Raw genomic sequence first — 576,716 nt, forward strand, 5'->3', positions numbered from 1 at the left:
GGGGGGCGGTCCCCACTCAGCAGGGAGTCTGCTTCTTCCTCTGCCTCTGCCCCTCCCCCCGCTCATGCCCTCATGCGTGCCCCCTCACTTTCTCTCCCTCTCTCAAATAAGTAAATAAATCTTTAAAAAAAAAAAACAAAAGAAAAAGAAGGAAGTTCTATCAGAGAAACTAATGACTACCAGAATTTCAAAATAGTAGTATATGTGAATAACATTTCAAGATACCTTCAACAACCACAATGCCATATGAAAATCGCTGTGATTTCTATTAGGGACATAGTCATGGGTTTTGCTAATATGACTGTGATTTGCCTATAATCATAATTACTAAAAATGACAAGTTTCAATTATAGATTAGTGAACACAAACGTGTAATTTTTCCCACCCAAATTCAGTAATAGCCACGGACCCTGGCTAAGAACCCCGGGAAATGTTTCAAATTGGAGATAATCTATAAAAGTGATTTCCAAAATAATGAGGAATGGGGTCTTTTTTTTCAAATGAGCTAAGAAGCACAATTTCAATGGTGAAAGAACTCAACGCAGAAGGACTCTGACTGAAGCAGAGTATCGAGAACTTGGAGACCAACCCCCTGGGGTTCTTCAACATATCCGCCAAGGCCTAGGCGCCCCCCCTGGGGCAGGCCCCTGAATGATCGCCGCAGAATTCCAGGGCTCCCCGGAAAATACTTGGCTGTGGTTTCCCAACACGTGTTGGCAGGGCCCAGCTTTCTCAAGACAGAGGTCTAGAAAGTTCCCTGGTGATAATAACCCTTTCCAGAATCCACACAGCCAACCCACACTCTCAGGAAACTTTGTTTTTTAAAGGAAAGTTTCTGAGCAACTGTGGATCCCCAGCAATATTCCAGATTTAGCATTGTTCATGCCTAGGCCGCTCCCGGCGAACAGTAACGGTTTCAGGCTAATAAGGAAATAATCCATTTTCAGCAGATGAAAGAAGGGGGGATCAGAAAGGTAACTTGAGCCCAGGGTAATAGCAGTGCCAAAAACTTATAATGGAAACTATCTAAAGAATCCAAGACCCTTTGTTAGATATGAATGATTTCTTTTTTCTGGTGAAAAGTGTATGAAGAACTTGAGAAGAAAGGCCTGAGTGGGTTTTATGAAACAACCTCTGTGTGGGGAAGAAGGGGTTGAGGTTAGGTTGCAGCCTCACTGTATCCTTAGGTTATGTAACAGGGAGGGAGTTGAAAGATGTTCAAACCACCAAAACATGATGTGCTCTGTCTTTGAACTCTTTCCTCCGGGTTTTAACTGTAAGTCCATACCTGTTTCTTTGCAATACCTCCCCGACTAGGTGTGTAAAATACAGCAGAGACAGAAACAAACTTAATTAAGGAAGAATTCTGTAAGGGATGCTACATGCACCTGGCGCTCTCCACTCCGAGTGCCAAAATCTTTACCGTAATTATCAGGAAGAATCTGCCTGCTCGAGATACCTATGGACGACAATGCTTTAAGGTTTTTAAAAGCAAGATTTAAATATGTGTGTGTGTGTGTGTGTGTGTGTGTGTGTGTGTGTGTGTGTGGATTTTATTGCAAATGTTCAATCCTCTTCTGAAATAAGAACTAGAATCTGTTAGCTCTTCTACCCAAATGAAAAAGGCCTATAAATGATATATTGTGGGTTGTGGCATCAGTTTATAGTTTCATTTATTCATTCATTCATTCATTCATGGTTGATGGACCAAACTAGATGCCAGGACAAGACATGGGCCTGCATCCCTATGGGACATGTATTCTAGAGAGGAGACAGATATGAAACCAATACTTACTCACTTCCTCCCGGAAGACCTGATTCTCAGTCCTCAGTGAGACTGAGAATCACTGAGGAAGCTTGTTAAAAATACATATTCCTGATTCAGCAAACCTGAAGGGCGGCTGAGGAATTAGCATTTTTAACGAGCTCCGCAGCGAGCCCAAGGCAGGTGGTTGGCAGGCTTTGAAGAGCTGTTGCTGCTAACGAGGCTACAGAACAGCCCTGCTCCCTGGGTCCCCATGCCCTCGTCCCACACTCTGCGTGCAGAAATGCCCATTTCTTGCTTCAGACCCCTTATGGATAAGCCTTAGTCTTTGCCACACACTTCCTTCAAGCTTAGCCTTTAAATACTTGATCCTAAGGGTTAAATAATTTCTTGCTAGGGAAAACTCTGATTCGTTCCAACACACTCTGAAAATATCTGCAGTGTTTTGCTGCAGCTCCCTGTCTCTCTAACCTGAGCCATCAGCCCCCCCACACTCCACCCATTTTTACACAGCTGCATCTTCCACATTCTGTGAGCTTCCACAGCAGGGGGCAGGTTTCACACCCCTTTGAGCACTAATAGTGACATTCTGCTTGCAAAGTACTTGAGTGCTTCCAATGCCATGTAGTACCCCACCCTGCCCGGGATTATCCAAGGGAATGACCGTTTGACCTGCTCATGCCTCATATCACACACACACATACACACACACAACACACACACCCATGTGCATATAAATAGGTTTGTATATAAAATCTAAATAGGGGCGCCTGGGTGGCTCAGTGGGTAAGCGCCTGCCTTGGGCTCAGGTCATGATCCCAGGGTCCTGGGATTGAGTCCCGCATTGGACTCCCGGCTCTGCGGGAAGCCTGCTTCTCCCTCTCCCTCTGCTGCTCTCTCTCTCTCTAATAAATAAATAAAATCTTTAAAAATAAATGAATAAATAAAATCTATCTAAATAAAAGCTGCCATTTCCTTAATGTTATCAAAGTCTTAATTTCCAAACTCTCAACTATAAACTATATACAGCTAGTAATCCATACAAGAATTTGACTCCGATCAATTCTATTTCTATAATGGCACCTCAAAGTGAAGAATTCCAGTCTCCATATGCATATGGCCTTTTCTCTTCCCGTAAGTGACAGTGTACAGATCATCCCGGATGTGACACCGTGCCTGGCCCGTGCTGTGACTCAGGCCATAACTCCCACAAATTAGAGCAAAACCAGCTTTTATCTTTCTCTGAAGCACAAATTGTTGTCGCAGAATCATCTCTGAACCAGTTAACTGTATTCCCATGGATTCTAAGCATAACACTTTTTAAAGTTAGTCCCTATATTTTTTACTTCTTAATATGGTAATACCTTACTAATAAAAAATTAATTGCTTAGGACTGAGCTAAATTAGTGAAAAGTATGGATTATAAATTATGTCTTCCCTGAGCAGTTTTGTTACTATAAAATACAACTAGATTAAATAAGTGTTGCCAAGTAGAAGGCATGCTGCCCTGCCCTGTTTTAATGAGTAGATGAGACTAATTTGTAATTAGCATGTGAAGGCTGGTAAATTGCTTTTTAAAATGTTCTTAGCATAGGAAGCACATGCTTCCACAGAGCACATCATGGGCGTTATCCAAAGCTGGCTCTATGAATAATCAGTGAGGATGTTACAGCAGATTGAAGCACTGGATAACTTTTTGAGGTCCCTTTCAGCCCAAAACATCCACAATCCTCTGATAAACTGAATTTAACATATTTTTTGGTGAAATTCTTTTTTTTAAGATTTTTTATTTATTCATTTGAGAGAGAGAGAGACAGGGAGAGAGAGCAAGAGCATGAGCAGGGTGGAATGGCAGGCAGAGGGAGAAGCAGGCTCCCCAGTGATCAGGGAGCCCGATGCGGGGCTCAATCCCAGGACCCTGGGATCATGACCTGAACCGAAGGCAGATGCTTAACCGACTGAGCTACCCAGGTGTTCCTTTTTTGGTGAAATTCTTTTATAAATTATCATAAATTCCAAATTAGTGAAGCTCAAGTTGATAGATTTTGCTGAATCCAATTATTCTATTATTTCCTGATTTTCATAGGAAAGTTAATATTTGGTGCCCCATCAAAAGTGTCATGTTCCATGACATCTAACTGGAAAAAAAGGAGGAAATTTCACTCCAGAGACGGAGAGTGGCACAAGAACAAAATTAACAATTGACGTTTTTACCATAGTAACTACTTACTTCCAACTGTACTGTATCTTTTTGCCTTTACAGTTATTCTGTGCAGTAAAGATAGTTATTATTAATAACACTGCATTAAAGAAAGAGAGCTCAAGGGTCTGTGAGGTCTTTCAGGATTAGAATTCAGGTCTTCCGACTCCAGAGTCTACCTGGAATGTCACAGAAGTTCAGTCTGTATTGGTTTAATGAATGAGAGAATTGTTCATCAGTCAATAAATAAAAATAATTAGAGATAACTTATCTAATTATAAGAAAGCCCTTGAAGGCAAAGCAAGACCGTCATTCAAACACCAAATATCTTTCAGATACTGAGGAATGCAAGAATCCTATCAGGATACCTAGCCAGGGCTGGCTCTACAATTTGCAGGGCCTGGTACAAAATGAAAATGCAGGGCCCCTTGCTCACAACTCATTAGGGATTTCAAGGCAATGACAGCAGAGTCTTAAACCAAGCACAAAGCCCTCTAAGAACGGGGGGGCCCTGTGTAACTACACAGACCCCACGCCTGACAAGCCAACCTTTCACATCATGTTTCAAAGCTGAGGGTACTGGAGCTCAGTGGGAATGATACCATCCGCTAGACAGCATTTTGGACATTGGTGAGTGTGGAGGTTCTTGGTTGGCACAATGAGTGGAGGCCCAGCCGGTACGTAGCAGGCACGGGCCCAAGACTCCAGAGGTGCTCAATGTCAGGGGCAGGCCTGCACTACAAAGAATCTTCCTGTTTCCCAGAGAACTTTTGGACATCACACCTGATGGTCACCTGGTGAAAAGCCTGTTTACAATTATCTGAGTTTATTGTTTGTTTTACACATCCTGGATTTTCCAGTACGGGACTGCTTTGACAATTCTGGAAACACTGCGTGCTACTTTTTGAAACTTTATCATTAAAAACAGTTTCATCGGGGACACCTGGGTGGCTCAGTCAGTTAAGCGGCTGCCTTTGGCCCGGGTCATGATCCCAGGATCCTGGGATCGAGTCCCACATCGGGCTTCTTGCTCAGCAGGGAGCCTGCTTCTCCCTCTCTCTCCCTCTGCTTGTGTGCTCTCTCTGTCAAATAAATAAAATCTTTATAAATAAATAAATAAATAAATAAATAAATAAAAACAGTTTCATCAATAATGGCAACACATCGTTCAGCGGGTCTCATGGAAGTATGTACAAGCATCTGATCCCTCAGTTTTGTCTTCTAGTGGGGTCCTAAGCCATGCTGGTACCTAAAAGAACACATGATGTTATCATAAATTACTTTCTTTGTGTATTACAGTCAAAGCATTAGTTTTTTTTCTAATTGGTTGGGGGTAGGTCATACTAGGGGAGCTTTTTATGTAAAGTGGCTTTGGGTATGAAAGAGTTGAGAACCTAGGCTTAGAGGCGTAAGATTACAAAATGTTTCAGCTGGAAGGAATTTGAGGGATTATCTACTTCATTGACAGATAAGGAAATTGAGGCTGAAATAGATTATATATCTTGCCTAAGGTCACCCTACAAATATTGGCAGTGCCAGGACGTGAACCTATGCTCATTTCCAGGACTATATAAAGTAATTAATTCCTTCCTTCTTCCCTTCCTCCCTCCCTCCCTTCCTTCCTTCCAACAAACACAGCTGTGTTCTTATTGTGTGCCAGGCATTCGGGTAGGTCCCGACACAGAGATGTCTAAGACACAGTTTCTGACCTTAAGAAGACCACAGATGGGCTGGAATGAACAGAGCAGAACCCAGATATGGTGCAACATGCCTTGGAGCCGACCTGTGTTCAAAACATGACAGGGGGCAACTGACTGAGTCTTTCCGGGGGATGGAAGCCTTCCCAGCAAAGGTGGAATTTGAATCTTGAGATGGGAGAAAGGTGTTGCTCTGCAGGGACAGGGTAACCCGCATTCAAAGCGGTTGCACAGAGTGGACAGAGACACGGTGGCGAAGCGGGGCGATCTGCAATCAGATATTGACTGTCCACAGCTCTTAACGTCAAGGAGTATTTTCCAGAAGCGTAGAGCCAGTCATTATCCTGCCAGATACAGCCAAGCAGAGAGCAGAGCTGGCGCAGAGGCCTGGGGACTCCCTGAGGTCATCAGGGAGAGAGGAAATGAAGGGGGAAGCCTCCATGCTGCTCCGTGGGTGACAAAGGCTCTGTAGGCAGCAGCCAGAGTGCAAGCTAAGAAAATATCTCGTTGATTGCTGAAGTGATTAAGTGGATCACCTTATTGATTCTCACCTAGCTCGAAACAGACCTCAATAACCAACATCAAGTGCTTTAATAAGAGGAAAGGAAAGATTTACTGGATGCGAGTGCTTTTCATTAGAGAGGACTAAGGGGAAATAAAACCTGCTGACCCACCAGTGAGGGGCCTCGGGCATGGCTTCCAGCCTGGTGACTGCCAGCCAGACAGGAAAGTGAGTAAGAGGAAGTCAAATGAGACAGCCTTTGGGCTCATGCTTATCAGAACTGCTAGAAAAGACCTCCACAGATTGCCGGATTGTCTGCTTCTCTTCTCTTCCTCTCCACACAAACCCAGCCACCCGGGAAGCTGGGAGACAGGCAAAATGGCAGCCGCTTCTGCAGCCCCAAACCAGCCACCAGCTTGGCATTCTGTGGGCACTATCTCCCATCCTCACCTCAACCCTACAAGAGATGACTTATTTTCTCCACATTACAAGGGAGGAAACTAAAACCCATGAAGTGACTCTTAAGGGCTGGGGCAAGGATTAGAACCCAGGTCTCTAGGTACTTGAAATATTTCTCTTAGAAACAGGACTTGGAGGGCATCTATTTTTCCTTTCAAGGTTTTGAGTAGAATCCACTCTACCCTACATAACCTGACCAAATTTTAATTTCAGTGGAGCAATTACTGTATGTCAGATACCAATAAAATACTGTGCCATTTGGTCTTTGTAACCAGCTTAGGAGGTCGCCCTACAATTATTATCCCCGTTTTAGGGATGCGTTAATGGAGGCTTGGAGAAAGTTACTCAGGTAACATGTGGCAAAGTGAGACCTTGAACACAACATTATCAGATTCCAGACCCCAGGCTCTAATCAACTACATCCTAGATGCTTCTTGAAGGAAAGGATGAATGAGGGCGACTGGGTGGCTCAGTTGGTTAAGCGACTGCCTTCGGCTCAGGTCATGATCCTGGAGTCCCGGGATCGAGTCCCACATTGGGCTCCCTGCTCGGCGGGGAGTCTGCTTCTCCCTCTGACCCTCTTCCCTCTCGTGCTCTCTATCTCTCATTCTCTCTCAAATAAATAAATAAAATCTTTAAAAAAAAAAAGAAAAGGATGAATGAAAAGTATAGCTGGGCAAGCTAAGTGACATAGAAAAGACTCAGGGAGTGCATCCATTCCTTTGAATATTCGACAAATATTTATTGAGCTCCTACTTCATCTCAAGCATCTTTCTAAACCCAAGGGATACAGTGACGATCATATGAATAACTTTCTTTTGGGGGCAGCTTATTATAAACGAGGGACAAATAAGATAAACCAGAAAAGTCCTGATGGGCATGAGTACGACCAAGAAAATAAAACGGGGCATGGTGGATGGATTGACCTTCCAGGGCGTGGTCAGGAGGTGTCACCTGAGAAACTTGCTTGTAAGGCTGAGGCTTGAAGGACAAGAAAGTTGTAACCATGCCAGAGTCTAGCTGAAAAGATTCTCTGCAGGCAAAATGGCAAGTGCAGAGACATAAGGCAGGAAGGACCCCAGGGCGCCCACAGAAGAGGGGTCCACTGTGATCAGAATATACTGAATATGCACAATATACAGGGAGGACTAGCTCAAGATGGGGTAGGAAAGGAGGGGTAGCTGGTCTCCTGGGCCTGGCAGGATACTGTGAGGAATTGGACTTTAAGTAAGAAAGAAAAGGAAAGATACAAAAGCGTTTTAAGCGCTTAAAATGATTTGCATTTTAGAAACATAATTTGGGCTGCTGTCTGGATGGGTCACGAGACGAGTGGGAGCCCACTGCAGGAGTCCAGCTGGAGCAGTAGGTGTTGGCCTGGAGTTGGTGCGAGCAGGAGATGTAAAGAAGTGGACACATCCTAAAACTGTTTTGAGGGAGAGCCGACCTCGCATGGCGCCTTACACTTTTATGAAAAGACAACAGATGGGGCGCCTAGGGAGCTCAGTCGGTTAAGCGTCTGCCTTCGGCTCAGGTCATGGTCCCAGGGTCCTGGGATCGAGCCCCGCATCGGGCTCCCTGCTCCGCGGGAAGCCTGCTTCTCCCTCTCCCTCTGCCCCTTCCCCCTCACTTGAGCTCTCGCTCTCTCTCAAATAAATAAATAAAATCTTTAAAAAACCCACTGGCAGAGAATTCCTTGCTTTTCTAAACCAGGCCCAGTAATGGTTTGTCCTGTCCACTGTAGTCAATGTGGCAGTTAGTTCAGAAGAAAGAGAAAACGATGTGAACTAGGTGAGAGCCAAGGTCACTGTGATGGGCCACCTCACGTATTTGAAAGCAACTTCAGAGTGGTGGTATTCCTCACAGTGTGAAAACGAAAATATGAGGAAGGTCTGTCTACCCCCAACAGGTTGAAGTGTTCATTCTAGAAATCAGGGAAAATTCATCCAAAGGATAGTGAAGAATTTGACAGGGAAGTGTTCTTCTGTGTCATGTTCTCAGGAGGGAAGCCAGCCGGTGACATGTGCTTGTCTCCAGGTCTGACTCCGGGAGACAGAAGGTTGGGCACAAGGTGAATCGTCAGGAGAAAAAAGAAATCGAGGGAACCCGAGAGAAGATGGGCCTTGTACATAATTGATCTGACAGAGCACTGCCCACTCCATCGCAGCAGCTGAAATACGGCCACCCCCACCCCCACCCCCCCCACCCCCCCCACCCCCGCCATGTGGGAGCGCATTTGCGTTTAAGGGCACCAGACTCCATCTATTAAGGAAAGTGTTTAAGCAGGAAGGAGAGCATGTCTGTCAGTCTGAGCGAGTGGCTCCGGAAACCCAAACACTGTCTCAGAGCCTCAGGATTAAAAAAAATATATATCTAGCCTAAATCAAAAGGAATTTTGTTTGTCAAACACGGGAAGGGAGTAAAGGGCTATGACAATGGCCCCTCCTGACTTTGGGTTGGTTAATTGTATTCAGGGAAAAAGTCCTTGTGGGCTCTGGGGAACTTCATAAAAAATGACAGTGGAGTTACTCTCGGCACTGGTTTTGCTTTCTTCCCAAGGGTAGGAGAAAAGATGTTCATCGCTTAATCAATCAACAAACATTAATTTAGTCCCTATCACTTGTCCATCATTCTGCTAAGAATAATATAAAAACAAGATAGGCACACCATCCCTGCCCTCAGAGACTTTATAATCCAGTTTGGTTTCTCGTCTTTTTAGATATTTTGACAGTTTGGGGACAAAGGGGTAAATTCAGTTTAATTCAACAAACCTCTATTGATCTCTTGTTCTGAGTAAAGCAATATAAAGACAACTTATTCATTCGACAAACATTAATAAAAGAACATGTGTGATAAACTATGTATACATTTTGGGAGATACATAAATCGATTTAGATCTGGATAGCTGCCTCAAGGGGCCCCCAGGGCGGGAGGGATGATAAGATGTGTATGTAGATATAACTAAAGCCAATGCTAGAAAATGGTAAACAGCACTGAAAAAGAGAAGTTCAGATAAAGAACTTTAACAGGAAGGATGAGGGGATGACTAACTCTGGGAGATGGACAAAATCTTTTCTCTGCCTCAATTTCCCAATGCATTCATTCATTTACTCAACAAATAGGACTTGAATTCTTGCCACATTCCAGATATTGTTCGGGGCTAGAATGAAAATCAAACTAGAAAGGAGAGATCTGCCAATTTACCGGAATAAATACCTTAATCCAGGTAGGGAGAAGATGCAGTGGGAAAACCGAGGAGGGAACTTCCAAGTTGGCTTGTGGTGAGAGACAGTTAGCAAAGGAAGGTTTTAGCTAATAGGCGAGCTGTCACTGGGTGTGAAAGAAAAGTGAACATCTCAGGAGAAAGAAGAGGGAGGACCAGTGCTCCAGGCAGAGTCACTACAAAGACTCTCAAGCAGGAGATGCAGAGGGAGTTCAGGGTGCACGTGGGAGGCAGGGAGGAGGCTGAGGGAGGAGGCCGAGGGAGGAGGCCAAGGGAGCCGCTGCTAGTGTTCCCCATGAAATGGGCAGGGAGGTTAACAGCTGAGGGGTGGAGGTAGAGTGGTCTAGGGAGACTGAAATGGCAGGTTACATACTGGAAAGCTGCTTCGAGAATGTAAGAAGATATTATTAAACAACAAGCCAAAGGCAGCTCTGAAGTAGAAACCATAAACGTGGCATAAATTCCACATAGTAATGCAAAAATACTCAAACAGCACTTAGTTGTCTGGGCATAAGAGCAGTGGGAACACCTCACTGGACAGACACCCCGTGTGCATATGCAAGGGAACAGGGCTGTTGGGAAGACCTCAAATGATCAACCACAGGGTTCAGCCAGATGGGCTGAAAGAATATGGTCAAGTCACTGGAGTAGGAATGGTAGATGGCTTCCATCTCAGTTGTCAGCTCCAAATGATAGAATCCTGTGCACAGAAGGATTCCAAAGTTACCTCTGTGCTCAATAGGAAAGAGTGCATGATCGGTCAGGAACGTTCCCCATGGGCCCAGAAAGGACGGCTGCCCCCATGCCAGGTGTTCACCATATCTGGACTAGAGGCCAGATGAGGCCAGGAGAGAAAAGAAGTCAGAGAGCTGGGAGGAGGGGAGGTCAGAGAGGGAGATGTGGGGACCTGAGGTTGCCAAGGTGGAATTATCCCTGGAGGTTTCGGGGCCTAGACCTTGGCCATGGGAAGGTTTGGCTGAATAGAGGATAAGGCACAGTCTAGTGTTCAAAGATCTGAACACTGCTGCTTTTGTCTCACCGGAAAAGAGAAGTGTCTTCAGGAAAAAAAATAAAAATAAAAGACACTGTGCCTTAAGAGAAGGATGAATAACTGAAAGAGAAATTGGCCTTTACAGTGGAAATGGAGGAAAGCATGGGGAAGCCTGATTCCTGCATTATCACCAGCCTCCACTTTGAATAAGCCAAAGAAAGTAGGGGCATGCTGCATGTGTGGGCCTCCTCCACACTCAGGGCTCACCCTGACCCATCCGCACTCCGCTGGGAAAATCAGTGGTTGACCACCTCCTGCAGCAGGGCAGGCAGGCAGTGAGCCAACCACCTCTCCTCCAATGACCTGATGCCATGGCTTTTTTTTTTTTTTAATCATGGTGAGAACACTTAATATGAGATCTAGACTCTTAACAAATGTTTAAGTGTAAAATACAGTATTATTGATTATGGGTATGATGTCATACAGCAGATTTCTAGAACTTTCCCACTTCATTAACTGAAACTTAATGCCCTGTGATTAGTAAGGCTCTTTTCATCCTGCTTCCCCCAGGCCCCGGCAAAGGCACTCTTTGACTCCATGAATTTGGCTCTTTTAGATACCTCATGTAAGTGGGAGCATGCGGTATTTGTCTTTCTGTGACTGGCTTTTTTCACTTAACTTAATGTCTGTCCTCAAGTTTCCTCCATGTTATCACATACTGCAGAACTTCCTTCTTTTTTAAGGTTGAATACTATCCCCCATGGCATGTATATACCCCGTTTGCTTTATCCACTCATCCGTCGACAGACACTTTGGTTGTTTTCACATCTTGGCTCTTGTGAATAATGCTATGGTGAGCACGGGAGTGTAAATATCTCTTCGAGATCCTGATTGAGATTTTTCTGGATAAATACCCAGAAATAGAATTGCTGAATCATATGATAGTTCTATTTTTAACTTTCTGAGGCACCTCCATACCGTTTTCCATAGCAACTGCACCACTTTGCATTCCCATCACCAGTGCACGAGGGTTCCGATTTCCCCACCTCCTTGCCTGAATCTCTTTCCGGGCTCTGGAGGGACAGTGTCTCAGGAGGGTCTCAGGGAAAGACCATCCCCTCCTCACAGACTCAGTGCCACCGTGGAGGGTTGAGCCCACAGTTCTCTATGCTTCCCTGTCTGCCAGCTTGCCTCATGGGTAAATGTAGAGAAGGAATCAGGATGAATTCGTGGCCCTTAAGAGCATGTCTAAAAGGGTTTGTCAAAAAAAGAGTTAATGGCTGCTTCTCTGCGGGAAACCCTAAAGAAATGAGTGTTCTGGAGTGTAGAACATTCACTTTTACGGTAGGTGGTGTTATTGTTACATGTTCATACAGACAGTGCTAATTAACAATCCTAAAGGCCACATCATTAAATTACTTCTCAGCTTAAAACCCTCAATGTTTAACGCACCCCAGCAATTCAATTATATCTAAAACACTAGCCTGAATGCCAGGCATTATTCTGCGGCTGACAAAGTGCAAGTTGCTCTTAAGGGCAGGTGAGGCTTGAGAAAGAAAGAAAAGCATCTGACAGGCTGCTTTCCTGGCCCTCACCCTGACACAAACTCTACATAGGGAAGCAACAATAATCTTCAAAGAAAATTGAAAGTGGACCTGATCTTTGCCGGAGAGACAAAATGTAGACTACCCGTTTTTCCGTATGCGCAGATATGAAGAATCCGATATTTTCCTAAAGAGCTCACCTGAAAAATCAAATCATTGCCCTCACATCTGTGTAAGGTCCATTGGGGATGGAATGGGATTTTCCTCTGGGTCCTGCCACCCATCCTTTGTCATTCCTAACCACTGCAAATTGCATTTGGGGTTTGAACTTGGGACAATGTCATGGCTTTGGGCTGGGTTTTGCCTGGATGTATATCACAGTCAGCACAGAGCACTTTGAAGAGCACACAAAGCCTCTTTGTCTCCCACCCAGTGAAATATCTTCAGTACAGAGTGCAGCGGGAAAGGGCTTCGATCTAGCTTAAACACACACACACACACACACACACACACACACACACACACACACACATGCATACACGTGCACACACAGGCTCTTCCCCTTCCCTACCAGCCCCAGCCCGATCTTTGTAGTGAGACAGTTCTCTGCATAGGCGCAGAGCCTGGTTCAGCTGGCCAAGTGGCCTCAGTCGGCCAAGTGGGCTCAGTCCTCTGGACAAGATTTGGCAGGCAATACCATGACAGAACCTCCCGCTTGGAAAATGCTGGTGCCGAGAACGCATCTGGGAGCGGCACATATGTGATTCCACTGGTTTTCACACAAAGAGGCAGACTGTGCCAGTGACCAGCTGGGCACTCAGCTGCAGCCATGGAAGCAGGAGTGAGGGAGCAAACCACGGATTCTCTTTGCATGGTCTCCCCAAATACCCTGTCTCTGCATGAACCATTTCCTCATTACTCACCTTCCTAACACTATGCCAACAGGAGCCTTCGAGAAGGCTTCACTAAACTCTACAAAACCAGGAGACATGTATCTCCTTAGTCATACCACCAACCACAGTGCCTTACACAGAGCATACTTTCAATAAAGGTTTGTTGAATGGAGGGATGGGTGGAGGGATGGGTGGATGGATGGGTGGATGGATGGATAGATGGAATGGATGGACGGATGATGGATGCATGGATGCATGGGTGGAAGCACAAAGCAAGCCAAGACGCTATTACCCCTCTCTAAAAGAACTGAGTCCTCTCACTGACAGCCTCAATCTGGACTCTCGATCTCCAGAGAGGTAGTACAGGCTGGGGTTAGCCGGGCCAGAAATGCCCTTGTAGGGCTGCCAATCCTCATTCTCTCCCCCATGGCAGACATTGCTAACAGGCCACTGTATTCTTGCCAGCAGATTCAAGACCTTTCCTCTCAATTCTCTTCACTAGTGGTCCAGACAGGTACTACTTAGCATCAGACAGGATGCAACCAAATTTCTGTCCCAGGGTTAGAATATTGGCTTTGGGGTCTGAGACCATTGTTAGATCCTGATTCAATCATTTTCTTACTGTGAGACCTGGAGAATGCTACTGAAAGGAAGATATCACAAAACTAAGCATTTAGGGCTTGTTTGTTTGTTTATCTGTGTAAAGGAAGATAAAGAACTGAATTCATAAGTTTCCTGTGGAGATTAACAGGGAAATTTAGTCAGGACCTGACATAGCAGGTGCTCAATAATCATTAGTTGCTTTTATCCAGAGACTGTTTATGGATTATCAAGTCCCTCATTCCCATGGAAGGTTTTTTTCCATCATTGTTAAGTTTATTGCTCAGTTGCATCTCTCCCCAGTGGACGACAGAGAAAAGGCAGTACATGAACTCAGACCACCTTGGTGCCACAGAAGCAGGACTAGCATGGACTGGGGAACAACAGTCTCTAATTCAGCTAGCCTAGAATGATTGCTATGGGCATTGTGTGGAGACACAACAGTAGAGTGAACAGATCTCGTAGGAGGTCTGGGTTCTAGTCAAAGCCCTGTCCCCAGCTAACTAGAATCCCATGGAGAGGTCACCTCGTTTTTTCCGAGATACAGCCGTTGGATTGCCTAAATGCTAAACCTCCAATTCTGTGATTCTATCCAGTTGACATCTTCTCACATTTCCAAGGAATCTGGGCTTGACCATTCCCACTGAAAAGAAACTCTGAGAACTGGTTAACACTTACCTGTGCTATGCGTCTGGAAATTAGTCCATGTTATGGCCCCCTCGTAATGCTGATGGTAATATGACACTCAAATCATACTAGCCGCGGGTCCAGGATGTGTTCCAAGCCACACACACACACACACACACACACACACACACACACCTACACACACACCATTTAACTTCCACAACTCTCTAGCTATGAGGTAGGTAAGATCACGATCTTCATTTCACAGATAAAATACGGAAGCACAAAAAATAAAGAAGTAGCTTGTCCAAGGTCAGACAGTTTTGAGTGCTGGGGTAAGTATTTGAATCCAAACAGTAAGGGTCAGCTGTGCTGAGGCAGTGATAGTTGTCCTTGTCAGTTGGCATGTCTCTTCTCTCCCGGGAACCTCCCTGGTGAAGAGGCAGGCTGGTGTAGTGACCCAGGAGGAGGTCTCTAGCCCGGCCTGCCTGGGCTCAAGGCCCAGCTCTATTTAACGACTTTTGTGCCTCCATCTCCCCGAGCATAAAATGAAGCTAATAAGCATAGTCCCTCACAGAGTTAGTATAAGAATTAAATAAGATACTCTAAGTAGAGGCTGTCGCGCGAAGTCAGGTACCCAGCCAGTGCCACGGAGGTGTGCGCCCTCACTGTGCATAGGAGCCCAGCCCACACACCCCTGCACTCCTTGTGCCTCACACACACTACGCGCTCGTGTGTCCACCCGGGTGATTTACCTGAGCAGCTCAAGAACACACGCTGGGGGCCAGATAGGCCGGGTTCAGTCCCAGCGGGACCACAGCTCACCTCTGTGACCTGGAGCACTTCAGGTAACTTCTTTTGGAGACTGCGTTTTCTCCGTTTATAAAATGGGACTCGGATGCACTGCCCTGTGAATCCCACAGAATGCTTGAGCTACTCCAAGTCAACAAGATGTGTGTGTTCACAGTGCATAAACCGTTAGATAAAAGGAACGAGCATAATTAGTTTGGGTTTGATGAAACCACCTCCTGAGGGCCTCTGAAGGCCTCTGCTTGAGGCTCATTCTCACCTTAGGGCAAAAGCAGAAGAGATGGTTGCCTCCAAAGGAGCCCTGTTTGGAGAAATCTTGCTAAGCCAGATAATGTTATCATAAAAGCATGCTGCAGAGGGGCCTTTGATCTTATCAAACTGGAGGAACCACTCCTTTGTGTCCAATATGGCGCAAGTCATGGGTTTGCTGCTATGGATGGCTGTGCTCCAAAATATTCAAGGCATTCTGCGAGCAATGACACGCAGGTGTCCGTTCAGTTTGATGGAAGTTAGGCAGAACATGGTGTTACAGACAAGACAAAATGATGTTACAGACAAGACAATAAATGAAGGAGCATTTATTTTGGTTGCTCTTTCCCTTTAGAGTAGACACATCTGAGTTTCAGCACCAGGCTATGTGACCTCTCTAATTGCTGCCTCCTCGCGTAGGCCAGTTGTAAGGGTGAGAGACCTCACACAGACTCTGGCATGTAAGAGATGCTCCGTGAACTGAGGAGTCGTTGTTGTTCCCATTTCCCCCTTTCAAGACTCCCAGGTTAGTTGTTTCAGGCTGAACCTAGGGACCAAGAGCCCTCAGGTTCTGCCTTCCTGTTCCTTCAGCCTGCTCTAGGCAACACTCCACAGTCTAAACCTTTCCTGGCTTCTGCCAACAAACCCTCCTTTGTCCCCCTCCCATCAGATAGGCCAGTTCCTGCTCAGATATGTGCCTCCTAAATGTGTCTCTCATCCAGGTAACTCTTGCTAAAATCTCAGTACAGCCCTAAAGGCTCTAATTTCCAATCATTTTCAATCATATCCCTTCAGCTCGTCTTCCTTAGAGAGCGTTCCCTGCTACTACTAAGGTCCTGAAAACTCTTCTCAGGAATACTCAGCAGTTGGAGCCACAGCCCAAGGTAAAACCCTCACACATTAGAGAGAGGCAACAGCACAATGCAGAAGGAAAAAAGCACAGATTTTCTCACTAGAAAGACCTCTGTCCCAGAGGCAGCTGTGTGACCAGAGCCCGCGCTTTCCTATCCGTAAGGTGGAGACGATAACATGTATCTCATGGGCTTATTGTGATAAGTAAGGGAGATTATGTATCAGTTAGCTATTGCTGCCTAACAGACCATCCCCAAATTTAGTGATTTATGATAACAACCATTTATTCAGCTCACAAGTGTGCGGGTGTGCTATCTGGGCTGGGCTTAGCTGAGCAGTCCCGCTAGGCTCAGTTGGGCTCTTGAGGCTTAGAACTCAAACAGCATCCACACCACATTCAACCACTCAAAACAAATCACAAGGCCGGTCCAGATTCAAGGAGTGGGGAAACAGTCTCTGCGTCTTGATGGCAGTTGCTTAAAGTTACTGTGTAACTTTTTAATTCTACCATAGGTAATAAATATAAAATACCTAGTCCTCAAACCAAGTGGATCTATCGTATGTTTGGTTCAGAAATTCTTGCAGTGGCCTTTTTTTTTTTTTAAGATTGTATTTATTTATTTATTTATTTATTTATTTGAGAGAGAGAGAGAAAGCACAAGCAGGGAGAGGGGCAGAGGGAGAAGCAGGCTCTTGCTGAGCAGGGAGCCCAATGCAGGACCCAATCCCAGGATCCTGGGATCATGACCTGAGCTGAAGGCAGACGCTTAACGACTGAGCCACCCAAGTGCCCCTGAAGTAGCCTTTTATATAAACCTAAAGAAATATTTGTTGAGACTTTGCTCTTCAGCACTCTGCCAAATACTGGAAAGGAAGGTAGGATTTAAAATATGTTTATGGCGGGGCGCCTGGGTGGCTCAGTTGTTAAGCATCTGCCTTCAGCTCAGGTCATGATCCCAGGGTCCTGGGATCAAGCCCTGCATTGGGCTCCCTGCTCGGCAGAAAGCCTGCTTCTCTCTCTCCCATTCCCCCTGCTTGTGTTCCCTCTCTCACTGTCTCTCTATCTGTCAAATAAATAAATAAAATCTTTTAAAAAAATAAATAAAATAAAATAAAATAAAATGTTTATGGCAATGTCTCTGCCCTCCAGGTGCTCATAATATAATTGGGAGAAAAAACATACACAAAGATGAATAATAAGGCCAGAGTAGAGGAGCTGTGACAAGGCCAGACATGATTAGTTGCTAAATATAATGTACAGACATTAAGTTCTGAGACAGAAAGGGGGTTGTGTCCGGAGTCATCAGGGAAGTCTTATCAGAGGAGAGAGGATTTAAGGTGGGTCTTGAAAGATGGTTAGTTGGCACAAAGCACCAAACTGACATGACTCCCCGACATCCTCTTTCTATCCAGTCTCCCTTTCGAGAGGTCTTTCTTTCAGAAGGGGCTCCCTCTAGTCATAGCTTGCATGATTAGGCTCTGTTTCCAATGCTGTAGGGGAAAAGAAGTAAAATCCTAATCCTCAGAAGCTCTTTCCTGGTGATAGACAGAAGGGTATAGTGGAAAGATACTGGATATTTTTAGTCCCCAAAGCTGGCGATGTATATTTGCTTTTCCTCTCAAAGACTTCATTCCTTTATCTTTTATCTCTCATAGGGTTTGTTTTTATAGCAGTACATGGAACATCACAGAGGATTTGAATGTAACACTGCTGGCACAGAGTAGACAATAAATAAAAGTTATTCTTTCTCATTGCCTCTGCCATCCACATCTAACTTATTTATTAAATGTTCCATGTAATACTTAGTAAACATCACAGCACTAGGCCTTTGCTGTAGTACTTGTACAGCACAGCTCATTCCAAGAGATCCCAGTATAGCTGGGACACAAGAAAAGTGCCCAGTAAATATTTGTTCTTCCTGCTTGCATTTCCTGAAACTCATCATGCTCACTCATATCTCTGAGCAACTCACCCACGTTGCTCCATCTGCCATCCCCATACCCCATCCACCAACCGAACTAACTAGCTAATTACCATTCATCTTTGGCAACTACTCCTCCAGGAAGACTTCCCTGCACCTACTTCCCACCCATCCCCACTCTGGTTTAGGTATCTCTCCTACTGCTCCTATAGTAGTACATGGAACAGCATAGGATTTCAGAAAATGGCTATGGAAAGAGGGAAAGATGGATGGATAGATGGAAGGAAGGAAGGAAGGAAGGAAGGAAGGAAGGAAGGAAGGAAGGAAGGAAGGAAGGAAGGAAGAGTGGATGGATATATGGATGAATGGATATATGGATGGTTAGTTGAGGTTTCCCGATCAGAAATCAATCTGCTGGGGCGCCTGGGCAGCTCAGCCAGTTAAGCATCCGATTCTTGATCTCAGCTCAGGTTTTGATCTCAAGTTTGTGGGTTTGAGCCCCATGTTGAGCTCCACACTGGGCATGGAGCCTACTTAAAAAACATTATCAATCTGCCAAATCTCCTTTTACACCTTTGGGCCAGTATAAATTGTCTCTTCTGAGGCATACATTTCTCAAATCAGAGAGGGAGGCTAAACTTTCTATGAATAGGTGGGAGTAAATGATTAAGTCTCAGTCTCATAGAATAAGAGAACTGCCGTGGAAAATTCCTGCACAGCACGTTGCACACTTAATACTCACAGGAAACAGCAGGTAAGCAACATAATTAGAAGGAGATGCATAAACACGAGAAACAAATGCCATCCCCCTCTGGAAGTTTCCAGGCGCAAACTTAAGACGAGGTCCATGGAGACAAGATTCTTTACCAACTGTCAGACTCAGTAAGCACAAGACCCCAAACTTGAAATGTTTGGAAAGGAAACATTTCTGTCCATGGAGACTGAAGTTAGTGGCTCTGAGATCCCTAGCATAAATCATTTGCCTCCTGCCAAAGGCTTCAGTAAGCAAGGGGACCAGGAGAGCCCCTGGTCTCAGCTTCCTAATGCCTACGTTCTCTCTCACTCTACACAAAACCCCCACCACCCCCTGCCCCACCTCATTACACAATGTGTCCCATTTTGAGATCACAGAAAAATAAACATTGCTTATTTCATTTGAAACACCATGACATTTTTCTTTAAAAAAAAAAAAACTCATACAACAGAAATAAAACACAATAATTGATTCAAATGTTAAAGCCATGAAGAGCATACTATCTGAATTTAATAAAAGAAAATGTATACCATGAGTGCATGAGATGTTAAAGGAAAGTGTCACACAAAAGAGAACTTAATTGATCTCCTCTCTCGTATTTCCTCCCTTGGTTCTTTCCTGCTTGATATCCACACAACAAACATTGATTGACTGTCATGTTCCAGGCAGTGTGCTAGGCCCCTTGATGTAAATTGAATGTGGCACAATTGTTTCCCACAATCTAAGGGGGACAGTGAATACACAGTTACTGTACAGTATAAGATGAGAGAGATATGTCCAGAGCACAGCAGGGGCACAGAGAAGAAACACCCGAAGCAGTCTGATGGGTCACAGAAGGCTCCCCCAGGGAAACATCTGGAGGGTGAAGGTGATCTTAAGGATAAGAAGGGGTAGGTTTGCCAGGCAAAAAGGATGCAGGTTGCATGCAGCAAGAATAGCAGACACGAAATCAGAGCAATGAATCAGCATTCAAAGAACTATGGGTCCCTCATCATGACTACAGGAATGGGGTAGGCAAAGCAAAAGAGAGACACGGGAGTCAAATTATGAAATGTCTTTTTTTTTTAGATGTACTTATTTGAGAAAGAGAGAGTAGGGGTGGGGATGGTGCAGAGGGAGAAGGAGAGAGAGAATCTCAAGCAGACTCCCCGCTGAGCATGGAGCCCGATGCGGGGCTCGACCCAGACGCCCCCAAATTATGAAATATCTAACAGGCAAAACTGAACTGTACTTTATCGTAAGAGCTATGAGAGCTACTGGAGGGCTGTAAGCAAGAAATACTGTGATGTGATTTGCGCTGGGAAAAACGATCCATCATCAGGTGGAGGATGGACAGTAAGGGGTTGAATCTGGAGGCAGAAAGACCACCTAGAAAAGTACTGGCGTAAGCTTGGTGAGAAAGGATGAAGGCCTAGTAGACCAAAGCAATGGCCATAGGAAAAAATGGTTGGGAGTCTATGAATTTTGGATGGAGTCATGTATTTTTGTTTTTTTGGTTTTTGGGGTTTTTTTAATATTTTATTTATTTATTTGACAGAGAGAGACACAGCAAGAGAGGGAACACAAGCAGGGGGAGTGGGAGAGGGAGAAGCAGGCTTCCCGCTGAGCAGGGAGCCTGATGTGGGGCTCGATCCCAGGACCCTGGGACCATGACCTGAGCTGAAGGCAGACGCTTAACAACTGAGCCACCCAGGCGCCCCGGAATCATGTGTTTTTGGATGAAATCTCCCAGCAAATCATGTATTATATAATCAGCCTTACCTATAGTTTCCTTTGCATTCCTTTTATATTTGCTTTCCATCAGTATCTGGCTTGGGGAACAATGTGTCTTTGCCATCGCTGTGATCAGAAGCCAGCCCTGTGTTCTTGGCCTATCCCAATCACTTACTAGCTTATTCCTTCGGGTGAGTCACTTGTTGTCTCTGCGACTCAGTTTCCCTATTGATAAAACAAGATTGTAAAGCTTGTCTTCTAACCTTGCATAAAAATTAAATAATTTAATAAAGTATTAAAAAATACATTGCAAAAATGCCATAAATCATCACACACTGTACTGCATTAGGAATATTTTGGATGCAAATGACAGAAAAGCCAACCTAAACGGGCTCAAGCTAGGAAAAAAATGTGAGCAGATCAGGCCTCAGACACAGCTTGACTCGGGATGACGATGTCATGAGGGTCCAAATCTTAGGCTCTGTCCCTCCTGCAAGGGCTCCATCCTCAGGTTCCCACTGTAGTCTCCTTCGCGACCACTAGCAACTTCAGACACACAGCATACCACCCAACCCTGTCTCTTCTGGTATGTTCTTCAGAAGCCTGGAACTCTCTCATTGGACCAAACTGCATCATACCTCCATCCCTATGACTAGAAAATGGAACTGATATATTGACTTATCCCTACATCAAGTGCTGCACGCGTGGGTCACCCAAATGTACAGGATGAGAATGTGAGGGACAGTTCTCCTAAAGCAAAAGTGGGGTCTATAAGCAAAGTAAAGGGAAGATATGCGGTGTGCAAACTCCAAGTGTCCCTTACACATACTTCAGAGTCGGGCACCACTCAAAGCCTCTGGTTGCTAAGTAGCTGTGTAGAGATTAACTGACCCTGCTGTGGTTGCCATCATTCTGAGACGGAGCACTTGAGAGATGTGGCCCTTCCTTCCACTTATGTCATGATCGTAAAATGGTTATTTATGGCCAAGCTTTCAAGTAGTCTTCCGAATGCTCTCATAACACCTACAAGCTATTTATTCAGGGATCACCAGGATTCCACAGGACTCATTTGAGAGGACTTTCCAGAGGTAATGTGAGGCAGAGGGCAAGAGAGAGCTTCTAGCTACAAGAGAGGGCCTAATGGGCAGGAATCAGATAAAAGACTCTGACCATAATCAATAGTAATTGTATTTATAAGAGGCATCCTCCTCCTCATTGGAAAGTACCTTCTAGCCCCTGGGGACTTACCCATTTCTACAAGCTTTAAACCATTTTATCAATCTTTTGCATGCAGCCACCTTGTGAGCGGACCCCAAGAGTGAGTTGCCGCTATGCATCCCATCAGAACGTGTCCAAGGCAGGGAAACACACAAAACTAATAACTGCCTGGCCATCAAGAAAGGTGACCATCAACAACTTAGAAGGTGGCCGCCCTCATTTCTTTGTCCACAGGAGAGCAAAGAGGGGACGAAGATTTTCCTGCCCTGGAGGTGGCAACATAGAAAAACAGAATGCCTCCTTGAAGGCTAAGTCTCAGGATCAGTTTCCTTTACCTTTATTCCTGGATATGTGTGTCATTCACTCCTCTATTAGAAAGCAAGCTCCTTGAAGACAGAGGCCATATCTTTTTCATCTCTAACACTTAACCACTATGCCTGACCCACAGAAAGTGTTTCACAAATGTGTACTGAATAAACGAATTCACTTCGCTAGGCAATGGGCAAATATAAAGATCTAAAAGACAGCTCTGTGCTTAAAGGGCTCATAACCTGGTGGAGTAGAAAATGAGAACGTAGCGGATTTGAAATAAGGTAAGGTGTTCTGTGTGTACCCTGCACACGGATGGCCCTTTTCTGTTCAAAGCACTAAACCACATCTATTTCCTTATCTGATTCTCCAGACACTCCAACGATGTTGACATAGCAGATTCATTAACCTCATTTTACATCGTGATCAGTTACTTGGGATGCAAGGGACAGGAAGTCCCTTGCTCAGCCGAAGTCAGAGAACTTAGTGACAGAGTTTGGACTGGCTCTGAATCCCAGGTCTGGGCTTTTCTTATGACGTCTTTGCAGACTGAATGCAGGGATGTTCGAGTCTCCATATCAAAGATGGTGGGACCGACTTAATTGTTAAAGAGCCACCTTATATTATTAAAAGTGCTTTCTTAGTTATACTACCTTTTAATTGTCACACTGAATTCGTGCAGTGATTTTACAGATAAAAGAACAGAGACAGCATTTACATGTCCTGAATCTAGACTAAATTGTAAAACTAGTCAGCAACTAAGTTAAAACGAGAATCTAAGACTCCTGGGTTACCTACCACTCCCCATTTTGCCCTCTTTCTGGTCTTGAAAAATCCAGAAATCATAGAATCCTTGGATGATAGGAATAGAAGAAACCTTATGTAGTGTACCCTCCCACACCAGGCAGACATCCCTTCACCCAGCTTCAGTGAGAACGCACCACTCACCATTCGGGAGTGTAGACCATCCACTCTTAGAAATCCCTGGCACTGATCTTTCTGTCATTAGCAAAAAGAATTCTGACTCCCTGCCATGTCCACTCATTGGTTCTGCTTTGGTCCAATTTCTGTTTATGTTTACTGGGTACCTGCCATGTGCCAAGCATCCTATAGATAGGTACTGTTACTATGCCCATTCTGCAAACAAAAGAACTGGGCCTTTGAGAGGTTAGAAAACTTATCCAAGGGGTTAGACCAGGTCTGCTGCTTAAAAAAGAAAAACAGTGCTGCCTGTGGCTTGTACTTCAGGACACACCAATGAAATGCACGTTTGCCTCTAGAAAGGGCAGATAAGACCAGTTTTGTAGACAGGGTTCCCTCTATGCCACTCTCCTGTTTTACAAGTCAGTAAATGTTCAAGAGCTCCCAATCCAATGTATGAGGTTAATTAATAATATGTAAAAGTTTATAGTTTATACAGTATAATCTCATAAACATTTATTAGTATGCTAATAGAGAGTAATGGCTATGTGAGCATAAAATGAGACAGGGGCTGGATGACAGCGTGAAAGAGCTGTCGAAAAAGCGTGGTATCATTTTTTACCAGAAAGAGCATTTCAGGCATGATCTCCCTACAGATTCATTTTCCTCGTTGCCCGTCTACATGACCCTGACACACTTGAAAGGATGCTGACCTTAGAATCAGGAGATCTGGGGTCTGGTCCTGACTCTGCCCTTAAAGAAAGAAACAGAATTGACCAGTATTGAAACCTACTCTGTGTCCATGCTCTGCTAGGGTCTTCCCCAGTGACTTCTACATTTGCTCTACCTGGCTGAGCTCACGCAATTGCTTGGCACATAACGCATATTCAATTCTATTTATTCAGGGGCGCCTGGCTGGCTCAGTCTATAGAGCATACAACTCCTGATCTCAGGGTCGTGAGCTTGAGCCACACGCTGGGTGTCGAGGTTACTTTAAAAAAAATCACTTCCCAAAAATAAAAAGATGCAATTCTATTTATTCAGTGATGCTGAGTTGAAATGAAATCGCTCTCCCTCTCTGGGCTGTTTTCTCACCCTATCTCTAGGGGTCTTTGTGTTTTGCTCTCCTGGTTCCAAGGAAGCCTTCAACCAACTCTGCCAAACACATCAGGCAATTAACATAAATTTTAAATTATCCCACTTTCTTGAAGTCTAATGGAAAGAAGTTCAGTGCAAGAGCGATGACATAAGAGACGGGGCACCTGGAATCTCGTCAGTCACTGCCCTCAATGGCCAATGGTAAGGTACTTGACATAATGTACTGCAGTCAGTTTCCTCATTAGAAACACAGAGACAATAAATAGCTCATGACATGAGAAGGTCATGAAATATGTGTAAGTATCCAGAAACTATACATGTGCACTTGTCTCTCTGCACCACTTTTGACTGAGCACCAACGATAAATAAGCTGTCAGGCTGGGACATCGGGAATACAAAGATGGCTAGAATTTGATTTCTGCATTTAAGAAGTTCACAGTGTACATGTAATGGAGAGTGGAGGACAACAAGTAATCCTTAAACCAAAAAAAGAAAGAAAGTTTTATGGGGGAAAAAAAAGAACAATTAATTTCATTTAGATGGGATTTGTCAGAGAATGCTTCATTAAAGAGAAGGATTGCATTTTTAACCCAGCCATGAAAAACGAGCAATTTTGCAACTTGTCTTTTTTTAACCTAACATTTTGTTTATAATGCATCTAGATTTTATTTATTTTAACTACGATCTAGTATTTCAGGTTTTTTTTTTTTTTAACCACAGCATATTTTTATTTGCCTACTAAAGGACAATTAAGCCGTTACTACTTGTGCACTTTTCGATTGACTATCCCTGTACATGCTTTGGGCACATGTGAGATCTTTCCCTATCAGGGACAATTGTGAATAAAACTACTAGGTATTGCTAAATAGCTCCCCGATGGACATGGGCAGATTAATACAATGATGCAAAATATAAAATCACATAAACAATGTTATGTATTATTTGTGGATTAAAAGCACATTGGGAACGATTACATCTGACTTCACCATGGAGCTTACCTCTGGAGGGGGAAGGGCAAGGACTTTAGCTAATGTCAACATCTCTCTTCAAGCTGGGTGACGGGCATGAGTTTCTGGTAAACAATTTCTGTTCTTCTCCGAATGAAATGTGAACTAGCTCATAATAAATCCTGTTTTAAACTAGAAGACCCATATCAGGCTGAGAAATGGGCAGAGGTCGGCCTTCTCAGCTGAGGGCAGCATGGCCAGGGCACAGAACAATGAAAGCACAGCCTAGTCTGGATGGGGCACATAGCAAGGCTTTGACAAGAGTGAAGGATGTCAGGACGGGAAAGGTAAATGAGAACCAGCCGCCAAGGTATCTGGTCTACCTTCTGAAACCAATGAGAAACCACTGGTGGTCTTTGAGGCCTCCAGGCCTGTATGTTTCTTGCTGGCCTCTCCCACTCTCAGGACACCACCAAGTACACCAGTCACCTACCCCTCTTGCCACTCTCCTCCTCACACATCTCCTGACCTCTAGCAGATGCTGCAGTCCTGAGCCAGAGAGCCAGGCATTTGCGAAGCCAGGGCCCCTCCATGGCAGCCCTTTGAGATGAGTCAGCTCAGAGCTGCTAACGTGGAAAATGTGTATTGTCTCATGCACAGGTGTGAGAATAGGGGAACTCTGAGCCAGCATCGCCCTAAGCTCAATGAGAATTCAAACAATCTCCAGAGCCAGCAAGAAGAAAATTGTCTCATAAAACTTCCCATTGATTTTAGTTGGATCCTTATAAATTCCCGAGGGGCCAGATTGCTTTTAGCATGATTAATATCCCTGCCTTCCCTGAGGCACGTTCGTTTCTCTCTCTCTCTCTCTCTCTCCTCCCCAACCCCCCAAACATGTACACAGCCACACCACACACTCACACCCTCTCACACACACACTTCCTGTCACACACACTCAGTCATGCTCTCCAGTGGGGACATGTGCACACACAGAGGCGCATGGTTTCTGTGTGAGTGTCTCTCACACTCCTTAAACATAGGGTTAAATGTTTCCCTTGTCAGGAAACTTCAAGTCTGTTTCCTTTTGCAATGTGTTTTTCACACTTATCTCAAATCTGGCGAGGCTTTGCCTTATGACCAAAATTTTCCCTTGAAAACAGCCCGAGTTCACATAACCCAGAGCACAGGCCCTGCATCAATCATGGGGCCCGATGACTGGTGGGTCGGCCCCATGAACCAAAACAAGCCACTCAGCAGCTTGTTCTCAGCTCAGCTGGGGCTTCCCAGGGTTTATGAGGGGAGAAGACATCTCAGTGAGTCCTTCACCCAGGGGAGCACAGACCAGGGGCCAGGAACACGAGGGGCTTTGCAAACATATAAAAGAGCAAACATAGCTCTAGTCTTTGTTCAGGGAATCACGAGGAATCAGGAGAGGCAGAGTTACCCGGTTCTCCCCACAACACAGGGAAAACTCCAAATGAACCTACACACAGAAAATGATCCCAGATGATACAGTTTCCAGCAGATGTCAGCCTTCAGGACTTGTTATTTTGGTGGAGAAATTAGTGTGTGTAACAAGAAGGGAAAACTTCCGTAGTAGTTCTTTTTCAAAGGCACACGGCTAAGCAGAGACATTAGCTCACATTTACTACCATCCGGAAAACCCACTTCTCATTCAAGAAGTATTCCCTGCCAGGTACCACACGCTGTCCACTCCTCAAGCTGTCTCCTCCTTGGAGGTTCCTATCCACTCTTCCAATTCTTAGTCTTAACCAAAACCTACCAATAGAAGGCAGATTCCAGCTGGTAAGAAAGAACTTGCAAGAAGCCAAATTGCCCAGAAATGATAGAGGGCCCTTTGAGCAGTAGAAACCAATGGCCAAAAGAAGAGTGGGCAACAGCTTGATTGAGTTTTGGAGAGGGGGCTTCATACATCTCATGGCGCTTCGGGAGATTTGTGATTCCAAGTGTTAAAAAACAAAATTCAACTGAGTAAACTTTAAAGATCTTCTTGGCTTTATTCAACGATTCATGAATCAGGCAGCATGAAAGACTTTTATAGGCAGAAGGCAGCAGGAACAAGGAAATATTGGCCAAAAAAAAGACAGATTGGTTATGACAAGGCTACTTTCCTTAGGGGCTGGCAGGGGTTTATCAGGCAGATTACCTAACTAGTGCTGATCAGGTGCTTCCTGATTGACTGATTTAAGATTCCCTTCTAGGAGAGCCGAAACTGTAATTAAGTCTTGGTTTGATGATATGGGGCTTAGCATAAGTGACTTCATTTCAGGTCTATTGTCTTATTTTTAACACAAGCTCCATCTCAGACGTTACCTACCACCTAGAGGGCGGTGGCCCTTCCACCTCAGAGCTCCTACAGCTTATCACAAATATCTGTGTCTTTAGTTGATCTTCCCATGTGCAGAACTTGTTCTCAGAGGAAGCCTATGGAATCTGAAAGCACAGACTTGACCCCATTCTTCCATCTTCCCCATACCTCCTCACACAGTGCTGGCACATGGTGAACAAATTATTTTATGGATTGGAGTGCTTTGGAAAGGAGGTGTATACAAAAAGATGGTCCTGAGAATGTTCTCTCTGGATGGTTTCTAGAAGGCAGACAATCCAGAGTGGGATTATGTCAGGATCGCCTCCCATCATGGTAGCTCAGATCCAAACATGGTGACACATGATGGACCTTGTCTGTACATCAGTTGTGCCCCATATGGGATGCCACTGGAATATCTGCAGGTCTTTAATGCACTCTCTCTTTTGTAGAGCAAAGTGGTTAAGAGCAGGGACCATAGGTATTAGGCTGCTTGTGGTTCAGATTCCAGCTTTACCTCTTACTAGCCGAGTGACTTTGGGGTTCACCGATCTCATTGCTAGAATAGGGACATGAAGAGATTTTACCTCCCAGGGCTGTTGGGAAATTAGGTGCTTCGTTGCATGTAAATCTATTTAGACTAGTGTCTGGCATATTTATCTAACAACAAATATTTACCATGTGTCAGGCACTGCTCTAATTGCTAAAAAACAGCAGCAGATAAAAACAACAGGCAAAAAAATCCATGTCCTTGTGGAGCTAATAGTCTAGTGGGGACATTGCCCTAAATATATACCATTGGTCTTCATAATTAGTTTATAGCATCACCTATCATCTCCCCTACTGACCTGTATATCCAGGCCTGGTAAAGTTCCAGACACATAATGGCTCTCCAGTCAACAGCTCTTGAATGGACAATGACTAGAGGAATCCATAACTGTAACATCGCCATATTTATGTCAATCTCAAAATTGTGTCAGCCAACATGTACTGAGCCCTAGTCTAGGGGCTTAAATGTTCAGACTCAATTAATCCTCACAGCAAACCCTCAGGGCCAGTACTATTATCCCCCTTATATAGATGAGGAAACAGGCAGACAAAAGTTAGAGACCTTGCTCAGGACCAGCGAGCCAGAGTTCATGCTCATAGTGCCCATGCCATTCTACCTCTCAAGAAAATAGAATAGGCCAGATTTTTTGCATCCACAATGGACGCTCTTCCAACAATGAGGAGGAAATCAGTCATCACTTGGACAATTGCAGCCACCTAACTCACCTGGCTGGCCTTGGTCCACCCCACATGCACAAAGCAACGAGGGCTGATCACCCTAAGTGACAGATCTGATCCAGTCATCTGGTCCGTTCCCTGCTGAAACACCTGGGAGTCCCTGTTGTCTCTAAAATGTTCTTCAAACTTTTCTTCTTCTACTGATCTACTGTAAAAAATACATTTTACATGGTAGCCCAGTACTTACAAACACATATACATAGAACTGAAACAAAAGTTTTCAGAAGCAGCACCTTCCCTTCCTGTAGGCATGGATCTTGTGCCGGATACATTCTCTTCCCAGGTCCACTCTCTACCCTCTCCATCCCACCCTGCCCTGGGTTCTAGGTAGCTGTGTGACATGGGCAAGTTACTTATGCCTCTAAGGCTCAATTTTCTTCCCAGTAAATAATAGAAATGGTAATAATAACACCCAGCTCATATAGGACTGCATGAGGTTATACATATTCAGGTCCTAGAGTATGCCTGGCTTCTAGCAATACTCCAAGAAATGTTAGCTAGCATTATGATTATTTTGAGTAGAAATAACAATAAATGTACATTAATTTTCACTAAGGTCCTCTAATGCCTGGCTCTGATTCAGTGGAGAGACCTCAGACCTAGGAAGTGTGTCCACAGTCTTAGAGCTACAAGATCCAGATGATTATTTTAGAAAGAAAACCAGCAACCCGTTGTATGAGGCGATTTTTAAAGCAAATGCAGATCATTTTCCCTACAGACCCCAGTTGTCCCAAACCGCATGTTAGAAGACATCTTTTCAACTGAAGGGCAATTTCATCTCTGGCTGTGTCTTACTGTGTCCAGAGTCAGAACTCTGAGCAGGTGACATTCCTAACAGACTTACCTAACACCATGTTTCAGGTTACTGGGGAGGGAGGGCCCCTGGGTCTCCCTTGTGAGATTATCCTTTTGCATAAGCACAGGCAATGGCTTTTTATTCTCCAGAACTCAGGATTATTCCCAAAAGGCAAGCACCCAGGTTAACAGCCAATGCTAAAAGGTGCCAAGGTAGTCTATTAAGGCAAAAGAAAAACCCCAGGTTATAAGTCACTTGGAAGGCTGTTTAATTATAAAATGCGTGAGGCTGAGTTTTAAATGTAAAGGTTCATATGGGATGTTTCCTAGGACTCTTTGAAAAGTGTTAACTAGTTATCATTATATGAAATTTATGAATGTACCAAGCCCAGGGCTATATATTATTTCCTAGGCTCCTCAATAATTCCCAGTTACAAGGAGCTGGTATTCACTATTTAGACGTTCCAATGCAGGCATCAAATTCAAGGCAAAAGCCTTGAATGTAAATGTTTGTATCAATAGTTTGATCACCGAAAACCTTTCTAACTTTGGAACATGTTGAGCATCTATAAATAATGTTTAAACAGCCACCTTCTTACCTTCTCCCTCCTATTCCCCAACAACGTGAATCTTCTTTCTAGCCATACCACACACACACACACACACACACACACACACACACACACACACACTCACTCTAACCCATTCTGAAAACATAATTACTACTGATAGAAATGGCCTGGCACAAAACATGTTGGTCCAGAAGATTAGCCACGATGTATCCTCAAGAACTCCACCCCAACTGAAACCCAACTCTTCTAGTTATAAGAATGAAAGGGGTTACAGCCCTTGATGCCATTCACCCTTTCTCCATTTGTCACACTGTGAGATCAGATCAAGGGGGAGGGCTGGGAAAGGTTGGCAGATGTCACCAGAAACCACCTTTTCATAAGCCCACATTCAAGTTTTCATTCTGCAAATACGCTAGGGTTAGGGCGGCATAGGGAAAGGGAGACTATGTTCCAAAAATGAATAGATGCTGGTCCCTACCCTCAACCTGGTCATAGAGCGGTAAAGGATACAATGATACCCCAGCAGTGGGGAACAGTGTGGTAACTGCTATGGCAGAAGTCTAAGCAGCCTCCGTGTGCCAGCTGGGAGAGCTGGACCCCGTGGGGTGCAGGTCAGTGCTTAATAACCAGCCCTCCGAGGGAAAAGAAGTCCTAATATGCAGTTCATGCCAATTGCCACAGTGTAAGTAATCCCACTATGACCAATTTGAAGCTAGCAACATGACATCACAGAACAGAGAGCTGGAAAAAGGTGTGCAATAACACACCATTACATAGTACTTCTGTATAGTTCCAACAGACAGAAGAATCCCAAGTACAGATCAGAGTGAAAGTTAATAAAATAATTTGGAGGCAATAAATTTTGAGTACCTATTAACTCTGTTTTAAATATCATTTATTTGATTGTGGACTGATGTAATTTAAGTTTTAGTAGTGGCTGTCTTTAACAACCAACTTACAAAATTCCTACAGCTTTTAACAATTGACTTTGACCAGTGGTTTCAACCCACTTTAGCGCACTTCTAGATGGACGTCACTTGGACAGAGAGGTGACCAGGGCACCAGCGGCAGGGTGGGGATTCAAGAGGCCAGGTGTGAGCTGAGAGCTTACTTGAAGCCATCTGGATTGGCAAGAGCCAAAGGTGCGGGCCCAGCCAATATTTAAGGGGAACTGAAAGCCAAACACAGATGAGACAAAGTACTAACAGCAGACCACAAAGAAGGTGTAGAGCAGAGTTGATATGAAGCCAAGTCATGGTCAGAAAAAGAACAAACGGGTCACGAAGGAGTGAGGAGTTTTCTGGAAGGTGTCACAGATATCTGAGAGATTGCATTGCTTAGGTTAATAAATAATCTTGATAATCATTCACGAGCACTTAATAATCATTATAGAGCATTTAACACAGACTGGGTACTGTTTTAGTTGCTTTGCCTGCTTTCCCCCACTACGGATATCCCCATTTTACAGATGGAACAGACAGCCCAACTCCAGAATCTATGGTGGTATCTGCCATGCAACACAGGTGCATGTTTGTGTTAGGCTGGTTTCAAATGCTGTATGACAGGGCGCCTGGGTGGCTCAGTTGGTTAAGCATCTGCCTTTGGCTCAGGTCATGATCTCAGGGTCCTGGACCAGATTCCCTGCTCAGCGGGGAGTCTACTTCTCCCTCTACCCCTCCCCCTGCTCATGCTCTCGTGTGCTCACTCTCTCTCTCTCTCTCTCTCCATGCTCTCTCCCTCAAATAAATAAATAAAATCTTTTTTTAAAAAATGCTGCACAGAAAACACACAATAAAGTGAAGAAACCCTTCAAAATGGGATAAATGCATGTTCTCGAGACTGTGTTCAAAAAGTTGGCCCAAAATAATATACGTGTTCAGAGATAGCCTCACACGTTGCCTATGGGGGGAGGGAGAGGATCATGAAATTAAGCAATGGCTGATCTTACCTTTTGGTGAACCAGGTGCGCTGTGAGTACGATGATGGAGAATACAAAGATGGTCCCTGACCTCACGAAGTTCCAGTCTTCATCTTTTACCCCTGTGCCCCAACCCCTTGGATTTGACACCATAAGCAGTCCATACTTCCTGAGTCCCCTCTCTCCAAGTACAGTGGCTTTGGTCCCCCTTGATCCGAAGCCAATCCCTGCAAATCCCCGCAACCTGTTCCCAGCCCCAGCCTGAGCAGAGTCCTGCGTCCTTGCTTGCCTCAAGGGGAGATTCTAGCCCTCAAGTTCCTTGAGGTTTTGCAGAAATTGTTTCACAGGGTCCAGCACAGTGCCTGGTATAATAAATACTTGAACTGACCATCAAGTTTGCCAGAGCAGAAGGAAGGCATTATCACAGTTTCATATTTATTAGGCCTTCTCATTTTATGATTCCCTGCATGGGACAGAAGCCAACTGCCCCTCTTCCCTTAGGAAGTGGCCTTCTAACTCCAAATGACCCAGTATTGCACATTCCCGACAGAGAACCCCAAACGCCTCCCAACTGCTTCGGGCTGGCTGGAAGCTTTAAACTGAGTCTCAAGACGTGTCTTCTTTGCACTTGTGTCTTTGGATGGTTGGGGCACGTGAGGAAGAGCTATCAGGAAGGGCCATTATTGCGCACGTGGTGCTTCGGGGAAGTGAGTGATCAGGTCTCACCCACCAACCTGGGAAAGTTTCCATGAATTCATTTTCCTCCCACCCTTTGTGATGCTCCGTTTGCTAACTCAGGCAGGGGGAGAGGTCTGTTTTCAATTAGGGCTTCTCAAAAAAGTGTTTTTCAATAGCCTGTAAAAATAATCCAATAAAGGCCTTAGAGGTGTGAGCTGTTGTCATCATCCTGTTTGGAAAACGTCACTCAGAATGCACCCAGAAGTGAGAGAGGGAGGTTGTGACGCCTTCAAAAAATTAATTTGTGAAATGAACCTGCGGGATTAGCTGTCCCCCTTTGTGCCAGCTTTAATGTGTCCTCCACCACGGAAATCTGAGGCTTTGGATCATTAGCTGGGCTGGATCACGTTACCCTGTTTGGCTCTGCAGACATCACACTTTTCATTTTGCCTTTAATCCTAAAGGTCACCGGGAAGGTTAGCCCCAAACACAAATGATACTTTGTGGTCTTACTTTCAGACAATTATCAACTCATAAATCTTGGTCAGACTGTAATGAGAGTGCGAGAAATAATTGAATTCAGTCCAGACGAGCAGTGTCAGAGGGAGAGACACCTGAGGGGGATGTGAAAGGCAAAGAGGGGGTAGAGGCTCGGGGCCTGGGAGCCAGAAAGCCTTTGTTGACTCCCATTTGTCCTTGTTGAATCGCTGCGTTTGGAGGTTTGGATGGGTATGAGTGAGGCCATTAAAGATGGTGCCGGTCCAGTGGGAGCTTGGAAAACAGAGGGTAAGACCTAAATAAGAACTCAGAGGCAAAAGCAGCCAGTAGAAAGGAGACAAGAGAGGAGCCTGGGACTGAGATGCTGAGAGTCCCAATTCGGCCAATGACCATGCTGACTGGCCCCAGAAGAACCATTCACCACCAGGGCTGGGACCGAGGCAGCCAACCCCTCCTACATCACAAGATTGTCACAAGGATCACATGAGATAATACACTGAAACTTTGTTTTTTTTAATCCTCAAAAGAGACAGTATTCTTAAGCATGTTAACTCTTTAACTAACCCACAATAATTTGCAGAAGACCCTGTTGGCTGTATATTCCTAATACATCTAAAACTTGTCTACTTCTGAGTCCAAACCAGCATCATCTTTCTACCCAGGTTATTGGGATAGTCCACTAATCATTCCCTCTATGAATGCCCCTCCTCCCTAACCCATTCTCTATCCAGCATGTAGTTATGATCCTTTCAGTATGTCATGTTACTCTTCCAGTAAAAACCCTCCAAGGGTTCTCCATGTCACACAAGTAAAAGCCGAAGTCTCAGGATTCTCCACAAGCCCTTGCATGATCAGGTGCCCATTTCCTCCCTGACCTCATCCCCCACCGCTCCCCACCTTGCTCATGCTCCTCCAGCCACAGCAGTTTCTTTGCTGCTCCCCACACCCCCAGGGCATGCTCCCACTCCAGTCTTGCTCTGACCCCTCCCTTGGTATAGAATGCCCTTTGCTTGGATATACACACACGGTTACTTGCTCATCTTCTACTCTTTACTCAAGTTGCACTGTCCCTGACTAGTTAAAACTGCACCTAACTTTTGGATTATATTTGTTATCTGTCTCCCCCACTACAATGTACGCCTCTTGAGGACAGAGATCTCTGACTGTTTTCTTTATTGTACCCCAGTTCCTAGAAGAGAGCCTGACACGGAATAAGTACCCTATATTTGCCCAACTAACATGAAAACTTGATTTCTAATGGACTGGATAGATGGCTATCTGACTAGAGCTCTCATTTATGACACTGCTTAGATACCGAAGTGACTAATAATGCTACCTGAGTTTCCAAACCATTTTTCTGGAACTACTTGGACAAAGCCTGGATGAAATGCCTTATTTTGCCGGTCCGTGTGCCCACCTATGTGCCCTCCAGAGCAGCATGCACCATATTTCCTTTCAGTTTGGTTAGTCTAGTGGCCCTTCCCAGTTTGGTCAGAGTTCGGAGCAGGTTCTTCCCATCTGGTTCTGACAAGGGACATACCTAGGCCAGCTTTTCAAGAAGTCAGGGCAGACCGGGGGGTGAGCCCGTCTTGGTGGGGGAAGGAGAGGAACTTTGCACCACTGTGCCTTCCTAAGCAGCCTGGCTTGCACTCGCAAGCAGCTGCTGCAAATGCATAGTAGGCTGGCAGCAGCAATAACAGAAAGCGAAGGAATCAAATTCTGCTTGAAGTAACAAGCATTTTTGGGTCCAACAACAAGCATTGCAAGTGAACACACATCTTACCTAGTCGCAGCACTTTGTAGTGTTTTTCCATATACAGTTTCATTCCATCTTAGCCCCAGTAAGGTAGGCAGGTTTGTTGTCTTTATAGATAAGGAAGAAGATGACGGAGTGAGTCCTTACACTTTCTTGCAGTTGTAAGTGAATTTAGCTTAGCTGGCATGAACATCAACAACCAGTGTTTCCTGTCTGGTGTCCACACTTCACAATTCTGCAGCAGTGATGTCTGTCTGTCTTGCTTTCTCTGCCCCTCAATTAAAGGGAAGGCCATTTGGGTGCAGTGACCACATCAGATCGCCGAGGACTGGTTCTTGGCACAAGGGAGTTGGGCAGTCGTAGGACAGGCTATGGTATGAAGTCAAAAAATAACGGAGCAAATACAGGCCCTGTGAAGAAAGAAACCAAAGGATGCTGAGAAAGAGAACATCTTCAGTAAAAGTGATCTATTTTGGATATGGTAGCCAGGGAGGGCACCACTAAAGAGTTCACATTTAAGCTGAGACCTGATGGATGCCGATTTGCTCCCTGGCAAAGGACCTTGGCAGGATAGAGTTAAGGAACAGCTACCTGAAAGCTTAGCATGTGTAGGAGCAAAAACTGTGTCCATCCTGAGAACAGGACTTCTGGGGGGAGGGGGAATGGGAGGTATTGCCAGGAGCAAGACCACAGGGAGACTTATGCCTCATCAGGAGTTTGGATTTTTATTTTGTGCGATGAAAAGCCATTGCCTGCTTTTGAGGAAGGGAGTAGCATGACTTTTAAAAGTATCATCCTGCCTTCTGTGTGGTGAATGGCTTGCAGGGGACAAGGGGGAGCTAGGAGAGGAGGGATGGTGGCATGGGAGACAGACTCCAGGACAGAGGGGGTTTAGAGAGGTGGACAGATCTGGAGTCATTTTTGGAGAAAGAGGTCACAAACTTGTCTCTGATTCAGAGTGGGTGATGAGGAAGAGAGAAGAATCAAGGACACTCTTAGGTCTGGGGCTTGAACAGCTGGGGGCAAGGTGATTCCCTTTCCTCAGACGGGAAACTAGCAGAGGCCCAGGGTCCAGAGGGCACATTTGGTGGAGAGAAGGGTGCTGAGACCTGCCTGCTCCCTTCCTTTCCTCGATCTCCCCACTCAGGTAAGTCATTCTTTAGGAAGAAGGACAAGAAATGTGGATCCCATACCTTCTCCTCTTAGAGAGATATGGGGACATTTCATCGTGGACACGTAAAAAAAAGGTTATAAAAGTTCACCCTAAAATGTACATTTCATTTTCAGTTTAATTCACCCGGAGAAAGGAGTAGAGAGAAGGAGTAGGGAAGAGTCACACAGCCATGTAAATAATGCCTGCCAAACGACCATAAGTGCTAGAAGGAGACTTGTCTTACTTATCTCTGCGTCCTATTGCTATGTCTGACACATAAATATTTGCTGGACTGAATTGTCACACAAAGTATGACTAAGTAGCGAGAGATGATTCTGAATGACGGGATCAAGCAGTTCTTGGAAGAGGACGTAAAGCCTTACCTTGGCATTTTCTTTATATTTATTGTTTCAATTCATAGAATTACTCAAATGTACAGTAATATTATGGTCCTGGTACGATGAAGAACCTACTTTAACAAATCGAGGCTCTACCTAAAGATCTTGGAATAAGAGAGTGAAGCAGTCCAGAATAAGTCAAGACCACAATGTCTGTAAAAATTAGGACCAGAGTAGACAGGGGTTAAGTACATGGACTTTACAGTCTGAGTCTCTTCTCTACCACTTACTTGCTGTGTGTCCTTGGGCAAGTTACTTAATCCTTCTGTACTTCAATTTCCTCATCCACATAAAGGGGATTTCAATAGTAACTATCTCAAAAACTTGTTGTAAAGATTGCATTAATACACCTAAATGATGTAGGATAATGCCAGGCACATCATAGAGATATATTGTTACTACAGTAGGCGGTCTAGCAGACCTAAGGGTCATGTAGTTCAATCTATTCCAAGATGCACATTCTTGAAGATGATGTCTTAAAACAGGAAGGTACAAAGGAGAAATGTTAAAATAAATGGTAAATAGGAATATATAATACAAGCCAATAATTAAGTATTCTTTTCCACTTAAGCTGTTTTTAAAATCCAAGGAAGCATGGGGTGCCTGGGTGGCTCAGTTAGTTAAGCATCTGTCTTCGGCTCAGATTGTGATCCCAGGGTCCTCAGCAGAGAGCCTGCTTCTCCCTCTCCCTCTGCCTGCCACTCTGCCTGCTTGTGCTTGCTCTCTTTCTCTCGCTTGCTGTCAAATAAATAGGTAAAATCTTTTTTTAAAAAAATACCATTAAAAAAAAATCCAAGGAAGCAAACATACTTTTTCTTCTTGTACCCACGAACTTTGAAGATTCTCTCTTATCTACTTAACTGAGCAGTGTAATTTTTTTTGTGGGGGGGGGCAGTGGGGAGGGGCAGAGAGAGAATCTTAAGTAGGCTCCATGCCCAGCGCAGAGCCGGACGCAGGGCTCCATCCCACGACCCTGAGATCATGACCTGAGCCGAAATCAAGAGTCGGATGCTTAACCGACTGAGCCACCCAGGTGCCCCAAGCAATGTGATCTTTTTAATGGTATCCAAGATGGAAAGTTTTCAGAATAAAAATTGGCCTTATAAAATGAATACCTTATAGACAATACCAAGCATCGGTGAAGATGTGTGGAGAAACTGGAGCCCTCAAACACTGCTGACAGGAATGGAAAATGGCATAGCTGCTTCGGAAAACTGTGTGGCAGTTCCTCAAAAATTTAAAATACAGTTAACCACATAACCCAGAAATTCCACTTCTAGGTATATAATCCAAGAGAATTTAAAACATATATTCAGGGTCACCTGGGTGGCTCAGTCAGTTAAGCATCCAACTGTTGATTTGGGCTCAGGTCATGGTCTCAGGGTGGTGAGGTTGAGCCCTGCGTTGGGCTCCGTGCTCAGCAGAGTCTGCCTGCCCCCCCGCCTCCCCCTCCCTCCCTCCCCCAACTCATGTTCAGGTGCTCTCTGTCCCTCTCTAAAATAAAGAAATAAAATCTTTAAAAATAAATAAATAAAACATATATTCAAAAACAAAAACAGAAAAAATGAAGGAAGCATCTATTCATATAAAAATGTATGCATGAATGTTATTGCCGTATTATTCATAATAGCCCCACAGTGGTAACAACACAAATGGTGAATGGATAAACAACAGGTGGTTGACCCACAAAATGGAATGCTATTTAGCCATAAAAAGGAAATGAAGTACTAATACATCCTTGGTGAACCTTGAAAACACTATGCTAAACGAAGGAAACTAGTCACAAGAGGCCACATCTTATAAGACTCCATTTTATACGAAAAATCCAGAATAGACAAACCCACAGAGACAGAAAGTAGATGAGTCATTACCAGGGGGTAGAAATAGGGAACGAGTGACTCCTAATGTTTACAGGGTTTCTTTTGGGGCTGATGAAAATGTTCTGGAATTAGATAACGATCATAGCTGCACAACCTTGTGAATATACCAAACGCCACAGAATTACACACTTTAAAAGGCTGGATTTTATAGTATGTGAATCAATTCTCAAAAAAAAAAAAAAAAAATAGATTAAGAGAGCGCCTGGGTGGCACAGTCGGTTAAGCGTCCAGCTCTTGATTTCGGCTCCGGTCGTGATCTCAGGGTTGTGAGATCAAGCCCTGCAACGGGCTCCGTGCTCAGCAAGGAATCTGCTTGATGATTCTCTCTCTCTCCCTCCCTCTCCCTCTGCCCCTCCCCCTGCTCTCTCTCTCTCTCTCTCTTTCTCTGGAATAAATAAATAAGTAAATCTTTAAAAATATAGATGAGGGTTGTTAACCATATCCCTGTTTGCAGTCTTTTTATACATCATTGTCAAGGATATAAAGAACGTGGGGTTATTTGACAAAATAATATATGTAAGTCACCTACACAATAACTGCATGGGGATTCTATCATTCCAGGTGAGATTGGAGTCACAGGTTCAAGAGTTACACGGGCCACCGGATTGCAGAGTGCTCCAGGGACTTGGCCCGTGTGCTCTACCCGCAGGTGCTGACAGTCAGGATCATACAGTGGGGAGAACGGGGAATAAGGCTTTGCTGCTGACTTAGTCTGTGCCCTTGCGCAATTTACCTCCCTGCTCTGTTTTCGTTTCTCGTGTGTTAAATGATAGCTTAAAAAAAAAAAACTTTTCTCCTACCTCCCAAGTATTATGAGAATCAAGTGAAACCAAGTACCTAAGTTGACTTTGCAAAGTTGATATGGGAGCTTACTCACCGCAAGCTAAAGAGCCCCTTGATGGAAAGGGATCCCTGGCGAACAAGGGCAAATATTCTGCAGAGGGCCTGCTCTGTGCCCAGCACTGTTCTGAGCATTTTTCCAGGAATTAACTGGATTAATCCCTACAAAAATCTTTTGAAGCCCGTGTTATTTTTATCTCTGCTTTTCAAGTGAAGAACTGAGTGTAAGGAGATTAAGTTCTTTCTTAATGTCACACAACTAGTAAGAGACTCAACCCTATAGCAAGAGACTCAGACCCAAGTGCCCCGACACCAAAGTCGGCGCCTGTAACCTCTAGTGATGTTCAGCGTATCCCCATTTTACAGATGAGGAAACTCATGAGACCGCACATGTAAGGCAGTAGAAGGCAACGAACATGGACCAGGGACCTACCATGTGCCAGGCTGTTTCTCATATGCTGTCTTACTGCCATGGCAATCCCATGAGGCAGCTACCATAACCCATGTTGCTGCTGGGAAAACCCGAGGCACATAATAACCTACCTCAAGTCACCAGCTGAATAAGTCATAAAGCTAGGCTTTGAGCCCCGTTCTTTCTGACACTAAAACCCCTGCTCTTTCCACATACCAGGCCTGGGTAGAATTTACCCTGATGCCAAGAATAATTCACACACACACACACACACACACACACACACAACGGTAATGATGTGGTACGCTTTTGCCGATGGGTTCAAAGTCTCATCTGGATATAAGGAAGGCAGCCCATATTTTACGTCTTTCGGGCCAGAGATGCTGATACACTGGCAAATATATCTTTTAGCCACTGAGCAGGAACAGGCCTGGGACATGATGAGTTACACATCACAGAAAGACAAAACCCATAATGACGATGCTGGCAGAGTCAGCCCTGGTGGAACTAGGAGCAGGTGGTGCTGAAATTAAAAAGTAACTGGAAAGCGGGGGAAATGGTGGCATACTTCATTTAGACTGATAGGCAATTTTTGGTCCCCTCCCATGGAAATCACTTGGGGATAACCTGGAAGTTATTAAATGCACTGGGCTTGTGGAAAGACCCATTCATTACTGAGTCCCTGCACCCGAGTTCCTGCTTAGCAAAATGTCCACATCCCCAGGCCTGATTTAAGCCTAACACAAGAGGCCACAGTAAATCCTGTCACTTAGCAAAAGGCGAGAGAAGACAGCACCTTCTCAGAGATATAATGGGGCTGCGGATGCAGCATGCAGGTGCCCAGAAATATCTAAATATAGAGAATAAACGGACGTGACTGCATTACTTGTATTTTCCTGAAATGAAGGTTTCTTGTAATGAAATTCCAAACCTCAGACACTGCAGTGGGCACCACAGGCCATGACACCACCCCCTCTGCACCCCCCGTCACTCCTGGGCCTCTCCTTAGGTCTCCTTGTCCCCCCCACCCTTCTGCCAGGACCATGGAAAGACAGGCTGGAAACCTAGCTGTCCCGCCCATCACTGGCCATCGCAAACCCACAGTTCCACTTGCACAGGCCGTAAATGTGGGCATCATCTTGGCTCCTCTCTTTCTTCACCACCCACTCCCAGGACAGCAGGAAATTCTCTACCTCTGCCTCCTAAAGATGCCCAGGATCCAGCCATTTCCATCACGGTCACCCTCATCCAAGCTGCCAGCATCTCTCATCTAAATTATGCAACAACTTCCTAACTTGTCTCCCTGGTTTCATTCCTGCCACTCTATAGTCTTTTCTCAATTCTGCAGCTGGCATGATCCTATTAAGAAGTGAATCAGATTATGTCATGTCTTTGCTTAAGGACTCCTTCCGATGGCTGACCCTCAATAAAAGCTCCAGGTCCAATCCCTCCAGTGGCCTTCAATGCTGTCACGGTGGGTCCCTGTTACTTACCTTACCATGAACCTCAGCTCTTTTCCCCACCTCTCCACTCTCTCTGGACCTGCCCCCTTGGTTTCTTGTTGTTCCTCAGATGGCCCAGAAGTAGGCGACCTCAGCAGAGCCCACCAGGGCTGTGAATAGGCAGGGTATCCACCTTCAGGAAGTCCAGTCTAGTGGGTGGGACGCGGTGTGTCTATAGTGAATGGAGAACAGTAATATGGTGCCTCTGGAGAGAGTAGGGACGTTGAGCAAGCAAGCCATGGACAGCTGAGTGGGCAGCACTGAGAGGTGACAGTGAGCATGCTGATCTCCTACTGGCTCTCTTTCGAGAGAGATGAGCTCATCTTCATGAGCTCAATGCCCAAGGCCCATTCTGCTCTTTCACCTACCTTCCAGTTCAGGCCACCCTGTGCTCCTAGGTCCCCTCCTGGGTCCCCCTAATGCCACCCATCCCAGGCTGCTAAGAGCTCCCCAAACCAGTCATGCTGTTCCATACTTGAGAACCTTCACATTTGCTATATCACAAAACACTGATCCCTCTCCTTCTTCATCCCTCCCCCAATATTTAAAAATCAGCTTGTGGCAAAGCCAGACCTCCATCCATCTCCCCATACCTCCTTCACGCCCTGTCTACACACATGCAGCGCACACATACACACACCCAATGTGATTTAAGATACTCTTCCTCTCTCCTCCTATAATGCCGCGTGCTCACAACTATCACACTGCTTCATCCCCTGTACTGTAATGACTGACTTACTTATCCCCACCAGACTGTGAGCTCTTTATTGGCAGGGACTGATCTTGCATACATCTGTGTCCCTTGCATCTGAAACAGTGCCTGGCACACGGTAGGTGCTCTCTCAGCTCCATACACACACACTGGATGAATGAAGGAATGAAAGCAGGTGTTCTATCAACCCGGGGCAGGTTTGACAGCAGGTATGGGGCAAACCCCATTCACAGGCCTGGAGGTCTGAGCCAAACCTCCGTCATTCACAAGGCTGGAGAAAGCAGAGCAGGGCTGGTCTTTCAAGAAGTAGACCATGCCCAGGTCATCGAAGTGGATGTTGAGGTACAAGGAAGAAGTCAGAAACTCAGGTACCACCACTGGAGGAGGAGAGGTGGGATTGGTCTCAAAAACAGGACAGAAGACCCCAAGATAGAGAGGATTTCTGATAGCTGATGGAGCTAGAAGAGGAGGTGGGAGATGGAAAGAAAGCCAAATTGCCCCTGTTGCCAAGAACAAAGGTGCGCAAGGAGCCTGGCCCCTCGTGATGCTGTGCAGTGTCCGGGGTGTTGTGTGCCAGCCTTCATCCACCCAACTTTGAATGGGCTCTCTAGTGGCAGGATCAATGGGGCCGTCCCTTGGCAGAAACTAAAATAAGTACAGTTCTATTCCCATAGTTGCCCTCATGGCTTTCTCCCTCTTTTTATCACTTCCTTTCCAAAATGTGCAAGGCAAGAACTTCAGTCACCGCATTCACATTTCGCAAACAAGCTCCTGAGTCAAATTGCTTGCATTTAAATCCCAGCGGTGCCACTTGCTACTAGTGTGATCTTTGGCAAGTTGTGTGCTCCGCTTTCTCCTCTACAAAGAAGGGATGATCATAATGGTACCTACCTCAAAGGGCTCTGTGAGGATGGACTGAGATGCGTAAAAAGCGTTTAGTCCAATGACTGGTAGACAGTACTTGGCTACTGTGATTGGCGTCACACTAGTGTTTAGGGCATAATAGTTATGGACACAGACAATGGAGCCAGACTGCCAGGTTCAAATTCCGTCTCCACCTATCACTAGCTCCGGGACCCAGGACAACTCACTCACCTCAGGTACTCACCTCAGTTTCCTTATCTGTGTAATGGAGATTATAACAGACTTACCTCAGAAGGTTGTTCGGAAAATTAGGCAATCATTATAAAGCACTGAGAACAGTGCCTGGGTTATAATCACTGCTACCTAAATGTTTGTGGAATAAATACGTCATTCTTTTTAAGGAACGAGAGGCTGATTGAGTCCCTGCTTCCTGAGATCCTCGCGTTTTTTCAAAAGGCCCAAGGGGACAGCAGTCCTTACCCCCGTGGCCTAAACCAATGGACGTGGGCGATATTGTAGGTAATAGTAGGGCCTGCTGGTATACCCCAAATAGCACCCCATAAGCACCAGCCCTTCCTCTGTGCTATACCTCTGGCTTCACAAGACCCATGCCAGCCCCGAGCCTGCGGGAAACACAGGATGAGTCCTGATGGCCTATAACAGAGTGGCGGGAGGGAGTGGGGCCCCCGCTAAAAACAGCTGACCCAGTAGACTGGCTCCTGCCACTGGATCTATCTCCCAGTGTCTTGGAAGTTGCTGACTTCAGCCTTTCCAGAGGCCAGCACCATCCATGGTCAGAGACAGCGCTGAAGCGAGCATGCAGCACAGCTGTAAATCTGTGAGCCATATTATTTAAGAGACCTGGCTTTCTTGTGTTGCGATATTAAAGCAAATCTGCCTCTTGCTCATAAATCAGCAGGGCTATTTCTGTCCTCAGCCACTGCACTCAGCCGTCTCAAGATGCACATAGCATACATTTTACTCACTTGGGAGGTGCAGGTTGACAAAGTACAGGAAGATATGTATTAACCCCCTCCCAAAACTCAGTTCTCACAACCCTGCCTTCACGCTTCTTCCTTGTCCTAGGATCCTCGGTCCCCAGCCTCCTCTGCGGAGCCTCAAACAATATAACGTGAGCCCCTGATATCGAGTTACCCGTGGCGGCTCTCTGAGTAGATAGGGTGGGTGCTGTGAATCCCAGCTTACAGATCATGAAACTGAGTCTCAAAGATACCAAGTGAATTTCCCGAGATCAGACAGGAGACAGGGCAACCTGGGCTAGCTCACCTCTCCTCCCTCCTGCTCCAATACTCTTTCGCAGCCTTCAATCTCTCTTATCATGAATTTCTTCATATGCATAAAGCAAAGAAGTGCAGGAACTCTCCTGGAAAAAAAAAAAAGTAATCTCAGCTCAGAATTTTGAAATGAACATTGATTGAGACTCTGTCATGTGCCAGGTATTTTCCAACACATCAGCAAATTGTGTGGTGACACCAAACCTTTCTGTGGTTTCCCGTCACCCAGAATGAAACCCAGGTTCTTAGCGTAACATATGATGACCTTGACCCTGCCTATCACTTTGGCTTCATCTCCTCCAACACAGATGACAAGCCTCACTTCATCTTTCTGTCCTCTGGGAGGTCAGCTCTGACGCACCCCCACCGCCTGCTGGGTGAGGCTCCAGCTCAGCATTCCGTAGCACCTCCGACTTACTATGCAAGTAGTACATTCCTGTCAGTCCAGAGGACATTCCAGCCGGTCTTTACCTGTCTGTCTCCTCTTCAGACCTTGAACTCCTTAAAGGCAGGAGTATCACATAGCTTCGGGTAAAACAAGTAGGTGCTCAGTAAATGTTCCTGGACTGAATCCTCACTACCATCTTATAAAGCGAGCATTGTTATCCTCGTTTTACAAATGAGGAAATGGAGGGGCGCCTGGGGGGCTTAGTCAGCTGAGCATCTGACTCTGGATTTTGGCTCAAGTCATGATCTCATGGTTGTGAGATCAAGCCTCAGGTCAGGCTCTGCACTTGACATGGAGTCAGCTTGAGATTCTCTTCCTCTCCCCTCTCCACCTGCCCCTCCCCCCTCCACACTTGTACTCTCCCTTTCTCTCTCTCTCTCTCTCTCTCTCTCTCTCTCAAATAAATAAGTAAAATAAATCTTTAAAAAAAAATGAGGAATTGGAGGCTCATATGCACTGAGTAACCGTCATCATTGGTCCTTCAGGGGGGTCCCCAGCTCGGACCAGAACTCAGCTCCCAACCTCCAAGCTGGAACCCACGCCAGTGTCCCTTCTCATTGCCTTACTCAGCCTTGGATGTGTCATCTGACTCCTGCTTTTCCAACCTGAGCTAGACACTGAATTCACCCCGCCACTCAGTGCCACCCAAGGCAGAAGGGAGAAAGAGTGTGTCCCTGGCTTCTCACCCTCTCCACTCAGCACGCCTCCACCATCTCTCAGGAAAAGATGATGCTTGTGGGTCACCCTGGGAGGAATGTTGCTCTGTGCACATCCTCAGAGGGCTGACCAGGACAATGCATGAGGGTAGAGTATTTTCATTAACTGACAAACATTGAGTGTTTACTCTGCGAAGCATTTCCCAATAACTACAACTATCAGAAAAGAGAATAGACTGGGCCATGCCTAGAGGGAAGTCTCCAGAAGCAGGGTAAGCACCTGGGAGGAATGTTATAAGGAAAGACAGAAGTACTTGATGGGGGTGGTCTTAGGTATCTGCTAAGGTCTCTAACTTTGGAGCTTACCCCCCGCCCCGTAGCCCTGGGGACCCTCTTTTTCCTACCCTCCCTACCTTGACCCTTCCCCCACTCTTCTGAGCACTGGAAAAAGCAAGGGCTTTGGAAATGTAACTAAACTAATTGTGTGGAAGATTCTAAAATGTTCCTTAAGTGCGGCTGTAAGTGATTTTGTTTCCAATACTTGCTGGCAGAAAAATATTACCTCTGCATCTCAATGCAGGGGAAATAAGCAGGCTACACTTGGCCAAATTCATTTATTTAAGTTATTTCCTAAGTGTAATTTGGAAATCACTAGTATTATTTTCTCCAGTGCAGGTTAATGCCTTCTACATGGCCTGTGGAAGGGACACTTCTCGCAAAGAGAGTTATTAGTTTTTTATTTAGAATGTACTGTATGGGTGATTTGTGGGTGTAACAAACCTGAATAATTTAAAGGAGTCTTTATTTGCTGAGAACTGCAGTTTAAAAAAAAAGTAGATTTTAAATCTTTAAACTTTCAGGGATTAAGAGAGATTGGCCGGGGATTTATTTGTAGCAGGAACTTCTTTTCTTATGCTTGCGTCTTTCCCGGTATCCATTCTTCTTTCCTGCCTCCGTCTAGAATCATGTAGTGTCAGCACTGGAAGAGCCTGTAGACATCCATCCTTTAGAGCAGTAGTTTTTCTACTTCTTTTACGCAAAGAAAATCTTCACACCACTAGCCCTAAAACAGGGGAAACCAGAACTGCTCTTGTTGGAGCTTCTTCCTGCCCTCAGCTCTCTACCCTCGTGGAAAGCCTCACAGAACCCCCAAGGAACACACTTTGAAAACCAGTAGACCCCTCATGTCACGGTAAGAGAATTGAGAGCAGAGGCTGAGGAAGGCCTTCGCCAAGGTGACTCGTCACGTCTGAGGCAGACCCAGGATTAGAACAGTGTCTCCTGACCCCACCTGCATAGATCCCACTAGCTGTAGTTGCTTCCTGCCCTTGGTTTTGCCATTGTAACATAGACTATCAAGTCCCCATCTCTTGAGGGGAGTGTGAAGTCAGCCCCGCTCGGGAACATAGTACAGACTCGTACTTGTTCGTGTCAGTGAGGATAATCGTGGCTGACCGGAGCCACAGGCTCTGGGCAGGGACGTCCTCAGGACACTCGTGCCCCTCAGCAGCCATCCTCAGTCTCCAGCATGGCTTGGTGAGTTTTTCATTTCTAAGCAGGGCACGTTCTTCTGCGGTCCCCTTCCAAGGAGCAAATGGTGACAGCAACCCAGAATGCTGAATCAGCAAAAGAGAAGCCACTTTGCCTGCAAAGGCCCTGCAGGGACCCCACACCCTCTGTCTCTCCTCACTATGCCTGAAAGTCCAGGCCTTTTTCCTGGGAGTTGGTGTACCCCGTGCCGGCCAGCACCCACCAAAGGCCTTTCCTCATGTCCCCTACCCCACACTGATTCTGCAGGGAACCAAGGGCAATTTTTGTTTATTTTTATGCTTTTTATTTCTTTTTTAAGATTTTATTTATTTATTTGACAGAGAGAGAGCACAAGCGGGGTAACGGCAGGCAGAGGGAGAGGGAGAAGCAGGCTCCCCACAGAGCAAGGAACTGGATGAGGGACTCGATCCACGACCCCGGGATCATGACCTGAGCCTAAGGCAGACGCTTAACCAACTGAGCCACCCAGGCATCCTAGGCTTTTTATTTCTAAGGAGAGGAACATCTTGTTACATCAAAGGTCTTTCATTCTGCTAAGGACCTTGATGAATTTCGATCTGAATCTTGGGGTAAAGGCTTAGGAGACCTCAATCTCATTGCATGAGGAAATGGAATAAGTTCATTTTTTTGTTTCTTTGTTAGAGGTGAAGGAGCGGGCAGGAGAGGGACAAGGGAGGGAGGGTTAGGAACATGGAGGCTCTGTACCTGGCAGAAGGCTGGCATCCAATTTGTCAAACTGACTAAAGGAATTTCAAAAAGCAAAAGTCCCTCACAGGAAATTTTTAAGTTATCTGTGTTACTGCAACCAAAATCCCTCCCATTTCCCCACTTCCAGGAAAGCTTTCTATCCACCCAAAAGCCTTGTGGTGGGTGGCTTTCCTGGCAGAAATCAGGAGAAATTGCTGAGTTCACATCCCAGTGGGTATGGCGGGGAACCAGACACATGAGCAGGGTAGTGAGAAAATCCATAAAAGGAGGTAATTAAATTAAAGCTGGAGCTCCAAGCCAGAGTTGAACACAAGAACAGAAGACTCCAGCAAGTCTCCATCATCCTGGGTAGGGTTTAGCCCTCACAAACTCCATGAAACGGGTGTTTGAGTCTATCTGGTTCCCATTTTAGTGGGTGGGGAGGCACCATCTGATGTCTAGTTTATACACCCGCTAGCCATAGTCTATAACACTATACAAACACAGATCTTGCCGGCACTGCCAGTGGACTTGGAGAGTTAGGACAAAGTAATAGTTGTTCATTCAAGCTGGCCACACTTGCTGACTCTCACTGCAAACTAGACACATTCACAGGAATGGTCTTCCTTTCTGTGAAGTATATTTATGCTTGCCTGGATTTGAATACTACCAGAAATCCTTCTTCAGCCCACCCCCCCCCCAAGTGCTGACAGGGCCACATGTGACTAGTGAAGTCATAAGATCGCAGGAGATGGATTGTTTCATGCCAAAGCAAAAAAGTATAAAACAGGCTCCCAGAATATTTTGCCTTTTTCCTATTACTCTTGATCAAGAACAACAGCAATTACACACAGATGCAGGCCACTGCTGAGTGTGAGTTCTAAGTCAGATCCGATCCAGAGGCTAAGGGAGAATTTGCACACCTAACAATTTGGGGAAACAGAGGAAGGACCTTAGTGTTCCTCTCTACTGTTCTCAAAGTTGAGACAGAAAAGCCTTCCCTGAGGAGAAAACATTAGGGTAGAGGTGGAGAGGGATTAACAGGTGGCTGGGATGAGGGTAGGGGAGCTGCATATTATCTGGGAAGATGAAAGGAATGAGCATGTCTGACCAAGGCAGGTAGGGCCCCAGAGTGGGGCTAGTTGTCCCTCCACTGCCCGAGGTTTCTTCCAATAGACAACCCAGTTTCATTCCCCATGACAACATCTCTCCAATCTACCACATCTCTAGGCAGGCAGCCCTGGGTAGAGGCCACAGGGGTAGCCTTGAATCCAGAGGTTTGGATTCCAGTCTCGACTCTGGCCCTTTCTGGTTGTAGGACCATAAATAGGTCATTCAGCCACCCATGCCTCAGCTGGTATATTATTTAGTAATGAGGTGTCCAGTGCTTTCTTTTTTAAGGAGCAGAATCCTTTCTTCAAGTCAAATCTGATTCAGAAGCTCCAATATACAGAAGAGATCAGAGCGGAGTTGGTTGGAAGAAAGTGAAGGTGACCATGGCAGTCCCTGAGTCACCCACTGACGCACAGCGCTGCAGGGCACCATTCCATAGAATGCACGTGGGAGGTGCCCCCCCGCCACCCCCATGGAGCTGTGCAGTGGAGCTGTACTAGCTCTGAAGCTCCACACAGCACAGCTCAAAACATCACTGGACAACAGAATCGCCCTCCAGTTCCGGCAGACTATGGAGATATGCTTACTCCAAAACAGACCAGCCACAGGGGTAATTCCAGCTCTCCTTTGCCCCAACTTGGCCTGGTTGCACCCCAGGAGACTGGAGTCTGGGCAACTGTGGATGAAAGAAGAGAAAAAGGGGCACCTGGGTGGCTCAGGTCATGATCCCGGGGTCCTGGGATTGAGCCCCAATTTGGGCCTTCTGCTCAGTGGGGAGCCTGCTTCTCCCTCTCCCTCTGTCTGCCACTCCCCCTGCTTGTGCTTGCACTCTCTCTGTCAAATAAATAAAATCTTAAAACAAAAACAAACAGTGCCCATCTAAGTGCCTGGTTGTGGGTACCTCGATTCAAAGGTAAAACACACTGGGGTGCCTGGGGGACTTAGTTAAGCATCTGATTTTTTTTTTTTGAGAGAGAGAGAGAGAGAGAAAGAGGGAGAGCACATGTGAGAGGGAGAGAGACAGAGAATCCCAAGCAGACTCCACATTAAGCATGGAGCCTGCAGCGGGGATCGATCCCACAACCCATGAGATCACGACCTGAGCCGAAACCAAGAGTCAGACATTTAACCAACTGAGCCACCCAGGCACCCGGAGCATCTGACTCTAGATTTCAGCTCAGGTCATGATCTCAGGGTCCAGGGATTGGCCCCACATGGCCTCTCATTTCTGGGCATGGAGACTGCTTAGGATTCTCTCTCTCCCTTTCCCTTTGCCCCTTCCCCCACCCTCGTGCATGCACATGCTCTCTCGCTCTCTAAATAAACAAACAAATGTAAAACACACTGAAGGAGGAGATTGCCATTGTGTATGGAATGTGGTCTGGTTTCCCAGGCTCCTTCCGCCACTCACCAGTGGTGTAGCCTCTGACAACTCACCTGTGAAATGCGAGAGGAATAAATATCTGCTGCACTTGTCTGTTTTGAGGAACAGAAGGGAAGTTTATGTTAAAATATATGTCAACCATGACAGGTCTATCGCTTAAGATACTATTATTATTGCATTATTTTTTTTTAATTTGACATCTTCCTTGAGGTGCTATGGATTTTAGTACAATCTTTTATGCCACTGAATCTCAAACTGTGATTCAATTAATGTTCCAGGAGTTCTGTAAACAATGAAATCACATTTTAATTTTAAGAAATTCAAGTATTTTTAAACTATGATTAAGGGCTATGAAAGACAACTACAGGGGGCGCCTGGGTGGCTCAGTTAGTTAAGCATCTGCCTTTGGCTCAGGTTATGATACCAGGGTCCTGAGGTCGGGCTCCCTGCTCCTCATGGAATCTGCTTCTGCCTCTCCCTCTCATCCTCCTCCCAGCTAGTGCGCACACACTCTCTGTGTCTCAAATAAATAAATAAAATCTTGAGAAAAAGAAAGACTACAGGATGCCTGCAGAACATTTTGGTGGGGAGAGGGGCTGCTTTGGATTCACGGAACAGGGAAGACTTGCTTGAGGAAGTTATCACTGAGAGCTAAAGATACAGGGGTGCCGGGAAGGCCAAGGGAACAGCATGAGTAGACGCTCTACAACAGGAAAGGGCATGGAGTATTTAAAGAAGTGGAGGCAAGAAGGCCAGCGTGGCTGGAGGGAAAGAATAGCAGTAAGAACCAGGAGATGAGGTTAGCGAGGGAGGCAGGCGGGAGCCAGACCAAGCTCTCAGGACCAAGTTAAACCTTACGTAGGATTCAGAAAGTTTACTTCTCATTTTTTTCTCAATAGCTAATGTATTTTCCTTCATTTGGCCACTAGTCAGAATGAGAAATAAAAATACCAAAATATTAAAGCCCCCTGGCCAACCTGACCAAGAAAAGCCCCAGAGCAGCAGGGCATGAGGGCTTAGTACAGAGGGATGCTGCAGAAACGTTTGCTGCATGAATAAGTGACTGAAAGAATAAATGAAAGCCCTCCAGTTTAACCACTAGTTTATCAATGATTCTGCCCAAAGAACTGGAAACGAACTCAGAAGGCCCTCAGCTTCGGACTAGAGCTTCAGCCACTGAGAGCCACCACGCCACCCCACCTTCCATAGCAGAGAGTTGGATTGCTGGGCTTCGGTCCGTGTCTTTCATTTTAACTTACCTTCCTATGTCATGAAATCAAACACCCATACAAAGTCTCTAAATTAGAAGAGGCTTTTAAAGCATGTCATGTAAAGCCTTCCACTTCCTCTCTCAAGCCCCAAACCTCAATTTCTTTCACCCTCCGTACCCACTGATCTCCACTCTCTACCCCCAGCGCCTCCTGCGACCAGCGTCTTTCCGCCTCTCTGACAACCATGACTGTTAACATGATTCTTCCTTAAGCCAAAACCTGCCTCTCCATAGCATCCTTTCATGAGCCTTAGTTCTATTCCTCTGAGGATATACAGATTAAGTCTACTTCCTCTTTCAAATAAGAACCTGTCAGAAATTTTCTCCCTCCCTTTGCTCCATGGAAATCATGTTTCAGCTTTAGATTGGAAACTTGGAGTTCTATCCCCAGTGAAGATTCCAGCGTCCCAGGTTCATGGGCACAAACCACAGCGCTCACAGGTGGTGTCTATATGTCCTTGTTATGTGCTTTAGGTCTTCATATGAGGAGTTCAGTAAAATAAACATTAGGACCTTTGGCAGCTAGAGCTAAGGTTTGAGTTCAATTTGAAGTCTCCTGTGAAATATGTTGGGTGGTTTGAACTCCGACACTTGTGAATATTAGCTCACACAGTAAAACTATCATGACTAATTCAACCCAACTGGAGGAAGTTATTGGCAGGGTGCAGGGTAGCAGGGGTTACTTAAAGCATTGCTTTTAGAGAAAGTAAAGTTGCATGAAGACTGAATGATTTGTTAACCCCCAGAGAAGGTGTTACATATAGGTCAAACCTGAGTTCATTGGCAGGGCAGCGGTGGTGAAGGGCTCCGGCTATAAATTCACCTTATTTCAAGCATTTATAACAATGGGGCTCAGAAGAACTTTGAAGAGTGTCCACAATAATTTAATAAAGCTTATTTTTGTTATATAGGTCTGCTTGAAATAGGGCTATGATCTTTATCTTTTTTTTCTTTATGACCAACCACTAGGGAGAGTGATTTCTTGACCTTATTGTCAGAAGTAGGATTCTCCTCGTTCTCTCAAGCAGACATCTGTAGCAAGAGAAGGAAAGTTCCATGACCCCTTGAAGCCTTTGGTCAACAGTGTAGCATACCATGGCAGTAATCTCTGGGCCTCCATTTGGCTGAATGACTCTAACTCTAACCCAGATGTACTCTTTTATAGCTTAATGATTTGTTCTTCCAGGCACTCTGATGAAGTAGAAACAGTTCTCTAGAACCCAGTGCAACTAGTTTTTATTCCTCATTTCTGTTTCTAATTAATTGTTGAGCAATTAGATTGAAACTTGATCTGCAGTAATCACTATAATATTGCACCGTGACAAAGGTTCTTAATAATGATCTTGCATCACCCCCAAAAGTAAGATGTGCTAGAGAAAGAGGGAAACACTTGCAGGGCAAATCTTTCTTAATTCATTCAATTACAAATGCAATATTTTGCACTGAAACAATGCCTATTATCTGAATCAATTAGGTCTTTCAGCAAGCACCCTGGCAAATGGGATGGATACAGGAAGATGCAAAGGTTAAGTGAGTAACTGGAGGCTGAAATGATGGGAGGCCGTGGCAGAATTCAGCAGGGGATCCTTCTTGCTAACTACAATAGCCCAGAGCCAACAGTCACAATCTAAATTAAACACCCCTAACCCAAGAGAGTCACAGAGATGTCACAATCACACCAGAAAAATTACAACCAGGGCTCGCCTCAAAACTCTGAACACACATCAGAGGAAGAGGGTACACTGTTCTTACCCTCGATTTCTTCCGTTGGAAAAATGACGGTGGTGCCATTTCTAATTCAGTGTTACGCTGGGAAGGTTGCAAATTAATTACAATTATGCCTTCTTTGTGCCAAGTGATAATTTACTGCAATTAATTATCAAAAGATCTACTGCTGTCAATTATGATACTTGCTCTTGAGGGGGGGGAGCTATTTGTGAACATCTGAAATCTGTACCAAAGTTATGTTTTGCCCTTTTTTTCCCACTTCCAATTAAGCTAGTATAATTTGTTTTCATTATACCAAACACAATGGAAAAACTAACAACATTACTCTAACCTTTTTCTTAATCTAAACATTATCTAGACTTCCACTGAGTCAACACGCCTATTGTTACACCTGCAAGTCGTACATAGAGGGAGGCATACTTCAGAATTAATGAGCGCAGCTGTGGTCTCTCTTACATTCAGCACTTGTAAAACAGACCTCTTTAAAGTGCCATTATCACAATATTGATAGAGTTATTTATAGCATTGCAAACGCTCCCAGTCATAACAGAGGGCTTGTTATCCACAGCGAGTTCATGCTGCTGTCATCCTCTGGCCTCCATCCAGCGCCGAGGAGCAGGCACCAGGTGGACCATCTTTCACAAATGAGCTCTAAAAGACATCTGAAAAACTTTTCTCAAAGTGAACATGATCGCCAGGAGCCAGTCAGGTGGCTGAGCCAATGGGGCCGAGCCCAGGTCTATGAGACATGCCACCATGAACTGACCCAGCAGAGTTCTGCTGGGAAATAGGAAACTCAAGGGCAAGATCAGTGCTCTTTCTTTCTAAGTAAGTCAAAGAGATGTCCTTGCTGTGGGGCAGTGTCAGGAGAAGTTGTCTGTCTCCATGCCTTTGCTCAGGCTCTCCCATTCCACAGAGGGTGATCTTTTCCTCTTCTCTTCGTGCATAGAAATTCCTCATTTGCATCTTTTCCCCCATTAAATTTTACGCTGTTGGTGGGTGAAGCATACACCCTATTTTTCCTATTATCACATGTAATCACATCACACTCTATCATTAGCACTCTCAATTTATTTAAGAATTCTTTACCATGCACCAGCCATGTGGTAAACACTGCCCAGGTCCCACAAAACAACTGTATATATGAGTCATCCTTTCTTCCCTTAAGAATGTCATAGTCTAGAACAAGGTCCTGTGTTCATCTGCTAAGGGGAACACTCTGGGACCTCTCTGTAGAGAAAGCGAGGGGTTGCTGGAGTAGAATCTAGGTCTCCAGACTCCACGGCCCAGGCCCTTACAAGAGAGGCTGCCTCAGAAACCATCTGTCAGCACAAGGGTGAGAGAGCCAGACTCAGACATCCAGACCTTTTACAGGAGTTGGGGGAATCCCCTCCAGATGTCCCTGAATCCAGGTGGTAGGGCTAAGGGAAAGATCCACAGTGGCTTACAAGGTCTCTGCAAAGTAGGTGACAGTCTGCCTGGGACCCTCAGAGAAAAGTGACAGCAGATGGGCTGATTCCCTGTCACCTTTCAGGTGTGCCCATGGAGGTGGGAAATCTCTAGATTTTTGCACCCAATTTTAGGGACTCACAACCTTATAAAGCCCAGCCAGGGATGCCCCTCACCCATGGGTGGTGGCTGTGAATGGGCCAATTGAGAGAACTGTGTATCAGTTGAATTTAAAATTCCCAAGGGCGATGGCATGCTTTGGCAATGGGGAAAATGCTGTTAATCAGCCTTCCTCCCAGAAGCACATTCTTCCTAAACTGGTTGGCCTGGCTTACATGAATAGTTAAAAGCTAGCCAGTCATTCTATATTTTGAAAATGGGTGTTTGGATTCGTAGATTTGATTTCTTTTTCCTATCTGGCTTCTGATCAAATTTACCCCACCTCCCCCACCCCTCCACCATCCCCAGGCGTGCTCCTTGAGAGTGGTAAAGAAGCACACATGCAGATCAAACCTGCCAAGTGAATAGGTCAGGGCCTTTGCCAGCCCCCTCCACGCCTGGGAATAACAGAAACCCAGCTGAGAGGGAGAGATAAGCCCTAATGCATAATCTTCCCCACCCATCCACATCTGAGTTTGCAAACAGGCATTCTAAAGTGACCCTGGCTCAGAGGGTTTTCATAGTGATGTGTTGCAGCCAAACCCTACCCTGAGTTTTTCATGCCATGGATACTCTATCTCTCACCTGCACGGGCACCCTAAAGGGAGACAGGGTATGCACCCACCACGTGCAGAGTAGCCTGTCACTTATCTCAGGGTGCAAAGCCAAACAGTTGTGTAGATTGCAGAGACCTTGACAGTGAGTCTCCACAGGCCTTCCCCCTAAAACCCACTGCCTGCGTAGTAGTACTAACGAGGACTTTTCCCTTGCAAAGAAAGGGCAGCTCGGTATGGCAGCTTCCTACAGCCTGGGCACACTATTTCCAAAGTGCTTCTCTGAGAGGCAGTCCCTGTCATGGGAAGAGCCTGGTGATGTGGGGGACCCAGGATTCTAGTCCTACCGCTGTATTCCAGTCACTTTTTCCTCCGAGGCTTAGCTTCCTGGTCTGCAAAATGAAGGGGTCAGCCTAGCTGAGAGGTCACAACCTCAGCCGCCCTCTGGGACCAGGCAGGGAACACATTAGTACAGGAGTACCCATCAGGGAGTGTTTGCCACTATGGAGAGCAGAGAAAGCCGGCCCCACCTACAAAGGCATTTTTATTCCAAAATTTTAAAATGTGTTTGGACAGCAAATGTGTCTGCAATCTAAATCCACCCTGTGACTGCTAGTTGCAAACTCTGGCTTTTGATTACAGCCCCAAAGCAAAATGATACTTAGAATTTCAGCGCTTTTTTTTTTTAATTTAAGGAGACTTTATTTCAAAAGGATTGAGAATTTTTTTTTTTAAGATTTTATTTATCCATTTGACAGAGACACAGCGAGAGAGGGAACACAAGCAGGGGGAGTGGAAGAGGGAGAAGCAGGCTTCCCGCTGAGCAGGAAGCCCGATGCGGGGCTCGATCCCAGGACCCTGGGGTCATGAACTGAGCTGAAGGCAGACGCTTAACGACTGAGCCACCCAGGCACCCCGAGAATGTTTTCAATAAAATCGGTGAAATTAAATATATTTAAATGTGAAGTTTTAGCTGAGCGTCCCTTGGCTGGTACTGGTTCGGCTGCTGCCTTGGACATCAGTCCCTTCTGCCCGGGGCATCTGAGACCGACCATGCGTGACGGAGTCCGTGCAGGTGGGCTCTAAATGCTCTCTTGTAGGGTTTAGCCCCCCAGTGCAGCTTTCAGGACCACGGGCTCTGGGCAGGAGCTCCTCACTGCAACAGTTTTTACTTCTCTCCCATCTGCCGGGGAAGGCTGACCCTGCCTGCAGGCCTCATCCTTCCTCTGCCTGTGCCGGACAGAAGGTAGGCAGAGGTGCAGATTCCATTCAAAGCTGGCTCTCCTTAGGAAGACTTGTTGATGATGTTATTGGATTCCCACCAGTCCCCTGCCTGGCCTTTTTGCCTGTGGGAGGGGAGGAAGGAAGGGAGCACCACGGCTCCCCATTATTCTGGCAGCAACTATATGCTTACCTCGATTGCTATAGTTTTCATACTACATTATTAGTTTTATTGTTCCTGTGTTTGTTTCTCCCACTAAAACTGGAAGCTCTGGGGCGCCTGGGTGCCTCAGTCGGTTAAGGGTCTGCCTTTGGCTCAGGTCATGATCCTGGGGTCCTGGGATTGAGTCCCGTGTCGTACTCCCGGCTCTGCTGGGAGTCTGCTTCTCCCTTTGCCCTTCCTCCCACTCATTCTCTCAATCTCTCTCTCTCAAATAAATAAATAAAAATCTTAAAAAAAAAAAAGCTTCTAGTTTTGTTTTTTTTTTTAAGATTTTATTTATTTGACAGAGAGAGACACAGCGAGAGAGGGGACACAAGCAGGGGGAGTGGGAGAGGGAGAAGCAGGCTTCCCACCGAGCAGGGAGCCCAATGCAGGGCTCGATCCCAGGACCCTGGGATCATGACCTGAACCGAAGGCAAGACGCTTAACAACTGAGCCACCCAGGCGCCCCAAAGCTAGAAACTCTTTGAAGGTACTTTTGTGTCCCCAGTACCTAGCACACTGACATATAGTAGACAACACATTTTTTATATTTTTCCTTACTTCTTGCTTATTGCAAGGATGTTGAATTTATATAAACAAAATAAAAAGATAGGGCATTCTGAGCCTGGGTGTGGGGGGAACACAAACATAATAAACATAATGTATAATTATATATATGTATTTGCATTTGAGGTCTGTCTTTTCCACTCCAGTGAACTGCCAGCACCTAGCACAGTCCCTGGCATGTGGTGTGTGCTGAATTAATATTTTCTGAATGAATGAATGAGAAGAAAAGCATTTTGCAGAATTTCTTGTTTCTGTGGGCCTACCTAAATTGTGTTGGCTTCCCTGCTTTCTCGAACTCACCTACCACCCTCTCCCGTCTTAAGCAGGGTGTTGCTATTTCTCTGTATCTTTGTGTTGGTTGAGAGTCTGGAAATCTTGAAAGAACACTCTATGAACAGCTTGTGTACATACAGGATCAACCAGACTGACAGTTAAATCAGAAAGGTCTTTTTCATAATTCAATTAAACTCCCTTAAATGTAGGCATTAGTCAGGGACAACATTATTGATGGAGTCTAATTGCATATATTTTCTTACACTTTCACTAAAGCCTATGTTTTAAGTTGCTTGAAAGACTGCTCTCCTTTCTGGAAGGGAACATGCCAAAGCAAGGTTTTAATTCATTACCTTTTGGACATACTGTCATTCCCCAGCTAGCACCAATCCGTTATAGAATGTGATAATCTAATCCCTTATAGGACTCCCAATCCACCTTTTTATAAGAGTTAGCTTCTGGAAAATTCTGAAAGCCTTTCTGCCTTCCATTCATTTAGTCAATCAGTCATTTGACAAACATTTGTTGAGTCCCTATTATGTGCTAGAAATAAAGAGATGAATAATACAACTGTTCTCTAGGAGCATCCAGTCTGATGGGGGAGGTAGATGAATAGTTAATTCCATGTAATGTGCACAATGAATAAGAGATTTGTACAAGACACCATGATAACCCAGAGGAGGACAGAGCTGATTCATGGAGGAGAAGTCAGGGAAGGTCTCGCAGAATGATGTGGGAGCTGAGTTTTAAAGGTGATAGGAATGTGTCGGACAAATAAGGTAGGCTAAGGGCATTCCAGGAAATATAACCATCAGAGCAGATCCATCCACCAGAGCAAGTGAAGAGTAGCTAAACAGCGTGTCCGAGGTGGAGGAGGAGCAAGTCACCAGGAAGGAAAGGCCTTCTGAGGGTAATAGGCACAGCCAGCCTTACACATCAGAACGGGGACCCTAGTGGCCGTAAGCGAAATGGCTACAGGACGGTAGGTGGACTTCATACTTCTAGCTGAAGCCAGACCACTCTAGTACCTCCTCCCCCAGCCTCCCATGGGCTAGCAGTGAGAAGCCCCGGGACTCAGAATGACTTACAGACTGGAAAGAAGTGTGGAGCAACACAATGCTTACCAAAAAAATTGGACAAAGACAGAGGGGAGAGTATCTGAGCCCTATCCTTAAGCCTGACAGTTGCCATTTACCTAACACTCCATGGCAAGGGCTGTCGCATGCATCCCCTTTAGTCTCCACATCCACCATGCAAGAAAGGAATTTGCTTTCTCATTTCAGAGACAAAAAGACTAAGGCACAAAGGGACACCCTGTGTCAACACAGTGGGAAGGAGTAGAGTCAAAACTCATGGCCCTGTCTGATGGTTCCTTCTACTCCTCTGTGCTACACACTGACCATCCAAGGCTGGGCCTTCATTCACAAGTGAAGCTGAACCATTCTGGAATCGAATGGATTATCAAATGACTCTGAGCTGACTTTGGAACTTTGGTAGAGAATAGGAAAACTCCATGGTTTATTCATCTGATCTGACCAGTCCAGTCCTACTGTCACTCTACAAGGAAATGCTCTCTGCTTCTCTGTAAGTTAATTCCTACACTTGCTTCAAAACCCAGCAAAGGCCAAAGCACTGTTTTCTCCAGAAGCCTCAAACTTGACTGAAGCCTCTTTTTTTAGGCTGTCTAGTGTCTCTGCTTCTTCACTTTATCGTATCACTTCTCACAAGACATTGTAGTTTCTATTTATCTGTTCTCCCCACCCCTGGCCTTCCCCCAGTCTCACTAAACCGTGAGTTCCTGATGGGCGCAGACTGTGTTTTACTCATTTCCAGTTCTCAGGACTGAGCTCAGTACCCGGCAAATATATCCTATTGGTTGAATGAATGAGTGAACAGGATGGTGATGGGTAGGTTAATTCCAATCGTCACAGGTTTTTTCATAGACGTATTTAGTGTGATATGCAAGGATCCAATCTGTTTGCTAGATCTGGAAATTCTGACACAGATGATTAGTAATTAATCTCAGAGCACTGATCCCTAGAAAAATGCTGATGCTTTTAAATTGTTTCCTTTGTAAGCTGTTAGAAGTAGAGATCAGGAGTTGCCGATTTGAGCTCTTGCCCCAATAATGCTACCTGTGTGAACTCGGACAAGTCATTCTACCTCTCTGAAATGAGGAGCTTGGTGTAGACAGGTTCTATCAGTTCTGTCTGGGAGAGTACAATTCACCAGGGTCAGCTTCATATCTTCCCCCAAGAGCAGGTTTGAGAGTGAGGAGGGTTGGGGGGAATGGTAGATTTCAACCTTGGGCATGACATGCAGCAGCTGAAGTACACAGAAAAGGAATACTGCTTGGAGTGGATTTGTTCCCTACTGCTGCTATAACAGATAACCCAAACTAGGGTGGGTTAAATAACATAAATGTAACATAAACCTTACAGTTCTGTAGGTGAGAAGTCCAACCTGCATCTTCCCAGGCTAAAAATCAAGGTGTTTGCAGAGCTGTGTTCCCTAGACGAGAGGCTCTGGATGAGAATCCATGTCCTTGTGTTTCCTGTGTCTAGAGGCTACCTACAGCCCGCGGTTCCTGGTGCCGCTCTCCATCTTCCAAGTCAGCAACACTGCTTGACTGTGATAGCTCTCCCATCCTCAGATCTCCTTCTCTGAGTCTTCTCTTCAGCTTCCTCCCCCCTCCACCACCACCTTCTACTTTTAAGGGCCTTCACAATTACATTGGATCCACCTGGTTAATCCAGAATCATCTCCCTATATTCAAGGCAGCTGACTTGCAACCTGAATTCCCCTCTGCCATGGAAGGCAACATATTTACAGGTTGCAGGGATTGTGACGTTGACATCATTGGGGACCATTATCCTACCACCACCTGGGAGAAGGGTGCAGAATGAGCCAGTGTTAGGTATTTTGAGGAGGAAAGCATTATAGCGTGGTGGAAAGAGCTCTTTCCCCCTGTGGCTTTGAAATTAGAGACCTGGGAGCAAACAACTCCTCCACATGATTGCCCATGAATTTGAACAAATCATGTGATGTTTCTGAGCCTCAGTATCTTCATCTGTAGTAGGGATAACAATAACTACCTCCCAGAAAAATCGAGAAGATAAAATATCCCTTTAAGTCAATAAAGCAGTGCTTGGCCAAGACTAGGTGAGACTCAGTGAATGAAGAAGGAGAGCAAAAAGTTGATTTCAGCTGTACCATTGAGCTAGCAGAGGAGCAAAAGGAAAGAGGGCCTGAAAGGTAAGCATGATCCATACTGTGAAGAGCCTTGAATGCCAAATTTAATTTATAGACCACGAAGTGCTCTCAAAGGCACAGACAGGAACAGTAGTGAATGGCTTGAGCATTCACCAAGCAAGCGAGAATGTCTGATGAATTAGGATGAGCAGCTTTGGCATGACAATTCCCTAAGGACAGGTACGCTAGGCCTCCTCACATCTAGATTTCACATTTTAAGCCAATAAGTAGAAATAAATCCCCCAACTCTGCTGCTGCTAGTGGCGAACAGCATGTTGCCTCCTAAGCGTTCAGTGCATGTTCACACATAATTTTAATTCTGCTTTAGCTTCAGATTCATAGATTTCCAATTTATCCAACATCTGGAACACCAAGGGCATTGGAAAAGCCATTCTGGGAGGCTGCCACTTACACAGTGGCGCCTCAATAAACATTTGTTGATCAGAAATCCCAAACCTGGGGGAAAAGAAGACTTGGAAGCTAAATGAGATCTTTTGAAGTGGAACGTAATTTGAATTTAACTGTGACCCTATTGAAAATCGTATTTTGCAACTGAACAATAGGTGAAAATCATCAGTTAAGGTTAGCAAAAACACCCAGGAGAGAAAAAAAGAAAATCTAAAATCTTTGAGCATGTGAAGGGAGCATTTTGGACTTATTTTCATTTTTGTCACAACCACACACACACACGCACACAACCTGGAGTAATATATGATTGCAATCATCAAGCAATAACTGTGAACATTCAGAAAAAGTCTCCCTCGTTCCTATGACTATTACATCACAAATATTCCTAACTAATATTTGCTAATCAATAATAAGTTGTTTTGTAAAATTTTCCTCAATCCACAAAGTACCTTTTATACGGCATTTCTAGTTAGCTGGCTAGTTCTACATAAATTGATACATTTTTGACACTTAAAAAATAATGCTTTTTAAATAACTATTTCCTCCTCATTGTAGGATAACACATGAACATTGTGCTTATTGCATTGATGATCTCTGCCAGTGATGTGAATCATTTTACACTCATGGGTAGTGAGTTCCACATGTGTTGACTTTGGCTTCCTGATTTAGAATGCTTGTCAGAGCCTTCATCACAGACCACAGTGTCATTGTGTCTCCAGAAGTTTCTTTTTAATTTGTGGGGTGCCTGGCTGCCTCAGCCAGTAGAGCACATGACTCTTGATCTCAAGTTGTAAGTTCAAGCCCCACGTTGGGTGTAGAGCTTACTTAAAAAACAAAGAAACAAAGAACCTCAAATGTACGTTTGTTCCTGAGCAGAGAGCAGAGGAGACAGACTGATATTTGTATGATTGCTTTCTGAGCTGGCCTTTCATGGACATTATCTCACTTGGTCCTCACATCAACCCCACAAGGGAGCAATTATAAGTCCCATTTTATAGATGAGGGTGTGAACCTTAAAGTGTTCAGTATCTTGCCAATGGTCTTTCCACCAGTAAGTGACAGAACCAGATTTGGACCCGGTGTTCTCCACCATCGATGACTCTAGTTTCACTTCCATCTGCCAAGACAACTGGAAAAGGACCATGAAGATAAAACAAGTCATTGGTGAACCAGAACAGATGCTATAAACTACAGGATTGGGTTTGAGAGTCATCCTTACTCTTTGACTTATATTAAAGAAAACATCACTGAACTAGGAATTACTAGTTTATCTCTAAGAAGAAACCAGGAAAGAGTTCAGTCAATAGATAAATCCCTGAATTGTGGTTGAAAGCAGATAAGAATCACAACCATAATCATGATAATGTTTATTGAGTATTTACCATATGCCAGGCCTTCTTCTAAGCACCTTAGAGATAGTAATTCTTTTATCCTGCAACATCCCTGTAAGGTTGGTACCATTGTCATCCCATTTTATTGATGAGAAAGTAGAGGCACAATGAGGTCACAAGGTAAGCAGGAGAGCTAAGAATCAACGCAGGCAGTCTGGCTTCAGCTCCCATGCTCCTATCCACTCACCCACACTGCCTCTGTAAAGGGGATTCCAGGTCATACAATATCAATGAACACAGAACCACGCTGATACAAGAGGGTCCTTCCTCCACAGAAATAATGATGCCTGCATGTTTCTAGAACTTTTCAATTTATAAAAAAGGACTTGTTCATTATTGTTCATATCATTCATTCACGATTCATCATCTCAATTGATTCTCATAACATAGTCTGAACGTGCATTTTTATCCATACTGCACAGAGTCTTGCATTCATTTTAACAAATTTGTATTGAGCACTTGTCTTGAGCTACCTTTCAAGGTAGAGAAGTAATCAGAAAGGATCTCATCCTTGCCTGCATGGAACTTACAATATAGCGGACAGGACATTCTTTAGTAAATAATCACATGAGTATGTAATTACAAATTGTACTAAGAGCTATCAGGAATTATGAGAGCACATTACAGAGGATGACCTAGTTACACATTCGAAATCTCACTGATTGATCTGGTCTGGAAGGCGTCCCTAAAGAAGTTAGTTTAAGCTAAATTCTAAGAATAATTGAGGATTAATTTAAATTTCACCATATCAGTAAGGAGTTCTCTTCCACCCTATTTAAAATTGCAAGCACTTTCCATACACCTTTCTCCTTCCTATTCTTCCATATCAATTATCATCTTCTAACATACAATTTACTCATTATTATGTCTATTTTGGTCTGAGTAACCCCCTCTAAACTAGAATGTAAGGTCTATGAGGGTTCTTTAATTAGTTTCATTAACTCAATTGTTTGGCACTTATAGACACTCAGTTAATACTTGTTGAATGAATGAATGAATGAACAAATGAAGGAACTAGGGGAAGGGGCCCAGGGGTATAGGGACCAGTGATAAGGGGGAGGGGCAAATTTCTCAGTAGAGAGATTCCTCTTTCGAAGGTCCTGGAATAGGAGAATAGATCACGTTTTGAAGAAACGCAAGAAGGCTGTCTGGAACATAGAGAAAAGCACAAGGTGGGGGAGTGGCAGAAGAGGAAGTGGAAAGGGAAGATTGGGCCATGCCATAGGAAATGGGAAGTCAGAGTATACAATCTCCAAAAAGAAACCATATGTGCAGTTCACGTTAGAGCTAGCCGACCGTGCTGTCTCTTACACTTCTCTAAGAATACAGAGCTACTCTCTCCTCGTAGGAAAAAGAGCCAAGCTTCGGCAGAGGGCAGGGAGCCGCAGAATACTCAGATGAGGGGAATATTTCATATATTATTAAAATACGGTCACTTCACATGCTCGAGGCAGAAAATCTTGATGACTATGGTTGATTTATGAGCAGCTGGATATTAATGCATGGGGATGTCGAAGTGTGTGAATTGTGAAGAGTTTCCTAATTCTGGTTTGTTAAGATGTAATATTAAAAAAGTGGCATCCTAGATCATTACTGTCTCAGCTAGAGATAATTGATCTTGTGGCAGATAGCCAGCATTGTTGGAGGAAAGAGAATGTTACAGGGGGCCAGCAACACCAGACATTGCAGGACCCACTGGCAGATTCCTACCTGCCTGCCCCAAAGCATCCTGGTCCTCTTAGGGGAAAGAGCCAAGTGTTCCGTCGGACAGGATGGTGGATGGTACGCTCTTTTATGTCCACCTGGCTCCGAAGAGAGAGGTTTGTGTCTTTTAATTAAAACAGACCTTTGTCATACTAGTGTTTTGACTTGAAGCTGATTTAATACAGACTCCCAGACTATGCCTACCATGTGGTAAGACTCATGAAACCCTGTGGCACAGAATTACAGGAGGTGCTTTGGGCTTGCTTCTGTCAAACAAATTAAATGCCTGCACTTCATACACTTTGCAAGGCCAAATTAAACGCTCGTCAAAGGGGAGATGGCTTTTCATGTGCTGTGCTTACAGCCTCCTTGACACCAGCTAGCTTTCTCAACAAAGCCCAAACTGTCTTCACTGAATACATGAGGATGGCATTTTTATCTCCTAGGCAGTCATTTCTAAGATTTAAGCCTTCCCTAAAAGGATGCTTCTTATTCCAACTACTCTGAAATTCTAGTTAGTACATAGAGGATCTTAGCCACCACAGATATTCTTACAAATAAATGTTGCCACAGCCGTCAGCTATCCATTTTGCCCAGAAGGTAATTTATAGCAAATTAAATGGGACCACCATTCCAGAAACTCTTACCAAAATGCATTGCTAAAAGCCTTTGGAGAATGGCTATTTGTAAATTGAGCTATGAGAACTTAACTATGCGATTCCATTTTCTGACATGATCACTGTGAATGCTCCAGTTGCTATAAACTAGAGACATCTAGCTCCCTGTTTAGATTAAAATCTAGACAAAACCTAACCTAAGAATGCCTGGTTGCGGTCTCACCAGCCAGGTATTGACCTGGGAAATGCTTTAAGGAAGTAGGACCTGGTTCTAAGTTATTGCCTTATCTTCCCCAGTCCTTATACTCATTCTGGAAACTCACATGCCAAAGGCTCAAAGAGACCTGGAAAGAACATCTGGCCAAGTAATTCTCAAATACAAGTCAGCTGAATAGCTGCATTAGAATTACCTGAGGTGCTTATTAAAAATACAATTTTCCTGGGTGCCTGGGTGGCTCAGTTGGTTAAGCATCTGCCTTCCGCTCAGGTCATGATCCCGGGGTCCTAGGATCATGTCCCACATCCAGGCTCCCTGCTTAGCATTGAATCTGCTTCTCCCTCTCCCACTGCCACTCCCCCCTATTTGTGCTCACTCTCTCTCTCAAATAAATAAATAAAATCTTAAAAGAAATACAATTTTCCAGACCCTACCCCAGACCTACTAAAATAAGAGCCCTGGTTGTAGAACCTAGAGATCCGTGTTAGTAATAAGTTCCTCAAGTGATTTTGATCTTTAATCATCACACTTGAGAACCACTGAATTCTGTTCCATCCCTCACCCCCCAATCACAAGTCCTCTTGGCAGAAGAGCCCCTATATAGAGATACAATAAACAGTGCCCCCCCTTTTTAATTATTATTATTTAGGAACAGAGAAAGGCCTCGAGTTATCAACTTTCATTTCACATCTTCATCCTATGATCTGAGTTAGGTTGGGCATTACATCACAAGGAAGAATAATTCAATATTCAAGTCAGTACACAAAGGGTTCAGATCTAGTGAGTGGGTTACAGTGGCTGGAGGTTCTAGGCAAGGTAATAGTCAGTATCAAGTACCCGATACATCCAGTTGGAGTAGGACTCCAGCAAGTAGCGGCTCTAATAGGAAACACAAGTCTGAGACCATCAGGGGAAGGGGCCAACCAAACTTGGGTGAGAGCCCAAGATGAGTAATTATAATAACAGCTAGCATTTACAGGGTTTAATATGTGCCAAACACTGTTCCAAGAACTTTCCATGTATTAAATCATTTAATCCTGACAGTGGCCCCTTCACATAGGCACTGTTATTAACATCATTTTACAAATGAGGAAACTGAAGCACAGAGGAGTTAAGTAACTTGCCCAAGGTCACACAGAAGGTGAGCGGCTGAGTGGGATTCCGAACCAGGCAGAGTGACTCTAGATTCCACATCTTCAATCATTAAATCACATTGCTTCCTCAGAAGGCTGATGAGAAGGATAATGCACCAGTCAACAGGGGAATGGAGCACTCCATGAGAAAAGCCAGCCTTAAGGTGAAGGCACAGGTCAGCCTACCAGTCATTTTAAAAAAAGACTACATCTTGGTGAACAAGCAGGACACTTGAGGCACAATGAATCTAGACCCTACAGCAGCAAGACTAATTCCAAACCGACCTCACCCCCAGGGATGGAGTATAGGGTCCCCCTTTGTCCCTGCTCTAGAAGGGACTGGCTCAGGAAAGAAAGGGGTTGGGCATTGTCTTAGCTCAGGCTGTCCAACAAAATGCCATAGACCAGGTGGCATAAACAACAGAAACTGATTTTCTCACAGTTCCAGAGGTAAGAAGTCTGAGATCAGGATGCCAGTATGGCTGGGCTCTGGTAAGAGCTCCCTTTCTGCCTTGCAGATGGCCACTTTCTGCGTGCCCCCATGGCTTTTCCTCCATGCCTGTGTGTGAAGAGAGAGATTGCTCTCTCCTCCTCTTCTAAGACTACCAGTCCTATCAAGCGAGGACCCCCCCCCCCCCACTTATGACCTCATTTAACAACCTCCTAAAAGCCCTATCTCCAAATGCAGTCGTCACCTTGGGGGCTAAAGGGGCCAAAGCTTCAACATATGGACACAATTCAGTCCACAGCAGGCATTTAGATGTAATGGGAACAACAATGATCCAACATCAGCAATGACAATAGAAATTCCTACCGTTGAGTGAATGCCTCTTGTGTGCCAGACACTGAGCTAAGCACTTCATGTATCACATCTCATTTACCCAATGCTCTACAAGCTCAGTAGTAATTATGAGAGACAGCAGGGAGAGGAGCTGAGGGAAGGGGAGAGAAGCCGACCCCCCGTTGAGCAGGGAGCCCGAAGCGGGGCCCGATCCCACAACCCCAAGATCAGGACCTCAGCCAAAATCAAAAGTCAGTTGCTTAGCCGACTGAGCCACCCAGACGCCCCAATAAACCCATTTTTTTAGATGAGGATGTCTTTGAAAGTCTGAATAAAGCTATAAATCCTCTCCCTGGAAAAATATATACAAACACAACATTTTATATATAATTTTAGGGGGCCTCCCAGCCATTTAGAGCATAAAGTGGAAGCATAGAATAAACATGGATTTTTCTCCCTATTATCAGGATCTCAAGTAGCCATATTATAGAGTGAAGGCAACTTTTGCATGAATTTCTAAGCGAAAGCACATACCCCAAACAACCTCAATGTTATAAAACAGGTTGTACTGGGCTAAACCCCTGGGGGAATAAGCTCACGGTCCCAGCTGGGGATAATGAGGGTGCACCAGTGCCCCCTCTTCTCTGCAAATAGATTTGATAAGGGAAGAGGAAAATGGCTTTTAAAGAGGTTCCAAAAGAGCAGGCTGAGGACACAGGAGAGCGGGAGTCTAGAACTCAGATGCAGCCTGGGTCAGCAGAGAAGGAAAGGGCCGATAGGGATCTGGCTTCACAGGAAGGGAGGGGGCAGCTGTCATCCAACAGGACCACCCCTCAGCAGCTCACCATCTCCGTGAGGTGGGGACACATCTTCATTTTTTAAAAGCAAAAATATCCAGATCTTTATGTAAAATCTCCCCTTTTCGAATGTCCGCCTTGGAAGACACGCAGCCTAAGAAGAATCTCATCCTCTACATGCCTCATTTTCTCCATCAGCCACATAATAATTATAGGACGATGAGTCACACAGCGTTTCTCAGGAGATCAAAAGAAAGAGGTATATAAAGATGCTTTTTAAACTATAAAATGCCGTCGAGGTGTTAACAGAGAAACCCACAAAGAACAAGTTTTCTCCCAGGGTCATGATGCTGTATTGAAGAGCCGTGTGTCACACACCTATAGAATCTGTGCAAGAGCAAGAGGGACCTTTTTAAAATGTAAATCAGATTATTTCCTCCCTGGCTTAAACTCTCAAGTGGCTTCCCATCCTCCTTCAAATAAAATGAAAGCTATGCGAGATCTGGGAAACGTCCACCTGGCAGAGCTGACTTTCCCCTCGCTAGGACGCTCCAGCCACCACACGCTTGTTTCTTTCTTTCTTTCTTTCTTTTTTAATGTTATGTTAGTTAGTTGTAGTGTTCCATGATTCATTGTTTGCGTATAACACTCAGTGTTCTCACCCTTCTTAATACCCATCACCGGCCTAACCCATCCCCCGACCCCACCTCCCCTCTGAAACCCTCAGTTTGTTTCCCAGAGTCCATAGTCTCTCATGGTTCGTCTCCCCCTCTGATCCCCCCCCCATTTTTCCCTTTCTTCTCCTAATGTCCTCCATGATCTTCCTTATGTTCCACATATGAGTAAAACCATATGATAATCGGCTTTCTCTGCTTGACTTATTTCACTTAGCATAATCTCCTCCAGTCCCATCCATGTTGATGTAAAAGCTGGGTATTCATCCTTTCTGATGGCTGAGTAATATTCCATTGTATATATGGACCACATCTTTATCCATTCATCTGTTGAAGGGCATCTTGGCTCCTTCCACAGTATGGCTATTGTGGACATTGCTGCTATGAATATTGGGGTTGCATGTACCCCTCCCTTCTTTTCACTACATCTTTATCTTTGGGGTAAATACCCAGTAGTGCAATTGCTGGGTCATAGGGTAGCTCTATTTTTAACTTTTTGAGGAGCCTCCACACTGTTTTCCAAAGGCTGTACCAACTTGCATTCCCACCAACAGTATAAGAGGGTTCCCCTTTCTCCACAACCTCTCCAACATTTGTTGTTTCTTACCTTGTCAATTTTTGCCTTTCTAGCTGGTGTAAGGTGGTATCTCAATGTGGTTTTGATTTGAGTTTCCCTGATGGCTAATGATGATGAACATTTTTTCATGTGTCTGTTGGCCATTTGTATGTCTTCTTTGGAGAAGTGTCTGTTCATATGTTCTGCCCATTTTTTGACTTGATTATTTGGGGTTTTTTTGTGGGTGTTGAGTTTGAGAAGTTCTCTATAGATCTTGGATACCAGCCCTTTACCTGTAGTGTCACTTGCAAATATCTTCTCCCATTCCGTGGGTTGTCTCTTTGTTTTGTCATGCGCTTGTTTCTATTCCTCAACCACAACAGGCGCTTTCTCCTCTTGGGGCCCAGGACCTAGGCTGCCCCTTGGCTGGAATGCGCTGCCACTGACCTTCTCCAGGTGGTCTCGTCATGCAGCTCTCAGCTTAACATCACCTTCTGGAAGAGGTATCCCAATCCAGAGGAGCCACTGATCACTCTCGGCAATGGCACCTTATTTAGTTCTTGAGGTAGCCCTTCTGACTGTCTGACATGGTTCTTGAGTTTTACTGGCTTGCTTGTCTAACAAATGTGTCCTCCTACTAGCAATAAGCTCAATTAGAAGGGACCTAGATGGTCTTATTCACTAGTGTATCCATCAGCCTCTGAAACAGGTCTGGTACATAGTTGGAATGATAGACATCCATCAAAGGAATAAAGTCTTAAAATCGGGATTAGAGTAGAGAGTTTAGTAGAAGAAAGCACACTGGACTGGGCCAATGGGGTTTCCTGGGCCCCATGGCACATTTACTGAATCAGAATCTCTACAAATGTGGGTCAGGTATCTGAAGTTGTAATAAACACCTCAGGTGGGTACTTCTGATACAGGTGACTTTAGAATACACTTTTTAAAAATACTTATTAAATAAAAAATCACTGAACATATGTGCTAAGGTTATAGAAAGTGAGGAAGATAAACAAACGAAATCACCCTGGTGCAGTAACTGCTATTTGAGAAGTGATATGGAAGAAAAAGAGGAAGACACGCAGCTTCATTGGATAAAAGGTCAGGAAAGCTTTCCTAAAGGAGGTGCACCTGGCTTAAATTTGAAAGGCAAGTGTGAATTGGCCACACAAAGAGTTGAAGGTGGAGAAGTTGTCATGAGCTAAGGTCACAAAGCCTGTAGGCCATGTTAGAAGATGTGATTTTATATTAATCATGTTAAACGTATTCATTATAGGCTCTATCTCTGAAATCTTCCTCGCCCACCTCAACTTTCACCAATCCCTCTTGCCTTGAATATCCTATAGCACTGTTCTCCATCCCAGGGGCAGGTTGCCCCTGACTACATACTCAGATTTTTGTCTCACTGACATGCATGTATATCTTTTTGGCCCTCAGTTCACAAAAGGGCATTCAAGCCTAAAGCTATGGCTCTCTTCCCCACAATATGTCCTCATACCCTCTTGCACAGTTCTAAGCACCGAGATGGCAGTGCACAAATTCTTGATGAATTGAACACGGGCAATGGCCATGAATGACAAACAATAGCAGTGGGAGATCAGTGGGGAGGCTGATAACTAGGAAAAATGGCACACATGGTGAGGAGGCTGGAAGGCTGGGAGGGAAGCTCCATGAGGGTAGGGATCATATTTGTGAGGCTTCCTCTTGTTGCCAAGTGACCAGCTGAGTGCCCCATCTCATCTGTTGATAAAAATCAATGAATAAAATATGCTCCAATTTTCTCAAAAGAACTGTAAGTCATACTTATTTGTATGTGTAGTCCTACTTCCAAGGACAGACTATGCCTTTGGAGCCCTCTGTTTAGGCTCCTGAGTTGTGAGCTGGCATTGGTTTTATGCACAATGTATTATACATGTCAATATATACTTTGGAGGATATGCCAAGCTGCGTTCATACACAAACTGGCTTGATTATTCTTCTTTATCTAATAAGTCAGGATACATAGACAACAGATGGAGAATAGATTGGAACTTCCATGATAAGTAAGTCAGGTTGGTTGAGAATGGCTGTCTGGGCTCTGTGGGAAAATGAGACACAATCTATTGGTGATGTCTATTGGTCACAGGTGAAGGATGTGGTAATTGGAAGACACAAGAGCCATACATCCCCCATCCCTGATAGACATTGTCTTTAATGTGGGTTTCTGAAAGATTATTGGCACAATCTAAATGCTCAACATCACCCTTATAAACTGTGTACTGTGACTCCATCCTTTAACTTTCTTACCATAAAATAAAACACATATATCTAAAACATATTACTAAACAAAAATATGTAAGATATGCATATACAGTTCAACAATTTGTCCAAAGTGAACATGTGTGATACTACCACCCAGGTCAAGAAATGGAACATGATCAGTTTCTTACAAACTCCTCTCTTTGGCTCCCTCCTGCCCATCACTATCCTGATTTTTAAGTATAACACTTCCTTATCCTCTTTCACAGTTTCCCCACCTAAGTATGTATCCCTAAGCACCAGAGTTTGGTTTTGCTTTGTTTCTTTCTCTTTTTGGTATTTATACAAATTGAATCACATACTATACATTCTTTTGTGTTGGCTTCTTTTGACCAATATTATGTTCGCGAGCTTGGTTGATTTTGCTGCAGGTAGTTGTATGTAGCTCATTCATTTTTCACTGCTGTATTAAAAAGTATGAATATATGACAATTCTATTTATCCAGTCCACAAGTGATGGGCAGTCAGACTGTTATCAATTTTTAAGTAGTTTAAATAATGCTGCTATGAACTTTCTTATACACATTTCTTGGAGCACACTTTTCTGTTGGATCTATGCCTAGAGAGTAATTGTTCGTAAGGTCATAAGGTATTCTTATGTTCCACCTTAGTAGATAATGCCAAACTGTTTTCCATAGTAGTTGCATCCATTTCCCTTCCACCAGCAATGAATGAGAAGGTCAGTTGCTTATATTCTCACCCACAGTTGGTTCTGTAGTCTGTTAATTCTAGCCCCTCTAAAATGTGTGTGATATTTTATTGTGCTTTTCATTTTTATTTCCTAATGACTAATGAGCATCTTTTATATAATTTTTGAATATCCTCTTCTGTGAAGTGCCAGTTCAGGTCTATGTGCCAGATTTGTCGTTTTCTTTTTTAAATTATAAGAATTGGGTTTTTATTGGGTTTTTTTAGATTTTATTTATTTATTTTAGAGAGAGAGAGAGAAAGTTTGAGCAGGGGGAGGGGCAAAGGGAGAGAGAGAGATAGAATCCCAAGCAGACTCCCCCCTGAGCATGGAGCCCCACAAAGGGCTCCATCTCAGGACCCTGAGATCATGACCTGAACCAAAATCAAGAGTCTGATGCTTAACCGACTGGGTCGCCCAGGCATCCCTATAAGAGTTATTTTTATCTGTTCTAGACACAAGCCTCTATGAGTTATTAACATCTTCTGTTACAAACATCTTCTCCTAGTGGGGTCTTCCTTTCCACTCTCCTAGTGGTGTACTCAGAGGAAAAGAAATTCTTAATTTTATGTCATCTTTTATATCAATATTTCTCTCTAAAGTTTGTGCTTTATTTTGTCCACTCTAAGAAACATTTCCCCATCCTAAGGTTGTAAAGATACATTATATTACTTTCTAGAGGTTTTGTTGTTTTATCTCTCACTTTTAGAGCCACGGCTACCTGGGATTTATTCATTTGTTTGTTTCTTTGTTTGAGGTTTGCTGTGAAGCAGTAAGTCATCTCATTCTTTCCTAAAGGATAGCCAACTGACCCAGTATTGCAAAAGACTCCCCTGAAGCAGTATCTTTCTCTTCAATCAGATGGCCGTATATGTACAGGTTCCTGGGATCCCTATTTTATCTTTTTATTCAGGTGGCGATGCCACAGTGATTTCTGCAGTCTTCCCATCCAGTGGAGCAAATCCTCCCGCTATTCCTCTTCATCAAGGGTCTTAGCTGTTCTTGGCCATTTTCATTAACATGTGCATTTAGAATAATCTTTTCAAGTTCCATTTTAAAAATTCTGTCATCTATACAATCTACAGATCATTTTGGAGAGAAATAATATATTTATAAAACAATATTAAAAAAATATTGTCCAATTACATACATAGTATCTCCCTCCTTTTATTGAAGCATTTTTTACACAATATTATTGCTTTATTGAGGTTTATTTCTAAGTACTTGGGACTTTGAACATTATTAAAAAGAACACATTTTTAAATTTCATTTTATAATTGAAGCTGGTATATAGAATGCCATGTTTTTGTATATTGATCTTGTATCCAGTGATCTGCTAAGCTCACTTGTTAATGCTAATAATGCATACATATTTTGGATTTTACATACCTAACGTCATCACATACAAGTAATAGTTGATTTCTTCCTTTCCAATCCTCATACATTTTATTTCTTTTGTTGCCCTGCTACACTAGCTATAGGATCAGTACAATATTGAATGGAATAGAATAGTAGTGATAGTAGTCATCCTATGCTGTGCCCAATCTCAAAGCTTTTAATATTTTATCATTAAGTATAGTGTTTGCTGTTGGGTTTTGGTAGCTACTCTTTTCCTGATTAAGGAAGTTTCTTTGTATTCCTAGTTTGCTAGGTTTTTTCTTAAATCATAAATGGATGTTGAATTTTATCAGACACTTTTTCTCCATGTATTTAGATGATCACATAAAATCTCTTTCATTCAGCAAATGCGGTATATTTGTTGAGTTTCAAATAGCAAACCAACCTTGAATTCCTGGAATAAACCCAAATTGGTAATGATTTATTATCCTTTTCTGTATTGCTGAAATTTCCTTGCTAATAGTTTGGTTAGAATTTTTATATCTCTGTTCATAAGAGAGATTGGTATATAATTTTATTCTCTTAAACTGTCCTCATCAAGTTTTGGTATTAAGGTAATGCTGACTTTATAAATCAAATAGAGTAATACTCCCCTTTTGCTATTTTCTGGAAGTTTTTGGAAGATCAGCAATATTTCTTCTTCAAAGGATAGGTAGAATTTGCTAGGAAAGCCATCTCATTCTAGATTTGCTTTTTAAAAAAAGTTGTTTTTTTTTTAAGTTTTAAGTATGGATTCAATTTCTCTAATAATTATTATCAAACTATTCACACTTTCTCTTTCTACTTTTATCCATTTTGGTAAGTCGTGTTTTTTAGGGAATTTGTCTATTTCATCCAAACTCTCAAATGTATTTGCATAAAGTTATTCATATCCCTTTCATTCAGATTTTCAATGTGTGTAGTGTCTGTAACCAGGTCTCTTTTTCATTTGTGACACTGATTATTTGTCCATTATTTTCCATTTCCTTTTTTCCTCAATCAGCTTCATGAAGGATTTATCAACTTTATTAGACTTTCCAAATTAACTTTTGGATTTGTTGATCCTTTCTGCTCTATGTGTGTTTCCTATTTCATTTGTTTCTGCTCTAGTCTTTATTTCCTACCTTCTATTTTGTTTGAGTTTAATTTTCTGCTTTATCTCTAAATTATTGCAATAGATAATCAGCTCATTGATTTTCAGTCTTTCTTCTTTCCTAATATATGATTTTGAAGCTAGAGATTTCCCACTCAGCATGGCGTTAGCTGTATCCCACAAGTCTTGATACATATTTTTCATTAATATTTAGTTTAAATTATTTTCTAATTTCCATAGTCATTTCTTCTTTGAACTAGGGGACTATAAAACTATATTTATTAATTTCCATATATTTGTAGTTATCTTTTTGTTATTGATTTGTAGCTTAATTGCATGGGGAAAATTTTTTTTAAGTTTTTGGTATTTTCTTTATGGTCTAGAATTTTGCATGTGCTTAGAAAAGATTTATATTTTGCCATTATTTGTTGTTTTATTATATATGTACACATATACATTATATATGTATATATGTATACATTGTTGTTTTATTATATATGTATACATATATATTATATATATACATATGTATATATGTATACGTATATATGTGTGTGTGTGTGTGTATATATATATATACATATCCATTAAATAAAATGTGAGCATAATGTTTCTCAAATCCTCTATATATTCGTACTGATTTTTGATCTGCAGGTTCTATAAGATTTTGAAAGTGATTATTAAAATTTCCCATTATGGGGCCGCCTGGGTGGCTCAGTCGTTAAGTGTCTGCCTTCGGCTCAGGTCATGGTCCCAGGGTCCTGGGATCGAGCCCCACATAGGGCTCCCTGCTCCGCGGGAAACCTGCTTCTCCCTCTCCCACTCCCCCTGCTTGTGTTCCCTCTCTCGCTGTCTCTCTCTCTGTCATATAAATAAATAAAATCTTTAAAAAAATATTTCCCATTATGATTATGAGTTAGTCTATTTCATATTTTAGTTTTGTAAATTCTTGCTTTATATATTTTTGTGCCTATTATTAGGAATGTAGGCATTTCCTGTAATTAAATCTTTTATCAAGGCAAAGTGTCTCCATGTCTAGTAATTTTTGTAAGCATTATAAAATATATAGCTATAACATTTTATGTCTGGCTAGGACTTATGTTATGTATATTTTTTTTCTCCTTTCCTTCAACTTTTCTGTATTTTTATGCTAAGGTATATCTCTTACAGATATGTTAAACATAGTAATTTTAAAGTTTGTGTCTTGTAATTCCTATATCTAGAATCTCTGTGGGTCTGTTTCTGTTGCCTATTGGTTTTGTTAGTTTCCATTCCTGTCATCTTATCTCCTCACATGCCTATTTATTTTCTTTTATTACATAATAGTCATTGTAATTGAGCATTTGTTTATAGAATTAATCTGTGGCCTAGGATGACATTATCTTCTCCACAGAGGATTTACATTTATCTCTGCCTTCAAGCCATAATCACTTCAATCCAATTTAAAGACGATTCAAAACTAGTCTTAGTCCCTGCTGGGGCCTCTCTATTTCTGGTTCACTTATACTCCTGATCACCACCCCTTAGCTACCCTCTCTAGAATGGGGAAGTCCCCTAGTGGGAAAGTAGGCCCAAATGCTAAGCTTACTTTGGGGGCATTCTTCACTACCTTGTCAGTTCTCTAATGCCTTAAAGCAATATTTTTATATTTTCATCAGTTTTTCTCATTGTCTTCAACAAGATGATCAGTTCAAATTACCTTGTCTACCATTACTAGATAGACATACAAGTCTGTTCCACTTGTTTTGATAAAGCTGGGAGGATATAAGTAATCATAATTTATATTACATAAATATATACATAGCTACATAATAAATTACATATTTTATTGTTATGCTTTCTTATTATGATTACCTTCTTATTACAAAAGTTATACATTCTCACTGGCAAAATTTTAGAAAATAGAAACATAAAAAGGAAGAAAATAAAAATCACTTATAAGTTCACTATTCTGAAATATAGTTCCTTCTTATTTTCTTCCTATGCATATATATATTTTTAACAAAAATAAGATCACGCTGTGCTTATTTTATAATAGAATTTATTCATTTACCATATCATAACATCTTGATAGTTTTATGATATTCTCTAGTGTGTAGGTGTACCATAAGTCATTTGAACAATTCTCTAAAAGTGTATATCAAAATTTTTCTAATTATTCATCATTATAAAACCACTGTCACAAACAAACCTTATTTTGTCAGATTTTTTAACAGTTCATGATTATTTCCATAGGATAAATTCCTACAAGTGGAGTTACTGTTCCAAAGATAGAAAGCATTATATATATTGCCAAGCTGTCCTCCAGAAAAGCATTATCAATGTACACTTATACCAACAGTGTTTGAGAGCAATATTGTTCAACTCCTAAAATCAGATTAGAACTTCTGAGAAGTTATTTCCTTGCCAACATAGGTGAGATTTGCCATTTTAAAGCAATTTTAAAAGGATTCTAAATGTTCTCTGTCCTGCCTTTTGCCATCATTGTGACTTCGATTTCTTCTTTGGTATGTAAAATAAGCCACCAGCTTGGGGATTGGAGGGATTTAGGGGCTTAGCATTGGAGACCAATCATTTTCAGGGGGGTGGGAGGGCTGTTGGTTTACTGAGGATCACCAGGGATGACGACTGACTTCCAGCCCGCTCATGGCCAAAGTAGGTCTCCTCCTTCTGGTGGGTACTCACATACTCTCTATTAAAAAGCAGACAAACTAAATCAGTAAAATCTTATTTTTGGTAACTCAGAAATTAATATAATACCAAAGCAACATCTAAAACAGACAAACTTTGGTTTGAACTCCCCTGTACTAGCAGAGCAAAGTCCAAACTGCTTAACAAAGCCTTTTGAGATCTGACCTGTGCCCACCTCTCCTGCTTAGACTTTCTCCTCCACCTCGCACGTTAACAGACAGCAGTAATGACCTCCTTTCAGTTCCCAGGGGACCCATGCTTTCTCTCTTCTTCCCCCCTTTACCATGGATATAGTATCCTTTGCATGGAATGCCCTTCTACTATTCACTATCAACTCAACTTATCCTTCAAAATTCAGCTCAGGAGTCAGTCACCTCCAGCAGGAAATTTCCCATGACTTCTGCAGCCTGGCATGGGAGTCACTCCTGTCTTCTAGTACTCTCTATAGTTCATCTCTACCACTCTACATGGCACTCCTCAGCTTATTTGTCAGTGTCACCCGCTACATTAAGAACTCATGATGTCAGGGACTAGGTCTTCTTCCACCTAATAATACCCTGAGCACTCCACCTGGGAAAATGCTCATTAAATTATTTTCTTCCCCCATACACATTCTTCCATTCATTCCCCCAAGTCCAGGACTTTCATTTTCTTTATTAAAGAAAATCAGGGGCACCTGGGTGGCTCAGTCGGTTAAGCATCTGACTTTGGCTCAGGTCATGATCTCAGGGTCCTGTGATCAAGCCCCATGTCCAGCTTCCCACTCAACAGGGAGTCTGCTTGTCCCTCTCCCTCTGCCCCTCCCCCTGCTCATGCTCTCTCTCTCAAATAAATAAATATACTCTAAAAGAAAGAAAGAAAGAAAATCAACCGAAAAATCTTGTTCCAATTAAGGTAATAATGGGATGTAGTTGCATAACATTCTAAAATTATAAAATTGGGAGGGATGTATGTAATCACAATCAAAGTCCTTTATTTATATAGCAAACGAACTGAATTTCAGGGAGCTGAAGTAACTTGTTCAAGGTCATACTGCAACTTCATGGCCAAACTAGAATGAGAATACCAGTCTTCTGATTTCTAGACCAATATGTTTCCCACTAAATTAAGGATCTTAGGAGCAGTAGCCCAGAGGAGATAGTGCTTAACTCACAGAAAGGAATCTCTACTGGTGGGATGCTCAAATGCTGTGGCCCCCACACTAGGGAAATGGCTGGCATCTATTATCCTATGCTACATATGTCTACCCAAACTGAGGAAAGGGAAACACTGCAATATTAATATGGAGAAAGAAGACTATGTTTCATTGTATATTTTTTAAAGAGGATTTTGTTCATTATTGTACATTCTTATTAAGGTGTGGAAACCTAATCTTAGTCTTTTTGAAGATGGAAAAGTAGAAACACTAAGCTACACAGGCTTTTTTATTTATTTATTTATTTATTTATTTATTTTACACAGGCTTTTTAAAGATTTTATTTATTTATTTGACAGAGAGAGACAGCGAGAGAGGGAACACAAGCAGGTGGAGTGGGAAAGGGAGAAGAAGGCTCCCTGCCGAGCAGGGAGCCCAATGTGGGGTCCCATCCCAAGTCGCTGAGTTCACGACCTGAGCCAAAGGCAGATGCTTAATGACTGAGCCACCCAGGCACCCCTACACATACTTTTTAAACTAGGTGTTGATGTGATCAAAACTGTGTTTCAAAGAACTGAGTTACTTTTCTTGGCTTATGTACTGTTGAAGAACTGCCCTATGGAAAAGAGCAGATAATCTGTTTCTGAAATGTATCATGACATAAGCTGAGAAGTTCAAATCAACAAAGATATCTACCTGCCAACTGTCTTCTATAACTCCAATTATGTTATTTTAGTATTTTTCTAAATATTATTAGAAAATAAACTAGCAAGAAATATTGTATTACTGGAGCACCTGGGTGGCTCAGTCGGTTAAGCATCTGCCTTGGGCTCAGGTGGGATGGAGCCTGCCCTGCATGGGGCTCCCTGCCCATCAGGAAGCCTGCTTCTCCCTCTCCGTCTGCTGTTCCCCCTGCTTGTGCGCTCTCTCACTTTCTCTCTCTCTCACTCTCTCTCTCTCTGTCAAATAAATTAATAAAATCTTTAAAAGAAAAAGAAAAAGAAATATTGTATTACTAAGGTCCTGGCTTGGCCCAGGGGACAGTATAGTAGTTAATAGCATGGGCTCTGGAGCCAGACTACCTTGAGTTTGGATCAGTGGCTTCCAGCTAACTTTGAGCAAATTGCTTAGCATCTCTGTGCCTGGGTTTTTTCATCTGGACAATGGAGACATCAATACATGTTTCAGTTGGCTGTGGTAAGGATTAAATGAGATAATACTTTGTAAAATGCTTAGAACAATGCAAGGCACATGGCATGCTTGGAGTTAGTTATTATAGTAGGGGCTCTAAAAATAAATGTAAGTTAAAAGTAATCAACGGGCCCATCTGGGAGTGAAAGTTAACTACTCATGCATCAAAATGCAAAGCTCCTGCCATTGAAATAATTTTTGAAAACTATAATATATCCCCTATTGACTCCCTATGATATTATGCCACATGAGGCCCACGAAAGAAAACTTGATGAAATACAGACATTAAATGTTATCACGTAACTATCCATAAATTCAGGACTTCCACAAAGCAGTTCTTTCGCATCATAATTAAGGGTTTGAAAGTCAAATGATTTAAGTGCTAGTTTTAATTACCGCTTGGTGAACTTTAGTATGTTAGAATTGTCACAACTTTCCTTAAGGATTACTCTGAAGCCAGGCAATACAGTGGGAAATTATTAACTCCTACTTTGGTACAGCAATTATCTGCATTACAAGGTTTATGCAATTAGCTGTTTAAGATGTCATTAGATTTTGCCATCTGGTACACAGGAGTTTATGCATATGAACAGGCACGTGTTGAAGTGATTTTCACTATATGACTTGTTCTCAACCCAAGTCATCTCTCTAATGAGGGGAAGTTACCGTGCACCGTACATTAGTGGCAGGTGCACACTATCAAGCTTCATTTTCATTGAAGACCTTCATTTTTCCATTTTAAAGTATTCTGCACAAGTGCTGGAAAATTAATTAGTCGTTTGCAATTGAACAACGCCTGCAGACATGTTCCTTCGCAGTTAGAGGGGGGCACGGCTTCAGTTGGGGGCCACTCCTCCTCCTCCTCCTCCTCCTCACACGGATGGTTGCAAGGAACCCTCATTCGGTGAAAAGAGCCAGGGCGTGAACCGCTGCAGTGGCCCGCCTCCGGGGAAGAGGGAAAGGGGGCCTCGCTGCAGGGCCTTCTGAGCCATGCGGGTCAGCACCCTCCCCCCCCACACACACACATACACACACACGCTTTCCACCACAGGGGGAGCGCGACGGGAAAGGGGGCGCCGCGGCGTGTCCCCGAGATCGCAGCTCTACCCCCGGGTAAACGGCGTCCCGGCACAGCCTGCTGCCGCCGCTCTCCCGGAGCGCGGATCCCCGACCGAAGCGCATTAAAACGGCGCCCTCTGGTGTCCGCTAGCAGCCTCTGGGTAAAAAGAGCCGCGTTTAGGGGCCGGTTAAACTTTTCACCCCATTCACACACTGAAAGCCCAACTCGAAAGAGTGTCTTGCAATTCCGCGGACGTTCTGCGCGCGGACCCCGCAGCTGTACGACGCTGCGGGGGAGGGGGCGGTTGGCAGATCGGAATCAGTCCCCTCCCCGGGTACCGGGGCAGCGTCCCGGGGCCCGCGGGGAACCCGAGGCGAGCGCGCCGCCCAGGCCGGGGTGCCGGGCTCCCCCCCTCCGCGGCGCCTGCCGCGGGACCAGCGTGGAGGGCGAGAGGGACCCGGGTCTCCCGAGGCAGGAAAGAGAGAAAGCCCACAGCGAGATGGCATTGGATGCGGGCGGCCGGACTCTGGCCGGCACCTGCCCCTCGGCCGGCGGCGGCGGAGCTCCGGCAAGTAGGGGGCCAGCAGGAGGGGGAGAGGCGTGGAGGCGGTTCTCAGCCCCTCGCTGCCCCGTGCCTGCCGTCGAGGTTTGCTGGCTGGTTCCGTCTGAATCGAACAGGGGCCGAGCCCTCCCAGGAAGGCTCGCGGACCCCGCGCGGGCACCTAAGCCGAGACGGCCCACGCGGCCATAGAAATGCGGGCACTGACGACCGCGCTAGGCCGGCTGCTTCCTTCGGGGAAGTCGGGAGTCGACAGTGGCGAGTCATGGGGTTCTCGGGTTCCCTGAGAAACGTTCTTCCCCACCCTGCCCCCCACCATTGCTACTATCTCCTGCCGGGTCCCCAACACACACCCACAGCGCGCACATGTTTCCTCTCTCCCAGTCGGTGTACCAGTAAGCGAGCCTAGGTTCAGCTCCAGCGGTTGTGGAGGGAAAGAACCTTCTGACCACGGGGAAGTGTGGGTTTGTTAGAGCTGAGGCAAGAAGGTAGCCTCCTTAAGCCTTTTGTCTGGGGACTCTGCAGAGGTATCTTTTTCCTTTCATTTTTGGGGCCTGAGGGTGACAGGCAGGAGACAACGGACAGACGGAGGAGGGAGAATCTGGCTGAACCTGATCTTTTTGTCATATTTCTGCACCAGCCTTTGTTGTGGGGGACGGGAGGGAGAAAGAAGTGAGGGCAGGTTGGATGCCTTAAAAGAAACCAACAGATATTTCCAGATAGACAACAATGTGTAAAGTGCTGAACCAGGCACCAGCAGTTACTGAGAATGAAAATTGGAATTTGAAAGGTGATTAGAGAGAGAATTCAAAAAACGGGTAAATTGGTTTGATTAAATATTCAAATGGTGCAGCCAGGCTGGGTGTAAAAAGGGGGAGTAAAACTACACTTGCTTATTGGAGTCTCAGAATTTCTTTATCTGGGTGTCCCTGCAAGTGAATTGTAGATTAGAGGTTTTTTTGTGTAGACTCAGGACGGGAAACAGATACTTAATAAAGTTTGAAATGATGGAGCCAAGAAACAGAGCCAATCATTCCTGTTGGAAGAGAAAGTTGGACAAGTAAAGTGAGGCCAGATTGAGAAGGCTGAGGGGCTGGAAATTGAGTGAATAAAGTAGGAAAACATGTGCTTTCAAGCCAGACTGGACTAGGTCTAAATCTCATCTGTCCTTCTTACCATTTGTAATTATCAGTCTCTGTTCCCTTCTGTGAAATGGGATAATCGTGCTGCAATGGTCTGTGAGGACTGGGTCAAATAAGACAATGTCCTTGGCCTAAATACACTCAGTACTAATATAAGCCTTCTTCTCTTTCAAATATTTCAGAATTGCTCCCATGATCTCTAGGCTTCTTCAGGGCCTCTTCAGAGGTTCTTCAAATAAACATGTGGCTGTGCCCCTCTTGTTTAAATTCAAACCTATTGCCTCCAAACACTCAGGAGTCCATGATATACTACTGTCTTTTGTGGCATCTAAATTCTTCAATAATACTGCTTTTTACTCCAGGCTTCTAGTAGTTGACTTTCTGAGCAACTATCCCATCAGATTGGGCCATCTAATGCCAATAATATGTAACATCAGCTTATTAGACTCTCACCAATGGCTTTGGCAGAAAACTCAATCCCCCATGACCAAGAGCAGCAGTTGAGCTTCTCAAACAAACCCTTCAAACAAGCCATTCAATTTTATTAAGCATATGCTTCCCCAGAGCTGAACCTACACAGAACAACCTCTGACCCGCAAATGACTTGGGGAGATAGCCATATTCAGAAATCCTAAGACTGGGACTGGGGAAGGTCAACACTAATGAGTTTCAAAGTGGCTGATAGATTGAATCTGCCCTTTCATTACTAAAAAGAGCCCTGGGCGCCTGGGTGGCTCAGTTGGTTAAGCGACTGCCTTCGGCTCAGGTCATGATCCTGGAGTCCCGGGATCGAGTCCCGCATCGGGCTCCCCGCTCAGCGGGGAGTCTGCTTCTCCCTCTGACCCTCCCCCCTCTCATGCTCTATCTCATTCTCTCTCTCAAATAAATAAATAAAATCTTTAAAAAAAAAATAAATAAAAATAAAAAAATAAAAAGAGCCCTGGATTGCTCACTGTCGGGAGAAGGACACCAAAAAGAAGTAGCTAAGATCTCCAAATATACACCCATCTACACACTTGGGCCGACCAATATGTGTTTCTGTGACATAGCAGCGCAGCTCCACCTCAGAGAATAAAATGGGTGTCTCAAGTACAATGCGGTCTCTTATAAATGTATGTAGGTGTGATTGTGCAAAATGAGGCCGGAAGCCATAGTTCTCACCTTTTCTAAAGTCTTTTCTCAATTCATTCATTTATATAACTATACCTACAGATGATGAAATGAATAACATTAAAACTCCAGGATGGGGGCGCCTGGGTGGCTCATTTGGTTAAGTGTGGACTCGATTTCGGCTCAGGTCATGATCTCAGGATCATGAGATTGAGCCCCACATCGGGCTCCGTGCCCAGCAGGGAGTCTTCTTCTGATTCTCTTCCTCTTCCTCTGACCCTGCCCACCCCGCCGCCCGCGCCCTCTCTCTCTCTCTCTCAAATAAGTAACAAGTCTTTAAAAAATTCTAAGATGAAGATAGTAATTTCAGAAGGAAATATTTTAGCTCGACATTTGAGCTAGTGTATATGTTCTTCGAACTTTAAGCCCATCACTTCATTATAACAGCACAAAGGAATGGCTCTAGGGAGTGGAAGAGAGAAGTTTCTACCCTAAAGCTTAAAATATAAACTCTGTTATATCTGTTAGCACATAGAACACTATGGAGCACGTAAAATACATTCCACAAATATGTATTGGTTTCAACAGGTTTTTCTTCTTATCTAATTACCAACAGGTCCCCAAAAGCTGACAATCCAAAGCCATCTGACCTTAAATTTCGTAACTTTATGCTGTTAGTTACACAGTGGGGTTTTCTTGCTTAAGAATCTCCTGTGGCATCTGTTTCAAAATGAAAATCTATTATATTATTAGAAACAATGTATAGAAGCTGAAGGTGAAATGGCAGTTCAAGTCTGAGGCCATGATAATGCATTGGCAAGCAGAGGCATCGTGGCTGGGCCCAGTACGAAAAAGAAGAAAGTGGGATGCACACATTTACATCCAATGCCCCATCCCAAACCATTTTATCATTTAACTCTCAGGGCTTTTGTATGTATAGTTATTTTCAGGTGTGAAAGGGAGTTGTTCTGGGGAGGAATGATGGTTTGATTTGGTACTTAGGTAAGAAGGAAGGGGACAAATGAGTAATTGCTACACAATGGAAAAACAAAAGCAATGAAAGTATAATTGTCCTCCCCCTAAACAGTCCAGCCCTTTCATCATAAAACATTGCTATTACATGGACACAAACCAGCAAAAAATATATAATGTACAAAAATATTTACTGTAAATAATTTTTATAGCCAAATCAACAAAGCACTATCTCCTAAGGTCAAATGCCAGGATTTGGCAATAGCCACATTATACCAAACTTCTCAGTGTAATGGTATGTGTTATAATGAGATTTGGTTGATTCAGTCATATTTATTTATTTAATGTTATTCCTATTTATAAAACTATAAATCATATCATTCTTTGGCTTCCCCCATCACATCCCTGCCCCCTTCTCCCACCATCAGTGTTTCCTTAGGAAACATTGTCATACTCTACCATTACTAAAGTTATAAACACCATCATTTACTATACCTCCAATGCAACAAAAACACCAAGGTATCCACTTCTCCTGCCTGACCTTTCTGAATAACTTTTTTAAGTGTCCCAAAGCTAGCTAGGACCATCCTAAGTCATGGTATAACAGAAAGCATCCAGAAGTGTAGTCAGAAGATCTGGGCTCTCCATGACCTGGCTTCACGACTTCTCTATGAAGTCCCTGAGCCAATGTTTCCTCTTCTGTGATGAGAGAACTTGAAATCTTACTTCACAGAGGTGTTGTGAGAATTACATGAGACCCCATACGTAAAATTATTTAATATAGTAACCAAGCATATAGGAGCTGCCAAATAAATTGACGTTAAAGGTAGATTCTGAAAATGTCTGAAATAGGATTTTTTTTTTAAGTAATCTCTATGCCCAAATTGGGGGTTTGAACTCATGACCTGGAGATCAAGAGTCACATGTTTACTGACTGAGCCATCCAGGTGCCCCAGCAATTGGAAATTTTTTTAAGTAGAAAAAAAAAATGAACCAACTATCCTCATGTCTTTATTTTCTCATCTTTAAAATGGGGATAATGGATCACCTGGGTGGCTCAGTAGGTTAAATGGTTAAGCATCTGCGTTTGGCTCAGGTCATGATCCCAGGGTCCTGAGATCGAGTTCCGCATCAGGCTCCCTGCTCAGCAGAGAGTCTGCTTCTCCCTCTGCCCCTTCTCTCCACCCTCCACCCTCGTGCTTGCGTGATCTCTCTCACAAAAACAAATAAATAAAATCTTTAAAAATAAAACAAAAGGGGGATAATGTATAATATATAAGGTGGTAAAAAAATTTTAATTAAATGAGGTACTAGTAAATGATAATAGTAAGTCATCCACAAATAGGTTATTATTTGTCTGTGAGAAGGGGATTAGCTAGAGAGCAGTTATTAAAACCTCCACTAACCCATCCTTCTATCCTAATCAGACACTCAAACCTCTTTGGCTCTCTTTATCTTCTTCTAAGGCCCTAATCTTTGAGGAACAGAAAGCAGCTAGCCAAAGTCTTGTATGTTAGATTTCTTAGGATAAAAAACCGTTTTCATATTAGAAATAGAGGAAAGCTCCCTACAAGACACCTATAGTTTCTCACCTACATTATCTCATTTAATTCTCACAAGGACCCCATCAGAAACATACATCACCCTCACACCCCTTCTGAAAGTAGTGTTTCCATGAAAGCTTTTGTAAGCCAAAATAGTGTCAAGCAAAGAGGCAATTATCATCATATTCTATGGAAAAATGTTAGTGCTCCCAAGCCCAAAAATAAGCTCTCCTAGGCTTTTCTGATACCTTACCACACATCTTGCTATGGGATACACCAAAAAAATCAAAATAAAGCACAGATGCTCGCAGACAGTTCAAAGCTTTGAGGGCTTGATGCTGAGATGCTGAATGTAATTCTAGGGGCAGGAGCTTGGCCAGCTCACTCTGGCTGCTTGGGGCGGCGGGGCGGGGGGGGGGGGGGGGGGGGAGCTCTGCCTCTATAATGGCCAGCGGCAACACAAACATTGATTGCTATTTTTGCTTTTTCCTAAAAGCAAGAGTCCTCTTCCATTTCTTTCTATTTTCGAAAACAGGTACCAAGCTAGGTCTTTCATAAGAGTGAAGTGGCTGACTCAAACTTCCGAAAAGCGAGGGATGCCTGTATCACTATTCCCCTTTTAAAGGATGAGGACACTGAGACTCAGAAAGATTAAGTAGCTTGTCCAAGGCCACACAGCTACTCTTCTCAAAGAAACATGCGGCACTCCATGAGACTAGCCTGGAGGAGATACTTCTTTGGTACTGGAATAACCCAAGTCCTGTATTTACTCCCCCAATTCCCCACTCCCCAAAAGTTCATTCTCAGTGCCCTCCGGACGCTTGCTGTTGCCAACCGACCCCTAACTCTGGAGCGCAGAACTCTGACTCCGGAGCTGAAAGATGGCTCTGGATTAAACAGACCCTGCTTGGAGGGGCCCCAGGACTTGGCAGGCGGCTCCCTTCTCCCTCCTGCTACCACGAGCTCGCCTGTAGGTGGCGCCCTGATTCGCTCAGGGGAGCTTGGAAAACGAGGACACGGGTCACCAGCTGCCTCCCCTAAAGGCCAATTAAAATAGTCCCTTGGCTAGAGCTCTGCAAAGGAACCTTGGCAATGTGGCCGTGCCCCCCTGCCCGATCCCTCCTCTTCTCCCCACCTCTCCGCCCTCCCCCACTCGGGGCTGGCGCGCCCGGCGAGCAGTTAGCCTGCCCTTCCTCCGAGGTGGGGCTCGGGCGCCGGATCTCCAAGCGCTCTAGGCCGAGCCAGCCGCCCCTGGTTGGTGCTTGGATCCCCCGGCCTTGGGCCTGCCCCCTCCGCTCCCTTCCCGCACCCCCTTAGGCCGGCAGCTGGAGCGGGGGTGGAGGGATGGGGGAGAGTGTGACCCCGTGAGTGCTGGGCGGGGCGGGGCAGCTTTAAAAACTTCTGAAAGGCCTCGTTCAAAGCCTCAAAGAACAGAACTTGGGCCGGAAGGCGGTTTCCACGGAGGGGCCTAAAAGGGGGCGGGGGTGCACCTGCAGGGCCAAGAGCGCCCCTGCCTGGGAAGGGGGGGGTCCGGTTACCCGCGAGCCCTGAAGCCCCCGCCCCGCGCTCGCCGCCTGGGCTCGGCCTCCTCCTCCCCAAAGCTCTCGCTCCCTCGGGGCGGGGGGAGCCCGGGGGGCCCCTCCCGGGACCCATCGCTTTCATCCTCCCTACCGGAAGGCAGGACGGCGGGATGGGGGGGCTTCTTTGGCCCGCATACTCCGCAGGGTCTTCCTTCCCTCCAGCCCCTCCCTAGGAAACCGAGATTTCGCAGCAAACTTGAATTCCCGGATTTTAATTCCAACCCAGCCGGGTGGGAGAAGGCTGAGCAAGTGGGCAACGCGAGGGAGGGAAAGTTCCTATCTTACATTCCCCCCCCCCGACACGCACACACATATAAAAATCAATGGGGAGGGTGAGAAGGAAGGAAGAGCAGGAGGAGTGGCCCGGGCGGGGGGGGGGTGTCGGGGAGAGGGTGGCAAGGGTCGCTTGACAGCGGCGGGTCGGACAGTGGCCCCGGCGGAGTCGGGAGTCGCCGCTGTCGCTTTGCGCCCTGGTTGTGCCATCTGGGGGCAGATGAGGAGGGGCGGCCGGACCGCTGCTGGCCAGGGCCTCTCTACGGCAGACAGGGAGCGGACGCCGTCCCTCGCGGGGCCGAGGGAGACGGACTAAGGGGATTTTCATTAGTACCGCATTATGGGAATCATCACCCTCCAAAGTCCTTCCTATAGAGGCTCTTGAATGAATTAGGTAAATGATTTGCTCCATTTGTAGTTTCTGAAGAAGACATTTTCTCAGAACTTTTGAAACTGAGCGCTTTAGGTCCTAGGTCCCTCGAGGAGGGTTTCCACTACCTGCAGCCTCATTTGGAGAGAACTGCCGAGTGGGTTAGTGAGGACACGAGGGGAGAGGTAGAGGTGGAATCGCATGAAGCTGCACGATTTAGTTAAGTTGGAAGAATAGCTACTGAAAATAGAGTAGCTAAAAAATAATCTACATCAAGTTTATTATTTTGCGTGGAGTCCACTTCCTTGATCTGAGAAAATAAAATACAGGAGAATTGGGTGGTGGTGGTGTTTTTCCAATTAGCGTCTATTACACTTTCTCAAGGAACTTGAAAGAATTAGTTTGGTGAATTTTAAGAACAATAGTGGCTGTCATTACAGGCAGCAAAGATGTAGCGAACAGAGCGGTAGATTCCCGAAGAGTTTGGTTGCAACATTAACTCTCATATTTAGTGTTTACTTTATTTAAAAAAAATAGGATGAGGTTTTTATTAACTCACTTCAGGAGGTAGGGAACACTGAGAAGGAAAGAGACCAAAGGAAAAATAGAGCAATGGAAACAAAAAGAGAGAGGCGAGATTAACTGTAACAGTCTGGTGTTCAATGAGTCCCCAGTCGGAGTCCTAATGCACCGCACATTTCTAGTAGCATTAACTTTATCCGGAATATTGGTGGGCCTGGTCCCTAAGCGCTTCTTAAGAAGACAGACGTAAACAAAATGTTTTCCCTTTTGTAAGGTCTAGCACTTTGCTTCATTAGGTAGCCATAACAGGAAAGGGGGTCCTCCTGCTCTCAGTGGGCTACTTTAAAATCTGCAGGTGTGCGCAACATCCCCAACACCCAGCATCCCGGGCGCTGAAGGCGGGATCTGCTGGTCGAGGGAAACAGAAGACCCGTCTGCAGTGTGTCCTGAGTACCCTGCCCTGGCATTTTAGCAGGCAAGGACTGGCATGTCGAAACTATCCTCCTGATGTTAGCAAAGCTAAGAGATCCGGTTTCCTACAAACTTGGCCACGTTGCCCGCAGCACTCTCCGTGGTCAGGATGAAAGCAACATTTTTATCCCTTAAGGCTAAAATGTAGCCTTTAAAACACTCCCAATACAGGGTTGAAAGCATGTCAAGGGCTCAATGGCAAGCTTCTGTTGCACGGAGTGCAAGTGCAACTTTATCATGGTAAACAGCAAGAAACTTTGTAAAAGTTAGAATGGCCATTCAAAGAGATAGTTTGAGAAGCTGCTACAAAATAGCCTGGTGACCTCCAGAGGACCAGAAGTACTTGGGGTTGCATGTGTGTTCCCAAAGGCTCGTGGTTGAGTCTTGGTGCACTGTTTTTAGCTGTTTTAAAGTTTATGGAAAGCAGTCCTTATCCTTACCCTCATGAATCTAGAAGGCTCTACTTTCCCAGCAAAAGACTCAGTGATTTTCCTCCCCCCAGAGTGATGGGGTCCAAGACCTTTATAAGCTCTGAGAAATCACAAAACTAACAAACTGCAGTTTTTCTCTTGAGTTCATTATACAAAACACACACACACACACACACACACACGCACACAAACCTTCAGCTCAAAATAATTAAGGTGGGGATTTCTCTTAGAAACTCCAACAAAAGTTTCTAGAGATGAGAGCTGTGTCAGGCCCATTCCTTAGCAGTGCGGTGAGTGAGGGTTCAGACAACAAAGCAGCACAAACACACCACTTCACCTGTATGGGCGCCCACATTCCCACCCAGCATCCACAGGCTGCCAGCTAAAGAATGAGAACTGAGGCACTTCAAGTGTGTAAGGAGTGAGGCTTTTCCCACGCGCACAAAACAGGGTCCAGACACACACCCACAAAACACAAAAGGGGAGACCTAACTTTGGCTGTTGAGGGGAAAGTCTACCAGCAAAGAAAGTCTGGGGACTTCCAGAAAACAGTGCTAAGAGCTTTGGAGGTCTACAACCTGTCTCCTCCAGAGGCAGTCAACTACATTCCACCAGCCCCACAGTCCCGCAGTGATGGGGGCTGGGTTCAAGAGTTGGAAACTGCGGTTTCTAATTGGGGCTGGGTCCTGCCTTTCCCCCCTTCCTCTTCAGGGGCTCCTCTCTGTAAGCGGATTTGCTTTTCCATGCATCGCTGGCAAGTCGCTTTTAGGAAACTTTGCCTCTGCAAAACCTTTTAAACGTGGTAATATATTGCAGTCTTATTAAGTCTCCTTCAGAAGTGTGTGAAAGGGGCTCTGTTTTCCTGGAAGATTCAGGAACTCAGCTATCTGACTAAGGGCTCAGACTGGCCCAAGGAAGGTTTGGATTGACTCCACTCTACCCTCACGTGAAAGCAGGGGTTTTTGTTTTTGGTTTTGTTGTTTGGTCTGGCTTAGTTTTTTAACGCCTAGATTTTAAAATCACACAATACTCCCCCTGAAAGGAAAAACAAAACAAAACAAAACATTGAACTTGTTCCCTTCATTACAAGACACCCTAGACGTCCGCCTCGGAGAAGGGGCTGTTGAGTTAGTGGAACCACGAATTAATGTGGAGAACTAGGCCGTCAGGGCCAAGTTCCCAGAGCAAGAAGACAGTAGACACTGAGGGGAGGGGACAAAAGTTTCTCACAGGTCGCCACTAGGGAAGGGGACCAGTGCAGAGAGCCCCTTCTACAAGTTCAGTTGTGCTGGGCATCTGATCTTTCCTCCAGGACAACTCGCCCGGGAGCCCCGCGGGTTTCAGCTTCCACCACGAAAGTAAGGGTCGCTTCTGCCGCGTCGCCCCCTCCTTTCCGGAAACTAGGGATGCGCCAGACGGGCTGCCGAGAAGGGGGCGCACCACGGGGTCAGCTCCCGGGCCAGAGGGCGGCGCCCGGCCGCTGCGCACCGCGGCGGCCTCCCCCGGCGGCCTCCCCCGGCGGCCTCACGGTCATGACCTTGCCGGGCAGTTCTTCGCCTCCCGCTTGGTCCCTCCACCTGCCCTCGCCCCAATCCTTCTCCAGGCCTGGAGTGGGGGAATCCCCGTCGTCCTGGTTGGCGGTGATGGAGGGTACAATTTGATTTATTTACTCTCAGTTTCCCCAGTACCTCTAAAACTGGCAAAGTCCACGGTCCACTAAGGGACTGACTGTGATCAGTGAAGTCCCCCCGACGCCGGACGTCTCAGAAAGCTCTGCGAGGCCAGGCGCCCACGACTTCTGGATGCTAAGTTGCTGCGGGCGTGGAGGAAAGAAACTCGCCAGATTTCTCACCTTTGGCTCCCGAAATTTTTTAAAGTATAGGTACCTTGGGTTTCCTTTCCGGCACCTCACAGAGACTCTGTAGAAGGGATGTGCGCTTGTGATAACGATGGAGGGGGTGGGAGTCTTCACCTGCCAGAGTTTCATTCTGCCCCCACAAAGAGAAGGAAGAAGGCAAGCAGGTGGAGTAGAAGGCAGCGCACCCTCTTTTAGTGATGTATTTATTTAGGATATTGTGTTAATCAAATTGACCAAGTGTATCCCGAGCACTCATGCTAGCGCTTGGAACGAATCAACTTTTCTCTCGCCGCTCTCAGTAAAACGCTTTCTGTCGCAAGTTGAACTTAACCCCGGCGCCTGCAGCCTTCTAAACTTGGTATCGGCCGCCACTCCCCGCGTCCTAGGCCGGCCAGCCTTGTCTCTCCGCCTGGCCCCTGGTAGAACGGTTAGTGTACCTGGCCTTCAGGTGCCACTGGAGGAAAGAAGTGGGACATTACTTTCCAACAAGCAGGGAACTAAGCCTGCCAGCACCTATCTTGTTCTGGAAAGACACCTAATCTCCACTTCCTCTATAAAGCTTAACTGCAGCTCGCCTCCAATCCCAAATTGCAAACACTGAGTGGAATTGCTCCCTTAAGCATTCCCTGCCTATGACCCTTCCTAAAGCCTCGTTCCAGTCTGCACTCTGGGGATCATTAAGAGAGGAGAGAAATTCAGGATGTCGCTTTTCCCCTTTACACTAATAATGACACAAAGGGAGCACGCCAGAGATTTGGGGTTGTTTTGACTTCATAATTCAATGACAGAGGCTGGGCCTAAGGTAACAAGTTGTGTATGAAAGAAAATAACAACAGAAACAGTCAGGAACTGAAGCATTGGAAACTTCTCACCAAAGGGGGAAAGAAAAGGAAAAAACAAAAACAAAAACAAAACTTGGCTTCCTCCCACCTTCATAGTCAAAACACACATCAATAAGTATGCACTCAACATATAGAGCCAATATTACATATTTTCATTGTTCTGGTCAAGTGGAAAATTCTCCAGTTTCACAACTACTGTATGTATGGGAATGGAGTTTTGGTAGGGAATGTTCTGGCCTATTCTTAATAATAATAAAGACTGCTGAGCTCCTTGCTTTAAGCTGACATAAAAGCCAGATAAAATAAAGTGCTTAGAGGCCTTAGTTGAAATCCAGGAGCAGCTCAAAGATTCCTCTATTACATCTGACCTTGCTTTCCCTATGTTTACATTGGAGTAATAATAACCTCTAACATTTATTGAGCTGTTTGTTACATGTGCCATGCTCTGTTCCAAGCACTTTAAAATAACTCATTTAATCCTGACAACAGTTCTATGAATTAGTTGCCAGTATAATCCCCATTTTTATAAATGTGGGAAACTGAGGCACAATGAAAGCAAATAATTTGTCTATGATTACTCAGCTAGCGCATGTCAAAACAAGCTAGTGGCTTGGCTCTAGCACCCACACTCTTGACCACTCACTACAGAGATAAAGGGGGGTGTCAAACAGTGGCTCCTGCCTGTCCATACTTGGAATTGTTTTCTGAAAAAGTAGATAGGGAGTAATTAATCCTATTAATCCAGTCAATCTAGACAGCCAGTCTGACACAGAACAACTCTTACCCCCTAAAAAGTTATGTTCTCTGAATTATCCACGTGATTTAATACATTTCCTATACAGACTACAAATAAACAAGAATATTGAAAATTGTTCCAATCTCAAAATTCTTTTGGCTGACCCTTTCCTCTCCCCTCCCCCCCCAAATATATAATTACAAGATTACATTGTCATTTTCAAAGAGCATTCATTATATGCTATATATACTTGAGAGCTGGGACAAAAGCAGCTCTTAATATAGACACAATCTTTATTGTTAAGGACTCAGGCATACTAGACTCATCACTTTCATCACCACCAATTTTAACAGATGCCACCTGAAGAATGTGACCTCTTTTTCTCTCTATATTAATAGGTCCCCCACCCCATCATCATTCCTTCCTAGATAGAATCATGGAGTGTCCGTGGGCGGGGGGGGGGGGGGGGGCCACAAAACACAAAACTTAGCATATGATTTACCGCCTGCGATTTTACAGGAGAGAAAAGAAGGCCATAGGAAAAGAGACTTGCCCAACCTCACACACCATTGTGTCTGGGATCCAGGACTCCTAGCTCCTAGCTCCCAGCTTGGTCCTCTTCTCCCAAACCAAACTGACCTCTAGAGCTCATAAAGGTATTTAGATCAAGAGCACGCTTTAAAAAAAAAAAAAAGTTTTAACAACCCTTTTTTGACCCAAGATATATAAAGAAGGGGCTGTCTTACGCCTTTCTTCCTTTCAGATGTGTTCCTGGAATGTCTTCACCAGATGTTTACCCAAGAAATTACAGTCGCTGAGTCTTCAACATGTGCGTGCATTTTAAAAGCAGCATTTTAGATCTGAACCCAGTTAATGATTTTCTTTTCTTTCTTTTATAAAAAAAGGGAATTTTAGTTTTGCCTGCAAGTGCTCCGGGTCTTTACAGAGTCTGCGGTAACGTCACTCACTTTCACTCTGGGACGTGCTAGTCTCACAGTCTAGTTTTGTTCAGACTTTATTTTGCTCCAAGCTGCATCACAAGCCACTCGTCCACGCTGCAAAAGGTGGGGGTAGGGGGCTGGGGTGACGGGCCCTTTTGCTCTTTTCCCCCTCTCACATACGTGAAGCAATCTGGAATCATTCCACTTGGTTCTGCGCGCGCGCGCGCACACACACACACGCGCGCGCGCGCACACACGTGTACCATGCATGTGTGGGGCCTATGGATCTGTGTATACACGCGTTTGTGATTTAAAGTGACAGGACCAAGAGCTGGACTGGAGCAGTGAATTATTTTGCGTGATAAATCAACTTGATTGTCTCCACACTGTACTTCCATTATTCACCCGAGTGCTCGGTGGTTACGGCGGACGTGCACTGCGGCAAAAATGTCCTCGGAGCCGCTAATTTTGTGGCCACTGCGGCGGCTGCGGCGGCGGCGCGGGGGCGCGAGCACGGATTGATTTTTCAAGATCACGTCTCCTTCAGTGCAACTCGCCAAATCGAATCGAGTTGACTGCAGAAGCCTCACTGGATGCATGTGGATTGGGTTTTGTACCTGAGATTTTTTAAATACTTTTTTCTTTGGAGGGAGGAGCCGAGCTGTTGGTGAAGGAAGGGAGATATACCTATTCTGTTTTATTTTCCTTTTACGCTCTTAAAAAAAAAAATGAAAATGAAAATGGCTACCACGGCTTCCTCAGCACTGGGGAGGCCAGATCTTTGCAGTTAGGGAGATGATGCTTTAAATTGTCTTCCCCCCCCATCCCTCCCTCCCTCGCCCCCATCCTCCTCCTGTGTCAGCTCTGCGACAGCAAGGGAGAAAAATGGTCATAGGCTCTTGTGCGGGTCATTTGTCCTCATTCTCGCTTTTTTCTTGGACAACTAGTTACCAATTTTTTTTTTCTTTTTACAACCTGATCCTTTTTATCTGGATTCAAATTTAAAAAAAAAAATGCATCCAGAATATATTTGATTTTTCTTCTGCTTAAACACCAAGGGATGCGGCGGCTGAAGAGCAGTGTGGGGTGCGAGTGGGGACAATCTCGTTACCAGATCTGTTAAGATCACCTGGGGCAGACACAACCCAGTGGTTACAGACACCTTTTTTTTTTTTGAAGGCTACAGCTAATTACTAAATTGATTACCAGATGTGTACTGATGCCTGCGAGTTTTACAAAAGCAGACCCAGAATTTCACTTTCTCCTATTTACTATTGTATTTCTCTTCTCTATAGCCTCTATAGCTGAGCATACGGATCATACCAGACTGATAATTTATATTTAAAATAGGGGATTCCAAAGAATTAGGAGACACTAAAGACTCTCACTTTGTTTGCAGGATAAAACCTGAGTGTTTGTCCAGGGGGTGGGAAACCTTTTCCATGTGTAAAGGTGTCACTGACATATTTATCCTCGATTTTTACTTCTGAAGCTGCCTACAAAGCTGTAGTGGTATTTGCCCAATTGGGAAGATAATTGCAATGTCCATGCGCAAGTAATGACACAGTGTTGCATAATAATAATTTAAGCAACTGTGTCTTTGTTTATGGTGATGTAACTTTCCCAAAGTTTGTTTGTAACTTTAAAGGGTTTAAGTGCAGAGCTGTTTGCAAGTGAGTAGCTGCCCTGAAGAAAGTGAGCCGTAACACAGCAACCTCCAACCCGGGGAGGGGCTTCTGCACTTCCTATCTTTATCTGCAATCCCAACCTATAGGTACCGGGGTGTAGTGGAAAAGGACCCCATTTTCCTTGGAGACATTGAGAAGGAAGAGGCCAAGCCAATGACTTGACTACCTGATAGTGCCTGCCTGAATTGTCCATGATAGGAAAGAATACTCCTGTTCAAGGCAAATTAAAAAGCCAGATGCAGCAGTGCAGTGAAAATCCAGTTCGGTTCAATGTGAACGTATAAAAAAGTTGAAATTCAGCTTTTTAATGAGCGTGTCTCAAGAAGTAAAAATGAGTGCAAATGAATTCAAAACCAACCACCCCATTTGCTCCAACGTTTAAAACCTAAGTTGGTCATGTGTTTGGGCTGCTGTTTCACAGCCGGCGTTGTGTAGACAGTGTACAATTTCCACATTATAATGACTTGGAAGATAGAGGGATATTTTAATTCAGTCATTAGAGTAGAGACCAATGAAAGTATGTTAACATCCAGCTCCACAGAAAAGCGGCCTACCAACTCAGAGGAAACCCACACTTCACTGGCAGCAACACCTCCACTGTCTTTTTCTTCAAGACCCAGATTCCAGGGCCTCACAGCTGGGCATAAATCTGACTTATAACTATAAAAGTGATATACCAAAATGTATTAATTCACATGTGAACATATTAAAACTAACAAAGACTGTTGGCTATTAGGCAGGGCTCTAAACTTGGAAATGCTCCCTTAAGATTATCTGAATTAATAATTTTTGTAATATTTTCTATATAACTATGATTTGCCACTTAGAAAGACCCCATTCAGGCAAGAGAGTTCACTTTTTAAAACTTTTGTGGTATAAAAGTTTTTTTTAAAGGGGAAAAATTACCAAGTTTTCTTATTATAGGAAATGTTTAGTAAAACTGTTCATGTGTTGTTCCTTTAGAACTAGAGTGAACAGGCTTTTCATTTGATGATCCTAATAAATATCTGAATACTATAAACATTAGTTATGGTGTTTTCTTAACTGATCATGCTTTTATTTTTAAAGTAACATAACATATGATAGTAGAACACTTCAGATTTTTCTCATATTGGGGTTGTTCTATCAGTGAAGTGTTTTTTAATTTTCAATTGAAGATTGTGATGTTAAACTCTCATATCATAACCTGTGAAAATGGAGAGGTATTTTTTTACTTTTTGGCACTTTAAACTTAATCCAATTCTTTTATCTACAGTCCATGGAAGCCTATTATTATTGTACCTAGCAAGCTCTTTAAGACAAATAGTAATTTTTTTTTTAATTAAAGCAACGGACTTGAGCCAATTGAAACAACTGGACTGATCAAGTAACAATGTCAAAACAATATAGACACTTGTAAAACTAGGGATTTGAGTCATTATTTACATTCAAATTTACAAAAGAAAAAAAAGAAAAGGGATGAGTTTTTTATAAGCTCTTCAGGAGCTTTCCAATTAGGAACATCCCACTTGGGAAATATGGGTGCCTGTATCATTGTTATCTACTGAGAAAAATTTTCGCCCGGTCATACTACCAAAAAAAATTTTTTTTTATTTTTTATTTTTATTTTTTAATTTTTTTAAAGATTTATTTATTTGACAGAGTGAAACACAGCGAGAGAGGGAACACAGCAGGGGGAGTGGGAGAGGGAGAAGGAGGCTCCCCGCCCAGCAGGGAGCCTGACCAAGGAATGGATCCCAGGACCCTGGGGTCATGACCTAAGCTGAAGGCAGATGCTTAACGACTGAGGCACCCAGGTGCCCCCCCAAAATTTTTTTTTTAAAAAAGCATTTTATATGGCATCTGATACTGATATTGTGATGAGTCTTTCTTTCAATTTTCTGTAACATAAAATTCAATTGTCTTCTTAAATTTTGACTTTGAGAAATGAAATCCAACACTAATGGCCATATTTTTTAAACACACTTTGAAGCAAGTATCATACATATTATATTTTCAAAATTAACTCAGATATTACACGTCATATAAGGATATAGGATTTCCTGCATCTGATGTTCAAATAGAGACTGTCAAAAGGCACTGGATTTGGAAGGAGAGCAGTGAAGTAGGATGTGCCTCGATATTTGGTGTAACATAATATGTTATATGTTTTTACTGACCTGGAGACAGCTATTCTGCTCTGGCCTCTGGCATATAAGGTCACAAAGCCTTGCCTAGAGTCACTTGCCTCTCTGAAGACCAGATCACCACTTACATTTCCAGCAATCCCAGAAGCTGATATAGTGCCTGGCTATGGTGGCATTCAGTAAATGTTTTCCAGACTTGAATTTATTTGATAATTCAATTTTTTCTTAATTTTTAATAGTATGTGTAAATTTTGGAAGTGAATAGGACTACCAGAAATACTTTGGCAGAGGACCCATTGGAAAAAATTTTGTTTCTATCTGTTATCTCATGACAAATTAAAATGTTTGATTTATTGTCTACTTTATAGCTCTTGGGAGGACTAGCAAACTCATAGGAATAATGTTAAAAACAGAAACACTTACCATTCTTCAGCTTCTTTCTTGAAAAAGCACTTATTTTTTCAATATACCAAAAATATACCAAGCACCTCACAAACTAATTTTTCAGCTCTCAGCCTGGCCCTGCTTGTAACAAACTGGCCATTTCAAGCATCCTTGACAAACTAAACCACTCTTTATAATTGGTTCTCCTTGCTCTCATTTTGGTTTTTTCTCCTTGGTAGATACAAAGTAAAAACTACGCCAAACTGCCAAAAATTATTCAAGATAAATGCCATTCTTTCTGACATTATTTTACTGAACAGGGCATTAGTAGTTGAATGAATCTTAATATCTTCAGTTAATCAAGGCATTATTCTTGCATATTAAAACTTGGGAGCATTTTCCAAACAACTCAGTTCTGTACTCATATGATCTTAGATAGAAAACCACCCATTAAAAATAATGTCCTTCAGGGATCATTCATTGTTTTCATAGGTATACAATCTGCTGACACAGCACGGCTCATAACTTTCACAGTAATGAAAATAAGAGGTATATATAAAAAGGAAAACAGCCTCACTGTGTAATTTTGATTTTATAATACTACGTTATTTATGTAAAGAATATTATATAAAGCCGGAACTAGACTATTTGCATCCCAATTAAGGAAAAACTTTACCTAATCAAATATGAATTTTAAGTTTTCTCATATGAGATAGTATATTAATATGTGATATTTAATTTTTTAACATTGTAGATAAAGGGATAATAATTTCCTATCAAAACCTTTTTAAACTGCCATAATTTCATGGTCTTAAAATATTAATTGGCAAACTAATGACCTGGAGGTATTTATATACCACCAACCATGGTGAGTAGTTTTCCCAGTTTAGGGAAAATGGTGACTGAATATTTTTTATTGTAAAGAGAAGTATAGTACAGTATTATTCTCCAAGATGAAATAACATAGATCTAAATATCTTTTCTTCCAGGTTAGGTTCTGGGACATCTTGACTAATTTTCCCACTTTCAAAGCAAAAGGAGAAAATGAGACAATGGAGTAGAGAAAAGATAGAGAGCTTGTCTTGAACCTATACAATCCATTCTTCACACTGTTGTCAGAGTGATTTTTTTAATCAAACTGATCTTGTTACTGCCTTCTTTAAGCCTTTCAATGGCTCCCCATTAATGTCAGGATAAAGTCTAAAATCTGAAAGTTGGTCACTAGGCCCAGAATGTTCCCAACCCATATTTACGCCTTCAGCTTCATCTTAGTACTGCTCTCCTACTGGCTTGCAGTACATTTTATTTCTTCTTTCAACCATCACCCCAGCCATCTTCCTCCCATTCCCACTCGCCACTACCCCCATTATTCTTGTTTATCTTTGAAGGGGGGGCGGGAAACCTGCTCTGGCATTCAAAAAGCATTTACAAAATGAATGAATGAAGACATAAATGGATGAATCCACACACCAAAGGAAATATGTAGAATTATAGACCTTTAGAATTTCAAGGACTATGGATATCAACTATTTCAAAGATCATTTTCCAGATGAGGAAACTGAGAGTGGTCCTGATAATTCAAGTGACTTTCAAAGAGCACACAGTTAATAGGAGAACTGGGATTAGAATCCAAGATTCCTGATGCTCACAAAATCAAGTCCACAAATGAAACAAGTCATTAAAGAATTTGTTCAATTTTTTTCTCCAAAGATAAACTAAGATAACTATTTTCTCCTAAAAAATTAAAAATAGAATTACCATATGATTAAGCAATTCCACTGCTGATGTACATACCCAAAAACATTGAAAGCAGGGATCTAAACAGATATTATATACCATGTTCATAGACGCATTCACAATAGCCAAAAGGTGAACCAACCCAAGTATCTATCAATGGATGAACGGATAAACAAATGTAGTATATACATACCATGGAATATTTCTCAACCTAAAACAGAAGGAAATTCTGACACATGCTACAACATGCATGAATGTTGAAGATATTATGCTAAATGAAATAAGCCACTCACAAAAGGACAAACACTGAATGACTCCACTTATATAGTCAAATTCATAGAGACAGAAAGTAAAATGATGGTTTCTAAGGGCTGAGGGAGAGAAGGGAATGGGACATTATTATTTAAAAGACATAGAGTTTCAGTCTGGGATGATGAAAATGTTCTGGAGATGGACAGTGATGATAGTTGCACAACAATGTGAATATAGTTAATGGCACTGAACTGTACATTAAAAATGCTTAAAATGTAAATGTTATGTATTTTTAATCACAATTCCAAAAAAAATAAAAGATTACCATTTCCCAAAGGGATCTACCAGTATAGTTCCCTATCTCCTTACCCCAACTCATACAGGCTTTTTCTTTTCTTTTCTTTTTTCTTCTGTAGTGTTTTTGGTTGACTTGTAATCTTTTTTTTTTTTTTTTTAACTTGTAATCCTGATTCTTAGCCTACCAACTGGGTTTTGAGGCAAGCTACCTACTTGTTTTTGCTTGTGTGTCCAACACACACAACAACAGCCCCAATTCTATAACTTCCCTTGCTGGAGTTCCCTTTCCTGATCCCATTTTGAGTCACCTTATCAAAGAGAGAGGTCAAGAGAGGCTGAAGAGCTAAAGGACATGGGCTGGAAAAGAGAGTCTGGGTTTTCCAGTTTCCATTTCCTTCCTCTCCATGCTATTTGGCGGGGGGGGGGGGGGGGGGGGGGGGGGGGGGCGGGGAAGGAATGTGATCTTAGGAATATTACAGTGAGTGTGAAAAACCCCAGGGTCAGAGGAGTCAACCTCAACTGGTTCTTTCCTGTCTTTGTTGCTGATTTTCTGGGTCTATAGACACTGATGTCAAACTAGGCACATTCTAATTTGCCAGGTACTGAACACTAGTACCACTAGCCCAGGGAGCTAAAGCTATAGTTGAGGAGTTCCTAAAATAGTAATTTTAGGGCGCCTGGGTGGCTCAGTTGGTTAAGCGACTGCCTTCGGCTCAGGTCATGATCCTGGAGTCCCGGGATCGAGTCCCACATCGGACTCCCTGCTCAGCAGGGAGTCTGCTTCTCCCTCTGACCCTCTTCCCTCTCGTGCTCTCTCTCACTCTCTCTCAAATAAATAAATAAAATCTTTTAAAAAAATAGTAATTTTAGAAGCTGCCATCCTTCCCACTCCCTCTGTCCTTATGCTGGCTGGAATTTCATCCAGGGATTGAGTACCTGGTTCAATGCGTCATAGTAAAGATTAGTCCTCTTCATGACAACCCTGGTCTGTCTGTATGTATGCAGTGGTGGTGATGGTGGTGGCAGGAGGTTATGGTTTCGGTTTTCTCAGACCTCAGAATGTCTGTGTTGCTTCTGAACAACCCTTCTTGAATTTGAATTTTATAATCATATGAATATCATATATTTCATAAGTTTTTACCTTTTTTAACTATTAACCATTAACTAGGAAACTCAAAGTCAAATCACAAGTCAACCCTGAAAAAGTACATAGAATTTCATTGCATGTATTTTGGATACTAATCTTGGCCTTGATTTCACCTATTTCTATCTTGATGTTTCTCTCTCTCTCTCTCTTTCATATATAGTTAGTGAGTTAGTTCGTTCTTTCGTTAGATAGTTATATTCATCCTACCTCTATTCAAAGAGATTTTGGAGTGAAGATTTTGTGTGTGTGCTTATATGTATGCATTATAGATATGGATATAGAGATAGATAGATAGATAGATAGATAGATAGATAGATAGATAGATAGATAGATAGATAGATGATAGATAAACACACACACACACAATCTCTACTCTAAAACCTTTTGGGGCACTTGGTTGGCACAGTCGGTTAAGCATCTGCCATCAAGTTCAGGTCATGATCCTCGGGTCTAGGGATCCAGCCTGAGTCAGGCTCTCTCTGCTCAGCGGGGAGCCTGCTTCTCCCTCTCCCTCTACTCCTCCCCCCTCCTCATGCTCTCTCTTGCTCTCTCTCTCAAATAAATAAATACAATCTTTTAAAAATAAATAAATAAAACCTTTTGCATAAATACAACTATCTATATTCTTTATTCTGTGCTGTATTAGAAACAATTGTTGGTGGTATAGGCCTTCATGGAAGAGAAACCTACATTTATAACAATTTCACATTCATGATTTCATTGAATCCTATCAAAACCCCAAGAAATGGGGCTGATGATATTTACATTTTACTGAGAAGGAAACCAGAGGGAGAGATTGAACTGCCCAAGGCCACAAAGAGCAGAGAATAGAGAACCAGTTCAGCTCACAGCTCTTAACACCAAGTTTTAGTTCTAGACCGTTGCTCTCATCCCCACCCTCCCTTATTTTTCTTGAAAATTATCTTTGAACTGTCTGAACATGTTTGGGTAAATCTTTCAGGTACCAGCCTGGATTTTATAGCCATCCCTTTGGTTTAGATGATTAACCATTTTCTCTCTCCTATCAGATTCACAATTTCTTCACTTGCCCAGGCCTCTTTTCAACTTTGATCCCAGAGATAGTCACTCCCTCCTTTCCCATTCCTGCAAAATATCCTCTGCATGATGGAATGAAACTGGCACTGGACTAGGGATTAATTCTTTACCAGCTGTGTGGCCATGAGCTCACTACTTCACTCTGCTAGTTTCAGTTTTGTAATCTGTAAAATGTGGTGGTTGGAGACTTCTGAGCTCCCTTTTAGCTTTCCTTCTATGAACTGTAAACTCATACTTTGTACCTGTGGCTTCAGCCAAGATACAGGCATCCTCTCTCTGACTATCCAACAGCTCAGTTGCATGACATCATCTGTGGTCTTCAGGCACCTCTGCAGTTGACTGTGGTGTGTGTCCAAGATAATAAGGATGGATCTGTGGGGTGGAGGGAACAGGGAGCTGTCATTCAATGGGTGTAAAGTTTCACCTAGGCCAGATGAATAAGTTCTAGAGATCTGCTGTATGAGCAAAATGCCTATAGTTAACAGTACAGTGTTGAGATGGTAGACTTAAATGTTCTTACCCCCAGAATGATGGCAGGGTGTGGAGGCGGGGCAGGGCAAGGAAACTCTGGGAGGTATTGGATATATCTATTGTCTTGATTGTGGTTATGGTACCATGGTTGCTTGTGTATGTCCAAACTTATCAAATTGTATATATTAAATATATGTAGTTCTTTGTATATCAATTGTACCTCAATAAAGCTGTTAAAAAGAAACGAGCCCATTTGTTTACCTTTGATTATGATAAGAGCCAGCTAAACATTAAAATGGTACTTAAAAAAGTTTGAAGCCTGAACTCTTTCCCAAGCCAGACATAGCCAGAGCTTTGGGGAGGAATGTGAAATGAGTTGAATTCTAGTCAACCACTCACTAAGTGAATGATGAGTGACTCTCTGTAGTTTCCTGAGTCTTAGTTTCCTCATTTGTATGGTAAGAAAGAGAGTGCCTGACTCACCTATCCAGAAGGAGGGTTAACAGTGATAACATGTGTGGAAGTTCTGTAAAAAGCAAACTCAGTGTCCTACTATTTATACTTAAAAATTCCCCTTAGTGATAATGCCATGCCTTGCATCAGCCACACTCCTGAGCCTGTAGTACATCAGAGTGCAAGGCAGGAAAAGGTAAGCATTTGTTCATCTCTCCATTCACCCATTAATTTACCAAACATCTATTGAGAATTACAGCAATTGGCTTGTAAGGACACAAGGATGAATAAAGGCATTGCACTTTCACGGAGCTCATAGTCTAGCAGACAAACACACAAAGAAATAACTAACATCCAATGTGAAGATAACTGTCCTAGAGATGAGTATAAAATGTTAAAGAACACCCAGGAGGGATTGGCGAATTCTGCCTGGGGGAGTTGGGAAGCAGCATTAAACTGGTTCTTGAAAAAATAAATAAAGAATGGAACAGGGAGAAAACATTAGGGACTTCTGGGCAGAAAAAAAAAAAAAAAATCACACAAACCCAGAAAGAGAGGGATGGACATGCATGCTGTGTTCATAAAGTGGTGAAAATAGAAAAGTGACTCCTTTAGTGTCTCTGGGGTGAGGGGTAGTAGAGAAAGATCACGGAGGAGGAAAGTCTGGAAAAGGAGGCTGATAATAAAATCAATAGGAGAAATGGGTGGACTTTTTGTGTTTTTTAGTTTAAATAAATTGAATTTCTAAAAATTAAAAAAGAAAAACCCAAAACCCAAATGTATTTTGTATTAAGCTAGGGAAAAGACATAAGCTTTCAGAGAGGAAACGATCCAAAGGTACCATGAAATTGTTTTATAATCTTGATGATGATGATGGTGGTGATTATAGTCAAGGCTGAGCTGCTGAATCAGAGATCTCAAAACATAGTGGCTTAAGGACGCCTGGGTGGCTTGGTCCGTTAAGTGTCTGCCTTTGGCTCAGGTCATAATCCCAGGGTCTTGGGACTTAGTCCCACATCAGGCTCCTTGCTCAGCAGGGAGCCTGATTCTCCCTCTGCCTTGCCGCTCCCCCTGCTTGTGCTCTCTCTCTCTGACAAATAAATAAATAAAATCTTAAAAAACAAAACAAAACATAGTGGCTTAAATATAATCTAGGCTAGAGAAGCAGCTCTGCTCCATAAGGTCACTTAGGGACCCAGGTTCCCTCCATCTTGCTGCTCCCTTGTCTCCCAAGTCATTGTCCCTGGTCTGTATAATTGAAGTTGAGTCTCTAACATGACCTCATTGCAGCCTTTGGAAAGGCCACAAGTTTAGGACAAACTTATTTTAAGCAAATGACGTGGAAGGTTGACTCAATAATTCTTCTCCATTCTATTGTGATCTTAATCATGTGTCATGCCTGTCTGCAAGGATGGTTAGGAGACATAGGCTCTAAACTGTTTATTTATGCATCCAAGAATAGAGAGAGACAGATTTGGGGGGACAATAGTCTGCCAAAACTTGCTGATTAGGGAGGCTCATCAATTCCTAGATTTACCTTTGCTTCTAGTATTTATCATTTATATTGTCATGTTGGCCCTCTAAATGCCAGTGCTGATTACTTAGCCTAAAAAGTGCTTTGGATGATCTAGGATTTACCCGGTCAAATCAAGAAAATGTGAAACGTATCCCTGTGGTCAACATTCAACTTAGTTCACAAATTAAAAAATACATTATTAGAAAAATACTGCAATTTTGAATCATGTTGCTAAATCTGTAAGACTCTGATGTTATAGTCTCCATATCAACGCCCTGCAAGAGGATTAAGTTTTTATTTGGGTCAACAAAGCAGAATTCCTGGAAGAGCCTACTATTTTCAAGGCATAAAGCCAGCCTACGTGGAAACATGAGGCTCTCAATGGGGTTGGCAACCCAAAGTCACGCTATTGGATGTGCAGCTGATTTTCCGTGGCACGGTGGGGCTAATGTTCCTGGAATGCAAATTCACAGAGTGAGAAAAGTCAATATAAACACTCAATCCATGTGTGCTATGGTTACTGTTATGGGTATTATTTTAAAATTATTTAATATTGGTAGGTTTAAGGATATAAAGTGGGGTAAGGAAACCCCCTTCACTAATAGGTCTTGTTATATATCTTGTGGGTATTTGGACTTGGGAGAGTTTGGAAAAATTGCACCCCTAAATTGTCCCTGTTAACCAAAGTCTCTAAAAACTAATATTAATGGTGGGTCTCTCTTGCTTTCTCTCCTTTCTCCCACCCTTTGCTCTTCCCTCCCTTTCTCTCTCTCTTGCTCATTCATTCCTACTGTGCATAGTTCAGGATTTCATCTTCTCTCACCTCTAATTGGTCTCTTTGCCTCCTTTGCTGGAATGATCTTTCTAATCTGCAAAGTTTACTTTGCATATCTTTTGGTTAAATACCTTTGATGTCTCCCCAGTCCCTCAAGTGAAAGTTTAAACAGCTCACAAGGTTCTCCACTATCTTGCCTCAGCCTGACTTTCTAATTTCATCTCTAGTTCCTGTGATGCAAGGTAATACTAGCTAGAGCAACTAGCCACAGTTGAATATATCCCCATTCTCTGGCCCAGTGCATACACTGACATCATTGTGCTTTTCTGGACAAGAATGCCCTGCCTCTCCTTTGTCCACCTGACAAATGCATACTTCTGGCCCAAAGCAATGTCATTTCCCCCTTTTTAGCCTTCTATGACTCTCCTTATATATATATACTCAGGCAAAATCAGTCATTCCATCATCTGTATTTCTATTGCCCTTTATGTATATCTAAGTTGGACACAGCACTTATCACATTACATTATTATTTATTTTGGGGTCTTATCTCTTCCATGGGACTGAAAGCTTCTTCTTTGCTGTGTCTCCAGCTCTTAACACATTCAATGTGCCTGGAATATGGTACATATTAAACAGTAATAGTGGTATTACTATAGCTACAATATATTGAGCACAGCTAATGGATTAGGTAAATTACATATGTTATCTGAGTATCTCCCATTTTCCATACAAGAAATCTAAATCTTACAGAGGTTAAATAATTTGTCTGGAGTCACATAGGACTAACATTAACACCTAAGTTGGACCCCAAAGCCTATACTCTGCTGTTGTTGACTAGATGGAGATATAAAAGGTCACTTTGGAAATGGTGCTAACCTACCACATTAAACTGAGTTAATGAACTACAGACATGGACACACAACTCACTGTTACACCTACTAACAAGGCCTGACTTGCTTAGCATTGTAGATTATTCAGACCATGGCATCTACAGAGCAATGCAGTACAAGTTGATACCTCTTGCGCATTTGAAAGGCTCTTAGCTCTTGACAAAACAATCCTCCATTCTCACTATAGGTTGATGTCCTATTTTATAGGTGTTATGTAACCATCTCAAGGTCACATGGCCTAGCACCAGTGGAACAAGACCTAGAAGTTTTTTGGGTTACTTAAAAAAAATTTTTTTTTTTTTTACTTAAGCCACTACATCCCATTAAGTGTATTTCCAGAGTGAAAGTAGTATGCCAAGTTGAAATGGATGCTCAGTATAGGGGGCCAGGATTAAATGCCACAGACTTTCTAGAGCAAGACAGTATCTGAATCTGTAAGAGGCAGACCAGAAGAGAAAAGCTTTTCTACCACCACTGGTGGCCACAGTACTATACCTTTCAGTAATGCTGCATCAGTTAGCCTGTTGTAAAGTGCAAGCCTAAAGCCAAAAAGGTGGTTCAAAACAAAATAGGAGGTTTCTCTAACCTCTAATTTAACTGTGTGAGGTCCTGTTATTAATTGGTATCTTCACCAAGGACAGTTAAGAAAATCAGACAACTGCCAGCTTGCTTCCTATTCCTCTTGACTTCTTATTGGATACTTTTTATCAAGTGAGCTAAGCACACATTTTCCTGTAACTCAGTTATTCAGCAAAACGTCCAAAGCTACTTAACTGACGCAAAACAAACAAACGCAATAGCCCTGGTTGTGATGCTTTCCATTTAAAGGGACACTCCCTTCCTTTGGAGTCGTCTCCCCCTTCCCCCCCTCCCCCCTCCCCCCCGCACCAAGGGCTAGTCTGTTGTTTAAAACAAACACATAAAGGGTCCACATTGAAATGGTCTTAAAGAGCCTGGGTTAATGAAATAAGATGAATCAGTTAGATGAAGGACTTAATGTTCCAATAGCTACATTAACAGCCTCCCCCCTCCCCATTTCAAGCTTCCAAACACAGCCCTTCTCCTGGGGCGACAGAAGGTGGAGGACGGCGTCAAACTTTGTGGAATCCCGGTTTTGTAAGGATACTGACATAGTGGATGCTTGGCAATTAAGCTAGAATTTCACTGCATCTCCTCCTTTAAAGGAACAAGTTTATTCTTGAGGGAGCCCACCTAACAATTTTATGTTCAATCATCTGCAGAGAGCAGAACCAGTCTTTTCCTTTCAGAATCTAGAGTAGAAGCTTTATTTCACTGCAAGTTCTCTGTGACATTTTGCACTCTCGTGATTTAATGCACCAAAGAGGATCTTTAACTCTTGGTCTACACCAGTGCAAATAAAGGTTAAATCTCTCACTAACCATCATGAACTAGCCTAATAACTCACGAGAGGCTATGGAAAAAGAAACCGAGAAAGCAGGTGTGCAGACTTGATTAAAACGTGCAAAACCCGCACAACCGCAGGCAAATGTACTTTATCCTCACATATCCCTAGTACCGGCTGCGAGGTCCGCAAGCAGGGGAACTTCTACCGCGCCAAAAAACACGATCCTGCGAGCAGGGCCTAGTAACACAGGGGCTTTTCTTCCGAACGGTGTCCCGACCGGAGCTTGCGCTGAATGCCGGGGCTCCTATTGGCCACGCACCGTGGGGGAGGAGGAGACTGGCGGGGAGAGAGACGGGAGGAGGGGAGAAGGGGGCAAGGCCTTTTCCTTGCCCCCTCCCGGCCCCCTCCGCAGGGAGCCGCCGGCGCCTCGTGCGTGGTTACTATGCAAATTGCAGCGATTGCGGAAATAAACAAGGGGGTAGGGAGAGGAGAGAGGGACTGCGAATCGATTGCAACTTCTGCAAAGTCTCGTACAATCCAAAGCACACAAGGCAAAACCAGAGAGAATCTGAGAACCAGCCAGCCCGGGTTGGATTGCTATCAAAAGAGGAGAGAGAGACAGTGAGAGAGGCAGAGAGCGCGCATTGCAATTGCAAAAGCCTTCTGATTTGGAGTTAAAAAAAAAAAAAATCTCCAAGAAGCCTGCAATTGGCCAACAGCTTTAAAAAAAATCTCTTCCGGGTTTTCAACGGTTCCAAGTTTATTTAGATTTTTTTAATGCCAAAAAAGGGGGACAACAAATGAAGCAATTCGTCTGAACATTTTAAAGTTTCTCACGTACTCTTTTTACATTGCAATGGTACGTGGTACATCTTAAACTTTCTATTTTGCGTTTATACGATGTGTGTTTTATAAACAACAATAATGGTAGAATGATTTTGTTTAAATGGCTAGGACTTTAAAATTTCTCTGGCTTGCATATGCATTTAAGTGATTGCTGGGTGAATGTCTATTGTGATGGTTTTGTTTTAAAGACGTAGCTTTGTGGATGGTTTTTTGTTTTTTGTTTTTGCTATGTGCATCAGAGACCGGGTTTCCTTTTTTCTTTCCCCGAGATTTGAAAAAATTGCTGAGCTTGACAGATTTTTTTCCTCCTAGCGCTTGCTCGGTTCCAGAAAGGGGGGAAAAAATCCTGTACGTGCTCTCTTCTGTAAAAAGACGTCTGGCCTCAGCAGTCAACCTAACTCGAAAAGAAATGTCTGGACCCGGAGAATAATTGACGATTCGATCCTCTAATCAATGGGACAACATGGGAGATTGACAAAAGCTTTATCCAATCATGAGGAGGCTTGGGTGTACAATGGTTCTCAGTAGCCAGAGGGGGCGGGGCAGAAAAAGATCTGAAGTTCTCTGCGGCTCTGAAGGGGATGGTGTGGTTCAAGCTGTCAAAGCTACAAGCTCTTCCGGATTTAGCAAGCACAATAGGAAAAAGAGTTTTTGAGTTTAAGAAAAAAAAAAAAAACCTGGGGAATTTTTGCATGAATTGTAATGCCTTCTTAATTGCCTTTCAGAAAAAGTTAGAAAAATTCTTCTAGAGAAATATTAACTTTGCATTAATTATTATATTTTAAATTCAGGGACACTGTTAACTTGTGGAATGGGAGGTTCAACTTTTAAAAATGCATGGCTTAAAAACTTGCCTGAACTACAGGACGGTATTGAGCTTTGGGAAGTAACATACTGAATATGCAGCATTGCAGAACTTCCCTGGTTATCTTCGAAGCTTTGACTTTTCAAGTACTTTGAAGGAATAGGCATGCCTCTCTTCTTGAGCTCTAAACAAGAATTTTAAGGGAGAGAGAATGTCTCACAGGTGGACTGACAGCTATTTTATATATTTGATAGGAAGAGGGGGAGAAAGAGAGTGTTTTGTCTCCACTTTTCTTGAATTCTGCTCTTTAAATATATGGTCAGTAGCAAATAGGATATTAAAACTGGCCAAGTTCACATTTGTTCTTGTTACCACAACAACCCCTGTAGAGGGTGTGTGTGGAAGATTGCTGACTTGCTAACTCTTAGTTGGAGTCTGGCCTCTTGGACAAGTCTTTGATACCAATCCAGTGGAAACCAACTGCAGTAGCTTGTCTTGGAGACAGTAACTGGCAGCCTCTGACTAAAGCACATCCATCTCTTCCTTCCCTCTGAGCATTGTAGACACCTAATTCTGTTGGGAAGTGAATGGAATATAGTATGGGCTCTTTCCCATCTTTGGATTAAATTCCCATCGAGCTATTTCCCAGGGCTTTAGGCCTTCTAATCAAATCTGGTTTGGAAATGTGACATTAAAATCCACTTGGACGCTCAGTTCAGTGACATTATTCAATTTAGTATTATATGCATCTAAGAAAAATCTGCACACAAGTGACCAGTAGGTCAAAAAACTAGAGAAAAAGATTGGAAAATGCTAGTGATAAAGTTAGGCTTGGTAAGAACTACAGAGTTAATGGCATTGTCACTTATGAACCCCAATTTTATCTTCACTGCTTTGGGCATTAAAATCTAAATCATATTAATAAGATCTTCCTATCAAGTAACCTCCAAAATGAGAGGTATTTGAGCTGTACATATAAGTGAAACCTTATTGACGTAATTTATATATCTAAGAGGATTTCACTAAAGCTGGCAAGGTAACATTTCTGCAAATAAAACACAGTAAATGCAAGGCTGGGCTCTGTGCCAGGAAGAATATGGATAGCAGAGAGCATGACAGGAGCCTCCTTTGCGCAAAGACAATCCCATTTCAAGGCAGCCTCCTAGCACTTGCAAAATAAATGATTGGAGCGGTTATTTCCAATAAGGGGTTTATCCTTCCTAACAATGGGTCATTTATATGATTGCAGTAAACTAGTTTTTTGTACTTCACCTGTTTCCTACAACTGTTCTACTATCCTTTCTTCCTTCTCTCCTCCTTCCACGCCTGCTCTCTCTCAAGTGTCTTAGTGTCTTTGTGAACTCTGGACAAGGATTTACTTTTGCAACTTGGGAAGAGGGGAAAGAGTTGGAAATGTTTTTTACCCCCAGACTGCCCTTTGAGGAACATCTGTTTCTTTGTGTGTGTGTTTAAATTTATGCCTGTTGGAGAGAAAGTTACCAGAAGCCTTTCTGTAACTGTAACTCTTCTACTGTATTTTTCTCAGTCTTGTTTCCAAAGGCTGTAGTTGGAACTGTGCTTTGTGGTGTTTCCCCCGCCTCCCCCCCACCCCATCCCGCGGGGGAGGGAGCGGGAGCTGGCGGAGATAGGAGAGAAAGCAGGAGCGGATGTGAAGGGCTTTGGTGCTGAACTTGGATCCAGCCCTTGCCTAGAGGGCGCAAACAATCGTCCCATATCCAAAAGTCTTACGAAGGGCGCCAAAAGTTACTTAAGATAATATTGCTAACCGCAGAAAGCTGGAAATCGCGGGCACATTCACTGCTGCAACAAAAGAAGTTTTTAAACTAGAAATATCAGCATTAAATTACTTTTCCCTATTTTTAAAAAACCAGGGCGATGTGCCAGTCCTTTATAAAAAAAAAAATCCTTTTCTTTTTCTTGAGATTCAGTTAAAAGTAAGAATCTTTCTTGTTTTGGAAAGAGGCAAATGTGAAGTCTATCTTTTAATACAGCAAAAGAAAGATTTTAATCTGCTCTGGAAGAGAGCTTCCCAAGAGTACACACGGAACAATAACTTCTCACTGTGCCTCAGTTACATGTTGGGACCGTCAGCCAGAAACTTCTATCGAGGAAACTTGGAGCGAGTTGAAGTTATAGATCCCAGCAAAGGTTTTCATGGCCAGGGAAGTTGTCTCTGTAACTCGGCTTAACTTTTAGGACATTTCTCTTCTACTGAAATTGAAGAGGAACCAAGGAAAAGCAGTTGTTTAGTTGGGGAAAATGGGACTCTCTCATTGAAGATTTAAGTCATTACCTCCCCTCGCCCCTTAATAAATAATTTGAGAGATTTCCAAGGATATTTAGGAGCAGGGTGTGTGAAGATGGTCTCGAGCATTCAGAAATTATTTTAGCCATAAAGTAACTGGAGAACAAGCATAAAATGATTTTAGACAGATGCAGAATATTTCAGAGGATTGTATTTTGCTTTCTCCAGTAACATTTTTCTTGCCCCTTACTTAAAGGGGGGGGGGGTTTGCGGTGGAGGACCGTAGTCTGAATGAGAGTGGCCTTAGCAGGTCACCTCACACTCACAGTACAGAGTGGGCATTCCTACGGGAGTTTCCTCTATTCTGAGGCTCTCTGGCTATGTAACCTCTCCCAAGGTGCAGATTCCCCTGTCTGTGTGCCAGTGCCTCTCACCCTGGGCTTTCCTTTTGGAATTTTGAGAAGGATTCGCAAGTGCAGCAGGCTGCAAACTAGAGTTAGAAAGAGGAGGAGGAAGAGATGGGCTGGGGGTCAGGAGGAAGAAGAGTTTTTTGTTTGTTTGTTTGTTTTTTCCATCAGGGAGGAAAGCCTGGAGAAAAAAATATGAGGTTAAAAAAAACTGGAAAAGCAGGCTTATTGGCAACTTGCCAAACCCTAAAAACCACCCCCCTTCTCTGCCAAAACAATACTTTAGCGAACCTAAAATAATTGCAGGAAGCTCTTTTCCATTTTAAGAACGGTTACCTGGGGGAGGAAAAAAGAGGGGATTCTTAAAAGGCACCCTTCCAGAGGTGTCCCAGGAACAGGGACGGTAATGAGAGCCTGTGTCCAGTTTTGGGCACGCGTTTGTGGACCAGAATATCTCTCTTCCCTTAGGGGACATCCCTTTCACATTTTTTTTTTCCTCCTAAAAAGAAAAAGATGTCACAGCTAAACCACTGTTGTTTCTAAACGTGATAGAACTTTTTCTATGGCGTCTGTGTTCAGACCCACTAGTTTCACAGTCCTGGGAGGGAGAACGCTCATTAATCTCCGCCTCCTTTTCTCCAGACACCCCCCCACCCCCCAAATCCGGTGACTCTTCTGTGTGAAATTATTCCCCACCACCCCCGCTTCTGAATGCCATAGGACTGAAGCTGCACAAAGTTTGGAGGATTTTGTGCATAATTACCTCTACCGACGATCTATTCCCACAGAAAGCTCCGTTGGAGAGATTACAATGCTTTGAGCCGTACCGCATTTCAGAGGGGGAAAAAAAAAAGTTACCTAGGAGGTCTGATTTTTAAAAATTTGCATACATGCAAATTTGCCCTCCGGCCTTCTCCTCGGTTTTCTACGTGCCCACCCAGTGAACCGGGAGCGCAGGGCAACCTGGCAAAGTTGCCCAAGTCCTCCACCGAGGTCCGCGAAGGTCTGCGGCGGGGCTTGGGGGATGGGGATGAGGAAAAGTAGTTTTGTTTGCTTAAGCACATCCTGTGGCAGCCTATAGCTGCCCGGGAGTACAGACTGTAACTGCTCCTCACTGCGTTACCCAGTAATGCGCTGAGCGGGGAAGCGGGGGCGGGGGGGGGCAGAGAGAGCGAGAGAGCCTGCGAGCGAGGGAGCGAGAGAGGGAGCGAGCGAGCGAGCGCGAGCGGCCGCGGAGGCTCGGGACCCGGCTGGCCGCGCGGCGCCGCAGCCGCCCCCTCCCCCACGCACCCCCCCCCCCCCGCGGCGGCGCGAGCGGGCGGCGGCTGTGCGGTGCGGTGCAGAGCGGAGGCGGAGGCGGGCGCGCGGGCAGCTCGCGGGCACCCGGCCGGGCGGGCGCGGGAGCGGGAAAGGGTGCGCTATGCCTTTAACGCCCGCGTACAGTAGACATGTATAGTGGAGTGTAGGGAAACTCTAGGCGGGGTTAAAGTTCAGCTCATGGAGCGGCAATCGCGCTGGCTGGCTGGCTGCAGTTGAGCCGAGTTGGAAATGTGAACGCAAGAAGCAGGCTTGATTTTTTTTCTCCCCCCTTCTCTCTCTCTCTTCCTCTCTCCCTCTTTCTCCTTTCTCACCCGCACTCACGCACACCTCCAAACCGCACACCCAGACGCACACGCACACCCCACCGCCCGGCAGTTATGTATTCTCCGCTCTGTCTCACCCAGGTAAGCAGCTGTTTGGATGCGGCGGGGTGGGGTGGGGGGGCCGGGGTTGCGGGGGCAGACCTGGGGCTGGGCGCGGGGTACCGGGGACCGTCGCGCCGGCCGGGCCCGGGGCATGTGTCTTGGTGTATGCCCGTGTCTGCGCGTGTTTGTGTGTGTGTGTTTGTGTGTGTGAGCGTGTGCTCGTGGGGGGGGGGAGAGAAATACAGCTTTAAGAAAGTAACTTTGTTTCCATGCGGGTGCATTCCTCTTGCACGGCCATTTGTGTGGGCACATGGCTAATGGCGCCCTCTTATTAATGCGTTAATTAATATCGGGGCGATTGACTGCGGAACGGCGGTGTTTTCGGACGCCCCGCACGTGTTTCGGCGGGGTTGCAGCCCATGACACGCTGAAATCTGGACTCAGCGTTTCTGCAGCCGGCAGGCCGGTTTCTGTAGTTCCGCCGCTCCCGGGGAGGGGGCCGCCGACGGAGCCCACCGCACACCCCGCATGCCCGGGGCAACTGAAACCTCCGGGTGCGGGAGAACTCGCGACCCTGCTCCCACGGCCCGCGCGCGGAGCCCGCGCCGAGGCAGCCTCCCCAAACTCTTACTTTTGTTTATTGTTTGTCAGCCTTTGGGGTCCGGCCGCGGGAGGGACGCGGGCCGGCGTCCGGGGCCGGGCCGGGACAGCGCCCCTCGGACGCGGGCGGGCGGCGGCGAGCCGACCCCCGGGCTCGGCGGAGCGGGGCTGCGTGGACGCGCGTCCCCCAGCGCCGGCCGGGTGGAGCCTGCGTCCTCGACGCTCGTCGCCCGCTCGCTTTCCCGAGTGAAAGTTTCGCTGTCGGGACGAGCCCACGCTGCGCAGGGCGGCGAGCGGCGGAGGCCGCGGGCCGCGGGCCGGGGAGCGTCGGGCGGAGTTGGGCTCCGGGCCGCGAGCCCGAGCAGCAACCCGGGCCGGACGCGGCTCCCCCCGCCCGCCGCCGCCGCCGCCCGCCGCCGCCGCCGCCGCGCGACTCGGGCAGCTCCGCGCGCAGGACGGGGGCAACTTTTCTCCGACTCTACTCGGAGCGTGGGTCTCTCTCGCCCTCCGCCCCTCCTTCCCGTGCCCTCCCTTTCCATCCCTCTCTTGTCTGCACCACCCCTAGGCAAAATATTGCTATTTCACGGCTCCAAATCTGGTCCCTTTTGAATATATTATTTATTTTCTTTGACTAAAAGGCATGAAGTCAAAGTGCTTTTGCGCTAAAAAATTTTTCAAAAAAAGTGTGAGCTTTCATACTGCTTTGGTACATTGCAATCTGACCATTAATCACCTACATGAAGTTGTATGCTTCATATAAAATGTTTATTTACCACTCCCTTAAAAAACCTGCCACCACTTACTGCTTTCATTTAGCAGGAGGTAACGGTTTAGCCGGAATACTTTATGGGTGGTTAAAAAGTATCAATAATTTTTTTTCTTTCCTCTCTAGATTCTGGTTTTATTTCTCACATGACAGCCTTTCTTATTGCAATATCTAACAGGAATAATACTGGCTATTTGATCTCAGAAGACTCTTAAATGCATCTTTTATGTTGAAATGGTCTGTTTGGGATTTAGGCCTAGCATTAGTAATGGATAGCAGTTGCTTTTAGTTATTGTAAAAGTTTTTTATTTTTCCCTAACAAACTTCCAAAGTTCCTATTTTAGTAACTTGTGGAAGTATGGAATGAAACTTTTCCAACCACTTCTGGCAAGGTTCACAATTGCATATGGATAAGATGCAAAGTGTAAGAGAATTTGAATGAGTTATGACTACAGTTGAAATGCTGAGATTCAAAGGCTGAAGTTCTTTCTGGCAAAAGTTTGCAGCACAGAGAACTTGTAGACAATACCAGGGTGCTGCAATAGTGGGGCATGACCTTAGCAGACACAAGAGTGTCTTCAAGTGAGCTCTCGAAAGATGAATTTATATTTTGGGTTGGTGCATGTATGAGGATACCTGTGTATCCATACAGGCCCAGGGCATAGTCAGGTACTTGACAAAGCTGGATTCTCTTGGCTCAGGAGCTATTATCACATTAAGAAAGTTCTGTTGTTGTTGTTTTTTTTTTAAACATATTTGGCAGTGTGATTGATACACCTCTAGGCCTTCTTCTGGAAACACCAGTAAAAAGAAACAGTCTAACAGTTTGTGAAGAAATTGTACACTAAATAATGAGAGCCATATATTTTGAGTTCTTCCTTTAAAAACTGATTTACAATTTTATTTAACTTGCTGGAATACTTATAAAGCTTTAGAGCTAGTTTTAGAAAGAAAAACTTAGGTAGCTTATTGGTCATTAAAGAAAGTCCAGTAAGCACAGTAATAGAAATACTCTAAATGAAAGAATAAACTCCATCTACATGTGTGCAATTTTTAAAACTTTATCAGGAAAATGCCAGACATCTTCTTTTCGTCCATACAAGCGTATCATAACCAAATCATTTACCTGGCCATAGAATGATAACCCAGTAGAAATTTATAGGTGAACCTTTGAAAGTAGTTCCAGCAATATCAGCGTTCAGTGGTTCTTAAACTTGGCTTACTTACAAACAGATCAACATTTAAGAAGCTGATTCAAAGTCATACCGCTTTTGAAACAGGTTTTCAGGTTTGTTTTCATTGGTGGCCTATAACTGACACACTGAGTACACATGTAAAATATTCTTTATTATCTCCTGAATATTTTGAAATATTACATAGCTTATGGCAGTATGTGCAGCAACATGATTTATAGAGGCTTACTATTTTTTTAGAATTAATTTATGCTGGGCCTTGACATTTCCTACAAGTTAATGATATTCTTTACTTTTGATGATCTGGAGTATTATTTCTAATTGTGAGTTGAGAAAGATGACTAGCTCTTTAATAGTACATGTGAGTAAAGTTATACAAAATATTGTGCACTTTTATTGGCACATTCTTGAAACCTTTGGGGAGTAATAAGTTGTAAATACTTTTGATGCAAAATTGGGGACTTAGATTATTCTTAATGATTAGTTGACATAGTTGGCCTCATTTGAGGGTTTTTATGATGAGATATATAGGCATTTGGTTGGCAGGTAAACAAAATCCTCTTGAACACGAATGAACGCAGTTCGCAGTTCTGTGAGAGGCATACTAGGAGTCTCTTCAAACACTAAATGCCCTGTTAGAATGTTTTTTAAAAAATGTTTATTCATATCAATGAAGCTTTTGAATAAGGTAACATTTTAACATAAATGTGAATTGTTTAGAACTTAGTTGTTCTTCACTTTATAAAATGGGCCTGAGATTTTAAAATGAAATCTTTTTGGTGAAGACTCACTTTGTAGTTAAGGTAGACTACAGGAGTTCTTAATACTACAGAGCCTTGGTCCCTAGCATGTCCTGTGTATATAAGAAAATCAGTCAATTGAAGGACTGTTTCAAACCCCAATTTTATGTATTTTAGAGCATTTCAAGGATGAGCTCAGAATTTAGTAACGTTTAAATGCTTTGCGGTTTGGCGTATACCTTATTAGATAAACTGTGACTTGAAAAAGCCCCCCCTCCCACCACCACCATTTCTCTTTTTAAAGTATGGCAATAAGAAAGATTCTTAAACATCAGAAATTTAAAATGTTTATGGTAAAGAATAATATAATTCTTGTATTTTTTTCTGTTCCCTCTCCACTTGAAGAATGCACACGTTATAAAAACTGACTTCTCTTTTGGATTTTTATTGAAAAAGAGCAGTTTTCAAAGCTAAATTTGAAATGCAGAGCCTAAAATTTGTTCAGAGAGAAAAAAGATAAATGTCAATTGTTGAAGTGATTTATGTATTACATTAATATGTACTTTAAAAAATAGTCATATGTAGTGTTTAGATGATTGATAATTTATAATATTTTAACAGACCTGATAAAATATTTTTCCAATTTTAACCACTCAGTTAACATTTGAACATTTGAAAATTTAATAATTTCTTTACAGTAATAATATTTTGGATATTGCAGTTACTTGTGCCTCCAAAGTATACATTTAGGTGGATATTACAAACCGAAAAAGAATGCATTTTATAATATTTGTCTGTCCTCCACGCTTTTTAAAAAAAAAAAGTCATCAAGCATCCTTTTGGTTTTCTTATCCTCATTTATTTGAAAGTAAATAATTTATCTTTTGGGGTTTTGTGCGGCAGAGAGAAGTTATGTAAGATTAGTGTGGGTTGGTTAATCAAAAGTTAGATGTACTCAGAAAGCTTTGTGGAGGTTACTGTTTAATTTTTCTTTGATTTTATATTTATATTTCCTAAGAAAGTATCAAGTAAAAGAATCAAGCATTTTCATAAGACACTAAGAAAAATGTAAATGTTTTAAATTGAATTTTATTTTCAAATTACTTGAATCTTAAGAGGTAACCGTGAGGGTTTTCCTGGAGTCTCGTAAACATTAAATGTACCAGGTTCTCTCTTTCCTTGTGAGAAAAAGCCTGAAATATTAATTTCAAAAGTTAAATATTCTCTTTTTTAAGGATGATTATTACCGAAGGCATTTCACAAAATTAACTGTTATTTAGTTGCAACCCTCTTGTCCCAATGACGCATTCTATTTACTATCTGGCATGTATGCTTTTCTTTGTTTTTTTTCCCCCTTTTTTCTTTTTGTTTCATTCCCACAGTATCAGCAAGTATGTCTTGGAAGTAGATCTTTTATTTCAGCCTGAAGAATATCAAATTCATCTTTTGCATATGCCAGATTTTTCTAAGTTTTTGACTAAAAAAATTATATGCAACTGTAATCCTGAAGAAGGAATTAAGATGTTACCAAAATGCCTAAGACACAGATTAGCGTCTCCATGCAGTATTTTTAGAGGGAAAGTCTTTGTTTTCATTGATCGTGGAGATGATTTTTTGCTCCTAGACTTCCATAAACATTGACTGGCATCTCGATGTTTAGGATTTGCCAATCTGGCGGCCGAGCCCTGGGTGCACTACAAGTAGTGAGGTCAAGGCTGCAGCAGAATTAGATGTGCCTTTCTTGAAGTAGGGTTAAGATCATATATTGTTGGAAGCATTTCAATACATTTCACTTACTGTCTAAAGGACTTGGGACCTAAGCTTGGCAGTAGATCCCGGTGCACTTTGGTGAACATACCAACACATTTTAAAATTTTTAGCCATTTCTTCTTTGAGACTGAGACATGATACTGACAGTTTTCTCCCGCCCGCCCCCCCCCCCCCCCCCCAGACTTCCCATAGGCATCCTCTGTGTAATTTGGGTACTGTAATGCTTGAGTCAACTTGCAAGGGAAATAAGTATTTTTTTTTTTTTAAGTGACCATCTGAAGAAAAGTTGTTTCCTTTTGTTTTCTTGATAGTTATAGTTTTGTTGTTCATTTCTCCAGGATGAATTTCATCCTTTCATTGAAGCACTTCTGCCCCACGTCCGAGCCTTTGCCTACACATGGTTCAACCTGCAGGCCCGAAAACGAAAATACTTCAAAAAACATGAAAAGCGTATGTCAAAAGAAGAAGAGAGAGCCGTGAAGGATGAGTTGCTAAGCGAAAAACCAGAGGTCAAGCAGAAGTGGGCATCTCGACTTCTGGCCAAGTTAAGGAAAGATATCCGACCTGAGTACCGAGAGGATTTTGTTCTTACAGTTACGGGGAAAAAGCCTCCATGTTGTGTTCTTTCCAACCCAGACCAGAAAGGCAAGATGCGAAGAATTGACTGCCTTCGCCAGGCAGATAAAGTCTGGAGGTTGGACCTTGTTATGGTGATTTTATTTAAAGGTATTCCGCTCGAAAGTACTGATGGTGAGCGCCTTGTAAAGTCCCCACAGTGCTCGAATCCAGGGCTCTGTGTGCAGCCCCATCACATAGGGGTTTCTGTTAAGGAACTCGATTTATATTTGGCATACTTTGTGCATGCAGCAGGTAAGTGCGATGGTGAGAAGTGGTTCCACTTTCTCGTGTGTTTCTTTTCTGATGACCTCTGTATGTGCGGGGCCATTCCTGAATCCTCTTAAGTTGCAGGCCACAGTGCAGAGAGACAGTGTGCTTTCAAAGGTAAACCCGAGTCAGAACAGCCAGAAGCTGCCCGTGTCCGAGGGCACACCTTCATTTGGGTGGAAAAGCGTAGCTTTGAGAGGACTCTCACCAAGTTCAGTTCTTTTGGCAAGTAGTGTTATCAGAGGTGTTGGTAGTTCTGTGATATGTTTAGATCACAGTTTTTGATGATGGGTGAGAGCTGTAATAAAGGGGATATTGTAAATGGCAAGTGATCTCGTTTAAAAAGCATGGAGTTTGGTGGTGAGGCAGTATTTTTAGTTGCTTATCTTCTGGGCGTGTTTTTAACCTACTGGGGCCTCTTGAACCCCCTGCTAATTAAGAAGAGGTGGTAAGAGTACTACCAAATTGCTGATCATTTATGAAGGAAAAAGAATCACATGAATACGCAAACTTAGTAGCTTTGTATTTAGGAATTTGTCGTGTTGTCTAGGATAGCTGAGCGAGAAACAAACCAACTCTTTAAGTAATTGATGGTAAGGTTAATCTTAAAAGTAACCAACCTGTGTGGTGCATGAATGCACTAAGAAATCGATATTGATCATGGATTTAGTGAGTTGCTTTGATTGGTGATAAGATTCATTATTGTTTCAAGGCTGTTTTTGAGGCATGTTTTACCTGTGTATATTATAGCATTGAGTTAGCATTCAGGCTAAAACTATTGAGCACTGACTAAAAGAATGCATTTTTACTTTGTTTCTTTTGCCTTGTTTTAGACAAAAGGTTCATTGTGTTATGGGAAAGCTCAGGTCTTGTGTAACTTGTTGATTTTTTATATGTACATATCGGCCTTGCTAGATTTTACCTTCATGGCAGTTACTTGAGCCAGATGGAAGAAAAGAAGGTTGTGGAATCCTACCAGTAGGCTGTTTTGGGGTTCATATGTTTATGTATTTTTTTCGCAAAGGAGAAAGGTGTTACCTGTAAAATCAACACTGTACTGTTTTGCAAAATGTTTTTAATTCTAAGAATGTGAGCTTTTTTTTAAAAAAAGAAGTCAGCTGATAGCCTGTTCTCTATTATTTTTCTCAATATATGTTTTAGAAAGAGAACTTTTGTTATCCATCTGTCCTTACATAAGAAACTGGAGAAATTAACTTTGCAAGCATGTCACATTATCATTTGCATTCTGTTGGCAGGGGATAGATGAGTATTTTAGAGGATGTGATCTGTAAGTGTTTCAAATATTTGGGTTTTGGAGAATGTATACTTAATTGTAAGGAGTTCCTGTTGCTTTAGCCTGTTCTGTGTAGTGAAATGAAAAGGCAGCACCTCTCAAATGACCTCTAGACAGGAACAAGTATCCCTTTCTTAATCCCCTTTTCACCCTATTGTTACTTTGTTTTCTCTATTGAAAAAGCAGTGTTAAATTTTTGAAAAATTTATTTGCGTATGTAAGTGGAGGTTCTGATAGGGAAAGGCAAGGTGCAAAAAAAAATAATAAAATGATGGGTGTTATCAGTGCTTTCAGGGAGGACTCTTTAAGATCTTGTGTTTAATCTTTTCAGTATTTGGAAAAGTAAATAATTTATCAGTTCTAACAAATGCTCTAATTGGACCAAGAGAGAAAAATGTGGGTGCCAACAGGTGGTACACATCCTGGTGTGTGCTTCCTTACAAGGTACCTCAACGGGGAATACCGGTTCCGTTTTTGTCGGTTGTGAGCAGCACGCGTTCTGAGTTTTTGGTAAAAATATTGCCCTTCGAGTTAAAGAGCTGCAGCCTTCCGAGCTAAGGCCATCACGTGCCTTCTCTTTCGTCGCTGACCGTTCTGTCCCTTGCTGTTGCTTCCGATCGTGGAGCTAACACGGGGTTGCTGGTGGTTTCAGTACCCGCAGGATTGTGTTGGTTGAACGACAGGTAGAAGGTTGCTCCGGAGAGCTGGCATCCTTCTTGCTTGTGAAAGAGTTACTGACGGCAACATGGATCAGACTGCCTTTCGGTTTGGTTTTCCTGACGTATCCCAGAATGCCTCGGAAGGCCGCTGGCTTTCACAGACTGCCGCAATGGCCGCTGTGTGCTGTGCTCGCGACGGGACGGTTGCAAAAGCAAATAGTAAGGGCCTTTTGTCCGAGAATACTTCAAATTTGATTTCAGAGATCTAGAGACCTGTTACTTGTGGAAGGGAAGCTAGCTGCCAATACAAATATGAGGTAGATTGGTCAACTTAAATACAACTGATTTGACAAGCATCTGTTATAATACTGAAGATTTGTAAACACTAAACAATGTTTTTACCTCCTTAAAAGTTTTGAGAACTTGCCAGTATTGGCAGGAGGCAGAGACTCTGAAACGTGCTTCAAGAAACATGCCAAAACCATTGTGGCCTTTTCACCTATCGTGGATTTCCCCCCGCCCCTTTTACAGTGTTGTATTTTTTTTTCCCCTCCAAAATGCCGTTTTTCCTTCTAGATAGCCCCCCAAATGAGATTTTTTATTTCCCCTTCTAAAAATGTGTACAATAATTATTGCTTCATGCCTCGGCCTTTTCCTTGCTAGGAGGTTGAAATCTTAGGACACACATGTAAATACTGGAAGCTAGTGCAGAATCAGTCGTTTTTTAAAAGTGCAGGTGATTTATTCTGACTTACCGAGATGCTAAAATACAATACCTAAACTACATTCAAATTCCCCCCCCTCTAAATCCAGTGGCATTAGAACGGTGTGTATTTTGTGGCTGATAAACAGTAACAAGTGTAATGAAATTGGAGTGATTCCATAAGCCTGAGAATTTTGTCTCGTTAAAAGTATAAAAGAGTAAAACCATTTTATGCCCTTAATTTTGTCTTTATTTGAGTCATCCTTCCATAGGTATCATATGACAACTTGAAGATATTACGGAATTGTGGCAAATGGTTTTCTTTGTGGGCGTGTAACAGTAAAGCTAATTTATGACCAGTCTTTACCAGATGATCTGTATCAGAATCTACAATATACCCGGCACGTGGCAAGGTCACAATTTAAGTTGTTAAGGTCATAACCTTAGCCACCAGGCATTTGACCTTTTAGATAAAGTTAACCTTTGTTCATTAGTAGGCACTCAACCGAGAACTTTCTGGAGAGTTTTTGTTTTTTTTTTTTTAACTGCGTCTGTATAACTTCTGGTAATGTAATCAGATTCTAGAAAGATTCTCAGTTTAGTTAAATTTTGTAAGAGGTTAGACTTAAAAAGAGGTTAGACTTTTTAAGGACTCATCTCTTGGATAGAGGTAAGTTGCTGTATCTACACCACAGAATGACAGAGTCACAATTTATTTTTGATAGTTATTACCTGCTGTGAGGTGGAATGAAACTCTGAGGCAGCTGTGTGGAGACATTGAGAAAGTAAAATGAAATAAATAGAATTAAATTTAAATCAACTAAGTAAAGCCCTTGTTAATTTTCTAGCGGTGTCAGGTCCAAAAGTTAAATTGCCATGAGCATCTTCACTTTTTGCAGATGAGGAATTTTCTAAGATTGGAAGTTTTTTTTAGTGGCCTTAAAATTTGCTTTGGAAGACTAATAAATGACCAAAATTTGTCAGGTAATGACTGTCATTGTTAATTAGCCTAGTGGCAGAGTGAACTCAGAGTTAATTGAATTTGTCCTAATGGTAGCATGAGGAGTGTTAGTTGTAAGGTAGAGAGGGATCATTTTTGCACAGTAATGTTTTAGTACAGTAGCTGCTGGTTGCTTCCATGCTACCCCTGTTACCACCTTTCCTTAGTTTTGTGGGACAAGGAATGGTAATGGTCCTGCCACTCACCGGAAGAACTGTTGGCGGTGCTTTGGAAGTCTCGTACCTCTTCTGGAAACCTGTACAGCCAGTATTACTGATTACCACATTACTTGAACCATATTGTTCATTTAATTATGCTGTTGTGAATGCTCATTTTCAATTACTTACATCCCGCTAGTTTTGCTCTGATATGCCACGTATTATTCCATTTCAACAAAGAGAGAGATACTCCCATTCAGGTGAATTTTAGTTTTATTTTGGCTTCGTGATTGCCATTCCTTCATATAGTAATAGAGAAAGCCGTGATATGCAGATAGACCAGATGGTCGTGTTGACAGATTGAGAATTCACTTCCTACTGCTTCAGAGCAGGTGTAAGATTAGGAGTGTCTGTGTATGAGCGTGTGTGTGCTTCGTGTGCATGTGTGTGCACATTCAGGCTGCACACAGAGGGCTGTTGAGAGCAGTGCAAATGATTTGTTTTTTAAAAAAGCTGGTACTTTAAAATACAGTATAACTATATGCATAAGGTTATCAGTGCATACAGAATAGTTATTGTAAAAAAATATTAAATGAAAATGTTAAATTGTGATGGCTTACAATTTTATGCTGAATGAGTTATGGTAATTTCTTAATTTTGGGGTAACTTACCATGTTAGTTTGCGGCAGTATTGCATATCTAAAATATGTTCAAGATATTTTGTTAGCAGGCGTACATGTGTATGTGTATTTATGCTCGTTTAAGGCTATACATTATGTAATTAAACTTTTTCAGTACGTTAATAAACTCTTTAATAGAAAGTTATGCAATTAGTTCCTGTGATTTATAATAATAAGCTGTATTTAGAAAAAGAATGTGTAAGACTAACGTACAGTGATGTTTAAAATTAAAAGAGTGCCACCCTATCTCAAATTCTTACTCCAACCTTAAACTGAACTCAGGGTGGATTTTGTGGCTGACTGATCCATTCTAAATCATTGGTGTATGCACAGTTCTAAAAAATTTCATTTATCTTTTTATTTATCTTTTAATTCTTCAAAGGAAATAGCATTAACAGTCAACAAACTTGAGATAAATATGGCTTTTGTATCCTTGACGGTTTTTGGCTAACTTGAGGGTAGTAACAATATCCTTTATCTAGAATGTAGTAACAGTATCCTTTATCTAGAGTGTAGTGTAGTGAAAAAAAGATGGAAATTCAAAGGCAGAGAGGGTATTGGAATAGGGAGGAAGGGTTGTTCTGGAGTAAACTCATGAACGGAGGTCAGCTCATTTATGGCTAAGAGGTTTGAGTGTTGGTAAGAAATTTCCCAATGCTGCTGGCTTAGATTTGCCTTGTCTTCTTTTCCACCCAGTGATGAATAGCATTAATTTAAACCTATTTAGGGCTAGTGTGGGAGAAACCACAGCCTTTGTTGTGGTCACTGCTGTACACAGTAGGACTGGGTGTTTCACTTGGTTAAGGCCTCAAGCTGCTTCCAGAGGATGCAGAATGGCCTGTCAGTTTTTTAAAACTTGCACAGAAGCAGCAACAATTCTAATTGCTCGCAAATGTTAGTATAGATTATTGAAAGCAATTTTGAGGCTAGAATAGAAGAAAAAACATGAAATACAGATTGAATTCACTGAATGTGCAAAACTCTGGTTTATTACCATTTCAGCAATCATTTCCCTGTTGTTATTTAGAGGTTAGGTCTTGTTTTAAAATACATTATAAACTGTAAATCCTTGGGAGGTGGGGTAAAGGGGAAGGAAGAAGTCAGGTGGAGGAGGAAGAGAATGAATGAACTGGCATGCTTTGTTAAGAGAAACATAAAACCGTGAATTTAATCGCAAATGGAGATGCTCTTAAAAGTGTTTTGGTTTAAGTAATGACTGTAAAAGGATCTTGAGCAGCAAGATATCAAGTGGAGAATTTTATAATCCATCTCCCCACATTTTTTTTTTTTTTGCATAGTTTGTTTCAGACTAAGAGACTATTTGGGGCTTTTGGAGTTTCTATAAAATTTTTAGGAAGGAAAAGTTTTGCAAAAATTCTTTCTGATCATTTAAGAGTCCAGCCAGTAAGGGATACTGTGGCATACATAAACTTGGAAAAAGGGCTATTGAGATGTTTGCTATTATTACCATTTTGCTTTTTTAAGGTGATAACTTATGGTATCATCAAAATTTTGACATTGCTTAGGCAACTGTAAGATACAAATTATTGATCCAAACTTTAGCGTCCCTGTGAACTTAACAGAATTCTCCAGTTGCTGCTAAGACAGAAATTACTTTTACCTTCGGTTTTTCCCAAAATATTAGAAAACATTGCTTTCGTGTTTTGTTATGATCATTTCATGGTGCAAAAGTATATTTTCTCTAATGGAATTAGCCCTCCTGTTAATGTTCTAGTTAAATAAACATGGCTTACGAGGCAAAGAAATAAGTCCACAAATGACAAATTGCAGCAACTCCGTAGAGAGGATGCTTTTGCCGTTTTGTTTGTCAAAGAAACCAAGTAAGATAAAATTGAGAGAAAGAAGTTCTTTTTATTTTATGTATTTTGGCGAGCATTGGTCTTCTTTCGTAAGATATTGCTAATCCCAAATGCAGACATGATCAGGATGATCATAATAGCTAGAGATTGAAGTGGAATAATTTTAGTGTTCTTTGAGACCTTTAGACTTATTTCTGTTCATGGCTTTAGCGTGCTTTCCTAGTGGTAAATATTTTGGACCTCGATCAATTGAAAGTAGAGAAAGGGAGACGGATGGAAGACAGGAAGGCAGGAAGGCAGATAACTTTTATTGAGTTGTCTATTTTGCGGCAAGCCTTCTAAGTTTTGCCATACATTGTAGCTTTCTCTCTCTCTCTCTCTTTTTTCCTCTTTCTTTTTCTTTTTTTTTAAATTCACAGTAATATTGCAAATAAATAATGCACTCTCCATTTGTACAAATGAAAATAAAGTCTCAGAAGGTCCAAGTGACTGGTGCACAGTAAGATTAAAGCCAGGCCTTCTGATTCCACACCCAGCGCTCTTCACCATATGGTTTAGATCCATTCTGTATCCCTGTCTATGTCCTGTTGTCTGGGGGTTGGATGTCATTTAAATGGTATCACACACCTACCTTGAATCAGAGGGAAAGAAAAAAAGTCAAAATCCTGACCCTTGCCATGGAGATGTTTTACTGTGGAGTCCAGTAAAACAGGCCCAGGATGAGGCCATACTTGGTTAGGGGAGGGAGAAAAGGTTCTTATGCTTTTGTCAGGGTTGGGGTCAAAGATCTGGAGTGACTTGTTCTTTCTTGTTCTTAGAATGTTGAAGTTTGGTGAATAGAAGCATTATTACACAGGTTTAAGAAATGTTTTTTCCTGTTTGTAAGATAGATGAATCGGTTCTAGATGCTTTGGGAAGCCACTGAGAATTAAAGCAAGCATTAGTTTAAAAATCAGAATTGCATGTGATATTTTACTAGGTAAATTTCTGTCCATATTTTCTTATGTGCACAAGAGGTATATTTCTAACTTCCCTTAATGATTAGATTGAAAAATTTTAAAATTTGCTTTACTCCAAAAAGATCCTTTGATTATGGCCTTGTGTATAATTATTTAAAAGAAAGCAAAAATTGAGTCTTATTAGTTTAAAATTGTTTTTTAATTTAAAAGAGAAAGGAGAAAAATTGAAAATAACAAGGTTTGTCTTAATCTCCTTAAATGTACTGATTTATTGATGGATTTATTTAATGCCCTTATTTTCATTTCTTTACGTTTAGGAAAGATTCGTTCTTAATGACTTCAGTGCAAAAATTCAAAGCCTCATTCAACGTGAATTTTATAACTGTAAATAGAAAAAAACCAGTAATTATAATTTACACTATATTCATTTATGTATGTTAAGTCTTTTAGGGTTTATTTAAAAAATAAGCTGCTGAACTGAACTTATACTGAATAAAATAGAACTGTAGCTTTCTTTTTAAGTTTCTTTTTTAGAAATGCTCATAAATCTAAAATTTGTGGAGTAGCAGTTATGCCAGCAAGGGAAAACTGAAGTATGTAAATAAAAGTGTAAACGGGAAATAAGAGGATTGGAATAAAAAAATAAGACTCATACCCATTGGCCCACACTGCCTACCTTTTGAGGTCTCTGATGAGTGTTTATGGTGGTCCAAGTAACCTATGAGTTTCCAAACAGAAATAATTTCCAGAGCAGATATATTCATAAACATACTTTAATGGATATTTTTGAAATGCTCTATAGGTTAAAAACGTGACATGAAAGAAAAGTAACAATAAAACATATTTTAAAAGATGAATACTATTTAAAAATTTCTATGTGTGCCTGTTTAGCATCTGCCATTATCAGGCTGTTGTCTTTGTTGCTATGGTTTGGGTGATTTTATTTCCTTTTGTAATTTTGCCAGCCCATGATTGGGTAGCGCAACATGTTCACGCTGTTGGGGAAGATGTATCTGTGGTGAGTTATATAGCTTGCTCTGAGTGGTAATTTTTGGTATGGAAAGATATTTGTCAGTGGATAATGGGAACTCTGTTGCTACAATATCAATTATCATTTGATTTTTAAAATTAGGGACATACCACTTACTATGGGAAACTCGAGACTATCTCTTCTGTTATGTGTCTGCCTCTTCCCCTATTGAAAGCATTTAGAACTCTGTGTATTTTAATCTTAAAGGGATTATTTAATTTTAAACTCCTACATAAAGTGAATATTCTACATGCAGGATCCCATCATTGTCACTTTCAAATACTCCATTGCCTTTCAAAGGAGCTGACATTACAAGTCCTTAGGTTGACAAATTCTCATCAACTTTTGTGAAAAATTTGGCTGCAGAAGGAGTAAAGTCAAAAGAGGGCCATAGACAGATGGATTTCAGTGTTAAGATGACATCAAGCCCTTCTTCGTGGCATTTTTAAACATTCCAAATGAGTGAGGAATGGAGATGCTTAAAGAGCTCACTATAGAATGAGTAATTAAGATACTATGTATCTGCGTGTAAACCTTCGTGGCATACTATTAAACAGAGCTGTATGGGCTCAGACATAATGGCAGATCAGCAGTGAAAATCATAAACATCTTTTATGCCAAATACAATTCATAAATAATATTAGACACTAAAAATGTTGATAGAAAACAGTGTATACCTGAGAGAATATTTTTAGCATTAAGTAATTAATTGGAAGTTAAAGATGAGTGGGTTACAGACGTTTAAGATCAAGCAAAGATTCTGGGAAAGAATTTGGCAAAAACTGATCTGCATATTTGTATGACCATAGCAAGATTTTTGCATGGATGCATATTATAGAAAAAATTACTAGGTTACTAAAGTCTCTGATTGATTCATTTAGTCGGCTTTTCCTCTCCTTCTTTTAAATAGTAGAGGTTTTCTTTTGGAGAGTAGTTTCAAGTAACTTCTGAGAATGAAGCCTTTGTAACTTGATGCTGTTCAACAGCATAACTATTGTTGTATGTTCCTGTCAGGGAAAGATAGTCATTGCAATACTTTTGTTGTATGGCCTCTTAATATGTGACAAGGACTTTTATTAAGAATTCTTTTTTCTGGGGTGCCTGGGTGGCTAAGTCGTTGAACGTCTGCCTTCGGCTCAGGTCATGATCCCAGGGTCCTGGGATCAAGCCCTGCATCAGGCTCCCTGCTCCGCGGGAAGCCTGCTTCTCCCTCTCCTACTCCCCCTGCTTGTGCTCCCTCTCTCACTGTGTCTCTCTCTGTCAAATAAAAAAAAAAAAAAAGGAAAAATAAAGAATTCTTTTTTCTTTTAAATGTACTTTTGAAAGTCCCTCCTCCTCTCCATCCAGTCAAGAATTACAGTGGTTTTTAATAAGATTCAAATGAGTTTTTATTATTTTCTTGGTGTATTCACTGTATGGACAAAAGTCTTATTTTTAAAAAAAGGTTCTGAAATTCATGTACTTTAGATTTTCTGTAAAATAAAGTGGGAGTAGTAATTAACAGAAAAGTGCCATCTCATCGGGCCCAGGATGTATACAGTTCTTTGGAGAATGAGGATATTACAGCCTGAAATGTTAGGGTTGAAGAACTAATTGTTCTAAAGATATTTGCTCCTCATCTCAGAAAAGATGGCAAACATGCAAAATGGATAAATGTAATCCTTTGTACTTTTACCACCTACATTTTTAAACTACAGTGACTCTGATTTCTCTAGAAAGGTCAGAGGTTTCAGACAGAAAGCTTTGTAATTCTTCAAAGAGAGACATTTTCAATTTTGCTATATAAAGACTGATTATGCATAGCTTTTTACTTTATTTGCAGTTGAGCCTCAGAGGTTCTGGGATGGGGGCAGTGCTGAGTAAGGGAAGCCCTGTCATGAGACAGCAGAATTGGATGGAAACAGATAGATTGGAGAGGAATGTAGATTCACATTTAGAGATGCGCATTTTTGGCCCTTTATTACCCATCCCCTTGTTTGAAAGTGAAGACAGGGCGGCTGTAACATTGCATTTTGCTTTGTACTAGAGCATTCTGTGATGGACTCTTAAATAACTTGGGCACTTCAGGGAGTTTACATCTCTGGGTGCCATTTCTTAGGATTGGCTTTGTTGGTTTTCCTAAATTGTGGATATGGGTTTCTCTGGTTTTGTGTGGGTTTCTTTGTTTCTATTTTGTTTTCCTTTGGGACTTCTCCAAGTTTTGGAGAATTTTTCGTGTTGGGTGGTGGGGGTGAGTAGAGATGGCTGACGACTTTTGTTGTGGGTTACTCCTGTTATTCAGGAAAGAGAGGCTCAGAAAGTGTTAGGAACTCACTCAAGGTCTTGCCAATAGTAAGTGGCAAAGCCAGGATTAAAGCCAGATCCATCAGAACCCAGACTTGTGTGGTTAACCTCTATAATATTTAAATTGGCTTTTCAAATATATTATTTTATTAGCTCTTCCTATAAACCTTAAACTTGGGTAGGGGAGCTTTTATAATTGCCTTTGTGCAGGTGAAGAAGCAGAGAGGCTGTGTAACATGTCCACAGTAGGACGGGTAGTTAGTGGTTAGGGCTGTTTATCTCCAAGGTGTTCCCCCAAGATATTGGGCTTTCTGAGCTCCGCCCCTGAATTTATGGATGGGGTAAAAGGTATTTGCTTGGAAGTGCGTAATAGTGCTGAAAACCATGGGTTTCTCTGAAGTTTAAAAAGTAGTGAGCAGCTAGAGCTTTCTCTGGTTTGTTAATAGATTTCAGAGTTTCAAACCTTGAAGGAAACTGAGAGGAAACTTTCATTTATACAAGGTGAAGACACTAAGTGCCTGCATCCCAGGAGCTCTGAAGATAGAACATTCTTGTGTAAAGTGGAGTGCAGTTCCAGCCTGTTGTTATCATGTGCGTCAAGGTGGATGCTCTTTGGTTGGTGTTGGCATAGAAAATCTACCTTGGTTGCCTTTGTTGACAGATTCCACCATGTCATTGGCAACTGGGTTCAGCAAACATATTTTGAGTGCTTACTACTTGTTAGGTACTGTGCTGAGTGCCAAGGATACAAAACTGAAGAAAATACTATGAGATGAGTTGATGCCATCTTGGATGAAATTTCTTCAGAAATTAAGATTTTTAAAATTTAATTAATTAATTAATTAATTAATTAATTTAGAGGAGAGGACAAGCAGACTCCGCACTGATCATGGAGCCTGACATGGGGCTCGATCCCATGATCCTGAGATCACGACCTGAGCTGAAATCAAGAGTCAGAGGCTTAACCGACTGAACCACCCAAGCGCCCCCAGAAATTAAGATTTTAAAGCGTTTGATGTTTTTGAATTAGGATCCTTACAAACTAATAGCCCGTAGGAAGCTTTAAACATTCGTAGAGCCGGCTCTCAGTACTGCATAAGGTCTTACTGTACCAGGTATATGTAGAGGAATTCTGTCATTTGATGGTACTTCTAGTAAGTGGTACGTGTTTTGTTTTCTTATGTCAAAAATATCTATGTAAATGGAAAGAAAACCCAAGCAGATACAGGACAGGGCACAGGTGGTTTTATTATTTAATAGTTCACTGTGGCGTTTCCTTTAGAGAAATCTGGTGGTGCACAAAAAAAGTTCTATTTCTTGTTTAGAGGCCATCCTTCTAGTAATGCTGGAGTATAAAACAGAGTTATAGGAAAACTAAACAGCAGGAGAATGAGGGAGTGACAAACAGAAAGGAAGGGAAGGCCTTGGAGAGCAAGCCGTGGTGAATTCATTTGGCAGTTGGTAGTAGTTCCTAAAACACAGCCAAGTCTCTGTAGCATAGCCACTTAAATTCTCTGTTTTGCTCTGTCTCCGAAGAAAGTTAGCAGTCTTGAGACTTTTACACTGAAGTGGATTTTAAGTTGTCTGAGGTCTCAAGCTGCTTTGTCTTTCTTTCTCCCATGAAAAGAAGACAGATATGTCTTACATTCAGACAGCACGGAAGAGGTCCTATATGCACCTCTTATGTGTGTGTTAGTGTGTTAATGGGACAGCTGTGAGGGTCTTCTGGGAAAGTGTGTACAGATGGTGATAGGAAGGAGAAGAACTATCGCATGTCTGATAAATGAAACACGGACAACAACCCCAAAATCTGGTGGTCCCAAGCAGTGTATAGTGGAGGTTCTTTGTTTTTTTTTTTTTCTTTTCTCTCTCTCTCTCCTATCTGCTTATTGTTTAATCTGAAAGTGAAATCTGTTTGTCCAGCCATTAATATGTGTGCTTTTCTTTGAATAGAGTGCAGAACAAATGATTTGTTCTGTAATTATTTTCAAAAGGCAGAAAATCTGTGTGTAACATTGAGAATGGCATGGGATTGTCATAGAAACTCACTCTGAACACTGTAAATAAAAATGGTTGGGGATTAGTCACAGTACCATGTGGGACATCATGAAACTGAAGACAGATTTCTTTGTTTTACAGTCAGTAAGAGAAGTGAGGCAAACTTGATAGAGTTCATGGGATGTTAGCAGTTCAGTTCCTCTAGGGAGAACCATGTCGTCTTCAGATTAAATAAGCCACCTGGATACAGACATTAGAATTTACCTGATGATTTTAGCAATCACTGATGTTTCCTTTATTTTAAGAGTGTTTTATCTCCAAATCATGGAAGTTTAACAAGTTTGAAAATCTCTGTTTTTTCTACTAATCTTGAGAATCACCCCCTCTCACTTCCTCCCCACACCTTCTTTCCTTGTAATCTTGAATAGCATTTTTACAGATCTGGCCTTATTCTGTTTTCTTTAATCTCCTTTTTTTTTTCCGTGTACTATGAATAAAACTGAACACATTAACCATCAGCAGACTTCATTAATGTTATATGTTTGAAATTATATATATTTAGGTTAGAATAATGAGTCTGTAATAGAACACCCTTTTCTGTTTCTAAATCCATTATTTGGAAGGAAATTGTTTCAGAGTATTCTCATTGTCTAAGTCCAGCATCTGGAAAAGGGATTGTCTGTCTTTAAATTTGGACTGAATCCCCAATTGCAGATTCCCACCAGGATGACGTTTCAATAAACTCTAATGTGTAGCTTGGGATCCTTGAACTTGTAGAGGTAGGAGCTGACCTCTGAGAGGGGGCTTCAGGATGTAAGGGACTTAGTGTGTGGAATGACTCGTGCTTCTGATGAGCCCCTTTCACAATGCTGTGCATTATCGAATGTTCCTATTTGTAATCAAGAGAGTAGCTGCAGTATTTAAATAAGGGTAAGGTGTCTTTAGACAAGTGTGGGATAAAGTCGGTACATTACTTTTCTTTATTAACAGTGAATACAGCTGACCTTGACACTGGAGAGAGCACATACAAGGACATAAATGAGAATTTTGGTGCATGGAATACACAAGGGCAGGCTGTCTTCCTGCCTGTTTCCCCTAAGGCTCTGGCCATGCTTTGTATCGTAGTATGTGCGTGTATACATTTTGTTTGTTCTTTTCCTTGTATTATTCCTTCTACTGAGACTGTCCTCATTCACCTTCAATTGGCGAACATTGCTTAGGCCCTGTTTTACCCCAGCATTGGGCTAAGGGCGCCTTCCCTGCCTTCCCATAGTGTCTTGTTAGCACTGTAGTAGTACTCACTATTAACTCTTAATGTATCATAATAAAATGATCTGTCTTCCACACTGGGCTGTGATTTCTTTATGAGCAGAGACTGGGTTGTATTTATTTTTGTTTCCCTGAGAGTGATATGTAGGGCCCAGCACCTAGTATGTGTGTATTCAGTATCTTTCTTGATCTGGTGACTGAAGGGAAAATCTGGATTAAACAAAAAAATATGAGACATTTATAATAGGAATTTAAAAACTAGGTAACGTATAGCTTTTGTTCAACTCAGGAATACTGAATTTATGCCTTTTTTTTTTTTTTTTTTTGGTTAGGATGATTTTCCTTCTCACATTATCATGTTAACCGACTTTTGTTTCTTCCCCCAAATCCAAAATTTCATGTTAACCTAAGGGAGTTGTTGACATGTGAATAATCATAATTCTGAAAATAAAGGTTTTATGATGCTACTATTTGTAGAAAATGTTCAGGTTATTTGTTTTCCCCTCTAAGGTCCTGGTCTTGACTTTTATCTGGACTGTTTAGCTAGAAAAGGTGGTTTGGAGGTGATCAGGTAATATATCCATTGTTCCAGCTTCTTTGTGAAGAAATCATCTTTATACCAGCAGTCATTTATCAAGTACCTACTGTGTGCTATGTGCCCTGCTCGGAGGGGAAATAAAGGATTCTAATTTCATGCTTGAATTTTTAAAGAGCATGATCTTGATTAAAAATGGAACCTCTTCCTCAGGATGGCACATTTCTTTTTTCTTCTTTTTTTGTGGGGGTTGAACCCCACAATGTCTTGCTCTGCAGGGAAAGTGTGTGTGAATCATACTCTTACTTCTAGTGAGCATTTATTTGCCCGTTTGTCTGTCTGTCCTTACTAAATAGGATACATTTTGGCATGGTTACTTATCCTATGTTGGGAGAGGCCAAAGGAAGTAGGAGTAGAAAAGTTAAAGATCAGAATTAAGGAGGTAGGCCCAATTACATATGGTGACTCCTAGTTCTCCTTCTAGCCTGTACTGTACTCTCATTAAAACTGTTAGACCAATGTCACTAGCTCCAAAATGCACCAGCATATGTAAATCTTCTTTGTTTAATTGGAGACCTCTTGATTGTAGGGTAACATAAGCCTCTCTAAGGGAAACAGAACCCAACTGAAGATAAGAGTTTCTTCCCCCCAACACATACAGCATTCATGATTTTATTTCTCTAGGCATGTTCATTATCAAAACCATTCCACTGCAGATTTTCCCATAACGTGTTTCCGTCTGGCCCCATTTTCATATCTAAAAGCTCCTACTGGTTTCAGCAAAGGATAATGGAAGCATTTTGACAGAATATACATTTCTTTCTTCCATTTTTTTTTACTAAAACATTAAAAATAATGAGAAACAAAAACTTAATCATATGAAAATTAATTTGCCTGAAAAAGACTGCAAGTAAATCTCTTGTGCTTTCATAGAATGCTAAAAGGGACCAAAATCTGGCCATCTTCTTTAGGTGAGCAATCACCAAAAATATTCCAGTGGGGAATGAAAACTAGAATGTAATTTTTTTCACTTACATCCTATTTGGATCTCAAAGCTGCAGAGAGGGTAGTGTGCCAGCCTGCACTTTGCAAAGTGGTATAAAGTATGGGATTTTCCCAATGTGCTTCCTGGGATTGGAACATCTTCTAACTGTTAAACTAATGAGAAAACTTGCATTTTCATATATATCTTCTTGCAATTCCATTCTTATTTCTGAAGATTCAGGTCAAGGTCAATGTATATAGCTGGTTGCTCATAGTAAGAATCTTAGGAAGGAGAGATATCTGTTGAGATGTTATAGACGGTCATACAGTAATTCAGAAATTATCTTGAAATGACAGACACTACTCCAGACTGTATTGAAGAAGTAAATATCTATTTTTCCTTTCTTAAAATTATACTAAAAATTATGTTTAATAATAAGAGGTTGAATTAGGAAGCACTCTAATTTTTCTCTCTCTTAGAGCATTATTGATTTCTAAAGGAGATATTTAGTGAAATTATAGCATCTGGAAAAAATTGGTTATTTTCCAGTTTTATTCTGTTGTTGATGCTATAGCAATGGATTCATGGCCTTTCTTGTATTCATCATCTTTTGTTCGGTGTCGCTGGTTGAGCACTCTCTGATTGTGAGGCCTGTGTGCTTAGATGGTAAATAGTGGAGAGATCTTGAGTGGTAGACAGTAACTTTATATCAGCCGCTATAATGCTTATCAGTGAAATTCTAACTTATTTAATTATTACTTAATTCTCTGGTTATATTTTTGTATCTGATGATCACCTTCATTCTGGCAAAGTATGGATGGAAAGACATCGCTATTTTGTTTTCTTAGTTCAGCAGGGCTGGGAAGGCATTTTGAAGTTGAACATCTTTTAAAGAATAGTATAATCTATGCACCTATAAGAATGGATGTGGTGAAAGTCTGACGAGGCTCATGGTGAAAGAGGGAATGCCTCATTTCAATTAAATTCGTCTTTGAGTATTGCATGCCACTCATGTTCAGTCAGGTTTTTTAAAAATTTTCTCTTGGAGATGATTCATAGAAACTCAGTTCTTTAACTGAGTTATTTATAATTAAATATTATCATTGGAAGGAAGCTTTGTACTCATCTATCATCCCCTCTCTGCCAAACCACAAAAATGCCACCTTGTTGATTTCTTCTCATATATATATATGATATGATACGTGATATATGATATATGATATATGTTTTGTGTGTATGTGTATTACTGCCCAGCTATCTACAATAAACTCAGATCATCCTTTCTTAGTCCCTTCCCAGACATAGAGGTTTCTTTGAAACCAAGTTATAATCAGGACATGTAATGCAATGTTAAAAGACTGAATGATACATGTTAAGTCAAACAGAAATGTGGATTATCTGCTGTTTGGATTTGTCCATACTGCAGTTACCTCCTTTATTGTAGCATCTTCCCTGTTGGTACAGGGAGCTGAGATTGGATTTAAAATACAAATTATTCACATCAATCAAGTAAGAAAGAATGAAGATTTTCCCCACGAATTTGATTATTCATATAGTTTTTTGGGGGAAAGGGGACAGTGTTATTAAAATAATTCAAAATGGAAATTCAGTTGTATTTCTTTTAAACCTTTTCAGGCTTATTGCTGAAAGGTTCTAAGATATTGTGAAAAACCCTTTCGTTTTATAAACATTACAGGTTTGATTTCATTATTTTCACCTTGTTTTTCAATGTAAGAATATATGTAAGATATCACATCATAATGGAGACCTGTGAATCTATCACCCCACCCGAGAAGGAGAACGTTACCAATACCTGCATTTATTTTTACGTTCCCTGAAAAATCATCCATTATCCTGAGTATTGTGTACTATTCCCCTCCTATAAAAGAGATGTTTCATCACATATATGTGCACTAAATATATTCAGTTTTGCTTGTTATTAAGTTTTATAAAAATTACATATATATACATATATACATAGATACACACATACATACATGATTCTGGAAATTGCATTTTCGTCAACATTATGTTTCTAGTCTTGCCACATATCTGTAATTTATTCTTCCTTCTTATATAATATGCTATTTTGTGGTAGATTGATGGGATATTTCTAGTTTCTTGCCACTAAAAGTGTTATGAATTGTAACATGTCTTGTGGAGCATGCCTGTAAGGGTTTCTTTGGGGTATGTGTCTAAGAGTGGAATTGTTGAATCACAGGGTGTGTCAGTGTTACATTTTATAAAAAGATACTGTTATTTTATTAAGTAGTTATACCTCTTCACACTCTCCCTAGCATAGCACTGTACAGAAGATTCTGTTCTCTCCAGTTCTTAACCACTGCCAGATTTTTACTTTTTGCCAGTTCGGTGACCATAAAATGATATTTGATTGCAGTCTTAATTTGAATTTCTAATTTGATTAATAATGAGATGAAACATCATTTTGTATATCTACGAGCTACTATCTTTTCTGTGAAATAAATGCTCATGTCTTTTACTCATTTTTTTTTTTTTTTGCTTGTCTTTTTCTCGTTGGTTTGTTAGGAGTTCCATATTTATATATATCCTAGATTCTACTCTTTTGTGTTAGGTGCTTGCAAATCATAGTTCGTGGCTTGATTTTTCATTTTCTTTAAGATATCTTTGATGAACAAAAATTCTTATTTTTTTTTAAAGATTTCATTTATTTATTTGACAGAGACACAGTGAGAGAGGGAACACAAGCAGAGGGAGTGGGAGAGGGAGAAGCAGGCTTCCCGCGGAGCAGGGAGCCCGACGCAGGGCTCAATCCCAGGACCCTGGGATCATGACCTGAGCCAAAGGCAGACGCCTAACCACTGAGCCACCCAGGCGCCCCCCAAAATTCTTAATTTTAATATTATAAAGCTTATTAGTCTTTTGTCTTACAGGTGCTGCTTTGTGTCTTGTTTAAAATACCCCCCTTACTTTGTGTTTAGAAGTACACTGTATTTTTTATACAGCTTTAAATGTTCATCTCACATTTACATTTGTATTCCACTTGGAATTTATTTTTTTGTATGGTGTGGGGTAGGGATCCGATTTCATTTTTTTTCCCTATATGAATAACAGTTTTTCACTTCATCATTTATTGAATAGTTTCTCTGTTCCCCAAATGATCTTCAGTGCCACCTGTGTCATTTGTTTTTATATTTGTGTGGGTCTGTTTTTGGATTCTCTGTTCTGATCCAACGATTAATATGTCTACTCTGTACCAACATGCTGTTTCAGTTGGTTTTGATATCTGATAAAGCAGATCCTGCACACTTCCCCCCCCTCCCCAGGAGTGTTTTAGTTATTCTTGATCCTTCACCAGTTCATATATATTTTATTTATTTTTATTTTATGTTCATCAAGATGGGCCACAGAGATGTGCTTTCAAATAGGTTTCTAGTATTGAATTTCTTTTTTTATGTCTTTTTACCTTTTGATCCCCTTCACCTATTTCTCCTATCCCCTACTCCCCAACTCTGGCAATCACCAATCTGTTCTCTGTATCTGTGAGCTTGGTTGATTTTATTTCTTTTAGATTCCATATATAAGAGAGATCATATGGTATGTATCTTCCTCTTTTTGACTTATCTCCTATAGCATAATGCCCTCAAGGTCTATCTATATTGTCATAAATGACAAGGTTTTTTTCTTTTTTATGGCCAAATAATATTCCATTGTGTGAAATATTCCATTTCTTTATTTATTCATCTATGGGCGGGCACTTAGGTTGTTTCTAAGTCCTGCCAGTTGTAAGTAATGCTGCAGTGAACATGGGGGTGCATATATCTTTTCAAGTTAGTGTTTTTGTTTTCTTTGGATAAATACCCAAAAGTGTAATTGCTGGATTGTATGGTAGCTCTATTTTTAATTTTTTGAGAAACCTCTATATTGTTATCCATAGTGGCTACACCAATTTACATTCCCACTAACACTTGTTATGTCTTCTTGATGATATCAATTATAATACATGTGAGGTGATAGAATCATTTTGTCAAATTTCATGAAAAATCCTGTGTAGATTTTGTTTAGAAATGTATGGAATCTACACTTGAATTTGAATTTGAAGGGAATTGACATCATATTATTATCAAATCTTACTACATCTATGAACATGGTATGCCTCTCTATTTATTTAGATTTTATCTTTCAAGAAGTTGAATTATTTTTCACCCAGGTCTTGAACATCTTATTTGAAACTGCTTTTATAAATTGTGTTTTTAAAAGTATATTTCCTAACTATGTGTTTCTAGTATAGCAATACAGTTAATTCTTGTATAATGATCTTACATCTAGCTATATTTACATATTTTCAGACAGTAATTTGTCTGTAAATTATTTTGTGTTTACTGTGTAGCTAATCATATCAAATGTAAACAATAGCATTTTCATTCCTGCTATTCCAATCTTACACTTTTATTTTCCTTACATTTTTCACTGCATTAGCTAGTACCTCCAGTTTACTATTGAATTAACCTGTGAGGTTAGGCATCCTTGACTTTTTCCCTTAGTTTCCTATTTATTTTTTATTCATGAATGAGCTGAGTTAATGCCTTACTATTTAATATTACATTTGCTGATCACATTTTAATCAGAGAAAATGCAAGACCTTACCTAGTTTTGTTAACTTTCCCCCATTTTCCTTCTTAGGTTTGCTCTGCTCCAATAACTGAAACGTCAAATTATCCTGGAAAATTACTCTTATCTTAAATGATACAGCATGAATTACTGAATGAGTGGTGTTTTTAAGAATGTAGTCCCCTAAAATTTTAAAATAAGAGACTCATTTGTATGTACTAATAATTTTAGATATTTCGGTGAAGAGCAGTACCATATTTTGTATTGACGAGATTCCTTGATATGGTGGAGTGTAGATCAGCCTCTTAAATTTTGATTTGAACTGTGGAATCCTTAAGTATCATTTTTCACAATTTAAAATGCCTGGTTTGAATGGTTCACTTTTTCCCCTTTTGCTTATGCAATTTTTGTTAAGACTTGAACAGATTACTCCTAATCTTGTGAGCAGACTGCAGGAAGACAACTATTAAAAGTAGAAAGCTATTAAGCAGTCAGGGGTTTATTATGCTTTAGTGTTTTGTTTAAGTCTGTTCTTAATTGGTTGATTAATGTACATGAAGTCCTTTTCCCCCCTCCATCACTACAGATGGCAAATGGTAGGTCCCAACTGTCATTGTTCGAAAAAAAGGTTATGGTTCAAAGTCAAAGATTCAGAGATACCACAATAATCAATCATAGGAACTTGTCTTGGAGTGCCCAGCCAGGCAAAAGTTAGGCAGAATAGTATTTACTTGGAATCCCTTAGGAGCATTTTTTTTTCTTTTGGTGTGTTCTTGATTTTATTTAGAAAAGATTATTTAAGTAATAGAAATGTCTCTCTGAATTTAGTGTCAGGCATTTCAATAAGTATGAAGAAGAATGGTAAATAAGTTTTCTGTTTATTGGTTAACACATATTGCTGGAATTTAGGCGTACAGTTTTCAAATGGGTGTAATAGAGAAAGTAACATTCTGAATATATTGAGATTAACAGAACACTTTTAAAGGAACACCTTTTTACCATTTTCATGTGAAGATGATTTATAATGGTTAACTTCCTTTTTTTAGGAGGAAGAACAGAATTATGTTTTGGTATTGATCCATAAAGAGGATTTGCATTTTATTCATACTATAAAAGTACCTTTAATGGATACATTGTGGCAATTGAATCTATACTGTGTATCACTACCAAAGTGTCTTTTTAATTATTTTATGTTATATAATTCAGTAACTAAATGTAAGTCATAGGGAAGGAGATGACTGTATTATATCTTTTAAGTGTAAGGTATAGCCTTTAATATTCTTAAAATGGACGACAGTTAAGGACATTTTTAGTCGAATGCTAGAAAGCGCGCGCGCGCACGCACGCGAGAGAGAGAGAGAGAGAGAGAGAGAGAGAGAGAGAGAGAAGGAGAGGGAGAGGGAGAGGGAGAGAGGAGATTCCATTACATTCAGCACAGTATGAAACTAAGTCAGAGGAGTTTTGTTAATTAAATTCAATTGCCATCCATTAGACCAGTGGAATGAGATGACTCTGCCAGGACGCTGACACAGCACAAGTATGCAATTTGGCTAAATGGCCATTTCTAAACCATAGCACACATTTCTCTACTTGTTCACTTTTTTTTTTAAGTGAGAGTTTTTACTCTTAAAAAGTCAAAGAGTAACCAGTGCCTACTGAAGGGTAAAGGTATCATTTTTATGCAGTTTATTGAGAAACAATTAGTTTGTTGGCTTGGAAATGTATAGCTCATATGGAGAGTTTGGGAGAAAATGATTCTTTAAAAAAGTATGCAGTATCTGTAGGCAAGCATATTTACAAAATGTATACACACATGTGTCAATACAGAGACATGTATGTTTTAAAATTGAGTTGTCTTTTAATCTAAAGCTTTTTGAGTCATAATTATTCCTTGAATTTTTAAAAGCCTCCTTAAAGTTGTAACTACAATCTGGATATATATTTGGGGGAAGTTATAATAATTGTGGGAATTATAAAAATGAAATTTAGGTGGTGGGTACGTGCATCTACATTTTGGCATGAACTACTACTTTTAGAGGCTTTATATGTCAGACTGATAAGTTTCTTACCATGGTGAAATGACAAGAATACCACTCAGGCATTGGCTGACACATAATTTTGACAGCCAGCAAGATTGCAGTGTTGCTGAGTGCACAGATTTCCACTTCCTGCCAAGATTAAAATTGGCAAAAACCAAAAAGGATATTAGGGATTGTCACTTTAAGAAGAAATAACATGTTAATTCTCTGCAATTGCTTAAGAAATAGAAGTTGATCTCTTGAACCGTAGTCTGTTGAAACCTACAAGTTTGCAATCAATAGAAGAATTTGATTAGTGTGCACATCAAAAATTAAATAAGTTGAGGTTCTCTGACATTTGCGATAATAAGGCTCATTATAGTTTTACTTAATAGGACATTATTATTTCTGTATAAAGAGAATTCCTCACCATAGCTATAAAATAGGTTGCCCAACAGCCCCTGAAGAACAAAGGCCTACTTTAAGTTTGTGAATTTGAAGACAGAAGGCCTTACTTCCTGAATTTTCTTATTTTTTCCTGTGCGAGCAGATGGTTTTTCTTTTTATAATTTGCCAGATCTTTCCTATAACAATAACTGTCGTTTATTGAGAAACTACTATGTGCTGGGTTCTGCACAAGGCACTCAAACCTTTGACTTTTTTTTCTTATTTACGAGTTTTTGTTTAAATCTAGACAGAAAAATGAGGGAAAATCTAGACGTTAAAATGTGGAAGAGTCAGACTCTGAATTATGCTTATACTTTGCTATTTACAGTAAGTACTTTTGAAACAGCTGTAGACGTTCAAATGAAAGTAGCAATGTGGAGTGGGAAATGTGGGAGCGTTCATTTGTGAAGACTTTGCATTTCTCCAGCTTTATAGCCAACAGAAAAGGAGATTGTTGTGCATTCTATTAAATACTGCCAGTATGATTAATTTAAAGGGTTACATTTTATTGAACCCTGGTGTAGATGTTCTTTGTCAACCCACATTCACAGCTAGTTAGAGTGTGTGTAGCATTTATCAAAACTTTCTGGAGCCCCTCTCACCTCATTAGCATCTGAATCTCTATTCAGCAGTTAATGTCCGTTACTGCTAGAGTGCTCAATTCTTGTTTTCAATAAGCCAGTTGTAAAATGTCAGACTGTCACTTACAATATAAAAAACCAAAAATGATGGTATTTGTAAAAATGTTATCACCTCATAAAAACAAATTGTAAAGACATGAAAGTGATCTTGCTATACTGGGCTTTCAGAAGGGAGTTAGTACAGCTACTTTAAATACCAGTTGTGTAGATTCCCACACTTTTCTACCAATGAAGAGGTTTACACAAGCATAATTTAAGTTACAATTACACTAATTAACATCTCATTTGCATAAATTGTTGAAGTCAAAACAACAAAGAATTGTCTAAGAAGCTTAATCCTATTTGTCCAAAATAGAAAGATTTTTCTAAAAAAGAACCAGAAAAACCCATGCTCTAAAAATTGGCAGCTTGAGTATGTCTTTAGTATGTTGAGCTGTGCCATTTAAAAAAAATGCTTTCTATTTGCTTAAGAATGTATTTCTCTATTCTTTTTAGGATCTTCCATATTTAGTATGCTTTTTAAAATTAAAAAAAGTATACTTTGTTTCCTAAATCATTAATAACTAGAGATTAAAATCAAGATACAGTACCATTTACATGTAGTAGTGGAGAATAACGACTCATTAGATGCTTGGTGAAGAATGTATGTGTGTGTGTGTGTGCACGCACACGCCCGTGGGCAGGAATTTGTAAAGTGTCCCTGTCATTTATCCATGGTCAGATAACATTTTTTCGTGTAGGCCGGTCTCCTTCAGATTGTCCAGGTGTTTCCACTGTCTCGTATTTTTCTTTTCATTGTGGTGAATGAGGGTACATTAAAGATAGTTTTTCCCCAGGTCTTACACGTATATAATAGCTCACATCTCGGGTCAGAAAGCTTCCCTTTTAATGGCCACCCAAATGCAGTTAGCCGCCTCGGGGGGTGACTTAGTCCAGTAAACTGTCTTCTTCGCTAAGACCCATTTAAAATTAGGGACATGTTTGCATACAGTGGACTAATGAAGTTTTCATACTAACCCACAAACTCTGCAGTCCTCTTCTCTGTAGGTCGGACATTCACTCATTTCATATGCAATTATTGTTATCAGTGAGTTTGCATTAATGACATTGTGCATCTATGGAAATAAAATGTCACTGGCAGAGTTTAGGATTTTTTATTATTAATTTTTATAGTCATTTGGGGTTGAGGAATTTAAATTATCCTGCTTAGTTAGTACTTCCAGTGTTTTATTAGCTCTGAAATTGTGACAAGATTAGGAATAAGATTAGAATGAAAGTTTTACTTTAAAATTATAGGCCTGGAAAGCATTTTATTTGTTTGTAATAGACAATGTATCTTAATTTAGTTGCGACAGTCTTTAATTTGATCTTATAATGTAAAGTTTATAAATTACTGTCTTAGAAATAATTAGTTAATTTACACATACGTATTGAGTGTCAACTGCATATGTGCCATTATGCTAGGTTTGGTGAAGGATGTAATCTTATACATATACAGTGTAGTCCTTGCTTGTATGAAGCATATGATTCTCTTGGGGATATATAAATAAATACCAAGTGAGAACATGTTTTGTAGAAATTTAGAAGAGATTTTGTGAAGAATTGGGACAGTAGAAGGCTTTTGGATAAAATGAGATTTGAGTTGTGGGTTGAAGGTTGGTTTGGATTTTTTGTGAGTGGGTGAGCAGGGGTGATGCTCTCTAGCTCTGAGTAGACAGAAGACGTGGAGAGCAGGGGCGAGGCATGAGGGAAAGGGCAGAAGCTGCAATATGCAAGATTTGTTCCAGGTGGGGTCAGCTGACAAGTTTGGTTAGGATAGGGGTTCATGCAGGGCAGGGCATTCAGTGCCAGGTTCGAGATTTAGGCAATAGTAAGTCACGTAGGGTTTTTGAACATGAGTATGATGTGTTTCAGGAAATGTTTTGGCAAGATTAATGATGAGGCGCAAATGCAGGGAGCCTTGAAAAAGCGGACAGAGTGGAGTTAGGGGCCATGAGCAACAGCTCTTGTAGTTGTCTTGGCACAAGATTATAAATCCTAGTGGTTTTCATTTCCTATGCCCTGAGTAATATAATGAGCTAAATATCTGAAATGAAAGCGTGCTTTGGAAAAAAATAAATAATTTCTGATTCTGAGTAGTACTTAAAACTTTAAAAGATGTATTTCCATGTAATAAAACAAATTTTATTTCTTTTTATTTTTAATAGTGATTAATTCTATACTTTAGAAAGGTATGTAAGGAAAAAAATGAACATTATTTCTTTTCTCCTTTCAAAGGAAAATGATTTCCAGATTGTTTTCCCATTTATTTTTTTTTAAAGTTGATTTTTAAGAGAACACATTTCTGTTTCTTTTGAGTATGGCCAAATCACTTCATTGTCAATATTTGATCTTTATTGGAATTTGTGGGTATGTCTGAGTTACTCAGGAAAATGTTCTGGACTTTTCTTCTTATCTTTTAAAGGCTTATCTTTCATAAGGTTGGACCTGGTGTGTACATGGTGACTTTTATCATTCTTCTTGTTGCTTTTCTATGTTTACCTTATTCATAGTATATAATTTGAGAGTGCCTTCAAGAGACTAGAAAAGATCTGGCCTCAGAGACACCACATATAATCAGGAGAAAATTGGTTGTTGTAGTCAGACAGGAAGGTAGTGCATTGGCATTCAAGGTAGAAGTGCTCGTTTTAAACCTTCAACAAATACATATTCTCTACTAGAAATATGGTAACATGGTATATGTTGATCAAGAAACAGAAGAAATCAAGAAACTTTCCTTCCCTTTCAGATGTTCCTAGACTGATAGGGGAAGAGGCAAAACATGGTCAGTGGTATGTTTCATAGTAGAATACAAAGGACCCACATGACCCAAGAGAAGACAGTATTGATTCTGAGTTGTGGAGAATGAGAAACACTTCTGTGAAGGAGATGACATGAAAGCAGGGCCTGAAGGTTGGCAGGAGAAATGAAGGGACAGAGCATGCAGATGGGAATAGAATGGCATGTGTTCTGGAAATGTCCCATGGCTGAGATGAAGCACAGAGTGTCCAGTGTATACACTTCTGTCCTCATTCATTCAGCAAACATCTGTCACTTACCTTGTGCCAACCATGGAGCTAGGCTACCCATGAGGAACTCACCAGCTTCTCCATGGACAGAGGTGAAAGGGTTTGTCCAATTGCCCTTGCCCCAAAGAGAGAGAAGGTCCACATATGGTACCTTTGACATATTATCCCTTGGCATATTTGAAGTTTGGTTCAAGAGCACATTTAAAATTTCACATTCCCTTAACTAAAGTATGAAACTTTCGAACCTATAAAAAGATTGTGAAGATCGTTGTTCTCCTTGCTCCTTCCCTTTCTTCACTTGCGGCCAGATTGTCCTGCCTTTCCTTCAAGGGTGATCTGAGCAGTATCTGCCATATTTGCTGTCCTTTCCTTGGTTTGAGGAGTCCCCTTCTTTCTCCCCTAAGAGAGTTTGGGTCTGATACTGATTTCTTCTCATTCTGGACCTGCCCAGTTACAACAGATTTCAGTGGTATAAATGCAAGGCCCAAATTAGAAACTCAAGAATAATGTTGGAGAAGGAGAAGTCTTTAGTTATCAGTGGAATTGTCTTATGGATTTGAGGAAACCCTTGTCTACAGTGAAAATGAGACCCTGAGTTAATTAAAAGAACTTCACAGTACATATCTGTCCCTGCCAGTGCTGCTATAAATAATTGCAAAGGTAAGGATTTTTAGTAATTGCAAATATGCAGAAAATATGGCTATTAGAAAGTTTAGATGACCTTAATGAAGAAACAAAGTTGGCTTGGAACTTTGCCTAGTGGGAATGAGGTTTTGTGAATATGATAAACTCTGTCAGTTGTTGAGGCATCTTCTGATAGGTGAAAAGTGGTTTTTCAGTGCAGTGCTGCCTGGCATGCATCCTCTCTATGGTCTATTATCTTGTGGGAATGACATTCGTTAAGTTGGTATCTGTACACATCCCACCCAAATAAAGAATGTTTCATCAGCAAAGTGAATTGCCATATAGTCATCAGACTCTAGAAATAAATTATCAACCATGACTGCAGTGGGTGAGGCTGTTTGTTTATCAGATCCCTTGAGAACAGAGTAAAGTGAGTTTCATATTTTCCTGAGTCTTGAATTCTCATTTTAGACATCTGTTCAGAAGCTTTCTAAGCCATGGAGTATTCTAAATGAGCATTTTGTTAAGTGGATGGAGGAAGACTTAGTTTTCCATTGTTAGGTGAAACCTAATTAAAAATTAAATAGTGACCTTGTGTTGGCTTGTAAATTTCTTATTCCCTGCATATGCGAGTGTATTTTGTTAGAACATTCCATTTTAAAACATGCTTTTTTTTTTTTTAGTGATGAGAAATACTTCAGAAATACTGTTTGCTTTTAGAATTATAGTAGTGCGAGAGGATAGTCTGTAGCTGAGAGCGGAGGGTATAGGAAGGTGTTAGAGGCATGGAGCTTCATGAACTATATTTTCTGTGAATATAGCAGAATTAGTTTAATTGTTCTGTTTCGCCCTCTCCAGCATGATTGCACCCATCATGGCAGTTAACAGAGACACTGCTATTTGTGTTATATTAGGAATTCTTTATAAACTTAATGAATGAAAGCTTTTTCTCTTACAGGCCTGATTCTGTAGTGGACTTCTGGTGAAATTATATGGCTACCTTCTATTAATGATAATGGAGGTTATAAGATACAATTCCCTCCATATAATGGAAGAATGAGCCCTAGAGAAAAGAATGTCATGAATCACTGGGTCGTGATACAGGATTCACCTGGTCTCCCTAATACTATTTTTTCCCTCCTAAAAGTTTAAGGTCTTATATTTAGGAACTAGTCTCTCTTCACCCTAATCCTTTGTGGTCAAGTCTGCAATAATGTTAAGAACAGAAAAAAAAAAAAATACGGGTTCATGGGTAAGCATGGTTTTGGGGTATGTAATGACACAGCACATATATAATTTTATGTTTTCCTTTTACTTAATATTATTTGGTAGACATAACTTTAATGTTCTAAGAGATCATCATGTTCTTCACTAATAGTAGTTGCTTAATAATTCATTGTCCCGACAGACTGCAGTTTATCATTTTCATTTAGGTATTAAAGCTCTCAGATATATTTATTGAGTACCTGGTCTATATAAGGCTCTAAGCTTAATACATATGACATGGTCCCTATCTCAAATTGCCTGTCATCTTATGATACAAATCAAACCCAGTCTTTAAAGCTCTTTCTTGTGAGCCAAGAACAAGTGCAAAGAATTTGGTGGGAGATGAGTGTGTGTGTGTGTGTGTGTGTGTGTGTGTGTGTGTGTGTGTGTGTGTCTGTCTGTCTGTCTGTCTCTTCTCTCTCCTCTCTCTCCTCTCTCTCCCAGGGCTGAAGAAAGGAAGGCCGTTGTGGTCGGATGGTGGTGTGGAGAGAGTGGTCTAAAGAGAGATAACTAAGTTCCTCCAGGGAGGAAACACGAGATCTTGCCACAAGATCACATAGCGAGTCAGTGGGGGTGAAGGTAGCGTTTGATTCCAGACTGTGCTGGTAGACTACCACATGACGCAAGCACCAGAGGGTAAGTGCCAAAGAGTAGTGGAAGAAATCATTTCTGCAGGCATCCAGACACTTTGATTTAGAGGAGACTTCAGGACTCTCCAAGTATATATAGCATACGAAAGATAGGTACTTTCTTCCTATAATATAAGCATGAAATTATTCAAGCTAATTTCCAGATACATTGTGATCTTGTGTTGAAAGATATAATGGACCTAAACCTTTTTTAATGGGTAATCTTTTTCCATGAAATTTCAAATATTTATGCATGTAATTTGGTGATGATTTTTGCTATTTAGGTATCTTCCCTCCCTGGTGACACTTAGAAAATCATCCTTACCCAACTTGCAGAGTCCACATCCCTAGCAAACTTTCTCCAGCCTCTCTTCCTGGGCCAAGTGTTCTTCCTTTGTTACCAGGTCCACATAATTCATGCTTTATCATGTGAGGTAATTCAGTTACTCAGCAAAACAAATGATATACACTTTTCAGAAATAGCTCTAGAGAGTAAATTTGAACCTAAAAGTGTTTAGTGAGAGGAAATTTCTGTTTGTCTTTAATTAAGAGAAACTGTATGGAAATATAACCTAAGGATGCATTAATCAGAGAAGTTGGCATTGCACTGTGTTATTCATTTTTATTTGGCGTAGATTGCATGGGTGCTCATTAAATAATTTGTATGGCTGAAATAATTCTTGTGATAATTCTTGCTAAATTTTTGCATCTGTTCAGACTAAAACTCTGGAAAGTTAAAAAAAAATTCAGTCTTTAGTTTTGAAAGTTTGACCCATTTATTATAACTGAAAATCTTTATTGTGGAAATATATATTCATTATAATGTTTGCTTGCCTCATTGTTGGGGAAGAAATGTATGAGAGTCTATAAATTGTTAATGAAAAATTATTAATCATATAACAGATTTATATCTGGTGAGTAGATATTTGTGCTTAATGCTGTTCGGTTTTACAGCTTTGCCTCTGCCCATCTTATCTGCAATCTTGTCAACTTTGATATTGTTTTAAAAATAAACATTGGAAGGAGAAAGTTTGCACATTTAGAGAGTTGGTAGTTGATTCCCTTCATGGGTATATGTACATCTCAGAGGGAACCTGATCTATATAGATAGCCTATTTGGATCGTCAAGAGCAAGGAAGAGAAGTTTCCCCTACCCATTTACATTTTGGGGTTTATATAGGTCAAACTAGATTTCTTTGGCCTAAATTATGTGGTGTACACTTGGCCGTAGGTTTGGTTTGGTCTCTGTAATATTTGTAATTATGTGAGATGACAAGATTGAATTAACTTAATTGTAGAGTTTTATATAGTGTTCGTACCAGATCCTAATAAAATAATATGAAATTCGATGAGTAATGCCAAGTGGGACAGTACTCCACTCACATAAGCTTACTAAACTTGATATATTCTTATGGCGCTTCTCCAGAATGTAGAAGAAACACATTTATCTAGGTGATTAGTATTCTTCCTGTCTGCCAGATTTAGGATTGTTTGGAAATATTGTTAGAATCAAAATCAATGTTTGTTGCTACACAGGGTTGGGCATTCCAGGCAAACTCCGGGCGTTTCTAATGGTCTTATTCTTATGTCCACTTACTTCACATCTACCACGACAGTGACGTTTTCAGTTACACAGAGCTGCTATCAAAAGAGTGATAACGCTTTTAAATGAAGCCTTTGGGAAAGTAATGAAGTCATTTCTGGTCCCATCTCAAAGGACATTATTGAAAATGTCTTTAAAAGTGATTAAGGTACATAGACTAGGCCCTCTACAGTTGCGGTTTTTGAAGTTAGCATCCTGCAGTTAGAGTCCATTTCAAGCTGAAAAGTGGCTTTTACACAAACTACTTTTCTTTCTTTCTTTCTTTCAACCACAAACGTTTTTAATTTTGTTTTTTTTAAATTCAAGTACAGTTGATATACAATATTATATTAGTTTCAGAGGTAGTGACTTAACATAGTGACTTGACAATTATATACATTACAAAGTGCTCACACAAACTACTCTTCGAAGACTTGTAGCTGGTTCTAAACTTAAAAATGACAACATTGGAAAATAATAATTAAAGGAAATTCTAGGGCAGAAGATGCCTTTAAGTTTGTGACTGCCCAGATAGGATTTAACTTGAACACAGCAATGCTTTGCATTTTACTTGGTGACTTGTGATATATTTTGTTAACAGTGTCTATCAGCCATCACACCAGGTGCAGTTTTAAAAAGCTCAAATACATTTACAATAAATGTATTAACAAATGGTGAGGTCTTAAATTGACCTCCTGGACATTAGGAAATCAAATTTAAAGCGTTGCATTGTCTGTTACTCAATGGAGTGGACTGAGGACAGCGTGTGACTTGTGTACTGCAAATGACGCAATCAGCTAAACATTCTAGTGTGAGTGAAGGTTGACTAGATGATCATCTTTAACTCTGCTTTCTCCGGGGGTTTTTGAACTCTTGTGTTTTCAGGTGATAGTCTGTGCTGTATTGTATTGCTCTTTTAAAAAAATGTTCTCTCTTGGGCAAGAAAACATATAGGCTGTCTTTGGATTCTGGGTGGAAATTAGCAACCTTATGTTCAGAATGTAAAAGTATACTGTGTTATCACAAACTGATTCTCCTCCAAAAAAAAAAAAAAAATTCTAGGGAGTAAAATATGTAAGTATATAAGCAAGACACCAGAAATTGATTTACAGAGTTACAGATTTTTTTTAAACCTTTCTTACATTTTTTTGTCCTGGAATTAATTTCAGTGAAAATAAAGACTTTTTCTCCTACTCATCTGGAATCGGTTTTTACCTCATTAGCAGGAAATGGTGAATATACATTCAGCACAAATAGAGTTCACTTTATGAGGCAAAGAATTTGCACTCCATAAGTAGATGTGTACAATAAAAGACCCTTTCTGTTGTCCTTAAGGGAGCGCTGCAAAGGAAATTATAACAGTAGATACCATCAGTCAGGTAACTTTCAGTGGTTTGATTCCTGTCCCCTTCTTCCCCATAATAAATCCAAAGAAAGGACAATTTTTAATTTAAGCTGTTGGGAAGTATTGCAGGGTAGCCTTTAGTATATTGGTAAAATTCAGCATTTGTTAGCTGGGCCTTGGTAGTGATAGCATGTGGGTATGGGGTAGACTCTCTTTTCCATTTTCTTTTGATCTTAAAGTTACATAACTGTGCGTTCAGCTTAACTCGTGTTATTGCAGTAGGAAGATGTGTAGGTGGAAAGATATTCTAAAGGGAGGCTAGAGCTACCTTCCCTGACAAGAAAAAAATTCAAGGGAACAAATAAATAAAAATACACTCAAAGAATCATAGAATGTTATAGCTGTAAGGGACCTTAGGTTTCATTTAACCCAAATTTTAGCTTCAAGGTCCTAGGAAAAAAATGTATATTCTGTGATTGTGAATGGCATTTTTCCATACCTAAAAGTTAAATTTATTACTGTGTCTGCTTGTTTACCCATGATATGTTTGTGGCTATCATTTCACATTACTAGTGGGAACATATTCTGTATTATAGTATCTTTTTATTTGTCTGGTTGCTTGTTTACTCCTGTTAGTCTAGTGATATTCTTGCATGTGCCAACCTACAAGAGCAGATGTCAATCCAGGGTTAAGACATGGGAGTCAAGTTGCGGAGCAAAAAGACTGGAGGAAGGGTGCTTTTCAGTCAAGTTGCTGTAAGGGTCATATTTTGAAGTTTTAGACTAACTGCCATGCATCCCAGAGTTTATACAAGGTTGTTGAGTGTCTCATTAGACATCCAGTCTGCCTGCTGTTCTGTCCTGACGTAGACCATGGATATCATCGAACTGGCATCTAGAAAGCGTTGGTAGCACTACAGATTTTATCACTCATTCCAAACATAGGCATTGCAAAACACCTTTCTTTAAATATTTTCTCTTCATGGTGCAACTGGGGAGGGCCAAATTCCAGACTTCACTAAAATTGCAACCTGACTAGTCGACAGCAATGGCAGAGTAATAGAACTTACGGTCAAGAAGCTGGGCTGTGTCAAGGATTAGACTGTAGGTTTGCACCTGTTCCAGATGGGCTCCTCATTTCTACTCCATACACACATCCTTGGAGCCATGAGGAAATGGGGAGTGCTACCTTTGGTTTCTTCTTCTGGAGATCTTATTCCCCATGGGACTTCTGGGCCCTAATCAGTATTCTTTGGTTGATGATGACTTCCTTAAATGATATCCTATCATCAGAATCCCTTTTTAGAATTATCTTTGCATTTTACACCGTTCTGCCATCCTGGCTTCTAAAAGCGTTTTATTTATTTATTTAATCATTTTTCTGATGGAGACAACATGTAAATATGCCAGGCAGAATCCATAGTCATGGCAGGAAACCTACACAGTAGGGCTGATTTTGGTACGGAGTCCACCCTACTGGCAAGTGCTTTTTAAGCAGCTTCAGATAATAATGCAGAGGGTAGAAAAAGAGACCTCTGGTGTGTTTTTTTTTTTTTTTTTTTGGTTTATATATTTTGCATTGAAATTGTAGATTTTTTTTGTTGGAATTTATTTGAGATGATTAAAGACATTTTGCAGAGTACTCAAATATAGGTGAAAGAATTTCAAGTTTGCTCATTTTGGCATAATTTTAAAACAAAAGTGTTACTGTTGGATCTGGGCATGTGATGGGTGAATGAGTGTTTCAATGAAATGACATAAGTCTGTATAATTTGGAGGGTAATGATGCCTTAGAACGAGAATAAATCTGGAGCGATGGAAAGGCTCCATATTCTAGATGAATGCAGGCTTCCTCTTATGAGTCTGAAAAATAAAATTAAATCTTTATTTATACGAATCCACTGGGAAAAAAAGCTACATGGACTTGGTTTATGATATATTTCAGAACAGGAATATTAGCCTTAACCTCTTTCCTCACATTGCATATGATATTTAATCCGTCATCTTTGTTTTAAACAAACAATACACAAGCTGTTGCTGGCATTGGTATAAAGCTGATGGTCCATCTGGAGAGCAGGAATATAGATCAGGAAAATAAGAGAATTGAAATTGGGTGCAAGGGCAGATTTGCATGTGTAAAACCTCTCTGTTTACTAGCTTTTTATCAAATTGTTTAATACGAGGCAAAACAGAATCCTTTTTCTTGAATCTGAGAGCCTTATTGGAGGAAGCGTTGCTTCAGTGCTGAAGGAAGACTAATTGGGTTTTGAGGGCCAATAAAATAAATAGGCAGTACTGTCATCTCCTTTAGCATGGGAGAGTCCACGAAGAATTCAGAACACTGTTGGGGGGATTGGGTTCTTGTTCTAGCCCTGTGATCTTTGGCCAGTCATTTTAGCTTCTTGACCTTCAGTGTCCTTCGATCCAAGTTAATTCAGCAACCACTTCTTGAGGCAACCGTGAGAATTTTCTCTGAGCCAACCATTATGCTAGGCATTTTGGGATCCGTAGATGGATAAGACTGAGTCCTACTCTCAAGAAGCTTAAGGTCTTACAATGGAGACAGACATTACAACTGAATAATGTAGTGAGTGTTGTATATGAGATACGGGCTCACAAAGGAAGAAAAGATTAATTCTGTCTGGAACAGACAGGAAGATTTGTATTACCAAATCTTTCATAAGGATTTTCTATTTTGACCGGCAGAGGAGCAGACATTCCAGGTATGTGAATACTGAGAGGTTCAGAACAAATTATCAACCAAGTTCTTTCCAGTTCCACATTTGTGGTGTTATCAATGTAAAATTCTTTGAATAGCTTTCCACTGATGAGTTATTCGCTGAAGAGTGTTTATTGTCATGGTTGAAAGAAAATAATAATGCAAGAAACAATGACTTCTTTAGTCCTAAAACTGGAGCTGGATGGGAGGAGGCAGCCAGTATTTTTCTTTTTAATTATTGCCCTATTTGAAAAATCACCCCACATGTAGGGTGGCAAACACTTTGCGGAGAGGCCTCCCTTCTTCCTTCTAGGGAGCAGCAGTGGATGGAGCCACTGTAACCTGGCCTCCCGCCACGAGAGGAGGGAATCCAGGTGGCCATGTTCAAATGTGTCTGTGTGCAGCAAGGCTTCTGAAATGACAGGAGAGCCCGGCAGCTTCCAAAGCAGCTGTGACTCTGGATCGCGCCCACCATCTCTGCTTCTCGCCATGAGACAAGTGAATCTCTGCTGCCTTAGGAGGCATGGAGCCTGGGACTTTTCTTCCTTTTTGAATTTTTCATTTTATTTTTAAAACTCCTGATGCTTTCTTGACAAAAGAGAGATTCCCTGCCCCCCCCCCCCTTAAGTTGTTTTAACTCAAGAGCTTGTGTACACTCATGGGTTAGGAATAAAACGAGAATACCTTCTTTTTGTTGTTGTTTATGAACGGCCAATAATTTATTCACATGTGACATTTGAGATGGCATTTTTTTTTTCCTCCCAAGATGACAGTAGCTTCCGCTGTTGTTGTATCCTGAAGCAAAGTCAGAGTAGCCCTTTGCTTTTGTCCCCATCGGTAGTTGTGTTTTGCCCTCTTGCCTTTTCCATTTAGACCTTCTGGTATTTCCTCACCCTTAGACTGTTTTGAAAGGCTTTGATTAAAATATGCTGATAAAAGAATTTGATAACCAAGTTAGGAACGACAAGGCTATCTGGAGAAGACCGAATGATTTGGCAGCCTAACAAATTCTATTCAGAGCACACAAAGAGATTCTGGAACGTTTTGTAGGGACTCGTGTTTGGGGAATGGTAATGAACTCAGGTTACCTGCCGAATATGGTGTCATATGGAAACATTTAAGAGCTTATGGAAAATTCTTTGAAATAAAGTGGAATGAGCCAGCAAGCATATAATACCTAAGAAGAAAAATAAGAGCACTCATTCTGATCTTGTAGGTGGCTGCTTAAGGAAGGGAGATGGAAGGAAGTAAATCATTTCCACTTTGTACCCATAAGGCAGAGGAGCTATCATCGAAGAATCGTTTTGCTAACCAAACCCTACACTTAAAAGGATATTAAACAGCTTAAGACCATCTTGTCTAACCGCCTCCCTCTGGAGGAACCTCCTAAGTGTTATCCCGAACAGCCTCTGCTTAAATACTTGCAGAAAAAAAGTGAGGGACTGGGGGAGTGGGGACGAAGGTTGGCAGGAACTTATATGGAATGCCTAATATCTGCAAGATACTGGAGTAGGCACTTTCTCACCATCTCATTTGACTTACGTGTGGGTTTTATAACCTCCAGATTACAGGTGAGGAAACTAAGTCATATAAGAGTAGGGAAACTTCCCTCAGCTCATGTGTCTAGCTTCCGGCAAAACTGAAATCAGAGCCTAAGTTCCCTCTTCCCACACTACACTAAATTGCCTCTCAGGTTCAGGGGGAGCTCCATTCCTCATGGGGCAGCCCCTCTGTCTTAATAATGTACGTTGTTTAAAAATGCTTTCTTTTATTTAGCTGAAATCTGTCTCTCATTAACATCTCTCCTTGGTCCCGATTCCATCTCAGGAACGACACAGAGTCGATGGAGTTCTCTTTTCTCATGCAGGTATGTTAACAACCACTGCTGCCCATATGTCTCTGTCATCTTGCACTTAGTTGATTTGTATTTCTTGACAATGAACACATGCACGCGCGCGCACACACACACACACACACACACACACACACACACCAATGTCCTCTTGTTGATTCTCGTTCACCTTCCAACATATGGAGCTCTTTTGGAATCTTTAGAGGTCTAGACTCAAAAGAACATGAGTGTTATAAGATATCTTAGTTTCATCTTGCCCTGCCTGATTCATCGACCAGTTGCTAGTATGCCATTATTGGAGCCATTAATAAACCACTCATTAATAGTGAACAGGACAAAAAGGCTAGGTTAACTCGTGGTGTACGTATTGGTGACCAAAACTGAGTGCAGAATTTAGACTACCTGTGAATTTTTCTGGGAAGAGGGTTGGTGAGGATTGCCAAATTTTTAAAGGAACTTGTTATCTTGAAAAGTTAGGAAATATTCAAAGTAGAGAACTTCCTCCATTTTTCTTTGTTTTAAATTATAAGCCCAAGTATTATTCACCAGAACTTTACCTTTTACTCTGCAGGAACCTTTGAGAATGTGTGGGACCCTGATGAATATCCTGTATCCACCCAGCACTTACCCATTGTGGGATAGGTGTTGGCTTCCTCTGTGCGCTGGGAGCGCCTCAAGGTCAGGGACCTTTCCAAGTCCTTGCTCTCTTGCTCTAGGCCTCTGGCAAATACTAGATCCTTAAAGTTTATGCATTGAATGGAATGGTTCAGATCAAACTGCCTGTGTTTTAGGATTGGGCCATTTATTTTAGTCAACCTTATTTCATGTGCCTTTATTTTGGGTGAATGGCATAATAATACAATTGTACTGAGCACCTAATGAATTTAATAAATAATGAAGAGGAAGAATAATGAACCATAATGAGATATGAAGTGAAGAGCCCTGTTAAGAATGATGAGTTTTATCAGATGTGAAATAAAAAATATATACCCTGAGTAAAAGTTTTTATTAACATACTCCTTCATGTGTTGTTTAAGATGGGCACTGGCCTGCAGGAAATGGAAATTGATGATTTTACGCATTGAAACCTTAGGGAGGTTGGCTGATACAATCCCCTGGGAAACTCAGATTCTGATCATGAAGTCACTTACCAAAGGTCACACGCTCAGAACAGTAGTACTCTTTCCAACAAATGGTGGTGCCTACCTCGTGCCTTTTTTCCCCCTTAATCTTCCAAATGTTAAAAGTGCAAGCAAGATTAAGTAAAGGTCATTTTTCGACCATATGAAGTAGCCCAGGATTAGTTTATTGTATGTAGATCTGCCGTTGTCTTGCAGAGTAAGAGCATAAATCCATACAACTTGATTTTAAGGGACAGTTGCTTTGCAAGGGAAATATACGTACGGAAAGAAAGCAGTCATGTTTTCTTATCTGAGGTTACTAGTCCCTAAAACATTAGGGATATTTTCCAAGGGGAGTTTAGAGATAATGAATATGTTAAAGATCTCTAATAAAGCTAGGAATTTTGAGAGACTTTCAGAGCACAGCCATACATTCCTTTAGACTGTCTAGTAGGGACCCCATTCAAGTTAGAATCTTGGCTTGATAGACAAAGGAATTGACCCAGTGTAATGGTTCTTACATTGTTGGGATGAACCTTCCTTGACTCTCCTTCAAAAAGCCAAAGTCAATGTCTTCGATTGCTTCAAACATGATTGTCTTGTCTCACCAGCCTAGACTCTAAGCTTTTCTTATGTTCCTAGAATGACTTATTCAATAATTACTTTTACTTTTTATTAAAACAGTTTTGGTTGTTGAGGTAAGAAGAGAAAAGGCCAATCCGTTTCCAGTTTGGCTTGGGGTATGTTGATGGTGTCTTTCAGACCGCTAGTGAAATAAGAAAGATGCCTGGTTTTTACAACATCAGAGATGCTAAGTGTATGATGAAGACAGATGTTATCTTACTCTTTTTGAGTAATGGACACAAAGACGTGCCCCTTGCCCTGTAACTTTCAGATCTTCTGTAACCTTTTTAAACAAAATGGGAGAAGCTGCTACTTGTACCCAAGGGAAGAGAAAGTTAATGAATAGAAGAGACAGAATTTATTTAGGAAAACAGTGGAATTAAGCTCTGGACAAAACATGCATCAGTGATGCATAACATTTTTGTTAATTGGGTCTTAACAGGTTTCTGACTCATGTGGTAATCATTGTAGAAGTGGGTCATACTAGACCATGCCAGTGGCATATCCCGCAGCTATAAGAACTCTTACCTACTTGTGCATGTATACACCTGAGTTTCTGGAGGCATACATTTCTATAGCTTAATTTAGGTTCCACATACACTTCAGTGGTTAAACCTGAGCTAGGCTCAAAGAGTTTATTTCCATTAAGAAAATGAATCTTTTATGTGGACCGAGGTCAGGTTAGTTAATTTGTTTGCTTTTATTGGAATAACTTTTCCCATTCCAATTCATCACTTAATTTTAAGTGGTTCTACTAAAACACCCATTAAAGTCCCTTACATTTCTCACAGACTAGAGCTATGACAGGTTCATGTGACTTCTTTTTAAGGCACAAGGTAGTTTTTCTGGTCATCAACTTATTCTTTCTTGTCTGTAATTTCCCAACAATGAGGGAACATTTTATATTATGAGTATGCACTCTCATCGCAAAGAGACCAAATGAAGTTTTCACAAGAAGTAATGTAAAAATGCACCCAACTGTGCTAAACACTTCTTTTTTTAAAAATAATGTGACTTTTTTTCCCCCTAAATTCTTTTTCTGCCCACTTCACCCTCTTCCCCACTGATGGATTTTCCAGCAACTCAAAGTTGACTCCCGCTAGTAAAGTTACTAAATGTGATGTTATTGCTCTAATTAGTGGTGACAAAAGATCAATTAATGTTATAATTAAAAACAGTGTCTAGATCTGTTGTCTGTGGCGAACAAATGTGACAATTACTTAGTTCATTGACATAGATGTGTTGAATTTCCTCTCTAGATTTTAAGGGGATGCATTTTAGTGCTGATGTGCGCATTTAACTGTGGACAGTAGGAACAAGGCAAGCATATTAGGGAAAGAATAGGGCCCCTAATGTCTAAGCTAGAGCCATATTTTAACATACTTGACACCTTTCCTTGGTGCCTGGTGCTATATCAGCAACTTGTACTCACTGGGTCTGGAGCCTCACGCTTTTAATATTTTATCACTAAATGCTTTAAGTGTTTATGTTGCAAAAAGAAAAGGAAAAAAAAATTCCCACTTGGACTCTCAGCCCACATGAACAGGACAATATATGATAACCATGTCATTGATGATTTTCGTCCTATACATGGCAGTGATGTTTAAGTTGATGGGGTAGAATAGTGAGTATGTGATTTTTGCAAATCTGGTTGGATTTTCTTCTGATACAGAGCAAGCTGTTTTTCATACATTGAAGCCTGGGAAAGCTATGTTACTGTAAAAAGAGTAACCGTATCTCTTTCCTGAGCTGTTGCCAAGCAGATGTAGACTTTTGGAATGTGCCCAGAAAACTTCTCCAGCTGATACTTTGGTGACTTGTTCCTACTTCTGGCTTTACCAGCACCTATTTAAATAGCAGAGGAACAGGATTTTGTGTTGGTAGGTCACAATTTTATACGTTTCTCAACAAGCAGTTAAATCTAGGGAAAGTAATGATAGAAATGAAGTAAACCCAATTGCTTTTGAAGGATAGCAGTGAAGATAATGACCAGCTTTGCTAATGTCATTTTTTGACCAAAAAAGAACCAAGAAAATCCATCTAAAAAGTTCTCTGAAAGATTGGCACTGAATGTCAAAAAAGGCAATCCATGACAATTACTAAAAGAATCTCACCTTTTAACTTCATCCCATATATGGACCGTGCTCAGTGGATCTGTCTGAGCAGCACGTGGTTTGAGTTTAAATTCTTAGATTACTGACTCCCACCATCATGCCTCAGTATTCTTTCCATGGTATTACTACTGTAAAGGCTATTAGACGTGGGGAAATATCAACAATGTCAGGTTCACAAATTTACCAAGAAATGAGCTCTTTCTGTAACATCAGCTCAGAAACAACAAATGCTAATATTATAATCTCAGGTAACTTGGTAACAATGGAAATCCTGTAAACCTTGAAGCTAGTGTGCTTTTGACATGGATGGTAAAAGAAGGAAGCTAGTTGAATTCATTTGCTCTGTTGCTGGCTAAAAAAGACAAACGAGAGAAGCAGGGAACAAAGAAACTAAAATGTTTTTTTAGGAGGAGTTGGAAGATGAGTAATATAACACGCTAGATATATATGTTAAAAACTTACAACAAATCATAGATCATACTAAAGGATTACTGAAGTTTAAAACATGGCTGAGGGTATAGATGTCAGATTTTTCTTACACAATAGTGGGTCTTTTGTTTCAGAGTTCACTCTTGGCCAGAAACTCCCTACCACTGTGTTAATTTCCTGTGGATCTTTCATTCAGCAACAGAACTAGAGATGGGGAGCAGACACCCCCCCCCACCCCCAGGCTTTTTAAGACTGTGCTTTGTGTAGATTAAAAAGAAGAAAGAAAAAAGAACAAACTTTTTCCAAACAAGATGTCCATGTGCATTCTTTAAGATCCTGTGTGTATGCTTAAAACGATCCTTAAAAAAAGCTCTCTCCATAATTTTGAACCTCTCCTTTTTCTAAAGTCTTTTATAGCCATTTTTTTTCCTTCTCAGCATGTGAACAAATGTGTAACTCGAATAGCTGTTACTTTGCTGTTTGCTTAGATTGTTTTAAAAGGCTAGCTATGTGGAGGAATGAAGAAGGAAGAGAGGCAGGAGTAGCTGGGGTTTATTTGTTCTGTGTTGACCTAATGAGTGCAGTTCTTAAAAAATAATAAATATTTATATGTGATCTTAATTTTTAATGAGTCTCATAAACTGGCTGGTATAGAAAAGTGTATGAGAAGCCATATATATTAAGCTATACTATTGTAAATACATGCATATGCACACTAGAATGCTTTTAGCAGGGAAAAGGCCTTATTGATCTTGTTCACTGTTGTTTTCCTGGTATCTAGAGCAGTGCCTGACACATAACTGGCACTCAATAAATATTTGTTGAGTTAAAAAAAAGAAGAAATAGGTAGCATTGTATAGCAGGATAGCATTAGATTGGAATTCGGAGGACCTGGACTCCACTTCCAGTGCTACCATTAACAAAGTGTGTGAAGTTGCTGAAGTCATTTAATTTCTTTGCTCCTCTGTTGCTTTAAAACCTGGAACCTTTGCCTTAGTGGGTTTTTTGTTTTTTTTTTTAATGATTAAATGATACCTAAAGGATAGAAAAGTGCTTTGGAAACTACAGAGTGCTTTCAAGAAGTGTGAGTATGTGCGTGTATGTACAGAAAATCCTTTATCTCTTTGCTTCTCAATTTCTTTTCTTAGGAAAATCAGATTATTTAAATCCCATTATGCACAGCTCTCCTCTGCTCTTCCTAAGCCTCTGTATTCCATTACCTTCAGTAAATCAGAAAAAGGTGGTGAGTCAGCCTATTGTAGAAGGCAAGGTCTGCTGTATCTCGTGACCATTTTACTGTGTGGAACTCTAAACTCTCCACTGCCTATGTCTCATGGAGTTTGTTACCTGTTTCAGCCATACGGGATGTAATGTTTGACATGGGGTCTCCTCCAGATGACCACTGCAAGATTCTTTGATGACCGGGTTAAAGTATGTATTAGTTATTAATGCTATAGATTGATAATCATTAATTTAACATAGACTCTGCCTAACATCAGTATCATGGAATTAGCTGTAAAGACTTTTTTTTTTTTTTAAAGCAGGGCTTGAACTCACCACCCTGAGATCAAGACCTGAGCTGAGAACAGGAGTCGGATGTCCAACCGACTGAGCCACCCAAATCTTTACACCCTAGCTGTAAAGATTTTTTAAAATGTGTGTGTTAATGATAATATGTTCTGAAGCTGCATATCGGGAAGGGAAAAAGGATAGAAAGTAAAGAGTAAGTCGAAAGATATCAACAAAGAGAAAAGAGATCATCAGGACAGTGGGTTTTCGTGTTTTTTTTTAATTTTTTTAAGATTTTATTTATTTATTTGAGAGAGAGAATGAGAGAGAGAGCATGAGAGGGGGGAGGGTCCGAGGGAGAAGCAGACTCCCTGCTGAGCAGGGAGCCCGATGCGGGACTCGATCCCGGGACTCCAGGATCATGACCTGAGCCGAAGGCAGTCGCCCAACCAACTGAGCCACCCAGGCGCCCTGGGTTTTTGTTTTTGAGACTCATCAGGGCTTTCCACTCATTCATTCTCCACAGGCACTTTTTGAATTAGGATTCTTACTCTTTTTTTTTTTTTTAGATTTTATTTATTTGAGAGGGAGAGAGAGGGAGAACACAGTGAGAGAGTGAGAGGCAGAAGCAGACTCCCCACAGAGAAGGGAGCCTGATGTGGGGCTCGATCCCAGGACCCTGGGATCATGACCTGAGCTAAAGGCAGATGCTTAACTGACTGAGCCATCCAGGCACCCTAGGATTCTTACTCTTAAATTTAAGTATTGAGTAACCAATTAGGATGGCCCTTCATATTAACATATTGCCTTAAATTAGGAAGAAAACTGGCATGAAGTTTGAAGTAGACTGTAATAGCATCACAGAACTTAGATTTGGAAGTATACTGTTAGAGCACCATAGGACTTTTACGATTTTAGAAGACTGTTTAGTTCACTATTACACTTATTTGGATCTTAGGAGCACTGAAGCGCAGGTAGCCTAGGCCAGGAATCTTTTGGAAGTTCATGTGACTAGTTATTTTACAGAGTCTAGACTAGAGCCCTAGGTCTTCAGATTTTCAGATTCCAACTATTCCTTCCCGATACCCAACTGTCAAATTTCTTAAAACGAAAACAGTACTTGTACACCCCACTTAGAAGAGCTTTCCTGGATATTGTTGGTGTTGAATGCCTCAGCATTGCATTTGCTAGTGATGGTCACTCAGGTTTACTGAGCTGGAAGCCTAACTTACAGAGTAATGAGACAGACAGTGGTATCTATGTGCCATCACTGGCCGGACATAACCACAGATCACACATTTTAAAACTGAAAGAATGTAAATAAGTCTCCTCTCCACCACCCCCCCCTTTTTAAATGACAAGGGGCTATTGACAACCCTCCAGTGTCACTTGCATCCCTGTGGTTTAAAATATATATTGCTTATTGAAAGAGTTGTTCAGCTCACATGCAAGGAGGTATATTACACCATGTCATACGCCTGCATTTGTTTGTGCATTCTTTTTGGAAACCTGATCTTATTTATGTCTCCTTTTACCAGATAGGCTCGGTTAAGTTATGTTAAACATGTTGTACTGAGACTTGATTCACAGTGCTGCAGCCTGGCTTTCTTCCTTGATTAGCTTTAATCAAACTCTCCACATTCCATGACCTTAATAAAGCTATTTTTCCTGACAACTGAAGACTGTCTTAAACACAGCTCATCTGTGCTGAAACTAAGGCTGAGTTAAGATGGGGTTTAGGTGCTCATTAAAGCCCAAAGAATGGAGTCTAAGAGGAAATGATGAAATGGTGCTCCCTGGAAAATCTCTTCTTTAAATTTAATTAGACAAATTATACGAAAACCAGTAGATGCCCTGGGAAGGCAATCAACATTAGGGCCAATAAAAAGCTTGAATAGTATAAAAGGGCTGGGGGTGGGAGGTGCTGTAGAACCTTTCTAACACGAGAGGTAAATTAACACCAATTGCTAAACACAGAAACTAGATGAATTTCAACATTGATTTAGACATTAATTTTATGATGCCATTCTATGTACAAAAATATAGCTTATAAAATCTTTTGAAGTTTGGCATGTACACACATGCACAAAGTGTTTTATGAATACTTTGTATATAAATTATTCATACACACTTTATATATGAACTGTTTTATACACTGGGAGATGCGGTTATGGTCTGACTTTGGAGTTTTGACAGACCTGGGTCCAAATTCTTATAAGTGCCCCCATTACCTCTGTCTGTGTGCACAGCAAGTTACCTCACCTCTGTGCAACCCAATTTCATCATCTCTAAAGCGAGATAGTTCTTTTCCTGAAGAGGCTTTACAAGAACTAAAGGAAATGAGATTGTGTGTATAGAATGCTCGGCACAATACCGGACACATGATAGGTGGTCAAAAATAGATGCTCTATATTTAAAAGAAACTTCCACTTAGTCAAGGGTGGTCTTAAGCGAACTATCCTATAAATATGGGAGAATTAGATTATGAATGTAAATATTCTACACATAATCTTATGGATCGAGATCATCTCTTAAGGGAAAATGCTAGAGGACAGAAGCTTGTAGTTTTTAGAAAGAATGATGACTCACACATACTAAATGAATTGTTCCGGGCCTAGAGCTGCCAAATGGAGAGACATTTCAGAAGGTTGAAGCATTTATTAAGCACTATATGCTAAGCACCTTATATACCTGTTTGAAGACAACTCTGCAAGGCAGGTGTTACTGACCTAATTTTATAGACAAGGAAAACGATTCAGAAGGACTGAGTTGCGCATCACCATGAACTGGAACTCAGGGTTGGCTCAGCTCCAGAATGCTTGCCCTTTGGGGCAGTTGGATGGCAGGCGAGTGCAGATGTGTGTATCACTTTAAAAATCAGATCTGCCATATAGGTTCCTGAATATACAATTCTGTCTCCCTTTTCATCCTCAGATTATAAAATAAACTTATTTTGTGATGTGCTTAACCCTCAGTTCCATTGCTTTTGGACTGTGGTTCTCAGTCTTGGCCACCCTTTTAGCATCACCTGGGATGGGATCAGGCACTAGCACTTTCTAAAGCTCTCCTGGTGATTCCTGGTGTGCAACCAGGGCCAGGAGCCTGCATTCAGATACATATACCTCAGATGTAGGTGTTTTGGTAGCCCACAGCATTAAGCCTAGGTGTCAGCAGTGATTTATCAGAGTTGATTATGATCCTCCTACTTGTGTAGAGGAGGAAATATGGAAGCCCTAAAATCTCCAATTGTGATAGATGTAGCTTATGCATTAATTAGCGTGTAAAAATGGTCTCTATTCTTACTGTTCGCTCATTTTCTCTTTTTCCAGTTGAAGGAGGCTGAATTAGATGGAGTGAAGATTATGGCAAGGAAAAAAAAGAAAGATACGTGATTATGGCAACTTTGCCTCTTAGAGAGCCAAAGAGCAAGAGTGTTCTTTCATTTATTTTTAGTCAAACAAAAATTAATTTCAAATAATGACCTCTTGCACCTGTTCCCTTAGAAAGGGAAAGAACCTTGTTGGTCAAACTGATGTGTGGACGAACCGAGCTCTCACTTGCTAACAAAAGAAGTAGTCATTTTAAACATATGGAGTCTTGGTTTCCTAATCTGTAAAATAGAAACAATTCTTAGCTCATTTAGTTACTCTGAGAGCGAAATGAAGAAAACAATTTGCAGAGGACAGCCTGGAATCTGACTTGTGTAGCCCCTCTTGTTAGGTTCCTGAGACCAAGTATCTTTGGATACTGGTCAGGTTGAGCGTTTTCTGAGAGGGTCTGTGGAGCTGGTTGGTTCTGCAGAGCAAGGAGGTCTGTAGTTGACTCTTAACCCTGGATGCTACCCATCCACAGAGACCTTTTTCTTTTCCCTAAGAGATTCCTGGGTTATATTTTTTATAGACCAGAAAGTAAGGAAAGAAGTTAGGATACCTTCCCTGAAAGCTGGTCCGGGAAGTGAGTTGCTGATAAGGATCAGCTTTCCCTAACTTGAGATTTCAAAACACTCTCTCTGGTCTCAATTCTGAGTCACCGGGTGCCTGCCCTGGTGGCATTGTTAATGAACTCAGACAGTTACTGGGAAGTGATCTTGTCTTTCCTCCTGCCTTCAGGCACAGATACATCTAAATTACTCCAAACAGATGTAGTCCCATTCTTCTTTAAAAGAGTATGTAATGAGCTTAACTATTAAGAAGTGCATTCTGATTTCTAACATTGATAAGCATCAGGTTAAGCCTATTGCTACTCTTACCATCTTCTGCAGAGGTATAAAATTGCTTTTATATGTCTTAGGGATTTTTACAAAGAAATTTTGGTTATAGGTTAATAGGTTGAAATGTACAGGTTGTTATAAGAACCCAGTAAAAGAGTAGCTTTTCCTGCAGCTCCATGACCTGGTAGAAATCCAGACATTAGGTTCCACCAAACTTGAGGGATACCCAATAAATGATGATAGGAATGATCTGGGGATATAGAAGCCTTGAGACCACTCACTACCTGAATCCTTATATGACCCTGAGACAGCCAGGCGGCGGGGCTGCAAAACAGAGATAAGTGCTGGAAATTGGCCAGTGTCCTTTTTTTTTTTTTTAAACATAGCCCTCTTCTTTATACATTTTTCTATACCTCTGCCCTGAAGGCTACACAGCCTGTTACATACTGATAGCCAAGTAAATGCAATCAGCATTCCTTACCACTACTGTCTACAGAAAAGACCTAAATTGTTTACTGGCCTCCAGGATGTTGGTAAATACCTGGCTGTTCTTTTGGGGGGGAGGGGGGGTGGAGTAGTACACAATATCTAAATTTATATTATGAAAATAAAAATTTTGTACCCTACAGTAAGAAAGAAGTAATTGACTGTAGATCTGCATTGTTCCAAGACCAGCAAAAAATCATCTTGTTCTCTGTCCAGTGCGCCCACCCCTCCATGGCTTTCCATGTGTTTTGTAGGGAAAAGCGTTTCCCTATTTATAAAGTAGCCTGGGATATGGAGAATCCATGATAAGAGAGATAGAAAACATTTTCAGACTCTTTTACTCTGGGAAGGTAGCATGGGAAAGCTCATTCCGAAAGGCTATACCTCTGGGCATTCTGGCAAAACGGGCGGAATTGGTAAGAATGAAATGAAAATGGGATGAAAATCCCCATTTTCTGTTAAACAGACACACTAGGAATGGGGGCATCCTGCCTTTAGAATAGAAATTTCATTATACAAAGACAGGGTGGAGGAAACCTAATTTGACAGCAGTTGATGTGAAAACAACCCAAGAGTGTAAGTTGACCACAAGATTAATAGAGGCCAGCAGTGTGACATTGCCGTTTAAAAAGTGAAGGCTGTGTTGGGCTGTGGTCTGACCACAGCTGGAATATTTTTGCCCAGTTTTGGTACAAGTGCTAAAAAGAATGCCAACAAAATGGAGACCTGGGTGGATACTAATGGATCAGAAGATCCTATCACAGGAGGGACAGTTGAGGAAAGCATGGCTAGTCTGAAGGAAGGATTCTTCAGAATGACCTTAAGAATGAGTTTAAATATTTAGTGTCTGGTGAGATATTCTCTTTTGTTCTAGAAGACCAAAGTAGGAGTTAGGTCTTTCTCTGGAGCCTCCAGCCCACACTTGATATGAAAACAAACAAACAAACAAAAAAACAGAGACGAAAACCTGAGTTAACATCTTGCACTGCCTGACCCATTTTTCCAACAATCTGCTCATCTTCCTGTCTTTCAAAATGAGTGGCTGTCACCGTTCTTCACCCTGTCATCCAAACCAGAAATCGGGCATTATCTTTCACTCATCCCTTTCACTCAGGGCAAAAAACCATTGCATTCCAAGTCAGCATCTCTGGACTGGGCTTCTGTTGGTCTCCAATAATGCAGATGCTAATAGCTCTTGGTGGGGAGGCAAAATTGTTAAACTTGATAATTTCTAAAGAGTTTTGAGCTACTTAGCGCTAAGTGATGCCAAAGGAAAAGAATACGAGCGTTACTCACAGCAGAGGGAATAATTCAATATCCTTTTTGGGGGCCAAGGTTAAGTTGTGTGTGACTCTGCACATTATCATCCTATATAACCCTAAATCCCTTCTGTTTCCTGATCTGCTTGTCCTGACCTGTTTCATTTCCACACCAAAATAGTTTCATTAACACTATGATCATGCACGGGAGATAGTAGTTAACTGATGTAATTAACTGGTGTGTCAAAGGCTATTGGTTTATTGCACATGCAACTGTCTTTCCTGGTGGGAAGATACACTTTCTGCTGACATAATAGATCTGCAGACATGCCAAATTGCCAAATAATCTGCTGGGCGATGGTGAGGTGTTTGGTGCTTCCACTTACGTAGGCAGAATGGTGGGATCTTTTGCTGTGTTCTCCTAAAATGCAACTGGCCAAAGGTGTTAATTGTTCAACAGTTGAAACAGAAGAAGAAAAGGCAATTTACTTTGGGACCTTGGTGAGGTTCTTTTCCTTTCCTTTCCTTTTCTTTCTTGCTTTTTTTTTTTTTAAATCTGTGCTTTTGGCATGCTAATGAATGCATTTAGTCTCTGCAAGAAATTTCCGTTTAAGAAAGAATTTAAAAACGCGAAGTGCTCAATCCATATCTCCTAAACAACTAAAAAGACTGCAATTTCAAATGAGAAATTATGTTGCAAAGATGAAAAAAGTTGTTTATTATGGCTCAAAATTTTAATCACCCAAGGGCTGTAAAGTTAAAAATAGACAATTCTGCCTTCTGTTTATGGTAAACTTGGCTGAGTCCCGGCAAATTTCAAAGCTGAACATACTGTATGTTATTTTTGCTTAATTTTAGATTCCACATTTTTAAATTATTTCTTACAAGAAGCATATTTCAGGATATAAACTTAGCCTGAAGAACAGTATTCTTGATTTCTGCCCATATTGAAACTCCTTTGAAAATAGTAAACTATGGTTTTGGGATTTTCCTGTTCCCAAGAGTCCAAATGGGTACCTTTCTAAGTCTTTTACATTATGAATGAACACAGGAATACAAAATTGCAAAGGTTACTTTCTGCCCAGTAGAACTTGATGCAGCTATCCGTAGTGCACACTAACTTCCACTCCACGGAGGGGCATTTTGTGTTGCCCTTCGTGTTTCAGGTAAGGAGACTGGAAGACACAGACAGAGACTCTTACGGCTTAGAGAAGGTGATTGCCCATGTTCCAGGAGCTTAAGAAAGAGCCTGGGATAGAACCTCCCAGCTGTACTTACCGGACAATGTAGCCTCTTCTGATCTGTTCACACCTGCCAGGAGAACCGCCTGCCTGGTAACTGTTTGCCCTAAGAGCAAGGGGGCTTGTTGACTCAACCTTCTCCATGCCTCCACAGAGAGGAGAAACACCTGGCTTCACCTCTTTACATAACTCTTGTTGATTCTTGCCTCTGCACTCTTCCAGAGAGCTCCTTGGGGCCTTTCCTCCCAGGGTTTTTAGAATAAGCCCTTTGGGTGGCAAGAAATCTAGGAAGGGGATCTTTTTTTTTCTTTAACCTGTTGCTTGATGTGGCATCTGAGAATCAGACGTGCCCCACAGAATGAATGGCGCGCTCTGTAAATATTTGCTAAATATTGTCGCATGAACAACTATTTACTGAAGATCAAGATTTCTGTGATGACCCTGACAGAGGTATATTTGTGATTAAGTTAATCCTAGCTACTGTTGAAGAATTCTTACTGTGTGCTAGACTGCTATGTGAAAACTTCATATTTGTTGGTTTTGATCTTCCCAAGAACCTGTTTTATAAAAGAGAAAACTCAGCTTTCCTAGGTGAGGAACTTGCCCAGAGAGATTCAACTGTATAGAATTAGCTGGGTAGACTCTGTGCTTAGTAATTAGAGAATTAACACTAATTCCGTGTTCTTTCCAATATGCCACATCCCCATGATTGATAGTGGTTGTGATGACAGTCCCCATACATCGACACCATGCCTCTGAATGGCCAAAGGGTATGTCACAACATTCATGAGGGTGCTCACGCCCTTAATCATGTGATAATCTCCCGGGTCCCAGTCAGAACCTGTTTACATTAAATTTGCACACAATTTTAATAAAGTTATCTGCTTTTCAAGTACACAGCAGATTCATTCACTCAGTAAATATTTTCTGAGTACGTAGTATGTGCTAAGTATTTTTCTAGAGACCACAAACAAAAAAGACAGAATCGTCCCCCTTAGATTACATTACAGATTTAGACATCAGTGGTTCTCAAACTGTGGTCCTCAGATGAGCAGCAGCAACCTCATGTGGAGACTTGTTAGAAACGCAAACCCTTGGTCACCATTTCAGAAATTTGGGGATTGAAGCCCAGTAATCTATTTTTAAATGAATCCTCTAGGTGATGCTGATGAATGCTACAGTTTGAAAACCACTATTCTAGAAGGCTTAAAATAACATTTTTGTGTTCTTGTGGCAGGTAGCTCTGTAGAAAATTTTGTCGCCAAATTTGTCCCAACTCCGTGCGTGTGTGTGTGTCCGTCTGTCTCTTTGTTGAGGTCTGACTTCATGATGGCATTCAGTGATGGGCCCTTGCTGGGCAGAGGCTCTGGGACATTTATACGGGAGGATATGGACCCTAGAGTCACATATACATGGATTCAGATTCTTTGCCAAGTACTAGCCACATAAACTCGAGAATTACAAGAACTCTCTAAGCCTTGGTTTTCTCGTGAAAATGTGAGTATTAGTAATGGGACCATACTTCATACTTGGCGCCGCTGCTTGCTACAAAGAATATATTCAATAACTAATTATCATTGCGTTTCTATCACTAGGATCTAGCACTGGTCTTGGCACAGAGTGCTCAGGGAATGTTCTTTAGAAAATAGATGGATATTTGTTTTCTTTTGTGTTAGCCATTAGCCTAAGGCCTGCAGCCATTTAATTCCTACTCTGTGTCCATTGTCAGCAGAAGAAACCAGAATAATGAGACCCAGTGTCAGAGCTTACCTGACACACGTGGTCCCTTTGGAAATGTGTTAACCTGCCTCAGTTTAGCCCCTGATGGTACTTAATCCTCACCTGTCTAAGTGATGCTGCCTTCCCGTCTAGCCCTTAAGTTTGGGATATTTCAGATGCCTATAAAATTTTATTTAATTAAGGGTCTTCCATATCTGCTTATAGATATTTTATTCTTGAAATGCTGGGGCATTAATAGTAAATCTAAGAGAATCAAACCTCTGCCTCTTTTATGCCATTTCAGCACTAAGCCAAGGAGAAGAACTCTCAAGGAAATTAATGCTTCTCTCAAGAACAGTAAGAACACGAATCTAACATATTGCCATATAACCCGGTTTCACTGACTTGCCGAATTTTTGTTTTGCCATTTTTATTACACGTCACATTGTATGGCTAAAACCAGAAGTACAATTATGAGGAGGCTGTTTTCTCAAAATCTGCAGAGTCTGCCAATCAGATAACCTTTCAGAAGAAATATTATCCACCTGAGACTTAGTTGTTATTCACAAATAGATTATTTTTTATCTCCAGACTTTCATTAGTTCACTAAATATTATTGAGTAACCACCGTGTGCCAAGCATTGTTCTAGGTGCTGGTGAACGAATGGGACAAAAATACTTGCTCTCCAGGTACTTTCTTTTTCACATGTGGAAGGGTGTGTAGGTGTCTCTGGTGTAGGGCCTTCTACCCAGAAGCTGAACCTAGTGGGGAGGGGACATGGCAGAGGCCCTCAAATATTAATTCCCTAGACACTAGATGATTGCTCACTTTCAGTCATACAAGCAACCACTTTTATGTTTTATGTATGTAGTAGGTTTTATGTATGAAGTAATAACCACTGACACTGTTTCTTTGCTCTGGCGCATCCTGGTGTCCCGGATTTGTGAGGTCAAGTTTCTGCTGATTTAACTTAGCTCTTCTTCCTATGACTGCAAGCCCCATGTTTTAGTTTCTTACTGCTGCTGTAACAAGTTACCATAAACTTAGTGGTTTACAATGACACAAATTTATTTTCTTATGGTTCTGAAGGTAGGAGTTCTAAAAACCAGGCTGGTGTCAGCAAGGCTGGTTCTTTCTGGAAGCTCCAGGAAAGAACCCTGTTCCTTGCCTTGTCCAGCTTCCAGAGGCTGGTGTGGCCACTCTTTGGTGCATAGCTATGTGCCTCCAGTTTCTGCTTCCTTCTCCCGGGTCTTTGATCTTCCTTCCTCTCTCTTGTAGGTAACCTTGCGATCACATCATTGGGCCTACCTGGATGATGCCGGATAATCACCCCACTTTAAGATCCTTAACTTGATAATATCTGCAAAACCCCTTTTGCCATATTTAAAGATCTGGAATTAAGACATAGCCATCTTGGGTGGGTGGGTAGGTGGGGGGGGGTCATTATTCAGCTGACCCCTCTGCCAGAGATTCCAGTGTCCTTAGGCTCATTGGCTGATAGGCAGGATTTTTAAAGTAATTTCTTCCATTCTATAAAACCCAACCCAACGGAGCACAGTCTAAAATGCAAATATTGCTAACTTAGCAAAGCCAATTATACATGCAAAACTACCTGAAAACCTCCTTAATTATTCCTGTTTCTTTTACAAAACTGAGCTCAAAAACCCTGCCCCCAGGAGGCCTTCCTGGGTTACCTTGGGCCTGCGAGGTGTTCCTCATTTGTGATTCTGTGGCACTCTCTGTGTAAGTGATTATGGGCAGCACCTTTGCTTTGTAATTGTGTGGATTTATGTGCTGTCCATTGCCCCCACATCCCACCCTCGTCCCCCAAAGAGTGTGCTCTTTACGGGAAGGGACTGCTGCTGCAAGGTACTAGAAGTACATGATAAAAGTTTCTGTAGCCATGAAAAGATTTTCTCTCCTACATTTTTGAAAAACCGTGTTAGGTGAGTTTCACTGAATTTCACTTGCTCAGGTATTTACTAGAAGTTGAGAGGGGGTGTGGCCGGTGGCTTCAGGAAGGACTGGCACCCCGTGGCTAGCATAAATTGTATTTCATGTGGTTAGGACACTGACTGGGCGTGAGTTAGTGAATCTTACGGACGATTCTTTTCGAGTGACTATGATCTTGAAGCTTTGCACTCTTTGCTCGGTGTCCCCATAAATCTACCACACACCTGGTAGATTCCTAATATTTGGAAATAATGATATAAATCAAGGTGAATGACTGAATACTAACATAAATTTCCATCACCAAAGAACAGATTCTGTGGCCTAATACTTTTTAGGGTTACTCTCATGGAGTCAGGTCTCTGGTAATTGAAATATTTTAATTTTTAAAAGTAGAATCCTATTATGTGGAAAAAAATCTGTGAGTCCTGCATGGCTGCTGGTGGAAAATCATTTTGCCTTCTTTTATAGCCTTCAGGCTGGTTTTTTTTTCTTTGTAAGTAGACCTTGGGCTTTCTATGTTGTTGGAAAGCATGTAATTTTCATTTGCTTTTTTTCACCTAGTGGTGCTTAATGATACCATGTGAATTTTTATGGTCCCAGCTGCACCGAAGTGTGTGCCCTGAAACTTCAGTTGGATTAAGAACCTACCTTGGTGTGAGGGCTGAAATTGGAGAAATGGGAGAACACAGGGTGCATCTATATATGTTGCAATTAATATTGATGAGTGGGCAAAAGTCCAATGTTATCCTAGGGGGTTGGCTAATGTTCATTGTAAACCAATGCAAGTGAGTCCTTCCCCTGCAGGTGTGAATAGTTTAATTTAGTAGGTGGATTAGGAAAAGCAAGGGGTATTTTCTTGTGTTCCAGTTTACATTTCATGTTGAACATTAACCAGCTGTGTAAGGTATAGCTCATTGCTGAGTGGTGGTAACAGGTATCCTCTGAGACATTGCTAACCCATCTCAGTATCTCTGAGGTCGAGCGTCATGCCTGGTACATAGTAGGTGCTCATTAGCATTTTTGAAATGAATGGAAGAGTGAATGATCACTCTTACAGGGTCTTTTAAAAATACTGGCCCCTGCTTACCTCTCAAGCCTTCTTCTATCCTGCTAGCCAGAATATACTCTTTGTAGCTTGTTAAATGTTCCACGTTCTTTCTTGCATTTGGTCTTTCTTGTCTTTGGACCTCGTTACTTTCCATTTTCTCTGCCTCTTTACTTTCTCTTTCTCTTCCTCCCCCACCCCCCCCCCCACCTCCATCCCCTTTGTCCGGCTGATTCCTGCTGGTTCTTTATGATTTAGTTCTTCTAGAAGACTTTCAGGAGGCATCATTGCTAGTATCTGATCGAAGGCCTGGTTCGTTTTTCGTATCTCTGTGAACCTTTGGATAACAGCAGGAAGCTACTGACTAGTGGAATTGTTGAAATCTGTGTCTCTGCCCCTTCTTTTCAGGAGAATGTGGATCATTGTCAGATACTTGAATCATTTGGATTACATCTCACAAACTCTACTTTATTAGTACTTTCTGTTTAGAAATGGGCAAAACATGGCTCTGTAGTAACAGGAACAGAAATAGCCATGTGAGCAGCAGATTCTCTTGTGTTTACAGAGAGCATCAGGGTAAAAGAGGATGATGAAGGAGAATGATGGATGACTTACCTTTAGTATGCCTGATACCAAAGGGTCCAAAGGCAAATAGAAGTTGGGAAACTGAACTATTTCCTTTCTAATTCAATTTAGAAAAGTTTGGTGCATAGTAGGTGCTCAGCCAACATTTCCTGAGGATGAAAGAATAAATGAGTCAAGTTTTTTGTTTTTGTTTTGCCCCTTTCCTGTGGTTTTTTTTTGGGGGGGGAGTGCGCGGCTTTATAATATTAAAAAAAATTTTAGATAGTCTCTTTCACTCCACTCCTTTTTGCCCACATAGCCCTAGCCTCAGTCTATACTTAGTGTTTTTGCTGAGCCTGACTCATCTTGTTTCTGATTGCTTTAGTGATATGAGACTCCGGTATCCATGGGAATGGTGTAAGACTGTAGTGCTTTCGTGCTTGGAAAAATGTTAACCAGAAAGGCCAGCCATTGGTACCAGTACCAACTAATTCCTGAGAACTATAGGACAATCTCACCCTTAAATTCTTAAGCCATTGTGGAAAACAGCATCATCTACTGGAAAACAAATCAACCTTTGTGACAGACAGATGTGATTGAAACCTTGTCTCTGCTGCTGATGGGCTGTGTGATTGTGGGCAAGTTGTTCAGCCTCTCTGAGTTCCTTCATCTCTCTGTGTGTGTGTGTGTGTGTGTGTGTGTGTGTGTGTGTGTGTGTGTTTTCCATTTGCAAAATGGCGGAACAGTATTAACTCACAATTGACAACTGGAAGCGATTTTGTTTTGCAAGTGTCCTAGTTTATATTTGATGCTTAGTAAGTGGGAGGTATTATTATGACTGCTACTGCTGCTAGGAACCAGATTGGATAGAGGCCTTCCAGGTTAGAGGTAGTCACCAAGATCAGGGCAGGAGAGCTGAATTAGATCTAAGCAGACTCTGTGTGTCTACAAAGGAAGTGTCCCCCCTGCCCCCCTTTCTGGGGAGAATTCAGATCAGTTTAAGAAGGGAATTGAGTGTCTTCCCCCTATGTTCTGTTTCAGAGATGGCTAGAAATTGATAGTAGTTACTAAGGAAGAACTTTAAAAAAAATACACATTAGGAGGCAGGGTGGTGTAGAGGAAAGAGCACTGACCCATGTTCCCAGGGGTCACGGCTCTGCTCTGCTCAGCTCCACGTTCTCTGCCAAGTCCCCTTCTATCACTGTGCTCTACATCCCTCCCCTGGGAGCGCATCGGAGCAGATGATTATCCTGGCCCTCTGGTTTGTTTCCTTCCCAGGCAAGTCCTTCTTCCTGACTGGGAGTTAGTCTGGGTGGCCCCGGCTGGGCTGGTTTTACTGTTCCAAAAAGTGTCAGCAGAGAAATGGCTGGATCTTGGAGTCTCCCTTGTGATTTGACACTTGGGGGCATCCTTTTATGGTACAAATGTACCTGACCCAAAAATCTTCCAGCTCGGAAACTCTGAATAAATGTAAACCAAGAAGGGATTTTCAGGGTAAGCTGAAAAATTCTCATGTGGGTTGGCTGTAGCAACTGCTTCTCACACTGGACTTCTTTGGGGGGCATTGCTAATGCTTGTGTTTGAAGGGGGGATGAATTTCCCAGCTTCCTGGGAACAACACAACAAAAATTCCCCCAACAAACCCCAGGGTGTCTGAAGCTCCTGCTTCTCAAAAGAGCCAATCGAATACTCTGCTCTCCGTTCAAGAGCTATCAGCAGTACTGAACAATTAGACTACAAGGAATGGTGGTGAACGGTTGTTCCCCGAAGGCTTGGGAATTAACAAAGGCCATATTAGTATGACCAGGGAGGGAGGGGGATGGAGAGAATGGGGGCTGGGAGGAACAGTTCAGAAGTGGAGAGGGTGATTTGGAGGGGTTTGTTTCCCAGATAGTTTTCAAAGAGAAGAGATCTGTGTGGTTTGCTGAGGGGCTGAGAACGAAGTGCAGGCCCAGTTGATGTTCTTTTTTTTTATCCAGCACTTTCTCTGGCACAGTCCTTTTAGGCTAACAAAGTGTCTTCCTTTTCTTTTTCATGGTCCTTGATAGCAAGAGCTGAAGGACTTTTTGCTTCCCAGGGCTCAGAGTGGGGGAGGAGAGGGAAGAGAGAAGGACACACGTAAGAGGGAATCGACATTTTTCAGATTTTCTTGAATTTTGTCACAGACAAGGGAAAACCATCCAAGGCCTAGGGAAGAAGGCTCAGGTTTTCATTTTAGTCTGCGGGTGATTGATTTCTTTCTTTCAAGGGGCTGATGGAGGAGGTCAGAGTCTTAGGGAAGAAGCCAGGGAAAAGGAGAAAAGAAAGAATGAGATTTATGACCTTCTGGATCCCAGCTTTTATGTCGCGTAACCATTCCCAATACTGGAAGTTCATGACACCCTGAGAACCAGCCTTGGAACTAAGAGCAGTGATCTGCATGCAAAGACGAAATTAAACAGTCCAGCAACTGCTTTGATGGAGAGACACACACGGTCCTATCCTGGATTCTGAGCCCTGCTTCCCTTTAGTTTGTCCTGTAGGCACAGAATCCAGTGTTTCACGGACTGATGAGACAGACCACCCAGGGCCACTCGTGTTATACTGAGGGTGATTGACAATGGTGCTTATAGAGGAATTATTTCGACAATGGGACTTCTCCATTATTCTCTCTGCAGTCAGCCCTCCACGCTCAGAACATGGAAACCTTTGCATCTGTCACCAAAGAATACTAAACTAATAGGTGCTGCTCGCACCGCCCCACCCTGGTCCCATAACAGTGAGGTATAATAATTGAAGATCTTAAAAAATGTATATATCTTCCATTTTTATTCCATATGGCCCCTTAGGTAACATGACCCAGTGTGGCCATTAAATGACCCCGCTTACACTTGGATTACTCGGTACAAAGCAAATTTATGGTTGTTTATTCTCTCCTCCTATCAGCTATTAGTGCCTAATCATATGGTCTATCGATCATGAGATTAATCGCCTGCTCAAAGAGGCAGCAGGTCCTGTGGAATGCTGCACTGCGCCAGACTGAACTTCAACCTTTTATACAAACTGGAGGAGTCAAAATCATCATTCACTGCCTGAAGCCCCTGGTCCCTGGGCCTCCTGAACCCCAGGAGGTAAATCCCTGCTTTTTCACACAGTGTACTTTGCACTTCCTTTCCTTGTGTAAAACTTCACCTCATTGATTCAGGCAGGCACTTGCAAATAAAATCCTTTGCAAGGCATCCTATAAATAATGATCTAAGCTGAAAATATGTGGGCTTTATTATGCAAAGCCCCATAGTGCTGCCATAATTAAAGGTCTGTCAGTATTTCTATTACAAATTCTCATTTTGGAAGATTTATAACCGGGCCATTAAAGTTTTCTTAGGCTGCTAAGACTTTCCGAGAGTGTCATGATCTGAGGCCTACCCCCGCCTTTTTGTAGAATATATTTCTTTAAAGATATAATTATGAAGTCCAGGAGCATTAGCACCCCGTAGTGCATACCTGCAAAGATTGGACACTAGAATTTGAGGACTGCATCCTCTAACGTGGCTTCTGGTCATGTCCTCTGTACCTTCATTGCAGTTATGAGAACAGAGAATCATTGTAGTGGTCATGCTGTATTGTAATGTTTGTTTCCTGGTCTGTGTCTCCTACTGTAAGGAGAGTGAGGGCAGGTATCTTAAATCATTTGCCTTTCAAGCCCTGCTCTTTGCAGAGGGGAGAGCCCCATGTAAGCGCTGGGTTTGTTCAGTAAATGCACCCAAGAATGGGCATCAGGAAACGTTCTTTCCAGTCCTGCTGTACTTGTTTAAGGTGGGGGAGTAAACTCAGGCAGTACTTTTAGGCAAGTCACTTCTCTGAAAACAAATTACCTGATGGGTGAGATGGGTGTGTTGAGCTCAGGGTTGGTAAGTCGGTGTTCTCTTGAGTTGAACGCTGCCCTGCCTGCACAGTGTTTTCAGACATTTGAATCTGAATGCTTTGAGATGGAATCTGGGCTGGGCTTTCTAGTTTGCCATCATCCCCACCATTCTCTGTTAACATTATGTTGTATTAGCAGCCCGCTTCAATCGTTTGCCTGTATGGTCTGTAAGCGTTTATGATTCCTTGTAGTTATACCTTTATAATGTGACCTTTTGGTTTGTTGTTATTGTAAGGATCTAAATCTGAGATTCAGGTGAGCCAGAGTCGCCTTTGACTGCAATTTTAATTCTCCCACTTCCAATTCTTTTTCATCACCCAGAACCTCAACTATTATTTTTGATTCCCTGTTTTGAAGAGTTGTGTCTCCTAGACAAACTGCATTGGTTAATAATTAATTTGTTTTCCTATTTTTAAAGCAAACAGACATCTGTAACTGAGCTCAGAGATACAAACAAGCCATCAGTAGTAAGGGCATGAAATAGTTTTTGTGTAATGAGTTGGTTGAGGTTTTAGCAAGCTTGTGCAGTTGTTTCACCAGTAAGTGTATAGTTTCTATTTGAGCTTTTGATATACTAAAAATAGCTCCTAGATCTTCCTGCCTTTGTAGACATGCGAAGTTCCAAAGACTCTAGGTGAGTGCTTAGTTTATTCTTTTAGGAGTTGCTGGGCTACTCTTGTCCTCAGAGCCTGAAGTAAATTGTCTACATACGCAGTCCAGGTCTTTCAAAGCGTGGCCTTACTGGTCAGCTTCGGGAAGGCAGTCTCTGTAAAAGCCGGCTTTTACAGCTGAGGAGAGGAAAAGAGCTTCCTAACAGGAGTTTACCCACAGGCCCTGGTTACCCATTCTCCCTTTAGTCAAGGGCATTTTGGAAATTGGTGAAAAAAGAGCAGAAGACAGTTGGATAGTTGACTCCCAAGCTAAGGAGAATCTTTCCATTTCAGCTCAGGCTGTTGGTTACTCCTGTGGATTGAGGAATTAAAAGCACACATTCAAATAGAGCAAATTAAAGATCTGTAGCATAGAAATAATCTGCATGTAAGCCAATCTGAGGCCTGACCTTTGGGGCTTGAAGTAGTCAGCATCACACAAAAGTAAAGGATGTTTGAAGAGAGCAGCCTGGTTTCCCCAGATTTTCATATGGATACAGTACAGTGTAACAAGAGGCTGTGCCTACTTTGTGGCTAGGAGCTTAGGTTCTGGGGTTGTCTCTTGGTTCCTTACCAGTTCTCACCTTGAAGAGGTTACTTAACTCTCCATAAGCCTCAGTTTTCTCATTTGTAACCTGGGGATCATTATAGCATGTTATAAGGAGTAAAGGAAAGTAAGTCACACAAAGGATTTATCATGTTGGTCATAGAATAAACAATGAATATTAATTAGTTAATAGCTAGGACATAGTTGAAATATATTTCTGAGCTTTGAGGTTTTTTTTTTTTCAAGATTTAGTTGTTAATTTTTTAGAGAGAGAGAGAGCGCTCGAGGTTCGTGCATGAGTGAGAGAGTGAGCAGGCAGGGGCAGGGGCAGAGGGAAAGGGAGAGGGAGAGGAGAATCCCACCATGCTCCCTGCTGAGAACGGAGCCTGACAGGGCTCAATGAGATCATGAAATCATGACCTGAGCCGAAATCAAATAACCGGGATGCTAAACTGACTGAACCACCCAGGTGCCCCTGAAGTTTTCTTTTTAAGATCTATTTAAAGGTTTACTTTCTTATGAGTGTCCATACATGCTAGACACTGCGTTTCCTGCATTTCCAGGAAATTGTATCTTTCAGCAGTCCAAATTTGCTGCTTTCAGTTTTTTCAGGAAACAAGTCATGTTTGACTTTAAAAATCTAAAGTTGAAATCTTTCCTACATTTTCTTTTCCTTCCAGATCAATCCAAATTAAAGTTTCATTGCAAAAGTTTCATGGCCCCTTATTAGCGTTTATTATTGGTGTGCTGGTAGGAATCCTAAAGTGGGTGCATTAAGAATTAAAACCCTTGAGAAAACTTTAAACCCTCATGGACTCATAGAGCTGGAAGGGACCTACAAGATCATGTCCCCGAAGCCCCATTTCACAGATCAGGAAAGTGTATTTTACAAGGTAAAATAAGTTTTGAACATAATGGCTTTTTAATTTGCACTCTCCCTGGAATCTGCGCTTATTTGCCATGTTGTGATTATGTGCTTATTGTGGGACTTGTAGGTATTTATTAGAGACTATTGAGATGTAGCATTGGGCATTACTTTTGTGGCAAAGGCACGGGGGCAGTAATCATTATTAATGGATTCCATTATTTGGGAGAGCATTTTACTGACTATAGAGAATTCATTGCATTGATCTATTGTGCCACATTTGTATTATACCAGGTAGTTTAAAATGATATTCTCTAAACTGTTAGGCTGAAAAATTATCCGATCTTGGCAGTTATCCCATCAGTAAGACCTTCCTTTTCCTACTGAAAATACGTAGTTCTGTTGAAAGAAACCTTTTGACTGGTCCCCGGTGCCCTGAATGTGTTTAAATCCCTCACTACTGAAATAGGAGGATTACTACTGCTATCATTGTTCTAAAACAAACTTCCTTTTGGACTATAACAGCAGCGGTAAATCAGATGTTGAAGAAAGTACCAGCTTAACTTCAGTTTGCTTTAAAAGGGTTTCCTCTTTAATTGACAAGTGTCATGTATAATAGAGCATGGTGGCTCACATGGAAAACCGTGTGCCGGCCTCCCCGCTGGGGTTGGAGTTCTTAATGAACATACAAGTGAATACACGGAGGCAAAAACGTAAAGCGCCCCGACTGTGGCGTATTCATTCTGCTTGCTCTAGCCAACGTGGTGATCGGCAGAGCCAGGCCCACAACCAGAGAGACCCGTACTGGTCATGTGGCTGTTTTATAGCCGTGAGCTGGTGTGACTGTGGTCTTTCCTGGGGACATCTTGAAAAACAGCCCAGAACCCAGTATCACCTCCAAGGAATAAGCAGAGTTTTTTATTTTTTAATATAAAGAAGATACGTTATTTGGGGCACCTGCAGCCTTTTCACAGAGCAGCAGTTTTCTTGAGCCCTGGACCCCTTGCTAACACTTAGAAGTTCCCTCACTTTGCAGTTCCCCTTTTCCTTCCCCTCACTCCCCAAAGAGAACAGAACTGATTTTTTTTTTTTTTAGAGGTGCTGTTTACAACAGTTCCACACACTTGAATAAGCACTTAGAATAATGTCAATAGAGGAAGGGGAAAAAAAAGGGCGTATTACTATTATCAAATTAAGTAATGGATGGGCAGTGATATTTTATTTATTAAAGCTCATCTGAGTACCATTGGAAACAGAGTATGTTGGTTCTGAAGTGCACAGATTAGAAAGGAATGTTGAGTTTGGAAACGTGGCAGCCTGAAGCACTGTGTATGGTTTAAATTAAACCTTTTTTTGGAAAGTAGAATAGCTCTAGGCCACATTTAAGGGAAAAGCTACAGCAGGGTGAGCTGGCTGTGGTTTTTCTTTTACTCTGTAACCGGCCCACTTTCCCTTGTTTTAACACAGAAAAAAGACTTTGGACTCCTTCAGACCAACCACATAGCTTCTCTGCTGACCACAAAAAGGAAGTTTGGCGTAGAAGCCATAGGATTAATACCCACTGTCTCTTAACCCAACAGAGTGTGAAAACTTTTATAAGAGATTTCTCTGGGCAGACTGACACTGTGGTTGGACTTTAAACATTTTAAATCAAGAACAACTTTGAATTGCATTATGCCACAGTGCTCTGTAAATTGTTACGTGCGATCCCACTGTTAAAAGTTATTTATACGAATCCCCAGGTTTCAGAGGGATAAACCACTAACAGCTTTTTGTATCTTGATAAAGAAATACAAGGAGAATTAAAGGTATGCCCATGCCAAATTATCTCAGAGAGAGTAGGTAGATCACAGTCAATCAGATTTTATTGTTCTTAAGCAAATGGAGACAATTGGCTCTTGGCAGAAAAGCCTTTTCATCTTTGGAAATAATAAGATTAAGATTGTGGATTCTATTAATCACTTGATCAAATTTATTAATTCATCATATGATTTTTAAACTAGGGAAGAAACCTTCCTTTTAATAGATTCGCATCTTTCTAAAATAATAATTTTTACAGTGCAGCGGTGTTATTTAATATGCTGACCTACTCAGCTATTATAAATGGTTGTTTGTGTGCCCTGAGCATTAATTTTAATGATTGGATTCTTACTACCCTGATTAACTAATTATGTGTTTGCACAAAGCAACTCTGAAATTACCAAAAACCAAACAAAACCAAAACCAAACCAAAGCAAAGCCCTTGTGTGTTTGTATTTATGTTGACTCATTTGAATGCCTAGGATTGATATTTTTTTAAAAAAAAAAACCATTTGAATTTACATTTTGCCATGCTGAAGCAAGCAGCTTTTCACAGGTGCACTGTATCAGCATTCTGGTTTCTGTTCAACAAAGAATCTCAATCGAAAGAATTGATTTGAAAAGTTGAAGGAAAAACCTGCATACATGTTTCAAAACTGTGGTCTTAACTGTAACCACCGAGTTACTTCGCCAGAGAGGTTTATTTGCCGTCATTAGAGAAATTGGTCTGTATAACACTTCCTCTATGTGAAGAAATGCAGTTGTCATCTTGCCTAGGTCATTAAAACAGTATTTAAATACTTCCAGTTGTGAGGAGCCTTGCATTTAGTGTGGTTATTTTCCCAGGTGTCTTAGGAGCAACTGTTTTGTGCTTTTCTGAACTTAAGAGTTGAAGAATGTGGGAAAGAAATGGTGTACTTTCTGGGTGAAGTATTTTAGCCACCCCAGAGTAGATGCATTGCATCTTCATCTTTTTTCATCTTGGTAGAATTATACTGTAACTAACTGAATCCATTGATCACTGTCTCGTTTTTTTTCCATCTTCTTCTTAGAGGATTCATTTCATAGGGGTCTGTACATCAGTCAAGAAAATGACTACAGAGGAATTACCTAGACTGGTAATCAAGGTAATTTAACCTGGTTTAGTATATTTTTTTAAGGGCAAAACACAGCAAATGCCCTTTACTTGGTGAGAGTTAACTTCTTACCTGGTAAGAGTTACCTGGTAAGAGTTAACTTCTTAATTAGGTTATGTTGGAAAACAAGTCAGACTATGACACTGAGCAGTACTTTCAGAGAGAGAGAGAGAAGGAGGGGAGAGAAAGCATCGATTTTGGAATTAGTTGACCTGGTTTCTAGGCCTCTCTCTACCAAGAATCATATGAATGCATATGAATCAACTGAGGATTCTGTTAAGCTTCAGATTGGGATTCAGCAGGTCTGTGGTACAGCCTGAGATTCTGCCCTGCTAACGGGCTTCCTGCGACGTCCACCATGTAGGGCCCCAGACCCCACCCTGCATAGCGGTGATCCTTTCAGGCACTTGCTGAACTTGGTGGCTTTGGATCTACCGTTTAACAACTCTACATCTCAGTTTCCTAATCTCTAAAATAGGGATGTTAATCTTTGCTCCGCCTACCTCATTAGGCTGTTATGAGACTCCAATGAGATGATGTAGATGAAATTTCCAAAGGCTACATACGTCTAAGACACCAAGGATCTTTGTTTATAGATAGAGACATTTTTGGCATACCTTTCATGGGATCCGTGTGAGCCTTGTTCTTTGATGGGAAGCGTCCTGAACTGTGAGATAGGGGAGAGCGACTGGAGTCCTCTCTTCCCTCGTCCACTTGGTGCCTTGGCCAGGTCACTCCACCCTCCTGGTCCCTTGCTGCCTCCTCTTTAAAATAAGGGCTGGACCTGGATTAGTGGGTCTCCAAGTGTGGTCGCAAGTCCAGTGGCCCCAGCATCACTTGACAACTTGCTAGAAGAGAGGATGTCTAGTCCCTTCTCAGACCTAGTAAATCCGAAATTCTGGGGGTGGGGCCCAGCAATCTGTTGTTTCACAAGTACTTCGGGTGATTCTGATACATGCTACATTTTGAGAACCACTCTGAAGTGTCATCCAACTTTGAAATGGGGTTTTGAAGCATCCTCTTGATAGTTTCAGCCATGGGAATGCCTTCTTATGTGATCTAGAGAGTGTCCTGTCTCATAGGCAGAGACGAATTAGGAGTTGCATATTCTCCAAAGGTGCCCGCTGAGCATGTGGAAGGAGGAATGAACATCTGGGGGTTTAAGCCTTGCCTCCCTGGAGGTCAGAACAGATTATAACTGCACTGGCCTCCACCTTCCTAGCTTAGCCCAGCTTTAGGACTGCTTTAGCGGCCCGTGACAGGGGATTAAGCCTGAGCAGAGCATGCAGGCCTAGGAGTGCTCTCCCATTCTCTTTACCCTCCAGTTCCCCTGATGGTTGTCAGCATGATGCAGCACCAACTCACATTTTCCAGACTTTTTAGGCGCTTTCACAAAGATGATCACAATCTGCGGAGGGTAGATTGGCCTGAGATGAGGAGAACTGAGAAAATAAAATACATCTTTTTCTTAAAGTCACTTACAGTCAGACTTTGTATAGCTATGGCTTTGTTTTTCTGTTTTTATATTTGGGAAGACATCTGATAACTAGGAAAAAAAAAAAAAGGCACAGCCAGCCTCCAGTCATCCAAAGTAGATTTTATCTAGTTCAAGCACTAAAGCGCATGATCTTGTGCTTGGAAAAGACCATCAGTGAAGCCTAACTTCTATCCAAGTCTGATTTTTCATTCCAGAGCAGCAAATAAAGTCATAATGGGCAGCTGCTTGCGTGTGGAAAGCGGAAACAAACAAGAGGTGGTTAGCAGGCAGCTCGAACAGTGAGCGAAGACATGGAGATACTGTCAGAGTAGAGTAGATATGAGATGGAGATGGTTAGTAGCTTGAGATCCTCTCTACAGACATACACATATGTGTATGTATATGTGTGTGCAATATAAAAATAAATACTGATAGTACATATGTATGTGTATATATATGCATATATAGAAATATACAGTACATGTGTGTATGCATATATAAATACATATACAGGTATCCATATATGAATATACATGTATTTATTTACATATCCATATTTATTTTTTTATATGTGTGCGCACACACATATCCTGCATACTCATATTCCCAAGTAATTTTTTGGGGTGTTAGCAGTAATAGAATACTTTCATGTAACTCATGTTCTTAATGATATCTTTAGGAAAAGATCAAATTATGTTTCTGTATATAAGGAGATTAGTTACAATTTATAGATTTCTCTCCACAGTGAGTTAATGTAGAAAACAAAGAGTCCTTAGCGTGATAAATGTGAGTACTTTTGCAAATTTGTAAAATCATGGACAGCTGTAGTTATGAAGGACCTTATAGGTCGCTTTATCCAGTGGTTTCCATTTTCTTTCCTTTTTTTTTTTTTTTTTTTTGAGAGAGTGTAAGTGGGGGTCGGGAGGGGCAGAGGGAGAGGGAGAGAGAATTCTTAGCGGGTTCCATGCCCAGTGCAGAGCCCAGTACGGGGCTTGATCTCACAACCCTGAGATCATGACCTGAGCTGAAATCGAGTCAGATGCTTAACTGACTGAGCCACCCGGGCGCCCCCAGATTTTCTTTAAATAGGGATCTTCAGAACCAAATTCATGGGAAAGCTAAATATATATATATATACATATACATACACACGTATATATTTATACATAGACACATACATACAAAAAAGGAAAAAAGTGTGGGGGTCCTCGATCCCTGTTAGCTTGGCCCAACTATCTTTTCTTCCTAAAGCAACCCCCAGTTGGAATTGATTCCGAGGGCAAGGAATCACCTAGGAAACCCCTTATAAGGAGATTATGATTCTGTAGGTCTGGGGTGGGGCCTAAGACTCTGCATTTTTAATAAACCCCTGAGGTGTTCAACATACACTGACCCTAATTTGAGTAGCAAGGCCCTGGGGGGATCTGGGCAGATCATTTGAAAACCTTTGATGGGTGGACCTCTTCATTTTACCAATGTGAAGAGAGAGGCTTGGACTTAATAAAAGATTTGCCAGAAGCCACATGCCTTGTGAAGGTCTTCTGATTTCTGGTAAGATTCTGTCCCTCTGCATGGCTGTGTCCTGACCCTTCCTGCCGGATGAGGTATCTCAGTACCGAGGTTCCACTGGCACCCCTAGTGCCCTGCCCAAACTTAGTTTATCACTGTAGATGATGCTGGGAATTTGTTCCCTTCCAGCCCACTCTCTGCCCCATGGAAAAATAGGACTTTGAATCAAACCCCACTTAGGGTGGAACATTCTGATTAGCCACTAAGGGCCGTTGGGTTAATCTCTCTGGTGTCTGCTGCCACAGCAGAATGGATAAGCAGTTCTCAGCCCCCGCCCCCCAGCATAATCTATAAAACTCTTTCAACCTTTTTTTTTTTTTGCATGATGTCTAGTGTTTGCAAATGGAAAATGGTTGAGGAAAAACAGAGTGAAAGTTTGTATAAAATATTTATACCTTAAAGATCTTTTATCTTGTGTCATTCAAGAGATAGAGAAGGGAAAAATGTATTGGGAGTACATTATCAAGAGTACATTATAAATTTAAATCTCAGATTGAATAATACCAGCTGCTAATGTGTGGAGCTTTGGAAATGAGTCACTTTTGAATCTTGAGAATTTACTGTACCAGGTCAGTTACACTTAAGAAGGAAGTGCCTCTTGAAAAAAAAAAATCCTATACCGGAATCAAGACTTATACTAGTGGGTATTAAAAATCAAATATTTGACATAATGTTCATGTTAGGATGTAGTTACATAGGAGTGAGATGTAGGCTCTGAAAAATCTTACTGAATATTTCTCAAAAAAGTCAGATATTTTTGGATTTCTTGTGATGCAATATAACCTGTGGTTAAATAGTATGGGTCTTAGAGTCAGAAAGACTGAGATTCAAATTTTCCTTCCACTGCTTGTTAGCTGTGTGATTTTGGAATGGTTACTTTCTCTGAGACTCACTTTCTTTATTTTTTTATATGTGTGCACACACACATATCCCACATACTAATATTCCCAAGTAATTTTTTGGGGTGTTAGCAGTAATAGAATACTTTCATGTAACTCATGTTCTTAATGATATCTTTAGGAAAAGATAAAATTATGTTTCTGTATATAAGGAGAATTTGGGAAGACATCTGATAACTTTATTTTTAAAATAAAGTTACTGGGGGCGCCTGGGTGGCTCAGTTGGTTAAGCGACTGCCTTCGGCTCAGGTCATGATCCTGGAGTCCTGGGATCGAGTCCCACATCGGGCTTCCTGCTCAGCAGGGAGTCTGCTTCTCCCTCTGACTCTCTTCCCTCTCGTGCTTTCTATCTCTCATTCTCTCTCTCTCTCAAATAAATAAATAAAAATCTAAAAAAAAAAAAAAATAAAAAAAAATAGTTACTGGTACTTACCTTATATCTGCTTTTCAGGATTAAGTGGCAAGGAATTTGCAAAGCACTTAGCACACTGCCTAGACTCTCCTAAAAATCTCAGTAAATAGTGGGTATTATTACCATCATTATCACTATCATATTGTCTTTAGCCCTGACCAGTAATAGACAGCTCTCTGGTGACATAGTGTCTTTCCTCCTCTCTGTATAAGTGTGCTAGGAAAGCAAAAGCAAAAATGGTGTGCCTACTGAAAAAGTTTGTAGTCAGGAAAAGAAAATGTATAATCTGACTGTGACTGTCTATGCCAGGTATCTGGATTCTAGGAGGCAAAAAAATAAATAAATATTTTGTTATAATAGGACTTTGTTTTTGTAGTGCATGGTATATATTTATGTATGCAGCGTGTAGGATCTCACATTCAGATGGCTGAAGCAGCCAACAGCTAACTAAAGGAGTGAAGTAGTCTCTGGACAGAGAGAACCCATGTCCCATTGTAAGCCAGTGAGTCCTCTTGAAAGGCCCCTTAGCTCCAGGCGGTTGGTGGGTGGGGTGTTATGTGACAACCTGGGCCCAATGTCCCAGTTCTTCTTCTTTTTTAAAAAAATCCGGAAAGCCAGATTTTTTTATGAATTAAAGAATGTTTTAAATAATGGCAGCCAGGTTCCAAGAAGGCTGTTGGCTGCAAGAAGCAAAAACCAGTAGTTGAAATAAAAATTAATGTTTCTTACCTAACGGTGGGTGCAGAGGTAGTAGATGGTATGGGTGCTCACCCATACCAGTAAGAATCCAGGCACTTTCCATTTTTCTGTCCTGACATGTTTATTTGTTGACTTACAGTTTGTAATTCTTGTCATGTTACGGTTGCCATGTGTATGTTTAAGGCAGGAGGATGGAGGAGCTGGTTCACGCTAACCCAGTTTGTTCCATTTATCAGAGAAGGAAGAACTTTTCCAGAAACTACACAGGTGGCATCTCTTTAGGATTCACTGGCTAAAACTGGATCACCTGCCACAAGGAAATTCAGAGAAATGACTAGGCACCTTTCTAGCCCCTGTAGTGGGCAGTGATGAGGAGGTGGGAAATGGCTGTGGTATTTGCCAGGGAACCGGGCCTGCCACAGAAATGAACTCAACAGGAAACCCAGAGGTAGGGCCTGGAGACCCTGCGACCTTCAGTACATATCAAAATCTCCAGATTTGACCATTATAAAGGAAAAGTATCACTTGGGGGAAGGCCAGTGCTTTATTTTTTAGTATTTATATGGGATAAGTCATTGCTAATAATGCACAAACTGGCAAGGGAACATTAAATGAATTTATTTAATTCTTGGAGAAGTTTATTTAGAGTTTTAGTAGAAAAGTTAGAAAAGAACATACCATTTAATTTATTTCTGTATTACTACATTACAATAAAATATCTAAGTTAACCCATACATATTTTCCTTTTTTAAAATTTATGGATAAGCTACATTTTTTTTTAAAAAAGTACTTTGCAGTAAATCTGTTTTTAAGTCATTTGCCTCTGATTTTAATAACCTTTATTGGAAGAAAATCTTTTCTGTCTCTCTATCTGTATATTTAACTCCTCAAACCCGGGGAGGCTCTTCCAAAATGCTTTACAAAAAGCAGCCATTTCACGCTGATTAAAAGCATGTTTTATATGTATGTGTAGAGTTGAACTGCTACCAAGCCACGTATATATTTTAGTTAATTAAACTCAAGAATTATAGAAGTTTGAAGAACTCTTATTCATAGGGAAGCATGCACTAAAGGAAAACCATATCTGTTTGATTCCAGCCAGTCGACTCACCCGTAAAATTTTTCGCTTACACCTTTTTGCAGCTTATCACCAATTAGTTACTCTTTAATGTCCTTGACAAATTCTGCATCCACCACATGTACATAAATTAAGACAAAATATTTCTTCCAGTTTGATCCTGATCATTTCTTCTTAGGGTTATAAATTTGAGTTTTCATGATCTAGATGTTAATTAAAAAATGCGGAAAAAAACAAAACCCAAACAAAAATCAAAACAACTCTAGATAAATCGGAAGCGTTAACTCCTTGATATAGGAAGGTATGGTAGAGTGAATTGGCCACCTACTGAGTACCCCAGAAGCATGGAGACCTTTACAACATTCATACAATTCCAATATATAATCACTTTGTCAGGCCCAGCAAGTTAGCAAAATCTCTCATAATGCTCTGATAATTAAATATTTCAGTAACCATAAGCTAGAAGGTAAAAGGCTAAACTGTTTTTTATTAGGGAAACTATGCCGAGACAATCTTTATGAATTATTGAAGGAGGTAAATAGATAAGTGAACTAATCCACTACCCTAAATAATCTAGCTTTAAAAATAAAATATTGTCCAGATTCCATATCAGAGTCTACTTTAGAGTGGAGTTTTAACGAGGGACTCTTTTAGAGACAAGGAGGACAGGGGAGTTGTTTGTATGGGAAAAATTGTGTATTTCCATTCAGTATGGACCCATAGGGTGAGAGGGGTTGTGCCAGATGCATCCAACTTGTTCCTTCATCGTCATAGCAATTTCATAAATTACATATTGTGACCCCATTGCCCTGACGAGGATACCAAAACTCTGAGCACTGGAGTGACTGGCCTGAGGTATGACCTTACATTTTGGAGTTGACCTTTGAACCCAACTCTGTCTGTGTTCCAAATGCAGGCTCTTTCCCCTCCATCAGAGGATTCACCCACTTTGGGCGAGTGAGACGCAGAACAGCAGATGGACTTAAATGTGGGTAAATAATGCACTTAACAAAGAAACAATCCAAACTATTTGTAGGATATGAGCTCTTAGCTGCTCATTACAACTCACAAAAGAAACCTGAAAGTCTCTGGACAGGCTGTTGCTGGACCTGACCGTTGGCTGTCCCCTATAGTCAATTAATCAAAGAGTATTTGTTCAGCACTTCTTTGTGTGAAGATGGAAAGAAAATGTACTTGAACTTATGTCTTTTCCCATATGACTTTTCAGATGTTGTTATAGGGAGCAAAGTCCCCAGTAAAACCTGTTTAGGCAATGCATCCATCTGTATGTGGAAAGGAAGGGGTAAGTGTATGCTCATGTAGGATGACAAACGGATCTGGAGGGTATTTTGGGAATGACGCCTAGAAGTTAGAATAAGTTTGCTTTGATCTAAATGAGGCGTTTTCTTAGAAGAGTCATTATGTTATTATTTCCTTGCTATTAAAATTTGCCATCTTGATGCTTGGTTATTCGCTGAAAGGAATGAAATATTTATTAAGGTCATATCACTGTTGCGTACAAAGGGAGCCATGGAGTGATTTTTATGCCATGCTTTTTGGTAGTGATGTTTCTGCTGGGTTGCATCAACGTCTGTAGATTTTATTGATTATAATTAAGTCAGTCTGCATTGTCTCTAAGAATTTTATATGGGTTTAAAAATCAATCCTTCATGTATTCATGTGAAATAATTTGGAAAAGGATCTCAGTGGAAGGGACAAATCTGCAGTTATTAATCTTGTTATTTCTGTAAGCCAGAAATGGTGTTATTTCCCATTAAAACATTTGCAGGTTTTGGGTGTTATGATCCTTTCCGTTTTCTTTTAATTTTATTTCCTCTACCTCCAGTCTTTCAAAAGCATGTCATAGCTTATCTTTATCTCCAGTAGACTTCTGGGTGTGCCTGGAAAACCCCCTAGCTCAAATCTTAAAGGATATTTTAAATTCCAATATTGGATGCTCTCCACATATACAGATTTTAATGTAAAGTTAATAAGGTATGAAGATTTCATGCCAATTGATACCTTTCATTTATGTGATAGATCAGACAAAAGACTATGGTAGTGTTAATGGGTCTGGGCTATGATCAGAGAAACATTATCAGGGCTTTTTACCAAAAGACTCCTATGTTACCTTATGTATACACGTTTAAGCCAAGTTTGACAAATACATTTATGTTAAATACTGGGGCATCAACAGTCTTACAGACCTGTGGAGTGAACTCATACTGATATATGTAGGGTCGTAACCAATCATGCAAATGCCAACTGCAAAACCTGTAACAATTAGTGCTTTTGTTGAAGTTCAAGAATTGAGTTATATTTATATTATTGTTCTGTAGCAAACTGATTTCAGGTACTTCTGCTCAAGTGCTCTGTCTCTGTGTGTGCCATGTATATCATAGGTATATTTCGAGAGAGAGAGATGAAGAGATAATAGTTTTTGACACAAAAAATACCGAAGTAAATTGCACTTTTATTTTTATGTTGAAGAAAGATTATATAAAAATAAAAGCGCATTATTTATAACATAAACTCAAACTAAATATACAGCTGGGTGAGCCTTAAAAAAAAATTTTTTTTTTTGAGATCCCTTTAAGGAATCTTAAGTTTTAGCTTCCCAAACTGGAGATATATGGAGATTATGGATACTAGCATTTTCGGTGGCTGTGATTCTTGAAGATAATTAATGAAGACTTCTCCTGGTATATTTCTTTAAAATGACATTATGCTTGTGTTATCCTAGGACTGTTTCATGCCTTTGGGGTGGAGGTTACATGTCTCTTTCCTGTAAGCCCTGTTACGGTCTTGGTGTTTTCCTATAAGCTTTTAGCTTCGATCACAAGTTTTTGAAAGCTTAATTATGAATGACTGCTAAATATTTTTCTTTCCCCCAATTATCAGCATTTTCCTTTTTTTCCAGCAAGACTTGCTTCCTCTGCTTATGGAAGGCCCCAAGCTTGTTTAGAAAACAAAGTCTGTCTTATCGTAATTTCATTGGAGACAAGATGTGGCTACATAAAACAAAGAACAGACCTGTGAATCTTTTGCTCCTCCTGTTGGGCCTCTGTTCATGGGAAGCCTGAATGGATAAAATAGCAACTTATTAAACTTAGCCCTGACTCTGTTTAACTACAAAATTGAGTTGATTCCTCCTGAAAGAAAAAAAAAAAAGTAATTTTAGTGGATCTGGATGGCTTCTAGATAAATACTACAAGTTTTTTTTTTCCCCCTGCTGCTGCAAGCTTAAAAAGCAACATAGACAGTCTGAGCCTGGTTTTTCCAACTGTGTAACAAGCACAGAATAGAGATTCTAAATATGTATTTCCCCCCGTCCCTGTCCCCTAATCTGTTCTGTGTTCCAGTCAATTTGATTATTTGCTGTTTGTTTCCAGGACACTTCTCACATGGTGGTCTTTCAGTCCCTCCAGGAATACCCTTCTTCTTACCCTCACTTCTCTGTTTCAAGGAAACCTCAGTCTGCATTGTAAATGCTGTTTCTTCCTGAGGTCTCTGCAGACTCCCCAGCTTTCCTTTTTGGAAAGGGGTCCATGCTTTCCAGTGCAATTACCTTACCTACTTTGTGGTTGGCTCCGCGGTATTCTTTTTCTGCCTTGTGTTTTAGGTATTTGTGTATTTAGTAGTGTTCAGTGGTCAACAGATATTTATTAGATGTTATATTACTTACTGGAGAAACCAAAAGGTTTAAAAAAACATGGCCTGGGATGTTAATAAGCTCTTGGTCTTTACTCTTCCCAACTTGGCTCTGAATTTCCAGTGGGTAGAAACAGTCTCGTGATTCTTCAGTATTCTCCACAAATCTTGGCTTCTTGCACATAGTAACTCCTAGATAATTGTTCGTCTAGTCAGATTAGTTGACTAAACCACTTTTTTTCTTGATTGTATTTTAACAGCAAAGATTGGCTTTCCTCTTTGGGGTTTGAATAAAAGTAATGTTACTTATGCCATCTTTAATTATACTGTGATCTTTCTGTGGCATATACAGGAAGACTTTCCCACTGCCCCTGCCATGTACTCTTAGATGTTCGCTGTTTATCTTGGCTTGGTAACAGCTAGCACTGGCCAGGCAATCCCGAGTTTTACTGAGTACCAGTAGGTACTATGTTGGCCTCTTTGTTCGGACCCACAGGGCTACCCTGGGGATCCCTATGCAGAGAGAACTGTCTGACTACAGCTCCTGGATATCATCAGCTGTAGCCTCCATCAGGTTCCCAAAGGCATCCATGACACAACAGAGAATAAGTGAATGAGTAAGTTCACACTTGTCTCTCTGAAGGACCGAAAATGAAGGTGGCATTTGGACAGGTTCATGGTCGCTCTGATCCATAGCAGTCTATCAGAATTTCCTTTCCCCTGCCTGGGGGAGGAGGAACGCCTGTAAATGTGGGGAGATAGTAAAACTAAAGATGACCTCCATGGAGCTGTAGGGATCTTGGGCAAATTATGGCTAAGACATACATTGCTAGGGTAGCCCCAGAAACCCAGCTTGCTGGTAACGGTCTGTGAAAGTAGCTTACAGCCTGACTGTAGCATTTGGCATTTTCCCTATACTCCAGCCAGTGTAGGATTTCTGTATGTTTAGGACTGTAACCTCACCTGAACTCTTACCTGGGAATATGTTCCCCTTCCCCTGCCGCCCCCCACAACCCCTTTCTGCCATCTAAATGACAAAGATGATATCAGTAATGTTGGAACTCGCCTGCAAAATGATGTTCTTCGCTGAGTGTATGGGAAGTATTACTTCTTTACTTTGGAACTTCAGAAGATGGTCTGAGCTGAGCAAAAATTAATATCACTGCCTTTCTAACGGCTGGACGCTTATCACCACACTGTGCCAACATCAGTGATGGTGCACCCACAAAGGTGTTTGGTCTTGATAAGCTTCTAAAGAAGCAGACTTTGTTTGTTTGTTTGTTTGTTTTAAATAGCTACTGGACTCTGTTTCAGTTTCACTAAGAAAAAAGAGAGAGAGAGAGAATTATTTCCTAAATAGAAAAGGACAGAAAGTTTACAGAAAATAATGCCTCAGCTACTAACACAGCGTTTGCCTTTGCTCTAGGGTGTGTGGGGGGCGGGGTGTGCGCATGCGCACACACATGTGCCTACTTGAGCTCAAACTCAGTCTAAGCCTTTGAATGGTTACCAGATTGGCCTTGTAACATTGGAAGATTTATTTACTCTCTCAATTTCTTTTATTCCCTATCTTTTATCAAATACTGTTTATTATGTTCTCTGAGATGTTAAATAAAAGGGACTGTGGAAAAATTCTAAAATGCTAAATTTATTCTAGGCTGAAAGTATTACAATAGGATGATGCTGTTTAACCCATCTACTTGAAATAAGAAGCCAAACACATGGAAATGTGATATATTTAAGAGAACATTTCTTAGAAGGAAAAAAAACATTTGATGTTCTTTCTAGACTGACATTATTTGTTGTATTTTTATTTTAAGCATAATTTGAAAATATTTTGAAAGTAACTATAGTGACATTTCTTCTCTGGTTGAGCCAAAGGATAATAAGAGATAAATGTTATCTGTAATGCAGGCTACATTGAATCATTAAAGCCCCATCTTTGTTAAAACATTGAATATCGGATTTGGGAGGAGGAGGAGTTGCTTATTTAGGAAAGATTTTTTTTTTGTAGGTTGCTTAAAGAAATGAAGGAAGTACCCTGCTGATCTAATCTGAGAAGGCATAAGAGAATCCACCTCTCTACGGCCACCATACCCACAGTTCTGTGTTGTATGGGTATGGATGTGATGTGTGCTTTTGTGGGAGAAAGAGAACACTGGAGTAGGTGCATATACCCTTAATTCTAAGCTGCTATACCCCTTAGGATCGGTGTGCTCTACTGGAGACAGCAACATGTGATCCTTGAAAAAGGGGGATTTCCTTTGCACCCCTTAGGGGTTCTCAGGGGTTGATGCAAAGGGTAATTTCAAAGGATTTACCTTAGGAGCTTTGTCACTGAGTGCAGGGAAAGGAATTTCTATGATGATTCCAAACTTAGCATAAATGCTGGGGAAGAATCCATAGAGCTCCAAGGACTTCAACCTCCAGGGGAGAAAAGCAGTAATTTATGGATCTCTCTAGAAATTATGGTTAGGTTCTTTTCCCTCTGAACCCAGTCTTCCTTAGTCATGTGACCGGAATTCAATTATCAGTGCCATAAATAATCTTGTGAATGGAAGCAGTGTGTTTGGCAGTGAATTTCTGCTTCCTGAAGAGAAAGGAACCTTTAGAAGTTATTAGAAATAATGCTGTACTAGCTATGATTCTGAAGGCAAATGGTCACAGAGGCACAGGACTGGGTCCCTGAAGACAGTGTGTTTTAGATGAGTCAGATATGTGCTGGTGACGGATGGCATGAAGATTGGATATGTTTTTTTTTAAATGCATATTTAAAGCAGGCTGTATTTAGAAGTTTATTTATAATTGGTTTTAGGATAAAGCCAGCCTGTTGATGCATAACGGAGTTGATCTTTTGGTTCCATTAGCATCCTTGAAATATTTAACAAGAAGCTGAGTTTAGCATGTGAGCTCTTTCAACCATTGTTGGAGATAAGGCAGTCCAGGTTGGATAATTCTTGTTGTAAAACCAGCAGGCAAACCCTTTGTTTCCATCCTGCCCCGTGCCCTGTGTTCTAGACTAGGAAAGCACAGCTTTTTATAGTCCGAGGTCTGTATGCCTTTGAAAATAGCCATTCCCCTACCTATCCTCAGCTAGTAACAATTTATGTCCTGAAGATAGCAAAGAGTGCTGATTTAATTCATTTTACAACCAGTGTCCTTTCATGGGAGCCAGCAGGCTGGTAAAATTGTTTCAGGAACCAGAACATTTTTCTTGGTTATTTATAACATAACTTGACCATCCAGCTACACAGGGCTTCTTTCAATTGAGAAAGTCTATTGAATCCAAAAATAATAATCCTTTATATTTGTACAGTATTTGCAGTTTTATAAGGGACTCTTCACATCCATTCTCTCATTTGATTTTTCTGACAACTCTATGAGGTAGAGAGGGCAGGTATTGTTACCTCCAAATTGCAGATGAGGAACCTGAAACCGAAGTGCTTGTGAATCCTGCCCAGGGTTTCACAACCAGTAAACGCCTGGGACTTGAGCCCCCTAGATTTTATTCTGGCTCAAAGGCCAGGGCTCTTTCAACTGTTTGTTTTGATACCCTTGGAAGGTGTATTGCTCATCTAGGAAAGAAAAATTGGCAGCTCTTGCTGAGGAACATGGAAGGCTGCTGGGAGGGACGGATCCAAGAGAGTTGTACTGGCTAATATAAGTAAAATGAGACAAGATCAACGGGGTCAAGGGACTTGGCTTCTCTCCCTTGGTCCCTCCCTGTGTGATTGTGGACAAGTCACTTAACTTCTCCATGCCTGAGAATTCTCTTTTAATTTCTCCAAAGATGACAGTCTCTAACCTGCCCCAGCCATCCTGCGTATCTGTGGTGAAGATGATGGAGAAGGAACATCTAGGAGGGTTCCTTGGGAAGATGCACATTAAAATATGAAAGGTGGTATCCGTTTGAGGCATGAGGTAGAGAAGCAACCATTTTGCATTTATAGAGCCCTCAAATCTACCCCTAAGGGAAGAATAAGGGATTGCTTTGTCTTCAGTCAGTCCTTTACTCTTCATGATTCTCCAGTGCTTTCTTTCTCTCACCTCTCTGGACAGGACTGTGAAGATGTTCCTAAGTATTTCCTGTGAGAGGTGAGGGAGGGCGTGCCATGGAAGGAACATCACAGTTATGGCCAGGTAGCCCAGCCCTATCACTCTGCAGCTGTGTGACCATGGACAAGTGACTTCATTGCCCTCAGCCTGTTACTCCTTCTTCAGGCAGGGACCAGGGTGATACCTGAGGGGATTCAGTGAGGTAATGGATGCATGGCGACCGGCACTCAATACGCTCTCAATAAACATTATTCCATGTTAGGGAAAAGTGAATAGAGGTTGATGATAGGGGGCAGAGCTGATGAGAGTAGATGGAGAGAGGGATGGCTTGGGGACCTGGCCGTTTTCTCCACTTTAAACACTGTTCGTTACATTATCTTTCAGCTTTCATTTTGTCTCTCATCTTTTTTCCTCCCAGATGTGAGGTGTCTTAAAAGAAAAAGGCAGCGTAGGAGGGGAAGGCGTCATGCAGATGCAGGAGTCCAGGGCTAAATGCCCTTACAGAAGCTCTGCCCTAGGTCTCTTCCCAGCCCTCCTCGATTTGGAAACACGTGCACTCTCAGACAGCCCAGAGAGTTTGCCAAGCTGTTGGGGAGGCTTTACCCAGGCAGTGTTACCTGCTCTGGAAGTGACGTGATGGGGACACGTGATGCTGACACGTGCTGCATAATGCGGAGGGATTCTTTTCTTTCCTACGTGGCCTGAGAATGAAATGGACTTTTCATGGAATGGGTTGGGGAATGCCACACTCCATTATGACTCCGGTGCAGGGACGGAGATAGGGTACTCCACAGCTTGTAGAAGGATTTGTTGTCTCCAGTGGGGTGGGGAGATGAGAAAAGGGAAGTGAGCCAGGGGGGCTGCCATTTGCACTGGAAACTGAGAAGGAAGGGGGCATGTTTCTGGTGCCACAGGATCCCGCAGGATCTCACATGATCCAGTGGGAGGGCAGGTTGGTTTGGTTCTGCCTGATAACCTTTGAGTGCCTCCGATGGACCAGGCACTGTGGTAGGTGCCTCGGGTGTAAGAAGGGAAGGCACAGATCTTGTCTTTGAGAAGATGCGTTTGAGCCACATTTGACGGGGCTGAAGTTATGCCTTGAATTGTAAAAGTTAGGATTTTTGGATGAACTTTTGATAGGGCACCGATTAGAGATGATTTGTTCTTCTGAGGGGCACCCTGGTGCACAGTGAGGAGTGCCCTCTGTAGCTAGAACAGGCTTGAAATATTGGTATTCTTGAAAATGTGGCTTCCTCCCTAGTGACAGTGTAAAGGTTTTCAAAACAAATACATCTCAAGGCTTGGCCTTTATGGGTATTCACAGACTCATTGCCAAAACATTATTCATTCTTCGACTTCGAAACTAAGCCTTTCTGTGTCGTTTGTATATTTCAGGATGGTGTGAAATGTCCTGTAACCACAGGATTGTTGTCCCACCTCCTGTGTGCCATGTGCTGTGTTAGGCATGCTCCTGTCATCGAGGAGCTCACTACCCAGCAAAGAGACAGAAAAGGGAGTCATAAAGCTTGTTCTGTGACCGACTTACATGCAGTCTTCAGGGCTGTCCCTGAAAGAAGTTTCCCTTGGCTTAGCTGGGGAGGCTGAGTGGGAGCTATGAGGCACAAAGGGCTATTGTGGGGAGGAGGGAGGAAGGGTAGCACACGTAAGATCACAGGGTATGTTCCAGCTCTTGTGGCTGGTTCAGCATGGCGCCAAAGGGGAAGGCAAGAGTCTGCTTGTGAAAGCCCATACGCCCTTCTAGGGCCTTTGGTTAACTGCCGTGACGCCAAGAGCAGAAAGCTACCTAGAGGCTAGTAAAGGGCCACCACATGGGTCAGATTTCCACCTTCCCAGATACTAATTTTTTCCCTTTTTTAAATATTGCTGCTGTTTTTGTTATAAATGTCATTGTTTCAAGGTGGATCATAAACTTTGCAGGGTGAGGAGGGCAGGCTTGAATTAGTGAGTGGTAATGGCCTTAAAATCTCCTTATTAAAGGAGTCCTACCAAGTTCCTTCTTTCATCTCAGTAGATACTTTATAAGATAGAAATGAAAGAGTGAATTTTTCTCCCTCCTAATTGCTTACTTCTATTTAAAGTAGTTTTCATATAAAATGTGTTGGTATTAAAAATAACTTATTTCTTATAGTAAACAGGTAATATTATCTCTAGTATAGAAAACCGTAGATGGGGGCGCTTGGGTGGCTCAGTTGGTTAAGCGTCTGCCTTCCGCCCGGGTCATGATCTCAGGGTCCTGGGATTGAACCCCATATCGGGCTTCCTGCTCGGTGGGGAGCCTGCTTCTCCCTCTCCTCTCCCCTGCTTGTCTTCCCTCTCTTGCTACGTCTCTCTCTGTCAGATAAATAAATAAAATCTTAAAAAAAAAAAGAAAACCATAGATGAATATTAAAATTAATTCTGCCCCCCCCTTTTTTCATTTGTTCCTCCCTTTCCTTCTGTGCATTTTTAAATAAAAGTGGGATCACACTCTAATAAATTAATTTTAAAAATCTATTTATTCAAGAGATATTTGTATTATTATGTTTCTGTGGCAAAACAAGCCTTCTAAATCCTTTATAGGGAACTCTGACGATTATTGGGAATATCAAAATGAGAGTAGAATTATCTGTATTTCTCTCCTTCTTGCATCTAGTTTTCTGTATTTATGAGAAAATTCACAAGAAACTGATCAGCAGTTCAAAAATAAGTTCAAATGTATGTCATAGGGTTAAGTTACTCCAATTTCCCATACCTTCTCTATATATGTTAAATAGTATCTAGTGAATTCATGATGACAGTCATAATAATAACCCTGACTTAAAAATATTTATATAACATCATTTACTTAGTGATGTTATGTACATTATTTCATTTAATTATTAACAATTCATTGTTATCACTATTCTAAAGACAAGGAAATTTTGAAGTGTTGAGAAATTAACCCTATACCATAAAACTCGGGTATGTTCTGAATCGTTAAAGAAGGTTATTATATTTTGGTATAGTGTTTATGGTAAAAATGTTTTCTATCCCCTGTGGATATGTTTTGGAAGACCATGCTTTATATACAAATCCCCCTTGATTTTGAACTAATCAGACTCCCCCTTCCATAATCCTCCTCCTCAAATTTAAGGTATCCTGAACAAATAGGAGTTTTAATAAACCATCTCTATTATTGGTTCTGTAAGACCTTGACATTTGCAAACTTTATTTATTTGTTTGTTTGTTTGTTTATTTTTGTCTTTTGCCCCACACAGTAGCCACTCTTGCAAATCAACCTTGGAAAGTTAGCATTCTTAATGAAGATCTATAGGAGACTTTCTCCTTAGACAGTAAATCTGCTCTTTCAAGGCACCATTCATCTCTTCCTTCGAGCGCATGAATTCGTATGTGGCACCTTACAAGAGCTCATTTATCTTATGTGGGTCCCTAGTTATTCCCTCTGCCCACTTCCCCTAGATCGCCAGAGATCAAGGCTGAAGTGCATTAGAGTATGGCTTTGTGCTTTGAAAGTTGCCAAGGTCAGCTGAGGTGCCTGTGGCATTGACTTACGGAGAGTGGTGCTGAGTATCACCCATAACTTTTAGGGTGATGTCACCCACACCAGCAAAGGAGTTAGTTTGCTAAAGCATTTGAATTACGCCTGGCTAATTAAAGGTGGTTTAGAGGATAGATGAAACAGTAGGGGGGAAAGTTTGTTACCTTGTATCTTACCATTAGAGAGTTTTTTCCTCTTTAACATTTCTCCACATCACATAGGCTTCTAGTTAGTTCTGTTAACAATGATAACCATGAACTTTTATCAACCTAGGCTGTATGCTAAGTGTTGTTACAACTGCCCTATTTTTTTCTTACAATCCTATGGTGATGTAGGAATCATTGTCATTGCTCACATGAGGAACTGCTCATCACTGAGAGTCAATAACTTGCTGAAGAATATACAAACAGAAGGGCAGAATCAGGAGTCAGAACCAAGTGCCTGCAGGGTTTGCCTTTGTGACCATCTCTTTGGCAAGGCTGCGGCTTTACAAGAATCGCCCACCGTTTGAAGCATGCTGCAAACTGTCCATAACATCCTGGTAACAAATTAATCCAGGCAGAATACTAGTATTAGGTTACAGTTAGCTGTGAACCCCAAAGCCAAGCTTACATTGCTAATAGTGCTTTACAGTTTGGGTTTCCTTGCTAGCAGACCCTGAGACAAAGGTTTGGGTACAACTAGTTTATTTGGGAGGTGATCCCAGGGAGTGTGGAGAGGAGGTAAGTCCAGTAAAAGATGTTGTAATGAGCAGATTATTGCCATGAGCAATCAGGGCTCAGTCCTTCTGCCATGAGCAGTCGGGGCTCAATCATTCTGCCCGATCCTACCCCCCCCTTAGAGACTGTAGAACATACTTCGCACGTGTTTCACTGAGGGCCAGCTCATGTCCTTCATTGGTTCAGGGTTGCTTTTAGGTACATTAATTTTCCTGTACTTCTAGCCTGCCCCGCTTTGCCCTGTGGACAGAGAAAGCCCCAAGGCAGAGAGACTGAGGTGTTTGTGTTTGAGACTGGAAAGCGTGTCCACCCCAGGTGTAAGTGACCTCCAGGGTGGGGGACAGCATGTGGGAAGGGCACCAATAGTTTCTGCCACATTTGTTTTTGAAGCCAACACTAGGGCTGATCAAGATGCATCCAGACTGGTGACCCTGACTAGGGGGTTGGCAACCTTATATAAGCAAAGCAAGGCGGTAAAGGGGGCTGTGAAGCTAAGATCAGACTTAGGGGAGGAGCAGAGGAATTGGAGTAGCCAGACAACCTTGGACTTTGGTCCCAGTCCTGCCACTCATTAGCTGTGTTGGGTGAGCCACTTAATTTCCTGAGCCTCAGTTTTCTCATCTATAAAGTGGGCTTAGCTGCCTTACAGCGTTCATAAAAGCCTTTGTAAATAAACTATTTAACTTTTGCACTGTTCCTATTGGAGCTCCTGACTGAGGCATCCGATGGAGCACCAGGTGGTCATAGAATTTTGAGGGCCACTGTTTGCTTTGTGTGAATCTCTTTGAAGAGTACCATCTCAACACCTCAGGAAGCCTGTCCTCTAATATTCTGACACTTTAGAAGTCATGGGTGAGTTCAAACTCTATCTGGTTTCTGGCTAGCTGAGAATTGGTAGCCCCAATTCTGCATCATAGTGACATTGTGTTTCCAATAGCTCTCTGTGGAGTGCATATATATATATATATATATATATATACACACTTTTTTTTTTTTTTCGTGAAAGTTAATTTGGATTTACAACCCTGTAGATAAAGCACTGGTTCTTTAAAGTTCCACCGGCCTTCAAAAGATGTCAGTGAGGCTTTCACCTCCCATTCTGTTTGGTTTCTGACCAAAAGCTGACTCATCCACAGGTGGCTGATGTCAAGTGAATCAGGACTCCTCTCCACATGTGAACTTGGCCCTCATGTAGCCAAGAGCTGCATGGATAGCCGGGAGCACATTTTGGTATCCACCCTTCCATACCCCCTGGTTCCCCGGGAGTCACTCTGAGGAGGAGGGCAGAAGGCCCTGAGTGTACACCCTCACATCCAGCGCCATGCCTAGGACTGCCGTTCCTTCACCCCACGCACCCAGTCAGGCCCTGGCTTGAACTCCATCACTCAAGAGGGAACATTAAAAAACCCACACCTCTGACTCATGCTTTGATTTTGCGGCCTAAAGAGGCAAAGACGCCGTAAGGAGCTTTTAGGGGCCATCACCATGGAGCCTCTTTACTGCCTAGCAAGAGCCTTAAATGATAATGGGAAACCTCACTATTGATTGGCTGACTCTTAATTCTTCCTCTTTGGGTTTTGAAGTAGAAGTCATGGTCCAGAATATTTATATTACTCATTGGATATATTAAATTAAACATACGAAAGTCCCGAAGCCATTTAAGATGAGGCTGTAGAACGGGTGAATAGGACTTTATTACCAAAAGAGGGAATAGTAGCTTTTAGTTGTGGCTTAGCTAGAAAGTATATTGATGATAAGAATGGCTCAGCAGAAGTCTTAGGGCTCTCAAAAGGGGCTCTGAGTGTGCTTTCTTTTGAGAAAGTTCTTCAGGCCCATCCTCTATAAACACCCAGGTCTATGGTGTGATGGAGGGTGTGAGAACAAAGACGGGACTTCTGTCCTGGCTGAAGATAAGCCCTGTTGATGTCGATGTCGTGGCAGAGGCCGTTGTTGGGCCGTTAACAGACCAGTGCTTGAGTTCTAGAGGTGCAAGTCTCATAAGGAAATGTCTGCTCGTTAGAAGAAGCCACTTGAAGTCCAACCTCACTGTAGTATAGGATTTAGATGCCTTATTTCCCTCTCTCATCTTTAAACCCACTGGAAATTAGAATGCATGAGAGGGCTGGTTGATTCTGATAAATGACCGGGCAGGCATATAAGGGCTACAATTTTTGTTTTAAAAGATTTTGACCCCTAGAAAAAAATACAGGGCCTGAGGCAGTGAAATGGTTAATATGACTGCCTCCCTTACAGGTTTCCCCAGATATGCTTACTCGCTGTACAATGGATAATTGTTCGCTCTTGTTGTGCAGATGCTGTTGCAGATGGAGTCCTGTACCTGCATGCATAGCAAATGAATTAGACTGGCAATCCCCTTTATAAAGCATAAATATGTAATTTGTTCAGCTGTTGTAATTAAATATGTATGTGTGAAACAGCCACCATTCAGGTCATTAATGATGCGCCATGCCAAATTAGAGCTTACAGACAGTAATGTACATTGTTGTGCAATGAGGGAATTGCAAATAACATAACTAAGCCTTTCCTAGTAAAGTGATGCATTCAGCAGCTTTAAAAGGAATATTTACATTTGCAGCATTTTTATTTAGAAGGTACATTTTTGTTCAATGTGGAAGTCTATATGATAGAATTAACTTTTATCACCAGTTTCGTTTTATTAATGTTTTAACATTTTATCGTACAAATGCCACAGACTTTATTAAACATGCTGGTGGGTGATAAGTCTTAAGTATCTACTTCTATATAAAACAGCAATTGCCCCTGGTTTTCTATGTGGTTATGATAGAACTTATGTATCATAGCCCCTTGGAATGCCTTGCTTATTTCATTGCATTAAAAGAAAAAACAACCTCATAGTATTTCAACTCTATTCCCCACTGATAGATAAAGAAATTCCTCTGACAGTAAACAGAATTTTTATTGCCATAGAAATTGAGCTGAGAAAAATGCAGTTATCAAAATATAAACAAATAAAAGTGGTAAATTTGCCTCTTGTGCTTTAATTCCCAATGAATTGCTGGTGAATCCAAGGAATTTCCTAAGAAAAGTGTCATCCATGGGTCAAAATAGTTGTTTTTTAAATTTTAAGACTCAAAAGTTTTGTGAAGTTAATACATTTGGGAAAATTATTGTTTGGTCCTTTTTCTCCTTGGCTTCATGTTACAGTCTTTAAAATACTTAAAGCTGAAATTTGAATATATTAAAACTTTTTATTTAAAATTTTTTCTACATTTATGTGTTAGTTGCCTACAGACAATCTATTTTTAACATGCGTGTTGTTTTGACGGTTGGTACTGAGACTGTAAGAGCTAACCATCTTGACCTTTTTGTCCGCGAGGGCAGCAGGAAGAAGCGTCTCAGAGTTAATTCTGTCATGTTCACAGCTGGGAACAGAACATTCCTCTGTGATTCGCTTGCCCATGATTCGCTGGGATCTCTTGGAAGCCAAACTTGATACTATAAGTCCTGGGCTTCTGAGGTCAAACACAGATCAACCTTAGTGTCACATTTGGTTAAGAATTAGATTACACAAGACTGATGTAGTCGTTAAAGTTTTACAGACAATTGAAAATGGAATTATTTGGTATATTATTTTAGTTTTGCTACAGATTCAGATGCAGAAATTTCTTTAAGCAAGATCAGTCAAGATTCAGGACCTTGAATTTTCTAAGTTAGAACTCTGAATTGTGTATGTATATAAAATCTTCTATATTTTCAGCAAACAGCAAATGTCTCAATTAAGCGAATGTGTATTTTATTTGAAACAGATGAAATCATAACGGCTTGGCTTGCTTTACCTAAATTATTGTTCCATTACATCAAAAATTTTACTTAAAAGAAGTTCTTACCTTCATATTCCTTGATTTTTCTGTCCTGTTTTCTGTATAACTTTTCAGTTCAACTGAACAGAAGCATTTCATTTGCAACATTAAGGAAAAATTTGATTCATTCATTATTGTTTATGAAGATAGAAATGTTATGTGGATGACAATGATTTAAAATTTTTGTGACTTATCTTGATTGTATTCAAACTGCCCTGAATACTAAAAACCATGAAAAGACTTTGCCCTGCTGGCTACATGTTTAGCATAAACTATGAATTCATAACTTCCCTGAAAAGATTTTCTTCAAGATCCTTTTCTCATTCAGTTCCTTTATCCCTATTAAAGATCTTAATCTTTTGATGGGCAGCTTCTCTTATTTCCACCTATTTCAGAACTATAGAACCAGTAAAAGAACACTGTATATTTTGGTTTTTGGAGAGAATTTGAAGGATGCATGGCTTTATTTAAAATAGCCTGTTGTACCTATCAGAGGTCTCCTAACTTATTTTCTTGCAGGAATTTCAAGGATGCTTAAATTCATCAAATGATGATGATTGAGGAATTTAATTACAGAATACACAGGGACAAGAACTGGAGGTGTGCTGGCGGTGCTGGACCTGAGAAATGTCAGTGGTTTTGTGAGGTGGGAGTGTGTATAAAGGTCACGCGCCCTACCTAGGTAGTTTCAAGGAGCAAACCCTTATTTTGCAGTAGTGGTAGCAGATATATGGGGGGGGGGCGCTCATTCGGGCCCCTCGCTGTGGAAGAACACATGTAAAACCATCGGCATGTCTCTTGGTCTTGTATTAACTGTGGCAAGGCTGTGCATTAAAGAATCTAGCCATTACTGAAAGGATGGGAACACCCCAGTGGCCAGGGGCCAGTGGCCAGGTGCTTTATGATAACACCACACGCAGGCCCAGCCAATCAGATGCGATCTTTTGCTGGCAGTTGCTTCTTTGGCCACCACTGCAGTAAACACTTTCCCTTGGATGTTGGTTTTCTGTTGTGTCTGGCAGCCACACTGGGCTGCTTGAACTTTAGCCAGAGGCAAATATTTATACATCAGAGTGTGCAGTGTTCAACTGGTCAGGCCTGGGAGGGAGAGGGAGAGACCTCCGTGCCTTTTCGCCGAAGAGGATGTGTCCTTTTTTTTTTTTTCTTCCCCTTTCCACTGTGTGACATGGTGAAGTGGGACCATCCTGGAGGTCATTTGAGCTCGGGCTGCGTGTGCTTCTTTGCAAAACGTATATAGGCGGCAAACTTGGGATACGCTTTCAAAAGGGAGGGCTTCCTGACGTTTCTGCCTGCTCCTTTAAATCCTCTTGGAAAGTTTACAGTTAATATTTTCCCTGGAACATTGTCAAGCTTTTGACAGAGCCTGAGTGTATGCCGAACTGTGAAATTGAGCCGGAGAAGCAAGTTGTGAGAAATCTGTTTCTACTCAAATCCGTAAGGTTTATTTAAAAACAAAAACAAAAACAAAAAACTTCAGGGGGGAAATGGAGAGTGGGACTCAGCTTGCTTCTCCTGGTGCGGACTCAGGCCGCCATTTTAAGAAGCCAGCGAAGGGCGACGTTCCGCTCCTTACATGGCGGCTGTATTTACTCGGCCGCAGCCAATCACGCCGGGCGTGCCAAGCCACGTGACGTGCCACGAGGGCACGTACAGCCATTTCCTTGTTTCTAAAAAACTTGCTACCTCCACAGAGCACTTTACCTTGTTTTGCATGCCAAATGTTCCTGCAGAATGTGTCTAGCAGACTGGCATTTGTCCATAAAGTTATTTTAGTAGGTAAAAAGTCTCTGAGCACTTGAGCTTTGTGCATTCTTTATGTAAAATGGATTTCCCTTCTTGGCCAGAGGCCAAGGGTACAGCACACTCGCTGGGTGAGAAGAGAGCTTCTCTGCTGAGAAACTGGTGGACCGACACACTCTAATTTTTTGGCTTCTGACCAAATAAGCTAGATGGATGCCAAAATTCAACAAAATAACACATTATTGTGTGATAGGAGCCGTGCTCGAGGAGAGCAGGAACTCAGAGGAGCTTCATACTGACCCTTTTTTTAAAGCATTGTCATACTGGGGAGCTTTCTTGGGGAAACGAGGGGAAAATGGCAAAATGCAACCTAGAGAGTAAGGTATAATTTACACATAAACACAAAGGAAGGAACTGAAAGAAAGCAGAGGAGTTTAAAATTACTTTTATGAACTTCTCCCAGACATAACCCACAATTCTCTGACTTGACTCTACTTACATTCTTTTAACCCTGTAGGTTCCATCTATGTGTCAGCTGAATGCTGGACTACTTAATATTCAAGTGAGAATTAATGTGAGATTTAAACGCTGTAAAAAGACTTTGAATTGTAAGGGTAGTTGCAGATTTCAAATACGGAATCTTGGCAGGCTTTTTAGGGACAACAGAAAACTTTGTATACTTAGAGGTTTTATTATACCTTTCCCTCCTGACGTCTGACTTTGAGTGAAATCTGCTGTAAATTACTTGCATGGCGTTAGCAAGTCGGGTAACCTCTCTGTACCTCGGTTTCCACATATGTACAATGAAGACAATAGAGAAGAAAGTTAAGATCTCTCTGAACTCTGAAGACACTAGAAGTCGAATTGTGGATAGACAACTAGAATAAGTATAGAACACATCTCCCATTTTTATATGGAAGTTTGTGAATCCAAAGGGAAAAAAAACATCTCTAGTCCTAGCCACCATCTTCCTTGCTGAGACTACTTCAGTAATCTTGAGTATTCCACCTTATTCTGTTCTTACTCCTTCACACAGTAGCCAGACTGGTCTTTAAAGAATTAAATTAGTTTTTATCATTCCTCTGCCTAAAAACCTTTCATGGTTTCCCATGGATTTAGAATAAAATCCAACTTGTTGCCATGGCCTACAGACACCACATGGTCTCCCTCTCCAACCTCCCTCTAAACCACTGACTCCTTAGATGCCTTACTGGTCTCCTTTTGATGTTTGGAACCTGCCAACCTCTTTGCTACTTGTTGAGTGCTTAGAAATCACTTTCCCCTGCTCCTTCTGTGGCTAGCCTTCTCACCCTTCAGGTCTCAGTTCAAATGATATATCTGTGGAGGAGCATTCTCTCTAAAATTGGTTTTCATATTTATATTTTTTCATGGCACTTTTAGCAATCTGAAATGGTCTTGTTGATTTATTTGATTACTCATTTTATACCTGTCTTTGGACCCAAAATGACAGGAATCATATTTACCACTCTGTTTTCTGCTTTTTGTACTGTACCTAAGCACAGTGGAGATGAATTGTTGGGCAAGTTAGGGCACTCCAAAATATATACTTCATTTACCTTAATTTCACTGAAGACTCCCGTATTTTATTACCTATACTCAGAAAACTTTCATAATAAAATGCTTTGTGAGACTAATGCTTCCAGTTCACCACTGAGAGTCAGTAGATCACGTTGGTTCAGAGAGGGCAAAGCTTGTGGATCTTCAGAGGGCCTGGATGGACTTGAGTGTTGGCCCCGCCACTGACCAGCTGTGTGACCTGAAGCGGGTGACTCAGCCTCTACACTGCAGTGTCCTCAGCTATAAAGTAGGACTCCAAATGATGCCTACATCATAGGATTATTGTAAAGATGAGATGTGGTATCATATGTAAAACTCTTGTCACGAAAATGTTAACTTTTGCTATTGTTCCTGCTGCCGTTAATTAGTAACAGTGCGGTGGGCTCAGTCCTGGCAGGCGGAGTGCAACTGTAGTAAGAAACAGTTCCATTCAATAGCTCAAGTCAGCAACATATGTGTAAATTACCTACTGTGCGTGAAATACTCACAGTGTGCCAACAGCTCTAACAATATGTGAACAGAGCATTAAACACAGAAGGGGGAGCAACTTCCTTTCAGTAGACAGCAAAGGTGCTTTTGGGAAAGTAGCCTGTGAGCCAGATTAAGTAGCCCTTTAGGTAAAATATGTTTCTTAGTGACAGTAATAAAATAGTAACAGCCTATGCCTACGTACTTCTTTTACTAATACACAAGACTCAGTATTTTACATCTATTATCTCATTTAATCCTCTCAGCAACCCTGTGAAGCAGTGCTATTACCATCATCCCCATTTTACAGAGAAGAAAACTGAGCCAAAGAGAGGGTAAGTGACATGGCCAAGGGTCACACAGCTATTAAATGTCAGTCCTGGGATTCTCATACATTTTTGTTGTTAGAACGTAGGCGTCACCCCTACTTGGGTACTTTGGCATTCCAGGAGTGCTCTCCACTTTTGCTTTCATGATGTATGGAAGCCCTTAAAGGATTTCTTAAAGTTTAGAGCTGGTTTCAGCCTGTTAGCCTTGTTGCCGTATTGGTAAAATGTCCACCTACTTTGTAGGGTGATTATGAGCTTAAATGAGATAATTCAGGTGAAGTGCTTAGCATATTGCTTGGCATATGGTACACATTTAACAAATGTTCCCCATAAGTATTATTATTATTATTATTATTTAGCCATATTGAAACGAGATCTGTGATCCCTTGTGACCGTCCGGAGCCTCTCTCCTCGTGTTAGCCTCCATACTGGGATATCCTCCTCCAAAGAGAGCAAGTTCCCAGCAGTTGAAATGGCATGCTACCCAGGTTGCTAGCATCGTCCCTCAGCTGCCTCGCCAACTGCCATAGCTGCCTTAGTATTTAAAAATTACTCTTCCCGTTTTATATTTCAACTCAGAAATCGATGCATCTGTGAGGCAGTTTGTTTTCCTGGGGAAGTGTAAGGAGCTGTGGTGGTGGGATGGAGACGCGCTCGGTTTAGACTCAATATTGCCACCCACTCCCTCAGCAGTGTCAGAGAACAGTCTCAGAAAGATCTGTTCCTTCCCCTCCCAGACTTGGTACCACAGACTGGCCTATCCTCCATGACTTTGCGTATCTACGGGAGTGGGGAAGTATTGATTGCCCACAGCTTGCCTCTGTTTCTTGTTTCTCTGCTGCACATTTTTAAAAAGGCATCTAATGTTTCTTTTCCTTCAAGACTTTGCGAGCTGTATAGATGCCCCTGTTTCAAAAAGCTCACGTTCTGTGCCTGCTAAAAACCAGGGCAAGGCTCATCATAGCCCAATTTCTGTTTTCCTTTTGTCGAAGTGGGTTTCTGGGAGAGGGGGGCGTGCCCCCTCTCTCTCTGTGATTGGGATGAGGCAGTCCTGCAGGAGGAGGCTAAGCAGCCTCTCTCACTTTGCTTTCCTGGTGGAGGTGGGGTGTTCGTGTTCCCGGAGTTGGTGGGCCTGGCATGGCTAGTTGTTTAACTGAAACAGAGTTAGCTTATCCTGGAAGTTTTCTTACACGCCCATCTTTAGATTTCAGAGAAGGAAGAACATAGTCCCCAAAAGCACTGAGAGTTACAACATATAAATAGCCCTGCTGAGCTGAACAAAAGTGACCATTGTGTGGTGTACTGCATAGCAAGATATAAACTGGGAACTAAGAACAAAATACTGGAGATTTCTTTTCTTTCTTTCTTTCTTTTTTTTTTTTAGCTTGAAAAATTTGTTTTCCCCATATGTATAGTGCACTTACTCTTGGGTCTGAAACAGGGTAATTTAATAATGTGGGTTCAAATCCTGGACTGATCACTGGGCAGCTATTTGATTTTAGACAAACTATTTAATTCTGTGCTGTGGTTATTGTCACTGCTATTTAGGTGCATTTTGTAATCTTCTGGGGGCATTTACAATGGACAGAAATCTCTCCTTCTAAGTGAGTAACCAGTCATTCATTGTACCTAAAAATTTCCTTCTTTAACAGCGTGGGCCAGTTTTAGTCATCATTTTACTATTAATTGTTGCTACGAGGCCATACCTAGTTTGTGTTCTTTCCAAGTTAAATAAATCAGTTGAAGTCGTAGTAATTGGTGCCTGAGCTTGTATTCAAAGCCGTTTAGGTCTGATTCTATCCAGGGGTAAGTTGTTTAACTTAAGTACAGTAAATGTTTCCTTGTCTATAAGATAAGGATAGAAATACCTACATAACAGGCTCATAATAGGCTCATTGTGAAGATGACACATAATATAGGTAGAAAAAAAAAAGCCAATTTGGTGCCTTTCCAAAATTTGGAGGCATCATGGCTGGTCCAGCAATCAAGCTAGTAAGGAGCCAAATAGATCATCTGTGATCATTTGAACGTCCTAGAGTCAGGTAATGTAGGCCGGATGAGGTGCTAGAAAAGGTGAGTAGTCTTCTGTGGCCAGGAGAAAGCAGGGCAAGGGTGTGCAAATGTAGAGGAGGCTGATTTGGAAACAAAGGCAGACAAGGTCAGGAGTCCTGAACATTAGAGCTGTGGGGCCTGATCTCCAGGCAACAGCTCTTGGGTTTTGACCTTTCTTTCTGCTGTCTGTGTAGGTAGCACATGACTTTAGAACTAGAGGACAGGCATAGAGAGAAGGTGCTAAAATGTGGTTCCAGGATGTGCCGAAAGTCGCTTCTCCAGTTTTCAAATAAGTACCATATATCTAAATCAAGAAGTTCACAATGTTTTCTTAGATGGAATGATTTGTTTATATTAAAAAAGACTTGTCTTCTTAAGGAGAGCTGGCTAACAGGCATGGTAGGATGTTGACTCATAGGCAGGCATTAACCATTTGCTGATGGATTGATTGGGTTTGGATCACATCTGGGATTTGGGAAGGTCTTGTTCATATTTAGTCTTAGGATAAGGGAAAATGTCACATGTGGCTATTTCTGATTATAATGCTACTGAATTTTAATAATATTAAAAGCATTTATTGAATGCTGCTGTGTGACAAGTAGGCCGTGTTCTCAATCTCTATGTCCATTATCTTATTTAATACTCACAGGACTCTCTGAATGAGGTACTGTTACTCCTTCCATTTTACTGACCAGGACATTGGCACCAGTTTGGGGACTCCAGAGGCCCTAAATCACCCCATGGCACTGTCCCCGCTCAGAATCATTCCATCTTCGTGGTACTCTGGGCTAATTAATTCTCACTCCAGCACCATGTGGTTGGTGAATTCCTTCATTTGCCAGATATTTATTATTTCTGTGCTACCAGTATTGGGCTAGGCATGGAGTAGAATGTGGATCTTCACTCCTGGAGGCTAGATCATTTTCCTGGGCAGGACTGCTGTCAGAATGGCAATTTAAAGATCCAAGTTCGTGGCTTCTGGTCTTACTTGTAAATAAATACCTTATCCCATTTTTATGGTTGCATCGCAAGAATGATTTGCATTTAATCAGACACAAGTGGGGCAGAGTGGTAGCTAATCCGTCTCAGGATTTGTTGCAAATTTTATCATTTAAGTATCCTGTATTCGGTCAGACTTGGGGCATTCCCCAAAACAAGCAAACAAACAAACAAACATTTTCTGACCTTTAGAGATTTACAAGGTTTGGGATTAGAATATGTGCAAAATCAGGACGTAGGAATGTGAGTTGGATAGTATATTAAAACACAGACTATATTTGGTTGCTCCAGCACCGAGGATTTTAGTTACATGACTTAGACTTGGATTTCTTGCAAGAGTAGCTCCTTTTCTTTCCTTCCCCATCTGCAGGCTTTATATCGTTTTTGGTACTGAGCACCAAACTCTTCTGGCACTTTTTTAATTGAGGTTTTGTAGTTTTAATGGTCTGGTACTATAAAAAGCCAACTTTGTGCCAAAATTCTTCCAAGACCAGACATGGGTTTTGACACCACAATAAATTAAAGATAAATAAATAAAGAAACATGGCAGTGAAAATGCAGGAAGTGGGTTTTTTTTTTTTTTTTTAAACTAGCAAGTGGGGCCTACTTGTAAATTTCAGGCATGTTTTCTTAGTACTCAATGTTACAATGCTTAGCTACATTAATCTGTTACTGGGTAACTCCAGAAAGAATGTTAGACCAAACCATTAGGAGATTGGCGATTTCCCCCCCCTTGAGCATTATTGAAATTTGACAACATTCTCATAGCCTGTGCTTTCATTTAAGGATTTGGCTATCAAAAATACGGGCAAATGAAAGGAACCAAGAGAAACTAATGACCAAAAGAATAGTAGTATTTAAAGGCACAAGTTGCTATGCTACAGGCTTCACCGTGACCTGGATGGATAAGGGCTAAACAGGATTTGCTTTCTGGAGAATCTGGGTGCCTGTTCCACCAATCCTGTTTGTCTCCAGCCTGCCTTGTTGGCCTCCTCCTTTTCCCGGCACCACTTATTTCAGTTCTGAGAAACAGCTTCCTCCCATTACATGTACCAATTCAATTAGGCAGGAGATAGTGCTGAAGGTTTTTGATTCCATCAGCTTCTGGTGTGTAGAGAGTAGCTCTGTTTTGGGAAAACTTTGTGAGGTGCATCTTTCTGGATTCTGATCCCTACTTAACCTCATGACTTTCAAATCAATTGATCAGTTTTTTTCCCTTCTTTCCCCTCTCCTTCCATTCCTCCTCCCTCCCTCCCTCCCCCCTCCTCCCCCTCCATCACAAAAAATGGAGGTGATCATAGTGATCAAAACCAAAATCTGTCTTGGTTCGCAAATATTGGTAAATCATCAGAAAGCCATTCATTTTCTTTTAGATGCTAAGTAAGGATAACACCCTTTTGAGCATGTGAGTTTGGAATTTAGTTTGTCCCTGCAGGGACCTGTTTCCTCTTTCTAAATTGTGTCTTAAAATTTACCAAAAAAAGGGTTGAACAAGCTTTGAAGCATATTAAAAATAACCCAACAAAAAACTTCCTTCTCTTTCTTTATTCTACTAAACTTCGTCTAATTTTAAGCCAGCATGTGGAACCGAGCCTTTATTGAGGTTTGAAATGTCAAAATAAGGAGGGATTTGTGTATATTTTCACTTTTGACTTCATTTACTGGAAGTGCTAAAGCACCAAGTGGGAGGTGGTTTTGGAAGTATTTCTGATCTAAAGAGGAAATTCCATAAATCATCCATGGTGATGTGTCTCATTTGGTATTCCAAGGAGGCGTCGGCCATTTTCATCATGAATCCTGGCTTTTGACCACATACCTGGCCCTAACCTGGATTTTAAAATTTGAACATTCTGTTTCTCACTCCTGAAAACTTTTATATTCGGATTCTTAAAATCTTCTTTTAAGTATTTTCCAGATTAGCCTAGAGTAAAGTTCAAAACTGGCAGGCACTGTCAGAATCCTCTGATATGGGAAAAAAAAGCATGGCTATTATCATTGAATGTGCCTGTAAAACCTACCAAAGTTGGCAGGTGACCATGTGTTTGGTTTGGACCAATTTATAAAATGTTCATGTGTTTATGAAAAGTTTAATCTCTGCTATTCAGAAGAGTTCAGTATAAAATTGGGCAGACAAGCTTAAGAAAAGAAGCTTTCTGTAACTTCCAGAATTTCTCTTTTGATCACTGGGTGCTGCGAGAAGAGTCTTTTTCATTTCCACCTTTTGCTAAGTCTCTTAGAGTTACATCGAGTGATAACTTAACTCTGTCTGGTGTTCTTCTGTGTCTTCCCTGACCCCCTCCTGTCCCCATCCAAAGAAGGAGTAGTTTCTGAAAGAGATGTGGCAAATAAGTAAGTTCTAATATATAGTTAAAATTAATTCTTTTCTCTATTGAAAAAAATATGCAGTAGGGGCTTTCCAGTGTTACTCTGTGAATGTTTTCTCTGTTCATGTGGTGAAAAAGAGATGATGAAGGATCATCATCCAAAGTCATTTGTATTTTGCTTCTATCAAAGATGATACACAAATGTGATATATTTACTGGACAAACTATAAACCCACTATATCCCAGAAATAAGTTCTGATGGCTAATGCATTTATTTCATCATCTACCCGCCTTTCCCTTCAAAAATCCCCCTTTTAATGTCTTTATTGCCTTTAATTGAAATACCAAAGGGCAAGCATCCTACTATTATAGGACTTATGATTCCAGTACAGATTCTTAAGAGTATGTCTCCTGATGCTTATGTTTTTATTCAGGACTTTGTCTATATACATCTGAAGTCAACTTTTGACCCAGTTAACTGATTGGCCTGATGAATTTAATTAAAATAGGGGAAGCGCTTGTGCAGAAAGGAACAGCATTAGTATAATGTGGTAGTTAAGATTAACAAGATTGATTTGATTTGATAATTAATTCATTTGATAATTTGATTAACAAGATAATGTAGTGTCAGTCAGAGACCTGGGTTCAAATCCATATTAGCTAGATGACTTTGCCTTAAACATTTTAAGTGTCATTTCCACCCATCCATTAGAATGGTGAAATAGCACATACCTCACGAGAATGCCATGAGGATTGGTGAAATCAGTCATGTAAAGTGCTTAGCACACTTGGCCCAAAGTCACTGGTGGACAGCGGTACCTTTTGTTATGATGTAGGATTTTAAAATATGTGTCCTCCTCAAGACACCACATCTCAGATTGCTGTCAGGTTTTTTTTTCTGAATGAATAGAGCCCCTTCTTTTTCTGAAGACATCAGTAGCCCAAGCATCACATCGTCTCTGAATTGTGTCCACCTTTTGGCAGCTGAAGCACTCTTTCCTCCCTTTTTCATGTCAGCTTTAGGTCATAGTAATCGTTCCTGTATTTTAAAAAATAACATTTAACAATTTCTACACAGGCTTGTTTTATTCTTATGGAAACCGGGTTAGGTAGTCAAGGTAGAGATTAGGTCATAGAGATGAAGAGTTTTAGAGATGGAAGGCCTGGGCTCCACCATTATTTGGTATGTGAAGCTGACCTGTGTTCAAGTTCTGTGTAGTTAGTGACAGAGCTGTGAAGCAGGTCTGAGTTCAGTGCCCTTTCTTCTACACCATGCTGATCACTTCTTTTTAATTAAAAATGCCCTATTCCTGGTCTCTTATTGACAAGTTGCTCATAGCTCTTAATTTCTAGGGTTTTCAAAACTGTTTAACGAGTGTATCTGGATTAAATCCAGATACTCTGACTATATAGAGCTCCTTTCAGTTTCAAAGAGACCTAAGCAAGTATAGCATAGACTCCATAACAAGTTCCTGTCAATTTCCTCTTTTAAAAATCCTGGCTCTTTTTCTATAGCCCTCTGAGAAATCAATTCTGTACACCTCTGCTTCGTCCTACCACCACTGCTTGTCACATGTGCTCCTCTGCCTAGAGCTGCCACGTTTAAGATAATGATAGCTAGGAATCTAGACTGAAATATTTGCCATTAATTCTTATTTAGTCTGTACTATGGACATTCCTGGGCTTCTAGTTATGCATTTATAGATTTTCCTTTTCTGTTCTATTTTATCAGATGTTAATTTTGTTCAACTGAGGTTCCTTTGTCAAAACTACTCTGATCACGAGGTCTTTTGCCATCATGAATATCTTTCCCTGTTACTTAATGTTATCTGAGCCACATAAGAAAATGACCAATACATGCAATTTGTATGTGAAATACAACCCAAAGGGCTTTCACCTAAACTTTAATTTTCTTGAGTCCTTTGTATTTTAAGGTCTGATCCATAATTTACCCCCATAAACAATATTGTTCTTGTGACCTTCCTTGCATACTTGCCTCTGTACGTTTGTCTTTTTCTTATTTTGGGTTGTATTTTCTCACTAAAAGTTAAGAAATTAAAAAATACAGTTTATGGCCTTATCCATATTATCTGTATTTAAATTGTTTTAAACAGTAAACATTTTGCTTTTGCATCATATTTATGAATTTTTATCCCCATACTTTTTGCCTATTCAAAGGTGATACTTATTTTTTGTAAATGATCTGTAATTTGCCATTCTGTGAGATTTGGTGAAACCTTACACGTAATTAACAGTAGATATTATTTAGAAACACAAGAAATATCCGTTTTACATATTACTTTATAAAAATTCAGAGACTAGAAATTCAATTTCAGTTTTTATTAAACTAGTTGTGTTGAAAAAATAATGTATAAGTAAAGCTGCATGAAATACTATATTTGACAGTTTTTAATGAGCCTGATATTTCTTATAGAGTAAATGAATTTTTTCTTTAACAGAAGAAACTTGATCTTTTTGGATAGATTTTGCTTTATTTGTCCACCTGTGGATTCTGATTCTACTAATATTGATTGGAAAGTGTACTTAAGCTCAACAGTTCACACTTCTATAAGTTTTTAATTTTATAAAGAAAATTAAAACTAAGTTTGCTTTGTAGATGTGTTTGCTCTTCTTTTGTGTGTAGGTGCTGAGGTGAGTTTTAAATGAAATGTGCTGGTATCTTTTGAGAGAATTAGAGCTGTTGTGTGCTCTTGAAAACCTAGTGCTTGGAATCAGTATTTAACAGTTGTCTTGGACAAGAAATTTGTATTAATTTGATAGAAGATTTGAGCAGGATGAAAAATCTGTGCCCCAAGGCAGTATCTAGTACTACTTAGTAAATTCCTAGGTCATGGCTGTGGAGCCCTTCCTCAAATTAAAGGAATCTTCACTTGAACCAGTTAAAGCTAGCTTAAGACAGATTTGGAAAAGATCTAGAATTGCGAATATATATTTGCCTTCGGTTTTCTCTGTTCTTAAAGGTACATTTTAGTGCATTTGTGTGTGTGTGTGTGTGTGTGTGTGTGCAGAGCAAATTTTATAGGCAGTATGACTGAGCAGTAGTATTTTATTTCGCAGAGCTCATGCTAATATATAGGAGGCTACAGTATTTTTTGTTTGTTTTATCAGCAAGCTTTATTTTTTTAAGGGTAGCTGTATGCAGAATGCATATTTGCTGTCCAAACTAGTTAATGGGCTTACAACTAGAGGGTGTAAATTCTAGTATCTGTATTTTCCAGCTTGCAGCAGTGTTGTCTGAAGCCTGAAACGGCTGATGTTAATCTTCTGCTTGTTTTGGTGCTTTCCAAAAATTAAGCTGAAGTAGAATAAAATGTGATGTAAATCAATTGCTGTGCATAATAATAATAGCAATAGTAAAATATAAAGTGAAATTTCCTATATGTCAACACTGTTTAAAAACTTGAAAGGAGTATGTGTGTGTCTGTGTTTAATTGAATAGGAGGAAACAGTAAATTGCTGGCTTTTAGTCAAGTTGATGAATTTTGAATTTCCACTTCAGTGATAGTTCTACCTTAAATTCGTTTGGCTGATTTGATAGCAGTATTTGGAATGCAAGGAAGAGATAAGGATTTGGCCCTCATATTTGTAATATCCCAGAAGAATTTCGTTGCTTATTGGCTAGAAACTCAGATTTCCCACAGAGTTGTAGATGGTGCAATTTGGCATGTACATTTACTTAACTCTGGTTCTTTACAGTCAAAGATTTATAGCTCAGAAGGAGTCGGTAGGTAGAGAAGGATCTAAAGAATGGTTCTCTTAATATTGCGTTGGTTTGGCTAGGAAACGCTCTTGTTACTCTCTTTCTTGTGGGTCCTGGACTTGCTTAGAAACAGCCAACTTGGACTATTCCCACGTCAGTGGACTACATCGGCACAGTGGGATAAGGAAAAGCAGAAGCAGCAGCCACAAGGCAATTCATTAACCCATTTTAAGACATTTTCAGATGACTTGTTCAGCTTCAAAGGTCAAACTGACCAACATTTAATTCATCATGGAAAAAAATTCTGGTAGCAGAAAAAAGTTAGCCAACTTGACCTTTAATGCTTAACAAGTTGTCTTAAAATGTTTTTATTCCATCTTGATACTTTGGTAACATGATTCATCTTCTAATCTATGTAAATGTGACTTTTAAATCATATCTGGTTTTATGTAAGGGCTTTAATGCTATGGACGCTGGAGCAGGTAACACACTTCTTAATCGCCATGCCCTGATGTGTCCTATCACAGACACACAGAGAGTACCTCCCGCAAGGATGATTTAGTGTGAAAATTCCCAGGGTCTCTGAAACTGAGAAGTCACACGTACACACACACACACACACACACACCATCAGTGGCTTTGCTGTTCGGGATATTTTCTGGCTTGAAACCGAGAATGGGGCGTGGGGGTTTTAATCTTTTTCTTTCTTTCTATTTGCTCTTCGCTCTCTGTCTGAATTGCAGCAGCAGCCCCTGGCAGGCAGCGTCTACAAGCGGCGGAAGGGAGTGCTGCATGGGGGGTGATGTTGGCAGAGCACTTTCCAGGCATGCTAGCACCTAGCGCACAAGCGGAGAACTCTGCTTCTGCCAACTGTGACTTCAGAACTCAGGTCTGTTCCTGAACCTGGATGCCCAGCTGTCAGCGTGTCGCCATATGTCACCAGCACATGGCACCCTAATTAAAATTTCAAATTGCATGCATTTGTGTTTGCTGGCTGGCTTGCTTAAAAGGCAGAGACCTCACCACCCCAGCCTGCCCCCCCTCCTTCATCACTCTGAGGTATTATGTTTGCCATCCTGAGGCATGGGTTGGGGAATGGCCTGTCCCCACTAAAAACCCAACATTCTCTCATTTGCTCACCTCCCATTTTGAAGTAAGAATAGTGCCTATTGGGGGGGGGGTGAGAAAATGTGGCTGGTGGCCTCTACTAGAATTCTAAAGACCAGAAATGTGGTCTCTGTTTTACCAGTGGCTTGTACAGATTACCCTTCAGTTCGATACCTTTCTTTTCTCAGTTGAAAAAAAAGTGAATATTACTATCCCTTAAACATAGTATAAAAATTGTTAAGTGAAGCTTGTTTCTTATGTTAAATATCCTTTTGGACTAGAGGGTGTGAGGTGGTGTTAATGAGTACGTGTATTTCTTTTGTGGTGTCCTCCCTCTGTGCAGATGCATGTAGCTCTTTGTGTGTTTACATTGGACATTTTAAGCAAGGATTAGATTAAATTCAAATGGAAAACAGTAACAGCAGAATTCTATGGAAGTAGGTCCCTCTGTTTTAAAGCAGAAAAACATACCACTGGTTGGAGATACCATCTACGAATAGCTACCATTTATTGATCATTTACAACATGTTAAAGCAAATGCAAATCAACTTGCTTATGTCACCTCATTTAATTATCACACTGTCCCTCCTATATCGCAACCACTAGCATCCTCACTTCAGCGATGAATATACTGTGGCTTGCTTATGAAGCTTTTCCAAGTTAACACACTTGGTATGCATATGAGATTTGAACCCGGATCTGCTGGACTAGAGACCATGCAGATTGTACTGCTTCCTCTCTGTGAAGAAGATGTGAATTTTTCTCTTGTTTATTCTAATCCAGCTTTCCTAGGTATGAGGTGTACCTCCAAGTGTAAGCATTTGTGTGTAGTCTTGGTAAGTTCTACTGATATGCTGGAGAGTTTGAGCTAGAATTACGTGATTCATTTCATATCAAATTGTAGCCACCATTTACAATTATGATGAGCCAGGGGTATTTTCAACTATAGCCAGGTTGGGATCATGCTGTCTCACGGTGAAATGTGCCTGTGGTTTATTTTAAATCTCTGATGAACTCCAGCATTAAGCTCTAGGAGGGCACTATTGCCAAAGATGTCACTGCTCAGGTATATGTGGCTGATCAACTATGTGTCATAGAATTTATTTATTTACTTACTAACTGGTGGTTAATGGTGAGGCCACTCATCTACAGAAATGGGCATACAAGTGGTTTTCTTTCTACCACCTAGGAGGCTGGTGACTACCTAAGGAGGCAATGTGGTTGTTCGTATGGACTCTGGGGCCCAATTGCTGGTTCAGATCCCAGCTTCTCATTTTACCAGAATTACAATCTTGTGCGAGCCACTTGACATTTCTGTGCCTCAATTTCTTCATCTGTGCAAGAGTGCTAATAGTAGGAGTTAATCCACGTCAGACACTTCAGAATGTTGCTCCTGGAACATTGGAGGTGCTCCACAGATGTTAGCTGCAACTCATCATCACGTTTAACACCTGACACAGAAAAAGAAATTATTTTTCAGGAAAACCAATCGATCCACTCTATCAAAAATTCTAATATTAAGACATAAACCTCTTTAAAGCATCTGACTAAACCGAACAAGTTAGCCTCTTAATTTGATCTGCCAGTCAACAGATGTAGATGGAGCTTCTGCTGTGAAATGGTGTATGGAATAAAATACAAAATAAAATAATATTGTCACAAAATAAAAATGAAATAAAAAATATTGTCAGAAACCCTAAAAAGCTACCAGTCATGTTGGGTAGACAAGACCTATACACTTACTTATGTTCCAACAAGTGCTGTAGAGTATTTACATATTCAGTACATTGAACACAACCGTATAATTAAATATATACTCACCCCCCAGTGATAACAAAAAGGATGAAGGAAAGCTAAACACATGAAACCAAAAAAAAAAAAAAAAAAGGCCTGGAAATGTTGATAATGTGTATAACGCTAATAGTGGTATTTCTAACAATGATAGTCACGGTAGTAGAAGTTGGCAGGACACACTTAAGTAGCTTCTCTTATGGCTCTAGACAAGTTATTTACATACTTAGCAAAGTTATGAAATTCTATCATCTATAATCTTTTCAACCACAAAACTATTCATTTTTTGTAAAACTCCCATGTATTCCACAGGGTTGCTGAAACACAGCAGAGTGTGAAGGGGAAAACAACTACTCCCTCTACGTCTTATTTAAAAATAGAAAGTTCTGATGAGAGTCTGCAACACAAGCCAAGATAGATACACTATTAAGATTTCACATACGTTCTCAGATTTGGCTTTTTTTTTTAAGCCCAAGTATCATATGGGAGGGAATACATCCTGATAGCTCAAAGAATCAATATCCGTTACTACATCTATGGAAAATACAGTTTTTGTTGATAAATTTTGTAAGGTTCATAATACTCATTTTCATCCACACCATCCTCCCCCCCATAGCATCACTGCCTTCAGATAAAACTGGCTAATGACCCATTAACTGACCTGTTTTCTTTCTTTCATTGAGCTTTAAAACGTAATGCTCTTTCTGGTGCTCAAAGAGATATATTTGTATGAGCCTTTGTGTGTATTATGTATCATTAAGAAAATTATAAAGAACTTGATGAAAGCTCAAGGCAAACTCTTAAAATAGAATTTGTCATGTCAAATTCCTGTCTCCTTTGAGCTAAAAAATTTTAAAAAAGAAAAAAAGAAAAGAAAGAGAGTGAGGGCCATTAGGAGGATAGCAGGTAGTAAAAGCCTGTTTAATGTAACATCAATTGTGGAAAAAATATTGGGTACAGTTACATAAGGATTGCATGAGAGGGAGCACCTTGAGAAGCGTAATTTAATTAGAATGAATTTATGAGAGAGGTCCTGTGCCATTAGACAAAGGGAAGGCGGTAGTGTTGCGCTCTCCTTTCACAAGAGCATTTTAATGAGTTTCCACACAAAGTATTGCAGGTAAAAGATTTGTAGCAGGTGGGAATAGAAATGTAGTGCAAAGCATAAACTGCCAAGTGGCTCCAGTGGCAATTTCTGAATTAAGAGTATTCAGTAAAATACTTGGATATTGGTGTTCCTTAATGGTGATTTTAGTCAACAACTATCACAGCAAGATAATCTTTTTTTTTTTTTTAAATCAGATGCCAGCATATTCTTGAATTTGTCAGTGAACATCAAACTGTAGTCCTTGCTTGACCCCCATCTTGGACGTGTGATAGGTCACACCTGACTTAGCATTGCAAACTCATTATCTGTCCTGATATTCCAGAAGGAGAGGTGCCAGTGAGGACTTTAGATTGAGATTTTGCCTTCATGCCATATTTTCTGTTTCTGGTAAGAGGCACTTAAAGTATTTATCTCCCTCTAGTAACTGTGGTCATAAACTTTATCAAGATTCTCTTAAATAGGGCACCTGGATGGCTCAGATGGTTAAGCATCTGCCTTCGGCTCAGGTCATGATCCCAGGGTCCTGGGATCAAGTCCCACATCGGGCTCCCTGCTCCTTAGGAGTCTGCTTCTCCCTCCGCTTCTCGCTCTCTCTCTCTCTCTCCCTCTGTCTCTCATGAATAAATAAATAAAATCTTTAAAAAATAATAAAAATAAAAATAAATAAATAAAAAGATTCTCTTAAATAAAATTCAAGTAGGTGAAAAGGAAAGAAAGCACTGTGGTGAAATTGGGGGAAGGAGGAGGATGTAATAAAGACATGACCTTAACCATGGTCAAAATATGTTCAGTAAGACTCCGGGAAATCAAGATTCACATGGAAGTTTTTTTTTTAATTGACAATAGAATAATTCATTGTTTAGGGATTTATTTGTGTCTGTTCCTCAGAAGGTATGTTTTGGGGATTTATTGCAAGTAATTGTGTTCATCTTTTCTAGGTATTTTGGCATGCCAGGTGGTAAAAAGAAGGATGATATATAACAGGTCTATGGAAATGCCATAAATTATTACATAGTAATAGAAGTATTTGTGGTATCCATGACTAACTTTTAGAATGGCAAAGTTATAAATATCTATAAAGTCTATGTGCAGTTGTTACTGATTATTGTGGCATTAATGTGTCAAGAACATTTGTTTTGTTTTGTTTTCCACCCTTAAATTTTATTTATAAAACAAAAATTTTACATTTGCACAGGAGAATTAGCAGGGTGTAAATTAAAGACCAAAAACAAAACAAAACAAAACACACCTAATAGGGGAGAATATTTTAAATGTCTTGGAGGGAGTAGAAGAAAAAGTTTTGCTTAAAAATTCCACCATATGCTAACTATATACAGCACTTCAAGTTTATTTATTGTTAAAGCCTCATGTAAATCACGTCATTCTGAAAGTCATGGAAACTGCACATTTGTGCATTAAACTATGTAAACAACAAAAACTGGTCATCCATCCAATTGTTGCTTCAGTTATTTTGAATTATAGTGCAATTTTGTGGAGACTGAAATGGGGATTACACAATATAGCGATTTCCTGTAACACCTACTACATTTTTGCTGATCTAGCAAGGTCTGTTGGTGTGTGAGCTTAACCTTTATTTTATTTCAAAATGTGTTTTTTATTCTGAGAACCACTGGTGCCTATGGTTTCACTTTTCTCCATGAGCCACATTTTAAAGCCTGCCCTGTCTAAATGAAGGAGTCAAATGGTAGAAAACATGTTGGAGGCAGGGGAATTTTATACTGGAATGAGTTCAGGAATACTTTGAACCTATCAGTAATATTATTAATAGGGAGACAGTGTAAATGCGAACACTTCAAATGCTCAAGAGTACATGTCAAAATTAAACATGAAGTTACGTGAGACCGCTCACTATTGTCCCTTATTTACAAAACAGATACGTCTTTTATACCTGAGTTGTTCCCTGCCCCTTTTTCTAATGCCTGTTCTGTGACTGGGGTGCTCAGTTCTTCCTTCTCAGCCTTCCGGCTGCTTCCAGTCTTTTGTGGAATAAGGAATACCTGTTTCTTCTTCTGCCCCGCCTGCCATGACTAGCCTTCTTCCTTTTCCTTTTACCCACTGCACATGGCATATGTTGCTTTAGGGTCGTTGAGTCTGCTTTGCGTTTACCGTTAAATGTATGAAGAGCTGGTCTTCCACACTGAACCTGTTTTCTTTCTTTTTTTATTATGTTATGTTAGTCACCATACAGTACATCATTAGTGTTTGATGTAGTGTTCCATGATTCATTGTTTGCATATAACACCCAGTGCTCCATGCAATACGTGCCCTCCTTAGTACCCGTCACTGGTTTTCTTAGTGCACGTGACAGCTCTTTGTGATGGTGGATGCTCAATAACTATTGTTTGGACTCAAAGGGGAAGAAATGAGAGTAATCTACTTCACTAGGAGCCAGGCCGTAAAGTGGTGAAGATACATTTGGGGAAATCTGTACGTCTCCAGGATCATGGCTAGTTGCCAGGCTCCAACTGTGCTGTTTGACCCCATGTCTCAGGGTAGATTTTAAGGTGTGTGTATTTGCCGTGGCCTGTGACTACTCATTTTTGACCAAAGAAGAAGTCACTTCTTTACAGATGTTCCTGGGAATACCCTTTCCATAAATTCTAAAGGATTTTTTTTTTTTTTTTTGCCCCACTGGCTACCTATCTATTTATGAAATGATGAACTGGAACAGGGACCTTTCTTCATTCAAACTGTTCTCATCAAAGTGACCTCCACTTTTCCTATGGCCCTCTTGAAGTGGACCTAGTTTAAAAGAACCAATGATTAGTTTGTTCTCTTCACATTTTTATCTACTTAGGCATAGGCTCAAAGGATCAGGATGAAATGTAAGCTGTGATTAGTAAACTGAAGCTGGTTAGCTGATGGACTGCAAGTTATTCAGGCTTGGGCTGATTCATACTGAGGTCTTCAGAGGTTGTCCTGGGCCACAGAACTTTCTGTAGTCAATCTGGCCCATACATCAGTTTGGATTTAGAGCATGCGTATAAATGACCCTAACGGGTAGTACCTGATACAAGACGTAGCACTTTTTAAAAAAGTGCCTTTACTTAACACATCCTAGATGATGTGTTAAGTGACTTTACTTTTATTTGTATCTATCTTCATTTCTTATAAAGACAAAGAAGCAAAAATGCATTAAGGTTTTATTTAATTTCTCGTGGATGTTTGACCATACTGTATCTGCCTTAGTCCACCTTATGGCCCCCTGGGGTGAATGCAGTTACTGAAGATAGTGAAGCTATGTGGAGATTGGATGTTGACCTTCACTTTAGTAGAACAAACTCAGCTGCTCTTCTTACCTACCACGGGTGGTGAGTAGTGGACAGCTGCAGCCTGTGATTCTGTTGTTAGCATTTCTCTGACATATACTGGATGATACTGAAAACATTTAGGTAGAGCTGTTTTCTCTCAGTCTGCTCATTCATTCTCTCAGCAACTGTTTACTCAGTACCCACTATCCTAGGCACTGAGGTTGTATTCTACAGCTCAAACACAATTTGCTTAGTGCTAGGATACATTGACTGGTTTCAAGCCTATTGACAATCAATCATAAATTTATTCTCTCGATTCAGTTATGGCCTTAGTGGCTACCCTATGAAGTCACACCATTATTATCCCCATTCTACAGAGGAGGAAACCGGAAACAAGAGCTGAATCCATTACTCCAGGTAATGCTGCTAGTACATAAGTCATAGAACTGGATTGGACCCTAGCTAGTCTTCAGCTCTGAGTCTGTACTCTTCTATTTTTTTTTTTTTTTGTACTCTTACTGTTATGCCAAGTTGCCTAAGGCTTTTTGAAAGGCTTGGCCTAAATGAAATACATTTCCTCTGAAGGTTCATTTAATGGATTTTCTGAAAAGCTAGCTCTCAGAAATGAGGCTTTCTCATAGGTATTGCAGTGACGGCATCAAAATACAGAACATTTTAGAATCATGCAAATGTACAGTCCTTGGAGATGATCTATCCACTGGATTCTTCATTTTAAAAATGTGGAAGTTGGGGCGCCTGGGTGGCTTAGTCGGTTAAGTGGCTGCCTTCGGCTCAGGTCATGATCCCAGGGTCCTGGGATCAAGCCCCACGTCGGGCTCCTTCCTGAGTGGGGAGCCTGCTTCTCCCTCTCCCTCTGCCTGCCACTCCACCTGCTTGTGCTCTCCCTCTCTCTATCTCTATCAAGTAAATAAAATCTTTACAAAATAAAAACCTAAAAAAATGTGGAAGTTGAAGGTCAGGAAGTTGTGAGAAAGGCACATGTGCGCTCAAACCCTCAGTTATCAGAAAAGGTGGGACCGAGAGGTTTGGTGAATGAACTGAGAACTTCAGTGGTCCAGTGTTTGTTTCACTGGTGGCACAGGTCTCAATATTTTATATCAATTCACAGTTTTACAATATTCAACAAATATCTTCCAACACGTTTTTACTCTTTATTTTTTAGGATTTTTTTAGGCATAAAATTAATAATATATGTAAGGCTTTCCTGGGCAAAAGTGTTTTATTTTTCAATATTTTGTATTCATTTGAAAGCAGTCTTTTTGTCAACACATGAAATTTTTTCCTAGTGGGTGCACAGTTTCTTGCTGAGATACTTTCAAGGTTTGGTATGAGCCATTATTAGTAAGAAAAGCTATAGATAGTACCTTGGCAGCTAGCAAGACTTCAGATCAGGCCGGTTTCACTCTGTTGCCAGGACAGAAAAGCGGTTGAGCTTCTGTGGGCTTTAAACTGAAACCAGTGACTGGCACGTTATCTCTTCCAGTCACAAACGGGATTAGAAGCCAGTCTGAAGATTTCCTTTCCCCCATTTTGATCATTCTTGTCAGTGTGACCTCAGAGACATGTAATTCCTCCTTTGCTGTGCATCCTCTGACCAGATGGAATTTCTCCTACTTTGGATGTTACCAGAAAGCATTTTAAAAATGCAAGGTGTGTTCTAGATAAATATAAATTGATTAGGTACTAACTTTTGAAAACGAAGACACAGAGCCGTTCTTTTCCTCTTTGTCTTTCAAAACTATTATTTTCTGCCCATAATGATACTCCCAAACTAAACCTGTTGCAACACACACACACACACACACACACACACACACACACACACACGCCCCATTCAATTGTTGCTTTTGCAAACCTTTGCATTGAGACCAGCATCCCGGTTGTTTTGAAGAGCTGTCATATCCAAGAATAAGTGAACTCTTGATGGTTGCAGGTATGTACCTAGGATTAATGCCTGGGAGTTAGAGGCAGAAAGAAATCAAGTCAGTATGAAGAAGGTCATTGTAATATCTGGTGATGTGGTTTAGAGATTTTGTAGCTGAGATGGACTGAAGAGTTGAATAAGAAGACCTTCAAAATTTTGTGCAATTTTAAATTTGTTCTTTCCCCATGATTTTTAAATTTAAAAACAAGACCACAAGGCAATTTAAAACTGTTGAGCTGTGATGTCTGTGTTTTCCTTTTTCCTTTCCTTTCCAGCTTCATGATTTTGTTCTGAAAAATTTACTCATTCCACTTACATGTGACTCCCCTCCCAACCTGATAACTGTTGTTGAAAAGCAACCTGGGTGCTCCTGGGCCATGGAGGGTTCGGTTGAGACCCTGGAAGTGCAGAGGGAGCCCAGGGAAAGATGTAGCCAGGAGCGCTCATGTTTGGCCACAGAGGCACTGTTAAGATGTGCCCAGATGGAATTCCTGTGACTCTCTCTTCTATGAAGTGGGACTTTTGTGGCACCAACAGCAAAGTGATTCATGAATGAAAATCTGGTGTCCCCACTGCATTCACTGTTCTGTGTCCCTTTGCTTTTGCTAGGCATAGGCCTCTTATTGATTCACACACAAGTTTTTCAGAGATTAGAGTATATGTCCATGGTAATCCTATTCCGTGAGTTATCATTTTTGGGGGGAAAGGTGCACATTTCATCTTGGTGTTTGTGTGGGGTTTTGCTGAGGAAAACAGAATTGAGCAAAGTTTAACTCAGTATATCGGATATATGGTATGCCTCATAAATTACTAAACTTTTTTTTGACTCAGCTTTTCTTTTCTTTTTTTAAAAGATTTTATTTATTTATTTGAGAGAGCGTGAGAGAGGGAGAAAGCACCACCAGGGGTAGGGGCAGAGGGAGAGGGAGAAGCAGGTTCCCCACTGAGCAGGGAGCCCTATGCGGGGCTCGATCCCAGGACCCTGAGATCATGACCTGAGCCGAAGGCAGATGCTTAAATGACTGAGCCACCCCACCTTTGACTCCGCTTTTCGTAAAAGGATAAGGTAAGGCACTATCTTCAGCATGTGAAGTTCTTTTAAAAAATGAGTGTTCTCCATAGAACTGTGGTATGGCAGGAGCAGGTCAAGTGCTTCCTTTCTTTAATAGTTAGCCGAGGGAGACCACTTTGCTCCTGTGAAGCTTTCCTTGCAACTGACCATCGCTTTCTCTTTTTTTATTCACCACATGATGATCAAACTTGTTCTTATACACCAATAAGTTCTTGCATCCGAAGACCCTGCTGCAAGCACATTCTGACCAACTGGTCATTCTTTCTGCCATATTCTGCCCAAGAGCTTCATGCCAGACTAAGAATGAGCTCAGCTGAGGAAGGAGAAATAGGTAGTGGTTTAAAAGTATGAAGAGGAAAAGAGTATTCTGGTGGATTTTCTGTCTTCTTGTTTGCTTTGTGTTTTAATTTTGAAAAGACCCAAACTCCCACTCTTTTTTTTTTCAGAGGGAAGCGGTTTGATATATGAGAAGCATGGTCTTTGGAGTCAAGAAGATCTGAGTGGGAGCTGTGCTTTGTGACCTTAGAGAAGTTAGTTAGTCTTTCCAAGGTCTAGCTGGCTGTCTATAAAAATAATAGCAGTAGGGTTGTTGGAGGATTGCATGGAAGGTCTATCACATGTAATAGGTGGCTTGCTATTATTCTTGTATTAACAGAGCTGCCCTGGTTTTTCTTCCCATTGTTTATTTTCATAAAATACATATTAAGTTTTATGATTGAATATGATGTAAAATTTTTAATAAACATGTCTAGAGTCGAAGATTTAAGACTTTAAAAAGGGCTCCGATACGATTGGTTTCTTGGTGATTAGTAGTGGACAGTGGAAAACTACTTATTTTATGAGATGTTTAGGAGAAAGTACTGAATGAGGCTTATAATGATAACAGCCCCTTTAATTAGATGACCAGATAAAGGAGTCATTCCCAGTGCTGTCCGGGAAGGGGGTGGATTTCCTGCTACATTGGAGTAGCCGTGGGTAAAGGACCCCAAAGCGTTCCTGAATTAAGAGAGCTTGGAAACTAAAAAAACGCAAGTATTTCTTTTCTTTTCAGAAATTGACATATTGCATTCTAATGATATTAAGTAGAAGTTGTTTTTTCAGAAGAAAATAGCTCTCAAGAGAGTTGCATTGTCTGTCAAATTTACATATTTGATTTTGGAGAAACTGAAACCTGTTTATTCTATACAAGTAGTTATTTGTGTCCAGATTCACTCTTCCGGAATCCATCATTAATCAGTTAGGGTTAAATAGTTTTTTCTCCCCTAAAAGGTTTTTGTATGTTAGTCATTTTTTTTTTTTATTTTTTTTTCCATATAATCTCTTTGAGAGCAAGAATCAGGGAGCCTTCAAAGTAGAGAGTGTAGTATGTACCTAGGCTCAAATTTAATGTCTTTATTTTTAAGTACTTTTATTATAAAAAGTAATATGAACTTATTATAGATCATTTGGAAAATATAGAAAAATAGAAGGAAGAGAAATCCATCAGCTAAAAACAGTTATCATTAACAACTTGATGTATTTCATTCCAGATCTTTTTCTCTTTGTACAGAGCACTATGGTAGATACTCATGATTATAAATATATATGTAAGATCCTCAAAAACCTTCTCATGCTGAGGCCAGGTGTTGTTGGACAGAAACTGATGGTAGCCAGGCAAAGTGCATAGACGTGATAATAAAGGATGACAGAAGCACAGGGAAGGATAGACTACCCTTGGTTTCCTCAGCCCAGGGCTCCCTCCTCTCTGCAGGGGGAAACGCAGTTTCTCATGTGGAATAAGATTGTAGAGGGAAGGTAGGCAAACTCAAAAGAAATCTTCTGTTTGCCCCTGGGGCAGGTAACAAGGGCAAGAAAACAACCCAGTTGTGGATTGTGGTGTTCCTGTATTCAGAAAAAAAGATGAGTTTGCACAAGTCCAAGTTTTGAATGTAGTTTTTCCCCCTGAACATTTCTCTTTAGGGCTTAAGTTACTATCATTAACTTTAAATGTGGAGGGGGGCACATAAACATGAGAGAATTGACAGAATTGGTAGCACATACAAATTTTTGCAGCATCTATCATAGTCCTGAATCATGAAAAACTATTTTTTTAATTGAATTGTATCGTTATTTATAGATGCTTTCTAGTATGGCCCATGCGTCTCTGGCTTTTATTCTGCTGAATCATACCTTATTCTGTTACATGTGTGTGTGTGTGTACATGGATATATATATGTATATATATCCATTATTGTACAAAGACTGGAAGAATGGGATACAGCATTGGAAAATGTGCAAGATTTCCTAAGATTGTTTTAAGAAATGATTTTATTGTAATCCTTCCTGATTGGACACCTCAAACCTGTTATTCTCACCTGCAAAGTGAACGTTTTTATTCCTTTTCCCTGGGCTCCTTGTCTCCATCTGCATGCATTGCTCAGGTGGACTTCTTTACCGAAGGGAAGAGCATAATATTCTTCTAGTTTGCCTAGCTCTTTGGCATTTAAACAAGCTAGAGAGATGCATAAATTTAGCAAAGGATCGGGGCCAAAGTGATGGCTGAACTGGCATCATTTCACATTTTTCATGCTCTGTATTTATAGCAATAAATTTCAAGCAAGGAAATAAATTGCAAGGAGTATGCTGTATTAGGAAGGAAGTTTGTACACTTTTGTGGCTTATTGGTATCTTAGTATAACCTTCTTCCCACTTCCCTGGTTGAGTGAACTGAAACGGACAAGTTCAGGAACTTTTTGGTTGTTCATGTGTCTGGCTGGTTAAGTGATAGGTTTTTTTTTTTTTTTTTTCCTCTTCACTAAACTGGGCTCCCAGAATTATTATCGTGCTTGGTTATTTGTGACTTTCTTTTAAGGAACTTACCCCATAACACACACACACACACACGCGCGCACACACACACACACACACACTCACAATCCCTCTCTCTCTCTTATTCTAGAGCCTGAAGATATCCTCTCCTGAATGATGCCTCCACACTTAGAACATTCTAGGGTTTTGCATATGTTAACTTAAAAAACAAACAGTACCCATTTTTTGATGAGAAGGCTACAGTGGTACAATAAAATTGTGTTTCCCAGTCATTGAGAAGCTTTAATAATATTGAGAAAATTTTGGTTCCATGATTGTCTCGCTCTTTGAATCAGCGGTTAGTTATAGTTTAGAATAAATTGCTAATGGGCATTCGGCTGGCTCAGTTGATAGAGCATGTGACTTGATCTCGGGTTTGTGAGTTCGAGCCCCATGGTGGGTGTGTGTAGAGATTACTTAAAAATAAAATCTTTTTTTTTAAAGAAGAAATTGCCAAATTACTATTTATTTAACAGCAGTATTTAAATGATGATAAATAGTAACAGCTTATTTTTTAAAAGAAAGATACCAAGCTAAATGCTTTCATGAATGATCTCATGTAATTTGCTCAACAACCTTTGAAGTCTCATTACCATTTTTCCCATTTTACAAATGAAGAAACCCAATTTTTTTTTTTAGAGAGAGGAAGAGAGACCGTGTGAGCAGCGGGTGCAGTGAGGAACAGAGGGAGAGGGAGAGAGACTCCTAAGCAGGCTCCATACCCAGTGTGGGGCCCAACACAGGGTTCGATCTCCCAGCCCTGAAATCGTGACCTGAGCCGAAATCGAGTCAGACGCTTAACCCGCTGAGCTACCCAGGCGCCCAAAATCCAATTTTTTGAGAGCCTAAATTAATTTCTTTTAGAAAGTAGGTCATAAATATCTAGAGTAAGTAAGTGACACCAGGAAATAGTCCCCTCAACTAAGCATGTTTTCTCCCACTTATTCCCTCAGGTAGAGATTTTTGGAAAAGGGGCCTGTTTTTTTTAAAAAGAGAAAACCCCAGTGGGGATTTTAGTCCTTGTTAATCATACACACTTAGGGTGTGAATTTGAATGAGCAAATTGGGCTGTTGGATATGTTGTAGGAGAATGGGTGTTGGTTGTGAGAGACTTAAAGGAGGGGTGATGGTTTTAACATAGGAGTTTGTTTTCCAAAAGTGGGACACTCAAGGGCACAAGGTGAGGTAGAACATCCAACACAGACTCCACCTACTGCTAACACTTCACCTTTTACCCCAGTGAAAATTTTTTATATGTCACCTTTGAGACACACACACCAAAGTTTCTTGTCCTATAGAGCTGCCAAATAAATTACATTTCCTTCAAGGACAGTGAAATACTAGTCTAAAAGGATGTTTTAGATTTAGAAAGCATGATTTTTGAATTCTCAGTGTTTCATACCCAGTGTGGACTGTGAGCCCCATGAGGAGGAACTGAATTGTCCTCATCTCTATGTCCTGAGTGCCTGAGACTATGTCAAACACGTAACGTGGTAAGGATCTAATACAACTTTTTGAGTACGTGAATGAGTGAAGGAATGAATGAACAAAATTTATAGTTTTCTTCTTTCATCTACTAAGCATCTGCCTATCGTGTTACTTTTATATAACATTCGAAAGAAGGTATGTAACATAGCTTTCGTTATTTTATATAACATTCGAAAGAAGGTATGTAACATAGCTTTCGTTAACAATATCCACTCATCTATATTGCAATTGTCCTTATTGTTAAAGGAGAACTTTGTAGCTTGTTTCATGAAAGAAAATTCACAATTCCATAGAGTTGGGACCACACCTTCAGACATAGACACTCCATTCAGACTTGCAGACCCCCACGCTGCTCAGTGTCTGGGTCACAGCCCAGACTGAGGTTGGGCAGTGGGAAGAAGGAAGCCGTGTGGTTAAACCACTTGGGATAATTGAAAGTCGACCATACTTATTTTCAATTTGGCAGCTGCATTAGCTTTTTCCTCAAGTGTGCAGTTTCCCTGGCTGTCTTCATACTGTGGCCCACTCACCATTGGTGACCTGGCAGAGGCATCTGGGGAGGCTCGCCATGGCTCTTCCCTGATGGTTTCCCCCATTCCAGAATTTTCCCTGACTTTGCCATGCTCTCTGGTATCAGAGAGTTAGATCAGTTTCAGTGAGTGCAAAAGAAGGTAAAGATAGGCAAAAATCAAGAAAGCATAACCTTGAGAATAACGATAATGAAATTTTAAATTTAACATGGTGTGAGTGTGGCTGTATGCAGCTACTTACTGCATGTCAAAATGCTTCTGGTTCCTCCAGCCATTTCACATATTTTGATGCAGGCCCTTAGAAATTTCAGGTGGTCAGTTGATACTTGAGTCCACTCAGGTGTCAGCCCCGATACTCCAGACCCAGAGACCATTTTAGTTAGAGGCCCAGCCTGCCTGCTTCAGATTACGTGTGAATGTGTCAGTGTCACAGGAGAGAAAGGTTGTGAAGATAGGTGTTCACACGGGACAGATTGCAAATCCAGATCTCCAAGGATGAGCTGGTGTACATAACCTTGTTCATGATGGGCCTGTGGGTTTTTTTTCCCTTTTTCCATTTCCATCTGAAGTTGATGATGTGTCATTTAAATCTTCACTGTCACCTGGGCATTGTTTTCTACCCACGTTGAACCTGAGTCAGAAGGACCTCAGCTCCGTGGTGATCTTATTTTATTGTTTTCCTTGGATAAAATGCCCTTGATACCAAATAACTGTATGCTGAATATTTATTATTGCTAGAGTATAGTTTCTTGGAAAGGACATCAAGGGTTTCCTAAAGGGGCCGTAAAATCCACATTTCCCTTTAGCATTTACCAACAACTTCGCAATTCGGTGGCTTGAAATATGGTCAGAGTGCACATTGCTCAACTTCTCCCAGCTGCCCCTGCCCTTTCACACTGCACGCGGATGATGTATCCCGCCCCCGCCAGTCAAACAGTGTAAGGCCTGATGATGTATCAGGCATGGGTAGGGCTCTGATTATATGTTTCACGACTCGAGCAGGGAAGGATATAGGCTGGAAAAGTAAGAATCAAACTACTGACTTGCCTGACTTAGAAGATAGCACCACTGCATTTCATTGGAAGTATGGGGGTTTGAAGGTGCTCCCAATCAAACCTCAGCCTGCAGGTGGTCTGCCATGATTGGGCTTTTTACTTCCAGGTGTGTGGAGGGCATCATTTGTGTGACTCCACCTGGGCCTAATGGACAGGTGATTAAAAGATACAAATTTGTGGATGGCATCAGAGAGAAGGAATTCTACCTTGTGGTCAGAAGTGGGGCTCACTCCTGTATTCTACTAGAGTTGATCAGGATATTTCTTGCTGGAAGTTGCTTTTCCTGTTTGGATTGAACCACTTGAGTTAAATGGAGCCCCACCCTTAGCTTTGCAAGTAAAAAAAAAAAATCCTGGAAAGTAAGAGTTATGCTAATATCTTGTGTAGGATCTCAGATGGGAATTGGGACCAGGAGCCAGAAAGTGGTGTGTGGCTGATGGAAGTTAGAAGTTGGGCTCATAATAAGTTCCATTTGCATCTCAGTTAACAGCTTACAAACTGGCTTCACATATCTTATCTGAGCATTATAATTGCTCACTGAGGAAAATAAGCTGTTATTAGTATTTTTACCATTATCACCAGCATCATATTCCATTTTCAGGTGATAAAATTGAGGCTCTGAGAATTTAAGAGATTACTTCTGAATCTGGGTATATGACATGATCTCTGTCCCCAGATCCCGAATTGTCACCCGTGAAGTATACTGTTGCTAAGCCTAGCTTTCTGAGGACTTCTCTGTCTTTTATTATCTCATATTTGGCATTCTAGCAGAGCTGAAGAGGTTTTATAAATGCGTATTTTATTTAATACTTCAGGAAATTGCACCCAAGTTATATACTTTGCTTCCTAAAATAGCACATTTGTGAAATCGGCCTAAAACTCCTATAAACTTTCTTAGCTCCTTAAGACTTAATTTCTATATTATTATAATAAAGTTTGCAAAGCACTGCAAATATTAAGGGACATACTTTTCCTCTTTCCTAACACCGGATAGTACTATGACATGTCTGGAGTCTTCAGCAGAAGACACGGCCTACAGTGATAAATTTATTCAAATTTAGTGTTTTTCAGTGAGTAAATTTCTTTAAAAACTGAGAAAAATTATATCTAGACAGATTTTGTAGCATTGCTTTATAATGTGTTTTTAATGAAGAGAATTACAAAGTACGTTTGATAGATTCTTCCACACTGCCAAACTTCTAAAAATGATTATACTGTTATTTGAGGTATAAAATCTTTTCTATCACATACGAATGTTTCCATTATTTGTAACACAGCTGGGAAATTCTAACGGGGCCATGTCCCTGCAACGAATGATTGTGTAATGTTATAAATTTTTGATAAGCATGTTCCAAATTTTCCTGTCCTAAAAACAAAAACATTAAAGTCACTCACTGTTGAAGACAAAAGACCATAACTTTTCTTTAGGAGACATCAGTAGATATATTTAGAACAAGGTAACACATCAAAACTAGATCAGAAATCAGAAGACAACCCCACTGATAAAAATTAAGTTCCTCTGTAGCTGATCAGTAGAAGGTCCTTTCCAGTAACAACCACTGAATATAGCAGGCTTTTAAAGTACACCTCACCATCATTGTAGAAGCGTAACTTTCTCAAGTAGGCGAGATGAACCAACTCTCCTTCTATCAAGCTATAATTGAATGAGGATGATAAAACCTGACCTATAAATGACTTCTTTTTTTATATTGCCTGTGCAAATCAGGTGACTACAAACTAGCTATTTATTTCCTTATTTCAGGATCATGATGATCTGAAGTATTTCACGACTTGTCTGTCCCTTTCCATGTGACTCAGAATCAGATTCTGCCCTCTGCTTGGCCAGGCGCATTCCCACACCCAACAGGTAGACTAAACAGGAGGACATGAGGACTTAGGTGCATGTGGTCATCACATATGTTCCTTGCTTTGGTTAACTGGACCCTTTGCTATACTTGATTGCTTATTTAACTGAGAATCTGATAATCCCCCCAGAGTGCTGGTGTTGCCAAGTGCAAGGAGAAATACTGATGGTCATAAACTTTGCACAGGCTGATGCACTCTAATAGTGCTATTTGGCGCCATTAAACCTTCTTGGTTCATTGTCCATTCACTCCATCAGCCTTTAGGCCTTTAGTGAGCATCACTGTATGCAGGTCTTGGTGATACATAGCCCTCGTTTCTAGAAGTGCTTTGAGGTTTGGGTAATAATCCAGTCCTGTCATCCTATAATCTTCTCTGGGAAAAAGATGCATCTACATAACCTCATAGCCTTTAATTTCTTGGGATGCCAAATTCAGTACTGTGGGTTCCAGGGTTTTTTCCTACCACACACACAACCTCCAAGTTAAAAAAAAAATTAAGGTGAGTATAGGACTTTCAAAGAAAGGCATCTACTTCTTATTCTAGTGACCAGGAGTACATAGAATGTCATGGCGGAACAAAGAAGTTGTTCCAGTTGGCTCTTGAAACTTGAAAAGGTCTCACTGTTTCAGCTGAATTGGATACTCAGTTTAGGTTTTAAAAAACTGATCCGTTCAACAAGACGTGATTGATTGCTCAGGCAAATTAATTGCTTCTGAGACAACTGTTTGGTATAATTATTCATGTACTATCTCTGGTATCTGTGTAGCAATAATCTTTACTGTCCTATTTTGTTTAATTGTGTATATATTCTCTAGAAAGGAGGTTGATTAAACTTTGAAGTAGCTTGTATCTATTGTATGAACTCTATTAATATTTATTAATTTATAATTATGCCTGGAAGAGAACTATAAGTAATTCTAAAGTTTATGGTTAGAACAGGTGATCTATATATTTTTTTCTCTTTAGCTTTCTTTTAGCTGTGTTTTAAGAGCTGTTCTGGAGTACACGTTTTGGTTAATAATCCCTGACAGAGCTAAAGTCAGGAAGGGATGGTCCCACAGGACCTGAGCTGAATCTTGCTGGGAAAAGCTCAAGATTGGGAAATAGAACTTTGGAGACATAGGTCAAAGGAGGATATGAAATATTTGCCCCACAACCCCATACATGACTAACCTTTATTTTGGAGAGGAAAGGTTTCTCAGGCTCACTGAAATAGCATTAGGTTAGAACAAACCTGCCTTCAGTGGTTTATAAACTCAGAAATGTAACAAAATAAAGGCTTAAGATCAGACATTGCATTCAGTCCGAACTCTGCCACTTAAGAACTTTGGGACTTCAGGCATGCTTTGTATTATCTGTTAGCCTCAATTTCTTCAAACTCTACAAAGGGTAATGATAATATCTATATTCTGGCATTGTTACCAAGAAGAAATGAGGTAATGTCTGAAAGTGTTTAACACAGTCACTGGCACATAGAAGATATTAATAAATGTTGGTTTCCTTCTTGTTCAGCAAAAGCTTAAGGAGAAAGCTGGTGGGGATGTTTATGGATTTCATTACTTCAGTAGCATTTGCCAAACTGATTTACTTCATTGTTGCTAAGTAATTCAAACAAAAAGACACATATCTAAATATCCAGATACATATTCTATAATTAAGGGACCACTCATTTTTTGTAGCGCATATGCTGCCCCTCTGAACATTTTACAATTTTAAGATATGTTTATAAGCTCATCGGGGAGTCTTCTTACTGAAATGGGGCTTCTTTACCTCCATTTGTATACTGAGTTCAGAATATCTGAGAACTCCCTGAATTGTTGCACAAAGTGGTTTATGTTTCTGAGTGTATGTGTTTTCCTGGGAAGAGGGGCCATGGCTTTCATCATTTCCAAAAGAGATACGGGACTCTAAAAGTTTAATAGTGACTCTAATGATAACCTTCTGTTTGCATTTTTTGGTCCAAGAATACACATATTGCTATTGATATCTGTTGGGAGATTTATTGTTATATGTTTTATACTAACGGAAACTGGGTCTTTATGAACCTCAAGCTCACAGAAACTCCTTAGCACACTCAGGAATGGGAAACTAAGGCACGATTTGCCATGACACTGTGGAAGACGCAAACCAGGGATGGACAACTAATTCTGCTGTTCACCTTACATGTAATTTCTAAAATATGTGACTATAATGACATAATAATAATGCTATGTCTTTATACTATGTGTGAAAGATATTAGAGTTTTTTTTTTTAAGCACTAAAAGGGTGTGATGTCAAAATGATCATTTCATGAATCATGGTGTGTGGATGGTGTGTGGAATATAACTTAAAGCATGAGCCTCAGTTTTTTTGGGGATTGATTGGTTGATTGATTGATTTTAACAGACTGCCATTGCCCAAAAGATTAGCTCCACTTGTCCTTCATCCCCTCTATGGGAGTGGAGAAGGAGGGTGGGTAGATAATCTGTGGAAGATTCAGATGGGTTAGAAAACCCACAGCAAGAAGTCTTTTGCTGTGAAGTGTCCCAGTTACAGCTGGAAAATTAGGAATAACATGTACTTCCAAATATTTGGACACTGGCCAGTTTGAGAAAATCTTCAATATAGAGATTTAGCAAATTCTTAGTTTGTTGTTGAACTGATCCATCATGTGCATAGCTTGAAATTATCAAGACTTGTGAGTTGGACATAAGATTGTATTTGCCTCGATTAGACTTGTCAGCCTTGCTGGACATCTCCTGAAATAGCCCTTTTGTACCTGGGATTGTTTATGTCTATTGTATTTGAAACATTGTTAATAATATAGTCAGTCCTGGTACCTCTGCAAAGTCAGTTTTAGTGGTTACCTGGTTACTTTTGTTCCGAGCACAATTCAGATGTCTGGTGGAATTCTTTTCATCTATTGTGCATTTTTTATGGTTTCTGTAAACTTGCCCTCAAACTTCATTCACTCACTTTATTTATCCAGCATATAAGTATTGAACAACTATTATGGCCTAGGATACTGTTCTGTGTTCCAAGTATTATTTCATTGCTTTTAAGAGTACATATCTAGGGGCGCCTGGGTGGCTTAGTCGTTGGGCATCTGCCTTCGGCTCAGGTCGTAATCGCAGGGTCCTGGGATCGAGCCTCGCATCGGGCTCCCTGCTCGGCGGGAAGCCTGCTTCTCCCTCTCCCACTCCCCCTGCTTGTGTTCCCTCTCTCGCTGTGTCTCTCTCTGTCAAATAAATAAAATCTTTAGAAAAAAAAAAAGTATACATCTGGACATTGTTTTAGAATTACTAGCTGTATTTTGTACAGAGGAAGAGGTGAGAGAGAACAAGTAAATTCAGTAATTTTGTCAGTGTTCAAGGATCAAAAATGATGAATATCAAATAGAAGTACAAGTCTGGGCTTTCTGTTTCCTGACCACATGATCCCCCACAGTTTCACATCTAATGTGCATTATAAAGTGTGTGTAGGAGAATTGCTGTTTTTCTAAAAACCATCTTTAGGAGATTTTTCAAAGGATTTTGAATTTGGGGGGGATATTTCATTTTGGCTGGAAATTTGGTGTCCCCATTGAAACTTGTTCTCACTCATCATTTAGAATGTCAAAGAATGTAAAAGTGAAAAAGCCAATTTTGTCTTAATTCTTCATATCCATTATATTTTATTTTCAATTTTTACCTAATAAGACTGACTTCACTTGCTTTTTATGAACTGAGCCCAATAATCGTATCCTTTTCAACTAGGTGTGTTAACTAAATTATGTATCCTTGAACAAAGCTTTATGGCTCTTAGTCTACTTCTTGACAGTTTTTAAATTTTAAGAGTCATTTTTTACTTAATTTTTCTGTAAGAGAATTTCATGGTAGTAATCTAATAATAGTTTGTGTTTACTGTGTCTCTGAACTTTTGTTCCTTGTCACTTTTAGAAATGTAGCACAGTCTAGTAAGTAGTGATGAGCACTAGCACACACCAGAAACTTAGGAACATTTCTAAAATGCATCTACTATTGGGCTTGAATTTGATAGGAGTGATTTAAATGCCTAGGGCACAAATGCCTTGTATCCTGGTATCTTTTAAAAAAACAACAAAAACTTACTTGTGTTTATTATTACAAGATTTATCGGCCATCATCATAATTTGCATCATATATCCAGTAAAGAGAAGAAAATGAAATCACCTAGGGGAAAAGAAAGTAAAGACCACCTAAGGAAATCATTATTAAAATTTTGCTATTTGGGGGTTTAGCCTTCCAGATATATGTGTGTGTGTTTTTAAAAATCCTTCTTAAAAATGTAATGCTGTACCACAAACACCTTTTCCTGTCATCGTACATTTTCCCACAGCATTGTGTTTAATGGCTGCATTATATTTTGTAATATAGATAGACCTTTGTGAAATTAGTTCTTCATTGGAGGCTGAGTTTGTTTGCAGGTTTTTGCTGTTGTAACTAACATGGCAATTAATATCAACAGAGCACAATCCCAATTTTGTGTTTATAGGTCATCTTTATAAAAAAGCAGTGTTTACTTGTGATTGAAGGGGTTTTTTTAAGACAAAACTGAGTGGTATGGAATTGGTCAATTCTTGCCTTTTATACTTTCTTATTGTTTGCACACTTTGTAAAAATTATTTTTCAAACTACTAACCTCAAGTATTTTAAAGAAGTTTTAAAACATTTATTAGCTATATGGTTTAGATGTGTTGCATGAGTAATCTAGTTTTTAAGTTTATGGTTATCTTATATTTAAGGAACTACCAATGATCTCATATTATTTTCACTAATAGAACAAAGTATAATAGGATCCGTTTCAGGACAGCAGGTAAACTAGGGTATATTCCATTGGCATTTTCCATCAGTAATATGGGAGCATGTTTATGCCACTGTTTCCCTGGTGAGAAGTGCAGAATTTCTTGGGTCTTAGGGAAGAAGAGGGACCACAAAATTCACAATAACTGTGTTTATATTTTTAAAATAATCTTTTACTTCTTGTTTGTTTTCAAAATTTATGAGGCTTTAACTGTATGCGTTTGTTTTTCCCTGCCCCATGCCTCTCTATCCCTCATAGAATATCTTAAATGCCATTGGAATACTTTACCCTGTCCCTTCCAATTTGTGGGTTTGTGGGCTAGTCCAGCAGCAGGCCTTGGAGAAGTTACTTGCTACCTTATTATAACATACTTAAACTCAATAGCAATTCAGGCCTTACTGGGTATTTACCTAATTTATTGTGGCAATGCGGTATTTAGTGAAGTCTGTCAGTATAGTTAAAAGAAATTAGAGACACTATCATTGCTAAATCACTTAACAATTCAAAGAAGAATTGTAAACATATGAATCCATTTAATTATAATAGTGCCAATTATAAGAGAAATTGTAACGCTGAGAACAGTGGCTTTTATGTAATCATAATAATGGCATGTATTTATCTTGGTTTGGCAAGTTAGGCCTTTCTTTAATACTTGGCTTTGCCTAAATAGAATGTGGTTTGCTGAAACCCACAATAACCCCCACACCCTCCAATTTGTTATTGCAGAAAATACTGAACAATAATCATGCAGTATGAATGATTAATGTATGCATGGGTTAGAAAGTATCTTTGAGGTTTAAAAAGTGTTTTTATTTACATTCTTCTGCTGGCTGAAGGTATAAAACAAATAAATACAAATCCACATGTGCTAAATATTCCCGTTCCTTTCCATTCAAGTATTTGCAATGTGAGTACAATCATAGTTTTTTCCTTATTTTCTGTGCTTTCTGTTTTTGTTTACCCAGTGCATATCCTTTAATAGTATTGTAACTAGTATTTGGTACATAATCCGTTTTTAAATTCACCAAGTACTTGGAATATAGCTTCCCCAAAATATAAAAATAATCAATTTAATAATATTTGAAGATTGGCCAATTTAATTTATATTGTTGTGTTCTAAAAAATACCTATTGGAATCACACTTATTTGAAGAGCATATGTAAAAAGATTACTCACGTTCTCTGTTTAATAAGATTACAATTATTATTGAGGACAAAGTGCTATCTAGTGGTATAAACAAAATTACTCTGGAATTGGAACATTTCTATGTTTTAATCTTGGGGCTTTTGTTTCTTTCTCTTTCCTGCTTTCTGAAGATAATTTGCCGCAGTTTCACACTGCGCATTTCTAGAAGTGGAAGGAAATCCTACTTTCCTAGGCAAAGAAGAGAGGAATTTAAGTTTGAAGAGGGCTCTGATAAAAACTTACTTTTAAAAATTCGGATAGGTCTTTAAGAATAGCCCTTCTGTGGACACTTAGAATTCATTGTGAAAGCTATATATGATAGAGGACATCAGAAATCCAGACTTGATTTTTTTTGTGAGACACAGCCTAAAAAGTAAAGAGAAACAGGAGATTTTAAAAATTAGCGTCCAGAAAGGGTTAATATTTTTATTACTTGAAATTTGATATAAAATTGTGGGCGACCCATGACATGGTTTGGAGTTACTTGATTATTCTTTTCTCGATAAATAAGTGGCATACAGTTAATTTCAGCACTGTGATTGAGCAATGCATTCTGGGAAGTCGAAGCCACTGTAAGATGAGGAAATGTTTTAGGGCCTAATCATGAGAAGAAAGAAGCCTTTCATAGCCCGTATGATGCTGTTGTCAGAGCTAAAGGCAGATAATGATTCAGTAATAATGGCACATTGTGAATATTTAAGCTGAAAAGATTTGGGCAAAATGAACAGACATTGTTGGTTTGTTAAAACTGAACAGTTGGTCTTTGGGCTTCAGAAGCACTCTGAACTCAGTACAACATTTTTATTCAAAATTTTTCCTAAAACAAGATACTTTTTTTGAAAGTTATATCAAACACCATCACTGTAAGAAGTTTTAAAAATGATCTACTTAATTTTCACTCTAGAAATTGATAGTATGGGCTCTTTTCTCGTTGCAGAGAAGTTTAAAAGTTTCACGTTTCTTCTTTACATATCTTTTCAATTTTGTTGGCAGAAGCAACACCTTCAAAGAACACTCCTGTACAGAGCAATGATGTAAAATATTAAAAATAAAACCAAGAGTGTCAGATTGCAAAGAAAGTGAAGTAATTTGCATTTTGTTCCTAAGGTTTCCAATACACTCTCAAGAGTCTTGCAGCTGGGTTTCTATGTACCTTGGCTTTTCTCCTCATTAGTATATTTTCAACCTGTTTGTTTTTGTTCTTGAAACATCTGTGAATTGCAGATTTATACAACTCTAGTTTCCCATTTTGGGGTGAATGTTACCAGAAGCTTAAGATTTGAGTCCTCATAGCCTTCCTTTAACTTGAATAGTTGAGAACTGATCCCCAGTCCAAGAGCAGTATATTTTAAAACTTAACTAACTTTCAGGGTAGGTTTTTAGAGTCGGTAGCACATCTGGTAAAAAGCTAGATCCTGTTTTGCCAAAGTATGGGTAATACAGTGTTATTATGTTGAAATAATGCTTTTTGAGACTTTAAAATCTGAGTCAATTAGAAAAGAAAACTTTTAGAATAAGTTTTGGGACAGAATTCAACCTTTATGTATGTAAGATATGTCGATCTCCAGTGAGCCCTCATTTATTGTATACGAGCTACAATGACATAATTCGCAGTCTGGCATTTCTTTTATAAATATACTTCTCATGTGCAGTTTTACACAAAGACTGAAATGAAACAGATTTCTGAGGCTATACAAATGTTTTTTCTTGAGTAAGAAAGATAACTTATTAAAAATGGCTTTATAATTTAAACCAAAATAACATTATTTTGGGGGGGAGTGTTTCTTTTTGAGATTTTTTTGAAGGAAAAAAATGTTGCCGTATGTTTATACTAACATTCATTTTTACCCATATGCTTTAAATCTGTGTATCTGTTTAACCAAATATTGTTTATTTTTAGAACTGTTTGATTTTTCTTTTTAACTGGAATTTTTAACTGCAGTTTTTTTTTTAATTAAGTAAAATTACACTATTGAAAGGACATTTTCATCAGGCATTTGAACCAAGAAATAAATCTTCTGTTACCATTAGGTGAGACTTTGGGCAGGAAATAGGCAGAGTCCAGAAGCAAAAGTAAAACAGAAACAAATGTTTACCAAGAAAGTATGATGTGATCCAGGCAGATTCTTGTATCACTTTTTAAAAAGTAGCTTTTATGCAAGGAACCCAGTGCAGCCATAAGCAGAAGAGTCTCTCCCCTACTTCTGTAAGGAAACACAATTTGAATTTTGACCTGTTGCAAGCTTATACTTTTTTAAGTTTGTGGGAATTGAGAATATAAAATGAGATTGTTTGCTTGGAAGCTCCATAAAACTTAACTTATTTTTAGAATGTATGATCAACATTTCAAATTGTATTTTTAAAAAGTCTCTATAATCACTTTTTGACTGTTTTTTTAAGATGACACATGACGTCAGAATTGTTGTAATTTTTTTTTAATCTGATTGTGTGTCTGAGAGTGTGGATTTCTTATTTGATGGTGAGCAGTAGTTTTATTTAGAATGATGGTTGTTATCCCCCACCCTTCCTCCGTATTTCTGTTTATTCAAATTTACATTTTTTATCAGACAACTCTATGGTCAAAATCAAGGGAATCAGGGATACTAAACTCTATTAACATGTACTCTGAGGTTTTCTGAGGATATCCACTAAACCTTTATCAGAGGAACCTTCCAGGAATATTAACCTTAAATTTTGTTATAAATAATTTAAAGCCCATATTCAGAAACCAGCCTGTTTGAAAACTGGCCTCTCGACTTACAAATTACCAGATGGTTCTTGCCTAATATGAGGAGAAAGGCTTGAGTTGGAGTGTTAGTGGGGAGGTGGAGGGATTTTTACTGCTGCTAGAATGGCATTTTATTTATTGAGGTATAAAACAGTTAAGATTAGTTAGATGATGTACTTAAAATAGGGGAACTATTAAAGAACTTCAATTAGTTTAAAAATGTTTAGTTTATTATCTTGAATTCAGCTTTTCAATTTAATTTTAAACAATTTCACTTAATAAATGTAAGTAAAATAGGTTTTTAGTAAAAGAAAATATACTTATTCCAATTAAAAGCCTCAAATTTATACCAACCAAAATCCATTTTTCAATATCTGCATCTTATGACATGCTCTATGGAAAAAGGGATTGTGTGTGTGTGTGTGTGTGTGTGTGTGTGTGTGAGAAATACTTTTAAAATATAAATGCATATTGTTGTCCCTCTTGAAAAGTTATAGTGCACATTAATATATTAAAAGGTCTGAGAACTTAGTTTAACCTAGCAGTTCCCAAATTTATCTATCAGCGTAACCCTTGTTACTCCCCCAAAACACACTTTGCGAAATTATGCCTTTCACCTTCTCTCTTCATTTAAGTGAAGAAACCCAGGATTTCAGTCCCTTTTGGTGTAAAAATTATCTTCCTGCTGACCCTTCTTTTCGGCAGGAGCCCTTAAAAATGACTATATTCCAGCCTCCATTTGGGTACCAAGTGCCCCCTGGAGGGGGACTTCCATCTCAGAAGCAATGCTGCTGGAATCAGGGGCCCCACCTTTGCTACTCACCCAGTCCATTGCAATTTACTTTAAGTACTTCAAACTGTGTCCTTGGAAGACAGATTTGCCTGGAGCTGTTCCAAGTTGGCAATGAGATGTTCTAATAAAGCTCTTAAGTGGTACTACTTGCTGATCAAGAGGAGAGGGTAAGGGTGGTGACAGTATGATGCCACGGAGGTCATTTCATATGACTCTAAAATCCATTTTTAAAGGTCTCCTTTCCTTTCACCTCATAATTTTGAGTATTGCAAAGATTTGTTAATGAAGCCTCCTTATTGTTATGCCTACCAAGAAAGAGACTTTTTAAAAAACACTATTTTCAGGACTCATGACATAGGAATCCATTAAACACTTGTGTTTTAATTTGCCCCATTCCTCAAAAATGTTTTTATCACCTTTATTTATTTTTTATTTTTATTTTTTGGGGAAAAAAAAGTCCACGAGAAGGAAATTGACTTGAAGATTTTAACCTAAAACTCAGTAAATATTCTATGTAAAACCATGATATGAGTTTTTAGTTACTTAGTACCTTTTTACGTGGGAAAGACAAGGAGCAACTATAGCTGGAAATTTTGTTTTGTTTTGTTTTGTTTAACACCAAAAAGAAGTTTGCTGTCCTCATCTAGACTGTCCTCATCTTCAGTATTTGCTGCATAAGTACCAATGATTTTTTTTATATCATAATATATATGTTTTCATCTATCTAAAAGATTTTGAATTTGTTTATGTCCAAGGCCCTCACCAGTATGAGAGATGAGTTTATGTCAGTGTTTGAGCTGTTACCAAGCTAAACAATCTTTAAAACACACACACACACACACACACACACACACACACACACGGAACCAACCACATATACAACACAACTCTATATTAATCTTTTTACCAAGTATACTATACTAATTCCAGAGGATTTAACACAGTTTATTAGATAAATGACTTGCAATTTTAGGAGACCATAAGCATACATTTAAACATTATTATAAGTGAAACAAGACCTTGATAATAATTCATATAATCTAATTAGCAAACGTATCAGTTGTTAATACTTTTAAGATATCCAGTAAACTAAAATGAAGTGTTGGGCCCCAGCAAACATGTGTGACAGAAGAGAATCCAACTCCAGCAGGAAAAAAGTATTTGTGGCATATTTAATGTGGTGCTCTAGTAGTATTACAGGAAGATTAGTGACCAGCTGGGGTTATTAAACCTCAAGTTTGCCTCATGCTATTGACATTAGGCAGCCACTTGGTAAAGCCTGGAGAATAACATGTGCCTCAACAGTTAGCACTTAGAGACTGTTTTAACAAGTCTCCAGATATGTATTTACATGATAGACCATACTAACACCTTTTAGTGTTATCTGTCAATCAAGATTTAATAATGTTCCTTGATAAAATGTATCTGGTGTTCATTTCCATTGAGTTACCCTACTTATTTTGTATTTTTATGTATTCTTTAAGAATCCATGGTCACCTGACCTCTTGGCAGCCTCCCGTACTCCGCACGTGAACCCTTCTTCCCAGGGATGGCAGGGGTCATTTTCACCCTTGTGAAACCGAAAGTTCCAAATAATGGAGTCCAAAGACAGTTAAGAAGCGATCTGCAAAGTCTTCCCCCACAAAAAAAGAAAGGCTTAACTTGTGCATTTGGCAACCACCCCCTCCCATCTTTTTATTTTTATTTTTGGTAAAAGGATTTTACATCAGACAGATATTATTAAAAGATTTTATTTAACACTCACATTCATTTTGTTCTAAAATGAATGCTTGCTCAAGAGTCTAAGAAGGCTTCATGGGAAGAGCAAAGCAATCTAAGCCATATGTATTGGGCAGGTTGCCAGTTGTTTGCCAATATGCCCAAGCCACCTGGCTGTGCATTCAGCCAAGTATGCCATTCCGACCAGCCAGCTTTAACCTCCCGGCTGCTTTTCAGTGCTTAGGAAACTCCAAAGGCCTGGGAGCTGCACTTCATTTCTCCCATGCCAATAGTTTTCGCTCAGACAAACGGCACAGCTACACTGACCAGTAACTCACAAATGCCCATTTTGAATGAGCTCTCCTTTTGTTTAAAGCACCATTCACTGGTGTTGAACTGGTGCCATAAGATGAGTCTGGAGATAGCAGACTGAAACCTTTACCCATATGCCATAGACAGACACTTTGAGTGACAAGCAGTATTTATTCTCAAGCCTGCAGTGACAGGGTTTTGTGATTCTGGTTTGCTGAGATTTAGGTTGACTTTATTTGCCCCTGGTTTCAATTTTTATTTGGGGTTGCTTCTGACTTTTAAGTGTTTGGAAACATTTGTTCACTTGGTTTTCCCTTTTTTTGTTTAGTTTAGGAATGGCTTGTGCTGTCTCATAATTTATTGATCAAGTCTGATTTCATAATCTTTGGCAATCTAGGTCAGGAATTGTGCAGCCTTAAAATTGTCGATGGAATCTTGAAGACTGATTGGTTCTTTTCAAAAGGCATGATAAGAGAACGTTTTATTCCTAAAAGGTGGTATTCTTCGTTCCAGCAGATCATAAGAAGCATACAGTATGTTGTCCCTTTTCGCCTTGGCTTGCAAGAAACTCTGCAATAAATTTAATTCTTAACCTCAGTAAATACATCAGCCTAGGTTTTTGCCTTCATGACTTCTCTTTCTTTAACCCCTGTTGTTTTTTGTTCCTGTGTTTTTCTTTTATGGCCTGAAATTTGCATGTGTTTGTCTATGTATGTGTGCATTTAATATATGTTTGTGAACCATCTCAGATCATTTTTGGAAGGTAGGTGTGGTAACTGAGAAGTAAATATCAATTTAGTGTAGAAACTTTAGTCTGTTCCTAATTAAAATCTTTAAATGGACTTTTCTGGTGTAGTAAGCAGCCATCCCAGATTAATTATCACATGTTTTAAATAAAGGGGGTTGTGATGATTTAGGCCTAGAACTTTCATTATTATAAATTTCCATGCTAGCCTTTGGACTGGCCAATTTATTATTTCCCATCAGTATTGTGGTCTGTACATTCTCAGCTGATGCTGTTTCCCTCTTCCTGGCTCAATGACCACTATCTCTCAGATCTTGAAGATCTGTTTTGGCTTGGCTCCAATTTAATCAGTCTGAATGGATCCTATTGAGTAACTTGACTCATTCACCCTGCTGAAGAGAGTCTGAATACACTATTTCTGAGGGTTAAAAAAAAAAAAAACTATTCTAATGTTCTTTTTGATTAGAATTGTCAGTCATTTCAGGAGACACATGTGATCTGTGTGTGTGTGTTTGTGTGTTTTGGGAGTCCATTTTTCATTCCATTAATAAGACCCTTTCGGATGGTACATTTTGGCCAAAGTCCTGTGACACACTCAACAAAGCCCTGAGCAAGGTGGAGTTACACCAGCTCGCAAGATGGATAGACAGAGCTGGGGAAAGTGTCCCAGCGGGTTTTTGCAGTCTGTCAGAAGAACTGCAGCTGTAACCACCCATCTGTGCATCCTTGGCTTAGACTGGGCTTCAGTATTGAACACTTAGCCTGTAGAAAGATGTTCAAAAGGAATGGATGGTATGGTTCAGATAATAATGACCAAAATGTGACAGGGGTAATGTTTAAAGAGGAAAACTATTATATTCCATAAACTGTACAGTTTAGACCTTTGGCACCTCTAAAATTCTAAAATTTCTGCAATAGTCATTCCTTTGCTTATTTTCCTGGATCCTACTAAAAAGAAATAATAGGTTTTTGGTTTATTTTTTCACATGTACTTGAAGATTTTCAGCATAATGTTAAATCCAAAAAAATCCCAATGACCATATTCATAGAGTCTTCCCTGATTCGTGTTTTTAGCTTATGAGTTAAGCTTTCTATATTAGGTAGTTGTTTTACAGATCTTTGCTCCTGAGCATTTATTATCTCTTCATTCATTTTGAAATACCAGTTTTTCTTTTCAAAGCACTTGTGTACAACACAGTGAGCTCAATGATTCTGGACAAAGAAAAGGTCGTTGATTATTTGTATATTTTAAGGTTCTTTATAAAAACCTTAAAAGAACCTTGTAAGAACCCATTAGTAACCAAGAATGCAAGTATCCCTCCCCAATAATATAAAATTTCTCCCCCTCTTTTTGATACAGGCAAATCATGTATATCATTTATGTTGTATTTATGTCTGATGTAGATAGATGAATAGGTTTCATCTGAATTGTCTAAAATAAGTTATTAATGAGGCCAGAGTCAAATAAAAAGCAAACCTGGCAAGATTCTTTCCCTTATTGGATAAAAAATTTGATAATTCCAATATACAATCAGTCTGAATTCAAGAGCATATTACTTGGAAGGTATTCTTGGAAAAATAAATTACAGTTGATCCTTGAACAACACAGGTTTGAACTGTGCCGGTCCACTCAAATGTGGATTTTTTTCTGATAAATCAAGTACTATAAATGTATTTTTCTCTTCCTTATGATTTTCCTAGTAATATTTCCTTTCTTGTAGCTTACTTTATTATAGGAATAAAGTATATAAAACATAAAACATACAAAGTATAACATATCGACTGGGTTATCAGTAAGGCTTTGAACAGGAGGCTATTAGTTAAGTTTTGGGGGAGTCAAAGTTATACATGGATTTTTGACTGCGCTTGGGGGTTGGCACCTCTAACCCCCATGTTGTTCGGGGCTCTTTCCCCAGTACAACTTCCCAAACCAATTACTCAACCATATATTCTTAAGGAAAAGAAATATCTTTTATATGTAAGCTTAAAAATTTGTTATGTATTTACAGTACAGTGAAATTTATAGCCCATTTCTTAAATATTTTCCCACACTCAGCAGCCCCCAAAACACTGTTGCTGTCCTAGGCAAGATCTATGGGCAGCATTTTTTTAAAAAAATTCCCTTTATTTGATTTCACTGAAGTAGATGAGCTTATGCAGCAAAAGTGGAATGTTAAACCGACTTCATCTCAATGAGGAAACATTTATGGATTTATTTATTGAGTGCCTACTATGCTAGGTGCAATACCCATCCTTGTCCTGTAGAATGTACGATTGACTCAGGAGCCACGTGTCTTTCCTTCCTCCCCAACATTGATTTATTAGCCCTTCAATCTAATTTCCTTGAAAAATTCTTCAATGTTGAATTTTCTATTAAAATCTAGGATACAGGTGCAAAAACTTTATTAAAAATAATTTTGGACAGGGGCCACCTGGGTGGCACAGTCTGGTAAGCATCCAACTCTTGGTTTTGGCTCAGGTCATGATCTCAGGGTCCTGGGATCGAGCCCCATGTGGGGCTCTGCGCTCAACGTGGAGTCTGCTTGAGATTCTCTCTCTCTCTCTCTCCCCCTCTACCCCCTCCCCCTAACATAAATAAGTAAATCTTTAAAAAATAAATAATAGTTTTGGATAAAAAGGATTTGATAAAATTCAACAGTGATTCCAAACCTTCCAAAACTCTTTGCTAACCAGTAACAAAAAACAGTATCTGTAACATGATAAAATTATCTGTCCTATCAACAGAAGGAATCCTACTGAATTATGAAACATTGGAGGCATCCTCGCTAAAATGAGGAACAAAACAAAGACGACCATTATCAAGATGATTATTTAACGTTCTCCTAGAAGTTTTGGCAAATATAATAATATATGAATCAGAAATAAGAGGACTGGGGCGCCTGGGTGGCTCAGTCATTAAGCGACTGCCTTAGGCTCAGGTCATGATCCCAGGGTCCTGGGATCAAGCCCCGCATCGGGCTCCCTGCTCTGCAGGAAGCCTGCTTCTCTCTTTCCCACTTACCCTGCCGTGTTCTGTCTCTGGCTGTCTCTCTCTGTCAAATAAATAAAATCTTAAAAAAAAAAAAAAAAGCAAGAAGAGGACTGTTAGAGAAGACAAACTTATTGCTATTTGCAAATGATAGAATGATCTACTTAGACAAAGGGTTCAACTAAAAACATGTGGAATTAATCAGAAAATTTAGTAGAATATCTGGTTAAAACATAAATACCCCAAAGCAATATATTTTCATCGTCTCCACTAAGAAGCTAGGGTTGAAAAAAGATCTCGTTCAGGAAAGGAATAAAAAGTACAAAATATCTAGGAATAACCTTAAAATAATTTGGCAGTGATTTGATGCAAAAGCCAGCTATGATGTTAGTGTTCTGAATTATGAAGATTAAAGGAATGGGAAGGAATGGCATCTGATGGGGTTACCCCTTATGCATCTCTCCCGTATTACAACCTGGAAGTTATCTCTTACTCCTCTTTCATCATGCCACATCTCTCAGCAACCACCAAGTTCTGCCAAGTCATCCTTCTTATTAGCATGCAAATGGGTTCCCATCTTGCCCTGTGATCCCTTTAGTTTTAGACCCTTACTATGTCTAACCTACACTGTCTTTGTAGCCTCTCTTTGCTCTTTGTCACCTCTCTTTGCTCCTCTTCTTTCTTTATCATCCATCCCTTCCACCCATTCATGATGCTACTGCCAGAGTGATTTTTCCAAAAAAAAAAAAAAAAAAAAAAAAAGAATTACCACTTTACCGACATCCCTTCAATGGCTTCTATCACCTGCTTTGTAAATTTCGTGATTCTCAGCATTTCATACAAGGTGCTCTATGGTCTAGCTTCTCCTCACCCCTCTGGTGTCATGACTGCCACCCCACCTTTCACACTTGGATACACTAGCCTTCAGCTCACCCATCCACCTGTGTTGAAATGCTTGTGGTTTACGAAGGCTCCGTGCTCATCAGTGCCTCAGGGGGGCAATAGCAGTGTGGTGCCATTGCATATTCTAGTTCCTCTGCTGAGAATTCTCTCCATCCAGATGGCTCCACAGCCTGCAAAATTCCAGGTCCTCTTGCAACACTCAGGGTATGCAGTGTTTCATTTGGAAAACCATTGCAGACACCTTCTTGCAAAGTTTAGAGACAGACTTTCTCTGTTCCTTAGTATCTTTATATGCTTCTGTCATTGCACTTACCACACTATACAGTAGCCATGAGTAGCTAGTAACCCCCGTTAGAGTGGGAAGCTCATTGCATCTCTAACATCTGGCACAATGACTGGAACATAATGGGCACTCCCATATTATTTGTTGAAATGAATATAAAAAAATCCCTTTCACAGACCTGTACATCTGAAACAAATAATACATTATATGTTTAAAAAAAAAGATAGTAGGAAGGGAAAAATGAAGGGGGGGACATCGGAGGGGGAGACGAACCGTGAGAGACTATGAACTCTGAGAAACAAACTGAGGGTTCTAGAGGGGAGGGGGGTGGAGGGATGGGTTAGCCTGGTGATGGGTATTAAAGAGGGCACATACTGCATGGAGCACTGGGTGTTATACACTAACAATGAATCATGGAACACTACATCAAAAACTAATGATGTATGGTAATTAACATAACATAATAAAAAAATTTAAATATCCCTTAACTTTGAAATCCATGAAGTTCTATGTCTCTGACATAATTTTATAGTTATATAATTGTTTTCTGGGACAATTGCTTTAAAATTTCCTAGCTTTTTAACATCTTGGAACTAAACAATGGACATAAAATATAAGTACACACATTTTATGTCGCAGCTAAAGTTTGACAGATATTTAAGTGGGTTTTTTTCAGGAATAAATAATAAAGTTTTATGAGTTAGGCTACAATTTGTGTTTATATTGTCCATGCTAGTCATTTCTTTCTTAGATGCATAGATTAAGGTCATTAACTCATTTGCTGATATTTGTAATCACATAACAATGTTTTATTTAAGCTAATAAATGACACAAAATCATAGATATGTAAAATTTGGATCCATTTAAAATACTTATTCAGATTCTTTTATGCACTTTGGACTGAATTTGGTGCTATTACATTTCAGAATGGTATAAAACAGCTCCATCATTAAGAAGGTTGTATAGAAGATAAGACTTGTTTACATACCAGCTAAACCAAGACAAAAACCAAAAGGGTATTGCATCTTGAGAAGCCAAGAATCGTCATCCCCATTTTATAGATAAGGAAACTGAGGTTCAAGGAAGTTTGGTGATTTTACTAGCATTATACCCAGCTGCTAATGATGGGCTTGAGGCTGGGACCTAGGTTTTCAGTCTCCTGATGAAGGGCTCTAAACAGTTTAATATGCTAAAAATTAATGTAATGAATTGGGAACATGTAAAGCAAGTCCACAAAGATCAAGAAACAGAATAGCGATTCATGATTTTTCTAATTGTTTTACCCTATTTTATTTATGCATTTACAGAAGTAAATATTGAGTAGGTTATATCTGAATAATACAGCATGGCATTTGGGCGGCTCTTTATTTTGTAGGCATTCCAGCAACACTAATTAATCTCAGTTCAAAAATACTCCTCTGAATGATTGGGCTAGACCCATTTTAACTAAGAGCAAAATTAAGCCATATATATTATATATGTACATATTTATGTAAAGCATATTAGAGCACTATTACATCAACATTTTATTACCGTGAGTTTGGATGACATGCTGTAAGTGGTAAAGCCACAAGTGAGTTATGCAGGTCATCTCAACTAAATGCCAATAAAATGTTTTTACTCTACCACATCATCCGGTATTCTGCCTATGCTACAAATTTAAAGGGAACTAATCTTAGAAATTTCCAGAGTTGTAAAAGTTTTTATTGGCACTATATTTCAAACTTGCTGGCCTGTAAATATTAGTTCCATTAATTGTGGCAAAAATTAATGGACAGATTTTTTAAAAACACTCACGATAGGGGTCTTTTTTTTTTTTTTTTTAACGTGTTTCTTACAGATTTAGTCCAGTTCTTCCGGCTTTAAATATAAATGCTTTCTTCTCTCTTCCCTTTTTATGTAAATCCTTTCCTCTTTTCTAAAAGCACCTGAAGCCCAATCTCCAAAGAGCTCTCCGGAGCCAATATCACCCCTAAGTTTGATTGTTTGATCTCATTTTTCTAAATGCTTGCTTTCACTTACTGTTCATGAATTCATTTGGCAAAAATTTTTAATTGCTTTCTAACCACTTTTAGTTGTAGTTTACTGTTAAATTATTAATTTACAATTTATCATTATTACACTGTTGAATGCATACTATCTTCCCAAATAGATTCTCAGCTCTTATAAAGTGTATTCTATGCTTTTATGCTGTCCCTGGGCTCGAAGGCAGTATTTTGTTTATTTGTTTTTTTTTACTGTCCTTTTTTGTTTCCTCCCTTCCAGTTGAATGCCTACCATTTTCATGTCTAAGCTATATGTTGGATATTGGAGATGAAAGGCTGCCTAGGAAAGAGCATATAGACAAGATTCTCAAACTGATGTGTGCATAACAATCCCTTGGAGAGAATTATTAAGCAGGCATATTTCCAAGACTCACACCCAGAGGTTTTGGCCAGGGACACAAAGATCTATACTTCTCAACAACAGGTGCTTCAGATGCAAGCAGCTCACAGACTTGGAGAAACCCCAGTTTATAGGCAATGGGAGAAAGTTCCCTAAACAGATCCTCATAATGCTATACTCTTTGAAAAAGTCCTATGATAGCAACGTGCTCCAGCTCTTGAAGGAGCCCAGTGGAGGGACATCTGTGGGAACTGGAGAAGTCAGAGGAGTAATGTCATAGTTGGTGCTTAATACTTGCTCTATAAATAAATGAATGAACATTGGAATTTAGAATTAGACTGAAGTGGTTGAAATCATGGGGCTTGACTTCTCAGAGCCCAAGGAGAGTGACATAGGTTGGTATATCTCCAACACCATTTCCATTAAATCGGTTTCAGTAGTTCTTGGCATAATTGATTATTTTCTTCTGAGAATCCATAGGTAGATGCACAGGGAGCTGTGAAGTAGTCTTTGAACTCTTAACTTTTTCTCATTTTAAGCAATGTGGACAGAAGGGAAAGAAGAGTCTGCCCTTGTTCCTAGTGTTTTGAAGGGCCAGTTTCACAGGGACCTAATATAAACAGGGTTTCTCAGATTCAAACCCTAGTTCTGCAGTTTTGAATGCTTGATGCTGATCCATCCTTGCATTAATTCTGTGGGTACATGTGTTCCTCCTCTGTTCTCCGTTCTCTTCTATGAGCTAGAATGTCTGTTCTCTTCTGTCTCTACACACTATCATGGGGCTTGGCCCTTTGTTATCCCTTCAAAATACTGGCAGATAAACAAAACGCATCCCTCAGAGAGGCCGCTGGTAACTAGCTGCTGCCCCAGCAATAGAGGCAGTATCTAACCACTTTAGGTAAAAAAAAAAAACAAAAAAAAACCTAAAAAACAAAGTTTGTGCTTTTCATATTACCCAGAGAGCTGTCACTGTTCCCGCCTCTCTGGCTGTGTTGCTTTAATAGTCCAAGAGCTGATGAATTTCCAGTTACTCAAGAAGACTGACTATGTATTTTGACTGCCGGTACTTCCAGAATGAGATTTTCACTAAAAGACAAGAAGAAACACATTTGTGTTACAATATTTGTACGTTTTTTGTTTTTAAAGACGACCACAACGGGGTTGTTTCCTGGATATAGAGCCGTAACAGTGACAGCCAGACTGGGTTTCTGCAAACCTGTGAAGGCTATGACATCTGTCTCTGGTTCCCCTGGCTTCGTATTTGAGTCCCTTCCTCCCCCTGGTGGGTCCTCTCTTAAATAGAGTCAAGCCTTTATACCCTTTATAAGACTCCACTCACAAGAAAGAAGCTGTTCCCACTAACGGAAGTTACAACTCGTGCAAAGGATATGGTAGACAGGAGGGCCAGTGTCTGTTGAGCGAATGAAGGAATAGAACAACTCCATGACAAGCAATTTAAAAAGGGTGAAAAAAAGCCGATTTATCAGCTTGTAATTTCATGTGTAAGAATGGAAGGGGACTGGGTTCCCCCACTCACCTGAAGATTGCTTTGCAGTTATGTAGACTCATTGTTTTTTGGGGGTTAGTGTCTGATGATGCAGATTATAGATCAGTGGGGAAGGACGTTCCCTTATTCATATGGTTGCTGAAATTCCCTTCCCTCCCTTTGGCTCCTGCCTTGGGACAGAACACTGTGGCTGCTCTTATGTTCTAATGCTGATTCAGAAAACATTAAAAACATCCTGAAATGGCCAGTTCATCTGCATCCAATGCAGGGTATACTTAGCATTTCAGAAAAGATCCACCTTTAAGAAGAAGGTGGGAAAGGGGGGAAGAGAAGTAATTTTCTTTAGGTCAATGTCAGCATGAGAACAGCTATTCTGCTTGGAACTGACAGACACAGTCGTCATTCAAGAGCGTTCTTCGGTTAAATAGGTGTGAAGTGGAGGGTGTACCTTTGAGTGTACTGCCAGGAAGGGTCCCCAAACATATGGCACAAGATATCCTGGAACAAGGAGCTTAAAAGCTGCTGCTTTTAAGGCAGGTGTTGCATATGATGTTTATATTTTTTCTTTGATGTGAGTTGTACTTTGTACTTTATCACATCCCAACCATGAGTCGTGATCCTCACCTACAAGAATGTTATCTAGACAAAGACATAGAAAAGCCTGAAGTTGTAGGGCTCACAAACACCTTCACGCCATCCCTTGGTCTACTAGTCAAACTTGGATACCTTTTAACTGTTCCTAGAAAGGAGTTTTCCTAGAAAGGACCTATTTCTTGTTTTTCATCATTCAATTTCTTTATTTTTGTAACTCCTTTCTTTTCCCTGTTGTTGATTAGTTGACAGTGACTCCGTGGATTCATTTACTGTGTTAATGTGTGAAGGGTACAGCCCAGGACTGTGCTTTTTAGTCTACGGGCAGTTAGTGTCCACCTCTCTCATTAGGTCCAGCTCAGTGAGCAATGTCAATCACTCCTGCTTTTCATCAGGGAGAAAACCTTAAGAAACTTAACCCTAGAAAAAGAAAACAAAAAAAAACAAAACAAAACAAAAAACAACTCTTTGAAGCCATAGCCAGTGACTTTTTCAGGTTTGTATCCCAGTGCCCAAGATGTTTACTAATTGTCGCATCGATGAATTAATAGGTATCTAAAAACTTTGTTTTCAACTCCAGTCTAATATAAGATTGCAGAGGGCAAGGAGTTTTCTCTGGTTCACCGCTATACCCATAGCACCTAGAAGGCTGCATGGTGCATGGTGTGGTAGATGCACCTCTCCTCACCGTCCCCAGTGTTGAATGAATGAATGAATGAGTTGAAAGTATTCCTTAACCCTCAAAACAGTCAATGATGTGGTCATTTCTAATCCATATTATTGAGAACCTCAGACTCACATAGCCAGGTTTCAAGTAAAAGCTTTTACATAATCCTACAAAATACGTATACTTATTTTTATAATTTCTAAGTCATTTTATTAAACCAAAGCTAATAAGAGAACCTTATCTTTGTTGGGTTATACTAGTGATAGCCTTACTTATTTTGACAATCAACTAATAGATTCTTAAGTATCTATAGTGGGCAAAACATTAGAAATGGAGTTCAGAAAATTCACAAAAGTCTTGTAGGCAGAATAGGTAAAAGCAACCAAATAAATAAGACTCATTGTTTGAGGTTTTTGTTTTTTTTTTAAGTAATGATATGAGCAGGAGGTAAGCCAGATTGGTTTTTTGTTAGTTATACAAGTTTATTTTTTTCTTTCCTCTCGTTATTTTCAAATACAGATTCAAAGGGTGGAATGTTCTGTAAGTTTCCCACATTCTTATTTTCATTCTTGTGTGTGCCCCAGGATCTTGGCTTACCATTATCACTTTGCTGTGCCTCAGCTTTCCCAGGTGTAAAACTGGCCTGACAATGCTCATCTCCTAGCCAGGGGGTGTATGAGACTTAATTAGCAAACAGCTGGAAAACCCCTTGAGATAGCTCTGTGAGTCAGAATGGAAGTGCATTGTGATTAATCATTATTATTATTGTTATTATTTTTAAATGGCTCAGAGCCATCTCTAAATTTAATAGTAAAATGAATGCATCTAATAATTCTTTCCATGTACATGATCTGTGGTCATGCATTTCACAAATTAAATGGCAGAATACTTGTAGGATATGATTATAATGATCCAAGTAAATGATCCTCAACCAATTCAAAATTACGTGATTAAGACCCTAAGGAGCTAAAGCAAGCACTTTGCTTTGTTACCTTTCAGCTTCTCGAATAACCCATTTTGTGTTAATTTATGCAAAAGGGAAAAATTAGCCTTTTGAAATTATCAACTTGGAACTTTTCTGTGTAATTAGTTGGGAATTTCAGAGTGGGTGGGTCAAATAAATCTATCTGTCACACCTTGTCTATCATATATGTATAAGTTGTTTCAAAGATGATCGGCTTCTCTTCCTATCAGTTGTTGAGTCAAATTTAATTTGTGAACTCTTGAAGTCAGAGATCTTCAAATACCACCTGAAAAAGATAATCATAGGTTTTATTTGTCTCCTCCTGTACCCTTCTGTCAAGAAACGCTTTTGGGTCTGAGTTAGGTTATGTTGCAGGTCAATGAAGAATCGGCTTCTACTGCAGATTGTACCCCTTTAGCTTGAATTATCGCAGGCAGACATCCTGGCTAGCTGCAATGCAAAACTCAGAGGGCTCATGCCCAGGAGGACCTAAGGTTGGCAGCCCACTAGTTGGAGAGGAGAAAAGAAAAGGGAAATTCTATCTTTTCTGGTGCGTTTCCCCTCCTGGTTTCCCACTAAAAATCGATAGTGTGGTCGATAGTTGGTTTTGAGTTGTTCGCTATATGATGGAGTTTTTCTGATGTAAACCTTTGGTGTCTGGGCTTCAGACATTATAATGTATCAGGGAAGGTTTGATAGCTGCCACAGCCCTCCTGGGTTACATTTTATTCCCTGTGACAGCTTTGGTAATATGAAAGGGGAAGTACAGATCAATTTTTACACCATTTAGTTGTTGGGGGAAATTTTTTTCTTCCATGAAATTGATTATTCTTTTACAAATTCACCATATTTATCTATTTTTCTTCTAAACAGTGGAAGCTACTAAAATGAGGTCTTTTTGTTAAAGAATATTTTAAAATACAAAGCAATTCAAGCCTTTCTTGAAATTGTTAAGGCCCAGTTGTGTCCTGTTTAGAATTTCTTAGATTCTCTTCGCATGACTTGGAATGACACTTTTAATTTTAAATATGTCCGTTTGGGAAAACCTGGTGTCCTTTTCTTAGCAATACTCTGGAATGGTGTTATCAGGAAGAAAATGTCACAGTGTCAACTATAGTGCTTGTGTGGCTCTAATGCAGATTTGGGGTTCTTTGAAACAATATGGTAGCCTTTATGGATATTGAATAATTATGGGTGATGAAGAATCATTATAAATGATGTCTACCGCAAAGTTTCAATTTTCACTGGAGTCCTTTCTGTTAAACATCTTGCTCTCTGGGTTAGCAAATCATTAAATTTTCTCTTCTGAAAATAATACTTTAAGTTGCTTGCCTATTTTCTCTCTCATTCGAATATTTATTCTTCTTCAACACCGTAACTCTTACCAGAATTGTTCTTGAAAAGCTTTAAGGTAACCTCTAGTCTATTCAGTGAGTACAAGATAATAAAGTTGCATTTGTAAAGTGTCTTCAAGTTTTGAAAGATCAATTCCTAAATGGAATGAAAATGTTTCTGTAAAATTGTGTTGAAACAGCATTATAGAAGTGCAAATGCTAGGTCTTTAAAATATTAAATTCATTTATTTGAAATATTGTCAAATATTTGAACAATAATATTTAAGCAAGAACACTAGAATCAGGCCTCTTACTCTCAGACAGTGTTAGATATCCATCATGCTGTATTAATTGAAAGGATTTGGTATAATCTCATAAAGAAACAGGCAAACTCTGGGCTTTCCTCTCTAGTAAAAATATATCATTCATGTCTTCCATTACTGTGCTATAATTATGGTAAGTGAAGCAGAACGGAATCAATAGAGCAATTTATCAATGCATTCTAAAGTATGCTAGCACCGTTTACGTCATCTATTGCAGATACTGTCATTCAATAAAGAGACATCTAATAGTATCAAGACTTAAGACTGATCCATTTCAGCATAATGTTTTCCCTTGTAATGCTCTAGTTTTGATCATGGATTAATGAATTGTTTCATTTGTATGGTATTATGTGAAGTAAAATATTTCCTGAATTAAATTTCACTAGAAATTTAGAAATTCAGTCTTCAAGTTCAAAAAGCACTGCAACACTATAAACATTGGAAACAGTGCATGGATTTAGCCTTTTTAGGTGCTATTATGAATTATATCATAGTTGGAAATAGAATATAAGCTGGGTGTCCCTCTTGCCCCAAGATGCATTAAAATTTAAATGACAAATATTTTGCTAGGGATATTATTCAGTGACTTCAGACTTTTGTCTTTTATCATTACAATATTCAAAATTATTTAGGCTTTATCTTCATGTTTATGATTTAACTATAATAGTGGATTCATAGAAAGGTTAGTTTTTTTTTCCATAGATTTTTTTTCATAAAACCATAAGCAATATGGCCTTTTTACCATAAACCATTCCCTCATACTAATATGATATTAAATCGTCATGATGCTGAAGGGGAGATACTAAATTGTATATTAAAATGCTATGTATTTCAGTATGGAAAAGATATTTAAGATTATTAGATTATCATTTTCCTTTTCCATCCAGTGGTGAAATTATCATCCAATATCATTTTAGTTAATTCAACCTTCTATAAAACTATGTAATCTGGTGATGATGCCAGAGTTGTACCAATGCAAAATTATCATTTGTATTTCATATTTGTAGCCATCAAAAAATGTTTTCAGGGACAGAACTTATTTTTCATCAAGTTACAGCCATTGAAACTGAGGTGAGGTTGAATATAACAGCATTATCAGAAAACATGTGTAACTCCTGATTTTGGAAAAGTGTCATTATGTACAAGTTTTTCCTTTTTGTTTTCTTTTACACAAGTTCTTAAGGTTACTTTTTTTTTTTTTAAGGTAATTTCCTTACCAAAGGAAGAGTTCTGTACTCCATGATCCCTTAAGATAGTTTCCATGAACTCATAAAACATTAAGCAGGACATAGTCTGAAGTTGTGGCATCATTTTCTAGAATTATACTCCACGGAGCGGGATGACAGCACTTCTCCCTTCTATTTTATATCTTGAATTTGAATGGACTTATGAATGTTTTGATGTCAGTTGTGACTATGTGTTCGGCCACCTCTTTCATTCTTCATACTTTCCACTTTCCTACTCACTGGTGCCCATCCAGTATTGATTTTTAAGAACCTGTCTGCTAAAGGGTTAATGAGTCAGCTTTTAAGCTGCTTTAGCACGAGGTATTTAAGAAAATTTGAATGTCATTTACCTCGGTGAAGATGTTATAAATTATTTTGTTGGCAAGGTTTATTGAGGGTTATTCTCCCTGATATCCCATTGTATTGTTTAACGTGGACTATTTTTAACTAGCATTCTATTTAAACAGTGTCAGCGAATTCTGAGAGCTTGCCAAGCAAATTCTCAAAATGGTTGCCAAGCTGTAAGATGGCTGCCAAGGTCTGAGCACACTGAACAGGTTCAAAATGGTGACCAACTTCTTAGGGTTTGTTGGTCACATTCCCCTACTGCCACCCTTCTCCCCCCGCCCCCAGATACCACCCAAAAAGGAAGGGGGGGAGAAAAACCCGAAGATGCAAGACTTGGCACCAACTCCTTGGCACGAGTGGTTATAGTGTCATCCAGAGATTCAAGTAGTCACCGTGTACTACTTGTTTCACATGCTTGGCAGAAGACTATTCAGGGGAATACGTGAGGTGAAAACACTACCGTCAAATAGCATGGCCATTTTCTCTACCTGATCTAATATGCACCAAATACTTAACTTAGAAAGGGGTCTGGGGGAAGCCTAGACAAGGCAGTACTTTCCAAGAGCTTTGTAAATGAGATCGAAGAGAGCGTTAACCAAGACTTCAGGCTGTGCCTTTTTGTACTGCTTGCCTAAAGTGGCACAAACTTTATATACAACAGGTTTAAGATTTATTTTAGTTTTGCATTTGTTTACTTAAGTTTATAGCAATTGCTTTCTGGCAGTTGTGCTACTTAGCAGATTGAAATAAAATCATAAGGGTGAATTAAAACATACTGCTGTTAGTGCTGATTAGAATTTTAGCTTAGTGTAAATACCGGATGCAGGGTCCAACTTTTCAGACACTTGGCATGAGCTCAATAGGGATCTCCACGCTACACAGGAGACAGTGTGTGTGTAGTTGGATGCTTTTAAAATTCTTGGATAGGTGGAGCATACTACTTCTGCTGGCATGTTAGTTCATTGTGCTGGCTGCATAATGTGCTTGGGTTCCAAGGTAGATAGAGAAGCTGGGGGAAATGATAATAAAGGAAAATAGTCTGCACTTAAAAAACAAAGCCTGGAGAAAGGGATTTTAATTAAACCCCATGCAGTTTTTACTGTGTTTTGGTTATTAGGTACAGGCAACTAATGCCAAACTTAGTTGAAGAACTGTAGAGTTTGTGGTAATTTGAAGAATGCTCCAAAAGGGAATGTATTTCTGCAACTTGTTAAAGTTTTTCTCCGTGTGACGCTTTAAAAAATATACTGGTGAGTTAACTTCTCCAGGCAGGTGGTTTACTCAGTGAATGCCTGGCAGTCTTCTGTTTCGTATCGACTGTGGACTAGGTTTTCCATTCTGATCGAAACCTGAATTCCTAATGAGGGTTTTTTAATTGGAAGAGTATTTTATTTAATTCTTAAGTAGCAAAAAGCTGGTTGTCAGGAAGGTGGTGGTTTTATGTCCGTTAGTAGAATCAGCTAGTGATACTATTATGGTAAATAGTGTCTATAGTTGGAGCTTTTGGAAATCTGCAGTTTTAGGATGGGTTCAGTCATGGAGCCCTCAGGAGATGAGATGTATACCTGGCATACTCTATTGTAAGAGGTAGCCAAGAAAGGTCACTTTTCAATCCCTTTTTTACCGATTTTCCCTTGCCATTTAGTTAACAGTGTTTGCAGCTAAGGCTCTTGTAAGTTCATTTCTAGTCCTTTCCCTGGTGGTAGACAATTATCAGCCAAGACCTGCTCATTCAATAGGTGAAAACAAATGTTATTGACAGTGCTGAAATCTGAACTCTGCATCCTTCAGTGTAAAAGATCAATGCCATTAAGATGCTTTTGCTCTGGAAATTGCAACATAGAGCTCCATAGGCATTTAGAGGTTAGCTGGGCAAATGTGTGAGATGAAAGTTGCGTAGCAGGTCCTTTGGTACATATTTACAGAGTACATTGGTGATGTTGTATGATATTACAAATGTTAAGGTAGTTTGATTAAGAGTCTTTCTTGCTGATTCTTATATATCTTACTATGAACTGGTGACAAGGAACTCGAGTATTTCTTTTTAAATTAAAAATCAGGAGACCAGGCCTCTTTTATAACAAATCGAAGTACCTCTTTAATCTTCAAGTTAGGAACATATAAATAGTACTAATTATTACCTGTCCTTTTTTCCCTATTCTATTACATGTTATTCATTGGCAGCTTATTTAGGTGAGTAATGTTATTGCAGCAAAGGTAAAAATTAAATCATTTAAATTTTTTTTACCTTGTTCATAACAGATTACATCTATGAATATGTAAGGAAGTGGAATTGTTTCAAATTGCCAGAAACATGAGATAATTCTAAATTTTATAGTATAAAATGCCAATCAGGCAATGTCTAGGGAGATAGAGTAAGGGATATTTTTGGAAATTCTCAAAGACTTCGTCAGCATTCTTGCTTACACAAAGAGCCCAGTACTTTTTCAGTATTTTAAACTTTATTTATTTTGCCATTGTTAGACGTAGTCCCTATTTTATTTTATTTTATTTTTTAAAAAGATTTTATTTATTTATTTGACAGAGAGAGACACAGCGAGAGAGGGAACACAAGCAGGGGGAGCGGGAGAGGGAGAAGCAGGCTTCCGCTGAGCAGAGAGCCCGATGCGGGGCTCGATCCCAGGACCCTGGGATCACAACCTGAGCCGAAGGCAGATGCTTAAGGACTGAGCCACCCAGGCGGCCCCATAGTCCCTATTTTAAATTGGTGAATTGTAAAATCTTTTCTTCAGGAAATTTATCTATTTGTCCTTCCAAAGTGAGTATTTTCATTCGAAAGAGCTGTTTGTGTTTTATAATTTTTACGGCGGTGTGTTTGACGTTGTACCCTTTTGTACGTAGTATATGTGTATAATTAGGACGTGGGGTGTGTGTGTGCTCGTGTCTACCCGAGTATGTACAGAGATATAAATTTTACTTTCTATATAGTAGCTTTCTGCATAGGGCAACCCAAACAGCTGTTATTCCTTTTTATAGCTTCTTTAATCTCTGTGCCAACAAGTCAGTTTACAAAATCTGTTTTGTTGATCGCCGCTGTGATAATAATTGTGGTGTTTTGTGGCTTGGCAAAACGCTGGGGTCTCCTCTGAGGACTCTTGCCAAAGGCTTTGAAGGGGTTGAGGTGAACTCACTGCCAAAATGAGTCACCACTCTCTATTTTATTTAGTGTCCTTCTGCCAAGGCCTTAGACACTTTCTGTTTTCATTCTTTTGTAGGCTTTCCTCCCCACATTGTGGTTTTCTTCACAGCCAGAGGCCTGGGTCTGCCAGGATAGGTGAGAGAAGCTGGCTGTCCTTCGCTACACGCCAGTGTGCAGTGCGGCTGCAGGGCTAGGGGGTTGGCGGTGGCGCACCTTGAGTCGCTGTGAGTTTAATTATACAGTTATGAATTATAAATAAAATGACGGACTTGGATAATCTAGCATACTGTAGTCACCTGGGTTTGGATCAGAAATTCTCAGAAGAGTAGTTATTACTTACTTTTAAGTAGCATTCAGATAATGTGACAGTGTTTTAGTGCTTTTCATAATTGATTGTTTAAAAACCTTAGATAATTCATGAGTTCTGGCTGTAGGCCCAAATCTGGAATTTTTCCTCAAACAAAAGAGTACCAGTCCCCTCCTTTAAAATGCCCTAGTATTTTTGCCTCACATAAACTGTTTTCTACATACACCTAATGGTTTTCAAGGAAGAGTCCTGAAAGATTTTTATTTCTACCTATCTCCTTGTAAATTGTCACCAGTAAGTGGACTCAGAGATACAAATTTTGCTAATCTGTTATTTAAGATAGAATAGAAATTTGAATACTTTTTCATCAGTAAATACTTTCAATAGATTGAAATAAGTTGGATTAAAAGTCCTCTTGTGCTAAACTGAGGGTTCTAGAGGGGAGGGGTTGGGGGGATGGGTTAGCCTGGTGATGGGTATTAAAGAGGGCACGTTCTGCGTGGAGCACTGGGTGTTATGCACAAACAATGAATCATGGGACACTACATCAAAAACTGATGATGTAATGTATGGTGATTAACATAACAATAAAAAAATTTTTTAAAAAGTCCTCTTGTGCTAGGTTCTTCCAATTCAATATACATTATATATATGTGTGTGTGTGTAAATGCCTATGATAAATTGGTATGTTCAAAATGTAAGCAAAAATGGCATTTCATACGTTCCTGTGAGGAGGACTTAAACCTTTGATGATTTCAGCTTCATAAATTCAGATGGCTTTTTCTTGACTAAAGTTATGACACCATCCTAAAATCTAATAAACTGTGTGTGCAGAATTAAATTGAGGGGGGTAGCTTTTGTTTTCTTAAGTATTCATTCATTGTGTTAGATGTTTAACTGTGGTATACACAGTACAACTTCATTATAACATCCCCTGAAAACATTTCCATAAATATAAAGTATATTTTTCAAAGTTCAAAGTCCTAACTGTGGGGCACCAAAATATTTTCCATATATTATGGTCCAAGCTTTTGTTCCTCACGGAGGAAAAATGCTATAAACTGACTTAATTTAACACTTTGTTTACAAAATAAATGCTATTAATAATTGATTATTCCTTATAAATATTTCAGTTAGAGAATGTATAATTACATAGGTGAAGAGTCTGAGATAATATTAGGGGTAAAGTTGATCTAATCACATCCTACAAAGGTCAGTGGTTAGCATTCAGACAAATTAATATATGTGGAAGCCCTCTGTAAACTGTAAAATATTGTATACATTTTAACACATTACATTTTTATTTCTTTTTTTTCCTTAAACTTCAAATTATCAGACACTTCTCTCCATGTATCTGCCTTATAGTTTTTACTTTAAAAGAGCAAAAATAAGAAAACAGAAACAGATACTAAAAATGTGCAGTCACTTTGTGATGTAAACTCATTTGGAATTTAAATACTTAGAGTTCACGGCAAGACTCCAGGATAGAAATTCTTTTGGATGTTCTATAAACCACTCAATCCCTGGTTAATGCGCAAACCATGTGAGAAGTTCCAGGTGAAGTTGACTTTGAGCCTTGTCTGAACCCCATAAACAGAATGAAGTCCTGTAAACCCTGTGTGAACCCCAAAGAATGAAAATCACTAAACCTGGTGCATCCGATTAAAACCCACTGTTTTCTAGTGGCTGCTTTATGTGTCTGAAATTTGAAGACAAAATTTAAATTTGGAAGTGAGCTGTTTTATTTTGGAAGGTATGAATCATAAGCGACTAAGTATTTAGATGTAGCTGTATTGTTGCGAAGCTCTGATCATAATGTTGTTTCAGAAAAGAAACGGGAACCTCCTTATGAGTATTAATATTCCCAGGATCTCTTATAAAATCAGCAAGACATAAATATAGTAGTAGTAATGGTGGTGTTAGCAATAGTATTAACAGTAGAGATCTCCATCAATATTATTTTGAAAGAGTAATGTTATTTTGAATTCATACTGAACCTTTGTGCCAGGTACTTAAAATAAGACTCTTGATACATCATTTGTTATGATAGTAGGAGTTGATAGGCGCTAGGTATTATTTGCCCCTTTAGACAGAAAGAGAAGCAAAAGCACCGATCAGTTAAGTCACTTGGCTTCCACCTGGTTGCATGATTTCAGATACAGATATATGAATTTGCAGGGGCGGGGGGGTGGGGTAGTATAGTGGTTTCCTCTTCTGAAAAATGAGATTAGACTAAAATGACTTCTTAGATTCCTTTCAACTCTTAAAAAATATCTAGAAATACTATTGCTGTTGGTTACAAAAGCCAACCATCTTTGTGTTGTTGTTCATTATAATCCTTTTGAAGATGAGGTGACTGATCCATGGAGGACACATTATAAATCACTCGCCTTCACTTATTAATCACCGTAATCAGAAGTGTAATCAGAGCGATCACATACCAAGCTTACTCTGTCTTAGACATTGTGTGCTGGGCTCTTTCCATGAATTAGCTCACTGGTCCTTCTGTAGTTATTCATTAGTAGCCTTAGTATCATGGTTTATCAGTGATCTTACTGACTTGACTAAGCATTTTGTATGACTTTTTTTGGGGGGGGGGGGCAGAAGGAGAGGGAGAGAGAGAATCTCAACCAGACTCCCCGCTGAGTGTGGAGCCGGATGCAGGACTGGATCTCACAACCCTAAGATCATGACCTGAGCCAAAATCAAGAATGAGACGCTTAGTAGACTGAGCTATCCAGGCACCCCTTGTATGACCTTTTTTATAGTCCTGTGTCCTCAAGTGTTCCATTATCCTGAAATCATTCCCTTTGCCTATAAATGTTGATAGTTAACCAAAATGAAGACCTTTTTTTTAAGATTTTATTTTAAGAGAGAGAGCAAGAGTGTGAGTGCAAGCAGGGGGAGGGGCAGAGGCAGAGGAGGAGAGAGAATCTCAGGCGGACTCCACACTGAGCGCGGAGTCTGATGCAGGGCTCTATCTCACGACCCAGAGATCATGACCTGAGCCGAAATCAAGAGTCATACACTCAACCAACTGAGCCCGCCAGGCGCCCCTGAGATTGTCTTTCAATCTCATAACCATTTTGCTTTCTTGACTGTTTATCTCCTGATCAGTTTTGTAAGAATTCAGTAACTTTCATACATTCATCTGCTCATCCATCCATTTGAGTTCAGGCAATGTTTTGCTCACTGGAGAAAGCGAGATGAGAGAGAAATGCTATCTTTCAAGAGCTTACAATTCCCAAAGTTACAGGTTCACCACAAAAAAAGTATCATGTCACACGTTAAGTTCATCACCTCAGTGCATAAATTCATCACCTAAATGTCACTGATAAATATTTTCAGGTGGGCAAAACATGGAGCTGGTGCTATGTGCTTCACAGATTTTCACATTCCATTTCCAGATAAGAGGTGGCACTGTGAAGACCTGGGCTTTGAAAATGCATGTATTGAGCCCAGTCCTAAGTGCTAAAGAGAGTACATAGCTGCTGAAATAGTCCTCTGTCAAGCAGTGAGCAATATATTTGAAGCAGTCACTACATGCACAGTACCGCACTGGGCTCTGTCTGGTATAGGGCTCAGCTCATTAAAGCTACTTTCCGGGTCTTTGTTAATGTCAGGCAGACCTTGTGACAGGTGTTACAGCTGCCAGCCTGGCACAGCCCATTGGGGGTATGCTGTAATTGCTCTTGATGCCACCCTTATGGGGTGGGGGGAAAAGGCAGCACCATGGGTGAGAGGAGGCGGAAGGGTGCCCTCAGGCCATTACTGACATCTGGTCACCACTGCTGTTTCACCGCAGTGTCTGTTTGGTGCCTACAAATATTGGACCTCTGGGTTGAGTTTGCTGCCACCACTGGATTCCTGGCAGCCATCTTATTTCACAGCTGGGCAATGATTTCAGCTTGGAAAAGGGGTATTTACCTTAGGGCCAGAAACAATCTACTGCCAATAGGACCCTGAGAACTTTCTTATGTTTATTAAATGAGAGATTTGTATCCTCAGGACCTCCTTTATTAAGTGTTTCCTGGTTTTGAACTTTTGGGTTGTTGGTGAGAATGTTATCTTTCGTCATGATATCTGAACCCATAAAGGACTACATTTCCTCTTGAAGAGTTCCAAATATTTCTGTTAGTATGTAGGGTGATAAGCAAACCTCGATCGGAGGAAGTTCTGAGAAATCTTATTCAGCCAGCATTTACTAAGTTGTTTTTGTATCAGCCACTGCACTAGGTGCAGGGACGTTAAAGCCCTGACCTCAACCAGCTCTCAGTCCTTCTGGAGAGACAGACCTATGCATGATGAACCATAACGTGAGGCAGACTGTGATTCAATTAAAAATGAGACAAAATGTGTAACAGTGTGAGTACAATTAGGATCTTTGTACACAGCAGTGCAAGATAGTGCTTGTAACTGTAAAAGCTTAGGTGAGACGGATTTTAGAAAACTTCATGCAAACTTTTCTTCGACGCGGCGCACAGATGAGACAGCTCCCTAATAAAAACACTCTTGAGAGGGAGTTTTTCATGTTGTCTGGAATCCCCAAGCTTGAGTTTGCCCACAGAACTAAATTAAAAGTGAGCACCTCTCCTTGTGATCTTTTGTTTCTCCAAAGCAAGTACCGTCTTCCTCGCGCTCTGTGTTCTTTTGGTTAGAGCAGAGCTGTAACCTGTTGTTAAATTGCATAGGAAAGCTCTGAGACAATTAATGAAGAGGATTTGGATGTTTATTTAAAACCAGTCACAAAGTTCTTCTTTACAGAAGATGTCCACAGTGCCGTCCTAACTTAAATACCAACTTAAACAAGAAACTCGACTCTAGGTGTGCTCAGTAAATACTCAGTGACCATTTCTAGGGTATTATAAGGCACTTTTAAAACACTTAATTATAAAGATATTAGTAACTAAAAACTTACCAGTTAAACCCCCCCCCCCCCCCATTCTCATGTCTCTCCATGCATACACACTCTCAGTGCTCCTGGAGAAATAACATTAAGGCTCTAATCCAACCGTAGTGATTTTACAAATGTAAAGGTAGCATTTCATAGTCCCTGAAGTGATATATTATTGGAAGAGCATTCATACAATTTTGTTTTAATTGATTCTCTTAAGTATGCAACCAATCTGTGTGTATCTCCTTTTAATTATCTGAGCTGTGAGAGAGAAGTAGGCAATCATTTGGTGATCCATTCAAGTGTCTTGAAAGGATGGCATCCATCTTTTATGTGACAGACATACTGAAAGATATACATTTTTATTTAATAATTTCATTAATATTGTGTTTAGTGCAACCCATATAAAAGTACAACTTATACAAGATACTCAATGACAATTTTTTGATTGAAAGAAAATGACCACAAGAATCAATTTTATGAAATTAAGTGAGGAAGAAAGAACATAAGAACATGATAAATAAATGAATAAATTCTTTTCAGAAGGAAAACAAATGTTACTGTTAGGACAAACAATAAAATAACCCCACTGCAAGAAAATGAATTCAGTCAACACATTTATTAAGTGTCTTCTGTATGCTTAATATGGGAAGTATAACTGGAGGATGTGGAGGAAATGTATCAAAATGAAAAATATTTATTACCATGTTCCTATTGACATGTTTGAATACACAGCATATGCTTGTGAAATTGTGAATTCAAGGAAGCAAACATAATATAGGTTAGAATCATCATGGGTGGATACTTACTAGAAGAGACAGAAAAAAACATATAATTCCTTTTCTAGGAAAATATTTGTAAATTATGCTTCATTAGTACAAGCACACAGAACGCATATGGAAGTTTACAATCTATTTTCCAGAATTTGTAAGATGCTGGGTATGGTGTATGGGTCCTTGTCCTAGCCCTTTATGCTGAAAATGAGCATTTTAATTGGATTGCTTGTTTGGAAACAAGACAAAGAGTACATTGCTAAAAGCTTTTGGAGGCCATTTTCAATATTTGCAATAATATAAGTGCTAGAAATGTGCTTCCATTTATATGTAAAGGCAATAGTGCCTTCCATAAGCATAGAGTCTCTATAAGACTTTTATTATATTGTTTATTTAAATACAAGCAAACAAAAATTATTTTTAACTTTAGAGGACCAACTTCATCTTTCTCCTCTGCAACTTTTTGGCCACTCTTTCTGTTTCTGCTCCCAAGAGCAACTTAGAAGTCACTTTTTATTTTGCCCAAAAAAGGAATGTTTGTTTCTACAAGTACTTTGTCAGTTTCATATGATCTGGATGGTGTGTGTCATAAACACAATTTCTATATGTTTGGCAGGATTTTTTACCTTTACGTTGAGATGTCTGCTGTAGCCTAATACTCGGGAATGTTTGCATTGGGGGATAACTTAGAATTTATTACCTTACTTTTAAGAGTGCCTCTGATAATACAGATTTAACAGTTCAATTATAAAGCTCTATCATCTGTATATAGGTACATATATGAAACAGGTTTAGAAATTAAATAGCTTATAATATGTTTTTTTCAAGATTTTAATTTAAACTTTTATGATGTTATATATACATACCAGACAAAATTTAAAATTTTAAGAAAATGATTCGGTGTGCTAATGAAATGTACATATTGAAACAGAGAGGTGAAACTATAAGGTGAAAAAGCTCTCTATCTCTTTTCTGAAGCCAAGTCAAAATTTTTGCTTTCAAAACTTGCCGTTGAAAAAGATATTATAAAAATATTATATAAAATCTTACCTCAAAATTTTTTTCTTAGAAGTAAGGAATTATGTTTAAAATTATGGATTTTACTAGAGGATAATGTAATTGTGTTTAACATAGAAAAAAATCATTGAAAAATGTGTCGATTTGGTTCATCTGAACTCTAAGTTGGTTGAACTTATTTTACTTTTGGATATTCCATAAATTCCAGATGTCTTTTCCTGTCTTTCCCATGTATGAGAAATCCATATACAACAGAAAAAAGACGGAAAAGATGGAGAGCTTTCATTTCCCTTATTTTCACTTTTGTTCCATCCCTCTGTGCTTGTTCTTTGTTTAAATAAACTTTTGTGGTATGTCTTTCACACATCATCGCTCCTTGCTTCAAAGGCTTCTTTTAATAACTTAGCCCTGGCTCACTTTTCTTTTGCATATGAAATTGATTTACTAAAGTGTGTGTGTGTACGTGTGTGTGTGTGTGTGTGTGTGTGTACATGCCAACGTGCACACACACATCTGTGCAAATAAAAATTTCACTGGAAAGGAAAGTCTATGATCTCTGGGTTACTTTAAACACACACACACACACACATGCGCGCGCGCACACACACACACACACACACACCTTGTTGAAATGAGAAGCCTAAGCTTGGAGTTGATCTATTTTTGAGAGCCTGATTTTTTCCTTAGGGTTGTCTCAGTTTCCTCAACCTGAAATAAGAATAACAATATTTACTTTGCAGAAGTTGCTGGGAAAGTTACATGTATATAAGTCACTTTGCAAGTCACTTTGCTCACAGTGCTGGCCATTTTTATTATTTTTAAGCAGTTAGTAAACATTTGCTGTTACTATCATCGTCATCATCATATATCAACACAAGTAATACATTTATTTTAAAGCTGTTAATAAACTGATAATTAGAAGTTAATAATAAGCAGAAAGTTGAGATTAGGCTTTTTGCTGCTAAAAATTAATCTAAGTACAATCACATGAAAAGTGATAGTTATATTAACCTGAAAATAAAATATTTTTAAAATTATGATAATATCTTTGTGATTATTTTCAATTATCAAACCAAACGATGTTAAAATGGGAATTAAAGTTTTCCATTATCACAGTATCTATAATTTAAAAAAAATGTTTTACCAATCACAATTTTAAATCACAAACAGAAGTAATGGGGCACCTGGGTGGCTCAGTTGTTTAAGCAACTGCCTTCGGCTCAGGTCATGATCCTGGAGTCCTGGGATTGAGTCCCGTATCGGGCTTCCTGCTCAGCGGGGAGTCTGCTTCTCCCTCTGATTCTCCCCCCTCTCATGCTCTCTCTCCATCATTCTCTCTCTCAATAAATAAATAAAAATCTTAAAAAAAACCCAGAAATAATGATATTCTGATAGTTGTATAAAATAACAAAAATACAACTATAGTCTACAATTCGAAAATACTATATTAGGAGCTAAGTTGTCCAATTAAATTTGTTGGTTTTTTTTTTAAATACATTCAGATCAATTTAAATATTGTCTTCTGTAACAAGTGGATAGAGATACCAATTCAGTTATCATTTTAAATACAGTAACTCTGAGAGGTTCTTCTAGTTATTTCTTATGCTATTAGAAATTAGGGCTATACGAGAATGCTGTGAAAGATGTCTTTTTCAAAAATGGGTCCCACCATCAAGCATCATGCATGCAGCATCAGTGTCTGCTCATAATCTCCGCTCTGACTATTTGAATTTTGTTTTCTTTGGGTGGACCCTCACAGTAGAAGCTTTGTATTAATCCGCTTGTAAGGGGCACCTGGGGGGCTCAGTTGATTAAGTGTCTTGACTCTTGGTTTCAGCTCAGGTCATGATCTCAGGGTCCTGAGATCGAGCCCCGCGTTGGGTCTGCTTGAGATTCTCTCCCTCCCTCCCTTGTTGCCCCTCCTGCTCATGCTCTCTCTCTCTAAAATAAATAAATAAAATCTTTAAAAAAATCAACTTGCAAGATTAAATCTTTTTACTTTCTTTGTTACATACTAGCTGATGCCTGTAGCATGTCATTGCTTATGGCCAATAGTTACCTACCAGCACATCCTGGAACTTTGTTTTTACTGGTTATGTGCTTAACAAAAGTCAGTTATCACCAGACCTGTTATACTACTATGTTGGTATTGTTATTATATATAATTGAATTAAATTTATATGAACTGATGAGATGTAATTTCAAAAATGAAAGAGAAAGTTTTATTTCTATGAAACTAAGCCCCTGCTTTGGAAGAGACTCATTAAAGGTGAGTTACAAAAATTTCTGTCAGATTATGTGTGGATGAGAAGTCTCAACTGTAAAGGGAAATTAGGAAAATATAAAAGGATTCAGATTATTTTAGAAGTATTTTTAGATTGTCTCTGTACTTTAAAAAATAAAACTAGAAATTGTATATGATGCATTATGAATGTGTTTTGGTTAAGAAAGATGCTGCAATTAATAGGCATTAACATTATGGCCTCTGCATAAAAAGATTGGCTAAGGAATGTGTGTATGTGTGTGTGTTCGAAGTTAAATTGCCTACAGTGTGTATGTCTCACAAAAAATTGTCTTTACCCAGTTTTTTAAACTAACCAATCAACTACCAGTCCCAGTATTGGATAAGAGTGCTTCTACTTTTTTGTTTATATTCTTTTCAGAGTTTTAGAGATGTTCTGTTTCCTTCCTACCAAGGAAAAGTAGAAGGAATTGACAGAGGGGGTTTGTACCTTGGCACATTAAACTCGTAAAGGACCAAGACTTGAAATTATTATGTGGGAGTTGATATTCTTAAGTTGGTCTAGTTTTGGGGTTCTGTGAAAAAACAGTTCAGCCCAGCCAAAAGAGATTCCAGATGGTCGGATTATAAAAACTGATTGCTAGCTTAGTGGAGCAGTGGACAACGTGGAGGTCTAGCTGGCAGACAGTGAGTTTCCCAAACGTTGGGCAGACCCAAGAAATAGGACACATACGCAGGCGACACTAATCCAGGCAGGAAGTTAGCATCAGAGAAGGCTGTCAGCAGGTGGTGGGGGTCCCTGTGCTCTCCTGGGTGTTAGTGTCAGAATCTTCTTCTTGGGAAGGAGGTAAGGAAAACCCAATTGGTGAGTCCAGTTCCAGCTGAGGCAGGGAACTTGACCAAACACAGGTCCAGGAAGGAGTCAGCACTTAAGGTGGAGCTTACTGGTTCGAGAACGTGGCACAACTTACTGTAATCAAAATTGGAGCCTGAGGTCAGAGGCTAGGGGTGGCCGAATGCTGGTGAATTAAGTTTCTCACAGCCCCTCCTGTCTGCAGAGAATGGATGTGCTTACAGATTGGGACTCTTCTGCAGCTGTATATCAAATGGTTTACCTGGGGAGAGCCAGGTGAGGGCTAAAAGTGTTCCAATAGGAAAGAAAATAAAATTGCTCTGTGTCTGTCTTCATGAAGACAAAACCCAACAGCCAATCGACTGAAAGCTTTCCCAAAGGAACTACTAGTTTTGAAAGGGCAGTGGAAGATGCATCTGCTTCCTGTGTTAAGAATAACCACGTCTAAATAGGATAAACTCTTGATCTTTTATTGTTGCTGTTGTTGATTTTTGTCCTGGTATCTACTATTGCCTGGCACCAAAAAAAAAAAAAAAAAAAAAAAAAGCAGTGAGTAGACATTTCTTGCTGGCATTTGTAATTCAGATATAATCCTTCCTTAAAATAAGTAAAGCCTGATTTTTTTAAAAAATCCGTTTACTATTTCTGTAAATTTGGGTTTCTGTTTTGTTTGACTATTTTGTTGCTGCTGCTGAGCCGTTGGTGTTTTACGATGGGGCGTACTTGAGGCTCAGCTAAGGTGTTTGAGTCAGACTGCATAAACATCAGTGTACTTTGCGTGAGTTTATTTCATGTCCTTCATTTTACATCATTTGTGGCATGGCAAGTGAGATTGTAATTCCCAGAGGGTTGGGACAGTTCATTCAAAGGCCAGCCCACCTATGTTTATAGTAGTTCTCTGTAATATAATTGTAACTAATTTCCACTGTTGTTTTTGGAGAAAACAGGAGACTCTAATTATGTGTTAGCACTTTCTAAACAGCTCCCTGCATTGTCATATTATTTTAAACGGGCTCTGTTTTAAAATAACCTTTCATGTTTTGATTGCAAGAATATAGCTTACGCGGGTCTGTAGTTAACAAAATGCAAGGATCTAGTAAATGATAGAGCGTCAACACAACTCTGAAAAGCATTTGTTCGACATCTCTAGTGCTGCCCTAGGTTTATAGGGGAAGATAGGGGGAAAGTAGAAATTCCTTGCTCTTTAACAGTTGATCAGTTCTATTGGATAGGCAAGATAACACATAGAATAGGGGCACCTGGGTGGCTCAGTTGGTTAGGCATCTGCCTTCTGAACCCGGGGTCCTGGGATGGGCCCCCACATTGTCGGGGCCCTGCACTCAGTGGGGAGTCTGCTTTCTCCCTTTCCCTCTGCCCCTCCCTGTTTGTGCACACACTCTCTCATATAAATAAATAAAATCTTAAAATAAAATCTTAAAAAAAGATATTACATAGAATAGCTAAGGCCCCACATGCTAGTTATACACATGTAAGAATGCTACATATGAGGCATATTGTATTTCATTTTTGTGGTTCACTCATAGGAGGTCTCAGAGCAGTGCTAGGGTAAAGTCCCATCTTCCAGGATTAAGAGCCGCAACCCCATTTTCTCTTTTGGTAAATGTTGCCCGTATCTTCTCCAAATGGCAAATAATCTGCATATAGTTAGTCATCTGGACACACCCTTCCCCTGCTACATTTCATTGCCATATTAGTAATAGAATTTTAGTGTTGATTTAAAAGACAATCTGCCTTAAAGCAGATTGCATAGTTTGCACACTGTGAATTGTAATTAAAGTGTAAGGGGTGCTTATTATGTCAACAACTGGCATGAGAACTCCCGAGCAGCAGGTGACCCCGAGCATGTGACGTTTGTGACAGCTAGGATCCCCTTTTCACTAGCTTAGCAATCTGAAAGTCCAAATTGAAAGAAGCCCAGAGGCTGTATATTTCATTAGATCCCAGGGGAAGTACGGGATAGAGCTTCCTTCTGTTTTCCTGGGAGGTCGCCAGAAAGTTTGTAGAGCTCTGTTTCTGTCAGAGGCTCAAAAGAGAAAAGAAAAAGCACACACAAAACAAAACAAAACACCATACACACCACAAAACCATCCACCAATCACCCCCAGGACCATAAATTTGACATTTCCCACAGTCTCTCTGAGACCACAGTGTTGCTGCGTCAGCAATATGCCCCTTGCTTTGAATTGTATGAAAGGAAGGCTCAGTGTTCTAGCGTTTAAAAAAATGTCTAATCTTCCAAAGGCAGTGATTCTTTGGGTATCAAACCATGAAAAATGATCAAGTACAGATATCATATGATATGCTTTACTTTCACGTTATGTATTACATTCTCCTCACCTAGCATGGGATAGAAGTCCAAATTTAGAAAGATGAAACCACGTAAATAATGAAGGAAGCAGACCAAGAAGACATGCCATATGTATTTCAGTTCTTACAGTGCTGGGTAAACCGTTTGAAACGTGGTCCCGTTAAAGGCATGTTACTGTAGGAGGCTCAGAATCTTTTGAACCTAGCGTTTGGTTGTGTCCCACAGTGTGAGTACAGACCTTCTCTTAAGGTTTTCATTTTGGTGGAAGGTTTTGGTCTTTAGTCACCTTGGAACCTGACCAGCAGTTGCTGGAGTGAATAGAAAAGGTGGATCTTTTTTTTCTTGGCACTTCACACGGGATCATAGGCTTCTTGGTATCACAGGCATGGAAACTATGGTACTCTGTTGCTGAACTGTGGTAGTGAAGATCTTTTGGTAGTTGCTTTTGAATCTGAGACTCAAGCTTCCTTCCCACATGAATTTGATGTGGCTACTGCTAGTCTGCCCTCAGGAAGACCAAAATTTAAGCCCCGTAGGAAGTATATCCACCCCTACATTTATACCTACCATACCTTTTAGTCCCTAAGTGTTGTTAAATTTAAAGCAGAAAGTAAGAATTCTCTGAACACAGGCTCCATTTTCTGTGTGCTTTATTTTTTTGGTCAAGAAAAGTGTTAACAGTTACCATTTGTCTGCTTGCCTGTGACTACGTGTGTATGGTCATGCTAGCCTGGGACGAGAAGTGCAAGGCTTGAGAGAAAAAGATGCATCATTTTTATAAATGTGGTAAATAAGTGAAAACTGTCCAACTTTAGAGCTGCATTCAAATATTGTTATTCCGGGCCTACCAGTTGTTGTTTATTTTCCACCCATTTTGGCAAATTTGCAAAATAATTATTTTCTTTTTGTTTATATTTTTCAAGGTCCGTTCCTTTATTTAGCCAGAGGGAAACCCAATACCCTTAGCAGAATTTTACTTCAGTTACCTAGAGAGATAAGAGAAGAACAGGTCAGAGGGATGTGACAGAAATTTATCTGTCTGTGCTGCCTAAGGTTAGCTAGTTAATCATCAATTTCTGTAGCAATATAAGCGTGCAGAGGTAGAAAATTGTCCCAGGTCATGAATTTTCCATTTTTTACTTAGCTGCTTAGGTGAAGTTTTCTTTCCCTCTCACTGTCTTATTTAAATACTTAATCTTTATTCTTAGTTCAGCATCCTTCGTCATATGTCCTTAACTCCCTTGAAAAGTGTGCAATATATTGTTTGATCATCTGTACAAAATCACATCACTTCATGGATATTCTAAATATAGTCCGTTAGTATATAGCACCTAATAAAAGGTGAATATATATATATGTGTGTGTGTGTGTGTGTGTATATATATATATATATATATATATATATGTAATAGGCCGTTTTCAGAACTTTTGGCTAATTTTAGAAATAGCATGCTCAACTTCAGGCCAGGTTTTTGAAAAAAGACTTTAAGAGTATCTGAGATTCTGCCTACATCAAGCCAAAGGTAAAAGCTGTTCTGTTGAGTGAAAATAGGGTGTGGCAAAAATGCTACATACTGGAATTGGTCTCTTGCCTCACAACTTTTTCGACAGTTTCGATATCTATCTCCTAAAATGCATGCTACCATGAAAACCAAAAAAGATTTTTAATGATCTAAATGTAACCTCTGATGTCCCTTTGATGTTGTTGTTGCTATTCTCATTGACAGCAGCTTTACTAATACACTAGTCCAAACACAGCTGTCACTCCTTCATATACTTAGTAAAGTGTTCTTGCCTTCCGATATATATCTGGGAGTCGTCAGTAATTAAGAAACGAGAGAGGCAGAAGCCCGTCATCACATACTACAGAAATTTTCTATAGGATTGACCTAAAAGGATTTACATTAAATAACATTTTAAACTTAACTTTATTCCTTCTACTACAGATAACAGGAAATGTTTTTAAAGGCTGGTCCCAAAATATTTGCAAAGAATTGTCAGAATTGTCTCATGATTTGAGTAATCTTACTTCCCTTTTAGAGTCCTATTTTTGTTGGTTTATGTTTCAAATATTGCATTGATAGGATTATTGTGACCCCGAGGAGAGACATTTGGCCACTGCTGATAGAGATGGGGAGTTGCTGTCTCGTATGTAACCGTTGCATGAAGTGTAGCCTTAATTGAAAAAAACCCAGCATGTTTTCTAACTGGATTTTGTTCCTGCTAGGAGTTAGAAAAGTCTGTAAGCCATCTCTGGGATAGTCCTTGCTTAAAAGTCTTACCCAGTCTGGCCCCTCCCCTTTATTCCTCTGTTCAAGGTCACTTACTGAGCATTTACTATGTGCACACTTTCTTTAGGCACATAGGAGCCTTGTGCCCTCAAGGGTTTACAGCTTGTTGGGAAGGCAGATGGGGGATTATACACACAGAGAAATGAAATAGGAGCTGAGCCCTGTTCTTAGTAACCAGGCTGTAGGGAGCCAGAGGAAGGGAGTGATTAATTCTGCCAAGAGGAAGGGAGAGGGTTCTGTCTTCATCCTTTTCTATACTGAATTACCTTCTAAATTCAGGACAGGGATCTGCACTGACAGGGCTCGGGAAAGAATGCAGCTACTTTCTGTGCCTAAATAGGGTGTTGGCAAAAACAGGGTAAAAGCAAAGTCAGAACTGTATAAATTGACTGAAATCTTTTCAAATATTTGATAGAAGGCCTTGGGTTAAGTGTTACAGTTTTAATTAAAGTATTTTAATGGCAACTGAGGGTTAATGAACCCAATGGGCATTGTCCTAGTTATCAACGTGTTGTGGCCATACAGTTGGGAATAGCAGTGTGGGCTTGTTTGTGCAATACGGGTGGGTTATCATTAAACTTTGCAATAGTCTGTCACTCATTCCTGAGGCAGAAGAACTTTTGAGTTTGCAATAGATCATCCTGGGTTGCAGTTTTGCTTTTAAATTTAGCCGAAATTGAGCCTACTGAAAAAACTTGTATGAAAAATGGAAAACGTGTGAGGCACCTAGGTGGCTCAGACAGAGTAAGCGACCGAGACTCTTGATTCCGGGTCAGGTCATGATCTCGGGGCCGTGAGATCGAGCCCCGCATCGTGCTCCGTCCACTTAGTAAGGAGTCAGCTTGAGGTTCTCTCTCCCTCTCACTCACTGCCCCTTCCCCACTCATGCGCTCTAAAATAAATAAATAAATAAATACAATTTTTTAGAAAATGGAAAAAGTGGAGTTTTGAATTAATGAATTGTTCAATCAGGGCAGAGGTCCAGTTTAAACAATTTAAGCCACAGACATCTTTCATGGGGAGGCTGTGGCTACACTTTTATGGTCATTGCCCCAGTGTTCTGCTTTGCTTTTCTCGTTCTAAAGGCATGAGGCCTATTTTCCATATGAGTTTTCGGCAAATATTTGTACCCATTTATTTTATTTTCTCAAGAAACTTTTAGGAAGATTTTTCAATGTAGTGCGCAGCAGGGACCATGTTTCTCTCTGCATTAGTACTATCCCGTTTTGAGCAGCATAGTGATTTGCTGTTGAATTCTGCAGAGGATGAATGTCCTAACTCTGTAGATTGTAGGGTTAGTGTAACGTGCGTCTGATGAGCGCAAAATTTTGTGAGCCTCCTATTCTCTTCTAACCCTGTTCTGTCTCCAGTGTTCCCAAGAGTGTTTGGCACACAGTAAGTGCTCAACACATACTTGGTTTTATTTATGGAATGATATGCTGACTGAATGCTTAGAGTATATCATTAAGGAATTCTAGTTGAGCTTTCATTTTGTTGGTTGCTAGATTTGTAGTGTTTTAATCCCGTATATGACAACATTTCATAAATTAAATCAGACTTATCAGTGACATCTGAAGCCCTATTCACTCTTTTGCTATCAGTAGTTTCTGGGGACATCCAGTTCTTAGGAAAACCTGACTTAGACTTAAAGAATTAAGAAATTTTAGGGAAAATCTAGGTCTCATTGACTTTAATAGCCTTAAAGATGAGGTAAATGGGATTCAGGTTTACCGAGTTTTTAGCAATTGATTCTGGATCCCAGATTTCCTGTTTCTGAACTTGGTGTTCTTTTTTTTTTTTTTTTTTTGATATTAAGTCAAATACCTTAAAGCTTTTCCCCTCTGTTGCTGTCACTTTTGATCTTTCGTTTGTGAATACTTTCTTTAGAAGAGACGGAATAATAAAGTACTCCAGTAGAAGAGAACTCAGAGGTGAGCTGCCCATGGAAATGTTATAGGCCAGGCCCTACTGGAAGGTGCAGCCAACAACAACAAAAAAAAAAAAAAAAAAAGAAAAAACACCCCACCAAGCTGGCGATCTGCCTTCCACGCAAAGGTTATTTTTTCTTATTACAACAAAACTAATTAGTGGATTTTCTAATGTAAGGAGATGTTGCTGTTAGTAAAAGTTTCCTCAGTGTGCCAGAAAGCAGATGGTGGCGGTGAACAGTGTTTTCCTTTGCCAGGTTTTGTATATGCTTTCTAAACCTGCAAGAGATTTTGCTTTTCCAGATTCAGACTTCTGATCTTTTTTATTTTTCCACAGAAATAGAAACTTACATTTAAATGTACTTGCATCATGTGGCCTGTTTGACATATCATGGTTACTTGAAAATGTTGAGTAACATCTGATGTTCTGCATGAATTGCTTCTCCGGGGCGTCTTGTCGTTCTATACGTTCTCTCCTTAACGGAAATCAAGAGTGTGTGCCCGGAGAGTGCCACAAAATGAGTTTTGATGGGGTTATGAAAAGCAACGTATACGACTTTCTTTATGTGGAAATCTTTTTTATTTTGTTTTGTTTTGCTTCCAATTACTGTGTAAATACCAGCTTTTCTCGGGAAGATTCCTGAGAGCCTGCCTCTATTCATTATGACATCAGTGTTTGTATCGTTTTGAATAATTCATTTCCCTATCTTCTACTGGTGAGATGTTACTCTCTGTTAATGTAGAATTTTCTTTTGGCCTGTTTTTTAAATGCAATTCCTTCCAAATATGTTTGTGTAAAGTCTTCCCCTGTGAAGTCGAAGCATGTCCATACAATACCACAATGGCAGGTATTAAAACAAAGTGTTCTCTGATTTTTCAGGCCAGTTGGGAGAATACGTGGCTGCAGTGGGGGGTAGACACGAGGCAGTTTTGTATGGTAAAGACTTACGGCTTTGTTGACTAAGACTCCAGACATTTTCCCCTTTCTACAGGATTTCCATGTAGAGGGGAAAAGGAAATCATTACATCATTAGGTTAGTTGTTAAAGTAGAAAATAAAAGTGGAAAATGGAAACCAACCCAGTGATATTGTTGAAATCATTTGGGTGAAATGTTAACAAGAAAGAATTGTCCCCAAGTTACTAAATGGAAAAGTCTTATGAAATGATGTGCTGTTTGTGGAGATGTTAGCCAGCGTCAAAGGAAAAGAAAGAAAAACATCGTTCCCATGTTAAGGGGATGCTGAGACTGTTCTATCCATTCCCCAGGACTAACCCGGCCATTCAGAGACCCTCTGCAGGGAGTTCTTTTACCCTTCACCGCTGAAGAAACTGATTTTTACTTGTAACTTTCCCCCTGTCTGTTGCAAATAAAACTTCCTATCCCACTGGAAGAACTGCTATTTCTGACCTTGGTTCAAATGATACCACTTCTTTTGTTACTGCCTTTTTTTTTCTTTTTTTCTTTCTATTGTTTCTTCTTTTTCTTTGTTTTCCCCACTTACTGTTTGTGTTTCTCTTCTTTACTAGTAACCAAAAAATAGAACAGGACAGAGTTTAGAAAGGACATTCATAGGATCCAACCAAAAATGGTCTAGTCACCGTTTATTCTTTGCTTATCTTAAGATTGTAAATCTGAAAATATGGCGGTGGAATTGAAGTCACTGGGAACCATAGTTCAGGGCCTTGGCTGTGGGAATGCTGCAGGGGTGGAAATGGTGCCTCATGAAGCCCAGCTGGGCTCGGGAGTAGAGGTGAGGGCGGGTGAAAGTGGGGGCATGATTGGCAGGGAGAACTGCTGGCTTTTGTTGTAAACACTGGTCCCTGCACCTCCCTATAAGCTTTTGCTTGTACATAGGCTTTCAGACATGACAAAATATTGGAAAAACCATGCATCCCAGGGATTTGTCCTTTTTGTTGACTATAAAACAAACAGATAAGCCATTTCTTATTTATAGAAATATTTGCCTCCCCGCATCCTCCCCCTGATAAACTTTGGAAAGGGTTCTAACCTAGGGAGACTATGTTACTACCACCAGTAGAGATGGGGGATGTAGCTACTTTTAAAAAAAACAAATAATGTACACTTTTCTAAATGGTATAGAGTTGAATGCGTGGAATTCTTAGTCAACATTATGAGCTACCTTGGGACTCAATAAAAAGCTCACAGTGCTTTTGCACACAGTAGGTGATCAATAAATGTTTGATGGACTGAAATAAGCAAGCTTCTTCTTCCTAAGAATAACTACTTATTAGTCATTGGTTAGCGTGGCGATGATTTTTAAACAAGGAATCAGAGTAAATATCAAATCACCCACTTAGAATTTTTGATGAGAAGTAGCTGTTGAAATAGCACCTTATATTAGACTTACCAGAACACATGATTTTTTTAATCAAAATAAATCCAGGTGACAAGAAACTCTTATTTTAAAAGCACATCCTGGGGGCACCTGTGTGGTCCAGTCAGTTAAGCATTTGCCTTTGGCTCAGGTTGTGATCCTAGGGACCTGGGATTGATCCCCATGTTGTCATCGTCGTTGGGCTCTGAGCTCAGGGGGGAGTCTGCTTCTCCGTCTCCCTCTCTCTCCCTCTCTCTGCCACCCCTTCCTTGTGCTCGCTAGCGCTCTCTATGTCAAGTGAATAACTAAAAATCTTTAAAAATAAATAAATTAAAGCAGATCCTGAAGAGAATTCATTTGGCTAATCTGACCCAAACTATCACTAGGCATTGTATGGAAGACAATTCAATTGTAGGATTATTACTAAGCATATTATTCATCCGTACTGAGTTCCTGAAATGAAAAATACTTATCCCCCCCACCCCAAGGTCACCACAGAAAGGAATGGAGATTGTGTCCTAAACTGAAAACAAAAATGCAGATGAATGAACTTTACATGAATACATGAGCTCAACTGGTACCTAATTGTGTTCAAGCAGTAGGACCCCAGGATCAGTGGTGGATTTCTGAAAGCTTTTCTGGATTTCAAAGCTATAGGAGTGAATTTATGTGTTTTAATTATCTAGGTTTGTTTTTTTCTTGTTATATAGAATGTTTGCATTTTTCTCATTTGTATCAACTCACACATTTTTGAAATTTTATAATTCAGTATAGTTTTGGTTATAGATTAAAGTTCACTGACTAATCTTTTTAGCATGTTCAACTGCTCCATGAGAGATACACAGAACTTGATGGCTTCCAAGTGTGGTTCAAACATCCAAAGCACTTGAGATTAGCACCATGTGAAGAAATTTTAAAATATTGTACTGCAATTAATTTTAAATAACTTAGCACTGCATATGTCAAGGAGAAAGCCATGATAGGATCCAAATGGAAACTCCTGAAACTGAAATGATTCAGTACATTTAAATCATTTTATCTATCATAAAGACATAGAAGCAAAACATATATGATTATTTCTACTTGCAAAAGGCTTGGGTGAATTGGTAGAGAATCAGATATCATTTGAGCTTTATTATGATACTTTGGGAAGTCTGAGAACCATTTTTTTGTTGGGCAAATGATAACTCCCTGTATTCTTGCATATTTGTTATAGGTTTAGAAACCAAGTTATTAGGGAAAAGTTATTGTCAGTGTGTAAAGATTATATAGGGGCACCTGGGTGGCTCAGTCGGTCAAGTATCTGCCTTCAGCTCAGGTCATGATCTCAGGGTCCTGGGGTGGAGCCCCCTGTCAGGCTCCCTTCTCAGCAGGGAGTCTGCTTCTGCCTCTCCCTCTGCCCCTCCCCCTGGCTCATGTGCTTGTGCTCTCTCTGTCTCTCAGATAAATAAATAGAATCTTTTTCAAATGTAAGGGTAGAAGCTTTAAAAAAAAAAGATTATATATATGTATATATATATTATATGTAGAGGAAGTATATCTGAAATATGTTTTAACAAGTATTGTTTTCAATCCTAGGACCTCGCACCTAGACTAAATTCTTTAAGGATACCTTAGTCAGTAACTCCTAAAACACAATGCTTTCTGGTGCTCTGGGTGACATGGTGGATCAAGATCTAAAGAGAAAACATTGCTTATGGCCTTCTGTGGTCAGGATTGACCAAGTCACTGAAGATAAACATTTGTGACTCTTAGTGGGCTATTTGTGGTCGTTTATAAAGTAAAGAAGAGACAGTCTTTGACTTATAATGATTATTGCACTCATGTTTTTTCTAATTGCACTTACAATTGGCAGTAAATAAGAAAATATCATCCAGTCCGTTCTGATGGGATAGGGTCCCAGGCTTGAATGCAGCCAAAAGACCAGCGACTGGATTGCTCATGATCTGTTTCAAATTAGAATTTCTAGGGCTGCAAAGAATCTTTACAGGATACCTAACACGCCCCTCATTCCGGTCCAGAAAACAGGTCTTCTGACCTCTGTAGGGTCTTCCCTTACCACATGGCGTATACCACCATCCTATCTTGCAGTCTCCCCAAAGCCAGAGAATCCACCCGAAATATCTGTCAACATCTCCTAAGATGGGCCCTGTTGTATTTCATGATCCTAAGAGAGCTATTTTTTCACTTTTTGATTTCCATTCCATTCCAACAAACATCTATTAGACCTATATGTTCCAGATACTGTGCTGTCTGGCAATAAAAATAATGAGGCAGGAAATAAAAGGAGGTAGTCAGTGCGATTCTTTCACCAGTTTATATACTTTCGAAAACCTGCTTCCGTGCGTGTGCAGTTAGAGAATTATTGCTCTTATAATTTACAAGGCATTTAAAATCACACCACTCGGTCCTCATCATCTTGAAGCTCGGACGTTTAGAAGATGAGAAGCAACGGGGCTTATCCAACGTCCAAAAGAGGCCTCAGACCCAGGCTTGCTAATACCTTTGCCTCCTTGGCTTGTACCTCAGCTGCCTCTGTTAGAACTGTCCTTTCTGTTCAAAGGGAGGACACCGGGCCTGATTAGGAAGACCATTCGGCACTCTCTATGAAGTTGTTTCTGTGGGGAAAATTGGATTCAAAAAAACTATTTTGGTATTTTCCACCATGCCCAACAATGCCGAGTATACAGTAACAGCTTCCCATTTCTCTTAAAAGGACTCTGCCTCAGCCTCCCGTAGCTTCCTAGAAAAGCAGATCCCAGCCACCACCACCAACAGTTAGCATCCAGGCTCCTGTAAATTTTGTTCCGAGGCTGCAGTTAGTGGTCCTGATTCCTGCTAACAGAGAATAAAAGCAATTAGGCGTGTGCACAGTAACGTGCTGCTGTCCATTGATTTCACCAGGAGATAGGACGCAATCAAGAGGAGATGCCACCGAATCTTGATTGTATTATTAGCAGCATAGACTGAAAACTCCCTGGGAACAGAGACCTTACCTTTTAAACTTTTGTGTCTCTAGGTAGACAGGGTGAGAGGCACACGGTAGGGGCATTAATGAAAGAATGACTTCATGAATGGAATGCGTAGGCCCAAGGTCAAGGAATTAAAAAGGAAGCAGTTACTGTTTCGGGAGAATGTTCCAGGGTCATTTTCCCCTTTGGTTAGGAGTAGTGGTACAAATACTTGCTAACACTGCAGAAACCCAGACTTGTCCAAAATCCCTAGTTCTATTCCTCACCAGGGGTGCAGTTCATACCACACTTACAGACGGTCCTGTTTTCTCCAATGCTTCAGGATAAAGACCAAAAAGAAACAAGCAAAAAACCCCAAACGTCCTGATTTACCCAGCCGCAGAGTCTTTAGCCTCCTCATGAAGGTGTCTGCATTTTTTAGGCAAATTGTTACTATGCCATTCTCGCTCCTGTTCTTCTACAGAATTATTTTCTGGTTATGGATGTGACAGGGTCCATTTGTTTGATTTTGGAGGGTTCGGTGGTATAGTCAGTAGATTCAGATCTCTTCCACTTGTGTTTTCTCCGGGCCCCTTGTCCCTCCCTTCTTAATCCCCTATCTTCCTTTTTGCCTCTCCAAGCAGGGAACTGTCACACAGCACACCCCACTACCTTGTCATCCCAAATTCCGTGGGAGCCTGAGCTCTGGGGGTCTTCTTGAGGCCTTAACCTTACTTTTAGACAGTTGTCATTATCTTTGTCTAAAGGTCATAGCTAAATTGAATAAAAGGAAAGCTGTGTTTTCCTGTCGATGCACAAAGGCAGTATTGACTTCCCTAATCCAGTTTGCTGAGGGGTGAGAGAATTAAATTAGATATCTAAGCACAGAAATTGAGAGCCTTTGAAAACAAAGATAAGGAGACAAGACTGTATTTTCCCTTTTCCTGGGAGCTCTGGACTCAAGATTTTACAGGTGTGTCACCTGATCCATGGTCTGCATCGATCAAAACTGTGCCAATGCATATTTAATTAGCAAGGGCACCCTGGATGCATTATAGCCATCATCCCTGTATTGAATGGACTGTCAGACTTTCTGCACACTTCTCCACCCCCACCCTCCCCTCCAGCCATATTCCCTCCCTTGCCTCCTTGTTTGGGAAGCTTCTGCATTTTGTCTGAGCAGCTAAAAAGTTTCTTTGTTTTTAGCTGCTGATGCATACAGCACCACTGAGGAGAATACAAACAAGTAGAGTCCTAAAGTGTTTATTTTGTCTAGGAAGAAAAGCTAAACCAATTCGATTCCTCTCCTAAGGTTTTTAAAACCCTGTAGAAAACCAACAAGAAAAAACGAAAAGAAAAGAAATACACTGTTCAATTCTTCATGTATAGATTTTTTTTAAAAAAAGAGTTATATTAGGATTAAAAAAAAAGGATCCAGGATAAATAATAATAGGATTAAAGAATACTTTTTTATTATGATATAAAAGTATTTTCTTTTTAAAAAAATCAGTTTTTTGATGGTTAGGTAGGGCATATTAGCAATTTTTTAGATTCATCAGTCCAATTTGCATGATCAAATTCACCATTCTGTCCCGAGTCTGTCATTACCTTAGGAGAGCCAATGAATGTAGAAAAGTTATTTAAGATAGAAGGTGGGCAAAAAGTTAAGAGTTCTATGAATTTTTTTTTTTTTTTAAGTTTCAAAGGTTTCATGGGAAATTCTACTGGTGGGGATTCTTAAAGGGACAGGAGGTTTGGAGTTTTGCCTCAGACAGGTTATTTCATGGGATTATGGTCACCGTTCATTTTCACACAGGTTACAAAGCCCAAATACCCAGACAGAGTGTTGTCTGATAAACAGATGTAATGTACCAAGTCTGCTTAGAATAAAGAGCAACAGACTGTGAGCACATGTTTAGGACTCATTTAAACTAATCAGCATAGTCTAGCTCATAGTTCTGTCTCTAGACTACTTTTGAGGTAGCTTCTTGCTGGTAAAGTAACAAGGAATTTTTTTTTCCCTGCTACAATTTGCTGCAGAGACTCATGGGAAATTCATTTGCATACATCTTGTTACAAAGACTGACTACTTCCTGGCTTAGACAAAGTGTTGCCTGATAAACAGACTTAACACACAAATGTCTGTCTGGAATAAACAACGGCAAGCTGAGATTTACATTTCCATTATCAGAGATAATCTCTTTCCCAGTATATGGGAATTAAGAACCTTTTCTTTTAAACCAGGTCCATGATGCTGATGTTTTATACCAGAATCACATCATAGGTGAGTTGGGTCTGATTTTAAAAAGAAACAAAAAACCTCATTTGGATGGAAAGATTCATATTGCCATGGTAAATGTACATTTTTGGGGGGAGGGGAGACCTTACAGTTTTAAAACCAGGTTTTCTTGTATTATTTTAGCTGATCTCTGCAACAATCCTGTTAAGTTAGGCAAGATGGTAATTAGTGTCCCCATTTTACAGATGAAGAAACTGAGATCCAGAGCAGTTAAATTATATAGTTGAGATTTTTTAACACCTTTTTTATTTGTCATTTCATGCTCCTTTCAGTAGTAAAAAAAAAAATGAATGCAAGAAAAGCTAATACTTAGTGTACATCCTGAGCTTAAATAGCATGGTTTCCCTTAACAGAAGTCATTTTGTTACTGTAATAAATTTCTTTATAGATATTCAGATACAAGAAAATAATGCATATAGACTATAACTCAACCATGCATCATTTTCATTTGACACATTTGTTTTTATAACATGAGAGTATATAGGGAAATTTTCTATTTTAAGTTGTGTAGATGACTATGTGAGTAATCTTCAAGTATATATTCTTCTGTTTAAGAACTCCACCAATTTACTGTTCCAATTAATTTCGTTTGTGAAAAAAGTGACTAAAAAGGGAATGTGATGGCTTTTTAAGCAGGTCTTTGTTTACACATGAGTGGGTGGGTGACCAGGTTGACTCAGTCAGTAACTTTGGAGTTCTGAAATGATCAACAGGTTACCATCATATTTCCTGTTGTGGGAAAAACAAAACTCAAAATGATTACCTGAATACCATAGTTTATTTTAGTCACAGACCCTTGTCGAAGAAAATGTAAGAAATTATAAATTTAGTATCGTGCTTGCAGATCATTGACTTCATGTAGAACTTCATTGAAAAAGCTGATCATTACTTGAAAATCAGCCTCATACAAAGACTGAAGGTTTAAGATTGAGTCATTTTGTCGTTACTTTCAGAGTGACTGAATTTGTCATTTCTAAAGCTTAGAAATGATCCCCCCTCACTGTCATAACACAATAGTTACGCCATTTTATTTTTTTTCTCAGCGTGTTGAAACTATATTATTCCACAACCTCCTCATGCACATAGAAAAATAACACATTTATGAGGTGATAAGACGGTTGACTCACTCTTCAACCTAAACGGTCTCATCATCATACACAGTCCCGACTAAACAGATGGGCTCTGAATACCAGCACTAACGCCAAAAACTCTAATTCCTGCACATTTAATATTTCACAAATTCTTCTTAAGGAAGACACTTAAAAAAATTTTTTTTCAAGAAAAAAAAATGGTAGTAACCTAGATTATGTAACACTCAAATATGCCCTGAAAATGCGATCAAGGGGAATGGCTAAGAGGTAGATCTCCCCAGCAGCTGGGGGAGCCCTGCCACGTCACTGCTGCATGAACACAGCCTTCCCCCTCCGTCCGAGCCTGGATGAGAGGAGAGGCAGACCCACGTGTGCACGCAGCCTAATTCTTTTGGACCGAGGGCTTTTCCTCTGCTCCATCTCCCCATCTCCCTTCTGGCGAAGGACTTGCTCAGCATGCTTCGGTTACCGCGGTTACCACACACACACCCATGCAAACACACACACACACACACACACACACACACACACACGCACGCACGCACGCACGCACGCACGCAAACACTCCCTTCCAGCTTACTGGGAAAGTTGTAGAGATCAAAGTTTGTATTTTGTTTCCATTTTCAAAGCTAAGAAAACTTTGATGGTGTGACTCACCTCATGATTTATCTGTGTTAAAATCTAGGTTATTGTATGTTAATTTTTCATTAAGTGGGTCACAACTGTGTACATTAATTGACATTAAATATTGGTTTGGTTATTCACTGAGCTTAAAGGATTTTATCTATTCTCTGGAAAGCTAATAATAATTGAATATATTTAGTGGCCCCAGATTGAATGATGGTATTATAAATCTCTGTTTGTTCTTCACCAGACCATGATGGATAATGTTAGATTTAGCTGATGGTATTGTATTCATCAGTGTTCACGTGTAAGCTACAAATTGTATATACATATGTACACCTAGATACTGACATTCTCCATTCTCAAACAAAGGTTTTTCAGATAATTTCCTCACACCTCAGTCTTTAAGGTCATGGTGATACTGGGGAAAAAATAGACGATAGCCCTAATTATTAAATATTAAAAATCTTGGAATATTTCTTTGGTAACTGTAGCTATAATGACTAATAAACAAATGTGTCTATCATAACTATTTGCCCTTCCAGATTTCTTTACTATCATAACATGTTGTGGTACTGGAGGGTCACAGTAGAGTAATTCTAAACCTTACACTAGCAATCAGAGGGAGAACTGTTTTTCCATCATAACATCATGGATGTAGAAAAAAGTGAATCTTGGTGTGTTTTGGCCTCTTTTGCAAAGAACTCTGTCTCCCTGAACCATAAAAAACAAAACTTACCTGAATTTTGAATATCTTTAAGGGCTACAGTTGTGGAGTTAATTAGACTCAGAATGGAATCACCTCTAGTCTTTATTTTCTTTTCTTCCAGAAATGCTCCTAAGTCTTCACTTACTTGCAGCAGAGTACTCATTCCTGTCCTTGCCTTTTCTTTTCACATCACAAACAACTTGAAACTCTTTTAGGTGGAATTTTCACTTTATTTCTTTCATTTGACTAACTCATTTACGTTCCTGGAGGCCTCTGGCTTTTTCATATCACCTTTACATTTGGGAGACTTAGAACTGGACACGGAAGTTTAACAGAGACTTTTAAAACTTCATTTTTTTTAGCCAAATCATAATGCAGGGAGGGAAGTTGAAACTTGGGCTGAATTATTTTTCTCTTGGAACCAGAATTTGTCTTTTTAGGGTCCATAGACTTTGGTTGATATCATGATAACTGAATAGGAATTACATTGGTTTGTGTCAGGGTGGGGGAAGGGTTCTTCACCACATCACCTCTGTTCTTCCTTCATCAATTGTTCACAACAGCGGTTGTTGGGATTTTGAGGCACCCCGCAGGTATCAGAATATGGCAGATTTCTCTCGGCTTTGTATTTTTTGAATGTGCGAAAACGTCGTCCATCATTTTAGACTGCACGTGTTTCTGGGGGGCCTCCTCTGTGTCTGACACTGTCCTCGGCTCTTGTTACACCGAGGAACCTCTTGTGGTGTGTTGGCCAGGGGATCACGGGAGGTGATCGTGCGCAACTGCTAAACACTGAGGAAGATTTCCCACCCAACGAACCAGAGGGATATGCCTGTCTCTTTCTTGCCAGGCCCCACGAAGGGGAACATCAAGCAGGAATAAAGGCCTTTTTTGCCCTCCTTCCTCATTTTGTGAGCCTCAGTCCCTAGAGGTATGACTTTAGTATGTTTTTCAGTCGCTGGCAGTGGCCTAGTGTTAGAAAGCTGAAGGACAAGTTCATCTTACTGAAAATTCATTTTGTTTGAGTTCAGCAGTTAGTGAATCAATCCTTCGTTGGGCCAGGTACCCTTGGAAGGTACTGGAGACAAGTGAGAAAGGAACTCTTTTCTTATGGAACTCAGATTCTCATAGGAGATCGTTTAAGATCCCCTTAGTATAAATCACACCGTAAGAAATGGCTGTACAGTGAAGGGACTGGAGAGGAGAAAGCCGAGCACAGGGAAGATTTAGCAACATTCCACCTTTGCTTCATGTCTAAAGAACATAAACTCCATGGAAGTGATGTCTATATTTTTTGCCTGCTCGGTTTTAACCTAATGATATGTTTTTGTCATTCTTCCCCTTCCCAGCGGGAATGTTCTCTGAAAGTCCATGCTGAAGGGGAGCAGAACTGAGGTTGGGGCAACTGAATGCATGGATAAGTAGCAAATCCAGCACAAGGCTTTTGTTACTGCATTGCACAAGCTTTATGGAGGCAGAGACTGATATGTAGGCATTAGGATTTATTTTATTCCTTTCCCCAGTGATTAGATTGATAGTGAAATATCTTTGTCTGAGCACTCCAGCAATATAGTTGTAGGCGCCATAAAAATGCATAGATAGCTGGCTGCCCATTCAATTAAGAGGTCTCAACCCAGCCTCCTATATGCAAACCCTGTCTATTTTAGGTTTAAATTTCTGCTCATAAATTTTTTAAAAACCAAAAGAAACATTGCTTTTCAAGGTTAGGTTGAAGTCTAAGATTCCTTAAACCAAAAGCAAGTCCCTAGACGGGGGAAAAAAAAATTGATGACCCTAATGTACTTCCTCACAGTAGCATTTCTAACTCCATCATTTAAACACACTTTAAATAATATTCTCTTCGTTGTAATATACAGATCTTCTGGCTTTCAACCAGGGAACCAGAGGAAGTCATGCCAGATATAAGGTAGAAGCTATGAGATATGGCCGCCAATTGCATGCAGTTGGGTCTGTTTTCTGGGGCCTCTAATTCTTTCAGGAGGCAATCAGCTGACCCTGTGATAATTGTCAAAGAAAGTAAGCTATGAAGTTAACCTAGGCTTCTGGCAGGTCTCTACCAAGTATAAAAGAGAAAAGTAAGTTAATTGTTAACCTTCATGATAGTGTTTCAGTGTACATGCTTAAGAAAGCAATTGTTCACTTGCATCAGTTATGTATGGGTAGAAATTAATTAGCAATTCTGGTCATCTGGTTGGCTCCATACTTAACAGCGTCGGTGACCGTTTGCAACAGCAGGGAAAGTGTCCATGCATCCTCAGCATAGAACATATTCCCGGGACAGGGTAGTTCTGTTCCTTGTTGGTTCAAAAAAGAAATGGCATTAAACAGCCCAGGGTTGAAAGTAACTATGGAAATTTTTAGATCATTTAAATTTTCTTGTAGATCTTTGGCTCTGCCTATCCCTTACCAGGATAGTGTGTTTTAGTGTGCTGTCCCCCGTGGATAGCAGTGTCTCCAGCTTTTGAATAAAACTGGAGAAATTAAAATCTGTTTTCAGTTTGGCTAGCCCCAGTGTGTGCATCTGAGCTTTCAGAAGAGCGCTGCAGCCCCTTTCGTACGAACTCTGAGTCTGTTCTTGCCTCTCAGTCATTTGCTGTTTATTTGCTTCTCTTTCTATGGCTTGGAATTTTAAACTTTCTTTGAACACACCTACGGCCATCTTCTGTTGCTGTTCATGTCTTCTGTAATCATGTTATGTTTCTGTAAAGGTAGGGTGGTGAACCAAGTGCAAAAGAAAAGTCAAAAGAACAAAGAAGTCCACTTATATGTTATTAAAAAACATCGTTTGATCTCATTAACCTTCTTGCCTTAATATTAGTGGATAAATATCAGAAAAGTAATTGGCTTTTGTATATTTAGGTTAATTGAGATGAAAAATGTTTTTCCGTTTGCTCACGAAGAAGTGATTAATTCTGAAGATACTATACCTAGAAGAAGAACATCGGCTAAGCTATCATATTTCCACCAGCTAGGTTTGCTGGTATTACAGCAACATAAATGTTCTATTTGGCAGAATTTTATGTATCCTTTTTGGGATGTGATCAGGAAGAATTTTAACTTTCCCTAAAACAAAATTAAGTATTTTTTTAAAATTTTAATTATAAGTATTAACGGTTTAAAGTTTTTTAGGACAAAAATAATAAAAGTATGCCTTTCTCCTAAAACATGTTGAAATACTTCTCAGACTATTTAATTTGTAATTTTTAATGGCAAAATTATAGGATCTTTCTATAGAAAAAGAGAAGGTAGTCATGCCATATTTTTTTATTGCTCTAAAAGTAATATTAATTTATCGAGTTAAAATTTAAAATATGGACCAATATGAATTTGCATTTCCAATTTTCAGTGCAGGCTCCATATTCGATTTCGGGAATCATTCTGAAGGATTTCTCTCGTTTTTTTGAGCTATCATGCTTTTGTTTGTGCTTTCACTATGGTGATCGTTACAAAATGATAAAAGCGATCACTTTGCCAGACCTAAACAAAAATTCACTATTCACATCTTTTGTTGTTTGCACTTTTCGATCAGCGTAGAATTTTTGCTGTAGTCACCAGGTTAAGATCATCTGAAAACTTAAAGAGATATTTTCCTTATAGTACTTCCCTATAATTAAAATCCTCATTTGCTTAAAAGCAGAGAGCCTTTCTAAGGTAATAAATTAGCATTTCTCGACCTAGGGTCACTAGGAGTGCTACTTCTTTTTGCAATATCTCTAAGAAAGAGAATAATAATGCTATAACTCTGTTGAAATAGAAGTAATATTTTCAGTTTAATCACAGTTAAGTGTCATGACCTTTTGATCTTGCACTGAACTTCTTGCTGCAATGTGGTCAAATTTTAGACAGCCAATTCTAACCCTGTGAAGCCAAGGTAAAGTTATTAGCCAGACTTTCCACAGATATAGAGGTTTTTCTAAAAAATATTTCTGTTTGTTTGTTTTTAGACAATGTTATATACTGTTTCAAGTCTCAGAATATGTTTTATAGCAGGAAAATTTACCCTTGAAATATTTTGCCCGATTTTTGTCTCCTCCCTTTAAAAATGTCTAAGTATGTTTACTTCTAATTCTGTGAGATTCTTTTGCTCTAACTTAATTTGATCTCATTTTTAAAATTAAATGTTATTTCATCAAAAATGATCCCATTTAGAAATCAACTGAATTAATTTTTTTTTTTTTTTAGTTTGGAAATAATTGTATTTTTTTAAGTAAAAAATAAATGGAATTCAACGCAGGTGTGCAGGAACCTGTTTTTGCAAACAAGTCCTCTTAGCAGCTCCCAAAGGCATCAGTACAAAAGGAAAATCATACTTGTAAAGTGGAGGAAACCTGTCCCTTTTCAGCAAAATGCCTTTGAGTGATCCTGTGATTTCAAGTGAATGCGCCTGGAGTATTAGGACTCTCGTATTTAGTGGCGTTAGTCTGCATAGTATGTTGCTGTAGTACAGAGCTAAATATCAACAGAACTTGTTACTGTTGTTTGGGTTGCTTTTATATACCAGCTTCAAAATATGTTTTGACACTTTATTATGTTCTGAATCAAGCTTCAGATGTGTGTAATGAAGGATGAAGTCTTTATCAGACTCTAGTGTATAAATAATGAAGAAGAGCAGTTTGGAAATGGTTTCTCTGTAAGAGAAGGGCTTCTGAAGAGTTTCCAGTTTTGATCTGGCGCAAGCCAGACGCCGCTGGAGGCACACCCAGAACGGAGCGTCCTCTCTCTAAAGGCACAGGCTGCTCCTGCCACTGCTTTTCTCCCCCTTTCTTATCTCCCTCCCGCCCCCACTTTTTTTTTTTCCTCATTCATCTTGTCATTCCTATAATGTTCTCATTCCTAGTTTACATGCTGAACCTTTTGAGAAAGTCTGGCACCTCTGATCCACTTTCCCTCGCAGACCCTGTAATTTTTGGCTGTATTTTTATGTTTTTCAGATTCAAGTCAATCTGAAAGTCCCAGCCAGCCAAGTGACGCTGACATTAAGGACCAGCCAGAAAATGGTAAGTTTAGTTGGGGTAGCCAGGAGCCAACCAAGTACAAGGATTTTGGGGTCTGCCCCATGGGTAGCTCACAGTAGGAACAACTTTGATGACTCAAGGAGGTCTCTGGATCATTCGAGCAGCCCCCAAGCCCTCCTCCATCCCGCTCCCAAACACCATCCGGGTACTCATGAGAACCTTAGTTCCCAAGAACATTGATGACTGTGAGAGGTAGGGTTGATTTACCAAATCAGAACCTTCTACAGCACAAGCAGGGAGCCACTGGCTCTCTGTTTCATTTTTAGTTCCTTTTTTAAGGTGGCAAATGCCCCGCGACCTTCTTCACTGGTGATTTAAGGTCATTGACAAATATTTTTGTAGCCGTTCACAGCTCAACCCTTTCCTAAGTGCTTTCAGAAAATGATCTCTGCCTTTGAAGGATTTTCCACTTTAAATTGTCTGAAGTAAAATAGTAAGGGTACGTGACAGTATTAAATTCCTAAATTGTGTAATTATATAAATTTTCTGTAGCAGAAACTTGATTAGCATAGAGTGCGCTCTTTATATACAAATATAATAGTATCCAGTAAAGTTCTAGATCCGTGGTATGTGCTCCAAGTACAAAACAGATTGTTATAGGTTGGAATTTAAGATGGAGTAAAACAATCAGTTTCAGTCAAAACTGAAAAGTGAACTGGCAGTCCCTATCATATACTAAACATTATACTATGTATTTTCCCAGATATCATCTCATGAAATTCCAAAATGCTCTTCCTCAGTGATATAACTAAAGGCACTAATGGGGAGACTTGACCTTGACGGGCCTGTGAAGGGCATATGTCATCATGGTTAAGAGCTCAGGCTGTGGCATCAGGCCTGCGTTCAAATTCTGCCTCTGCTATTTCTTACCTTTGTGACATTGAACAAGTTATTGAACCTCTCAAGGCATAAAGTTATTCCTCATCTTTAAAGTAGTATGGTAATAATATATAATAAGAGCCTACCTGTTGAAGAGCTAAATGAGATGCACATATTCATATAGCTTATAAAAAACTGTTAGCTCTTCAGTATTACTCATTATTTTTCTTGTCAGTATCATCCTTTACCATATTGGTTTTTCATCTACTTATAATGACCTCATTCCTTTGGTCACTCTTTTGTTGTGCTATATATTTTTCCACTTTGATCTCCGTCTGATCTTTTGGAATAGATAAGGTAAACTGAATTATGTCAGAATTGTGGGATGGAGGATTTTTGCCACATTAGATATCCTCTCACTACAGAATTTGTTTCATTTCCCAAGCCTGGGACATTCTTGATACCACTGCTGGATTTTGACATTAAATATGGACTCTCTGGCTATCCCTCTTCTTATTCTGGTGTTTTAGTGGTATTTTCCTTATCAAAGTTGTCTCTTCAAAGCAAGCATAAGAAAGGAGAGACCCCTGAAGTCTTGTCTTTGGTGTCATAAATAGCTACATCTTATTATTTGTTGACATTTTTAAAGGGATATTTATACATTAGTTTCATCCTTTATTTCCACCTGACTTATAGGTGATACCTTAAGTGTTTCATTTTTCGATCATACTTATATATGATCTGCCTGAAGTTGTGTCCAGAGATACTCATTTTATTCTCATTTCATTTTTAAAAATTGGTGGGCTGTACGGGTATGTGGTTCATATATTTAGGGCTGGCCGTCCCTCTAGCAGGCCTGCGATTCATCTGTCTTCATAAAATGGCCGACAAGCTGTTCACATGCAAATATAAATTGAGAGCATGAGAGGCCTGGCATGCCTTTCTGGAGCTGCCTGTAATACAGATATTGTGCATTTCCCATTCCAAAAAGCAACCAGGATCGAGCCTGGATTTTTTGGCCAAAGGCACAAAGATATTAGCCGAGTTCACTTTTAACCCCAGATCACTTGAGGCTATACCTCAAGGATTCACGATACTATTTTGGGGTGTTGTTGGAGGGGGTAGGATCATGTGAGTTCAAAGAAAGTATTAATATCTGGGGGAGAAAGTAGTAAGTTCCTATGTTTCAAATGTCTATTTGTTTCAAAGAAAAAGAAGTAGAGGTCGCTTTGTCTTGGATGCCTCCAATGGAAACAGCCTAGAGAAACAGCAGGCTACTCAGTTTCCGCTACCTGCCTTTTGTCAATCTCAGATGCAATGATTGGAGGAAACATGATTTTACCTCTTTTCCAAAGACACGTAATCCCTAAAGGAAAATAAGTGAGTTCAGGACCAGGTATTTACGTGCATTAGAGAACTTTCTAGTGTCGCTTTGACCAAGAGTGATTTTTTTCATTACCCAGGTTATGGACGATGAGTTCCTGAAAGGTTTTTGTTTGTTTGTTTCGTTGTTGTTTTTAAAAAGGCAACTCTCATAAGTGTAGCAACCATACTCTAAGAACTCTTGGAATCTTGGTGGGTGAAGAAGTGACAGACTCTGGTCTGCAAATAAAGTGGGAACGGATTACATCTTCTTCATGTATATATGCGAGGGGAAATCATATTCTTTTTATCCTAGCTCTTGAGGAGAAAGGTAATGGGAAACGAATGGTATTTTCCTAGTAAACCATGGAGAATGAACAGACAAATGGTAACATGCCGTTTCATCCAAAACCATAAACTAGGCCATGTAACTTTACCTAAAGTGGATGCAGCTGTTTCTTCCCTGTCCAACTAGTCTGTTTTTTTCTGTGGAATTTTTGCTTTCTTTTCTTATACTCCCTTAAGACTCAACTGTAAAAGAAAACAAATCTTTGTCCAATTAGAGTATTAGATGGGAATTTTGAAGGAGTTATTTGAAGCCCAGAGATAAAATACCAGAATCTCTGAAACTCAAAATTGGTATAATATAATGATTAAAAACTCTGCCTCTAGAGTCAGACAGACCCAAGTTTAGATGAAATAATGGCTGGATGACTTTGAATAAACTACTGCCCCAATCTCCGTTTTCTTATCAGTAAAATAAGAATACTAAAAGAACATACTTCGTATTAAAAGGGAGAATATGGAGACAAACCATAAGAGACTCTTAATCTCAGGAAACAAACTGAGGGTTGCTGGAGTGGTGGGGGGTGGGAGGGATGGGGTGGCTGGGTGATGGACAGTGGGGAGGGTATGTGCTATGGTGAGCGCTGTGAATTGTGTAAGACTGATGAGTCACAGACCTGTACGCCTGAAACAAATATAATACATTATATGTTAATTTAAAAAAATTAAAAAAATAAAAATTAAAAAAAGAGAGAGCATATGTACATGAAACAGCATCATGCCTGGTTCATAGTAAGGACTCAAAGAAAAGTTGCCATTATTGCTCTCAGTTAAAGCTCATATCTGTAAAGAGCATACATATTGGAGAGGCCAAAAGCTGGGAGATTTGGAATGGAAGGGGGATAGTGGCAGAAAGAAACCAAGACTTTTAGAGAGGTACCTTCTGTGGGTACCTACTCTGTTCTGAAATGTCAGATGTAAGTCCCCTCCAGTCTGTCCATAATCCCCACAGTGCCACATCTGTTTCATTATGTAGACTGTTCCTCACATTCTGTTCACCTCCTAGGAGCTGACTACCACAGAAGTGATTCAGAGTTGCCAGAACCTTCAGAATGAGCATTCCCAGAGAAGGTGATTCTGGAAAGAAGGGGCCCCACCTCGATGGCTTTAATTTTAGCTGAGTCTTTCCTTGGCACCAACCACATAGAATCTGGCTTATTAAAAAACTATAAGCTGATTAAGGGTCGGGCTCATGACCAATTCTTTTTAAAACAATCTTGCAGAGCATATAGCTCTGTGCCTTGAACTTAGCAGGTACCTGGTATTTATTTGCTTAATGAATAGAATTAATAAGTAGATGAATATGTTCTCATTATCCCCAAATATTTTGCGAGTGTCTGCTCACTGTTGATTTACCAAGAGGTTTTTAAAGAAACAAATATCAAAAATTAAAAAAAAAAACTGGAGATGCAAAAAATCTAATTTGGGTGTGGGGGAGAATTGCACATGGACACGTGGACATACATGCTCAGATAAGACTGATAGTGCTAGGAAGCCAAAGCCATAAGGTATACTAATGTTCACAGTAGATCAAGTTGTACCTCTGCCCCTCCCACATGAGCAGGTGTGAGCGAAGACATGAAATACCATCATGTTAGCTTATGCTTGCTTACCACAGGTGATGAAATTCTGAGAGTTCTCAGCTCTGGCTGCAATCATGCATTTAATTCTTCTGCATATTGCTGAAACCCCCTTTCTGGCTTTTCAAGAGACTCTGAAGGTGATAAGCCTTATTTGTTGGACTTTGACTTAGAACATCTACTCAAACCACCTCCGTGATTCCCGAGAGGTACTTGAGCTACTTACTGTTAACAGTTTTTATGGGACAGAATGTTTGAAGTGACTGCTCGGTATTTACGGAACCTGTGAACAGTCCCCTAAAGCTTGTGTTCTGTGGTGCATCAGATCAGTCATTAATGAGGGAAAAGCTCATGTGATAACCCTCCTACTTAATTCAAGTCACACTTCTGTAGGGCCACACTGAGTCCATGTCTGAGGGAATAGCATCGTCCAGCATTGGTGCTCTGAAAGCCCCCTCCCCGCTGGGACTCGCTGTGAAAACACCCTTCACTGAAAAAAAGAAAATACGGGATTCCCTCGCCAGAAAAAGAAAAGCTGTGTTCACATGTTTTTGCCCCCTCTGTTTACTCCCTCTCATCACCTGCACTGACTACTATTAAAAGCCTCATCTTCGTGGTTTTTAAAATGTGATATTTATAACAGGAAAGCAGAGTTGGTATTTGGATTATTTCCTTTAGGCTTAATCGTGTTTGTTCTTCCTCATTTATCTGGTGGTCGCCCATATGTTGGTGGCGTAAACCCTCAGACGGGCCTTTGCAATCAGTGGAAAGCCATTAATCATGATGCTTGCCCCAGATTTTGAAAACTTCCAGCTCTACCTGCCAATCTGAAAATCACCCTGGAGAATTGTTTGAGTGTGGCTCTCCTGGTCACCGACATCATCTGTGTCATTTCCATCTCGGATCGCTACATAGATATTGTTGCTACACATTGCTAGACAAAAAAGGAATGTACTCCAACCACAATCACATCTCCCTAGTTATCCATTAACTCATTTCTGTGAGTATTTTGAATATTTCAGTACTTAGGAAATAACTTTCAAAGCTACTGACTTGCTGACTTAGCATTTATGTGTGGGATCCACTTTGTAATTTGGGGGTGAGATAAGAGAACTGTCAATTTCTACTTCTCTTCTGGATAAACACTGTTTTATCTGATAATATGCTCTTAACACCTTGGAGACCCTATGCTTTAACTTTTTTTCACTACCTCCTCCAATATATGGGAGGTATATTGTAGTGTTACAATATTAACACATAGTGGAAAGGCAAAATAAAGTTCGTAATTCCAAACCCTAAGAATTGTCTCCTACTTAGTGCTGGTTGGACTGCCCATTTTAAGAACCATTTTGATTAATGTGTTGTTTTAGGAATTTTGGAGGCAATACAGCCTTATAATTTGCACTTCCCTGGGAAAGCAGGAGCACTCTAGCACCATTGACTTGTAAATACAATTTATCAATATTTCATCATTTGCATAGTTTCTTTGACAATTACCTAGCAACAGTTATTCTCGGTGTTCGTTCAAAAAACACCGCAGGGACAGACACAGCGGAGTGGCCACCAGAATAGCAGCAATAACAGTAATGATCAACATTTTAAACCATGTAAAGGTCCCAAATTAGGGAGACATTCAAACCTAAATGCCTTCTGGTTTCCAAATCTGTATAATTAAATTCTACCTGATAAATTTTCAGCAGTGCGGTGGAGCTGGTCTCTCTCCTTTAAGAGACTAGAGAACCAGAGTTTGGTTTGATCTAAAAATGTCATTCTGAGACCAGGTGAATTGTGCTTTCTTAAATATTGTTAGCAGATGTGACCAATCATTATTTGCAGAGGCTCTTTAGAAATGCCTCCAGACAAAGGAAATTCTTGGATCTTGCCTTTTGAAAGATGAGGTACCAGGTGAGGCTGCAGGCTCCCCCTGCCCCGCCCCCCCACATGCATCCTGCAGTGTAGACTAGGTTGAGCTTTACCACAGGACCCAGTGTCATTAAGGAGCTCTTTCAACTGAAAAATAGGGAGGAAATTTGTAGTCATTCTTAAAAAGTAGTTTTACTTCACACATTATGGGTATTTTATTGTCTACATAGAGAGGATAACTAGCTGAATAGACTTTAAGTGGTTGGCTAGTGGCCAAAATAGGGAGTGTTTTAGACCCACGTTCCCTGATGTCTAAATTCTCAAATAGACTGGATGGGTGGTCTAGTTCAGACATCTTCCCTCCTCCACCTCCCCTCCACCCCCCATCCCTCACACACAAACAGTTACAGAGGAAAGAAGTAAAGGGATTTCTTTCTGGTCCTCAAAATTATTTGTGCCTGTAACTCTTGGCCCAGGAGACACGACCATTTGAGTGTCTATTAGATGTCACATTCTAAGTAGAAAGGTATTTCTAAGCGTTGATTTATAATTTATATGGGATTGTGTAAATCTGCCCGTAGATCTTGATTCCAAAAATGTGAAGCAATACAATTCATGTAGTATTGGAATTGGGCTCAGAAAAGAAAGCAAATGGGGAGCCATCATCAAATCACAGTGTGGTAGAAGGTACACCTGGTGTTTGTCTGCAGCTCCATCTGCTATTGTTCGGTTTTCCCTGTGATCGAGCCCGAACAACTCTGATAGGAAGGACCCTTTGACAGAGAAGGGCCTTAGAAGGACCTGCAGGGTACTTTTGATGGTCACTTTCGCATACCTCTCCATCAATTAAAAATCAGCTCGGGAGCTATCAGGGAGGCTAGTTCGGGTCAGGAGTAGTGTATGAGCTTTCCTTGCCACAAATAATAGGGTCTGATTTGACACTGGAGTGTGAATTTGTTGATTTAAAGCCTGTACATTATTTTTTGAGAAGGAATTATCCATTTGTTGATAATATTAGAAAACTGAATGTAATATAAATAATTTATTTGGGGATTTGGAGTCACTAATCCAGATTGATTAGTTGTCTGCCACAGAAATGCATGTGGCCACAAGGATTTTTGGCACCTTTTCTCCCTACAGCTTCCCCATTCTTTTTCTCTTCTTCAGGTTTTACTCAGCTCCAGGCAAACTCTGTTCCCTTGGCATTAGCTTGTCGTTAAGGAAATCTACTGGGATAGCTCAACTAGAGGTGGGGGGAGGGGTAATATTTACTGCAGATTACTCTGCCCCATCTCAGTTGTTCGCTTCTGTACGTGGTTGCTTTTCACCCAAAGGGAACAAGGGAGTCTCCTATGCCTTATCTGCAGGCATCATATGGTGCATATAGAAAGAGAGAAGTGGAAAGGATGTTGAGGCAAGGCCCAACCAAGTAGGAATAGGCTTCCAACAATCTCTCCGTGAAGGAAAGTCAGTGTTTTCTTAGATCACTGTAGGCATTTTGCAACTAGAGAGCTTCTCAGCAAGCAGTTTTTGTAAACTCAAGAGATGAGCAAGGAGAAGCCAAATCACAGCTTCTGAATAGGTCAGATTAGCAAAGGAGAGTTGCCACGACAAGCCCGACACTGAGCATCTGTTAAGAGAAAATCAGTTGTCCAAGCCACTTACAGACTCTGTACCTCAATTCTCTCATAAGTAATTCAACAGATAGTTTAAGAGTCTGCTGGGTACATTTGGACAATGTACTGGATGCATCGAGGGAATACAGCAATGGATCGGACATCCTGTTCTGGAGGACTCGATAGCCTAGTGAGGGGGGAAAGGTTTAATTCATCCATCCATTCAACAAATATTTATCTAGTGCATCTTAAGAACCGGGCACTGCACTGACTGAGCAAAACAGAGAAGACCTTACCTTCTGGTGGGAGGAGACAGACAATGAACTGACTAATACATACATAATGTGCTCAGTGATATTAAATACTACAAAGAAAAACAGGGACAGGTAAGGGCATAAGCAGTGGAGGACCTGGGTGCCATCTTACATAGCATGGTCGGGGAAGACCTTTCTGATCTGTTGACATTTGAGTTCAGACCTGAAGAAGGTGAAGAAGAGAACTATGCAGGCATTACAGACTTTGATTCTAGAAATAGAGATGAGTAAGGCTTTGAGGGAAGTTGGAATAGTAACAGGGTCGGTGTGGCTTAAGGGGCATGAATGAAGGAGAGAGCAATTGGAGATGGGGATAGCAGGAAACGAAATTGTATCGGACGTTCTAGGCCAAGGAAAGGACTTGGCAAAATCCTTGGTAAGCTATGATATGCTCTACAGAGGAATGCGCATACCAAGTCCATTCATTTCTTGGTATAATAAATATATCCCAAGCCCCTATGATCTGTGAGATACTTAATGTTTAGTGACGAGCAAAGCAAGCATAGAGTCTAGCGTGGAGTTGTAGACAAAGGCCTGATTTGTAACATTGCCAAAGAGAGAGGCTCTCTCATCTGCCATGGCAACATCCTTTAGTATCCCCAAAGGTTTTTCCTTATGCATGTAATACTAAAAGCTGAGTTACTTACATGGGATACTTGACTTCACATACCCACTCATGCAAACGATTCCTTTTTCATTTAATGGAAATCTAAATCTGTGGGCTTCCAGCTTATCCCTTATCTCATGACACCATTTAGATCATAAGCCCCCAGGTCTCAAGTACATTTACCATGAAGCTTCATTTTTCTCCCTAATAGTTACCAGATTGAGCAATAAAAATAGAGGACACCAGGTTAAATTTGAATTTCATATAAATAAACAGTGAATAATTTTGTAGTATTAAATGGTTATACTTATATTTTAAAAAAGTATTTGTTTATCTAAATTAACTCCTATATTTTATCTGGCAGCCAGTCCACTAATTCTCCACACAGCCCCATGTACAGTAGTAACAACGGCTTCTGAAAAGGTTTGATTAGTCTGTGATAATTTCACTGATCACAAAGGGTCAACCCACTGGAATTTCAGCCACTGAAAATGAACCCAGGGGGAATAGTACCACAAAGTTTTAACGAGTTGACTACTTAAATTCCATTCCTCCTGCATCTGCTGGTACCTGGTCCAGTAATTATCTTGGAACAATAAGCCTCTTGTAAGGTACAGTATAGTAGGGATATCAACTGAGTAAGCCATTGGACAGTATGTGAGTCACTTCTTCAGAACAAATGCGGAGGGAATATACTTTGTTACAAGATTTAGTTATCAGCAGATTATTTGCTTCGTGAAAGATGATGAAAGTAGAAAATCAGTCAAATAATAAAGCACTGGGAAATTCCACATTTGACGGTGAGGTAGACACAAGGCATTTCAGACAGACTTGAAAATAGAAGGTGCCATATTTTTCATGTGCTGTATGGGAAATGAAATATATATGTTTTCATTTGTAATTGAGGACTGTTTTGCTAGGTGTAACAAAACTTGTTAGAGTATGTTACAAAAACATAGTGTGATCTTTGAACCCTCCCATTCAAAATACAGAATAACGTTCACAGATTCAAGGGAAACAGTTTGGAAAGTTGGGATTAAACTCTGCTGGGCTTTTGAGCCAGATAATGATAAAAATAATGATTTTGGTGATAACAATCATGATGATAGCTTACGTTCATTGTGGACTTTCTGTGTGCTGGTTGTTAGTTTGGATCTTCCAAGTAGAATATCCCCTGATGGAATTCTTGGTGCCGGGATTTATTTTAGGTAAAGCCTATTAAATATAAAGAGAGGATGCAAGAGTAAGCTGGGAGAGCTTTCACACCACAATACTGACCTGACACCTGTGGAGGGAAATGGGGAAGGAAAGAGGATTGTGTTGGAAGAATCTCACATAGCAGTAAGCCTCTAAGAAAGTTTTGTACAGGGCAGTGGAGAGTCTCTGAGGCAAAGTCACCTGTTTTAAGAGTTCTGTGTCCCATGGGGCGCCTGGGTAGCTCAGTCGGTTGAGCATCCGACTCTTGATTTGGGCTCAGATCACAATCTCAGAGTTGTGAGATTGAGCCCCGCACATTGGGCTCGGCACTGAGTGTGGAGCCTGCTTAAGATTCTCTCTCTGCCCCTCCCCGCTCCTGCTTTCAAGCTCTCGCACGCTCTCTCTCAAAAAAAAGTTCTGTGTCCCATTGAAATGGGTCTGCATTAGTATTCTCCCCCTTAGTCATTGGCTGGGATATCCTGGAGGAAGGGTGGCCTTTGAACAGAGGGATGGCAGCTGGGGTCATCAGGCAATTATGCTCCTTGCAGCAAGTGATCTGATGGGTCATTTTCATGGCCACCCCAACAAGGAATTGTGCTAGGAGTTCTCTCATCCATATTTAATCCGAATACAACCCTACGGAAAGAGGTACTGTTGGCATGCCCGTTTTACATACAAGGAAACTGAGACACGAAGAATTTAAATAGTTTGTCCACCATCCAGAAGATGGAAAGTGTATTCAAACTTACTCTCTCACTCCAGAGTCTAATTGCTTATCCATTACACTGTATTGTGGAAAGAATGGTATTCAACCTCTGGTTCCATAACTTATTGATTATGTAAATTTGGGCAAGTAGTTTGAACTCTTGGACTTGTGTTTCCTCGTATATAAGGTGGGATGTCATCACCTTCCCAGGAAATGTGTTTTTGTCGCTGTTTTCTTTTGAGCTTAAACAATGTTAGTTCCTTTTCCTTCCTCATGTTTTTCTCTCATCTGGGATAGTCATCTCTTCCTTTATTCCTTATCTCATCCTCCCAGGTATCTGCCTCAGCCTTGCTCAGGCTCCCACAGGTTTAATTATGTCCTCAGAACTAACAGGACTGTTTCTGTGCAGATTTTATGTATGAATGTGTGTAGGGGTGTGAAGTACACAGAACTTGGAGCAATCCAGAGTAGATACTCAAGTGTAGCCCACCTTCTCTTTCATCTACCTCATTGACTCGTAGACATGAGCCATATGCCAGGGGGCAATCCAGAGCACTTTTTTTTTTTTTTTTTTTTTTTTGCTTTAGATATTTGGGGGACAAAATTACATTCTTATTTCTCTTACAAAAATTCTTTAGTCTTTTTCCCTACAATCTCAAGTATTATGTGTACTTGATTCTCTAATGGACCGTTTTCAACAGTGGACTAAATTTTCACTCGATTTTTCTGCTGGAGATGGAGAGTATAAAATGATATGAGTTGTAAGGTATTTAAACCAGATGCCATTATGTTTGTTGAATGGCATAAAACAATTATGGTTGCCAATAAATTTTAAAGTATTTCAGTGACAGTTCAGTACATTCAGTGCAGGAATTATTTATCGAAAGCATAAAATGTTTATTTCTATTGCCCATTTTTTTTGTGCAGGACAATCGAAACTTGCACCTCGTCCCTTTGATTTTAGGTTTCTGAATTATTTAAAAGAATCGGTTAATTCTCCGTTCCAAGTGAGTAAGACCAAGTTCATTAGGATATCTGATTCCTAGCATGTCCCACATTCACAGATCATGTTAACTCCACAGAGAGGTTTATCTTCTCTTAAAATTGCAAATGCTGCCCAAACTGAAAGCTTTTCCATTAAATGCATTCTTGCAGCTTTGGACTACGAGTAAGATCCTTAACGACAGAGAGGGGGACAATGAAGTACCTTGTTGTCAGAGCATCAGCGAGTTCCAGAAGTAGCAGTGTTCAGAACATGCATGTCCTTTGAGTTCTAGTGGATTTGCAAACTGATATGAAATACACATCGGTAAAACTCAGCATACACCAACACACTCTCTTTGACCAGTGGTTGCCAACTGGTAGTCCCTGAAGGGGGCAAAAAGAAAAATCTTAAAAGAAATTATGCATTTTTCCCCCTAGAAAAAGCTACGCAGGCTGAAGATTTTTGATTTTGATGCTGTTTGTGAACGCACTGGTTATCTTGCACTTACAGAGATTTATAGTTTGGATTCATTAGATAAAAGGTGGGGGTGAGATGAATTATCCATTATTTAATAAAGACGGCAAATTAAATACTTTGAGAAATAGGCTCCATGATGGGAAAATATTACAAGATGTCCTTAGTGAAGAAAAGATACAGAAGCCTCAGTTATAGACCGGTGGTTGAATAATAGCCTTTAAGTTTGTCTTATGGAAGGAGAGAGAGGAAGAGAAGAGCTGATGCCAGTCAGTCAGTTCAAAATGCTTGTGGCCACGGACTGCCCATCATCATCTCTTTATAATGTATCCCTCCAGTCATTTTTTTCAATAGATACTGTTGAATTCAGTTCTACTTGAGCAGAATTGATAGTGAGGTGAAAGCAGCTCAAAGCGGGAGACTGAGACAGTGCTTCTCTATGTCAGTGGATCAGGAAAGCATCCTTTTGGAATACAAGATCTAAAGGAAGTTTGGGTAGCCTGATTGTACCTAACTGTGTAGAACATTTGAGTTCCAGGCTCAGATCTCTCTCTGTATGGATTCTTCCTGTGCTTCAATAGGAGAGGCAAGAGAACCGGCCATGGTTGAATAATATTATGTACTAGAAACTTTAAATCATTTGGATATCTGAATTTGGCATAATGGTTCTGAGAAGACAAGGAAAATGAGGTTCAGGGATGTTGAGGCACAAGTCCATGGTCAACAGCAAGTAAGAGGCAGAGGAAGTGCTACTTCATCGTCCCAGGGAGATTCTGAGACGAAACAGAGATAACGGATAGTGAGGTGCTCTGAAATGTTTTGGAGCAACCATAATAGTCTCCAGTCACTTGTATCATAAGGTTTTCAGTGTATTTTCTATCTGTCCTGTCCCCTCTTCGCAGGGAAAGTACAAACCTGACGTTAGGGAATGACAATGGTGATGACATACTTATGGTGGTGGTGGTGGTGGTTAACTAGTTAAAACGAGATGACCTGTCAGTCCTTTCCACGGAATCCTGGCCCCTGAGAACAGTAATATGTCAGAGTGTGCTGAAAGTGAAACCAGTAAGAGTGGGTGTGCAGAATTACTCTGCATTTTGCTAGGGATGCCTCGATGCTACGGACGACGTGTCACCATCTGACCTAGGTACCAAGTGATGGAGGTGACATTATTAATAACCAACTCATGAGTATTTCTTAGGGGATGCAAAAATGAATCTGAATAGAAGCCCCAGGGTTTTCTTTAGGTACCCCTAACATGAGCTTCGAGGAGACCACGATTTTAACTGGATACTCCTTGAGGGCAGAAACTAGTATTTATGTTGTATTCCAAACATAGTGTCTGGCACTCAATAAATATTTTTGAAGTGAATGAATAAGTGAGTAAATCAGTGAATGAACAGATCTTGTCCTCAGGAGTTTAAAGTCTTTTTTTTCTAATTGAGATATATTTGGCATGTAACATTGTGTAAGTTTAATTGTATACAACATAGTGATTTGATACAAGGCATTATGATCTCCATCATAACCTTAGCTAACATCTCTACCTCGTGGCATAATTACCATGTCTTCTAGTGTTGGGAACAATTAAAATTAGTCTCTAATAATGTTTATTTGGGTTTTGTTATCTATAATCACCGTATTCTGTGCTAGATCTCCAGAACTTCTTTATCTACTAATTGCAAGGATGTACCCTTAAACAGCATCTCTTCTCTTCCCCCACCCTGGTAACCACCAATTTAGGATTTCAACCTCTTTTAAGGGAAAAATAATTGGTAATTATAGGTAATTTCTCCTCCTTCCAATTTGCCCTTGCGCAGTCTTATTTGTGTTTATTAGTATGTGTGGTAATCCTTGCGTTAGGCGATGGGGATATAAAGATAAATGAGATACAGACGCAGTTCCCATCAGGTGCGTATTCTAGCAAGGAAGACAGATATTTAAACAGATATTTGCCATCAAATGTGATTGTGTTTTCCTGAAGGTATTTGGATAGTGTTTGGGGCCCGTGATGAAGGTAGGTACGAGTGATCAGAAGCTGTGCAAGAGGCAGCAATAGTTAAGTTTTAGGTGTTCGTGGGGCGATTTATTAGGTATTTAAATACTGAAGTGTATGTAGATTCCCAGATGTTACCTATGGTCTCCTTGCCCCTGAGAATTAGCTCAAAACCCCCATTCCACACTCTGGAGAAATATCTCTAGAATGGACAGCAGAATTTTTGCATGTTTCTGAGAGGGCTTTCAGGCTAAAGTTCCCTTCTAGCTCTAGATTCCTGCATTTGCTGAGTTAGCTTAAGTGGGTTCAGCCCCTTCCTTACAGGTCTGTACTGTGTACACATAGAAATTATGTCAGTACTTGACTTTGGTGAAGCTGTAGGGTAACAGGGTTGGGGAGGGAGCACTTAGGTTATGTCTCAGAACTCAAACCACTTGACATTGATTTTAAACAATTCTCTTCTTCAAAACCACTTAGGCCACTGTGCCATGTTACCACAGCAGTCTGTTCTCCCTCCTGCCCTCTCCTTTCTGAGCCTCTTCTTGCTCCTGTTAAGTTGTAAATGCGGAGGAGTTTCACCATCTCTTATTTCCTTCAGTTTTGCAAATTTATGTTCTTGGGAGTTTGCTTTATCGGTCAAAAAGTACCATCGATGTACTTTCCTAATCAATGTATTCTAGTACGCTTGATTAATAAATGGGATTCACAGGTTCTGTATGTGTGAGAGGGAAGATACAAGGTCCTTGTTCAGCAAAAAGAGCATTGGACCCACCACGTACGGCTCCGTTTGGCTGAGGTGTAGTGTTTCTGAACAGTCTCTAATACACCAGTTGTATCCTGTTTCATTCTTGAATGGCCAGTCATCCAGTGGACCTTCCTTGCAATGAAGCTTGCTGACTGACTGGCTGACAGATAGAAAGCATCCAGAAGGGAGAGATGGAGACGAAATTAAAATGTGACTTCTTTGGCATCCACCTTTCGAACCCAGGCCTTCCCCACTTTACTCTAATGCAATTTAGTAGATGTTGGATGGAAACTAATACAGTTAAAAAGAACTTCATGTAATCTCACTAACATTCTTAGAACATGATGCTCAAGGTTTTCTGGTCAAGGATATTTGCATTTGCATTTAGAGCATAGTTAGAGCCAGAACTCTGTGAATGTGAAAAGTCCTTGCTCTAAGGATGACATTTCCAAGCTGTCAAAATCTGATGTGCTCAAGGCTAAAACCGAAATTGCCTTTTATTCTGTAAATATTGAAAAGAAGGCTTAGCATGGTACCGGTGAATTTGCTAGCCAAGGTACTAGCCCACTGGGTTGGAATCAGAGAAAATCCATTTGTTGAGTTTAAATTGCTACAAAATTCAAGCCTGAGGGACGCAGTGAGAAAGTATACTGGGCAGACAGAGTCCCATGTTTTCCTGTTGGAAATAGTGTCAGCCCCCCCTGACACTATTTACTAGTGCAATTTCATTTGAGGGCATAAGCACATTACATGAATTTCTGTGACTTAACTGTTCTTATCTCTAATTTCTTCATGTTTACTGTGAACTACAGAAATATTCACACTAAATCTTCACAAAGTATATTCACTCACTCAATCAACATTTATTTAGCAAACATCTGCTGTATCCCAGACATTGTTCCAGGCATCAATTATAGGACTGACAAAGCCCAGAGAAGAAGAGTGATGTGCCTAAAATAATACGTGGATGATGAGTAGAACGGAGACCCTTGAGATCCAGCACTTGTCCTACATTCTTTCTACTATAGTATGACTCTGCTTTTCTTCGCCTTCCTGCTTCTCCCCCCGCTCCCCAAATAACCTGAGGTTGGAAAGTTACTTGAAAGACTATTGAAATCCTTCCCTTAATTTGCCAACAAGTTTTGAAGTTGGTTGGAAAGTCACTTATTTAGAATCTTGAGTAGAACAATGGCAGTTTTAATATGACCTCTTTTTGTGTGTGATTCTCCGAATAGTGTCTGCAAAGGCCAATGTTGTTACAAAGTAGATTGTAAACTCCGTGAAGGTAAGGACTGTTTATGCTTTCTTACTTACTGTTTTTTTTTCCATAGCACAGTGCCTACCATGTAGTCTGGGTAGATGATCCTCTGTTGTCAATGCAGAACGAAATGCATCTCTCGTGCCTTAGAGTATCTCTCTTGATCTGGGGTAGTGTGTATGCAGGATGAGCTCTCCATAAAAGTCTGCTGCAGGAGAGATTGTACATGATGTCCATATTCAGCGGGCCTCTGCTTAGAGCATGAATTTCCTGGCCCATCTTTTCCTATGTTCAGTGCCTAGATGACTAGTCCAGCAGCTTGCAGTCTTGCTTGCTGGATCGTGGGGTACCTGTGATATCTGGAGGCCGGCAGGCAGGACAGCAAGGTGGTTTTGGGGGCCAGGCACGAGAAGTTTGCTGCCAGTCAGGAAAGGTTTTCCCTGGGTCTTGGCCGGGACTGGCAGGAATTCAGGCTGCACATTTGATAGTCTTCCCTTTTTGCCACCACTACTGTCCTCATCGGCCCGTGATCACCAGCTTTCCTAAGTGCAGCACCCCGCCAGAAGATGGTGTGTGGGGCAGAACTGGGTATAGCTAGTCCAAGTGTGAGATAATGCGTGCTATGTGGCAGAGCTGACTGGGACATGAAAAGATCTTTGCGTGGTAAGAGGTTGAGCAGAAGAATAAAGAACAAATAGAAGTGGGCTCTGTGCAAGCATTTAAGCAAATACATGGGTGAAAAGAAAGGCCAGTTCATGTTATTTTAACAAGTAACCCAACCTATACTTTATGGGAAAGCATAAATATAAGACATGGTGTCTCTCTTGCCCACTGTTGTTTTTCATGATCTTGTAAGGGTCTAGAAAGTGGGTAAAATTTAAAGAAGTGATGAGTTTGATAACTTTTCTTACTGGAGGAACTGTTTCTTGAAAGGAAGCCTGGGTGGTTCTCCAATTTGAACTTCGAGTGGCGCCTGGGTGGTTCAGTTGGTTAAGGGTCTGCCTTCCGTCTGCCTTCGGCTCAGGTCATGATCCCAGGGTCCTGGGATCGAGCCCCACACCAGGCTCCCTGCTGAGCAGGGAGTCTGCCTCTGCCTCTCCGTCTGTATACTCAATTGCTCACGCTCTCTCTCAAATAAGTAAATAAATCTTTTTTTTTTTAATTTTATTATGTTGTGTAGAATAAATAAATCTTTAAAAAAAATAATTTGAACTTCTACAGGTGCATGGGTGGAAGACAGATGGGAAACCCGGGCCAGAGCCTTGACTTTGTCACTTGCCTGGCTGTGAAATGCTTTTAAAACATTCAGAGCCAGTAACTATAACTGACCTTGAGGGGAAGGTACTTCACCTCTCTGTGCCTTAGCTTCTTCGTTTATGAAATGGGACTGCCGATTCTTGCCATTCTTGCTCCCAAGGATTTAGTAAAGATAAAATGAGATACCTGAAAGCGCTTTTTAAGAGATAGAATGAGCTATTGTAATAATTTCAGGTCATCAGGAATTCCTTCATTTCTAGACCTGGTCTCCTGACAAATGCTAGGAGACAAAATGAGTATATACCACATCTCTTTTTTCATTCAACCTAACAGTACTCATTTTCACGTGGATATGGTTACAAAGCTGTTGCATGGGAAATGAATGCTCCTCTCTTCTGGGCAGCATCTTTTACCATTTGGCCCACAGCTTCACCCCCCTGCCCACAGAGTCCTTAAGATACTGAAAGGTATTCTTTCCATATTTATCGCTCTTGCCCTTTATTTCAAACTAACCTAGAATTCTAAAATTTTCCAAGATAATTTTTAAAAATGTGAACACCTAGAATGACCTCAAATAGCCCAAACAAATAAATGAATGAAATAAATGAAACCCACAATTTCTAATAATGATATTCCAGTTGATTCAGAATATATTTAAAGAATCTTTAGATGATGTTAGTGTTTCACTTCATTCTTAAGCTCCCTTGAATCCACAGCCCTTTTTCTTGTTTGTACCGAGTACCCAGTGACATTTAGATCCACTTTTAGTTGGCTTTTACTTAAGCTTTTCTTTTTCTGGGACAATCAGCTTAGAGACAAAATAGGCTCGAACCCAGCACATTTATTGTTTTGGCAAAAAGATATATTTCACTAGATGGTGAGGGTTATAAGAATACAGTTTCCAGTAATTCTTATGTGTATTTAGTGGCCTTAAGTGGAAATATCAGTGGCTTCCTTCTTAAGCCACTGGCCTGAAAGATCTGTCAAGCAGAGAATTTAAATCTTTGGCAAATTATGTCTCCAGTTTTAGAACTTTTGAGCACCTTTTGATTCCAACTCTTACCTCTTCTTTTGAGCCTCTATTTCTGCCCATTAGAGTCTCTGCCCACAAAACACTTGTGTCTTCAAGACATCAAAGCTCATTTAAAAAAGAAAAATGTAGTCAGTTTCGAAGAAAGTATCCGATAAACATTAGGAGGGCTATGGTACATTTGCCTTTTTATGCATTTTTCTGGTTGATCCAAATTCTTTCACCTCTTTTCTCAGAAATGTCTTTGGCTGTGCCCACCTCTAGGTACAGCAGGACAAGCAGGGCTCAGTCATTCCCAAGACCTTGTTTCTGCTTTGTGGTGCCTACCAAGAAGGCTATTTATAATCTGACATATATGACAGAAATTGGTGGAGAAGAGCCTTCTTCGTTAAATGGTTCATTCATTTCACTGGCTTGATGAAAGTTACATGAACCACAATGAATCACAACAATTACTCGTTTAATTCTTTTTTTACCCTGTATTCATTTAAAAGGTTTGCTCTATAAATATAAGACCTGTAGATAAAAGGCTTCTCTAAAAATCACTCTCTTTTCAAGATGTTTTCATTAGTTGGGATTCATTTAAGTGGGTTCTACACTGCATACCATTAAAGGTGTGTGTAAATGTTTTTATTGGTTTCTTCCCTATCTTCCACTTTGATATTTCCCCTATCAGAGGCGATGCCATTAACCTTAGAAATGCTGAGTATGATTGTCTTTCGATCAGCCCCATCATTGCAAACCACTGATCCATAGCTTACATTACTTAAACCACTGGTTCCTAAACAGAAAAATAGCCCTATTACCTTCCTTGGAATGGCAGTAGCCTGTCTGAAAAATCCTTTCAGAAAGAAGAGTGAGCAAAAATACTTCCTACTTCCTTTGGGAATAGTCCTTTCTTTGATATAAATGTTGCAATAGTAGACCCCCAGTTTCCTCTTTTAACTCCACATGAAACATTTATTGGGTGCCTGCCACGTTCAGGATGCTGTGTGAGGTACATGGATGATACAAAGATAGGTTTGGGTGCAGTCCTTTAAGAGACATACTTTTTTCTGCAGGTGATGGGCATATATGCTCCTAATAATAATGCAGGGCAAATATGCTAAGTGCTCAAAGAATGACATAGACAAAGTTCCATGAGAAGGGAGAAGAGAGAATGCTTTAATTCAGACTTCAGGGGTAGAGAATGGAGAGTTAGATTTCACCCCAGCTGAGAGGGGTGAGGATGGTAGAGGAGGAAGCACATTCTGAATCAGTAGAAATAGCCCCCAAAGGCTCTGTGTGATCTGAAAGTTCATGGTGAGCTTGGAAAATAGCCAAGTAGTCTGGCATGACTTGTGCAAGGTGACGGTGGGGGATGGCAGGGAGGCATAGTGTCCACGAGTATGGCCTTCCCTTTTAGGTTCTCCTTGCAGTATAAATCAAAGATACTGTGAGTTCACACACTGTGGTGGACTCACTGTCATCAGAGTTCAAGTCTTGAGCCCACCCCCTCATTCAACCAGAGTGTCGGAAACAGCATTGGATTAGGAACCCAGAAAACTGGATTTCACTGCAGGCTTAGCTATTAAGTAGCTGTGATCTTGGGTAAGTGACTGTTCTTCGATGAGTCTTGATTTCCTTTTCTGCAAATCAGAATGGTGATAGCGCCTACCTCATGGTTGTTAAGAGCTTAAATGAGATAATGCATAAAAGGCATTTAGCACAGTGCTCTCAGCATATAGCCACTGCCTACTAGTTTTAAATAATATTTTGATGCCTCATCTTCCATCTTAAATGAACTGACTTTATTTTAGCTATTGATAACTTATAACACACGGGGAGGGGGGGAGGAAATCCCTCCGCTCAGAGTGGTTGCATTAATTTGGAAATAAGATCCTATTTATTTCCTTTTCTATAAAAAGCACCCTAGAAGGGTGCTCACTTGTATTTGTAGAACAAGCATTTTGCACATTTTGAGATCTAAGGCTTAGGAAATTGGACTTTCGTGCATATCCAAGATAATTGTATCATAGAGCTCTTTTTCGTTGCTTGACACTTGCTCTGGAGTCTTCCAGTGAGTTTGCAGAAGTTACAAGAAGATAGTCTTCTCTAGTTACCTACTAAGTGCTGAAGTTGTCCTTCTCCTGCCTGTTCCCATCCTGTGTCGAAAGGCTCTCACATCACTGTTAGCCTTTACCACCACTCCTGCAACAGTGTTGCAGCTTGACCTTTTCATTGATTCATGCTTTGCCTTCCCTTTAGACCTTTTGAATTCTTTTCTGAACCTTGAAAAGACAGGAGAGTATGAAAGCTTGACCTGGATCTCTCTTAGGCCACGGGGAAGAGTACCAACTTATGTTCCAAAACTGGGGTACTACCTCTTTAATTTCTCTTTTAAACGTAATCTGTCTGTAAAATTAAAGTTTGTTTTTTTTTTTTTTTTTTTACTTAAAGCACAACCTTTAAGAAAAGCATTTTTTGTTAAAGGGAAATCTTAATGGGGAGAAGGAGAGATAACAAATTGGAAGAGAATGTCTGGTAGCACAGACTTCGGCAAGTTTGAGGCTCTTGGTGAAATTTCAAACAGTCCAAATGGAAAATTACCCAGTCTGTTTCCTCAAGATAGACTTGTTTGTACAGCTACTCAAAGTTTAAATGGCAGAACAGTAGGTACGCACACTGTACTTATAAGCCGTGTTTGTATTACAATGCTGTGTTTTTAACCTCCTTTTAGTTTGGAACACAAGCTGGTTAATGTCTTAGTTCTGTGCTTCCTGGATTATTAGGGAATAGCTCTGTTGTGTTTAATAACCAGAAAAAAAAAAAGAAAAAAAACAGGCAAATAACTCCACTAAAAATATCTTTCATCTCTTAGGTTTTTACTTCTGTTTTATAGGAAGAATATTTTAAAGTTAGATATTGAATCCCAGCCTCATGAGACCAAAGAGTGTTCAGATATCTGAGGGTCCTTGAGTATATTCTTATTTTGTAGAGACTCGTTAAAGGAACTCACAGGAAAACTTGAATTCATGAGCAGATCTGGTGCATCTCTGATAATCATGTTTTATATGATTATGGGCAATGGCAATAATAACTAATATTTGTATTGTACCGTGGAGTTTTGCAAAACACCTTCCTATGCATTATCTTCTTGCCTATCTTCTTCTAAGTATAATTACGTGATATTCAAATAGATCTCTCCCCACTTCACTGGAGCATGACTAATAAACATAGTGAATTATAAAAAATTGACACGTGTCTGAAATTTTTGAGAACAAGGCCATTAGAAATTAGATTCTGTGAAGTCTAAATCCTCATTTGTATTAGGTAAAATAATATTGCAGAAAATGCTATTGAAGTGTGATACAACTATTTCTGTATATTAGTAGATAGCCCACAGAGATTTACTGAACTTGTTAAAATAATTCTCTACAAGGAATAATCCAGTACAACCAATTTTATTTCTGTTTCATGTAGTAGTTCTCTCTCATAAAAATAAATATACTATTAAATTATGATCTTTCTGGAGTGCCTGGGTGCCTCGGTCCATTAAGCATCTGGCTCTTGATTTCCACTCAGGTCATGATTTCAGGGTTGTGAGATCGAGCCCCATGTTGAGCTCCTTGTAGGGCTCCACATTCAGTGGGGTGTCTGCTTGAGATTCTCTCCCTCTGCTCCTCCCCCTGCTTGTGCACTCTCTCTCAAATAAATACATAGCAAATCTTTAAAAAAAAATAAAAACTAAATTGTAATCTTTCCAATTACCAAGTTTACATAAAGGTTTGTGTGTGTTTAGTGTATAATGTTTGTGTATATATAATATATATAATATAGCTCCATTTTGTAAAGATCAGATGGCTTATAAAAAATAAGTACAGTAAAATGGAAAATACAAACATGTTTTAAAAAATGAGAGTTGGGAAATATATAAATTAAAATAGAAAGGTAAAATCAGAGAAAAAACTTGAACAAAGATTCTACTATGTGGATCTACCTGGTTAATAACATTGAGATATGTTTGGTTCTGAATTTCCTGGCAGCCAAAGGAAAAAGAGAAATACACATGACTATTTATGTGATTCTTACTACCCGTAAGGTGATACATAGCAATTCCTCAGGAAAGAAAGTGTTTCCTGGCACTGGCACACAGTTCTGATAATTTCATGTAGAACTTCAACAGGAGAACACATGAGGGATCTAGTGACATTCAAAGCTGTTGAGGCTGATGCAGTAGAGGATTTGATAAGATAGCTTCTTTTAGGGCCCATTAACAAGCTGAGAACCTAATGCAAAATGTGTAGCTCAATGAAAAAAATTTTGAGTGACCCATGAAGGTAATTTGCTCCTAATCCATCAAGAAATTTATAAGAGCTAGAGAAATTTACATCGTGATCTTTACAAAGTCTATACAAGCAGGTAGATCTCATAGTCTTCAGATGATTTTGAATGTTTTTCACAGCTAGACTTTTTTTTTAATTTTTAAAGATTTTATTTATTTATTTGACAGAGAGAGACACAGCAAGAGAGGGAACACAAGCAGGGGGAGTGGGAGAGGAAGAAGCAGGCTTCCTGCTGAGCAGGGAGCCCGATGCAGGGCTCAATCCCAGGACCCTGGGATCATGACCTGAGCTGAAAGCAGATGCTTAACGACTGAGCCACCCAGGCGCCCCCACAGCTAGACTTTTGATTAAAGCTGAGCCATAAACAATTCCCATTGTTTTTTTTTTTTTTTTTTAATAACCAATACCTGCTTAGAGACTGGATCCAAATACTTGACGGGGTAGACAAGCAGAGCTGGCTTCACAAGGTAGAAACTGTGTGGCTTTTTAGGAAGGGTCTTGCTGGGGTGTGGGGAGAACAGGTATTTGCCCTTGTGATTATTTTAAAAAATTCCCTCTGAAGTATCTTCCCCATTGCTTGAAGATCCCTTTAGCAGTGAATAAAGTCTATTGTTGGCTAAAGAGAAACATGATTCATAATGCAGAGCCTTTTGAGAGAGAGTGAGAACATACTGATTTAATTCTTCTCCAAATAGAAGTGATTGATATCAGATTGTTGTCTGAAAGCACTTTCCCCAAGTGGAAAGAACTTCGGGTTCTTCAAGGCTGGGGGGGTGAAAAGGTAGGTTCTGTTCAAGCCAGTTCACCTACAAAAGCAAACACCAGTGCTGCTTCCAAAGGTGCTTGCTGGCAGCCCTCAGTCTCTACTGGCCTGTTGACCTTTTCTTTGAGTTCCATCCATAATGTTCCTCTGAAAGAGAACTTTCCAATTTACAGCATTACATGAACATGCTACTGTTGCTAAGGACCCAAAGTGTTATTTACACACGGGAAAGCGTGGTGGGTGTGAAGGTATGCGTTTTGACAACTGCCATTTCTCCGTGCAGTGATCAGCTTCTCTTTTGACCTTGTCCATCCATTGCAGAGAGGTGTGGCCTAGTACCTGTATCCTCACGTAGTCCTGGATACTTGGGATGGGAAGTCTAGAAAAGTCTTTGTTCATAGTAAAAACCATAGGGAATGCAGCAGTGTTGAAGTGTTGAGCTGTATATCATGATATTGTTCTGGTAAGCATAGAAGAACAAAAAGAAGGTTTTGTTCTCCAAATATCTAACTCCTAGCTAGGGTTATTTTTTAATGTGCAACCTCAGATTGATGTCAATGGAGAGCAGCTGGGAGGTCCCGGGACAGTGACTAAGTGGGAATATGCAGTAATGACAAGTGAAAACTTAGTTTCTAAGAATTTTGTTTTTGTGGAAATCCCCCTTAGACTAATGATAGAAGAGAAAACATGTGGTGTGTGTTGGGTAGATCATTCCCCAACAGGATGTTTTATTTTTTGTGTTTAGTCTTCGTCCATAGTAACAATTAGAATGGATGCATCAAAAATAAAGTATGCAGACCTTGTGACCTATCTTGTAACCAGCACAAATTAGTTTTGGGGTAGGAAAATCTAGCTGCATATTAGTTTTATTAGATGTTCCCAAACATTTTATTGCAATATTTTGGGAAAAAAACATTACAAACAAACCTAAGTTTTCAGTGTGTTTCCTATTCAATACATATTTTGTTTTTGAAGGATTAATTAAGCTGTATGTTTATAATTCTTTAGTTCTTAATTCATCAAAATGCTGCCTTTTGGGAAAACCATGTCAGCATAGGAAGATTATTCTTTTCCCCAACAATGTGTTCCTAGAAAGGGGGATGTATCTTCAGCACCGTCACTACCCACCCCCAAATGTTCTCCAAACTTGAAAAACACTTTTAAAAGTTCAAACCATTACTCTTCATTTGGTTCTAGTGATACTGAAATAAGTTTCTTCTGGAGCACCTGGATGGCACAGTCAGTTAAGTGTCTGACTCATGATTTCTGCTCAGGTTATGATCTCAGGGTCGTGAGATTGAGCCCCGTGTTGGGCTCCACACTCACTGGGGAGTCTGCTTGAGATTCTCACTCTCCTGCCCCTCTGTGCTTCCCCCACCCCTGCGCTCTCACTCTCTCTCTCTCTCTCTCAAATAAATAAATAAATAAATAAATAAATAAATCTTTTAAAAAAATAAGTTTTTTTTCTATTACAGTGATCACAGTTGCTACTGTTAACTGAGTGACTAAAATGGGCTGAGCACTGTGTATGATTTTTATCTTCTTTAATCCTCTTTCTATCAGTGAGGAGATTGAGGCTCAGAGATGTCAAAAACCTTATACAAGTCAATGGCTACTAAGCAGCAGAACAGAATCACTCCTTCCTTCAACACTCAACAAATATTTATTGAGCACCTCCTTTGTGCCAGAGACCTTTTAGTTACATAGGATACATCAGCGAATAAAGTACCTAAGGCCGCCAAGGAGCTTACATTCTAGTTGATGAAGACAGAGAATCAAAATATAATGTAGTGTTGCCAGATGGTGAGAAGGGCTGTGGAGAAAAATGAATAAAAGGAAGAGAAAGAGGGAGTCAGGGGTAGTTTGCGTTCTGAAAAAGATGGCCACAGATGTGTTAACTGAGAATTTGACATTTGAACAAAGCCCTGAAGGAGGTGAGGGAGTGGGACATGCAGATATGTGGGGGAAGAGTAGGGTAGATGGGGTGCTGTGAGTGAGGAGGAGTGCAGAATGGTGGGGGCAGAGGCGCAGTTCATGCAGGACAGGGGTTCTCAAACCTTAACAGCACCAGAATCACTTGAAAGTCTTGTTAAAGATTTTATTTATTTATTTATTTATTTATTTATTTATTTATTTATTTATTTATTTAGAGAGGGAGAGAGTGCATGAGCACGGGGAGGGGCAGAGGGAGAGAGAGAATCTCAAGCAGACTCAGTGCTGAGCGTGGAGCCCAACAGGGGGCTCGATCTCACGACCCCGAGATGGTGACCTGAGCCAAAATCAAGAGTGGGATGCTCAACCGACTGAGCCACCCTGGTGCCCCTTGGAAGTCTTGTTAAAACACATGTTGCTGAGCGCTTCTAGAGTTTCTGATGCAGAAGTTTGCCTTTCTCCCAAGGTTCCAGGTGATGCTGTTGCTGATGCTGCTAGTCCGGGGATCACGCTGTGAGATCCACTGGGGCTGTTGTAAGAGTCTGGCTTTTGCTGTCAATTGCATGAAGGTCATTGGCTGGTTGTGAGTACAATATAGACAGGTCTGTGTGCTACTAGAGTACAATGTAGGAGACAAGAGCAGAAGAAGGGAAACCAATTAGGGTGCTATCACAGCAATCCAGTTAAGAGTCATGGTGACATCATCAAGGTATGTTATCTCCATTCTGAGTCTATTGGAGGTTGTCCTCTAAAGCCAAACATACTAAGCATTAGTTGTGTTCAACCTAGAATTCCTTTGGTTACATCTTTAGCTTGAATAAGTATATGAATTCCTCTTCATAGAGCTGCTGGTCTACAAGTTTGTGAAAAGGACAGAAAAGATGAGGAGCTCAGAGTTGAGACACTTTTCCAAGAGAGCTGACAAGGCTATGCCTAGGAACACGAAACTTTCTAAAGAGATCCTTGTGGAGGCAATGGGGATGCCAGTGAGGATGGTGGGTTGGAGGGAACCAAAATTTGGCCTTCAGCTTCTTGCCAGTCTGTCTACGAGCTGACCCTTGGTAGCACGGGAAAGGCAGACATTCCCAGCATCTCAAGAAATGTTGTTCATGGTGCCGGCACAGGCTCCCTGAGATACCCAGATACGTGAGGGTCACATAAGGAAAGAGAGAACTGAAATGTGACGCCGCCTTTGCTTCCTTCCTGATATGCAAAATGAGGGAAGCAGTGAAGGGAAAGAAGGTTGAACATGGAGCCACCAGCCTCCAATTAATAATTGTGCGACTTGGGCCAGGACCCTGAATCTCATCTGCAAATGCGAATAACAGTAGTGCTTGTCTCGCTGCAGGGCTCGAGCGAGGATACTCATCAAATGTTAGTTGTAGGTATCATTCTTATCACAGTGAAATTTGAGGAGATTTCCATCAGCTTTTCAACTCTGACATTTCATGGTCCCTTACCAAGATTCACCCTATACACAAAAATGGCACAGTGTAACATAAAATTAGGGACAAAGGGGAAAACAGTGGAAATGCCGTGGATGTTAAAATTCGTGATGGTGATGGGAGAGGGAGGAACTGTAAGCCCCACGAAGGAGAGAGGAGGAAGAGAAGATAGACAGAAAGTGGAGATACGATGGAGAATGGGAAGGAGAGGTGTTAAGGTAGAGAAACCAGAAAAGGCAACATAACAAAAGAGGGGAATGAGAAAGAATGGCAAGGTGGGAAGCATCAAAAGGTCATGAAACTGCTTAGCAGGGCAGGGCATAACCCTGAGGCAAGTCATTACCGTGCCCCACCCGGCATCAAGGCAGATGTCCCTTCCAGGGCCTCCATGATACACAGGATGGCCATTGGCTGGTGCTGCAGAAGTATCTACAGTTTTGAGGGGCAGCGGGAGACAGCAAGACAGGGGGCAGAGAGGTTGCAGGTTAGACTTTGGAGACTACTTAGGTGTGGTGTCTGTTACATGTAGACTCACGAAATCTGATACCCATGCAGACCCTTTAGGCAGATTAGCTGAGAACCCACACAGTTTTTACCAGTCCCCATGTGAGCACATGAGGACCAGGAGTCCTTCTTCTGCACATCCTGGCGTTGAGCCCTGTGTGACCTGCTCCTCCGACAGATGGAAATGACAAAGACAACAACCCCCATCCCTTGTTTAATGCTCAGATGGGCAGTGTTAGTTGCATTTAGCCGATGAAGACTGTGAGGCTTGGTTTGTAAAGGGGTATGGGAGTTCGAATCTGGAGCCTGGCTCTAAAGGACTATCTGTTAGCAAGAAACCGTCTTCTGACGGTTTTCAGGAACTCATTACTCAGCCTTTTAGCTTCCCTCAGTTCTCTGGCTCTCTGCCTGCCTGCCTGCCTTTTGGCTCTTTCACCCTTACACCCTGGAATTGTTCTTGAATAGAAACTGTAGGATTTGGTGTAGAATTTCTTTTTTCCCTCAGCTGTTGTTTCTAGAGTGCTTTCTCCCCACCATCCACCTCTTCTCTGTCACTTCCCATTATTGATTACTTAGGTTACCCACACAGTGACCTTGGCCCCTGAATCACCTGGTTTGTGGAGGTTCTTCACTGGTCCCACCCAACCTCACAAACACGGAGTGCCCATATTCTGGCCTGGGAGTCCGGAGGAGTTGTCCCATAGGATCAGCAAGTCCATGCGCAGCCAGGTGTTGTCTGTCGTGTCACATCAAGCTATACAGAACTCCTAGGCTGTAGGAAAAGTCATCCAATGCCAAAGTTCAGGAAGTACTCCACCCCTCGTGTGTCTTTCTGGGCATAATCCTTTTCTAACTCGTCTTCATCTACCACATCTGGCATGCTACCATACACACAGAAGTTCAGAAAGTATTAGGGTGGTTCACAGAGAGTAGATTACCCATTGTAGACGAAAGCAGTGTCTTTAGGAAAAACCTCTGGTGGGGTGGTGTGCGCATGGGAGGATTTGAGCATTCCACAATAACCACGCCACAATCCAACACCAGAAAATGTGATTTTTTTTTAAACCATAATGAAAATCAGTCACTTGTAAGTGTGTTGAGTGATCAAGTGATTTGGCCATGAATCTATAAAGAATCATTTCCTGTATCCAGGGATGATCGTGTTTCCTTTTTGTGTTTCTATTAAGTTGCTCTGGAGTAACACCACTGGGAGTGTTTCCCCAGCACAATGAAGTTGGCAGTTGAGTCACCTGTTTGTGATCACTAAACTTTTATGAACCCTTAGCAGATCCATTTGCCAGCATCTTTTAAAGACTCCAGATTTTCCCAAGCCTTTTGTGGTAATAGCTGATGCATCGGAAGTAGAACTGGGAGCTATTCTTTGTCAAGAGTTAGAAAATATAGGCAGTCTTGTCTTCCCCATAAATGTAAGTTGTTGTTGTTGTTGTTATTATTATGTCAGCAGTGAAGGGCTCCCTGGAGAACTGAAATACAGCATCACAGAGAGCTCGAGTCTTGCTGTGGAAATGGGCAGTAGGAGTAGAATGATATTATCTCGTGGTAATGAATTTACCTGTATGACAGATCATTATCCCCTTCTGGAGCTGAACCGGATGAAGGACAAGTCTAACAGAATAACCTCGTGGTACTTGGGATTTATTGGCTTTAAATTTTTAAGCTGGAAAAATGCAATAGCAACCAGGTTATCTCTGTATGAATGTTGCAGAGGAGGACAGAGATGAAGGAAGTCACATTTTCTTGCCGCTAATGGTAGAAAGCAGGTGGTAGTCACAATCTTTAACAAAACAATGCGTGCAGTTTCTCCTCTGCTTTGCCATTTTAGGGCTTGAGTCAAATGATTAAATGAGTAGGAAAAAAAAACATAGGACATCATCATCATCATTGGTGATAAAAATTACTGGAGGTCTCATTGAGTGTGACACCAGAGGAAAAGAGCAAAGATTTATTTTTAAAATGAATGAGAGGAGATTCCTGTCCCAGGTGTGTATAATCCGAGGTCATGCTGTAACAGCTGTATGTAACATAGGGCCGTCATGTATTAGTGAGCTGTTGAGGTTAGTAAATTGTAGTTTTGCATAGAGGCAAGCTGTGGTATAATGAGACAGGCGTCCCGATGGGACAAAGTTAGGCTTAAAATCATTTCTGTCTACATCCTGGCTTTGTCCTTTACTTAGGGTGTGACCTCAAGCAAATCACTTCAGCTTTCTGTCTTAGTTTTCCCAGTTAGGAAGCAAAGAAGTCAACACCTGACTCACATTTTTTCTGTATGCTTTAGCTTCAAGTACCTAGTGAGTCTTCAGTAAATGATCTTTGTTGGCATTCCTGCCATTGTTGTTGATGCCATTACTGTCTGGATTCAGGAGTCCTGACTGTGACGCTCTATGCTAGATTCCAAGTAGGACCCACACCTAATTATTTTGAATGATTGAAAATCAATATTGATGCAAAGCTCCTCAAACCCAGCATTGCTCCAGGAGCCATAAAGAATCCATCCCATTGCTTTAGTAATCCCCACTGCGGAGCCGACTCTCAGACCATTTTCCATTTGCCCGGTCATCAGAAGAGACAGTAGACCAACATTCTATGGAGTTTTCCTCTTCTTTCCTGTAATTTTCATCTGAGCTCTGATACTCTGTACATCATGGCAACTCTTTGGAGCCCAACACCAAACATTCCATACAGAGGGGCTTTGCCAGAGTTGAATGCAGAGAGACCGCTGAGCCATGTTCCCTACATGTACTCCGGTGAATCTTAGAATCTTGATCTGCACCTCCTCTCTATCACCTCGCCAAAAAAAACCTCCCTGACCCACAAATCTATATATATGATTCTTCCTAACTTAAATCTTCTCATGTTTCTGGGCATGCTTCTCTCTTTCCCTTTTTCCATTTTTTTTTCTCTTGCTGTCAACCATGAGAGAGAAAAACAGGAAAATTTACATGAGGACTCATGTATGTCAAGACTTGTTTGGAAGTTCCCCTCAGTTCAAGGAGTGAAAGAACCTCCAAAGTATAGAAATTGAGGTGAATGTTTCCTTCTTCTTTTCTATTTGGTAAAGTGATGGCAAAAAAAAGAAGCAATTGCTTCCCTTTTACTTTTTAATAAAATGGAAGCCTGTTTTTCAATCTCTTTGCTTGGAATATGGAAGAATACCTAGAGTTTTACCGCGGCAGAGATCTTTTACAAAGACCCAGTTGCAGTTGCTCCGTCGAGATGTGTCTCAGGTGAAATGTTTATCAATCGAGCACATCTTTGTGTTTTGGAAATCTCTTTCCGCGTGCTGGGCGGGTGGCCACAGTATCTGGTCGTGTAGATGTGGTATTAGACTTTAACAGGTCTGTTGTGGCAGGTATAAGATCGTGGTGCAACAATAGGAAAAGACCACTGGAAATGGAGTGGCTCAACCTCCTTCCAGTTAGAACTGTCATTTTCACCTTGTGTCCAATCCCATTACTGCAAGCGTTCTACCCTTCAGGCACTCTGCAGTGTTTCAGCCAAGCTCAGATGGAGCGGTGGTGCTCCTGCTTTGGGGTATTGGAAGTCAGTAGAGGCTTCCCTCCTTGTCAGAAGGACTGAGGAGGACGTGTCTTACTGCCCTTTAGTGTGTGGGGAACAAAGTAAGGGGGCAGTTAGGGATGCTAGATATCTTGTAATGCTCTGGATAGTCCTGCCTGATAAAGATTGATTTTGCCCAAGAAGCCAGTAGTGTCTCCATTAAGTACGGGCCCACCAGACTCTTCAGTCACATCAGCGTTCCCAGCTTCTAGCTCCAGCCCTTGCCAACATATGAGCCACCTGCTTTCTTTCCTTCCTTTTTTTTTTTCTCCTTCTTTCCTCTTTCTCCTCCCCTCCCCTGCCCCCTCCCTCCCTCCCAGCTGTCCTTTCTTTCTTCCTTCCTTCCCCTGAATCTCCTATACCTCCTTCGGGAGACCATGTAAGTGTCCCCGCCTCTGTGAGAACTTCCAGACACCCGCACATATTCTTAGGGGCTACTGCCTCTGTGCTTGCATTGCCCTTTATGATACAGGACTCCATCCTGGGAGTGATCCACTCACTGCATGATGTGTCCACTTCTGTGCCTGTCTGAGCGCCTGGTGGGCAGGTGCCTGGTCTTCCTCTCTATATCCCCAGTTGTAACACAGTCCTGGCCAACTGCAGGCTCTCAGTAAGTTTCCGTGGAATGAACAGATGAATAGTAGGTATTCGGTTAGTATTGCACTGCGTTTTCTGAAAGTAATTAAAAATATGCGTACTATGCTGGAGTTGAGTAAAAATTTGGTCACTGCCTCTCAGCCTCAGCACTATTTATACTTTGGGCAGGATGCTTCCTTCATCTGGGTCACTGTCCTGTGCATTGTGAGATGTTTAGCAGCACCGTGGCCTCTGCCACTAGATGCCAGGAGCACCCCCTCCCCGGTTGTGCCAACCAAAAATATATCCAAACATTGCCAAGTATCACCTGAAGGCAGAATCACTCCCAGTTGAGAACCACTGAATTAAGGTAAAGGAAGAACTAACGTGCATTATATTCCATTTAATAAGCGAAGTGTACATATCTTGTGGCATCAATAGTTCATTAATCCATTTAGTAAACACAAATAGAGCTCTCTCCAAATTATTAGGCTATGCGGTCTTAACTGTTTATGCTTGAGTATTCTATGAACACCCACTACTGGCAGAATTTGAGTATGATAAAATCACAGAGTATTCTTATCCATGCCATTAAAGATAGTGCCACAGTTAAGAACATGGGTTCTTCAGTTAGATCTCTGATGCTTGAAGCCCCTCTGTACATGGCAAAGAGCCCTTTGGAGTCACCATGAACATTTTAAGTCCCTAAACATAGCATCAGAAGTATTAGGAAACAGTGCCCACTACATTGGTCTTCCATGTCCACAGCCTTTGCCAGGTCCCATGCTTGGGTTGTACATGATTTCATTTAATTTTCCACTCCAGCAATAGAATAAGAAATTGAGGACCTAAGTGGTTACATAGTTTGCCCAAGGTCCTCAGCCATTAAGGAGAAAGAATTGGGATCTGAGTGCGTGTCTGCTTGGCAGCAAGACCTGGGCTCTTTCATGCTGCCCACCTCTTAGATGAATTTTTTTACCCAGTGGGGAATAGAAGTTGCCCACTTCTGTGTAGAGGTTGGCTGCCATCAAGGTGTGAACAGACATTTGTTATCTCTTCTGTGCAGCAACATGTGTACTCCTTATATCACTGTCAAGCTAATAAATATCTGATAATGATTAGCCCAGTTATGTGGATTTGTGAGTATACAGTTGGAACACAATTGGCTTATACTTTGGGTGTTGGGAAGTAGAGTTCACGGAGGGAGGGCCATGGCCAACCATGAGATTTGTAATTCCCCTCATCTTTTGTCTACACCAGGTCTTTGTAAGTGCGGTGTCTACATCTCTTAACGGGGTCTCAGATGAAAACAGAGGTATCAGCATTACCAAGGTTGTTCTTTATAATAATTCTTTATTAACCGATTTGATTGGCAAAGGCAGATGAGTTTCAAATTGTGGTTCTTAGTGATATTCTGTAATTCACTGCTGACCCCCTCCCCAACATTTTGATTTGAAAGAAAAATTCAAATTGGGATTTCTTTATAATAAGATTAATTCTACACAGAGTTTCACTTGATGAACAAAAAAATAAAACCTTTTTAATAATTCTGTTCCCCAAGTGTTCAGCCACAGCTTCCACTAGTAAGTTGGTACAGCTTTAAGTTTGCACAGATGAACAAAAATACGGTAAGTTAAGTAGAAGGCAAGGATGGATCGAAACCGTATGTATGGGGAAGCGACGGGAGAGAAGTGGTGTTGAAGGATACAGATTGTTTTGAGAAATCATAGTTTTAGTGGTATTGATATGGAAGAAATAACCTTCCCACAGTGTTGTTTGGTGAGGATACTTCCCTTTGATTTATAAAACTGAATTTCAGTTTGGGTAGAATTTACTGGGTCTATCATCTGGTGGGGAAAAAAATGTAGTTAGATCTGCAGGTCAGGGATTTGTGTACGTGTGTGTGTGTGTGTGTGTGTGTGTGTGTGTGTGTGTGAGGTCAATACCGATTCTCATGATCTTATCATCATCTCCTGAGCCCTTCCTCAATGCCTGGGCCTCTGGAGTTGGTATTCTTATCCATGCCATTAAAGATAGTGCCACAGTTAAGAACATGGGTTCTTCAGTTAGATTGCTTGATTTGAAATCCCATCTCTACCAATGACTCTTTGTATGATCTTGACTTAGTTGCTCAGACTCTGTGCCTTGGTTGCCTCATGCGTCAAATGAGGACATAATAGTACCAACCTCATAGGACTGTGAAGATTAGAGGAACATAGCACATGAAAAGGCTGAGAATAGTAGCTGGCACACAGTGAGTACTCAGCAAATATTAGCTGTTGTCACTTTATTGTTATTCTTATACCCACAAAGAGACCATGCCACTTTCGTCCACTTCTAGGTGCTAATCCTGCTGGTCACTGGGGACTGTATAGGCCATCACTGCTATTCCAAGAAGCCTTCCCTAACCCTCCTAGTCTTTGTGCCCTCAGAGCCTGCTTCCACTAACAGAGCTGTATCATGTTGGATGATAATTGTCCCTATACTTGACCTTCTTCCCCAACTAGACTGTAAGTACCTCAAGGTCAAAGAGGTGCACCCTGATGCCTCCCATAGTGCCTGGAACAGAATAGGTGTTCGACAGATGTTTTTTGGATATATTAGTGAAAGTTTAGTTAACTTACTCAAGATCACCAAATTGAACGACAACCATGACTGACTTATAGAAATAAATAATCTATAGAGAATATTCCCCTAATAATAATAGATTAAATTATGACTCAGGACTGACTCTTACAGAATATTGTCCAAATTTATTGAATCCAATTTTGGCCCCATCATCTATTATTGCTATCATCTAGCACAAGTACTTGCTGTCTCCCCTCCCCCAACATACGCACTTGGCTCCCTGGCTATAGGATTATCCTTGTTGATCCCCGTAAGTGTGTCTCACACTTTCATCTTCTCTCAGGCAGTCATCAATATTTATTGAGCCTACAATGTAGAGGTCTGTGATGCTCAAGGATACGGAAATGAAATCAAAAGGTGGTGACATTGGAATTGGGTCTTGCACGAGTGAATTAGGTCTCCTCACTAGTTCTTTAAAGGATGTTTTTGCTAGACTGTGAGCCCTTGAGGACAGGGGATATGTCGCTGTGTGTTCCAAGCTTGTCATCTGTACTTACTTAGCCATAGATTGGCATCAACAGATGTTCATTGAATGAACAAATCAGGCTGTAGAGAAAACTTGAAGTTCATAGTTACAGCACCTTAAAAAACACATTTAGCTTCTCCCTCACCCTCTTGATGGTGGTTGGAGCCTCAGAATTGGCCATTGAGCTTACTGACATTTTCAGATGATTTACTGTAGAATAGAGCAGAATGTTATTGGCTTCCCCAGATGTGTCCAGAAGGGCTCCATGTTCAAATTAGCCACAAATCAAGCCCCTCGTGGTATTGTTGCTAATGGCAACGCTGAAGGCCAAAAATGCCTATGATCGTGAAAAATATTTTAAGTGCTCCTGACGGTTTACATCTGACAAAAAGGTGCTCTTCCTCTGCCTCAGTCTTTGAGCGAGTAAACTAAACACACCTACCACATATGTGTACACACATGCATCCATGCACACGGGGTTCTCACCTGGTCTGGGACCATTCTACAACCTGGGAAAATTTTACAGATTTCCTAGTGTGAACGGTTGAAATTGAGCAATTGACGATCACAAAGCAGAAGGACTTCGGTGCAGCCTGGCACTGGGTATCTTCCCTTGGCTCTTACTTTTGGAAAAATGACAGGTATTCAATAAAGGATCAGAGTGATTAGAGAAAAAAAAAGATGAGAGTGAGCTGAAGGAGCTGCCCTTCTGAACAAGCAGTTGAGACAAAGGCATTCGTTTGAATTCCTGTTTGGTTGACAATGTGCAGCTTGTTGTTTCCTGTTTATTTTCGGAGTGTTGTGGTTTGGTTTTGGCAATAAGGACTTGGGTCATGTTGGCTCTGCGTCTCTTCTTATTTCACCTACATCCTTTCATTGAGAGCAGAGAGCAGAATGAATATTTCCTTTCAAGCTTTACATGTTATTTCCTATTTCTGCAAAGTCTGTGGACCTTTAGATCCATGATAATGTTGTGAACAAACAAAATATTATTTACGTGATTCCTGAGAGTTTATTAACAGCGAACATATCTTCTCAGCAACAAGAGGAGGCCAGGGAGCCTTGGCCAATATGTTCACAGACCTGTACAGATATTTGAAACCAAGACTCTTCCAGAAAGTCCAAAATGTGTGGTGTTTTTTTTTTCTATGGACCTTATATATGAGCCCCACCTCCCACCCCCAACAAAACAAAACAAAACACAGAGTAGTTCAAATAGAATTATTTTTTTAAAAAATCAACTTCTAACTATAATATCTGAACTTGATACTTGGGTAAGGGTGAAGGATAAAGGGCGTGACTGGGGTCGAAGAGGAATTTGGAAAGAATTGTAATAATCTGGCTTGTAAGAGTTTGCATTCTAATTAAAGAGTCAATAAGCCAGTTCACTTGTGGGCAGAATTGCATAGTATTAAATACCTAATGAGATCCATAAGACCACTGTCTTATGACCACTACACTAGAGAGTGTTTTCCACCAAGGGCCGCCTTCTGGAGGGGTGTTCAGAATGTGTGAGGACGCTCTTGGACAAGGAGGGGATATTGCTGGCAGTCACTGGTGGAGGCCAGGGATGCTGAATATCCTACAGCATACAGGAGAGGTCTGAACATCGGAAGGAGTCCCCCCTCAAAATGCTGATGACTTTGAGGAGAAACACAGAAGAAATTCCGAGAACTCCAGTGCTCTGACTTAGCTTAAGCTGAGTGTAAGATGTACTTGGTCCCTTCTGTGGGTCAAACAAAGATTCTGTTCCCTAAAATGAAGGAAATGGCCTGCATCATAAAGTGCTTCAGTGATCAAAGTCAGTAAAGTGAAACATGTCGATCATTCTTCTGCCTAAAAGGGCAAATTCTTTTAGCATTGATTTAAAGCAGTAAGGAATCAAGACCCTTTCTTTAATGATGCTTTCTGATGGCTCTCCGTTTATATTGAAGTGAGGAGCTAAAATGTGGAGGCTCTGGACTCGAGAGTAGTTCATTTCAAAAAGGTGTTTCTATATTTAATGTTAATATTGCTTATGTTGTATGTGTTTTTATACCACCCAAAATATTTTCACATTTAAAAAAATTCAAATAGTTTTCGTTTGAATAGGGAAAACACAATTAGATTTCTAAATACCTATTTTCTAGAACAGGCAGCATGCTTTTAGTTGCCAATAAGAATTTTTAGCACACCAAATTCTTTAAATAATAAAGACAAAAAAAAAAAAAAACCAAACCCACAAACAAAAAACCCAGCCATTTTTAAATTTCCCCTTTTTCTAAATATGCCTGTACATTGTTTGTTGAGAAATTAGGTAAAACTTGACCTGCTGAAAAACAGATTGAAGTAGGTTTCTAGGTTGAGTATCTATAGTTATCACCCCAAAACTCTAGGCCGAAATTTGTGTCTCCATATGTAGGCTAATGCTTGACCCATGTAGATGTAGATTTAAAGACTAGATTTTTATTTTAAATTATGTTAGGAATTATAAATAATTATATTTTATGAACATATTTGTAAATAAATGTAGAACTTCATTTCTAAAGTTTAACTATTAAAATAATGGATTCTAAGTGCTGTTATATCTCACTTAGAATCACTTAATTTTTTTAAAGATTTTATTTATTTGACAGAGAGAGAGAGAGCAAAAACAGTAACATAAGCAGGGGGAGTGGGAGAGGGAGAAGCAGGCCTCCCGCCAAGCAGGGAGCCCCATGCGGGGCTCAATCCCAGGACCCTGGGATCGTGACCTGAGCCAAAGACAGATGCGTAACAACTGAGCCACCCAGGCGCCCCTATATCTCACTTTAGAAAAACTTAAGAAATGCCAGAGGACTTGCTTTTAATGATAAGTTTTGTGTTGCTTGCTTTAGAAAATACTTTTATTTTTACTAAAAATTCACTCAAAATTATATTAATCAACATTGTTATTTATATACCGAACTTTTCTGTGAACCCCTACATAATTGACTACTCTGTGTCAGAAGAACAGTTATTTCTACCTGTTGTTTCTTTTTAAAGTTTCCTACAGAATTCAAGATCTAAGATATAAAGAATATATTTACTATTTATAAGAGCAGCTACTATTTTTTGAGCACATTCTGTGTCTTAGGTTCTTTGCTAAGCAGTCTGAGTGCATTATCTCATTATTCCTAACAAGGTTGTAGTAGGTGCGAGCATTAGTGACATTTTATAGATGAGACAACTGAGACTTAGGATATTCAGGACCCTGATTTCCCTACTACTGTCCCTCCTGCTATATTATATGTAAATAATACCTTGCAAATATAATTTTTGAAGGACAAGATAAATGAACATGTCGAGATACTAATCCCTTTACAAGAGAAAAGAAATACGTTGCCAGTTTGCCTTGATTTGTACTTAGCCTAGAGTGTTTGGTTTTTCTGATCACAAGTGACTAAAAACTATGAAACTGAATGTGTTTGATAATTTCTAATCTTAACATAGATAGGTAATTTATTTTAGTTCAAAAGTAAGTCTGGAGAAGCTTGCTCAGTGAGGCAGAATAAGCTTCATTTTGAGCTAATTTTCATAAAAAATGGTAATAACTCGCTGAGAAGAATGGACACTGGCAGGCTACATCCTTGGTTGCAAGCTGACCCTTTGAGGGAATGTTCTTAGCAAAACACTCACTTCAACGGAAATTAGGTCAGCCTTCTGGAACATTTATCATGTATACCTGTCACCAGCAAGACCCAGTCCTTAAAGTGAACTGAGACCACAAGCCATGGTCCCTTCTGCTCTGAGTTGCAAAGGAGACTCTAAACCAATAGTTCTACAAACATCTGAGCTTGGCAGAAACTCCCATAAAGCCAAAGCCAACGCTCATATAGTTGCTGTGGGAATTGAATTCCTTAATACTCTGTTTATAGAATTTTGAAACGGCAAATGGATTTGGTCTGTTCTGAAAAACAATCTGTCCCATGGCTTGTTTGGAATAACATCTAGAGTTGCTATAGAAGGATGTAAGCAGACAACCCATGTCTGATTTGGAAGCCAGTTTCACTAGCCTCTGTTTGTCCCATACCACGCAGCCAGGTTGGTTTTCTGCCTGACTCAAGGTATTATTTGCATTTAAAAGAAAAGCCACCTCCTACTGAAGCTAAGAAGTTGCTAATTTGATATAGAAACTAGAGTAGTTAGCAAAATCCAGAGCTAGAGGAGTTAGCAAAATCTGGAGCAATAGAAGTTAAGATGGAGTGTATGGTAAAACCAAAACAACGCAAATGAGTCATAATCCAGTGTCCTTTCAGTAATCATGTGGCATCATCCTGTTGGTTTCAGAGCAATGTCAGCAAGTATGAGTATCGTACATAGGAATTGGAGATTGCATCTGTGTCAGTTTAGGTGCATTTCAGCTCAATGAATGTCGTTCATTGAGAGTCTTAGGGATTGAAATGCCCACGTTCAGCAAGCCATCAAATCTCTCTATCCACTGGGTTGAGTTACCTTATCTGTGAAAGGAAATAATTACTTACCTTCTTCATGTGCTCTTGTTGGGGAAACACACCTACTGACTTCACTAAAAAATTGCTAATGAATATGTGAATTGGGTTGAAGAAAAAGATGAAATTATTGAATGTGTGTGTAAGAATCTACTGTGCATCTCAAGAAGAATAGAAAGAATGAGTGGATAAGAGGCAATATTTCATCTCTATGCCTATTTGTCATCCATGGAGTGAGGACCCACCATGTGGTATACACGGTACAAATGGTGGAATTAAAAAGATAAAAGAGAGACAGTTCCCACTCTCACTGAGCTCTTAAGTTGTTTGTGCACACGTGTGTGTCTGTGCATGACACATCCTTAAACAAAAAACAATCATACCCTGTGTGAAACGCCACAGAAGTTATTTTGAAACTCAGGAGAGGAACTCAAGAACTTAAAGAAGTTTTGTCTGAGAGGTGTAGGTCCTAAAACAACGTTTGGTTTTTAACCATATCCATAAGAAGGAGGGCCTGTTAACCTATGAAAGCCCAGAAGATTTGAGGGGCTGACGGGATAGTGGGTATGGAAGAAATCTACCAAAGATGATTTCTTGCTGGAAGAATTAAAAGAAAAAAAAAAAAAGCCAACTTTCATTATCACACCCTATTAAGCCAGGACCGGGAAACAATTTCTAATCAGCACTCCGATCTGGGCAGAGATTCTGCAGTCTTTTGTATCAGGCCTCAGATCCGTGTTCTCTATTCACACATGCTCACTTCCAGCTGTTGTCATTGAAATCCCACATAATCTTTCAAGGTCAAAGGGCAGTCACCCATGGCTGCTACAGTTAAAAGGTTATGCTGATTTCTGTTGTCAAATATTGGCCCTTTTCTCTTCACAATCACTCCCATTCTACTTTTTTTTTAACAAGAAAAATCCAGCCTAGAATTGTATTACATGACTTTAAAGTCTTAAAAGTGTTTCTCCATTGTGCTAACATGACATGGCCCGAACAGTGTAATTCATTCTGTTATATTCACAAAGAATTTTCTGGTACTTCTAAAATACTTTGTGTTTGTGCTAAGCCAGCAAACTTCAAAGTATAGTGGCCCACACGATTTGTGGCCTGCTGTAGTATCTGCAGAAATGTATAATATAGAGTCTATAATTTAATAAACGCTGTGAATTATGGCATCAGTAATTAAGTAATTGCCGGATAAGAGAACAAGAATTGCACGAAGCAAATTACTTTTTAAAAAGATGAGAGCTCTTTGTATTTTGTGGTTCTAAATATTAACTAATTTTATTATGTATTTGGAAAATGACATCTACCTGTTTGTAATTTTCTTTTGCTTTTTGTAGTCTTGGACAAGGAATTGCAAGGAGTCTTTTAGAATACATTGCTTCAACTAGTCGATGATTTCCTTTCCAAGCTTGGTGAACCAACATCAGTGTCTTAAAATTAGCACATGGTCCCTGGTCGTCTTCTTTCCTTGTCATTGCATGTGTCCTCAGGTGCTTTAGCATGCAGGGCTCTCTGTAATGTTTCACAGCCATGTGAATTAAACCTAAAAATGAAGAACAGGACAATGCACATTAAGGTTTTTTTGCTATTTTACATCCATAATCCAGGGTAGCCTTCGGGTGATCCAGTTTCATGTCTGTTTCAATTAAGGTAATCAGTTTCCGATGTATTCAGAGAACAAATTTCCTTATTTTTTCTCCAGTATGTGTAAGAGTTCATAAACAGAAACTGAAGCTACTACAAATAGTTTGATCTATTTGTAGATTACCAGTTATTACTGTCCAAGTTTAGAGAAAACTTTGATTCAGAACGTAAAAACAATAAAGTTGCTTAAAAAAAACCCACTAGTTCAAAACCAGGTTAATTAAAAAAATCCTTTAAAAAAAGTACTTCTAAGTCCATTAAAAAACAACAAAATTAATCTTAAAATATTTATAAAATATTAACTTTATTATGCCAATGATACTGGAATTTACTTTTGCTAACATGAAGCAAAATTTTCTCTTTTTTTTTAAGTTTTTTTAATGGTGCTTCAGAAAAACATTCTGTAAAGCAAGTGTTTCTCTGTTCTTGTACATAACTAATTTTTAATTGGGTCCACTTGCAAAGTATCTATTTCTGCTTATGCGAGCCCTTATAAATGTATGATTCTAAATGTTTAGGGACAGTGGGGAAATTAATTTGTTGACATGACAAAACTATGAAAGAAAGAATATTTAGCCTAGAGGAGAGAAAATTAGGGGCCGAGGGACTATCTTCAAATACTTGAAATGTAGTGAAATATAAGAAAGATTAGATTTTTCTGGCCTGTTCCAGAGGATAAAATTGAGGTAAAGAAGAGAAGTTACAGGAAGGCAAGCATATTAAATGAATTATTATTTTTAAAATCAGCCTTCATTACTTTATTAAAATCCTTTGTTACAACACAATGATGATTACTGTTACTGATGATCTTTAAGATCTCTTCGCTTCCCGTTCATTCCATGTTGCCGTGCATTCAATGTTTCTAAACATGCAAATAAGTAAAAATCGTTTTTCACTTTTTATTTAGATGTTTTGCTATCTGTTAGACATCATCCTTTAATTAAGTGCTTAATCCTTGTAACTCAAACTCATAAACCCTCTTTATGTGAAGTCATTGAGCAAATTTAATTTAATGAAATACTACTCTTCCCTTACTAAGTGCAGGAATTGGTGAAAAGATGTGATAAGGCCTTTGGGTTAGACTGAATAAATCAAGTCTCTGGTATTATATATGATGGATAAACATGCAATAACATTTATTATGTAAAGTGAACTAAATGAACCTGTGTTCTAATCCTAAATTCTGCCACTAGCTGTGTGACCTTAAGCAAGTCACTTAACCTCTCTGAGCATAAGCTTCCTTTTCTATAAAATCAGACTATTGCCAACTACACAGAGTTGCAGCAGGAATTAAGAGCTAATATGTCCAAAGTGCATAGCACAGTGCCAAACACATAAATGCCAGATAAAGGAAAGCTACACTTTTGATGAAAATCAGTACTATCTAGAGAGGTTCTGGGGATACATTTTTCAGATAAGTAGCCTACCTTTACAACACCTGTTACAGGCTTGATCCATTTTCCTAATGTAGATGTGTTAGAATGATTGCAAATAAAGATGTGGAGTGTCCTTGGGCCTTGCATGAAAGTGTGAATTAGCTCGAAGAGTTCAGATTCTACTTCCCCCTCAGCACATTGGTGTGTAAGCCAAATGGGGAAAATAGGAAAAGGAGCAGAACAATCTATATAAAGAATGATATTTACCAGAAACAGGTGGTATCTTTGTCAAGTTATTTGGGAAATCGTGAGTTAAATGATATTAAGAAACTTTGGGGCGCCTGGGTGGTTCAGTCGGTTAAGCGTCAGACTCCCTGCTCAGCGGAGAGCCTGCTTCTCCCTTTACCTCTCCCCCCAACATGTGTGCACGCTCTCTCTCTCTCTCTCTCTCTCTCTCTCTCTCTCTTTTGCTCTCTCATGCTCTTTCTCATGCTCTCTCTCTCTCAAATAAATAAATAAAATCTTTAAAAATTTTAAAGAAATAATATTAAGAAACTTCATTTATTACGGGAACTCTCAGAGGCTTTTACGTGTAAATATTTCTTACTGTTCTCCAAGGGTGGTTGTGATGGTGTTTTCTGAATTTATTTTACTATGGAAATCTGTATTTTACATATATTTGTATCTTTGTTTTTATTTATTTGTTGTGGGGCATTTGGGGGGACTATTGTAGATAACACATTTTGGGAAGCACTGATAAGAATTCTAATGTGGAGGAGAGAGAGAGCATATCAAAATTTGGAGAACAGCAAGTGAGACATCTTGGCTGCCACATATAGGGTGTATATTTAGGAGGTATTGGAAATACACCTTAAACGCTGGAAAGGTGTACTAGAGGACAGATTTTGAAGGGCTTTAGCTACCTAGCAAAGAATAAGCTTAATTCTCAAAGAAATCATGAAATACTCATGGCTTTTTTTTTATCAGACAAAAGACACCGACCATCCATCCATTCTCTCCCTACCATGCTAGTAGATTAACGTGGAAAGAAAATGCCTAGCAAGCATCACAAATTTGTGTGCCTATAGGGGCCTTATAGATCATTACATAAATGAAATATAATAAAGACTATTGGGGAGTGTGGCACATTTTTAAGTTCATGTCCAGTTTAAAAACATCCATATGTAAAAAAAAAAAAAAGAGTACTGTGCCAGCCAAGCAAAATATGTTGGCAGACTGGAATTGGCCTTTGGGCTGCTAATTCGTGACATTTTAGATTCTGAAGAGAAAGGTTGGCACTTACGTTGGTTAAGGTAAGTAATAAGGCTGCTGTCACAAAGAGACAGAAAAAAAATGCAGTGGTTTAAGTACACTAAAATCTCGTTTTCTTTTTGGTAATTCTTGCAGATGAGCAGGCTAAGTTGGCAGGGTAGTTCTTCACACTGTCATTGAGGGTCCCACGCTCCCTCTGTCCGACTACTCTGCCATCCCATGGGCACGGTCTTTGTCTTCATGGTAGAAACTGTTCTAGTTCATAAAAAGAGGAAGAAGAGTGGCTAGGGCAGGAAGGTTGGGTAGAAGTTGACTTCCATCCACTCCTGAAAGAGGCTAGGAATTCTGGTCTGCAGCTGTCAATCATGGATACGTACGGACAACCAGCAGACTTGGCACAGGACCTTGCGGTAGTCTCCATGATAGTCTTTCCCAGAAAGGTCTTATAAAAAGACCCGATCTTAGATAAATACATTACTGGAAATCTTGGTGTAAACATCTTTCTTAACTGAGAATGTCTTGCCCCCCCCCCCCAGGAATAAAGACCTTGTGCTATTTTTTTCTGAATCCCCAGGGCCTAAGACTGTGCTTGCCACATAATAGGCACCCAATAAATATTTGATGAATGAAAGCAGTAGACCAAATATTGACTTTATGGATATGGCAGAACAAACAAACTAAAAACACAGATTAGGTACCTGTATGGAATAATAAATACCTGAGCAGGGCAGGGAAATTTGGGGCAACAAAGAAAGGAATCAATATAGTACATAAGTCCCATGACGCATACTTCTAAAATCGCTTCTTGACTCATCCTCCTTTTCAGCTAAGACTACATTATTCCCCTACTGGAGACCATTCCTTGATGTGTTGTGATAAACCAGGATCACAATAACCATAGTACAAATGCATTTATAAAACGCTTCTCATCTGAGAATCTAAAAACACCTCTTTCATATTGTTAGTTGACAAATACCATTTCTTTGTTTTACAAATTCTCAGGCACAACTTTCTAGATATAGAAGGATTTTAGCCTTATTGCCAGTCCAGCAATGTATGTCAGTCTTTTGATGTTTACTGTAAGCAGGCTACCGAATGAAACTCCACCATTGTAAAGATTAATCACACAAATAGAACATCTATGTTATTTTTATTGCTACTACATTCTTCAGTAGCTGTCCGAATTTTTGGCATTTGTTGTAATATTAGGAATTATTCTAAAAATAAATAATATCTCATTATCAATGAATGACAGAATAAATACTCAATGTATAGTCATCAAAAATGGGACCAAAATTTTAGAATATGGGCTTAATGGACCACCCCATCTTTTAAAAACCTGTTTTCTAAGATACCCCAAATTAAGAGGACAGAAGTAAGGCATCCCTGGAGGTAAGCTAATAATAATTTCCCTTGTGCTTTAGAGGGCTACTAAATCTGGGTATCTCAAGTCACTCAAATGGATCACTAATAAATATTTATTACACACCTAGACCAAGTGATTGTGCTGGGCTCTGTGGACAGTGTAAAATGATGAGATCCAACCATGCCGGTGCTGGGTTTGTTGTCGGGGGCAGAGCTCAGATAGATAAACAAAGAACTCCCACGTAAGGTAGAAAGACGTAGACAAGTAGAGCAGAAGTTCTACTCAACAGTGTTGACTGAGCACACAGTATTGACCGTGGGGAAAGGGAAAAATGAAGGAGCCACATTCCCTTTCCTCAGGTGGCGCATACACCAATGGGGGAGTTTGCGCAAGGAGAAATTAAAATTCCAGGGCGGAGCAGTGTGGTTAGGGTAGACTTTTCTTTAGAAGGATGAGCATGTAAATTCTGTGAGAGCAGTGTCCTCAGGACTTAGCACAGAGCCTGCACATCCCAAGCAGGCTCCAATACTTATGGAATATAAGTGCATGAGAACAAGGGTCCCCTTCTCCTTTTGAGTAGCCCAGACACACAGGCATGGGAAAGCCTGGTCATTGGCTTGTCTTTTCCTGGTGATGGAACCTTATTTACCAAGGGGAGAATAGAACAGAGATGCATTCTTTTTGATGAAATGACCTGTGTGTTGCAGTTTGTCTGCATCCTGATGAGCCAGATGAGATTTGATCATTTAGAGCTGAGAGCCCTTTGCTATCCCAACAGGACAAACAGAAATACCATCTAGTGTGTCAGTGTACCTCCTCGAATACGTTCTCTGCCTCATGGACACTCAAAATTCCTCTCAAGGCCAACCCTCTGGATGGTTTGTCCCAAGCTGTTACTCCCCCTCCACCTCTGAACAGTTCTGCATGTTTACCTGTCTCTCTGCAAATCGAACTTTTTTTCCTTCCCTGCTTGTTAAGGTAGATAGATGTTCAGTCCCTTCGTGAGATGAGATTTGGTTCCCATATAATGGCATTTTCCATAATAACTGCTGATATCATTGAGGTAAAGAGAACTGCTTTTCCTAACCATGCATGAAAGAATTTGGCTTTTTATATTTCTGCCTTTCTTAGAAAGCCTCATCTCCCCACTGAGTACAACGGACTCCAAGGTATTGAAATCTGTACCCTAATTGGGAATTCACTGAACATGATTTCAATGAATGAACTTTTTTAGCCATTTTATATAAAATGAGAAAGGATCTGCTCCTCCTTTCGAGCTATGATACAGTTGCTCCTGAACAGTAGTTCAGAATGCACTCATTTCTGAGAGACTATTAAAAATGTAAATCTTGGGACCTTTCAGGGACATTTAATCAGCTTTCCAACTGAGGATCTTTTAATGTGAACATCGAAGTTCAGAATTACTAAAATTGACCTTTTTATTTTCTTTTCCATTTTTCTCTCATCTTGCAATAAAGTAGAACACCCAGATTAGTGTTATTTCCCTGAAAGTCATTTTTATGATTTGGTCTGTGTTAGCGAGAATGAAATATTAATCTGCTCAACTTTGCTTAGTAATTACATTAGACGTGTCACTTTTTCCATCATTTCTTAAGTTTCATTTCTCATTGCTTTCTTCCTCTAGAGTTCACCAGTGGGTTTCCAAATAATTGGTGAAGGAACAAAACCAGCTTCATAATCCCTTAAAGTTACATGGAGTGTTTACCTGTACCTTTCCCCAGGGACACATCACAGATGAGGTGGTCACATCAGGACTTGTGAAATCATTCTACTTTTTATTTTAATTTTTCTGATTATTGTACAGTCACATATAGTCCACCCTCTAAATTACACGCATTCTACTAAAATCAGCCTGAGGGAGCAGGTTGCGCGGAGGACAAGGAGGATCCAATCATGATTTTTTGCAGCGACTTTCTCAGGATCACACAAGATCCTAGTTTAAGCTTGGGACTAGACTCTTTTTTTTTGGCCCCTTATGTCCACTAAATCGTGCTGCCCTTTAATTCTGTTTTAACTCAGTCCCCCAACATAGGGACCACAATCACAACAATAGGACAACCCCTCAGGCATTTCTCATCAGAGAACCTGATGTCACCTTCTTGATTGGAAGCTCCATCCTAAATGGATTGACTCTTCAGCCCTTGTCCTGTTTAGTCTGGAGGGACTATTTGGATTGTTCAGTTTAATAGTTTTCAGATGTACATTGGTTCCATTTTAGTTCAAACTATATTGCTAGAGATGAGAGAGAAAGAGACAAAGATAAAGTTCTGTCAACATTTCTATAAAAAGGAAAATAAACATCCTTAAGCCCAAATTGGGTTGTGTTCCCTCTGAGACACCCCTGGAGTGCTTATTCTCTACCAGGCACTGTGTTAGGACCTGGAGGCACAGAAGATGTTCTTTCTCAAAGGGCTCACAGTCTAATGTGAGAAAAAGACAAAATTACAGTTCAGTGTGCTGGGTCCTAGATTAGAGATATACTCCGTACACCTGGTCAGTACTGAGAAAAAAAAGGAGTCTTTGCCAGTGGTGCAGGTAACCAGGAAAGGCTTTTGTTAGAATGACAACAAAGCTGAGTCCTAAAGGACAAGTAGGAGGTTGGCCAAGCAAAGAGCCAGAAGGACAGAGACCTTCCAGGAAGAGGGAACAGTGTGGGGAGAGGAATGAACCAGACCATGGTGAAGCAAGTATTCCCTTAGGCCCATGGGGTAGGGCCAGAAGAGAGAGAGAAGAGATTTTTTTTTAAAACAAATGAGTGGGAATACCTGGTTGGCTCAGTCGGTTGGGTGTCTGCCTTCAGCTCAGGTCATGATCTCAGGGTCCTGGGATCAGGGCTTGCCTTGGGCTCCTTGCTCATCAGGGAGCCTGCTTCTCTCTCTGCCTGCTTCCCCCTCTGCCTGCTGCTCCCCCCTCTTTGTGCTCTCTCTCTATCTCTGACAAATAAATAAATAAAATCTTTAAAAAAAAATGAGCATAGAGAGGAAAATAGAGGTTGTCAGGGTTGTATGCCATGTGATGGAATTTTTGCTACTCCCTGTGCTCTCTGTGGGCCTCTTGCAAGATTTCTGACAGGGCAGTGAGCTCTGAACACATTGGATTTATTTCAGATTCTCCAGCATCTCATTCTTTCCTACCCCAGGGCCTTTGCACATGCTAATCCCACTGCTTAAAGAGCTCTTTCCCCTTGTTCTCCTGGCTCTCTCCTTTGTATCTCTCAGATGTCAGCTCTTAAGAGAGACCTTCACTAACCACCCTTTCTAAAGTGTTTCCTAGTTATTTTCCTCATTTCATTTATACCGTTTATAATTTTTAAAATAATTTATGTGTTCAGCTATCTCTAATCCTAGACTGTAAATTCCCTGAATGTGGGAGCTGTATCTTGAACCCCTAGCACAATGCCTGGCTCATGGTAGGTGCTCAATAAATATTTGTTGAATAAATGAATGAGCCTTCAGATTTGCTTGTTAGTGAGACAGCTCTCTCTGGCTGTAGAGTAGACAGTAGACTATGGAGAAGCCAGGACTGACAATAGAGAACATAGTTAGGAGGCTGCCCCATCAGACTGGTAAGAATTGGGAAGAGCCTGAGCCGCAGACTTGGGGAGGGAAGGCAGGGGAGGGGGAATGGAGATGTACTTGAAGTCAAGAAATAGTATATATAGAGAGAGATATAATAAAAAGAAATAGTAAAAAATGGAATCAGTGAGGATTAGTTGGATGTGGGTTTTTGTAAGAAGCAGGAGTTAGGGATGGCACCAAAACATAGAAAACAAGATAGTGGTGGATGGTTCACTGAAGTAGGGAATTCCAAAGCATCAGAACAGGCTTGGGGAGGAAAAGAACATTGAACACGTTGGCACTGGACACGTTGGTTCTGAGGATACCCATGGCTATCTGGGTAGAAAATATCCAATAAACATTTTGAGAGAGCTCTTGGCAAAAGACAGAGATCTGGGAGTCATTGGCCTATAGAGTCATCCATTCACTCATTCAACAAGTATTCTCTAACTAACTGCTTTGTCCCAGGCGTTAAATACAGTGGTGAATGAAACAAACGTTATTCTAGTTTTCACAAATATCAGAGTCAAGACTGGTAACTGATATCGTGGAAGCAGAGGAAGTAACTAGGTAATTTGTGCTATTGAGCACAAACCCGGGAGAAACTACATCTAAGAGGTGGAGAGAAGAGAAGAGGCAATCCAGAGGTGATACTGGAATGAATGCTTGCAGGTGTTTCCCCCTCCCGAGTCCTTGCGCCACACTAAACTTAATTTTCAAGATACAGTGCTTGCTTTTTCCGTGGCACGAGTGAAGTGCATGTGTTCACATTCACTCTGTACAGAAATTCTTGTGAAGTTGTCCTTAAAGTAAGGAATTTCAAAGGTTGGAACTGAAGCAAGTATCAGCCCGCAAGCAAGAGCCACAGACAGCAATGAACAAGAGCTGGACATCAACCCCGAGTTTCCCATTCAACCCTGCGTTTCCTTGCTCTCGCTAGATGTGTTTAAGTCAAACTTCATGTACATTGTGGTTGGATTTCACTTGTTATAGTCTGTGGGATTAATGTGATGTCAACATCACAATAGGAAGAGATGTTATAGTCCATTTTGCCAAGACCACTTTAGAGAATTTTTATTTATTTGCTTATTTTTATTTCTCAGCTCTTTTTATCTAAGAGACAACACCTCAGGCGCTTACCAAATTAAAGTCAGCTGAAGACCTGGGTGGGGGTTGTTTCGAGAGGTGAAATTTCTTAAGCATGTCTTCAAATGAAAGTTTGCCATTTTACTTTTAAAAAGCAATTTATAGGGGCACCTGGGTGTCTCAGGCGGTTAAGCGTCTGCCTTCGGCTCAGGGCATGATCCCAGGGTCCTGGGATTGAGTTCTGCATACAGCTCCTTGCTCAGTGGGGTGCCTGCTTCTCCCTCCGCCTGCTGCCCCCCCCCCCCCGCTTGTGCACTCTCTCTGACAAAGAAATAACATCTTTTTTAGAAAGCAATTTATAGTTACTGCATGTTCTAAAAATTAGAGCTGTTTTATCTAAAATAGCATATTGTGTTTGATATAAAAATTAACTGAAAAAATATTTTAAATTCAACAAAAAAATCTTTCTTAATTCTAATGCAACCAGAAAAAGAATAATTTGTCGGTACCTTTATAATTCTCCAAAACATAGTGATTTGATGCATGTGTTTATGTGCGTGACATTTAATGAATCTATTGGTGTGTAAACTATACCATAGGTAAATTTGCCTCTTCTTGGTAGTGGGCAAAATCTATTTTTTGTCAATAACATAAATCTTACTTGCGGGCTGTTTGTTATATATTCATATTGACCTGTTTTCTTATGTTGCATTTCTTAAAAGTATGTTTCTTATTTCAAAGGACAATTATTTTAAAAATCCCTTCGGCGAGCTTCTCCTTTGGCCCTGATTTTAAAGGAGGTGATTATGCTAACCCTAAAGACACATCTCAACTAGATTTTATCTATCTGAGACTCAGAATCAGAAAACTTGAGAAGCAGAGAAGGAAACAACATATCCTAAATTATGTATTCCTTGCTATTTATAAGTTTTATGTTCCTGAATGTACTATAAAAATAAACAAGCAAATGATAAGAGATTGTAATAGCAGATATCTTAAAGGAATTAATTATATCCAGCAAAAACAAAGCAGATGCAAAATCAAAGACTGTCATGTCGAACGATTGGTTCATTGTCTTTTCTCAAAAAAGAAAAAAAAAAAGACTCAACCCACCCACTCACAAAAAAACCCTCTTGTTCTCAAAACAAATCTAAATTTTTATTTGTGCTCAAAAGAATTTGTTTTCGTGTTTCAGGGTTGAGGCTTGCCTTTACTGGTTTGGCTTTTTCAAGATTTCACCCTGTGGTGCCTCTAAAAATGAAGAGAACATCTTTAAATCTTGTTTGATCTGAATGGATGGAGAGCTAATCCTGATCAGATGTTTCTTTAGAGAAAAATGTTGAAAAACTGTTCTGGAATTTAGGTACCCTGGCTGATTCCTAGGTAGGCTGTTTTCAGCCCAGCTGTTAAGGTCTCGGAGGTCAGCCAAGGTAACCATTTATTTTAAATCTTCTTTTGTTTCAGATTTCCTGTTGAGTTTTTTTTTTTTTTAAACCATTTCAGAAATCACCCAGTTGTGTCAGAGCTTTCCATAGCCCCCAGATTCAAACCAGAAAACCAGCTATGTAACGAAATGACTGTCCCCGCCCACGTCAGCTCTAATAGAGCAGAGTAGGAAATTAGACATTGCCCTTTTTAATCACAATGAAACTAATATTTAGAATTCTGTTGTCAGATGTCTTCTGTTTATGACGCTGTTTCTTTTGTTTTTGTTTCCCCAGGACATTTGGGCTTCCAAGACAGTTTTGTCACATCAGGTGTTTTTAGTGTGACTGAGCTCGTAAGAGTGTCACAGAGTAAGTATAATTTTGCTTTGATTTGGTACAGATTTGTCTTGGGTTTGTGCTGTCTGCCTCGGCCTCCAAGAGACATAAATAGCTTTCAGAATCCCTTTTCCATTTACCCATTGGAAGAATTTCGCCACGCAGTTTATTTGACAGCCAAGAATTTAAATCAGGAAAAATTAAATATCATTTTAATGTGAGACACAGGGAAAGAACTGAAATCCTGACTGTCTCACATATTCCCTACTTTATAGTGTGAACCTGGTTGAAAAAATTTCTGAGGCTTCCCTGGTTTCTAAGAAATTCTGCATTTTAAAAGAATTTGTTTGTGACCTTTAAAGAATGCTAATGCCCTCAGGCTGAGTGACACAGTACGGCATGATCATTATCTGCTTGTCAATAATCACCAACAACAATGAATTAAGAGTACCTGTCACCACCCTGTTGCATTGATCAGAGGAGTCATTGATTGTATTTTTGCTATGACATAATACAGACAGTCCAAGGAGAAGGTATAGGATTCTCCCCTCCTCTCTCCCTCAGTCTCTCTGTCTCTTTCTCTCTGTCACACACACACACACACACACACACACACACACACTCTTACTCTTGCCTTCCCTCAAAAACATCTTTTTTTTTTTATTTAAATGCATACCTGCAATGAGTATAGTGTTGTGGGTGCCAACAAGAAGAGGAAAATATAAGTAGAAAATATTAAAATTTTACTTTTTATTCTCCTCCTACTTCAAAAGACTGCTTTACATTGTTAACATTGGTATCAAGCTGCATCAAATCCTTTCTGGAATGAGGTGGAGTAAAAATTAATATTTTCATTTCAATTTCATACCCCCCATTCACTGCATTACAGTATTGCAAGATTGACTGAGTACACCAGTCCCTCTCTGACAAGATGTCGGGTCAAGCAAGCCAAGCCATCCCAATCTCACAGGCTCAGATTCTGTCTATTCTTATTTCTTAAAGCTGGAAGACTATTAAGAATCCAGAAAGTGGGATATAAGATGGAAGCAGAGGATCTGGAGTCTGAGGGCTAGACAAAAAAATCTAATGACTGTTGAGCATTCACTATCTGCCAGACACTATGCTATGTTTTCATGTATGTTGCATAAATTATCTTTGCAATAAACTTGTCAGATAAGTAATTACTCTCATTTTTTACAAATGAGTTAAATTGTGGGTCTATTTATGTCATTTACCCAAAGTCAAACAGTGGGTAAATAGTTGAAGCTAAGTCTGTGTAATGCTAGAAAATGTCCTCTTACACGGGCCCAAGGGGACTTGAAGAAATGTACAATGTGGGACAAGACAGGGAAAGTAGGGGGAAGTAACTATGAGTGTGGGAATTCTGGGAGCCGGGATCCTTGGTTGATGCTGGGGTGTTCTAGTGTTAGGGAGGCGGAACCATAAGGGATGAGGCATTAGGAGCAGGAGGGTGTGAGTTGGAATGGAGAAGTTCCTGCCATGTTATCAAATGTGCTTAAAGTACCAATCAGTGAAGAAGAGACGAGATGGCCTTGTTCTATCCCCAGGATATATGCTGCCTGCCCTCGCACAGCTAACTAGCCAGTCATTTACCATGATCAAATAATGCATTTATAGATTTAAAAAATTTTTTTTCACTTTGTAAAACTTTTAAAAAGGATCGCTATCCCACATTTTTCTTGTCATTTTAATAGTAAAATGATATAGATGATATATATATATATATGTACATATATATGTCATAATGGCATTACAGGGAAATACGCCATTGAGCCCTTACTAAACATAGCCTTCAAGAGTGAGAAGAAGATCCTTTTAGCTCTAACATTGGAGCACCAGACTGTTTTATTCTACCCTGGCTGCTGTAATGCTTATATTTTGTCTTTATTACCATCAGTGTGTCCCAAGGCCTGGGTGTTGTAGAGAAGGCCCATGCTGCTCAGGACCATCCCCAGAATCATGTCCCTCTTCCACTTTCCATATGTCTCTTTAAGATCTTATATCCCAAGGCCTATCAGTTCCAAGCTAGATTAGACCTCCATTCAGTCTACATAGCATGGTTGCCAAGCGAATTCTAAACCTGCCTTCAAGACTGCCAGAGGGTATGGGCAGACCACAGATTGAATTTGCAGAGGGACCTGGTTTTGTTTCCTGTCCCCATTTCGGGGGTTATGTTGCTGATGTCTGGCATCGTGAGCGTCCTTCGGCCCTTGAATGCTTTTTGATTCTGCACACTGCTGTGTAATCGCTGTAGGACTCACTGACACATGGCCTCGTGCTGACTAAAACTGTTTGGCAAGAGTGGGACTGGGCTGTGTCAGCTAAATCATGGCTTCAAGCCAAACTGCTGGCCAGAGCCCCCCTCCCTCTTGCAGATCTTTAATCCAGGTTTGTCGGGGTACATGTCACAAGAAAACCTCGGCTGCTGGGGTAAGGATCCATCCCCCAGCTCAGGTCTCCTCACCCACACACCTTTCCGAAAGACTGAACACTCAAGCTGCAGGAGGAGTCAAAATCCTTAACTATTTCTTGCAGCCCTGCCCCCTTCCCCGAGTTGGAAGAGCTCAATGTCCATGTTAGAGGTGCAGTAGACACTTTTTACAAATGAGTGGGGCTGGGGGGGTGCATTCTACAACCTTGAAGTAGAAATAAGCTAACTGGCACATAAGTTGATTAAATGCATAATGTTAGCCCTGTTAGCACAATACTAATATGAAAAATTACAGTAGCTAGCATTTATTAAGCATATACTATGTATCAGGCACTGTACTAGTCACTTTGTAAACATAATCTCATTCAGTCCTTCTACGGGTGCTGTTATTGTCCCTTTTTACAGATGAAGGAGACTGTGATGCTCAAAGAGGTTAAAAGAAACTTGCTCTTTTTACTTTGTTGTGTTTGGCTAGCTGACTGCAGACATTTTTGTCATGACTTCTCCTATAACTGCATTACAGAGCTAAACAGAATCCAAAGATTATGTGCTTTAATTAAAAATCATTTCTTGTTAGAGTTGATAAACTTTTATATTATTAATCTGTGCATTAAAAAAAGGTTAAAGCTATTTTCATATTAACCAAAACAACTAAAATACTTAATTAAATGTTTTCCCCCTGGGTTTGTCTTCAGTTATGATTTTTTTAATGAATAGGCTTTATTTTTTTTAGAGCAATTTTAGGTTCTCAGTTTTAGGCTAACAAAAAGTACAGGATTTTACTGTTACACTCCCCCCCCCCCAGTACAGTTTCCTCTATTTATTAACCTCTTTTGTTAATGTGGTACATTTGTTACAAGAAGTTTACATTAGGGTTCATCCTTTGCCTTGTAGGTTCTGTGTATTGACAAATGTATCCATTATTGCAGTGCCTTATAGAACAGTCTCACTTCCTGAAAAATCACCTGCACTGCAGCCAGTCATCTGCCCACTCCCCCGAATTATTACTCATTCTATGAAGAGTTCAGCCTTTATCTGGATGTTTTTAATGGCCTCGGTGTCTTTCAATTTCTTCCACTCTGTTGCACATTTCTTCTTAACCCCCTCTTATTTATCTCAGCCCCATCCAGTTCCCCCAGTCACACTTATGACCACATGTATGGCCTGGAAATATCAAACTAATGGAGGCCGTAGTTTGAACATTTTCCCTCTTCCTGAATCTTTAGCATGCAATTTGAAAATTTGCTAATATAAATATTTACTTTCCTCGGGTTTCCAGTTAGTTTCTGTTTTTCGCTTTCCTCCTTTTAAATTTAATAGAGGAGGGAGGTGCGATTTCAGCACTTCCTCATGAGGATTCACTGAAATCACTATGTGCTAAGTTTGTTGTTTATAATCGTGTTACTACAGGGTGGCAATGGCAGAGAAACTCCAGAGAAAGCTGCTGGCTTAGCTTCACACGTTCAGAGGTGAGGGTCAGGCGGCAAGGTTGCTCGTCATTAAATTATACTGATCAGATGCATGGAGCTGTTAGAATCAGGGGCTCCTGCTGCAGTCTCACTAATTTCCCTCTCACCCTTGCCTCCTGCCTACCTTACCTTTTCATTTTTTGCATTATCTAGAGTCTACGAAAGGCAAGAAAGGAGAGGTCTGTCTCTCTTCGCCACAAAGCCCTGCAGCCTAAGAGTAGATGTCTGGGGGCGCGCCTCCTACCTTTCCCACTCTGTGACAGGGCCATCTGAAAGTCCTTGTCGTTATTTATTACTTTGTTCCAGGAGAGGGTCGGGAAGGGGGAATACAGACCACTAGACACGGTGCCAGAGGGAAAGAGAGGTCTTCTGTGCTCCGGGGGAGGGGGTTTCCAAGTGCTAACAATGCGGTTCAGAATCACTAAAGTTGTGTTAGCATGATACTATGAGGAAAAAAGACAGGAACCATCTGTTGGAAGGGTTCTTACATGATGCTGCATTTTCAAACAAAGCCTCCAAGAAGCATTTTCAGATGGGTCTCTTTCCTATGAAGCCGCCACAAAGAGAGCCCACTCGACCGGCTGCTAAATGACCCCGCTTCGATGGTCGTCACTCCTGCTTATTTTGCACTGGTGTTTTCCTCAAAGTGTGTGCTTTGAGGCTGCCAAATATCCTTCCTGGGATGAACCCAGAAAAATCCTCCCGAAAAATCCACTACTTCTGCCCATTTCCTTCTAAAGTGCTGACTGTTTTACTTGAAGTTGGTGGGGTGACTCTGAAACCTTAAATACTTCACTGGGAAAGAGGAAAACCGCAAATACACACATGGGCCATTGTGATTCTGGCCTGGCGGGTTCTAATTTTCGAGCAGTGGTTTGTACACCCGAGCGGGCTGCAAGGGTTAAGTAAACTTCGTGGCTAGGGATGACTTCATGGCCCTGGAATTTTGAAAAGCCAGGGTTCCCAGTATACTGTTGCCAGCCTTAGCGTCTTTGGGTGTAAAAACCACTCTCAGTTACCCAGACTGAATTTTTGGTTCCCGTTGCCCTGCTGCAGAATCTAGTAAATCCAGCAGCTGAACTGTCCTGGCTCTGCCACAAAGCCGGGTTGCTGGGTGGCTACAGGATTCCCGAATTGTTTGTCATGGGGGGCGGGGGGCAGTGAGTGGAGCCAGGCGTCTGCCTCAGCCTGGCATGAGGTGGCACCCTAGTGGCTGTTTTCTGCCTTAGACATGTGCACTCTTTCTGTATTTTCACACCGGAATCATCATTAGGATCCAAACTGCAGTTCATTTCTCAACTTCTTTTTGAAGCCTCGAGGCCCTTTGTGGAACTTTGAGTGCCCATATCCATGCGCTTGGGTTCTCTGGCCAGCAATATTGTAGGAACAACTGGCGGTATTCTAACCTGACACGTTGGAGCAAGGACAACAGACTTAACTCGGCTCCAAGGTACAACAAGAAAATGAAGCTCTTTGATAGGAATAAGCCCAAACTTGGAAATTACAAAATGTTCTCACAAAGACAGACTCACGAGGAAGTTGGTATAGGATGAGGGCTGCCCGATGTCCAGTGCGTTGGGGTGCCACTGAAAATAGTTGCAGGATTTTTAGATCTTGGTTAAAAGAGAGGAGATCTGAAACTTTCCTTTCTGAGCAAGTGGCCTGTTCCTGCTCCTCTGCGAAGTAACATGAGAGTTGTGGTCATTGCATGGAAATTAATTGTAAAATTAATATTCTTAAGCAGGCCCTTGTTTCGAAAGAAGCCATTTGGGCTTGAGCATTAAAGGAAGAAACAAAAAGATTATAATAAAAAATAGACTGCAGCCCTCGCATGAACAGTGGCTGTGACCTTGCCTTTTGTTTGCCATTACACAATTCAATGGCAGTCCACTCAAACTATGCTCTCGATCAATATCCTATTAAAGCAGCACAAAAAGTCTCCATAAACTTAGTGGTTAGCTATGTTTATAAATGGAACTCGGCATAATTAGATGGTCAATAGCAGGCTCTACTAGTAATTTTAAAATGAACCTAACACATTTTCTGTCTGTAGAAGTCAATGGCACCTCTTCCAGATTGAGGTTATGGTGTGCCGCAGACAAGAGTGGGAGGCCCTTCAAAAAAATCATAATGCCTATCTTTAAAATACAGTTTTTAAAGAAAATCTGTTAAGTTATGGACTAGAAAATACTGATTGGCCCTATAATTTTTTTCCATTTTGCCTGCCTACACCACCTTATTCTGAATATATCATGACATTGCACATGTTTCCTAGTTTTAATCAGCCCTTCATAGAGAGATAAAATAATAAATATTGCCATACTCTTAGGAAGAAAAATATCAGTCTGGCTGGCTTAATTGAGTGGGTCTCCTCTGCTATAATTCAATAAATTTTCAAAATAAACCCTGAAATTGAATTAGTTCAGAAGGATGTTTTGTCGCACAGTTTTTTTTTCTTGACATATTTGGGGTGATGATTTGGATGGGAAAGCCGGTGGCAAATGGAATGGCCTGGCGGTAATAGAAATTTTCACCAACCTACTCTTTCTTCTGAATCCCAGCTCACAGTATGGGCGGCCACGCGTGATTTTCCCTATTCCGTTCTTCTCACCCCATAGAGAAGGAACCACATAAAGTGAGAGGTGTCCCCGTCCTTACTTACAAATTGCAATGTACAGTGTGCCCTGTGTTCGGCGTGGGCCCTGGCAGTGGCTTTAGGACCAGCATGGTGACTGAAATTAAAACTCTGGTGAAAAGATGCTTATGACATCAGCAGATCCATTGATCAACTCGATGCTTGAAAGTCCCGTTTTTTCTATTACACTCATTTTGTACAACCTTCCCGGTAAGAGTTGGTAGAGAGAGTTCTCATGGCAGTTTCTGGGGTGGGGGGTGGGGGGAGAGGAGGACTTTTGTTTTCTGTTCTCAGCTGAAGCTCTTGCTAAATTGACCGGGCCATAAGCATTCTTATTTTAAAGATTGGACTCAAAGACAAGCAAAACACATAACACCTTGATGTCCATACTAATTTGTTATCATGATCTCTGTTCATATATTCATCTATTTCTAATCTTTTCTAGCTAATTCGTGGATTATGTTTCCTAAGAGTAATACATTCTATAAAATCCATATTTAAGATGGTATCATAGTTCAGGATATAGAATTGGGGATCTGGCTCTGCCACTTTCAAACTATATGATTTTGGGTAATACTGAACCCCTCCCAGCTATGTTCTTCTCGTAGGTAAAAATCATTTATTCAATCAACAAATATTTATTAAATAACCAACTGTGTGCTGGGCCTGCATCAGAATGCTGGAAATAGTAATAGCTGTCAGGAGTGTTTTGAGGATTAAGTGAGAGAATGGCGCGTGTCTAGCATATAGTAAATGCTCAACAATGGTAATCACCATGCTCATCATTGAACAAAGCCTCTGTCCCTGGTCTTTTACTCTGCGTTCAGAGCTGATCCTTGAGGTGGCCACACTATCAGCAAATTTATTAAGAATATGTGTGTATGTGTCTGTATGTACTCTGTGTGCATGTATAAATTAAGAAGGACTGATTTGAGATTCACATTCTAAAAGTCAGTTTATTAGAAGGACCATTCTCATGACCCCTTCAAAGTTAATAATTCTGATGGAATAAGAGCATGCCAATACTAGACCTAATTCATCTGCTTTAAGAAACCAGAAAATTCTTACTCCTCAACTTTTCAGCCAAAGCCTATATGTCTGAGTTATTCTGGAAATTTCTCTTCCAGGGTATCTAATGGATAGCAAGATGTTTTAAAAATTCTCAATCTAACACTGACACATTAACAACTTTTTAAGTGGCTAGCCATACCTTGATTATTTTTATCAGAGTTCTTTAAAGTAGTTCTTAGTTTTATAGTATTTAAATTTTGCTTTTTTTTATATTACGGGCATAAAAATTCCCTGTGAGTAGCAGGGGCATGCTAGACGTCATTACCAGCAATGTGATTTTTAGCAAACTTTTATTTATGCACTCATAAACCTCAATTTTTTAAGAGCAGATATTCCTATCCAGTGGATAATATTAGAAAACTAATAGGTATTTTTGGGATTTCCAGAAGCCTGACAGAAATTCAATATTACTCCCACAATAAGACCACAAATATTATTGAGATTTTGGCTGGTATATATCATCCTAGCTAACTCTTGCTGATTCGGAAGACTGCTGTTGGTGACACAGTAGGCACATCCAGGATGAGATCAGTATAGTCCACACTCAGCAAAGCCACACGTTAAGCACAATACAGGAACTGAGTCAATGCAGTATGTGATTGATATGAGTATATATTAACACCCAGGATCTTTCAGTGAATGGAGAAGGAAAAAAAAAATAAACAGTTCTTAGTGAAAATACTGAGACTTATTAGGACAAATCCAGACAGCTGGATTTGTAGGTTGTTGGGATGAGACTCTGCTGATACCGTTTGGTCTCCTAAGAGCCAATGGTCAGATAGTCCCAGTACACTCTTGGTGAAGGGGCTTATGCTTAGACGCCCTTCCTGGTTTATAGATCACTGTGGTAAAAAGACGTCTCAGGCCATCAAATCCATCCCCTGTCAGGGAAGACTTAATCCCATGGCTGAGGCTGTATCAGGTACTAAACGGGTACCACATTTGACCTCAACCGAAAGCTAAGATGAGATGATACTCTAAAATGCAGAAAATCAATTTCAGTCCCCAAGGCAGAAGCCACTAATGCAGGAGATCAGTCAGCATTGCCAACCCCGCCGCGAATGGCTCTGCTCGACCACATATCAGGCCCTCCGTCCAGGGAAGTACAGGCTGACACTCCTACTCTAAAGACCTGAAAACACAAAGAAGGAAGAAGGAAGATGACAGATAGAAGTTTTCCCACGTCATGGATAGGTGACAGTTACTTTTCTCTATAAATCTTGTTGACTCCGTCCCTGTAGAAATTGATGATGAAAGAAAGGAAATGTGAGTTTCACCTCTGTTTCTTCGGGCTGGTATCTGGAGATACTCAGGTTCAAATCCTTGCTCTGTCACTTACCTGTGTGATCTTGAACATGTTACTTAACCTTACAGCTCAGTTTCCCATTTGTAAAGGAGAATAAACAAATACAGGTTCTGTGGGGATACTGCAAGGATGAAATGAGATAATTTGGGTAAAACACATAGCACATCAGCCTGACACGTAATAAATGATCAATAAATATCAGTTCATAGCTGTTTTTCATTAACAAGCTCATGTAATTTTAGTTCAATTCAGTAAACATTTGTTGCATGTGTAATATACGAAACATCTCATACTGTATGCGGAGAATACAGAGATAAGTAGAAATTGTTCCTTCCTTTATAGAGTAGAAATCTAAGTTTCTTGAGATCCAAGACTGAGCTCTCTTTGTGTCAATAAAATGCCCGAGTACACTTTCTTCACAAACTGAATTCACAATTATTATCAAAGGTAAACCATCTTCAAGAGTCAGAGTGGGGAGGAAGAGGGTATCAGTGAACTGTTCTTATTTTAATAAAAAGAAAACATTTTTTCAGAAATAACAATTTCTGTGTTCACCTCCTCCTACCCTTTCTGGCAACACAAACCCACATATTTCTTAACTTGTATCCACAAATGTGGATGTGTGAAAACAGTGCTTTGTCTGCATTAGCAGATGCCATTGATGGGGTTAAAACATTGTGTGGCTTTTGGCACCTAATACTACATTTCATAAAAAGCATTGCTTAAATCTCATAATAGCAGGGAAGTTCATTTCCACATAGAGGGAAATCCTCGTCTTGGTCCAGCGCCTTTCTTTTATGTTCCATTTTGGAAAAACCATACCCCTAGCCTGCACTGGGTCAGACCTTTTAGAAAAGAAGGGTATAGAAAGGAGATCAGCACGCGGTTTACAGACCAGAAATCTGCTTGGCAAAGGAGTTGCTGAAGACTGTGGTGTAGAAGCTGCAGAGAAAGTACCTTTATGATTGATTTCCATTCAAGTCAGACTGACTGCAGTGTGGTCATTTTTCTAACCCATAACTGCTCACACTGCAGCAGGCTGCTATCTGCAGGGTGTCTGAATTATAGCAGTGTATGTCCGTGTTACCTCTTACACAAATTACTTACACTGGTTTCTTTTTCCATGCAAATTCATCAGTTTTACAGCCCCTCGTAGCCACAGTCAGGAAACTCTGGCCAACAGCACAAATTGATAAAATGAGTTAATTTTACTATACTTATTTTTTTTCTTCCTAAAAGCCCTCTGTCATAGGCAGTGTTCAGGAAGCATATTACAGTAAAAGGAAGATAACAAAGGAGTTGAATTTTCTTGCCATAAATTACTTTCCAAGTTAATTCCCTTTAACGATGATTCCAGATTTGCTTGAGTTTTCGTAGCATTGTGCGTTTTACAACTGTGCCTTTGATAGAAAGAAGACCAAGTATTTTCCCATGTTCACTCCTTTTGTGCCAGTGACATGGACTTTCTTATGAGATCTTTGCCACCAGAATGCAAAGCAACACTAAATTGTGCTGGGCCCCTAGAACTGTGTGCTTGTTGTTGGATTTTTTTTTTCTCCCCAAGCCTGAAAGTACAAGTTCCCAAAGTCTCAGTGAGTGCATTAGATTACATAATCTGGAGAGAAGTATACTTCTGTTATTTTTTCATAGTTATTTTATAAATTGAAAGTGAAGTAGTATAGTAAGTCCCAGGCGTCTTTTTTGAGGGTTACCTATTGGCCATGTGGCCATATTCCTTAGTTGCCGTGGAAATTCGAGGAAGGGATGGCTATGATTGTTAATCTCTAAAATGGAAGCCCCACGAGGGCAGGGGGCCTTATATATCTTGTCCACTGATGGATCTCAAGCATCTGGAGCAGCACCTGGCACATGAAAAGGGCCCCGTGAATATTTGCTGAATTCCACTGGATGTAGCCTCTCAGAGAATATGTGCCAATTAGCGGTAGGCTGGCCACACTAGTCATTCAGTTAATGCTCCCCGCTGATTCCTGTTGAACAAGTTGTAAACTCAGTGCACTGTCATCTCCCAGGCAGAGTCACTTGAAATTTTGGAAGGAATTTTTTTTTTCCATCACCCTCTCTTTCCAACAACACAAGCCCGAGCAGATTGTCTCTGGTGGATGGCAGAAGTTCAATAACCACAACCTTATCCAACTACTAATGTGTACAGAAGAGCAGGTCATTAAGAGGGTTGGCTACTAAAGTAACCCCTTTCTTCCAATAGCCCACATTACTATAATGATGCCTTAATAGCAAACCATTTATTAAGAAATGACACAAAGACTGCCTTCTACTCATGACAGGAAAGAAGGGAGTTGGGGGGACAAATGGCTCAGATATCACATCCAACGAGACCATTCCCCAAAGTTCATCCTTTGAGAAAAACTCCTCCGTGGAACAAAATCCACAAAACCTTCAGGTGTGACTCACTGCAGTCCTGCTTAAGAAAGGTGAGGCACCAGTCCTCACCGCTCATGCATATTTATAGGTTTCTGAGTTTCACTTTGTATGGCAAAAGTTGGGGGGCGGAGGGCAAACGGAGAGGGTGATTACTGATTCTTGTTAATTCAGAGCATATTCATTGATCATCAGCTCTTGTGTTGTATTGATCGTCATACAAAACTCTGCAGAGCTGTTTAGGAATACACAAAAGGCTGTCAGATCTGGAGGATTAAAGGTTACCTGGTATGACCCTCTGACTTTGTGGCTTTGGGGCGTTACTTCACCTCTTGGTACCTCAATCCCTCCCTGGTAGTGTCCTGAGGATTAAATGAGATGATGTGTTTAGAGGGCTCAGGCCAGCATCTGGCCCATAAATCATGCTTAATAAACACTGGTCCTTGTTATTGTGGTGGCGATGGCCTTGGCATTGGTGGTCAGTTTGCGTTTCTATCACAACTGTTATGGGAATTTTGAGGTCCAAAGAGTTTAAATGACTTCAGCTATACAGGGGGTTATTGGCAAGGCTGAAACCCTAGACGATCATGCCTAGGCCCACACCAGCACTTTTTCTATGCCCTGGGATGTCTATCTTTACAGTCCTCAAAATGCACTCAATCTAGTGGGGGAGAAAATGTCATGGGTGAGATAATTTAAGAACGATAGAGCCTAGGGTCAAGTACAAGTGGAACAAAATCAGGTTTCACAATATATGGAACAGACAGGAAGTGTTGTGGTTGGTCCAATCCTTCCTTAACATCCCCACCTTTGATTGGCAGTGGCTACACAATCTCTGTAACACATCAGGCAGGCTGTTAGTCTTTGGCTTCAGAAGCCCAGCATGACATCCTGGGCAGACGTTGTTCAAGTCATTTAACCCTTGACAACGTTTAGTTCCCTCATTTGCCAAAAGGACTTACTACCATTATTAGCTAAGAAGTGCCTTGGGTTATATACATCTTACTGATATTTTATATTTGTTGGGATAGTTTGACCTGTTTGCTCGTGTATGCACTTTTGTAGTGCACAACCGGACACAGATCTTTTGTACCTGTTTATGAAGGTGACAGATATCCACTGTGAAAATTCTGTTTTCTTTCCAGACAGCATGGTTTAGGCCCCCCTTCCCTCTTAACTCATGCGTCAACCTACCAACTGATTTCCCCACCTTAGTCGCCTTTGGTGCATTCTGTAGGCTCTTGTCATATTAATGTTGCTCAGATTCAACAATGATCACTTCCCTACTCAGAAACCATCATGGATCCCACAGATCACTAACTGTACTTCCTGCCTCCAAACTTATGCACATACTCTGTCATTTGCCTAGAAACCCTCCTCTTTTTCTCAGCCTCTTTAAATCCTCCCATCCTTGAAGGCTTAGCTTCAGTGCCCAACTCCTCCTGGAATCAGACATTTTTCTCATCCCACAAGCCAATATGATTTCTCATTCCTTTGAACTTTTCTAACACATCTGTTGCATTCCTCCTATGAGATTGAACACATTCAGCATTGAATTAGTCAAGTATTATTTTATCCTTCCACTCTGTAGTAAACCTTGTGAGACAGAGACACCGTGTACCTTTTTATCATCTGAAGTTTAAGGCAAATACTGTTTACAGCAGGCAGGGTAGTAGGGTAAGAAAAGCAACAGGTTTTGGGGTGAGATACCCTTGACTTTTAATCCTGGCCCTCCCTCTTTCTTGCCTTTCTGCAGTCCATGGCAAGCCAGTTAACCTCATTTTGGGGCTGATTAGTTTTTCTCATTTAGGAGAGGGACTTTCCTAAAGAGGTTGTTTTGAGGATGAAGTTAGGTATAAAAAATAAAATGCTCCATAGTTACTTGGGAAAACCTGCTGAAAGCCCACCTTCCTCAGATGCCTCTCTAAGGCTCTTCCTGTTCTCCCAGACGAGAGGCCCTGAGAATACCCAGCCCATTGTGGGGACACTTAACAGTGACCCCTCCCCACAGGCATGGGGCTTTCTCTTTAACTGTCATAGTGTCACTGACTCCGATTCCATTCCGATCGGCTGACCTTCATACGATGCATACACACAGACAGTACTGGGGAGTGTTTCCTGACAAGACTTTTTGGAAGAATGCAGAGTTTGGGTCAGCACTTTATTAGGATTATTTAACCCACGTTGTGAAACCCATTCTCATTTCAGAAATTTAATGATGTTACAAAATTGAAGACGCACATAAGCAGTTTGTCAAGCCCTGAAGTTATGCACTATAACTCCAAGAGACACTTTGAGAAAGTATCACAATTCCGCCAGCCCACCTGATAAGCGTTTTGCTAGTTACAAAGCCAGTGTGCTAAGTGCTTCACAGGAAGTAAATATACAGACAAGCGAAGGAACATTTCTGTGGGTTGGTTATTTTTTTATTCTCTCTGAGAGGTGTGCAGACTGTATTTACACTGTATTTTTCTTTCTTCACCTATTCTGGCTCCTTTGACATTTTAATAAGACAATCAAGGCAGAAGACATTTTTCCATGGTACAATGTGGTCAATAGAAGGTGAGGTGTGGGGGCAGCTGGGCAGAGGGCCCCAGACTTCTCCTCTCAGTCCAGCCAGGCCGTTCACTCACGTCTGGCTTTATCTTTCCTTCCGAGGGTGGGAGAGAGGCTTGCGCACTTCTGCTGGTGCTTGGGAATGAAGCAGCTGCGCCATTAGGCTGAGGCCCGAACCTCATCCCAAAACTTAGAAAATCTAAATCCAGACCCTTGACACCGATCAGCCTCATCCCTCTTCTTTAATGAGAGGTGTGAATCTTTAAGCTCCAGGAAGGCACAAATGTTAATACGTACCTGTTCTACATCAGGCTGCTGAGAGGGATGAGGGGTGACGTATTGGAGTAATCTCCTCCCCACCCCCCCCAGCCTATTTCAGCTATAAAATATTACGGAATAAAAGGGGAAACTATGCAAATAAGTTTAGCTGAAAAAGCAAAAGAGGGAATGACTAGCAAAATCATTCACTGGAACTCTGTTTACACTTTTTGCCAAGCTCAACCATTGGTTTTTGAACTAAAGGCCCTTCCTCCATTACAGCCTGTCATTAAGAGATAGGTTTGAATTTCAGAAAGTGTATGTGAATTTCAGAGCTTTCCATTTCTTAGCAGTGACTGTTTTTATATAATGACAGTTACGATTAAAGTTTAGCCATTGCGAGTAATCAAACAACTAAATGTTTAGATAATACGTATCCCTTCCAACCTTTCCTCTATTCCAGAGTCTTATTATGGTACTGCAATTCACCCAGCTGCCCAAGCAGTAATCTTAGGAGTCATCCCATACTCTCCCTTTTCCATTATTATCGCACTCAAGAAATCAACACATTTTCCTGAGTCTGTCTCGTAAATCACTTACACTGGGCTCCTCCATTTCATCCCTTGAGTTTAGACCCATCCCCACCTTACCTTTTTTAAATGACTCCACTGGCCTCTGTGGTTTTACTGATTATATTCTTCAACGGCCACCCCCTTGTCCCCCACACCTACCTTCATGACAGGATGATGTTTCTAGGTTATAAAAGCAAATTTGGTGATATATTCTCAGGCTTTGCTGGTTCTCCTTTGACTAGCAATCAGTTCCATTTGACCAGTGCTTACTGACTGCCTCTTGGTGTCAGGGATTATATTAGATGCGGCAGTGGCCCCCAATTAGTACAGTGTGATAAGCACTTCTGTAGCTTCTAAACTTGGGAATCTGCTGGACTCAAAGTCACGTTTCTTAAAGAAATTCATGTTCCTAAAGACCCTTCGTAATCTGACCTTAACCCTCCCCTCTTTTCTTCATGTACTGTATACTTCATCACACTGAGTTATCAGAAATCCAGTATTCATTTTATATTCCCTCACTTTTATAAATGCTGTCCCCCCTACCTAGCACGCCTCCATCCCTCCCAGTTGGGCAATTCAAACTTGTCATTTTAACATCTTCCAAGGGGTCACATTTTCTGAGGTCTTTTTACTCCCAGAACCTCTCATTCCCCAGCTGGGTTAGATACCCACTTCTATGTGGCCATATCAATTTTGGAATAACTCTAGCAAAGGACTTATCACACTGTATTGAAAATAACCTGCCAACCTTCCCTCCAGAGCTGTTTCAGAATAAAGACCATGTCTTCCTTCTAAGCATCTTCCTCACCCAGCCCAGTTCTTGGCAATAGCAGTGATCATTTGTTGAAAGAATGAAAAGTCCCTGGTTTGTGATATTTCTAATTATCCCTTCTTCTTATGGATATTAGCCTCTATTTAACTTATTTATATATCCACTTACACGGGCTTAACTCTGAGACCAGTGCCTTAATATAATAATATATGAATCTGTTGCTCCTGCTTTTGCATAATCTTTTAAAAGAAGAGGTTATTTCCACTCATACAGTTGCACCACTAACTTTACACAGAGTTTTTTAAATAAGATTGATAGGTGTTATTTATTCATTCAAAAATATCTATGAAACTACTACTGTCAACAAGGTATCTGGAGGTTCCAGGCCTTAAAAATATACAAAGAGTGACATCTCACACAATAGTCAGCTCTGAAAATCACATACAATCAAAATTATCTTTAACCATCTCTTAAGTCAGACCTCGGAAAATTCCTCTGTATAAGTATCTTCTTGGTGAGCCATACGGTGTCTGTGTGGCTGTGAATCTCTGCCGTCACAGTGTGGAAGCAGAGACCATCTGTAAATAAGTGGGCGTGGCCGTGTTCCAGTAAAACTTTATTTAGAAGAACTGTGGCTCAGGAACCGTGGTTTGAGGACCCTGCCTCACAAATAAAGTGAAGGTGTGTGTAGGCACCGAGGCGGTTCAGAGCAGAGAGAGATCACACATTTCTCGTCTCAGGAAATTGGGAATGGGTAGCCCAGAAAGATGAATTTGCAGTTCAGAACGATTTCCAAAATGCCGATGAGTGAAAGCGATCAGGATCAGACAAAGTTAGGAAAGCCCAGAGAATGTTCTGGCTGGTCATTCAAGAAAAGTTTCAGAGCAAAACGCGGAGGTCTTTCTGTTAAAAGCCTCCAGGAATGTTGCAACCTTGGTGACAGTTTGCCATTACAAAAAGAGAAAAGATAAAAGGTACATTATAAAACAAAGTCTTTCTGGCGTAGACAGTTTTTGTTGTCAACATTCTTTGGCGGTCAGAGTTCATTACTGGTTATTTTGGATAAGCTTACTGTATAAATTCAGAAATAAAATGTATTACATGCGACACTGATATATGCTCTCATTGATCTTTTATTCACGGAACATCACTATTTTTTTTTCTAGCACCAATAGCTGCAGGAACTGGCCCAAATTTTTCTCTCTCAGATTTGGAAAGTTCTTCATACTACAGCATGAGTCCAGGAGCAATGAGGAGGTCTTTACCCAGCACATCCTCTACCAGGTAATTTAATTGGTGGCTCGCCATAGTTCCACACCTTGATTTTGACTCTGAGCCTAGAGGCACTTGGATTGTGCGTCTACTGGTGGAAGATACTAGAGAAGTTTGTTCAGCCCCAACAGACTCTCAGTCTTATTGGGAAGAGAAAGCAAATGCACATGCTGCAGAAATATATATATAGTAGAAAACAATGAGCTAAATTGTATGGCATAGGCCAAAAATAGTTAAGGCAGGCTTTATCCAAAAAGATTGACTTGCGTTCAGCTGTAAATGTTGGTTTAGAGTTGGCAAGATGGGAAGGAAAAGGAATAGTGTCTGGGTGGGGTGACGACATGAGCAAAGCATAGAGAAAGGATGGATGATAAACACAGCATGTTCTCAGCAGATTAAGGACAATGCTTGACTAGGGAGAAGGGCATGTGTTTTGGCTTGTTTGGCAAAACGTTGACACTGGAGACACCAGTTCTGGTCCCGGTGCCTACAGCAGACATTACAGCGCAGTCCCAGCGCGTTTCCCCTCCCCTCACCCAGATCTCAAAATCCAGGCTATTGGAGTTGCCCTGTGGCATGAAACCCATTCGGTATCTAGGTGTGCGGTCACAAAACTGAATGGAGTCCTGCGGCAGGGTGGGGCTGGCTCATAAACTCTGTTGCCCCAGGAGACCTTTAAAAAAGTAAAGCTGGAAGAGCACAACCAGATAAGGATTCTGGGGTTCTGGATCCCCTTGAGGTCACAAAGCCCCAATCAAAATGAAGCATTTTGCAAGATCCTGTTGTCTCTAGATAACCGGTACCAGAAGGAAAGGGATTAGGCATTAAACCCACAGTATTCTTTTACAAATTGGCTTTAGCACTGGACTGTGACAACCAAGAAAAGAATGGTGCAGAACGATCTTTAATGTTTGTGTACTTGGCAGAAAAACGTTTCACAAAGGTATATTCTTCTTTCAAGCAAGCCCTGGAATTTTATGATTTAAAACAATGGCCAGATTATAGAAATTTTCCTTGGTGGCGACTCCTTCTTACCTTGACTTTATATATTTTAACCAGCATTACTTAAGAAAGAAAGAGAGAGAAAGAAAGAAAGAAAAAGAAAAGAAAAAAAGAATCAGCTTCATCATGACGAATACCTTGAGGACAGTTAAAGAAGCAGTTATTCCCTAAATATAACCACCAGATCCTACGCTCATCTTTCATGTTGTTTAAGGGTTCTCCTTAGTTCCCTGTAGCATCAGATCCTCAGAAAAAAAAAAAAAGTCTGAAATCCAAAGTACATTTATAATGAAAGAATGAGATCGTGAACCCATTCGGGTGTTAATACATTTTGAGGATTTTGAATGTTTGCTGATGGAGGGGACATTGTGTGTAACTGCACTCAGTCAACATGAAAAAGCTTTGCAAATAACTTGTGGGCAGTGATTAATTTAAAAGTTGATGGGCTGTTTGTTTTTCATATGTGTGCTGCGCATGTACCATGGACATCCCAAACAGTTCGTGTCTCCCCCCACCCCCACCCGCCACCCCATCCTTTTGACTTCTCCAGCTGCTTTGTTGCCTTTTGCTGTGATTCTCTGAGTGGAAACCTGGTTTTTAATGTCATTTAAAAGGCTACTGTCATTCTCAAATTCTGCAAATAACTAACCCTGATAAGGAGCTAATTATAAATAGCAGCAGTAGTTAATAACTTGGTAATATGTTTGTTTTACTCTCATTAGGCTCTCCTAGGATGATTTTTTTTTTAAATTATTCTCTAAATATATAGACTCAGCAGAATTATCTGTGTACAGGTTAGAAAATGTGCCCAGAAGAATACCCCAGATTTACATATAGAAAATTTCATCAACCAATCAATATTTGTTCATGCCGTGCCAATATTAATCGGTCACCTAGCAGACACTGTATTAGATGCTTTACAAACCGGCTATGATTTAATCTTCACAATACTTTTACAATATAGACAGTGTCGCCATTTAACAGCGGATCAACCCAGAGCCCAGAGAAGTTAAGTAACTTGACCAAGGTCACAGACCTAGTAAATGGCAGAGTCTACATTCAAACTCAGGTGCGCTGGAACTTTAAAAACATGAAATTTTCACATTAGATCCTCTTAGGAATGGGGCTTACTCTTTCAGTAAGGAACGAAAGAACATGAAGCCCCCAAAAAGGAATATCTACTATCCCCATTTTTCCTGGATACTTGGTGTTTGCTACCTTTATTACTATTACCATCTTTGAGATTTGTACACGTCCTACCTCCCCATCTGGACTGTCAGTACCATAGAGGACAGCGTGTAACTCCTCCAAATTGGCAACAAACATTTCTTAACAAGGACATTGTCCTAGGCACTGTGGATATAAAATCAAGTAATAGGAGCTCTGCAGTCTAATGGTAGAGACTGACAAGTAAATGGAAGTTTTCAGTTCAGCGTACTATGAACACTCCAGAAAGAGTCATTTTGCAGATTTGTGGGTATAAGGTAAGGTTTCTACGCTTTGCATATAGTCAGAATTAAACAAATATTTAGAATGAAGGTGATAGTTTTACCTTAATTTCTAGGTAGAATTGCTAGGAACACAACAAATTCCACACGTAGGAAGAGATGGTGCATCACTCCTCAAAAGAGTATTTATCTTCCCCCTTAGCTAGAGACTTTACTGGTACTTTCCTATTTTCCTCCAGTGTTTCTGGGAGAATCAGATCAGTGTGTTAGAAAGTCAAGAGCAAGAAACCAAAATCCATGAATGATTCATTTCTAAATAAAAAAAATAAATAAAGGAGGTGGGTAGGCATTTACTTCAGTTCTGTACCCCTTCATGGTAAACATCTCCAAAATCACAGAAAGGGTTGTGTAAAAATTGAGATAAAATATGTTTTATCCCAAAGAACTTCACCAAGATAAACCAGTTGTCAAATTTGTGAGGTCAGTAAACTTTGTCTTGGAAGCCTTCCACCTGTCCCTCCCGGCACTTCTAACTTGCTTCACTCCTGGATCTTTTTCTCTCCTCCATCCTATACCTCCACCCTCCAGACAATTATCCCGTATCAACCTCAGAAAAGTCCTTGTTTTCAAACTAAGGTGGGAGCTAATAACTACAGATTCTCACCTTTAGGATTAACAACTGCATGGGGTATTTGCATTTTATTAGGGGACACCAAGGAAATCAAAAATTTTAGAAACTCAGGAAAATATTAGTAACGGAAGAATAACAGGCAGCAGAATTGGCCTTTTGCATTGGATCTCATTGAATCATGACACTTGGGCGAATGCTTGTCACAAGTACTCATATGGCTGTTTCTAAGTCAGTAGCCCAGTTCAGCAGTTTTTGAACATCTGCTATTAGCCAAACACTGTGGTTAGGCACTAGAGATTTAAAAAAAGAAAAGAAGAAGAAGGTCCTTTCCTTACAGATCTCACAGTCCCATCAGAACATATAGGTCTTGCCGTTTATTTGCCAGGAAACATAAGGGAAATATTTATTTTGTTTTTAACATGTATTCTACCAACTTCCAAAATCGTTTCAAGTGACTTTCAAGTTTTAAATACATCAGGTACCAATAAATATAGAGAAGCCAGAAACCATATGGAAAAATAGGATAGACTGTTATATCAGGAGCCTGACCCAAGAGTTGTACCTTACATTTAATCCTGAGATTCCTGGTTGCCAAGGCAAGAAGGGGAGGCACGAGGTTATAGAAGCTGCATTTTCTGATAAAAAGAAAGAATAGAAATTCATGCAAAGAGACCGCATTTTTTTCTGGTTTTATGTATGAGAAGGAATTTTTTGTGTACATCCTTCTACAAAAAAAATTCTATTTGATATAGTTTCACATATATTATAGAAAAGTTCTCCAAGTGGCTATTTTTCATTGAACTTCAAGGAATGCCGAGTGAAGAACATAAAATTAGCTATTAAAGGTTATGCTTTGGGTTCTAAGCTAGCATGCTACAGATATGCTGCTTTCCTGTGGTCTGGCTTTAATGAGAACAGAACTTAAAGACAAAGCATACTGGAATACCAACTTTAATAATGAGAATTTCTTGCCTTACATGGGTCCTCAACATTTTCTTATTCAGATTGCAGCCATCGCCTCTTCACTGTCTCACTGCCTGTAGGATCCATCTCCTTCTTTTTCCTTTGCTTTTCCAAAGCCATCACCTGCACAACTACCAGAGCAGCCTTTCTGAAATCGACTCTGATGTCACTGTCTGTTGAAACTTTTTCAGGGAGTCTCCATGGCTGATAGGACAAAATCCAGATTCGTATCATCTTCTGTCACCTCCACCCCCATCTTTCACTTCGACTTCAGCCAGGCCACGAACCTGGCAATTCTCTGCGTGTGTCACACCTTCCTCATGATGTTGCTTCTGCCTGATACACACCTCCCTCCAGCGAGTAATGTTCAGAATATCCAATAACCTGTGTGACACGAGCGTACCAATTAGAACGGATGTCGCTCTGCCACAGTGCTCAGGCTGAGTCCTGGAATGCCCCAGATGCATTCGATGGTAACCCTGTAGTTTTTGGATCATGAGCGTGTCCTGGGGCAAAGGTGGGGTGGCAAGGGTGGGGAAACTTGAGATGGTGACACTTCGCCAATTGATAAAGAAGTATTTCCATATTTTGAAATAAAAATGGCTGCCTGAGTGGTGCATCAGCTGAATACCAGCCCATCCGTACCCTTTCCTTCCTTATGCCTGTCTCCTCGACACTCACTCATACAGACAGTGCAGGAACTACTTCCTTTGGGAAGCTTTTCCCAACCTCTCAGGCATATCACTGTTTTCTTCTTTCATCAAGAAATCCACTGTGTCCTATCTGTGCTCTCATCATAATACCTACATTTCTCTTTTGCACAATTTTATTTGCCTCTGCATCTCTATCTGCTAGACCGCGAACTCCATGGAGACAGGGGCCATGTCTGATGCATCTCGATATCCCAGCATTTAGCACAGCACCTAGCACAGAGAAGGGACACAACAGGTGTTTGATAAATGAAAACATTAAAAAATCTGTACCCTGACACGTGAGGAAGAGATTTCCCAGAGGGCACTACCACTAGATATGAAATCTATTCATTCTGATAGTATGTTAGTGACATAATCAATTAAGACAATTAGAACATATTAGCAACATGGCATTTCACTGTCTTTCCACTCCTGAAGCCTCAACTTGGGAGAAAAATTCAGTCCTTCAACTGGAGGAAACAAGATGCATTCTGGAGATTTCTCAACCATACCTCTCCGAAAATAAAAAATATCCAGAACTTCATTTTGGTGACCTCTGTGTAGACATCAAAAGAGGAAGGGCATAAGAAGGATTGGGCCACTCTTTTTTCCATGTCCCTAGTTCTCAGAGGGAAATGTACTCCTTCCCCGCCATCTTTATCTCTCTGGAGCATTGTATTTGTCTCTAGCATCTCCATCAGAACCTGGACTATGGTAGCTGCACAGCATATACTTTCTGAATGAACAGATCCAAGTGGAAGATGAGAAAACAGGAAAAAAGAGAGAGAGAGAAAAGCAATCCAAGCTCTTCTTGAAGGGCTTTGAACCCTGATCTTTATCCTTTCTGGGGTGCCAGAGGGATTGAGTGATGTGTAGGGACACTGCTGATGGCGAGGTCCCCGCCGCTGCCTGAGGAGACACGAAATGCCGTCTTCCCACAGACACTTCCAGGTGGAGATGGGCGCAGGAGCCAGCCATCAGTTCCTCAAAGGAGAAAGGAACAGAATGTGGCAGCGGCAGCAGCAACTTGAGGGACAGTAAAAATCAAACCCAGATACTTGGAACAACACAGGCCCAAGACTTTGTTCCACCTCCAGTGACTCACTCCACTGAACAAGAAGCCTAAAAAAGAGTGCTAGAACTACACCAAGTTGCCCAATGGCTTCCTCCTTTGGCTTTATTTCAACCAGAGATGCGCTATCCAAGAGAGGTGGTTTGGATGGCTTTTAAACATGTCCCCTTTGTTATTTCAGCTCCACGAAGCGCCTCAAGTCTGTGGAGGATGAAATGGACAGTCCTGGTGAAGAGCCATTTTACACAGGCCAAGGGCGCTCCCCGGGCAGCGGCAGTCAGTCCAGCGGATGGCATGAAGTGGAGCCAGGTGAGCGGCGCGGGCGCGTGGGCGCGTGGGCGCGGGGGCACGTGGCTAGCACGCTCACGTCTGAAACGTGCGTGGGGGGCGTGCGTACGTGCGCAGGACTGACGGCCGCCGCCTCACAGTGGTGGATCCTTCCACACCAACACGTGTTTGTCTCTGCTGCTTCCACCGAAGGGTGGCCGGGAGCAGATAACAGCTGACCTGAGAAGCTGTAAAAATGGGCTGCGGTTTTGGACTCTTACATATTCTTACCTATCCTGCAGTCCCGTGGTCATGTGCCTTTGCTTTTGTTTTTCTCCTGAGTGCCTTTGGGGGTTGGCTTTTGGGATTATTTTTTAATAATCTTAAAGAAAACTCTGTCAACTTTTTCAACCGGGTGGATAATGTTGGGAAGGAGAAGAGGGTCCCTGTGCTACACAGTGTGTGCTTGGATTTTTATGAAATGAGGAAGTGTTTTTTATTTTGTTTTTAAAGATTTTATTGATTGATTGATTGATAGAGAAAGCACGAGTCGGGGCGGGGGAGCGGAGGGAGGGGGAAAAGCAGACTCGTGCTGAACACCAAGTCCGATGGGGGCTTGATCCCACCATCAGAGATCCTGAGCCGAAATCAAGAGTCGGACGCTTAACTGAGCCATCCAAGCGTCCCTGGAAGTTTCCAAGGTTTTTAAAGAGACTTACACAGCATTGGAGTCAAAATTAGACAGATCGCCAACACACAAAAAAATTGCAGCTCATTTGTGAGGAGGTATTTAAATGTTTTCCTGTTACTGGTTATCGCCGTTATTGTGTTTCTATTTAAATGGAAGAACTATCTTTCTATCCGTCTCTAGTGAACTAAGCAAATGATGACTACTAATCTGACCTCCCGGGATAGTCTAGTCTTGGCTCTGGAGTCTTGAGAGGAATGTGAATAATTCAGCTAGCACACGTGTCTAAACTCCACATGGACAAGGGAGAATCTTCTCCTGTGCCTTTCTCAATCTGCAAAGTCAATTGGATAGAGAGGATGGAGTGTGATCCTGGCTCTTGGTCCTGCTGGCTGTGGGATTATAGGCAAAGGACCCAACCTCTCTGAGCATAAGTGTCCTCATTTTTATAATGTCAATACTAATAGCTGTTTCAATGCTCTTGAGATTTAAATAAGGTAACATAACACAACCCATCTAAGAATTATACCTACCTAGCACAGAGGAAGGTTGAAACAAAATGCTTTCTGATCATTCTCCCCCACCTAGGTCTCAGAGTGATTCCTTGCAAGAACAGACAAGCACCAAGGAGATTTCTGAACTAACCCTTTTGTCTTCGGGTCTTAACTCCTGTCTTTCCTCCCTGACATATCAAAAAACAATCCTCAGAGGGAATGGCATGAGAGAGATTTTTGGGGTGATGGAACTGTCGTGTATCCTGATTGTGCTGGTGGGTACAGGAATCTATACATGTGTTAACATTCATAGAAATGGATACCTTCCATCCCCCTGCAGTTTTATTGTATGATAATTAAAAACAAAAGCTCAGGCCCCACTAGCCGAGTCCTTTCTCTTGCTCCCTTTACTAAAATGCAGAAGTTTCACTTTGTCTTGCTTCTACTTAATACTCTCACTCACTCATTCAGCCATCCTCACTGGGGACTTTCTGCCTGGTTCTGGGAACTGAAGGGTAAATGGGAAGGCTCTGGCTTTGGCTTTCAAGGAACTCACAGTTGGGGGTAGGACACAGATGCATAAGGAGATCGTTACATGGTGATAGGGGAAGTGCAGGGATGGGAAGATTAGCCTCCATCTTCTCATTATTTCTAATTATTACCAACACAGCACTCAAGGTGTGGTGGATCTTCTATAAAGGTCATACATATCTGCTTAGCACCACACTTAGCTCATGCCAGTTCACCGAGAGTGGCTAAGAAATAAAGCCAGGCCTAAATGCAAATGAAAATGCTGACTCCCCATTGCGGCTTTAACGGCATCATCAGCAAGATCTCAGGGAAGTGCCAATGAAAAGTTTATGTGCTATTAAAAAATTAAAAGATGTACAACTTCTTTGAACCCTTTTTAAAAGACTAATTGGAGTTCTAGCCAGTTCACCTGCTTCAGTGAAAATCAGAATCGAAATAGTTAGGTTTGGTACATGGTGCTTGAGTATTGTGTGTGCTAATGAGGTTTTATACACATAGAAGCTGCTTTACTGTGTTGATGTACATGAAGCTCCCCCACTGGGAGACTCTTCTCTGGGTCCTTGTAGATATTTGGGGGGGGCATATTGGGGGTTGATGGAGGCAGGTTGAATATAGGGTTCTTTGACCTAGTGACTTTTTTTCAGAGTGATTCTATTCCTGTTTGCACCTTATGATTCAAATCGTCATAAATTTTAACATCTGAATGCCTAGATTCTTTGGAAGTCATTAAATAATGAAAGTTTAATGGCCGAATTCTTTTGGGGTAATGATACTATATATATGGCATAATAGAGAAATCCCCCACAATTATACTATATTCCTGGATTGATTCTCCATCCCCTCTCCCTGTTGCATTACAGAAAAAATGCAGTTTCATGGTATATGTGTTGGGGGTTGGGGGAGGACAGTGGATACATTTACATTTGGCCATATTCAGCATAGAAAGTCATAATTGAAACAGGGCCTGAGGGGACATTAAAACTCAACCGAAGGATGTTGTACATGTGCCTGGTGACTTTGGTGTCATTAACTCACACCAGCCATTTTAAATGGATAATTTATGCTGCCAGATGGTCCTTTTTGGGGATTTTCCATCTAGCCCAATCCCCTTTTTGGCACAGAGAACACCCTTATGTTGTTCCCACACTGATCCGGGCCTGCATAGCTTTTCCCCAGGGGTACAGTTCATTGAGTAGGAGGCTTTTAGTGGTTCACTCATGTAAATTACCTTCAGAACATGTTGGGAGTTATGTCTATCTGAATGCACCGGCAGCCTCTTGGTTGCCTACATTGGGGATAATTCTCTCAAACAAATCCTAAAGGGTACTTTGTTTATGCCTCAGATGTGACACAGGAAGCAAGGCCTGTACTTACTCCTCACTCAGAGAGCTTTGCATCTGTTTACCTGCCCTCAAATGCTTTTTCTGGACTCCTGGCCAAAAGAGGGCCGAAGGTTGCCAGAGGAGACAAATTTCCTTGAGCAACAGGAAGGCTTTGGAAAGTAAAACAAACCAGACATGCAGTAAATTACATGGGCTCTTTCAAATGTCTTTTGTAGTATCCTGTTCCCCATTAGTTTATCTCAGCACTTTCAGTGAACAGCTCTTATTATCTGGGAAGAAGGGCATAGGAGATGAAAGATGATGTTAGTTTAAGAACATCAGACAACCTCAAGCTGACTTTCGCGTCTCTTACAATGCTACATTTGTTCCCTCCACTTAGTTTCATTTCCCAGTTATCTCAAAACTGGGTTAGATTCGAAGCTTTGAAGCTAATCAAGCACTGATGAAATGAGTCCTATGAAATTCTATCAAGCAGAAACTCACATACCATCAACTCTTGTTTATCTGTACAAATGAAAAATTACAGAGAAGCTGATAATGTAAATAAATAGGAAGGAAACCAACAGGCGCCTACATGGGATCAGACACTGTGCACGGTGCTTTCACATACACGGTAAAAATTATAGTTATGATGGTTGGAGTACCTTCTGTATACCAGGTTGTTTTTTTTTAATTACCTTAAATTATGCAAGACAGAATGGAATCATCTTGCCTCTGTAGAGATGAAAACAGAATTATGAAAGGTTAAGTGACTTGTCTCGGGCCACACAAATAGTAAACCTGTGGATCCAGGTCCAAATTTGAGCCTAAATCTGAGTTCAGAGGTTAAGTTTTGTCTTCTATGCTCAGTAACCTCTTTTACCATAATGTTTATGCTTATAATTTAAGATCTCATGTCCTGGGTTTGTATTGAAATTAAAAACATAATAATAAAAACCAAAAAATAACTCAACAGAAAGACCTGAAAAATCCCCCACTTTCTTTATCCCAAACCCTTGTCATATAACTGAAGCCAGAGGAGTGTGGGTTATTAAATACACATAGGATACGATATATGAGCAAATAGTATTAACTTTTAACAAAGTAAAATATCAATTTTTCCCCATAAAATCAAATCATCTTCAGCATTCAGATCTTTGTTCAAATAAGATGTCATCAGAGAGGCTGCCAGTGATCTAAATAGTTGGTGTTTCTCTTCCATCATTTCATAATTTGTAACCTTCTTTTCTTTCTTCATACCCCTGTATACTGCCATTGTCTGTGTTCTCTCTAGAGAATGTACACTCCATGGGCAGTGGAGTGTCTTTTCCATTGCTTATCCCCAGCATCCATATCAGCATCGGGCACATAATAGGTACTCAACAAATATTGATTGAATGAGTGGAGCCTACAAAGCAAGGAATTTGGGGTGTTTTCAATAAACCTAAAAACAGAATTTGCCACCAATAATCCTCCCAGAATTGATGTTTGCCATATTCTCAATTCATAGACTGTTACTTAGTCAAATCCAATTATTAACAAGTAGTAAGCCAAACAACTGCTCAGCCTCAACATGGGCCCCATTGACAAGTAATGGTGTACCAAACTCTATTACAAGTATCCCTTGCCTTAAAGGGTATTCCTTTAAGTGAATCAAACCTTCTTTTTTTTTTTAAAGATAATACTTTTTTTTTTTTTAAAGAAAAGTCTTTTCTCTTTAAGGTAATTCAGTATTACAAGCTCTGTATCAAGAACTGCAATAGTGAATTTTTGTAGAATATTTTATGTAACAGCCCTGATTTATGTCTGAAATTTTTCAGATTTCCCTATCAAATTTTCTCTTATGCAAGTATAAGGAACATCATATGAGACACTATGAGCTCTATATCATATGAGTTATAACCTTGCTACTCAAAGTGTGGTCAGAGGACTGGCAACATGACATCACCTGAGAACTTAATAAAAATGCAGAATTTCAGGGTGCACCTGGGTGGCTTAGTCAGTTAAGCTTCTGACTCTTGATGTCGGCTCAGGTCATGATCTCAGGGTCATGAGATTGAGCCCTGCATCAGGCCCCGTGCTCAGTACGCAGTCTGCTTGTCCCTCTCCCTCTGCTCCTCCCCCTGCTCTCTCTCTCTCTCTCTCTCAAATAAATAAATAAAATCTTCTTAAAAAGCCCAGAATATCAGGCTCTACCCAGACCAACTGAATTTTAATAGTTGGTTATGTTTATCTGGGTGATATTTATACGTGTTAGGGATTAAAAAGCACTAATCTAGGCCCTTCTGTTGACTGTTCCCTTCAGTGAGTTCTCACCACTCAATCACTGTCTGGAGGCACCCTGAACTTTCCATGGTGTATTCCCCAACCTTCCCCCGCTACTTTAAATAGGAATGCCTTTAACATTTTTCTAGATAGATAAAAACCTAACCTATTTTAAAACAGATCAGAGAAGGTAGCACACATGCTCATTGACTCATGCAGTGTTGAGATACCTCACTCACTGCGTGACAGGATGAATGTTCTCCATCTCTCTCTCTCATCTTCCTCCACTTTAAGTGCAATGTAATTCAAGTCAAACCAAGTCACTGAATCTTTATTAAGCGTTGACTGAGTGCAGTATGGAGTACATACAAAGATGACTCCATCCGGTCCTTATCTTCAAGGGCAAATCAGATTTCCTCAGTTGTCAGCCAGTATCTGTAAGACGGGAACTGTTGTTTCTGGCCCATCTTTGTCACAGAGTTGTCACAATCAAATGAGGTAATGAACTTGAACTTCCATTCCAAGTGCCAAAGTCCTTTTTTAAAGTGAATATCCTCTAATCATGTGAGGTATCATTATTATTCAGCTCATGGCGGTTGAAAGCAGGCAGGTTTAAATCCCTGAGAAGTAAAAGAGGAGAGTTGTTCAATCTGATGGGAGAATTCAGGACACTTTCCTCAGAAGGCAGCCATGGAATGAGGTGTCAGCTGGAACCCAGAGGAGAAACAGTCACCGACTTGTAAGTGAGATTTGATATTTCTTAGCCTTTTAATTAGTAGTATATATAAATTCAAGTGTTCTTCCTGTATCTTTCTTCCTGAGTTGCAAGGCAGCTTTGTGGTTGTCCTGTGAACTTTCTCAGGATCTGTGTCCCCAAAAGTGACTCAGTTAAGGCTCCAGCGCACTTCACAGATTACCGAGTGGCACCACTTACTGCATTTGAGACCACAGCTGCATCAAGCACGTATGTTTCCGTGAAGTTCCACAAGAGGTGAAGATCATTTTTTTATGATCTTACAGGACTTTTGAGTGAAATTTAGTACAGTGCTTGAAAACAGGAGAGAGAGACTCCTGAAATTTTCTCCTGGACAAAAATGTTCAGAAATATCATGCCTTCCATTACACTGTGATTGTCAAACCTTACTAACAGACACCATTACATTAGCCAAGACGTCGGGAGTTCTAGACAGTTCAATGAAGTTTTTAAAGTCAGATTTGATAAATGGTAAGGTTAGTTGTAGTTCTCTTTTTAAAAACTTTCAGTGATAGGGGCGCCTGGGTAGCTCAGTTGGTTGGGTGACTGCCTCCGGCTCAGGTCATGATCCTGGAGTGCCAGGATCGAGTCCCGGATCGGGCTTCCTGCTCAGCAGGGAGTCTGCTTCTCCCTTCTGACCCTCTCCCCGTCTCATGTGCTCTCTCTGTCTCTCTCATACTCTCTCTCGCAAATAAATAAATAAAATCTTTAAAAAAATAAAAAAAAAATAAAAAACTTTCAGTGATAAACTTCTTCCCAAAGACTAAGTAGTCTTCGTTTTTGAAGGTCAAGATTAAGCGGTGCAGTAACATGCTGTCTGTTCTTATCGTGATTATTAAGTAAAGAAATACATTTTTTAAAAGATTTTATTTATTTATTTATTTGACAGAGAGAGACACAGCGAGAGAGGGAACACAAGCAGGGGGAGTGGGAGAGGGAGCAGCAGGCTCCCCCCCGGAGTAGGGAGCCCGATGTGGGGCTCGATCCCAGGACCCGGGATCACGACCCGAGCCGGAGGCAGGTGCTTAACGACTGAGCCACCCAGGCGCCCCAAGAAGTACATTTTTTAAAGGCATTTGTAAAAGAATATCTTTGTAAACAGCGGGTCAACCACTGGCCTGGGACCTTTAGATGCAGAGTTCAGTGTCACTGCTACAGGGAGCCCAGTTGGATTTTGCAGGCTCCTGTTCATTCATTGTCATTTTAAATACTGCGTATTAGGTTCACTTGGATTCCCAACTCCGCTGCTCCTAATTTGACTGCCAACTGTCATTCATCAATTGTCAGAGTGGGGGAAGTTTACCAACTTAAACTTGTAGCTGAGACACATAGGAGGAGGCCCATTATCAATGCCAATAAAAAGGCAGCAGACTGGTAACAATAGTACATTGTCACAGACACTCTGCTACACTAGCATATATTAGGGACCATGATTAAATCTCCCACAGTCTCCTGCTGTAATAGGAATAGTCACTGTTACAGAACACTGCCATAGGATCAGTGTCTTGGCTTTTCTTCTGCATTTATGGAGCAGTGGGAAAGCATCGTTCTGCGACCACATTCTCTTCCATTAGCCCTTTATTATTGGCACCTGCTCATTAGAGACTGGTGCACCAGGACAGTAGCAAGGGGGCTGTGCTTTAAGGACCCTCCTTCATCGGAGACATTGCACCTCAACAAGGCATTATGGCGGGAAAGCTATATCACACAGTGTGAGCACTCAAACCCCCATTCCCAAGTGTCCTTACTTTCTTTATCAAGGCTGTTTTTGTCAGGCCAAATAAAGGGCCTAAAATAACCTATTGTAATTGGAGTCCAAAAGGTTACCTATAAAAAGAAAAGAAATACTCTTTTCACCTGTATATAAATATATACAAGAAAGCATCATCAAGAAAATGACTGTTAGATTCCTGCAGCCTAGTATAGTACCTGGCACAGGCTCTCCGTTCAATCAATATTTGTTGAATAAATAAATAAATAATAAGCTGGAGACCACACATGTCTGCGCTCGCCCTGTGAGTGGGGCGAAGTGCTCAGGAAGCAGAGCGCTGCGTACATTTGTTGTGTGAATGAGTGCAGCCCCCTCTTGCATCAGAACCCAGATGCACAGTCTTGTGAATACAGAAGCTCCCCGGAAAACAGATGCTGCATTTCAGCTGGGCTCGTCTGAGTAAAGAAATTATCCAAATCTCCAAATTGTTAATTTCATGTTTGAAATTGAGGCTGTGTAAATATTCCAGAAAGGAGGAAGAAAGAGATGGAGTTTATACCTTGGATTTAGATGGGAAATCTTCTGCCCTCCCCCGGCTCCGTCTCCATCTCCAGCACAGGCCCGGAGGCCTCGGTTAGCGAAGTGCTGGCTCTTCGCGTGGCCTTATTTAGCATGTTGTAAGGAGGAACTGTACGGCAAAGTTTATTCCAGCCACAACAGTCTTAGGGGCTCACTGAGGAGGGAGAGAATCAGAGTGAAATAGAATGTATCATAAAGAGGAAAAAGTACAAATTAAGAATCACAACTCTACAATTCTTGTATTCTGCCGTGAACCCCAAACTGCCTGGGGACTTGAGCAGACCACTTCTCTGAATTTTCCTCATATATAAACATTGGGGACAGTAAAATAGCCGAGGTTGTGTCCTGTATAGCTTTGACATGATCAAATAGATAATAAAAGTAGGAGCTACCATTTATTAAGCACCAGCTGTGTGCCTAGCACCAGAGGTAGAGTACTTTTAATATAGCTAAAGTATACTTCACAAACCATAAAGCTTTACCCAAATACTATATATCTTTTTGTTTTGGTAAGTACTTTGAAAACTCTGAAGTGCTATATGAGTTTAAGAAACAAGCATACCTCATTTTATTGTGCTTCGGTTTATCGCACTTCTCAGATACTGTGTTTTTAACGAAGGTTTGTTGCAACCCTGCGTCAAGCAAGTCTCTTGGCATCCTTTTTCCAACAGCATTTGCTCACTTCCTGTCTCTGTGTCATAGTTTGGTAATTCTTGCAACATTGCAAGCTTTTTCTTTTTCTTTCTTTTTTTTTTAAAGATTTATTTATTTGAGAGAGCGAGAATGAGAGAGAGAGAGAGAGTACATGAGACGGGTGAGGGTCAGAGGGAGAAGCAGGCTCCCCGCTGAGCAGGGAGCCCGATGCGGGGCTCGATCCCGGGACTCCAGGATCATGACCTGAACCAAAGGCAGTCACTTAACCAACTGAGCCACCCAGGCGCCCCCATTGCAAGCTTTTTCATCATTATTATATTTGATATGGTGATCTGTGATCAGTGGTTATAAGTTGCAGGAAGCTTAGAAGATGGTTAGCATAGTAGTAAAGTATTTTTAAATTAAGGTATATACATTGGGTTTTTTTTAGACATAATGCCATTGTACACTGAGTAAACTATAGTATAGTGTGAATATAACTTTTATGTGTACTGGGAAACCAAAAATTTCCTTTGACTTGCTTTTTTGCAATATTCGCTTTGTTGTGGTGGTCTGGAACCGAACCTGCATTATCTCCGAGGTACGCCTGTACATGAAATTAAATGGAAAACATATTGTATGTATCTGTGTCTATTATATGCAAAGCACCGTGCAAGGTGATAGAGGGAAAAATAAATAAATAAACCAAGACAGACTCTGCCCTCAAAGTGTTTACAGCCAGCGAAGGAAGGAGGGCTAACTGCTTAAACAAGTAGCCAGTGGCTACAATACAGACATGAGTAGGCTAAGATTCATGCAGGTCACGAGTTTATTTACTGGCTTGGACAACATTCCTCCACTGTACTGGCTTGAAAAAGCTGGTGCATCAACCATTCCATTATTAAAGGAGCATTAGAAAATGCTAGTCCCTATTTCCTTCCCTTCGTAATACCAGCCTTATCTTTCCTTATCTCTAAAAAGCATGTAGAAAACCAGTATACTAGAAAACTCTCAGGAAGTGTGCAAAGCAAGGCCATCTGACTCCAGCCAAAGATCTTTCTGCACCCATGGACTCAAATCTCCCTTCCTGAAACAGTGTTCTGATTTGTGGGTAATGAAATTGGGCAGAATCTAAGCAAATGTTTATTTAGAGGAAACACAGTTATTCTGAATTGACATTAAATTCACCAAAGGGAAAAATAACCAGAAAGTGTAGCTGGAAGAGAAGAAACAAAAGGGATAGGTAGATAAGCAGGCAAATCAGACTTACCTAAGAGTTGGCTGTGCTGGTTTTCCTGTATCTAATAAATTTTATTTATCTGGCATTATTAGATATCTGTAAGAACGCAAACAGAAGGTAGTTTTAACCTCTCATATAAAGAGAAAAAAATTCTTTAGCGTTCTTCCTCTCTTCTGTAAATACAATGTAGATATTTCATAGACTCAAATAATACCACACTTTGATTAACAACGAAAGGTAAATTGACCTATATTTTGTCATTGGAATGCTGCTGAAATTTTAAGTCTAGAAGCGTTTTATAAGTAGTGGCTAATGTTTACTGAGCACTTACAATGGGTGAGACATTGTTCTAAGAGAGAAAGAGAGACAGAGAGAGGGAGAGATTTGTAAAAATGATACAGGTCAACAATAAATCTATTTTCAGACTTACTTTCCTCTCTCATAGGTTTTTATATTTTTCCCACATACCGGTTATTCTATTTAAATGTTAAACAATCAAATACACCACCATCGGTCTATATAGGAATAAAGTTTTCTCTCTTTTTGGCCATCAGTGTCTTCAATAGAGTAGCTTTTTCATAGTCCAGAATAGGGGCTTTATTTGGGGAGCAGGGGAAAGAGGAAGAAAGAAACCTCCCTGCTCACGCAGATCTCAAGGGTCAGTAGCTTTTCTGCCTGTGCTATGTGGCAGTTTCTGATGCGATTGTGGACATTGCAATCGCTTTCCTGCTCGGCAGAGGATTACAATAATGCCTATTTATCCAATTCTATCCATCCAGAGATTTCAAATATATCATAAACTCATCAATTAATGAAAGACATGGCACCCATTTCGAGATGATGGGTGAATTACATCCTACAAGATTACGAGAAATGCTCACATTGGCATAGTAAATCAGGGGCTGTTTCCTTGATAGATTCCCGAACAACACAAGTCCTAAAATGAAGAGGGTTCTGTCCAGCACTGAATCACAAAATGTGTCTCTCAAATAGGAGAAGATGTCAGGAATAAAAAAAAGTCATTTTATGTCATAGCATCACTTAACCTTGATGAAAAATTAAACCACGACGGAAAAGCCAAATCTGTTGAAATACAGTGAATTGGCTTGCCTCCTCAGAGTAAAGTATTACTGACTGCCCTTTCTTTGACAATTGTGAAAACCCCTCTGAAATTGCTGGGTTTAAAATACTGGGTTACTCCGGTTCTTGGTTCTGTGGTCTGTTTGGAGTGAGGAACTGTGTTGTGATCCGGTGCCTTCAGCCCACCGTAGAGAAAGGCTTTCCATTGAGCTGTGAATTTTTGGTATTCATCTGGAGGTTTCTCCAGCTCTCCAGGGTTCTCATGTGGTCCACACATCTGACTGCCCTTCATTTTAAAGAAACGTGCCAATCTTTAGGGATTGTATGTAATGAGAGGTAAAGTTTTGGTTTGCATTGTTGGAGATGGCACTCAAGTCATTAGAAATTCAAGGAATGACAACCCAGTATCCATTTCTAATCTGAAGGGTCCTCTGGAATACCAGATTACTCTGCCTTATTAGGTTATCCCAACCCAGATATCACTTCCCTGTGATTAGCTTCCAAGATTAATGAATTCTAGGATATCGAGATTACTTACGACTCAATGCCGGTCCGAATTTGCCATCTGCCTTTCAGCCATTTCATGAACCCAACGGAAGAGAGGGTTTATCAAAATGGCTGTGCAACATCTCTTCTGTTTTAACACTCTTTAGGGACTGTTATAAGCAGCTCTTCATGTTCTTATGTCAAAATACATATGTAAGGATTAAAAGTAGTATGGGTTGCATAAGAGTGCTTTTCAGGGCCAGTTATTCTTTGATATTTATCACTTCATAGTGGTGACACCTGCTTCTAATTTTAAGAGTTCTCTTTTTCAGTGGGTGATTTTTTTTTCTTTTCAGAAAAGAAATCTTATCCTCAAAAGACTTAACTGGTAATTTTTCTCCTTTTGATGTGCTTGATATTTTTATGAGTTTGTCCATCAGCATTGAAGCCTTAACATGCCTTTAGTTAAAAAAAAATCTTTATAACACATAATCATTATATCGGGTTACCTAAATTTATATCCTCACCACACATTTGGAGACTTTTCCAGAGATATAATTCGTTATAAATGTCATTATTTGCCATTTGGACTACTTGATAGTTGTCTTAAGTGGACTAGAGCTGTAGAAATAAACTCTGCCTTGTGGGAGGAGTTCAGCCACTTACATTCAGTGTACATATTTGGTTGATTTTTACATTCAGGGACACAGTTGGTGACAACTGTCATTTGAGATTGGTGAGTGGAAGGGAAAAAAAAGGAGAGGACCCTAGTTTTGTCTATTTAGACACATATGGAAATAGTCCCTTGGTTTGAGGGGAGCCAGCCCACTTGTAGAGCCCAGTGTGGTTTGCTTTTCAGTTTTTATCTTGTGTAAAGACCTTTTCCTAATAGATGCTGGATAAAGTTAATTATACGAGTAGAAAAAGCTGCAAAAGATGGTATATTGCTAGCAACCCATTCTGATTGGCCTGTGGGGAGTTGTCGGTATAAAATTGGATCCTTGTGTTGGGTTCCAAAAAAAAAGGTGTGAATATGAAGGAGAAGTGCTAAATCATGACTCCAGAGAAAATGTCGGCCACGAGCAGTTTTTAGTCTAAGTGAAAACCAAACTTTAGGATTTGGACAAATAAGACAAGGAGAAAAAAGCGTGAATCATTAACTCCAATATAAAAGCATGATGGTGATCAAGTGTCACCAAACCTAAGTGAAGACATTCAACAAAGACTGTGACTGAATGGAACTAACTCGTTGATTTACTTGATATGGAAAGCTTTGCCAAGTATTTACCCTTAGTGTCAGATAAGTAATTTTTAATAAAATATTTCCAAGATACGAAGACAGTTAAGAAAACACGGTTTTTAATCACGGCACTCATAAGTAAACGGATCTATCATTACGTTGTCACAAAGAATGACAGTGAGCAGAAACACGCTGCTAATCCCTCTCAGATAAGTATTCAGTGTAATTAGACAGACACCGTCTCTTGTGTTGAGTGTAGCATTAATCAGGAGAAGTGCAACTTTACACAGAAATTTCTTTTTTTCTGATATGCCATTGTTAAAAAAAGAAACTGTTTTGTCAGATATTGCCTCAGAAAATGATTTATGTAGCTGTGCACAGTTATTTCCTTTTTTCCCTTTTTATTTTTTATTTTGTGTTTGAATGGTGTTTAAGAGCAGTGTGGTCCTTTTGCATCCACAGGGCTGCCTTGGAGGTTCGTGGTTCATTTTGTTTTGCATAATGAACGTAACTTGAAGTGTTCTTAAAGCTTTTGAAATGACCTGTTGGATCATCTATCGAAAATGAAGGCAGAACTCTTGTAGAGAGAGGTTTTCCCTATAAAGAAAAGGCCAGGAGTTTTCTGCATTAAATAAGAGCTCAAGAGAGAATCTCTTTCTGTGAAAAATTCCATGTTACAGTGATGAAATGTGTTGCCCCCTTCCAGCATCCACAGGCAATGCCTTTAAAAAAAAAAAAAAAAAATTTCCTTTTGCTGTGTAGCGTCCAGCTTGAACTATGAACTGCTGCATAGTTATAAAGTCGTATCAGTTCAGCTCCTTGCACAGCTCTATCTTCCCACTTTCTTGGCAACTCAAAGGCCTTTGATGGCAAAGAATAGGGTTATTGAAGGATGGTGGGCACATTTCACTAAGTAACCGGTGGAGGTCAAAGTAGTTTATTTGTGGGGATGAACACAGTACAGAGATGAAAAATCAAATGCTTTGCCATAATAAGGTTTAGCAAGAAAATGCTGACTACGCTAAGCTCAGATTCTAGCTGACAGAACCTTTTCTAGTGTTCATTACTTGATTCCACAGTTCAAGCAATTTGAAGAGGCCTAAAATTATATTTCTTTTTTCCCCTATGAAATGTTCCAATCAGTTTCAAATTTTACCTTAAGTAAAGTGATGGGCGTTCTGCTTGTATCCAAGGAACACTGGGATTAATAGATCCCCAGTGCAGACATATCCCAAACATGGAACATCACAGACGATATCTCTAAAATTAAATTTTACCAGTAAGACCCTTAAGCGCCAAGCTTTCGATCATATTCTAATGGACAGAAGTGAGCATATTTTAATAAACACTTAACTTCACATCATTGAAACTGGTATTCTAGATAAAGTATCTATAAAGATGTTTACCAAGCTTGAGCACTGGATTATTCCTAGCCTGTTGGGAGATGGGGAGGAGAGGGCTGTTCCCCGCCCCCCGCCACCTATATATAATTTTGTATTTGTATAGTGTGTATGTTTTGCTTCGTAACTTACACATGCTGAAAAAAATATAAAAGTGAGGTTTACCTGCTGTATAACAGTAGGACCAAAAGAATGAAAAATTATTTGGTGGCATATAGACCAGAGCTATCTAATAGAACTTTCTGCAGCAATGCAAATGTTCCGTATCTGCACTGTCCAACATTGTAACAATTAGCCAAGTATGGCTCTTGAGCACTTGAAATGTGGCTTTGCTGAGCAACTGAATTTTTAAATTCATTGAATTTTAATTAATTTAAATGTAAGTAGCCACATGTGGCTAGTAGCTACCATATTGGATAGGGCAGATATGAACCAAACATATGTATGATTGAGTTTTTTACTTTTCAGCTGGGTATGTAAGCAGGATGAATAAAACATTTTGCTATACTATACTGAATTTATTTTTCATGCAAAGGAAATTATTTGCTTTTCTCAGTAATTTCTTGTTTATTCTCAGTCCTCTGTGAATGTGTGTGACTGCTATGTTGAGCCAAAATCAGTCCTTCCCTGAACACATGGGAGGATGGGATAGTTAGGGGGAAGGGGATGGGTAGGGGATCTCCAACTTGTAAGTAGGAGGAGGATGAAATACAGCGTTTTAAACTTCAGTCCTGACACTAGGGTGTCTGTATTTACCCTGAAAGGAGAAGAAATCCCCTGAAAACTCAGGAAACTTTGTTGTTGGCCAAGGAACCAGATCGTTATATGACATTTTCCATGTGTCTATTCTTTATTCTCCCGGGTTGTAAATTTTCACTCACAAATGAACATTTGGAATACATTAGAGAACTCATCATTTCTTTTCTCCTGAATAATCCATATAATTTTTACTCCATTCTCACATTTTTAAAAATTAAAGAAATCACTTGTATGCAGCCTTTTAAATTAGCTGAACTTCTTTATGATGTGCTAATTCTTTTGGGGGTCCTTTCAGCTCATCTTAAATGGTTGTATATAGAGTAAGAAGGATAAACCTCAGAAGCTATATTAACTTCCATTTTATTCTCCCCATCATAAAAATGATTTTAAAACATTTCTATTCACTGAAAAAGGTTAAAAGTCAAAATAGTCTGAATGTTTTACCTTTTTTTATTGTTGAGTGCATTAATCATAATAAATTACGTTGGAATGAGCCATAATGGATTTTATCATTGGGACGCCAATCTAAGATGAGTGCAGGATCTTAAACTACCTCCTCGTATCACACAGCGTGTGTTTCTACCCAGAGGAATAGAATGGCCCTTTAACTGTGGGATTAATCTATGCAATCACAGCCTTTATTTAGCATCGCGGTGGGTGATCCTCTCATCACAAGGTGCAGATGAGATGGTCCTAGGAAGGTCCTGTTCTTGCCTGTGCAGCAGCTACCAGAGAGCACTGCCTTCTCTCCATTGGGAAGAGATGAGTCTGAGCATAAATTTGCTGGTGGTAGATGACTTGCAGAATATGGTACGGGTACTGCCCAACTTTCATCCTGAGCTTGAGAAACAGTGTGGAAATGGATGCTGATGCCATTCATCTGACAGCCGTGACTGGGGCACCCACTGCCCGCACCTAGACCCAGAGGTTGTAGGGGACCCTGAACGCCCGGAGGGAAAGAGGACAGCTACAGCAGCTGTTAGTGTGCCATGTAGGCTGTAGAAGGATGTTTCAGTATCATTAATGAGCTCGATTTGAGACCAGCTCGTGATCCGTCTGTATTAGTAAGATAGATAAATAATGGGAACTTTTTTCAGGAAGAGGCATCTCGGTGGAGCGGTGCCCTGGAAGTGGGACGAGCTCTGACCTACTGGGTTCAAGTCCCGCTCCTCCATTGTGTGGCCTCTTGCCTTCTTCGGGACTTCCCTCCCTCTGTTATCTTCTCTCTGAGTCTTTGCTTTCTGCCCATCTCTCGCAGGCAAGCGTGCTTTACTGCCTCCCATCTTCAGGAAGCTCTGCCTTGCTCCCCCACCCCCCACCCCCCTATAGCTTCACCCTATTTTCTGCTTCCCTCTACACACTCATTTCATGAAGAGTTGACTACGCCCGTTTTCCTTTCTTCATTCCTGACTTTGTAAACCATTCTAACCTGTCTTAGAGCCTTAGGAGAGCCTTACTCTCCTGGAGCTCATTTATTCTCCTTGTATGTGACCTCTCAATAGCATTCGACTCAGGCCACCACAGCCTCCTCCCTGAAATACTTAGAGTCGGTAGAACCATGCTTTCCTGTGAGTTTGGTGACTCAGCTAAGTTGCCTGTTTTGACACTCACTTTAGTAGCTCAGAGGCCTCTCTTGATGTCAAGACTTACTGAATTCTAGATAATTTTGTGTGTTAGACTTTACCTCTGGTTGAGGTATTACTGCGTTATAACATAGACAAGGCTTGGGAGATACCAGTGGGTCTTAAAAAAAAAAAAAAAAAAGACTTTTGATCCTGCTTATGTTTGTAGGAGGCTTTATAGAGAAAGTAACTTGTCGAACAGGCAAGAGGCCTCTTGTAAATATTAAATGTATGGATTTACTATTGAACAATTCAACATCTTTGGGTCATTACGTTCTTCTAAGTCTAGGCGATACTTATTTCTTGAAGGTTCCGTCTTAAAATTTCTGATAATAAATGCAGTATTTTCATAAAATCCTAACTAATCCCTACTAATGCCAAGAAAAACCTTTGCTATATAAGATAAGATGATTCTTAGTATACTTCAGAGTTGTTTTTATTTTTTGCATGTTCTTTTGCGGCTGATATAACCTTTCTTTGAATTTTTTCTTTGGATAACCAAATTAGAAACTTCAACTATAAATATACTTTATTGACTTAAGTAGGACACAGTTTTTATAATATACAAGGGAAACTATATGAGGCAGTGTGATGTATCACAAAACATACAAGCTTTAGAACGAGAGACGTGGGTCTGAAATACTGCTTAGTAGGTGTATGGTCTTAAGCAAGTTGCTTGACATCTCTTGGTGTCAAGTTTCTGCAATATTTAGTTATAAGTAGGCAGGCTATTAATACCTACCTATTGGAAAATGAAAATGCAAGCATTTGAGATATTTGTAAGTACATGGCACATAGTAGGTACTCCATAATTTGGAGTTTATTCTTTTTATTCTTTTCAGTCTGTGTTTTTGAAATGATCGATATGCAGAGGTTTGATGACCATCTCTTTAGCTGCCTCCTGGCTCTCTTGAGGGCACTGAATGGATGAAGCCTTCCAGCAGCCTTCAGGTTTGGTATAATAGTTGTTCTGCTAAAGCAGTAGTAACGATAGGTCATTGGGAATTAGGTGAGGGCAATGATCTGGAGAATACATAAAGTCAAACTTGCAGCATTTTGTAGTCCTCTCTAACCTGCTTATATATTGGATTTTAAAAGAAAAGTGCCGAGTTTGCTTGTTTCCAGAATTTTTCCCAAATTGCAACTATAAATGCGCATTACTGAAAACTTTCTGTTCTTGACTTTGATACTTTGAAGAAAGAAATATATACCAGTTAAATCTTCTCTGACAAGTTGAATAACAACAACCCAAACTCCACAACAGATGAGATAAGGTCCTGCTGTCCTGAGCAGCATTTACCAAGGATAATATTCACAGGACAATGAATTTTTGAGTAAGCACTCACACTGACTTGTCACAGTTTTCCTTTTTTAAAAATCCAGCATGTTCCATTGTTTCTGGAATAGTTATAGTTTATTGAGATCTCTCCCTCCCCCCCTTCCCATTAATATTGTACCTCCTTTGATTCCTAAAAATCCCCTTTAGGAAGCTTCCTTAAGCAAAGAACAACATTGCACTTTCTTCTCATTCCTGTAGGACTTGCTTCATAACCGTCCCTGTAATGTTCTTGGTCAAAGTGTTTAGTAAATCTCATAATTTGGGAGACAGATGGAGTTGAAATTAATTATTTTTTCCCTCCTGGATCTTCTTTTTACTTTCTGTAACATCAGGTTGTAGAAAAACTTACCAAAACAAACCTTGATTTGTTATAGGAGACCCCACGGATTATTTTTGAGTTTTTTCATGTCATTTGATCTGATTTTGTATTTCTGGTATTTCTTAAAAGAATCAAGGAGAAATAACAATTTTCTTAATTTATTTGGAAATAAAGTTTATGCCATTGCAAATAACCACTTACTTGCCTCTTTTCCACAAAGATGTCTTACTGTTTTCTCTGGGTGAGTGTAGGCTAGTAGAAAACCTCACTACCTAGCAGGTATTTGCTAAAAATGATGGAAGGTCCTGGAATTCTAGTGAGTAATTAGTGTCTAGTAAGCATCTTTAATGCATACATTTCTAGCATGGTCAGTAGTCTCATAGTTGAGTAACATCTTAGTTTGCTATTGCTGTATAACAAATTACCACAAACGTAGCTTAAAACAAAACACATTTATTACTTCATTACCTTATTACCAGTTAACATGGGTCAAGAGTCTGGGCATAGCTGAGGTGGTCTCTCACCTCAGGGTCTCACAAGGCTGCAATCGGCATTTCATCCAGGCTGCATTCCTTCCTGGAGCTCTGAGTCCTCTTGCAAACTCTTGTGAGTATTGGCAGAATTGAGTTCCTTTCAGCTTTAAGACTAGGGTGCCAGCTTTCTTAAAGCTGGCTGTCAGCCAGGGGTCTTGCTTAGCTCCCAGAGGTCCCTGCATTTCCCTGCCATGTGGCCCTCTCACAGGCCCCTTTACATCATGGCAGCTTACTTCTTCAAAGGCAGCAGGAGAATCTCTCTTACTTCTAGTCCCTTTTTTAAAGGGTTCACCTGATTGGGTCAGGCCCACCCAGGATAATAACCTTTTACTTAATTCACAGTCACCTGATTAGGGACCTTAATTACATCTGCAAGAGTCCCTTCGCCTTTGCAATACAACAACCTAATCACAAGAAGAACATCCATCATATTCACAGGTACTGCCCACATTCAACTGGAGGAGATTATATAAAGTATGTACCCCATGGGCCAGGAGCCTTGGGGCCAACTTAGAATTCTGACTACCCCAAATATTAATGATGACTGTAATGGAATCTTTGTGAGTACTATTTTTGGCCTGTGGTTTCAAGGTTTTCCTCTTGGGCCTCTCACTTACAACTGCCTTCAGGGATCAGAGTCACTAAATGACTAGAATTTCATGTTTGCCTGTGTCCTCTGGACACTATTTGAAACAACTCAGGTCACTCAGGAAAATGGCAAAGTGGAGAGAAATTCAGAAAGTCTGATGGTTAGAAAACCAATGACAAGCCAAAATGCTTTTTGAAATCCATCTTCTAGGGGCACCTGGGTAGTTCAGTGGGTTAAAAGTTGGACTCTTGATTACGGCTCAGGTCATGGTCTCAGGGTTGTGAGATCAGAGTCTCGCTTTGGGGAACTGCTTAATATTCTGTCTCTCCCTCTCCCTCTAACCCCCATCCCCATACATGCTCTCTCTCTCACTCTCTTTCAAAAAATAACAAAAGAAAAGAAATCCATCTTTTATTTTCTTTACCACCATTGGGGTTTTTTTTTTTTTAGAGCAGTCAATAGGAGAAAATGTCCCATTGAAACACAGCATTCTGCTAAATTTCTGCTTCTTGTTCTATAAAATTCTTTATTTTTACATAGTGAAAAGAACTTTGAAGTAATATTTTGTTTGTTCCAGGGAAAGGGCAGCATTACTTTATAATCTTTTTTTTAAAATCTGATACTTCTGAAAAATACATTGAAATCAAAGTTTTGCTTTATTAAGAAAAGGCCAATTAGTCATTAATCTGTACAACCATGGCATAACAGTTGTGCATAGCTAATTGGTAAAAGAAGTTGTAACAAGATGCTTACATTTAATCTAATGGGCAGAATCCAAATTTGATTTCAAAAATAAAAGTCACGATTAATGTCCTCTCGTTTTTAACATAAAGTAGTTTACTACCATTTTGAAATTTTATCCTGTCAATTAAGTTTATGAAGCAAATTAACCAAAATATACATTATGCATATGGAGAAAATATTAAAGTATATTATAAGGAAATGTGCTCAATACAAGTCTTTAAAAATTGAAAACACAAAGTAATTTTGAGATTCATGACAGCCTTAGGGTTCATCTTACTTGACTGTGATAAATTTAGAAGATTATACATAGTTTGGCTTCTTCTTCTTGAGTACGAACAGTATTTCTTTTCTCTTTAACCCTTCAAGGAGGATTTGAGTTTTGCTGTTTTTGAATGTTTACCAACTTCATCATTCTTCATGTTCGTGATTGCCTGCATCTTACCTCTGTTCCCCTTTTTAAAGGATAAGTGTAAATGGTGGATTTAAATCACGTCACTCTCTTTGCCGTATTTAGAACGGCATGGGATGGAACTCCTGAACTTTTCAAAGAAATGGTCCCTTTTCTGTGAGTCCAACCATTTGCTTTCTTTAATGAGGTTCGTTCAGATGCTGCATTTCGTCAGTGATTCCATTGTCTGAAAAAAATTCTGCCATCTTAAAAGTTTTGACATTTTCATTTTCTCTTCTATTTCTGTTTCATGACACATAATTCAGGCATTTGACTGAGCTTAAATCAGTGGACTGGTTGGCAGCCTAAAAATGTGTTTTGCACAAGAGAGGTTTGAATGAATTGAGAGGTTTGTTTACATTTTGGTAACTTTTATTTCTTCCCTTTAATTTTTTAATTTGAAATCCCCTCTCTAATGTAGTTCTGTGATTATACCTTAGGCTAGGTTACTTGCAATGAATGTTGGTCCAAAACCCCAGTCAATCCTAATGATGTTGGGATATTGGTATGGTGTGCCTTTGGTTACTGATTCAAAGAGCAGGGAAACACAGCTGACATCGCTGAGTGACGTGCTTTTTCATTCAAATCACGTAGATACTGATCTGGAATGGATGGGATCTAGATTTGTCCAGTTGGTGTGAAATCACACGCCACTTGGTAATGTCCTCACTTGGTACCATGCAAATGTTCCTACCAGCTTGCAATTTGTTTCTTTCTTGGGGTCAAACTCCCAAGTTTTACTATGTCAGTAGGTAAAGCCACAGATAAAGCTGAGACTGTTAACACCTAGTTTAAATATCTTTTCAGGCCACTTGTTGTGTTCTAGACCCTTTGTTGGATATCCTGAAAATAGAAGGGGCAAAACACACTATCCTTATAGAATCTGTAGTCACACTCAAAGCCTGTGTTGTAGAACCTCACTGAAGGAAATCTGTGAACATAAATAACGAGGACATATTTAGATACAGGCCAAACTAAGTTTGGGAACAGGTCTACACCTATAAAGTGCTTGGCACGGTGCATAGGAGTTAGTAACTACTCACTAACAGGTACATGCTAATATCATTATTATTTTTATTACTTAGTTTTCCGGCTCACCCCAATAATTCTCTGGTCATAGAATACAACACATGCAGACATACGTAAGTAAAGGAGATTTGATTCTTTTGACGTGCATACAGACTAGTTTTGTGCTGCAAATTTAAGAGAGCCCAAATTTGTCCTGTGATGTGGAGACAAGGAGTCATTTCCTTTATTTTTATATCCAAGTTTTCACTGTTTTAATTGGCACCCTTCCAAACTGATAGATGCCTCCAGTTGTGTGTGTCAGCGTGGCTGCCGAGAACATTACAAACGCAGTAATTACAAGAGACGATTTTCCCATTATTTTCTTCCCAAAGCATTTTCTATGCTGGAAATGTTATGAAAACCTCAGAAACTATGGTAAAAATACTATTTTTAAAAACAAGTTTTTATTGTATTTTCTTAACATAAAAGTAATATACATTTATCACAGGAAAAACAAGTAAGCAAAAAGAGGCAATGAAAACCACCCAAATCCAACACACAGAGAGAACCACCGTTACGGTTTATGTGCAGTTCTTTCTTCCTTCCAGTTCTTTCTCTGTACAGAGACCTATATTTTTTAGTGGCATCCAGCACAACATCCTATTTTATAATTGCTTTCCGTGTCTTTATTCCATGTCATTAGTGGAATGAATGTCCTTATTCTCTGACAGTACTATTTGCATGGGTTCTATCCTATTTATTTAACCAGTTTCAAGTGTTGGGCATTTAAGGATTTTTTTTTTTACTTTGATCTTTTCTTTCTTTTTTCTATTATAAATAATTCATTGGATGAGCAACTGAGTTGTCATTGTTGAGGGTCTTTTTTTAATGTTAAAATAGCTAAATTATTTAAAATGTGGAGAAAGTGCTTTGGTGCTTCAGTAAGGTACCTGGCAAGATGAAATGGTTGCAGATGAGGTCTTCATGTGCCTTCGAGAGCCTCCTTTCTGAAGGGTCCCCGGGGCCACAGGCACATACAACTTTCAGGAAACACTGGGCAGGGGCCCTCCATAATTAGGCAAGATCAATCATGCCAAAAGGGACTATGATTGAGTAGAATAAGTTGGAGTCAATTCTAGTTGGACTTACCAAGGGACCATTTTGCTCCCTGTTGGTTCCCTGTGACAAATTCAAAGCGATTCAAAATGAATTTTGCGCTCACAGGTGGGTTTCTTTTTTTAATTCTTTCAGTTTTATCTTTTGGGCTGTACAAGCTGTCGTGCCCTGAATTAAAGTGTGCTTATCACTCCATCCTTCTTGCCAGGAATGCCATCTCCAACCACCCTGAAGAAGTCGGAGAAGTCTGGTTTCAGCAGCCCCTCCCCTTCGCAGACCTCCTCCCTGGGAACTGCATTCACCCAGCACCACCGACCTGTCATCACAGGACCCAGAGGTGAGCCACTCCACAGGCACCCTTGCTTGTGCTTAGATCATGGCCTTGGGAGCAGCGTAACAAAAGGAGAGACATGGAGGCCTCTCCCAGAATGCTCCTAAAGGCAGTGAGCGCTCCAGTTTCTCATCCTTGGGGACAGCTTTGGCATCAAACCCTTGATCCTTACCTCAGGCCAGAAAAGGAACCAAACCTCTCATTCCCAGTGGGATGCTGCAAAGGGGTGGGAGGTAATTTGAACTGAACCCAAATCAAATCTGTCCTACAAGTTGGACAAGAGGAGTGTGTGTGTGCGTGTGTGTGCGTGTGTGTGTGTGTGTGTGTGTGTGTGTGTGTGTGTGTTAGGTGAGTATATTTTCCTGTAGTTAGTTACCTGTTTTCAAGTAAGAGCTGTTTTGCATTCTCTCATCCCTGCTGATTCCCTTTCCTTGAAACCTGATTGCAGTATGTGGCGTTTTGCATGGAGGTTGCTTGCATCACGGTGTTGACGAGCAGTCTTCACCGACTCCTTTTGAAGTGGTAGATAGTTTGTCTGGTTTTCATTGCAATGTTTTCGTTATTTTTTGTCTCGTGTGCTTTTAAGTTTATTATTAAAATGTGTCCACAAGAAATATGATTTGTATTTCACATTAAAGACAAGCTTTAAACCTCAAGAGAATGTCAGCAAATCACTTAACTTGATCTTATTGCAAGATGAAAATATTTATTAGTTTGTTTATGAAACTCCCACAGTAGGAGTATGAATAATTGTAACCACGTTCACTTTCTTCCATCAGATTGTCGCTTAGGTAGGTCTGTGATCTACCGGCTGGTATTATAAAACATCCTAGAAAGTTATGGTCTCTTGTCTACCTTGACATACGCCTGGGGAAACTGATATTTCTTGCACTAATCTCAGTGTTAGACTCAAAAATCTGAATCCCTTTATGAATACACTGTGAGCATCTCAGGGAGAAATGGCAGTTGAGAGGGCCATCCAATGCACACATGCCGAAATTACACTGAAGAAAATAAGTATTCGGACTATTTTGTGAAGCGATTACTATATCCACAATTATGAAAACTTACTTGCTCCATCTTTTAAACATCTTGTGATCATTGACAGAATTTTCTCAAGATCCCTTACTACTTCACTTGTGTGGTGTGCACGTGCATGTGTGTGTGTGTGTGTGTGTGTGTGTGTGTGTGTGTGTGTGTTATAATCAGAAAGGCAACTTATATATTTTTTTCTAACTTGAAAACCTTGCATCCAAATTGGATCATACAGTCCCAGGATGAGTCTCTTTTTCAGCGGGGTAGCATTATGATATTATCCTCAGAGTCAGCATTCATTAAGCATCTAAACTGTGGTGGAAAATAAGATATGAAGTTCTTTTAGTCAGAAGATTTTCAGTCTCGAGGAGATAGGGCATGTGATGTTTCTCGTCTTTCTATGGCTAGGTTAATGTTTTAAATGCTAAATGAATGTTAAAAGTAGAAATTTCTGAGGGAACTAGAGGAGGGGACAATGGAGTTTCATTCATTCATTAAACGACAATTTACTGAGTGCCTGTCGCTGGGAGTTGAGTGGTTCCTTTCTTCATCAAGCATACAGTGTAGGGCAGAAGAGAGATGCAAGAAAATAAGCATTCAGAAGATGATGTGGAATGTGCTATTACCATTTTTTATCAAATAAAGAGACTTCAAAGTTTAGATAGCACTGAGGTCAAACCTTAAGAAGTCACTTACATGAATAGAGGCCGTTCCAAGCAGAAGAAAGATTCACAGTGGAGCCAAGTAATCAGGATTGGGAAGAACAGGGTGCTAGCAATCAGGATAGCTGGGTGAGCTACCTCTTTGCCTTTCGACTTATCTTGTGGATTTTTTTTAATGTCCTCATCAATAAAATGGGACAGTACTATTGTTGAATGAACTTTTCCTCCCAGCCTCCTATTCTTACATAGAGACATGATAAAAAAAAAATATATATATATATATATGTATATATATATACATATACATATATTTGTAGAGACTCTTTGAGGAGCATAAAGCAATGTGCATATATTATCATTTATTCAATAAATATTGAGTGCCTTCTATGAGTCTTGTCTTAAAACCATAGTTCTACACATTATAATAACAATTCTAGCATTTACCCTTGAGAGCCAACATTGGGAGCTTCTTCATGCTAGATACTTAAACACATTTGCTAAAATGACCCACGCTGGGTTGAACCAGAGTGGACCTCCTTAGCCTTTAGAACAATGAGCTTTGATCTCCTATTCATACCATGAAAAAAATGTTTATGAGGAAAAGAGAAAGATGCCTAGTTTAAGAATTATGGAATACCAAAGATTCTTTGTTTTCACCAGAATTCAAGATGGTTCCCAGCATCCTCGGTTCTCCTTTCTGGAAAATCTACTCAGGTACCCATTCTTATTGCACCCTGCCCCCCCCCTTAGTGGTCTGGTAAGGGGAATTGAGTAAGTTAGATGAAACTCTTCATTGGCGTCTTTGTGGCAAGAATCATAGAGTGGAGATGGGCTAACACGAGACATTTTGGGGCCAAGATATACTTTTTAAGGTTGGTATTGAGCCTCTTCCTATCTAAGAAATATTTGCTGCAGGCGCCATATTGCCCTTTATTCTTCTCTGAACAAGATGGAAAGCTAGTGGTTGGAATGAAATCACAGGATTAAGAGTTGATGTTTTAGGAAGATGAGGCCAAAGTGAAGGAGAGAGAGTCTGACTGAATGAGCCAGTGTGGAGTAAATGTGATGTGTACCTAAAGGAGACTTCAACCTCAATGTTCCTTTTATTGTAAAGAGTTGCCGTAACCCAAATCAGTAAATCATTAGAGAATCCAGACAGACAGTCGAACTTCAAAGGGCCTGGAAGAAGAGAATGTCCTTTATCAGGGTCCTGGGCACAGGGACAGGGGAAGCTGTTTACTACACCGTTGCTCAGAATCACATGACATATTCACCTCTCCATAGTACCCCGATTGCAAGGCTTCTGCTGCCTCCTTTGGGGAGGGTATGTGCTATGGTGAGTGCTGTGAATTGCGTAAGACTGATGAATCACAGACCTGTACCTCTGAAACAAATAATATATGTTAAAAAATAAAAAAAAGAAGAAGAAGATAGTAGGAAGGGAAAAATGAAGGGAGGGAAATCGGAGGGGGAGACGAACCATGAGAGACTATGGACTCTGAGAAACAAACGGAGGGTTCTAGAGGGGAGGGGGTGGGGGGATGGGTTAGCCCGGTGATGGGTATTAAGGAGGGCACGTATTGAATGGAGCACTGGGTGTTATACGCAGACAATGAATCATGGAACACTACATCAAAAACTAATGATGCAATGTATGGTGATTAACATAACGTAATAAAATAAAATTTTAAAAATTTTTCTTAAAATTTCTCATGGGAATACCTTGACCAGACAAACACTATTCGTAAGCAATAACTGTGTAATATATCTCAGTGCCCAGGCCAGAGGTGATATTTTAACACTTTGCTGTAGAGCAAAGCAAGGTCACCTCGCTAAAAAAAAAAATGGCCCTATTTTTTTACTACAAACATAAGCCATATTTGGAAATATGGTGGACACTTGTTACAAAGGAAACCTCTCTTTGAAATTGCAAAGCAAATGCAAAAAAAAAAAAAATAGGGCCTTGAAGGGAGGCAGCATTTCACAGTGGGTAAGCATAAAAGCTCAGGGGTCAAACAGACCAGTGTTGGAACCCTGTCTCCACCACTGTTACCAGCTGTGTGGACCTCGTACATTGCTTTACTTCTCTGAGTCATAGGTTCTTCATCTATAAATTGGAGATCATAATCTTTACCTCAAGAGAATCGTATTATCTAAGGAGGAACTGAAATCATGTATTTACGGTTGTTTGCATAGTGCCTGGAAATATAGTATGTACTCAAATCATGCAAACAAGTAAATCACCCATTTTTACCCAGCCTTTGAAAATTTCATGCTGTCCCTACTACTACTTTCACCTATCAACATTTTGTCTATTCCAAGACCAGCTCAAATATGATTTTCTACACAAAGACCCCCTAGCTCCAGGCAGACTGCCATCACCTCACGCTCCTTAAAGTCCCATAGCCTTTCACGCCCAGCACCTTGCTTTGCTAGTTAATGTACGTGTCTTGTTGCTCTCCTAGAATGGAACCTTTGAAAGGGAGGATCTATAACTTAGACTTTTCGTTATCTTCATTGTGTCTCATGCAATGAATTTTATGCTCAAATATTGGTTGCATAAATAAAAAGTACTCACATTGTACATCAATGTACACGGAAAGCATTCATCCCCTCCCTGACACTGATAATATCATATTGCTTCAGAAGAACTACAGAGCGATAAATGTATAATAGTTTAGGCAGGACTTCTTTATAAGGAATTGTCCAGGATGGGGAAGAATGATGGCCTTCCCACTAAAGAAAGCTTTTATAAGATTATATGAATAAAACTTTCATATAAAAGTTACGGTTTTTCTTAGTTTCTGCTATTCTGATCACTTCTCTGTGTACATGATGAAGGTAGAGATGTGTGGTTTCTTAAAACAAATCTGCCTCTGATATTGGCTTTCTTCGTGGTTTTGATAAGTCACTTAACCCCGTGGCCTCAGTTTGGCCATCTGTACCATGGGGACCATCCTTGGCCACCTGTGTAGTTAAAATTAGATAAAGGAGTGAAAGCCTTTTGGAATATCCTGGGGAGTGGGGAAGACATTAAGTTTCCATAAAAGCATTTGTGTGTCATTATACATTATTACAATTACTATGCACTTTAAGCTGAAAGATTGGGCTTTCAAAGACTTTCTTTTATCAGCACTTAATTTCAACCATAAGAAAGTATTTAATCACGACAGTTTATTTTATTCACGATAACTGAAAAAAAATCTTTGTTCTTCCCTTTACTTTCGTAAGAGTTATAAGTTTGATAATTTAAAGGGTCTAACTCCTTTTATTGGAATTATTTGGAACAATCGGTGATATTTTAGAGTCTCTTGAAAGTTTGTCTTCTTGAAATTTAGATGTCTGCCTAAAATCTTTGCTATTTTCAAAAACAAGATAATGAATTATACTTAATTTAAGCATTTCACTTAATTTAATGCTTTACTCTAAGTAAAGCAACTCTTGTGCTTTAGGGTTTTAGAAATGGGGCAGCGCCCACACTGTACACATTGCAAGGCAGAGGTTGAAAATAATTAGCAAGTAAGCACTTATTGAGCCTCGTCTAGAACCACAGAATTTGAGAACAGTGCTCTGGAAATCTGGTCTCATCCATTTCCCGTATCAGCTAAGAATGTGTTTGATTGCAAGTAACAGAAGATCTGACTAAACAGGTCATATTTTTCTCCTATAAAAACAAGTGTGTAATTCAGGACTGTGATAATCCAAGGATTGAGATTTAATCTCTTAGCCTTGCTTTAGTGGGGTGTGTTCATCCTCATACTGTGACCTCCTGGTCACAGTGTGGCCACTGCATACCTGCCTCACATCTGCATTCCAAGCAGAAAGCAAGGCCGGCTCATTCTGCCACCTTTTGTAGAATGTTATGCAGCATGGTCCGAACTATGCCACATAATGACCTCTAGCTGCAAGAGAGGCTGGGAAGTCTAGATTATTTTTTTAGCTGAACACATTGCCACTCTGTATAAAATTAGGGCTTTATAAGTGGGTAAGTAGGAGGGGAATATGCCAGTGAGCAGTTAGTAATGTATTCCACATTATTCCTGCAGATGAGAGATCTCAGCCAAGAACAGAAATCAAGTCTCCAATTCAGTGCCTCTTCCCCTATGTCACTTGGTTCTACCTTTTTCTCCCCACTGGGAGAAATAAACTATATTTATTTAAACAATTAATTTGTTTTCACATTTTTTATTAGTCTGAGACATAACATAGCCATTGAGATCTTTTGATAAGCGTGACATAACCCATGTTATCACACTGAATTTTTTAATAACAGCCATAAACAAATCACTTGACCTTTTTTTTTATTAGCCCGTGAATCCTTGCTACTGGTAATGCAGGGTTTCTGTTAGATGTAAGCCACTTCAGAACACAATTTTTGAGGTCAGTGTGACTTTTTTGATATTAAAATTGACTTGCACACTCCCCTGACTGTCTGGGGATCTGTTCGTTTTTTCCACCAGTATTTTTCAAGCACTACAGTGGGTACAAGGTGCTCTACTTGTTGCCGAATAGAGTGAACGAGAGAAGGTAGGACTCTGGCCTCAAAGTGCTTACCTCCTGGTGGATGACGGGACAAGAAAGCCAGCAGTTCTGTTACTGTGATAGGGGAAGCTCAGGGTGTTGTCAGGGACAAGGGCGTCCTGATAGAGAACTACTGTGGCATTTTGGCATTGCGAAGAGTCCAAACAAGCCGAAGACTTAACCCCTCTTCTCCGGCAGAGTGCCTTCTGATTGTAAGCATGCAAAACAAAGCGACAGCGACAAGTTGTGCTTTTCGATAACTAAGTACTGAGGAATTAAAGACCCACACGATGTGAGCATGAAGCTAAACCACCCACTTCTTTATGAGTCAAAAAACATATACACATGAAGGGAGTTTAGGAGTAAAATTGCCTGCCCCGGTACCGAAAATACACATAAGATATGCTGAAACAATAGCCATATAAGCCAAAGATTTATTGTGCGGCTTTCAAAGAGTCATGCCAGTTTCTGTTTGGAGAGGTAGTCAGAAGTTTATATGCTCTGTAAACCTCTCTAAGTCCATGATCCTCATGATTCAAGCAGGGATCCTGCTCGTAGTGATGAAACATCTAAGGGTCTGCAGTTAACAATATTTCCCGGTTTGGCCAAGAAAAACATACTGCAGAGAATTATGAGAATTAAGATCGCCTTCCAGGAAATGGAGGTCACCAGGAAAGGTTGGAGGAGTGTGGATTCATAGACAATAATAGAGGAGGAAGGAAGGAGAGGTAAAATATGAAGGCAGCAGTTATCACTAGATGACAGGGCCCCTTAGAGCAGGAACCATGGCTTTATTCTTCCTATCTGTGCTCCTCAGCCTCGTGCCTGGCATAAGGAAAAGCACTCAACAAATATTTGTTGAATAAATGAATGACTGCATGGATTTGATTGAAGACAAACAGAAAGCTTGGGAATAACAGAGTCATTTCCATCCCCCCATTTGTAATAATAATACAACATTCAAGTGCGTGCATTTGGTAGGATTTAGGGAGATGCGTTGCATGGTGAATAAATGCTCAATACATACTTGCTTCGCCTTAATGAAGAGCTTCTACCTTGCTAGGCATTAAGAAAAATACTGAGTTCAAGATGATATGATCCCCTTTTTGTAACATATTTGCTGTAGTATTACAAATTTTTTTTTGTCAAAATTAAGGGCCTGCAAGAAGTACTCCCTTTAACCACCAGCATAACCATGGCACCTCTCCCTTGGCATAGGCCCCCTCGATCTAAGTGATAGGTGTGTTCAGCGTTCTCGTATCGTATCTGCAAACCTCTCTGCCTCTTAGGAAAGCCTTTAACTTAGTTGTAGAACTTGCTGGCGCTCCTTTCAAAGGAGCTGAATCTAATTTGTCTCTCCTGGTTTAGTGCAATTGAATCATCTCGGGGAAATGAGAAGCAATTAAGTACCTGTTGCTAACAAGGTGCTGAAATAATCTGCCAACAGACACAAGGTGTTTATTTATTATTGGAGTATGTCATTTGAGAAAACATTACGTTGTTATTCTACAATAAGAATTGCCAGAATTGATTTTCAAATGCAGGCATCATAGACCTACCAAGTACCACCTTTGAGGGAGCATTGAAAGTCAAGTAAGTAGGGCTTATGAACATTGGTCAAGGTTAGCTCAGGTGCTGGTGTCCAGCCCGGTGGGAAACGCTGCCAATGGGATTTGAAGGATCTGGATGGCGAAGAGGAAAGGCAGCTTTTTAGCAAAGGCCCTTCAAGTCCCAGTTCAGGAAATTATTAAATTCATTAGCCAGATACTTACAACCAGCTATTACTGCCCAGCCAAAGGAAAAAACAGTGCCAGCAAATGTTTTAAAACTACAACTAAACAAAAGTCAGGAAGCGTGTAATTAAAACTGTACCTTTATTGTATTGTAAAGAGTTTCACTATGACATGGAAAATATTTAAAGGAGAAGGCTGTTTAGCTAATTTGTCTGCAAGTGAACTGCTTAGTGGAAAACTATCCTAAATTAACTGTAAGGCCACCCACCGAGCGAACCTCATAAAAGGCCATGGCTGCTCAGCTTGGTTTTGTGTAACCGTTCAATAATTACTAGATAAATGCATAACTAAAAGCTCTATTACACTAATAATTTGTACTGAGATAGATGTGTGGGACACCCTGCTGGGTTAATTTGTCATCCCCACAGCAAACTTCTAAAGAGAGCTCTTCTGTAGAGGAATCGTGCTAATATGTGGTCCCAAGGAGGACAGGTTAGAGCAGTAAGACCAATTGGCTCCTTAATCTCCTAAAGAGGCAAAATGCCCCCAGGGTGAGTGCCACAGAGAAAAATAGGGTGCCTAACCACGTGGGCCTAGATTTAAACTCGTCTTGACAAAAGAAGCTGCTCTTCCTTGGAATTCCTGGCCCCTTTCTCTCCATCTCTCTGTCCCTCCCTCTCTTCCTTCCCCTGCTCCCCCACCATAGACCCACATAGGCACACATGGTGAAGGCAGGGTTCTGAGAAAGTTTCTTTAAAATCCTCTCATTGATAAGACTTCCCAGTATGGCTTCTACTGTAAATCACATAATCAGATAAATCCCTAGCAGTTCTTTCTTCTTGGTCTAGCTTAATATCACGCGGATTCCATGTTTGAACTCATTCTTTATTTTCCTCTTTTCGGAGTGGAATAAAAAAAGTCAGTATTGGACTTGTATCTCCTCTTTATGTGGAATGTTTTCCTCTGTCACATACACACACACACACACACACACACACAATTGCTGTTTTAAATATGAGGCTCACATTGAAGCTTCAGTGCAGGGTTTTCAACCTCCCCTATTGACAGAACCATAAATCATGTTAAAGTTAAGTGAATTACTGTAGCATAGAACTGTGGCTTTAACAATGTTTATGTAGTATCAGCTTATCATCCATGTAGGCGGGGGCGGGTGGGGGGCGGTGAGCACTGATATTTGAAATGGGAACGGATGGCCCTATTAATGTGGTCACAGTATCCCAGAGAGCCACCCATTTCATGCCGCCTCCTTTGTATTATTAAAATTAGTGTACTTGATCACACGTAGAGAATGTTGTTTAAAATGTATATTTCCAGAGTAAATTTCCAGTTGTCATGTGCCATTTCTTCATATGAAATGGCGGTCGCTCCCCCCCCACCCGCCCCAGTCAAACACTTCCTTTTTCTGATGTGCAAAACACACGTGAGCAACATCAGAGTTGCCAGGTTCCAATACAATAATAAGGGACCTGTGAACAAAAACTTCTGAAGGGAAATAAACCATTTGACCTCCGAGAAAGAATTCAGAGGGGAGCCGCGGAGCACAATGCAAAGTGCGCGGGCTGTGGGGTCAGCCAGCATAGAATTCGGGTCCTGGCTGGCCACTTGGGATCCGCGTACGCTTGTGCGGCTCACTTATCTTCTACCTGCCTTTGTTTTCCCACCTGTACCAAACGTCAAAGCCTGAGGAGGCAGAGGGAGTAAAATGACATACGGAAGGGGCTGGGAACTGTCGTAAGTACGGTGACTGAATGTTCCCTGTCTCTGTGACGGCTCCTTTTATCCTCATACCTGCATTTGCTTTCTTTGCACGTGACTCTCTGGAGAGACTTCTCATTTCCTTCATTCTTCCGCCCTCGTCCCCAGCCTACTCTTCCTGCCTGCTCCTGTGGGTCTGGAAGGAGTGTGTGTTGCTCCTCTCTGGCAGGAGCCACGGATGCTCAGAGGAGGACATGCGGTCTCAGGGAGGTGAGGCAACCTGGTTACCCCATCCCACGGCTCTTGTCTGTTTGGGAAAATGGGAATCTGCCCAGTGGGGCAAGTAAATAGCTCCCTCCCATGATAGGCTGCCCTTTAACCATGGTAGAGACTTCTCTTGGCTCTATCTTCATTCAGGCATGGCTCTTGCTAAAGTTAAGACAACCACCTCTTTGGTTAACAAGAGTCTGTTGTTTATAAGAATCAATTCAGCAGGTAATCATTGAGCATGCTAGGCCCTAATGAACAAACCAGACGAGTTCTGGCCCCACATCTAGCCAAACAGGTAGATAGGCAACAAATTATTATCACTATGATGAGATTAGTGAGAGGCAATCTCAAGAAAGGGATAATCCAGCACAGGTATTTAAAGTATTGGGGGGGGTGGATTTATGTGTGTCAGTTTGTGTGGGTCCCTTCCATTGGCATGGGATACGAATTTAGAAAACCTTGGCATCCCTGGGGGATATGTCCAGATCTTTCCAAATCCTCCAGTTCCGGAACACTATAATAAAAGTTGTGGAATTGTTGCATACCTGGTAATGAATGCTTTGAAGATATGTTCATATAGATCCTTTCAAGTGAACTGTTTTTAAAAGTGAAAGAAACCCAACCAAATTCCTTCACCATCCCTCTACTCCTCCAAAAGAAAATCATGGATTGGTACTTGTAAGTAAAATGTCTAGGGGTGGACGGCTTCAGGCAGAGCTGGATCCAGATGCTTAGGTGATACCTTCAGAAATCTGTATGTCTTGCTCTCTCCCTCAGCTCTTCTGTCTTCTGTGTGAACTTCATTCTGAGACTGAATCTCCTCAGACTGTGGCATTAATGATGTGGGCAGCTCCAGGTTTAATTCCCACCAATGTAACAATCCCAAGGGAGAAAGAGAATAGCTTTTTCACAGTAGATATGGGAAAGGTTCTACTCCTGGATGCTTATGGCTCTAATTGTCCTGGTTTGGGTCCTTTGCTTGGGTCACTTTTGGAATAATCCTTATGTTTAAGAGATAAGGGGGTTTCTCACTGGTGTGGCCTGGGTTGCATACCTACCTGCAGAACCAGTGGGTGGGGTTGAGACCACTCTCGCTACCTAGGCTGGGGCTGAGGGAAGGATAGGTACCCCCCAAAACCATGAGATCTCTGTTTCCAGAGGGAATGGCAAAGAACTGCTGGACAGACAGAACTACTAACTGTCCCCTGCAGGAGATAAGAACAAAGCTGTCCTGAGCTTGGAGCAACGGGGTTCAGCTTTCTCCCTAGCTGAAGTGACTTATTCTTGTGGTGAGGACTCGCAGAGCACAGGTAAATTCAGGTACTAGAAAGTGACTACTAGCCCATGCCATGAGCTTCCACGTCCATGAAAACAGTTCAACTTTTGATTCCCAGTTATCTCACGTTGCCACATTACATTATATGATCCTGATTATTTTTCACATATCTTAATTTATTCTAAAGAAAACAATTCTAAGAGGGCGCCTGGGTGGCTCAGTCGTTAAGCGTCTGCCTTCGGCTCAGGTCGTGATCCCAGGGTCCTGGGATCGAGCCCCACATCAGGCTCCCTGCTCAGCGGGAGACCTGCTTCTCCCTCTCCCACTCCCCCTGCTTGTGTTCCTGCTCTCGCTGTGTCTCTCTCTGTCAAATAAATAAATAAAATCTTAAAAAAAAAAAAAGAAAACAATTCTAAGAATAGTAAATAACCCACAGTCTAATATACTGTCTAGCACATAGTTGATTCTCAACACATACTTTTTAAATGAGCGAGCCCTGCTATGTAACCAGAATTAATTCTAATTCTGAGAAAAAAATCTTTTTTTTTTTTGCTATTTTATCCAATTTATAGATAAGGAAATGTGGGCTCAGAAATGTTAAGTGACTTTGCGTGGATTAGGATAGGGAGTGATGATTTCAAACAGAGGAGTTGAGCTCTAAAACCCAAACATGACATATGATTTCCATTTTGCAGTAGAGGAAGCCAGGAGGCTGACCCACAGAGCTGTCTGATACCCAACCTGGGATAAAAGCCTGGACCCCTGACTTCAGACACTGGACTGATTCTTCTTGTACTTCCTCCCCTTGTGTGAAATCTACCACAGTAGGAATAAATCCTTTGATCCTATGACGTGTATTCAGGAAGATACTTGGAATTCAGGAGGATGCTTTGAAAGTAACCTCCACTTTAGTAATCCTGTCTCTCAGAAATAGGGACTTAAACCACACCATAAACCTGATGATTTGGTGGGGGAAATGCTGCCAAACAGCCCGCGCCTTTATGTTTATCATGGGTTTTGTTGTCGTTTACTTGCTTGTTTTTTGCCTTTTTTTTTTTTTTTTTCACGTCAGCAAACACAAACTTCCAGTCATCCTCTGAGAGGCTGGAGCATCTCCACAGACTTTACTTTGGAAACTCTCTTTTGCAGGACTGCAGTTTGTAATTCCGGTACAATCCCAACACGTTGTGAGAGGACTCCCTGCCTATTTCTGTTCAGCTCTGTGATCACCCAGTCTGTGGGCTTGCTTTTTTCTCAAGTGTTTTGCCATGTTTCTTATTCTTCATCTCTTATTTCTTAGCATTCATTGCTTGCAGATAACGTAGAAGCTCAAGTTCCCTTCATGGAATGGGATTCTTGTCCACTTTGCTTATGAAACAGTCCCTCTTCATATTTCCGATAATCATTGCTGTTGTGGGGCATTTGAACATATTTCACATTAGCCATCATGACGGCCTAGGCAAGTAGTGTGCAGATGTGGCGTATTCAGAGAGGAGGTCGTGTCAGGATCCAAAGGCGGGAGCACTATCTCACAGAGCTTGAACAAGCACACTTCGGGATTTTAAAACTCTAAAAATCACAGCCTTCCCAAAGCCGGGATGTCATAGAGACTGTGTCCAGAAATACTCTATAACTTAATATCTCAGAAACATTTAAAAAATAATGTATTTTAAAGGGCACATGCTCCCTAGTTTCAGATATTTTAGATTTCAGTGTTATTACTATGGATCAATTGTACTGAGTATTTATAACTGTAATCCCAGAGACAGAGTTCCACTGGAATGCGAAGCTAGGTGAGCATCAGAGATCTAGAAGAGAAAGAAGTCGCCCGTATTTATAAGCAAAGTAGTGGCAGAAACAAAACTAAAAGTCCCTTAATCCAGTTAGAAATTTTTTAAAAATAATAATAATTAGAAAATTTTCCTTAAAAGTACTCCAGATCTTCTTTAAAAACTTTTTTAACTTTTTTAAATTTTTTATTTAAAGATTTTATTTATTTATTTGACAGAGACAGCGAGAGAGGGAACACAAGCAGGAGGAGTGGGAGCGGGAGAAGCAGGCTTCCCACTGAGCAGGGAGCCCGATGCGGGGCTCGATCCCAGCACCCTGGGATCAGGACCCGAGCCGAAGGCAGACGTTTAACGACTGAGCCACCCAGGAGCCCCTAAAAACTTTTTTTTTTCCTAGCAATAACATGTATTAGATCTCCGATCAGCAACTCCCAAAGACTGACATGGTGGGCCTTTCAGGGGAATGATAGAAATTTCCATCATATCTGGGCTTGTGGGGGTGGGGCAGGAGAAGACATGCTCAGATTCTGATTAGGTTGGAAGCGTGCCTGGGTAGCAGGGGTCTACATGGTAAAGGGGGAGGTCAGTATGGACACTGAAGGACCGTAGATCTAAGTGAAAAATAGAGTCTAGAGGGAGACAGGCCCCTAGTTCTAAGTTTCTACTTTGTCAGAGTTTGAGATTTCAGCAAAGGTACAGGTTCAAAGTATATTTGGTCAAAAACAGTCTTTATAGGTCATTGTGTCTATGACCATTAGATCAGAGTTGTTGCTATGGTTGCTTTGTTTTGCATTTTGTTGTTAAGGGATTTTTTTTTCAAGACCCTCTTGTCATGTCCATACCGATAGTACCTACTCTTTCATCAATATTTATGTATTCATTTGTCCAAATGACAGATAAGCAGCAGGTCCTTCTTACTCTTACTTAATATTTCTTTCCCCTTGTGTATTCTGTAATCCAAACAAGTCTTAGCAAATAGCAACAGATTTCAATTTATTTATCTCCCATCCACATCCCCATCCTTACTTATGATAGTATTACCAATAAAAGAAGCTATTTATGGATCACTTACCCACATGGTCAGGAACTACACCTCGTGTCTTATATACTTGTCTCATTGGATCCTAACAACAGTCTTGAGGTATTATTAGCCCCACTGTACAGATGGCAAAACCGAGTCACAGAGAAGCTCGGAAATTTAAAGCATAACTGGTAAGTGAAAGACTTAGAATTTAAATCTGTACCTATCAGACTCTAAAGCCCACAGTCCTCATATTGTACCTCTACTTTTTTTGGATTCCTGTGTTTAACTTGAAATTGTACACACACAGGTGTGGGAAACCAGCACAGACCAAAGCAGGTTAAATAATGGTGAAGAGGGACAATCAAAGAGCTATAGTGGGGGGGGGGGGGGCGGTGGGAGCAGGAGTGGGTGAAGGTAGGCCAAAGGTACAAACTCCCATCAAAGAGAAAAAGAGCGACAATGGCTAGTTAGTGGAAATACAGAAGGCAAGCAGATTGCTTTGAAAGCTTCAAAAAGGTGAGTCTTCAGCAGAAAGGTGGACCAGGTCAAGGACAGGGTTTGGTAGGGAAGAGGTGAAAGGGGCTCAACTCACGAGCACAGCATGGCAGATGTCTGGAGGGTGGACAGGAATTATGTGGGTCTACGCCAGGGGCCTGCGAACTATGGCCCACAAGTCACATCCAGCCCTCTGCCTGTTTTCGAAAATAAAATGTTACTGGAACATGGCCACACTCGTTTGTTTGTGTAATATCTGTGGCTGCTTCTGCACCATAGCAGCAGAGACCGTGCAGCCTGCAAAGCCTAAACTCTTTGCTCTCCAGCCCTTACAGAAAATGTGTGCCAACCCCGGGTCTAGATTCTAAGACAGGGTCTCAGCACAGGAAGGGTCTTTCAGGAGCGAAAATGGATCTAAATAAAAATTTTAAAAGACCTCGCCCTCCCCCTCCCCCTCTCTGTCTGTTTTTCCAGAAGACATTGGAATTTGATCTCCAACCTGAGGATCCCCTTAATTCAAAAGGAATAGAATATACCAACCGTCTTGGAAATGCAGTGTAACGTAAAGTTACTTCGGTAGCAGTAATATAAAAATACTAAGGGCTTTACCAGGTATCATGCAGTGTCAGATACGTTTTTCTCTTGTGACATCCGGGTCTTTCACATGCATCGCGGCCATGGTGAAGATAGATGCTATATGTTTTGAAAACCTTGGTTTGCCTCAAGTCAAAGGCTGGTTATTCAGAAAAGGCTCCTCCTCCTTGAGGTTTAAAAACCATTGTCAATTCCCCTTTCCTTGTGTCTCTGTTAAAACAAATCCCATAACTCCAAAGTCCTGGGCTTTGATAAGTGGCAGGTCTGACTCAGGCATGATTTATAAATTATAGCTATGGACCATTAAGATAGATTTCTCAGCTTTAGGTAAGCTACAGTGGTGTCATATACGGTGGTTTTGAATTTCTGAAGAAGCCAAGTATATAGCAGTTGACAACCCAAATAATTCAAATTCCATTTGCCTTTGTGGAAGCCTTTATTTTTTTTTTTTTTCTTAGTACAGTTTTTTTTTTTTTCCCTTCCACTTTCCTCTCCTTTTAGAGTTCTGCCTTGTTAAAAGTCTTTACTTCTAAATATGAGTAGTCAGGAGTTCTTAAGGCCACCATTGCTCTATGGAAATGGTTATTTTTGTCTGAAGAACACCTTACCGCTGAGGGGAGGGGTGGCTTTTTCTGGTAACGGCGCTAACACAGGAACACTTTGGACTCTCACCTGTTGCTGCTGACTTAGGGTTGATTAATGGTAAGACTGAAGTTTTACAGATGCCAAGGCTTGGGAGTGATCATTCCTTCTGTGAGGGGAGAAGGCTGTGTGTCACACTGTCTTAAGAGCACACTGCACCTGAAGGGGGATTAGATTTTATTGTTTGCACTGCTCTCTTGACAGCTTTTCTTTGCAGCATCCCATGCAAGAGACTCTAGGATTGCCAGAAAGCCACGTGAAAAGGATCCAAGTCTCTGTCTAATCTGTGAGAGTCTGTGATGGTTCGTGGACAAGGAATAAAGCAATTAAGGCAATGTCAGGTTAAATACAAGAATTCAACCCATAAATTTTGGTTTGACGAAAAATGCAGGAAGGTTATTAGAAGGTTATTAGAATTCTTGGAGGTTGAGTTTGGGCAAAACTGCTAAAAATGGTAAGGAGGAATCACTTTCCTCTCTCTTTTTCTTTCCCAAGATTTATAAAAAATGAAGTACGAGTTTCCAAACCTATCTGGCTGTGCCTCCCTGATAACCATCTTTTTTGAGCTAGACTTATATGTCTATAAGGCCTCCCTATGGAGGACCCAGACCAAGAGTCACTTGGATCAAGTAAGTCTCCCCAAATACACAATAAGACAGTAATGACCTTGACCTTCTCCTTCCCCAGCCCTCATTCATGCTTTAAGGGAGAAAGCATTTTTAAGTTAAAAAAAAAAATACGTATTGTGTTGACTTTTTAGCTTTTTCCTCTTTCAAACCAAAACCAAGAGAATTTTTTTAAAGAAGCGGAGCGAGGGGCAGGGGCCGAGTACAAACAAGTAAACCAACCTGCCTGACCTGCTTTCTTCTTTTCAAGTATCCAGTAATATGATCATTTTGTAATAAATAACTGAGCTCTACACCCTTTGGGAAATTCTGGCTCCCCGTTTCTTCAATTGTGGCTACTTTGTTCAGAGTGTGTAGGCAGTGCCATTCTAGCCGGAGAAACCAGATCAAATTTCCTTCCTTCTTATTTGTATTGTTTGTGAAAAGCCCAGCAGTTGTTTTAAATAAGTCTGGCCTCTGGTTAAAGTTTAAGCTGGTAGGGAGATCCATCCAGAACGGAGTGTTTCTGACACTCTCCGCTGCTCCTGGCCTAGGGTACTAAGAGTATTAGACCCCAGAAGCAGCCAATTTTGTAGTGCCTTTTAATACACAAAATTGTATTAACATCAACATGGATACAGATGGATGCACTGCAATAAACTGTAACCACTTGAGAAAAGCCTTTATTGACTCTCAAGTAAATAATGCACATTTTAAAGGATCTAAATATGCATTTACATAATGTGCTATAATTTTTTATTGTGTCAACTGCTCACACACACACACATCCATAAGAGATGTTTTTCTCTGTCAAAAATTTGGACTGAGACCATTCTTTGTGCATTGCATTAGCACCACGCCAGATTCGTAATGTTAGAATTCTCAAATGGTAGTTTCTCTTCTGTGGGACCCCTGATCGGAAGATCTTGACGTACGTTTAATGAATTTTACAGATTGAGTGAGTGATTGATTTCACCCCAACAAAACTTTCTAAAATGATTTGAGGCTACTTCGACAAAAACTTAGGCACACTGAAAATGTCTAATTCAAGATAAAAGAGAGAAAACAAGAACTGGGAAATAAGAAAATCCAAATTTAGATGTTGCTGAAGCCTGAGCTTTAGAGAACGAAAGAACACGGGTCTTGTCCAGTAAAAGAGTAATACTAGCAGTTTATCCAGAGAAATAGCATGTATTTAATAATATTTAACAGGACTGTGTAGTGTCTGTAACACAACTATTTTCTGTTTGAAGAAATTAAAGCTCAGGATCTTGAATGATTTATATACCCAGTTCCACAATGAACTAATGGCTGAACCAGAAGTCCAAGGCATGAGAAAGTGAGGGCTGTGAGGGATAACCCTTTGAAATGCAGACTCAGCAATTGCCTAATTTGAAACTACAGGCTAAATGATTTCCTGGTGCTAATTAAGAATTAATTGGTCCCTATAAGTCAGTCATTGCAGAATTAATTTCATATAGTACCATGTGTTCTCAGGTTTGTGTTAAACTCTGGGCCACAAGGAAAATGTGAATTGTTTTAGTAAAATATAATAACGAAACTAAGGTCTAAATTTAAGTTGCTAATGGTGTTCTTTTACATATTAAGCAATAATAACAAAGAGGGCTAGGATGTTTATTAGCAATTAAAGGAGGGATTCCAAGATCTGTTGAATTCTTCCCTCTATCACCTTCCTTTAACTATTATCCGCCTGATCTTCACTCAAGTGAAATTTTCCCTTGGGCAGCATTCTCTGTTGGCCACCACAATTTTTCATAATCAAACAATCATTTATCACTTTCCATTGAGCACCTGAAGCACTGTCACTTTATCATTAAGGTCAGCTTGCTGGGGACTCTTGACAAGGGAGTTCCCACCTTTGTGTTTGACAAGCTGCAGAAGTCCAATGTATCACTTTGTTATGCTTAGTACATTCCCAGCCTTGTTTGGGAAATGCCACATTCCATCCCTGACTAGAAACTATTTGGTCAAATGCAGGGTGCGGGGTCAAATTTTCTTGCTACCAGCAAAGACAACCATACCATATTAGATGAACAAAAACTCCTTTGGTTCTTTAAAGCACAATTTGCAAAGTAAGAGATGACGAGAGCCATTTAACTTCTTCGCTTGTGGGTTTTAACTCAGAGACAATAACGGATCCTTAAACTCTCTGGCTTTTTGCCAGGTGGGAAAAAAACCAAAGTTTTAAGTCTGTCTGTATGGTTCTTGATTTCTATACCAGTCTTGTACTCAGTCGATCATTGTACATTCAACTAATATTTATTGAGTATCAGACACTGTTCTGGGGATATGACAGTGAACAATTGAATAGGTAGAAAAGCTATTTTCTAAGACGGGAAAGATTGGAAGAAGAGCAAGTATTAAGGATGGAAGATGACAAGAATTCGGGTTTCACTAGGCTGTGTTCAAGATGCCCTCAATGGTATGATTGAAGATAAAATTTTGTCTGTGTTGGCCCACTGTTGTATCCCATGCCCAGAGTAGAAACTCATCAATGTTTATTGGATAGATTAAAGGTTGTGTGAATGAAGATCATCTGCAAGGCATGGAATAGACTATTGCTTCCACTCCAAACCCCCATTTTCACTCTTTAAAAACTACAGATACTGTTCTGAACCTCAAAGTCCTATTAGTCAGAAAGTGCCCCAATACTAAAGACATCCCAGTAGGGAACAAAGAACCCCATGCTCAGTGTATCAGTGGAGATGTATGATTTGTACAGTCCTCAGCCGTGCTTATGGGGTAGTGGTAGGAAGTGTGGCCTCTCTTGCTTAGTTTGCTCTACAGTTTTATGAGTCACTCTCAGTAAGACTCTCGAAAGTCTTACTCCCCGAAAACTGGGCCATTCCTTTGTTTGGTCTTTGCAGGGACTCCCTGAGTTTGAAGACTTAACTGCAAAGAGTAAGGCAAGATAAATATTCTCACTTGCTTTTATCTGAGAGCCGTTTCTCTGGCCCTCACTGAGAAGTAAGAGCTGCCACCTTGGCGTTACTGGTTTGAGTGTCCCCAGTCTTTCCCATATGCTGCTCTTCTTCTCCAGCAGATTTTATCAATCACCCTTCCAATTCAAGGGCAGAAGTTCTCTCAGAAACATTATCAAGCGGCTCACATAAGTTTTTTAATCTAGTGTAATCTTCTTGTACAAATAAAATTTAGCAGGGCTCAAATAAAAAGGAGTAATAGTTGTCTGAGTTCTTTTATCAATTTTTATGGGCAGAAGGCCCACAGTTGAGCAGGGGTCACTGCCTACTCAGCCTGTGGGTTCCCCTTCTCTAATATTTATGCATTTCTGAGTTTGGCTTTGAAATGGCCAAAAAAAGGGTGGGGGGGCTACGTAAACCTTCCATGTAAAGTGAGGCACCCAAATTGCACAGGTTCATTAAGTGATCATTTACTACATACTTCAAAAAAATTTCATCCTGTATTAGTCCCTAGAAATTTCCTTGAAAGGGGTATAAGAGCTTTAACAATGAATTATTGTCTATGGGTTAGCTCAGCATGAAAGAGGATCCATATGTGCAAACTAGAACTTGTCATATGTAATGTCAGTTAAATCAGATCTAATCTACCAAATACATTTTTTATTGCTTGCTTCATTAAAAAGGCTCTTAAGGTAATGAATAATCTTCAGCTTCACCAAGGATTATTAATGCCTTTATAACTCATGTCCACTGAAAATGGAAAGACAGCCTGAAATCCTACCCTAATCTAACCTCCATGTTTGTCTTAGAGCCTTAAGGAAGAAAATCTATCAGACCTATCCAGTGTTAAATTCAGCCAAATGAACAGTGCCGTGAGTTGGGTCAGGAAAGAAAGGAAAAAGGATGTTGCATCAAGCTTAGATGCTGTGGCAAAGCGGGCCTTTCTCTTCATGACTCTGACATTTTCTTTTCCTACAGCAAGCCCGCACGCAACACCGTCGACTCTTCATTTCCCGACATCGCCCATTATCCAGCAGCCCGGGCCTTACTTCTCTCACCCAGCCATCCGCTATCACCCTCAGGAGACGCTGAAAGAGTTTGTCCAACTTGTCTGCCCTGATGCTGGTCAGCAGGCTGGACAGGTGGGGTTCCTCAATGTAAGGAGACCTCTTTTTTTTTTCCGATTTCTTTAGAAATATTAACCGAATGTAAAAATAACAAGGGGAGACCTTCTGACCATGTGACACGGTGCTCTAATGTTGTGCTGACGGACTGCAGGCAAATGTCATATTTATTCTAGATTGTGGGAAAGTTAACTTGCTCTAAGAGTGATTGGCCAGGGTTTAAAAAGTGTTTGTGTTAAGTTTGCAACTGTCAAGTTTATGGATATAAATCATCTCAAGGGTGAACCATATAACCTTCTAAGGTCTGTGGGCTGATAATTCCACCTCGTGCACACTAACCCTTGGGCTCACACAGTTAACAAAATAGAAAGACCAAATGATTTTAAATAATGATTTGGGGTGGTACGGAGAGGTAGGGGGACAAGGGGAGCACAGATGTTTCAGATCAACTAAGTTGATATTTTTTTAAAAATACAGTCTTCTAACACTTTAGATCAAGTTGACCAGTACTTGAACTCAAGATGCTAGAAGTACAGTTTATTATGGTTTGTTATTTCTGCAAGTAGTTATCTTTCCCACTTATCTTTGTATAGAGCTAAACAGTATTCAACAGCTTCAAATGAATGTTTTCATTTTTTCTCTCATAAACCAAATAATCACAACTTGAGACAATATTCCAAACGTAAAAGTGATTTTTAAAGATCACAAATTTTATTTCAGAGTTGAACTGAGTGTTTACAGTTGGGTAGCTGTATCCCAATGCCACTAATAATAATAATGAATAGTAAATAATGACCAGCATAAAGCCAAATGTGATCTTCCTTTTCTCTTAAGAGCTCTGCGTGAAGCCACAGATCAGAGGTCATTATTACTGCCTAATTTAGAATATTATATCACACGGCCCTATCACCGATTTTTCCTCCCTTGCAGAAATACCTGATTCTGCATATCTGAGACAGAACAGGCAGCTTTGACTAATGTCTGGTGATGTGTTAGCAGATACATTTCTGTCTAGACAACAAATCAATATGGGGCCTTTTTTCTTTTTGCTTGTGTATTCATTTGCTTGGCTTATTCTAAAGCATTCACTTACGGACTTTCAGCCCACTCAGAAATAACACACGGGCAGGTTTGCTGGCAAGAAAGCAGAGCATTCTGATTGTCAGACGAGATAGTCTTTGAGGAACAATACTAAATATATAAGAGAATGTGGATGAGGGGCTGGCTGAGGCTGCCTCTGTGGAATTATTAAGCTTAAACTTAAAAGCCTGGGACAACTGGTTCTCCTTCACCTGAATGTTGACTCGGGACAACAGGCTAAATACCAGCTGCGATTATTGGTCATGTACAGTGTCACTAAAGTCTGGAGTCAGAAAGGCCACATGGGAGACCATGAAAGATCTGAAGTGATCACCAGCATCAAGCATCTGACTTTTAAATTTCTAACTTTTTTAAAAATAGTCCTGACATTCTCCTATATAACTGTCAAACTCCCGGTTTTGCATTTTGATCAAAGTTTTATGGGGTTTGAGGCAGTTCTCTTCATGGGACTGTTTTGAAAAACTTGAAAATAAAATGGATTTTATTGCTTTCTTCAGAGGGGGAGCTTTCTTTTGTCAAAGAGCTGTTATTTGGTTGTTCTAACATCAGGCAGCCAAATAAATATGACTGTTATAGCATATGCTTATATAATTTAAATCAAAATTAGAAGTGATATTTTTCCCTAGCAGAATTTTGACAGCTCAATTCTAAAGTTTCTGTGCCTGATGTTATACAATATGTGAAAGAAATTTTTTATGTTCACTTAACATATTTATTAAATGTTATATAATATCAACTTTGAGGAGTGAAAATAAAATATTATTTTTAATTTCAAATATGTATTTGGGAAACTTCATTATATCTGTATAAGTAGACAGTATGGAATAATTCCACAACCTATAAAACACTTACATATTAAATAAATAACAATCGTGAGAATGACAATGAAGATAGCAGTTAAGACGGAAGTGAAACATTCCAAGCAAAAGTTGGCAGGTCGTTTTAGGGAAGCAGGAGGTAGAGAAGGTCAGAATAATTCAAGAGATAAGTTTAGGCTCCATTGAGCATGTGTGCCTGACGCTATGCTTTTGTGAAATGCCTTAAGAACAACCCAACAGTTTTTTGTCTATATGCTCTGAAGGAAGAATTCAAGCAGCTAGAATACTTTGTAATTTTACATAAGAGATAACCAATGTGTCTTTCGGTTTCAGAAGCAGCTAACAGTTGGTATCTGTTTCTTCTTTTCCTTCTGCATGTTTTGTTTTGCTCCCGCCCTCACAGCCCAATGGGAGTAGCCAAGGCAAAGTGCACAACCCATTCCTTCCCACCCCAATGTTGCCACCGCCGCCGCCACCACCGATGGCCAGGCCTGTGCCTCTGCCAGTGCCAGACACAAAGCCTCCGACCACGTCAGCAGAAGGAGGTGCAGCCTCCCCCACCTCACCAAGTAAGTATGGCCGAGACAAGGCGCCGGTCACTTACCAAGCTCTGTTTACTTGAATCCTCATTTAAGTGTGGTCCCTAACTGCATAGGCTCTAGCAATAGGCCCAGATCCGCAGTGATGGTGATAGCATGAGTTTGCAGAGCCAAGACCAGATCGCAGTGAACACCACTCTGGGGTACTATCAGCTACACCAGATGTGGAAATATCTGGGTGTTTGGGTGGGATAAAGTTCTGTGACTACATGCCCAAGACTGAAATCTAGATATGACTATTAAATTTTGCATATTATTTGAGTGGCTTTGAATGCTCTCCTCATTATCATCAAACAGCATCCACTTGCATGAATTCCTATTAGCAAAAAAGTTCCTTTTACTTTTGTATAGCCTTGCTATAACTTACCGTCCAAGAGAAATTCACTTGATGAGCTATAAAGGCTGTGCACCTCGTACATCAAATAGGTAAAAAAAAAAAAAAAAAGTTTAAATCAAAGTAACAATTCAAAGGTGTGTGCCTTGAACACTCACCAAGAGTAGGAGCCTAGCAGAAGATCAGAGCTGGTAACCATGGAAATTGCATGGCCAGGTGTGGTGGGGGGAGGAGATCGAAAGTATAATTGGGTGGAAAGAGAAAAGAACTCTTGACTGTCCTCTAAATAGTATGGGAACATGTGATCAGACAATATGAGATTTCCAAACTTTTTTAGATGATAGGAATAATGATTTGTTGAATTAGAGGGATAGTCCCCGATATTTCAGAGATGACAAGGGAATAGAAATAGCTCAAACACACAAATTTGACTTTTATTAGTACCTGGAACAATGTCAAAAAGAGTGATGTGACCAGAGGCAGAGTTCTGAGGTGATGAATGGACGACCCAATTTTGACAGAGGGTGTGATAAACACCTCCGTAAAGCTTTACTGAGGGATCAAAGTGTAGGAAAGGGTAGGAACTATGACAGTAATCCTAAGGAGAGCAGGTCTCCAAGGAGTTCTTCAAAAGTGAGAGTGGAGGCAAGGAATCTACTGAGGAAAAGATTAGAGTAGACCAGGGAAAAAGTGTTAAGATCAAGAACTTGAGCAGCAGTTACAGAAGTTGAATGGAGAAGAGCACAGGAAGGGATATTTTGTAGACATAAGCTTTGGGATTGGACAATCATTTTAATGACTACAATGAAGGATGATTCTAGGCCTCTTAGGTTCCTTACTTTCAGTTTAGAGAACATGGTGGTATTGGGTGCAGGAGGGAAAGAGCCAAAGAGGAAAAATAAGCTTCTGTTGACACTGTGGGATTTAATCCTGGGGACACTAAATCCAAAATGTCTGGAGTTCCTCATGGACATGTCTCTGAGGGTGAACTCTGGGTTATCTAGTATTTATTCATTTTGATAACATGTGGAAGTGAGTGGCATTGTACTTGGATTCTGGTATTACAACAGAAAGATTGAGGGTCCAGAGGCAATTTTGTGGGGACCTACTTCTCTTGATAAGAGGTGGTTCAATACTTTTCAACGAAGGAGAAAACCCTGAGTGTCCAGTGACATAGGAAACAAACGAGGCTTGGTCTACGGATCTTGGAAGCTCAGCTTGGAAAAGAAGCTTCTGAGAAGCAGAGGCTCATAGGTGCGTCCTACTTATTGTGTATTAATGTAGCATCTTCCAACAAGTTAGAGAAATCACCATCCCCAAACTCTATTTAAATCTGGTCACTGGAGATTGGTAGTCACATAATTATTATGCCCTGTACATGCCTCCATGTGCCACTTTTCTGTTCATCTTGTGCCTATCCTTGCAGGACAATGACACAGTTCTTTAAGAGCCTTGCGGTAATACTCTGCCTATCGCATTTAAACACATCCTGCCCTACTGTACCAGTGTCTCCTACATTCATAGTGCATTTTCCAGTAACAGGGATGGGCCCCTCTGGGGCGCTATGGAAAACTAGGAATAATACCATGTGTAGTTATTAAAGACTGAAAGATAAGGACTCAAGTCCCCACCTTTCACATTACTAGCTGTGTTTCTCTTCAAATCAGTTTCCTCATCTGTAGAATGTGGGTGATGATCCCTGCCTAGCAGCGTTGTGTGAAATCAGCCATGATGAGCACTACCACCAAATAAATTGGAACATTTTATTATTTGCCAAAACTCTGACCTAGTAGAGTCCCCAGGCTTGAGTAATGATGAAATAGGTCTGTAGGACACATACAGCTACTCAGCCCCTGAATCAGGTTGGTGCCTTTGGGTCCATACTTCTGGATTCCACTCCATGGATTGAATCACGTGCCTTGTATGAGAAAGTATCTGTCACCCTGTCATGGCCAGACTCAAGCATTCCTTTAGCATTATGGGAAGAAGTGTGGAGGGGGTCCTGGCAGATCCAATTCATGTGGTTGCATGTCCACTAGAGCAGGGTTTGAAGATTTTGAGGAAAAGGAGAGAATGTCAGGAGGGAGAGGCCCAAAAGTTTGATACAAGTAATTTGATACTTACTTTTTTTTAAAGATTTTATTTATTTGAGAGAGCGAGCGAGCACGTGTGAGCTAGCACGAGCCGGGGGGAGAGGGAGCAGAGGGAGAAGCAGACTCCCTGCTGAGTGGGGAGCTGGGCAAGGGCTGGAAACAGGACCCTGGGATCATGACCTGAGCAGAAGGCAGACACTTAACCGACCGAGCCACCCAGTACACCCATGATACTTACTTTTGGACCATATGATTATAGGAATGCAGGCAAAACAAAATGTTCTACTGGTGGCATAGAAAGGCTTTTATCATCATAAAGTCTAGCCCTTGTTTCTGGGCTTCTTGGAGTTTGCTGAATTCACAATAATGTGTTATTTCACAGCAATATCTTGCCTTACTGTCTCCTCCTTTATTAATAAGACAGTGGTAGGCTGGGGGACCTGTAATTTATAGCAAAGGAGAAGCCTTTCAAATTAAAAAATATCAAAGCCCACTGGTCCACACTGGGAAGAGATTTAAGAACCTCCCTCCCCGAGCCCCTCCGCCCCCGCACACACAAAATCCTCTTCCACGCCCTGATTTCTGAACCAATTGATAAATAAAATACAAGACAAATCAGATTGGAAGACCAGACTATCACTTCTACTATCGGAGAATCTAGTTTATAACTGTAGGCAAATGAGCTTCCTAATGCTGAATCCCCAAATTACACAGACACACCTCCAGTCGTGGCAGTGCTGGACCACCGCAGGCCTTCCCAAGTGGGGTCTGCCCTCCTATTTAGAGCCCAAAGCATGGAGATCCAGATGGCTGCATGGTGCCGGCCGGTACCTGTCTTCCTAAGAGAGAAGAGCTGGTTTCTACTTCCAAACTCTACAGTCTAGAGACTAGAAAGTGAGCAGGGGAAAGGGACCAGAATGAAATCGCCTCCCCCTCTCTTCCCATTCTTCTTGATGACTACCTTCTTCCATTTGCTTAGTCAGCTCTCATTAGGGAGCACCTGTCATGTGCCAAGGACTGTGTTAGCGCTTGGGATACAGAGGTGATTAATCCCTGCTCGTCAGAAATGTGGGATCTGTGGAGGGAGACAGCTGGGAAATGGGTGGTTCACATGAGGCAACACTGGGACAAAGGCATAGGTTCTACAAGAGCCCTTGGGAGGGAGTTTGGTCCAGGCCCGGGGTCTCAGCTAAAGAGGATTTTGGAGAGGGTGACTTCTATGCTACTTAGTAGGGCTCATATTCTGGTGTTTTAAATCGGAGAAAGAAGGTAGAACTTTCTTCAGAAACCAGCCTGGTAGGAGGAGGGGATGTCTAAAGTTAGATCACCGCTGAATAAAAATTTAGGGCAAAAATATAGTTTCATAAATTATGTGCTTTCTTAGAAATTAAAACCGTAGGGAGGTTGGATCCTGTTTATCTTTGCCAGTTTATTAGAGCTCAGCTTTAGCAAGAAGAAACATCATGACAGTGTATTAAGTACAGATGTTCAACATCCCAATAGTATGTCCCAAATTGAGGCTTTTTTCAAAAACACTAATTGTGTAACCTAGGACAACTTTTTTTTTTAAATGAGGTGTTTTTTTTTTTTAAAGATTATTTATTTATTTATTTGAAAGAGAATGAGAGATAGAGAGCACGAGAGGGAAGAGGGTCAGAGGGAGATGCAGACTCCCCGCTGAGCAGGGAGCCCGGATGTGGGACTCGATCCCGGGCCTCCAGGATCATGACCTGAGCCGAAGGCAGTCGCTTAACCAACTGAGCCACTCAGGCGCCCAGGACAACTTTTCTATTTGGGGTTTGAGATGACTTGCAGTAAAATAAGATTTAAAAAATAAAAGTAGTAAATCATGCCAAGGGTCTCCTATATTACCAACTTTTCTGGGCCCAAATTCCCTATCTGTTAATGGGAATATCCCTGACTGCTCTACCCACTCTCTTAGGCAGATTGTCAGGACAAACTGGGGTGACAGATGCGCTATGCTATAGACAGTTCAGAGTCCAAGGCATAATTTTTAATATCATCTTATAATGCAATACAAATGGTTGCCAGCCTAAAGCAGAGTATGTATTTTTAACCTAATCAGTTGCCTCTGGCACCAAATACTCAACTTTGCAGCTGTGGCCAGAAAAACATGGGTAAGGCAGATTTGAGAAAAAAAAATCGCCTATGAAAGAAATACATTTTAATGGGAAAAATCCTTACTAGTGCCATAAAACAACAACAACAACAGGGGAGTGGGGGTGGAGTTAACAGTTCTCTCTCTTGAGAACTTTTATATTGTTGACTTGCTTGGAGAGAGATTGATATACTACTATGCCAGGTCTCTTTAGGATACGGTGATAAATAGAGATAACCTGTAAGAGTAATTCACAACGGATGTATTCTGTTCCTGCTGACCAACTACCTTTGTAGGTTTAGATACCCACTGAGAGAATATCACTTCTTTCATTCATTCAATAAATAGTAATTGACCATCAACTACGTACCAAGTCGTGTTCTAGGTGCTAGGATTCAGCAGGAAATGAAAGAGATTTTAACAGTTCCCTGATCTTCTGGAGCTCGCATTATAGAGAGGGAAGAAAGTCAATCCACAAAACAGTGAGAATAAAAGGCAGGGAATGATGTAAGATGGTTCTACATTAGCGGAACTTAGGAGTCGAAAGTGGTAAAGGTGGGGGTGTGACTGTCCGCAGGGTGGCCAGAGAAGGCCTGTCTGAGAAGAGGAAATCTGAACAAAGACCTCCCTGGCAGAAGTGAGAAGGTGAGCCCTGACACTGTAGGGGGGAAGAGCTTTCCGAGCAGAAGGAACAGCCAGCACACCTGGCCAGGGTGGGGAGGACAGAATGAGTAGGCAAAAGGAGGAGGAGATGAGGTGGGAGGTAAGGTGGACCAAGGCTGGGAGCTGGGAGTGGGGGCTGGGATAAATAATGTAGGCTTTCATAGGCCACTGTAAAGACTTGGGCATTTACTCTGAGTGAGACCGGGAAACAGAGAAGTGATAACTCCCTAGGTTTTAACAGAAATCCTTTGAAGGTTTTGTTGAAAACAGATTGCTAGGGGCAAGAATTAAAGCAGGGAGACCAGTTAAGAGGCTGTTTTGTTTTTTTTTCTTAAAATCAATAAATATAATGAGTGTCTTCTACCTACCAGCTGCTATTTTAGGCACAAGGGATGCAAAAGGGCACAAAACAATCCCCTTCCCTGTGGACAAACAGTAATCAAAGTAGAAGTAAATTAGGAAGTCCAATGGAGAAGGCTACAACGGGGGGGGGGGGGGGGGGGGAGGTGGTGTGCTGTGGCAGGGATCCAGGCACCAACATGTGGCTGTGTGGGTGGTAAGAATTATTTGAAAGGGAGAGCTGACGGGATTTGCTGATGCATTGGATATGGGTTGAGAAAAGAGAGAGAGAAATCAACAATTACTCCTAGGTTTTTGACCTGGGCAACTGGAAGGATGGAGTTACCGTGAACTGAGATGGGAAAACTGCAGAAAGTGCCATTCTGGGCAAGGGGCGGGTACCAGAGTTTGGTTTGACCAAATTATGTTTGACATGCCCATTAGGTATCTTACCAGTGATACTAATTATAATAGCATCCTACCTATGAAAGCTCTTTGCAGTTTGCTGAGTTTTTCCACGTGCATCATGCATTAATTGGGAAGGGACTCCTTTTCAAACATGTAATACACTGAGTGGATATTCCTCAGAGTCCTAAGGACAACAGCAGCAGAATAGGAGAAATAACTCATTACATTTGGGCCTATTTGTGATATGATGATTCACAATGCACTATTCTCTCTTAATTGTATTGTAACATCCAATTTTTATATAATAGGTTAGTACCAAGATCACACGATAAAAATGGACTTTTCCAGAAAAGAAATTGCAGATTGGCATCATAGCCTAGAATTATAACAGAAAGAAAGAATGCTTTTGGATTATGATGGAAGATAAAACATGTGTATTTTCTTTTTTTAATTAATTAGGAGCACAAAAACTCAATTTAAGAATGCATAAAAGACTCATAGACATTTTTCTCCATGCCTTCTTAGCCCTGAACTTTTGATTTTTTAAAACTAGAACTCTATTAAAGTAGAAGCATGCAATAACAAGTTTCCTTTATTATTTATTTTTATATCTCCCATGAATCTTACATACATTCATTATATGAATGAATATGAACCTGTTAACCAAGAATATAACAATAATCTATGACTGGGATGGAAATTTTGTAGTATAATAATTAACGTTATGTTCAGTGCCTTTCATTTAGCAAAACTCTTTACATGAATACATTATCCTGTTCTGTCTTCCTAAGAGTCCTGTGTGGTCAGGATTTTATCGACAAGGAAGCTGACATTAGAAAGTGCAGATGATTTCCCCAAGATTATACTCCCATGGAAGCGTGGTAGGGACTCAGATGTAGGCCTTCCCATGCTCTTTCTACTGTCTCGCACCTACCTCATACAAATTACAGAGCAATGTGACATGATTCCTGGTTGCTGGGGAGCCACGCTGCCTGCTTATCTGAAATTAATAACAGCACAACAAAGCACTGAGCTTTTACTCATGTACCAGGCACTTTAAAAGTATTTTTGTATGTTTTATCTTGTTTTAATTTTCCCAGGAATCCTGTGAAGTAAATACTTTTGTTACCCTATTAAGATAACTTTCTCCAAGGCTTCTCAGCCAGATATAGTGGGATCATGATTCACACCCAGCCACCTGGTAGTTCATACACTTGGCCATAGCATCCTATGGGTATCTTCGCATTAGCCCAAAGCTTCCGTGTTTTTGCCGTGAAAACCCTATGGGAGAAGTATAGAAGAAGAAGTTAGTTGGTCATCTGTGCTTTAGTGTGAATTGGTTTCTGTTGCTGAGAGTAACTCTTGTTGTCAGGGAAAGGAAGAGAACAGAAGATTTGGAGGGAAATAAAACAAAAACAGCAAAAAATAGGAAATGTCGATAAAGGCAGATTTCCTTTATTCTCCAAGACTCCTGAGAACTTGGACTGTTGATAAATGCTTTGAAGAATTGTTTTCTAAGTTATCACCCGAATAATGATACCTCTCCTTTTCACCAATGTATAACAATAATTGGATTTAGAGCAAGCCAGTGAATGATATGTCACGTTTTCACAATTTTTAGATGATGTAAGGACTGTGTTCCCTCTTTCAGAGAAGAACCAATGAATAACTACAAGAGAGAGTGGGAAAAGAAATAAGTTAGTGGCTTCCTTCCACAAAACACTTTCTCATTACTGATGCCTGAACGATAGCATTATTCTTTTTCTTTACATTTTTAAAATTACATTCAATAAAATCCATTCTTTGCTGTACACTTCTTTGAGTTTTTATAACATCATAGATTTTTTTTAAATGTTTTATTTAAATTCAATTTAGTTAACATGTAGTGTAGTATTCATTTCAGGGGTAGAATTTAGTGATTCATCAGTTGCATGTAACACCCAGTGCTCATTCCATCACATGCCCTCCTTAATGCCCATCACCCAGGTACCCCATATCCCCACCCACCTCCCCTCCAGCAACCCTCAGTTTGTTTCCTAGAGCTAAAAGTCTCTTATGGTTTGCCTCCCTTGCAACCAGTCCCACAGGTAGGATGGAGAACAATTCCAAAGAACTCCCTCCTTCTTTCTCACTCTTAAGTTAGTGTCCGATGTCACTTACTGCCAGGGAACTCATTTTATGCTGATCTATTTCCACATTGCTATCATTTTGTGTTGTTTTTTTGTTTTTCCACATTGGTTTTAATTTCTCTATCCTCTCTGCTGTTATCTCCATTATATTTCAATGTTTTATATTCTTCCGAATTGGAAAGAGACCTATATACATGCAATATTTTAATATGTGACAAGAGTGGCATTTCATATTAGAGCAGGAGAAGGGATTATTCAGTGAAGTCTAGTGGGACAACTGAGTAACTGTCCAGAAAAAAATAAGATTCCTTACACCAAAATAAATTCCAGCTGGAGGAAAAAAAAAAAAAAGCATACGAAGGTTGAGCTTTAAATACCACATAAAAATATAGGAAAAAAATTTTAAATAATATTGGCGTGAGGAAGATCTTTCTAAATCACACACACACACAAACCCAGAATCCAAGAAAGGAAAGACTGACAAATTCTACTCTAAGAGTATCAAAAATTTATGCATGAAAAAAACCCCACCATAAAGTCAAAAAGACAAAAATGAGAGTGGGAAAAATATTTGCCACACATTTAACAGGATTAAATTATCTAACATATAAAGACCAATAGACAAAAAAAAAAGGGCATAAACATAGAGAAATGGAGAACATTTGAAAGTTGTCTCATTCGTGTAGCATAAAAACAATACAAATTAAGACTTGGGTGGTATTTTTACCCATCAGATCAGTGAAAATCAAAGAGTACCTTGTATAGTCTTGGCAAGTGTGTGGAAGACAGGCACTCTTCTGCACTGTTAGAGGACTGTGAATTGGTTCAACCTCTTCAAAAGACAATTTAATTTTTCATGTATATAAGAATATATGTGAATATTATATCTTTATGTATGTAAATTTTAAATGTAAGTGATAAAGTTGGACATGTAAATACAGATGTACATATTCAGTGCAACATTGATTATAATAAAAGATTTGTAATAACCAAAATATCTAACAATAGTCCACATGTTAGGAACCCTTCAAAAATAAAGAGACAGGGGCGCCTGGGTGCCTCAGTCGGTTAAGCATCTGACTTCGGCTCAGGTCATGATCCCAGGGTCCTGGGATCGAGCCCCGCATCGGGCTCCCTGCTCCGTGGGAAGCCTGCTTCTCCCTCTCCCACTCCCCCTGCTTGTGTTCCCTCTCTCACTGTGTCTCTCTCTGTCAAATAAATAAATAAAATATTTAAAAATAAAAATAAATAAAAATAAAGAGACAAGTCTATATGAGTTATGTTAAGTCAGCAAAGGAGAGTCCTAAGAAGTGTGTATAGAATACTACCATAGATTGGGGGATGTATATACACATTTCCTTGTGTGTTGAAAGAAACTGGTTTGTCATAGAATAGCTCTTCGGTATCTTATCCACTGAGAATGAAAGCTATTACTGAGTTTTAAATCCCCTTTTATAGCAAATATAATTATTTTCAAAAATATTTGTCTAATGACCTAAAATTCTTCTTTATACCTTCATCACTATAGGGACCAAAACTCACTCATGGTGGTGGAGGGGAGGGACCCCATAAAATCTTTGGCAATTTTTATACATCTAGATTTTAGCTATGCTAACCTGAACTTTGGATATGACAGCAGAAAATGTGTGATCTTTCTGGTAAAGAATATTTTTTTTCCCTCACAGATAGCATGCAGCTTAGTGTAAGGTTAGCATTTTCATTCTCCACAGCCAATATTTGGTCCCAATTTCTGCTTTAGGAACCCATTGAATACAAATGTACACATACTGTCTTAAATCATAATTTTTCATAAATGCTTTCTGCAGAGTATCACTACTCTGTGTACAATCCAATTCTGTTATGTTTAAATTTGCAAAGGACTATTGAAACTCAGGCACTTTGATAGGTATGTTCATATGCATTACCGTAATTTCATTTGATTATGATTATAAATCTGCAAAATTAGAATTGTTAGCCCTCTTTTAAAAAAGAGAATGCTGAAACTGAGTCAGCCTTCAGACTCAGGTCTGTTGGACTACTGTGCTTTGTACTCTACCAGGACATATCCCGTGTTTAGAGATATAATATTGTATGTACACCTGTCCTCTGAAAATCCTAAGACACTCCATAAAGAACTTTTATATTATTCCAAGAATAACATACATTTCCATACCTTGCATTGGACAAAAAGTAGAGGAACAAGAGCAGAGTAAGAGATGGACATTATAAAGGAGTGCCAGAAGAGAACAAGCAATGGATGATTCCATTCATTTAGGTTTCATAACCCATTCAAGTCTTGTTTTTGTCTCATTTTGTTACTTTTTCAAGATGACAGAAGTTACCAAGGACTTTTAAGATTTTCTTCATAAACATAATATATGGCAATGTAGGAAACTTGGAAAATATAAAGTATAAAAAATGAAATTATATTCTCCTATAATCAGTTACTATTAACATTTTGGCCTATTTTTTCCCGTAATGCATGCTGATGTGTGTATTTATGTGTATATGTACACAGACACATATAAGATGATTATGACCATGCTGAATATAATAGTTTGCATACCATTTTCTTAATTAGCATTTTATACCTTTTCCTATTTCATAAAAAATTAGGAAATGTGATTTTAAACAATTTGTACCTATTCCTCTATCACACATTAACTTTTTTTTTTAAAGATTTTATTTATTTATTTGATAGTGAGGGAACACAACCAGTGGGAGTGGGAGAGGGAGAGGGAGAAGCAGGCTTCCCGCTGAGCGGGGAGCCCAATGTGGGACTCGATCCCAGGACTCTGGGACCATGACCCGCGCCGAAGGCAGGCGTTTAACGACTGAGCCACCCAGGCGCCCAGACATTAACTTTTGCCCCAATCTATGAAATATGCTCCAGCATATTTTTGAAAATATATTTTGTCCCCAGCTTTAATAGTTTTATTAAGATAGATTTCTAGAATTGGAATTACTAGTACCAACAGTGCGAATATTCATTTTGATATACATTACCAAATTGCTTTTCAGAAAAATTGTGTCAATTTACACATTACTTATGAGTCTGATCACAACATTAACCCTTGAGAGGTTTAAGTTTTATTTTTTGTAAGTGTTGGAAGGCAGGTATCTTGGAGTGTAATACTCTTAATTAGATATTGGAATCAGTCCCTGATTGGATGATTTTGGCATTTTTCTTGAATTGTTTTAATATAACATATAATGGAATTTTGGGGATTTCCCATCTTGTTGACTAAGCTTCTCTTAGGGATTACTTTCTGGACTGCTCTTGTAGAGAGTGCAACCCATTAAACATTCACAGAGGGATGAAGCCTTAAAGGGCTATGCATTAGTGGAGTAAATAGTATTTATTATGCTGGACTCTTTATATATAGAAGCTCAGAGAGGTTAATTGGCTTGCCAAGATCACATTTCAAGTAAGAGATCAAATGGATTCAATCCAGGATTTCTGGTTCTAAAATTCATTTTCTCCTGATTACCTTGCATTGCTGTAAAAACAAAAGTATTACTTGGGGGTTTTCAGGTTCTGTTTATGTTTATTTAAGATTAAAAATTACTGGAAGTTATTTTAAAATCATTTATAATCCCATTCTTCAGAGGTAATCATTTTATGTGCCTATTTTCCATTCATTTTCTATGCGTATTTTAAACATAATTGATCATTATGTGTGTGCATATATGTGTCTATGTGTGTATATATAGTTTTATAAACTGCTTTTATTCATTTATTCATTTTATTTCATACTATCAACATGTCACGATGTCATTATTATTTTAAAATGTGCTTAATGACTGCAAAATATTTCAACATATGAATGAAGCATTAGTTTATAAGGTGGCTCCGGTTTGTTCTTCTTCATAAGTAATGCTGTAATGAACATCTTGGAGCATAAATCTTTCATCTGTACCTTTAAGTATTGGTTGAGGATAAATTCCCAGAAGTAGGTTTCCAGAGTTACACTGCCTGTTGAGAGGCTGCAGAAGCCTTTCAAAAGGGAGCAATCCAATATATTGATCTAAGTTTCTTTTTTTAGTAAACCCCAGCTGAATCCAGGGTTTATTCCCTGTGGCTATTTAATATAACTTTCACCTGTGCCTACCCACATACTTTGTCGCTTTTTTTTTAAAGATTTTATTTATTTGAGAGAGAGAGAGAGCACATGAGAGGAGGGAGGGTCAGAGGGAGAAGCAGACTCCCTGCTGAGCAGGGAGCCTGATGCGGGACTTGATCCTGGAACTCCAGGATCATGACCTGAGCCGAAGGCAGTCGCTTAACCAACTGAGCCACCCAGGCGCCCTACTTTGTTGCTTCTGATCGATATGTATGTTCTATCAATCGTACAACACACAGCATTTACATAAAAGTAAATGACAGTTATAGAATTTGGATTAGCCATCAGAAATAAATTTAAATGAACTGAAATAAGCCTCTATTCTTACACTTCACAGCTATTATGAAAAACAATGTTTATAGGCAGTTTAAATAGACTGCCTACATGAAACAGTCCAAAGTGCCTGCTTATGACACAGATTTGGGTAACATAAGGTCAGAGTGTCTCCAGCTTACAAGTTGTTCTGACCCCCTTCTCTCTGTGTGCACACATGAATGGTCTTACACTTTCCTTTCTGCATATTTTACCCCAAATCATGATGTAGCTAGAGCCCCTACCTCCCTGTGAGGATCCTTAATACAAACAGAAATACCAGCAGAGCAAAACCATCTGGCTAAATTGCCTCTTCTCAAGATTTTTGTGAACTACTGGCACATTAGCCATGTCATGCAAATTGCTACCATACATGTTAAGTAATGCTAATATATTAAAGTTAGAATTCATTAGCTTTTCAGGAAGAAAGCTTATGGATATGTTGTTCTATAATAATTTACTAGCAATAAGTAGGTTTTAATTTCATGCCCTGAGGGCTGTGTCTTTTTTTGTTGGTAATTTGTTTGTAGAGACAAAAGATTTCCAGAGATAATAGAATGAGGTAACTGCACAGATGTGATCAAAATAATGGAAATTCAGTGTGGTTATCTTCTAGATTCCAAACATCTGGATGACAACTACAATATCCATTCAGTCATGTGGGAATTTCTAAACCTCTGAATACTGGATCATGTGTAAAGAAAGGCTGTTTCCTTGGGTATATAATGATATTAATAACGCTAACCCAGGCCCCGTAAACTTGTCGATACCGATAGATTTCTCTAAAGGGAAAACACTCCAATATCATCCAGCCTTTCTTTGTGACCTTGCAAGAAAATAGTGCTGTTCAAGTTCCTAAATGAGTTCAACAACTGTAATGGGTTTCATTTAGAAATTAGCCAATCTATTTCCTGATAGTTTCTGCCTTTTTTTTTTTTTAGAAATAAAAGTTTTCTCACGGGCTTTTTTGTTTTAATAACGTGATAGTGCAGTTAAGATTTTAGAAACTATTTCAGTTAGGTATTTAATCATCTCACTATTTCAAGTTTGCAACCGAATGCTTTCTCATGCGCTTTTCCTTCACTGTCAGGTGTCACTGATAAACATTTAATAAAATTGCAATTTGAATACACAGGGATCTGTTCAAGTCTGCATTCCTGAACTTGCTTGGGTTACCTCTGTCCAATAACTAGCACATTCCTGGGCAGGTGGTAGAATCACAGTAAGTCTATTTTGAATGAGATTGAATTTTTGACTAGGTATTCTTTAGAAGGGAAATCCCCACATGTGAGTTCGCCTGGGTTTCTGAAAACGAGGGAACCTGTGACGTGCATAGTGATATTTAAGATATGAAGGGAGTGGTTGAGAATGTGAGTGAGGACGTCTAGTTGTCTTAGTCGTGTTTGGCATGGAAATGTGGTATCTTTGTTTATTTTATAAATTATTCCTTCTTAAAAGAAAAATAATTTCAATAGACTTTTCCCCCTTCGTTTTCAAACATTCAGGTCTCTGATTCTTAACATTTTACCTTCCCGTGCTGTATGACAAAACATAATTTGCGGTGTCCTGTCTTTTCTCCCTTCCCTCTGTGATTGACGCCTCCGCGCCTTTGCTCGTGCTGCTTCCTTTGTGACCCCCGATCCATCCGAACCTGCCGGCCGGCGCATCTTTTACAGCACTGTCGCAAAAGCCATGTTATCCTCATTTCCTCTGCGCAGCTTTTCCTGTTCTCCTGCCGGGCGTCCCTTTTCTGTCCATTAACGTCTCACAGATTCTTATTTATGTCACCTTTAAGCACCCATATTTTCATTTTCTACACACATCTCTCGCCATTAGATGGTAGCATTTCTAGGATGGCGGTGTGTCTTGCTCACCTTTGACTCTCCCATCGTGCTCGGCACAGAGCAAGGCTTCCTGGGAGACGGAGAGACAGGAGAGAGAGAATGAATCTGAATCTATTAAATATATTGAAATACCTCTCTTTGATGCGCTCTAGAGGTTAGACTTGGTAGAGTTCAAGGGGATGAAGAAGGGGATGTCAGTCTTTTCCTGTAGTTGGAGTCTGACGAAACAGAACACAGGTCTCTCTTCAAACTTCGTGTCAGTGTGTAGGTCAGGCTGCCCGGGTTCAGGGGATGTCATTGCTTCCTGTGTGTGGCAATAAATGCAGAACCTCAAAGTTCACCAGGCCTCTCACATTTTCTTTTCTGCCAGGGTGCCTCACTGTGCCACTGACCCCTAGCCAGGGCAGAGGAGCTGGCCATCGCTCTCCTCAGGCAGTTCAGCTGCAGCAGCTTCCCTGCGGGCACTCGGAGTCCCCGAGGGGCGTCATCCAACACTCACACTCACTCCCCACAAAAACATGTCTAAACGTTCTCCCTTTCCTTCCCTTCAGTGATTACATATATTTTAGTGGTTGCTACACTTGAACTAGACCTTGAATCTGTCTGCCTACTTTTAATTTTCTAGTTTGTCAGATTTGGGTGATTTTAATGATATGGTTTTCAACGTAAAGAAACCTCAACTGACCATGGTACACATACTTAATATCTTAATATCTTTTTCTTCAGTTACATCCTTTTCCTAAAACAAGGAACGCTCCAAGCACTCTGTTCAAAACTGTGTGACCACCTTGTTAACACAATGGTCAGATTTGATTTTATAGTTGAAGGTTATTACAGACTCAAAATGGATTTATGGGGGAATATCATGATCCCTTTATCCAGACACATCTCTTATTCCTTCTTATTGAGAAAAAGAAACAAAACATGACACCTTGGGGACAACAGAAGTGGAAATTCTGTTTGGCTTGCAGGAAGTCAGTTACATGCATTTCTGAAGACAAAAAAAAAAAAAGTCTGGGTCCCCCCGGGGAACCCTACGTGCACAGTGGTGAAGAGCAGATTTAATGGGTGATCTCTGCCACTGTCCCTGTCCACTCCCTCATGCTCCCCCCAGAGTCCCCACTAGAGATAGATTCCAGTGTCCTCAGAGGCCCTGTAAAAGTCTTGCTTATAAAGCAAGAACTGTTCTTGAGCCATCCTCCCAACTGATCATACTGGGGCAAGACTTACACGGCCTAAGTGAAGGATTTTACAATTAGCAATGCATATGGTAAGTAAGTAACACAGAAGAATGGGATTTTCTGGATATGGGATCGAATTCTGATCTGGGATTTTCATACTTACCCCTGTAGCTAAGGCCAAACTAAGACTGTAGGATAATGGGAAGAAATACAAGTAAAAAGAGGAAAAATATGATCAGATTAGTACAAATAAAATGGTGGAAGCTCCAAATGGAATGTTCATCCATAACATTAGGAAAATAGTCGATGATAATATTGCTCTTGTAGGTAAGATGGCTGCTAAAAAAACAAAACAAAAAAGAAAGAAAGAAAATCTTCAGAAGCAGCCGAATAATCAATAATTTGATTTCTAATAGTCATGTTTGCCATGAGGACTTTTACAATGAGATTACATAAGCAAATTGATTTCCCTGTTGACTTTATCAGAAAAATCATCAAATGCCCCTAAATCTCCCCTCCAGAATCCTCAAAAAAATGCCTATAATAATCTTCCCAGAGAATTATTTTCTGGATTTCCTGATTTCCTGAAGCTTTTCCTGTGGCATTTGATTATTGCTACTCTAAATAATGCCAGAATTATAATTAAGAAAGATATGAATGTGATATAATAGCATAGTAAATACAGTTGTATATAATTAATTACCACATTGCCCCCTTTACTTGATTTTATATTCATGTTGAAAGCTCTTAACTGTGCATGTATAATTGATTCGCTATGGTATATGTGGTTGTTTTAATAAAAAGTTGCAATTGAGGTTTTTGTTCAACAGTGTAACTCCCTTATTCCACTTTTTCTTTGGGAAAATCAAATTTTACTGTCACATCATTTCTGGAACTACATCCTGTTATAGGTGAACACTCTGCCTATTTTAACTACCATATGGAAGATGAGTCAGACTTTCTTTCTTCCTTCCCTTGTTTTCCCTGTGTCCTTGAATTTTCCCACAAGCTACATTTCTATAGAATTAATTTCCCCAGGCACCATTTCTTCCATTTGATGACTTGGGTACTCAGAGATTCCCAGGTTTTTGTAGTTTTAATATCCTTTTTTTGTTTTTTCTTTTTTTCTCTCTCTTTTTTTAAAATGCTAACACACTCTCTCACTGTTGCTCTCGTTTTAAAAACCAGACTAAACTTTGAAGCAGTTTTAGGAGCCTATGAAAGTATGAAAGGCCTCCTGGGATATTTTGAAATCAAGAAGGCAAAGTTTGCTTCGTGCCTGAGGAAGGCAAAATATCCAGTTGTTAGCCACATAGCAGTTTTGAGTGACTGAATTATTTGTATGCTACACCTTTCAAATGGCAAAATTTAGGTCTGGCAAACAACAGGGAACAGAATGTAATACAGACCTTTTCAGGTTTAGTAAACTTGCTATGGTCAATGGAGAACTGTCTTCACAGAGAAAGGAAAGCAAAAAAAATGCCATGATTCCTCGGTTCACCTAGCATGCTTGTTTCTGATGTCACCAGGATGGTAAAACCATCATAGGAAATCCTGCTATATGTCTGTGATGACCAGTGCAGCCCAAGCACGCAGTTCCACTAGGACTCACATTTCAGCATCTGTCATCAGTCACTTAGTCTTAGTACCTTAGCATACTCTTCATGCCTTGTTTTTGGTTCCTTCTTGACCTACCTACCTATTCACGTGTGAAATAACACTCGCCACCCCCCCCAACCACTGAGAGGTTTGACAGGTTATTTCATCTACTAGCTTCCTCCTTATCTCTCCCACATCCTGTTTGTGCCCTAGGAGCAGGTAAATTCACTACCGGGTTATTAGAGTCCATCGTTTTCAATATGTAACTTTCTATGGAGACTTCTTAAACCATATCAAAGCAAAGCAATAGGCTGAATAGAGCAATTAATAAAGGGTATTTTACTGAACTTCTAAAAACTTACATTTCTCCCATACCAGTGAGTGAGAGGCACGTACAGAATGGCTTTATGCAGGGGTATTTCTCAAATCTGTTCAATTTAGTCTAACATAGAATGGGCTGGGGAGGAAATCAGTAGATTCACATAGCTAGACAGTACATCACATGATACATTTTGTATATAAACATGTATATATACATGGTTTTATTTAAAACTATTCCTGGACAGATCCTTCTAAAACAAACACTACAACAAAACTTTCTTATTAATAGACATCAGAGGATCCTCATGTTCATCCTCTGTTTCATGCTGGTTTAACACCGTCACACCATGTGACCATCACAGATCTGTGTGGGTGACTTAGCTCTTACCAAAGATGACCAACAGGACTTGGGCCAGATTGGTAGAAATTTTATCTCTAGATGTGCTCAACAAAGGAAACAAGAAGTCTGAGCAGTTTTCTGTAAAACAGAAAATCAAAGAAAAGCAGATGATGCCAAAAAGGAAAAAAGAAATCTGGCAAAGGAATTTGGTATTATTCCCTCAGTTATCTGTGTTAAAAAGTTGCAAATCCTTTTCATCTTTTAGATGGCGTGTGTCAGGGTTAACTCAAAAAATTTGGGCCTTTTACAAGTATTGTTAAGAAATTTGAAAGTAAGCAAGAGTCTATCTAAAAGTTCTGGTAAAAAGAAAGAATGTGAATAAATATTGGGAGTTTGTGGTAAAGGAGTGAATTGCAGGACACCAAAAGACCAAATGCACATTTGGGTTTGTAAGCCGATAAAACAGCAAAGCCCCTGAGTTTTTTTCTCACTAGAGGGAAGCTCTTAAATATAAATATAAAAACCAAAAATATAAAAACCAACAACAAAACTTTCATGAACTGTGAAAGGATAGTAAACCGAAGTGTGGTTTTAGTGTGATATCTTGGTTTACACGGGTTCTTGATAGTTTGTGCCTTAACAGAAAGGTTCTAGGATGGGAAGACTACAGATGTTAATATTTTAAGCACATCTTGTGCTTCATAGAGATTCTAGAAACTCTCCCGAAGCCTGTAAAGACAGCTGGTTCTCCGTGGTTTTCCACCTCCTTTCTGGAGAAGCCGTTAATTCCTTTTTTAAAGACTTCTCTTCGATATTTAGCTATAGAGGCACAGGACTATCTCATGATTTTTGGGAGTGCCATAGTGTGAAAAGCAAGGTTGTAAATTGAACTGCTCTCCTCCCCTTCCTACCTAATCTCTTTCTCCCTGTGCTCTAAGGATTAGGATATCTCTTTCCGGCCCCAGAGCTCATGTTTAACTCTGAAAGTATACTTTGCAAATGTCCTGCATGTTCTAATTTGTATGATGGAAGGAGAAAAGAACTCATCTGAGCACCAATTTGACATTGTTTTATTCCAACAGTCTTTAGAACCCAACACCCCTTCCCTTTTATGACTGTCTAAAATGCCCTCGCTAGCCAGATCCCTCTGCTAGCTCCAGTGTTTGCACATTTCCTTGTTAATCAGCTGCGTAGGCTCGGAGACTGTGTGTTTTGGTGTTGTTTGTGTGTGCAATCTCGTGCTGCTTCCTGAACGCATGTGTCCCTTCCCTTCACAGCCTACTCGACACCCAGCACCTCCCCCGCAAACCGATTCGTCAGTGTTGGACCACGGGATCCAAGCTTTGTAAATATCCCTCAACAGACACAGGTGGGCCGCTCTCATCTTTTCTGTATGTGGTGCAGCTTGTTTTATTCATCAGGTGCATTGTAACTTGTCTTTTGGCACAACAGGCTGCATTTCCCAGCCCCTGTTCGGTCCCCTTTCCTCCCAACCCCAACCTTCCCGGCCCTTCAGCCACATTTCCCTGTGTCCTCAGAAATCGTGGAAAACGCTGTCTGCGATTTTTGTGTCTCGTATTGAGGGGGTAGAGGAGGAAGGCTTCTGTGCCAGAACTCCTTTCGCTATGGCAAGAAAGGCTTCCCAGGGCTAGAGAGTGTGTTCCCTCATCTAGGAATTCGTGTCTCTCCACTTGCAAGCGGACAGAAGTCCGCCCCTGCCCGGAAAAGTCAGCTCTGGCCGCCGGTGAAATCAGAGTGCATCCTGGGAATGGGGAGCCAGCCGCTCTTCTGTTTTCGTTATAGGGTCGCCAGGAACCTGAAAGAAAAGAAAAGAAAGGGTTCACGAATCCTATTAAGTTGCTGGTGTTGGTGCAGGAATAGGTGCTGTTTGTTACTGGCTATGCTTGCTGGTCACTAGGGAGCAAGGTGCGGTGGGGCGGGAGGGGAGGTGTGTGAATATAATGTCATGTGTTGAGGTAGGTGATTGAGAAAAGATGATACTAGGACATCTAGAGCTTGTTTTTCGGTTGATAGGTGTGTTTTGTGCTAGTATAGGTCAAAGAGAAGAAACTTCTTTTATTTTTTTTTCCAGAAAACATTTTTTATTTTGCAAAACTGAGGCTCTGTACTCATAAGCAATAACCTTCTATGTCCCCTTCCTCTTTTAAAAAGTTTTGAAATGGCCTGCTGTTAGACACAGTGAGAGACTCTTGGAGTTCAAAGGTAGTGGGTGCAGACATACTTAAGAAGTTTGTGAAAGAGAATTAGATTCAAGTTTTGAAAGGAACGACTCACTGATGTCCTAATTAGAATGTAACCATATACCGTCATAATCGACATAAAGAGTATTTTCTTTGTGAGGTTCTCAGTGTGTGGTTTGAAAAAAAAGTCTCCGAGCTATTTGGTGCATATGCCCAGGTGTGTATCCTCCAGATGCCGAATTTATAACTACTCGTCTTTGTTTATAAGAACAGGACCAGATGCTTATCAACGGGAGAGATTTGCCTTCCTGGGTCCATTTGCGTGCGCTCTCTGTAGAGGATTTTAGTTTATTGCTGTCGCCCGTGCAGGTGAGACTGCACTGCCTCTGAAGCCTTCCTTACGGGGATGCAGGGTCACGGAGAGTACAGCCTCGGAGGAGGCAGCTGGAAGGAGAGGGGGAGCAAGAAGGGAAGGCAGAAGGTTAACTCTTGAGTGTCCCACTTCTGCTGTTTCTCCTGAAACTGGCGTGTCCATGGCTTCTGGGATTAACACCTATTCAGGACCTCCCATGAAATCACACCAGTGTATTGCTTATGGTCCCATACCTCCTAATGCTTAACTGGTGAATTTGAAGTTGAATAATCACCTCAAAGGCATGGACATTTCATTTTGTACTTTCAGCACACGTGTTCAAGTTCAGTGGGAAAGGAGAACCGGGGACAGTGGTCTATGTTGAATGATTGCTTTTCTCAAAGCCCCAGTGTGCTCGGGTTACTTCGTGAAGAACCTCAAAAATGCAGTTTGGAAATGTCCTGTTTGTCTTTTACATTGTATTTTTTTATGTAATCTGTGATTCACAGCACTGAAATGGTACCCCGTGTTCCATTCAATTTGTTTCTCTATAATCAAAACGTGTTATATTCCAGAATGGCTTTGTTTCACAAATGACTTATTTAACCCAGAAACTGAGTCTTCATGATGTTGACCACAAAAATTCAATTCTTGAAAATCCAGATTTTCCACGCATCTGGATGAATGATGTCATTTAGACCCAATTTTGGCATCTGGAACTGAATTTTTTTTGGTTTCTGTGAAATATTTGGCATCATAGGGACAACAGCTTAAATGTTTCTTATCACAGTTACACCTGCCACATTTGTCTTGAAGAAAGCCATCCCCAGTTGTCTTAGGAGAAACTGTGCTAATGGAGTTGTCATTTTTTTTTCAAGAAAATATGTATGTGTATATATCCTGAGGTAAAAGTTATGTGCTCAAAATATTTTAATTTCAGGTTTATATATTAACTCTTTTTTGAGAAACGGAACTACTTTCTGGAACCATTTAAAGTGTTAGATATACAGATATAGGTAAAAATGGTCCTATACTTTAAAAATAATCTCCTTTTTGAGAAGACATTAGTTCAGAAGAGGGTTTTTTTTTTCCTTTACAGGAATTGTCTAAGACTCAATTTGAACATGGCCTACAGATTAGTAATTTTCTAAAAGCAAGCTTGCATTTATTTGTTCTATATTGATACTTTTGTTAATAAAGCATGAAATTTGTATTAATTGGGAGGACATTTTGCTTTCTACCTTTAGAGAAGTAGAAATTGAAGAGTCACTCAAACAGATGCTTAAGCTTTACAAATGCGGAAGAGGTAACCTGCACATAAATCCGTAAACAAATGCAAAGTAAATTGGTGTCCTTATCTCCAAAATGCCACTTTCCAATGGAAGTCTCTTCAAATGCCTAAACATCAACCTATGGGAGACAGATTAGATACAGTCTTTTTTTTTTTTTCTAGCAGATAGAACTTGAACTACTGCATAGGCTCTTTTTTTTAAGATTTTATTTATTTATTTGACAGAGAGAGACGCAGCAAGAGAAGGAACACAAGCAGGGGGAGTGGGAGAGGGAGAAGCAGGCTTCCCGCTGAGCAGGGAGCCTGATGCGCGGCTCGATCCCAGGACCCCGGGATCATGACCTGAGCTGAAGGCAGACACTTAACGACTGAGCCACGCATAGACATTTTAAATAGGCAGCTTTCAGTTTATCATAAGACCTTTCTTGATACAAAGTATTCTTTAATGATGTATATATATTTAATGAATAATCTTCTATTCATTCAACATTTTTATGTACTGAGTACCTAAAGTTTGTTACCCAACTAATCTTTTCAGCCACCCAATAGGATAGATATAATTATCTGCACTTTGTAGATGTAGAAACTGAGACCTAAAGAGATTGTTCATTTTCCCATGGCCATAAGCAGTTGAGATGTGGAGCAAGAATCTGTACCCAGTTTGCCTGACTCCAAGGCCTGTGTTCTCTAACCACTGCACTGCCCAGCCTCATGAGCTGGTGAGCACCTTTCCTTGCAGGTATTCAAACCCTGACTGATGCTCAGCTCTCAGGAGTATCACTGGCCTACTCCCTGCTTTTAATCTGAGACTGCATTAAAATCTAATCCTTAGTATACACCCAAGAGAATTGAAAGCAAGGTCTTGAAGAGGTTTTGGTACATCCATGTTCTTAGCAGCATTATTCACAACAACCAAAAGGTGGAAGCCATCCAGGTCTCCATCAACAGCCAAATGGCATAAACAAAATGTGGCATATACATTTTATTGTGTATCTACCCTGTTACTGTGGTATATAGTACATATTATTTGGCCTTAAAAATGAAGGAAATTCCGCAGTGTGCTACATGGATGAACCATGAAGATATGATGCTAAGTGAAATAGACCAGTCCCAAAAGGACAAATACTGTATAAGTCCACTCATGTGAGGTCCCTGGAGTCATCAGATATATATAGAGAGAGAGAAAGGAGAATGGTGGTTGCCTGGGAGGGAGGGTGGATGGCAGAATGGAGAGTCATTGTTTCATGGGTATGGAGTTTCAGTTTTGCGAGATGGAAGGAGCTCTGGAGATGGGTGGTGGTGGTGGTCGCAAAACAGTGTGGCTGTACCAAAGACCACTAAACTGGCCACTTAAAATGGTTAAGGTGGTACATTTTATGCTATGTGTATTTCACCACAACTTTTAAGATGTAATCGTTAGAGAAACTCGAATGGCCCCTTTCACCTAAGAGCATAAAATTCTGTAAAACAGGACGAGTAGGCAGTTTATCATCAAAATCCACTGAGAGTGTGTGCTCATCTCTCTGAAAATACTATTTCTCATGCCCATCACATAGTGGGTAGTCAGCATATATTGCTTGAAGCTAAATGATTCATAAGGAAGTTTAAAAATAATGACTTTCCCTTATTACAGTCATGATACATGTTAATTGTGGAAAATACAGATGGGAAAAATAATAAAAATCACTTGTAGTCCTACTGTTAACATTTCCATATAAATCCATCCAGACTGTTTCTGTGCATACAAGTGTATTGCAAAAATGAGATCATATTATATACACTGTTTGATAAGCTGCTGTTTCTTCCCTCTAACAATATATTATGGCCTTCTTTCCATGTAAATTGGAAAAATTGAATATTGGCTTTTATTGCACCAATTCATCATCGGTAATGATTGGTAGGGAAAGATAACGTGGATAATTGAAAGCCATTTTTTCTCCCCCTTCCCTTCCAGTCTGTTTTTTTCTCCAGAGAATTCCTCCCTTCACTGAGACAGAATTGCCTTCTTCTTAGCCTTGCCCTGAGCTAGTTTTCTTTCAAACAGCCTTGCAATTGCTTTGTATATTTCACCCCAGCTTTTGGGTGTGTTTGAGCCTTCCTGCCCAGTTATCTGTCCCGTTCTTCTGCCTCACTTGTCTGCTACCTCTGCTACTCTCATCATTTGCCTCCTATCCTTCTGCATCCTCCATTTCATAACTCATCATTAAAATAGGGGGTGGCCACCTCCCTGCAGCTTTCAGAACACCCATGTGTTTGAGAAACCATGACCCTTCGGCCCCACCCCAAATCTCTTCCTTTTCAAATTTGTCCCAGGATGGTTGATGTTAAGGTATAGAGAAGTCCCTGGGGCATAGGGTATTTACTTCACTTTGGACACCATTAATGTCCCCTGCACACCCACCGGATGATATAATAGAGGACATGCTGTCATCTCAAATAGCAGAAATCCAATGGCCATTTCAATTGCATCCCATAATTTAATCTGATCCCTGAACAAGAGCCATTAAGAGGAGGCATTTATTTAGAGAAAAAAAAGTTAATATTTCATCATCAGGTAATAAATAGAAATACCAATTCCCACACAGAAGGACTGAGCAAAGAACTCATTTTGATTCAGGTTCTAGTTTAATCAGAATGTTCAAATAAAATGCTTAACCTGCAGAACTCCAATGAGAACTAATTCTTTAAAATGAAAAATGAGTGCAAACAATATTAAAAACAGGCATTTCTTCCCTGCCACCCAAATCTATCACTGTTCTGCATCAACAGAATTGTGGTATCTGAAATGCTATTTAAAACCAAATTACCATTTAGGTTATTAGAAGAATCGCTTGGCATGGCGTGGGCCTGATTTGTTGACAGAAAGGCACAGGTGCTGTAACCTTTGCTTAATAAATCATTTAGCTGCCCGGCTTGTGAGCAGTGTGACTGCCTTTGCCTCATGAAATTTACACACGTATGCACAAGCCACACACTTCGCGCTGTGCCGAAAACAGCTGATCTGGAGGTTATGGGTGTGTCGCCCATTGTCTGCCTTTGGTGGGGATGCACAAAGAATGTGGGGAGGCGGCGAATATGGAGGGCATTTCAATCTGTTATCATTCTGTGTCATGTTCCTGAAGCTCGGCTTGAGAAACCAAAGCATGGGCACTCTACAAAACTCTTCCTAAGTTCCTTTCTTCGCTTACTCATTGTTTCTTACAATATTCCCAACACCTACAGAATGAGGAGTACCAGTTCTCCTCAAGTTGTTCGAAGACTAGTAGAGGACACCGATGTAAAAAAATAATAAGAATAGTAATGACAACAACAACTTTAATAATGCAGCATGATACCAATTACAATAGGGATTTGCCTAAGAGGCTTTGAGACCACAGAGTTGGGTAAGGGAACTTTCTAAAGAGCGGAAGGGGCAGAAAGGCTAACCCATTTTTCTGTCCATATCTAACTTTGGTCTGATGATATGGTTCTGATTCTCATATAATTTACCTTTTCTCTTGCTAGCTTCAATTTTCACCCATTTATCCATGAGCTGTTAGATAAGGCTTTATTTAGCCCATCCTAAGAGGAGTGACATGTTTGCTGGGTTCTGTCTTCTCTGGACCAAGCCGATAAAATTAGAATCCTCTCCTGCTGCAGTCATGTCAGTAGGTAGCTCCCTCACCCCTCGTTGCCAAGAAACTCCCCCTCCTTGTGTAATGTCCTCACCTGGAGCACTAAGCTCACCTGAGACTGCACTCAGATGAGCAGAAGCCTTCCTGCCTCCCCCCGCCCCCCCCCACCCCACTCTGTGCTGCCTGCCTGGAGGGGGTTAAATATCCACAGAAGTTCAGGGAGCAGCTGGAGAGTTGCAAAGGCAACAAACTGAGATTTCCTTAGAGGAAAAAAAAAAAAAAAAAAAAAGTATCTTCCCCCTCTAGTTAGAATGGGGTTTGAGCATTTCGGTTACAGCCCCACACAATGACAGGTAAAATTTCATCTCCTCCTGCCTTTGGAAACAGTAGGAAGTCCTACTGGTCTAATTTACTCTGTCTTAAGCACCCACGTGTGCCTACACTTGCTGCAGTACTGAGAGTCCTCTGAGGTTGGTGCTATTGTCCCCATTTTACAGATGAGGAAACTGAAGTTTCCAGAAGAATACATCCGCCCCAAGCAAGTGAGGTAGCCAGGATTTGAACTAGTTTGTCTCTCAGATTTCTTTTTCCCAAATGCCGTCTGCATGCGTAATTAGTGTTAGTGAAATGTTACTGACCATTTTCTCTTTAAGATGGTCTAGGACTGACTCATCCTCTTACATCAAGGAAATAAGAAGCCTAGAAATTGGGTCCCGTGGGATAGGACTGATGTTGTGCTTGGGCCTTCTGAAGACCTGCTGCAGTTTCCTATTAGTTCATGCATCTGTAAAATAAGACTGAGCTCATTCTCTCATCCTGCCTGGGAAAAAGACCTTTACTAATGATGTTAGTCTGCATCTGTGAGAACAGCTAGCCTCTGCCCAGAGACCAGATAGGGGAGCAGCTGAGATTGTGGGCTTCCTTTTCAGATCTTGGGTGGAGCTTTATTCCATCACTTAGAAGCAGTATATGTGTTTCTTTTCTTTTCTTTTCTTTTCTTTTGTTGTTGTTGTTGTTTATTCTTTTCTTTTTTTCTTGGTAATTCAATTTTTCTAGTCTGGTCTATTAATTGTAGAATGGTGATCATATCATCTCTGATGGTTGTTTTAAGTCTTAAATTGTACTGGTGTAAAGAAAATAAATGCTTGGCTCCAACTAAACATTCAACAAACGATAGCTTTTATTGTTTGGTTGATAACTAAACTCTTATATTTAAATAGTATCTTCTGGATTACAAAGTATTTTCTCACTTGATCTTAAGAGCAACCCATTGAAGTAGGCAGAACCATTATTATTATTATCCCCATTATACAGATTTTAAAACTGAGGTTTAAAGAGAAGAAGTGACTTCCCCGGAACCACATAGCCAGGACACAAACCCACTTCTGATTCCCAAGCGCAGGCTCCCTTCAGTGTGCCCCGTTAGGCAAGGTCTTGGATGAACCTTTCAGCACATCCTCACGTGCTGCTATGTGGATATGGCCCAAACCTACCTGCCAAACTCTGGATCTAAAGCAACCATCTAGCAAATCAGGACAACCCCTCCCCTAAAGATTATAACCCCATGGATCCTTCCATTGAGCATCTGCCCTAAAGGTACCTCCAAAGCCTAATTAATTGGGCGCATCTATTCCTCTGCACACCATTTCTCCTCTTTAGCTCAATTGTGCCCCAAGCAAGAAGAGACTTCCCAAGAGGAAACTCTGTGTCTGAGGGTGGTAAGGACTGGCAGCAAATGAAAATACCTCCCCCATTAGACCCTGAAGGGAAAGGCAGTGCCTGGTCATTTTTTCTCTTATGTGCTCATCCCCAGTCACAGGTGTTGAGTAGTAAACAACACCTCACCAGGATGAGTTACTCATGCAGTGTGCTTCCCCTCCCTCTGTACTGCTGTGGGCCAGAGTGAATCCTCCCAGCTTCCCATCTCCCACACCAACCTGTACATTCTTTTCTGGTACACTTGGTAGCTGACTCACTGATAGGTTATGAGACACTATTAAGATATACTTTTCAACAAACAGAACCCTTGTCTTTCAGTTTTTAATTTAGCAGCTCATTTGAGATGTTCTCAGCCACAAACTTCACTTCTGGGCAAAGTGATAGCATCAGTTCTAGGGAGTGGTCTCTTTTACCTCCCTCGGTTCTTTTTTTTTTTTTTTAAGATTTTATTTATTTATTAGAGAGAGAGCATGAGCAGGGGGAGAGGCAGAGAGAGATGGAGAAGCAGATTCCACGCTGAGAATGGAGCCTGACGCAGGGCTCAATCCCAGGACCCTGAGATCATGACCTGAGCTGAAGGCAGATGCTTAACCAACTGAGCCAACCAGGCACCCTCTCCCTCAGTTCTTATACTTCCATAAGCCCATTACCTTTAACTTCCGTGTTGTAGTTTGGTTTTAGCCTTTTCGTTTGTTTGCTCTTGCTCCAAAAAGATTTGGGGAAGCTTCTTAGTTAGAGCAAATGGATGATGATTGAAAGAATTAAGTGCCTACTTGGGATTTGGCACACAATAGGTGCTCAGTAAATCCTGTCTCCTTCCTCCCTTGCCTCTTCTCAGTATTCAAATGAGATCAGTGGCCAGGAACAAGGGGAAGATAAGAGGGAGCTTGCACCTGAAATTTTAGATCTTACGGAAGAAGTCTAATTGCCGTTGGGATTGTGGGAAAATGGAGGCTGGAAATGAAGTGGGAGGAAGGCTTGAAAACAAGGTGAGAATTTCTGTAGAGTTCTAAGAGGAGTGAGGTCAGAGTCTGATGATAGCCTTGCAACAAAGCCAGAAAACCCTAGGATCAATGCGGGATTGCTGTCAAAATTCCTGTCCTTAGATGGATCTTGATAATGATGCTTCTTCTGATCAGGGGATGTTCCAGGATACTAAGGGAAACATATTTGGTACTTGTGGCCTGTTTCTTTTGGAGGAACAGGGAAAAAGTCATGAATTAAAGAGTTGGATAGACCTATTTTCACGCCCTGGCTGTGCCATTCATCAGAGTGATCTTGGACATTATTACCCTTTAAAATTCAATTCCTGCATCTATGAAATGAAGGCCACAATACCATCTATCTACCTCATAGAAGAGAACCCAATTAAGCGTGGCTTACGCCAATCAGGGTTATTTTCCTCATGTGAAATCTGTGTGGTTGTTGGCCTTGTTTCATCTGCTATATGATGCCAGTAGGAACCCATGCTCTTGCAGACATTCCGCTCTGCCATCCTCGGCATGCTGTCTATTCATCCTCACGCTTGGTGCCTCTGGTTGCAAAATGGCTGCTGCAGCTCCAGACATCATGCCCAGGTCTTAACTCCATTATCCCTCTTGCATCAGGGAAACAAAGGCCCTGCCATACTCCTCCCCTGCTTCCTGTTAGCAAATTTCTCTTTAGGTCTCACTGACTAAAACTGGATTACATTTTGAATCTTTAGCTGCAAAAAACGCTGGGAAAGCTAGCACAGAATTATCTTGATTGGCTAAAATCGTGATCTATTACCCTGGGCTGGTTACATTGTCCTCCCTAAATAAAACTGCCCCAAGAAAGAAGGGGCCATAGGTAGTAGGTAAACTGATAGCAGTAGTTGCCATATTCCTCTTTCCCACTCTCTGGTAGGTTTCATGGGCTTTTAACTCCTATTCCAGCACTTGACTCCCTTCATCCCTTGATGCCTGTCTTCTTACAGTGCCTTTCCTCTACACTCGCTCCCCATGTGTCTAAGAAACATAAATACTGTGTGTGCACACGCATGTGTGTGTGAGTGTGAGTGAGTGTGTAGCGATCAGGTCATTTTAGCCCTCTGTCCAAGTCCGGGATTCAGGCAGACATACTGGAGTTTTGTGCAGACCAGCTCCCATGGGCTGGGCCAACTTTCTCCCGGTAAACTGGACCTCTGAAAAGGCTGAGTTGGAGGACATGTCCCTTTGTAATTGCAAGGGAACCCTGTGAAACAGTGCCCTCCTCGTGCCCTCCCAGGTGCTTATCAAACAGTCAGCAATGGGTTCTGGGTTTCTCTTTTATGACTTGGAACCAGATGCTTCCTTTGCAAAAGAAAAGAGCCTGGTTTTGCTGAGCTTGAGTCAACAGAGTTCAGAGAACAGGAAAATGAGTTGATTGGCCCCGCTCCGTGAACTATGAGTAGAGAGGCAATACAGGTGGCCAACTGTCCCCCTTTCCACAAAGCCCCTGCCTGTGAAACTCCCCTGCCCGAGGAATTCGCTTTTCCCAAACGTTCCTGGGCTCCAAAAAATAACTGTTCACGTTAGGAGGGGGTTCCTTTGGGGCACAGGCTTTCCCAGGCTTCCTCATGAGCCTAAGACCTTGAAGGTCCCATGGACAGACAAGAGTTTCAAAGCCAGGACCTATTGTCTAAAGTGAGATTTTCAAAGCTCTCACATGAGTTCTCAGTGATGCTTCCTGCCCACTTTTCTCACACCCACTTGTTTACCTTCCTGTTTGTTTATTGAGGACGGAGGCACATTCTTTTATGGGGGGGGGGCCTCTCTTTTTGAGATATAGCCTTTCAATGGAGCCTATTCATTGAGTTACATTCCGCAGCACACGCCTCCCCAAAATATTTGCATGAGAATTTTTCCTTGGGCTTCACATTGCTTCTTTTACAGCAGAGATGAAATAACTTAGCACTTCTAATTAGCTTTCCACTTTCCAAATGCTTTACACATTAACTAATGAATCACAGGAGCTTGGGATAAGCTGTATCCCTGTGTTGGGGCTGGGCCGCTGGGTTAGGACAGGCTGTCCTGGCCCTCATGCCCTCCCTCCCACACTCTGAATGTGGCGGGATAATGGAGCTGCCGCCGGGACGCGAACTTGAAGGGCCACCTCAGACCCTCACCCTGCTGCCTTAATAATGTGGAAAGTGGAAAGTGCTCAGTCCTCCCTTCCAAGGCAGGATATGCTGTCTCCTGTTGCCCTGAGTAGTTGGGGGAAATTTAAGGCCTGTTGTCATGGCACACAGCCTCTGCCCCTCTCAAGTATGATCCCCTCCCTTCTGCGAACCCATGGAGGATGTGTGTATGGGGAAGGAGTCACGCTGGGGGAATGGAAGGACAATAATAATAGAAAATTCTAGTAAGGGAACTGACCGTAGTACCGTAGTAGGGACCCGTGCATCTTGGTAGAATAGAAGGAGCACTAGACTAGGAGTTAAAATACTTGGATACCTAGTTTATCTCCCCTACTCATCAGCTATGTGTTTGATCTTGGGGACAGAAAAAAAAAAAAAACAGAATTTACTGAGCACCTACTATATTCTTGCCACCACACTAGGCTGGAAGAGGGTGTGTGTGTGTGTGTGTGTGTGTGTGTGTGTGTGTGTGTCCAGTCCCTGCTATACCTTGCTCACAGACTTCTAGGGAGAAAAGTAAACAAAGTATAGTAAGGTATGATAAATGAAACAATTGAAGTATGCCTAGTCTATAAGGAGTACAGAGAGTAGGTCATTAACTCTGGAGAGAAGCAGGGGACTCACGGAAGATATATTCTCGAGGAGAAAGACACATGAGCTGGTTTTGAAGGAGACAGACCTGCCTGGTGGGTACAACATTCCACTCCAGGCAAGAGGAAGAACACATGCGAAAGAGTAGCAATGTGTGTTCGAAGAACATTACTCTGTTTGGTATATCTGTTAATGTAAATGGCAGAGAATGTTGAATAATGAGGCTAGGAAGTTAGGGTCTAGCCGTGAATAAATACATTACTTTTTACAATGGTAAGGCAATTGGACTTCGTTCCGTGGAAGGTGGGAAGCAAGTGAAGGACACAGTGGAATCTCTATATGTGAAGAAACTTTAACCGAGCTTACTGTAATGCTCCTTAGATCCAGGATGTTACAGAGAGTAGTAGTTTGAAGACCTATGATCATGAGGTACCCACCTCTCCTGGGCAGTATCATAGAGTAGAGAAGCCCTCAGCCTTGGAGCCAGACAGACTTGATTTTGATTTATCTCAGTACGTGACTGCTGTCAGCTGAGTCTTGTTGTTCCCCCTTTCCTCCCGCCCCTACGCCCGTCCTGCCAAAATTCATATGCGGAAACCCCAGCCCCCCACTGCGACGGTATTTGAAGATGGCGACTTTGGGAGATAGGTTTAGATGAAGGCGGGGCCTCACTGTGGGATTAGTGCCTGCATAGGAAGAGACACCAGAGCTATGGGGAGCGCTGTGAATTGTGTAAGACTGATGAATCACAGACCTGTACCCCTGAAACAGATAATACAGTATATGTCAATAAAAAGAAAAAAAAAATTTTTAAGTGGAAAAAAAGAAAAAGAGACACCAGAGTGTTCTGTCTCCACCGCATGAGGATTAAGTGAGAAGGCAGCCATCTGCAAGCCAGGAAGAGGACCCTTAGGTACAAATCAGGTGCAGATCTGCTGGAACCTTGATATTGGACTTCCCAGCCTCCAGAACTGTGAGAAAATAAATATTTTCGGGTATTTATCTGTTGTTTAAGCCACCCAGTTTAGGATGTTTTGTTATGGCAGTCTAAGATTAGTACAATGATCTTGGGGTAGTTTTTAGCCTTTCTGAACCTCAGATGTCACATTTATAAAATTATAAATTAATTCGTGCATTCCACTTAAAGCTTTATGACTCTATGACTCAATACAGTTAGATTATAAAGCCCCCAGCACCCTTCCCTGGCACACGGAGAGCTGATGTGTACTGCTGCTTGTTCACCCCTTAGAACTGAACCTCTGTGAAGCACCAGAGGTCAGGCAGGATGCATCTCATTCATCTTTAGGACCAGGAACCTGTGATTGCTAATAGAAACCCAGAAATGTTAATATGGCGAAACCCCCAGAAGTAATCTGGTCATTTTCCCCCTAAGCTGAGTCTCTTCTCCCCCCATCCTCCCACGTCCGTTTTCCATAAGTTGTGCCATTAATTCTCTCATTAGCTAGTGGAATGATATTTATTTATTAAGAACATACTTAGCATACTCCCAAGGAGCAAGTTAAAGCTCAGCTAACAGCTGCAATTTCTGGTTGGGAGGCAAAATACGCTGAGGAATGCATACGGAGAGTTTGTATGGATGTTATAGTTTCATATTAAAAAACTCTTAAACTTTATGCTGGATGAGGGAGAAAAGAAAAAAAAATCCCAGTGCAAAAACAAGTTACGAACCTAGGAGCACAGTTTCAGAATGTTTATTTTGTCAGATACACAGCTGACATGATTAGTTCTAATGGGGTGGTGATCCTCATTGAATTGCAGATCCGTCTGAGTGACTGAAATACCGCAGGGACCTAAATATTAGTGGTGCATACGGTATTACTTAGGCTGCATCCTTTAGCCAAGTTGAAGGCTTCTTTTTCTCTGTCCCTTAACACGCATGCACGTATGCACACATGCTCATGCACACAAGCACACCATGTATGCGTTCATCTCTTCCAGAAACTACATGTAGAGCATTATCTATCCAGAGCAACGCTGGCTTGCCCTTGCTGATTTCTCCCCCTTGCCCTCGGCCACCCAGGCGCACCCCACCCCACCCCACTCTCCACTGCAGATAATGGTGTATCAGATCAGTCTGCTTTGCTGTTACATCAAGACCCAGATCAATTTATTGACTCTGTCAGAGTGGCTGGTACAGTAATTGTTACAAGAGAAGAATGGAAAGTGAGAACGCATCCACGTGAAAAATAAAAATGACGTTTTGTTCTTTCCTGCCCCACCGTTTTGCTTTTTTTTTTTTTTGCCTCATAGATCTTTATGTGTTTACACAGCAGAAAGCACTTTACTTAAGTTAATCAGCCCCTTCTACATTATTAATTGTGACAGGTAGGGTGCTACATGACAGGAAGAGTATTATGGGAAGCATTGATCTCCCTCTGATCGTATGGACCTGAGCAGGTTTGGTATTCCTTACCTTATCTCACTGGTTTGGGGTCCCATCAACTCACATTTCCCTGATTGACAACACAGAACGCCTCCCATCAATACAATTGATTTTGTGAAAAAGGACAGGGAACATTTTTCAGCTGGAGATAGATGAATTATGGTGATGGCAAGAGAGAACATTTCAGAAATCTTTCAGTTTAGAAATCTAAATTGGGAACTAAGGTACTATTATCATCCCAAACACATGCCTAATTTTTACCCTCAGAAAAATAATAGTATTAGAGGAAACTTAACTACAAGTGAAAAATAGACTTAGTTGAGGCCAGCTGAGGATATAATCGCTATTTTTTAAAGGCTATTTGCTAATTTTTTTGTGGGAAATTTTTGGTTAAGTGCATATCTTTGAAAGACATTTCATTAAAGTTCAACTTTCATGGCTTATACCTGTAGACCCTAACATAAATCCTATGTGAACGGACAAAAGTGAGTGGGTGTCATTTGTGACCTGGAAATAAAAGGTCAACCATTGGATTTATAGCTTTTTTAGTGAAAAGAACATAAAGATTCCTGCCAACTGGAGTCAATCCATATTTTAATGTTTCCTAGTTAAGATTATAAAATCAAGGGATTAGGATCATGCTGTTCAGTGAAGGTCAAAAATTAAATGTGGTGGGCTAAGTGTCATTCCCATGGGGCAGAAGTTAATATTTCAAAAACCATTTCTACCACTGGCAGTCAAGAAATGAATTGTCTATGGTCATTAACCAAGGTAAGGGGAATCCCACTATCATTACTACCGTTTAATGATGATTATTACACTAATCAACTATATTGTTAAATTACTCTGCTGTTCTCCTATAATGTCCCCGAACAGTGATGGTGGATTGATTGCTATCAAATAATTCTCATATGCAATTGGGAACAAGTCAAGATGGAAGATCATATATGAAGGCTTCCTTGTGGGAAAAGAAGTGGTGGCTATCTTATGAATGTAAGAGCAATAACAGAATCTTATGTCACATATAACATTCTTCTAAGACCAAGAATCTGTGACACTACAGGCCTGTTCTTAAGTATGATCCACCAGTACAAAAGTGTTTAAATACAAAAAATGAAATGCATTTCTTTTCATTATGTTTTTTTCTATTTCACTTTTTTTTTTTTTTTTGCACTTGCTGCCACCCCCTCTGCTTTTGTTTCCATTTAGAAAAAAAAAATTCATTTGCTACATCCTTTCCTTCCTCAAATTTTTGGAACTCTGGATTCCATCTACTTTGGATTTTTATTAAGGGAGAAGAAAGGTTATTTGAATGTCTTTACAGGATGATTCAGACACATATCCCCCATACCATTTTCAGATCCATTTTAAGATGCCAGTGTTTTTCGAAGTTCTAGAACTACAGAATATTGAAGCTGGTAATTTCCTTAAAGATTATCATGCTAGACGGCGTCATTTCCCAGATACAGCTTCAAGTGCATTCTGGAATGAAGTGTGCATCCTTCTGATAAAACACCACCTGCAAATAAGAGACCCAAAGCCCAGGGAAGGTGGACCGACTTCCAAGGGCACATGGGTAAACAGAGGCAAAGCAGAACTGAAACTCAGGGTATCCAACTCCAGGAGGCAAGGGACTGGTGGTTTCATAGGTGCCTTAGGAAATGGGTGCGTGAATCCTGTTTTACGAAGGTGTTTTATAAAAGCCCAATATCCATTAGACTGACCCAAGGGCATTAGAATCCCCAGGAACAAAAGCACTTAATTCAAAAGTCTACCTCAGGGAATTTCTCTTCGGACACTGCCATGTGTGTGCATTGTGTGGGTGTGGGTGTGGGCGGGTGGGGGTTCAGCCCGTGCTCCTGTCTCTGCTCCTGGGGAGCTTTTGCTTACACAGTTGTCTAACTTTTGTCCTTCACAGTGTAGACAAAGGTTAAAATTCCCATCCACTTTCACAGGCAAACACTTTAAAGTGCTTCTACAGGAGGCAGAGAGCAGGGAGGACCTTTGATTTAAAGTTCAACATTTACATTTGTAATTTTGACTAATTTCTGTGCTCGCATTAATTAAATTGAAATTGTTTAATTAGAATAAAACTAAAATTGATCATTAGGATTAATTTAACCTGATAGGCTTTGTGTGCCTTTCTAGACAAATATTATGAAATATAGTGATAATGAAGCAGTGAGAGGTATAATTTCACATCTTATAATGATTTTAATATCTGCCAGTTGTTCTCCCTGGTATCTGGATAGCTCTGGATGTTGCTATTTGTTACATCATTACCATCCAGCTAGGGCCATGCTGCATCTCACAGTTGGCCTCTTCCCAAATATTTTTTCCTGTCAAAGTCTAAAGATGGACCAAGTTCTCTTCACCCCCACCCTCCTGAAAACATCATTCTTTCCCTTTCCCCCACCCCCACTATCTTCCAGGAAGACTGCTCGCTAGGCTTTTCCCCTGGGCCTTGCATCACAATGACCTTTGTAAACTAAGAACTGCTGCTTGATACTCCTTATGGAATTCGCTAATGCTCCTCAGCCCTAGGGTCCGTGCTGTCAAATCTGGACTGCCCCTCTGCACCCCTTCCTGGCTGCTTGCTTGGAATACGAACCAGGCACAAATTAAGCTGCATGATAAAATGAGGGATTGATGCCACTGAACAACAAACTTGAAGGGAGTGGAAGAGAGAAGGCAGCTTCTCCACGTGTCTAATCGGCTTCTAGGAAATAGCTTGTCCTCTTCAGCCCCTGCCTTCCGTGTAGCTCTATCAAGCAAGTATGTTTCCAGATTTGGTGCTCTCTGTTTCTTAAAGAAAACCGTGGAAGAATAAGGCCCCTGTTTTATCAAAGGATTCAGCATCAGTTTTTAAAGACATGAGGGGCGCCTGGGTGGCTCAGTTGGTTAAGCGTCTGCCTTTGGCTCAGGTCATGATCTCAGGGTCCTGGGATCGAGCCCCGCATCGGGCTCCCTGCTCCGTGAAGAGCCTGCTTCTCCCTGTCCCTCTGCCCGCCGCTCTGCCTACTTGTGCTCTCTCTCTGTCTCTCTGTCAGATAAATAAATAAATAAAAATCTTTAAAAACGTGAGACCTGCATCTACCTACCAACACGCTAACGAATGTACAGCCTTTCAAACTACCGGGTCGACTGTCAAATTATTTCATCTTCAAAACGATTAAGATTCACATTGATAAATTAAATCCTCAGGAAAATCTGCAGACTGTCTTGAGTTTCAAAATTCCTCCCATCCACCATTTTGCCAGAGGAACTTAAAAAAAAAAAAAGTAACAGCAGTTGTGTTTAATTTGTTTCCTATAGCAACCTTGAACAGCAGAATCCAAAGGGCAGTGGAGAATGAGTCAAAATTAGATGTTTATGAAAAAGAAAAAAGAAAAAAAACCCAGACGAAAGAACATGATTCTCAGTAATCTGTGGTTGACTGACCAATGAGATTAGCAGAGACTATCTCATATGCAAATTCTCATCTTTCTGCCAGATTGCCCAGTCATTCCTGGTCAAAGGCTGAGAAACTCTTAGGGTTACTTAGGAGCCCAGGTTCCACTCAGTCACCATAAGAAAACCGCCATCCAAAAAGAAACTCCTTTTACCATCCATTTCTTCAGGATGTCATCTAAAGGATTCCACTTTTTATTCATGTCCTTTATCCAGTAGAAGAAACTTCTTATTTTCATAGCAAAGAGTTTTAGTTAGAAGCTTATTAACATTTAATTTGTTTTTAGAAAATCCTTGATGTTTCTCAGAATTTAAGCTAATCTAAGTTCACGGGTTGAGGGAAGAGTATATGGCTAGCATACTCGTGCTGTTATTGTATTGATTCAAGAAAAAGGACTGCCCCTCATTGTACCAGGCCAAGAAGAGCTGTGACCTGGCACAGAAGGATGAGCTTTCTGTCTTCCCCATGTCAGAAAAGAATACCATAAAACAAGCCTCAGTTCTGCATAGTCTAGTTCAGACACAAAACACTTCCATATATTATTTCATATTATCCCCACAGCCACCATGCTAGGAAGGTGGTCTTAATCCCTTCTTAACAGAGGCACACACTGAGACACAGATTCATTGTGGACTCTCTGTCCATCCACCCTCGGCCAGGTAGATTCTTCTCTAACCCCCACAGCATCACTTAGTCTTTCTTGAACTACCTGCCTCATCACATATCACTCTGCAGGGAGGTAGCTGCTGAAGTTGGGAATGTCACGACCCACAGTGATGCTGGATATGCTCACCTATCGGGAAAGAAGCATCCTGGGGTGAAGAGATGCTAGAAAGTAGCTCTCAGCCCCAGCATCATTAGTTTATTACTCCTCTACCTACTATCTCACTAGATAAACTCAAATTTCAGAGAGAAGTTGAGTGGCAGGGTCCATGGTGCTATTTCTCTGGTTCTTTTTCCATTTCTGCCCATGAAGACCATGGCTGCTTTCTCTGAACTCCTGGACCCTTGCATAGTCTTAACCTCAGTGAGTCGATGAAATCAGCTCTCTCTGGATCGGTTCCCTATAATAGCATTTAGAATCCGTACTTCAACTCTTCCTTGTTCCCAACCCAAAATAGCTAGTTCTTTCTCTCTAGTGTACCTTCATTGCCTGGAAAATCCCTGAGATCTTTCTGACCTAAAAAATCCCTTAGGTTTTTTCATAAACACAATATGGGATCTCTTTTTTGCCGGGGGGGGGGGAGGCATTTATCTTCATAATACTCTATCTTCATTTTCAAGGCAGAAAAACAGTTTGGCAAGCCCTAGTTTTTATATCTGAAGAGAATAAATACACACACCGATCATTTTCACAAAATGCTGAAAATGATTGCAGAAAAATTCAAAGTCAAAGGCTGTGGAATTCTAGAACATACTTCTAGAATCTGTTACTTTTCAACTGGAATGTTAACTTGAAATTTCGCCTGATGGGGAAAATTAAGAAGATACAGTTGGCCCCTGCCTTGTCTTTCTTTCTCTCTTTCTTTGACTTTATAGCAGATCTGAGGAAACTTTGAATACTAACTGAAGTTTGTGTGCCCATCCTCAGAGTCTGAAATGCCTGAGAAAGCAGTACAGATTCCAACTGTAAAACATTCCTTCCCCAAGCCTTGGAAACTCACACACTGAGGCCGGCAGAGCTCAGAGGGAGCACATGTAAATGAGGCTCGGTTATAAACTCCTGAGGAGTGTTTTATTTCGTTTAAACCTGAAGTTGAACTCGTAAACATGTTCCTGAAGAACAACGCCGAAAGGCTGATGGAGTACAACAGGAAGCGATATTTTAGCTCAGACAATTCACTCCTCGAAGAGAGAGAAAAATCTTCAAGTATTTTTTTTTTAACTCAACACCTTCAAGATAGCACAAGGTGGTAGAGCTGCAAGATTTTTGTGATTGCAGAATCCAGTGAAAGTTAATAGGTATCATTTGAACTTAGCACCATTCTTACAAAGTGAACCATAGGATCTCCCATCCATATGGTGATTTAATAAGAGAAAAGGATATTTAAAGAGTCAATGAGCATATAACAGTCCAATGTGTAATTGGTTTCATTAAAATATAATAAAGTGATAGCAGAATGTGTAACTGTTCCGGATTAGTCCTGTGTGCATGAGTTCTGAGTTTGTTCCCAAATGTCAGTTACTGGCGGAGCCGTACCTGGTAGAATTTATCTGACAACAAAGTGGGTGATTTTGTTACCATGCTTGATTTTATAAAACACATTCTTAAATCTGTCTTCAGTAATCTTTGCTTGGGAGAGCTCTACCATCTCTAAAGTCATGACTAGAAAGGTAAAAATGAATTAATTAAATTTTCTGTGTTAGAATATTACCTCTCTCCTGGCAGGGAAGCCAAGTAGCTCTGCTGGTCATATATATGATGTATATGTCCAAACTGTTGATAAGACCCTTCATACAGAGTGCTAATGTTATGGGATCTTTGCCTTTGTTCAACTCCCCACCCCAACCCCACCAAGAAGCTTCCCACTCACCTCCCCTTCAGGAAGAATTGAATTGTTTGTAGTAATGAATATTGCTTAGTTGTAAATTTAATCTACAAATTTAGAAGGAAATAAATCTGAACATAAAAAGCATTTGCTGTTTCAGCATTAAAAAAAAAAAAAAGTACTGTCATTTGAAACTGCCAACTCCCCCATGTGGGTTTGTTTTGCAAGTCACGTCTTAACAAAGACAAGTTGTGTTGCCATAAAACCCTAAATCCTACCACATTTTCAGAAGGAGGAGGAAAGCATTGTTCACTGATCCCTGGTTTGTGCTTTCGGGGATGTCACATGGAGCTTTGCCTGGGCTCAGGGAAATCATTCCATTTCTATCCAGGGTAGTTGGCCCAGAGGAGGGAGACCTTGACCCCACCCCACGCCATCCAGATCACAGCAACGCCTTCCGTGACCATGCTGCTTACTCTTCTGGCTGGTATTTCCAAGTCATTTAGGCCAGTATTTGAAAGTTTTGTCTTTTTGTGTTTGTTATTTCCTCCCCCAAATGCCACGATACCGAGGCCTGCTTTGCGGATAAGTAAGGTTGGACCCCCGAAGTCTCAGAGACTAGAATTTAGGTCTCCTGCTTTCTCCATGGCCAAGCTCAGTGAGGGATCTGAACAGTCTTACCCCAGTAGTCCATCCACACTGTGAACAAGGAAAAGATGACTCCTGGAACTAGTGAAATGGAAAAGCAGGTGTTCCCGGAAGGTAAAGAAAGTTCAGGAATGGGATCTTTGTAAGCAGAATCAGAGTCCCCTGGGGTGCCACCCCCAGGGTAGCTGGGGACTGAGCTTGGCCTCCCAATTCACAGTCCAGCGCTGAGGTGCGTCTCACTATCCTCTCTTTTCTCATGAGCCTGAGAACTGAGATGCTGCAGCCTCCTCCATCTTCTGCCCCAATTCTGCCTCCAAGCCTCATTTCTTTGGTTCTTTGGCTCACTACAGAAGCCCTCCATTCCAGCTGCTAGGCGGGGTGGTTGTGGTTGCAGCTGAGTGCCTTCTCCTGCGCTTCCTTTCTTAATCCGGTGAATGGAGTAGGAAGAACTGTTGATTCCTGCGGCCTTTGGGAGAGGAGGGGTCTGCTGTAATTCCGGCGGGGGGGCCCTCAAACCCAGGTGGAAAGGGAGAGAAAGAGACTGGCTAGAGGGGTGGAGTGGCGGGGGGCAGGAAACGGGGCTTGGAAAGGACAAGAGGAAGGAGCCCGGACTGTGACCAGAGGGTGAATAAAGGGGTAAGAAGCAAAGACCTGTGCCCTGGGCTGTGCCAGTCGGCACCAGCTGCAGTGGAAAGGTCCAAAGGTGGCAGATGCCATGCAGTGCCTAAAGGGCTCCTTGGCTGAAAAGGCTAGTTTGGGAATTCATTTCTGGCAAAGTATCAGATCCTCTGTCATTCTATTGCAGGACGTCTTTGGGAGACTTCTTGTAATAATTGGACTTTTCGCTTTAATGTTTTTTTTTTTTTTTACCCCTTTCCAGACTCTCTCTACCTGCACAATCCAAACACTACATCTACATGATAGATGTGCTGTGAACCTGAGTGGTGTTTGGGAAGGGCTTCTCAGCTCTGGGGCAAGAGCAGGAGCAGAGAAGCACTGGGTGGAATGATTATTACAATGTGGCCACGCTCTGCTGAGCTCTGACCTCCACTCCCACGCCTCTCTTTTTAAACAGAAAGGTTACCTCCCTGGGCCACCGTTGGGCCAGCCCCAAGTGTGACTGTCTGCACTTGTTAGACAACAGGCATTTAATTAAGGTTGGAATCTGATGTGCAGAAAACATACGTTTTTTTTTTTTTCATTTCATAGCTCCCTAGGAAATTATTCTCCTCCGTCCCTACTGTACTCAGCTCTCCCCACCGCCAAAAAAAAAAAAAAAAGAAAGGAAAAAAAAGAAAGACCCGAGGAAAGATTATCTTAATACTGAAAATCAAAAATTACAAAAGGGTAGCCTGCCTTCTTTAGTTTTGCCTCTGGGGCAGACATTAGCCAATAATAAAGCCTGTATTGTATCTTCAGAGCGGAGCCAGCTTTTTAATGGCTAACTTCCCACGTGCAAAAGGGTCTGTCCCATTTCGGGGCATTAAAAATAACAGCATTTAATGAATCTGTAACTAAAATCTTTCATCTTTTTTTCCTGTGCAATCAAAGGGGTGGCCCAATGCCTTCTGATATTTGGTTTGGACTTTGTGGAATCAAAAAAGAATAAAAAGGAACAAACAATAAACACCAGGCCCCCGGCTGAAAATAAACCTCGAAGCACCATTGTCACTGCATTTCCGCTAGCAGAGCCATCCAGCGCACCGTCTGGGCTCCACCCAGAAAATCCGGCGGTGCCATCCTAGCCAAACAGATAGGAACTCTGGACGATTTCATCGGGCCGTTGTCCCCTTAATCTCCACGCTGCACCTCAGATCTCAAGCAGCTTCCGTGGCGCGGGCTCACTTTAATGGATAGAATCTATTTTTCATGAAAAAGCAGGAAATAAGCTGTCTCTTTCATAAAAAGATTTACAAAATGTAATCATTGTTGAAATATTCCCTTTGAACTGCCGTGTCCACGGGGGTCTCCGGCTCCCAGAGTCGTGCTTCATTAGAACCCCCTCACAAGCGGCTCCAGAAGGGCAGGTACACTGGTGGTGCTCAGCTTTGATGTCTTGAATGAATGAAAGAAAAGCACAATAAAAAAGAGCTGTTGATCAAGCATAAAATACTCTTTAAGCTGACAGAATAGCAGCGTTAACACACCCTAAGCTGCTTTTAGTTTTTCCCTTTTTTCCTCACATTTTCCTGTGCTTTGTGTACAGTGGGGGTTTGTATTTTATAAGAAGTCTCTGATCTATGTAGTATGCCGTTCACTAACAAAAACCAAAATAGGATTGTTTCTGTCCCACTTGGTTGCCTGACGACTTCCCCCCACCCCACCCCCGCCTCCCCTCTCCCCCGCTCACCCCCAACTTCCAAGGCGTGCAGTTTAGCCTTGCAAGGCAAGGACCCAAATGCCTTTCATAAACTTGAGCCAATTCCTTTTGTGTGGTTGGTTTCGCTGCTGATTTTAATACCGCAATTAAAGACAGATTTTTATTTTCTCAAGAACTTTCTCTTGCAAGTGGGGGAATGGAACTGACGCAGCTGCTACTTTTAACTAAGAAATTATATCATTAAGTAAGAGAGAGCCGCCTTGTTGAGCGATGACTTTCCAAGGGAACCGGTCCTCCTGGGGTCTCACGTGGACCGTAGGGCCCGTACACATGTTAGAGTTAGAGAGTCCATTTACCCCGGCCTTCTGGTTTTGTGTGCTTGCCTCTAGCCAGGCATTAGCTCATCTAAGCCCCATAAAAACTGATCAAGTTGTTATCTCCATTTCATGGAGTCCAATATGGAGACCCAGGAGTGCTAAGGAACTTGCCTAAGATGACTTCACTAGTACAGAATGGTGTGTACTGGTTCAACGACGGGGTTCTGCTAACTCGGCCTCCGGGGCCCGAGCTCCACCGCGAGGCACACAGCCCTCTGGGAAGTCTGCAGCACGAACGCGAGCGGGCCAGAGTGCAGTTGTTCATTCGGAAGTCTTTGGTTTCATGAGGTAAAAGCTTACTCAGATGAGACTGTAAAGGGAGACCAAGAAGAAAAAAAAAGTACTTGATGGGGAGGCAGACACTGGGGCAAGTTGGAAGACGGCGAAAGATTTAGACTTTGGAACAACAGTCGGAATAATTGGATTGTGTGTGTACTCCCAAGGTTTGGAGGTGCTGGATGGCTTATTGGGTAAAAAGATTAGTGTTTTCCCGTCTTGAGGTTTGAACCAAACGGAGGTCTTGGCCGAGAGCAGCACGGTCACTCTCCAGGGAGCGGTGGTTTGGACAACTGCTCTGTGCTTGTAGTAAGTAGGCAGCCGTCCATGTTACAACACTATCGCACGTGCTGCTGACGCAGTTGGCCCCGCTGCAGCAGCTCTTCCGTCAGAACTGCCTGGGGCAGCTTGCGGGGACCTGCCTGTGTCTCTCAGGAGCACGTCTGTCATGGGTGGGGGGGGCCGAGCCATGTGGCCACGGGGCATGAGCATGGATGTGGCTCAGCTATGCTGGAAGTCATCCATCTAAATACCCTATTGGGGTAACTGACACCAGGCTTCAAGAACCTTAGAGACAGCCCCTTCCTTCCTTCCTTCCTTCCTTCCTTCCTTCCTTCCTTCCTTCCTTCCTTCCTTCCTTCCTTCCTTCCTTCAACTGTATTTAGTAACTGCCTACTCTGCCCCAGCCACTGGGCAAGACACCAGGGATGCCACACTCAACAAGATATCCATTTTCTTGGGGAGAACACAGGTAATTACAGTTCAGAGACTGTGACAGAGGTAAACCCCAGGACGAAAGGCCTGGAGAAAGACCCCTTGGAAGAAGGGATACTAATCTGAGAATGCAAGAACTAGCAAGTGTTAGCAAGGCCAAGGAGAACAGGATGGCCCGTGCCAAGGCCCAGCAGGGAGAAAACATTTGGCTTTGGGGGATCTGGAAGGAGTTTCACACAGCACAAGTGTTGAGTACAGGCAGTGAAAAGATAAGGCCACAAAGGTAAGTGGGGCCAATCATGGCCCATTAATGTTTTAATAGTTTCCTGTACAATAAACAAGTCTTGGTTTAGCATTATTGAAAACAGGCTTTCTTTAATTAACAAAATCAGACAAGAAAAATGATGGCAGAGATCAAAGCCCGTGGCTGGCAATATCAGTAACTGACACCTGTGGATAGCTGCCCACCTTTTTCAGAAGAAACCAGTGTAAAAACCCACTCTCCTCTCCTGGCGTGCAGAGACAGACTCCCCACAGCAGTCCTCTGGGGGCCCGAGGACAGAGACCTCCTTAGTTAAAGTCACACAACTTGCTAAGGGAAAGAGTGGGACTCAGTCCAGGGTCCCTCAGACATTGAATGCTTAGCCTCATCAGTCGATATGAGGTTGATAAAGGTTGATCCTACTGTGAGACCAGCAGGGCCTGGTATCTTGAAGGGTATGGAAGGCTGCGGTTCAGTGCCGTCTTTCTACGCAAACCACTCCTTAAGGGCAGGACCTATTTATTGTACACTTTCTATGCCCAGGGCCTAGCATACATAGCACCAAGCACACATCGGGCCCCTGGTGCTTGCAGAATGAGTGAAGAAATGCTCCAAAATGGTGTCTACTGATGTGAGAAACCCGGAAGGCCTGTCCATTTCTGTTGTATTGAAAGGGGGCCGGGGAGCTACCAGGTTTGGGGCTGATTTGCCGAGGGCGACTCATTCAGGCTCAACAGTGGGCTTTAGCTCATCCAAACCAGAGCAGGAAGCCAAAAATGACAAGCTGGATGAGTGCAACCCCGCAGAGACAGCCTCTCCTCAAGACAAGAGTCAAAATGGTGGCCACAACTCACGCAGTCCCGGTTGGTAGCGTCCTCTTTGGGGCTGATGAAGAGTCGGGCCTGCTGGGGCCATGGAGACAGAGGCCTCCCAGTATCTGCACGTCTCTGTTTTCTGTGTATGAATGTCCTTAAATAACCCACCTTGCCTGGGGAAGAAAGCGAAGTGTCACACCCAGTTCTGGATTCCACATTAACAGCCTCCTTCCGCAGTGTTCAACTTTGCCCTTGAGGCCTTTTGTTTAACTTTTTAATCTGAAAAACAGATTCTGCTGCGTCACAATCTGTACCACCCTCCCCATCCCCACCCCCTGCACCCTCTCTTTTTTTGGTTAAAGTAAAATAGAGCTATCTCAAACAGACTTGTATTTCCTTTTGTTGTTCAAATATACATCCTGCCCTCTTAGTGAGAAGAGTATATAAAAGACCCTTTAAAAAAAGAAAAAACTTGTTATTCACATTAGAACATTTGTTGTTGACGAAGGAGTCTAGTCTTCGTCGACCATGTCTTGGGGCCAGCTCATGACCAAATTTTGGGAAAAGAGTTTCCTAATTGCTCTCTGTGGGGCATAAGAAAGGAAAGAGCCTGGCACTGTCAAAGGTGCCTACTGCCGTCCCAGCCTTCCTGTTTAGGATGCAGCCGGATGGATATTGTTTATGGTTCATAAAACCTGACTACTGTGAGGATTCCAGAATCCCAGCAGAATGGGATTCGAACTTTCATGGAGCTGTAAATTAAGGGGCGGGAAGTGTGATAAAACTCCTTAGAGAACGGTGAAAAAAAAATTTCGCGCTGCAATGGTTAAATGAAATTTTATAAGCACATTCAGTGTGGAGCTGTTTTGCATTACATGAGTTGAATACCTTAGAGACGCCACATCTGCAGGCACTTTATTAAATCCTTAGTCAGCACTTTCCAACCTGATGAGATTACTTCTTCATTTGACTGGAGAAAAGGAAAGCTGAGCTCTGGTCCTGGACTGCAGGTTTCTTTTGATGTTTCACCTTGAACACTGAAAGAGGACAATTACCACCCTTCGCCGTTCCCCCCCACCCCCCCCACCCGGCACATCCCAAACTGTAGAAATTGTGAATGTAATGGAGTAATTTTACTGAACTGGAGCCTCTGTGGGAGTGTGGATTTATGGACCTCCAAAACAACTATAGCTGAAAGTCCCTGAGGAAAAAAATAGATCAAAGCTCTGTGTTTACTTCCTTAATGTAAATGTATCAAGATAACATCGTCCTATATTGTATTGTAATATTGGAACTCTCTGCAGATAAGGGACAGAGATTCCTTTGTAGTCCATCTGGATGCAGTAGGTTAGATTAAGGGGTTATAAAGTATGAAGGCAGAAACCATATGAAATGGAAGTTTGTGTCAGTAAATGTCTGAAGACAATTTTTTGACTCTCCATAAATGAATTTTGTTTGGTGTGGCACCATTTTCCCAGTGATTTGCTACTCAACCCCAACAATTTAACAACCTCAGGATTATTTTTATATTTCTCTTGTATGACCCAAGGAAAAAAAAATGCTCAGAGTCATTCTTCAAGTCATGTTTTGAAACTAGCACTGCTTGCATAATAGATTTTCTAAGAAAACATCACAAGAGAAAAGTGGGCTTTTCCAAACACTGCCTTGTCCATTTGATGTTATTAGTAGTTCATGGAAGTTTCTAGAAATCGAGTGGCATATACATGTGCAACTATCACATTCATCATAAAGAAATTAGGAGCGTCTTCAGCTACAAACTGATCATGAGAAAATAATTCAGTGAAATGGATGAGTTTTTTTATTATTCTTATTATAACTGTTTATCTGCCATCTCGGCAAATAAATGATTTAATCAAAGAGACCTCATTCCCCCCCCCCAAAAATCCTCAAAAAACAAATTCCCTGTGTGGTTCCCCTAACGGATTGACTTCCCATTGTTGGGGGGGGGGGAGTGGGGGAGCCTTGGTCAAGTAGCTGGGTTAATTGTCATGAAGATTAGTGTGATGTTGAAATAAGTACTAATGGTCAAATTACAGGAGTGAAAAAGTTTAAGAATAGGTTTTGGTTTGGGCCTGAAAGGGTTAATTAAGTTTTTTTCACGGGTTATTAAAGACCCCCAACCCATGCCTTCAGGAGTCATATTGACACCACACCACAGGGCAACTCGCTTCTCTATTGACATGTTGCTGGTCAGAGCACAATAGCCTTCTGTGTCTGAAAATCATTGCTAAAATCATCTCAAGGAAAAAAAAAAAGTTTGAAAGCTCTAACGGTAGACAAAAGCCCAAGAGCTGCAGTGCGCAGCTCAAAAACCCGGAGTCAGCAACTTCTATTGATTAAAAACTAACCTTTAAAGTAACTCTGAGAGTGTGTGGTTAGCATTTAAATTTAAACATGTCATGAGTTGATTTGTGTTACTGAATACCAACTCAGAAGGAGTAACATTCACATCACATTTTTTTTTCTAATTCCCTTAAGCAGCTAAAGTATTTCATGAAATGTCAATAGGGCAAAAAGAAAAAGTGGCGGGGTGGGGGGCAATGCTAGGCCTTGTAGTTTTCTTTCCCATGCAAATATTCACCCCCCCAAAAGAAAAGTGTGGAGAGTGAAACACAATAATTAGTCCTTTGTCTAACTTTCCCAAGTGCCAGAGAAAGACAGATTAATTAAATATACAACAGTGTTGGTTTTTGGAGTGGGGGTCTTGCTTGCTGTGTAGGTCATAAATTAGGCAGAATAAATACTTCAATGTGTTTGCAGTGGGCCTGCTACGTCAGAGCCACTGGAAGGTTGGTGGGAGGAGAGCGGAGGGTTTCTTGCTAATGATAGTCACGTCTGGGTCTGTCTGGTTGCTCTTAGCAACCAGACATGATGTAACACCAGGATGAACTTGAACTTGGGGGACTTGAAAAGAGAACAATAGACCAGAGCAATCAATAAAGCCTATTTCAGTGAAGGATTACAGAGCTGCTCTGGGGTAACCTTGTCGGCAAGGCACACACTGAATAGTAAGATGTGTGAAGAAACTTTTTTTTTTTTTTTTTTTGCTTTGCTTTTTAAGAGAAGTGCAGAGCCACTGCAGATTTTTGTTGCGCTGAGGTTGTGTCCAGAAACTGTGGTATGGAAAACTGCTCCCCCTGCTGACTCACTGGGTCCCCGGTGTTTGCTTCGAGAACTACTATGCAGCGTCAAATTGAAGAAGGCTGGAATTTCACAACTGACTTAGAAAGTGTGAGAACAGAAATCCTGTAAGCATTATTCGCCGCACCCAAACTTGGAGACTGTTTTGTGAGCGAGAGAGCGCGGCCGTGGCACGCACGGATCCGTCAGCTAGGAGGAGAGGCCTACTGGAAATACAGTTCGGGCCTTGCCTCCCCTCTCCTTTCTTTCCCCCTCTCCTTCCTTTTGTCCAGTTAGATGTAGGCCGTGTGTCTTTGCCAGGATGATTTCCTTTCAGGACACAAGAGGCTTTATTGTGTTCTCAGAGCATGTGGTCAAAGAGGAACATCTAAAAGTACACAGGATGAGTAGTTTTTCGGGTTAGGCTTGGGTTTTTCAAGTCCTCTGGAAATCAAAGGTAGCTTGTGTGACCAGGAAATCTCATACCTGGTAGCTATCCACGGAACTATCATTTCGCCGTTCACCCCTGGGATCAGAGGCCGTCCTTTACCTAATTGAATCTCTTGGGCACCGATGAGCCTTCGTCTGACTGAATCCACTCGAATGTACCCCTTTCTGATACTGCCAACTCAGAGATTTCAGAGACATTCACTTTTGCTAGAAGTTGACAATTTTTCTGTGAATGATGATGAATGTGGTGAATTTGGCACAGTATCTCTAGGGAAAAGTTGGCAAAAGCCAAACACTTCTCTATTTCACTTAGAAACCAACTTTGATAGTACACCATAACTGGCCACTTTGTTTAGCTAGCAGAGAAAACAATGCTGGCATATAAAGTGACGATTCACTAGACTGTTGTCCAAAGCCAATCACCTAAGGATTTTTGAAAGGAAAAGGTAACTGGTAGCTGGGCCCCAGCAGGCATATGGAAGGTTTCCTAAATAAGTGCTGAACAAACAAAAACAAGAGCAAGGGCTATGCAATGGCCTCATTTTTGTCCTTTGGACATCATGGCAGCTAACAGGGTGAAATCTTGATCACATTGGATTATTGTATGTCATTTTTGAAAAATTATCTTAGAAATATTGAGCCAAAAGGAGCATTTTACCTCATAAAATCTACCTCAGGCACACATAAAGGAAACTGGGTATCAAAGAGGTGCTGTGACTTGCCCAAATCACACAGGACTCTTCGTGCAGCCCCTTTATCTGCTTCACCCCCACTTATTTTTATGTCATTGTTGATCATCCGCGCCCATTCAAAGAATGTCACAGCACCGTCTTTAGGGCCTCCATCTCATTGAAAAGGAGATGTGGAAATCATCCAAGTAGACATTGATCAGCACAGGAAACCTCTTCCCTCACCCATTGTCTGTTCGTTCAACATTTGTTTGTTGAGAACCTTCTACTGCAGGCACTGTGCTAGGACTGAGGACTCAGTGACAAGATGATCAAGCTTCTTGCCCTCCTGTAGCTGCCCCTGCCAGCCTGCAAAACCCACATATGTATTTCAAGTGGACACAAACACTTTATTTTTGAGACATACTCAGAACGTTGGCAAACCCCAGTGAAGACACTGAGTTTCAACTTCAGAGGAATAAGATCAACTTCAGTGACTCAAGATTTACTACTGTCTGTCATTCCTCTCTTCCATTCCCAGAAAATCCTCCCCTCCCACCCCACTTCATTCCTAATAGAGATCCCAATTTCATGGTCGGAAGGGCAACTTCTAAAATATGTTACTTTCAAAACTGTACCTCTAATTGCTCTTTTCCTTTTGTCTTCCAGTCCTGGTACCTGGGATAAAAGTCGCAGCGTCCCACCATCCACCAGACAGACCACCTGACCCCTTCTCAACTCTGTAACATGGACGCATCCTCAACCCAGCGCGGTTACAACTTCACTGTCAGTGGAAGGGGAGAATCCAATCAACTTGTACATGGAAACAGCGAGCATTATGGTCAAACAACAAAGGCCATAACCTTTTGGGATTTTTTTTTTAAATACTTTAGGGACTGTTGTAATTTTCTCATATGGTGCTGGAAATGGTTGGGCTTTGTAACATTGGGAGTGTTTCCGTGGTAGCGTGAGCATTAGGTGATGTGGCTAGTGGAGGTCTACCCTTGCTCACTGACTTCCCGTTGTAACACACTTTCCTTACGGAGCCTGGCTGTTTCACAGTATTTCATGAATTTACCCACACAGGTGTGAGCCTCCTTGAGTCATCAGGAGGCGCATAGAGAACGAAATCTTTTGTAGTAGCTGAGATCTGCAATATATAACTTACGGGACAGTCAAAGGGCAATGTTTTTCTGTAACATATTGGAAAAAGAAAATGCAGTTATGTTCCTTTTTTATTTTTTCTTTTGGTTTGGTTTGGTTCAGCAGTCAGCAGTTAAATATATAACATGGCCCACAAGGACAGTGAATCCACTCACGTTGCAGAACAATTCCGAAATGACAAACTACTACTACTACTATTCAGTTTTTTAAAAGTTGTGAAATGCTGCACTTACATTTAAAAAAAAAAAAAAAACATTTTTTCAACAATTTCAACAATGACACACAAATTCACATGGAAATGGGGAAGATGGTCTGTTTTGACAGAAACTGACAGGAATCAATCAAAACAATCGAATTTTGAAATGAGTAAAGTGCAATTTCATTGGATAGCTAAATATCTTTGTAAGATAGAGATTGTTGAAAATTCTATTTTTGTTTTTCAAGTCCTTCCACCCCAGGACTCTAAATTATCGGGGTAAAAAACAGCCTTGCAAGAAAAAGGGGAGCTATTTTTGCTTTTTATGTTTTTTATTGTTAAACTTGTATCCCTTTAAAAACTGAAGGAAAATTAAAAAAAAAACAAAAAAACAAATCTAATGGTGCTTTTACCACGATATGTTAACTACATTAAATGCTAATTAATTATTTTCTGTTATCAAAGCACATAACTAAAATGAAATCATGGTATCTGTTAATTTTATAAGCTAGAAGTCACTATAATGGATTATGCCAATTCTGAAAATTTTTACATGTATCCAGCAACATAGGATTTATCAGTTATCAGACACTTCATTGTACCAGAGATTGTCCAGAACTTTTCAAGACCTTTGCGCTCCTGAACTGGGCTATGGGAAAAAAAAATAATAATAATAATAATGAAACCAATACGGACATAAATGCTGGTGCCCATTCAGATCAAGGGGACCTGTTAGGGAAAAAAAAAGTTTGCACCCCCAAATGTCCTGTATCTTATGTAAAAAAAAATACACACACACAAAAAAAAAACAAAAAAAGTAACAAAAAAAGTGCAAGTGATTTTTCTACCAGACAGCGAAGCACCCCTTTGCTTCCCATGCAACTTCAAGAAGGTTTCCTATACTATACATATATATACGTTCTGGTTGGCAAGCCCTGCTGATCAGAGAAAGTCTCTGCATGTTCTAGTGTTAGTAACTAATTTTTATATAGTTAATGTAGGATAAAGTAGAGTGCATTAAGACACAATATTGTAATCCCTACTCTAGGCACTTGCCTTTAAACTATGTTTTTCAGCCCTTCAGAAGGGTTCTACTACTGTCCTATACAATCAAGTAACTGAAATTCTTGGGAAGACACTTTGCTCCTCATCTTTCCCCCCTGAAACAATGTTGTTTTGTTTTGTTTTTTTTCCTTAATTTGCACGAAAACAAAAATTCCATATCAATGTGCCTTGCCCTGGATAGCGATTATTTGTGGAATTGTTGCACATGCTCCTCTATTGAAAGGGGTTTTTCCCTCGTCAAGCATTTGGAGACACTTTTTGTAAATGTGACTTTTATGTCAGCCATCGTCAGTTTCAACATCTAGAACTAAATAGAGAGTTAGTTGTTCCGCAGATAGGAGTAGTCTTTATTGTCCTCTGTGGTCAGTGGCAGTGCTATTCTGAGATCTGTAGATGGCTTTAGAATATCAGTATTTTGGATGTTGCTGCATTTTACAGTTTATTTGGAGTCTTCCTTTATTCCCCCCCCCAGATATATGAAAATATGCAATACCTGCTTATATCGTGTAGAAAAGCTTAGCGATTATTAATTTTTCTTTTATTTTTTTTTATTTGACCAAAGTCGGTGCTGCACTTGACGCAGTGTGTTTTAGGTGTTTGTCTTTGTACTTTTTTTTGTGAGTTTTGAATGCACGTGCGCAGGAAGGGCTCCTCTTAGAGAAGCAGTCAAACTGTGAAGCACTAAGCTGACCCTGCTTCAAGCAATTTTGTTTTTACAACTGTTCCTTTCACAAGCAAGCCTTAAAAAAAAAAAAGACAACTTCCTTTTTCTTCAGCTCCCACACCCCATTTTTCTTAGCAGACTGCAGTCAATCCACATTCAATAAAAAGTATATAATGCCCATTTTTATATGCACGTTTTTAAACTTCCAAGTTCTGAAAATTGTTTACTGGTTATCTCTATTTAAGGAAAAAAAAATAAAATAAAACATTTTGGATTTTCATATGTGTCTGATAAGTGGTTGAATAGTCGTTTGGCGCTGTTGTATGGTGTGATTGTCAGTATATGGTGTCACTTCCTATAGCCAGCCAGCATACTTTGCCTTCCCCTATAGCACTTAGCTGGGCATTACTTTATTATGACATATGTGCACTAAAAAAAGAAAAAAGAAAAAAAAAAAAGAAAAAAATAGCAGCTTTCAGTGCTTCACAGTGAAGGGAAAAAAGCCTAGACAAACATTTTGTCAGAACCTTGCGATAAGCCAAGGTATTACCAGTAAATTGGTTGTATATACAATAAAATTGCACCCTTTTTTTAAAACAAAACAAACTAAGCAATAGTTTGGGCAGTTTTAGTTGTTTTTAGTGAGCATGTTGTAGTCATGACTGCAAAGAGAGAGAATAAACTGCCCACTCAGAAGATATGTAATTTGTATTGTTGTATAGTTTTATTGATTACACTGATTTATTCTACCCTATTTTATAATGCAGGACTTTTGTAATGTTGTTTAAATGAGGAAAAATTTCTGTCAAATTAGCCTAGTGAAATTTCTGATTGTCCATTATAAAGGCAGCGTTCATAGAATTGCTTTTCTTTCTTTCCCGCCCCCCCCTTTGGGAACTGGATTTAAGTTTAAAACTTTCCTGTTTCCTTTTTTTTTTTTTTGTAAGTATTTAAATACACTTATTTTTTTTCTCTCAATGGTATAGCATATTCCTATGCTTCAGAAGTATAGGTCTACTGAAAAACCATTGTAAATGGACGTTACAGGTATGCTGTATTTTTGAAGGTATTTTGTTGTATTAAGTTTGATGAAGCTAAAATTAGGGAACTCTGAACAGATTTGCAGGAAAAAAAATGTTTTAAAGGCTTTAAAACATTAAGGAGGCAGTCTAGGGTGATAACGAACAGGGGTTAAGTATTAAATACACTAAGTTACATTTTTGTTCATGTTTCATTGTCCAGAAAGCAGCAGGAAACTGTAGTTCAGTTGTGATCAAGCAGGAAAAAAGAAACACCAACAATCCGAGTGTTTACCTTTTTAGATGAAAGCCAAGCGAAGATGTTTGAAGAAGACTTTGCTACCTGGGGTGTATAGACTGACAGGCTGAGGGCTGGCCGAATTTAAAGGCCCCGCCCTTGATTCTGAGACACATTGGAATTTTTTCTCTCCCATCAAATGGCATTAACAATATTGGCAAAGAGAAGTCCCTCAAATCACTCTCCATGTTTTTTTCTTTGGGAACTGAAGTCAGAGGCACAAACACTAAATCTCATCATTTTTCTATAGGCTTTTTTTTTTTCCTGACCCATCCCCCTGCCATTAAAATGCTCTTTTTCTGATCATTCATGGGCAGAGGCCCTCCCCTTAATGACACTCTCTCCATCCCAGAGCCTTTTACTTTCCTCTGAGGTTCAAGCGAACTTTTCTAGAAGTTTCTTCACACCCTGGTATGGCAGTTATTGGTGTCAGCCCCTCCGCACCCCCACCCCGCAGTCAGGCGTGGGCACCCCTCCCCCGCAAACCGACAGGTGCACTTCCCCACACTTGCGGTCCTCATTCTCTGACAGTCAAAGTGTAAGGGAACCCAAATTTTCCAGAGTCACGGTGTTCAGTCAGCCCACAGGAATATGCAACACCCATCTCAAAAAGTTTTTTACTTTTCAAACCCTTGTCCCCATAAACTTTAAATTTTGTCATACAGTATTTATGAAATCTGGATTAAGAAAAACATTTTTTTTCCTTGTGATTTTTTTTTTGGGGGGGAGGGATTTCTAGGAATGTCATTTAATGTACTTTGCATCATGTCTCTGGATATATCTTTTTGTCCATAGTGGTGGTGGTCTCTCTCTCTCTCTGTCTCTCCCCATCTTTCTTTCTCTCTTTCCTTTCTTTCAGTGTTTCTACCCCCCCCCCCCCCCCCCCCCCCCCCCCCCCCCCCCCCCCCCCCCCCCCCCCCCCCCCCCCCGGTTAGCAGGCCTCCATAGAACAAATTTAAAACACAACTGGCATGGTAATGTAAGGAGAGCTTCAGTGGCACCGCACCACCCACCCTCGGAGATCTGTCCTCGGACGGTCTCAGAAAGCTGACTGCCCACCGGCAGGGCTTTCATTCCAGCCGGCTTCCAAGGCCAGCTTCGTCCCGAAGTCAATGCATGTATTTACTGTTTGACAGTAAACCCGCTCTGCCTTCTCCACGTCCAAGGCTGTGCATTTGCCTAATGAGTGTCGTGTATGTGTTCCTTTTATTTTTTCCAATAAAAAAAGCAGTGGGATGAAAATTGCTTTGATACATAGCAGGTAACATTGAAGCTATTCCATAGCACTTAACTGTAGTGAATACTGTGTCACCAATTCTGAAATCAATTTAATGTTTAATGCAAATCCATTACATGGTGCTATTACAGGCTGACAAAATGATTTACACCAATGTGACAACTTGGGCTCAATTCACTCTGCTTTCCAACAGTGTAAATGCATAGCAGTGTTTATCTGCATGAGAACTATGCACTAATCTATCTGAAGAAAAAAAAAAAACTGTATCAACTTTGGTATCTACTTTCCGTTTACTTCAATCCTTGCCTTTTTGGTCATTGTTATAATGCCAGCTTTAGGACAGAAAGAATTATAAGAAAACCAGCATAATACCTGATATATTAAAATGTAGTGCCTGTGAAATCTGTATTATATTGCTCTTCTGAAGTAAGATTTTTCTACACCGGTAGCCTTCGCTGTCAGTCAGGACCTTCTGGTATAGGTGATGTAAAATAACCGTACAATATTAATGCATGCTATTCCATAATGCTTAGTGAACTGTATGAATATTACTCAAAGTTATGTTAGTCTTTTTTTTCCTGATTTGGTTCTTGTCAGCTAGGTTTAAAGGTATTTCACTGAGAACGCAAATTCTGTCTTTCTTGATTTCGGCTGTTTTCAGTATTTTGGAGGTATACATTTACTTAAATTCAGTATTACTTGTGTTTTTGTTTTTGTTTTTTGTTTTTGTTTTTGTTTTCTTTCTCCTAGGGGACAAGCATGGGTGGTTGATTTCAGAAATCAGTCCCTGGCAAGACTTTTGTCTCAAAACAACCGCTTGTGTTTCAAGAACTGTGCTACAAAGACACTCTGAGAACATTTCCAAGCGAGGGACATTTTCCTTGACCCTCGGCTGAAGCTATGCTGACCCTGAAGCGTTTTCTTGATGGACAATGTTCAGCCAGGTACCCATGCTTGATCCGTCTTCACACCAGACTTCCTCATGTTAAAAGGAAAAAAAAAAAATGAAAAAAATCTTTAAGAAATCACATGGCTATTTAGTTTCATGCACAGTTGCAATATTTTCTTCAAAAATAAAACTCTGTACAAACTTTGGGCCCGATTCATAAGAAAAAGGAGTTTGCTATTAACACGGGATTTTTTTTTTTAAATATACTTTTTTTTTTTGGTCTAAATTTGAAACTACTTGCTTCCCAAATTAAATCAGTTTCATCTCATCTTTTTTCCCCCGAAACCAGCACCCATCTGCCTTTTATGCCCCCAGAGGGTTACATAACCAGATGAGGGGAATGGGGACATGGGGAGTAGGTACCGGAAATGCTCGGAGAGATAGGGGACCACCTGCCATTGAGCGCACCAGAGCGGGGAGGCAGCAGTGTGTGTGGGGGCAGGACCTCGCCTGTGTGCCAGGCATCCCGAGTTTCACATGCAGCCTCCTTATGCGACTTAATTCAAAAAAACTCCAATTTCCAAAATGTGTCTGGGCCACGGGAATATATATATGGTGGAAGTGCCACCTCGAATCCAACCAGAGCACCTTCATGGTAGAAAACACTCACCAGGTCGTGCAATGGGAACTTTTGTATCTCCACAGTGCTTTAAGGACAAATAGTGTCCCGTGAATTGGGCTATTTTTCCTGCTATTCTTATGCTCGGCTTCTCAAAATGACAGAAGCTCTTCCCCCTTTGATTCTATTTGTGTTACTCTAATTTTCCATTTTTTTTTAATTTTTATTTTTTTAGTAATAGTCTATTAAATCAGCATTTTTTTTTTTTTTTTAACATCTCAACCGAAGGTCACGAGGCCACTCGCTGTGTGGGGATGGAGGATTTGAGAGAGCTAGCTGCCAGCTTCATTTTTTTCTCCCTGGTCTCAGACCAGCCTGTCTGCACTGTGAAGGTATTTGATAGTGTCACCCCTGAGATACTTACTAGACCTAGAGCTGGAGCTTTATCAGGTTCTAGGAGGTCCTCAAGAAAGACTTTTCAAGGCAAATACATGGTTCCTCTTCCCTACACCCCTGACCTCTTTATGCAGAACAGAGTTCCCTGGGGACCTTTCCCACCACCCTTGGAAATCTGTCCACTCAGGATACCTCGGGTATCTTTTTCATTTCAAATTGCGGGGGGGGGGGGGGGGGGGGAGGGGACCGAACACTTCCAGAGATGAAAAGAGATCTGTTGTGAAACTAAATACCCCCCCGTGTTAATAACTTGGTTTGACATTTGTTTTTATGAGCCGGGCCCCCTGTGCCTCTAGTATACTTGTATTGACTCTCATAGCTACCCTTTTAGTTTTACTGTGTTCTGTGAAAATTTGTAATTGGTTGAGAATCACTGTGGGCGTCCATTCTTATTCAACTAAATCTCCACAGGTTTTTTGAGCTGGTGTGGATTAGTTTAACTCTTGTATTCAACCATTAGTGCTACCACCTTCTCACATTACGATACAATTACTGGAAGCAAGTACTGCATTTCCTATGCAACAAAAAAGGAAAAATAAAAAATTGCTAATGCTCTGGAAGCTGTGTCATCATTTGCTTTAAATCACACCTGGGTGGTTGTATTTGAGTGACAGTTAAGGGGATGGATCAGCCTTTCTGCACCGTGGAGTTTGCATTATCCATGATAGATGCCAAGCTCATCACGCCCTTTGCAGGGTTCTGATGGGCACTGCTGGTTTTCTCAGCTACTTCAACAAATGCGGGGCTTAACATCCCCTGTGCTTCCTGTGTGCCTGATGCTGTTCCACGTGCTTTAGATGTTGTATCGGGGCCCAGTCAGGAGTCGGGAATGGGGTCCGATAGGTTTTCCAAGAGGGGGCTCTGCAGCAGCCCAGAACTGTAGGAGCCACCAGCACTGGAGCTGGGGACACAGAAGGGAAAGGCTGGGCTACCAGAACCTCGGCGCTCCCAGGAGGAACTCCACACAGCTGAGACTTGGATCTTTCCGGAGAGGGAGCCCCACGAAGGTGGGGCGCACCACACGGGTGGTCACAGACCTCTGAGAGGACGTGCGGCGGCTGGTGCTGGGAGCACTGACGGGAGCCGGAGGCTGTTGGTGCACCCATCCTCTGCTGCTGTCACATGTGAACAGGAGCTGAAACCGGAAGGAAGGCCTCTCTCTCCCTTCCCTCCTATTCTGAGGCTCCTGCCAGTGTCTTTCAGCAGCTTGATCGAAGCGTTGGCATCTGGGAAGGGAGTATTGGAAAATAGAGTGAGAAAACCGCCAGCCCCACAGAACAGGATACAGAAAGGTGAGCCTGGAGCCCAGACCCAGGGAGTAAGCATACAGCACGTGTGTCTTCATCCATGTAATCCTCACAGCCACCTCTGTAGGAACTATTTTTATCCCCATTTACAGATGAGGAAACTGAGGCAGAAAGAGACTCGGTAAGTTACCCAGGGTCATACAAAAACTAAATGGCAGGGTGGGATTCAAATCCAAGAAGTCTCTTCCAATTTCCATCCTATAATCACTATAATACATCAACTCAATTTTCTTTTTAGATTTTACTTAGAGAGAGAGAGAGAGAGAGAGAGAGAGAGTACTAGTGGGGGAGGGGCAGAGGGGAGAAGCAGACTCCCCGCTGAGCACAGAGCCCAACGTGGGACTCCATCCCAGCACCTCGAGATTATGACCGGAGCCAAAGTCAGATGCTCAACCGACAGAGCCACCCAGGCGCCCCCCCCTCCACTCAATTATTTATTCATTAAAAATTGAGTACCCATTATGTGCCAAAGACTATGCCAGGGGCTAGGGATAGTAAGTAAAAAAAAAAACTGAGCAACTGTTCTTATGTCTAGTGGGCAAAAGAAGCATTATCCAAATAAACACTGCAACCAAGGTAAGCGTGTAGTTGTGATGAGGGTTAGAAAGGATATATTATTGCTGTGAAAGCCCATTGAGGCTACTAGGACAGATCGGAGTCAACCAGGTAAAGGCAGCAGGCAGGAGGGAGAATGTTCTGAGCAGACAGAACAGCACGTATGTACAAAGAGCCTGTAGCGGAATGGAGCTTGGCACCTTTGAGGGAGGGGAGGAAGGCCTGTTCAGATGAAGGGGAGAAACGGAGAGGCAATACTGTTCAAGATGAAGCTTGACATTTAGGTCAAGATATTGCAAGGCCTTGCAGGCATATTAGGGACCTTTGTCCTATCCCCTAAGAGCATCATAAAACACATCTCAGTCAGACGAGGCTAGATTTATGCTGTGATACAAACAAGTCCAAAACCTCAGCAGCTTAAAACAATAAAGGCTTGCATCTGATTCTGCCCGTCTGTCAGAAGGTTGTGTGGGATCCCAGTGCAGAATCTCCTCACTGGAGGACCCAGGGTGAAAAGCAGCTTACGGTCTCAATCGTTGCTGGATGTGTTAGCATGGGGGAAAAGGAGCATGGCAAGGCCTGGCCTGGCTTTCAACAATTTCATCTAGAATGACACACACCACTTCCACTCACAGTTCTTTGGCCAGAGCATGTCCCGCGGCCATGCCTCAATTCAACAGGACCCGGAAGGAGACGCCTCTCTCAGGGAAGCCTAGAGAACACTTAACTTATTTTTTTATTTTAATCCCAGTAGAGTTAACATACAGTGTTACATTAGTTTCAAGTGTACAACACAGTGATTTCAGCGATTCCGTACCTCACCCAGTGCTTATCATGACAAGTGAACTCTTAATCCCCTTCACCTCTGTCACCCATCTCCCGGCCTGTCTCCCCTCTGGGAACATCGGTTTGTTGGCCAGGGACTTTTATAGATTAGCTTGAGGAGAAGAGGGAGAGGCGCGGAGTGGAGAAGGTCAGCAAGAGACAGGCCAGTGGCGGACGGTGGCCGGGGCTGTGGGGCCTGCAGTGGAGCGGGCGGGTCAGAGGAAGTAATAGGGCTATTTAATAGCTACTGGGTATTGAGCTCTTTAACGTGATTTATCCCCTTAAATTTCATATTTTCTCTCTTATGACTGCAGCTCAAAAGGGTAGAGTCAGTCCTCAAAACACATTTCTGACTCAAGTGAATAGAACAATTTTACACACACGGGGCTTGGGGCCTTAGTTTGTTGGAATCAGTCACTTTACCTTTCGGTGAGGACTCCGGCCAATAGTAGGCACTCTGGTCTTTATTATTCAGAGTTAAGAAACTGGAATTAAAGTCATTCAATGACTCTTACTGATATGTGTAGATACAGGGCTTGGGATGAAGACAATGTAGAGGTCAAAGGCACAGACTCAGGCACAGAACTGCCTGGGATGAATCTTGGCCGTGCATCTTATTAGCTCTGTGGTGTTGGCAAGTGCCTCAGTTCCCCTACTGGTAAGATGGGAACAATAAAAATGGCCCCTACCTACCTCATAGGACTGCGGTGAATATTTGTTGAGTTGCTCTTCATAAAGGGGTGAGTAGTATGGCCTGGCACATCATAAATGTTAGGTGAATGCTTTAACAATAAATAAGTGGTTCCAAAATGTGGAGATAAGGCGTTCTTTCAGTGCTTTGATGGCATAAGCCTTCGACCTTGTCATTTCCAGGCCTCTATTTGAATAAACTATGAAAAAACTTTCATTCCACATCTGCCTCAATGAAGTAGGAAGAGGGAGCTTAAAAAATATAGTCGAAGGTTTGAGGGCAGACACACGTGGGCTTAAATTTTGACATTTGGGGTCTCAGTTTTCCTGTCTGTAAAATGGGAACAAGGATAGTACCTACCTTACAAGGTACTTGTATTAACTAATGTATGTAGAACTCCTGACACAGTATCAACCATATGACAACTATTATCATTTGCAACCCTGGGTTGGTGCATCCCTAAAAAGAATGCTGACACCTGGGAGGGCAATACATGGTGGAAAGAAGCTTGGGCTTGCAACCAGAGGACTCACGTGTGAGTCCCACTTCCACCATTTACTGACTGTATGATATTAATAAGTTAGTACACCCCTCTCTGAGTCACAGTTAAGAGAAAGGCCCAAAGAGCTCAATGAATACGGATGAGAATGTGCTAGGAAGCACCATTTCAAGCATCAGGCACTAGGCTTGATTGAACAGAACCCAGCTGGAGGGTCCCACCTGGCTCTGGTTCCCATTTCCCTCGACAGTATTACCTGCCAGGGAAATCCACTCTCATCACACAGGGACAGTTGGCCAAGGGAGGTGGTACTAGTCATCATTTTAACCCCTCAAGTTCTGGCTCTTTGGTAAAAGAACATGGCTACATTAGAGAGGACTTGTTGGCGTTTAGGGGAGAAACAGGGCTTCCCTTGACCTAAGAGGAATGAACTAGCTTCTGTTCCTCTCCAAAACACCTCAGCTTATGTTCTACATTGGCTTTCCATCTGGCACATTCAGTTTGGGTTTCAAGTTCATTACAAGGAGCCCTAGTAAAACAAATAAAAAGTACATTTATTTCCACTGTCACATTTTAAAATTTTTTTATTATGCAAAAAAACCATGTATGTACAGAATAGAATTGATTAATGAACTCCCATTGCACCTCCTACTCATCACTCACAATTAACCCCTACACCGTCTATACCCCATCCCCTTCCTGGCCACCCCCAGATTGTTTTGAAGCAAATCTCAGGCATCCTGTATTTCATCCGTGATTTTTCAGAATACATCTCTAAAAGACAAAGACTCTCTTATAAAACATATTCAAAGTACTATTTCACACCCCCAAATATTAACAGTAATTCCTTAACCTCATCAAATAACCAGTGTTCAAATATGCCCAACTCTCTTGCAATTTTTTAATAGCTTTCCAACTAAGAATCCAAATAAAGTCCGTATACTAACTGACCTGTATGTATCTCAAATCTTTAAATCCACAGGGTCTCCTTCCTTCTCTTTTATTTTCCTTGCAATTATTTGCTGAAAAAACTGGGTTCTTTGTCCTGAAGAGTTTCTCAGTCTCCGTTTTGCGGATCACATCTCTGTGGCATAAGCCTGTTCTACCATTAAATTGGAAGCATATTCCTGACCTTGGGAGTTGACCCATGGCATGTAATCCCAAAACTGCCTCACACACTGTCATGGGATGGACCAGGGAATTCACCTTGTGTTTGTGCCCTGATTGTGGAAGCTGGAGGCAAAATAATGGAACCAAAGCGGAAGAGGCTCTGGGAGCTGTTCACCAGCTCCACCCCTACCTGGCTTTTTTCTCTGGCAGGACCCGTGGGGGCAAGGGAGAGTCTATCCGAAGGACAAAGAACACTGTCTTCTTTACCACCTACTGCAGACAAAAAAGAAAAGAAAAGCCAGCTTCCACCTTAAAGGAGAGCAAGATGAATAATTCTGGTCAGTAAAAAGTCTTCTGATCAGATGAAAGTCTTTCTGCTCTCGCCTCCTTGTTCGACAGGCACCCTCTTCCCTTATGAATACATGGCTTTGGGGGCAGAAGATAGTCCCGGGGCAGGGAAAAGGAGCTCTCCCATCAGGCTCTATGGAGCAAACTTGGGGGCCATAAGATCGCTTCATCCAGCCCCTCTGCTACTTGCCCACCCATCTTCACGGCCTCCGAACACTGGCCTGAGCCACACTCCTCTCCATGGAAGTATAAAATCGCGTTCAGAACAAACCAGACCAATTATTGAGTACCTCCTATGGGCCAGAACTTGGGACTGGCAAAGGAGATGAATCTGAAATCACCCCAGAAGCGTACAGCGTCTAGCAGAGAAAACAGACATGCAAATCAAATCCTTGCCCCACAGCCTTCTAAAGACCAGGAAGACATCATGTGCCACATAATCTGGGCACCAACTATGGCCAAGGGAGAGAGAGCCACAGGGAGGAGATGCACAATCTAGATCTTCAAGGATGCGGAAGAGTTCTAGAGACTGGCAAGAAGACACAAATATCAATAGTGATGATAGTCATAATAACAGCTGGCAGTTCCTGAGTGAGCCCTTCAAAACACACACTATTCTAAGTGCTTTACAGGCATAAGCACATATAATCCAACCCCATGAAAGAGAAATAATCGTTATTCCCATTTTACAGATGAGGATATTGAGGCGCAGGGAGTTTCAGTAATTTTCCTTACTTATATTGATAACTACCTGTGTGGGGCCCTAACATTCAGGGGTGGAAGGGGTAGATACATTTCTAAATCACAATTAGTCCGAATGTCAGTCCAGCTCAGTGTCCCCCCCCAAGTGCCTGGAATAGTGCTAGGCACCTAAAAGTCACTTCGTACCGTCAGAGGATGAGCCGTGGTTGTGTCAGCTTTTATTTGCCCCTGCAGATCTACTTCCCCCCTACCCCCCCCCCCCGCCGATGCCTTCTCGAAACTCTTCTGTGCTCAGGAGGCTGACCTGTGTGGGCCACATCAACGGGCTTGCTTGGCCTGAGGACATCAGCTGGGATCAGCCCATCAGAAGCCGCTGCAGTAGATTGTTGGGAGGCAGGGCAGTGATATCAGGGTATTTTTATTTCCCTGGTTCCCTCCCCAGGTCCTCTCTGACTGGTGACGGTCCTCAACAGAAGGTCACAGTTCTTCTCAACATGGCTCTCTAGCTTAATTTCTCTTTCTGTGTTCTGATTAAGAGCTCCCTCCCCTCACCCCTTTAGGCACAGGGATAGTAAGAGCTTTGGGTGACTGCTCTGTCCTTTGTAATTTCTCTACATCTTTTCCACACCTTTGTAAATAGTCTTTTTATTAAACCCCTCTCAAATGATCTTGAGTTGAATGTGCCATCTGTTTCCCACTGGAACGCTGACAGATAGAGTGGTCAAGCCAGAGCAGGCTTCTGGAATCTTCTTTTTTCCTCCAATTCCAGCAGAGGCTCAGATTTATTCACCTGATGGATGTCAAAACCATAAATTTTCCCATCTCAGTTTATCCTAGATTCAGATGGCTGGACTCAACCTTCAAAGGTCGCTGAAGTCCATCTCCCTGCCTCCAGCAAGGAATCCCACCTCCCCACCACCACCCCCGACTGCTCCTGTCAGAGGGAAGTATATCTTACTTTGAAGATCTCCAGGTAAGGAGATACCATAACTCATTTTAGTGTCTTCATACTCCCAGCCTGATAAATCTCCCTCCTGTCTAACACGAACCCCTCCTGTTACAGGTGAAGCCTGTTTCCTTTGTCTGCTCCCTGGCAAGAACTGAACAAAAGATCCTTCATTCTTTGAAAATATGCATTAAAATCGTCTTTACCCTCCTCTAGTTCCAAAGTGCAGATCAATGAAAGCAGATCATCTGCCCATGCTAGTCTCAGGTCGTCAACCTAGACGTCTAGGAGAACACTTTGTCATAACAAACTTTTACAAGAATGAGTTCTAAAAGGTTTGTCAGGGGAGGGAGGGAAAGATGGAGTCCCCGCATCTGCTGAAAGACCACTGACCGGGCTCCTGACAGGAATAATGGGAAATTCTTCGTCTCCTTTGACATATTTATCCACTTGACCATTTATCCCCACCTGTTATCCTGACCCTGAATTCTGGAGGGTGCTGATTTGCTGGTAGGTATGGGCTCTGACATAGCAGCTGCTTTGTAAACAAAAACCCACTATTAGCCTTCAGGCCTCCGCGGCTTCCCTCCATCAGTCTCCACCCAGCTGGGCTTCCACTGAACTTGAACTGAGCCAGCCGGGCACCCGGATCAGCAACACACCCCAGGATCTGATAAAGCTCAAGGCCCGCGGACCATTGTTTAAAAATAAATTTTACTGAATTTCAAAGTTTCTTCCCAAACTCTGATACACACACACACACACACACACGAAATCCCAATTACATATTTTAAACCATGTATCTAGATCTTTAAAGTGTTCTTCAACCTGATATGCTTCTTTTTTTCTCATTCCCAGTTGGGTCAACATACTTACACAGGGCCTTTACCTTGTGCCCACAGAGGCATAAATGACTGATATGTCGGCCCTGACTGATTCCTACTTCAATTAGATGCCCAGCCGTGAAACCCTAGAGTCAACACTGGAGTAGGTGCTTGGCTTTTGTCACCCAGTCATCCCATGTCACCATCTACTCCTCCCAGTGACACAACAAGGTAGATGCAAGTGGTCCCGTTTAATAAGTGAAGAAATGATAAGTCCCAGAAAGATTAAAATCACCCAGCTAGTGAGCATGAACCACAAGGGTTCACCTCTGAGCCCTGAAACCTGAGTAAAATCTATTTAGACAAAGACAAGTGCCAGCAACTAGTACTGTGGAATATTTACAACCCAAAAGTGCTCCTACTTAGAACTTATAGGTGCCTCACAGACCTTAACGTTTTTCAAAATAGAGAGAGCTCCAAATAATTTTCGCACCACTTGAGTATGCTAAATTCTTCTTCAACAAGTCTTCTCTTTGAGAGTGGGCAGTTAGTGCAGGAACCGTCAAGGAAACCACTGGTTACCCTGAGTACCATTTACGGGGGGACGGGGTCTGCAGTGGGCTGAATGGGGAGCATGACTCCTGAGGACACTCGGCACAACCGTAACAAGGATGAATGGAGTCCTCATCTTAAGAGCTCTAGAAGTTAAGTCAGGGCGAATCCTCAGTCATGGCACAGAAAGCTGGGTGTTTGCCAATGCACAGCGAGAGGGAGTCAGAGGTTCGCCTTCTGTGGCCCACTGTCCCTTGAGTGACTGAGCCTTGTGTTCTCCTGGGATGGAAAACACACAGGATCTGGATCCAGTTCAGAGCGGAGGGGGAGTGAATTGCTACCTGGCTCAGCAGGCCTGGGTTTGAGTCTCTCCTCTGATTGCTTAGATGTGGACTCATCTTAACCATCTCTTCTTTAAACCTCAACACTCCTCGTTTGTGAAATAGGGGATTCTCAAAGGTGAGAAGTCCTTGGTAAACAAAGGACGACCATAAAGAGTTGACAATTGGATTTTAAGGGTGGGAAATGGAGCATAAAGATGGGGTCCCTGAGTCAGGCTCTGTCTAGGGGAAAAACATCATTAGGGTCCTGGTTCCCTCTCCCTCCCATCTAATGACACAGCTGACTCAGTCCAGAACAGGTCTCCCCCGCTCTTTAGTATATCTGGCTCACTTCTACTGAGATATTAAGTGGCCGAGCCTTGATAGTCCCTTCAAGGGAGTGGGCAGCTCCATTGCTTCCAGGCCAACCTGGGCCTGGGGCCCTTTGGCTTAGGCTTCGGAGCTGTGATGCATAGAGCCCAGCCCCCTCGGCACCACGGGTAACACTTCCCCCATCTTACTGGCTCTGTGCAAGAGACCCAAGTGTAATAGAACAAAAGGTTACCTTGGCCTTTCCAACTCCTCAACTTCCTGCCTTACCACATCTTGTTGAGACTGGATTCCCAATAATTAGTTGATGGAAGGCTTTTTTCCTGGATCCCGAACAAGTTGTTACTTGGCCTCGAAGCATGAAAGATAGTAATGACTCTCTGAGGGAAGGGAGCTCAGATCATGGAGGCTCTGCTAGCTTCTTGGAATGAGAGAACCAAAAACATCTCCCTTATTTCCAGACCTGATGTCATAATGAGAGCAAACTTCAAATTATTATTTCTATAAATTAGCCTGCCTTCATGAAGATGAAATGCCAAGCACTGTGCTAAGGGTTTCCTTTGCACCTATTATCTCGTTTGACTTGAAGGTAATAAAATAACCCGTGCGTCCAAAGAGATTCCCCAGAAATATTAACGATGAGCTCCCATCTGCTCCCTTGGGGCCACTCATTGCTTGAGTTGCTCCCTGCCAACCCCCAAAGAAATATTCATGGGTTATGCTGGAAGTGAACTGATTGCTCTGAACAGAGCCCATTACCAAAGCCAAGACCTCAAAGCTCAAAGAGCACCATTCCCATTGTCTGACTTAACTAATTTGTATAGGCTTCTAAAGAGACCGAACTATCTTCCTCCTTTGTCCAGGGAAGAAATGGTCAATGGGCTCTGGGAAGGGAGAGGCAGAAACAGTGTTAGAAAAGAATTAAGTGGCTACACAATGGAATATTATGCAGCCATCAAAAGGAATGAGATCTTGCCATTTGCAACAATGTGGATGGAACTGGAGGGTGTTATGCTGAGTGAAATAAGTCAATCAGAGAAAGACATGTATCATATGACCTCACTGATATGAGGAATTCTTAATCTCAGGAAACAAACTGAGGGTTGCTGGAGTGGTGGGGGGTGGGAGGGACGGGGTGACTGGGTGATAGACACTGGGGAGGGTATATGCTATGGTGAGCGCTGTGAATTGTGCAAGACTGATGAATCACAGATCTGTACTTCTGAAACAAATAATGCAATATATGTTAAGAAAAAAAAAAGAAGAAGAAGATAGCAGGAGGGGAAGAATGAAGGGGGGGACATCGGAGGGGGAGACGAACCATGAGAGACGATGGACTCTGAAAAACAAACTGAGGGTTCTAGAGGGGAGGGGGGTGGGGGGATGGGTTAGCTTGGTGATGGGTATTAAAGAGGGCACGTTCTGCGTGGAGCACTGGGTGTTATGCACAAACAATGAATCATGGCACACTACATCTAAAACTAATGATGTACTATATGGTGATTAACATAACAAAAAATTTTTAAAAAAAAGAAAAGAGAAAAGTGGTGATGACAAGTGAGATGGTGACATCTCATGTCCCCCTTTGTCCTGAAAGGGGTGGCAGTTGTTGGAGAAGGGAAGAAGGGAAATAAATACAAGAAAGTCTTAAGGGAAGAGGGGGTGCAATTTGAGAGTGGCACCCCCAGGCTGCCCTGCTGGACACGGACACCAGGAGAGTCTTCCTGTGTGCCATCTATAAGAAACCACCTGCTGGGCCAAAAAAGGAGGCCCAACAGAGATGCCCATGATTGGGTCGTGGGTGTGTGGGAGGAAAATATGTTCTCCACGGGAATCACTCGTACAGGGGCTTCCCAGGAAGCAGAGGTGTTCCTGAACAGAGCAGTCCCTTAGCAGCATCTGGGATGGGAGGTGAGACCAGGGGGACAAGCTGCGTGTCTGGCAACATAAGAACAGAACACAAGAGAGACTGGAACGTGGCCCCCGCCCTTTACCCAATTTTGCCCCACTGTGGTTGCCCTAGTGCCCTTGGCATTGGAACAGACTCCAGAGCGGGGGAGAGAAGAAACCGGAAATGGTTTGGTTTTTTTAAGATTTTATTATTTATTTGAGAGAGAGAGCGAGCACAAGCCAGGGGGAATGTCGGAAGGAAAGGGAGAAGCAGACTCCCCGCTGAGCAGGGAGCCCGACGCGGGGCTCGATCCCAAGACTCTGAGATCATGACCTGAGCCAAAGGCAGATGCCCAACTGACTGAGCCACCCAGGCGCCCCTCCAGAAATGGTTTTAAACTGGACATGGGTCTAATAATTGTAAATTTGACAGAAATCACTGGCTGGCCGAATTTACCCAAAGGTGTCTAAATTGAGTTGCCTGCTGGAAGACAGCTGGGAAGTTAAGAATCTGAAATGAAAGAGTTACATGTTATACACAGCTGAATGAGGACTGGGACATCGCAGACCCTCTCCAGCTGCTAGGAAGCATGAGTCCAGGGAGTCCCGACCCCAAACGCGGAGGCTGACTAACTTCGTGGGATGGGAGAAGAAAGAAACCTAAAACTCCTTGTTTTGACTTCCCTGTAACAGCAAGGACAAACCACAAAGAGTATCTGAGTGAATCGTCCTGTAAAAATAACAAAGATAATAGCAACAATTATTACCAAAATTGAGAATGGTGTGCCAGTCATTTACCAATGTTATTTTATTGAACCAATGCAAATACTGCCTGCATCACAACGGAGGTGGTTGTTCTGCATGGCTCAAGGAACTGTGCCTTACAGCTGTTCTTTCCTAGTGAAGCCTGTTGCTCACAGGCCCTATCAGCTAAGGAGAGGAGAAAAAAAAGATCACGGCTGGAGACCAGGTGCATGCAGGTAAATTCCTAACATGGGTACGGCCCCATCTCCTTACTCTGCTCTTCTGACAAACAGACCCTGAACTCTGGCTCCCCGTTGAAATAGAGCAGACCAAGGGCCAGGGCGCAGGCATGGCAAGCTAGGGACTTGCTAAGGAGGAAAATTGAAGAGGGTGACAAAACATTCAGTAATGAAGATAAATAATACTTTAGTGCAAAATTTTAAATAAAAATGAATGCAAAAATAGTCATGATGAACAAAAATCAAATTTTTCAATAAAGACAGAGTCAGTATTCCCGATTTTTCTTTTTGTCCTAGGCTTCAGTATGGCTCAGCATATCGCTGTTACCGATCCTAAAAAGATGAAAGAAAACGATCTTTATTCACAGGCTGCATGATTGTTTTTGAGGTAAATCCAGAGACTCTACCAAAGAATTGCCTACAATTAATAAATGAGATTAGCAAGTGTATAAATCTGCCCAGGTTGCTATAGCAAAATACCATAGACTAAGTGGCTGAAATAACAGAAATTTATTTCTCACAGTTCTAAAGGCTAAGAAGTCCAAGATTAAGGTGCCAGCAAGGTGAGTTTCATTCTGAGATCTCTCTTCTTGGCTTGTAGGCAGTCACCTTCTCTCTATGTGCACAGATGACCTCTTCTTTGTGCAGGTTTGAGAGAGAGGAAGTTCTCTGAAGTCTCTTATTGTTATCAGGGCACCAATCCCATCATGAGGGCCCCACCCTCATGACCTCATTTAACCCTAATAACTGCCCAAAGGTCCCATCTCTAAATACCATCACTTCAAGTATTAGGGCTTCAACATATGAACTGGGGCAGGGGTAGGTGGGTGGAGAGACAAACATTCAGTCCATAACAGCAAGGTCAAAGGGTTCATGGTCAATATACAAAAATCAATTCTATTTCTATGGAATAGTAATGAAAAACTGAAATTGAATTTTTAAAGTACTATTTACAATAGTAACTCCCCCAAAATACTTAGATACAAATCTAATCAAATATGTTCAGAATCCATATGCTGAAAACCAAAAAACACTGGTGAACAGATTAGATAAAATCTAAATAAGTGCAGAGACACACCACGCTGCTGGATGGAAAAAATGAATGCTGTTAAAATGTTAAATCTCTTCACAGTGATTCGTAGAGTCAATTCGAACTCAACAATATCCCAGCACAATGTTTCATAGATATAAACAACCTGATTTCAGATTTTTTCATGGAAAGGCAATGTGACTAGAAAAGGCAGAACAATTCAGAAAGAGAGAAACAAATAGGAGGTTTCACACTATCCGATTTCAAGACTTACTATAAAGCTACAGTAATCAAGACAACACAGTATTGGCAAAAGAATAGACACATAGGTCAATGGAACAGAATACAGTCCAGAAATAGTTTCATACAAATACAATGAACTGATTTTTGACAATGGTGCAGAGGCAACTCAGTGAAGAAAGTATAGTCTTTCAACACATGATTCTAGAAGATTGAACATCCACGTGCAAAAAAGGAGAACAACCTCAATGTCTACTTCACTTTGTACAAAATTTAAGTCAAAATGAAACAGAACTAAATGTATAATCTAAATTTATAAAACTTCTAGAATAAAATACACTAAAAAACCTTTGCAGCCTTAAGTTTTGCAGAGAGTTCTTAGGTGCAACAGCAAAAGCATGAACCATGTAAAAAAATACACTTGTCTTTACTAAAATTAAAATTAAAATATTTTGCATATCAAAAGACACTGTTAAGAGAAGGAAAAGTAAAGCCACACACTAGGGGAAGAAATTTTAATTTTTTTATAATATATATTTTTAATTTATTTTACAGAGAGAGAGAGAGAGAGAGAGAGAGAGCGCATGGGCGGGAGGCAGTGGGAAAGAGGGAGATGGAGAGAATCTCAAGCAGACTTCCCTCTGAGTGTGGGGACTGACCATGATCATGACCTGAGCCGAAATCAAGAGTCAGATGCTCAACAAACTGAGCCACCCAGATGCTGCAGGGGGAACATTTTTTTTTTTTTTTTTGACAGGAAGATAGAGAGAGAGCACAAGCAGGCAAAGTGGCAGGCAGAGGGAGAGGGAGAAGCAGGCCCCCCGCCGAGCAGGGAGACCCACGCGGGGCTCTATCCCAGGACCCCAGGACCACAACCGGAGCTGAAGGCAGACACCCAACCGACTGAGCCACCCAGGTGACCCCATATTTTCAAAGCATATATCTGACAAGGAACTTATGTCCAAAATATATAAAGAACTTTCAAAAATCAACAATAATAAAACAAACAACCCAATTAAAAATAGGAAAAAGATTTGAACAGGCATTTCATCAACAAAGAACAGTTAAATTTACTATATGTAAATTAAAAATAAATTTTTAAAAACTTAAGAGCGCCTGGGTGGCTCAGTTGGTTAAGTGACTGCCTTCGGCTCAGGTCATGATCCTGGAGTCCCGGATCGAGTCCCGCGTCGGGCTCCCTGCTCGGCAGGGAGTCTGCTTCTCCCTCTGACCCTCTTCCCTCTCGTGCTCTCTATCTCTCACTCTCTCTCTCTCTCAAATAAATGAATAAAATCTTAAAAAAAAAAAACTTAAGGGATTTACCTAGACCATACTCACATAACATTTTATATCTTTGAATAAGTATGTTAGCAAATAAAAAAGGATGAAATCAGTGGACTAAGGATCCACCTCAGTAATTTGTTTTAAACCACTGAATTATGCCTGAAGAAAGTAGAAAGAAGGGAAAGAGAAAGAAAAATCATGAAAGACAAAAGCAACCATGCAATAGAGGTCAACACAGCCGTAAACTGGTACTTTGAAATGAATAATAAAATTGAATACTGTGAGGAGAATGACCCATAAAAGAGGAGCTTAGATACACATTTAAGCAATGTCAGGGATGAAAAGGGGGGGGCATGACTCTAGATAAAGTAATCATTAAAAATAACATAATAAGAGAAATTCATTGAAATAATTTTATCCCAATGAACTAGAAACTATTGGCCAAATGGATGTTGGACAAATTCCTTAAAAATCCTGACACTAGACAAAATCGAAATCTGAACTGTCCTATCAAAATGAAAGAAATTAAAAACCTTCCCAGGAAAATTCCTGTCCCTGGTGTCTCCAACATGTAAGGAAGAAAGGATGCCAATAGTTCACAACTCTTTTAGAAAATAGAAAGAGAAACCCATCTATTTTCCCCTTGATACCGAAACTTGACAAGGATATTATGGAAGCAGAAAAGTCATGGGCCAGTCTCATGCATGAACAGAGATGCAAAAATTTTAAACAAAACCTTAACACAGAGTCCAGCTTGATAGTAAAAGGACATGCAGTACAACTGGTTTGGTTTTATTCCAGTAATGCAAGGTTAACTTAGCATCCTCAAATCAAAGTAATTTACCTTATCAACAGAATAAAGGAGAAAGTTTCTTGGGATAAATCATTGAGCTACAGATTTTTTTATTTGGTGCACTTATCTGTATTTGTCTGATATTTCATAAGTCAAAAAATTATTTTAATGAAGACCCTCCTTGAAATTCACACATCTTTTACAACTAGAGATACTGGTCAATACGAAATTTTTAAAAGTTAATTGCGGGGCCAAGCTTGCAAAGAAGAAAGAGAGATCCTCCTGTTTTAGAAACAGCAGAAACTGAGAACACAGTGGTAGCATCTAATGAATCTGAGACAGCCCAGCAGGTGGAGATTGGGGACCTTCATGCCCGTACAAGTCCAAGGGCTTGGGTGTTACTGCTGGTGCTAGTTTAGGGTTTGCAGGAGATTAAGAGCTCAATTTTAAGCCACAGATGCATGTGAGACACTGACGTCTAGGAGGCAGTTGGCTGTTAAATGTTGGAAGCACAGGGGAAACGAATTAAGCTAGAGCCCGAAACTGGGGAATCTGGCTTGTTGGTGGGGTTTAAAGACTATCTTCAGAGGCATGAACCCCACAGCACATTGTGCCTCCCTCCACTGTAGCCCTCTCCCCATTAATAATGGCATTTTCAGCTTATGTATCTGCTTTTCCCTCTAAACTCAAGGCAGGAAACATTTCTGTATCCTCAGAAAAGACGTTCCACAAACGAGCTATTGAACAATTGGTGGCTGTGGCAAATGGCAGGAAGCCAGGGGGGGAATCAGGCTCCAGGCACCGTGGAAAAGCAGGTGAGCCTGGGAAAGTGGGCAGGATGTGGTAAGGGAGGGATAGTCGTCTAAGGAGCCAGCTGGGGAGCCTCTGAGAAAGGAGTGATATTGGGAACCTGGAGTCGGCTTCAGAGGAGTGGAGGTTGGTGTCACCTGGGTCCAAGACTGCCCTCTTGCTTCCAGGGTCTGGTTCTCAGGAGGCACAGTTTGAGTGATGGATGGTAAGGAAAGTCCCTCCACTTCCTACCACCCCATCCTCCAGCACTCCAGCCCTGTGTGCCCATGGGCGTGTGATATCAACAACCCACGCCCTAAGGTAGGACCCCAAATCTTGCTTCTTTTCTCATCAGAGCTGCATCTACTCTGCTGGAGCAAAGCAGGGAGTCTCTGCACCATGAGTCCATAAATCTGTGCTTTCAAATGCTCTGGGCCACCTCTCTCCGGGGCTGTGAACGATCACTTCACATCTCTCCTTCCAGAGGCAAAGAACCTCCCGGCTGACGAAAGAAACATCTCCACCACAAGCAGAGCCTTTGCCCATGCCAGGTGCTTGCTGCAAGAACTCTTGCCTGGCTCACCCTCCTTTCTAACTGGCACTGGGTATCATTGCCAAGTGATCCTCAGGAGCACTCAGTCATCCCGGAGGCCTCGGTCGCGTACCTGGACAGCTGGGAGCCGGCAGGGAGGGGAGGGGCACACACCAGGCTCACCGCCCAAAGGCTGCGGCTTGATTATCTACTTACTTTTCGTTTTCATGGAGGCCAAAGCACCACCAGAAGCCTCCCAAGCCTGACTCTTAGAAACTGAAAGGAGAATCAGAAAGATCAGTGAGCTGGCTACGTACTCCTTTTCAATAACCTGAATATAGCTAGGGAGGCATAGTTATAACGTTGCCTAAAAAGGAAGAAAGGCGGACACAAAATAATCACTGGGATAATATGTGGCTGACTCTAGCCCGCAAACAACTTCTGCATGGAAAAAAAATAAAAAATAAAAACCCTGGAGGAAATTGACCAAGACAGTGCCCTGTATCTTCCAACTAGTCCAGGATGTGTATGCCTGCTCTATTTTCCAAAGAAGTCTATAACCCATATGCCTCGTCCACCCATATTCTGAAAAATACCAATGCCCATTTCTTTTGAGGTAGAATATTTAATATGAGAAATATTCATGATATAGTATTAAATGAAAACAGCAGTCCTTCTAATATGTGTATGTGTGTGTGTGTAGATTCCTTTTGTAATGGAACAATTTGAAATTAATGGGGTTCAAAAAAAATGGCTTACTTTTGGCCAACCACTCCAAACATTCTGTTGAATCTCCCTTCCCTGCTCCTGTGGTATTTTGGAAAGGTGCTGTAGCTTTTCTGTTACGATCATGTTCTCCTTACTTAGAACTCCTCTTCAGGAATTAAATGGTCCTTCCCCCTACCCTTTTCCTGCTGCTTCTGGTTTCTTCAGGGCTAGGCAGGGGGGATGGCCAATGCACATTCAGTAAAGAAATAATATGGACATATTTATTATCCCATACTCTGGTTTGGCAGACTGGGCTGACACCTCTTACTCAAACAATTATAACAGCAACTCCTACTAGGTGATTTCAGTGTCTCTATGTACCAGGCATGGTGTTCATTGGTTGATAATGTGGAGGTTGTTCATAAGTTTGGTAGGAGCTGTCTCTCAAATTGGAGGCAGAAGCCAGATTGTAGTGGGCTGTATGGTGAGAAGGGACAAGAGAAGAAAGGGTAAGAGCAAATTTGTTCAAGAAGTTTGCTTTTATAAGGGCAGCCATAGGAAAGGTTTTTTATAACGAGGGTGTGTTGGTTTGCTGGGAGTAACAAAACACCTCAGACTGTGGGGCTTAAATAACAGAAATTCATTTTCTCATAGTTCTATAGGCTAGAAGTCTGAGATCAGGGGTCAACAGGTTTGGTTTTTTTGGAGGCCTCTCCCTTGGACTTGCAGATAGCTACCTTCTCACTATGTCCTCACATGGTCCTTCCTGAGTGCCCACACACGTCACTGTGTGTCCGAAGTTTCTCTTCTTCTAAGGACATTGGTCAGAGTGGATCGTAGTCTGCCTTACAGGCTTCATCTTAACTAAATCACCTCTTTAAAGGCCCTATCTCCAAATACAGGCACATTCTGAGGTACCGGGGCTTAGGGCTTCAACATATGAATTTGGGGGGGAGGGAACACAATTCAGCCCATAACAGAGGTGGAGGACATTTTTTCTTTTAAAGAAAAAAAAAAACAAGGGACAGTATTTTTTTTTTTAAAGATTTTATTTATTTGACAGAGAGAGGTGGGGGGGAGAGAGCATGAGCAGGGGGAGGGGCAGAGGAAGAAGCAGGGAGTCAGATGCGGGGTTCGATCCCAGGACCCCATGATCATGACCTGGGCTGAAGGCAGTTGCTTAACCGACTGAGCCGCCAAGGCGCCCAAGTGACAGTATTTTTAAGTGTTGTGGAAAGAGCTCACAGGTAAAGAGAGTACAATTGCCAGAGGTAAAGCCCTGAGGCCAAGGGAGGGAGGAGCAGGACACAGAGCCCCCCACCCACCCACCCAGGGGCAGTGGGGGCGGGGGGACTCCTGCCGCTGTAAATGGAGGGAGGGATTAGGGAGGAACAGGTGCAGTCCGCTTCTCTGTAATTTGATTGTGAGAAGCTGGGGAGTCCTCAGCCGGCAGAGGACAAGCGTGTCTGGGAGCATAAACTGGAACCGTTTTGAGGGCAGTCTGGCCACATACGTCAAAAGCTTTAAAAATGTGCCTATAAATTGACCTAGAAATTCCGGTTCAATGAGTAGATCCCAAGGAAATAATTTGGGGTGCGCACCAGGGTCTAGTAATAATGACTAGTCAAACAGAACCCCAGTGTTGTTTATGACTTACAAGGGGCAGAAAACAACCTCAGTATTCAAACAGGGAGGAGCAGTTGAACAAACTAGCATACGTTCTTAAGATGTAATACACAGGGTAGTAGGACCCTGAGAATGTCCGCAGCCATTAGTTATACAAGCCTGTTAAGATGGAATGATGGGACAAGACAGCCTTATATGGGAGGAGATGAGGGGCAGGCAATTACACAAAGAATAATTATGCTTTTAAAAAAGCAGTAGATGCTTAAAAAGAAGAAAGAGAGCCCATGTGTGTGGGAGGCAAAGTTTAGCTATGGTTATCTCTGGACGGTGGGATTTAGGGAGCTAATTATTTTCTTTTTGCTCACATCTAGTTTCTAATTTTTGCCACAGTGAACACATTATTTAAGCAACAGGGAGTTGGGGGGAGCAATAAAATTTTGTATTTTAAGGCAGCACCCAGATTTCTTTTTCAGGGCTATTTTCTACAAAGACACCAAATTTTTATTACTTAAGACTTGTGATATAAATGCTGCTGGCTCATGGCAAATAATAAAGATAGGAACGTGCTCCCTGCAGACTGAGATGCTCATGAGACATCCCTGGGGCCTAGGGCAGCATTTTGCAGACAGTAGGCCCACAAATATACGGTAAGGAAGAACGATTGAATACGGTGCTGGGGCAGAAAGGGTTACTAGAAAATCACCCTCAGGGCAGCCTCCATTTGAGGTGTAAACTCATGCCTTAGTAATTAACAAATGACCACATGCCATCCATCCCTGATGTGGCTCCAGAGTTGTCAACATCTAGAATATTCTGTCTATCAAGGTTTTGAGCCTGTGAGAATGTAGATTCCAATTCCCACCCACTGCTCAGACTGCTGATCAAACTGGATTCCAGCCCCCATTAGAGGCGAGGCATTTGCTTTCTAGAAAGCCTCGGAGGCCAAAAGGCTTTGGTATTGATGATGTACCTTCCTCAGAAATGTACCATCTCTTTTCGGGCACGTTGTCATTACCACTATACCCTGAAGGCATTACTGAGATGTCATGGAACAAAAAAAGCCTTTTAAATTCATGTTATGGGCTGGTCTGGCGATTTAATCTCGTTCTTAAATGTAAACATTTCGGATGCTATGGAGGGAGAGAGAATGGAAGAATATTATTGAAATAGGGGATGAGTCTAATGTCTTTTATCTGCCAGAGACAAGCCAAGACTGAAGATATTTATTGGTTCAGTACTTCAGCAACATGGTATTAATTGTCGTTGAGTGTTTTGATAGGTAGTTAGCGCAAGGGTATTAATGAAAACAGCCCTACTTCATTTTAAAATTAACTGCTTGGCCATTGAGCAATAGGAGCTGATAAATGATGGCAATAAATTTGTGATGGAGATTTATGTGCTCGTAACTCAGAGCTGGGCTGTGGGCATGCTCAGATGGGATGGGGAGATAAGAAATACCAAAAAAGTAGCTTTATCCAAAAGAGCATTTCTCCCAAATCACTGCTGAACCCATCAGCAGTCATGTCTTTTGGGGATGCCCCAGGTCAGTGCAGACTTGGCCTCCCTGGTGCTGGGGACTGGCCCCAGGCTGTCCTGCCTCCTGATCTGTGACCGTCTGAGTACCCATCAGGACTACTGCACCCATTTTGTTTGGCCGGCCGGGGAAGAGGCTTCCTTCATTCTCCTGTGCTTCTGGAAAGCAGCTCTTCCCAGGCCTTCTTGGCTGACACAACTGATACTTCCTCAGAGCGGCTCCCTTGCTAAGACAATAGAAAAAGTCCACCCAGATGGACACAGCAAGGAGGGGAGGAAATCGTTCTTGCTCGGTTGTTGTCAGGCTCTGGGCTGGGTGCCTAATTTACATAATTCCTTTTAATCTCTACAACCATCTTGAGAGGTAGTTCCTATTAACCTATTATGAACTTGGTTTTGGAGAGGAGGAAGCTGAAACTCCTAACTGAAGCTTGCCCCGGGCCCGTGCATTTGGCTTCTGGGGACACCACGTGACAGGGAGAATGTGGGTGTCAGGATCACAGAGCGAGAGTTCGAATCCCAGATATGCCACTCACTAGCTGGGTAATTAAAAAAAAAAAAAAGATATTTAACTTTTCTACACCCGCCGTTTTTTGTCTTTGTTTTTGTCTCTTGTCTATCACCAAAGATGATAGCACAGTCGTCCTAGGGTTCTCGGCGTGTTAAATTACATAATGAAATGGAAGCCGACTGCGCTGGTTCCTCAGATTCCTCTGAGCTCCTGTAGAGGACCCCTAGGAACTCGGGACCCTGGAGAGACACGGAGGCCAGGGCAGGGTGCCAAATGCAGAGGCCGTGAGGAGGCAAGCGAGGAACTGAGGGTGGGGTGCACTGGGGAGCAACGTGGGACTTGGATTCATACAGGAGCCAAGCTGGAGCAGTTACTGCTGCTGCAGGAAGGTCACAGCAAGGTCAGGCGCCAGGCGTGCTTGAAGGTGGACTAATATATCCCTGCCATATGGGAATGTTAGAAAAGCTCTCCCCCCACACAACACACACACACACACACACACAACACACACACACACACACACACACACACACACACAAACTGAGAATGAGGCAAGTAAGGCTGGTTCCTGGGAGTTAAACTCCATACAGCAACAGCCCCAACTTAAACCTGAGCAAGTTCAAAGGTCTGACAAATATATGTCTGAAACCTAATGCTCTCAGAGTCCACGAGCCTCCGGAAGGAAGATAAGGGGTGATAGAAAGTCAAAGTTGGTGGCCACGGGAATATCCCAAATTGGGTTTCCTGGGGGTGAGCAGGACACCGTCAGCCATTATCGCTGGACCTTCTCTAAAGCAGAAGTCATCCTGCCTCAGGAAGACGGGTGGAGACGACCCTGACAAAGATCCAGGAGAGGAAGTTCCTTCCCAGGCTGTAGAATTGACAGGGCTCTCAGCGCTGGGGAAGGTACTGGCAGTAGGGTGAGGGCACTGGAGACTATTTGGAGACCGGATACGATTTAGCAGTAAGAGAATGTGGTCTGGCTGGAGGTCACTGATGCAGCACCCACTCTGGCAAATATTTAGGATTCAGGAAAGCCAATGTGGAATTGGAAGACGAGGGTACAAAGGGGCCAAAAAAAAAAAAAAGATTCCTGCCCTCAAGAAGTCCCATGGGGAAGATAGTGAGTAGGCATTTGGGACACGACGTAATTCGTTTCTGTTCCCAGAACAGCCTCGAGGAGAGGCACCTGAGCCATGAGGAAAATGCTCGTAGAGAAATGTTCCTTGGAAAATGTTCACGGAGAAGCTTGCGCGAGAAATGAGCCTTAGAAACAAGCAGCGGCTAATTGGGACGAGAGAGAGGGTGTCCCGGCCACCGTCCTGCTTAAAATCTTGTTCCAAAAAAAAAAAGCAAAAACCACAAAAAATAAATATAAACAAATAAATAAATAAATAAATAAATAAATAAATAAATAAAATCTTGTTCCATTCAGTAACATGGCATTTACAATGAACCGCATTCACGATTTACCTCCTACCCCCAAATCCTCAAGCTCATTGCTTGTCACTCCCTGCCTCACGCTTTTGGCTACAGCAACATCAGCTGCTGGGTCGTCTACACACTCATGCTGCTCCCTAGCTTTTGCTTTAGATTGTACACTCCTCTCTGCCGGAAATCCTCCACCATCCCTTAGGGAGGCTAGACCTTCAAGAGTCTTTTAACAATTCTTTTCTGCTTCCCCATCTGGTCTTAGATGTCCCTAATGAACACGCCTGTGTGTATATCACTATCCCTGTGCTTATGACCTTGTATTAGATTTAACTGTGTGTCTTTTCCTCACTAGACGGTGCACTAGTTGAAGTCAGGGACTATGTATTTTTTATAGTCAAAACATCCAGCACTCAGCTACTACCTCATAAATACTTGTATTGTGTTGTATTTTAATTTCCAGTATATTTAACATACAGTGTTCTGTTAGTTTCAGGTATACAATCTAGTAATTCATACATCACCCGGTGCTCATCAAAACAAGTGCCCTCCTTAATCCCCATCACCTATTTAACCCATCCCCCCACCTCCCTTCCCCCTGGTAACCATGAGTTTGTTCTCTATAGTTAAGAGTCTCATTCTTGGTTTGTCTCGCTCTCGTTTTCTTCCTTTGTTTATTTGTTTTGTTTCTTAAATTCCACATATGAATGAAATCATATAGTATTTATCTTTCTCTGCCTGACTTAGTTCACTTAGCATTATACTCTCTAGCTCCACTCATGTTGTTGCAAATGGCAAGATTTCATTCTTTTTTATGGCTGAGTAATATTCCATTGTGTATACCGCATCTTCTTATCCATATACTTGGGCTGCTTCCATAATTTGGCTATTGTAATAAAAACTTTTTGTATTGATTAGTTATTAAAGGTAGACGGACAAATTTGAATACTTCTTTTCTCCTTACAGTTATCAGATAGACACAGGACCCCCAGTTAAATTGGAATTTGAATTTAATTTTGAGTTTCAGTTAAACAACAACAACTTTTTTATAAGTATGTCCCAAATGTTACATGGGACACACTTATACTAAGCAGCATGTGTCCCAAATATTTCACGGGACTTACAATAAAAAATTATTCAGATAAAAAATTATTTATCTGAAATGCAAGTTTAACTGAGCATCCTATATTTTTATTTGCTAAATCAGGTAGCCCTATTTCTTCAGTTAAACTTGTAAATACTGAAAAGTGCAAAGGATGTGAGCGAGAGCCCACTCATGCGACTGATGGAAAAAAAATGTTCAATCTGATAAACAATGTAGCAAATATTTTCAAATATAATTAGATAATTGTATGAAGATAATAGGAATTAATTTTGGCATTTGCAATGACTTAAAGTTAGAGAAAATTTAAATGTACATCAGTAAGGGGATTGGTTAAATGAAATAGAATTTTTTTATATTATTTTATTTTTTTAAGTAAGCTGTATGCCCACCATGGGGCTCAAACTCATGACCCCAAGATCAAGAGTTGCATGTTCGACTGACTGAGCCAGCCAGGCACCATATGAAATAGGATTTTATATGCAATGTAACATTGAGATTAAGAGCACAGGACCTACAGCCAGGATGCCTGGGTTCAAATCATGACTGCATAGAATCCTGGTTCTAAGATGCTAAGAAGGGTTACTTAATTTTTTCCATGCCTCAGTGTATACATTTATAAACTAGGAATAGTACAAATGTCTATCTCATAAGTTTGGGAAGCTTAAATGATTAATATATGTTCAGCCTTTACAATAGGACCTGATAAACAGCAATGTTCAGATAAAGATAGCCATTACTATTATGATCATCATTCCTATTGTAGAATACTATGGTGCCATTAAAAAAGACTTTAGAGGTTTTATTTATTGACATGAGGCATTCCCATTTTACAAGTGAGGAAACACAATCAAGACAGCACACGTAAAGCGTCCATTAGCAAATAATTTTTGAACACCATCCCTGTTGGGCCCGCCATTGGAAGTCAGCAGCAGACACAGCGAAGAACAAAGCAGAAATGTATAAAACCTAAAGGACTGTGAACAGACATTACAGAAAATGCATACAAATTAAAAGAAAGTTAACATTGGATGAGAACAATAGAGGAAAATATATAACAGAGTGTAATAGGAGAGACCTAATAAAAGGGCTATTTTACTTGAAATCTGAAGGATGAGTGAAGTTAGCCAGGGCAGGGCTCAAAGAAGAATATTTTAAGCAAAGGAAACAGCATGTGTGAAAGCTGTGGAGAAAGGGAAATCAGACGAGTTTAAGGAACTGGAACAAGGCCATCGTGGTTGGAGCCCAGTGGGAGAATGGAGCAGTGAAGCTGGAGAATAAGTAGGAGTTGGCTCATACTGAGTTTTGTAAAATATCAAAAGTCAGATTAGGTAGGGTTGAGTTGTTGGGTCTATAGCCTTAGGTCCTCCAATACAATCTCATCATCTGGATTTTTGTTTTTCTTGCTCAAGATTCTGAGTCTTGAAGAAGAACAAAGTTGGAAGACTGACACTACCCGAATTCAAGATGTAACTACAAAGCCACAGTGACCAAGGCAGTGTGGTATTGGCAAAAGAGTAGACAAACAGATCAATGAAACAGAACGGAGAGCCCAGAAATAGACTCATATAAATATAGGCAACTGACATTTGACAAAGGAACAAAGGCGAAACAATGGAGCAAAGACAGTCTTCTCAACAAATAGTGCTGGAACAACTGGACATCTACATGCAAAAAAAGATGAATCTCTACACAGACCTTCACAAAAATTAACTCAGAGTGAATCATAAACTTAAATGTAAAATGCAAAACTATAAAACTCCTAGAAGATAAGATAGGAGAAAATCTAGATGACCTTGGCATTGATGATGACTTTTTAAATACAATACCAAAGGCATGATCCATGAAAGAAATAATTGATAAGCTGGGCTTCATTAAAATTAAAAAACTTCTGCTCTGCAAAAGACAATGTCAAAAGAATGAGAAGATGAGCCATAAATTGGGAGAAAATATTTGCAAAAGAACCACCTGATAAAAGATTCAGAGCTCTGGGTTGGAAAAATCTCACTGGCTGAATTAAAGCCATGTGTCCCCAGGGAGAGGACAGGAAAGATTTCCCCGTTCGGCTCCCATCTCTGCCGCTGAAAAGGTACCATGTGTCCTTGGCTGCTCCAGGTTCCTCCCATCCCTACTGAATCCAGAAACCCCACATCAACTGCAGCTCCCGTCACAATCTCCAGCCTCCAGATAGCAGCGGCCATGATGAAGACACTGGTGTTTCCCTCCTCCAGGTATTTCTCAAGACTTTGGCAAGGAGGATGTCCTCTGTGCTCTCCTGGGAGACAGAGTTGGGGAGTGAGAGGGCAAGTTGCACATGATAAATTCACTCCAGCATTCCTATCTCTTAGAGTCTTTGGATTCTTTCCTTTACTTGATATCAAGGAATTTATGACATCTCAACTCTGTTTAATGTTGGCCACCACTGAGTCCAGATTTCTGTCAACCAACTGAACAAACATTGGTGTCTACTCCCAGCTGCTCGAACTCGCAACAGAATTTGGGGTCTCTGTTAAGTGCATCCATATCAATGACTTTAATTTAGTCTAAAACGATACTCTTCTTGTCTTTAGTCAAGAGCCTACAGAATTCATTCCCACACATACTCCCCAGATCTTTGAAGGTATAAATTAGCAAAGTTTTGCAAATTACTTGTTATCTATGCCTTTTGCTCCCGGGTTTGACTTTTTACTACCCACCTCCTCTCATGAGTCTTCTAGGTCTGATCCCGAAGACAAGGGAGGGTTGCTGCAATGCAGATCATAAAAATAGACTCTTTCTCTCAGTGTAACTCTTTAGGGTAAGGAAGTTATTAGTACCATTGGGCAAAAAGTAAAAAGAGTGAACAGTCAAGGGAGTTAGCCTGCTTTGGCTGGCATGGGAGGGTCAGTTGAGTTCTCTGGGTCATCCCACATAGCTTCGTCTCAAGTCTTGCCCTAGCCACGCCTTAACTTTCTCCTAAGAGGCATGACAAGGCTGAGAACCTAAATGATGTAATTCTACAAACCTCAGAATCCAACTTAAATTTACCATTTTCTCAGCTGTGTGGCCTAGGAGGTTGGAAATTCATTTAGCACAGCCCCATAGTAAGTTCCTGGGTGTTAATATATGCCTTGAATTGAGGATTCCAGGGTTTAAATCTATCATTCTCTTTTAATAAGCTAACCAGGGCCAGTAGGAGCAGCCACTCCATCTCACAATCCTTGAACTCCTTCTGTCTCTTACACTGTCTCAGGACAGTGGTTAGGGGGTTCTTGAAACCTTGCTTTTCATGAGCCCTTCAAACAAATGACCACAGGTGATAGTTAAGATGCCCCACTGCTGGGCGCCTGGGTGGCTCAGTCGTTAAGCGTCTGCCTTCGGCTTGGGTCATGATTCCAGGATCCTGGGATCGAGCCCTGCATCGGGCTCCCCTGCTCTGTGGGGAGCCTGCTTCTCCTTCCCCCTCACTTGTGCTCTCTAGCTCTCTCTCTGTATCACTCCAATAAATAAATGAAATCGTTAAAAAAAAAAAAAAAAGATGCCCCACTGCTGTGAACCATGGGCTTCCAGGTTCCTACCTCTGAATCCTAAAAAAAATGATCATGGTCATCAACTCCCCACTGAGGCATTATAATCAATCCCAGATTTCTCCCGTGAAGCCCTTCTGACTTGAAGAGACTGTGGCATGCTCCTTGGTACAAATTCCTGTATCAGGAAACTGCGGAGAACAGAAACAGATTCTAACTACCTTTCACAAAAGAGGAATTCACTGAAAGGCATTGGGTAGCTCACAGGTCTGGAAAATTGTCAGGAACCAAGCGAGACTAGGCAGCAAGAAAGATTGGCCAGGATGTGGTCACAACCAGGTACAGCAGCCATCCTGTGGTTGGTCTCATCATCCCTTTGCCTTTGCTTCACTCACTTAGGAGTCAAATATCTGGGTAGAAGCATTTAATTAGTGACCATAGATCACATACCCTCCCTCTAGTGGGGGAGAGGGTAGTAGAGAGAGGGAACACTTCCGCCTAAGGCTTTTACCAAAATTCCAGAAAGGGGTTTGGTTTTCAGAAGCCAAAAAAATGACAAAGGATCAGTATTGTGGGATGGTGTTTCCCTTCAAGGGATGTTACACGGCATAATGTTGGGGGGCAGGTAGGGGGAGCCTGACCCTTGGTCATTATTTGTCTCCATGGGCTCACTGAGATGTTGCCATCTGTATGTGTCCTTATATCATGAGCACATGCAGGCACCATGGAATCCGCATCCTCCTACCGACAAGAGCTCTGTGCCCCATCCACTCTCTGTGTGGGAAACATCCCTCCACCCACCATCATGCTGTGCTATGGGAAAATCTGTGGGGACATGGCAGATCTGTTTTCCTACACGATACAGGTGGCTGTTTCTACTCTGGTGTATTTCCCCCTTTCACAGATTCTCCTCAGAAAAGGGAAGAGGACTCTTGACTTCCTCAAACCTGTCTGGAATATCTTCTGTCCCCTCTCACCCAGGACTTGACCACAGGTGGGGTGTGATGCAGGGTACACTTCTCAACACCCTACCATGTCCAAGCTCTCCATGTTTCTCCTGTGACTTTCTGACCTTCTCCATCCTGAGAGTCTCTTGCTGCTGTTGTTGTTGTTTTGTTCTAATGGCTGGATGGTCTGGCTTTATGTCTATATTCCTGAATCTATTACATATGCCCTGGGTGTCCCTTCTTTTCTGCATTCTGTTTGGCCTTCCCTCTTCTAAGGCAGAAATCATAGAACATTCAAGCTGTTTGCCAAATCAGGGGAAGGTTTATAGAATAACAGGAAATACTGAGAGGCAAAAAAAAGAAAAAGAGGGGCGCCTGGGTGACTCAGTCATTAAGCGTCTGCCTTCGGCTCAGGTCATGATCCCAGGGTCCTGGGATCGAGCCCCGCATCGGGCTCCCTCCTTGGCCAGAAGCCTGCTTCTCCCTCTCCCACTCCCCCTGCCTGTGTTCCCTCTCTCACTGTGTCTCTCTCTGTCAAATAAATAAATAAAATCTTTAAAAAAAGAAAAAGAAAGTTAAAACATAATAAATAGTAAGTTAAAATAATAATATAAAATATTCTGCAACATTACTCTTTGGGCTTATCCATATTTTTAATTTTTTCATTAGTTAGACCAGATTACAGTATAATTTAAAAACAAAATTGTCTGCCTTATGAGATAGTGAGATCTCCATCAATGGAGGTATTCAAACAGAGGCAGGATGACCATCTGTTAGGGGTGTAGTAAAAGGAACCTCTCCACTGGTGGGAGGTAGGATGAAATGATGTCTAAGGTCAATTCTAAAGTTAATATTTTATGCTTTAATTTATTTTTTATTACATTTCTTATTTGCTCCACAAATTTTGGCATCTTAATAGGACTATTTTGAGGTTCTTACTAATTATAAAAATTTTAAATGGTCTCCCTGGTTTCTAATAAATCAGTCAACATTTTTAATAGAGCTTGTTCTGAATGCCCAAGATTGGCTATTTCCAATTCTCTTGGTTCTATTGGCTTTGGTACAACTTTTTCTGTTACAATGGCTTTATTGTTCTTTTCAATTCCTCCGGCCTTTCCTCCATAAATCTTCTATGGAGTGGGTGTTTGCTTATTTTTCCTGGGTAAAGAGGAAAAAGTATTGCTCTGACCCAAGTGTGGGGAAAGCGTCCTTGAAAACACTGAAGAAGCCCCAGACTTGAAGTGAAGGGACATGTATTTCCATCCTAGACACAGCTCGCTAGCAGTGGGAGCCTGAGAAGTCCTTCAGCCTATCTGAGCCTCAGTTTCTCATAAGCGAAGTTGAGAAAAATAATCTCTACCACAACAGCTCAATCAAAATTAAGCAAAAATAACATGTCCAGGTGTGATATGATCTAGAGGTCACAATTTCGTGGCTTCATCTCTACATCTCTGCCATTCTCTCCACCCGCCCTCCTCTAGGGTCCATTTCCCTCCTCCCAACCCCCTCCCCTGGCTGCTTCATCCTATGGCAGCAAGAAATGACAGTGGTATTTTCAGGCCCCTCCTGCCCATGCTCTATGTTCCAGAGGAAGAAGGTTGGTCTCCACAGTAGTTATCATAGATGAAAGATGAAACTTCTTTCCTGGAAGTTCCAACAGCTGTTTCCTCTCATCTCAGCAGCCAAACTGGGTCCCATGCCCATCCGACAAATCCTTGTGGCCTGGAGTGGGCTGAGCCGAACAACCTAAGCCAATCCAAGCCCCCTATGAGATGAGGTAGATACCATCCCCTCTAGATTGGGGAGTTAAGCCTAGGAAGGAACTTCCCTCCAAATGAAGATTTGGATGCATTTTCTGGAAGAAAGAGATGGAAAAATGAGGTCTTGGGGAGCATCCGCCAAATGATTCCTATTCCTACATAACTCTCTAGGTTAATTTAAAAGTCATATGAGGGGCACCTGGGGGGCTTCAGTCTGTTGAGCGTCGGACTCTTGGTCTCGGCTCAGGTCACCATCTCAGGGTCGTGCCGTCGAGCCCCATGTCAGGCTCCACACTCAGCATGGAGTCAGCTTGAGATTCTCTCTCTCCCACTCCCTCTGCCCCCTCCCTGCTTTCTCTCTCTAAATAAATAAAGTCTTTAGAAATAAATAAAAGTCATATGAGATTGTGAACATGGCAATGCCTTATACCTGTAAAAATGCCACATTCCAACAAGCAAAGTGGCCTCAGGGAATGATTTGATTTTTGACCTACTTACCACTTTGGACAATTCATACAACTTCTTTGAGACTTGGTTTCCCCATCTGTAGAGTGAGGGTGCCACCTAATAATGAGACATGCTCACAAATATTCATATATTACAAATTGTTTTTAATTGAATCCATGCTACAACTGAATCAGCTGTTATAAAACCAGTTCGGGCAGGTACACTTGGAGGTCCTGCTTACAACCTTGAGAAAGCCAATCCTAGGCACATCAATAAGTTTCAAGTAACCATGGGACTGAGACTTCAGATGGAAGGAATGCTTTGTGAACCAAATTTTTAGTAACATATAGAAAATCATATTCGTGTGTGCATAAGTCATCATGCCCTGAACCCTTAATCTCCATATCTCTGATGCAGAAAGATTAATCTTAGAAGAAATAACTGACAACCCATGGCTTCAGGCTGCAGAGAAGATGAAAATGTCCCTTACAAATGTGATCCATATTACAATACTTATGCACATTGTGCGCTATCCGGTCTTGTTCGAATGAAAGAAACTTAGTCGACTCTTCTGTTGGAAGATACACATTTTTTCCTTTTTTCTTTTGTATCACTCTCAGAATTGTGAGAAGCTAAAAAGAAGCCTGTTTCTTGCTAACACAATCTTATCTATGAGCCAGGCATTGCTAGGGAAGCAGCATGGCTCACTGGGATTTTGTCAGATCATCCTGTTACCAAATTCTGACTCAGCTGTTTTCTTAACCTCTGCAAGCCTCAGTGTTCTCATTGGAGAAGTTGGGGTGATAATAGCACCCACTTCCTTGTAAGAAACAAGTGAGATAATGCATGTTAAATGCATAGTAGAGAGCCTAGCAGATTTAATACATATTAGCCATTGCTGTTTCTGAATTTCTGAAAAAGAAGAGATGTGTTTATTATATTGGAAAAGTACCAGGGTAGGTTGATCTTAATCTGATTTTAGATCTTGTTCCATCATGGCTGGTTTGTTCCAGTATTCGAGGGTTCTGGAACAAGAGTCCACCTAGGGGCCCCTGGTTCATGGTTAGCCCCTTTCTTTTCCTACCCTCAACTCAGTCCTACACTGTGAGGAGTCTTATGCACATGCTTGAACATTCCAACCTGAATATCCAAGCTCTGTCTATACTCCCACCCAAATGCAAAGAGAAACTCTCATCTACCCTCTCAAAATTAGGAGCATACATACCTGTGACAAAGTCTACCAGTGCCATTGGGAGATGGACAGGTGAATAGTCTATACAAGCCATGAAAGCACATTGGGGCCTTTTGAGCAGGAATTCCAGGGTGCTTAGAACCAATAGCATGAGTTATAAGGGGTAGTGAGGGACTGGCGAGCAGGTCCCTTTATGGGCGCTCAGTCTGTGGGGAGGGTGCAGCTATAGGAAGACCAAAGAAAGACACCTCTAATGCATGGGGCCCAAGGGAGGAGCCTGGTTCTGAGAGTGGTACCAAGCTCATCTCTTGGAAACTTATTCTCTAGAAATGAGTATGCCTTTAAAAAAAAAATAACAGCTTTATTGAGATATAATTTACATATGTGCAATTCACCCATTTAAAGTGTACAATTCAATGGTTTTTAGTATATTCAGAGTTAGGCAACCATCACCACATTCGGTTGACTTCCATTGCAACAGTGGGGGGGATTGCCCTTATTGTACTCAACATGTCTAGCCCAGGGGGAGTGTGAGAGGGGGCCTGGAGTTGGCTCATTCTCAAAGATCTGTCTTCTCCACAGCCTTTCACAGAATTTGTAGCTGCACTGAGTTTGATTCTAATGTTTAGAGATAGGAATTTCTGGTACCACATGGCCACAAAGTACAACTCAATATTTCACTGGGGTTCAATTAAGAAATAGTGATTCCCCCCTGCCTCCAAACTAAAGCAAAACCTGACCACATCGGACTTACTAATAGACAGTACATCAACCTCCGAAACGGTATTTTCCTAAGGGATTTTCAAGGGCAATTTTGACTACGTGAAACTTTCACCTTACACACTGATATCAGAACTTAATCCTTGAGAAAGATACAGCTTCACTCTACACAGGAGCATGAAAGGAGCGTTTTGTTTGGTCTGGGATTATCAGAGATGACCTCAGTGTTTTGCAAGCCCTGTCGGCCTGTGACTTAAAGTCAGACCTAGCGACATGGCCATCAGCAATGGGGTCTCCTAAATTCTTTTCATAGTGAATCTCAGTTAAAAAACAAAACCTGGCACCTGCATGATTACACACAGCTGTCCTTCACTATCCAAATATTGGTTCCTGAGTTGGGATAGAATATTTGAATGGTGAGGAATACAAACTTATCCAAACCTATTTGGCCCCCGAGTTTCCAATAGCAAGTAGTCTGAGTTTGGATAGCAAAAAATTCACCCTAAAATTTAGCTGAATTGATTCGACTCTTGTGTTCAGAAAGTAAGAGTTTGGGTAGTGAAGATAGGTATATACTTATATGTTATGGACATTATAAAAATCGCACAAAAACAGTCTTCTTTTTAATAGAAGAAATAAAAACAAATGCAAATAGGAGTTCTAATCATTGTGTGTGTCTCCACTTTGGAGATCACTCCAACAGGTCAAGAACCAGGAGGGTCCTCTGGTCACCATGACGCATGCCCATAAAACAGCCAGATCTCTTCACTGATTTTCAGTGTAATTCTCTGCTCTCATATATATTCACAGCTAATAGCATGCCTCATGCTTGGGATGACTGCCTTTTCTTCATGTAGCTTCATTTTATCACTTTACAAGTTTTGATGGTATTAGCAAATTTGTAATAGCTTCTCCCTTTCACAGAAGATCAAACATTAGCGTTAAATGGGCAGTTTCTGATTTCTCCTTAAAATAGAATCCTAATTATGTTTAAAACTACCTTCTCCCTGGGTGGTTTCTCAATAATAATTGCCGAAATGCTGAAAGGTTTTTGTCCTTCGAGAAATCACAATCTGAATCTGGCCCTTTTGTGCCTCCTATTGAATTCCAGGTGAGCGTCTGGCTGGCCTTTGCTGACCCCGAGAGAGGCAAGTGGGCCTTCACTCATGAACCACATTTGCCAATGTATTTGAGACTTTCAATTCAGCTTAATCAATATTTCTGAAACCTTACCATGCACAAAATTTGGTAGTCTGTTTGAGCCAGATGTCCCAGTTTGTGTTAGTATTAAGTTAGTGACACAGGCATTATTTATGTGGAAAATGGCTAATATATAAGAACCAGGTGTTCTGATAACATTCAGATTTTTCATGTCACCTTCATATCAAGTTGCCAATGAAAGGAAAAATAGCTTGTCTGTTATAATGGTCTTCAGTGTCTCTCAGGGGCACAAGGTCTTTTGTCGAAGATTGTACGTGAACCATCATGTGTGAAAAAGAGGAGAATGTTCTGATTAATGTAGAGCCAGGAGCCCTGGGTCCCACCTACTTGGCCTTCTTTCCCCCCAGCTCCTGATTCTCTTCTTTGTAGAACACAAGAAAAGAGAAGGAGGTGGGGGGAGATTGAAGCACGTAGACTAAAACCTCTGCTCTGCAAGAAATGACATGAATGTGTGACTTTGAGAAGGGGACTCAGCCCCTCTTTGCCTCTGTTTGCTTGTTTTAGAGATAGAACCGCTAATATTTACTTCCTGGAATAATCATGAGCCTCACAGGAAAAGTTTGGCTCCTTGTCTTACTTCAATCACTCCGCTCCAAGCAGGCTCAGGTTTCCCAGGCAAGATTAAAAAGGCAGCCATTACCATTGCTCTCAACCCAAGCCAAGGTACACAGGTGAGAAGGAATTTCTGCCTGAGGCTCCTTCTAGGCACCTAGAACACCAACGGGTAGAAAAACAGACTGAAAACTTGGATGTGCAGCCATAAGATTTATGATTCATACTGACTTCTTCCTGTCAGTGAGAGAAACCACAGGTCCGCAGTACCCCAGATGTTCTCCATAAGGTCTTAGTGACTAGTCCCACTTTCTCCTAAATGTATTAATAGCATACTTTGCTTCTAATCAGTAAATTTTATGTCTTTGCCTCCTCCCATAACAGAGTCTTTCTCCAGATTCTCCTTCTGATCAGTACTGCCCCCACTCAAGAAAAACAATGGTGAATAGGCTCTGAAATTGTCACAAGCTGTTCACATGTTAGTTACTATTGTTGTTCTTTTATACAAGTTTGCAGAAATCCAACATACCATACCTTCTGACATGACAAGCCAAAGGCATTCATCATTGGCTTCAACCAGCTTTGCTTTTCCTTTGTCTTCTTTCAAACATCGCTGACCTACACCTCACCCATTCCTCTCTAGCCCTTGAAACCTAAATCCAAGACAGACCTATAACTGGTGCCTCTGCAAGGAGAATTTGGCTTTCGTTGCTCCGTCCTTTTTTTTTTCCCCTACCAGCTAGTTTTGTTTTCCCCAGGGTAGAGCCAAAATTCCACACCGGATATGCTGCTGCCCGGGATTCATTTCATTAATAGGCCATCCACGACTAGGAATCGTCAATTACCACAGTCCTTCCCAATGAGGAGGGTGGTGAGCATACTAGGTCTGGATTCATTTCCTGCCCCCTCCCTCCTCTCTACCCCCCTGGTGGGTTTCAGGATCTGCATTGTTTTGAGAAGGGGCTGAGGGTCAAGGTCCTGGCTGGGATGATTTCTAGGGGCAGCCAAGGGAAAGTAGAACCTGTGAACAGGGAGTATAATAAGCAGCTGGTGCTGAAAACCTTATTTCGACCTGGGCGACCTTGGGCTACAGCAGCTGGGAGGAGACACAACTGGGAAGTGTGGGTAAAAAGAGGCAAACGTGGCAGGCAGCTCATGGCTCAGGCCTGACACTTCAACCCAGACAGTGTCAGAAGCCTTTGCCAATCGCCCCACCCTTCTTTGGAAAGGGTGAGTTATTGACTGTGAAGAAATAAGATGGGAATAATGGAGGCTGTTTCCATGTAGAGACACCATGAGACAGGGTACTGTTTGAGGTAGTAAGTCTCATCAACAATGGCTTCCCTAAGTGCCTCCAAAGTGTCTATCCATTAGGGCCAAAAGAGGCGCTTTGATTCTCCCTTGGAGGGAAGAGCAGTTTAATAAATCAGCTAGTGGATGGAGCATCTAAATTCAATAATTGTGAAGTGCCGATAAATCACAGCTGTCAATGCTGACTTAGACTTTATTCATTCAAAAGAGTTAAATTCAAACAGCAATACTCCTATCCAGCCTCCAGACACACACAGCTCACAGCTCACAGCCCCCACCCACCGGGCTAAAATGTCTTCCCGGAGTCAGGCTTCATTCCTGGTCATCTGTGGGGAAGTGGGGAAGGAGGAAGGAGGTTGAATTACAGCCTGAGAGACGACCCATTCTAGTGACAGAGAGATCATGGAAGTTCAAAGTGAATAATTCATTGTCCTGTCAGCTGTGCGTTAGGTTTCATCCCAAGAGCTGCTGATGGAAAGGAAATCAGTCTCTGGCATCTTACTCGAGCCGCACAACTGGGCCTTCCAACACATTATTTGTGGTTGATTTGCTCACCAGCAACACGAGGGCGTGAACAATGGTACGGGATTGTAGCTGGACGCTTTGTAGATTCCAGTCGAGCCAAGACTGGAGGATATTTCCATCTCCTCCCCCAGATTCTTTCCTATAAAGTCGGGGGTGGTTTCTACCCCCTCCATTCAACTCTAAGTAAGTTTCATGTAAAATGCAAGAAAGTGTAGCCCTTATATTTATAAACATGCCAACTTGCAAATGGTTGGATAGGTATTTGAATTATTGATTGTTAAATATTTAAGCTAAATTCCTCATCCATCAGTTCTCGTGAGAAGCCAGGGGACAGATTTACGATGCTGGAGTTTTTCTGGTTAGTTGGCAGTTGGCATCTCTATTAATTATGGCCCCCACGGTGGGGTTCTGTAGGGCTCACTGCAGCATGGAAGTCAGTGTCTCTAATACTCCTTTTAAAGAAAGTTTGTGCTGCAAGAGCTGCTGAAATGAAAAAGGAAAGGAACAGTCATGACCAGATCATCGCTGCCCCTGTTGGAGGTTTCGGCGGGTCTGACCGTATCTGACTGCAGCAGAGCTCCACGAGAGCTTCTGAGAAGCAGACAGACCTGGACCTCAGCTCTAGTTCCCCCACCTTCTGATTCTTTGACTCTGAACAATTTACTTCGTTCTTCTAAATCTCAATTTCTTTACCTAAATAAAAGGGAATAGTAATAATCAGCAGGAGATAAATGTCAGTGTATCCGTGTATAGACACATAATATATGTGTGTGGATAGATGATGAGATAAAGTTGGGGTATAATGCTTATCAAATAATAACAAAAGGCCACAATTCTTTAGCAATAAAACATAAACTCCACGAAGGGAGAGATTTAGTCCGGTTTGCACACCGTTGATCCCCATTGCCTAGAACAGTGCCTGATACAGAGAGGAAACTCAATAAATATTTGTTGAATTAATAAATGAGCACATTCTATGTTCTAGACACTGTGCCCTTTGCCATTTAATCTCGTGACAACCCTATAAGGCAGGTATTACCATTTTTTAGATCAGGCCACGGAGAATGAGGTTGAGTAATTTTCCCAGTGTCCCCCAGTGCTCACTGCTCCCACTAAAGGCTACAGTGAGTGCTGAGATCTCTTCGAAGGTTTCTGAGCCCCATGGCTACAGCGCTATCACATGTAGGAAGGCAAGCCCTGTCTCAAGAGGCCCTCACTTATCCTCACAAGATGGAGAATTCTGAGACCCTTGCAGTTTCACAGCTAAAGGCTCAAAATTCAGCAAGGTCCCCCAAACCAGCAGGAGAGAAGATAAGTGCCAGTTTGTCACGCTCATGGAGACTCTGAGGATGGGACAAAGGTGGGGGCTCAGGAAGGAAAGGGCCTTGAAGTCCTCAGGGAAAGAAAGTTTTCCTTCCTTCTCTAGGCTGTCTGTGGTCAAAATACCAACATCGTTCTCTCTTTCCTGAAGAGAAACACTCAGCTGTGGCAAAGAGGGATGAGGAGCTGCTTTGGGATGATGCCGTTTGCCAACGGGGTCCAGGAGGAGGAGCTGAGCAAGAACTATTATGTTTTCTGATAGAGATGGGGATGGGTGTGTGTGTGTGATGTTTGGGTGTGGAAACCATGAAGACCAGAACTACCCCTTATTCACCATTGTCACCCTGTGCTGGGCACGGTGTCCAGCACATAGCAGACCCGCAACAGTTCTTTACTGAATAAATGGATTCTGGGTCTGCCCCCAGCCACTTACTATGAAGTAAGTGCTCTCTATGAGTGAGGCACGGTGCCACTCTACCTGTGCGATATTAGCAGCCCCATCACACAAATGAGGAAACTGAGGCTCCAGAGTTGTAAGTAATACTCCAATGGTTATGTGGTTAATATGTGGCGGATAGTAGGAGCCTGAGTTCAAATCTTGACTCTCAGACTCCAGCCTGTGCTCTTTGCAACAACTCTACAGCTACCTCCTGGTGCTCTAGCTACTTCTAATCCAGGATTTCTCAACCCCAGCACCACGGACATTTGGGGCCAGATAATTCTTTACTATGGAAAACTGTTCTGTACACCGTACTTAGTGGCATTCCTGACTACTAGCACCACTGGACCCTCCCCACACAAAATGCTTCCAGACATTGTGAAGTGTCTCCTGGTGGCAGAGGGAGGCAATATTTCCTCACGTGAGAACCACTGGAACCTCTCTGACTCTTTCCCACCCCATCCGTGACAAAGTATGGAGAAGTTAATCCATTGGGACATCAAGCCTTATATATCCAGTTGTTTTCTGGATGTTTCCATTGAATGTCCCTAGAATTGAGCTCATCATCCTCTCCTGACTCATATGATGGACAAGCCTCCCAGCTAGCATAAAATTTGAAGGCAGAGTTCCATTCTGGAAACAGCATGCTGATATGGGGGTAGAGAACAGAAATCAGATGAGATCGAGCACGTTCAGGGTGATATGGCCATAGAGGAGAACAGAAATCAAAAGAAAAACTTAACCAAAGATTTGGGTGGTGAAGGTACTCATCCTTTCTGTTCTTCTGTGGATAGAAAAGTTTTCTGGGGCCTTCTTGAATTACTTCCTTCCATTTATTATTTGCTATAAAAAATGAAGTGTAGTTTCTACTTATTAAAAAAATAACAACACCCTCCCAAATCTTCCTCTTTTCCACCCTCAATATCCAATCAGCCCCGAGTTCTGCCTATATTATCTCTTGCATAGCTCTTAAATGTGTCCATTTCTCTCCGACTCTGCTGACACCCACCATCATTTCTTACCAAGCCTCCTCCTAATGGGCCTCCCTGAGTCCAGGGTCTACAGATTTCTCTGTAACTCTAAATCTATTCTCCATAGCACAGCCAAAAGATGTTCCTTCTAAAATATAGATCTAACCATGCCCTTGTGCAGTTAGCACTGTCCTGTGACACCCAGTCTCACCCAAGGTGAGAGTGAGTTTCCTGGCATGGTTTGTAAGGCCCTTGATGATCTCCCCCTCCAAGCCCATCCCTTCCCCTTTGGTCCTCTGAACTCCATGCTCTGGCCACATGGAACTCTTCCCAATATGCCTGGCTTCCTACAGCCTAAAGGAACAGAAGATGGGGCAGGATGTGCTCTTTTCTTTTCTCTCCCTACCTCCTTTCTTGGGGCCCAGTGCATGTTCACCCCTTTCTCCATGCCTGGTTCTTATCGAAGGTAGGATAAAGGAAGGTAGAAATTCAAGTAAAGATTAAGAAAGGACAGACTCTTTCAGCATAACAAAGCACAGGACATATTTAGCATGAGGGGCTCAGTTGCACAGTAAGGTGAGGTGAGGGGCTCAGTAGAGATAAGGAGAGGGGGTCCAGGTTGCAATAATAAACAAGGTGGTCAGGGTAGGTCTCACTGAGAAGGTCTAATCTGAACAGAGTTCTAGAAGGTGAGAGAGGGCACCACCAAGCAAATATCTGGGAAAAGCCTTCCAGAGAGAAAGAAGGACCTGAGCAAATGCCCCCGTGTGATTGCACTGGGCTGTTTGAGGCATAGCAGAGGCTACCAGAGTGACTAAGGAGGATGTAGCGGAAGATGAGAGGTAGGGAAGCAGTGTGTTTGCTGTGCCCAGCACAGAGCGGTTCCTCGGTAAATATTTGTCTGGTGAACTTACCCTCTTAGCCATTATAGCTTCAGACACACAAATTCAAGCAAACTTTCTCTCCTAGTGAATGAACAGGTGTATGTTAACTGTGATTCGGGGCAAGCCCCTTCTTTCTGACCTTTGATTTTCTCATCTGTGAAATAAGACAATTGGGCCATTTGGTCTCTTTCTGCTCCAAAATGCTATCACATCAGAAGAAGTGAGATAATAATCTCCATTGTGCCTACAACACAGGATCACTGAGGTACTCATAGGAAAAGCGTTCCTTGAGAGGTGGAAGTGTGTGAGAGCTGAGGTGTTAAAAAACTCGAGTTTCTCTACCAACAAACTCATCCTTTCTGTGCCTTAATTTGTCCATATGTGGGATGGGAGACACAACTGCCATCTTATTTTACTTCAGAGCTGGTGTGAGGCTCTAGTGAGGCCATGTACATGGCATGCTTTGAAGGTCTATAAATCATGGAACATTTGCATAGGGTTATTATTATCCCTCCAAACTGCTTATGCTCTGTCTGATCTCTGTGGCCTTGCTTGATATACCAAAAATGGGTGAGCACTTTGTCAAGCAATACAAGAGGCCTGTTGTTTGTGGATTATGCTGTTTGAAAGCCAAGATGAAACCCAGATGTGAATCTTCTAGTCCAGGGAGTATTGCCCAGCAATTAAGAAGGAAGGCTTTTAGCATCAAAGAGAGCTGGGGGGGTCTTGGGCAAGTCATTTCTCTGAGTTGCTTGATGACACCCTTTCTCTGGAAACATCCCTGCTCCCCATCACATAGAAGGAATCATATTTCTGTCATGTGGCTAAGCCTCAGCCATAGTTGATTGGACTACAGTTGGAGAATGACCTAAGCTAGCCCTGTAAAATTCTCTCTATAGAAAATGTACCTGAAAGATGGATCATGGAGTTGGACTGAGAACTGTCATTGGAAGAACTCTAGAACAAAAGGCATTCAACTCCTGCTGTTACAATCCTGGAGTTACTACTATTCTTCCCCTGTCTGAGGTGTTCAACTTTTTTGGACTCCACAAGAAACCAATGAATCCTTCCAAAAATTTCCTTTTTTATTTGAAAGTGGGCTCTGTGTTATTTGAAATTTTCAGTGGGCTCTGTTTCTTGCAGTCTTAAGAGTCTCAACTAGCTCTTAGGTAGCCATGTTCTTCTTCCTTGGGATTTTTTTGTGACTGTATTTAGAACCACAGTGTAAAGAATCTCCCTGTGTTCTTGAAACCTGCTTTAAAATTTAGGACAGTGTTTTCCAAACTGTGTTCCCATAGAACACTAGTTCCATGAAATGAATAGTATTACAAAGATAAAGGATTCCAAAATTGGTTTAAGAACAGTAAGTTAAATAAATTATGATAATGGGCACCATTTATGGAGGGCTTGCTTTGTGCCAGACACTAATCTAAATGCTTTATGTACATAAGATTTTAATTCTCTCAACGACCCTTTTAGGTATGTATCATTTACTAGGCCCATTTTATAGATGAGAAACTAAGGCCCTGAGAATTTAAGGAACGTGTCCAAGTTCATGCAGGTGGTAAGCGGTGGAGCTGGGTTTTGAAGTCCTGCATCTGGGTCCAATAGAACTTTCTACACTGAAGGAAACATATCCTATCTGTGCTGTCCAAATGGTAGACACTAGCCACGTGTAGTCATTAAATACTTGAAGTGTGGCTAGTGAGACTGGGAAATGGAATTTTTTATTTTGTGTACATTTAATTATTTAAATTAAAATACCCACATGTGGCTAGTGGCAACTGTATTGGACTGCCCAGGTCCAGGCTCTGTGTTTCTAACTGCTACACCACCAGAGGAAAGTTGATTAGGTTTCTTTCCCGAGGGACTTCACAGAGCCTTTATGCATTAATGAATATTGTGAAGCGAGGAAGAAATAGAACATGCCTGAGGGGATATCATCACAGAAAAGTTTTCTCATAGAACATCTTGAGGGACCAGAGTTCCACAGAATACAGCCACCAACAGGGTGTGACAGTCAGTGTCGGCTCTCCAGAGATGACAGATGACCTCTGTCCCATCATGGGGAATGTCTGGGGGACTGACATTCCACAGCCAGAGCAGATGCCTGCCCACAAAGCATCGCAGAGGATGCCGGGTGCCCAGATGCTTTCCTAAAACTTTTACCATGGGAATTGCTCCTCTGGCAGAGAAATAAAAGCATTTCCTCCCCAAAGCACAGAGGTAGTAAGAGATAAAACTTATCCCATGAACACGTCATTATTTTAACACAGAATGGATGAATTAATTTAAATGAATTAAGACATAGACTTTACAAATTACAAAGCACTTCGGCTTTTAGCCATGCCACTCAAAGTGTGGTCCCCACCAGCAGCAGCAGTTGGACCTGGAAACTAGTTCCAAGTGTGAATTCCTCAGGCCATTCCAGACCTACTTAATCAAACCCTGGGGGTGGGGCCCAGCACTCTGTTTTAAAAAGTTCTCCAGTTGATTCCCATGCATGTTCAAGCTTGAGGTCATTTACATGTATTTCTCTAATTTAATCTTTAGAACTGGAAAAAAAAAAAAAAAAGACATCCAGGAGATAGGCGGAGCAAGATGGCGGAGGAGTAGGAGACCTGGATTTCGTCTGGTCTCAGGAATTCAGCTGAATAGGGATCAAACCATTCTGAACACCTATGAACTCAACAGGAGATCGAACAGGAGAGTAGCAACAACTCTCTGAACAGAAAAGCGACCACTTTCTGGAAGGTAGGACGTGCGGAGAAGTGAATCCGAGGCGATATTCGGGAGGATAGACGGCGGGGGAGGGGCCTCCGTCAGCCGTTTCTGGCAAGTGATAGAGCCGCGGAGCACACAATCGGAACTTTTAGAAGTCGGCTCCGCTGAGGGACGTCGCTCCAGTGGCTAAGCGGGGGGTGGAACCCTCACGGGACAGTGTGGTCTCAGGACCCTCGGGGTCACAGAAAGACCGGGGGTGCCTGAGTGCGCCAGAGCTCCCAGATATCGGAGCGGGGAAGCCGGCTGCAGAGACGGAGCCGAGGCGCAGGCTCTCAGCTCGGGGTTGCCATAAACTGTGATCCGCGGCCCAGTTGGGCCACTGCTCCTCCCGCAGGGACCCCACAAGCGGCAGAGCCGGGGAGACTCCCCTTCCTCCACCAGGAGGAGCAGCGCGGGAATGCACCGCAGGGATCTGCTGGGTTTGGAGACTCCACACGGGGTTGGGAGCCAGAGAGAGAAACGCTCGGTCACAGGCCGGGTGAGCACTGAGTGTGGCCGGAGACCGGGGAGACGGGAGTGATTGCTTTTCTCTGGGGGCGCACTGAGGAGCGGGGCCCCGAGTTCTCGGCTCCTCCGGGCAGAGATTGGGAGGCCACCATTTTCACCCTGGTCCTCCAAAACTGTACCGAGAGCTTGCAGGGAAAAAAAGCTCCTGAGAGCAAACCCGAGCAGATTGTTTAGCCCGGACTCACAAGGGCGGGGCAATTCTGCCTCCGGCAAAGACATTTGGGAACCACGGCAACAGGCCCCTCCCCCAGAAGATCAGCACGAACAGCCAGCAAGCCAAGACCAAGTTTACCAATCAAGGAGAACGGGAGAACTCCAGCGCTAGGGGAATACTGCACATAGAATTCATGGCTTTTTTACCATAATTCATTAGTTTTTTCAAAGTTAATTTTTTAACTGTTTTTTTTTAATTTTTCTTTTTCCCTTTTTCAAACAACATTTTATCAATCCCTTTTTTAAAAAAACATTTTTCATTTTTCATTTTTAAAGTCATATTTTTATCCCTTCATAGTAGTTACCCTTATTTTTGGCATATATATATAAGTTGTTCTCTCTTTAAAATTTTGAGATACAATTTCTTCTAACAGATCAAAATATACCCTAAATCACTAGCGTATGGCTTTGTTCTATTCTCCTGCCTGAGCACATTCTCTCCCTTTTTTTTCTTTTTTTTCTTTTTTCTTTTTCTTTTTAAAAAACAACTTCTTATCAATTCCTTTTACAAAATCTTTTATAATTTTCATCTTTACAGTCATCTGCCATCCCTTCATTGTATCAACCCTTATTTTGTACATATATAAGTCTTTCTTCCTTTAAAATTTTAGCAGACACTTTCTTCTAACAGACCAAAATATGCCCAAAAGCTAGTGTGTGGCACTGATCTATGCACTAGCCTGATCATATTTGATCATATTCTGTTTTTTTTTTTGTTTTGTTCTGGTTTTGTTTGTTTTTATCTTTTTCTTTTTCCTTTTTTTTTTTTCTCTCTTCTTTCTTTCCCTTTCTTGTCCCCTGGTTTCAGGTCTTTTCTGATTTGTATACAGTATATTTGCTGGGGATGTTGTTAACCTGTTAGCATTCTGTTCTCTCATTCATCTGTTCTCCTCTGGACAAAATGACAAGACGAAAAAAATCACCTCAGCAAAAAGAACAAGAGGTAGTACCGTCTGCCAGGGACCTACTCAATACGGACATTAGTACGATGTCAGACCTAGAGTTCAGAATCATGACTTTAAAGATACTAGCTGGGCTTGAAAAAAGTGTGGAAGTTATTAGAGAAACCCTTTGTGGAGAAATAAAAGAACTAAAATCTAACCAAGTCGAAATCAAAAAGGCTATTAATGAGGTGCAATCAAAAATGAGGGCACTAACTGCTAGGATAAATGAGGCAGAAGAAAGAATCAGCGATATAGAAGACCAAATGATGGAAAATAAAGAGGCTGACGAAAAGAGAAACAACTACAGGATCACGAGGGCAGAATTCGAGAGATAAGCGATACGATAAGATGAAACAATATTAGAATAATTGGGATCCCAGAAGAAGAAAGAGAGAGAGGGGCAGAAGGTATATTGGAGCAAATAATAGCAGAGAACTTCCCTAATGTGGGGAAGGAAACAGGCATCAAAATCCAGGAGGCACAGAGAACCCCTCTCAAAATCAATAAAAAATAGGTCAACACCCCAACATCTAATAGTAAAACTTACGAGTCTCAGAGACAAAGAGAAAATCCTGAAAGCAGCTCGGGAGAAGAGATATGTAACCTACAATGGTAGAAACATTAGATTGGCAACAGACCTATCCACAGAGACCTGGCAGTCCAGAAAGGACTGGCATGATATCTTCAGAGCACTAAACGAGAAAAATATGCAGCCAAGAATACTATATCCAGCTAAGCTGTCATTGAAAATAGAAGGAGAGATAAAAAGCTTCCAGGACAAACAAAAACTAAAGGAATTTGCAAACACAAAACCAGCCCTACAAGAAATACTGAAAGAGGTCCTCTAAGCAAAAAGAGAGCCTAAAAGCAGCATAGATCAGAAAGGAACACAGACAATATACAGTAACAGTCACCTTACAGGCAATACAATGGCACTAAATTCGTACCTTTCGATAGTTACCCTGAATGTAAATGGGCTAAATGCCCCAAACAAAAGACACAGGCTATCAGATTGGATTAAAAAACAAGACCCATCGATATGCTGTCTGCAAGAGACTCATTTTAGACCCAAAGACACCCCCAGATTGAAAGTGAGGGGGTGGAAAATGATTTACCGTGCTAACGGACACCAAAAGAAAGCTGGGGTGGCAATCCTTATATCAGACAAATTAGATTTTAAAACAAAGACTGTAATAAGAGATGAAGAAGGACACTATATCCTACTTAAAGGGTCTATCCAACAAGAAGATCTAACAATTGTAAATATCTATGCCCCTAACGTGGGAGCAGCCAATTATATAAGGCAATTAATAACAAAAGCAAAGAAACACATTGATAACAATACAATAATAGTGGGGGACTTTAACACCCCCCTAACTGAAATGGACAGATCATCTGAGCAAAAGATCAACAAGGAAATAAAGACTTTAAATGAAACACTGGACCAAATGGACTTTATAGACACATTCAGAACATTCCATCCCAAAGCAACGGAATACACATTCTTCTCTAGTGCCCATGGAACATTCTCCAGAATCGATCACATCCTAGGTCACAAATCAGGTCTCAACCAGTACCAAAAGATTGGGATGATTCCCTGCATATTTTCAGACCACAGTGCTTTGAAACTAGAACTCAATCACAAGAGGAAAGTCGGAAAGAACTCAAATACATGGAGGCTAAAGAGCATTCTACTAAAGAATGAATGGGTCAACCAGGAAATTAAAGAAAAATTAAAAAAATTCATGGAAACCAATGAAAATGAAAATACAACTGTTCAAAATCTTTGGGATGCAGCAAAGGCAGTCCTGAGAGGAAAGTATATAGCAATACAAGCCTTTCTCAAGAAACAAGAAAGGTCTCAAATACACAACCTAACCCTACACCTAAAGGAGCTGGAGAAAGAACAGCAAATAAAGCCTAAACCCAGCAGGAGAAGAGAAATCATAAAGATCAGAGCAGAAATCAATGAACTAGAAACCAAAAGAACAGTAGAACAGATCAACGAAACTAGGAGCTGGTTCTTTGAAAGAATTAAGAAGATTGATAAACCCCTGGCCAGACTTATCAAAAAGAAAAGAGAAATGACCCAAATCAACAAAATCATGAATGAAAGAGGAGAGATCACAACCAACACCAAAGAAATACAAACAATTATAGGAACATATTATGAGCAACTCTATGCCAGCAAATTAGATAACCTGGAAGAAATGGGTGCATTCCTAGAGATGTATCAACTACCAAAATTGAACCAGGAAGAAATAGAAAAGCTGAACAGACCTATAACCACTAAGGAAATTGAAGCAGTCATCAAAATCTCCCAACAAAGAAAAGCCCGGGGCCAGATGGCTTCCCAGGGGAATTCTATCAGACATTTAAAGAAGAATTAATACCTATTCTCCTGGAACTGTTCCAAAAAATGGAAATGGAAGGAAAACTTCTAAACTCATTTTATGAGGCCACCATCACCTTGATCCCAAAACCAGACAAAGACCCCATCAAAAAGGAGAATTACAGACCAATATCCTTGATGAACATGGATGCAAAAATTCTCACCAAAATACTAGCCAATAGGATCCAACAGTACATTAAAAGGATTATTCACCATGACCAAGTGGGATTTATCCCTGGGCTGCAAGGCTGGTTCAATATCCGCAAATCAATCAACGTGATACAATACATTAACAAAAGAAAGAACAAGAATCATATGATCCTCTCAATAGATGGAGAAAAAGCATTTGACAAAGTACAGCATCCTTTCTTGATCAAAACTCTTCAGAGTATAGGGATAGAGGGTACATACCTCAATATCATAAAAGCCATCTATGAAAAACCTACAGCGAATATCATTCTCAATGGGGAAAAGCTGAGAGCTTTTCCCCTAAGGTCAGGAACGCGGCAGGGATGTCCACTCTCACCACTGCTATTCAACATAGTATTAGAAGTCCTAGCCAGAGCAAGCAGACAACAAAAAGAAATCAAAGGCATCCAAATCGGCAAAGAGGAAGTCAAACTCTCACTCTTTGCAGATGATATGATACTGTATGTGGAAACTCCACCCCAAAACTGCTAGAACTCATACAGGAATTCAGTCAAGTAGCAGGCTATAAAATCAATGCACAGAAATCAGTGGCATTCCTGTACACCAACAAGACAGAAGAGAGAGAAATCAAGGAGTCGATCCCATTTACAACTGCACCCAAAACCATAAGATACCTAGGAATAAATTTAACCAAAGAGGCAAAGGATCTGTACTCAGAAAACTCTAAAATACTCATGAAAGACATTGAAGAAGACACAAAGAAATGGAAAAACGTTCTATGCTCATGGATTGGAAGAACAAACATTGTGAAGATGTCAATGCTACCTAGAGCAATCTACACATTCAATGCAATCCCCATCAAAATACCATCCACCTTTTTCAAAGAAATGGAACAAATAATCCTAAAATTTGTATGGAACCAGAAGAGACCCCGAATAGCCAGAGGAATATTGAAAAAGAAAAGCAAAGCTGGCAGCATCACAATTCCGGACTTCCAGCTCTATTACAAAGCTGTCATCATCAAGACAGTATGGTACTGGCACAAAAACAGACACATAGATCAATGGAACAGAATCGAGAGCCCAGAAATGGACCCTCAACTCTATGGTCAACTCATCTTTGACAAAGCAAGAAAGAATGTCCAATGGAAAAAAGACAATCTCTTTAACCAATGGTGTTGGGAAAATTGAACAGCCACATGCAGAAGAATGAAACTGGACCATTTCCTTACACCACACACAAAAATAGACTCCAAATGGTTGAAAGACCTAAACGTGAGACAGGAGTCCATCAAAATCCTAAAGGAGAACACAGGCAGCAACCTCTTCGACCTCAGCCACAGCAACTTCTTCCTAGAAACTTCGCCAAAGGCAAGGGAAGCCAGGGCAAAAATGAACTATTGGGGTTTCATCAAGATAAAAAGCTTCTGCACAGCAAAAGAAACAGTCAACAAAACCAAAAAACAACCGACAGAATAGGAGAAAATATTTGCAAATGACATATCAGATAAAGGGCTAGTATCCAAAATCTATAAAGAACTTATCAAACTCAACACCCAAAGAACAAATAATCCAATCAAGAAATGGACAGAAGACATGAACTGACATTTTTCCAAAGAAGACATCCAAATGGCCAACAGACACATGAAAAAGTGCTCAACATCGCTTGGCATCAGGGAAATCCAAATCAAAACCTCAATGAGATACCACCACACACCCGTCAGAACGGCTAAAATTAACAAGTCAGGAAACGACAGATGTTGGCGGGGATGCGGAGAAAGGGGAACCCTCCTACACTGTTGGTGGGAATGCAAGCTGGTGCAACCACTCTGGAAAACAGTATGGAGGTTCCTCAAACAGTTGAAAATAGAGCTATCATATGATCCAGCAATTGCACTACTGGGTATTTACCACAAAGATACAAATGTAGGGATCCGAAGGGGTACGTGCACCCCAATGTTTATAGCAGCAATGTCCACAATAGCCAAACTGTGGAAAGAGCCAAGATGTCCATCGATAGAGGAATGGATAAAGAAGAGGTGGTATATATACACAATGGAATATTATGCAGCCATCAAAAGGAATGAGATCTTGCCATTTGCAATGACGTGGCTGGAACTAGAGGGTGTTATGCTGAGTGAAATAAGTCAATCAGAGAAAGACATGTATCATATGACCTCACTGATATGAGGAATTCTTAATCTCAGGAAACAAACTGAGGGTTGCTGGAGTGGTGTGGGGGGTGGGAGGGATTGGGTGGCTGGGTGATAGACATTGGGGAGGGTATGTGCTATGGTGAGCATTGTGAATTGTACAAGACTGGTGAATCATGGATCTGTACTTCTGAAACAAATAATGCAATATATGTTAAGAAAAAAAAAAGAAGAAGATAGCAGGAGGGATGAACTGAAGGGGGGGACATCGGAGGGGGAGACCAACCATGAGAGACGATGGACTGTGAAAAACAAACTGAGGTTTCTAGAGGGGAGGGGGGTGGGGGATGGGTTAGCCTGGTGATGGGTATTAATGAGGGCACATTCTGCGTGGAGCACTGGGTGTTATGCACAAACAATGAATCATGGAACACTACATCAAGAACTAATGATGTAATGTATGGTGATTAACATAACAATAAAAAATTATTTAAAAAAAAAAAGACGTCCAGGAAATTTAAATAACATGCTCAAAGTTACACAGCTGGAAAATTACCGAGCTGGAACAAGAATCTAGCTCTCAACCAGCAGAGTGGAATCTGCCTGGAGGCCTTCCAGATTTGCTGGGAGAATCCCAGCTGCTGGCTGGCCCTCTTCTTTCTCTGAGCTGGCCCAGGATTTAGAGTGGGGTGGTTGGCTGCGGTGCAGAAGGCCAGAGCCATGCTCCCCTGCACAGTTTGCTTTTCCACCGCCCCCTCCCTACCTCATGTCCTGTCCCTTTCTGTTCACCAAGTACAAAGCAGCATGTTTCATCTTCCCTTCCCTCTCCTTACCCCCTCACTCACCCTCCTCCAGGCTTTTATACATCTCTGGTCTCTCCTGTGAGAAAGTAGAAATTCAATGGGAATAATGGGGGAGGAGCAGATGGGGTTCCATGGTTAGGAAATGCTGGATTAAACAAGGTAGATTTCTTTATTAAAGGTCTTTTCAGAGCCTTTGCTATGTAAATATGTAAAGCTCTCAAATGAGGGTATGGCTTGCAGCATTCACCAACTTCCATGACCACAGAACCTTTTTATTCAGGAGACTAGTGTTCTGCAGGGGATGGGTCTTATCTCCATGGAAAGCAGACCATGAGACCTAAGTGGATGAGACATGAGACAGGTAGATTTTGAGAGTCATGGTAAAAGATGGAAAAAGTTCCAGAACACAGAACTCCAGGTGCACCCATTTTTGCCACCCCTGGCCCATCCTCAAGTCTAGCCCCATCAGAGTTCTTTTGAAAGTGCCAAGTTGTATTAAGCAGAGAAGAGTAATGCTAGGGAAATAATAGCACTCAGTGTTGAGGGCCAACAGAGAGTGCCCCCCACCCCAGCAGTGGGGAGCCAGCTACTAGGGCCCTACTGGGCCAGTTGTTAACCCTTGAGTTGCTGGATCATGGGGAGATGGGATGAAGTGTCCCCTGGGTGAGGGTGCAGGATTGCTGAGTCAGGGAGGGGATGTGTGTGAGTATTCTGAAGGCTTGGGGCAAGAGCATTCTGCCAACTCTGGAATTATTGCCCCCTTGGACAACCAATATACCTATTCTGGTACCTGCCAGCTAAACACTGGCCCTGAATTCATTTGAATTCAACAATAGGCTTCAGGAAATATGTCCCTTCGAGCTTGAATTATAAGAGTGTAACAGTATAGGTAACTTTTGGGGACCCGATAAAATACAAAGCTTTATTTTCCACATGAAATCAACTATGTATGTTATTAAACACAAGTTATGGTTCCATTCTATAACAATGTAAATATCTCAGATATTGGTGATAAGCTCTCTTTCCCTTCAGGTATCCATTGCTTCTACTTGGTGGACTCAAAACCCCCATTTTTCTATAGGAGTGATCCCACAGCCCAGGCAGAAGTCCCTGGCTTGGTTGGCTGCTCACAATAGGACAAAGAATACTTAAATTAGACTTCAAAACCTTGATGCTAGTTCCAGCTCCGCCACTTACTTGCTCCATAGCCTTGGGAAAGTAACATACTTCCTCTAAGCCTCCTTCTCCTCATTTGGAAAATGGGGGATAATCATAAGGTAATGTGCATGAAAGCAGCTGATATAATGCATGGTGCATAACATGCTTCCAATAAATGTTGCAAGAACTAAAAAATTATTACTAAGACTTGGAAAACTGAAAAAGTCAACTAATTAGCTAACTAAAAAACCACATGCACGCACACATACCAGCTCATTCTGGGCCACAGGCCTCATTTGAAAAATAACGGCTGGTTTGGATTTGGATGTGGCGAGGAATCTGAGATTAACTGCCTCGCCAACTCTGCACCCTTGACTTCAGTTAAGGAAAAGCAGATGTACAGGAAAGGAGGTACCGATTTGAATGACAAAAACCTGGGCTGGAAGAAAGCATTCATAATCCCCATCCCCAGTGAATGGAATGATGCAGAAGGTTATCGCAACCATGGGGAAGAGAGAGATAGTTGTGTGTCCTTGCCTTCTGTGGACTGTGGTGTGGTCTTTAGCCTATGTTTCACCGATCATTAAAAAAAGCCACATCAGCACCACCGTCACTTTCCCATCCTCACCTGATAGTAGTTCACGACTCATCAGAGATGCTAAAGAGATCTCAGCTCAGGGGCCCCTCTACAGGAGGTAAGTGGCAGCTTCATGCTCTGCTTTCTGGTAGTCTAGCCCCACTTCTGGCTCTTCTCAGATTCCTGAACTATATGATCAGGAAGGATCCTCATGTGTACAATCCCTTCATTTCTCAAGTAGGGAGCCCCAGAGAGGGTGTGTTCCTTATTTTTTGTCACACAGTATACTAGCAGTGTGTATCAGTTAGCATTTGCCAAGTAACAACCACCCCCAAAACTTAGTGGCAGTGACCACATATTTAGCTCATTGTTCTGTGTATCAGGATTTGTGGGCTGGGCTCCTGTGGTTTTGCCTGGGCTCATTCATACATGTGCAGTTAGAGGCTGAGTCTTCTTGGAGTTGGCTGGCCCAAGGTAGCCTCAGTAAGATGGTGCATCCCTGCTCTACATGGTCTGTTGTCCTCCAGCAGACTAGTCCAAGCTTATTTACAAGGCAGCTGTGCAGGATTCCATGAGAGAACAGAAGTGCTCAAGACCTCCCAGGTCTGGTATCAGAACTGGTATGTCACTGCATCCTACTTATTGGTCAAAGCAAGTGACAAAGCCAGCATGGATTCAAAGACTGGGGAATCGTCTCTGTCTCTTGATAGGAGGAGCTTTAAAGTCACATTTCCAGGGGTCAGAATATAAGGATGGAAATAATGGTGCTTTTTTGCAAACTATCTAACCCTAACTCTATCAGGAACTCTCCCCAAGTCTCCTGATTTTGAGGTATAATGGATAACTGTTGTTTGCCCACTTACCATCTATTTCCTCTTCTTCTATTAACTCCACTACAATTTACTCTGAATCCAGTCTTGGTAGAACTTTTCATCAAAGACTCCACCCATCCTGGTCAGCAGGTAGGCATTCAACCTAGTAGACCCGTCCAGGTGCTGTATGCCTGGAATGTGACCATCAAGTGAAAGGACCCAGCAGAGTGACATTATGACTCCAGAACGATTCTTCATGTATTCCTGCTACCTTACTCCCCAGTGCGGCCAAGTCACTCCCCTTTTCAAGCCTGGCGGCTTAGCTTTACTTCAATTCTGTGCATTACCTCCTGTCATGGATACTTTGGTGCACTGTCCAGAATGACTGAGGTACTCATTCCCTCAGCTCCTAGGAGTGTTGCTTACTGATGGTCACAGATAAATCTCATCCAAGAATTGCCCTTTGCTCATGGGTGCTGTCTCACCCAAGGTTATGTGCCTTCCCTGGCATGGCCTCCCTTAGGACAACTCTGAAAGGTCAACCCTGTGGGATCAACTTCAACTTCTCCCTCTGCCCGATCCTGCTTAGCTCACTCTCTGGTGGGTTTTGTTGCCAAGAGCACTCTCCAGTGAATGTCCTGCAGAAATCTCTTCGTCTGAGAGATGGTTTTATGGGCACTCAACTTAAGATATCTTATATCCCTTCAATAAATTCCATTTTTGCCTAGGTGAATCCATAAGTTTCTGTTGCTTACAATCAAAAACTGTAATGAGATGAAAGAACAAAAACAAACAACATTAACAAAACAGATCCATAAATATAAAGAACAAACCAGTGTTTGCCAGAGAGGAGGTGGTTGGAGGGAAGGGGTGAAATAGGTGAAGGGGATTAAGTACAAACTTCCAGTTATAAAATAAATAGTCATGGAGATAAAAGGTACAGCATAGAGAATATAGTTAATAATATTGTAATAATTTTGTAGGTGACAGATCACAACCACACTTACTGTTGTAAGCATCACATAATGTATGGAATTGTCAAATCCTATGTTGTACACTTGAAACTAGTATAGTATCTGTCAACTACACTTCAATTTAAAAAAAACTTATAAAAATAAATAAAAAATTAAAAATGGTTGTGATATATTTTAGTTCAGGATTCTTTTCACTACACTATTTTCTAATTATTTTCTTGTGTAACTACTATTTGACTCCTCAAAATAACCCTCTCATATCCCCATTTTACAATGAAGGTAACTTTAACTCAAAAACCTTAAATGAATTGTCCAAGGTGAATAGCTGATAAACAGAGTAGTTGAGAAAATTGACTTTGGAGCCAGGCTGCCTGGGTCTGATTCCCACCTTCATCTTTGCTTAATCTCTCTATGTCTCAGTTTCCTCCTCTATAAAATGAGGACAATCATCATACCTATCTCACAGAATTGCTCTGAGAATTAAATGAGGTAACATACACAAAATCTTTAAAACAATGACTGACAAACAGTAAGCTCTACAGAAGTATTTGCTGGTTGATGTTAGTAGTAGTGATGGTATTTTTTAAAAAAGATTTTTTTTTATTTATTTGAGAAAGAGAGAGAGAGCAGGGATAGAAACAGAGGGAGAGGGACAGAATCTCAGACTTCATGCTGAGTGTGGAGCCCGACACAGGGCTTGATCCCACTACACTGAGATCAAGACCTGAGCTGAAATCAAGAGTCGGATGCTCAACTGACTGAGCTACCCAGGCACCCCAGTAGTAGTAATGGTATTAATATGGATATTTCTGATTCCAAAGCCTGTGCATGCTGTGTCTACCATCTTCTCCACATGAGAACCCTCTTTCTGATGTTTCTCCAGCCCATCTCGCTCTCAGAATGCCAGAACTCGAGCAGAGAGCCACATATCTCGTGAAAGGAAGCAACCAAACAGCCACACCAGCTCTGCTGACAGGGCCTCTCTTTGCTGGCCTTCCCATTTCTCTTTGTTGCAGGTTTGATGTACTGTCTCCTCCCTATTCACTGGCTTGGCTATAAGTAATTGTCTTCTTGGAGCAACCTGAAAGGCACTCCTGTTTGGTAATTTGTTAAAGTATATTTATACACAATAGACTCCCAGAGCAAATGGGCCCACTGTGCTCCCTAAGGAGCTGATATAATTATTAGCATGGTTCTGCTGGCCATTCTTTATCTCGGACCTGCCTCTGTTATCTGTGCATCTTGTGATGGGACACAATGGAAATATCAGAAGCAATAAATTACAAATTTTCAAGGATGAAGGCCAAATAACAGCAACCTGGTTACTGGGCACTGAAGCAAGCTTCTCCTTAGAAACCTTAATCCTTGAACAAGAAGGCTGGGCAGCAGGACATACTCTTGTTATGGGGCACATGCTGTTCTAAAATTAAAAGAATGTAGGTTGGTCTTAAAACCTGGGACCTTGTAATTACAAGGAATGAATAGCTCTTAGTGAAAACAGAAGAATCCCCTGGGGGGTTAACTAACATCAGTTTTGAAATCACAATGCCAGAGTGCATGCGAACCACAAAAGTTGACTGAGCATCCCTAAAGGTGCTAAGGGTAAGGAGAGGGGGGTCAGAATCCATGCCGTCCTCCCAGGAAGGGAGGTGGGGAGAGAAAAGAGAAAAGCCTCTTTCCAGAAGAGTCAAGGTGCTATGAAGGGAGGGAAGGGCATCTAGAGCCAGCTGCGTGTCCTGAGCTGAAGAGTCTCAAGATGAGGAAAAGGAGGAAGGGAGAACAGGGCAGAAGGAGAAGAGCAATCTTGATGGAGGAAGAAGCTCTCTCAGTGGCACCAATGCATGAATAACTTTGGGAACTGCAAGCATCTCTTCAACCCATTCCCCGACAACTCCACCCCACCTCTTCCCCCTTTCTCCCCTACCATCCTGCAGTGGCCTTCTTGCTGGGCCTGCTCTCTCCTGTCCCTCCCATAACCTTCCCACTACTGCTGCCACCCTCCCAAATCCCTCCCCTCTTAAGTAATCCCATTCTCCCTCAAAGGGGTCTCCTCATCAGGATAAGATCTGATCTATTCAGCATGATAGCTGGTGCCGTGTGTGAGCTAATCCCCGGAGGACTCAGCTCCCACATCTCCCCTAGCTTGTGCTCTAATGACACAAAACTAACCTTTGGGTGCCTTCTGTGTGCTAGGCACCATGCTGAATGCTTTTGCCTTATGCATTACGTCCTTTAATCCTCAGAGCAACCAGGTGGGACAGAGCTACATATCCTCATTTCACAGATGGGTCTAAAAATTAAGCCAATTTGACCTTAACACCGATGTTATTTCTAGGGCTATAGTTTGAATTAAATTTGCTTATGTTCAGGCTTATAAAGTAATGAGTAAGAAACCCTTAAAAACAAAATTATGTTGGTTATATAAAAAGAAAATAAACATTTACTCACAATCATTAAATTAATAATCCATCTACTCAAATCACCTTAAAGACAAGGAATTGACACCTGGCACTATGCTCAGACTCCTGACCACCTGCCTGACCTAATTTCCTAGCAGTTCCCCTCCTGCTCACTTTGCTTCAGCCACACTGGCCTCTTTGTTATTCTCTGGATAGGCCAGGCAAGCTCCAACCGTGGGTTTTTTGTACTAGCTGTTCCTCTGTCTGGAAGTACTTGTCCATCAAGTTTTTTCATGACTCGTTTTCTCACTTCATTGGAATTTTGCTCAGATCTTACCTGCTAAGAGAGAACTTCATTGAGCACACTCTCTTAGATATTCCCATCACTCAGTTTCTCTTTCCTGTTACCTTTATTCATAGTCTTACCTCTACATGACATAAGATTAGAGATCCATTTGTCTGTTTATTTATTTGTCATCCTTACTCCACAGAGTTCTACAATGGTAGAATCTCCAGAACCTAGAACAGTACCAGACACACAATTAATATGGAAAGGAAGAATATAGGATGAATGGTAAAATGGCCCCCAATACTTCAAACCTTAACTAAGACCTGACTGAGAGTATTAGAGTAACTAAAACATATGGGGTCATGCAGAAGGTGGCTTGGGTTATTGGTGAACAATGGAAGAACAGGAGAGGTATGGAGGTGAAGTTGGTGGTGTTTACCCACCAGTGCTTAAGGAAGAGTAAGGCCTGTTTAAGTCACAACTTTGATGGGAGTTTTGTCAGTTATGGAGGTCAATACCTTATCTTCTTATGTTGAGTGCCTGGCATAGAGAAGACACTCAATAAATACTTAAAGTATTAGTGAATTTTTAGAATTTTATAGTTGCCTCAGCCAGCCTCCAGATGGTTCTATTCAAGTTCTGAGAGCTAAGGTTGGCCAATGAGTCTACAAATTATTGTTTCTTAAGTATGCATCTTTTCAGTCCTAGGCAAGGAGTGGCAACATTCACAGTCTGATTTCTGGTCCCTTTATTGGACAGAAACTGTCCTGTAACTCATCAAGCCTGGCTCAGGCCCAAGCTGCAGAGTCTGGGAAGCTGAGGACTGAATGACTCTTCCAAAGGCCTTCTCTGTATGAACGGTTAGTGTTTCAGCAAGCTTCTTGGACGTTCTTCACTATGGGAACCACTGACTTCTGAGGATGGCTTGTGATTGCTGGATGATCACAGGGAACATTCTGTAGCAGCATTTTTCAATCGGTGGATTTGCAATGGTTTGTGGTGGACTTCAAGCCACTTCAATGTAATGGTTTGTGAAATCAATGTAATGAGTCACATACAGATTTTTTAAATAAAATATATTACAATAGAAATTATAACTGGGAACCTAGAATCAAACATGTATTGCAAAAACAAAGGCAAAATAAGGACATTCTGAGACAACAGATGCACACTAAAGACAATGCTAAAGATGTTCTTCGGGCAGAATGAAAATGTTCCCACTCCCAAGTGTAGAGATATGGGAAGGAAAGAAGAACAAAAAGATAAATTTTAGAAAATCTTATATTAATGTTGACTGTATAAATAATAACAATACTGTCTTGTGAGGTATAAAACATATAGAGAAATAAAATACATGACAACAAAGCACAAAAGTTGAGAGGGTATTAAATGGTGTAAGGGTGTTCTAAGGTTCTTGCATTTTTTGTATTATATGTAATGATATATAATATATTATATCGTATCATTACAATTAGGTCAAATTTTATATTATTTATAAAATGTAGATTTATATTTATATCAAAATATAGTATGCATATTGTAACCTCTGAGATAAACATTAAAGTAATAATAAAAGAATGTATAACAAATGAGATAATAGAGGGGAAAATGAAATAAAAAGTTTTAACCCAAAAGAAGAAAAGAAAGGAGACAAAAAGTAACATAGAAAAGGTAGAACAAATTCAAAAGAATTGCACAATAATAGATTTCAACCCAAATAAATGAGTAATTCCATTACATTTAAATGGACTAAATATTCTAATGAAAATACAAAGACTGGATAAATCAAACTAAATTCAAATTAAAGACTGGGTAAAATAAAGAAAATACTATATGCTGCTTACAAGAGATATAATGTAAATACAAGCATATAGGATTGAAAATAAAAGTGTAGAAAAAGAAAGCAATGCAAATGTAATAAAAATAAATAGGATGTAGATAGACCACCATCAGACAAAATAGATTTTAAGGCAAGAAGTATTGTTGGAGATGAAGAGTGATATTTCCTAATAATAAAAGTATCATTCTGCCAGGAAGACATAAAAATTCAATTTTTTTGTTCCTAATAACATACTTTCTCTCTCTCTCTCTCTCTCTCTCTATATATATATATATAATAAAGGAAAATTTGACCAAAAAAAGGGAATTAGACAAACGTATAGCCATAGTGGGAGATGTTTAAAATAAAAGATTGATTGAGATATAATTCACATATGAAATTCACCCTTTTAAAGTGTACAATTCAGGGGTTTTTCATATATTCATAGAATTGAGCAACCATCACCTCTACCTAAATTTAGAACAGTTTTATCTCCTCAAAAAAAACAAACACATATTCATATTCAGTTCCCTCCTCCCTCTCTGCCCAACTTCTAGCAACAATTAATTTGCCTCCTGTCTGAATGGGTTTGCCAATCCTAGATATTTCTTCATATAAAAAGAATCATACAACATGTGGGCTTATATGTCTGGCTGCTTCTACTTAGCATAATGTTTTCAATGTGCCTTCATACTGTAGAATGAACCATTATTTCATTCCCTTTTATGGTCAAATAATATTCCCTTGTAAGGATATACCACATTTTATTCATTCATCAGTTGATGAACATTTGGGTGGTTTTAATCTGGGGCTTTATGAATAATGGTCCTAGGACTATTTCTATGCAAGTCTCTGTGTGAACATAGGCCTTCGGTTACCTTGGTAGATACCTAAGAGTAGAATTGCTGGGTCCAATGGTAACTATTTAACTTGAAGAACTGCTAAACTATTTTCCAAAGGGGCTAGCTTATTTTGCATTCCCGCCAGCAACCTGTGAGCCTTCCAATTTCTCCACACTCTTTTTTTTTTTTTAAGATTCTATTAATTTCTTTGACAGAGAGAGACACAGTGAGAGAGGGAACACAAGCAGGGGAAGTGGAGTGGGAGAAGCAGGCTCCCCACTGAGGAGGGACTCCAATGCGGGGCCTGATCCCGGGATCCTGGGATCAGGACCTGAGCCAAAGGCAGACGCTTAACGGACTGAGCCACCCAGATGTCCCCAGGATGTTCTTATTTCTAATTTGCTGAGATTTTGTTCATCATTATCACAAATGGGTATAGGAATTTTATCAACATTTTTAGTGGAATAAATCCAACTCTGGTTTTGCTTATAGTTCATTTGGAAATTTGGCATCCAGGCTCATGGACCAGAGAGAAACTAAGTAAGATTAGTAGTCCACAGCATCATGTGCTGAAAGTGAAATATCAGTATTATAGGAGGATGTGCCCTGCCTGGTTCTTTGAGACCAGGAAGGCTTCACATGTGTTGAGGGCTCTAAGTTAAAGGGTTAGTGGAGTAAGCTGGTTGATGATGAGGTGGGTAGGGGATACAGTGTTTTCCAAGCAGAATAAAGAATATGTTCAAAGGCCTGGAGGTAAGAGAGAACTACCTGTAGTGCAGGCGCGGAAAGACATCCCATATATCTGAACTACAAGGCAAGAATGGCGGTCCCGAGAGTGGAGGAGGGGAGACCAGCTGAGGAAGGAGGGATGCCACATGGAGATTTCTTCGGTCGGCTTTTTCAGTCCTTGCTCGCTTAAATTAACCATATGACCAATACTGAAGGAGCATTGGTTCCATGATTTCCCCACCTCTGCTCCAAGCAGACCCAGGAGTTCAGGAGAGATGCCCGTGGACCGTGCCAGATTGGAACCCTGCTCCTTCGGCATCTATTTTAAAACCACCATTTCGACCACCGCAGCAGTTTCACACTTCCTTGATTTGGAAAATGAACTTCTGTGAAAGGTTTCACCGAATTAGATAGAGAGCCATATCTGAGTTAGATAGTTCCCAAGAAATGAGCTATTATCTCCACGAACTAGAGTATCTGCCCTGAGGAAAGGACACAGACTCTGTCCTTCTAGGGTAGGCAGGGGTGGGGGTCTCTTTGGTAGCATGGCCAGATGTTCCCAACATGCTGCACTGAAAACCTGACTTGAATGTTCCCAGAGCTGAACTGTGAACATTAAGGGAAGGGGGAGGAATGAGAGAAAAGGGAAAAGTCAGACAAGTGAGTGAGGATGCTTGCAGGGACCTTCCGAAAATATGTATTCTGAAAGAAGAGAAGCTGCAGAAACTCAAAAGGGCTCCTTCGTAGGAGGACTTTCTGAGTGAATGAACGAGCTTCTCCTTGTTCCTCGGGCCTTTATCTCCAAAGGCCCAAAGGGTGCATGAAGCCAAGCGTCTCTCTTCCCACCCTCCTTGTCATCACTCTCTCCACGCCCCCCAACCCTGACTACTGGAGAGATGATCATCTGAGTTTGGCAGAAAATGCAAAAACAGTTCATTTTCCCCAGACTTTGAAAAACAGCAATTAAAACCATCCCGAACACCTTGAAAATTAATTAATTCTTTTCCAGTTAGGCTGATAGCCTTGCAAAGGCAATGAACTCACCCTGTTAATATATATGGGAACATTTACTCATTATTTCTCCATATCTACCTGTCTTATCTATCTTTATTTAGACTTTTACAAAGTACTCACTAAATTGTGTGCACCAGTAAATATGTTAACTTGGTGCAATTTCATGGAGATTTATGCACCTGCAATGCCGAATATATTAGGTTCCCCTAAAAGCTCGGCATTTGGGGCATGTTCTTTTCAAAGACCCTATGGGGTACACTTTCGGTGTGCAGAGGGAATATGCAGGAACCAAACTCAATGGGCTTAAATTATTAAAATTCTAAGCAGTCGTTACGGATCGGGTCAGGTATTATAAAACTTACAGTCCATCAATTTATTTTCAATATTAATTTTAGCCTTGTGCCTTGCCATGAAAATCATGAGATGGAAAGCATGTAACATCTCACTTACAGCTGACACAGAAGGGAAGTGACTCTGAAATATAGGCGCTCTCGGCCTCTGGGGAAGATTTATGTGGCGAGGATCACTCTGCTCAGAGTAAGACTGCAGGTGAGTGGCAGGTCTGCATTAGAAATGCCTGGGGTACCTATAAAAACATAAATGGTATCAGGTTATTGATTTTTTTTTCTTCCTGGAGCCCACAAATTAGAAAAGCCACTGCTAAAAATCACTGGTCTATCCACAAATTTTAATTAAAGCATAAATAAATCATTTCGGTTGCCGCACTTGCATATAAACAAAGGGGAGATGGCATCGTTACAAATGCTTGTCAACATTTGGTGACTAATGGCTCCCAGGGAAAATACAATCTGAAACAACCGAATTGAAAGCAGGTTCTGGAGCTAACTAATATCCCATGCAAACCATCTAAAGCTATTACGACAAGAGGCATTGAAACCACAGGTCAGGTTTTGGGGGATGGGTGGAGGGTTGAGGATAATTTTGTTAAGGAGAGCAATGCTATTTTTTTTTTTTTTATTGAATAAAGTGAAGCCCTGTCATGAGATATTACAGCTGCTGCACTTCCGCCACGTGATGGAGAAATGGATACCCCACCCCTCACACAAAACACCAACCAGATGCTGCAACGTTTCCAAACGGTGATGGTGTTCCTCAAGAAGTACATAGCAAGAACTCATATAAATAGGTCTTCAGAAAACAGCGAGGAAGGGGATGTGCTGAGCATTCCTAGGTCCCATTACATAAAAAGAAGAAATTAAGATATTGAAGAGGAAAGGAATTCCCAGGGGATTTACGGTATTGGCACGGGCACAGGAAGCCGGAACCTGGCATCCATGCTGTGCTCCAGCTCCGGGGGAAGTGCGTGGGCTGTTCCTCTGCACGCATGGCGGGAGACTGCCCCTCTGCTTTTCTCCCCGGTGGCTGGTGTGATTTGGAGGCCCTGGGACACTAGGCCCCGCCCGCTGTTGCTACGGGGAGGGAGTCATGGCTGAAGGACCTGGGGCCCACACATCCTAATAGAAGGTCTGTCCACAGTGGGCAGATGGACCTCATATGATTGTCCTTGCAAGGCTCTGGAAGCTCAGAGAGAGCAGGACGGGTGTTGTCTACAGTAACACCTGATGTGTCAAATGTTAGGTAAAATAAGGAGTAATTTTTTTCCTTCCTTCCTTCCTTCCTTCCTTCCTTCCTTCCTTCCTTCCTTCCTTCCTTCCTTCCTTCCTTCCTTCCTTCCTTCCTTCCTTCCTTCCTTCCTTCCTTCCTTCCTTCCTTCCTTCCTTCCTTCCTTCCTTCCTTCCTTCCTTCCTTCCTTCCCTTCCTTCCTTCCTTCCTTCCTTCCTTCCTTTTCCTGGCGAACTTAACTGTATTCCATGCCTGTTGTTAGCTATTTGAGGATACGGGAAGGTCCGATACAACATCTCTGCCCTCAGGAACAGTGAAAAAAGAAAAAAGGAAATTCAACACAAAGAGGGAAATATTTTCATAATAGCATCCTAAGGATCTCCGGGGAACCCAAAGGAAGGTATGCTTAACTCTGGGAGAAAAGCCCTGGGGCAGGGAAAGTGTCACAAAAATGGTGGTGTTTGGGCTGAGATTTAGTCTTGCCATATGAATGTGTTTTGCCAAATAAAAGGATAAAATTTCAAAACAAAATTTCTGTGTGCTGAAGCCTTGTTTTTTACCAATGGTTAAAAGAAGGAAAATTTTATTTAAAGAACAAAAACAAAACAAGACAAAACAACTGTACCAAAGACAGAGAACAAATCCTGAAGACAGACTACTTAGTTTTAAATCCTAGCTCCATCACTTCCTAGCTCTGGAAACTTAGGTAAGTGAGTTAGCCTTTCTGTGCCTCAGTTTTCTAATCTTTACAATGGGGCAGCAATAGTAAATAGCATGTATATTATTTTGAGAAGTAAATGAGAGTTAATACCTGTAAACATCTGAGAACAGTGCCTAGCATATAAAAAGGACTGTAACTAGGGGCACCTGGGTGGCTCAGTAGGTTAAGCCTCCAGATTCTTGATTTTAGTTCAGGTCATGATCTCAGGATGGTGAGATTGGGCTCCATGCCCAGAAACTGGAAATCATCCCTGACTCCTCTCCCTCCCCCTCACCCCCAAATCCAATCACAAGCCTTTTCAATTTTCTCTCTAAAAGATTCTCAGACCTGTCTCCTCTTCTGCATGCTGACACTGACTTCCGGGGCACAAGCCCTTGCTTGACGTTGCCCTTCTGCGTGACTACCAAGCCCCTGAGCCAGCCTCCAGTTAAGCCATCAGGCACCCAGCTGCCAGAGGGAACTTTCCAAAATGCAATCTGGCCATGGCCTCCTCACAGTCCCTTAAGTGGATCCTTATTGCTTGTTGTGTATACAGCATGACATTCGTAGTCCAGCCAAATCAGGCATCATCACATCAAATGGTGCTTGGACACCTCGAGCTTCATCCCGAACCCCTCCCTGTCTCATATTTTATCCTCCATCAAGAGGGGGCCACTTCTATCCCCACTGGACTCCTCTCCTTTCTCTACCACCTATATCCCATCCCCTGGGAAGCCTCCCCTGACCCCCTCCTTCCAGCTAGTGCCCCTCGCTTGTAGTCCCACACCCTCCCGTGCATGACTCTTTCACTTCACACAACACTTGGCATCATGGGTAATTATTAATTCTCTGTATCACTGTGCACCGCACTGCACAATGAGCCCAGCATGGCTGCCTGGCACAGAGTAGGAGCATTAGCAATATTCGTTGAAAGAATATAGTGCTTCATCAACCCTAATGTGACTTCTTTTGCAAGACACACCATTATTTTATATACCACTGAGGAAGAAAAAAAATGCTACCAATGAAACTGATCCTACATATTCTTACCATATCTATTTTTTCCTTATTTTTATCTAAGTCTAATTAGCATATGGTGTTGCATTAGTTTTAGGTGTACCATACAATGATTCAACAATTCTGTGCATTACTCAGTGCTCATCAAGAGAAGTGTACTCTTGCTCCCCTTTATCTGTTTCACCCCTCCTCCTCCCCACTTCCCCATGGGAAACCGCCAGTTTGTTCTCTGTGTTTAAGAAACAGGGATTTTTTTTTTTTGTCTCTCTTTTTTTTCTTTGTTCATTTTGTTTCTTAAGTTCCACATTCATATCTATTATATGGCACATCTCAACTGCAGAGATATTAAAATGGGAAAGATAGACTTCTTAGAATCCATGAACTATAGTAACTAAAATTGCCTTTTATGATTTTATCAGAATGATGCAGTAATAAAGCATGGGCTCTGCAGTCAAACCAAAATCCTGTCTTCAGTGTTTTTTAGGTTTATGAACCTGAGCAAATTACATCCCTTCTCTGTGCCTTGGTGTTCTCATTTATAAAATGGGACATTTAGTCCTACTCTGCTTTGTCCTGCATCATTCCTGAGTATTGGACTTTGAATGATGAAGCCATTGCCTTTCTAGAATGGCTTATTATGTGATTAATAGATATATGCTTGTCTGCCCAGCATCACTTCCTTTGGTGAGCCAGCCCTCACCCCATTCCAGTTATCCTGCTCAATCCACGTGGCTCTGATGGGACCAATGACATTTGTCTCAGCCCAAAGGAGGTGGCTGAGGTAGGGGGAGGAGGAGGGCGGGCAGTCTCAGAGGCCTGACCAGTCAGAGCACACTATGCAACTTGGCCACAGAGACCAACTGGTTCAAGGGGAAAAAAGTAACATTAGGGTTTCGGTGAGGATTAAAAAAGCTAATGTACAAAAAGTGTACATTAGCCCTTCATGATTATCATCACTAGTAATGTGCTGGATGAGCTGGGGAGTAATGAAGCCCGTAACAACTACGAAAATCCATCAGGGATATGCCAACATTCTAGGTGTACCCATAGATTTTCCATAACAACCTTGAACTTGCTAGAATGTAAGCTTTATGAGGACAGAGATTTTTCTCTGATTTATTCACTGATGTATCCTTGGTGCCTAGAACAGAGCCTGGTATACAACAGGGGCTCAAAAATATTTGTTGAACAAATGAACTCCAGTTTTTCTTAACTTCCTTGCTGTCTTGATGCAAGATATCACTTGGGCTGATTTCAGTGTGTCCACCTCTAGCAGTCTTCCACCCCCAACTTTCTTTCTTTTTGCTTCTTTTACTTCTAAAAAGTAAAAATAGCCATTCATATTAGAATTGTTTTTCAGCTGAAGTAAGGCATCCCTATCTCTGTCCATGTCCACCTGCCAATCCTCACCCCTGTCCATCCCCTCCTGGGACCACCTTGCCCCAGAGGGAACACCGGGGTTTCTCCCTGAGCTGACCACCATGTTTGTATTGACAGAACCTTGCAACTGCAGAGACCATTGTTACACTAGCTTCCTCTATGCTTTGCTCCTGGTGGCTTGGCACTGACAGCTCACTACCCTTAGAGACATTCCAAAGAAGGTGTGGGCTTTGCAGTGGTCCTGTTTTTGCTTTGGCCTCTCCTAACTTGTTCCATTCCCACCACCCAATCCTGGTTGATTACAAACTTCAAACAGATGGTTGATGCCGTCACAGCCCAAAGGACCTCAGAGACAAGCTCCCTCTCCCTTGTCAAAAGGAAGCACACTACTTGGAGGGGAGGAGTTCCCCTCATGCGGGTCCCATTCCAAGAAGTAACACCTGGGCTTACCCTCACTGTCTGGGACCATGGGGAGAATGGAACTATGCACACTTATAGGGTGTAAAGCCCAGCAACATCCCAAGGAGAGTGTCCAAGGACAAAATCCCAATAAAACCTCAATCCAAAAGGGTTGCCAGAGAGGTGACAAGAGGGTACAGAGCACTGGTATAGAAAACCAAGACACTAGTTCGCTGTTTCTGGAACCTCTAACAATGGATGTGTATGTGGTTTGGAGATTTCTATCACAATTCGGGCAGCATACATTTTTTGCCCCACATGCAGTGAGGGACACCTTGAGTCATCTACAGTATTGCATACTTTGGAAGCCTGCTGTTTTTCCTAAAGCAAATATGCGATCAGGCCATTTCGTGCCTGTTGTGCTTTGGCATACAAAATGACTGATGAAGAACCGTGGGAATGAAAGGAGTGACCTTGTTGCACCATCCTCAAACCCCCAAACGACCCTAATTAAGGCAATGATCTGGCTGATTTACAAAGACATAGCCCACAAAATGGCAAATATAACTCAACCACAACCAATCTGGCCCTTGTTAGCTCTGTTGTAACAAGGACTTGTATGAATATCATTATGAAACACTTACTTAGGACAAGAATTGTGCTGAATTCAGAATTTTTTCCTATGGGGGGTGGGGTGGACAAAAGCAGTCTGGGATGGTGAAGCGTATAGCTACACCTCTACTTTTTTAAAAAAGGATTTGAAATGAACATCTTCAAAACCCTGCCTCCTGAGACTCTTTAGCCCTTCAAGGGGATTTAAGTGGTTCAGTTGGATTTCACTGGTTAGTTCTGTTAAACTAATCTAATCTCATACCTTCTCCACCAAGCTGCAGAATCAATAAAAACAAGGAGGGGTAAAACTGGAGAGAATTTGAGTGGAACACTCTGAGGAAAATGTGGGTTTTTTTTCCTTCCATGGCAGGAAGAAACATTGACATTTCAATAAATTGTATTAGACTCTAAACTTATTAGATGTTAGATTGCTTCTCCCCTAAGTTCCATAAAACACCTGCAAGAGTATCATTTACCTATTGGTATTATTTACCTATCAAGTAGCTGGTGATTATTGCAGCCCAAATCTTCCCTTCATTGCCCTAGCCGATGGGGCCAAGGTTAAGTCACTTCAAGAGTTTGCCCCTAAATCTGCTCTATTACCAGTCCTCACCTGCCAGATGACTTATTCAGACCTTCTTTTTTTGCATCTCTCTGGGCATTCCAAGGTGAGGTTGGAATGTCGCGCCTATAGTTGGAACCACTCTGTAGTCACTTCTCCCTTCCCGATCCTCTGACTGTTGTTTCTCTTGTCTAGTATGCTGTGTTTCTACTCAACCACATTGCTGTCCTCTGGGTTGGGTTGGGGGGGAGCCCAATAATGCTAATCACTTCCTTTGCCACCCAGTCCTAGGGAACAGGTAGGATCGGTTTCCTGTGCCCCTTGTGGCCTAGGGAGGCAGAATAGGATGCATAGCCCTTCGGACAACTTACTCTCAGAATAAGGGAGGGGTCCGGCTGACTTTCCATTTATTCTTCCCCAAATTACCAGTTAAGTTTTTCCAACTGTCCTGGGAGGGAGTGAATAAAGGAACAGAAAAAGGCCAAGAGTGCCTGCGGTGTTTGGCTGAGAGTTCTCACTGGTAATGGGATAATGCTGGGAATGCCCTTGGCCTCTCATGCCACTGGGTTTCCTAAAGCTAGATCTCTGGCATTCACCTCTCTCTCCTTCCCCTGCCCTTTTCATAAGGAAGAGGGCCACTGCCAAAGCAGGGTGAAAGGAGATTAGAGTTATCATTCTAGCTATTTTCATTTTGATTTTTTTGTTTCAGTTTGTAGCCAGTTTATTGAATGGTCTAAATTCGGTAGAATCAAACATGAAAAATATTATTTCTTCCAGTGGTTGTCCCTAAAAAAAGCTCTGTTGACTCTCATTCTCCTTTCCCTAAATGACATTTTAGGTAAAACTTTTCACCATTTTCAGATATTAAAAAATACAAAATAATACAATTGATCCAGCTTAAAGCTTCAAACTCATATCCAACTTAATTATCTCCCTCCTAACTCAAGAGACTTATTGTCTACTGTGGAAGGGAGTGTGCTTTCTCTCTTTCACTTCTCTTCCTTCCTCCTCTTTCTTCTCCAGTGTTTTGGGACCTTAAAGAAGGGTGGGGAAGGGGGAAGCAAAATTCTTCTATTTAAATGTTGTCTGGCCCCTCCTTCCTTGGCAGTCAACGCCCATGAACAGCCGAAGTCCAAATACTGAGTCTCTCAGGAGCTCACAGGGAGTCCCTACTGAGATCCTCACAATACAGGTGTCCTGTGGGACATGCACTCTGGCATGATTCCTTATAATCCCCCACCTCACCCTGAGTTCCCACTCCCATTGGTAAACCCCACAACATTTTTCTGGATGGAATACCTGGAAAAGAGCTTCAGCCTTATATGTCACCCTAACCCAATCATAGCAGAAATTTGTTTCATTCTGACAGACAGAAATGAGCCAGGAGAGCTCTCTAGTCTGGGTGGGAAGTTCCACCCCCACAGGATCATTCAGGAATGCAGGTCTTCTTACCTGCATCTGCATCTCAGCCTGTGGGAAGGGGAAAGAGGAAGTCAGCACAAGCAGTGTTTCTTTAAAATGATAATTTTTCTTTAAAAGACATCATTCCACTTTCATCCTATTGGCCTGAAATTAGTCACATGACCATAGCTAGTTGCAAGGGAGGCTGGGAAGATGGAATCTTTCACTGGGTGGCCATGTGACCACCTGAAATTCTGGAGAAGTTTTTATTACTCAAGATAAACAGACAATGGGTATTAGAGCAGAGTTTAGCAATCTCTGCCCAGGCATGTTGGGGTATGTCCTCATATTGTACTCCAAACCATTTTGCCTGCAGGCCCCATTATTGAGTGTGGGCCTCAGTACTAGACTTCTTCCTGATTTTCTCTAGACTCCCAATGTCCCTCCCTGTAATGTCTTCCTGCTCCCATCTTACTGTGCATCGAGTACCTCTGTAGATACTAGAATGCCAGTTACAAACAAGTGTCCATGTTCTTTTTTACAGTGACACATGCAGTTGGAATCACTGTGATAAGTGACGTAGGAGTAACCTTAGGATGCTCTGAGGACACAGTGAAGAGACACCACACACAAACAACGTGGAAAGGAAAGAGCTGGAGAAGTTTGCTTGGATGACCCTAATGCCTGGGCAGAGTCCTGAAAGAGGAGGAGTGAGTCAGCGGAACGTGAGCAAGGAGAAGAGCACATGCAAAAACCAGAAGAGAAGCAGCAGAATAGCAAGTAGCCCACTATTGCTTGACAGTCAAGTTTCAGTTGGAATGGGAGATGTTTTTAGAAGATGAGGCTTACAGAGGCAGACAGGAAGCAAAATGACGAAGGCCCTTGTAGACTTGAACTTCATCCTGAGGGCAAATGGGATTTAACGGAGAACTTAAAGCAGGAAGTGACCCAAACCAATTTGCATTTGCAGAATACAGCTGGGTGAACGGTGCCCTGAAGCAGGCAAGGCTGGGTACTGCTGGAACAGTTGGGAGACAGTTGGACAGATCCAAGGGACAAAATTAAGGGCCTGAAGTAGAATAATGACAGTTCTGCCTCCAGAGCTCACATTCTTTCCATGATAATGATGGTTTTCTTCTGTTTGCTTGTTTGTTTGTTTGTACACTGTCTCATTCCAAAAAGGATTTGGGATGATTTTCACAAATTCATTAAGTAGTGTTGTGACTATGAATCCTCGTCTGCAAATTTAGGTATATAAGAAATATTGTCTTTGTTTTTTATATATCAAATTTAATTTCTAATCCAAGCCCACTTCTGCTGGGGGAGGAGGGTTTGCCACCCTACCCACCTGGGTTCTTGCCACTTTTGTGAGCTCTGCTTCCCTCTGTTCTCTCTAAACCCACAGATCCAAATAGATTCTGGGAGTCTTCTCGTCATTCTTGGGGAAATCCTCCTCTTTCCATGTTTCCCTCAGAAGCCATTCCTCTCCATGTAGGACACTTAGCTCATCCTCCCTAAAGACTTTAGACTTTTCTAAACAAATCCAGGAAGGGAAGTAAACCGTTAGTCTACCACCCCTGAAGCAAGAAGACACAGAACCTGTAAGCTACTCTCACAGAAAAAGGAAGAGACAAAAACTCTCAAATTGGCATGTCAAAAGTGGTCCTGTCATGATACCATATGATTATTTCATGTATAAATACTTCATGGTGAAGGGAAAACAAAATAAAATAAAACCAGTGAGAGAATTAATGTTTTGAAAATTTTAAACACTTTCCAAAGTTAGAACCATGACTTCGGCTCTGAGCAATCGAGTGACCAAAGCAAAAATGGACACATGAACTAATAGTACAACTGTCATTGTTTCCACTAAAGAAAGTATACCTGTTTTTCAGGAGTGACAAGGTTCTACCCATCCCTGGCATGAGAGGAAAGTTTCTCCACTGGATCCTTGTAAAGGAGACACCACATGATGCAGGCCACTCCACGTTCAATGTCATCCTTATCATGAGTTTTGTCAGATAGTTCTTATCACATAATGGGCACCAGAGACTAAAAAGAACAACTCAGAAACAGCCCCTGCTCTTGGTATGCCCTGGTCTAGTCAGGAACACGGGTAAACAGACAATAGCCACGTGTTACTAAAGTACCACGGTGGGGGTGTGTAGAAAGTGCAAAGGGAGCACTTCTACAAGTTTTCTAGAGGGAGCCCAGCACCCAGAGATCAGGGGAGCTGGAAGGAGGATGGAAAGTGCTCAGGTCACTGATATATTTCTGACAAGCAGAAAATATACAATCTTATATTCAAAACAAACTCATACAAAATACCGAAAGGAAGTGCGCTACTAAATTATTCTTAGTTGTTGTTGCTAGGCGATCATATTGTTGGTGGTTTTTGTACTTTGCCCTCAGCTTATCTACATTTTCAAATTTTTATGAGGAGAAAGTTATTAATATTTAGAGACTAGTTTTAGTTGCAACAGAAGACCCAAATAAAAGTAGCTTTCAGCTTTTGTCATGCATGATGTAATCTAGAATGAAATAATATGAGGTCTGGGATTTGCTTCAAAATAATGTGGGGCAGAGGAAAAGTGGACAGGGGGCACCAATGAGGCAAGGCTGGCCATAAGTTGTTAATTGTTTAAACTGGATGATTGATGGCTATGTGGGGATTCATTACGCTAGTCTCTACTTGAGCATATACTTTAACTTTTCTATAATAAAAAGCTGGAAAAACAAATAAGGAGAGTGACCTTGGCACATTAACCCCTCTCTGGTTCAGGTGGCTCAAGTATAAAATGAAAATAATTAAAATGCCCACTTCATACGGTGGTTGTGGTGATTGAGTGAATTAACGTGTGTAAGATGCTCATAACAGCGCCTGACATGTAAGTCACAATTGTAATTATTATTACGACGTCTTAAGCCAGGGGCACAATGACCCCTTCAAGCTCTCAGGTTCCTCCCATCTGCCATCTCATGAGTGCCACCTGCTCTCATGGTTCTGTGATGCTGAAGCTATTCTAGGCATCACGGCCCGCACAGCCTTGTCTAGAAGCAGAAGAGAGGTGGGTCTCCGCCCTTCGGTGTGTGTCCTCTTTTAAGATGCAGGAAACTTTGCCAGAAATCTCCTAGCAGCCTTCCTTTTACTTCTCATCAGCCAGGATGACAGCACTGAGGCTAGACACTGTGGTGAGGGATGTGGATATTCACCAGCTCCTTGTCAAAAGAACTCACTTACCAAGGAAAGGGATCCACCAGTTTGGCTGTAGCCTAATCAAAACCTCTACCCTGGGGCTTTGTGAGGGCACCTGAAACACAAGGTCTACGAATGCCAGAAGGAAGAAAATCATGGTTCTGTTAGGGAGGAAGAAAGTGAGAAAGTACCTAATGGACCGTCAACTAATAGTCACTTCTGTGTGACTACTGCATCAAATATTGTAGGGAGCAGGAAAAGAGACGGTAACTGTAGGACAGGTGGGGTAGGACTATAATGCACCAGGCAGAGGACACTGCATTTTTTCCTCTAGGCAATGGGAGCCATGAAGACTGAGGCACAAAAGCTAGGGAAAGCATAATTAGGGAAAATATAACTAATTTCACTTTAACTTAGAATTTTTCCGAAGACAGTATAATTTTATGCAAATGATTCACATATCGTATGCAAATGTAGTTACTGCTCCCTCAAATATTTACACAATGGGATGTGGTCTGTGCAAGAAAAAAAAAAACAAATCTTGGCGGAAATAATTGACTCAGCAATAATCTCTCTAAGTGGGGAAGCAAACTAGCCTTGGATTCGATATTTACATCCTACAACTTTGTTTTCTACTGACTAAGACCTTTTTTTAGCTTCTGTACTAAGTTCCTTTGTAATTTGCCTTCAAGGAGCTGGTGAATATCCACATCCCTCACCACAGTGTCTAGTCTCAGTGCTGCCTGTAATTATCCCTATGTGAAAATGAATTCCACATGAAGCTTTTGAGGAAGGCAGAGCCATTTTGAGAAATAGATTATTTGATTCATTAAAGAAGACCATGATGCAGAGAGGCTGACCTCAAACTGATGAAGCTTTTCAAATTAAGATCCTGGGAGCTTCATTATTGGCATAAGTTTTGTTTACAGGGGGTGGGGTGGGGGTGGGGATGGGGGTGGGACTGCACATGTGATGAAATGCACATGGATCAGGAAGGAGAAATGAGAGTGTGTTTGTCACATATGGGACTTTCTAGTATTTTTGAACAAAAAACCTTGATTTCAGCCAGATCTTTGTTGAAAAAAGGAAGATTTTTTCCTTTTATTTCCCTGAAAGTCAAGTTGCTCCTTCACCTCCATGGACAAAAATAGTGTAAAATAAGAAAGGTAATAAGTTCCCATGTATCTGGTATGTTTGAGGATGGAGATGTTCTCCTTGAGGCATAGAGACTTGCAGAAGTTGTTATATACTCGAATTTATTTCAAGTAAATCAATAGTACCCAACACTGGTTTAAGCCAAATCCCAAGCCTGGGCAACTGAAAATCACTGTATATTTTACGTGGATCACTACTTGTATCTTTCTTGTCATTTGCTCATTTATTCAACAGATTTTTATCTAACACTTCTATATAGCAGTTACTATTCTAGACACTGGGAACACAACATTGAATAAAACAGGCTTAAAATCTCTTTTTCCTTGAAGTTGACATTCTAATGAGGACTGATATAAAACAAACAAGATAAACAAGTAATGTATGGAGTATATGTAGATAGTGAGATACTAAAGAGATAAAGTAGGTAAGGGGAATAGGGGAAGGAGAAAGTAGTTGGGAAGGCATGTAATTTTTTATTGCATGGCCATGGAAGGTCTCAGATGATGACTGTGATTACCATTAATGTTATAGTACTGTTCATCAGTATTTCTGGTTCTTCTTCTGGGCACATGATAGGATCGTATTTCCTTGCCACATTGGAATTAAAGAAGCCTAGTGACTTGCTATTGCTGATGAAATGTGAGTAGAAGTGAGGTATGCTGTTTGGGTGTGGGAGCACCAAGAGCTAGTTTATGATTCTTCGTGCTCTTTCTTTCCCTCCAACAGCCATGTTTCAATAGTGACCTTTCTGTCAGCTTGAAACCTGGAGTGAGGACAACATGGAGAGAGCCCAGCCACCCCCAACATGGACATGCATTATGACTGGTTTCAAGCAACTGAGGTCTTGAGGTTGCTTGTTACTTGGCGATAACCTAGCCCTTCCAGTTTGACACAGGGACAATTGATTGAAGACCCGAAGGGAGCGGCGGAGTGAGAAGTGCGGATAGCGAGGGAGGAGCACTCCCAACACGGGTAATAGTGCCAAGGCCTCAAAGTGGGAGTGTGCTTAGCATTTTAGAGTCCAATGAATGAGGATAACAGTAATAGAAGATGCAATCTGAGACATAATGGACTTCCAGATCATGTAAGGTTTTGTGTACCATCGTAAGGACTTTGACTTTTTCTCTAGATGATCAGTCACTAAAAGAAGAGTCACATTATCTGACTTCAATTTTTTTAAATATTCTACTTGGTTGTCAGGAATAAGCTGAGGTGGGGACAAGACGGGAGCAGGGAGAACAGTAAGGAGGCTGTGGCTCTAAAACCAGGTGAGAGAAGAGAGTCACTTGAATCATAGCAGTAGCGGTGGAGGCAGTGAGAAAAGCTTGAATTCTTGATATATTATTTTCATGGAAAGCTGATAGGGTTTGCCGGTGGAAAAAGAATGGAGTCAAGTATGACTTTAAGGTTTTGGCCTTAGGTAAATGCAAGAATAGAGCTGTTATTTCCTGAAATGGAGAAGGCTGATAAATTTGTTTGGGAGAGCACAGAACCCTAATCTTGAACAGTGTTAAGTTTGGGATGCCCGTTAGACTTCCAAGTGGGGATATAGGGCAGACAGGTCCATAATGGAGACATAAATTTGGGAGCCATTGGTGTATAGATAGTATTTGAGTTCATGAGACTCGATGATAGCACCAAGGGGAAAAGTGTAAAGAGAAAGTGTAGAGAGAAAGGTGTAGAGAAAGTAAAGAGAAAGGTGTAGAGCTCTATGAAATGAGCTTCTTAACTGAATGTTAAGAGATCAGGGAGAAAAAAAAGAAGAGCAAAAGTAAGCTGAGAAGGAGCTGTCAATGGGGTAGCAAAAACAAAACAAAACAAAATAGAAACAGGGAAATGTGTTGAAGAAAGAATGTTAAATTCTGCAGATATGTCAAGAAAAATGAGGTCTAAAATGGAGCATGGGATTTAGAAGATGGAGGAAGTCATTTGTAACCTTGATAAGAAGAGTTTCCCTGGAGGGGTGTGCCAACAGCCTGAGGGGACTACGCTCAAGAAGCTAATGGGAGAAAAGAAATGGAGACAACTCATTTAAGGAGTTCTGTTGTAAAAGGAAGTAAAGAAATGGAGCTTTACTGGGCAAGAAATGAAGTCAAGAGAAGAATGGGAAATAGATGGGACAATTAATAGCAAGTTTGTAGGGAAATGGGAAAGATCCACTAGAAAGGAAAAATTTGATAATGCTGGAGAGAGAGGGGGTACTGCTGGAGCAATGTCCTCAAATGGACAAGAAAACATAAGACCTAGTGCACGAATAGGGAGTTGGCCTTTGCTAGGGGTTCGCCCAAGAGAAACAGGCATAGATGCAGGGAGGTGGCTGTATATGGAGATGGGAGTGTGTGGAAACTATCATCTGAGTGCCTATATTTTCTTAGTGACACTGGAAGCAAGCTCATGGGCTCAGAGTTAAGTGTGGCAATTTGAGGAGAGATGAGAAGGTATGAAATAGTCATTGAGGAGAGGGAAAGTGAATGGATTAGGAAATTATACGGTGATTGCGAGGCAGCATTGAAGTGAGTGAACAAGAATTGAAAGGAGACCGATTAGCATGGTAGTGTGGTTTCCTCAGGCCACATTCAGCTGTGTGGGAGCGGGCATGGAGCAGGTAGAAAGATGGATTTACACAGGTGGGTGTTGTACCACAGTAGAAGGACAAGGAAAGAAAGGGGCAAGACAGTTATGGGTTTATGCGAGGGTGTGATGATACTGTAATTATTGTCATGATGGCACGGGAGCTGGCCAATGAGGGAAGTGAGGAAAGGAGCAGGCTGAGTTAAGGAAATGCATTAGGATCAATGGGTTGTAAAAACAGTAGCAGTGGCTATGGCTGACTGAGTGTTTGTAATGGACCATCACTGGGGTAGGGGCCTCCTAATAATTAATGCTACTTCACAACAACCCTACCAGGTAGGTATTAAAATTCCAAATGTATAGATTGCTAATAGACTGACCTGACATATTGTGACCACGAGTGAAACCACGAGAGATATTTGAAATTCAATCAGCTATCATTTCAATATCCAATGCATATATTCAATATCAATAACAAGTGTTATGGGACTCTAGGAACATGGAAGAAGCAGGGAGACACAGATCTTAAGGTTTTGCCAAGAAAATGCAAAACTCAACCAAGAGACTACCTGGGGCAGGAATTACGGGTTTCCTTTATACACATAGGAATGTGTAGAAATGGACTCCAGGGGCAAGATTGACTTAAACAGCCTCAACTTGAAATTGAGCTGCAACTATAAAGTTCAACACATCCAAGCAGCATCAACGACAAGAGTCCAATCGGCATCCTGGCTGAAATCTCTAGTAACATAGGAAGCAACCTCAGAAAGCCAACCCATGTATTACATGGGAAGATACAATGGTTTTCTAAGTGAGGTGTGAAAGGAGTCACTGCAGGTAGCGGGAGTTAAACGACCTGGGGGACTTTCAGTGATGTTTGTATAGACAAATACAGAAGGGTTTAATATTAAGATTTCAGGCTAAGGAATCTATGCGAGTGTTTTATATTTCTCACACTTATGTGAGTTTGACCAGGAGAGTGACAGTCTTGGAACTCTAACTTAAATTATGTAATCGAATACCTAATTAAATTTGTGATTTTTAAATTTGAAGTCTCACTAAGTTTATTTAAGAGAACTACAGTTTCCCATATTTATAAGCTTAATTTGTTAGATGTATAAGGGTTTTTTTTTTTAAAGATTTTACTTATTTTTGACAGAGAGAGAGAGCACAAGCAAGGGGAACAGCAGAGAGAGAGGGAGAAGCTGACTCCCTGCTGAGCAGGGAGCCCGATGCGGGGCTCGATCCCAGGACCCCGAGATCATGACCTGAGCCGAAGGCAGACGCTTAACCGACTGAGCCACCCAGGCGCCCCAGGGTTTTTTTGTTTTTGTTTTTGTTTTTTTAATACTAAGGAAGTTTTATTTGTTGTCAGGGAATTGAAATCCTTAAGGAAGGGAGCAAATACATTAAATGTATAACCGCACTTCTAAGATATTATTAGAAGATGTTCAATTAACCCAGTTTGTAAATTAAACCAACATTAGTCACAGCCACCCCAAAAGTGATTGTTAAAATTTGCCAGACTTAAAAATGGATTCATACGATTTGAAGCCAAATTTAAAAGCTTAAGGAAGTACTCAAGTTTTCACTTTGTAACTTTAAGAAAAGAACAGAATTTATAAAGCCAAACTAAGCCTCTGATTAATCTTTCTGTGCACTAAAACTGATCTTGAAGATACCCCAAAACTCTTACTAATAAATATGAGGGAACTGAGGCAGCTACTAAGTGGCAGAGCTGGGATTTAATTCCAAGTCCACCAGCTGCAAAACCCATGCCTTTCTCATCATTATTCATTGCCTTTCCCTGACAAATAATTAGACAACAGTAACATGCAATTAACATAGAAACTTGACAAGAAGACTTCATTCTTTCTCCCATGTCCTGCAATGCCTCAGGGTTATAATTATATCATTTCCCCACAGCGCAGACTGAGGCGAAATAGGTGTTTAAGGATTGGGCTGAATTAGTATGACTTTAACTATAATATACCCTGGAAACGGCTTTTCTTACTAAATCCCTAACATTGGGGTGTGTGTATATACTTTGCCAGTTTCTCATAAAAGTAGTGTATAAATAGAGAAAAAGAATCCAATAACCTATGGCTGATTATTTAAACTATAAGTATGTTTGTTTTATAGATAAACTGGAGTTTCCTGTCCTCAAGGTTTTTCCTTGGATTGGTTCTGTGCGTTCCTAGGAAGAGGGATTGCACGGAGGGGGGTTCCCTGTTGAGCATTCTCATGAAAAACAAAATCCAAATCTCCAAGCAGGTAAGATAGGATCATTCTCATAAGCAACCAGCGCTGTTGAAGCTCCAGTCAGAGCACTCAGCCTGTTATCAGGGACTGCACTCCGATGATCCAGCTCATTTTTGCAGAACTGTTGTCGACTGCTCCATCCACGGCTTCTTCAGCAGCACCCGTCTCCCACTGTCGCTTCATTTTCTGTTAACAAGAAGGAAGGCCAGTGATGGTTGTTGAGGGATACAGTTGGTGGCCTTCCCAATAATCTGCAAGCCCTTCCTCCCTGCTAACAGATCCCCAGTGCTGCTCAGTGTCAGGCAGCCCTGGGCAAGGGCTGTGATTACCCCAGTCCTCTCTGCCAGTCATGGGTGGATAGGTGGACATGGGACTGAGTTGTAGCCAATGAGACATGAGGGTAAGACTGTGGTCGTGGATAGGAGACTTCTGGGAAGGATTTCTTCCCTGATAGAAGAGGGAGTGCTGAGAAATAAGTGAATGGAACAAATAGGGCAAATCATACTTTGAGTCATGTGAAATCCTATGTCCTTTATTGGACCATGTTCGTCTTTCAGAAATACAGAAGCGACTCAATTGTGTCAGGCTGGTGTGTTTTATAGGAGTCTGGGAGTGTCCTGACAAGTGTATCAAGATCTAGTACCTCAGCCACCCAACGCAGCCAGCATGCCCCTCATTCTTCCGACATGTCAACGGCTTAATCCACTCACCTGGCAATCTTGCCTTTATGTGCATCAACCTCTGCCCAACCACAGAGGGAGTTCTGCCCCTCACTAGCTGTGGACCCTTACAGGCTACTGAACCTCTATCTTCTCCTCTGCAAAATGAGGACACAGTACATGGATTAGAGACTTCTCCCACTGTGAAGAGGACATGTAAGGTTCTGCCTAAACTCAGACACCATCACAGAAATAAGGAGGAAAAGAGAAAACAACCTGAAAAGGAGATACAGTTGTGGTGCTCCTACTGACAGAATCCACTGAGTATTTACCTGGGACAGTTTTAAACCTAGAGACTGCGTTATCTTTCTTCTCTTTTCTTTTTTTCCTTTCCTTTCCTTTCCTCTCTTCTCCTTTCTTTTTCTTTCTTTCTTTCTCTTTCTTTCTCTCTCTCTTTTTTTTAAGATTTATTTATTTATTTGAGAGAGAGAGTGGGGGGAGGTGGGGGAGGGCAGAGGGGGAGTGAGAGAGAGAATCCCAAGCAGACCTCCTGCTGAGCGCAGAGCCCAGTGCAGGGCTTGATCCCATGACCCAGAGATCATGACCTGACCTGAAATCAAGAGTCGGACACTTGGGGCACCTGGGTGGCTCAGTTGGTTAAGCGACTGCCTTCGGCTCAGGTCATGATCCTGGAGTCCCGGGATCGAGTCCCACATCGGGCTCCCTGCTCAGCAGGGAGTCTGCTTCTCCCTCTGACCCTCTTCCCTCTCGTGCTCTCTATCTCTCATTCTCTCTCTCTCAGATGAATAAATAAAATCTAAAAAAAAAAAAAAGAGTCGGACACTTAACCAACTGAGCCACCCAGCAGCCGCCCTCCCTTTTCTTTTTTAAGAAACTGTTAAATTTTCTATCCATCTTATTTCTGTGTTCTGTTTTAGAGCCTGTGGAAGAACAGCTGAAGACCACTCAGTGTTGTTCTTACCCATTCAGTGGCCTGAGCAATGGGAGCTGCAGAGCACTCTTCAGTGGCAGGCCAGGGGCTCTGGTCTTCAGTAGGGGACTGCTGGAGAGGCACAGAGGCCCCCTGCGTGCTTTCAGGCCCGTCTGCCACCCAGGCTCGGTAGCCGTCAACTCAAGCCGTTTACTTGGGCCAAGGAAAATGTCACTTTCAATTATAACGGCAAGTTTCACTGAGCCTAAATCCAAGTTTCCATTTCGCTTTCAGTAAGAACTTCTGCTCTCCCCAGCATCCTCCAGTTTGTGACCCATTGGCCTGAGTCGTGGCCAGCCCCTCTTAGTGAGGACTGGGAGCTGTGTGTCTGGGTCTGTTCTTCTCCCACCACTGGCTCTCCAGAATTGGGGTGGAAGAGAGGGAAAGAGGAAGAGAGAGAAACATCTTCTCCTCACGGCCGCTGCCCCTGCTTCAGTCTTAGGTCTCCCTTGGCTAATTGGGCCTGTCTGTGATTGGAGGCTCCCACACCCTGGGTCTCTGGAGCACTGGGCGTGTGGGTTAATGGCCTGCACCCCAAGGACCACACAGTGTGCAGCTCCCTGACATTAGTGGGAGTGACATCTTGTCATCTTCCACACCGAGCTTTGGCAGCTATCCTAGATCGTTTTCTGCTGGGGTGACCTTCAGGGAGCTTTAAATCCAGTTACCTTCCAAATACTCTCTTGGCCTGTGGAAAGCTGAGGCATCCCTTCCACGCCGAATAGTGGAATCACACGGCCCTTCTGCTGCTTCTTCTCCTTGCCCTGCTGTCGTAGACTGCTCCTCCACCCTCTGGGCTTCAGGGTGCTCAGACAGGATATAGCACAACTATCTGGGTTCACCTGTGACCCCCTGTCCCTAGGAAATGGAGTTTCTATCTAAGCAAATTGACTGAGTGTCTCGTCTTTGCTTATGTAGGCTGATTGAGGTGGTGGGGTGTTACAAGACTATCTGGTCTACCTTTTAATAGCATCTGCAGTTATGTACCTAGTGTCTCCTCTTTAGAATGTGAGGGTTCTTTCAGCTTTGCTGCTGTAGCCTGGAGTCCAAGACAAGAAGAGTCCCATTTATCATTCTGTTAAATAAATTTAATTATGTACACATATCATATTTTACCAGATTTGGATTGCATTATTTTATAACTCGTTGTTTCTTACTAAAGATGTGTAGTAAGATATCCCATGCTACTAAAAGTGCTTTGAAATTTTTTTTTTAATTGGAGTACAGTTAACACACAATGTGATATTAGTTTCGGATGTACAACACAGTGATTCGACAAGTTTATACGTCACGCTATGCTCACCACGAGTGTAAATGCCATCTGTCCCGATACAGCACTATCACCTGTGAGAGGGAGACCAGGAATCTCTCACAGTATCAGCAATATCTGGGCTGCCTGTAAAAGGCTGAGTCACAGTTTTCTAGGGAGAGAGAAAGGGAAGGAAGCCTTGTATTGAAAGATAATAGAAGCAAGAAAGAACATTAAATGTTCTGGGAACGGGAAGGAGAGGGAGGAGACTTGATCTATACAATCCTGTGAAGTTTGAGTGTAAAATGTAACTATTATTATTACTATTAGTATTAATTTTATTTTCAAAAGAGGAAACCGAGGTATAGACAGAGTGAGAGATTTGTTAAGTTTAAGTAGCCAGTCAGCAGCAAAGCCAGAATTCAAAGTTGAGATTTCTGGAAACTCAGAGGAAACGGAACGCAAGCAGGAAAGGAAGAAATCAAGGAAACCTGAACCATGACGAAGGAGTGGGAGTGCCCTAGCAGTGAAGAGCGGCAAGAGAAGGAAAACTGTCTGCTCCACGTCCAATCCAATCTCTTTTGTTCTCAGAGAGGCCTGGGAAATTGACCACCAACTTCCCTCATCTGATGAGTGAAGTGCAATAAGTGTGTGCTTTTTTTTTTTGGACAAATGTGAAGTAGTTTCCAAAATTAGCCCTGTCCAACTATTAAAATCCCCAAATTCCCAAACTCTCTCAACAGGAAACAAGCAGTGGACATCCAGATGTTTCTCCTCACAGTATTTGTCTGTGTAGTATTTACATTGATGTTTCTCTTGTCAAACCATGACTTTATGAGATGCTTTATTATGCTGATTGATCATTTACACAAAAGAACCAAGAAGGGGAACTGAGGGAAACATCGGTACAGGGTGCCTTGTGGCTCCTTAGCCAATGATCCATCTCAGAACACCATACTTCCAGCAAATGCTCAGAGTTAAGAAATTCACCAAGTACAAGGCTAAGTTGAGACTGCCCCTTTTCTGTATCAAGAAAGCTAGCCCGAGGAGCAAAACTTGATGAACCCATCCTCTGGAGATTACAAAGGAAAATGGTCTGGCTACAAATCATGGAATCTACTGAAGGCTGTGAAGACCAAGAGAATACCTTTCTGCAGGGAGAAAACTGAACAAAAGCCTGGGATGAAGGGTAAAAAATAGGCCGTCGCCTTGGGTATCGTTAGTTATCTCACCTTTTGCCAGGATCTAGGCTATAAAGGTAAGTATTTGCATGCATACTCAATTTGTCTTCACCACAGTCCTAAGAAGAAGGTACTGGGGCACCTGGGTGGTGCAGTCCATTAAGCAACCCACTCTTGATTTCGTCTCAGGTCATGATCTCAGGGTCATGAGATCGAGTCCCTCATTGGTCTCCATGCTCAGTGGGTAGTCTGCTGGAGATTCTCCCTCTCCCTCTGCCCCTCTCCCCTACTCTCTCTCTCTAAAATAGTAAATAAACCTTAAAAAAAAAAAGGTACTATTTTCATGCCCTGTTTATAGATGAGGAAACTGAAATCCAAGAAGGGTTAAAAACGTAAAACTTTACATACCTGATGAGCAGCTGAGCTGGGAATCCAACCTAGGTCTACCTCAGTCCAAAGAGACTGAATTTAACTAACCATTATATTCTCAATGTAATGCTACGTAATTCTGTTCTAAAAAAAAAAAAAAAAAAAAAAAAAGCTGGTGGACCCACTTTGTTGATTCTCCAAGGAGAAGATGGGATTTTTGCTTCAGTTGCTAACACTATCAGAACTGTTTTACTCTCTCTTAGCAACTATTTCATGAGAGCCATTCTCCACCCCTCTCCACGGCGGCTATTTTGCTTAGGCTATGGGGTCACTGTTGATCACTTTCTTTGTCTTCTTTTTGAGCTATCAGTGTTTCATTCTTTCTTTGAACCCCAAAGAAAGATAGAAAAGGTGAACAGCCTACACCTGGCAGGTCACAGTGATTAGCAATGAAAAAACAAAAACAAAACCAAAAAAACAGTGACAGAATTGGATTCCAGAAGCATTTCTCTTGCGGGATAACTGGTGACCAAAGAGAGAACATATCAGACCTTCAACTGATACCACATTTGATGAATTAGTCTCTCTTCCTCCTCTTTAATTATAATCTTAGCCAAAACTCCATGTTGTTTGTCCCCCTATTAAAGGGAGGGAAGTGAGAAAGAAATGAAGATAAATATAACCAACTTTATTTGGGTGGACTATGTCTCATTAGTAATTTAATGGTTGTAGTGTAGAGAATACTTAGTACAGAAAAGGCATTTTCTCTATTCTTTTTTAACTGAATGTTTAATTGGTTTATCCCCTTTGGGTTAGCTAGAGAAATGCTTCTATCCAACATGCACATACTGTATGTAAGAATGGGCATAAACAAAAGTCAAACATCTGCTTACCAGACCTGCCCCTCGGTCTTCTTCTTAAGCACCAGGAAAAGCATCTCAAGTTAGTCCCCAGTTTGACTTTGCAGGAATGCCGGATTCTCTGTAGCGTTTTTGCCTCTCACCTTTCCTAGGAGTTTATAGGGGGCTTTGAAGTTCCTCTGAACAAACAGGGTCTCTGTGTTTCACTTATTGCTGAGCCAACCCTGGGGCCTTGGTTCCATCAGCTCCTTATTAAGTGTTTAGTCATTTCAGTTTCCACCTTTTGGTCTTGCTCGCTTTGCAAACATCTGGAGAGAATTAGCTCCCAGGCCTCTGTAACATACCCATTTTGTGGTTCTAGAGAGAGTTGTGGGCTAGGGGATGTTGTTGCCCTTAACGAGCTTTCTTTATGGTTTTTAACTGTAAAAGGTACCCTCGTTAATGTTAACAAAGAGAAAGCGAGGCCACTCCATCCCTGTTTAGCTCTGGCCTTCTTGACTGTGAGCGAGAACTTCGTGCTGAAAAGGAAAGAAGAGATATTTTGAAAATGGGAATGAAGTACAAGATAAAATAATGCATAATAATAACAACAATAATGTCCAGCCCTTGAAATGAGCATGTTTATACCTGTGTGATTCATTGTGATCACTGTTAGCTCTGTGTGGTTTGTGAGCACTTAAAACATGTCTAGTACATAATAAGATTTACTGTTAGGAAATCACACACTAGATTTTAAAGACAGTATAAAAAATGTAAAATATCTCATTAATAATTTTACACAGATTATATGTAGAAATGATAATAATTTGGAGATAAAAGTTAAAATTAATTTTACCTGGTTTTTTTCACTTTTTTAATGTTGCTATTAGAAAAATTTTAATTATATAAGTCACTCACCTTCATGGCTTGCATCATGTTTCTATTAGACAGCAGTGCACTAAAGAACCAGACAAATTATATAACAGGATATGAGTAGGACTAGCAAGATTCCCAAGACAGAATCCATGGGACATCAGAGTGACTAGGATGGGTATCAAAAAAAGTGTTAAGAAGAAACCCTGAATTTTAATAAGCAGGAAAAGATGACTATCAGAAACTACTGATTGGTAAGGGGCATCTGGGTGGCTCAGTTGGTTAAGCATCTGACCCTTGACCAGGTCATGACCTCAGGGCTGTGAGATCGAGCCCTGCATTGGGCTCTGGAAGTGGAGCCTGCTTAAGATTCTCTCTCTCCCTCTTCCCCTCCACCCCCCTGAGTGCATGTGTGCTCTCTCTCTCTCAAAAAAAAAAAAAAAGAAAGAAAGAAAGAAAGAAAGAAAGAAGGAAAGAACTGATTGGTAAGTTTTTTCTCAGGACAAAATTCTAGAATCAATGATTAAATGCAACATTTATAAGCAGATTAGGAAACAAGTAGATAATCATAAGAAGCTGGCTGAGTTCACTAAAAACAAGGCATGCTACATTAAATTCACTACCGTTTTTGATTCAGTGACTGGACTTACAAATCCAGGGAATTATATAAACATGCCTGATTTCAGCAAACTATTGGATAAAACTTCTCATGGCATCCTTTTACCCAAATTTTAGAAAGTTCTATTGAATATTAGTAATTAAGTAAAACTACAACTGGTTGAATATTTGTATTTAGTCTTGAAATCTATCTATAGTAAGGCCTTCAGTGAGGGAAGCCACAAAACTAAAAACTTAACACAATGAATACCAAAATAAGTACTCAAAAAAATAAATAATGCATCAATCATGGGAATATGACGTATAACTTCCACAAATGCAAAGGGCTGAGCTCATAAAATGAATTGTGTTAGGTACATCACTGAGGGGCCCCAGCTTGAAAATGATGCCCATGCAAAGAATTAATTTTTTTTAAGATAACACAAACTAAAGTTGTCATATGCTAATGGAAAAATATCACAGGAAGTGGGAGTCTCACTTGAATGTACTGAACTGGCCAAATTTAGAATATTTTGTTCAGTTCTTGGATAGTGACATGGTAAGCATGTCTTAACAGCTGGAGGACGAAGGCCATACAGCCCGACAAAGAGGAGCTCTGAGAGTGTGCACAGTGCTATCACTCGGTGAGTGTAGACATTCTGCTTTGCTACAGAAAACAGGCAGGCCCAAGAACAATTAGCGGAAGTTACAGGAAAGGTAGGAACAGATCCTTACGAAGGAAAATTTTTGAATAACTGTGGAGCTCTCCATGAGAAAGACTGCCTGGAAGATAATAAATGAGCTCCTTATCCTTGAGTGTTGTTCTGTAGAGGCCAAATGGGCATTCATCAGGAATGTCAAAGAAGATATTTCTACACTGGAAGGGAGGTTAAAGTAAGTGACATCTTTTAAGTTTCCACTTCTAAGGCTGGAAACCCTGTTATTGGTATAGCTGGTCCATGATACCCTGCAGGTTTCTGTTCTGGAAAAACCAAGCTAAATATCAGAAGTTTCTTTAAAATAATGATGCACCAGAAATTAGACTATCAGGACATCTAGCACACAACTGGTTCTCTATGTGTGTTTAGAGGTGGAAAGGGAGCAAAGCCCTGAGTCACAGGGTTTGCCAATTTCTGTGGTGTAAATACTCCTACCACAGCAAAATTTTAAGTATCCACAGTTTAACAACTGGCCCGCGAATTTCCCAAGAATTTAATGTGACTTGCACAAGCCAATATGAGCTGGTTCCAATACTCCACTGCTCACATGTCACTTCGCAGTCAGAACACGGTGTCAACGAGACAGAATCAATCAATCAATCAATTTTTTAAAAATGTTTGCTATGGGTCACACACCCTAAAAGGTGTTAATATATAACATGGTATTTTCCCTCAAAGAACTTAAGGCCAGCTGGTGGAAGTGGGAAATGGGTTGGGGGACAAAGATTAACACACACAGGAAAAACAGAAAATATTTCAGGACATGAACCAGTGCTGACCATATAGGTCCCTAACAGTGGCGCTTAGAAAGCAGTGAAGAGACGAGCTAACGTTTATGAAGCATCGAAAGGTTCCATGTGCTCTGTGAGCCACCACTTCTTATATCTCAAGAAACAGAATCATAACCCTGTCAAGTAGTGATTGTGCCATCATATAGATGGGGCACCAGAGCTCAGAAATGTCAAGACACAGACCTGAGACCAACCACTGGTAGCCACACAAATCCATCTTTATCTACACATCAGAGTCAGGCAGCCAGTCCTTCCTCGGCACTGTCAGGGGAGGAGGAGGGGAAGACTGAAGCTTAGCTGGAAGGATGGAGAGAATTTAAATGCCTCCTTCAAAACTAGCGGTTTACGAAGCAGAGGAATAGCCCCACCTGCTTGCAAGGCAGTCGGGCTGTAGCTGACATGAACAGCTTCTCTGTGACAGTGTCACTCCGAGTCACAGCTGACTCAGAAAGCAAGGCAAAGCAGACTGCGAGGTGGCCATACCCCCCAGCCTCAGCGGGCCGCTCGAGCCCACGTCTCCCTGCCACTGTATGTCCCTGACCTAGACGGGGGTTTTTAGCTTTTGTGCAAAATCCCAGCAGCTTGAGTTAGGGAAGTAAACAGCTCCCTGAGCCTCAGTTCCTCCTAACATAAAATGAAAAGAAATACTATCCAATTCACATTTTGTTGAGATTAAATGTGTTCATTAAAAAAAAAAAAATCTAGTACAATACCAAGCACAGAGAAACATTCAATAAATATTAAATTCCCTTCCGGGGCGCCTGGGTGGCTCCGTCGTTAAGCATCTGCCTTCGGCTCGGGTAGGTCATGGTCCCAGGGTCCTGGGATCGAGCCCCGCATCAGGCTCCCTGTACCACGGGAAGCCTGCTTCTCCCTCTCCCACTCCCCCTGCTTGTGTTCCCTCTCTCGCTGTGTCTCTCTCTGTCAAAAAATTAAAATCTTTTAAAAAATAAAATAAAATAAAAATAAAAATAAATTCCCTTCCTTCCATACAGGTGCATGGTTGTCTCCCTACTGGACTGTCATGTGTATCTTTGTGTCCCTGGCAACTAACTCAGTACAGGGCAAAGAGCACAAGTTAACCTTGTGTAGTGATAACACTGATTCCTTACTCTGGGCTCAGAAACACTGCATACATCAAATAAAACAAATATATGTACACATGCAAAAATCCATTCCTGGGTCACGAAGTCAGTATATGCTCTTCCAGGGGCTGCTCGTTCCACGCAGATGAGTGAGTGCCAGCTCTCTGATGAGGCACCCAGATGGTCGACTGTCCTCAGGCTGAAAAGTGCCTCCACCAGTTTCCTTACATCAATGAGGTGTCCTCTTTCTACCGCGATCTTTCCATTCTGGTGAGCTGTTTGTCCCACTCCAGTCTCATGGGACAGTGCCGGGGTGACCACTAAGGGTCCAAGGAAGAGCACCATGCTGGATGCAAAAGATCAAGTATGATGGCGGCTCGAGCCAAGTTCAGTCAAGGCAGCGGCAATCAAGGTCATGGAGCTGTTGGCAAGGCCCGGGAGACCGGCACTGCTGCTTGGAAGAACTGACCAGTAATGCACAAATGGGAGCCGGAAGGAACCGCAGCCTGAGACTTGTCATGACTCCAGGGGATTTGAAGAGAACAGAAGAGTGGTTGGCAAGGTACGAAGTGCCATAGGCTTAAGCCAAAGCACCCAAACGTGCGAGTTCACCCTTTCCATTAACTCCTCTCCCCCCACCTAGCGCTGCTCACCAGGGCGTGCCTGCAGGCACTCCCCACCGCCCCCCCAGCCCCCCCACCACGTGTGCTGCAGGAGCCAGCGACGAAATCCACCTATGTGCTCGCCGTGGGAGCCGCCTCTGATTTTAGCAGACAGCGGGTGCTGTCATCTGGTTTTTATTAAATTCCGTAAATAAGAGAGTAATTCATACTCCAAAATGTTATAGGCTCACTATTTACATAGTGAGACTCTGAAAACTGTTTTGTGCTTTTCTGCTTTTCTCCCTTTTGCAAATTTTCTTTAATGAGCATGGAGTAACTTTTGTATTTAAAAAAGTAAACAGTTTTTAAAAGAGTAAGGGTTTCATGTCAAAAGCAGAAGTCGAGGCACTGAAATGGCCATTACTAAAGGCTTTGAGAACCATATTCTTACAGCTCTGATGATCAGCAAGTCATGTTAGATATTTTCCTCGACTTTCTGTGAATTTGAGTGAGTTTTGTGCTGAGACTGCCAATGGGAGAATGGGAAGTACACATTATTAGAAGAGTAATTGAATTCCCTAGCACCAACTGCAGTTTGAGTTCTAGGTTAAGTATTTGAAAATGATAGATTTCCTGGGCTTTCTCAGCATGGGATGAAAAGATATGTGACAGCTCTTTGTCCAATGGTTTACTGAGCAGCACCTGGGTGCCAGGCACCGTTCTGAGCATTGAAGATACAAAGACAGTTTGCGTCTTCACTCTAGTTAGGAGGGTAGATATGAAAACATTACAACAGTACCAGATGGTGACTTATGTCCAAGAGAGTATGGGTGAACGGTCAGAGCAGGTGTCTTAAAGGCCAGGACATTTCAACAGTCTTCACTTTAAAGTAGGAATTTGTGAAGCAGACCAGATATGGTTGGGTGGTAAAGGGATGGGCAGAGGTAAGGAGAATCCAGCAGAGGGAAAAGATGGTAGCATGATCAGGGTCCTGGGATCTAACTCATTTCAAGTTCTCCAAGACATAACAGTTCTTGCTCCCAATTGAGAAGCTAGGATAGGGAAGCCACTGTAAACCCCAATTCCATCAAATACCTATTAGCCCTGCCATGTACCCAGCAAAAATATGGTAATGATTCAAGAAAACAACATGATACCACCATCCAAAAATCACTTGATGATAGAGAGTTGTCTTACTGTGATACTTCCTGTCCTTTCGGTGAAATCACAGAGTAGAATTTAAATGCTGAAGGAAAGAATGTCCAATGGAAAAAAGACAGTCTCTTCAACAAATGGTGTTGGGAAAATTGAACAGCCACATGCAGAAGAATGAAACTGGACCATTTCCTTACACCACATACAAAAATAGACTCCAAATGGTTGAAAGACCTAAATGTGAGACAGGAGTCCATCAAAATCCTAAAGGAGAACACAGGCAGCAACCTCTTCGACCTCAGCCACAGCAACTTCTTCCTAGAAACATCGCCAAAGGCAGGGGAAGCAAGGGCAAAAATGAACTATTGGGATTTCATCAAGATAAAAAGCTTTTGCACAGCAAAAGACACAGTCAACAAAACCAAAAGACAACTGACAGAATGGGAGAAGATATTTGCAAATGACATATCAGATAAAGGGCTAGTATCCAAAATCTATAAAAACTTATCAAACTCAACACCCAAAGAACAAATAATCTAATCAAGAAATGGGCAGAAGACATGAACTGACATTTTTCCAAAGAAGACTTCCAAATGGCCAACAGACACATGAAAAAGTGCTCAACGTTGCTCAGCATCAGGGAAATCCAAATCAAAACCTCAATGAGATACCACCTCACACCCGTCAGAATGGCTAAAATGAACAAGTCAGGAAACGACAGATGTTGGCGGGGATGAGGAGAAAGGGGAACCCTCCTACACTGTTGGTGGGAATGCAAGCTGGTGCAACCACTCTGGAAAACAGTATGGAGGTTCCTCAAAAAGTTGAAAATAGAGCTACCATATGATCCAGCAATTGCACTACTGGGTATTTACCCCAAAGATACAAATGTAGGGATCCGAAGGGGTACGTGCACCCTGATGTTTATAGCAGCAATGTCCACAATAGCCAAACTGTGGAAAGAGCCAAGATGTCCATCGATAGATGAATGGATAAAGAAGATGTGGTATACACACACACACACACACACACACACACACACACACACACACACACACAATGGAATATTATGCAGCCATCAAAAGGAATGAGATCTTGCCATTTGCAATAATGTGGATGGAACTGGAGGGTGTTATGCTGAGTGAAATAAGTCAATCAGAGAAAGACATGTATCATATGACCTCACTGATATGAGGAATTCTTAATCTCAGGAAACAAACTGAGGGTCGCTGGAGTGGTGGTGGATGGGAGGGATGGGGTGGCTGGGTGATAGACAATGCGGAGGGTATGTGCTATGGTGAGTGCTGTGAATTGTGCAAGACTGTTAAATCACAGACCTGTACTTCTGAAACAAATAATACAATATATGTTAAAAAAAGAAGAAGAAGAAGAAGAAGATAGCGGGAGGGGAAGAATGAAGGGGGGTACATTGAGGGGGAGATCAACCATGAGAGACGATGGACTCTGAGAAACAAACTCAGGGTTCTAGAGGGGAGGGGTTGGGGGGATGGGTTAGCCTGGTGATGGGTATTAAAGAGGGCACGTTCTGCGTAGAGCACTGGGTGTTATGCACAAACAATGATCATGGAACACTACATCCAAAACTAATGATGTAATGTATGGTGATTGACATAACAATAAAAAATTAAAAAAAAAAAACTTTAATTTTGTATAATCTACTGGAGATCCTGGGATGACTTTTCCTGAAAGAAATTACAACCTGGATACTGTCCTACCAGTTAGACAGGTAGGAAAGGAAGGAGGTGGTGACCTGGATGGTGCTTTGCTAGTGGCCTCGGCAGCCTTCCAGTCCAAGAAATAAGAATCATTATAAGGCAACATTAATCTCTCTGAGTTCTCTTGAAGCATATCAAAGAGAATCCCAAATGCACAGCAAAACATCTTAAAATTGCCTTTCCCCCATCCCTCTCTAGTCACATATATCATATATTTACAGTGCCTTCCTCCTCCTTCTTTCCCCCCCTCTCCCTGAAGGTGAGCCTCCAATCTCTCCTAAACCCAACTGCAAGAGCACTTGTCCTCCACCCCCAGCTCCCTTCCCCCATTTCTGAATGATTTCTCCTGTGGCTGGTGACGCTCTCCACCCTTTCTAAAGTAAATCAATGTCACCTTCCCGCCCTACTCCTCCAATCAACACCACGGTATTTTTATATTTGTGGCAAAAGTTTAAGAGGCAGAATTGAGGGGGTGCTTTACAGAGGCTAGAATACCCAGGAGAATGATTTGTTTTCCTTGTCATCTGAACAGCAAGCATTCTTAGCCCCTGCTGGCTAAGTTTCTTTCTGATGGATCCCATATTTTAGGCCTTGCTCACCCTAAAAACATAAGGCTTCCCATATCAGAGAAGTGCGATGTAAAATGATCTTCAGGGACTATTTTCCCTTAAGACTTATTTAAGTCTTTCCTTTTTGTGGATAGCAAATTTGAGTCTCCTTTCCTTTACTCATCCAAGGTGGTTAACTATGAGAATACTCCTCATCTAGTACCTGTGGTCCCCACAATCCTCAAGGGCAGGGGCCCTGGCCATCAGCGGGAGGAAATGAATGCACTCCTTTCTCACTGTATTTAGTATTTGTTGAAGTGAATGAAGGTGAGCATAAATTTCTCCCAAAGGATCTTTTAGTCCCTTGAACCAGTGTGAACAAGTGTCACTGAAATCATGAAACCTGGCGCATACACAATTGCATTTCACCCAGCCTCAAGCCACCATGTGAATGGGTGACCAGGAAGCAATCTTCCCTTCAGAGGATTTCCCTCCAATATCTACGCTGCATGCCAAGGATCCGTAAGTACAGAAAAAGCCATTTGTATTTCCCTTCCTTTGAGGGAAATGACCAGATGCAAAGTTTTCAGACCCAATTCCGGTCTGCGCTGCGCCCATTCTGGCATTGGAAGAGTTAATCTGCTGCCACCTAGTGGCTCTTGGCCAACCTGCGACCCCCAGCTCACAGGGGAGGAATGAGTGAGCGCGACTGGGGTGAGGTTGCCTTGGTGAAGGGGGCAAGGTTCCGGAGTGGCTTTGTCCTTCCACCCCAAAGTACTAGTTAGAAGTGTTGCCTTTTCAAAAGCAGATTCTCTCTCTTCTCTGTCCTTTCTCTCATTTTCTCTTTCTCCACCCCCCCCGCCCCCCCACCCCCACCCCCACCCCCACCCCCACGCATCGTTCCTCTCTTTCTCACTTGCAACTGCAGCCTGTTTCCTCTAGACCTGAGGCAAAACAGTAGTACAGGCTAGGATTTCTTGCAAGTTTTTCACGGTGGGGTGCCGCAACAGCTGTGACCCTGGCTTGATTTTGATGTAGACTTCAAGGGCGCCGTCCCCAGCAGGGGGAACATTTTTACCTCAGGAGCCTATTCACATTGGTAGCCTTGGCAGGGAAAGTTCCAGAAGCTTTGATTACACAAATACCTCTGCTAGGTACAGGCCCCTTCTTGGCAACCTGGGGAGAGAGAATGTGCACGTGGGCTGATTAAACCAAATGACCCGTTTCCTTTGCTGGGGTGGAGGCTGGGGGCTGGGGGCTGGGGGTCTTCGGCTTGGAAATGATTTTTTTCCTTGGCTGTGTTGCTGGAAACTGGAGAGTTTAATTAGGACTGGGGAGGTTTTTGGCTTCTGCAGCTGCCTCTGCTCTCCCCGAAGTGAGTAAGTGTGTGTCCCTGTGTGTGTGTGTGTGTGTGTGTCCCGTAGTGCAGGCAAAGCCATCTGGAGAAGCGAATTGTGTACCATGGCAGACGTGACTCTTTTTATTTCAATTGATTTCAGTTAATAACTTTTAACCTTGTGAACCAGAGAGGCTGCGTGTGGTTTATGTATCACATACTGGAACCTGGACAACGGTAGCTATTACCTTACTTCCTGTATCTGTCAAGGGCCAATCCTGGAAAATTTCCTAAATGTTCCAAGCAAGTCCAAGAAGGACTGCCCCAGGTCAGTGTCTCTCTGACTCTGTGCGTTCCAGGGAGAAGTCAGACAGAGCCCAGCCTGCCCAAAGACAGTTATCCTACTTTGTTAGGGAAAGGAACAAATTAAAATACAATATTTTTATTCCTTATTAACCCAATGCCATTTATTAAACTTCAACATCATCAATTAGTTATTCTCACACTTAGAGATCTTGAAGAACTGAAGAAGAGTTTTCCTTTTTTTTTTTTTTGGTATATGTATATGTTTTATCTACTTACTTTTCAACTACAACCATAATACGTACAAATGTTCCAGTTATGAAAGAATTAAAGGGCTGCCTGGGTGGCTCAGTCGGTTAATTGCCTGCCTTCAGCTCAGGTCATGATCCCGGGGTCCTGGGATGGAGCCTGAGTCAGACTCCCTGCTCAGCGGGGAGCCTGCTTCTCCCTCTCCCTCTCCCAGCCCCTCTGCCTGTTTGTGCTCTCTCTCTCTCTCTCTGTCAAATAAATAAATAGAATCTTAAAAAATAAATAAATAAGAATTTTAAAATATAATAAAAGAATTAAAGACAGAAGTAAAACCCCTCTTGCACAAAGGCAGTTTTTTCCCCCCCTCTGGAGTCAAGGTCAATCTAGGCACATTTTGGTCCTTCTCTTCTTCCCTCCCTCCTTTTGTTTTCTCTCTTCCTTTTCTTCTTCCTTCAGAGGAAGAGTCGGAGACACGGTCCTTTACTTTACAGAGTGCATGTAAGTGAGCCAACGCATACCATGTGTATGAGTTTCCGAGGGCCACCATAACAACGTGCCACAGACTGGAAGTCTCGGACAACAGTGTGTTGTTGCACGGTACTGGAGGCTGGAAGTCCAAGATCAAGGTGTCAAGCTTCGATGGTTTGCTGTCAGTCTTTGGCTCTCCTTGACTTGTAGATACATTGCTTGATCTTCACCTTCATCTTCACATGGCATTCTCCCTGGGTGTGTCTGTCTCCCTGTGTGTGTCCAAATTTCCCCTTTTTATAAAGATGTCAGTCATATTGGATTAGATCCCACTCTTGCTTTAACTTGGTTATCTCTACAAAGACCCTGTCTCCAAATACAATCACATTCTGAGGTACTTTGGGTTAGGTCTTCAACATCTTTGAGAAACACAATTTAACCCATAATACCAGGTAAAGCAATGGCTATGTAACTTGGTATTGTGGTAGTACCCAGGAGAAAGCTTTATTAAAAAGCTAATAATGGGATATATTAACATGCCTACTTTTTTCTTTCCTTTTTAAATTTAATGTTCATTTTCATTAACATTATACATACACATATATGAAAGAGTCAAGTAGGTTTATAAGTCTTATGAAAAATGCAAGTCAATAAGCCATGCAATGCTCCCCACCTCCATTTCATGCTCTCAAAGGCAGCCTCTTTCAATTCTTCTGATTCTGTTAATATTTAACTGTAAATTTCCAAATAACAGATTTTTGTAGCTACATGATTTTTCAATTATAGATATTATCTATTGGTTTTCCAACATGGAAGATGGCGACTCAGCTCTCTATAGATACACTCCACCTCTAACACACACAGGCTCACACACACACAAACACTTCTAGTATTCCATCTGCCCAATATAGTGGTGTTGTGATTCCATTAGATTGATATCCAATGTTTACATCACCATGACTGTAAATGCTATAGGTAGCTAAGTCGTATGGGATACCAAGAGTACTTTTTCTTTCCTGCACAAAACTTTTCCCACCTGGAGTGACTTGTTTTTTCATTTGCTTGGTTTTTAATATAGTTATCACTTATCAAACCCAAATTCTGCTCCAGTTGCGTAAAAGCCTCTCAATACATTCAAACACATTAGTGACTATTGATTTCATCTTCTTGGGGTCTCTTCCAGAGCCCTCTGACCTGCTCCAACCTGGCCCTGCTCCAACCTAGCCCTGGGGGCGGGGGCGGGGGTCACATGACCCAACTGCTAGGGAACCCTCAACCTAGGCCTCTCCTCTTGGACTGGTCAGATGTCCAGAGAAGACTCTGCAGGCCCCTACTTGGCAAGTATATGCCTGACTGCTATGTTCTGGGAGCCGAGTGTGGGGAGAAGGCTGGAGCCCAAATATTCAGTCGGGCCATCAATATTCCTTGAGTCTTTCTGTTGTTGGTACAGCATCCTCCCATACCTCACCTCTGCCTAGCATCTCCACCTCAGAAATCCCATTTACCATTTCTCGAAAATAAATCTCTCCTGTCACTTACTATAGTGAAGAAGGAGTCACGCAACTTCCTGGCATAGGACGCAGGGGGCTCAGGGGACACCTCCCTACCTCTAGACCCTCTCCCCTAACCCTCCTGTGTCTGGCCCACCTTCTCTCTCACTTTCAGACATAGCAGGTACCACTAATTCCTGCTTCACTGTTGGAGTTTCCCCGCTGCAGGCTTCGCATGCGGCTTGGTCAACCAAGTCTGCTAGGTTCGCTGCCAGTCTGACCGCATTTCTGTCCCCAGGTTTTGCTGTTGTCCCGTTTTCCATCCTCTTTGTTTCTGTGTTAGTAGGTTACCAGGAGAAAGGGAGCCAAATATATGTGTCCGGTTTGCCAGCTTTAACTCTAAAGCTGTTCTTGTCCTTTAACCAGGATGTTCTGGAGATATCCTCAAATCCCAAAGGAGGGATCCTATTGCTGGGCTATCTGGAAGCTGTGGGTGAGTTTAGGGAGAAGAGAGGATCCATGAACATGTGCACGTGTGCACGGAAGTACCCATGCGTGCCAACTGTCCACTCTGCATCACCTATGGCCAACCTGGGCTGAAGATCAGGATGCACTCGTTCTAGATTCTTATTCAGTTCTTTGTGTCATTTTCTTACATTCCCCAATTTTCTCTTTCTCCCCCTCTCTCATTTATTCTTGAAAATACAGCCAAAGTGTTCCTTTGACAAATGCAAATCCTATTATTATGTCATTCTCCTACTATGAAGGCTTTGCCCTTGTAATAAAGTCCCACACTCTACTCTTGTCTTGTAAGATGCCCACAGTCTGGGCCCTGACTACCTGCCCAGTCTTCCATTAGTCTCCCCTCCTTGGCAAAGCTTCAGCTTCTTTGACTACTTCTCCGTTCCATTAGGCCTTTACACATGTTCTCGCCTCTGCCTGGAACACTCTCTACCTCAGCCCCCACAAAGGCCCTTATGGGAAAACATCCTGTTCCCAGGGAGACCTTCTCAGACTACCTCTCAGCTCCTCCCCATATACATTAGGTTATATTCTACCTTACACACCCTCCTGACACCCTGCTCTTTTGCTTTGTTAACTCTTTTGTTACATGTCCAGGCTAGACTGGAAGCATTAAGAGCACAGGACCCTTTTCTGTCTTGGTCACATCATAACCCTGGAAACGAACACCAGGCCAGGCTCCTAGAAAGTATTCAAAGATATTTATGTAATCAATTGTACTTTTCACTCTAGATTTTTCTAATCCTTGTTCCCTCTCTCACCCCAGCATATTCTCCATTCAAAAAGTTATGGTTTTAATCAGGGAGAACATTAGCTAAATATCAAATGTGTCTGGCCTGGAAAGATATTCATAATTCCCCTTCTGGAAAACACATAGTGGGCTATATGCAATAATTGGAACTTTGAAACTGAAACTATTTGTTTCTTCATCTGTAAAATGAGGAGGTTGAACTAAGGGCCCTCGAAGGCTGCTCTAAAACTCTTTGACCTCATTCTATGATGCTTTATAGGAGCTGTTCACAAGAACTTCTGGGTTTCTGAAAATACATTGCTCTTGAGAAAATCAAAGTTTTATTGCAAGGTTTTTAAAAAAATATAAACACCTTTATGAACTTGGCAAACAATCAGGTGAAGAATAGTGTGGATTTGTGATCTGCCAACAATGGTTCTGTTCTAAAGAGGTCAAGAGCCCGCATTTTAGTGCTCAGCATAGAACTGCATAAGGGATAGAAGGGCTAAAATCTTCAATAGTAGCTTTGGCATTTTGTACCTTTGCACAGGGACAAAAATGAAATAATACCTGCCCAAATGCAAAGGATTATGTATCCTAGACTTTGTTTTAAAAATAAATAAATAAAAGTACTGTGTGATACATTGTATTCTTATTCAGTAAATATCTACTCCAATCCCCAACCCATCATGGGCCTTCACCTTCCTCCTCCACTAATGTTCGGTTTGGCCCTGCGATTAGCAGATGACATGTTTGTGGACATGACGCTTACCTTAATGTGTTTTCTCAGTTTCACTTTGACCTTGTGCACTAGTGAACTGCCTGCCACAAGATGCCCTGAGTAGCTACTATCCCTTTAGCCTTGACCCCAAAATAAAGATGTGGAACAAATATAAACTGAACCCACAGACCCTTCCAGCTGAGCTCAGCCTAACTCAGCTGAATCACAGTTCATCTGCAGACCTGTGATCATGAGATAAATGCTTGTTATTTTAAGCTCTTGAGCTTTGAGGTGGTTGTTACACAGCATTCTTGTGAAAAAGCTGACTATTACAGGATGAAATGTGTATTCTCATGAGATATAACATGATGGTTAAGAGTATGGTTTCTGAAATTTAGCACATCTTGTTTTGACTCTCACTTCTGTTATTTACTTGATGTGAAATATTATGCAGTTTACTTAACCTGAGGCTCAATTTCCTCATCTGCAAGATGGGAATAATCATGGTATCAACCTCAAAGCACTGTTGTATAGACCAAATGAGACAATACATATTAAGCAGTTAAGACAGTGCCTGGTACATAGCAAAGATCCAGTAAATGTTTGCTGAACAATAATAAATAATAATTTATTATTTTTTATATTTTTGTATTTAATTATTAATTAAATAATAAATTTATATTATTTTTATATTTTTATATTTAATTATTAATTAAATAATAAATTTAATCTCTATAAAATGAATCTCCCCACTTTCCAATTAACCTACATTATAAAACAAGATATATTTTTTCTATAAAATTGGATACAAAGACTTATTTGGAAATATTTGGTGAAGAAGGATGAAGAAGATAAATACCTTACCACATGGCTGATAAGTTCCATATGGTATTAAAAGTTTCTTGTGTATGGGAGGCGTCTTTTCTACCAAACAAGACTGTCTGTGTGTGTATGTGTGTATAAGACAGTTTTGAGTTACTTTGCAACAATTTCCCACGTCTGAGCTCCTTTCATAATCAGAACTGACGTTTCCATATCCCAGGCTCCAGGATATGAAGTGTGGTGTCGAGTAATATTAACAGCCTATGCCTCCCTTCCATGCTTTCGGTGCCCAGCCTGTTCCTGCAAGTTCACATCTAATAGTTCAGTGCTGTCATACTTCCACCTTCGTGTACTTAACATTTCTAGTTAAGTACTAGGTATTGCACCAGGTACGACAGGTAGAGAGATAAGTAAGACATGGCCCTGCACCCAGGGCAGGTCAGAGTTCAGCTGCAGACTGGCAAATATGTTTCACACTGGTATCAACCCTCATGGATGTAGAGGGCTGCCCAGAGCACTGGTTAAACCCAATTGTAAGCAGCACTGATCTCAGCAGGGAAAAGAACCAAAGGCATGGAAAGAAGGAATGGTTTTGAATGTTTGCTAATCCAGGTTTAGCGGGGGACAGAAATATATACAACAAAACATAACCTAACAGAGTAAGTGCTATTTGTGAGATAAGAGCGAAGGAGCATCGAACACAAAGCAAGGAGTAATTAATTCTGCCAAGAGGGGAGTGGAGTAAGGAAAGGATTAATTGGAGAGGTGAAATTGAAGCTGGGCCTTGATGGATAACCAGGAATTTAGTAGGTGCTGAAGTGGGGAAAGAAGATCTCAGGCCAAGAACACATCATGAGCAAAGGCACAGAGGTGTATAATTGTGTGGGACGTTCAGGCAACAGTGGGTAGTCCTGTTTGGTTAGAACGCAGGGTGTAGGGATGATGCTGGTAAAATGAGTTAGAATAATGGGTTGGGACCCGACTGTACTGCTTTATCCTATGAGCCATAGGACTCATGGAAGGCTTGGAAGCTAGAGCATGCTATGGCCAAATATGTGCTTTACAGAAGTTACTCAAGAAGAACTAGACTGTAGATGGAAAAAAAAAAAAAAAAGGAAGAGAAGGGAGAGCAGGGGCTGCTACAGCCATGTAGACAAGGGACACAGGGCATCTAAACCGAGGTGGCGTGGGGTGGGGGCAGAGAGAGAGGACATAGTAGCATCATCACGTGGCATGAGGATGCTCTTCTCTCAAAAATGACCTTTAATTAGGGCTTCCATCGACATAAAGCAAATCAATGGTCTAATTTTTTCATTGCTCATGTTCTAATATTATTGTTTATGTGTATGTATTCATGTCACAAAATGACACATAGCAATGGGATTTCCAAGAGATTTTTAAATTGATCCTCACAACAGTCCTACAAAGTAGATACTGTAATTCCCATTTTGCAGAGAAGAAGACCAAGGCTCAGCCATTGAAAAAGCCCAAGATCAGTGATCTTGGACAATACATCTTCTAAATGTCAAAGATCCCATTTGAACCCCAGGCGACTTGAGGCTGGAGTCTATGCTCTTACTCACTACTCTATGAGGGTAATAGAACAGAAACATGGATCCTGCAGTGCTGTTGGCCATTTCTACCAAATGTTAAATCTCTCACCTACCTCTTCTTTTCAGTTTTCTGTATCTTGATCCAGGAGATAAGCCAATGAGTATCAGACAAGTGTTGAAAACAGGAGAAAGTACCAAAAATTTAAAGACAACAGTGACTAAGACTAACCTCTGAGATAATCCAGATCACTTGGACTTGAAGTCTAAGAAAAGCTATTGATTTTTTTCTGAGTGCCTGAGAGATTTGTCAACTAATCCTGAATCTCTTACACCATTGGAATCAGAGCATTAAGCAATTCACTGGCAGCATACCTAGCACGTGCTGGGGAATCCATCACCTGTGACTTGGCCCTCAGCACAGACACAGGAGAGCGAGCCCAGGACTATGAGATGGGAGACATACTTCGGAGTCCTGGCCCTTCTGCTCACCTGCCCTGGGGCCTTGGACAAGTCACTTCCCCAGAAGGGGCCTTTCCACCACAGGAAATCGCCCCAGTGATCACAAAGGTCCTTACCATTCCTACAACATTTCTGCGCCTGTCTTCTGGATTCATGTGAAGGAAAAAATAAAAGCGCAGTTAATATTCAACATAAAAGTCTGGTAATAAAACACATTCGATTGCCACGACTGGTTTAGCAATCGCTTGGCCTCTGAAACAACCTCCTAAATATGCAGGGAGAATGTTTATCATTTCTGCTCCTGCGGAGCCTGACACTTCACTAAGGGAATAGGCTTCACAATTTCTTACTCTTTCAAAAACTGTTGCATTTGAATTCTTGCAAAATATTTAAAACTTGTTTTGGAGGACCAGAGGTACTTTTAAGCTGAGTTACTGCTGTATCCCTCCTTTCTTTTCATCTGGCCTGGAGAAGCCTCAGTGGTGAGGTTTAAACATGGTTAGGTACTTCATCGAGGCCCTTCGGGGTTTGGGCAGTGCAGAGTTTGCTCCGAGGCAAAATATTTGTAACAATAGCAGGATATGCTCACTGTTTCCTGGAGTTAAAGATCACAAATAGATTTTTGCATCCCATTTCTTCCAGCGGGAGACTGGAGGATGAATGGAAACACAAACTGGCTTTTGCCACTTGAAAAGCACGATCCACTTTCTTGTGGCTCTCATTCTGGCTTCCAGAGGAACCGAAGGAGCGAATGTGGAGCCTTGCAAACGGTGCAATCCCGGCTGCCTTCCAGCTCCAACAATCAAGATACAAGTCTCCAGAGAGCCCAGCTCCAAGCAATTATTAGAGATGATGGCATCCCTGGAGTGCGGGGACCGCATGCTCTGCCCTCCAAAATAAACGCTTCTCTCAGGCTTCCCACTCTGCGTTCCTCCTTATATTAACACAGGAGCTGACAGATTGGTTGCGACACTGCAACTAATATTTTTGAGGGCATAAGCGATGATTGTGCTAGTTCTCATTCCAGAGCCGATCTTTTTAGCAGATTATGATGGATGACTCGCCACGGTGGTCAGCAACTCCTGTATATTTTAGGTGGAATGCTTTCTTTTGACACATACTTTACAGAGACATATGTGTATCCTATTTTAATTAATGGAAGAAATGATTCATTCACAAGTGAAAGATTTAATTAAATAAAGGGTCAGCATGGGTCAGCCATGAATTGCAAAATACCTCCGCTGTTTATTATACTCTCTGCTGTCTCTGCATGCTGTCTGGAGGGGTACACGGCAGCCAAGGCAGGCCCTGGAAAGAAGTGAAATGAAGTTTAATTAATTCATTCATTCAACAGATATTAACTGAGCCCCTACTGTGTTCTAGGAGCTGTGCTAGGCTCTACAGATAAAATGGTGAACAGTCAGACATGGTTTTTGTCCTGATGGCAGCTACAATGCAGGAGGGGAGACAGGAAAAAAATGAGGAACAAATAGAACACTATTATTACAGATTAATCGTAACATGTTTTATGAAGGAAAAGGTCATTTGTGGGCTGTCCTCCTTGCAGTGTTTTGGAGTGGTTTTTAAAGATCTTCATACCGAACTTCATGGTGCCCTACTTATTTAACTTTGGATTATCTATCTCAAACCAATCTGACCCAAGTCCGGGAGATACAGCCACACATGCTGAGGTACCCAAACTTGACTTGTCACAGTAGCTCCTTCCTCTAAGTAAACCCTGTGCTTTAGAATCAGACAAACAGGAATTCAAATCCTAGCTTCTGAGCCTAATTGATTACTGACCTTATGCTATTACTTTGCTTTTGTGACCTAAGTTTCCTATTTACAGGGAATAATAATAATTGTACATAAGACATTGTGTCATTGTGAAAAAAATATATGAATGGCACCTAGGGCACAGCATTACTATTAACTAGCATTAATATTTGTAATTTGTGTTCCTAGTTCATTAGTATTAGCGGTAATATTTTTGTCTCTCTTCTGGAATTTTCTTCATTCCACTTTTGTTCTGGTTGTCCACATCATTTTATTATCCCATCATTTGATGACAGAGGTCCCAACCTTATTTTTTTCCTTTTGGTTTTCTAGATTTATATTCAAAGGGCAAAAACACTTAGACAATCTAAATACAAGTCTAAGCAGAATTACACTGTCAAAGTCAGCAATAATGCCAAAAACACGTTCTCACTTGCAGACACTCGCCAGTATATTCTGAGTCTTCTCTCAATGAAGAAGAGGAGTCTGGTATTTTATTCATGTGCATCCTTTGTATCCTCAATGTAATCTACAGTTTCTTGTAGACACATGAACTTCTCTGCTTCTCCATCAGGAATTTCAAACCCAAATTCGTCCTCCAACGGCCATGATAATCTCCACTCGAACCAAGGGGTCTAAGCCCACGTCTTTCATAAAGCGGGAATTTACCAAGTTTTCCTGGGTCAATCCTTGCCACAGAGTTTCAAGAGTAAAGAACGTGTAATTGATGTCCTCTAACGTCAAAGGGGTAGCACCAGTGTGCTGGAGGCACGATTGTGTCACTCTACCCGGAACCCGCGTGAGCCCCACGGCCAGCTGCCAAGCCTGGGCCTGCTTTCACCTCTCGGGGCACAGGGTGGTGCCGGGCAGCTCAACCAGCATGTGGCCCAGGGCAGGGGTGCGAAGGCCACGGGCAGCCAGTGGACACTGGGGGAAAGGACCCAAGCTGCTGTGGCTACCTGGACCCCTAGAGGTCACAACTTTTTAAGCACTGGACCCAGCTGGATATATGGTTGGTGTTTGATAAATAACTATCGAATGAATGGATGAAATACTTTCTCCTTTTGGAACTGGGTAGGAAAAAAAGCTGACAATAAACAAAGTCAATAAATGGCTTCCCATAACTCTTGGAATAACATCTGTATTCCCTATCATGGTAAACAGGAGCCTACTTGCCCTGGTCTCTGCCTAGCTTCCAGTCTCAGCCACCACCATTTTCCCTCCTGCACTCAGCTTCAGCCACCAGCCTTGCCTGCAATGCCCTTCCCCTAGAACTGTGCGTGGTTCACTCCTGCCAGTCCTTCAGTCCTTTAAGTATATTCTCTTCCCAGGGCCCTTCTCTGACCACCTTGCCTATTCATTTTCTATCTCCTTACCCTGTTTTACTTTTCCTCAGAACATTATCACTGTTAGAAATTACATGATACATTTCAGGGTTTACAAATTTACTATCTATTTCCCCCACTTATCACCTGTGAGCTCCCGAGGGCAGGAGCCTAGTCTGTTCTTGTCCAGCCCTGAGTCACCATGCCACTGAATGAATCAAACAAATGAAGTACCCATTTTTCATTTTCCTAGGAAAATATACGTATAAAAACTATCCAAATAGTTTCTACAGTACAGTGGCCTCCAAAATTTCCAGAAGAAATCTCCCCCACCCCCCACAACTTTTGCTTGCAGCACTGAATTTAATTTTTCACCACAGAATGGCAGCAAGAGGGAAAATAAATTATTCTGGTTGTATGGAAAGTAGAGACACAGCCACTATGGGAGGTGTCTCGATGCCCAAATTTTAATAGAATTCCTCCCCGTTCTACTTTCTCATCGTGAGTCTGGCTCTTTTCTAAGTCGCTTCCTTTGAGCTTAACAAGTAGTTTGTTCACTCCTGTTCTCAAAGCCAGCAAACATGGATTTTCTTTAGTTTTCACATGATCTGGCTCAAAACATCAGGAAACTTGGATGTTTCGTTTGGCATCTTTCACTGACCGAGCACTGAAGGACTGCAAACAAGAGAACAAGAGAGGTGTCTCCGTTTGCCCAGGACGCCTTCGCGGTGGAGAGGAGAGGCGAGAGCCGTGTGTACCACAGCGCCGTCCGGGAAGCCGTGACCGTGATGACCTGGCACGGGACTGGAAGAAAGGAGGGCACCGGGGAGCTGTTCTCCACCCGGGAACGTGAGCGCCGCGGGCCCGGGCGGGCGGTGTGCTCGCTGCGGCGCGGCGGGCGTGCGCTCCGCGGCGGCCCTGCGGAGCAGTGTGTCCCGGAAGTCTCTCCGAGGAGCCAAACAATGCCGGCTGTTCCTGGCAAGGCCAGGCCTGGCTTACTCAGTTTCGTGTTTTAGGAGAGGTGCTTTGGGGTAACAGAACTGGCTTCATTTCCACCATGACCACATCAGCCCTGGTTTCCGCTGTGCAAAAACAAAACTCTAAAAAATGTTACCATACCAAATTGTATGCGGCTTTTGTTTTATAAACAACTTTTTTTTTTTTTAAGTCTGTGGAAACTGTAATAAAGACCAATACCATATCCAGTTGTTTTCCAGAAAGCCAACTCGACTTGGGAGACTTTCTCTCAGCAGGAGGTCCTGTTCTTCTTTTCTAGCAGATAGCCTTAAAATCCGCCTCCACGTGGTCAACAGCGCAGCAGTGGGTTCTCAGCACCTCATCTTGGCACGATGGGCTTCTTCCAGCTTCTGAAGGAGGTTTCAGAATCCTTCACAGAGCACCCGTAGGAGATGGCCGGAGTCGAGGAAGTGTTCTCAGAGAGGATCTCA

General features: G+C 41.1%; 1 protein-coding gene across 7 annotated transcripts; it reads left to right on the forward strand.

Moving 5' to 3' along the window:
• Positions 1 to 113,550: 113,550 nt before the first annotated feature.
• Positions 113,551 to 469,028, forward strand: NFIA (nuclear factor I A). 7 transcript variants are annotated; one of them, XM_027597911.2, is made up of 12 exons: positions 113,556 to 114,065; positions 119,434 to 119,965; positions 297,125 to 297,190; positions 348,078 to 348,152; positions 364,774 to 364,891; positions 370,869 to 370,996; positions 394,063 to 394,191; positions 396,543 to 396,596; positions 414,469 to 414,647; positions 416,937 to 417,102; positions 436,216 to 436,307; positions 466,530 to 469,028. In XM_027597911.2, the coding sequence occupies exons 1-12, from the start codon at positions 114,039 to 114,041 to the stop codon at positions 466,545 to 466,547; spliced, it is 1,584 nt and encodes a 527-aa protein (XP_027453712.1). In that variant the 5' UTR covers positions 113,556 to 114,038; the 3' UTR covers positions 466,548 to 469,028. The 7 variants fall into 7 exon arrangements, with proteins under 7 accessions (XP_027453735.1, XP_027453720.1, XP_027453712.1 ...); XM_027597934.2 differs by lacking the exon at positions 297,125 to 297,190 and having other exon boundaries at positions 113,551 to 114,065; XM_027597919.2 differs by lacking the exon at positions 436,216 to 436,307 and having other exon boundaries at positions 113,554 to 114,065.
• The last annotated feature ends 107,688 nt before the right edge of the window (positions 469,029 to 576,716 follow it).

This window comes from Zalophus californianus, chromosome 4, assembly GCF_009762305.2.
Source record: "Zalophus californianus isolate mZalCal1 chromosome 4, mZalCal1.pri.v2, whole genome shotgun sequence".
Classification (NCBI taxonomy): Eukaryota; Metazoa; Chordata; class Mammalia; order Carnivora; family Otariidae; genus Zalophus; species Zalophus californianus.

What these genes read in the sequence shown, in the direction of transcription:
- NFIA (XM_027597911.2), top strand. Translation starts at nt 114,039, where the DNA reads ATGTATTCTCCGCTCTGTCTCACCCAG. An exon ending in TAAGGACCAGCCAGAAAATG is followed by an intron (nt 297,191 to 348,077) that starts GTAAGTTTAGTT and finishes TTGTTTCCCCAG; the next exon opens with GACATTTGGGCTTCCAAGAC. An exon ending in GACAGGTGGGGTTCCTCAAT is followed by an intron (nt 414,648 to 416,936) that starts GTAAGGAGACCT and finishes CCGCCCTCACAG; the next exon opens with CCCAATGGGAGTAGCCAAGG.